The sequence below is a fragment of the Mobula birostris genome, chromosome X (assembly GCF_030028105.1).
Source record: "Mobula birostris isolate sMobBir1 chromosome X, sMobBir1.hap1, whole genome shotgun sequence".
Taxonomy (NCBI): domain Eukaryota; kingdom Metazoa; phylum Chordata; class Chondrichthyes; order Myliobatiformes; family Myliobatidae; genus Mobula; species Mobula birostris.
Genome location: NC_092402.1, coordinates 58,499,800 through 59,076,515, shown reverse-complemented (window position 1 = coordinate 59,076,515; position 576,716 = coordinate 58,499,800). Strand labels below are relative to the sequence as shown.

General features: G+C 44.0%; 3 protein-coding genes across 19 annotated transcripts in view; 1 reads left to right on the top strand and 2 right to left on the bottom strand.

The window, feature by feature from the left end:
* The first annotated feature begins 191,513 nt into the window (after positions 1 to 191,513).
* Positions 191,514 to 350,521, top strand: LOC140191922 (diacylglycerol kinase beta-like). Of its 6 annotated transcripts, XM_072249792.1 has the most exons (25): positions 191,514 to 191,840; positions 221,741 to 221,863; positions 270,111 to 270,215; positions 280,044 to 280,120; positions 284,134 to 284,251; positions 285,433 to 285,546; positions 289,270 to 289,319; positions 293,068 to 293,142; positions 293,564 to 293,683; positions 295,173 to 295,290; positions 296,372 to 296,460; positions 298,569 to 298,685; positions 301,961 to 302,059; positions 306,608 to 306,700; positions 318,518 to 318,591; positions 322,152 to 322,226; positions 331,673 to 331,758; positions 334,692 to 334,781; positions 337,841 to 337,998; positions 339,907 to 339,971; positions 341,163 to 341,253; positions 344,425 to 344,608; positions 347,426 to 347,546; positions 347,677 to 347,737; positions 348,712 to 350,521. In XM_072249792.1, the coding sequence occupies exons 3-25, from the start codon at positions 270,149 to 270,151 to the stop codon at positions 348,784 to 348,786; spliced, it is 2,217 nt and encodes a 738-aa protein (XP_072105893.1). In that variant the 5' UTR covers positions 191,514 to 191,840; positions 221,741 to 221,863; positions 270,111 to 270,148; the 3' UTR covers positions 348,787 to 350,521. The 6 variants fall into 6 exon arrangements, with proteins under 6 accessions (XP_072105893.1, XP_072105892.1, XP_072105896.1 ...); XM_072249791.1 differs by lacking the exon at positions 221,741 to 221,863; XM_072249793.1 differs by lacking the exons at positions 191,514 to 191,840; positions 221,741 to 221,863 and adding an exon at positions 267,488 to 267,646.
* Positions 350,522 to 369,893: 19,372 nt separating this feature from the next.
* On the bottom strand, positions 369,894 to 452,301 carry stac3 (SH3 and cysteine rich domain 3). 7 transcript variants are annotated; one of them, XM_072248856.1, is made up of 12 exons: positions 452,199 to 452,298; positions 429,185 to 429,251; positions 413,325 to 413,598; positions 407,196 to 407,293; positions 398,680 to 398,761; positions 396,543 to 396,640; positions 390,527 to 390,590; positions 389,036 to 389,085; positions 387,936 to 388,039; positions 386,185 to 386,236; positions 382,111 to 382,248; positions 369,894 to 376,545 (listed from the first exon to the last, which is right to left on the bottom strand). In XM_072248856.1, exons 1-12 carry the CDS (start codon positions 452,270 to 452,272, stop codon positions 376,447 to 376,449), a joined length of 1,200 nt encoding a protein of 399 aa, XP_072104957.1. In that variant the 5' UTR covers positions 452,273 to 452,298; the 3' UTR covers positions 369,894 to 376,446. The 7 variants fall into 7 exon arrangements, with proteins under 7 accessions (XP_072104957.1, XP_072104960.1, XP_072104959.1 ...); XM_072248859.1 differs by lacking the exon at positions 452,199 to 452,298 and adding an exon at positions 452,146 to 452,164; XM_072248858.1 differs by lacking the exon at positions 452,199 to 452,298 and adding an exon at positions 449,199 to 451,009.
* Positions 452,302 to 465,708: 13,407 nt separating this feature from the next.
* Positions 465,709 to 576,716, bottom strand: part of LOC140191759 (R3H domain-containing protein 2) — a 274,246-nt gene continuing 163,238 nt past the window's right edge. For 4 of the 6 annotated variants that reach the window (XM_072249472.1, XM_072249470.1, XM_072249473.1 and 1 more), the window contains 15 exons: positions 570,508 to 570,603; positions 566,162 to 566,193; positions 564,019 to 564,245; positions 561,880 to 562,034; positions 547,883 to 547,984; positions 520,196 to 520,426; positions 507,507 to 507,630; positions 505,163 to 505,320; positions 503,159 to 503,310; positions 498,445 to 498,545; positions 494,650 to 494,819; positions 482,121 to 482,265; positions 476,495 to 476,595; positions 475,819 to 475,903; positions 465,709 to 466,406 (listed from right to left, as the gene is read on the bottom strand). In XM_072249472.1, coding sequence (XP_072105573.1) covers positions 466,066 to 466,406; positions 475,819 to 475,903; positions 476,495 to 476,595; positions 482,121 to 482,265; positions 494,650 to 494,819; positions 498,445 to 498,545; positions 503,159 to 503,310; positions 505,163 to 505,320; positions 507,507 to 507,630; positions 520,196 to 520,426; positions 547,883 to 547,984; positions 561,880 to 562,034; positions 564,019 to 564,245; positions 566,162 to 566,193; positions 570,508 to 570,603 — 2,220 coding nt within the window. In that variant the 3' untranslated portion in view covers positions 465,709 to 466,065. Of the gene's footprint in view, positions 466,407 to 475,818; positions 475,904 to 476,494; positions 476,596 to 482,120; positions 482,266 to 494,649; positions 494,820 to 498,444; positions 498,546 to 503,158; positions 503,311 to 505,162; positions 505,321 to 507,506; positions 507,631 to 520,195; positions 520,427 to 547,882; positions 547,985 to 561,879; positions 562,035 to 564,018; positions 564,246 to 566,007; positions 566,062 to 566,161; positions 566,194 to 570,507; positions 570,604 to 576,716 lie in introns of all 6 variants that reach the window. The other 2 variants (XM_072249476.1, XM_072249474.1) reach the window with 2 other exon arrangements.

Here is a 576,716-nt window from a genome sequence, read left to right as displayed (position 1 = left end):
ACCAGTCTCATTCTTCATCGTCCGAACCCCTCCGGACCTTTTGTGTTAGAGGTGGACACATCTGACATGGGCGCTGGGGCCATCCTCTCCCAGAGAGGACCAGATGGGAAGACATACTCTTGTGCCTTCTTCTCGCACAAGTTCAACTCTACAAAGGGCCATAATGGAGTAGCAGACAGGGAGCTATTCACTATTAAATGGGCCTTGGAGGAATGGAGACATTGACTGATGGGAAACACCAAGCCCTTCCTGATCTGGACTGACCACCAGAACCTCATATCCAGACAAAAAACACACCAACTCAATCCACGTCAGGCTTGCTGGGCCCTCTTCTTTGAGCAGTTCAACTTCACCATCTCCGACTGACCCGGCTCAAAGGACACTAAGGCCGATACCCTATCATGACAGTTCAACCAGGCTGAAACAGAGATCGGTCATCAGCCCATCATTCCATCCCCCCAGATCCTCGGCCCAATTGTCTGGGACCTTGGGAATCAGATCTGCCAGGCCCTTCAACAGGAGCCTGTTCCAGCCAACACACCTGACAACCATAGGTGGTCATGCACTCTGAGACACTCCACTGGGTCCACTCCTCACTCCTCTCCGGCCATCAGGAGCACAACAGACTCTGGATTTTCTGCAATGCTGGTTCTGGTGGTCCACCATGATCACAGATGTAAGTCAGATAGTAGCTGTCTGCCCTCAATGTGCCCAGTCCAACTCCTCCAACTAGTAGCCTTCTCAGCTCTGCTGTCCCTACCGGGCCCTCTACACCGTGGTCCCACATCGCCATGGATTTCATCACTGGTTTGCCACTTTCCGAAGGGGCCATGGTGATCATGACGGTGGTGGAACAGTTCTCCAAGATGGCTCACCTCATTGCCCTCCCTAAATTGACGTCAGCTGCTGAAATGGCAAACCTGGTTCTCGAACATGTAGTTTGCCTCCACAGCTTCCCTCAGGACATTGTGTCGGATCGGGGCCCACAATTCGTCTCCCGCTTCCGCGAGCATTCTCCTCCCTCCTCTGTGCTTCAGTGAGTTTGTCCTCTAGCTATGATCTACAGACCTACAGTCAGTCAGAAAGAGCCAATCATCAAGTGGAGGAGTTTCACTGCCACTAACCTTTCCACATGGAAGAAGTATCTGCTCTGGTGGAAGGTGCTCCAGTGTACACAGTTTACTGGTTGATGGATCCACATCATTGTGGACATTGTGTTCAGTATCTAGTTGACTGGGAAAGGTACCGCCTGGACGACATGTCTTGAGTTCCATCCAGTTTCATCTTGGATCCATCACTTATCAAGGAGTTCCACTGAACCCATCCGGATCATCCTAGGCCATTGGGTGAAAACCACAGGTGAGGGTCCTGTCAGGCCTGCACAGGTAGTCACCTCCCAGTCTCTACCCAGCTAACAGAAGTCACCGGTCACCCGTTTCCATCTCATCACCTGCAACCTATTTAAACCCAGCTCTCATTCACGGTCCATGGTCGCCCATTGAACAGGCCAGCCTCAGCCAGTTGCTCCTGGTATTCAGTTACCCTGTTGCTATGTTGTGATAAGTATCTGTTCTCATTTCTTTTGTGGCCCCTCATGGCTTGTTAGCTTGCAACTTATTATTAAAGTGATCTCTCACTGCTAAATCATCTCCACTGCTCTACGTTTGAATCAAGCCTCCTTTACGCTTCCTGACAACAAGGACTACTGAAGTGAGAGTGACCCTAATGCCTCCTAATCGTACTCCCCGTCTATTCAGTTCACGATTCCCTCACTTGTACACTTCTGTTTCTGCCACGGTTTTCAAGATTTTCAAGGTAGTTCTGACAATAGTTATCTCATTGGTGGAAATTACATCCAGACAATAGTCAGCTTCCTGTCAATGGCAGAGCTGGCACCTGGGGCCAACTATTAAAGCCAATGAATTCAGGCACAGGTTCCTAGTTGAAGGTTGCAACAGCATATGAGAGGCAATGGAAATCTTGCCTCACAAGAACAACTATGACTAGGAGGAGAATCCCAGTAAGACTTTTTAGGTACCATTAGACCATCCAGACACCTCTCTTCTTTTTAATCAGTCATACCTACTTGATTTCTCAATGCCAGATAAATTCACTGCCAATCATCCGTATCCCCAAGTGTAAGGGCATGCCACATCCCAAAGGATTAGAAGTGGAAGACAGTACTTAAAAACTGTCAGGCTAAGTTTTGCATATGCCCTTTAAGCTTGGTCTTCTAAATTGGAGGACTGAATTTACTCTATCTCGAAGTATTGTACATCACTTGAGCCAGTTGTACTGTCTAGTTTAGCATCCTTCCCCTAAGAACTTATTAGTACTTACCTTTTGGATGAACAGTTTCTCCAAATTCCCTCTTACTTCTTTATTGTTAAATTTGACCCTTCTCAGAATTTAACTTCTCTCCACAGAATTACTTTGCCAAATTAATTTGAGCAGTTACCTCCATTAGCCTAAACTTTCCCATGAGACTAATTTGCTTGCTTCGCTTTCCAAAAACACAAACTCAAACTTTCTTAGTATCTTGTAATTTAGTCTAAAAGTGTCCACCAGCCCATCACGTTGAAGCCAATCATCAAGCAAAGATCTAAGTTAATCCCACCTGTTCTCTCACATCCTCATCGACTCCAACCAACCCTGATTCTTCTGTCATCCATCTACCCACTAGGGGCAATTACAGCAGACAATTAGCCCAGAGACCTGCACACCTTCGGATGTGGGAGGAAACCAGAGCAGCTGGGGAACCCATATCATCACAAGGAGAATGTGCAAACACCACACGGACAGTACTGGAACACATGGTTGAACCCAGGTTCCTGGCATTGTGCTGCTCACAATATCATCCTGACATCTCCAATTACTTTTGTTGTCCCCTCTGTTCCCTCTCAGGGCACTCCAAACAGTAATTGGGTGACTACACAGTGTTCTACCTGTGTCCAACATGCACAGTGGGTTGAAGGCATGTCTGTCCAAGAAAGTTTTAAAACAAGAAATCATTATTCCATTTGTTGAGTTCACTTGTCTGTTAGTGTTGGTTGAGGCCCAATTCATATTATGGAGGCAAAGTGTTAGTGGTATTTTACAGGGGAACAAATAACTGAAAGAGCAAATATGCTGAGTGACCAGTTACACATTTTATATCTGTCAATTGTAGTCAAAGAAACCAGCCTCCTAGCATTTTACATTAGTATCACCAGGCAGGTCTTCACTGGAAGAATAACTTTGTTACACTTCATTTTGAATATAAACCTTTGTTATGATGCTCTTTCTGTTACTCTCACCCTCAAAAAAGGAGACTGTTTCTCTGTAATAACACTCTGTGACTCTCCATGTTTGGTACTGGACACTGTTATGGTATTCTCTCTGTTACATACCAAGGTCATCACAAGATACTATTCAGCCCCACTTTCTTTCAGCCCACCCTCAGTTGTCTCTGACTATTTCTTATTGTTATTTAGTTTTTTAATGTATTGCGATGTACTGCTGCCACAAAACAAAACAATTCATGACGTATGTCAGTGATATTAAATCTGATTCTGAACAACTCGCTGACTTAGTTTAAGACTGTTTTAACATGCTTTCTTTATTCAATCCTACCCCCAGTGTGTTCTGTTTGTTATTCTCCATTTAGTGCAAAATGCTCTTAATACAATTCTCTGTTAAATTTCTGTCAATATGGAACATTGTTAGAACACCTCTTCAGCTACACACAACTCTCTGTACACACAGCTTTTGCGCCCTCTGCCCATTATCAATTATAATGCCTTCTCTGTTGCACCCCAACACTCTGTATAAGACTCTGTTACATTCAACCTCAGTAGAAGAGGCAGCACTTTTTCTGTTACAGCCCATCCTCACTATTTTAAAGTTATAATGTTCCTTCAATTGCACACTTGATTAGAACAATCAGTTAAACCCCCAAATCAATTTAAAATTCAGCTTTAACATTCTCTCTGCTACCACATCAGTAAAAGATTCAGATTTAATACTTTGTATTATGCTCAAAATATGGTTATTATGACACTCTCCCCATTTCTCATGCTCAACTTAACATTGTCAGTGCCCCCTCTCTCTAATTTCCCCATTCAATATAATATAATCGACTCTCAGATAGATCCAACCCTCTCATAACACCCTTTCTGTTATGTTTCATGCTCAGGATATGACATTGTGAAAATACTCCTGATTTCCACACACAACCACACTCAGTGTAAGAATGTGTTATTGCATACTATCTCGGTTACACACACACACACACACACACACACACACACACACACACACACGGAGTGTAAGAATGTGTTATAACACTCTCCCTGTCTCTCACTCTCACACACACACACACACACACACACACACACACACACACGGTGTAAGAATGTGTTGTAACACTCTGTCACACACACAGTCAGTGTAAGAATGTGTTATAACATTCTCTCTGTCACACACCTACTCAGTGTAAGAAAATGTTATAACAGTGGTCCCCAACCACTGGGCCGCAAAGCATGTGCTACTGGGCCACGAGGAAATGATATGATTTGGCGATATGAAACAATATGAGTCAGCTTCACCTTTCCTCATTCCCTGTCCCGCCCACTGTTGAACTTGAACGCACCCGAGGTCATCAGTCGGTCATTAACCTACAACTACTCGATGAGTAAAAAACAAACGTCGCTTGAGAGTTTCTTTAGAAGAGATGGTAGGGGACATAAAAGGCCTAACGATGATGATAACGCAGAGACAGCTGAGGCCGAGACTGCAAAAAAAAAAGAAAGCTTCCTTCAACAGAAAATACGACGAGTTGTACATAAAGTATGGCTTTATTGCGACTGGTGACTCACACGCTCCAAGCCCCCTGTGTGTGATATGTGGAGACAAGCTGTCTAATGAGGCAATGAAGCCCTCAAAACTGCTTCGGCACCTTGAGTCCAAGCACTCTGCACTTAAAGACAAACCCGTTGAGTTTTTTGAGCAGAAAAAACGTGAGCAAGCGGGACAGAAGCAAGTGCTGAGAGCCACCACCTCCACAAATGCTGCTGCTCTGAGAGCATCATATTTAGTGGCTAGCCCTATTGCTATGGCTAAGAAGCCTTTCACTGTTGGTGAAGAATTGATTCTGCCTGCTGCCAAGGATATGTGCCGTGAACTGCTGGGAGAAGCTGCAGCTAACAAGATGGCACAGGTTTCTCTTTCAGCTACCGCAGATTCAAGGAGGATCAAAGACATAGCGGAGGACATCGAAGCACAGCTATTGGAACGGCTTAACAAGTCACCATGGTATGCTATCCAGGTCAAAGAGTCTACCGATGTCGACAACAAGGCAATACGCTGGTTTATGTGCGATATATATTTCAAGACGATGTGCACGAGGATATGTTGTGTGCACTGCCACTGCCAACTAACACAACTGGGCAACTAGGCAGAACTATTCAAGTCTTTGAATGACTATGTGTCAGGCAAACTGGACTGGTCATTCTGTGTTGGAATATGCACAGGCCGGGCTGCAGCTATGACTGGATGGCTGTCTGGTTTCACTACCCAAGTCAAAGGGGTTGCAACACACATCAAAGTTGCTGGTGAACGCAGCAGGCCAGGCAGCATCTCTAGGAAGAAGTACAGTCGACGTTGCTGCCTGGCCTGCTGCGTTCACCAGCAACTTTGATGTGTGTTGCTTGAATTTCCAGCATCTGCAGAATTCCTGGTGTTTACGTTTTCAAAGAGGTTGCTCCTGAATGCCAGTCTACACACTGTGTCACACACAGGGAAATGCTGGCTAGCTGAAAAATGTCACCTGATCTTAACAGCGTATTGAATGACGTTGTTGAAGTTATCAATCACATCAAAGCAAAAGCCCTTAACTCACATCTGTTTGAGCAGCTTTGCGAGGAAATGGATGCAGAGCACAAACGCCTTCTCTCACACACTGAAGTCAGGTGGCTATCAAGGGCGAGAGCCCTGGCCAGGGTTTTTGAGTTAAGAGAGCAGCTACAGAGATTTCTTTCAGGAAAAAAGTCACCACTGGCAGCACATTTCAGTGACGAGGAGTGGATAGCAAAACTCGCTTACCTGTGTGACATCTTCAACCTGCTCAATGAACTCAATTTATCACTTCAGGGGAGAATGACAACTGTCTTCAAGTTGGCAGATAAAGTATCTGCTTTCAAAGCCAATCTGGAACTGTGGGGACGGCAAGTGGACAGGGGCATATTTGACATGTTCCCAACATTAGCTGGGATTTTGGGAGAGACTGAGGCTGCACTGTCCTTCTCACAGCTGGTGCGCGATCACCTATCTTAACTGTCGACAGAAGTCGAGCGTTACTTCCCAACCGCAAATGACCCAAGACGTGCCAAGAAATGGGTCCGTGACTCATTTGTGAATGTCCCCGGTGAATCATCCATGTCAGCAAAGGAAGATCAACCCCTTGAGCTTGCAAGTGACGGTGGCTGAAAAGTACGTTTGACATAACATCTCTGCCGGCATTCTGAATCAAAGTCAAAGCTGAATATCCTGAGATAACCACAAAAGCACTGAAAACGTTGCTTCCATTTCCAACATTCGTTAGATAAACCCTTTTAGAAACGAAATTGAGTGTATTAGCCACTTATAAGTGACTTATAGTTGACATCACCTATATTCCGGTCGTGATTAACACCGCCCCCCCCCCCCCCCGTCGGCCGGTCCGCAAGAGTATTGTTAATATTAAACTGGTCCGCAGTGCAAAAAAGGTTGGGGATCCCTGTGTCATAACACTCTCCCTGTCACACACACTCACTCAGTGTAAGAACGTGTTACAACCCTCTCTGTAACAATGTGTCAGAATGTGTCATAACACACTCTATGTCTCACACACACACACTCAGTGTCAGACCCTGTTATAACACTCTCTGGTCACACACGCACTCAGTGTAAGAATGTGTTATAACCCTGTCACACACACACGGTGTAAGAATGTGTTGTAACACACACACACACACACACTCTCAGTGTAAGAATGTGTTATAGCATACTCTCTGTCACACACACACTGTGTAAGAATATGTTATAACCCTCTTTCTGTCACACGCGCACACGCACACACACACACACACTCACTCTGTGTCAGAGTCTATTACAACACTCTCTCAGTCACACACATTCAGTGTAAGACTGTGTTTGAATATTGCGGTTGCACCCAGCTCTCAGAATTGATCTCTTTTATAATTCTCTCTGCCCTGCCCCTGGTATATCTCTAGTGTAGCACTTCCTTTTTCACACCCACCTCAGGTTAAAACTTTGTTAAAACACTCTTTCTGTTCCCCACCATGCTTAGTGTTACACTTCATTATTACATTCCCGTTTACATTCCACCATCAATATTTTTCTTTCATAGTGCTTCCTTTTTTTATAGCTCTACCAATTACAAGTCCCTCTCCATTATAGCACTCTTTTACAGCCATGCTCATTATATGATGCTGTTATAAAACACTCTCTACTGCAAACACACTTATAAGACTTTGCTATAGAAACTCTCCCTGTTACGCCATTAGTAAATGTTATAACATTCTCTCTGTTATACAGCTAGCTCAATATAATAAATTCCTTGTTACAGCCCCATGCTCATTATGAGTCTGTTATAACAATCTTTCTTACACCCTGAGCTGAATATATCTCATATATCCTTTCAGAAGGAGGCCATTTGGCCCATCGAATCAATGCTGACCGTCAGAGCAATCCTGTCGAGAATATCTCCCCACTTATTTTGAAATTAATTTTTCAATCCTTTGCTGATTTTGGGTGAGTTGTGCTGAAAGTAGTCAGTGTAATCAAGCAGAAACTCCTGAACCTTATATGTGGACAAAAGCACTGCAGTGGATATGAAAATTAAAGCTTCTGTGATGTAAAGTGACAGAATGCGTTTGAGCTTTGAATACAGATAGAAATCAGAAAATTAGTTGCACAAGGAACCTGTGACTGGGTCCGTCAATTGGCGCAGGAAGCTGCACGTCTTAGTATAATGAGTAACCACAGGGTAAACTGTTTGCTTGATACTACCCAGAAAAGTAAAAGGCAATAAAGTGTGATTGGGTAATGAGGGGTAAAGAAGTGGATACATATGTACATAAACCGGCAGAAGGAAAAACCAAAGAAATGCATGGATACACACAATTGTGAATCAGAATCAGGTTTATTGTCACTGACATTAATTGTGAAATTTGTTGTATTGTAGCAGCAGTAGTGCAGGTGGAACAAATTTACTATAGATTACTATAAAATAAATAACTAGTGCAAACGAAGAATATTGAGGTAGTGTTCATGAGTTTATGGACCATCCAGAAATCTGATGGCAGAGATGTTCCTAAAATGTTAAGAGGGGTCTTCAGGCCCCTGTAGCTCCTCCACAATGGTGGTAATGAAAAGAGAGCATGTCCCAGGTGATGAGGGTCCTTAATGATGGGTGCTGCCTTCATGAAGCACTGCCCCTTACAGGTGTTCTCTATGGTGAGGAGGCTTGTGCCTGTGATGGAACACACTAAGTCTACAACTTCCTCTGTAGCTCTTTACAATTCTGTGCATTGGTGCCTCTGTACCAGATGGCGATGAAGCCAGTCAGAATGTTCACCACGGTACATCTCCTTAAATCCCTGATGAAAGATTGCCACTGTCATGATTGGCCCTTGACAGATCCTCTGAGATGTTGATGCCCAGGAACTTGAAACTACTCACCTATATATACAGTAGATACAGTTATTTTCAGATATACTGTGCCATGCAAATGTTTGGGCACCCCGGTCAAAATTTCTGTTACTGTGAATAGCTAAGCAAATAAATGATGAACTGATTTCCAAGAGGCATAAAGTTAAAGATGACACATTTCTTTAATATTTTAAGCAAGATTACTTTTTTTTAATTTCCATCTTTTACAGTTTCAAAATAACAAAAAAGGAAAAGGGCCCGAAGCAAAAGTTTGGGCACCCTGCATGGCAGTACTTAGTAACACCCTCTTCGGCAAGAATCACAGCTTGTAAACGTTTTCTGTAGCCAGCTAAGAGTCTTTCAATTCTTGTTTGGGGGATTTTCCCCCATTCTTCCTTGCAAACGGCTTCTAGTTCTGTGAGATTCTTGGGCTCTCTTGCATGCACTGCTCTTTTCAGGTCTATCCACAGATTCTCGATGATGTTTAGGTCAGGGGACTGTGAGGGCCATGGCAAAACCTTCAGCTTGCACCTCTTGAGGTAATCCATTGTGGATTTTGAGGTGTGTTTAGGTTCATTATCCTGTTGTAGAAGCCATCCTGTTTTCATCTTCAGCTTTTTTTACAGACGGTGATGTTTGCTTCCAGAATTTGCTGGTATTTAATTGAATTCATTCTTCCCTCTACCAGTGAAATGTTCCCCATGCCACTGGCTTCAACACAAGCCCAAAGGATGATCGATCCACCCCCGTGCTTAACAGTTGGCGAGGTGTTCTTTTCATGAAATTCTGCGCCCTTTTTTCTCCAAACATACCTTTGCTCATTGCAGCCAAAAAGTTCTATTTTAACTTCATCAATCCACAGGACTTGTTTCCAAAATGCATCAGGCTTGTTTAAATATTCCTTTGCAAGCTTCTGATGTTGAATTTTGTGGTGAGGATACAGGATAGGTTTTCTTCTGATGACTCTTCCATGAAGGTCATATTTGTGCAGGTGTTGCTGCACAGTAGAACAGTGCACCACCACTCCAGAGTCTGCTAAATCTCCCTGAAGGTCTTTTGGAGTTAAACGGGGGTCTTGATTTGCCTTTCTAGCAATCCTATGAGCAGTTCTCTTGGAAAGTTTTCTTGGTCTTCCAGACCTCAACTTGACCTCCACCGTTCCTGTTAACTGCCATTTCTTAATTACATAATGAACTGAGGAAACGGCGACCTGAAAACACTTTGCTATCCTCTTTTAGCCTTCTCCTGCTTTGTGGGCATCATTTATTTTAATTTTCAGAGTGCTAGGCAGCTACTTAGAGGAGCTCATGACTGCTGATTGTTGGGACAAGGTTTGAGGAGTCAGGGTATTTATAAAGCTTTAAAATTTGCATTACCTGGCCTTTCCTAACGATGACTGTGAATAAGTCATAGCCCTAACAAGCTAATTAAGGTCTGAGACCTTGGTAAAAGTTATCTGAGAGCTCAAATCTCCTGGGGTGCCCAAACTTTTGCATGATGCTCCTTTCCTTTTTTTCACTCTAAAATTGTACAAGACAAAAATAATACACTAATCTTACTTAAAATGTTGAAAAGAATGTTTCATCTTTAACTTTATGACTTTTGGAGATCAGTTGATCTGTGGATATATTGATATGCACATAGAGAGATATGAGACTATGTATAAAACTGTTGTTATGTTGTCCCTGTTACACACCACTCTAAAGGTTTGATAATCCTCATCCAGGTCACCGATCTGCCTTGGAGCCAGTGAGTTTAATCTGTCCAGATGGAAGGTGGCCTTTGCTTATATTAGTGGGACTTGATTGTAAATATACATAGAGAAATCTGAGAATGAAATGGTTTTGTAAATGTTTCCACAAGGCCAATCCAGTGATGAAGTAGATCAGGACTTGACATACCTAAAAACCCCAAAAGTCTTACCTTCTCTGACTGATTGTCCCTTCACACCCAACTTTCTGGCTGAACTTAAGCAAGGCCCTGTTGTTCAAACATGCCATACCATAGCCCGTTACAAGAGCAGCAAATCGTAGCTCCGTAAACAACAAAAAAAATATTCTGGCCGTGAATAAAAATTGTTGAGGGAACACTTTTTGCATACTCTTCATGTATACTCTCAGAACATTGAATAAGTGGCAAATCCACAAAAATATGAAAACAGTGGAGTGTTGTGCAGCCTTAAGTCATGTAAATGAGTCACACTGGTAGCTCAGACTCATCTTTCATGATGTTGAGTTGAGAGAGGGGACTTCAACACAAATTGAGAGCAGGTTCAATTCTGTCAGTGAAAGACTGGGTGCCAACAATGTTTAATTTACATGATTTTTTGAGTTAATTTTATCATTGTGCCCAGTTGAAGAAAGGGCTTTGGTGCAGTTTAACTTTTACTAAAGCAGAATTTCAGTGAATGTATAAATCCAATCAACCAATTTATGTCTGCCTTTCCAATATGGTGAAAGGATTTAGAGGTAAGTTGTGCGACGTGCCTTGTGCATGTTCATGTGGCAGTTCCTTGGATTGCCAGTTCTAATGGAGTGTCTATTAATACCACTATCCCTAATGGTGTTTTGCAGCAATAGTAAGTACAGAGAGAACTTTGGTAGATAAGCTTATTCCTGATGGCTCAGTGCTGGACGAGGTATGATGCCGGGCCACAGCAGCCCAGAAAGGCTCTATGGATTTAAAGGCTCACAAGTCTGCTCTGAAACACTGATTTCAGTACAGGTGACCTCTTGTAGTGGGCATCAGTGCCACTCTAATAAGAAGCAGAAAAATTGGCCAGCGTTCCAGCTTGCTCTACTGCAAATCAGAAGACTGTGGGTAGTGGAAACTGAAATAAAAACAAAAAATGCTGGAAATATTAGGAACATCAGCCAGTGTTTGTGGAGAGAGAAACAGTGTTAATGTCTCATGTCTGATTAATTTCATCCTCCTCAAAGGTTCTCTCTATTTCTTTCTCACAGATGTTACCTGTCCTGCTGAGTAGTTCCAGCATGTATTGTTTTTATTTTAAGTTCTTCCATCTTCCCTTGAGTAATTACTGCTGAGGATTCATGTGTGGGTTCAGATACCGAATCTCAAGGTAATTTTTGGTGACATATATGTACTTTGATAATAAATTTACTTTGAACTTTGACTTCACACACACACACACACACACACAGAGTATGGGCAATTGTAGGTACTGGAGGGATGTGAATATTCATAGAACCATGCTCAGAAGAGGCCTTAATGCTTCAAAGACAAAGGCACAAAATTGCAAAGTCGAAAGATCTCTTGGGAAATTTTCCTGCTGCTTGAAGTTGTTTCTGAGATCAGAATTGCTTATAACAGGTAAACCAGAACAGTGCACAGAATCACAGAGTGATCACCAGATCGAAGGAGCCCATTCAGCTCACTAAGTCCCTGCTGGCTCTATGTAAGTTTATTCTGCCTACATTAGCTTTAATAAGAGCTGTAGTCAGCGAAATAAGACCTATGAGTGCCAGCTGCAGCAGAGTGAGCAGCACTCTCACCTCTGGGTCAGAAGGTTGTGGGTTCAACTCCCACTCCAGAGGTTTGAACAGAAAAATCAGTACTGAACACTACACAGTTGGAGGTGGTGCCCTTTGAATAAGACACTAAACTGAGGCTCTGTGTCCCTGTTGCTCTCTCAGGTAGACATAAAAGATCCTACAACATTTCAAAGACCAGCAGGACAGTTATGGGTGGTGACTTAGCCAATAACTTCCCCTAAGTAAGTATCACACAGATGGATATTATTATTGTGCGCTGTGGAAGTTTGCTAATTTCAAATTGGCTTTTTTTTTACAATAACTACAGAACTGTAAAAATACTTCATTGGCTAAAATGGATGTAAAGTCAGAAGAAAAATTACTTTTATTTTGCTTAATTATGAAAGTCAGCCACAGACTCGAAGTAGGGAAGGGGTGGCCTCTGGATTTCATCTGCTAAATAACTTGGTCCTTCACATGGCTGGGGACGTTCGGCTCCAAGCTGTTCCTCGAGAGGCCGGTCTGTTTTTCAGCTGAAAGCTGGGGCTGAGTGAAAGAACAGCTTGTCTCTCTGTGCCAAGGAATGCTTTAAGCAGACAAAAGAGCTACTGCAAAATGGGTGTGACAGAGAGCAAGAGGAAGAGAGAACGCAGGCTGTGGACAGCTACTGCTGTCTTGGAGCCACAAGCAATCAAAAGCAGAACTATGGCAACACAGATGACAAAGTCACTGTGGGAAAACCTCAAAGGTTCCTGTGTTTGCTGCACAGAAGTATTTGCCAAGAATGAGACACAGTCATTGAGACAACGGCATATTCAGAAGATAACAGGAATAAAGTGGAAAATACAAAACAACAACGGAGAGCAGCTTTTTCTGATTAATCATCGTCTGATGAATGCAGAGACTGGATGGGAGTGGGCAGAGGGACTGGGGTTATGACCTCAGGGCTGTGTCCAAGTATGATGGGCTGAATGGCCTTCCCATACTTTATGAAGTGACAGTTACGTTGCCAGTATAACTGACAAAGTTTTAACTAAATATAGAAATTACCGGAAATACTCAGTAGGTCAGACAGCATCTTTGTAAAGAGAAACAGAGTTAACATCTTAGGTTGAAAATTTCTTCTCCCATCATACAGAAAGCCTAAAGCATGTATCAGTTATCGTACATGAAACTGCAAATTTTTTACTTCCATCTTTGCATTTCGGTACTTTCTATCAATTGGTACATCTTTAATGAGTAATCTGTGTCAAAAGCAAAGCTACTTTTAAATCAGAACTGGTACATTGTTTGTGGTATTGCCTTTTAGTTTGTGGTATTGCCTTTTAGTTTGTGGAATTTTCATTTAGTATCAGCAATGTCATTTGCCAGAGAGATATTGGTCCAAATTCCAATCCAGAGACTTAAGCAGAAAATCATGACCGACACAGCAATGCAGTACTGACAGGGAGTGCTTCCTTGTCAAGAAATGCTACCTCTTAATTTATTTAGTAGAGCGCCACTCTGACACAGAGGGTAGAACTGCTACCTCACAGCTGCGGAGACCCGGTACTGCCTGTGTGGAGTTTGTACACGCTCCCTGTGAACATGTAGGTTCCCCTGCTTGTCCCAGTTTTCTCCCACATCACAAAGACGTGTGGGTTCATGCCTGCTGCAAATTGTCGCTAGTATGTGGGTGAGGGATAGAATCTGGGGGAATTTATGGAAATGTGCAGCGAATAAGCTAAAGGGAAATTAGTGGGGGTGGGGGGAACTGAATTGCTCTGTGAGCTAGCATAGACTTAGTGGATCAAACAGTCTTCTTCTATGTCATAAGAAAATATGGAACATTTACCTGTCTGATATCACTTGATAGACAAAAAAAAATGTTGCTACTTTAAAGCACAGCACCAATTTATCCCCAGCATGCTTGGCAGTATTTATTTCTTAAAGTTTCTGGTCTCTACCTAACTCTTATGGAGCAGATCAATTTCAAGTCAGGGTGATATAGAGCTTATAAACAGATTGTAATGGTCTGAGGGACCTTTGCAACTGCTCCAGGTCGACTGGATTACTCTATAAAGAGCAGCGTAGACACAGTGGGATGATTGTCCTCTTGAGCCACAACAGTTCTATAATTCGATGTAATCAGTCTCTTACAGCAGTGAATTGGGAGAGGTCACTCATAATAAATTTTAAACAAATAAGACCATAAGACAGAGGAGAAGAATTAGGCCATTCAGCCCATTGAGTCTGCTCTGCCATTCGATCATGGCTCATTTATTTTCCTTCTCAACCTGATTCTCCCTGCAACCTTTAATGCCCTTACAATCGATTCACCACTCTCTGGCTGAAGAAATTCCTCCTCATCTCTGTTCTAAAGGGGTCCTTGTATTCTGAAGCTGTGCCCTCTGGTAGCAAAAACAAACAAAAAATGAGTGAAAGTGAAAAACAGTGGTCCTCCAGAGCCTTAGTGTTTGTTTGGCGGGTGAATTTTGCCTTTTCACAAGTTCATCCAGAATTTTATCTTTCTTTACCTTTTCAGCCTATCTAGTCCGTGCTGAACCATTAACCTGTCTAGTCTCATTGGCCTGCACCTGGACCATAGCTGTCCAAGCATATACCTTTCCAGATTTCTCATAAGTGTTAAAATTGAACCCACATCCGTTACTTGCACTGGTAGCTCGTCACACGCTCTCACCACCCTCTGAGTGAAGAAGTTCCCCCTCATGTTCCCCTTAACCTGTGACCTCTTGTTCGCGTCTCACCCAGCCTCAGTGGCAAAAGCCTGCTTGCATTTACCCTATCTCTACCCCTCATAATTTTGTATACTTCTATTAATTCTCTCCTCATTCTCCCACACTCCAGGGAATAAGGCCCTAACCTATTCAATCTTCCCTTATACCTCAGGTCCTCCAGACCTGGTAACATCCTTGTAAATTTTTTCGATAGTCTTTCAACCTTGTTTACATCTTTCCTGTAAGTAGGTGAGCTAAACTGCACATGATGTTCCGAATTAGGCCTGAGCAAGTCTTATATAATTTCAACATAACATCCCAATTCCTGTACCCAGAACATTGATTATGAAGGCCAATGTGCCAAAAGCTTTCTTTGTGGCCCTATCTACCTGTGACACCACTTTCGACGAATTATGTACCTGTATTCCCAGATCCCTTTGTTCTACCTCACTCCTCAGTGCCCTGCTGCTCACTGTGTAAGACCTACCCTGGTTGGTCAACATCTCCCACTTGCCTGCATTAAATTCCATTCAGCCATTTTTCCATCTGGCCCTAATCCCTCTGCAAGCTTTGATAGTCTTCCTTGCTGTCCACTACACCCCCAGTCTTGGTGTCATCCACAAATTTGCTGATCCAGCTAACCACATTATCATCCAGATCATTGATATAGATGGCAAACAACAATGGACCCAGCACTCCACTCGTAACAGGCCTCCAGTCAGAGAGACAACCATTTACTAGCACTCTTGTGAAACCAATGTCTAATCCAATTTTACTACCTCATCTTGAATACCAAGAGAGTGAACCTTCTTCACCAACCTCCCATGCGGGACCTTGTCAAGTGCCTTGCTGAAGTCCATGTAGACAACATCCACTGCCTTGCCTTCATCAACTTCCTTGAAAAACTCTATAAGATAGCTTAGACACAACTTACCAGGCACAAAGCCATGTTGACTATCCCAGATCAGTGGCTGGCTGTCTATCCAAATACTTACATAACTGGTCCCTTAAAGTACCTTCCAATAACTTTCCCACTACTGATGTCAGGCTCACCAACCTATAATTTCCTGATTGCTGTTTAGAGCCTTTTTTTAAACAGCGGAACAGCATTGGCTATCCTCCAATCCTCTGGCACCTCACTCGTGACGAAGGATGTTTTAAATATCTCTGCTAGGGCCCCAGCAATTTTGGCACTAGCCTCCCACAAGGCCCGAGGGAACATCATGTCGAGCCCTGGGAATTTATCCACCCTGACCTGCCTCAAGATAGCAAGCACCTCCTCCTCTTATGTAATCTGTATAGGGTCCATGACCTCGATGCTGCTTTGCCTCATTTCTATAGATTCTGTTTCTGTCTCCCGAGTAAACACAGATGCAACAAATCCATTTAAGATCTTCCCCATCTCTTTCGGCTCCACACATAGGCGACCACTCTGATCTTTCAGAGGACCAATTTTGTCCCTTGCTATCCTTTTGCTCTTAGTATATCTGTAGAAGCCCTTAGGGTTCTCCTTCATCTCCTCTGCTAGAGAACCTCATGCCTTCTGTTAGCCCTCCTGATTTCCTTCTTAAGTGTTCTCTTGCATTCCTTATACTCCATGAGTCCCTCATTTTTCCTGCCTGCCTGAACCTGCTATGCACCTCCTTTTTCTTAACCAGGGCCTCAATATCTCTCAAAAACCAAGGTTCTCTAAACCTGTCATCTTTGCCTTTCATTCTGACAGTCACATACAAACTCTGTACTCTCAAAATTTCACTTTTGAAGGCTTCTCACTTACCAAGTACACCTTTGCCAGAAAACAACCTGTCCCAATCCACACTTGCTAGATCCTTTCTGATACCATCAAAATAGTCCTTTCCCCAATTTAGAATCTCAAACCATAAACCAGACCTATCCTTTTCCATAATTACCTTGAAACTAATGGCATTATAATCACTGGATGCAAAGTGTTCCCCAACACAAACTTCTGTCACCTGCCCTGTCTCATTCTCCAATAGGAGATCAAGTGTCGTACACTCTCTTATTGGGACTTCTAGGTACTGGAAACTTTCCTGAACTCACTTGATAAACACTTTCCCATCCAGCCTTTTTACAGTATGGGAGTCCCAGTCAACATGTGGAAAGTTAAAATCACCTACTATCACAACCTTTTGTTTCTTGCAATAGCCTGCGATCTCTCTACAAATTTGCTCCTCTAAATCCCAGAGACTGTTGGGTGCTCTATAATATAATCCCACTAATGTGGTCATACCTTTCTTATTTCTCAGGTCCACCTATAAAGCCTCACTAACCAAGTTCTCTACTCTGTCCTGACTGAGCACTGCCGTGACATGTTCCCTGACTAGTAATGCCACCCCCCTCAAATCCTAAAACAATGGAACCCCAGAACATTGAGCTGCCAGTCCTGCCCCTCCTGCAACCAACTCACAGTAATAGTTACAGTATCATAATTCCATATGTTGATCCTTGCCCTAAGCTCATCCACCTTTCCTGCATTTCCTCCTTGCTTTGAAATATACATAGCTCAGAACATTAGCCCCACAATGCTCAATCTTTTGATTCCTGACTTTGTTGGATTAACAACATCTTTCCCCACAATCACTCCACTCTCTGTCCTGGTGCTCTGCTTCCCATCCCGCTACAACTCTAGTTTAAATCCCCGCCCTCCCCCCAGCGTGCAGCACTAGCAAACCTTCCTGCTACGATATTTGTCCCCTTCCAGTTCAGATGCAAACCGTCCCTTCTGTACAGATTCTTCATCCCTGGAATAGAGCCCAATACTCCAAAAATCTGAAGCCCTCCCTCCTGCACCATCTTCTTGGCCAAGTGTTAAAATGTATGATCTTCCTATATCTGGACTCACTAGCATGTGGCATGCATAGCGCCCCCGAGATCACAACCCTGGAGGTCCCGTCCTTTAACTTAGCATCTAACTCCCTGAACTCACTTTGCAGAACTTTGTCACTCCTTGTACCCATATCATTGGTACCAATGTGGACCAAGACATCTGGCTGTTCACCCTCCCACTTAAGAATGCTGTGGACTCAATCCAAAATGTCCCAGACCCTGTCATCTGGTAGACAACATACAATCCAGGTATGTTTGGGCTTGGCTCTAGAGGACAGACGATAATGGTGGAAGGGTGACTTGAGGTCAAAATGCAAGAGAACAGTACAGGTGTTCCACAAGGATCAGTGCTGAGACCTCGATAGTCTGCGATGCATGTAAATGAAAATGTAGGTGATCTGATTAACAAGTTGTAGATAGTAAGAAAGGTTGTCAAGTGATACAGCAGAATATAAATCAGTTGGGAGGTTTGAGCATAGTAATGGCAGATGGAAATTAATCCTGACAAGTGTGAGCTGTTGAATTTTGGGAGGTCAAAAGCAAGAGAAAAGTATATATTAAATGTCTGCACCCAAAAGAGCATTGATGCATAGAGGGATCATGGCATGCAAGTCCATAGCTTCCTGAAAGTGGCAGGAATAAACATAAATTGAGCATAAATTATACACAATTTTTTACAAGAAAGGACACAATTAGAACAGAAAAAGTCCTTTTAGGTGCAAAGTGTTAATGTAGCTAAACTGCAGTAATTAAGGTAGTGTCCAATGGTTAAAGGGAAGTAGGTGTTCTTGAACCTGGTTGTGTGGGACTTCAGGCTTCTATACCTCCTGCCCGAAGGTAACCAAGAAAAGATGGACCCTTATGCTGTGTGCTTTTCTAGTCAACGCTATAGGAAGAATGTGGAGGCTTTCGAGAAGGTATTGAGGAGGTTCACCAGGATGCTACCTGGATTGGAAGTATATTAGCTATAAGGAGAGATTAGAGAAACATGGATTGTTTTTTCTGCAGCATCAGAGACTGTGGGGAGACCTGACAAAAGTGAATAAAATTATAAGAGCATAGATAGGGTAGATCAGGGGTCCCCAATCTTTTTTGCACCGCAGACCGGTTTAATATTGACAATATTCTTGTGGACCGGCCGATGAGGGGGGTGGGGAGGGGTGGTGTTCAAGTTCAACAGTGAGAAAAGGTGCAACTGACTCATATCGTTTCATATCGCCAAATCATATCGTTCCCTCGCAGCCCGGTAGCACATGCTTTGCGGCCCGGTGGTTGGGGACTACTGCGATAGATAGAGTATTTTGGGCTTGGCTCTAGAGTATTTTTCCCAGGGTGAAATGTCAAATGTTGGAAGCCATAGCTTTAAAGTGAGAGAGGGAAGGATTAAAGGAGATTACATGGGAAGTTTTTTTCCAATACATACAATCAGAATCAGGTTTATTATCACTGGCATACAGTATGTCATGAAATTTGTTGTTTTGTGGCAGCAGTACTGTGCAATACATAAATAATTACTGTAAGTTAAAATAATATATATATATACACACACACAAACTGAATAAGTAGTGCAAAAATAGTAAAATAGTAAGGTACTGTCCCTAAAGTGTTGAGTGTGCATCTTCAGGCTCCTGTACCTCCTCCCTGATGGTAATAACGAAAAGATGGCATGTCCTGGATGGTGAGAGTCCTTAATGGTGGATGCCACCTTCTTTGAGACATCATGTTTTGAAGATGTTCTCAATGGTGGGGAGGCTAGTACCCATGATGGAGCTGCTCAGTCTATAGCTCTCTGCAGCGTTTTTGATCTTGTGCATTGGAGACTACATACCAGGAGGTGATGCAGCCAGTCAGAATGCTCTGGATGATACGTCTGTACAGGGTACAGTGTGCTAGGTGTCTGGAACACACTGCCAGGGAAGGTGGTGGAAACAGGTACAACAGCAACGTCTAAGAGGCATTGAGACAGACACAGGAACAGTCAGGGAATGGAAGGATGCGGACCATGTGCAGGCAGATGGGGTTGTTTAAATTGGCATCATAGTTGGTGCAGACATGGTTCACTGATGGACATGTTCCTGTGCTGTACTGTTCTATGGTCCAGGTAAGTTGAGCCATTGTTGAGGTATCTCATCTTGCATTATAAAGCAGGAGAAGGAAGGAATTTCAGATAAGCTATCTACTCCAAATCTGAATTCATATCAAGATATATCACATACAATTAAGCAGCATCTCTAGATGGAAGAGATAGGTTAATGGAGGCCAGACCTCCCAAACCGCAGGAATTTGTTTAATAAAATTAAAAGGGCCATAGTGGTTAAGGTTGACATTGTGTTCTCATCCATTAAAAGTATTTGCCTGCTGCTCTGAGTGAGTGTCTGCCTTTCCCTCTGTATTTGTTTTGTCTCTGTATCTTATCTGATTGACAGGGTGCTTAATTCTTCCAGCTGCAGTTTCTCAGAAGTGAAGACAAGAAGACTGTGTTGTATATAACACCTTTCATAACCTCAAGATGTCTGAGAAATATTTTGAATTCAGTCACAGTTCTAATCTAAAGAATTGTCTTAAAATGCCTGGCCATTAATTAAAATATAATTCTAAAAACATATAAACAGAGTGCAGAAAGTCTGTTCATACACTTCTGTATGTAACATAGAATTGCTCTCCTGTGTCCTTGTGGTCCTGTTAGGCCCTCTTCATATCCTTACTCAAATGAGACACATTTCAAATTCTTTTATTTGTTAAGACTTGGATAGCTTGACTTTTCTCTAAATAATCATGGCTTTCACACTCACCTCTCTGTGAAGAGGATGTTGAGTTGCAAGGGCGATCCAGTGGCTGTTATTTTAACTGCAAAGGCCCCTCCTTTCCTTTCCTGCTCAGGAACAAGGGAAGAGATCCCAGTCTGTGAGAAGACAAAATAGTCATTGAATTTTAATTCATAATGTAAACTGGTTTAGCGTGCACTGAACAAGCAGTAACAGAACTGGAACTGACAATGAAGCATAATTATGATGGCACAAGGGAAAGCAGAATTCTAATGCACTTTGACTCTCATTTAGGTGGATTATTAGCTCTAATGAGACAGCAGAGCAGAGAGAAATTGCAGATATAACTGTATTAGTTCCCAAAGAGCGTTATTTGGAATGAATTTTTTTGAATTCTGTTCCTATAATTTCCTAAAAAATTAAGATTAGGATTTTTCCTAAGAAAAATCCCTTTCTGTACAGCAAGGTAACACCAACAGCAAATTCATTTAGCAAGCTCATTAGTTGCACTTGGTAGGATTAATGCTGGCTGGAATATTGGAAAGATACCTATAGTACTACAAACTGATGAAAGTCCACTGAGGCAGAAAAGAAGGGTCTCAGTTTAATGTTTTATTGGAAAGACTGCATGTCCGACAGTGCAGGACTCACTCCTTCAGAACTGTGCAGGTATGTCAGTCTGGATTATGTGCACAAATTTCTTAAGCAGGAACTCAATCTGTAACATTCAGACTGAGGTCAGCATCTGCTCACAGGCCAACATCCCGGGCATTGAGACTATAATTACACAAAGCCAGCTTCAGTAAGTGGGCCACATTTGTTCATATGCCTAACACCACACTCTCAAAACCTGCATTGTAGCCTGAGCTCTGTCACAATAAGACATTACAAGGGGGACAGAAGAAACCCTTCAAGGATGTTCTCAAAGCCTCCTCGAAAAAGCTGTAATTTCCTGGCCACTTCATTAAACATCCTGTTAGGAACCTCAAGAACATGGAAGCTCAGTGAAAATGGTGATTGAAACACACCAACTTCTGCGCTACCCACCCACCTGCCCTAGCAAATGACTCCTGCCCCACTTATAGTGAACTCTACAGGTCCCACATTGGTCACATTAGCCACCTCAGAACTCACAGAAGCCAGTCCTGAGCAACTGTTAAGAAGTAAAGAGAATTGCTTTCATTTCAAGTGGTAGAAAGTCCTGGAGTCTATCTAACTGACAGGCTAGCACTCTAAAACTGATAAGTAAATAGCTCCTGGCTGCTATGTATATTAAAATGCTGCCCTGTCATTTAGATAATTGAGTGAATTACTGCCCAGTCTATAAATTCCCTACTCCCAAAGCTTCAGCTAGACGATACTTGCTTCTGATTGAAGACACATACAGTGGCATGCAAATGTTTGGGCACCCCTGGTCAAAATTTCTGTTACTGTGAATAGCTAATCGAGTAAAAGATGAACTGATTTCCAAAAGGCATAAAGTTAAAGTTGACACATTTCTTTAATATTATAAGCAAGAAAACTTTTTTATTTCCATCTTTTACAGTTTCAAAATAACAAAAAAGGAAAAGGGCCTGAAGCAAAAGTTTGGGCACCCTGCATGGTCAGTACTTGGTAACACCCCCTTTGGCAAGTATCACAGCTTGTAAATGCTTTCTGTAGCCAGCTAAGAGTCTTTCAATTCCTGTTTGGGGGATTTTCACCCATTCTTCCTTGCAAAAGGCTTCTAGTTCTGTGAGCTTCTTGGGCCGTCTTGCATGCACTGCTCTTTTGAGGTGTATCCACAAATTCTCGATGATGTTTAGGTCAGGGGACTGTGAGGGCCATGGCAAAACCTTCAGCTTGCACCTCTTGAGGTAGTCCATTGTGGATTTTGAGGTGTGTTTAGGATCATTATCCTGTTGTAGAAGCCATCCTCTTTTCATCTTTGGCTTTATTACAGATGGTGTGATGTTTGCTTCCAGAATTTGCTGGTATTTAATTGAATTCATTCTTCCCTCTACCAGTAAATGTTCCCCGTGCCACTGGCTGCAACACAAGCCCAAAGCATAATCGATTCACCCCGTGCTTAACAGTTGGAGGGGGTTCTTTTCATGAAATTCTGCACCCTCTTTTCTCCAAACATTCCTATGCTCATTGAGGCCAAAAAGTTCTATTTTAACTTCATCAATCCACAGGACTTGTTTCCAAAATGTATCAGGCTTGTTTAGATGTTCCTTTGAACCTTTTGAATAGAAAATCCCCCAAACAAGAATTAAAAGACTCTTAGCTGGCTACAAAAAGTGCTTACAAGCTGTGATACTTGCCAAAGGGGGTGTTACTAAGTACTGCCATGCAGTGTGCCCAAACTTTTGCTTCGGGCCCTTTTCCCTTTTTGTTATTTTGAAACTGTAAAAGATGGAAATAAAAAAGTATTCTTGCTTAAAATATTAAAGAAATGTGTCATCTTTAACTTTATGCCTTTTTGGAAATCAGTTCATCTTTTACTCGCTTAGCTATTCACAGTAACAGAAATTTTGACCAGGGGTGCCCAGACATTTGCAAGCCACTGTAGCTTTAAATCACAAACAAGAGAATATGTGGAAATGCTGGAAATCCGAGCAACACATACAAAATGCTGGAGGAACTCAGTAGCCAAGACAGCATCTATGGAAGAAAGCACAGTCGACATTTTGGACCAAATAGTTTTAATGCTCATTTCTGCAGAAAATCATTCTAGTCTTTTACTAATCACCTTGGCCTAAATCTTGAAGATGCAGCTTTCTCAAATGAAACATTAAGAGTATTGGATTATTACATTGAGATTTTCACTGGAGTTCTCCTGATGGTCTGTAGCAATTTTTTCATAAAAGTCATGAAGTTCCCCCAAACAGAAAACATAATAGGATCACTGAGCTACACAGCATGCAGGACAAAAAATGTAGTAGTTCATCTCTTCATGTAAATGCCCTGTCTTTCAAATAGCCTCCTTAAACTCAATCCCTGAGACTTGGTTCAAGCAGCTCTTCTAAGATTTGAGCATAGAATCCAAATTGACACTTTGATAGAATCCTGAGGGAATGTGACCCTTTTTGGGATACCATCTTGCAACTTGGATGTTAAACACAGACTCTGCCTTCCCCTTCAGATGGCTGGGAAAGCATTATTTTGAAGAAGAGCCCAGAAATTCTCCCTGATGCTCTGGATAAATTTTATCCCTCTGTAGACATCATTAAAACACATCATTGCGACATTACAGTTTGTGGTAGCTTACTATGTACAGTTGACTGCTATCTTGCCTACCTTACAACAATGATTTCACTTCACAAAAATCCCTGGATTAAAAAAATGGGTTCTGTTTTCACAGACGAACTGAAGTCAATTTTGTCTGCAAATCGGAAAATCCACAAAGATCACTCAATATGTGATCCACACCTCCATAGTGCTATAATATATAGCATCAAACACACACCAGACAGATAAGAGGTAGTAATTATTAAAGAGAGAGTGGGGGTGGTGGGGAGGGTGGGGGGGGGAGAGAGAGAGAGAGAGACAGAGAGAGAGAGAGGAAACTAGTTCTACCCTTTGTAGGAAGGACTATACTATATGTACATATGTCAGGCTTTTGAATTTAATAACAAAATGGTAGCCATTTCCACATAGGGGTGTCTGGGCATTTATAACCTGGGCATGGCCTGTATAGCTTTCAGTCATTTTGAGATCAACAAAAAGGCATTAGAAATGCAAAATCATTCCTCCTCATATGACCTATTACACCCGTATTCTTCCTCTCTCTCTCTTTCTCCCTCTCTATACATCTCGCTTTCTCAATTTGTCACTGACTGTACCCTTTCTATGTTGCTTTTCTCTTTCACTCTGAAAAAATATATATTCAGCTCCACCCCACTTTCTTCTCTCTGCACTTAATATTATTATTTTCATTTTTCAAGTATTTATCCTTATAGAAACTTGTTGCGGATTCAACTTTTGCTACTCTGTGGGTATTGAATGCCTAGAAGCTCTATCTTAACTTCACTTTGTGTTTTGTGATGATGATTTTCCACCTACCAATTACTACCTTACTTGCCTGTGGAAACTGTGTTTCCTGGATTGCCTCCTCAAAATACTTAATAATTATGTGCCTGTTTCAGTTCACTCCTAGCCCATAATCTTTCACCCTTCCTTGGTCCGCCTCTCACCTCTCACACATTCTCTCTCTTCAGGACTCCTAATTCAGGGTTTGGACTCAAAACATCAACAATTCTTTTCCTCTCACAAGTGGTGCTTAACTCATTGAGTTCATTCAGTGGGTTGTTTGTTGCTATAGATCATACAAAGATGTTTAAAATTTAAAATAAGATAAATGTCTGGTAATTTTCTGAAATATCGGTCCAGGAAATACAAGAGGAATTGAGTTGAAATTTGGGGAATTCAATTTAAAAAGGGAAGGTGAAATTGAGTTCTATCGAAAAAGAATGAGAGTTCCCTTCTCTGAAGTATCTTGTATTGTTATTTCCTAATCCTTAAAGTTACAATGTAGGCAATGATTGTGGCTGGCCTCTCGCTCATTGCTGGTCCCATATCCTAATATTCAGATGAGATCATCAATGGTTATTAAAGATATCAGGAACAACTATAGATGATAAACCACGAGAAGCCAGTCTCTGAATTTTGAAAAGATTGAAATTGTAATTGGACACTGGAGGAGATGAGAGAGGCTCTTTCTTAAGATGTTTTTTTTAACTCAAAAAAATTGGATGATCAAAGGGAGAAGTAATACCACATCACAAAATGTTAGAAGCAGTTTATCTTCCTGTGAAGAAGAGGAAGGCTCTTCAACTACTGGAATTTGACTGACCACAATAATATTATGCTTGGAATCCTTGTGCAGATGAACACTAATACATTCAGAAAGAAGAGAATAGGATCTGCTGTTGACTAAGGATACTTTTTGGGAGCATGTGAGTGCACAAGGTTGGGCCAAACGAATTATCTAACATAACCAGTAAAAATCCAAAGTTTCCTGTACTTAATCTATTTGTCTTTTTAGAAGGAAAAGAAAGTGACCATATTCAGCCCTGGTATACATCCTGTTTCCGGTACATTCTGTATTGGTATTAATATTTATCCAGTGCTGTCTTTGATCTGCATTTGTTCAGAGCTGGAACTAGTTATGGAGGCTTTTGCAGATAATGCTTGTGTTTAGCGATGGATATTTGTGGGCATTAAACTCTTTGTTCACTGAAGGTAGACATTGAAACTGCTTGCTAAGAACTATGTGTATGCTCTAGGGAAGAGGGCATACCATTAGGCAATAAAAAGAAATAATGGGAAGGTGAGAAGGAATAACTCAGATAGGAAGAGCAGTTGGTGAGACTCAGTGACAAGTTGCAGATTCATTTCTAATAAACTAAGAATTAATATTTTGGGTGGACAATATAGATGTGCCCATCCCCTCTCAATCTCCCCTTATTCCTATTTTGTTTATTCAAAATTGTCACAACTTTTCTTTAGGCATTAACTTAAATGTTTATTCCATGGATTTATAAGTTTTATCTTATTGTCTATCACTGATACTTTAATGATATTTAATTTTATTCTTGACCTTTCAATCACTGAATTAGTATTAGTTCTGTTTATTACTTCAAACACCTCAATTAAATCATCCTGCAACTTCCAAATGAAAACAATCCCAATCTTATCATCAGTTTACCTGTATTTTGTCATACTAAACAACATCTTTTGTAGATCTTTGTTGTGACCTCCATTGCTTAAATACTGTTCCGATAGCATGGTTCAGAACTCCACAGTATAGAGCTACCTAAATGAAAAGATACTATATGGATTCAGATCTAAATCTTTATTTTATGTTATATGCCTCCTGCCATAAATCTCCATTCAGTTAGCTTTCCTTCCAAAATGTTTTAGCCACGTAATTTGATGTTATCAATTCCTTGAAAATCCATATCCCTCTTCTCTTCCCCACTAAAGTTCTTCCCATTCCACTCTTAGAAACCCTCACATGTTTTTATCCTCAGTTAATTAGTTATTTTCCCCTTTTCAAGATAATCTGCATATATACACATCAGACACACCAGGCCCCACATTCAAACCATTGGTGATCAGAAGTGATGCCAGAATAGAACCCTGTAGAACACTCCTACCTATTTTCAGTAACACAAAGGAACATCCTTAATCCCTTTTAACCAGTTTGCAATCCAATTAGCCATTATTCCCCTCATTCTATATCCCCCAACGTTCTCCGAATCATGCGTAGAATGTTGTTAAAGGACCTTCCAAAAGCCTCTGTACATTAGGCCCATTACACTTCAACCATTGCTACATTCATCAGCTTCTCAAAGAATTCATCAGAATACCCATTGTAAAGGTGTAAAACTGAATGCTGTTGTCCCAGCAATGTGCTGGACAATGCACCCTTTTACAAGTAGAATGCATAAACAAGGGTGTAAAAGGAAGATTAATTGCAGGTGACAGTTACAGTTAATTAAGATAGTTTTCTTGTAAACTATTAACAAAACCAGTCAGGAACTGTGACGTAACTTGAGAGCTTTAGTGGATATTTCCATAAAACTATGGGTTCAGTTTTGATTTTCAGATCTATACTAGTTTGCTGCTCACTGGGAAATCTGCAAGATAGAATTCCCTTTAATATGGCAAGCCAACTGATTCTGGTCTTGTACAGTGATATATCCAAATTTGGACGTCTTGCTTGCAACAGCAAGATTAGAAATTGCCAGCTGGCAACCCAGTTGCCTTAATCTTGCTAATTTGTTGTTTTGATGGCAGTATAACATGGTATGTTACTGAATCTGTTGAAGAGAGAAAAATGCTAAACCAATTGACTGGAGTGTTCAGTCAATAATACTACCAGGAGATTAAATGTTGCTCAGGAGCCATATTGTGTATTTGCAAATGGAACAGTCTTGATAAAACAAATGCCTGGATTGAGAATGGATTGAAGGATGTAGAACATAGAACATTACAGCACAATACAGGTTCTCTGGCCCATGCTTTTGTGCTGACCTTAGAAACTAAGATCAATCTAACTCTTTCCTCCTACATTACCCTATGTTTTTCTATCATCCACGTGCCTATCTAAGCATTTCTTAAATGTCTCTAATGTATCTGCTTCTACCACCTGGTGGGGTGTTCCATGCACCATCATTCTTTGTAAAATGAATACCTCTGACAAACTTTCGTCCAATCACCTTTAAATTATGCCCCTTTGTATTAGCTATCTCTATCCAGTGAAAAAGTCTCTGGTGGTCCACTCTATCTATGCATCTTATCTTGTCCAATTCTAACAAGTCATCTTTCATCCTCCTTCACTACAAAGAGAAAAGCCCTAGTTTACCCATCCTCATAAGACATGCTCTCTAATCCAGGCAGCATCCTGGTAAATCTCTTCTGCTTCCACATCCTTCCTACAATCAGGCAGCCAGAACTGAATACAATATTCCTAGTGTGGTCTAACCAGGGTATTGCGGAGTCGCAGCATGTGAGGGGACAGGAGAGAGTGATACCATCAGGCCTACAAAGACAGGAACATCTCAGCTAACAGCATCATCTGCCACTCGTTTGCAACTCATCACCTGCAGCCTATTTAAACTCATCTCTCATCCACAGTCCTTATTTACATTATAGTGCTTGGTGAGGCTCTTCAGACTTTCCAACAGTCCAGCCATTTTCCAAGCTTTCAGCCACAAGATCCTCTGAAGACATGCTACACAGGTATGTGTTCTTCTACCTCAACAACACCCTCATCTTCTCCAAAGACCCTCAAGACTACATCTGTCACGTCCAATTAATCCTTCAGCATATCCTCAAAAAACAACTGTACTGCAATTTAGAAAAATGCCAGTTCCCTGCCCCAGTCATTTCCTTCCTGGGTTATGTCCTTTCATCCCAACACATAACCATGGACTCAGAAGAAAATGCGCGCCATTGTTGAATGACCATCTCCTACCGATCCAAGAACACTAAGGTGGGTGCTGTATCACAGCTGAGATGGATATCAACCCTCAGCCCATTATTCCATCCTTGCACATCCTCATCCCAATCATCTGGGACCTTGAGAAGCGGATCTGCCAGGTCTTAGAGCATGAGCCTGCTCCAGCCGACGCAACTGAGGACCGCACGTATGTGCTGGCAGCCATGCGTTCTGAGACACTCGAGTGGGTACACTCCTCACCCCTCACCCACCATCCAGCGGCACAATGGACTCTAGATTTTCTGTGACACCGGTTCTGGTGACCCGCCATGATTGCAGATGTATGTCAGTTCATTGCTGTTTGCCCTCAATGTGCCCAGTCCTGTTCCTCCAAACAGCAGCCCTCTGGGTTCCTGTGGCCCCTACTGGTACCCCATCACCCATGGTCCCACGTTGCAATGGATTTCACCATGGGTTTGCCACCTTCTGATGGGGCCATGGTGGAACAAATGTTGGAAACAGTGGAATCATTGGACAGTACAAACAGAATCCATTCAGTGCAACACACACAAAATGCTGGAGGATCTCAGCAGGTCAGGCAGCATTTATGGAGAAAAATAAAGAGTCGATATTTCAGGCTGGGACCCTTCATCAGTACTGGAACGGAAAGGGAAGAAGCCAGAATAAGAACGTAGGGAGAGGGGGAAGGAGCACAAGCTAGAAGGTGATAGGTGAAGCCAGATGATGGGGAAGATGGGTGGGTGGAGGAGGGGGAATGAAGTGAGAAACTGGGAGGTGATAGATGGAAATGATAAAGGGCTGAAAAGGAAGGAAATTGATAGGGGCTCCGTGCATGAATGTTAGATTACAAGTTCATATTTCTGGCATACAAACTTTGTTATGCAAGTTCAGACTGCTGCCACCTTGGTTCAAGATTCCAAAGGTTGCCAGAGGACTGGTATCGCAGTACTCCAGCAATCCCTCCTCCGACAGATTCCAATCTCAGCACTAGAGCTGGTGATACTGTACTCTTTTGGGTGACAGTATTCATGATCTCATCAATGCAATCCATCCAATACTTCTGTTGCTGCCTGCCTGCCAGCCACTCCGAGTGCCTGATATCTGTGCTGAGAAAGTACAGTTCGCAGCTTGGCTTTCTAGGCAACAAGATGCTCCAGGTTTCGATTAAAAGCCATTCACACCTTCTTTACTTAAATATCAACATCCTCCCACTGATCATGCTGCAGACTCCGCAGTGGCACTGTGTAAAGGCAAAGGGTGGGAAAAAGTATATGGAAGGCAGACTCAAAGGGAATAAACTAGAGAAATAATTAACCTTTGTGTGGAATTTGACTTGCTTCGAATTATAAACTTGGTGTAGTATATTGGTTTTGTGTTTACTTTTAGTTGAGCATCGTGGCCAAGCAATTGCCAGAGAAAGATGGGAACTATTGGTGAATGAGGAAGTGAGATTTTGGTTATGTGTACAACCAGAAAATACTGGAGGAACTCAGCAGGTCCGGCAGAATCTATGGAGAGGATGAACAGCCAACATTTTGTGTTGAAACCCTTCATCAGGACTGGAAAGGAAGCGGGAAGAAGCCAGAAAAAGAAGATAAAAGGAGGGGATGGAGTACAAGCTAGCAACTGATAAGTGAAAGCAGATAGGTGGGGGATGGGGTATGAGGTGGCTAGCTGGGAGGTGATAGGTGGAAGAGGCAAAGGGCTGAAGAAGAAGGAATCTGATAGGACAGTATAATGGACCGTGGGAGAAAGGGAATGAGGAGGGACACCAGAGGGAAGTGATGGGCAGGTGAGGAGAAGAGGAGGGGTAAGAGAGGAGCCAGAATGGGGAGTGGAAAAAGAAAGAAGGGGGAATGGGAACAAAGTATAGGAAGATATAGAAATCAATGTTCGTGCTGTCAGGTTGAAGGCTACCCAAATGGAATATAAGGTGTTACTCCTGAAACCTGAGAGTGGCCTCATCCTGACTATAGAGGAGGCCGTGGACTGACATGTCAGAATGGGATTGGGAAGTGGAATTAAAATGGGTGGCCACCAGGAAAGCCCAGCTTTTGTGCCGGATGGAGCAAAGGTGGGTAACTCGGACTGGTGAGCTGGTCACAGGCAGTCCAGTAAGAAAGAAACTCTCTAAGATGTCCTTTCTCCTCCACCTTTTCCTCCTCTACCTGCTCTGTGCCAACTCTCAGCTTGGTTAATGCTGAAGGCTGAGTCCTCCTGATGGTGAGATTCTGAAGCCACTGAAAAATCTTCAGACTTGCTCTACTGAGTACTGCAGTGATATAAGCAAGAGAAATGTTTGAGCACTCCTGTGGTCTGTTCTGTCAGACAGGGAGTGGCAGCAAAGCATTTGATATATGCATGTGGCCTTCGCATAGGTGGCTTGTTCATTAGATTTAAAGACTCTGTGGTCAGTGGAATGCCCACTTCACCCAGCCACCTTCCTTTGGTTTGCCCTGATGGGTGAATACAGCTGGCACAACAGCCACAACAGGATGAAGTATGAAGACTGGTACTAGGATATGAAGGAGAGATCAATGGCATTCTCTGCCAGCAGTCACTTGGGGGTTGGACATTGACGGAAAGGATGTTCATTCAGTTGTGGGGCATCTCTGAGCTAATGTGTACTGCTTATTTGTAGGATTGTTTGCTGAGCCTGGAGGTTAGGTTGCAAATGCGGTGCACTTTACACCGCACGCTGTCGGAGCAGTGCTGCCGGGATAATCAAGGACACGACCCACCCAGCCAACACACTTTTCGTCCCTCTTCCCTCCGGGAGAAGGCTCAGGAGCTTGAAGACTCGTACGGCCAGATTTGGGAACAGCTTCTTTCCAACTGTGATAGGACCGCTGAACGGATTCTGACCCGGATCTGGGCCGTACCCTCCAAATATCCGGACCTGCCTCTCGGTGTTTTTGCACTACCTTACGTTCCCTTTTCTATTTTGTATTTATGATTTATAATTTAAATTTTTACTATATTTACTATCGATTTGTACTCCAGGGAGCGCGAAGCGCAGAATCAAATATCACTGTGATGATTGTACGCTCTAGTATCAATTGTTTGGTGACAATAAAGTAAAGTAAAGTAAGTGTTTCGTCACCAGTCAAGGTGACATCATCAGTGCGCACTCATGTCACCTCAACTGGTGGTGAAACGTTTCTGACCTAACCTCCAGGTCCAGTGAGCAACCCTACAAACAAGCAGCCAGTCTGAGCTACCAATCTTCTCTTTCATTTCAAGTGTACTGCTTTTTATGCCTCCAGTGCAATGCAGCATCCTGCAGTGTGGAGAAGCCCAAAGTCCTTGCAAAACTGCACAGTCATTCTTTCTCTGGACCCTCAGTAATCACCTGTTGTTACCTGGACTGATGAGTTCCAAGTGGCAGTATTGCCAATAACTCTACTCTGCATACTTCCGACAGGCCATAGCTTTGCAGACACCAGTGCTCTTCCCTGTTTGGTTTGTGGCTAATCTTATGATCTCTTGTATCTCTGAGATATTGGGTTCATTCTTTATGATCCTCCAAGTTCTCAAGATTATATAAATGCTCCAGCAGATTGGAAAACTCCAAATGTAATACAGATATTAAAGAAAAGCAGAGAAAAAAAGACAGGGAACTACAGCAACACACAAAGACGCTGGAAGAAGTCAGCAGGTCAGGCAGCACCTATGGGGAGAAATGAACAGTTGACATTTCAGGTCGAGGCCCATTGTTAGGACTCATCTGATGAAGGGCCATGACCTCCATGGATGCTGCCTGACCAGCTGAGTTCCTTCAGCTCCTTCGTGCGTTGCACCACATATCCATCATCTGCAGTCTGTTGTGTCTCCTACAGTGATCTGTACACTGGAAAAAAATGCTGAAATCTATTAATAAGTAAGCAGTAACACCATACACAGGAAATCATCATATAATTTGTTAGGGTCAATATTGTTTTGTGAAGAGCAAATTGTGTTTGTTAAATTCGGTGTGTAACTAGCACTATGAATAAATGAAAGCTAGTGTATTTGGATTTCCAAAAGAGTTACCAATGAAAGATTTCTGCACAAGATAGTGTAAACAGATTAAGCAAGTGGGCAAAACTATGGTGGATGAATATATGTAGAGAAATAGGAAAGCAGAATATTAATTAGAGAGAAAGAGAGACTATTGATTGCTGATATTTTGAGAGATCACACAAAATACAGTAAGTAATTTGAAAGGCAAGTGGGAGTTGTCCTTTATTCCAAGGGAGGTGGAACAGAAAAGTAAGAAAGCCTTGTTACAACTCCACAGGGTTTTGGGGAAACCACACACCTGGAGTACCATGCACAGTTTTAATCGCTTTAGTTAAGGTAGGGATAAGAGGTCATTTGTTTCAAAGAGGGATGGAGAGGAATTTCTTACCTCAGAGGATCATGCATCTTTGAAATTCTCTACCATGGCGCATTGAATTCAAATCAGAGACAGAGTTTTGGCTTGGGGAGTGGACAGAGAACTGAGACCAAGATCAGGTCAGCCAAAATCATATTAAAGTGTGGAGCAGGCTTGAAGGGCTGATCTACTCCTATTCCTACATGTTCTGTTCATCGTAGATCACTGGTCAAAAGAGCCATGTGAATACTTATGCTCCACATGAGCCCCCAGGCACTCTACTTCACCTCATTCAATCAGCATCTCCTATTTGTCCTTCCCTCTTGGTTGTTGAGTTCCTCTTAAATACATCTATGCTATTCTCCTCACTATTCCAGATGGCAATATTAAATATTTCAAGCATTCTCTGAAGTAAAAACCTCTATCAGTATCTTCCTACTGGGTTTATGTGGGACTGTATGTTCATTCCCCTACTTTTTTGGACTCTGCCCCATGGAAACATCATTCTCGCTGTCAATACTATGATGAGACTGTCACTAGTCAGGAGTGGGTAACCTGGATTATTTTTTTCTTTGCTAATTCAGATGTACTAAAGTCAGTATCAATTTCCAGATGAGATATGTTAATCCAACTAAAATCAATAGTCACCTAGGGTCCTTCTGGTCTAGCTGACTGGATGGTGCAGTTAGCCAATGAGCACCTGGAGAGTCAATTCCTGTAGCGTAGGAAGGAGTTTGTACGTTTCTGTTGTGGAACCAGGTAGCTCAGAGGGAAAGAGGGCACTGGGAAGGCTGAAAAGGGAGGTACTGTAAATAGGATGGTGGGGGGGGGAGAGTAGGTCAAAAAGCCAACTGAAGGAGAACGTTGAGGTTATAATGAAAGGACCAAAAGGAGGCTGAGGAGCTGAAAACGTGGGAGGATGACAGGGTTGCTAAGGACACGGTGGTCACTGAGGTTAAAGGTTGTGGTTGCCATGTCCACGTGGTAATCCAGAACCTCCTGAATATCCACGGAGAGGGACAACTCACTATTTGTTCGGCGAATAGCTCGAAATGTTTATAAGTTTCATTTATTTTCTCTTCTGTGGTTACACTTTCTATCCAGGGTGGATTTGCTGCCGGGTTGCTTTGCCTCCTGTGCTGGGTGTGCTGGTGGACGAGGGGAGTTTATGCCTGCAAACGCATCTTCGGCCAGCTGGACGAAGCCCCGGCACCCGAACCTCCAAAGCGGGATCTCATTACACACGGACACCGACGCAGCATCTCAATTCTGGGTTCAAACTGGATTGGTGCCACTATATTCCCCCACCCCCACCAAATTTATCCTTACAATTCTTTTAAAAAAATCAATGGTGATGCAACACGAGCGATCTTACTGTCATTGCACTTTCTTCAGAGTAGAGCCTGTTGCAATGACTCGTCATCGAAGCGAAGGTCCGCTATAACCCGTGGAAATCAGCCAGCGCTCCTGGTCTCCTGACAGGCTATCCAGTGACCCCTGCTGGGCACACCCACGACGTCAAAGCTGCTAAACAGCCCTCTGTGTTTCTATTGAAGATTGGCCCCTTGAGCGCCATCCCGGCTGAAGCTTGCGGAACTGCCACACGTGGAAACGAGCAAAAAGCAGCTTCGACAGAAGAATATTAAGGGGAACGAGGAACATTCTGCTTTAGAGACGTGATTTCCATAATTTAAGAAAAAAATTGTAACGAAAACTTTTTCTGCCGCTTGCTTGAATTGAACTAAAATAAACACTGCCGGCTGGGTTCCGGGACAGAACTGCCTCGGCGACAGAAGTGAAAGTTATAAAGAAACGCATTTACGCGTCTGTGTGAATGGAAACGGTGAATGAACATAGAGCAGAAAAATTTGAGCAAAGTGTGGAAAATATTTGATGATGATGGAATAGGAATTTACCACAGCTGCATCTCGATCGCAGACTGCCGAAAGACCCAGACAGCACTTCCTGCGCTCCCTTGCCCACACAGGACACTCTGTTTCGCACTGGGGTGGGGAGTCTGGAGTGTGCGAGTGAGTCCTCTGTACCCTGGTGAATAGATGGCCTGTTCTGTGGGTTCACACACACACCTCACAGAGACTCTGTTTACACTCGGCCCCTTCAGTGCCAGCACTAATACAGGAAATCTGCTGCTTCCTCTCCTTATATATAGCCCTCGGGGCAGACACCTACATCAAACTGTGGGCTTCATATCACCGCGCATGCCATTCCATAAAGAACAAGGCCTTCAAAGAAACTCAATTGCATTTTTTTCTTTCTGAACGCAAATAGGCTGGTAATTGAGGAGAAAGGAGAACTGTTTCAATCCCCTCCCCTCCTGGAATGGAGGTGCAATCAGGCAGACCTGGCAACTGAGGGAAAGCAGGCTTAGACCTGTGAAGTGACCAGTTGCCCCTGGAGTAGGGAAAGTATCCACAGCTCCTGATGCTCCTCGCTGTCCTTCTTACAAAGTGAACACGACGGATGAGGTGCACTTGAGCTCAGTTGTACTGTATTTCTAAGTTGAATAGCCTCCCAGTGGTCACCTTCTAGCCCTTATAGGAAAAGTTGTTAAATGAAGGGATTATCACTGTGGTGAAGATTGCCAGTTAGTCATGGAATGAAGAAGGGAACAAAAATTTTGCTTCCCATTGCTTCGAAAGATTGCTGCTGGTTGAGTGGGCGAGCAGAGGGAGTGGCTTAATATATCAGTGGTGTTTGTGACTACATTCTAGATTTTCACTCAGAAAATCATATTGGAGTCCCACCCCAAAGATTTGAGAACATCATCCAGGCTAAGTCTCCCAAAGGAACACTGACAGACAGCCATAGTGTCCAATGGACTCTCTTTCACAGAGTCATTTGAAAAAGCCTTGAAAGATCTCCTGGTACTATTTGGGGGAAGAGTAGGAGACTTCAGCTTGGTTTCTTGGTATCACTCAGCCAATTTCTTGAAAACGGTATTTCAACTTGCTATCGTATTTTGATTTGTGGGAAGTGGCTGCAAACAAACTAGCTGTTGTTTTTCTGTCCTGAAAAATGCACTAGAAAAATTAATTCACTGACTGTTAGTTGCTTTGGGATATTGTGAGATCATTGGAGATGTTAAATAAGAGTTTCATACAATACTCTACTTCAAACTTGTGGATCCCAATCCCAGCTTCCAGCACAAGGTCTGCAGGTCATAGCTGTTCAAGTACATATCCACATATTGCATTTTCTGGCAATGCTGGAAAAGCTCAGCAGGTCAGGCAGCATCTGTGGAAAAAGGTCTGCAACCCTTCGTCAGAACTGGTAGAGAGAGATGGAAGTTAGTTTTAAGTAGAGAGAAAGTGGGGGAGAGATGTGTTAGGACAGAGGGAATGTATGTGGTAGGATGAGTCAGACTGGCTTAATGGCAACATTATCAGCACAATAAGCTTCTTGCCCCTACACCTCCTCCCTCCTCTCCTTTCAGGGCCCCAAACAGTCCTTCCAGGTGAGGTGACACTTCACCTGTGAGTCTGTCAGGGTCATCTACTGTATCCAGTGCTCCTAATGCGGCCTCCTGTACATTGATGAGACCCGACATAGCTTGGGGATTGCTTCATCAAGAACCTTCATTCCATCTGTCACATCAGGTGGGGTTTCCTGGTGGCCACCCATTTCAATTCGATTTCCGATTCCCATTCTGGCCGTCTGTAGCCTCCACTATTGCCACTCTCAGGTTGGAGGAGCGACACCTCATATTCTGTCTGGGTAGCCTCCAACCTGATGGCATAAACATTGCTTTCTCTAACTTCTGGTAATTTCTCCCCCTCCCCTTCACCCTTCCCTTCTCATTTGCCAATCCCCTCCTCCTTCCATTTCTTCCATTGCCCACTGTCCTCTCCTGTCAGATTCCATCTTCTTCAGTCCTTCACCTCTTTCACCTATTATCTCCCAGCTTCTTACTTCATCCCCTGCCTCGCTTATCCACCTTCCCCCCTCACCTGGCTTGTACTTAACCACTCCCCACTTTCTTATTCTGACTTCTCCTTCCATTCCACTGCTGATGAAGGGTCTTGGCCCAAAATGGCGACTGTTTATTCCTCAAAATAGATTCTGCCTGATCTGCTGAGTTCTCCAGCATTTTGTGTGCGTTGCTCTGGATTTCCAGCATCTGCAGAATCTCTTGTGTTTATGGTCTCTGTAATGTTAATGGTGATGTGGTGGGCAGACTAGACATATGAAAAAAAAACTGAGATAAAAGCAGAAAATGGAAAATGCTGGAAAGTCTGAATGGGTCAGTCTGCATTTGTAAAAACAGTTAATTTTTTTGACGACAGTCCATTCATTGGAACTGAGAAAGCGAGAAACAGGTGAGTTTAGAGTGTGGGCGAAACCAAGGGAATTTCTCTGATAGAGTGATAGCACGTGATAGATGGGATATGGTACAGTGGTTGTGTAATTCAAGTTTTCTCCACTTGGTGTTCACAGTGTGGCTTCCTGAATGTTAGAGTAAGCAAGCATAGACTGGGCAATCAATTTGTCTGCATTCATTCTGCAGGGATGACCCAGAGCTTCCAGCGTCCTGCTATCTTAGTTCACCCTCTCACCCTCGCTCTGATCTCTCTGCCTGTAGCTTCCTGTGCTCTTACAATAAGACCAAACACAAGACCCAGGAACAAGGCCTCATTTCCCATCTGGCTTTCTGTACTCAATATCGAATTCTCTAACTTCCAGTAGGTAATGTGCTCTTGCTTCCTGTATATACTGTAGAAATATTTCCACCTGCTATCCTTTTCCTTTTTCCTGTCTGTGTATGGTCTGACCTGCTGAACATGTATTAATATGCCAGAACCACATTAGTGGCACATTATACACCTTAGTACCATATCCCATCGGCCACCATCCTTTCAGACAGCAGGTCCAGATCCCCATCATCCTTGAACCCCAACCACTGGTTATTGACCCCTTCAGCTAAAGGAAATAACTCCTTTCTATTTAGTGTACAAGGTCCTGCCTAATTTTTTATTCCACAATTAAGTCAGAGGGATCAGAAGTGGAAAGGGTGAGTAAGTAAGCAATTTCAAGTTCCTTGGTGTCAGCATCTCCGAGGATCCTATCCTGGGCCCAACACATCAATGCAGTTACAAAGAAGGCACGACAGCAGCTATATTTCTTTCGGAGTTTGAGGAGATTTGTTATATCACCAAAGATACTCTCAAATTTCTGCAGATGTACTGAGGAGAGCATTCTAACTGGCTACATCACCCTCTGGTATAGGGGGCGAAAACAGTTGCAAGCTCAGTCAGCTCCATTATGGCCACTAGCCTGTACAGCATCTAGGACATCTTCAAGGAGCAATGCCTCAAAAAGGCGGCACCCATCATTCAGGGCCCCCAACACTCAGGATATGTCCTCTTTTCATTGCTACCGTCAGGGAGGAGGTACAGGAGCCTGACGGCACACACTCAATGGTTCAGGAGTAGCTTCTTCCCCTCTGCCATCAAATTTCAGAATGGACATTGAACCCATGAACACTATCTCACTACTTTTTTTTTCCCTCTTTTTGCAGTACTTATTTAATTTAATACACACACACACACACATATATATATATATATATATATATACACACACATACACACACATATATATATACACACACACACACACACACACACACACACACACACACACACACACACACACACAGTGGCATGCAAAAGAAGTTTGGGCACCCCGGTCAAAATTTCTGTTACCGTGAATAGCTAAGTGAGTAAAAGATGAACTGATTTCCAAAAGGCATAAAGTTAAAGATGACACATTTCTTTAATATTTTAAGCAAGAAAACTTTTTTATTTCCATCTTTTACAGTTTCAAAATAACAAAAAAGGAAAAGGGCCCAAAGCAAAAGTTTGGACACCCTGCAAGGCAGTACTTAGTAACACCCCCTTTGGCAAGTATCACAGCTTGTAAATGCTTTTTGTAGCCAGCTAAGAGTCTTTCAATTCTTGTTTGGGGGATTTTCACCCACTCTTCCTTGCAAAAAGCTTCTAGTTCTGTGAGATTCTTGGGCTGTCTTGCATGCACTGCTCTTTTGAGGTCTATCCATATATTTTCGATGATGTTTAGGTCAGGGGACTGTGAGGACCATAGCAAAACCTTCAGCTTGCATCTCTTGAGGTAGTCCGTTGTGGATTTTGAGGTGTGTTTAGGATCATTATGCTTTTGTAGAAGCCATCCTCTTTTCATCTTCGGCTTTTTTACAGACAGTGTGATGTTTGCTTCCAGAATTTGCTGGTATTTAATTGAATTCGTTCTTCCCTCTACCAGTGAAATGTTCCCCGTGCCACTGGCTGCAACACAAGCCAAAGCATGATCGATCCACCCCGTGCTTAACAGTTGGAGAGGTGTTCTTTTCATGAAATTCTGCACCCTTTTTTCTCCAAACATACCTTTGCTCATTGCAGCCAAAAAGTTCTATTTTAACTTCATCAATCCACAGGACTTGTTTCCAAAATGCATCAGGCTTGTTTAGATGTTCCTTTGAATCTTTTAAATAAAATTTTTTGGCCCTCTCCAACCGTTAAGCATGGGGGTGGATCGATCATGCTTTGGGCTTGTGTTGCAGCCAGTGGCACGGGGAATATTTACTGGTAGAGGGAAGAATGAATTCAATTAAATACCAGCAAATTCTGGAAGCAAACATCATACCGTCTGTAAAAAAGCTGAAGATGAAAAGAGGTTGGCTTCTACAACAGGATAATGAACCTAAACACACCTCAAAATCCACAACGGACTACCTCAAGAGGTGCAAGCTGAAGGTTTTGCCATGGCCCTCACAGTCCCCTGACTTAAACAGCATCGAAAAGCTGTGGATAGACCTCAAAAGAGCAGTGCATACAAGACAGCAGAAGAATTTCATAGAACCAGAAGCCTTTTGCAAGGAAGAGTGGGTGAAAATCCCCCAAACAAGAATTGAAGGACTCTTAGCTGGCTACAAAAAGTGTTTACAAGCTGTGATACTTGCCAAAGGGGGTGTTACTAAGTACTGCCATGCAGGGTGCCCAAACTTTTGCTTCGGGCCCTTTTCCCTTTTTGTTATTTTGAAACTGTAAAAGATGGAAATAAAAAAGTATTCTTGCTTAAAATATTAAAGAAATGCGTCATCTTTAACTTTATGCCTTTTGGAAATCAGTTCATCTTTTACTCGCTTAGCTATTCACAGTAACAGAAATTTTGACCAGGGGTGCCCAAACTTTTGCATGCCACTGTACATATATATATATGTGTGTGTGTGTGTGTGTGTGTGTGTGTGTGTATGCATATATTTTTTTTGGCGTGTGCTCACGTGCGTGGGAGTCTGTGCGTGTGTGTCTGTGCGTGCGCGTCTGCGTCCGTGATGATATCTTTTTCATGGCTTTTTACAAGGCGCAGAACGAGAGAGAGAGAGAGAGAGGGACTGTGTGGCGCGCCACTCCTCACACAGACATTTTCGCAGTATTTTCCCTTTTTATTTTACAAGATCGAGTTGCGATCTCGACACTCAACCCGGCACGGATGGAAAGCATGCTCAGGAGCAGACCCGACTGGTTTTCAACCCAGGAACCAACGCTCCCAGGTCTGGCGCCGATGTCATTGCGCCACCAGCCAGCCTGTGGGTGTGTATATACATATATACATATATTTCTTACTGTAATTTACAGTTTCTATTATTATGTATTGCACCGTACTGCTGCTTCACGACAACAAATTTCACGACATATGCCAATAATATTAAACCTTATTCTGATTCTGAAGTTTTCCCTCAGCCTCCTGTGCTCCAAAGAAGACATCTCCAGCTTTGGCTATCTTGGCCTTTCTTTCCAGTCCAGATGAAGGGTCACGACCCGAAACATTGACTGTCCACTTCCTACATTGGAGAGGGTCCAGAGGAGGTTCTCAAGAATGATCCAGAGAATGAAAGGATTAATGGATGAGGAGCGTTTGCTGGCTCTGGACCTGTACACACTGGAGTTTAGAAGAATGGGGGAGGCGGTTCTTATTGAAACCTACTGAATTTTGAAAGGTCGAGATAGAGTGGATATGGAGAGGATGTTTCCAATAGTGAGGGAGTCTAGGACCAGAGGACTCAGCCTCAAAGTACAAGACCATACTCTTAGTCCAGAGCTGAGGAGGAATTTCTTTAGCTAGAGAGTGGAGAATCTGTGGAATTCATTGCCACAGATGGTTGTGGAGGCCAAGTCATTGGGTATATTTAAAACGGATGTTGATTAATAAGTGCATCTCAGATTATGGGGAGAAGACAGGAGAATAGAGTTGAGAAGGATAATATATCAGCCACGATGGAATGACAGAGCAGACTCCATGGGCAGAATAGCCTAATTCTGCTCATATGTCTTATGGTCTTCCTTAGATACTGCCTGGTCTGCTTGGTTCCTTCAGTGCTCTATGCATTGCTCCAGATTCCAGCATCTGCTGTCTCTTGTATGTCCAACCCTAGCCTATCTAATGTTTTCTAATAGTTCAAATTGTGCCTTCACCTCTCCACCCTCTCCCATCCAATCACATCTTTCCTTTAATATGTGACCTGAACAGTGCATGGTTCTCAAGTTGTGGCCCAACTACAACTACTTAAATAAATTAATACTGATATGAAAGGAAATCAGGAGCCTTCTTTGGGTAACAGTAAAAGGTGTCTTTCACCAATTAGAAATCAAATTAACAAACTGTTAGTGGAGGCAGAAGGCACAACTGAGGTACAAATATATTTTGTATTGGTGTTTACCAAGGAAGAAGATTTTGCCATTCCATGGTAAACTGAGAAAATAATAAATAAGAAGGGGGTACTAGAAGAACTGGCAGTCCTTAAAGTTGATAAGTCTCCAGCTAAGGGTGGGATGCAGCCTAGATACCTTAGTCTAGTGAGGGAAGTAAAGATATATAGAGACAGTCCTGATGCAGGGCTTGATCTGAAATGTCAATAATTCCTCCTACCACCACAGATGTTGGTTGATCCACTGAGTCTCTCCAGTAGACTGTTGCTGCAGTAAAGATAGATGTGTGAGTATTGGCCACAACCTTCCATTGACCTGAAGGACTGGAAATATTACAAGCATTTTTCCAAAATAGGGAATAAGAGACCTGCAGTTATACTGTACTTCAGCATAATGTTAGTGGTGGGGGAGGTGTCCAAAACTTTAATCAGGGAGCAAACTAACAGCTACTTGGACAATCAGGGACTCACAACGAAGAGCTGTGAGTAACTGTGTACCATCTTGGAGATGGTACACACTACACTCCACCGATGGTGGAGGAAGGGAATGTTCAGGGTAGTGGATGGAGTGCCGATCAAGTGGGTTGCTTTGTCCTGGATCCTGTCAAGCTTCTTGGAGCTGTATTCATGAAGGCATGCAGAAAGCATTCCATCATGCTTGATGTATTTGGCTTGCTAGCCAAAATGAATAAATTGACAGTAGCAACATGCATGCAAAATTAGTTAAACAATAGAAGACTGTGCATTGGCTGTTTTTAAGAGTGTAGGACTAGATATTGGTCATACTTATAGAATCATAGAGGGATACAGCACATAAACAGGCCCTTCAGCCCACTGAGTCTGTGCTAACCATCACCCACCCATTTACACTGACCCTACTCAAATTCTGTTTTTTTTTCTCCCCACATTCCCATAAGCTCCCCCAGATTCTATCATTCACTCATACTCTGAGGGTAGTTTATAGCAGCCAATTAACTATCAACCTGCACATCTTCGTGATGTGGGAAGACACCGGAATAAATCCACATTAAACCAGGTAAAGCATGCAAACTCCACGTGGACAGTATCAGAGGTCAGGATTGATCCCGGGTCACTGGATCTGTGAGGCTACACCTCTACTAACTGAACCACTGATGCTCCTCAAGGTTCAGAACTCTTGTCCCACAAGAAGCTACTCAGTTGCCCTCATGTTGGTGCTGCCCCACTGTTAAGGTCTTCAAATGCCTGCCACAGCTCAGGAGAGCGGGGGGCGGGGGGGGGGGTAATACAGTAGAATTGTTGGCAGCAGTGTGACTGTCTCAGTGGCATTCTCTGCTTGCAGTTTGTTCTGTTCTTGGCTGACCACAGCTCTCCCAGCGTTGGTAGGGCTATTCCAAAGATGTTCAAGCAGTTGATGTTGGTTGGTTTAAGGCAGTCAGATTCTGTAGCCGCTGGTCAGTGCACATTGACTCTTTTTGTGTGGGTAGAGCGTTTCCAGCTTGGGCAAGCACTCAGCTGTCTAAAAACTCAGCACCAGACTCCTCATTATGGATGGATTTTGAAATTGTGAGTTTATGCTGCTTCATGCTCTGACTTAACCAATGCGGCTTTTGTAAGAGTATGTGGGATCCAGGGTTACTGGGTTTGTGCAGTAATGGAGATGCATGCCCTTCCAGTTGCTTAGCTTGTTATCCATAGCACAATTGATTGTTCATGAAAGAGGCAGACCTGTATCTTTTTTGGGTCTAACGGAAATTGATTAGAACATAAGAACGTAAGAACATAAGAAATAGGAGCAGGAGTAGGCCATCTGGCCCATCGAGCCTGCCCCGCCATTCAGTAAGATCATGGCTGAGCTGTCCGTAAACTCAGCTCCATCTACCTGCCTTTTCCCCATAACCCTTAATTCCCCTACTATGTAAAAACCTATCTAACTGTTTCTTAAATATATTTAGTGAGGAAGCCTCAACTGCTTCCCTGGGCAGAGAATTCTGCAGATTCACCACTCTTTGGGAAAAACAGTTTCTCCTCACCTCCGTCCTAAATCTTCTCCCCTGAATCTTGAGGCAATGTCCCCTAGTTCTAGTCTCATCTACCAATGGAAGCAACTTTCCTAATTCTATCTTATTTAACCCTTTCAAAAATTTGTATGTTTCTATAAGATCCCCTCTCATTCTTCTGAACTCCAGAGAGTATAGTCCCAGGCCACTCAATCTCTCCTCATAGGTTAACCCCTTCATCCCTGGAATCAACCTGGTGAACCTCCTCTGCACTGCGTCCAAAGCCAGTATATCCTTCCTCAAGTATGGAGACCAGAACTGCACACAGTACTCCAGGTGCAGCCTCACCAGTACCCTGTATAGTTGCAGCATGACCTCCCTGCTCTTGAATTCAATCCCTCTAGCAATGAAGGCCAATATTCCGTTTGCCTTCTTAATAACCTGTTGTACCTGCAAGCCAACTTTTTGCAATTCATGCACAAGCACTCCCAAGTCCCTCTGCACAACAGCATGCTGCAATCTTTCACCATTTATTAATAATCTGCTCTTCTATTATTCCTTCCAAAGTGGATGATCTCACATTTACCAACGTTGTATTCCATCTGCCAGACTTTGGCCCACTCACTTAACCTATCTATATCCCTCTGCTGACTCTCCACATCCTCTCTACAATTTGCTTTTCCACTCAGTTTAGTGTTTCAGCAAATTTTGCTTGCTACACTCAGTCCCCTCTTCCAAATCATCAATGTAAATGGTAAACAGCTACGGACCCAGCACCATCCCCTGCGACACCCCACTCACCACTGCCAACTGGAGAAACACCCATTTATACCAACTCTCTGCCTTCTATCGGTTAACCAATCCACTATCCATGCCAATACACTTCCTCTGACTCCATGCATCTGTATCTTATTTATAAGTCTCTTGTGCGGCACCTTATCGAACGCCTTCTGGAGATACAAGTATATGACATCCACCTGTTCCTCTCTACCCACTGCACTCATTACGTCCTCCAAGAACTCCAGTAAGTTTGTCGAAGAGGACCTGCCCTTTCTGAATCCATGCTGCATCTGTCTAATGGAACCACTCCTTTCTAAATGTTTCACTATTTCTTCCTTAATGACAGCTTCAAGCATTTTCCCGACTACAGATGTTAAGCTAACTGGCCTATAGTTGCCCATCTTTTGCCTACATCCTTTTTAAAAAAGTGGCATGACATTTACTGTCTTTCAATCTGCTGGGACCTGCCCAGAGTTGAGAGAGTTTTGATAAATGATTCCCAACGCGTCTACTATGACCTCCACCAATTCCCTCAGCACCCTAGGATGCATCCCATTGGGACCAGGGGACTTATCTACCTTCAGGCCCTCTAGTTTGCTCATCACTATCTCTTTAGTGACAATGATTTTATTGAGGTTCTCACCTCCCATTTCGTCCATAACATCATTCTTTGGCATATTAGACATGTCCTCCACCGTGAAGACCGACACAAAATAGTTGTTCAATGCCTCAGCCATTTCCTTATCACCCAATATCAATTTCCCCTTCTCGTCTTCCGAGGGACCAACATTGACTTTAGCCACTCTCTTCCACTTTACATATATATTTATAAAAACTTTTGCTATCTGTTTTTATATTTTGTGCTAATTTACTTTCATATTCTATCTTCCCTTTCCTTATTTCTTGTTTAGTCCTCCTCTGTTTCTTTTTAAAGTTTTCCCAATCCTCCAGTCCCCCACTACTCTTTGCGACTTTGTACATGTGAGCTTTTAATTTGATACTATCTTTTATGTCCTTAGTTATCCAAGGCTGGCTCTCCCCACACTTAACTGTCCTTACTTTTGACTGGATTATACTTTTGTTGAGCACTGTAGGCAGCCAGCCTGGGCAATGCAGCTGTTTTGGTTGGACTAAGTGCCGTTGGCAATGCAGCACACCCTCAATACTATGCTGGTGTGTATGCCTAGAACTTTATACTTCTTTTATTTTAAAAATAAACTTCATTCATAATAAAAGATATAGACAAAAGAATACAGTGCAGAACTTTTTACATTCATGGTCAATACATTCAGTAGTGTTAACTTTCTTTTAAACTATAGCACCATTGCCACTCATATTGGTGGTCATGACATCATTCATGATGAAATTGATACATAATTCTAATGTTTGAGGAGCTCTCCCATCCGAACCAGCTCCTCCAAAGTACGTGGGTACCAAGTGTCCCTACCTACTGAGGTTCGACCTGTCCCTGGTGCTGTGGAAGATAGACCTGACCCTTCCATTCAATACCCCAGTCAGCTACCCTACCTGCCCTTTGTGGAAGAGTTCATCCAAGTAAGCATCTTGAATTACAAGTCCATCAGACAATGGTCAGTGTGCAATGTACTCCAGACACTGTAGAACAGGGACACTCTGCATTCTGTTGGTTTGTTCTCTGAACAAACGGTCCAAACCATAATGCAAAATGCCTCACCACCAGATCTGACAAACAAGCACCAAGACCTCACAGCTGGCAGTGAGAGGGGCCCTCCCAGTCGGAGCTTTCCTCCACAGACAACATATCACCCCCAGCGTACGCTGTCCTCAGGCTGGCTGCAGCAAGGAAGAGATGGTCACCCACCTATTCGTATACTGGATTTGCTAAAAGGGTGTGGGGACAGTTGCAAGGGTCCGTGTCCTGGTTCTTCCCCAGCAGTTATGTAACAAAGGGCACTCTGATCTATGAACTGTTCATGGGGACACGTTCTGAAATAGACATCAAGTGCTGCTGGAATATCACCAAACAGCTTGATGAACATGTCCCTTGGTCTGCCCAAAACTTGTTGGTCTTTCAGCACAGCGAGATGTCCATAAGGAATGCTGCAGATTGCAGGAGTACATGCTGAGGGGTACGCTGAAGTCAACGCAAAGACTCGGTGAGGAAGGACCACAATCTAGGCTTCTTCTTAGAACATTATACTTATCTCTAGACAGATGGAATGAAATATCAAAAAATGTGAGGTCATTCACTGTGATAGAAAAATGTAGAAAAATGGCAAATGAAAGATAGAAAGATAGTCTTGTTTAAATGGTGAAAGTGGTATTCAGAGGGACTTGGATATCATTGTAGATAAATCACTGCTAGTTAAAGTACAAATAAATGTGAAGGCAATTATAGTAAGTGGATTTGAGTGCAACTGTAGAAATGTCCAACTGAAATGATATATGTCCCTGGTAAGACAGCAGTTGGAATATTGTGTACAGGTCTGATCTCTCTATCCAAGGACACAATCTTCCAGGACATTAGAGAGAGTGCAAAGCAGACTCAACAGGTCTTGGCCTGAAGCATTGACTGTTTACTCTTCTCTATAGATACTGCCTGGCCTGCTGAATCCCTCCAGCATTTTGTGTGTGTTGCTTGGATTTCCAGCATCCGTAGATTTTCTCGTGTTTATAATTCAGGAGTGGATTGGGGGGTGGGGAGTCTTAATCGTATGAGGAGAAGCTAAGCAGACTGAGTCTATGCTCTAGAGTTTAGAACAATGTGAGGTAGTCTATTTAAAAGGCACAAAATTACTGCTGCATTTGATAGGGTAGATGCAGGGACGATGTTTCTTCATGCTGGAGGGTCCAGCACCAGAAGTCAAGCAAGTAGGACTGAAATCGGAAGAAATTATTTCACCCAGAGGATCTTTGAAATTATCTCTGCAAGAGCTCTGTGGGTGCTCAATCACTAACTGTATTCAAGGCAGAGATTTTCTGATATTAAGGGAGTCAAGGAATTAGGACAGGAAAGTACCACTGGGGTAAAAGATGAGCCATGATAGAATGGTAGAGCAGGCACAAGGGGCCAAATGGCCTCTTCCTGCTTTTAGTCTGTGCTCTGTGCATTGGCTCAACTTATACATTGATCCAAGGTAAGCAATTTGTCAGTGTTTTATACTTTAAAGCTCTATTGGTCCCATTGAAAGGCAAGGGTAGTGTGTGCTACGCACCAGCCAGCAGCTGATGCTGAAGAGCGAGGCAAGCAGCAGCAGTGGCAGTCTGATTGTTCTGTGCCTTGAAGGACTTGAGGAGAGTGCCACATCTCAAGCTGAAATCTGCTTGCAAATTCCCTGAGGACAAAAGAGAAAATAACATAAATCATGGGTGTCGTGGCTGCTTCCTCCAGCCCACTGTGAATGACACAACTTTTTAGCCTCTGAAAGCATTGACTTTCGCCGAAATATGGTTGCTTAAGCACTGGGTGCCCTCAAGTGGCCAAGAAACTTGAACTTAAACTTCAGGTTGGCAGGTGTTTTAGTTATTGGACATCAAAGCTGGCGTAGACTCTGCCTACATTTTCCACACAAGTCATTGCCAGAGATCAGGCTGATTTTGCCCTACCTCTCATTCTGCAGAGGGTAAATATAATACAGGGGGCTTAAATGAATGCACTTAACAATGCACAGGAAGTGCTTTGGACTTTAGATTGCCTGTCTCTATGACCCAAATGCTCACTGCACAGATCACCCTTAGGTTGCTGTTTCTAGGTTATAACTGGGATAGGAGGCTCCTGACAGGCCAAAACAAAATGCTCCATCTGGTGGACTGCCTGAGAAACAGCAAAACTCCAGCAGGCTCCTCACGAAGGGTCTCGGCCCGAAACGTCGACTGTACCTCTCCCTAGAGATGCTGCCTGGCCTGCTGCGTTCACCAGCAACTTTGATGTGTGTTGCTTGAATTTCCAGCATCTGCAGAATTCCTTGTGTTAGCAGGCTCCTCAGAAAAGCTTCTGGCTCTCTCAGCTTCTCTCTCCCATACACTGTTCCAACCTACATCCCAATTTAACCCTAGCATCTCTCTGAACAGGCAGGTGACCTTAATGGGCACACGAGAGATTGCAAATGCCGGAATCTGGAGCAAAAATACAAAACTGCTGATGGAACTCAGCAGGTCAAGCAGTATCTGTGGAGGCAAAGGAATAGTGGACTTGTTGAGGAAGACCCAAAACATTGACTATCCTTTTCCAGCTACAGATGTTGCTTGACCTGTTGAGTTCCTTCAGCAGTTTATTTTTTTTTAGCTCCCTAGTTCTTAATATTGTATCCATTATTCTTCTGCAAAGCACTCCTGTCCAGGCCTGACTGCTGTTCTCTCTTGGACCCACCCAATCTTCATTTCTGGATCTCCTGGCTCTTCCTTAGACCCTCCCAAGCCTGCCTATAACCCTTCCCTCCAGTTATCATGCATCAGTAACCCCCCTCCCCACTTTCCCTCCCACATATCATTTCAGACTGGCAGTAAAATAAAACCAATTTACAAAACGTCCTGACAATGAGTCTTGGATTGAGACATCGACTGTTTAGCCCCCTTCATAGATGCTGCCTGGCCTGGTGCGCCCGTCCAACATTTTGTGTGTGTTGCTCTGGCTTTCCAGCATCTGTAGAATCTCCTGTGCTTACAAAATGCTTTCCTTGTTCCCAGTATCTAGAAGAAGGATCTGTCACCACCTAGTGTTAATGGTGAGCTGAAGTCACATTTAATTAGAAAGTAAATGCAGTCAGAGCTCAGAGACCCAACTTCTTTATATCAGCTTTACAATCCGTGAAAAACTTACTTTGAATGATGTGAGCAGTTCAAGAACTTGAAGGCTAATTAACACAGGGGACGACTCACTCAGGTCTTCTTCCTGCCACTTCTAAGCTTGATTCTAATCATATACACCTCAAAGGAGTTAATCTATTGAATGAAAAGAAGGGTAAAGATCCTTACCCCGCCCCTCTGAAGTAGCACTGACCTAATAGGCTAAGGAGTTCCAGGTTCCATCTTATGATTTTCTGATTGAAGACAGGGAGATAATGCAGTGAGGCTATAATCATCTTCAACACACACAAAATGCTGGAGGAACTCAGCCAGCCAGGCAGCATCTATGGAAAAGAGTACAGTCAATGTTTCAGGCCGAGACCCTTAAGCAGGAGTGGAGAATAAAAGATGGAGTCAGAATTAGAAGGGAGGGGAGGAAGAAACACAAGGTGATAGGTGAAACTGGGGGGAGGGGTGAAGTCAAGAGCTGGGAAGTTGATTGGTGAAAGAGATACAGGCTGAAGATGGGGGAATCTGATAGGAGAGGACAAAAGGATATGGAAGAAGGAAAAAGGGGGAGGAGCACCAGAGGGAGGTGATGGGCAGGTAAGGAGATAAGGTGAAAGAGTGGGAAAGGGAATGGAGAATGGTGAAGGGGAATGGGGTTGTCCTCACCTACCACCCCACCAGCCTCTGCATCCAGCACATAATTCTCCATAGCTTCCGCCATCTCCAGAAGGATCTCACCAGTAAGCACATCTTCTGCCCCCGCCCTCCCCACTTTCTGCTTTCTGCAGGGATCGCCCTTGTCCAGTTGTCCCCCTGCACTGATCTCGCTCCTGGCACTTATCCTTGCAAGAGGAACAAGTGCTACACATCTTCCCTCACCACCATTCAGGGCCCCAAGCAGTCCATCCAGATGAGGCGACACTTCACCTGTGAAGTATCTGTATCTGGAGCTCTCAGTGTGGCCTCTTGTATATCAGTGAGACCCGATGTAGATTGGGAGACCACTTAACCCAGCATCCACACGTCATCCGCTAGAAAAAGCAGCCCCATTGACCACCCATTTTAATTCTACTTCCCATTCCCATTTCGACATGTCAATCCATGGCCTCCTCTACTGTTGCAATGAAGCCACACTCAGGTTGGAGGAGCAACACCTTATATTCTGTCTGGGTAGCCTCCAACCTGATGGCATGAACATTGACTTCTCTAACTTCCTGTAATGGCCTTCCCCCCCTCTCCTCCACCATTCCCCATCCCCTTTCCCCTCTCTCAACTTATCTCCATGCCTGCCCATCGCATCCCACAGGTGATCCTCCCCCTTTTTCTTTCTTCCATGGCTTTCAGTCCTTTCCTATTAGATTCCCCCTTCTCCAGCCCTGTATCTCTTTCAACAATCAACTTCCCAGCTCTTTACTTCACCCGCACCCCCACCCCCGGTTTCCCCTATCACCTTGTGTTCCTTCCAACCCTCCCTTCTAACTTTGACTCCTCATCTTTTTCTCTCCAGTCCTGCTGAAGGGTTTCATCCCAAAACATCGACTGTACTTTTTTCCATAGATGCTGCCTGGCTGGCTGAGTTCCTCCAGTATTGTGTGTGTGTTGCTCGGATTTCCAGCATCTGCAGATTTCCTTTTGTTTATAATCATTTTCAATCCCCCTTTTAACAAGAAGGGAAAAAAATAGCCCAATCTCCTGCTCCTGATCCTGAACCCAGTGACTGTACCCTCTACCTTCCCTCCTCTGCATGGGTGAGATGTAAGATGATTATTAGAGGGGCCAGGCTGTGAAACGTTTCATTCACATGATAACTTTAGGCACAGAGTCCAGGAAATTAAACCTAGGAAGACCCGATGTTCCGAGATGCAGAGGGAGAAAAGCTGGGATAGAGTTCACAGCTACAGGGATTGGAGAAGTCTGCTGCTGTGTGCTAGCTAGGGATTTCCTCTCTCTGCTGTGGTTTCTTTGAAGATTCTCCACATGGGTCCCCAGCACAGCACAGGTCAGGAGGCCACTCAACCTGTGCCAGTATTCCAGCTGGAGCAGTCTGCTCCTCGTGCAGCTCCATGAATCTATTCTTATCCTTCCTTTTTGAAGCACTTGGCCAATTTCGCCAGATCCCCAGCATTTAGATAGGCTGTGCTGAGAGTGGGAGCTGGGTCAGGGAGTGCTTCTGGGAGTTGCCTTCACACTTTCAACATCTGCTATGGGTCATGGCAGAAAATTTGGATAAAGGAGAGTGAGACCACAGGAAGATTGGAACCCTTCTCGTTTGGACCAGTTTTGTAGCTCTGAGCAGCACTGGTACGCCAGGCTGGTAATCCCACTGTTTAAAGTGCCTCAGAATCTCAAGTCATGAGAAGGCAGAATATAGGAACAGTACGACACAGGGATAGGCTTCAGCCCAAGACATCTGTATCAAACATTAACTCAATTTAATTTCATCCAAAGTGACTGCACACACTCCATATCCCTTCGTCCCCTGCATTTTCCTGTGACTTTGTCTAAGTGCCTCCTAAATGTTGCCACTGTATCTGCTTCCACCACCCCAAAGCAACTCTGACTCTCCACCCTATCTCTGCCTGTCGTAAACTTTACACAGTACACAGTACCTCTTTCAGGTTACCCCTCTGCCTCTAATGGTTTAGAGGAAAAAAATCCAACTTCTCTTCATAGTTAATTCTTTCTAATCCAAGCAACGATGTTGTGCTGACCTTTTAACCTATTTAGAATCAATCCAACCCTTCCTTCCCACATAGCCCTCCATTTTTCTATTGAACATGTGCCTATCTAAGCCTCAAATTTTGCCTAATATTGATTAATGATGGGCCTAGATCTAGAAGTTTCAAACTTAACATTTTGTTGATTTTGATACTATTACAATGAGTATGATTGCTAATTTAAAAACAGCTAGATCAATACTTCTCATATGAAAATCAAAACTATATGCAAAGCAGTTACTAAAATAGTGAATACTGTAAATCAAATTTTAAAAGGCATTAAGTATTTATAGAACCTCTTCTGCACCCTCTCCAAAGCCTGGACATCCTTCCTATAATCTGATGACCAGAAATGTACACAATGCTCTAAATGTGACTTAACCTAAGTTTTATACAGCTGCAACGTAACTTACCACCTTTTATACTCAGTTTCCCGACTAATAAAGACAAGTATGACACGTACCTTCTTTACTACCCCGTCCACTTATGTTGCTACCTTCAGGGAACATTGGACTTGCTCTCCCAGATCCTTCTGTACATTAGTGCTCCTGTGGGTTCTGCCATTTACTGTATACTTTACCTCCCAAAGTATACCTCACACTTATCTAAGAGGTCAAATGGTAGAAGAAAGTCAATGCATTAGTATCTACATACACTTTGTGGGGGGCCCCAGAGCCAGTCACTCTTCTAAGCTGCTTTTCGGGATATCTGTCACAGCTGTGTACCCAGCCCTGTACTGTTTCCCAGTGGATCCTGGGCCTGCTCCATCTTCCTGAACTGGTGGGTGGCTGCACTCCATGATCTCATCCTCAGTGGTCAGCAAAACAAAAGATCAAGAGAATGCTGAAAACTGAAAAATCAAAACGTGAACTCATAAACATTCTGGAATAAATTAAACAGGGCGATTCAAAAAAAAAATCACCCAGAGATGACATCTTGCAATCAGTACATGAAGGTGTGTTTACATAGCGGCTTCAGTACATTCCAAAGCACTGTGCAGCCAACCAAGTATCTTTGAACTGTTGCAACACACATCAAAGTTGCTGGTGAACGCAGCAGGTCAGGCAGCATCTCTAGGAAGAGGTACAATTGACGTTTTGGGCTGAGACCCTTCGTCAGGACTAACTGAAAGAAGAAATAGTAAGAGATTTGAAAGTGGGGGGGGAGAGGGAGATCCAAAATGATAGGAGAAGACAGGAGGGGGAGGGATGGAGCCAAGAGCTGGACAGGTGATTGGCAAAAGGGATATGAGAGGATCATGGGACAGGAGGTCTGGGAGAAGGAAAGGGGGGAGGGGGGAAAAAACCCAGAGGATGGGCAAGGGGTATAGTCAGAGGGACAGAGGGAGAAAAAGGAGAGAGAGAGAAAAAGAATGTGTGTGTGTGTGTGTATATATATATATATATATATATATATATATATATATATGTATAAATAAATAAATAACGGATGGGGTATGAGGGGGAGGTGGGGCATTAGTGGAAGTTAGAGAAGTCAATGTTCATGCCACCAGGTTGGATGCTACCCAGATGGAATATAAGGTGTTGTTCCTCCAACCTGAGTGTGGCTTCATCTTTACAGTAGAGGAGGCCGTGGATAGACATATCAGAATGGGAATGGGAATGGGACGCTTCCCCCTCCCCCTTTTCTTTCTCCCTAGGCCTCCTGTCCCATGATCCTCTCATATCCCTTTTGCCAATCACCTGTCCAGCTCTTGGCTCCATCCCTCCCCCTCCTGTCTTCTCCTATCATTTTGGATCTCCCCCTCCCTCTCCCACTTTCAAATCTCTTACTAGCTCTTCTTTCAGTTAGTCCTGACGAAGGGTCTCAGCCTGAAACATCAACTGTACCTCTTCCTAGAGATGCTGCCTGGCCTGCTGCATTCACCAGCAACTTTTATGTGTATTGCTTGAAATTCCAGCATCTGCAGATTTCCTCGTGTTTGCATCTTTGAACTGTTGTCACTACTGTAATGTTGGAAAAACAGCAGCTATTTTCTACACAACAAGCGCCCCAAACAGCACAGTGATAATGACTTGGTGATCCATTCTAGCAATGTTGATTGGCTAGGACATCAGCGAAAAATTGTGTACTTCTTTTCTCAAGATTGCCTTCTGGAATCTTTCACACCCATCTGTCTGACGTGTCATCTGAAGGACAGTATCTTTATCACTGCAGAATCAGAATCAGAATCAGGTTTATTATCACCGGCATGTGTCGTTAAATTTGTTAACTTAGCAGCAGCAGTTCAATGCAATACATAATATGGAATTAAAAAACAAAACAAAATAAATAAATAAATAGATTACAGTATACATATATTGAATAGATTAAAAATCGTACAAAAAACAGAAATAATATATGTTAAAAAAGGGAGGTAGTGTCCAAGGGTTCAATGTCCATTTAGGAATTGGATGGCAGAGAGGAAGAAGCTGTTCCTGAATCTCTGAGTGTGTGCCTTCAGGCTTCTGTACCTCCTACCTGATGGTAACAGTGAGAAAAGGGCATGCCCTGGGTGCTGGAGGTCTTTAATAATGGACGCTGCCTTTCTGAGACACCGCTCCCTAAAGATGTCCTGGGTACTTTGTAGGCTAGTACCCAAGATGGAGCTGACTAGATTTACAATCTTCTGCAGCTTCTTTCGGTCCTGTGCAGTAGCCCCTCCATACCAGACAGTGATGCAGCCTGTCAGAATGCTCTCTACAGTACATCTATAGAAGTTTTTGAGTGTATTTGTTGACAAACCAAATCTCTTCAAACTCCTAATGAAGTATAGCCATTGTCCTGCCTTCTTTATAACTACATCGATATGTTAGGACCAGGTTAGATCCTCAGAGATCTTGACATCCAGGGACTTGAAACTGCTCACTCTCTCCACTTCTGATCCCTCTATGAGGATTGGTATGTGTTCCTTCATCTTATCCTTCCTGAAGTCCACCATCAGCTCTTTCATCTTACTGATGTTGAGTGCCAGGTTGTTGCTGTGGCAGCATTCCACTAGTTGGCATATTTCACTCCTGTACGCCCTCTCATCACCACCTGAGATTCTACCAACAACGGTTGTATCATCAGCAAATTTATAGATGGTATTTGAGCTACGCCTAGCCACACAGTCGTGGGTATACAGAGAGTAGAGCAGTGGGCTAAGCACACACCCCTGAGGTGCACCAGTGTTGATCGTCAGCAAGGAGGATATACTATCACCAATCCGCACAGACTGTGGTCTTCCGGTTAGGAAGTCGACGATCCAATTGCAGAGGGAGGTACAGAGGCCCAGGTTCTGCAACTTCTCAATCAGGATTGTGGGAATGACGGTATTAAATGCTGAGCTATAGTCGATGAACAGCATCCTGACATAGGTGTTTGTGTTGTCCAGGTGGTCTAAGGCCGTGTGAAGAGCCATTGAGATCGCATCTGCCGTTGACCTATTGTGGCGATCGGGAAATTGCAATGGGTCCAGGTCCTTGCTGAGGCAGGAATTCAGTCTAGTCGTGACCAACCTCTCAAAGCATTTCATCACTGTTGATGTGAGTGCTTCCGGGTGATAGTCATTAAGGCAGCTCACATTATTCTTCTTAGGCACTGGTATAATTGTTGTCTTCTTGAAACAAGTGGGAACTTGCACCCGTAGCTGTGAGAGGTTGAAAATGGACAGAGGCAAGGGCCGTTCATGTTACACTGAGGCTGCTGGCAAATTTGAAGGACTGCAGCCGGGTGAACGTTCCTTGCCACCCTCGCTGCATGCTGGACCCCTTTGACAGTTATATTCGTGAGACCTTTTGCCAAGTGGCATCTGGGTAGAAATGAAAAGTTTTCAAGGAGACTTGTGGAGCTTTCTTGGCACATATGGATGAAGGCAACAGAAAATCCAACAAGTAGATACCACTTGGGAGCCTATTTACTTCCAACACAAAGTCATTGTTTAGATATAAACCACCTGAGAACTATCTCTAAACACAAGAGATTCTGCAGTTCTGGAAATTTCGAGCAACAAACCAAAATTCTGGAGGAACTCAGCAGGTCAGGCAGCATCCAGGGAGGGAAATAAACAGTCAACGTTTCAGGCCGAGATGAAGAATCTTGATGAAGGGTCTCAGCCCAAAACATTGACAGTTTATTCCCGTCCATAGATGCTGCCTGACATGAAGAGTTTCTCCAGCATTTTGTGTTTGAGAACTATCTCTGCAACCCAGTAGAGTAATAGAGGTATACAGCTCAGAAACAGGCCCTACAGCCCAATTGGCCCATGTCAACCAAGATGCCCCATCCAAGCTGGTCCTATTTGCTAGCATTTGTGCCATAACCTTCTAAACCTTTCCAATCCATGTACCTGTTCAACTGTTTTTTAAAAGTTATTGTACCCGCCTCTGGCAGCTGATTCCACATGGATATTACTCTTGTTACTCCTCAGGTTCCTATTATACATCTCCCCTCTCACCTTAAACCTATGTCCTCCAGTTCTTGATTCCCAAACCCTGGGAAAAAGACTGACTGCATTCTCCCTATCTACACCCCTCATGATTTTATACAATTCTATAATATCACCTCTCTGTCTCCTACACTCCGTTGCTCAGTGTATTTTAGTCCTGTGTTTTCACCTGTTTGTTGCCAGATTGTGTCAGTGGATTTTCCTGAGCCTTTCCAGCATTTTTATTTGTACTCTGTCTGTCTGAGTATCGACTCTGCCTGTTTTCCAATTCTGGTTTTTGGATTTCTCTGGATGTTTTGATGTCTGCCTGCACTTTTATGCTGACTTTGTTTGCACCTTGGGATTTTTTTACTCAATTAATATCACTGTGTGTACAGTACTGCATCTGCGATTGGATCCCTGCTCCAGCGCCCTAACAGTGCAGTCTGGCCAGAATGGATCCAGCAGACTCTGGTTCTCTGAGAGCTGCCCTGGATCAACAGGGAGTGATGCTGGGGAGACACCAGAACCAGCTGGACTCTGTGTTCAGGGCAGTGGAGTCGCTTTCTGCCAATGTAGCCGATCTTGTGGCCCAGACCCAGTCACTCCAGCTGTCCAAGAGTGCCCATCAACATTCTGTAACTGCATCTTCCACCCTGCCCTCTGTATCCTCACATGCTCCTCCTGTCCAAGAACCCTGTCTGCCTCCTCCAGAAAAGTATTCAGGTGAGCCCGGTACTGCTGCTCTTTTCTTTCCCAGTGCACCCTCATTTTTAACTTACAACCAACAACCTTTCTGATTGATCGAGCCAAGGTAGCCTACGTCATCACCCAACTGTCTGGTTGGGCGAGAGAATGGGGAACAGCCGTCTGGGAGGCAGGCTCACCTTTCTGCAGTAGTTTTCAGTTATTTTCTGAGGAGATGAGAAAAGTGTTTGATCGCCTCAAACATTGGAGAGAGGCTGCCCGTGAAATGCTGCACATGCACCAGGGGTGCAGATCTGTGTCAGATTACACCATTTAGATCCAGACCCTAGCCACCTCCAGCGGCTGGAACTCAGAGGCACAGTACAACATCTTCCCGAACGGCCTCTCTGAAGACATCAAAGATGAGCTGGTCACCCAGGACCTTCCTGCCACCTTTGAAGCCCTGGTGGATTTGGCTATCCGTATTGATGTTCGCCTTCAGCAGTGCCGCAGAGGGAGGGGTTCCAGAGGGTCCCTGGGGGGCACTGGGTGAGTTCCAAGCTCCTCGTCACTCTACATTGCCCTGCCGTTTGCCCTCATCTACAATTCCTGTTCCAGAGCCCGAAGCTATGCATGTTCACTGTACCCACCTGACGCTGACTGAAAGACAAAGGAGAATCAGCACCCGTTCCTATCTGTACTGTGGCCAACCAGACCACTTCATCTCCACCTGCCCAGTAAAAGCCAAGCGCTCACCAGTAGGATGAGGAGTACTGGTGAGTGTGACCCCTGTCTAGCCCTCCTTGATGGCACTCACTCTCATACATGCTTCTCTGGAGTGGGGGGTTCAATGGCGAACAGTCTCCATCTTGGTCGATTCTGGTGCGGAGGGGAGTTTTATCGATTCCAGCTTGGCTGCCCAGTGGGGATTACCCATGTCTGCTCTCCGATCACCATTGATGGCCAACGCCTTGAACGGTCAGAGACTGGCTAACATCACCCACGTCACTGCCCTGGTGAGTCTCAGTTTACCGGCAACAATCATGAACAGTTAACCCTTTATGTTATTGACTCTCCTCAAGCTCCCATTGTCCTGAGCCATCTCTGATTAGTTAAACACAGTCCCCACATTGACTGGCTCAGTCACAAGGTTGTAGGCTGGAGCCCATTCTGTCACTCCCACTGCCTCCGCCATGCTCAGATCCCCTGGTCTCCAAGCCCAGATCTCCCCGAGGAATTTCCGGACCTTAGTGCCATCCCTCCTGAATACATGGACCTCAAGGCTGTGTTCAGCAAGTCCCGGGCCACTTCCCTACCGCCTTATCGTCCATATGATTGCACCAGTGACCTCTTGCCTGGCACGTCTCCCCCAAGGGGCCGCCTGTATTCCTTGTCCGTACCTGAAACAGAAGCCATGAGTAAGTATATTCAAGAGTCACTGACTGCAGGCATCATCCGGCCGTCTTCCTTCCCTGCTGGTGCCGGTTTTTTCAGAGGCCTTCTCCCAGCAGGCACACACCCCTCTCTCCCGCACGTTGGCGCTGGTATCCCTAAGCAGCACAAGGCTGTCAGAGATTCTCCTGCCAGAGACAGCACAAATTTGGTCTGGCTGGATCACCTGTTCCAGAGCAAACTTGATCTGCATGGCAATGTTTTATAATCTACATTCAGCAGTGGAGTCTGGCATGCTTACAAGAGTGTAGAAGTGTAGATAGACCAGCCCTTCAATGTGCCCAAGCCACACAGAGCAACAGACAACAAAGCTTTAAGTACATCACAGTTGGCATAAGTTAGTGAAAGTAATGTCCAAACCATGGACTCTTATCTAGCCTGTACTTTGAATACTCTTTCCAGTTCCGATCACCAATGTTCAAGTGAAATGCAAAAGTCTTGGAGGCAATGTTAAGGTGCAAATTAGTCCTGATCACATTGCATGGTAGAACAGGCTCAGGGGGTTGAATGGCTCTTCCTGTTCATATGTTCTTAACGCTGGGCAGAATAAAGCTGATCTTCTGTTAGGGAGATAAATTAATGAGAATGTTAGGTTTTGAGCCCATAAAGAAGATTTCTCTTAATATAGCCTATTAAGTCAGAGGACATGTGTGGGACAATTTTTTTTACACAGAGTGGTGGATGTCTGGAATGTGCTACCAGGGTGGTAGTGGAGGCAAATACAATAGAGGCTCTTAGATAGGCATGTGAATGTGCAGAGATATAGACATTGTGTAGGCAGAAGGGATTATATAGAAACATAGAAAACTCAGAGCACAATGCAGGCCCTCCGGCCCACAAAGCTGTGCCGAACATGTCCTTACCTTAGATCTACCTAGGCTTACCCATAGCCCTCTATTTTTCTAAGCTCCATGTATCTATCCAGGAGTCTCTTAAAAGACCCTATCATATCCGCCTCCAGCACCGTCGCTGGCAGCCTATTCCATGCACTCACCACTCTGTGTGTAAAAAAAACTTACCCCGACATCTCCTCTGTACCTACTTCCAAGCACCTTAAAACTGTGCCCTCTGATGTTAGCCATTTCAGTCCTGGGGAAAAAGCCTCTGACTATCCACACGATCAATGGATTAGTTTGGTTAGGTATTTAACTACTAATTCAATTAGTTTGACACAACATATAGGGCCAAAAGGCCTGTTCCTGTGCTGTACTGGTCTATGCTGGACATGTAGTTTTAAAGGGCTATAATGGTTGAAAAGGTAGAAAAAGCAAAGCCTTGGAAAAATCTGGCTCATTCTCCAGCTGATATGCCCAGTGTATATTTGTATCTATTCAAGGTAACAAAAGGTTGACCTGGTTTTCACTGCACTCCAGCTAGCCCTTTACCAGTGAGGTGATACAATAGCTTCTGCTATGTTGAATGATGTTTGAGAATACACAAGTGCAAGTTTGGTCTTGCAAATCAATATTAGTTCATCATTTATCTGTGTGCATGGATCATACCACTAGTTTGAGTTCTGAAGGATTAGGTGTTTACCTTTTCGTTCCCTTGGGAACTACCAGTGACCTTATAATCATAGATGGTTTCTGAGGTGAAACGTGTTACAGCCTTTCAACTGGGCTTTGTTATATCCAGATGTCCATCAATAGTTCACATTCCATCTGGCAGTCCAAAAGGCAATTATCTACCATAGACCCTTTACATTAACTGAAACCTTCGACGGCTAACCCTTCTCAGACAGGGAAGCGGCACAAAAAGACCATTTGGCCCATCATGCCTCCACTAGCTCTTTGAATAGCTACTCAATCTTTGTCCTGGCCTTTCCCCTTGTGAACATATCAAGTCAGTTCATATCATTGCTTAACGATTTCTCTTCATCTCCTAATTATTTTAGATCTGTGATCCCTGGTTACCAGCTTTCCAGCTAGTGGAAACTGCATTTCCATATCTACTCTGTCAAAGCCTTTGTATATTTGAGTATCTGTAACTTCTCCTCTTACCCTACTCTATTGAAAGGAGAAGCGTACGCAAAATGCTGGAGGAACTCAACAAGTCAGGCAGTATCTATGGAGAGTAATGAACAGTCAATGTCTCAGGCTGAGATCTTTCATCAGGACTGAGAAGGAAAGAGGAAGAAGCCAGAATAAGAAGGTGGAGGGAGAGGAAGGAGTACAAGCTGGCAGTTGATAGGTGAAGCCAGGTGAGGAGGAATGTGGGAGGAGTGGGAGAGGGAGATGAAGTGAGAAGCTGAAGTGAGACAGGTGGAAAAGATAAAGGGCTGAAGAAAAAGAAATCTTATCGGAGCAGAAAATGGGAAGGAGGAGGGGCACCGAAGGGAGATGATGGGCAGGTGAGGAGAAGGGAAGGGATAAGAGGGGATCCAGAATGGAGAATGGAAAGGAGAGAAGGAGGGGGAGAGAAATTACAGGAAGTTAGATAAATTAATGTTCATGTCATTAGGCTGGAGGCTACCCAGACAGATTATGAGGTGTTGCTCATCCAATCTGAATAGCCTCATCATGGCAGTAGAGGAGGCATGTTGGATGGGGAATGGGAAGTAGAACTAAAATGGCTGATCACCAGGACATCCCACCTGTTGTGAAAGGAGATCAATTCTATTGTCAAAGTGAGTTTATTGCCATTTACACAAGTACAGTGAGTTAGAGATACGACGAAAAACAGCAGCATCACAGGCACGCGGGTATAGACAACACACAGAATTCCACAGAAGCCCCCCATCCTGGTATCATACCCTCACCAAAAGCCAGAATTGAATAGAATACTTGAATTGAGATTTAACCACTGTTTTTAGATAGTTTGGATCAGTGGTTCCTAAAGTGGGCGATACCCCCTCCCCGCAGGGGCGCTGAGAGATAAAGATAAAGGGGGCAGTTGAGGGATTATACACCTAATTTAAACAATTGATTACTTTTTTAAAAAACTTTTTATAAGCATTTGATCCTCAGTACCTTCTAATTGATTACAGTGATCACGTAATCACCTCATCTCTTGCTAACCCACCATTCTCTTAGACTTTGCTCAAAGCGTGTTATAACTGTTGAAAAGCGATGTGACACTTCTGTATCTGGCATACTATGAGACATGTGGACTAAGACATTAAGTTATTTCCAAACCCAGCCTGAGCATTATTGCTGTTCACTACTGTAGTATAGTTTTAGCTACTAAGATTCCCATACTCTATCATGTGAATTAAGGGGTAAAGTTCAATGGGGTAAAGTTCAGAATTTGCCCTCTTGAATGGCCTTGACTGCATTTCTCTAGCCCACGGCCCAACCGATATATTGCTGCCCCATGTATGTACCTTCAGGCAGAGTCAGGTTTTGCCTGAGCTATGATGATGTCATAACTTTCCCCTTAATTGATTGCAGCACTTGAGGTTGGACTTAAACTACCGTGATCGTTAATCCATGGCGAAAATGGCAAGCCATTCGATCCTGGAATCATTTTTGTGAACCTCCTTTGAACCCTCTAACTTTTATGTGCTTTTGAAACCACGCTTCATTCAGTAAACAACTCAAGAATATTAGGCATGACATTGCTTATTTGTCAGAATTATTTGCAAAGTTTAATGAGATCTATCTTCGATTGCAGGCAATGATATGAATCTTATCAAAGTCAAATCAGTCATCTCCACATTTCTGTCCATGTTAACCCAATTTATGTGCAATATTGGCCATTGCGGTCTTTTTCAATTTGCAATCCACTCAGAGTTGGAAGAGAAAGTATACCAGATGATGATTTTCAAGTATATTGTGCCCACCAGGGTGAGCTGCATATAGCCATGTCAGAGAGATTTCAGGATCTTCTCTCGATCCAGATTGGGTGATCATTCCATTCCTGAATGCTGTAATGAGGAATTAACAGGAAGAATGGAGGAATAATTGATCTCATTACAAAATGACTTTGAGCTGAAGCCAAGATTCAAAAAATCATATTGAGACTTTTGGTTGCAGAAGGAAATCTCTGAATGCTGTCCTGCATTGTGGAAAAAGGTCAAGTTGTTTCTTATTGCCTTTCCAGCATCATATTCAGTGGAGTGTAGTTTCAGTGCAGTCACCCAACTTCTTTCAAAGCAACAAAACAAACTGCAAATTACTGAACATGGGGATCTCAGACTCCTGAATGAGACACTCAGCCTGATGTTGAGAAGCTGATACCACTGCATCAAGCCCGTCCATCTCATTGAATGGTGAAAAAGCAATGAAATAGTGAATAGTTGGACTACTAATGTACGCTCTTAAATTGTTAATGAAAATTGTTTTTAACTGTAATTAAATAAAGAAATAATTTTATTTGTTGTAGCTTTAAATAGATGTACATAAATGTTGCAATTATTTGTCACTGCTTTGAATTTGCACTTTCTATTTCTTTCACCGTGCATCGTGAATCAAAATTCTTTATAGTTTTTATATAATGGCCAGAAAGGGAGAGGGGGGCATAGAAGATGTGGTCTGGGAGCCAAGAGGGTGGTAACCCAAAATAGTTTGGGAACTACTGCCAGATTAATGTTCTTTCTTCTGCATTCTCTGCTTCTAATAATGAAGCCAATGATTCCATTTTAATCACAAAATAATCTGCAGATGCTGGGGTCAAAGCAACACTCACAACACACTGGAGGAACTCAGCAGGTCAGGCAGCGTCAATGGAAACGATTAGTCAATGTTTCGGGCCAGAACCCTTCGCCATGCTTTCAACTTGTTCTGCTACCTTCGAAGACTTGCACTTCAGCCGCAAGAAAAATTGAAAGGTGACTGTCAGCTTGTAGTGCCAACAAATTTTGTGTAAGGATACACGACAGGGAAAGTCAGTAGCACAGGAGATTATGGCCTTTCATAATTAGATCCATCAAGTCAGCTCCATCATTCAATCATCACTGATTTTTTAACCTCATTCTCCTGCCTTCTTCCTGTAACCTTTAACCCCCTTACCAATCAAGAGCCTATCAATCTCTCCCAATGACTGGACTTTCACAGCCCTCAGATTTCCACAAATTCACCACCCTTGTGGGATTATCTGCTGCGAGTTGTCCTGGGAAAGTGGCTTGAAGAAGAAAAGTACTTAAAATATGGTGTTAAACTGTACATGGACAGAAATACGTTAATAAAACTTAATGTAGGGAGAATTTCTTTATCCAGGGAGTACAGAGAACGTAAACCAACTGAATGAGGTGAGAACACTAATCTGTTTAAGTAACATAGGAAGCAAAGAATCTTTGATCACCTTCAACCAATTCTACCATTTGATGACATTATGACTGACCTGACCCCATATATCCGACTTTGCTCTATTTCTCTCACTGCCCTGGGATAGTAAAATTGTATTAACCTCAGGTTAAAAATTCTTTAAAACTGTGGTGTAGGAACCTCAAATGAGACATAGGTTTGACATCATATCTGCATTGAAGATCATGGGTATGAATCCCGCTCCAGACATTTTTCGATGTCGTACTGAGGGAGTGCTGAAGTGTCATTCACCTGTGGCCTAGTTTGCTCTTTCATTCCAATGGAACTACTTTGAAAAAGACCAGGGTGTTCTCTTTGTAAGTTCATTAATATTTGTTGCTTAGTGAACATATAAAACCATAAGATATAAGACATTCAGCCCATCAAGTCTACTCCACTATTCGATCGTGGCTGGTTTGTTATCCTTCTATAAGACCATAGGATACAGGAGCAGAATCAGACTATTCGACCCATCAAGTGTGTTCTGCTGACTCATGGGCTAAAATAGATGATACCATGGCTTATTTGATGGCTGTTGGTGGAACTTGATGTAAAAAAAACTAGCTGTTGTGCTTCCTACATCACACCAGTGATGATACCTAGAAATAATATCATTGGGCTGTCCTAAGATGCGTGAAAGGCGCTTAAGAAATGCAAGATTTTTTTGGTCTCCCTTGTCACTGCAGAACTGGCAACCTTTCAGAGTCCAAGTTGAAAGGATTGTTTTTTGATCTTACAATTCATCTGCTGCAGGGGAAAAAATGGCTCTGCCTTTGATTTGATAATAAAAACAGGGAATGGAGTGAAAAGGTCCTTGTTTTTTAGTTGAGTCTGAGAATAATGTAAAAATCCTGCTGATATATTATTTTTGGACATGCTGTTGGGAAAGCCAGATGTTCAGAGGTAATATTTCAGGCATTCTGCACCAGATGTTGTGTGCGGAGCAGCTCCGAATAGCAGCATTATCCTTATTTCAGGAAAGTCATCAGACTTTTGAATTAAAGATTGGGCTGAACTTTACTTGACCTAATCAAGGTGAGTTAATTGCAAGGGAAGCTGGGTCCTCAGTGAGAAGGAAAGGGTGTGAGTTCTTCAGATTACTGACCTGTAGGTGATGGATGGTTGATTAAATTTTGATGCTCCGCACCAAGAACAGAGCTTAATAGCTGAAGGGGGTGGGATGCGGGGAGAAAGGTGATGGGGGGGCGGTGTGGGCAAGTGGCAGTGATGGTATGAAAGCGCTCCTGCAAAATAAGAAATAGAAAAACCCTGCGGAGCGGTGCCTCCCTGCTTCGGCTGGACCAGGTAGTCCCAATCTCCAGGCTGGCTGATGTTACGGATCTCACAGCTGCACTTTAGCACTGTCACTGTGGGTTCAAAGTTCAAAATACATTTATCATTAAAGTATGTATACTATATACAACCTTGAGATTCATTTTCTTGCAGGCCATCACAAAATAAAGAAACACAATAGAATTCACCACAAAGACAGTCGTACATCCAATGTGAATGAACAAATCATGCAAGCAATTTATTTTAAAAAAAGAAGCAAACAAACAATCCACAGAACATGAACCACAGAATCCCCGAAAGTAAGTTCACAGCCACAGAGCCAGTTCAGTGATACAGCAGGTCCAGGAGTCCGTTGGCTACAGGCTACAACCATGGAGCCAGGCTCAACGCTGATGAGTGCCGATGACTGTAGGTCGCGGCTGCAGAGTCGGTTCAGCGTTGACAGCGAGTAAAGCCTCACAGAGTAGTGAACTGAACACTGGTTCGTCCTCCACCCTTGGCCTCAACACCTTAATCTTTTTAATCTGGTCTGGCACTGAGATCAGCCAAGCATTGGTTTGTTATGTACCCTTGGGACGGGCCCCACCACTTCAGTCCAGCCCCAAGCCTGCCCCAGCAATGGCTGCCATAGCAGTGCCTCTATTCTCGAGAGTCCAGTTCACCGGATATTTCGGGATACCACAAATGTCAGGTTATATACAGGGTTCAAAAGCATGCCTCCCAGCAGAAAATTACACACTGCGGATTGCAGTGATCGTAGTCCCAAAAAAGTAGATTTAGTAGAATTGCCACGAGTCTTGTTAGCTGCCTACAAAGCATTGCTATGTCTCACCAGCAGGGCTGGACTTTAGGCAGGGCTAGGCTGGGCTGCAGCCCAGGGGCCAGAGCTGCAGAGGGGCCCAAAATAGGTAGCTATCATCATGGCGGACAAAAAAAAACACGAGAGTGGAGCACAGAAAAGAAACAAGAAACAAGAAAAAGAGGACAGTGAGAAAGAAGCATTAAAAAAGACATTGAAATTGACAGAATTTTTTAAACCTGTTCTCGATGATGCAGCAGCACCATCGCTCTTGTCACAGTCTGAGACCGGTGGACAAACGGAGACTTGTTCAACAGCTAGCACCAGCACCAGCGTTAGCACAGGACCACCGTCCTTACCACAGTCAGCAGCTAACGTTGAAGAGGCAGAGAGCATGACTTTGGGATTCCCGACCACAGAGGCCTCCGAACGACCAATTCGGGCCACCATTAATGTTAATGTTACCGCTGCTGAGGATCGTGACAGCACTGATCCTGCTCGCTGGGGAAAGGAAACGTTAGATGATTCAGTCCGAGCATACTGGGCTAAGAAAGGGCCGGAGTCCTGCCGGAATAAGGATGTGGATGTCAAAACTTCCGAATGAGTGTACAAACAGCAGAGATGTTTTTTCTCCAAATTTCACTTCAAACACAAGCTGGTAAATGGTGAGTACATATCAAGGCAATGGCTCTTATATTCCCCTTCCACTGGCTGTGTGTTTTGTTTTGCATGTCGCACCTTCAGTGAGAACTGTCAGTCCATCTTCAAAACTGGCTTTAGCGACTGGAAACATGGCGCTGAGTGCATAGGAGAGCATGAAAATAGCGAACACCACAGGAAAACGATACTGACCTATGTTACGCTAGCGTCTGACAGATACGGAACTGCAAACACTGTTCGAGTCAGGGTGTGTCTACTGGACCGATGTATTGAGAAGAGTGGTGGCGGTTGTGAAGTTTTTGGTCGAGAGGGAACTAGCTATCCGAGGCTCCAGTGATATATTTGGCAGGCTTGATAACGGCAACTACATGGGCATTCTAGAGGTAATAAATGAGTTTGACCCGTTTTTGAAGGCGCACATACAGAAATTTGGAAATGCAGGATCAGGCACCCCTTCATATCTTTCACCTAAAACATGTGAGGAGTTTATTGAGCTCATGAGCGATCGAGTTCTGTCAGAGATCGTCAGTGAAGTCAAAATGGCCAAATACTTTTCTATTAGCATCGATTCAAGCACACGTAGATCAGGTGACATTCATTTTATGTTATGTGTCAACTGATGGAAACATTCAGGAGCGATTCTTACAATTTCTACCCATTGAGAGCCACACAGGGGAGGCTTTATGTGAGTCTGTGCTCAAAGTTTTAGGAGAGATGAATATTGACATAAGCAACTGCAGGGGGCAGTGCTATGACAATGCTGCAAATATGTCCGGTGCATACAAAGGCTTACAATCCCGCATCAAGGAAATCAATCCACTTGCTGAGTGGGTTCCTTCTGCAGCACACACATTCAATCTCGCTGAAATCAACAGTGTCAACTGTTGTGTTGAAACAGCTGATTCTTTCAGCTTTGTGCAAAATGTGATCAACTTCTGCTCCAAGTCAACTTCCAGGTGGAAGGTGGTGACCGCAGGACTTCAGCCTAATGCGAACAAGCGCATTGAAACTCTAAAGTCTCTCTCTAACGCTAGATGGGCTGCACAAGCAGAAGCCACACAGGCATTGTGTGGAAATTATGTCAATATTCAAGATTTGTTAAAGAGCATTGCAGATGACATTAATCAGAATGTGGCAACTAGAAATGAAGCAAGGTCACTATACAAAAAAATGGACAAGCTTGAGATAGCTTTTCTGAGCAAATTGTGACATTGCATTCTTCAGCGCTTTGAAAGAGCAAGTGTTGCATTGCAAGCTGTAAATCCAGACCTGTGTAATGCTGTGGATTTGGTGAGATCACTACGGGGATACATAGAAAGCTTGCGTGATCAATTAGGTACTTTTGAGACCCAAGCTAAAACTATGTCTCCAACAGTCTCACAAGTGTACAAAGAAGACACCCAACAACAAAGAAAATGTAAAGCCTTTCTGGGTGAATCCACAACACCTGATGTTGGCTTGTCAGCCAGAGAAAAATTCTCAGCTACTGTTTTTTTGGTCGTACTTGCAGAAATTGATTGCAGATTTGCATCAACACATTTGGCATCCTAAACAATATCCCTTCTCTCTCTGTACAAGGTCTGCGCAAGACAGCATCTGATCTCCAAAGCAGATATTCAACTGACCTGGAGTTAAACTTTGTGGAGGAGATTGTCCATTTCAGGGAATTTGTAAGTGGCAAAGTTATTTCATCCGCAACAGAGCTTTTATGCTTCCTCAGAGAAAAAAACTTGCAGGTCATCTTCCCAAATGTAAGCATTGCTTTGAGGCTTTACCTGACTCCCTGTCACAAATGCAAGTGGTGAGCGATCTTTCTCCAAGCTCAAGCTAGTGAAGAATAGGCTCAGATCCACAATGGGACAGGACAGGCTGAATCATCTTACTCCGATGTCACTTGAAAGTGATCTTGTTCGGAAACTGGATTTTAGTGATCTGATCAAGGACTTTGCTGCGAAGAAATCCAGAAGAACTAGGCTTTAATTTTGAAAAACAAGCAGCTGACTTTGTAAGTATCTAGGCTTGTGTGTCAGTGCTGTTCCTGTTTTTGTGGCAATAGGCTAATAGTTGACTGTTTACAAACCTAGTAAGTAATAAGTGGTCTTTACTCTGCAAGCCACACAGCACAGCAATAGGTTAGTATGTGCTAGATCTCATTTTTCAAAAAGATTGTTGGAGTATTGTCAAGTTTCCTAGTTTTCCATAGTGCCATATCTCTAGGCCTTTTTGTCTCTCATTTCCATTTTACTTTCTCAGAACACACGTTTGAGAAAAATACCTTGGTAAAAATGCTTTGGCATTGTTTGAGAAATAAGGCCTATGGTATGTGCAGCAATAGCTAAATAAAGATTTAAGATGGGTGCATCATACTTCATCTCCCTCATAACTTTACTAAGCCAACTAAGCCTAGGTCAAATTTTGAGTGCTTTAGATGCTGTCCTTCAAACTAAGAATCTGCATTACTTTCTGTCCTCCCTCTTAAGGCCTGTAAGCTCATAGCCTACGCATTGTACTAAACCAGTGTCTTGGTCCATAGCTTTGATATTTAGACCAGTACGACCTTTGCTCTTATTCTTGGCTTTTTTGGCTTGGTACAGCAGCATTTTAGCCATGATCACAGTGAATTGGTGGTGCTGGCTCGAAGGGCTGAATGGCCTACTCCTGCACCTATTGTCTATTGTCTATTTACAGTGTCGGCAGGGGCACATCGGGGCCTCCAGCCCAGGGGCCCCGGCTCTGCTCACCAGCACCATCTTTGGTGGAAAAACAGCCAGCACCTCTTCCTCCTCCTTCCACTTTTTTTGATCCCGCTCACCTCCTGGAGGATGGAATGAATACCAAGTTTGGCATGGGGGAGGCCGCACTGCTTCCCATCCACTGCCCATGCAGTAGTTGAATGGTTGAAAGTTGTGGATACAGCCCAGCCCATCACAGGTAAAGCCTTCCCCACCACTGAGCATATCTACAAGGAGTGATGCCAGAAAAAAGCAGAATCCATCACGAACAACCCATATGATCCAGGCCATGATCTCTTATCACTGCTGCCATCAGGACGGAGCCTTGTGTGCCACACCACCAGGTTCAGGAGCAGTTATTACCCTTCAACCATCAGGCTCCTGAACCAGCATGGATAACTTCACTCACCTCAACATTGAACTGATTCCATAACTTATGGATTCACTTTCAAGGACTCTACAACTCCTATTCTCAGTATTATTTATTTACTTATTTTTTAAAAAATTGCAGTTTCTCTTCTTTTGCACATTGGTTGTCTGTCAGTCTTTATGCGTAGTTTTTCATTAATTCTATTGTATTTCTCTATTCTACTGTGAATGCCTGCAAGAAAATGAATCTCAGGATAGTATATGATGACATATATGTACTTTGTTTAATTTACTTTGAACTTTGAACTTGGATCTCTCGCTCACCTGGTTTAACTGGCAGCTGTTTTTGTTTACCCATTTCATCGTAGCAGGGAGATAGTAATTTCACACAGAACAAAGGATAGTCTCTGGTCCAGTCAGCAGTGTGCAGAGATTCTAACTGTGTTGGAATCAGCTCCTTGTGTTGTTTTTACACCATTCTAAAGCTGCTTTTAAAAATCAATTGTTGGGTTGCAAGTCAGAGGATGAATCACACAGGGAGATTAGGAGTTTTGATCTTCAAGTATAAACTTGCTCTGTTGCGAGGGAAGTTAGGACAAGGCAGCTTTAAGGCATGTCATTGCACCACTGACTTTCCTGGAAGCAGCCCAATAAGAATTCAAAAGTACAAACTGCTGGAGGAACTCAGCAGGTCAGGCAGCATCTACGGAGAGGAATAAACGGTCTGTGTTTCAGCTGTCTGATGAAGGGCCTTGGCCTGAAACAGCGACTGTTTATTCTTCTCCATAGGTGCTGCCTGACCTGCTGAGTTCCTCCAGCATTTTATAGAACAGAGAAACATAGAAAACTACAGCACACTACAAGCCCTTCAGCCCACAAAGTTGTGCCGAACATGTCCCTACCTTAGAAATTACTACAAGGGGTGATTGATAAGTTCCTGGCCTACGGTAGAAGGAGTCAATTTTAGAAAACCTAGCACATTTATTTTTCCTACATTTACACACTTAGTTCAGCGGTCGTGGGGCATACGGATCCCTTCTTCGTAGAAGTCGGCGCCTTGGACCTCCAGAAAGTGGTCCACGGCAGGAGTGATTGATAAGTTCGTGGCCTAAGGTAGAAGGAGATGAGTTATTAACTTCAAACTTACTGCATTTTCATTCAAAGAGTTGAACTGCGCGTGCATGTAACGAGAGCTGTATAAATCATCTCCTTCTACCTAAGGCCACAAATTTATCAATCACACCTGCTGTGGACCACTTCTACAAAGAAGGGATCCGTATGCTCCACGGTCACTGGACTAAGTGTGTACATGTAGGAGGGGACTATGTTGAAAAATAAATGTACAATGTTTTCTAAAATTGACTCCTTCTACCTTAGGCCATGAACTTATCAATCACCCCTCGTCGGCTTACCCATAGCCCTCTTTTTTCTAAGCTCCATGTGCCTATCCAAAAGTCTCTTAAAAGACCCTATCGTATCCACCTCCACCACCGTTGCCAGCAGCCCATTACACGCACTCATCACTCTCTGCATAAAAAACTTACCTCTGACATCTCCTCTGTACCTACTCCCCAGCACCTTAAACCTGTGTCCTCTTGTGGCGGCCATTTCAGCCTTGGAAAAAAAGTCTCTGACTATCCACACGATCAATGCCTCTCATCATCTTATACACCTCTATCAGGTCACCTCTCATCCTCTGTGGCTCCAAGGAGAAAAGGCTGAGTTCACTCAACCTGTTTTCATAGGGCATGCTCCCCAATCTAGGCAACATCCTTGTAGATCTCCTCTGCACCCTTTCTATGGCTTCCACATCCTTCCTGTAGTGAGGCGACCAGACTGAGCACAGTACTCCAAGTGGGGTCTGACCAGGGTCCTATATAGCTGCAATATTACCTCTCAGCTCCTAAATTCAATCCCACGATTGATGAAGGCCAATACACCGTATGCTTTCTTAACTACAGAGTCAACCTGCACAGCTGCTTTGAGCGTTCTATGGACTCGGACCCCAAGATCCCTCTGATCCTCCACACTGCCATGAGTCTTACCATTAATACTATATTCTGCCATCATATTTGTCCTACCAAAATAAACTACTTCACACTTATATGGGTTGAACTCCATCTGCCACTTCTCAGCCCAGTTTTACATCCTATCAGTGTCCTGCTGTAAACTCTGACAGCCCTCCACACTATCCACAACATCCCCAACCTTTGTGTCATCAGCAAACTTACTAACCATCCCTCCACTTCCTCATCCAGGTCATTTATAAAAATCACAAAGAGTAAGAGTCCCAGAACAGATCCCCGAGGCACACCAGTGGTCACTGACCTCCATGCAGAATATGACCTGTCTACAACCACTCTTTGCCTTCTGTGGGTAAGCCAGTTCTGGATCCACAAAGCTATGTCCCCTTGGATCCCATGACTCCTTACTTTCTCAATAAGCCTTGCATGGGGTACCTTATCAAATGCCTTGCTGAAATCCATATACACTATATCTACTGCTCTTCCTTCATCAATGTGTTTAGTCACATGCTCAAAAAATTCAAGCAGGCTCATAAGGCATGACCTGCCCTTGACAAAGCCATGCTGACTATTCCTAATCATATTATACCTCTCCAGATGTTCATAAATCCTGCCTCTCAGGATCTTCTCCATCAACTTACCAACCACTGAAGTAAGACTCACTGGTCTATAACTTCCTGGGCTATCTCTACTCCCTTTCTTGAATAAGGGAACAACATCTGCAACCCTCCAATCCTCCTGAACCTCTCCTGTCCCCATTGATGATTCAAAGATCATCGCCAGAGGCTCAGCAATCTTCTCCCTTGCCTCCCACCGTAGCCTAGGGTACATCTCAGATGGTCCCGGCGACTTAACCAACTTGATGTTTTCCAAAAGCTCCAGCACATCCTCTTTCTTAATATCTACATGCTCAAGCTTTTCAGTCTGCTGCAAGTCATCCCTACAATCACCAAGATCCTTTTCCATAGTGAATACTGAAGTAAAGTATTCATTAAGTACCTCTGCTATTTCCTCCGGTTCCATACACACTTTCCCACTGTCACACTTGATTGGTCCTATTCTTTCATGTCTTATCCTCTTGCTCTTCACATACTTGTAGAATACCTTGGGGTTTTCCTTAATCCTGCCTGCCAAGGCCTTCTCATGGCCCCTTCTGGCTCTCCTAATTTCCTTCTTTAGCTCCTTCCTGTTAGCCTTATAATCTTCTAGATCTCTGAACCTTTTGTAAGCTTTTCTTTTCTTCTTGACTAGATTTATTACAGCCTTTGTACACCACAGTTCCTGTACCCTACCATAACTTCCTTGTCTCATTGGAACATACCTATGCAGAACTCCACACAAATATCCCCTGAACATTTGCCACATTTCTTCCATACTTTTCCCTGAGAACAACTGTTCTGAATTTAAGCTTCCAATTTCCTGCCTGATAGCCTCATAATTCCCCTTACTCCAATTAAACGCTTTTCTAACTTGTCTGTTCCTATCCCTCTCCAATGCTATGGTAAAGAAGATAGAATTATGATCATTATCTCCAAAATGCTCTCCCGCTGAGAGATCTGACACCTGACCAGGTTCATTTCCCAATACCAAATCAAGTACAGTCTGTCCTCTTGTAGGCTTATCTACATATTGTGTCAAGAAACCTCCCTGAACATACCTAACAAACTCCACCCCATCTAATCCCCTTGCGCTAGGGCGATGCCAATCGATATTTGGGAAATTAAAATCTCCCATCACGACAACTCTGTTATTATTACACAGAGCATGTTACTCTGGATTTTCAGCATCTCTTGTATTCAGAATTTAGCCCAGTTTTTGCCTGTTTGCATTATGTGGATGAAGACAAGCTGTGATGATCAAGAGCCAGTGTAAACTGTTTGATCAAACTCACCACGGTAAAAACAGTAGACCCTGATATAAGTGCCAGGCAACACATGTAAGGATCCATCCCAGGGTTTCCCAACCTGGGGTCCATGGACCCCTCAGTTAATGGTAGGGGTCCATGGCCTAACTAAAGCTCAAAAGTTCAAGGTTCGAAGTAAAATTTATTTTCAAAGTACTTACATTTAACCAAATACAACCCTGAGATTTTTCCTGCGGGCATACCCAGCAAATCTATCGAACATTAACTGTAAAAAGGATCAATAAACAACAAATTGTGCAAATGCAAATATAAATAAATAGCAATAAATAATGAGAACATGAAAAACAAGACAAAGAGTCCTTAAAGTGAGACCATCAGTTGAGGGAACTCCAGAAATAGAGTGAGCGTAGTTATCCCCTTTTGTTCAAGAGCCTGGTGGTTGAGGGGTAGTTACTGTTCTTCAACCTCGTGGTTGGGAACCCTGATCTACACAGAGTATGGTTCAGCAGAGGACTAGATGAAGAGACTCATCCCTCTATTGCTCCTTCTTAAGGTAGGCTCTCAGGATTGGGGATGATTTGCTTCCACTTTAATTCTGTGGGATTTGAGGTGGCTGATGAGGAGTTTGAGAAGTGATGCGCTCCTTCAGCCATTTACGCTAAACTTCTTTGTGCCCCTGATGCACAACCTGAGGTTCTCAATCCCATCCCAGATGCTCCTTTCTCCACATTGGCCAGGAGTTCCCAGGAGTCAGTTACATTTTTCTGAGGATCCTGGAATTTTTTTCTCCTGGTGATCCCTTCTCGTGACAGAGCTTGGAATCATGTGTCTGTTTGTGTCTGATGTCACACATGCGAATGGCCTGTTCAGTGCAGTCAAAGGTGTAACTGGAGCCTCACCTCAGAATCACAATTGGATTTATTCTCACTGGCATATGACGTGAAATCTGTTGTTTTGTGGCAGTAGTACAGTCCAAAGGCATAAAGCTCCGATAAATTACAAAATAAATAAATAATGCAAAAAAGGAATAACAAAGTAGTAGCCATGGGTTCATAAATCATTCAGAAATCTGATGGTGGAGGGGGAAGAAGTTGTTTCTGAATCATTGAGTGTGTGTCTTCAGGCTCCTGTACCTCTTCCCTGATGGTAGTAATGAGAAGAGGGCATGTCCCAGATGATGAGGGTCCTTAATGATGGATGCCACCTTCATGAGGCACCACCTTTTGAAGACATCCTCTATGGTGGGGAGATTGTGCCTGTGATGGAGATGGCTGAGACTACAACCCTCTTCAGCCTCTTGCGGTCTTGTACATTGGAACCTCCGTCCCAGGCTGTGATGCAACCAGTCAGAACGCTCTCCACCATACATGTATAAAAGGTCCTGCACCCAACATAGCTCACCAATCTCAGAAGTCATTGCTCGGTGAACATGGACACGGACACTGATGATGAACTCCACCACAGTCTTTTATGCACCAGCCACAACCTTTAGTTGATTGAAGAAAATGGTATCTAAAGATCTGGCACAAAACTCATTGTTTACTGGGGAGCTGTGATCCCTGCTCTCCTTTTTGCTTCTGGGACCTCAACTTCTATGATAAATGCAGCCACCACACAGCAGTAGGTAGGCACTGGTAATGATGGGGACACCCAGTTGTGACCTGAAAATTGTCAGTCGTTTCTTAGAGATACTCTGAACCTGAGGTCATAGATCTACACAGAGGGTCACCTTCCTCACGACTTTCTCGGTATCCATCAAACAGGTCTAGGACACTTACCCACTGAGTCCTGTCTCCCTGAACTATGACTTTTAGTCCCCTCCAATGTTAGAAACATAGAAAACCTACAGCACAATACAGGCCCTTCGGCCCACAAAGCTGTGCTGAACATGTCCTTACCTTAGAAATTACCTTGGGTTACTCATAGTCCTTTTATTTTCCTAAGCTCCATGTACCTATCCAGGAGTCTCTTAATGCACGTGCACAGTCTTTTAACCCCAGGTCAGTCCTCCAACCTACAGCCAACACATACTCAGGCTTGCAGACACTGGGCTTTGACCTCCCCTGCAGACTTGCACAGATTTGCAGACTTGGCTCCAGCTGACACGCCTTCCAGAGTTCTGATTTGACCCTCAGGCCTCGATCTTCAGCATTGTTCTCCACATTCCTGTCCCTAAAGCCTAACTTGACCCCTAACCATCCTTATAAACCTAAAAAAGCGATTTAAAAACAGCTAAATCTGAGCTGCGACTCAGCAGAGGTTTGCAGCTTGGCACCATCTAGAAAGAATATTCTGATGAAGATGCAATGGGAAGATAGGAGAGTGTTATCTCCAGGTCTAAATAGAAGGCCTTCAGTACAGTTTCCAACATCGTAATTACGAAACTACAAGTAGGCTAGACAAGAGGATGTTGTATATCAAGTTTATTGGATCGGGACAAGCAGAGCGGCGTGGGAGCTGAATTCTGAAGGAAGGCAGCTTTTTTAAAAACTTCTTCAAGTGCAAGAAGGACGATACTGCGCAGGCGCGTGATGTAGACAGGACAGCGCAAAGAGTTTAAAAAGGAGACCACCCTATACAGCGGGCAGCATATATTTGGATTTTAAGAAGGCCTTTGACAAGGTGCCACACATGAGGCTGCTTAACAAGATAAGAGCTCATGGAATTACGGGAAAGTTACATACGTGGATAGAGTGTTTGCTGATTGGCAGGAAACAGAGAGTGGGAATGAAGGGATCCTATTCTGGTTGGCTGCCGGTTACCAGTGGTGTTCCACAGGGGTCAGTGTTGGGGCCGCTTCTTTTTACATTGTACATCAATGATTTGGATTATGGAATAGATGGCTTTGTAGCTAAGTTTGCTGATGATACAAAGATAGGTGGAGGGGCCGGTAGTGCTGAGGAAATGGAGAGTCTGCAGAGAGACTTGGATACATTGGGAGAATGGGCAAAGAAGTGGCAAATGAAATACAATGTTGGAAAGTGTATGGTTATGCACTTTGGCAGAAGAAATAAACAGGCAGACTATTATTTAAATGGGGAGAGAATTCAAAGTTCTGAGATGCAACGGGATTTGGGAGTCCTCATGCAGGATACCCTTAAGGTTAACCTCCAGGTTGAGTCGGTAGTGAAGAAGGCGAATGCAATGTTGGCATTCATTTCTAGAGGAATAGAGTATAGGAGCAGGGATGTGATGTTGAGGCTCTATAAGGCGCTGGTGAGACCTCACTTGGAGTACTGTGGGCAGTTTTGGTCTCCTTATTTAAGAAAGGATGTGCTGACGTTGGAGAGGGTACAGAGAAGATTCACTAGAGTGATTCCGGGAATGACAGGGATAACATCTGAGGAACGTTTGTCCGCTCTTGGATTGTATTCCTTGGAGTTTAGAAGAATGAGGGGAGACTTCATAGAAACATTTCAAATGTTGAAAGGCATGGACAGAGTGGATGTGGCAAAGTTGTTTCCCATGATGGGGGAGTCTAGTACCAGAGGGCATGACTTGAGGATTGAAGGGTGCCCATTCAGATCAGAGATGCAAAGAAATTTTTTTAGCCAGAGGGTAGTGAATCTATGGAATTTGTTGCCACAGGCAGCAGTGGAGGCCAAGTCATTGGGTGTATTTAAGGCAGAGATTGATAGGTATCTGAGTAGCCAGGGCATCAAAGGCTATAGTGAGAAGGCGGGGGAGTGGGACTAAATGGGAGAATGGATCAGCTCATGATAAAATGGTGGAGCAGACTCGATGGGCGGAATGGCTGACTTCTGCTTCTTTGTCTTAATTCAGATTTCTAGTCTGAATTTTAATTGCGGGCACAAGGTTTTCAGGATTTACTTCTGTCTCAGATGAACCAATTAAAGAATGTGAACCAGATCAGCTAGAAACAATATAAATTCCTGTAGTTCGGCTCATTGCCACTGTTCTGGAATTTATTTGAAAGCCAGTCTTCAGCTTTGTGCAATAATCGTTAATGAGGCAGAGATTGATGGCCAGCTTCTTAGCTAACAAAATTGGACAAGTGCCTAGCAGGGAAGTTAATTGTCCAGTCCCTGAAACATTACCTTCTCAACAAGTCTTCAAGAAGTGGCAGCTCAGCAACCTGTTACCCTGATTGTAAGCGGGAGGTTCTTTAATAAAATTCCTCTGAATCACGAGGGCAGGTGTCAGGCCATCTGGCCAAGAGCATTGTAGTTAAGAACATTGTGATGGAAATTAATTACAAATGACCTTTGGTCCCAGAGCTCAGGCCCTAGGAGTTCTTCTCCCTGACTGCACTGGATGTACACACTCGTCGTGCTGTTTGCTGACCAACCCCAACTGTGAGGGAAAACTTGCATTAGTTAAAGTCCTCAACACTTAGCAACGTTAATGAGCACTGCTTGGATCTGAGGCTGGGGTTGGTCCTTCCCCAGCTCATGCATCATCCTGTCTTGCAATTCTTCATGCATGATCCTAGAGAGTGGTTGCCAGGGCTCTGCATCATCACAACATAGAAAATCAAGAGTTAGAGTAAATGGGTCCTTTTCAGGCTGGAGGGATATAAGCCCTCATTTGTTTACTATTTACATGAATGACCTGGAAGAGCGGACAAAATTAATGTTTCCAAGTATTCCATTCAGTGTTGTGATGAGGACATTGTTATTCTGCAGCAGGATATAGATAGATTGAGTGTCTGGGCAAAAACCTGGGAGCTGGAGTTTAATGTGGGGAAGTGTCAGGTCATGCACTTCGATAAGGGGAATCAAACGGCAGGTTACTATCAAAATCAAAGTTCAAAATAAATTTGTTATCAAAGTACGTGTATGTCACCACATGCTATCCTCAGATTCATTTTCTTGCAGGCATTCACAGTGGAACAAAGAAATACAATGGATTCAATGAAAAACTACGCACAAACAACAGGACTGAAAAGCAACCAATGTGCAAAAGTAAACAATCTGCACAAATACAAAATGTATTATTAATAATAATAATAATAATGAAGAATACAGGAAACCATGCAAGCATATGCAATTCTGATAAGAATTCTACACCACTAAACTTAAATAAGAGCACAACCCAGAAAAGTGAAGACATTATCACTATTGAAGAAAAAGTTAACCAATGGAAGAGCATGACCCTCCATGAAAGATATCCCCATGATTTGAGCAGACTAGATGTTGACAAGGAAGCGTTGAACGTCTGGCTCAGAGTTAGAGACCTATTCCCAGAAACAGAAGGGTTCCTTCAGGCAATACAGGACCAGGTGGTTAACACAAAAAATGATCAAAAATACATAGTAGAAGATCAACAAATGCAAGGTGATAACTGCAGAAAATGCTGAAAAAAAACAGAAACAATCTGACACATTACAGGATCCTGTCGCGGTTTAACACAATCTGATTACTTACACGGGCACAATCAAATGGCAAACATTATCCATCAAAATCTTGCTTTAAATACAAACTCATAAATGAAATCACACCTTACTATAAATACAAGACTGATCCAGTTTTAGAGTCAGAAGACCACAAACTATATTACGATTGATCCATTATTACAGATAGGACAAACCATAATAACTGGATATAATATTACAGGATAAGCAAGCAAGAACAATTTACTTAATAGATGTAACAATTCCAAACACACATAACACACAGAAATCAATAAGTGAAAAACACCAGTAATATTCTGAACTAAAAGAGGAAATTGAAGGACTTTGGACACAAGGTATACATTGTCCCAATAGTAATATCTACAACTAGTGTCATCCCAAAGTCACTACACAAGGACGTTAAACAATAAGGGCTACACAGTAATGTCTATGTAAATTTTCAGAAAGCCACAGTACAAAACACCATTGGAATAGTCCATAATTTTCTACTAATTACAAATGAGTGTGCTTGGCTATGCCCGTACCTCAGGTTTTACCAGCCTGAGCTGAGAAACAATAAATAATAATAGTAATAATAAACAAATAATACTGCGATGTAGAGTCCTTGAAAGTACATCCACAAACTCAGTAATCAGTTTAGTGTTGTGGTGAGTGAAGAAGTCCACGTTGGTTCAGGAGCCTGATGGTTAAAGGGTAATAACTGTTCCTAAACCTGGTGGTATGGGAACTAAGGTTCCTGTACCTCCATCCTGATAGCAGCAGCAAGAAGAGCACAGGGGTGAAAATAGAGAGATAGCAAATTAATGAATTGCAGAGGAATCTAGGTGTTCGAGCTCATGAATCACTAAAAGATAGCAGGCACGTTCAACAAGAGGTTAAGAAGGCAAACTATTTTGGCCTTTCTTGTTAAAGGGCTAGAGTTTAAGAACAGGGAGATATTGTTCCAATTGCACAGGGTGGTGCTGAGGCCACACCTGGAATACTGTGCACTGTTTTGAAACCCTTACCAAAGAAAGGATACAGTTGCATTCACCAACTGGGATGAGAGGGTTGTCCTATTAGGAGATTCTAAATTGTTTGAGTCTGTATTCCTTGGAGTTTAGAAGAGTGAGTGGAGACCTTATTCAAACATATAGAATTTTGAGGTCTAGTGGGACAGTCGCAAACAAGGGGGCATAGCTACAATGTTATAGCTAATTGTAATGTATGGATCTATTTCTTTTAGAGCAATGTCCCCCACCGAGTACGACATAGTGATCTGTTGTCTGCGCATGCACTGTTGTCTACATGCGCATTGCTCTCTCTCTCTCTCTCTCTGTAATGTAAATACACCAGTTAAAGCCATCTCCTGCATGTGTGCGTTTATTTAATATATATGTAGTTGTACGCTGACACAACAAATTGGCGACAAGTATGAGCCTGAATGTCAGAAAATATCACGACTGCACTGACAGTTATGGGATGAAACAGCATGAGTTAAACAGCACGAGAAGGCCAAAGGATCCGTGAGTAACAGTGAAAGATGCTCTGAACTTAATGTGAACAGAATGTGGCGATAACTTCAGTCGGGAAAGTTGATAAATTTGAGAGCACTAATGAAGGCCGGGAGCCATATATTGAGAGGGTGGAACTGTATTGTAATGTGAACAATGTGAGGAAGCAACAGAAAGCCCTTCTAAGCTTAGTGGGTACAAGAACATACAGTCACTTACGCAACTTAGTCACCCCTGAAAAGCTGGCAAGCAAGACATTCAATGAAATTGTTACAATTTTACAAAATTACCTGAGCCCTAAACTGCTGGTAATAGCTGAGAGATTTAGATTTTACAAAAGGAATCAGCCAAAGGATAAAAGCATGTCTGAATACATTGCAGAACTGCACAAACTTTCCTAGAACTGGGACTTTAGAGATGGACTTTCTGATGCATTAGGGGACAGACTTCTATGTGGCATGCATAGCCAAAGCATTCAAATGAAGCAATTGGCAGAAAAAGACCTAATCTTAGAATGGGCAATATCGTTAGAGACTGCAGCAAAGGATGCAGCAGAACTACAAAAAAGGAGGTTAGAATATGAAATGCACAAAATGTCCCTGAATGGTGCAAAAAGCCAAAGATGTTATCGATGTGGCAAATCCTCCAATGATGCAAGTGACTGTTGGTTCAAAGAAAAAGTCTGCAGAAAGTGTCACAGACAAGGTCACATAGAGAGAATGTGTAAAGCAGATAAAAAGCACAACTGAGTGAAAAGTCTCAAACACAAAACTAAGCAAATGCATAAAGTTACCGAATGTAAAACAGAATCAGACAACGTAAAGTCTTAAAAAGGTGAACTGTCATGCCAAGAACCGCATAGTATAACTGAAGCAGATCACAAAATCATCTGGATCACAAATGATGTGTCTGGTGTAAAACTGGAAATGGAGCTGGATACAGGGCCAGCTTTGTCCATAATTCCAGAGGCTGACTACAACAGATTGTTTTCTAAGATACCATTAGAGGTGACCTCAGTGATGCTAAAAACCTACACAGGTGAAAAATGTGTCTCCAAAAGGCAAAATGAAGGTAAACGTGATGTATGGAGGCCAAACACAGCAGTTAGAGCTTTATCTATTGAAAAGTGGGACAGCACTTTTCAGATGTAAATGGTTGAGAAAAATCCTACTAGACTGACATTCAATCAAAGCTCTCAGTGTGGCATCAACAGGCAACTGCAGCCCAAATGGTAGCATTAATCAGAAGCTGTCATAGCTGTTGTATGCTAATGAGAAGGTGTTTGAGAAGGGAATAGATAAACAGATTGAAAACATGGCCAAAAGCTGTTCGGGATGCCAGAAAGTTCAAATGCACCCCTACGGGTACTGTTATGCCCGTGGGAGTGGCCGTCATTACCATGGAACAGAGTACATATTGACTTTGCTGGGCCATTCATGGACTCCATGTTTCTGATTGCTGTAGATGTTCATTCGAAGTGGCTGGAGGTTATACCAATGAAGTCAACCAAGTCAGCAAAGACTGTCTCTGCTCTGAGGACTACCTTCACCAGAAATGGCTTACCTGAATAAATTGTGAGTGACAGCGGACCACTATACATGTTATAAGATTTCCGAATGTTCATGAAGTAAAGTGGCATCAGACATTTCAAATCATCTCCTCACCACCCAGTTATGAATGGGTTAGCTGAAGGGTTTATCCAAACCTTTAAGAATTCCATTAAAGTGATGGGCAAGGAGGATATTTCTCTCCAGCACAAAGTGGACAATTTCCTTTTTATGTATCGGAACTCTGTTCATGCAACAACAAATCAAACTTCTGCAATGCTGTTCATGAGTAGGAATCTGAAATCTTGTATAGACATCAAAGAAAAAGTCTGCAGAAAGTGCCTATGGAAGGAAGTGCATAATAAATCGCTCAGCCAATTGCCAAGTGAGTCAGCAAGGAGCTTTGAAATTGGACAGGAAGTCCTGGCACATGATTACTGAGAAGACAAGTGGACACCCGGTAGGATAGCTACAAGAACTGGATCACTGATGTACACAGTGGACGTTGGAGATCAGACGTGGAGACATCATGTGAATCAGATACTGAATGCTCAACCTGAGTCAACTGCATCCATCAAGATGGACACATTACAGTCACCAGACTTATCTCTCACTGATGATCATGCCACTGACAGCAACATGACACATTGTTTTAGACAAGACTCCTGCCAAACGTGATGCCATTCCACAGGTCCAAAGATGCTATCTTGAAAGAAACAGAACGCCATCCTAAAGACTGAACCTTTAGAACTGTGAAGTTAGTCATAGGCTGTTACTGTGAAAGCTTGCTTATTTGGACTATGGGTTAATGAAAGGAAAATTGAATGTTTTGTACATATACAGTTTTATGTTGCATTAATCTAAAGGGGGAGCAAGTGTAATGCATGTATCTATTTCTTTTAGAGTAATGACCCCTCCCTTAGCACCACATATTGATCTGTTGTCTGTATACGCACTGTTGTCTCTCTGCAATGTGAATACACCAGTTAAAGCTATCTTTCACATGTGTGCTTTTATCTAATTGATATGTGGTTGTGCACAGACACAACACTAATCATTAAAAATATCTTCCTTCAGTGGGACATGAATTCTCTGCCCCAAAGGGGTGGTGGAGGCCAGATCATTTGATATATTCAAGGTAGATGTGGATAAATATTTGAAGGATCTAAGAATTGAGGGATTCCAGGTGAGCAGCCTCTGTTTGCAACAGTAGCAGACATGAGAAGGACTCTGCAGAGAGTCTACCCCATAAGGCGGCTAGGCCAGACAACATCCCAAGCCGAGTACTCAGGAAGTGTGCACACCAGCTCACTGGCATCTTCATGGACATCTTTAACACTTCACTCATCCAGGCTGTTGTCCCCCCATGCTTCAAATCATCCACCATTATCCCTGTACCAAAGAACTCTACACCTTCAGAACTAAATGACTATCACCCAGTGGTACTGATGCCAATCATCATGAACCGCTTTGAACAGCTGGTAATGGCACATATGTCATGGTCCGGTCCGTGAAGTCCGCATTCCGGTTCATGGTCCAGTCCATCGATCCTTGTTCCAGGTTTTCCTGTTTTCTCCCTTGTTCTGTTCAGTGCCTTAATTGAGGCACCTGATTCTCATTTCGGTCTGGCACATAAATACTTCTGCAAAGCAGGGATTGTTGGCTGGACTGTTCTCTTCCCTTCCCCATCTGAATCCCCGGCAGTTACTTTGGCAGTTTATCTCAACAGTTATTTTGGCACTAACCTTCATCTGTTACCTTTGCCTGCTACCTTGCCTGCAACCTCGCCTGTGTCCTCGCCTGTATCGCCGTCTAGTTCAACTGCCAGAGTGAGACCGGAGCCTTGCCACGCCAAGATAAGGAACTATCTATGGTTGAGTTTGGAACTATCTCTTTGTGTCCTTGTGTTTAGTGTCTGTGCCAAGAAGAGTCCTGGTCCTAAGTCCTGTTCCCTAGGAGGGGTCCTGATTCTGTGTTCTGTGTACGAGTCCTGGCCCTACGTCCTGTTCCCAAGGAGGGGTCCTGGCTCTGTGTTCCATGCTCTTATGTTCAAGATCAAGGCTTTGTGTTCCTGTGTTCCAAGTTCCAGTGCTGTGTTCCAGTCCTGTCCAAGTCAAGGCTTCGTGTTTTCATCCTGTTCATGTGCCTCGCCCAGCCCGGTGCAGGAGTCTCTTGTCCTGTCCAAGCCACGTCCAAGAATCTTGTCCTGCCCAAGTCAAGGCTTTGTGTTCTCGTCCTGTCCTTGCCAAGATCCTAGTCCTGAGTCCTAGCCTAGACCCGGGTTCCAGTTCTGAGTCAAGACCCAGGTTCTGAGTCCCAACCAAGACCCAGGTTCTGGGTCCTTGTCCAGGCTCTGGTTCCGGAGTTCCATGTTCCTAGTCCAGGCTCCTTGTTCCTAGTTCCCCATCTGGGTCCTGTGTTTCTAGTCCAAGTCCTAGCCCAGGCCCTGAATCCTAGTCTCGTCCAGGGCCTGTGTCAATGTCCAGCGTTGTTTCTTCCTTACTCACCTTGCAATCTCGATAAATCTAGTCCTGTTCCTAGTACTTCAGTGTCTGTGGCTTGCTTTTGTGTCCGCCATCGACGCCCACCTTATAACAGCATATCAAAATCTCCATTATCACCAGACCTGCTCTACGACAGATACCACAGCATCTATCATGCACCTGGCCCTGACACACTAGAAAACAAGGACACATGTCAGAATGCTGTTTCTGGATTCCAGTTCAGCATTCAACACTATTGTTCCACAGACCCTGGTGGGCAAACTCCTACTCCTCGGTCTAAATACACCCCTGTACATCTGGGTTTTGGACTTCCTAACCAACAGATCTCAGGTAGTCAGGATGGACAACCACTCCTCCCTCCCCATCGACCTCAACATGGCTGCCCCCAGGGCCGTGTGCTGAGCCTACTGCTGTACACTCTGCTCACACATGACTGCCCGGGCAAACACCCGAGTCATCACATTGTCAAGTTCACCAATGACACGGCAGTGGTGGGCTCATCACCAACAACAATGAGATTACTTAGAGAGGAGGTGAAAGAACTTGAGGGCTGGTGTCAGACAAAGCTCTTCCTGCATGTCAACAGGACAAAGGGAATTGTTATCAATTCCAGGAGAACTCACACCACTCACATTCCTCTGTACATTGGCGGCACAGCAGTGGAAACTGTGAGTTTCAAACTCCTGGAATGCACATCACACACAACCTCTCCTGGTCCCGGAAAAGGGCCAGTAACGTCATGAATGATTACACCTACCCTGCTCATGTACTGTTTGTCCCACTCCCATCAAGGAGGAGGATACACAGCATCCAAACCAGGACCATGAGACTCAAAAACAGTTACTTTCCCCCAGCAGTAAGGCTGATCAACACCTCCACCCACTAACCCACCCCTCCACATCTCCCACCACCAATACCTTACCATTTCCTGTCAGCCACCTTATGTACAGACAACACTCCTGTGCCTATCATCATTTTATGGCCATACAATCAGAGTATATAAGCTATTTTATGTATTTATATTTATTGTGTTTTTTAAAAAAATTTGTGTTTTTTTTCCTTCTTGTGGGTTCTTTTTGTGCAGCATCGGATCCGGAATAACAATTTTTAAGATTCTCCTCTACACTTGTTTACTGGAAATGATATTATACAATCTTGAATGTTGAATATTTAATCTCATGGGGAACTGGCACAGAAGAGGGTGAAGCCGGCATAGATCAGTCGTGACCATATTGAATGGTGGGTGTAGCCTGAGATGCCGAGTGGCCTCCTCCTGCTCCTGGTTTCCTGTGTAACCCAAAGTTATGTAACGCATTCCTCTCAGCCCAAAGAGGATAGCACTCAGTAACCTGGGCAAGAAACAGCGCCACATCCTCCTTCAATCTAAGGAGGACACCACTCATTAAAAACTCTAGAATGCAAAAGGCACAAAAGAAATGCAAATCCTTGATGTGGGAATCGCAGTAATGAGGAAGATCCTAGGTTCAATCCCTGACCTGTGCTGTGAATTGACTTTAACGAGGGCTGATTTTATGTTTAATCATAATGCCACTGGGTCAAGGAGGGAAAGTCATCCAGAGCTCCCCCTTTTGGGGTTGCTGGAAAGTGCGTGTGGCTGGACATCAGGTGAAGGCTGAATCAGTTGAATATCCCACCACCACTGCGATCTCAGCCCACACATAAGGCATGACTGGAAACAGAGAAACAAGGCAGTTAAAGAACAGGTGGATTGAAGGAAAACATTTGAAAACTCGTTGTTAAAAGGTCTTGACAAACAGCTGTACTCGTTTGCAAGGTATCGCATGCTCAGCACCTCACCCCGATGACAGAAAGCTGTCCCACTCTGTGAAAATCACATGCATCTCATTAATTCCAAATGCCAAGTCAAAGTGCTTTAACACAGGAGCCTTTCTTTTCTGGGGGAGTGATGCCTGGTTTTAACTTCCCCATTCCAGTATAGGTCAATACTCTGACCAGTGACTTTGCATATAATTCTGTAGCCTTGTGCTCTGTTGAAAGTGCCTTTTTAATTCATGTGGGCTTAAACGGGTGGCTCCTTATATTTGTTTGATGTAGCAGTCTTGAGACTTTGCAAGGCCCCATTGTGCCTCACAGGCGCAGAGTTGCCTGTAAATGTCATTGTATAATTGCCTCCACTGAGACACAATTACGATAATGTCACTGATTTACTTTTCATTTGAGGTCCAAGCAGAAACCTTCTTCAGGTCACTTCCTGTTTCTAGGTTTCTTCACTTGCGACTTCAGGGTCCTGCGAACTAGAAATATGTTCCTTTAACAAGCAGGCCACTGGCCTGCCCAGTACACTAATCCTTAAGGTGAGGCATTAAAATGAGGGCATTGCTCTTCTGACTGGACATAAAATTCCTGCGGTACTCTTTGAAGAAAAGTAGGATGGGGTTCCAGTGAATATCCTGGGCATATGCTTATCACATGGGATCTCACTTGAAATGATTGGTTGCTGTGCATCAAACAGCAATGAAAGAGAGCTATAAGGAAGCATGTGCCTCAGGTTCAAAGTGATGGGCTAAAGATACAATGGAAATGTAAGGAGAAACAATTTTATTGACAATAATCTGGAAATCACTGCCTATAGGAGATGTGGTAGCTAGGCGTGGAAAGAATCAATTTGGGCTTCAAAGGGGAATTGGAAAGACACTGGAAAGGGAATAATTTACAGGTTGGAGTGGGCTGTTGAGATGTTAAGCAGATACCCTCGCCTGGACAGGTCAAGAGGGGTGCTGTAGAGTGCACCTGTCATGGTCCGGTCCATGAAGTCCACATTCTGGTTCACAGTCTGGTCCATCAATCCTTATTCTGGGTTTTTCTGTTTTCTGCCTTGTTTTGTTGGATGCCTTAATTGAGGCACATAATTCTCATTTCGGGCTGGCACATAAATACCTCTCAAACCAAGGATTCCCTGCTGGACTGTTCCCTTCCCCTCCCCATCTGAATCCCTGGCAGAGTACCTCGGCAGTCATCCCGGCCCTGCATCCCAGGAAGCATCCCGGCCCTGCGTCTTAGAAAGGGTCCCGGCCCTGCGCTCCAAGGAGGAGTCCTGGCTCCGTACCCAAGAGCTTTACCAAGCCGAGTCTAAGAGCCCAGCCAAATCTAGTTCAAGAGCCACATCCTGTGCTAGAGATTCCTCGTCCTGTGCTGGATTGTCCCCATCTGAATCCTCGGCAGTGTACCTCGTCCTGTGCTCCAGTCCATGTCCAAGGCTCTTGTGTTCCTGTGTTCCAAGATCAACTCCAGGCGCCATGTTCCAGTCCTGTCCAAATCTAAGCTTCGTGTCCTCATTCAGTTCTGGTGCCTCGCCCAGCCCGGTGCTGGAGATTCCTTGTCCTGGAGTACCTCGTCCTGGAGTACCTCATCCTGTGCTGTAGCTACATCCTGTCCTTGCCAAGATCCTAGTCCTGAGTCCTAGCCTAGACCCGGGTTCCAGTTCCGAGTCAAGACCCAGGTTCCAGGTCCTTGTCCAGGCTCTGGTTCCAGAGTTCCATGTTCCTAGTCCAGGCTCCTCGTTCCTAGTTCCACGTCTGGGTCCCGTGTTTCTAGTTCAAGTCCTAGCCCAGGCCCTGAATTCTAGTCTCGTCCAGGGCCTGTTTCAATGTCCAGCATCATTTCTTCCCGACTTTCCTTACTTTCTTGATAAACCTAGTCCTGTTCCTAGTACTTCAGTGTCTGTGTCTTGCATTTGTGTCTGCTCCCAGCACCCACCCCCCTTGTAACAGGACCAGATTGTGTATCTAAATTATGATAGCCTGCTATATCCTGAGCACAGTGCTAAGTGTCAGGAAATGTAAAGGAGGCATGACCCAAACGCAAAGCAGTGGAGACGATTCAGAGGTGAGCAATAACTTTACTAATAAACTGCAAAATAACAAGCCATGAGCAGTCATAAGACAAAAGATAATAAATACTTAACATGACAAGACAAAATGATAAATGAAAGCTAGGACCAACTGGCTGAGGTTGGCTGGTTTGTATGAGTGAACAAAGATTGTGGATGAGAGCTGGGTTTAAATAGGCTGCTGGTGATGGGTTGGAAATGAGTGGCAGATGACTCCTGTCAGCTGGATGGAGACTGGGAGAAGACTGCATGTGCAGGCCTGACACTAAGACTAACTAAAATCTCTTTCACTTAGGATTGCAGTGAGCAGAGGAAAGAGACTTTATGAGAGGTGAAAAGCAAGTGATAAAACCATTGGAATATTTACGCAGATGCTCACATTGCCTTTGCTACTTTATCCCTCTATACATTGTTTCTCTGATGTTTCAATTTTCTCCATCATCTCATACAAAGATTATCTGAGCTATATTTCAATCCTGTAGAACTTTTAAGCAACTTACACATTATTTAATCAATCATTGAATTGCTATAGTGCATAGGAAGGCTATTGACCCTATCAAGTCCTGCTAGATCCTAGTAACAGATTCTTGTCAGTCCCTTCAGCCCTCTGTTTCCCCACAACCTGTAAATTATTCCCTTTACAGTGTTCTTCCAATTCCCTCTTGAAACTCGAATTGAGTTCCAGATCATCGTCACTCTCGATGTAAAATAGTTTCTCCTTACACCCTCACTGCAACTTTTGTCCATCACTTTGAATCCGTGTTCCAGCCCTTGAACCATCCACCAATTAGAACAGCCTCCACCTGTTCCTCCTCTCTAAACTGATTGTAATTCAATCCACCTCGATTAAAACCCCTCACAATCCCCTTTGTTCCAGAGAAAACAAGTCCTGCTTTTCCAGTCTAACCCTGGAGCTGACATCCCTTATCCCCGAAATCATTTGGGTAGATCTCTCCCTTGTCCTCGCTAGGACCTTCATATCCTTTTCAAAGTGAGATGACCAGAGTTTGAGGTGATACTCCAGCTGCAGGCCAGCCAAGGTTTTACAAAGTATCGACATAACCTCCCTGCACTTGTACCTTATGCCTTATTTATAAATCCAGAATTCCAGTTCTGATATAGGGCTGTGTGTTCTCACTATCAATCACTGCCTTCCCTGCTGACTGGTCTTCTGTGCCCCTTGCTCTATTTTCCAGTACCATGCAGCAAGTCCTCGGAATAATGCTGTAAATAACCCAGGAGAAAAATCACAGGTGCATCAGTTAAGAAATGGTCCTCCTTTAGTTTTCCTTGAGCACATTTAATTAGTTATCAGCAATTCAGAACGAGTTTGTTTGGCCATGAGAGATTTGATCATTTTGCAAGTGACGTTGCAAGGAACCATGGTGATGAACATTTCCCAAATCCAGTGACAGGAGCCAGAGAATAGGGCAGTTGGAGACAGATCAAGATAAAGTTGGTGCTGGTGATATATGGCAATGTTTTGCAGGCAGATCACAAAACTAGTCAATATACTTCTTCTGAACTACAATCTGCAGTCTGTAATTTCCCTTTAAGCAATTCGGTTGTTTATCAGGATTTGTGTGTATTTTATATTGATTCTTTTACATTTCTCTGTTCTACTGTGAATGTCTGCAAGAAAATGCATCTTAGGGTTGTATATGGTGACATATACAGTACGTACTTTGATAATAAATTTACTTTGATGAAAACTCCAGGAACATATCCAATTTAGAGCTGACAACTCTAAGTTCAGGTGACTGGGTTGCTTTTCCTTTTAAGTCCAGCTGTTCCAAAGGCTAGCGGAAAGTGGGAGTGGAAGGGTGAATACACATGCCTTTTTAGAGCAGCAGGCCAGAGAGATGAGATTGCCAACAGTCAGAAAAATGTAAGAGTGCAAGATAAGAAGCAGGCCAGACTAAACTGATAGCTGGCAAGCCTTCGAAAGAAAATTGCTTCCAGATTCTAATTATTTTCCTTGATGCTTCAGTTGGTAAAGGGAACATGTACAGATCACAGCTTCTCTCCCCTGTTGGCCAAAATCAATTTGAGCTGCTTTGATTTGCTTCAAAGGAATAAAGTTATTGAGCAGAAAATCACCCATGGTTCAATCTCCTGATTAGTATCATGAGACAGGTTTGATGTGAAAACTGTACTGAATTAATCTCCTGAATTAGATTGAACAGACCCTTGTCATTCAAAATAGAGGCATACCAAATGGAATTGATTACTTTAATATAAACGGGAAGGAAATCCAAGAAAGACTAGAAAACCTAAGCAGATCTCAGGAAACGTACTGTATGTACTTTGAGACAATTTGAAGTATAAAAATTGAGATTATTGTCATGTGCACGAGTACATGTATAAACAAGTACAATGAAAAACCATCTTGCAGCAACAGCACAGGCACAGAATATCAGATAAGCAGCATTCACAATTGCTACAAGAAAGAACACAGAACAAAATACCGCAAAGTCCATTTTCGTGCAAATTGCAAAATGGTCATAGTGTTACTAAACCGTAGTAATTAGGGTTGTACTAATTGGTTCCAGCAGCAATTAGATGAAGGGAAGTAGCTGTTCTTGAGCCTGGTGATTTGGGACGTCAAGCTTCTGTGCCTCCTGCCTGATGATGGCTGTGAGAAAATGCCATGGCCCAGATTGTGTGGATCTTTGATAATGGATGCTGCCTTCCTGAGGAAGTGCCTCCCATGATTGGCCTGTGTCCGCTACTCTCCGCAGCTTCCCACATTCCTACTGGAATTGACATTGCAGTTTGCGAGGCAACCAGTCGGGAGACTTACAACAGTACGTCTAGAGAAGTTGTTAAGACAAACCTCCTTAACCTTCAAAGAAAGTAAAGACACTGGTGCACTTTCCTTGCGATTGCATCTGTGTTCTAGGGCGAGGATAGTTCATCCAGGAATGTATAGTTATTGGTTCTCTCCACCGCTAATCCCCCAATGTAAACTGGCTCATGTTGACTTCGTGAAGTACTGACTCTCACCCTGAATGAGTCAATGTTCACAGGCTGGATAAGATTTGGACAATCAATAATGAGTCTGGTTTTAAGAATGGTGATGAACCAAACCTGAGTAATAACCATAAGACCACAAGACCATAAGACGTAGGGACAGAACTCGCCCATTCAGCCCATCGAGTCTGCTCCACCATTCCATCATGGCAGATCCCAGATCCCATTCAACCCCATGCACCTGCCCTCTCACCATATCCTTTGATGCCTTGACCGATCAGGAAACTATCAAATAAAGCCTTTATCTTGTGTCAGAAACTATTGAAGATTGGAGTCAAGCGATTAGGACAAAGTTGAAGAGCAAAAATTGTACATTAAGCATCAACCAACATCATTTTAAAGGTCAAGATCCTACCTGAACAATGTACTTGTTCATTGTGAGGAAGTGACATTCCATGTGAAAGTACAATGATACCTCATACCTACATCTCCACAAAGCCTTCATCACATTTCAAATGAAATGCAGTCAAACAGATTTAAGGGATTGGTTACCCAGGAAAATTTTGACAGTGATTACAAAAGTGACCATCTGGTTCACTTAATACCCTTAAGGAAATGAAATCTGCCTTCATTATGTACTCAGAGCAAGGAAGCTGCGAATGAACGGCTGATTTCTGGAGCGAAGGCAGTTTTTTACTAATCGGGGTAAAAGAGAGGTGAGACTGCGCAGGCATGTGACGTCAGCCAGTAGAGCGCGAAAGGTTTAAAAAGACCGCCATATCCAGCGGGCAGCAGAGTGATAGGGCTTTGGCTCAATGGGCGTAGGCGGTAACAGGATGAGGTGAGGTAGGTTTACCTGTGTTATTTGTGGAAAGGAGGAAGTATGTGTGTGAGGCCAGTTTTCTGTGCTCGGTGTCTGGTGTGGGAAGTCCTGGAGTCTCCCAGTCTCCCGGACGGCCATATGGACTCTGTCACAGTGGTGTCTGAAAAGAGGATGCTGTCTAAGTTGCATGCTATCTTGGTCAATGTCTCCCATCCACTACATAATGTGTTGGTTGGGCACAGGAGTACATTCAGCCAGAGACTCATTCCACCGAGATGCAACACAGAGCGTCATAGGAAGTCATTCCTGCCTGTGGCCATCAAACTTTACAACTCCTCCCTTGGAGGGTCAGACACCCTGAGCCGATAGGCTGGTCCTGGACTTATTTCGTAATTTACTGCCATAATTTACATATTACTATTTAACTATTTATGGTTCTATTACTATTTATTATTTATGGTGCAACTGTAATGAAAACCATTTTCCCCCGGGATCAATAAAGTATGACTATGACTATCTGCACCAGGTGTGTCGAGCTGCAGCTCCTAAGGGACCGAGTTATGGAATTGGAGATGCAGCTCGATGACCTTCGTCTGGTCAGGGAAAGCGAGGAGGTGATAGAAAGGAGGTGGTCACACCGGGGCCACGGGAGACAGACAAGTAGGTCACAGTCAGGAGAGGGAAGAGGAAGAGTCAGGTACTAGAGAGTACCCCTGTGGCTGTACCCCTTGACAATAAGTACTCCTGTTTGAGTACTGTTGGGGGGGGACAGCCTACCTGGGGGAAGCGACAGTGGCCGTGCCTCTGGCACAGATTCTGGCCCTATGGCTCAGAAGGGTAGGGAAAGGAAGAGGAAGGCAGTAGTGATAGGGGACTCTATAGTTAGGGGATCAGACAGGCAATTCTGTAGAGGCAGGAAAGAAACACGGATGGTAGTTTGCCTCCCAGGTGCCAGGGTTCAGGATGTTTCAGATCATGTCCAAGATACTCTGCAGTGGGAGGGAGAACAGCCAGAGGTCATGGTACATATTGGTACAAATGACATAGGTAGGAAAAGGGAAGAGGTCCTGAAAAAAAGACTACAGGGAGTTAGGAAGGAAGTTGAGAAGCAGGACCGCAAAGGTAGTAATCTCGGGATTACTGCCTGTGCCACGCGACAGTTAGAATAGGAATGAGGTGGAGGATAAATGCATGGCTGAGGGACTGGAACAGGGGGCAGGGATTCAGATTTCTGGATCATTGGGACCTCTTTTGAGGCAGGTGTAACCTGTACAAAAAGGACAGGTTGCATTTGAATCCCAGGAGATCAATATCCTGGTGGGGACGTTTGTTAAGGCTACTGGGGAGAGTTTAAACTAGAAATGTTGGGGGGTGGGAACTGAACTGAAGAGACGGAGGAAGAGGAGGTTGGCTCAGAAATAGAGAAAACTTGTAGACAGTGCGGGAGGAAGGATAGGCAGGTGATAGAGAAGGGACATGCTCAGACCGAAGGTTTGAGATGTATCAACTGACAAACTATGGCCACAGTAGGTCAGAGGCTGGGATCTTACAGTGAGTGATTCACATCCTGATACACCAAGACCTTTCCATCATTGTCAAGACCCAAGTCAAGAGTGTGATGGAACACACATCACTTGCCTGGATTAGTATAGTTTCAACAATCCTCAAGAAGTAGCACGCTATCCAGAAAAAAAGCAGCCCGGTTGACTGGTACCCTATCTACTACTCTAAAAACTCCCTCCCTCCACCACCGGCTTGCAGTGACTACAGTGCACACCGTCTACAAAATTCACCACAGTTACTCACCCAGGCTACTCCAACAGCACCTCCCAAACCTGTGACCTCTGCCACCAAGAATGACAAGGGTGGCAAGTGCACCTGCAGGTCCCCCATCCACCAAATCACACATTGTCCTGACCAAACTACATCTTGTCTCTGGGTCTAACCACTGGAACTCCCTCCCCCACAGCTCTTCACCAGAAGGACTGCAGAACTTCAAGAAAGCAACTCACTCCACCTAAGGGGCAGTTAGGGATGAGCAATAATCTTGCCATGGATGCCCAGATCCTTTGTTTGAACAAAACAATGGGGGTCATAACATGCGGATTGATGGGGGTGGCGGGGAGTAGAGGGAAGGTAGATCTACTCATAGCTGTGGGCCCTGCCAGTGTTTGATCAATTAAAGCTCAAATGGCATGATCAATAAATAGAGAATGCGGAGAACAGGGTGAATTAAGGCAGTGATGGCCCCAAGCTCAGTGATGGCCAGGAACACGTCAAGTAATAAACTGAAGCTGAAGCAAATAAACTGGTCTGGGATAACTCATGTTGGGGAACTGACATACGTGGAGAGGGTAGGGAAACTGGAACTCATCAGGCTTAAGAGGAGGTGAATATTAGGGGAAGATCAGCCCTCAGCACAACTCCAGCAGAGCAAAGAGTGATCCTAAACAGCCCAGGGGCAAGATTTGGGCTGGGGACACCCTGACTGTGCCAATACACTGTAGCCAGGGAGCGGCTAACTGGAAGGGACAATTAGATGTGGTCACGTATTTAATATTGGTCATTACCACTGTAAGAATTGTAGCATGTGACCAACTATCCTCCTTATGTTGTCCAAGGTTCTCTAGAGGGTTTCTGAGAGTCTGGTCATGGTGGTGTAGCTGCTGGAATTGAGAGTTTGGGGGAGGAGGCAATAAGTAATTGGGAAGGTGTCCGGGATAGCGTCACGCTGGACGAGAGCAAGCCAAAGAGCGGGTGAGTAACAGACGGATGGAATGCAGTAGTTGGTGGTCAGTGGACATCCCCACTTCACACACAGTCATGAGCCATCCTCAGCACTGAAGTGGAGGCATGTCATTCTCAGCCCTAAGAACCTGCCTAACAAGAAAGGTATGCTCTGGATCTGTACTCAGTGGAATTTAGAAGGATGAGGGGGGGGATCTCATTGAAACCTTTCCAATGTTGAAAGGCCTAGACAGGGTAGATATGGAAAGGATGTTTCCTATGGTGGGGGGGGGGGGGTGGTCTAGGACAAGAGGGCACAGCCTCAGGATAGAGGGGCGTCCATTTAAAGCAGAGATGCGGAGAAATTTCTTCAGCCAGAAGGTGGTGAATTTGTGGAATTTGTTACTACAGGCAGCTGTGGAGGCCAGGTCATTGGGTGTATTTAAGGCAGAGATTGATAAGTTTTTGATTAGACACGACATCAAAGGCTATGGGGAGAAGGCTGGGGATCATGGTCTGAGGAGGGGAAAAAGGATTAATCGAATGGCAGAGCAGACTCGATGGGCCAAATGGCCTAATTCTGCTCCTTTATCTTATGGCCTTATGAATACATGCTTTCGGTGTGGAAGCTTTCAGAGACCTGCTTCTGGGTAGGAACGATTCTGCTTATGTGGTAGTGAGCACACAGTGGAGAAAAGTAGGCTCCTTTATAAATAAAACACCTTTATTTGTTAACTCAAATTACCAGCTGTCCTCAGTACCTTACTGAGTGAATGAGAGAGAGAGAAAGATTAACACAAATAGGGGATTATTTGTTTTTGTGGGACAAAATGAACCTGGTAGGCCAAATGGCCTCCCTTGTCTCTACTTTTTGTTGTCAAGAAATGCAAGATCATGTAGTGTTCCAGTTCTCACTCATTACCTCTTCTCAAAGGTCGTGTGTCTGGGATCAAGTGAGTACAGGGGCTGTGAGAGCCACCATGACAGATGAGGCCACGGACACTCATGAAGCTAGTTCAAGCGCAAATGATGACCACTCCAACAAGATCCAACAAAGGAGGGGCAAATGTGATTGAGGATTTATTTGGACAGAAGGTTGAAGGGGAAAGGGATAAAGGGACATGGTGACAGGTAAGCAGAGTGGATCTTGATTGGTGCTCACATGGACGATGAATGGGTGGGCCAAGTGTTATAAGGACAGGCGACTGAAACAGAGCACATCCTGTTCCTCTGGGCCTGGGCAGTGGTCCCTCGCCTATCTCTACATCTGCTGCATCAGGTAGTGCCAACCATCCAGCAGTATGACAGAGTGGCAAGGGGCAACTTCTCTGTGCCAGACCAGCATGCAGCAGAGGTAAATAATGAAGTCTGGAGTTAAGGTGGGGTATCTAAAACTTGAGAGTATAGGTTTAAGGTGAGAGGGTAAAGATTTAAAGGGAACGTGAGGGGTGAGTTTCCCACACAGGGTGCTAGGTAGATGAAATGAACTGCCAGAGGTAGTGCTACAAGCGGATACAATTACAAAAAGACATTTGAACAGGTATGTGGATGAAACCTAGAGGGATATGGGCCAAACACAGGCAAATGGGACTAATTCAGTTTGACAACTTGGTTGGCATGGACCAGTAGGGCCAAAGGGCCTATTTTCACGCTCTCTGACTCAAAGACCTTAGCTGATTTCTTTCTCGTACGGTCCTGATGCAGGGTCTTGACCTAAAACATGAACAATTCCTTTCCCTGCCATAGCTGCTGCTCAACCTACTCAGCACTTTGGTTTTTGCCCAAGACCGCTGAACCATTAGTGCTTTAAAGCTGAGGTAAGGGGGTGGGAGAGGATGGCTCCTTAAGCATCATGGACAGATAGGGCTGCTCCTCCACCTACTCCAGCATGGCTTCTTTTCATGTCCAATTCCCAGAGGAAGTCCTACCACCCTGCCCATATCTAAGACAGCTATGTCAACACAAGCCTTTAGAACGTAGATCATAGGAAAGCACAGCACAGTACAGAACATTTGGCTCACTGGTTTGTGCTGACCTTTTAACCTACTCTAAGATCAATCTAATCCTTCCCTCCTACACAGCTCCTAACCACATTTCTTTCATCCAAGTCTCTTAAATATCCCCAAGGTATTAGATTCTGCCATCACTCCCTGCAATGCATTCCAGGCACTTCCCACTCTCTGTGAAAGAAAACTACCTCTGACATCCTCCTATACTTTACTCCACGCATCTTAAAAGGATGTTCTCTTGCATTAGCTACTGCTGCCCTGGGGAAAAGGCACTGGCTATCCATTCTATCTATACCTCTTATGATCTTATACATTTCTATGAAATCACTTCTCATCCTCTTTCACTCCATGAGAAAAGCCCTAGCTTGCTCGACCTGTCCTCATAAGACATGTTCTCTAATCCAGGCAAATCCTGGTAAACGCAAACACGAGGAATTCTGCAGATGCTGGAAATTCAAGCAACACACATCAAAGTTGCTGGTGAACGCAGCAGGCCAGGCAGCACCTCTAGGAAGAGGTACAGTCGACGTTTCGGGCCGAGACCCTTCGTCAGGTAAATCTCCTCTGCACCCACTCTTAAGCTTCCGCCTCCTTCTTATAATGAGGCGACCAAAAACGAACACAATACTCCGGGTTTTATAGAGCTGCAACATTACCTCACGGCTCTTGCAACTCAATGAAGGCCAGCACACCATACACCTTCCTAACCACCCTATGAACTTGCACGGCGACTTGGAGGGATCTGTGGTCTTAGGTTCCAAGCCCATGCTGTTCCTCCTCGCTGTTAAGAATCCTGTTTTCTGCATTCAAGCTTGACCTTCCGAAGTGAATCACTTCACACTTTTCCAGATTGAACGCCATCTGCCACTTCTCAGCCAAGCTCTGCATTCTTTTTTAAACCCCTTGTAAAGTACTTTTGTATGCTCCAGGCCACTCTCTGTAAATACATCAACCTTCAGGCAAGTACAGGAACCCACCAGATGTTCACATAATTGCCCTGGCAGCAAGAAGAAATAATACAGCAAAAGATCTGTCCGTAGTTCATGATTTAAGTAGCACTGGTGAGGTGGGAAGTGGGTGGGGGGAAGGCGGGGTTTGCTGTGTGTTCAGCACACCATAGTTCTTCAAGGATCTTCAGTCTGAGACATCCTCCTGTTGATATTAACTGGCTCCGATATTTCTGTTCCAGTGCCTGGAGGGCTGTAGTTAACTTTCCAGACTGAGTCTGAGCATTCAAGTGAAATTCAGGGAGATTTTCCCTTGCTAAGAATTCTTCCAGTTTTCAATGCTCCTGGTTCATTTTCCAAACTATAATTTGTTCCAAGAATTATTTAATATCTCTCCTTTATTGGATTAGTGGTAATAGAATAGCAGCCCGACAATGCCACGGTCAGAATTGGCACCCAGTGCAGACTGCAGCCCGATTCAAGCACGTAATCTGGCAAAAAGCAAACTGGTTGAATGACTTGCTGAGTGCTGGGAGGGTCTCTAGCCATTTGGGTCCTTCAGCCCATCTAGTCTGTGCCGAACTATTATTCTGCCTAGTCCCACGCACCTGGACCATAGCCCTCCATACCCCTCCCATCCATGTACTTATACAAATTTATCTTAAATGTTGAAACCAAACTCACATCAATCATGTCTGCTTCTTTCTGTAGGGGCAACTGCCATGAGGGGCTCTCTAAGTGAGCAGATCCAGATTTATTTATCACATGTACATTGAGACGTACAGTGAAATGGACCATTTGTGCTGACAACCAACGCAGCCCGCAAGTTTCGCCACAGGTACAGGTACACGGAGCTCAGAAAAATAGAGGGCTATGGGTAACCCTAGGTAATTTCTAAGGTAAGGACATGTTTGGCACAGCTTTGTGTGCTGAAGGGCCTGTATTGTGCTGTAGGTTTTCCATGTTTCTATACTCCAGTGCCAACATAATATCCCCATCATGCTCGACAGAACAACACAGAACAGAACAAAACAGAATATACCATGTGGCAAAGCAACAGCAGCAAAGCAAGCCCCCATTCCTCCCTCCCACCCACCCACATAGACAGTCCTCTAACCTCAGGACAGGCAATCTTTGGCCTCTAGCCTCCAGTGGACTAGTGGATTCACAGGCACTGGGCCTTTGACTTCCCCAGTAGACTCACAGAGATTCACAGACTTGGGACTCTGGCCATCGGGCCTCGATTTCTGGACTTTTGATCAACCTTTGGGCATCGATGTCTAGTAATGACCCAAGACTCACTGATGACAATGAATGAGGACCCCGGATGAAGACCTGGAAACCAGGCCTTGACTGGACCCCGAACACTAGCTGGTCTGCCGGTCCAACATCCAAACACATCCATGTTGTTGGCCTTCAAGCGTGGAGTAGAGGGTCAGACTCCAGTCTGATCTCTAATTCACCACATCCCTATCTCTAAACCCTAACCTGACCCCTAACCCCCCTTCCCTGTCACCAAAACCATCCCTACAAACCAAAAAATACCTAAAAATCAGCAGTCTGAGTCACATGTAACAGGAAAAGGGATCTGGGAATACAGGTCCATAATTCATTGAAAATGGCATCACAGGCAGATAGAGTCATAGAGAGAGCTTTTAGCACATTGGCCTTCATAAACCCAGAAGTTATGTTGAAGTTGTATAAGACGTTGATGAGGCCAAATTTGGAGTATTCAGTGCAGTTATGATCACCCACATACAGGAAAGATGTAAACAAGACTGAAAAAGTGCAGGGAAAATTTACAAGGATGTTGCTGGGACTAGAGGACCTGAGTTATAGGGAAAGGTCGAATAGGTTAGGACTTCATTCTCCAGAGCATAGGAGAATGAAGGGAGATTTGATAGGGGTATACAAAATTATGAGGGGTATAGATAGGGTAGATGCAAGCAGGCTTTATCCACTGAAGTTAGGTGGGATGAGAACAAGAGGTTAAGGGTTAAAGGCTAAGGGGAACATGAGGTGGAACAACTTCACTCAGAGGGCGGTGAGAGTGTAGAACAAGCCGTCAGTAGAAGTGGTTGATGTGAATTTGGTTTCTACATTTAAATTAAATTTGGATAAATACATGGGAGGGGTATGGAGGGTTATGGTCCAGTTGCATGGGACTAGGCATAGTTTGGCGCGGACTAGATGGGCCAAAGAGCCTGCTTCTGTGCTGTAATACTCTATCATTCTTAAACTATGACTAATTTTACATCCCTTTCAATCTTACGACTATTCTATCTTATACACCATTTCCAGTCTTACACCCAAGTTTATATTCTGTCCCATTTTACCCCCAGTCCAATCTGATTATTCTTAGACCTTGTCCAGACTTAGATACAGTCCAATTTTACATCATAGCAGCTTGACATTCCCTCCTCTTTTCAACTCTCTGATCAGGCCTTGTCAGCTTCACCTGAGGCTGCTTGTGTTGAGTTTTCCTGCTCCGCATTGCAGCCCCGTTTGCCATGTGCCGAGGGGGAAGTGAGATCATTGTAATTATCCTCAGTGCCTCTTAGTTAAGAAGGGAAAAATAAGCCCCAGTTACCTGATCTGACTGATGTCCAGAGGTCCCTGTGTGAAGGAGGTTGCAGGACAGATGGGCTCCCTCCCGGTATCCAATTTCCTCACGCATTCTCATAAGTTGGTTAATTGGTCACATGGGTGTAATTGGGTGACGTGGATTCACTGGGCTGGAAGAGCCTCTTACTGTGTTGTATCTCCGAATAAATAAAATCTCCAATCTGGGTTGACAGCACTGCTTGCTCGATTCCCTTGCATTTCCTATGCCCAATCAACTTAGCTCAAGCACAGGGGCTGCATCATGGTACGGCGGCTAGAGCTGCTGCTTCACAGCTCCAGGGACTTGGGGTTTGACCTTGACCTCCGGTGCTGACTGTGTACAGAGTTTTCACATTCTCCCCGTGAATGTGTGGGGTTCTCTGGATGTTTCCGCCACATCCCAATGGAGTGCAGCTGGAGAATTCAATCACTGTAAACTACCCCTCAGAGAAGATGGGTAGTGTAAGAGTCAAAGAGCGCAGGATAAGGTACAGGATAGTGAGGCTGATGGGATTGCTGCTCTGTGGGCTAGCATGGGCTCATGGGCTAAGTGGTCTCTTTCTGTGTTGCAGCAATTAAGTTAGGATAACATGCTCTATTGTGCACATGGAATGCTCGAATGGGCAGTGTCCAACACAGGAAATTGATCCTTTGACGGGATGGCAATGGTGAGAGGCTGTGGTGTGGGATGGGGAATTGTAACTTGGCATCTGTCACCCCGTGACATTCAAGAGCAAATTCAGCAGCGTACGCTTTGACGATCAATTCTTTGCCTTTAAAAGAGTTACTTACCAAACCCATACCTCTCCAGTCTGGATAGGAACATTTGGGACTGCCTTAAAATGCTCAGAAACAAATGGCTTGTTTGTTCAGTGCTGTTGGACATTGCAATCACATCAGGACATCCATGAACTCTTCTAAATTTAAAGTGCTTCACAGTGGAAGCCATTACCATCCATCCGTGAGGATTAATGCTGAAGTAATGACAGGAGGGCTTGAATCCATTCAAATCCAAGAACCTAAAAAAGGGTAGACTGATAGGAACTGTAGCAATTGGGAATGAGTGCAGGAGAAGTGACTCGATCTGTTAGAATATGAGACTTGGACCATGAAGCTTTTTTTTCTCAGGTTGGACTGGGAGAAGTGAAACTCTCTGGGTAATCTTTCACAGAAATATTGGCTTAACAGTTCGCAGAAATCTAATACACAAAAGCAGGCTCCAGAACTTGAGATGTGGACAATAACATCACAAATTCAGATGGGTTATAGATGTTTCCCATTCAGCCCATCAAGTCTCTGCTGGGTCTCAGAGTAATCCCATCAATCCCACTCCTCCAGTTATTGGAGCAATCACTCTCGGGAAATGCAGTGATAGGTCTGTTGTGCCTCTCTCAGGAGGATGAACTGGTTGTAAAATAGGATTCTGCGCCATTGTCTTACTCGCACAATTCACCATCCCCACCCCTAGCAGCTGTATCACCAGGCACACTCCTGTTGCGTTAGTGCCATTGAACGAGAAGAAAGAACAAAAGTATCCTTCCCCGTGACTGAAACAATGCACAGGTTCGCAAGAGTCTGCAGACTCAGCCAGTCCCACCATGGGCACAAGCCTCCCCGTCATCGAGGACATCTTCAAAAGGCAATGCCTCAGAAAGTTGGCATCCGTCACAAAGGACTCTCAACATCTCGGGCATGCTCTCTTCTCATTAGCACCATCAAGGAGGAGGTACAGGAGCCTGACGATCTGCACTCACTGTTTTACAAACAGTTTCTTCCCCTCCTCCATCAGATTTCTGAATCCACGAACACTACCTCATTATTTCTCTTTAGCACATATTTAGTCAATTTGTAATATGTAGTAATTTAAGTCTTGCATTGTACTGCTGCCAAAAAACAACAAATTTCATGACATCTCAGTGATAATGAACCTGATGCTGAGTTCCAGAATCGGACAAATTCAGGGACCGAAGGCTGCAAGACTGATGATGTATAGTGACGTAGCGAGTTTAGACGTGGGTTTGATCCTGCCCTTGGGCCTGTCTGCATGGAGTTGACACATACTCCCTGTAGCTATGTGGGATTCCTCCAGGAGCTCCAGTTTCTAGTCTCCTCCCACATCCCAAAGATATGCAGAGTCGTAGGGTTAATTGGCCCCTATGAATTGTCCTCTGTGTGTGGATGAGGGGTAGGACCAGGGGGAGTTGATGGGAATGAGGGGAGAATAAAATAGAATTGTGTAGGTTTAATGTGGACGGGTATTGATGGTTAGAACAAAGAATATAGAGCCCATGATGCTATGCTGACCTCTTAACCTACTCTAAGATCAACCTAACCCTTCCCTCCTACATAGCCCTCCAGTTTTCTACCATCCATGTGCTTATCTAAGAGTTTCTTAAATGTCCTGAATGTATCTGCTGCTACCACCACTGTCAGCACATTCCATGCACCCACCACTCTGTAAAAAAAACTTACATCTGACATCCCCCCCTATACTTTACTCCAATCACCTTAAAATTATGCCCCCTTGTATTGGCCACTTCTACTCTGGGAATAAGACCCTGGCTTTCCACTCTATCCAGGCCTCGTCAACTTGTACACCTGTATCAAGTCACCTCTCATCCTCCTTCACTTCACAGAGAAAAGGCCGTCCTCATAAGGCGGCTCTCTAATCTAAGTAGCATCCGAGTAAATCTCCTCTGCGCCCCTCTAATGCTTCCATTTCCTTCCTATAATGAGGGAGCCAGAAGTGAATACAATACCCCAAGTGTGGTCCAACCAAGATTTTATAAAGCTGTAACATTACCTTGTGGTTCTTGAACTCAATCTCCAGACTAATGAAGGCCAACACATCATACACCTTCTTAACCACCCTATCAACTTGCGCAGAAACTTTGAGGGATCTATAGATGTGGGCTCCAAGATCTATCTGTTCCTCCACACTGAGAAGATTTCTGCCATTAACCCTGTATTCTGCTTGGACAGTGGGCTGAAAGGCCTGTATCCCTGCTGTATGATACTATGACTCCCATCTAAGCTGAATCATGAGTATTTTTGAACATCATATCTCAAAATTCCTCCCAAGCCAATCACCTTTCATTGGGTGCATGTCTCAACAGCTACAGGCTACATTTGCCTGAATGGAATTATTCGGCTCAACAGGATGAATGTGCCTGACTTGGCACTCTCTCTGAGCAGGGTCATAGTTCATGAGTCTGAGTGGCGCCTTGGGCTGCGGCCCAACCACTGGTATTCATGGCTGAGGTTGGCATCAAGAGCAGAAACCACCTTCACCCTGCCGCAGGGCTATGAAATGGGCCCATGCCAGCGAGACGATTCAAAGTATCCAAAGCATTGTCAATATTAAAGCTGAGCAGCGCTCCTAAGAGTAAGTGCACTGAGGTGGCTGTATTCCAAGTGGCAGCTGCAGCTGCATTTGTGCCCTGTCGGGGCAAGTTCTGTGCCACACATATTTGGCACAGAAAACACATTCCTTCTGACAGATTCAACCTGGTTCATTGCAGTGGCGTCAGAGAAGAGGGAAGTTTAGCCACAAGCATAGACTCGACTGCATCCTACATATAGGGTGATGGCAGTACTCGGTGCAAGAAGGGGGAGAACAGAGAAAACATTACTGTGTAGCATTGAGCACCACCGCCCAGCTTGACGGGACTTCCCTTTGTAGTGCAAGAACACTTGTTCCTTTACTCTATGCTCCCACCTCACCACCAAATCAGGTTTATTATCATCGATATATGCTGTGAGATTTGTTCTTTTGTGGCAGCAGTGCAGAGCAATACATAAAAATTATTATATGCTGTAAAAAGAAATAAATATAAAAAATAAGTAGGGGTAAAAAAGAGCAAAATCGTGAGGTAATATTCATGGGTTCATGGACCGTTCAGAAATCTGACGACAGAGGGGAAGAAGCTGTTCCTAAAATGCTGAGTGTGTGGCTTCAGGCTCTTCCCTGATGGTAGTAAGGAGAGAGCATGTCCTGGATGGTGAGTCCCCAGTGATGGGTACTGCCTTTCTGAGGCATCAGTTTTGAAGATTTCCTCGATGGAGGGGAGGCCGGTACCCCTGATGGAGCTGGCTGAGTTTACAACCCTCTGCAACCTTTACCGAACCTGTGTTTGTACTGGAGACAGATTGGAGGGGTGGACGTATGAGAGGGGTTGCAGACGAGGGGGTGGACGTATGTGAGGGCTTGTGCTCACTGGGGTACCGAGGAATGAGATATGATGTTATCGCAACAACTGAAGTTCTGAGAGAGCTGGAGTGGGGGGAAGCGGAGAGAAAGTTTCTCCTGGTTGGGGTGTCTAGAACTACAGGATATAGTTTGAGGGTAACATGGCAGTTAGTATATTGCTTTACAACAATTGTGTGAAGGACTTGTATGATTTCCGGATCATTCAGGAGGCTGAGGGGTGATAGGCAGGACATACGGAGAGATACTGTAGTTATACCCAAGGTGCAGGACACAGGAGACTGGGTGACAGCCAGAAAGAGGAGTCAGTGCAGAGTACCCCTGTGGCCATCCCCCTCAACAACAGGTATATCACTGTGGATACTGTTGGATGGGAATGACCTAGCAGAGGAAAGTCACCATGGTCGGGTCTCTGGCACTGAGTCTGCCTCCATGACTCAGAAAGGAAGGGGGAGAACAGGTGAGCTCTGGTGATAGGGAATTCATTAGTTTGGGGAACAGAAAAGAGGTTCTGTGGACAAGTACGAGATTCCCCGAGGATATGTTACCTCCTGAGTGCCAGGGTCCAGGACAACTCGAATCAAGTACTCAGCATTCTATATAGGAAGGCGAGCAGCCAGAGGGCCAGGTCTATTTCGGTGCCAATGACATTGGTAGGAAGAGTGACGAGGTTCTGCAAAGGGAGTTCAGGGAGTTTGGTGCTGAGTTAAAGGGCAGGATCTCCAGGGTTGTGACCTCAGGATTGCTACCTGTGCCACATGCTAGTGAGGCCATAAATAAAAAGATCATACATACATGGCTAAAGAGTTGGTGGACAAGGAAGGACATCAGAGTTTGGATCATTGGGCTCTCTCCCAGGAAAGATGAGACCTGTACAGAAGAGACAGTTTATACCTGAACTGGAGGGGGACTAATATCCTAGTGGTATATTAATATCCTAGCTTTGCTAATGCTGCAAGGTGGGCGTTTAACTAGAGTTGTAGGGGGTGGGAACCAGAGCGCCAGAATAGATAATGGAGTGGCTGTGGAGACAGATGTTAGTAAGACCACAGCCAAAGTCAGGAATCCAAAAGTTGAGGATGGTAGGACTAATGTTCTGAGTTGTGTATATTTCAATGCGAGAAATATTGTAGGAAAGGCAGATGAGATCAACACCTGGAATTATGATATTGTAGCCATTAATGAGAGTTGGCTGCAGGAGGGGCAGGATTGGCAGCTCAGTATTCTGGGGTTCCTTTGATTTAGACCCGACAGAGCAGGAGGGATTAAAGGGGGTGGAATTACTAGTCAGGGAAAATGTCACGGCAGTGCTTAGTCAGGACAGACTGAAGAATTCGCCTTGTGAGGCTTTATGGGTGGAACTGAGGAATAAGACAGGTATGACCACATTAACGTGTGCAATATTTGACCTGCTATTACGGAATGAGACTGGGCAGGTGACAGATGTTTGTGTCGGAGAACAGTTTGCAACTAGTGATCATAATGCCATTAGTTTCAAGTTAATTATGGAAAAAGATGGGTCTGGTCCGTGGGTTGTGATTCGAAATTGGAGAAAGGCCAACTTTGATGGTATCAGAAAGGATCTGGCAGGTGTGGACTGGGGCAGGCTGCTTTCTGGCAAAGGTGTACTTGGTAAGTGAAAGCTTGTTTGTGTCTGTCAAAATAAAAGACAAGGATAACAGGCTTAGGGTACCTCGGTTTTTGAGAGATGTTGAGGCTCTGGTTAAGAAAAAAAAGAAGGTACATAGCAGGTATAGGCAGGCAGGAGCAAATGAGGTACTTATGGAGTATAAGAAATGCAAGAGAACACTTAAGAAAGAAATCAGGAAGGTTGAAAGAAGGCATGAAGTTGCTCTAGCAGACATGGTGATGGAGAATTCCAAGGGATTCCACAGATGTATTAAGAGCAAAAGGATTGCAAGGGCCAAAATTGATCCTCTTTAAGAATAGTAATCTATGCGTGAAGCAAAAAGAGATGGGGAGATCTTAAATGGGTATTTTGCATCTGTATTTACTCTGAAAACAGACACGGAGTCTATAGAAGTGAAGCAAAGCAGCAGGACCTTATACAGATTACAGATGAGGAGGTATTTGCTGTCTTGAGGCAAATTAGAATGGGTAAGTCCTCAGGACCTGACAAGGTGTTCCCTCAAAACACATTGGAGGCAAGTGCAGAAATTGCAGGGGCTCTAGCGGAGATATTTAAATCAACCTTAGCGACAGGTGACATACCGGAGGATTGGAGGATAGCTAATGTTGTTTCGCTGTTTAAGGAAGGCTCTAAGAATAAACTAGGAAATTATTGGCCGGTGAGTCTGACGTCAGTAATGGGAACGTTATCAGAAGATAACCTAAGGGACAGGATATGTAAGTATTTGGATAGACATGGCTGGATTACAGATCGTCAGCATGGCTTCATGTGTGATAAGTCATGTCTAACCAATCTTGTAGAGTTTTTCAAGGAAGTTACTAAGAAAGGTGGATGAAAACAAGGCAGTGGATGTTGCCTATATGGACTTTAGCAAGACATTTGACTTGGTCCCAAATGGGAGGTTGGTGAAGAAATTTCAGTCGCTTGGCATTCAAGATGAGGTAGTAAATTGGATTAGTCATTGGCTTTGTGGGAAAAACCAGAGTGCGGTAGTAGGTGGTTGCCTTTCTGGTCCCAGGATAGATCCTCTTGAGATGTTGACACTTGGGAACTTGAAACAACTCACCCTTTCCATCACGACCCCTCAGTGAGGATCAATAACGAATATTACAAATATAAACAAAGGAAATTTCCATCTGATTCCCTGTAATCCCACATAACCTCTGTATTTTTCTGGGATTTCCACCGTTCCCTCCAGTAGTTGCGGGCACAGAGAATCCTCAAGTGAATCGGTCCCCAGAGATTGAAGGTGCTGACTTGCAATGGTTCTGTTCTACCACATGGTGGCAGTGACATACCTTCAGTCAGTTCAGCAAGAACCAACACGGCAAATTTTTATGATTGACAGTTAAAAATGTGATTGTGCGACCCTTTCTCAACTCCACCAAGATTACTTTCATCTTTTCATTTTAAGGGTTTTGTCACTTAAAGGTTAACCTCTTCTCCAAACTTGACTTGTTTTTCTATTCTTGATATCTCTACTGTGAGCCACTTACAGAGTGTGGCAGGTTGAAGCGGAACGTTAGCTGCAAGGTGTTGTCTTGAAAAGGCCGCGTTACCTATTCTTGATGCGACATCCTGTTGGCCTGCTGCTGCTCTTAAACCGTATTTGTCAATAAGAAGACAGTCCTGCATGCCCCCTCCAACCGAATCTTTCTGGCTCCGCGGTTGAGTGTGAAAAGGTGCAATGCCAGTGTTTCGAAGAAGAGCTGGAGGGCCGCATAAGGTGTCCTGGGCAATATTTATCTCTCAAAGCCCAACACGGGTTCATCTTTTTATTATTAATCTGCTTAGCTGTGTGTAAACTATCAGCTATGTTTCTTGTACCGCAGCACCGGCTGCACTTCAGTATCACTTCATTAACTGCACAAGTTTACGATAATCTGAGGTTGTTGTGCAAGGTGCTGTATAAATACAAAATTTTATGTAGGTGAAAGCACTTCAGCAGCACTGAAGGACTTCTGAGGCACAGATAGTTTCACAGTGCAGAGAACAAAGCGGCCAGTTTTCCTGAGGCCAGTTCCAACAACTGACCAGTGATGCCGGCTCAAGGTGACACCCTGAGCTGGGGTCAGTAAACTCAGCGCAGGTCTGGGAAATGCAAACTGAAGGTGGGATTCGGCAAGTCTGCGCACAAACTGACTGAGCCACCAGGAGGAGACGCGAGTCCAAATTAAACTGAGGGGCAGTGCAGCTCAGTGGTGGCCGAAGAGAAATGAATACTTGGGTTTTTCAGATCGGGGCAGCTGTGAGTGAGTGGGCTGTGGAGGAGCTGTGGGGGTGAGTGGGCAGGGCAGTGACTATGTGTATGGATGAGTGAATGAGACTGGGCTTGTGTGGGTGGGGTTTAGTTCAATGAGGGAATGAGCCAAGATGTGTGAAGTTCCCTGCTCCCAAAGCCAGGGGTTTATTCCAAGGATGAGTGTTTTACATGAGCAATGGTATAGAGCGGCCACGATGTAACTCACAGACTAAACAGGCTTGAGGGGCTAGATGTTCTCCTCCTGGTCATGTGATCCTAAACATGCTGAGATTTGCCTGCTACAGCCTTAATGTGACTCGCATCCCTCAGCATGTGGCTTGCTCTAAAGTTGCAACGGTGCATTCAGGGCCTAGCATGAAGTGGCAGCCTTGCCAGCTATGCCCCTTCCATTGAGAATGAATTCAAAGGGGAATTGAAACTGCTCATTTGGTTGCGACAGCAGCTGCGATCTGTCATAGTTGGCATCCTCCAAACACTGGGGATTAGAGTACGTCTGCTCCATGGGCTATTAACCCCCTAACAACACCCAATGCAAAGCGCCACCCTCAAAATGCCGGAGGAACTCGGCAGGTCAGACGGCATCTATGGAGATGAAGGAAGAGTTGGCGTTTGAGGCCGAGAGCCTTCATCGAGACTGAAAAGAAGAGGAAAGAAGCCAGAATAAGAAGATGGAGGGAGAAGAAGGAGCACAAGCTGGCAGGTGATAGGTGAAACCAGGTGAGGGGGAAGATGGGTGGGTGGGGGAGGGGAATGAAGTAAGAAGCTGGGAGGTGACAGGTGGAAGAGGTAAAGGGCTGAAGAAGAAGGAATCTGATGGGAGAGTACAGTGGACCATGGGAGAAAAGAAATGAGGAGGGGAACCAGAGGGCAAATGAGAAGAGACAGGCCAAGAGGAGTGCCAGAATGGGGAATGGAAAAAGAGAAAAGGGGAAGTGGGGAGAAAGTTAGAAAATGGTGGAAGTTAGGGTAATTGTTTATGCCTAGATGGAATATGAGGTGTTGCTCCTCCAGCCTGAGGATTTCTGAGTGTTCAGTGTGCACTGGCTGACCTTAGAGCAGTTCTTTAGGCGTCAGAATCGGGCTTCTTATCACTGACATATGTTGTGAAATTTATTGTTTTGTGGCAACAGGACAGTGCATGACGTTAAAAAATACTATAAATTACAAACTAAATAAATAGTGTAAAAGAGGAATAGTGAGGTAGTGTTCATGAACCCTTCAGAAATCTGATGGCAGAGGAGAAGAAGCTGTACAGCTTTTGTAGCAGGCAAATGGGCAGATCCTTAAGCCACTGTCTTCACACTCACTATGCCCAGGTGTTCGGTATGTACCCTTTCAATAGATGCAAGACACTGGAATCTAGAGAAACAAGCAATCTGCTAGAAGAACTCAGGAGGTTGGGCAGCATCTATGAGGGGGCGGATAAAGGTATTGTCAATATTTCAGGTCAAAACCCTGCATTAGGACTTTAGTCTCAGGACCTGGTCTTTCTGTAATCGTGTGGATCAATTCCTACCATTTGGAGACATAGGAGACTGTAGATGCTAGAATCTGGACAACACACAAATATGCTGGAGGGACTCAGCAGGAGGAGCAGCATCTGTTGGAGGAAACAGACAGTCAACGTTTCGGGTCGAGACCCTTCATCAGGACTGAAAATAAGAAGGGAGATAGACAGTATAAAGAGATGGAGGGAAGGGGTGGAGCAAAAGCTGGCAGGTGATAGGTGGATCCAAGTGAGGGGTGGGGGCAATAGGTAGATGAGAGATGGCATGATGTTAGAAGCTGGGAAGTGATAGGTGAAAGTGACAGAGGGCTGAAGAAGATGGAATTTAATAGGAGAGGACAGTGGAGCATGGAATAAAGGAGACAAAGTGGAGAGGGGAACTAATAGGAAGTGTGTGTGGGTAATGGGCTTCATTTTACTTACAGAACTGTTTCCAGTCTATGGGTCATTGGGCCTGGCTGTTGCGAGCTTCTGTCATGATGCCAACATCTTCCCACCCTGTTCTCTCAGCCTGCCCCTTCCAGCTCCCTCACTAAGTATCCAGGTTGTCCAAGGAATGAGCTTACTCCTAGTGCAGGAGAGAGACGAGAATTGGCGTGCGGCCTCTGTGAGACTCCTCACCCATGCCCTCTGGCAGTCCACCGAAAGGGCAAAGGGAGGCAGAGCCAGCCTGCTCGATGTAAGCACCGACTGTTTGTTTTCTCTGCTCTCACCGCCCCCATCACACCTTTGCTGCCTGTTCAATGGTTTCTCCATGACACAAATACATCGATGAGTCATACTTGTCTTTCAGTCATCCTCTTCCGCTTCACTACCTCTTCTGTCACAGTACCAAGGTTTTCAGAGCTTCCGCCCCCTCAAGTTAGGGACCTCACCCACTGCCTCGGAGCCTTTTGCTGTACCACTTCCTCATCCCTATGTACCTAAGAGACGAGAGACAAGACCAATCTTGTACCATTTTACCCCAGGTTCTAATAGCACTTCTACTTGTCAGAGGATCAACGTTCAAAAATTCAAAGTAAATTTATTATTGAAGAACATATATGTCACCAAATATGACTTTGCGATTCATTTCCTTGAAGGCATTCACAGTAGATGCAAAGAAATACAACAGAATCAATGAAAAATTACACATAAACAATAAGACTGACAAGCAACCAATATACAAAAGAAAACAATCTGTGCAAATAATAATGATAAAATAAATAAATACAAGTTCAAAGTGCATATATTATCTGTGTACATACATCTACTGAAGCTTCTGGACACACCTTCAGTGATGTTCCTGGAATCATCGGGTGTTTCGGGTCTTTCAACATCATACAACCTCCTCCAGGTGACCCAGCTTAGATATATTATCTAAGTGTGTATAAATTATACAACCTTGAGTTTGTCTGCTTATGGGGAGCCACAAAACAGGAAACCTGAAAGAACTCAATGAACAAAAAGACCAATACCCAACATACAGATAGCGAGAAAAAACCCAAATTATGCAAACAATAAAAGCAACCAACAGCTTGCAGAACGAAAGAGACTCCATAGACCTGAAGCCCGGAGCACCCAGAGTAGGCCTACATCCAGCCTCTGCCTCAGTTCATCACATCACACAGTGGGGCAAATCGTTGCGTAGCTCACCGACACAAAGCCTGGATCAGGCGGAGAGTAGGCCCTTCAGCCCACCTGGTCCATGCTGCCTATCTACTTTAGTCCCATTTGCCCTCATTGGGCCTGTAAGTCTCTACTTCTGTCATAAACAATAGATTCCAGCTAATTGGGACACATCAGGACCAGTACATTTTGGCCCAATTAAATCGCTGCACCAATTAGCCAAAGTTTCATGGAAATAGTTAAAAGGTAAAATCCAGGGTGTCCAAGAAATGATACTTCTTACCAGGACAGAGCTAGAAGATCACTCCACCTGGAAAAGCTGGACCCAGTAGAATGGTGAGTACATATTGTGGCGGCAGTTTTCTTGGTACTGTCAACTATGCAAAAATATTCCCTTTGTGAGGTACAAATTTAACAAGGGAAGGAAGGATGGTGTTGAGGCATGTGGCCAATGTAGAACAGCACTGTGAAAACTGGGCAATGGCTTTGTGCAATTCCTCTGGAAGAAATGGTAAGAGGCCGAATTGGGATTTGAATTGCAAAGTTGAAGCCTTGAGTTAGATCCCACCGAGAAATCATAACTAGGTTTATTATTACTGGAATATATCATGAAATTTGTTGTTTTGTGGGAGTGCAAGGCATAAAATTACTATAAGTTACAAAAACAAATAAATTATACAATGAGTACTGAGGTGGTGTCCATGGGCTCATGGCGGAGGAGCAGACGTTGTACCTAAAACTTTGAGAGTGGATCTTCAGACCAGGTGAAGTAAACTACGTGGAAGTAAGCATGGAACTCAACTTAAAGCAGCTTAAAGAGAGAATGTGAGCTCTGTGTGTAAATGCACAGAAAACTCATGGGTGAGAAAAAACAAACTGGAAGTCAAAGCTAAAGAGACCCAAGAATGCAATGTGCCAGAAATGTGGCAGGGAACTGAAATTCTGCAGGAGGGAAGTGTGTTCAGCTTCTGGGAAAATTATGCCGAAAGATAAATCCTTTCTCAGAGAATGCCATGGGAAAAGAATCACCTTCATGTAAACAAACAGGACAATTGATGAGGAACTGGGGACAACAGGTTCCATTATCAGGCAGGTCAGTGCTTTGGTCTGGGAGATGTCTGTGTAAACTGTAAGTCAGGAGTCTACCTGAAATTTCAATAGACTCAGGAGCGTAATGGAATGGAATTCCTTTTCACTTATATGAGAAAAGAATAAAAATTTCACAAAGGCAGAATAATTTCGCTTGTGATTGGAGCATAATGGGAGAGTGGCCATCTTGTTAAAAGGCAATGGCTTCACCATGAGTTTGTGGGTAGCAAGATTGTGACTTCCTCTGGACAGCATGACATGTTTGTGCATGAATATTCTTAAGTATAGCGGCGGAGTTGCTATTCACAGAACAGCGTACACTGGGGTCATGTTCTAGGCAAAGGGTGACTGTTAGTAATTAAAGAATGTTTAATGCAGACATGTCTTCAAATGTTTGATTGGTTGATTTGGGCCCAGTGATTTGGGAAGGCTGAGAGAATAGATCCAGTGCTACATATGACGATGAGATGATTTGGTTTTGGCATGTATGTTCTGGTGAACAGTCAGTATATTTAATCCTTTTCCACACACCTTCAAGAGGTACTGCCTTTGGAATTTTAACCCATTGTTGTAAGACTACTGAACAGCCCCTATTATGATAAGGTGGACTCTTGACCTCACAATCTACCTTGCACCGTACTGTCTACCTGCATTGCACTTTCTCTGTAACCATAACACCATATTCTGCACTCTGATATGGTTTTATCTCAATGTACTGATGTGGTGAATTGATTTGTATGAATGGTATGCAAGACAGGTGTTTCACTGTACCTTGGTACATGTGGTAATAATAAACCGATTTACCAACTTCTGTAACTCGAGGGCTTCCAAAGGAAAATGTGTGAGTTGGTGGAAGAAATTCAGCAAGTAGGAGTGGATGCCGATGACTGTAGCTGCAGCTTTTGGCGCATCTACAAGTAGCGCTGCCACAAAAAGCAGTGTCTGTCATCAAGGACCCCACCATCCAGCCACGCTCTCTTCTCACTACATTGGGCAGGAGGGATAGGAGCCTTAGGTGCCACACCACCAAGTTCAGGAACAAATATTACCCTAAAACTTCACTCACCACAATTCTGAACTAATTCTACAACCCACAGACTCACTTTCAAGGACTCTACAATTCGATCTCAGTATTATTTTCATTTGCATGGTTTGTCTTCTTTTGCACATTAGTTGTTTGTCAGTCTTTGTATAGCTTTTTTAATAAATTCTGTTGCATTTCTTTATATTCCTGTCAATGCCTGGAAGAAAATTAATCTTTAGGTAGTATATGGTAACACTAATAATAAATTTACTTTGACGTTGACTTTGACTTTGAAAGCTGGAACCATGATAAACAACAGCATATATACTCAGTGGTCACTATATTAGATACCTCCTATACCCAATGAAGTGGCCACTGTGTATGTTTGTGATCTTCTGCTGCTGTAGCCTATCCACTTCAAAGTTTGACACGTTGTAATTCAGAGATGCTGTTCTGCACTCCATTGTTGTAATGACTGGTTATTTGAGTTATTGTCATCTTCCTGTCAGCTTGAACCAGTTTGGCCATTCTCCTCTGACCTCTCTCATTAACAAGGCATTTTCACCCACAGAGCTGCCACTCACTGGAAGTCTTTTCCTTTCTCGCACCATTTTCTGTAAACTGTAGAGACTGTTGTGCATGAATATCTCGGGAGATCAGCAGTTTCTGAGATATTCAAGCCATCCAGTCTGACACCAACATGGTCAAAGTCACTTAGATCACATTTTTTCCCCATTCTGATGTTTGGCCTAAACAACAACTGAACTTCTTGACCATGTCTGCATGCTTTTCTGCATTGAGTTGCTGCCACGTGATTGGCTGATTAGATATTTACGTTAACAAGCTGGTGTATGGTGTACCTAATTAAGTGGGCACCAAGTGTATGATCTGCTGGAACTCATCAGCTCAAGCAGCCTCTGTGAGGGTTAAAGAATTGTCAATCTTTCGGGTTGAAACCCTGCATCAGGACTGAGAGTGGAGAGTGGAGATGGCCAGTATGGATATGTTGCTTTGAGCCAAAGACCTTGCTCAGGTTCAGCCAAAGTTGAATCAGGTTTAGAGATGCCAACGTTGAGAGATATAGCAGGAGTGTAGTGTTCATTGGGACATGCCCAGCATTTCAGTATGTTTCTCCTTCAACTATCAGATGTGGTGAAGCTGCTCAGAGAACACAAGAGCATAAGGAATAAAAGCAGAAGGGATGCCAATCCTGTGCTGTGTGATGTCACTCTACCAATTTGCTGATTGTTCTGATTTCAACCGCTTAAAATTTGTCATAAAGTGTATTTTTCCTAGAATGTTGGCTGATGTGAGAAAAGACTGAAACTTTCACAGCACTGCCTCCTCCCATTATCATTTCACCAGGGATAAGACAAAATGTACCCCCTCCCCCAACATCACTGCCCCCATTTTCCCATTTCCTGGAGGTGGGAATGCCATTGCTGCATGCTTCCTGGAGTGGTGATATCTCTCCAGGTCAGGATGGTGTGCAGCTTCAGGTCAATCTGCAGGTGGTGTGTTCCCCTGCCCCTGCTGCCCTTGTCCTTTGTGCTATAGGTTACAGGTGTGGAGCTGCTGTTGGACTAACCTGGATGAGTTACCAGTGCAATTTGTAATTGGTGGAAAGTGGAAGATAGGGTGTTAGTAAAGTGGACTATCTGGTCCTGGCTAGTCTTGACCTTCCTGAGTGACATTGGAGTTACACTCATCCAGCCAAGTGGAAAGTGTTCCATCACACTCCTAACCAGTGCCTTGTAGATGGTGGGAAGTCCTGTGGGTGCCAGGAAGTGAGTCACTCACCACAGGACACCAAGACACTCTGTCATGTGCTTGCAGCCATAGTACTTATGTGTCTGACCCTATTGGGTTTCTGGTCAATGGTGGACCTAACAATATTGATAGTGGGGTCTCAACAATGATAGTGCCTTTGAATATCACAATACATGTAGATGGATTCTCAATTGCTCTCTCTGGATCACGTCCCGGCTGCTCCTGAAACCTCCTAAAACCTTTCCACCTGCTTCCCTCCTTTAAGTCTACATCTTTGACCAAGCTGTTGCTTATTATCCTGGGCCTCTTTCCATAACCTGTTTTTCTCAGGGCAGATTCCTGCATTAGAAGTGTAACATGAATACAAGGTATTTTAAATATCCATTCACTCCAGGTATCAAACTTTGTTGTCCTATTCAGAAGTACAGATTTCACAGAATCAGAATCTGGTTTATTATCACCGGTATGTGACGTGAAATTTGTTAACTTAGCAGCAGCAGTTCAATGCAATACATAATCTAGCAGAGAGAGAAAAAATAATAATAATAAATTAAATAAAACATAATAATAAATAAACAAGTAAATCAATTACATATATTGAATAGATTTTTAAAAATGTGCAAAAACGGAAATACTGTATATTAAAAAAGTGAGGTAGTGTCCAAAGATTCAATGTCCATTTAGGAATCAGATGGCAGAGGGGAAGAAGCTGTTCCTGAATCACTGAGTGTGTGCCTTCAGGCTTCTGTACCTCCTACCTGATGGTAACAGTGAGAAAAGTGCTGGAGTGCCTGAGTGCTGGAGGTCCTTAATAATGGACGCTGCCTTTCTGAGACACCACTCCCTGAAGATGTCCTGGGTACTTTGTAGGCTAGTGCCCAAGATGGAGCTGACTAGATTTACAACCTTCTGCAGCTTCTTTCGGTCCTGTGCAGTAGCCCCTCCATACCAGACAGTGATGCAGCCTGTCAGAATGCTCTCCACGGTACAACTATAGAAGTTTTCGAGTGTTTTTGTTGACATGCCAAATCTCTTCTAATAAAGCATAGCCACTGTCTTGCCTTCTTTATAACTACATCGATATGTTGGGACCAGGTTAGATCCTCAGAGATCTTGACAGACAGGAACTTGAAGCTGCTCACTCTCTCCGCTTCTGATCCCTCTGAGGATTGGTATGTGTTCCTTCATCTTACCCTTCCTGAAGTCCACAATCAGCTCTTTTGTCTCACTGACGTTGAGTGCCAGGTTGTTGCTGCGACACCAATCTACTAGTTGGCACATTTCACTCCTGTACGCTCTCTCGTCACCACCTGAGATTCTACCAACAATGGTTGTATCATCAGCAAATTTATAGATGGTATTTGAGCTATGCCTAGCCACACAATCATGTGTATATATTACACAGGTGCAATGAAACACTTGCATAGCTACATTGCATCAGAGACACAACACTCAAACAATAAAATCTAAATTATACACAATCTTTACAAAAAATAACTCAATTAGAACAAAACAAAATCTATTTTAGTGCATTGTGGTCAAAGTGGTCATACTGAGTTAGTGATTGATGTTGTGTAGGCTGGTTCAAGAACCAAAGGAATCAAAGGGAAATAACTGTTCTTGAACCTAATGGTGTGGGACTTCAGGCTTATGTACCTCCTGCCTGATGATAGCTGTGAGAAGATGGCATGACCAGATGGTGGGGATCTCTGATCTTGCACGTTGCCTTCTTGAGGCAGCACCTCCTGTAGATACGACTCGTGTTGGGGAGGGGTGTGCCTGTGATGTATCAGTTGGAGTTCACTACTCTCTGTAGCTTCTTGCTTTCCTGCTCATTTGAATTACCCTAATAGAACATGATGCAACCAGTCGAGATACTATCAACAGTACATCTGCAGGAGCTTGTGAGAATGTTTGGTGACAAACCAAGCCTCCTAAGAAAGCAAAGATGCTGGCACATTTCCTTGTGATTGTGTCTATGTGCTGGGTACAGAATAGGTCATCAGATATGTTATCGCCCAGGAACTTAAAGCTGCTGACTCTCTCCACCACCAATCCCCCAAAGATGACTGACATACATTCACCTTCTTTCCCTTCCTGAAGTCAATGATAGCTGTTTAGTTTTGCTGAAGCCGAGCGAGGGGTTGTTGTTGTGACACCGCTCAACCAGGTGTCCTGTTTCGCTCTGGTAAACTGACTCATTGCCTCCTGTGCTTCATCCAACAACAGTGGTGTTGTCAGCAAATGGTCAGGCCCATTCATCACTATACTGGGCACAGGTCAAAAACCCCAGCATGTATTGACACCTGCTGCTCCCATTGCCCATGGTCTGCGCACAGCTTGATGCGGGAACACACAAAGGTGACTGTCAGAATGATGACTGCATTAGTTACGTCTCTCCACCCTCCCCCCTCCGTTTCTGAGGATCTGTATATATTATGCGGATTGATGTTTCTCTTTTATGGAAGCTTGTATGGCGTATAGCTCTGGGGTTGTGCTCCCAATGGTTTTTTTCTTTTTTCTCTGTTAGCAGGGTTTTTTTTTGTTTTAGTTAGTAGAGGTTCTTTTTCCCTTCTTTCTTTTTTCCAAAAAAATAGTTTTAACACTTTATTTTTTCTTCTTATTATTGATATATTGTTTAGCTTTGTTAATCAGTTACTTGGTAATTTAATTCCTCATTGTACATATTGACATGTTGACCTGATTACTTTAATGTTTTTTTTGTTGATCTTCAATAATAATTAATAAAAAAGATTTGAAATATTATGCCCATGTGGACACAAGCCATTTTGGTTCTGTGAATAAAATTGCATCTGCGACCCTTCAGAGGTATTGGGAGCAGCTTGCACTTGATGACAGGGTGTACCCACCTCTGAGATGGAGCCCCATTCCCACAGTGCCAGCTTTTCCTTACACACTGACTATCTGCTCCAGCCAGTCCAGATGCACCTGCCTCTTCCAAACCAGGTTCCCCACACCTTTGGGTAATTGGATCTGATGGTGTAGGGAGCAAAGTATTAGCTGGTCCAGGGTCTGAGCAAATCATCCATGCACAGGCAGATATTTGCCTGAGTGCTGCCATTGCTGAGATCATTGCCTTTCTTATGCTGGCATCCTTCCTAATGGATTCAGTAAAAGACTCGTTTGGAAAGCATGTCCATAATATATGTGTGTGTTATCCCATCACGTGGCCAAGTGGTTAAGGCATTGGACTAGCAATCTGAAGGTCGTGAGTTCAAGCCCCAGCCGAGGCAGCGTGTTGTGTCCTTGGGCAAGGCAATTAACCACACAGTGCTCTGCGACGACACAGGTGCCAAGCTGTATGGGTCCTAATGTCCTTCCCTTGGACAACATCGGTGTCGTGGAGAGGGGAGACTTGCAGCACTGGCAACTGCTGGTCTTCCATACAACCTTGCCCAGGCCTGCGCCCTGGAGAGTGAAGACTTTCCTGGCGCAGATCCATGGTCTCTCAAGACTAACGGATGCCTTAGTAGTATCCCATCAAAGACTGTTTCCTGGCCCAAACTGACCAGTCAAATTCTAACCCTGACTAATGCACACAAAATGCTGGAGGAACTCAGCAGGTCAGGTAGCTTCCATGGAGGGGAATGATGAAGAATCTCAGTCTGAAATGTTGACTGTTCATTTGCCTCCATGGATGCTGCCAGTCCTGCTGAGTTCCTCCAGCAGTCTGTGAATGTTGCTCAAGTTTTCTAGCATCTGCAAAATCTCTTGGAACTAAGTTCTCGCAAACCTCCCTCCCCTATTCCCTACACAGCCAATGGAATCCCTCATCAGAGATTTTCTGCCGAGTGCAGTGCAGGTCTGTTGTGGGTGGATCTCCTGCCCCAGAGCAAACCTGACTCAGTTGGCAATAACCTTGAACAGAATCTTGTAATCCAGATTAAACGGTGAGATGGGTCACTAATTTCTGATCTTGTCCCTCTCCCCCTTCTGCTCGTCGATGAGGGTGATAGTGCCCTTCTCGTGGATTCCAACACACTGCACAGCACTGTACACTTTCAGCAAATCAAGGCCCATCCACCCCAGACAGTTGAGTCATAACTTCCTGAAGTTTTATTCATCATAGACCTGGTCCAGGGTTCGCAGCTGCTCCACCTTCACCTGCTGGCTGCTGACTGAACCCTCATATAGATCAGCACATTTGGAACCTTATTATGTCCGCTGTGAGGATGTTCCTGAGCCATCCTCTTCTTCAAGACTGTGAATCATAGAGCTACCCCTGTGAACCTGCTGCAACAAAGTAACAAGAATATCCTGCTCCATCGAGCAACTCTGGAACATGAGACCATAAGACATAGGAGCACAATGAGATCATTCGGCCCATTGAGTCTGCTTCACCATTCAATCATGGCTGATTTATTTGTCAACCCCATTCTCCCATATTCCATAAGGCAAAGAGCAAGGCTTGCCGGCACTTGAAGCTCCTCATCCACATCCAGCCACAGCAGCAGGAGCGGATTCTGTATGCTTTTCTGGAGCTTACGCAATTCTCTCTGACTGTCTAGCTTTCTCAACCCCTTTGGTGATGGAGAACTTGACATTCAGCAAGTCAGGTAGCATCTGTGGAGAGAGAAACAGAATTTAACATTTAAGGTCGAAGACTGCACGAATCTCCTTGTGTCACAAGTCCTAAGTCACAACATAATGGTCAGCTACTCTGTCCCAGCCTGGCCTCAGCCAGGAGAAGGGTAGGCTCCTCCACACCCTTGTTCTGGGATTCCAGGATTGGAGAAGGCTTTTTCACTTTCATCTCTAGGATTCTGGGATCGAGGGAGGCATCTCGACACCAAGAGCTTCAAGATCCTGGGAGTGGAAAGGGTATCTCTACACCCCACCTCCAAGAATCCTGGTCTCAGCCCAGAACATGTGCAGCCAGCTGCGCGTGCAGCGCTGCAGCTAGAAAGATTGCTGAAGATGTCATGCAGCTCTGCATTTCTTACTACTTCATTCTAGACACCAACGGCACTGCTGCACCTGTGCGACATCTTCAGCAGCCCTTCCAGCTGCAGTGCTGCACGTGCAGGTAGCTGCACGTGTCCCAAGCTGAGACCAGGCCCCGATCTCCCCCAGGCACTGCGTTCCTCGGCAGCGAAGCAGACAGCATTGCTGAGGGGTGTCTCCTCCTTCTGACTCCTGTCTTCAAGGTCACTGTACCCATGTTCCTGGATCTTGGTGGAGAGGAGACGTCCCCAGGCTTGTCCACTGTCAAAGTCTTTCAAGGGCTCCTCGGCAGAGAGCCTCAATGACAGGAGGCCTGAGAGTTTAGTGCCATTGAGCCCCCGCTAGGCTTCACTTGATCGGGAGAATTAGACCCCCTCAACCAGAAAATGTCAGTGTGAACACAAGGAGAAAACATGGAGTCGGAATAGGACATACATCAGTGGCAGGAACTCACTGGACTTAATTTACAGTAAAGGAAACTGGGAACAGAGCAGTTCACAGGACCTGCTGTGGCTCAATCTGCGAGGCCAGACCATTTAAACTTCATGGTGTTCAAGGAATAAGTAAGTCAATTGTAGTTATGTTAGCCATAGTTTTTCAGAGCTCTGTATGTTTGGAGCTGTGGCATTGAACCAGAAGTTTGCAAGTGTCACTCTATTGTGCAAGAAAGGTGGGAAAGAGATTGAGATTCAGCTTCAGTTTAGTTTTTTTGTCATATTCATCAGGGTGCATTGTTTGTGTAAGGCTCACAGAGTAAATTGCATAATGATAAACACAGCAATGAGTGCAAAACAGCAAAATGGGATAAAGATCAGAATCAGAATCAGGTTTATTTGACATATAGCATGTTGTGAAACTTGTTTTGTGGCAGCGGTACAGTGTAAAACATTAAAAAGTCATGATGTTATAAATTGACAGAAAAATCGATAATAGTGCAAAAGAGGAATAGTGAGGTAGTCTTCGTGGGTTCATTAACTGTTCAGAGATCTGATAGAGGTTGGGAAGAAGCTGTTCCTAAAATACTGAGTGTGTGTCTTCAGGCTCCTGTACCTCCCCCCTGGTGTTAGTAATGAGAAGAAGGCAAGTCTGGATGGCGAGGGTCCTTAACGATGGATGACACCTTCTTGAGTCATCACCTTTTGAAGATGCCCTTGATGGTAGGGAGGCTAGTGCCCATGATAAAACTGGCTGAGTTTGCAAACTTCTGCAGCCTCTTGAGGTGCACCCAGTCAGAATGCTCTTCACGGTACTTATGTACATCACAGTATAGATTGCCAGTCTTTGGTTATGTATAGTTCTTCAGAAATTCTATTGTATTTCTTTATTTTCCTGTATGACTGCAAGGAAGTTAATCTCAAGGTAGTATATGGTGGCATATATGTACTTTGATACTGCTTTGACCTTGACGATAGAAATTTGCTAGAGTCTTCGAGTAGAATCTCTTCAAAATGCTGACACAGAACCTCCTTCTGCAGCTGGATCCTCGACTCTGAACTGGAAGATCAAAATCTGTGCAGATTGGAAATAACATCTCCACCTTGCTGACAATTAGCACTGGTGCTTCACGGGGTCTGTGCTTAACCCACTGTTCTACTCTCTCTACACCCGTGACTGCGTGACTAGGGATAGCTCTATAAATTTGCTGATGATACAACCATTGTTGGCAGAATCGCAGATGGGGACATACAGGAGTGAGATATACCAGCTAGTTGAGTGGTGTCGCAGCAATAACCTTACACTCAGCGTCAGTGAGACCAAAGAGCTGATTGTGGACTTCAGAAAGGTTAGGACAAGGGAACATAGACCAATCCTCATAGAGGGAGGAGAAGTGGGAGAGAGTGAACAATTTCAAGTTCCTGGGTGTCAAGATCTCTGAGGAACTAACCTGGTCACAACATATTGTTGCAACTATAAAGAAGGCAGGACAGCGGCTATATTTCATTAGGAGTTTGAGGAGATTTGGTTTGTCAACTAAAACACTTGAAAACTACAGACGTACTGTGGAGATCATTCTGACTGGCTGCATCACCGTCTGGTATGGGGTGCAGGGGTCGGGGGAGCTACTGCACAGGATCGAAGTAAGTTGCAGAAAAGTTGTAAAATTAGTCAGCTCAATCATGGGTAATGGCCTCCGTAGTATCCAAAACATCTTCAAGGAGTGGGGCCTCAGGAAGGTGGTGCCCCATCATTAAGGACCCCCACTACCCAGGGCATGCCCTTTTCTCACTGTTACCATCAGGTAGGAGGTCAAGAAGCCTGAAGGCACACACTCAGTGATTCAGGAACAGCTTCTTCCCCTCTGCCATCTAATTCCTAAATGGACATTGAATCTATGAACACTATCTCACTACTTTTTTAAATTTCTTTTTTTGCACCACATTTTAAAGTAACTATTTAATACATTAGTTACTTTAAAATAAGTAGTGCAAAAAAAGAAATTTAAAGAAGTATATCGACCCAGCATCAGCATCGGACTTCGGGACGAAAGGTCCCTGGTTCGAATCCAGCCGGCTCCCCTGCACGCTTTCCGTCCGTGCGGGATTATGAGCTGGTGATCTCTTTGGAAAGTCACCCGGCAGAAGGCAATGGCAAACCACTGCTGTCACTTGCCTCGTACACGGTTCCACTATGTCAGAGAGGCGTGGAGGGAAATCGTCCGCTAACTGGAGAAACTCCGGATGCGACGTTCCTTTCCTTTTTTATTCAATATATACTTACTGTAATTCAGTTTTTATTTCTGTATTTATCATGTATGGCATTGTACTGCTGCTGCAAAGTTAACAAATTTCATGACATAGTGAAAGATTCAAAGTACATTTATTATCATAGAATGTATGTATGATACACCTTGAAATTTGTTTGCTTACAGGTAGCCAAAAGCAAGAAATCTGAAGAACCCAATTTTAAAAAAGGACCATAACCACTGTGTAGAGAAAGAGGGGGAAGAAACACACACACACATCATGCAAACGATAGGAGTTTTACAACAGCATTCCAAACCAGATTGAGTCCTTAGATCCGCTCCTTGGACCAGCTGGAGTAGGCCAAAGCCTCGATCTCAGTTCATCATGTTAGCAGGGTCACAAAATGTCACAAAACTCGCAGAGACGACAGCTGCTGGAGCAGTTCACAGCCTCGGTGCTGCAGAGAGAGGAACAAACGGCGGAAGAGTGAGCAAAATCAGCCTGACCCTTGCCTCCAGTACCGACACTCAGGCTTTCAAGACTATCTGGACCAGCATTTAGGTCATCCAAACACTGGGTAATGCCTCATTCTAGGACCCATATCCTGATGCAGCGATACAATTGGGCTGCACAGCCCGAAGCTGTTCCCGACTTTACCAACTGGGCTCGGCACTTGGAGTGATCCAACCTCTCACCTGGCTTAGGTGGACGGGCATCAAACCTCTTCTGCATCAACTCCTCTCCAAATCTCTCACTCCAATCCTATAGCGATACTAACTCCATCTGCGACCCTGTCTTGAACACGTTGCGCTTTGGCTTTGCAATGCGCCTGCATGATCCATCCTTCAGATCAGCTTCACCTCCGCTTGCTTCTTCATTGTTTGCAGTGATAGTTGACCGCAATTTACTTCAGAAAGGTGTATTAGTAATGTTTTTAGTCAAATTTCTTGCCTTCTGAGCACATGTTCGGTAGCGCCATCTTAAACTGGAAATTTGTGCAAGGAGGAGGAAGATCCCAATAAAGGCAAGTGTTGGACCTGGTTAATGAAAGTGTGGGCCAGATCAAAGTGGCAGGGTCATGTGACACTGAATCTCAAGTAACAAGATCAAGATATTAAACCTGATTCTGATGGTATTCCCCTGTACCTACTGCCTTTGTACTTGATGTGAGAGATCATGGTTCTTGAGAGGCTAAGGCAGGGAGGCTGGAGTTATGTATTTTATTGAAGGTGCACTGTGCAGCCACGTTGTGCAGGTAGATTGGAAATAAGATGAAAAATTAGACAGATTCAAAGCAGGAGGCAAAATGAATGAGGACAACTGTCATGTTTCCATTTAATTGGAAAATTAATGTGAAGTTACTTAAATGAAAAGAGCTGGTTAAGAGTCAATGTGGATGCTGAACAAAAATAATGAGGTTGTCTGAACTCCTTCACAATGTGTCAGGTGAAGACTATATGATCCAGATAATATGGATTAATGAAAAGCTTTGATTAAAGGTATTCACAAAACTGGCATGCAGAAATACCTGAGGGTAGAGTCAATTCAAGATAATATCTGGGTGTGGAAAAGCAATTAGCCAAATGAAGAAGGGAGCGGCATTAATTCGGTAAAATGGTTTGTTATTGTTACAGGCACCAAGGTGCAATGAAAAACTTGTCTTGTATACGGCCTGCACAGATCAACTCATAACAACAGTGCATTGAGGTCAACAAGGGAAAACAATGACAGAATGCTGGATAAAGTGTTACATAGAAAGTGAAACACAGGCACACAATAAGGTGCAAGGCCATAGAGTCATGAGAGCACAGATACAGGCCCTTCAGCCCAACAAGTCCATTTGAACCGCAGTACCCACCCAGCTACTACCACCTCCTGTGTTCGGCCCATATCCTTCTCAGCTCCACCCCTCCATTTACCTATCGAATTGCTTCTTAAATGACACTATTGTATCTGCCACCACCACTTCTTCTGGCAGCTCATTCCATAGACTCACCACCCTCTGCGTGAAAAAGCTGCCCCTCATGTTCCTTTCAAATCTCTCCCCTCTCACCTTAGATCTATGCCCCCTAGATTTGGAGTCCCCTATTCTGGGAAAAAGACTGTTGTTATTTTTCAATACCCTATCTACCTGTGATGCTACTTTCACCAAAGCTTGCATTGTACTTCTTAGTTCCCCTGTTCCATTTCACTCACTAGTTCCCTAGCATTCATAGTATAAGTCTTACACTGGTTTGACTTTCCGAAAAGCATCACTTGACACATAACTGTATCGACATCCATTTGCCACACCTTGGCCCACTTTTGTAACTGATCAATATCTCCTTGTAATCTACAAGAACCATCCTCACTATCAACAATGCTCTGAATTTCGTGTTATCCACCGACTTACTGATTAAGCTTTGTGCATTTGCACCCAAATCATTCATATCAATAACAGATAACAAGGATCCCAATATGAATCCCTGTGGCACACCGCTAGTCACTGGTCTCCATTTTGAGAAACAATCTTCAACCATCTACTTTCTACCTCTGAGTTAATTTTGAATCCACCTAACTAGCTCTCTCTCGATTCTCTGGGACTTAACTTCCAGACCAGCCTACTATGTGGGGCCTTGGTGAAGCCCTTACTAAAGACCAAATACATAACATCCATTGCCTACTCTCATCTATCTTTTTGGTTGCATAAGGAATAGAACATAGAACACTACAGCACACTATGGCCCATGATGTTCTGCCAACCTTTTAACCTATTCTAATATCGATCTGATTCTTTCCTCCTACACAGGCCTCAAATTTTCTATCATCCATGCGTCTATGTGTCTTAATTGCCCCTAATGTAATGCCCCTATGATCATCCCTGGCAGGATATTCCATGCACTTATTACTCTCTGTGTAAAAAAAAACTTACCTCTGACATTCCCCTATACTTTATTCCAATTGCCTTAAAATTATGCCCCCTCATATTAGCCAGTTCCACCCAGAGATAAAGTCTCTGGCTGTCCACTAGATCTATGCCTCTTATCATCCTGTGCACCTCTATCAAGTCAGCTCTCATCCTCCGCTCCAGAGAGAAAAGCCCTAGCTCACTCAACCTATCACTCACAAGAAAACTCTAGAAGGTCCATCAAGCGTGAAGCCATGTTGACTCCTCCTAATCAGGCTCTGTCTATCCAAATTGAGGTAGGCCATGAGGTCAAGACTCCACCTTATCGTGCTAGGGGACTGCTCAATAGTCTGATTACAGCAGGACAGGAGCTATTGTTGAGCCAAGCATCGAGTGGGATGACCCAGGAGTCAGAGTGCCAAACATTCTGGATTCAGAATATTGGACCTTGGGCGAATGAGATGAAGAGGTGAAGGTGCGGCAGCCAGGAATTTGCAAGAGAATATAAGTAAAATCTGTTGATAGAGACAGGTCAGAGTTGAGAACGAGATGTATTATCATTGATTTATTTGACACGAAATGTGTTGTTTTGAGTACCGCCACCAGGGGTTCAGGAGTCTGAAGACCCACACTCAATGGCTGAGAAACAGCTTCTTCCCCCGTACCGTCAGATCTCTGAACAGAGCATAAAAACTACCTCATTATTTCTTTAGTTTGTACTACTTATTATACTTTATAGTAATTTTTAATGTCTGTACATTGTACTTCCATTGCAAAGCAATGAATTTCACGTCATATAAGACAGTGATAATAAATCTGATTCAGTGAAGTGCAAGACATAAAATTACCATAAATTACAAAATTAAATAAATAGTGCAGGAAAAAATAATGAGGTGGTGTTTACAAGTTCATTGACCATTTGGAAATCTGATGGTGGAGGGGAAGAAGCTATTTCAGAATCATTGAGTGTGGGTCTTCAGGTCCTGTACTCTCTCCACAATGGTAGTAACGAGAAGAGGACATGTCCCAGATGGTTAGCATGGTGTCATCCACTGACAAATTAGGATATTTAAGGAGCATCAATGCAGATAAGAATGAAGCTGGCTTGTTTGATAGGAGTAAATGCTTTAATTGAAAGAATGAATAGAGGAATTTATTCCAGTTTTCCATCACTGTCCATCCAACATTTCCCTGCCATCTGTTGTAAATTGTAACTTCTGAGGGGGCAAAAACAGTTCATAGAATAGACACAAACAACAAAGAACAAGAAGGTCTTGGCTAGTCTGCAGAAATAGAAGTGGAGGCTGCATCTCCTGTTCCGTAGCAGGTAACACGAGAAGTTGGTGCTGCACTATGCAAATGATTGCTCTCGATTGCACTGCTCACAGGCTGCACACTTTAGTAAACCCAATATCTTGATTGGTTAGCAATGCTTAAAGACACCCTGTAGCTAAAGGGGAGGTGCATTCCAGTTGCAAGGAGAAATGGAAGATTTGTTCTTTAGAGGTTTAAACGACTGCTGAGCAAGTGAGAATGACACTTGGGCTTTCTGAGTGGACCCAGAGGAAGAGGTGGCAAGGAGAGATCTCCAGAATGGCAGGAGCAATGCTTCAGTTTAAAGCTTCACCCTTCCAATAGTGCAGCACTCTCTTAGTACTCCACTGATACTATCAGCTTTGTTTTGGACTCAAGCCTCTCTAGTGGGACTTGAACCCACTAACACCTGACTCAACCTATTTGCCTGCATATGGCCCAATATTTCATACAATGTTTCAGACTTTCCACTTTTCTGGATTTCATATAATGTGTGCTTACTTCTTTATCATTGTCTACTGTGGCTCAACCTCAACCAGAAACATTAACTCTTAATTTAGTTTCCAAGTTCAGGTTGTTTTATGTAATTGAAAGCTACAGGACCAATTGTTAAAGAATTCCTTCTGATGTATTCACCCCTCTAACTGACAGGATCAGGAAAGAGGATGGATCGTTCCTTGGTCTAGATCGGGAATACCAAGTCCAATTTTGCAGCTGAGATCAGTGAATTCAGTGATGTTTTTTGAGATGCAATGCCCTTGTGAGGGGTGGGGCTATTGTAATGTAGGACCTCCAGATCTTTAAAGAAGCTTGTCACATCTATGTTCAGCAACCAAACTTATTTTCTTCTGTATTCAATCAGTACCTCATTCGACAGCTACCAAGTAGCCTCAAATGGGGAAAAGAAAAAATAGTAGAGGCTCAATTTTTAACAAGGGGAAACAAGATTGCATGACCAAGGATCAATGGGCAGGAAATGCTTCCCATTTCAACCCATTGTATCATATAAATAATCAAAGCCAATTTTAAATAATAGCAATTTGAATAAAAATGACAGAAGCTGTGTTGTGCCAAAGATGTTTATGAATGTTTGCCTTTAAATGTCACTATTTGTTGACATGAATAAATAAAGAAATGGGGTACCAAGCAATTTTACCCTTTTGGTGGTATGTGTTAGTTGTCTGTCGTTTTCAACGATGACGCTTGTATGTGCAGCCAAAAAACCTGTGCAGGAGGAGTTTTACAGTGAAAAAAACCATTACACTGGGGCAGTTTCACTCTCTCAGCCTCAAAAACCTTGATCCAATGGTATGAGAAATCCTCACAAACTGGGGTCTTCCTCAGCTGCAGTGGATAGCCATGACACCTTCTGGGCCCTGTCGTGCTCTTCGCTCTCCGCCTTCTCAGCTGTTGGATCTTGTCATTGTTCTCATCCGCCCAGTCTGCCAGAACTGGCTTCGCTTGCATGTCCCTATCTCACCGGGGTTGGAGGTTCCCGGCTACCCTCACCTGGTTTAGGCCGCCTGTCGAAGCGGTGTACCGGGGTGTCACTGCTGTGTCACATGCAGACAGTTACTTGGAGCAACAGGAGAGAGCAGGGTGGCAAGTGAGGAGCAAAGGTGGATGAGCTGCACCAATTCTCAGCCACACATTCATCTGCCAAATCACCCTATTCTTACCTTCACTGGTGTGTGGCACAGACAGCAATACAGAGATTACTAACCTGGAGGTCCTGCTTTTCAGCTTTCTAACCTAGCTCCCTAAATTCTCTCTTCAGGACCTCCTTTTGGAAAAAATCTGATTTTCCCCTCTGCTCCCCCACAATTGTAAGGCATGAAAATGCCTGACGCAGGCCTCTCATGGTCTGAGTGGACGTTCCGCCACCCCCCCCCCCCCCACAATTGTATCACTCACCTACCGACTAGGGAATGTTATCCACATCCAGTTAACCTCATACATTTTTGGGACAAAATGGGAGCACCTAGGCGGAACCCACATGGTTACGGGGAGGACATGAAACCCTCACATAGGCAGCTCCAGAGGTCAGGATCAACTGCACATCACTCAGGCTGTGAGACAGCAGCATCACTGCACATTATGTGTGTTGTTTTTCTCGGAGGGAAAAGTGAAGTGTCTTAGTTCATACTTCAGGGAGTTTCTACTCTGAATTTTAAGTGGATGTGCGTTTTGACAAACAGCTGGGGAGCTTTATCTTCAAACTTGTGAAACCACAATAGGTGAAAAGGTTCAGCTGTATTTCTTTACCAGTAGAACTAGTTTCTAACCCTAACCAGCTACTTGAGATGGATAGATGGGTTACTGGTTTAGCAGAGAAAATCTTCTAATGATTTAATGTGTCGCTAGGCATAGCTCAAATGGCATCTATAAATTTGCTGATGATACAACCATTGTTGGCAGAATCACAGATGGGGGCGTACAGGAGTGAGATATACCAGCTAGTTGAGTGGTGTCGCAGCAATAACCTTGCACTCAGTGTCAGTGAGACCAAGGAGCTGATTGTGGACTTCAGAAAGAGTAGGACAAGGGAACACAGATCAATCCTCATAGAGGGAGGAGAAGTGGGAGAGAGTGAGCAATTTCAAGTTCCTGGGTGTCAATATCTCTGAGGATATAACCTGGTCACAACATATTGATGCAACTATAAAGAAGGCAGGACAGCGGCTATATTTCATTAGGAGTTTGAGGAGATTTGGTTTTGCCAATTAAAACACTCAAAAACTTCTTCAAATATACTGTGGAGAGCACTCTGACAGGCTGCATCACTGTCTGGTATGGGGTGGGATGGGGGGGGGGACTGCACAGGATTGAAGTAAGCTGCAGAAAGTTGTAAAATTAGTCAGCTCCATCATGGGTACCAGCCTCCATAGTACCCAAGACATCTTCAAGGAGCAATGCATCAGGAAATCAGCGTCCATCATTAAGTATCCCCACCACCCAGGGCAAGCCCTTTTCTCACTGTTACCATCAGGAAGGAGGTACAGAAACCTGAAGGCACACACTCAGTGATTCAGGAACAGCTTCTTCCCCTCTGCCATTTGATTTCTAAATGGACATTGAACCCATGAACATTACCTCACTACTTTTTATTTCTGTTATTTTTGCACTGCAGTACTTATTTTAGTGTAACTATTTAATAGACATGTACTATATATACTTAAATGTAACTCAGTTTTTTTCTCTATATTTACTTATCATATATTTCATTGTACTGCTGTTGTAAAGTTAACAAATTTCACAACGTAAGCCAGTGATATTAAACCTGGTTCTGATTCTGATGAAATACAGCCACGGGCATGCCTTCTTCGTGATTGCTTCAATGTGTTAGACCCAGGACAGACCCTCTGAGATGTTGACACCAGGAACTCGAAGCTGCTCACACTTTCCACCGCTGACCCCTCGACAAGGACTGGTGAGTGTTCTCCTGACTTCCCCTTCCTGAAACATAGTGTAGTGCAATCTGAGGTGGAGCAGAAAGAAATGCTAAAGTGACAAGACATAGAGTGAAAGAGTCCGAGAACGTGCCAGCACCACTGGGAAGGGGATGAGAGGGAGGTGATTGGTTCAGAGGTCTGACAGCAGTGGGGTAGAAGCTGTTCTTGAATCTGCTTGTCTGGGCTTTAACTTGGAGCAGCTTGTCTCTCAGGATAGAGTGACTGAAAGAATGAAGAATGAAAGAGTGACTGAACCAATACCGGCTGACCAAAAAGAGGCAGCATTGCTTTGTTTAAGTGAAATCCTGACAGTGTTGACAATATCATCAACAAAATGCCATCAAGGTCTTGTTGAAAAGCTGACTGGAAAATGAGAAGGCATCAACTTGGAGGTGCCCTTGTGACTAGGTTTGAAAATTGGTTGGGTTTTACAATACAAATGTGCAATAGTGTATTGAATGGCATACATAAAAAAGATAGGTATGCTGATTTGCAGAAAGTGACATGTGATCTTGCCTTGAGATCTGTTCTGGATTCTTAACGTGTTATGTTCTTAACACTTCACCTTATTCTGATTCAGATTCAGATTTATTTATCACGTGTACAGAGTGAAGTGCATTGTTTGTATTAACAACCAACACACCCGAGGGTCTGCCAGGGCAGCCTGCAAGTGTTGCCACACATTCCGGCGCCAATATAGCATGCCGACAGTGCTTGGGAGAATAACACAGAACTCAAGCAACAAAACATCAACAGAAAAACAACCCCATTTCCCTCCTTCCCACCCACCCACTCACACGGACAGTCCTCAAGGTCTAGGTCAGGCCTCCACTTTCCATTCTCCAGTCTTGGGTGAAGAGATCAATAGTTACACGTCCAAGTCGAGGAGTTATTTAGATTACATGATGGAGTGATTAGTAAGCCCTCACCACTCTGTCTGTCAACACAACCAGTATCTGCATCACTGCCTCCAACAAGGTCTCCACCCTCGTCACTCACACCCCTTCCCCTCCCACCTCTCTATTGCAACTTAAATTAAGCTTCCTTTCTAACTTTTCCTGGTTCTGACGAAAAGCCTTCAGCCTGAAACATTGACTCTGTTTCTCCCTCCACAGAGACTGCCTGACCTGCTCAGTGTTTTTAGCATTTGGTCAACTGGTTTTGTAGCCTTTCCTGTTTACTTGAGCTGTGTGTTTCCTTGGTAATCTGGAAAAAGCCCTTCTCAGCCAAATGCAGAGCAGCTCCAGTCTCTGACCTGTTCCTGTGGGCACAGCATTTATGTGGCAGATCCAAATAAATCTCTGGTCAATGACGGCCCCAAGCTGTTGACAGTGAGGACCTAGAAATGGTGATAGAATTCACAGGTCGATCATTAGACTCTCTCTTGTCAGAGGCGGTCATTGGCTGGCACTTCTGTGGTACAGCATTACTTGCCACTTACCAGCACGTGCATTAATGCTGTCTGGGTCTTGCTACAGGCAGGTACGGGCTGCCTCATTCGCTGAGGAGTTGTGAATGGAATAGCACTCTATTCAATCAGTGAATAATCTCACTTCTGACCCTATGATGGAAAGAAGATCACTGATGGAGATGGTGGGGCCCAGGGCACTGCCCTGAAGAACTTCTGTAGAGATGTCCTGGTGCCAGGATGATTAACCTCCAACCATTTCCCCTTTACTGTAAGCCTCTACGATATTCATTGATCCCTGTGCAACCTCCTCTAATTGATGAGACCCGATGTAGAACATTGTCAATCATCTTCACTCCTTCCACCACTACAAGCAGGTTTTCCCAGTGGCCACCTATTTCAATTCTACTTCCCATTCACATTCCAACATGGCCTCCTCTACTGTCATGATGAGGCTTTTCAGGTTGGATGAGTAACACCTCATAATCTGTTTGGGTGACCTCCAGCTTGGTGGCATGAACAGTAATTTCTCTAACCTAGTAATTTCTCCCCCTCGCCTGCCAAGCACCTCTCTCCAGGGTCCCTCCTCCTTCCCTTTCTCCCATGGTCCACTGTCCTCTCCGATCAGATTCCTTCTTCTTCAACCATTTGCCTCTTCTACCTATCACCTCCCAGTTTCTCACTTCGTACCCCCCCTCCCCCAGTTACCTACCTTCCACCTCACCTGCTTTCACCTATCACCTGCCAGCTTGTACTCCTTTTCCTCACCCCAACTTCTTATTCTGGCTTCCTCCCACTATTTTTCCAATCCTGTTTATTCCCCTCCATAGATGCTGCCTGGCCTGCTGACTTCCTCCAGCATTTTGTGTGCGTTGCTCTGGATTTCCACCATCTGCAGAATCTCTTGAGTTTATCATTTCCCTTTGATACCCAAACACCATGATGTTTTACCGAGACACCTTGATGTCACACTCGGTCACTTGCTCTCTTGATGTTAAGGACAGTCACTCTCACCTCTGGAGCTCTTCTCTTTGGTCCATGTATGGATCAAGGCTGTGTGGGGTCTGGAGCAGAGTGGCCCTGTGAGTCCCAAACAGGCATCCTTGAGCAGGTTAATGATCAGTAAGCGCTACTTCATAGCATTGCTTCTGTAATCTTGCACCTTGATGTAGACTAGGTGTTAATTAGATGGAATGGATTTGGCCCATTTTCATGAACAGAATGTACCTGGGCAGTTTTCCAAATAGTCAGGTAGATGCCAGTGTTGCCAGTTCGATGGACAAGTTTGGTTAGAGGTGCAGCTAGTTCTGGAGTTCAGGTATTTAGTACTACAGCTGTGATGGTGTCTGGTCCTAGAGCCTTTGCTTTGGGATTCATTTGCTTATTCATTGGCTCTTAACATTCCCAGATCCTCTTCTTTATTAGTCATACACAGCTAACTTATAATACTCACTGGCTGTACTGCAGACAGTTGTCCCATCATCTCTGTAGCACTGTTTGAAAGCAGTTTCCAGTTAGTTTCACTCCCCCCACCTCTCCCCACAGCCCTGAGCACTTTACCTCGGTAAGTATTTCTCCATTTCCCTTTTGACAATCCCTGTTGAACCTGCTTCCAGTTCAGTCTCACAGCATAAAAAGAATCCTTATTTCCCACCTAGTTCCTCTGGCCACTGGTCCATCTGTCAATGGAAGCTCTTTTCTACTGTCTAATTTGTCTGAACCTTTCATCCTGCCAGAATTGACTATCAATGTGGCAGCTCCACTGTAATGTCCTCTTGTCTAAGGAATCATTTTCTCCTGATTTCTTGCTGCACCTTTGTTCTTTAATAGCAGGTCTCTGAAGGTCCTGCCAACCACACACCTTGCTGGGGGGGGGGGGCAGGGCAGCATCAACCTGGGAAATTCAAGGCCAGTGCATGGAACAGAAAAGTCTACAGAAAGTGGTGGATACAGCCCAGTTAATCACAGGCAAAGCTCTCCCAAGCTTTGAACGTTACCCAAGAAAGCGGCATCTATCATTAAGGACAGCCATCATCCAGGCCATGCTCTCTTCTTGCTACTAACAGCAGGAGGTTCCACACCACCAGGTTCAGGAACAGTTACACTTTGATAATAAACTTACTTTGACTTTGACTTTTTGACTTGGAAAGGACTGACCCCCTCCCCCCCATGTCCAACCCTCCATCTTGGAAACCGTGAGCTCAAGAACAGCTTCTTCCCCGCTGCTGTCAGCCTCCTGAACCATTCACCTCTTTCACATCCCCTTCCCAGTGGTGATGCCATGTTCTTGGACTCTTTATCTGTATTATTAATTCCATTATTGTCACTTTAGCACAATCTCAGATAGCACTGCTATACTTCCTGCCCTTCTGTTGCATTGCCCTCGTTGCTGTGCTTATTGTTATATTTATTATTACACCATTCTTAATGGATAATCAGCTGATTCCATCTGTTTGCTCTTGCGATTATCAGAGTATATTGATTTCGGATCATGCCCCAGTTACCCTGTCCATTAATTTCCCTGGTTTCCCTCAAATGAATAAATATTGGCGTTTTAACCCGACCTTGCTGTCAGATAATGATTTTGTAAAATTTATGAAGGACCAGATAACATTTTTAAGTACTAACATGTCATCTGGAAGCTCATTCCAGGTTGTCTGGGATGCCATGAAAGCATATTTGAGGGGTCAAATAATTTCATATACTGCGAGTCTGAAAAGAAAGACCTATTTAGAGCGATTAGACTTGAAATTAAAACAACAGACCAGTTATATGCCCAGACCAAAAATCCTGAACTGTATAAGAAGCGAGTAGAACTTCAAACTAAGTTTGACCTCATTTCCACTCAGCTAGTTGAGCGAGCACCAACTTCTTGGAAGTAAGAGTTGATTTTATATTCATGGTGATAAGTCCGGTTAATTTTTAGTTAACCAACTAAGATGCTCTAAAGCTAAACAACAAATTACAAAAATTCGAATGGGAAATGGGAACATTACTTTGAATCATTCTGATATTAATGATACATTTATTATTACACCAATTACTCTGCGAGCTTCACGCATGCAAGGAGCTTCATTACACCTTGGTGTATATGACTAATAACTAAACCAGCTAACTAAGATGTTGACCATCTGTGGAGTTTGCCTTCCAAAGGGTTTGACCTACCACTTAGATCATCTACCTGGGGATTTCACCAATAAATGCTAGTAGGTCTTTTAACCAGGGAATGGATCAAAGTTTAACCTGAAACTGTCTAAAATCCATGTCTGCATGTGGATTCTCGCAGGATTTGATGTTTTGTGAGCTGAGGTGGTTTTCCTACTCCTCCTTAGACCAGTTCACTAAGGCACACTAAGTGTCTGATGAAGCCAAATTGTGGAAGTGGAGTTGGGATGTGTGCCAATCACAGCCAAAGTTGGTGGCACCTGACTTCTCACTTGATGGTTGATTGGACAATACTGAGTTATCCTCTCTTGAACCTCACACTATAGAGCCTTACCCTGAAGGGATGCTTAATAATAGGGCAATGTGATTAAAAAGACTGGCTTTTACAAGGAAATCTTTCATTTGCTAAGCCTTTCCATATGTGTTTTATAGCAGCACAATGAGTAACCAATGGCTCACTTATTCAATGAACAGACTAATTTTAGACTTTGTGTTAGTTGGATCTCCCACTCAGGCAGTCCCTCTCACTCTTTTGAGGTCCTGGCCTTGTTTAACATATGAAGAGTGTTGGATGGCTCTGAGCTATTACTTGATGGAGTCAGAAGGATTAGGATGATTTGAAATATACCAGATACTGAAAGGACTGGATAATTTGAATGTGGAGAGGTTGTTTCCATTCATAGGAGAATCTAGGGCCTGAGGATACAACCTCAGAATATGGGACACCTCTTTAGAACAGAGAAGAGGAGGAATTTCTTTAGCCAGAGGAAGGAGAATCTGTGGAATTCAATGACACAGAAGGCTTTGGAGGCCAAGTCATTGGGTGCATTTAAGTTCTTGATTGGTAAGGGATGAAGTGTTACAGGGAGAAGGCAGAAGAATGGAATTTAGAGAAAAATTATCAGCCATGAATAAATGGTGGAACAGACTTGATAGATTGAATAGCCTAATTTTGCTCCTGATAATGGTTCATCAAGTTCATCAACAGAGGATACATATGTGCACACATAGCACATACAGTATAAGACAGCAGTAAAGTACAGTCACACAAAAAAAATCTTGTTCAAGTCCCTGAGTCCATGAATGTTGCAGCAGTCTGCAATTGAACACAATGCATTTTGTCTTCTGCCAAGCAAACACTGGAGGGCAGCACTGACTCCAGCCTGTACAATGCACCACACTGGCTCCGGCACTCTGGTGGAGCACACCGACTCCGATGCCTCTCTCCTGGGCAGCTGCAAACAGGCGACACCATGGCTTAAGGCCTAGTCCTCACAGCAACTGTGGCAATGCAGCTCCCCTGCTGTCCGCCAATAAACCAGTGAATTGGATTTGCAAAATTTCCACATTAACAATGTCCAAAAGGGTCTTGCAATCAGAAGAAAAATGACTGGGATGGTCACTTGCTATTAGACTGTACACTGACTCCTCTGACACTTCTCTGATACAGGCAGCAGCACGATCCACACCAAGTCCAGCTCCTTCAGTTACTCCACCAACGAGGAACTCACTGATGGGGTAGAGCTGCAGTACTTTATGTTCTTAATGTCTAGCAGGATCTCGCGACCTAGCGGGGCGACCTTTGGTTGGCCCAGTAGAATCCAATGTCACCATTGTACCAGAGGGCATCCTGGAGCCTATTTTGCTTTCAGGCCATTGCTTTACATACCGAAAGGGGTCCAGTTGTTTGAAACAGGTGGCTGTTTGGGAGTGCTGGAGGTCAGCCCTAGACAAAACTGATGCATGCTTCTTCACCATCGTAGTGTTCTCCACCTTACGGTAATTTCTCCCCCCTTTCCCTTTTCTCAGTTCCTAAAAGTTGCCACAGCCAGGGAGGTAGTGGGGATAGGCTTCCACTACCTACTAAATGCTCCTAATGGCATGCATCTCAAATAGCCTCTGACAACCAAGTCCAGCTACTAATCGTCATGTTTGACTTAGCTACTAATCCCTGCAGAACCGTTTTACTGACAGGAGAAGTAACTAAGGTGGGTTACTGGTGCCTTAAAACCAGTCGCTTCGGGCAGATGGGCTCGTCAGCCATGGTTGGCAGCTCATCTAGGAGAAGAAAAACTGAGCTCAAACCTCCACTGCCTTGTGGCTTTACCTACTCATGGGGAAAGCTTTGACAGTAAACCCCAAGGAAAAATCCAGAGCTGAAGTCCCTAAGGCAGTCCCACACTGAGTTCAATGTTGACTGGCAACACCTATAATGTTGCTGGTGCCAATCTATTGGTCTCTGCTATTCTTTTGGATTCTTCAGTTGCATGGAGAGGGGGAGCCTGATGCACGGGCAACAGCTTGCTCTCCATACTGTACTGCCCTGGCTTGCGCATCACGTAGACAGCTGAAACACAACATCTATAGTTGACCCCCACCAACAGAGGGCCTTCACTCTTTTTCCATCCCCCATTCTGATTCCCCTGTCACCCCTTCTCTTCTCCAGGTCACCTCTCTCTGGTGCACCTCTTCCTTCCCCTTCTCCAATGGTCCACTCTCCTCTCCTATCAGATCGCTTCTTCTTCAGCCCCCTCACCTCGTCCACCTTTCACCTTCCAGCTTCTTGCTTCATTCTCCCCATCTCCCACCCATACACCCTCCTCCTCACCTGGTCTCACTAACGACTGCCACGTTATTTCGAAGTTCTCCCCAAATGACTTTGTTAGATGATCCCTCAGGAAAATCCTCTCTGACCATTGCTGTATTTGTGTTTGTGTATGTTTGCGTGTGTGCATGTTCATGTGTGTTTCTATGTTTGTGTGTGTGTCTGTGTTGTCTGTTGTGTATGTGCATGCATCTATGTATTGTGTGTGTGTGTGTGTTTGTGTCAACATGGCATCGACTGAAACTAAATAAAATGGAGCCATCCTGAAACTTTGCCCTGAGCTGGATCCACTTGCAGTTTCTAAGTTATCTCAGATTGTGCCCCTTAGTCCTGTGAAACGCGCTGTGTAGAGCAGTTACACTTGAAACCAATTCCAATCATTCATTCCAGGGCTATAGAGGCTACAGGTCATCATTGCTTTTCCCTGACGAGTGGTTAATAATATGGGATGGCTAAAATTAAATCAGCATTAAGTTGCGTTTAGAACCAAAACTGCAATCGCAGAATGTCAGGTTGCTAATCTTACAGCTGGGAGCCTGCCCAAGAGGCCGGAGAAAGCATCCCCTACCAATCTGCAAACTCCAGCTCTGCTTTGGTCCCTAATGTTCCATTGCACAATTCCCTAAGCTCTGCATTCCTCCAATTCTCCCCCTCCTAGGCATCTACAAACGGAACACCCCCCACCCCTAGTGGCCATACCTTCAGTTGCCAAGGCTGTAAGCTCTGGAATCCCTAAACCACCTCACTACTGATATGCATTTTGTGTTTGGAGGCAGTCTGTGAGCCAGTCTCATAGAGCTTATAAATATCATCCGTATCTACAATAATCACTTCAGAGACATTAGGAGCTTCACTACATGTGTTGACTCTTTTCTAAAGACTTTGAAATACCAGTGTATGTGTTTATATCATGCATGATGACATCATTTTGTCAGGTGCAAATGTGACTGTTTGCACTTTTCCCTCCGAATACACCTTACTCCTTTCTCTTTTGAAACTGTGTTTCACAATCGTGCACCAATTACAGGTTCACTTTGTTGACTGGCTTTCTTAGATATGTGTTTTGTCTCCCAACTGTCTTTGACTTTGTACTTATTGATGCAACACGCTGTAAGGTTTCACTGCTAATGTAATGGCTTCTCTGTAATGTTCCACTGCTAAGGTAATGGTTTCTCTCTAGCAGCAATGTTTGGGTTATGACTAGAGGTAACGGGACATGCTAGCCAATGAGCAGGAGGTTGTTCTTTTCTGTGTGTCTGGGAGCAGGGAATTCATGATCTTTTGCTGGACAGAGATGAGGAGAGAAGACACGAATGGAGAGAGTTGGTAGACGTCAGACAGAGTGGACTTGGAGCGAGGGGCCAAAGGTCAGCGACGATCAGAGGAGGTCGATGGTGAACGAACGGCCTTATCAGTGAGCTCCAACACTGCGCATTAGACTGTTCCATGAGAATGGGCCCTTTTCCTTTTTTTGTTTCTTTACTAACCATATAGTCAAATTAATAATTGTAAAACTCAATCATTTAATCGCATATTGTGTACTGTTTTGTTATTTCGTGGTACTGATTTGTAACAGGGGCACATCGCGCAGCATCCACCCAAATGAGATTTCTTAAGTTTGGCTGGGCCGGTGGGGGCGGTGGGGGGTACTATCACCCTCTATATTAAGCCGCTAGCCAAAGTGAGGGTTACATTGAGATTAGCTTTATTTGTTACTTGTACATCGAAACATACAGTGAAATGTGTTGTTTGTGTCAAATCAAATCAGCAAGGATTGTGCTCCGCAGCCCATAAGTGTCGCCATGCTTCCAGTGCCAACATAGCTTGCCCACAACTCACTGACCCTAATCGATACATCTTTGGAAGGTGGGAGGAAACCAGAGCACCCGTAGGAAACTAGCACAGTCATGGGGAGAATGTACAAACTCCTTAGAGGGAGGAAGAGAATCGATCCCTCATCTTACAGCTGCTGTTTTAAAGTGTTGAGCTAACCGCTACACTTTTGATTTGAGGAATGTGTGACATCTTGACTCAAGTTGCTGTTGGCATTGGTCTCCTCGTTAGTCATTAGTTCTATATCCACTTTCAGAATAAATTTGTCAATGGATCTTTTCGGAGTGTGGTCTCATGTGCCTCTTCCTATAACAGCTTAGCCAACGTGGACACCTCAGACTTTGGTCTAGATTAAACAAGCTATTGTTGAATACTGAGCAGCACACACAGAATGTTGGAGGAACTCAGCAAGTCAGTCAGCACCTATGGAGAGGAATAAGCAATGACATTTCTCAGCCCAAAACATTGACGGTTTATTTCCGTCCATGCATACTGCCTGACTCGCTGAGTTCCTCCAATATTTTGCATGTTTGCTCAAGACTTCCAGCATCTGCTGAATCCTTTGTGTTTATTATGCCTACTGCAGGGTTGTGCCATCTCACCAATATCCTGCTGGGTGTGGTACTAGTTCGCTCGCCTCAACACCCCCACTTTCCCATGTTGCTTGAGCTGCTTCTTCCCAATGAGTTGCTTGGCAGTGAATCATGATTTTGCTTTTTTTTCTAAGTCCCTCTGCGCTCTCTTCCAAGCTGGGCTCCAGCGAACTCGAGTGTATTTGGCATCTGCAGTGCCCCAACAACAGGCAGGGCTGGCTCTGAAATTAGAATGTGGCCTTATTCTACACTTGAATGGGAAGAAAGCTAAATGATGATCCCTGGTTAGACTTTAACAACCTTGTAAAACTTGTCTTTTGGATGTTTCCTTGAGAATGCATACAGAAATTGGGCAGCATGGTCAGAGGCTGCAGGGCATGGGGAAATTAATGAGTGCTTGATACCACTGCATCTCATGGTGCTTTCAGACAGATATCACTTGAACTGAGGTCTGCTGACTGACACCAACTCTCTGAGATCAGTCTCAGCTTCTGAACATGTGCTCTGCTGTTATGTGCAAAACCACATTATTGAACTTCAATCCACTGAGAAGGAGCATCGATAAGAATAAGTGAGGCATTGTTGCCCTTCTGACTAGAAAGTAAAATATTTAAGGGGAATCTGAGGGGAAACATCTTCACTCAGATGGTTGTGCAAGTGTACAAAGAGCCACAGGTGAAGTGGTGAATGTGGCTCCAAATGCAACATTTAAGAGAAGCATGGATAGGTAGGGGAATGGAGGGCTATGTTCCAGGTGCAAATAGATGGGACTAGGCAGAATAGCAGTTCTACACATGCTAGATGGGCTGAAGGGCCTCTTCCTGTACTGTAGTGCTTTATGACTGTATAAATGCTGTGGGTTCTCTGGAATGGTCAGGTTGACCATCTCTGAGGGTGAGAATGTATTGTTGGTGGTCAAGCTCCACATTGTTGACAGACTTACATTAAATACTGGATCTTCTAGTTCAACCCACCAGATATGAAGCTTCTGGCAACATTGTTAATTTTTACAGCCGAAACATGCTCCAAATACAATGCATCTAGGGTTTATCTTCTCGGGATATTCTATGGTCCTACTTTAGACATCAGGAAAAAGGGTCCTGATGAAGAGTCTCAGTCCAAAATGTTGTCTGTTTATTCCTCTCCATAGATGCTGCCTAACCTGCCGAGTTCCTCCAACATTTTGTGTGCATTACTTGGGTCTCATACCGTCAGGTTCAGGAACAGTTATTGCCCTTCAACCATCAGGCTTCCGAACCAGCTTCCGAACTAGCTTACCTCGACTCTGAACTGCTTTCATAATCCACGTTCTCACTTTCAAGGCCTCTACAATTCATGTTCTCAGTATTATTTATTTATTTATGTATTTATCTATCTATTAATTATTTGCTCAGTTTGTCTCCTTTTGCATATTAGTTATTTGTCTGTCTTTGTTTATGTGTAGTTTTTCATTGAATCCGTTGTAGTTTTCTGTTCTACTGTGAATGCCTGCAAGAAAATGAATCTCAATATAGTATATGATGACACATATGTACTTTCATAATAAATGCACTTTGAACTTCGAATATCTGGAGCCTTGTTTGTACTGACCCTCACTTTGATAGTGTTATGACACACACCCAACCGGGCCAGCCTCCGGGGATTAGGCGCTCTAACTCTGCAGAATATGGATAGCTGGCATGGCCCCTTCAAAGACTCAGGACCATCTCATTAATTGGCAATCATGTTTTGTGCACCAAGAATCGAGGATTTAAAGAGCATCAAATGTAACCCCTACTAGTGATATTGTTTAGTGTTTGTTTTGCACTCATTTCTCAATCCAGTTTGATACTGTTTCTTGACCCTAGGCTTGGATACTCCAGCATTTGGGCCAAACCATCCTTGTCAAGGACTTTTGTCACAGGTAGGTGTTCCTTACTTATTTCAGAAGTCTCAATGACTTCTGCTGTAACTGGAAGATCATCCACCAGCTCCAGGGTAAAGACCGTGTTCCCATTGACTGTGTTTTCATTTGTTTGGAGGAACAATACACAATCATGTAATTATATTAGGTTGGTAGAATTAGCCTATATCTGCATTCTGGAGGCAGTTATGGTTGAAATCACTTGTCTTGAACCTACAGGGGTCTATGGGGAAAGAGAGATTTAAGAGCGTTGTTGGTGGCACAGTCGTCATTCATTGACAAGGACAAATAAAAATAAGGCAGGGACAAGTGGAGCAGCCATTGTTGGAGTGGGCCAGTGTCAGAGTGAGTAGGCTTTGGCGAGAACAGACTTAACTGAGATAAGTATCTGGTGAGATTCTACTTTTCCATTCTTCATCCATTATTACATAGTTAGAGCATTGAGGATGGTTCCAGGGGCTGTGTTGTGTTCTTTGAGACGTGGGAATTCTGGGAGACCTCCAACTTCCTGGATAACCACATCTGCACCAGATGTACTGAGCTGCAACTCCTCAGAGAATGTGTCAAGGAACTGGAGCTGTAGCTCAATGACCTTTGACTTGTACAGTAAACTGAGGTAATGGTAAATAAGAGTGACAGGGAGGTAGTTACCCCTAAGTTGTAGGAGGCAGGAAAATGGGTGGCTGTCAGGAGAAGGAAGGAAACTAGGCAACCAGTACAGAGTACTTCTGTGGCCATTCCCCTCAATAATAAGTATACCATTTTGAATTACATTAAGGAGGACAGCCCGCTGGGAAGGGGCTGCTGCGACTGGGTCTCTGGCATTAAGTCTCGTGCTGAGGCTCAGAAAGGAAGGAGGGAGAAGAGGACTGCAGTAGTGACAGGGGATTCCATCGGTAGAGGAGCAGACACAAGATTCTGTGGATGTGATAGAGACACCCGTGCGGTATGTTGCCTCCCAAGTGTCAGTGTCAGGGGTGTCTCAGATTGGGTCCACAACATTCCAAAGGGGGAGGATGAGCAGCCAGAAGTCTTGGTACATGTTGGTACCGATGGCATAGGTAACAAAAGTGAGGAGGTCTTGCAGAGAAAATTTAGGGAGTTGGGTAGAAAGCTAAAAAACAGGACCTCCAGGGTAGCAACCTCTGGATTGCTGCCTGTGCCCCACACTAGTAATGGTAAGAATAGGATGACTTGGCAGATGAATGTGAGGCTGAGAAACTGATGCAGGGGAAAGAGGTTCAGATTTGAATCATTGGGATTGCTTCTGGGGAAGGTATGACCTGTACAAAAGAAATGGGTCCACCTGAACCCCGGGGGGGGGGGGGGGGGTGGAGTTGGACTGTGGTCGGATGCTTCCAGGATGCTGCATCGGCAAGTTGGCGGCGCTGGAGGTTTACCGTCTGCGTGAGATGATGGGACTTTCGAGAGACTTTGAGACTTTTACCGTGCCATGATCTGTTCTTATCAAATTACGGTATTGTTTTGCACTGTTGTAACTATATGTTATAATTATGTGGTTTTTGTTGGTTTTTAAGTCGGTTTGTCATGTGTTTCCATGATATCGTTCTGGAAAAACATTGTATCATTTCTTACTGAATGCATTACTAAATGACAATAAAAGAGGACTGCGTGTCCTCATAATCTAATATCCTTGTGGGCAGGTTTTCTAGAGCTGTTGGAGAAGGTTTAAACTAATTTGGCATGGTGATGGGAACCAGCGTGACAGGGCGATTGGCTTACTAGCAGTGGCAGTGTGTAGTGAGACTGTCAGGAAGGACAGGCAGATGATAGGGCAAAATTGCAGTCAGTGGGGTGAGTTGCAGTGCAGTGGAGGCATTGGAAATGATCTTCCAGAAATCAATAGACTCTGGCATGGTTCCGGGGGACTGGAAGGTTGCAAATGTAGTTCCGCTGTTTAAGAAAGGAGGGAGGCAGCAAAAAGAAAATTACAGACCTATTAGTCTGACATCGGTAGTTGGAAAGATATTGGAGTCAATCCTCAAGGACGAGGTTATGAAATACCTCGAGATGCATGACAAGATAGGCCGAAGCCAGCATGGTTTCATGAAAGGAAGATCCTGCCTCATCAACCTATTGGAATTTTTTGAGGTAATCTCGAATAAGATTGACAAGGGAGAGTCTGTGGATGTTGTGTATTTGGATTTTCAAAAGGCCTTCGTTAAGGTGCCGTGTAAGAGGCTGCTTAATAAGATGAGAGCCCATGGAATTACAGAAAAGATATTGGAATGGGTGGAGCATTGGCTGATAGGCAGAAAGCAAAGGGTGGGAATAAAGGGATCCTAGTCTGATTGGTTGCCGGTTACTAGTGGTGTTCCGCAGGAGTCGGTGTTGGGGCCGCTTCTTTTTACGATGTATATCGATGATTTGGATTATGGATTAAATAGTTTTGTGGCTAAGTTTGTGGATGACACCAAGATAGGTGGAGGAGCAGGAAGTGTTGAAGAAACAGAAAGGTTGCAGAGAGACTTGATCAGTTTAGGAGACTGGGCAAAGAAATGGCAGATGAGATACAACGTTGACAAATGTTCCTTTGTATATTTTGGAAAAAGAAATAATCGGGCAGATTATTATTTAGATGGGGAGAAAATTCAAAAATCAGAAGTGCAAAGGGGGTCCTCGTGCAGGATACCCTAAAGGTTAACCACCAAGTTGGATCAGCAGTAAGGAAAGCGAATGCTATGTTGACATTCATTTCAAGAGGAATAGTGTATAAGAGTAAGGAGGTGTCGATGAGGCTCTATGGGGCACTGGTGAGACCTCATTTGGAATACTGTGTGCAGTTTTGGGCCCCCTATCTTAGAAGGGATGTACTGATGTTGGAGAGAGTTCAGAGAAGATTTACGAGGATGATTCCTGGAACGCAGGGGCTAACATATGAGGAGCGTCTGTCGACTCTTGGACTGTATTCATCAGAGTATAGAAGAATGAGAGGGGATCTCATAGAAACATTTCGAATGTTGAAAGGGTTGGACAGAGTAGATGTGGAAAGGCTGTTTCCCTTGGAGGGTGAGTCCAGGACAAGAGGCCACAGTCTTAGAATTAGAGGGTACCTATTTAAAACAGAGATAAGGAGAAATTTTTTTAGTCAGAGGGTTGTGGATTTACGGAATTCATTGCCACATACAGCTGTGGAGGCCCAATCATTGAGGGTGTTTAAGGTGGAGATTGATAGGTATCTAATTAGTCAGGGTGTCAAGGGATATGGGGAAAAAACCGGAAATTGGAACTAGATGGGAGAATAGTTTAACTCATGGTGGAGTGGCGGAGCAGACTCGATGGGCCGAATGGCCTACTTCTGCTCCTTTGTCTTGCGATCTTCTGAAAGGGGGACAAAATCAAGAAGAGTGATGAATACACGACTGAAGGTGTTATATTTCAATGCACACAGTCTGCTGAAGAAAATAGATGATCTTGTAGCACATTTAGAGATTGGCAGGTATGATGTTGTGGGCATCAGTGAATAGTGGCTGAAAGAAGATTATAGTTGGGAGCTTAACATCTGAGGATACACATTGTATCATAAGGACAGGCAGGTAGGCAGAGGGGGTGAGTGGCTTTGTTGGTAAAAAAAAAATGAAGTTAAATCCTTAAGAAGAAGGATTGGAAGATATATAATCTTTGTTGCTAGAGGTAAGAAACCACAAGGGTAAAAAGACCCTGATGGGAGTTATATAGATGCCTCTGAACAGTAGCCAGGATGTGGGCTACAAATTACAAAGGGACATAGAAAATGCTTTTAAAAAAGGGCAATTTTATGATAGTCATGGGGGATTTCAATATGCATGTAGATGGGGAAAATCAAGTTGGTGCTGGATCCCAAGAGAGATAATTTGTAGTCCCAATGAAGGGTTCCAGCCCGAAATGTCGACTCATCGTTTCCATGGATGCTGCCTGACCTGCTGATTTCCTCCAGCATGTTGTGAGAGATAACTTGTAGAATGCCTACAGGAATTTGCATACAGGGACAGGAATGGTTGCTTCGAGTGCCAAGCTTTAGGTGTTTCAGAAAGGACAGGGAGGGAAGTAAAACAGTAGAGGGTGTGGCATTGTTGATCAGAGATAGTGTCACAGCTGCAGAAAAGGAGGAAGTCATGGAGGGATTGTCTACTGAGGCTACGTCCACACTTGACCGGATAATTTTGAAAACGCTGGTTTCGCGTAAAAACAATAGGCGTCCACACCGGGCGTTTTTGAAAATACCTCCGTCCACATTAAAACGGGTATTTGGGTGAATCTCCTCCGACTGGGCATGCGCAGGACACAGCTACAGAAAACAAGCGAAGAGGAAACGGTATACTTGGTGCGCGTTTGTCCAGTTACAGACTAGAAAAACTTGAAAGGAAATTGCCAAACGACGGACAGCTGTTGGCTCTTGTGCAGGAGGACTTAAAACTGAAAAAACAAATACTGGAGTGTATGGAGGCAACCAACAGGGAGTCCACGGACAGTATGACCTGGCTGATGACGAACATTGAAAAACTGACTAACTCTGTTGCAGAGGGATTTGCAATGATGAGGAATATGATGGCTCCCCCCAGTACTTTTCACCGCCACAATACCAGCCTCACAGCCACTACAATAGCTTCACATACGGACACACAGACCCCCGGATGACCCCACCAACATCTTCCCCACTCCCACAGAGGGGTCACCCTGGAAACATTTCCTACAGCCATAGTCTCTTCACCGATGAAAGGGACGACAGCTACAACTAAATGCAATAAGTTACTGAGTAAAAGTGAAATTTGCTGTTACCTCATTTGTTTGCCTTTACTTTTGCCATGTCTTCCTGTATTTGCTGTATTTAACATACGCAATAAAACGAGTTACTGGGCAAAAGTGATTTTATTTTTACCTGAGTAAAAGTGAAACTTACAATTTTCCTGTTTTGGCCTTAACATTTTCACGTCTATGCCAAACATAAACTACTACTTAAAAATGACATTTTGGAAGTAGTGACAATTGGATCTATTGAATGTTTGCTCAAGCAATACATTAATAAAGCACCTCATTAAATGTACAAGACATGTCTGCATCAGAGTTATCTTGTATTTCCATACAATGTTACATTAGGATGTTACACATCTATTGTCAGATATTGTTGTTGTGATGTTGGAGGTTGCGTTCAAGAAAACAATGAAATGCCGCGCTGCCGCCACCATCTGTTCCAGCACGTCATGACAGCGGTTTTAAAAAGCTCCGGTTACCCCGTACACATGACACCACCCAACCGGCGGTTTCAGCTTTACACACTCTGGAGAACGTTTTAGAAAAGATCCGTTTTCGGGGGAGGAAAACGCCGTTTCAGTGTGGACGGAGGGTCAAAACGAAGAGAAAAAGCTTCAGTTACGGATTTATCCATTCTAGTGTGGACGTAGCCTGAGTCTCTGTGGGTGGAAGTTAGGAACAGGAAGGGGTCAATAACTCTACTGGGTGTATTTTATAGACCACCTAACAGTAACAGAGACATCGAGGAGCAGATAGGGAGACAGATCCTGGAAAGGTGTAATAATAACAGGGTTGTTGTGGTGGGAGATTTTAATTTCCCAAATATCGATTGGCATCTCCCTACACCGAGAGGTTTAGATGGGGTGGAGTTTGTTAGGTGTATTCAGGAAGGTTTCTTGACACAGTATGTAGATAAGCCCAGAAGAGGAGAGGCTGTACTTGATCTGGGTATTGGGAAATGAACCTGGTCAGGTGTCAGATCTCTCAGTGGGAGAGTATTTTGGAGATAGTGATCACAATTCTATCTCCTTTACCATAGCATTGGAGAGGGATAGGAACAGACAGGTTAGGAAAGTGTTTAATTGGAGTAAGGGGAAATGTGAGGCTATCAGGCAGGAACTTGGAAGCATAAATTGGAAACAGATGTTCTCAGGGAAATGTACGGAAGAAATGTGGCAAATGTTCAGGGGATATTTGCGTGGAGTTCTGCACAGGTACGTTCCAATGAGACAGGAAAAGGATTGTAGGGTACAGGAACCATGGTGTACAAAGGCTGTTGTAAATCTAGTCAAGAAGAAAAGAAGAGCTTATGAAAGGTTCAAAAAGTTAGGTAATGATAGAGATCTGGAAGATTAAAAGGAAGGAGCTTAAGAATGAAACTAGGAGAGCCAGAAGGGACCATGAGAAGGTCTTGGCAGACAGGATTAAGGAAAACCCCAAGGCTTTCTACAAGTATGTGAAGAAAAAGAGGATAAGATGTGAGAGAATGGGACCAATCAAGTGTGACAGTGGAAAAGTGTGTATGGAACCGGAGGAGATAGCAGAGGTACTTAATGAATACTTTGCTTCAGTATTCACTACGGAAAAGGATCTTAGCGATTGTAGGGATGACTTACAGCACACTGAAAAGCTTGAGCATGTAGATATTAAGGAACAGGATGTGCTGGAGCTTTTGGAAAGCATCGAGTTGGATAAGTCACCGGGACCGGATGAAATGTACCCAGGCTACTGTGGGAAGCGAGAGAGGAGATTGCTGAGCCTCTGGCGATGATCTTTGCATCATCAGTGGGGACTGGAGAGGTTCCGGAGGATTGGAGGGTTGCGGATGTTGTTCCCTTATTCAAGAAAGGGAGTAGAGACAGCCCAGGAAATGATAGACCAGTAAGTCTTACTTCAGCAGTTGGTAAGTTGTTGGAGAAGGTCCTGAGAGGCAGGATTTATGAACATTCGGAGATGTATAATATGATTAGGAATAATCAGCATGGCTTTGTCAAAGGCAGGTCGTGCCTTACGAGCCTGATTGAATTTTTTTGAGGATGTGACTAAACACATTGATGAAGGTAGAGTGGTAGATGTAGTGTATGTGGATTTCAGCAAGGCATTTGATAAGGTACTCCATGCAAGGCTTATTGAGAAAGTAAGGAGGCATGGGATCCAAGGGGACATTGCTTTGTGGATCCAGAACTGGCTTGCCCACAGAAGGCAAAGAATGATTGTAGATGGGTCATATTCTTCATGAAGGTCGGTAACCAGTGGTGTGCCTCAGGGATCTGTTCTGGGAACCCTACTCTTCGTGATTTTTATAAATGACCTGGATGAGGAAGTGGACGGTTGGGTTAGTAAATTTCCTGATGACACAAAGGTTGGGGGTGTTGTGGATAGTGTGGAGGGCTGTCAGAGGTTACAGTGGGACATCGATAGGATGCAAAACTGGGCTGAGAAGTGGCAGACGGAATTCAACCCAGATAAGTGTGAGGTGGTTCATTTTAGTAGGTCAAATATGACGGCAGAATATAGTATTAATTGTAAGACTCTTGGCAGTATGAAGGATCAGAAGGATCTTGGGGTCCGAGCCCATAAGACACTCAAAGCTGCTGCGCAGGTTGACTGTGTTTTTAAGAAGGCATACAGTGCATTGGCCTTCATCAATCATGGGATTGAGTTTAAGAGCTGAGAGGTAATGTTGCAGCTATATTGAACCTTGTTCAGACTCCACTTGGAGTACTGTGCTCAGTTCTAATTGCCTCACTGCAGGAAGGATATGGAAATCATAGAAAGGGTGCTGAGGAAATTTACAAAGATGTTGCCTGGATTGGGGAGCACGCCTTCTGAAAATAGGTTGAGTGAACTCGGCCTTTTTTCCCTGGGGCGACAGAGGATGAGAGGTGCCCTGATAGAGGTGTATAAGATGATGAGAGGCATTGATCGTGTGGGAAGTCAGAGGCTTTTTCCCAGGGCTGGAATGGCTAGCATGAGAGGGCACAGTTTTAAGGTGCTTGGAAGTAGGTACAGAGGAGATTGCAGGGGTAAGTTATTTATGCAGAGATTGGTGAGTGCGTGGAATGGGCTGCTGGCGACGGTGGTGGAGATAGGGTCTTTTAAGAGCTTCCTGGATAAGTACATGGAGCTTAGAAAAATAGAGGGCTATGGGTAACCCGAGGTAATTTCTAAAATAAGGACGTGCTTGACACAGCTTTGTGGGCCAAAGGGCCTGTATTGTGCTGTAGGTTTTCTATGTTTCTAAAATGGCTTTTTTGAGTAGCACATGGTTGATCATGGGGATCAGCTAGTCTGGAATGGGTGTTGTGTAATGAGCCAGATTTGTTTAGGGAGATTAAGGTAAATGAGCAGTGATCATAATATGATAGAATGCACCCTGCAGTTTGAGAAGGAGAAGCTAAAACCAGATGTATCAGTATTACAGTGGGGTAAAAGGAATTATAGAGATCTGAGAGAGGTGCAAACCAAAGTTGATTGGAAGGGGACAAAGGTAGTCATAGTCATAGTCATACTTTATTGATCCCGAGGGAAATTGGTTTTCATTACAGTTGCACCATAAATAATTAAATAGTTATAAAACCACAAATAATTAAACAGTAATATGTAAATTATGCCAGGAAATAAGTCCAGGACCAGCCTATTGGCTCAGGGTGTCTGACCCTCCAAGGGAGGAGTTGTAAAATTTGATTGCCACAGGCAGGAATGACTTCCTATGACGCTCTGTGTTGCATCTCGGTGGAATGAGTCTCTGGCTGAATGTACTCCTGTGCCCAACCAGTACATTATGTAGTGGATGGGAGACATTGTCCAAGATGGCATGCAACTTGGACAGCATCCTCTTTTCAGAAGGTTATGGCGAGAAGGCATGTGTATGCGGTTGAGTGGGATCTGGGATCAGCCATTATGGAATGGTGGGGCAGACTCAATCAGCTGAACGGCCTAATTCTGCTCCTGTGTCTTATGGTCTTATGGGACATTAGCAGGATTGATGGCAGAACAGCAATGGCTGGAGTTTCTCGGAGCTATTCGGAAGGCACAGGAAAGATACACCCCATAGCTGAAGAAGGGACGATGAGGCAACTATGGCTGACAAGAAAAGTCAGAGACAGCATAAAAGCAAAATTGGTCATGTAATAGAGAAAATATTAGTGGAAAGTTAGAGGATTGGAAAACTTTTTAAAAACCAACAGGAGGCAACTTAAAAAAAAGCTATAAGGGAGGAAAAAGTGAAATATGATGGTAAGCTAGTCAAACATTTTTTCAGAGTATATAAGGAGTAAAAGAGGCGAGAGAAGATATTGGATCACTGGAAAATGATACTGAAGAGGTAGTAATGCAGGACAAGGAAATGACGGGCAAACTGAGTAAGTATTTTGCATCAGTCTTCACTGTAGAAGACACCAGCAGAATGCCAGAAGTTCAAGTATGTCAGGGGGCAGAACTGAGTGCAGTTGCTATTGCTAGGGAGAAGGTGCTTAGGAAACTGAAAGGAATTAAGGTCACTAAGTCACCTGGACCAGATGGACTACACCGCAGCATTCTGAAAGAGGTAGCTGATGAGAATGTAGAAGCACAAATAATGATCTTTCAAGAATCAGTTGATTCTGGCATGGCTCTGGAGGACTGGAAAATTGCAAATGTCACTCCACTCTTTGAGAAGGGAGCGAGGCAGAAGAAAGGAAATTATAGACTAGTTAGACTGACCTCAGTGGTTGGGAGGATGTTGGAGTCGATTATTAAAGATGAGGTCTCAGGGTTCTTGGAGGCACCTGATGAAATAGGCCAAAGTTAGCATGGTTTCCTGAGGAAAATCTTGCTTGACAAATCTACTACAATTCTTTGAGGAAATAACAAGCAGGATAGACAAAGGGACTTGGGAATCCTCCTGCAGGATCCCTAAAGGTTAATTTGTAGGTTGAGATGGTGGTGAAGAAGGCAAATGCAATGTTGGCATTCATTTCAATAGGACTAGAATATAAAAGCAAGGATGTAATGCTGAAGCTTTATAAGACACTGGTGAGACCTCACTTGGAGTATTGTGAGCAGCTTTGGGACCCTTGTATAAGAAAGGAATTCCTGTCATTGGAGAAAGTTCAGAGGAGGTTGACAAGAATGAAAAGCTTATGAGAAACGATTGATGGCTCTGCGCCTTTACTCGCTGGGATTCAGAAAAACGAGGGGGATCTCATTGAAACCTATCGAATGTTGAAAGGCCTAGATAGAGTGAATATGGAGAGGATGTTTCCTCTGGTGGGGGAGTTTATGACCAGAGGGCGCAGCCTCAGAATAGAGGAACGCCCATTTAGAATGGAGATGATAGGGAATTACTTTAGACAGAGAGTGGTGAATCTATGGAATTTGTTACCACAGGTGGCTGTGGAGGCCAGGTCATTGGGTGTATTTAAGGCAGCGGTTGATAGAATCTTGATTAGCCAGGGCATGAAAGGTTACGGGGAGAGGCAGGAGATCGAGTTTGAGAATGAAATGGTTCGGCCGTGATGAAGTGGCGGGGCAGACTCGATGGGTTGAATGGCCTAATTCTGCTCCTGTGTCTTGTGGTCTTATGATCTGTGACGAGAGTGAAAGATTGTCCTCATCAGGGTTGAGTTATACAGAATATTCTCCACCCAGGATATGTCCTCTTCTTACTACTATCAGATATATAAATTTTGCCTTAATTTTACAGTGACTTTTGTGACATTGCATTGCACTGCTGCCACAAGACAACACATCTCATTTCAGATAAGTAACTGATAATAAACCCGATTCTGATTCCTTCCTTGTTCCGGGCTCATTGCACAACCTCCACCTTAATCATTGCTCGAAGGCTGGGAGGAAACTGCAAGGTGCAGATCCAGGAGGGTAACACATTTCAACAAGGTTCTTTTGAACTGCAGGAGTCAATTGATGTTTTTTTGTCTCGGTTTTTGATCGCCGGTTTCTCTCTGATTGAAGGGATGGCTGGGGTGGGGGGGGGGAGGCTTCTGTTCTAGAGCAGAAAGACAAAGGTGAGTGGAGGAGAAAGATGGAGGCCCAAAGGCAGTGAGTATCACAACCAGATGAGTGGGGAGAAGACAAATGGTAGAGTTGTGGGGGGGGGGGGAGCATGTTGCTAAGGGAAGGACAAACTCTGGGTTTAGAGGCTAGAGCAGAAATCTTGCACCAGATGAGAGCCTTGGGATCTCAGAACCTCAGGATCAGTGGTTAGAGATGGGTGCATTGGTGGCACAGCAGTTGATGTACTGCACTAATAAACCAGAGGCTAGGGTTAACAATCCAAAGACAGGAGTTCATGTCAGGGTCAGAATCCGATTTTTATCACTGGCATGAAATTTGCTGGTTTACAGCAGCAGTACATTGGAATACATGGTAATAAAAACTATAACTTATAAAAAGTTGTTGCACGGGGCGACTGAGGAGAACCCAAGTGCAGGACACCGGCACGTCGACTGAGTTGGGGGTGCTGGCGTGGATGTGAACATCGAACAACAAGCCAGAGGAACCTTGACAAGGAGACGGGATCTACAGGGACTATCTTGAAACTGGGGCAGAACTTGGAACTAAACTTAGAACTAACGGTTCTAAGCAGACGAGAGAACGAAGTATCACACAAGAATAGACCAACAAAAAGGCAACCTTTGTAGTGACGCCATCGTACTTATTTCACAGACTCTGATGCAAACCAGGTGTACCGTAATTAAGTAAACTAGCAGCAATTGGAAATCTAATGGCTGAAGTTAGGGCATAATCAGGGAGAAAAGAGCGGTAAAGGGGAAAAACCAAACAGAACCATGACAAAAGTACAGTATGTGTGTCGGTATATATTAAATAAGCAGTGTAGAAAGAAAGAGGGAAATACTGAGATAGTGTTGACGGGTTCATTGCCCATTCAGAAATCTGGTGGCAGAAGGGAAGGAGCTGTTCCTGAAGCATTGAGTGTGTGTCATTGATGGTAGCAATGAGAAGAGGGCAGGTCCTGGGTGATGGGGTCCTTAGTGATGGATGCCTCCTTTTTGAGGCATCGCTCCTTGAAGGTTTCCTGGATCCTAGATGATCACAGGATTCTTACCTTATAAGTGACTCTAAAATCTGCTGATGTTGTGTTTCCTGAAGTGGCCCAGCAAGCCAATCAGTTGTACTATTACTACAGGAAAGACAAACCAGCATCAATCTAGGCACTAAATTTGGACATGGCATTTAACCTAGCAGAGCCCTTTCTACAAATATCTAAAGAATACTGTCAAAGTTGGGAGAGTGGCCCTGCACAATCCTTCAGCAACAGTCTGGCACAGTTGTACTCCCCAATTCCAATACTGAGCCAGACTATGCATTCCCAATTCCTGGGTATGTAAAATGCAACAGAATGAAAGCAGGAGTAAGCTACTCAGCCCCTCAAGCTTGCTCTGCCATTTTTCAGCCATTTTGTGGTCTGTACTGTGTATCCAGCTACTGGCTCAATTTCATTCTCATTTTATCAAATTAATTCCAATCATCCCTCTGAATTTGGTTGGTGAAAATGCAAAGTGACTATGCCCATCCCGATGACCCCCACTCCAACTTTTCTCTACCCTCCCTTATCCACCTGTCATCTACTCTTCTAGATCAGTTCCCCGTCGACATCAATTGCAATCAGAATCAGATTTATTATCAGTGAAATGAAATGACATGAAATTTGTTCTTTCGAAAAAAGGACCGAACATGCATAGCTCCTGTCTCACTGACAGGACCAAGCCATCAGAGGTAGTGGCACAGTGACGTGCAGCTGGGAGGGAGCAGCCTTCGGACGTCTCATCATTGACTCCGGACCTCATCAGCACAAACATTGGGAACCACGGAATGTGGGGACAGTGCATGAAAGTGGAGCTGAGGTAGAATGTTCATGAATAGCAGAGCAGGCTCAAGGGTCAAATAGACAACTCTTCTAATTAATTATGCTATGCGCAAGGAAATCTCTTCCTGATTACCACCTCCTGTCCTCTTTTAGCTGTTTAATCAGGAGTCCTCCACGTTGAACAACATGGAGCAGAACATGGAATATACTGTCGAACAGTACAGCACAGTATGGGCCTTTCATGACACAATGTTGTGTCATCTCAGATCAATCCAACCCTTCCCTCCTACACAGTACATAACCCTCCATTTTTCTTTCATCCACGTTTTTATCCAACAGTCTCTTAAATGTCACTACCACCACCCCCGCAGGATATTCTGGGCATCCATCGCTTTGTGGGGAAAAGCCTCACTCTGACATCTCCCCTAAACTTTCCTCCAATCACCTTGAAAGGATGTCCTCTGGTATTAGCCATTAGTGCTCTGGGAAAAAGTCTATGACTGTCCACTACCTATGCCCCTTCTTCTCCGTGGATTGTCACCTTGTCATGGTGGAGAAGCTTGTGTAGTCCTGTGATCCCGAGAGCAATGCTGTCTGGAGCTATGCTCCTGGTAGGGTCACCCATGGCGGTAAGGTCGAGGGTGAGGTCCCTGACAAAGAACAATCCAACCAAGACCTCAACGGTGGAACAGGCGGATGAAGTTACTTCGAACTCAATGGCTGTGAAGGCGGATGAAGGCTGCAACAAATCCATCAGCTCCAATCGTCGTGGTTTCCATGTCATTGGAATCAGTTGGTTGATTTGTGGAGTATCGTGTGCTTCTTGGAGTGCAACATCAAGTACATGTTAAACAAATACACGCACAGGCGTCTTCACTCTGTGGGCCACCTCTTCAGAACGAAGACCATCATCCTCGACCTCGAGGGATAGCCACGACGACGACCTATGCCTCTTATCATCTTGTACACCTCTAACAAGCCACCTTCAACACTGTGGGAAAAGCACTGAAAGCCCCAAAGTACAGAATGCAGTCTCTGGACTGGGGAACAGGGTTCAATGCGCATCGTCAAGAATGGCTTGACAGGACCCTCACTATCCTGAAGGACACAGCTGCTGAGTTAACTCTGCAGCAGGTAGTGACCGAGCCAACTCAACTTAAACTTGATCTCATTCTCATCAGTCTATCCGTGGAAGCTGCATCGCTCCGTGGCAGCAGTAGTGGAACTGACAACTGCTGAGTCCTTGAGGAGACAAAATGCCATCTTCACACCAAAGGCAGCCTCTATTGTGCCAGTTGTGCCGAATGGGTCAGGCTTGGACTGCCACCATCGGCAGGTTCTTCTCCAAGGCGCACACCATTCTGACTTGGAAATCCTGGAATTCTTTCCTCAGTTGCATCCTGGGAGTGATAGAATCTGAAGGGTGTTGCTGGGAATATGGGGAGCATACTGCTTTCCTGTCTACTTGGAAAGAGTTTGTGCCATAAAAGGAAAAGGCCATTGGCTGACATCCTGGGTGAGGCCGGGGTATTGACTGCAGCAGGTACCTCAGAGGACCAATGATCTTGTCCCTGCTCCTCACTTCAAGCTCAACCTTCTGCAAGTTCTTTTGTACTTTTTTAAAGCATATTTTACAAGATAGTAGTAACAATGACACAGGAGATTCTACAGGTGCTGAAAATATTGAGCAGCACACATAAAATGCTGGGAGCAGATCTCAGCAGGCCAGGCTTCTAGGGAGAGAAATGAACAGTCGGTGTTTCAAGCCGAGACCTTTCATCAGAAATAAAATGTGTCACGGTATTCATTAATGGCTGGATGCAGTATGTATTTCAGTAGTTTAATTATGGGTAATTTTAGAGTGAATATGAATGAAAAAAAAATTGTAGCCAATGTATGTAGAGCGATACCAAATGAGTACCTATAGAACATGGACATTTCTGACTTGAAAACAAATTGTCTCGTGGGCAGTTCTCGGGGATTGGTCCTTCCATAACCTGGGGACTGCACGTATTGTGAAGAGAAGCGTCAGAAAAGTAGCCCCACTTCCAACATTACAGCGGCGGGCAAGTCTTCTACAAAAATATTGGTTGTCCCAAAACTCCCATTCTGAGGAACATCTGTCTGTGCTTAACATCAAAGTGCTGGGAGGGGATAGAGAGTTCCAACTGAAACAAGCAAGAAGTGGCAAGGACCAAGCTGTTCTCAGCCAGCATTTCAGGTCAGAATGTGCTGATTGTTTGTTGGAATCAAGCCTGGGCTGAGTGACCTAATGTGCTAACCCAGTGTGCTGATGTCATTTGCATATCCTGAATTGCTAAGTGAAATGTGTGGGTGGTGGTGAGTTTATCTCTGAATACTCACTCCAGTATTGCTGCTCAAGCTCACCACCTGTGCCAGCTGAGCTCACACCAAGAATGTGAGGCATCATTCTGAGCAAAACAACCAAACTCACTTACAGCTCTGCCAGGTGTATTCTGGACACCACATCACTTATTTAATTTCAATCTAAGCAATTCTTCAGGCAGCGAACGTCAGCCATTGTTGCTTTGGAAATTGATCCAATGCCTCCTGGCATTCAAATTACTTCAGGATATGCAAATACCAGCAAGTGAGGCTCCGTGGATTTGGTTCCTCAGCTGGGCCTGAATCCAAACACAGCTTTCACAGTGGACACTACAGTTCCCTGGCTACATGGCCACTTGCTGGATTTTTCAGTCCTTGGAATGGGTCGCCTGGGAAAATGTCCAAATACTAAAGTAATGGTGCAAGCATCTTGCTTTTAATGGGTTTCAGGCAACTCAGAGAATCGGATCCGGGAGCTTTGCAATGGATATCCTGGTCATAATGCTGGGTGGGGGGTGGGGGAGGGTGGCTGAAGGGTGGGTGGGAGGGTTTTAAAGGGAGGTCTTCACTTCTACCTCTCCACTCCCACCAGAACTGCAGAGAGGGAACAGTGGAGATCTACATAAGCGTACAGTTCTGTTGTTGAATAGGCTGAATCTCCTAGGAATGTCGTAGAGGGCAGAATAGAAAAACACTGTGTGCTGATAGTGGAATTCAGTACATTGGAGTACTGAGTCACACTGTGTACTGAAACCTATAAAAACATAACAACATAAGAAATAGGAGCAGGGGTAGGCCATCCGGCCCACCAAGCCTGCCCTGCCATTCAATAAAATCGTGGCTGATCTGTCCATAAACTCAGCTCCATCTACCTGCCCCATTACCCTTAATTCCCACTACAATGTAAAAACCTATCTAACTGTTTCTTAAATATATTTAGTGAGGAAGCCTCAACTGCTTCCCTGGGCAGAGAATTCCACAGATTTACCACTCTCTGGGAAAAACAGTTTCTCCTCATCTCCGTCCTAAATCTTCTCCCCTGAATCTTGAGGCAATGTCCCCTAGTTCTAGTCTCACCTACCAATGGAAACAACTTTCCTACTTGTATCTTGTCTAACGCTTTCAAAATTTTGTATCTTTCTATAAGATCCCCTCTCATTCTTCTGAACTCCAGAGAGTATAGTCCCAGGCAACTCAATCTCACCTCATAGGTTAACCCCTTCATCCCTGGAATCAACCTGGTGAACCTCCTCTGCACTGCCTCCAAAGCCAGTATATCTTTCCTCAAGTATGGAGACCAGAACTGCACACAGTACTCCAGGTGTGGCCTCACCAGTACTCTGTATAGTTGCAGCATGACCTCCCTGCTCTTGAATTCAATCCCTCTAGCAATGAAGGCCAACGTTCCGTTTGCCTTCTTAATAACCTGTTGTTCCTGCAAGCCAACTTTTTGCAATTCATGCACAAGCACTCTCACAAGTCCCTCTGCACAACAGCATGCTGCAATCTTTCACCATTTAAATAATAATCTGCTCTTCTATTATTCCTTCCAAAGTGGATGATCTCACATTTACCAACGTTGTATTCCATCTGCCAGACCTCGGCCCATTCACTTAACCTATCTATATCGCTCTGCAGACTCTCCACATCCTCTGTACAACTTGCCTTTCCGCTCAGTTTAGTGTCATCAGCAAATTTTGCTACGCTACACTCAGTCCCCTCTTCCAAATCATCAATGTAAATGGTAAACAGCTGTGGGCCCAGCACCATCCCCTGTGGCACCCCACTCACCACTGACTGCCGACTGGAGAAACACCCATTTATACCAACTCTCTGCCTTCTATTGGTTAACCAATCCACTATCCATGCCAATACACTTCCTCCAACTCCATGTATCTGTATCTTATTTATAAGTCTCTTGTGCGACACCTTATCGAACACCTTCTGGAAATCCAAGTATATGACATCCACCTGTTCCCCTCTATCCATTGCACTCGTTATGTCCTCAAAGAACTCCAGTAAGTTTGTCGAACAGGACCTGCCCTTTCTGAATCCATGCTGCATCTGTCTAATGGAGCCACTCCTTTCTAAATGTTTCGCTATTTCTTCCTTAATGACAGCTTCAAGCATTTTCCTGACTACAGATGTTAAGCTAACTGGCCTATAGTTGCCCAACTTTTGCCTATGTCCTTTTTCAAAAAGTGGCATGACATTTGCTGTCTTCCAGTCCGCCGGGACCTGCCCAGAGTCTAGAGAGTTTTGATAAATGATTACCAATGCGTCCACTATAACCTCCGCCAATTCCCTCAGCACCCTAGGATGCATCCCATCAGGACCAGGGGACTTATCTACCTTCAGGCCCTCTAGTTTGCTCATCACTATCTCTTTAGTGACAACGATTTTATCGAGGACCTCACCTCCCATTTCGTCCGTATCATCATTTGGACATGATGTGTACTGTAGGATAGGAAAACATTGTATGCTTTAGTCTGTCGTAATGCTGTTACTGTATAGAGGCACAATGAATCTCATGGGAATACCACAGACTGCAGATTAGAGGGACACCGTCTATTTGTAAGAATGCGCTCCATGTCACGCAGGCATGCGGCACAATGCGTCACATCAGAGCGTGGAACACTGCTTTGTACTGCACCATTTACTTGAAGTTTTAAACCCATCAGGTTTCCCTCAGCCTCACTCCAGAGGGTGGTGAATCTGTGGAATTCATTGCCACAGACGGCTGTGGAAGCTAGTACATTGGGCATAATTAAAGCAGAGGTTAACAAGTTCTTGATTAGTCAGACTGGCAAAGGTTACGGGCAAGAAGGAGAAGAATGGGGTTGAGAGGAAAAATAAATCGGCCATGATCGAATGATGGAGTAGACTTGATAGGTCGAATAGCCTAATTCTGCTCCCTTGTCTTATGGTGTACTTCTGGGTACACCTCCATCCCTGAAACATCCAACATACCTGTGCTTCTCCAGTTCCAGCCCCAGCACAACACTCAGACTCTCAGAGTTACACAGCACGGTTACAGGCTCTTTGGCCCAGCTCATCTGTGCCAAACAAGCTGCCTAACTGAGCCCATTCCATTTACCTGCGTTTGGATACTGGCACAAAATTCAGCCTGTCAAGTGTCTGTGCTTCGGGTGGCTTCAGGGACCAAAGTGATTCCAGTCTGGGGATTGTTATGCACACAGGTATTCATAGCATGGACCTTGCTGGCTCCCAGGGTGGGAAGGACATTAACACGTGTGGTGTATACTCTGCTGCAAGTATGCAGAATAATTGGGTTGTGACATCAAAGGCAAGTGATGTGATTTTAACACCAGAGCTTAAGGCCCCAGTTATTGTCATGTTTAGCTGACAAGGTTCAGTAACAGGAAACGCTCTCCACCACAGCTGATTAACCACTGGCAGCTTGCTGCCTGACTTCGACAACCCTTTGTTTTGTTTGATAGTTCATTGCTCTCCACATCACTTTTAAGTTTCCAAAATCTAGAGGGAGTGCCATGTCAGAAGCTGGAGTAGGTGGAAGCTTCTGAACAAACTAGTTGCTGCCAGCAGCAGGCCTTCCCTGGGTGGGGAATGAGTAGGTCAGGACAAACTCCTGAGCCGGGAGGGGGGTGTTGTGATTCCAGCAGGATGTGTGGTGTGCTGGGAGAGTGTCTTGAATGTGAGCTGTCATGAGTGACGAGGTGTGAGATGTAGATTTTAGAACAGAAGATGTAGAATATTCAGCCCATCGAGTCTGCTCCACCATTCAATCAAGGCTGATTTTTTTTTTCAACCCCATTCTCCCACCTTATCCCCATACCCTTACCAATCTAGAACTTATCAATCTCCGCCTTAAGTACATGCAGTTCGGATTCAGGTTAGTTTATTGTCATATGCACCAGAGTGCAATGAAGTTCCTTGTTTGTGAGAAGCTCACGGAGTAAACATTGTACATGGTAATAATACAAGAGCACTTAACAAGAGAATGGTGAGAAGATTGTTATGCAAAATAAAAATCTGATCTTCAGTAGTAAAATGTCTGATTTCTCATGCAACTCCTTGTTCTGGCTGCAGATCAACGACCACAGCAGAGCACTTTCACACCTCTGGCTCCTTGCAGACCACAGTTGGAGATATTTGCACTCACAGTACTTGAGGTTCACAGACACGTTGCTCCAAGAATGCGTGCTTTCTTTTGACTGACCAGTCGATAGGGCAAACCTGCCTTGTGAATATTGCGCATGGCGCAGGGCAATGGTGAACACACACACATACTCGGAAATAAGCTGCAGCCTGGAAGGATTCCACTCCCTTGTTAGCCATATTTACGGACAAGACAGCGCACCAATGCCTCTTCAGAAGGCTGAAGAACTTCGGCATGTCTGAGACTCTCACCAATTGTCACAGATGCACTATAAAAAGCATCCAATCGGGATGCATCACCAGCTTGGTATGGCAACCGCTCTGCCCAAGACTGCAGAGTTGTGAACACAGCTCAGTCCATCACAGAACCAACCTCCCATCTATTGACTCTGTCTATACTTCCTGCTGCCTCAGGAAATCAGCCAATGTAATCAAGGACCCTCCTACCCCAGGCATTCCCTCTTGTCCCCTCTCTGGCTGGGCAGAAAATACAAAGCTTAAAAGCACATACCATCAGGTCAGGAACAGCCTGTTATCAGACCCTTAAGTGGACCTCTTGCATGATGGAAGGTAGAGTCTTGACCTCATTATTTACCTCCTTGTGGCCCTTGCACTGTATTTGTCTACCAGCACTGTACTTTCTCTGTAACTGTAACACTCTATTTTACATTCTGTTTTCCTTTTGTACTAACTTGATGTACTTATGAATGGGAACTAAAGATTTTCACTGTATCTCAGTACATGTGACACTAATAAACCAATTGCAGTTCCATTAGATTGAGGGGATTATCAAACCAAACTTTTTTTTCTCGGTGGGCAATCAGCACGAGAAGTCATTTGTTGGTGATATAACGCAAGTTTTAAAAACACCTCTGGTGCTTTTGGCTTTTTTCTCAACAGCAGCGATTAGCGCAAGAGATATTTCATTGGTGATGCAACGCAAGGTCTAAAAGAGCTCATGCTTTTCAGCTTTCTTCTCAGTGGGCAGCAATCAGCGCGAGGCCACTAAGAAGAAAGGAGGTGTAAGTGGAGTGGCCATTGTGTGAGTGGGCAGAGTTAGACTGGTCCATCTTTGGCTCAACAGGCTTGAGCAAGAACAGGCAGAGGTTCTAAGTAAGCAAGTTTCTAAAAGTTTTATTTTCTGTACTACATAGCTAGTGCACTGAGAATGGGTCCAGAGTTAGCGGTATGTTCCTTGTGTGAGACCTCCAGTCTTCCTGATAACTACATCTGCATGAAGTACACAGAGTTGCAACTCCTTAGAGACCGTGTCAAGGAACTGGAGCTGCAACTGGATGAATTTCGGTTCATATGGGAAAATGGGAGGTAATAGATTGGAGCTACATGGGGGTAGTCACCCCTAAGTTGCAGGGAGCAGGTAACATGGTGGCTGTCAGGAGAGTTAATGGGAATAGGCAACCAGTGCAGAATACCCCTGTGGCGGTTCTCCTCAATAGTACCTGTAGAGCTTTGGATATTGTTGTGGGGACGACCTACCAGAGGGAAGCTGCAGCGACCTGATCTCTGGCACTGGGTCTGTCTCTGTGGCTCAGAGGGGAAGGGGAAGAAGAGTAGCACAGTAGCGATAGGGGATTCCATAATTAGAAGAGCAGATTCAGTGGATGTGTAAGAGACACCTGGTTGTTATGTTTTCTCCCAGCTGCCGGGGTCAGGGATGTCTCAGATCCGGTCAACAGCATACTAAAAGGGGAGAGTGAACAGCCAGGAGCTGTGGTACATATTGGAGCCAATGACATGGGTAGGAAAAGGGAGGAGGTTCTGAAGAGAGAATATAGGGAGCTAGGTAGAACGCTGAAAAGCAGGGTAGTAATCTCTGGATTGCTGCTTGTGCCTCACACCAGTGAGGGTAAGAATAGAATGATTTGGCAGATGAATGTGTGACTGAGGAATTGGGGTGGGGGGGGGGTGTTCAGATTTCTGAATCACTGGGATCTCTCCTGGGGAAGGTATGACCTGTACAAAAAGGATGGGTTACACCTGAACCCGAGGGGTCCAATATCCTTGTGGGAGGGTTTGCTAGAGCTATTGGGAGGGTTTAAACTAATTTGGCAGAGGGATGGAAACCCGAGTTGGGATGGGCTAGTTGGTATACAAGTAGATGCAGTGCGTAGTGAGACTGTAAGGAAGGGCAGGCAGATGATAGTCCAAAAATTGCTGTCAGTGGGATGAGTTAAAGTGTAACATGAGGACAAAATTAAAAAGGTTGATGAATACATGACTGAAGGTGTTATATCTGAATACACACAATATATGGAATAAGGTTGGTGATCTTGTAGCACAGCTAGAGATTGGCAAGTATGATGTTATGGGCATTGCTGAGTTGTGGCTGAAAGAAGATCATAGTTGGGAGTTTAACATCCAAGGATACACCTTGTATCGAAAGGACAGGCAGGTAGGCAGAGGGGGTGCAGCGGCTCTTTTTTGGTTAAAAATGAAATCAAATCCTTGGATAGAGGTGACATAGGATTGGAAGATTTTGAATCCTTGTGAGTAAAGTTAAGAAACTGCAGGTGTAAAAAGACCCTGATGGGAGTTTCATATATACAGGCCTCAGAACAGTAGCCAGGATGTGGGCTGTAAATTACAAGGGGAGATAGAAAAGGCATGTAAAAAAGGCAATGTTGTGATAATTCATGGGAAAGTTCAATATGCAGGTAGATTAGGAAAATCCAGTTAGTGCTGGATCCCAAGAGAGGGAATTTGTAGAACGTCAATGAGATGGCCTTTCAGAGCAGCTTGTGATTGAGCCCACTGGGGGAATGGCTATTCTGTATTGGGTGTTGTGTAATGACCCGGATTTGATTAGGAAGCTTATGGAAAAGGGACCCTTTGGGGGCAGTGATCATAATATGATAAAATTCACCTTACAGTTTGAGAAGGAGAAGCTAAAACCAGATGTATCTGTATTACAGTGGAGTAAAGGAAATTACAGAGGCATGAGAGAGGAGCTGCCCAAAGTTGATTGAAAGGGAGCACTAGCAGGGTGATGGTAGAGCAGCAATGACTGGAGTTTCTGGGGACCAATTCAGAAGGCACAGGAAAGATGCACCCCAAAGATGAAGTATTCTAAAGGGAGGATGAGGCAACTGTACAAGACAAGGAAAGTCAAAGGCAGTATAAAAGCAAAAGGAAGTGCATATACTATAACAGAGATTAGTGGGAAGTTAGAGGATTGGGAAGCTTTTAAAAACCAACAGAAGGCAACCAAAAAAGCCATAAAGAGAGAAAAGATGAAATATGAAGGTAAGCTAGCTAGTAGCATAAAAGAAGATACAGAAAGTTTTTTTCAGATATATAAAAGAGTAAAAGAGAAGAGAGTGGATATCGGACTGCTGGAAAATTATGCTGGACAAGGAGTAATGGGGGACAAAGAAGTAGCGGAGGAACTTAATAATTATTTTGTCAGTCTCCACTGTGGGAGATACCAGCAGAATGCCAGAAAAGCAAGAATATCAGGGGGCAGAAGTGAGTGTTGTTGCTATTACTAAGGAGAATGTGCTAGTGAAGCAGAAAAATTCTGAAGGCAGATAAGTCACGTGGACCAGTTGAATTGCATCCCAGGTTTCTGAAAGCAGTAGCTGAAGAAACTGTGGAGGCATTAGTAATGATCTTTCAAGAAACACTAGATTCTGGAATGGTTCTGGAGGACTGGAAAATTGCAAATGTCACACCACTCTTGAAGAAGGGAGATAGTCAGAAGAAAGGAAATTTTAGGCCAATGACAAACAAGAGAAAACCAACAAATGCTGGAAATTATAGGGCATTTAGCCTGACTTAAGTGGCTAAAAAGATGTTGAAGTCCTTTGTTAAGGATGAGGTTTTGGAGTGCTTAGAAGCACATGATAAAATAGGCCAAAGTCAGCTTTGCTTTCTAAAGGGGAAATCTTGCCTGACAAATCTGCTGGAATTCTTTGAGGAAATAACAGACAAGATAGATAAAGAAGAATCAGCTGAAGTTATGTACTTGGATTTTCAGAAGGCCTTTGACAAGTGCTGCACGTGAGGCTGCTAAACAAGTTAAGAGCCCATGGTATTTCAGGAAAGATGGTAGCATGGAAAGAAGATTGGCTGACTGGCAGGAAGCAGAGTAGGAATAAAGGGGGCCTTGTGATGTGCCACATGGGTTGGTGTTGGGTCCTCTTCTTTTCCTGTTGTATGCCAAAGATTTGGATAAAGGAATTGATGGCTTTATGGCCAAGTTTTCAGATGATACGAAGATAGATGGAAGGGCAGGAAGTGTTGAGAAAGCAGGGTGTCTGCAGAAGAACTTAGACAGATTAGGGAGAATGGGCAAAGTGGCAGATGGAATATAATGTAGGGAAAGTGCATGGTCACACACTTTGGCAGCAGGAATAAAGGCATGGACTATTTTCTATATGGGAAGGAAATTTTTTAAAAAAGAGGTGCAGAAGAACTTGGGAGTCCTTGTGTAGAATTCCCTAAAGGTAAACTTGCGGGTTGAGTTGGTGCTAAAGAAGCAAATGCAATGTTGGCATTCATTTCGAGAGGACTAGAATACAAAAGCAAGGATGTAATGCTGAGGCTTTATAAGACATTGGTGAGGCTTCACTTGGAATATTGTGAACAGTTTTGGGCCTCTTTTCTAAGAAAGCATGTGCTGGTATTGGAAAGGATCCAGAGGAAGTTCATGAGAATGCGCCCAGGAATTAAAGGGTTAATGTATGAGGAGTATTTGATGTCTCTGAGCCTGTTCTTGCGGGTGTTTGAAATAATGAAGGGGGATCTCTTTGGAGCCTATCAAATATTGAAAGGTCTGGATAGAGTGGATGTGGAGAGGTTGTTTCCTATAGTGGAGGAGTCTAGGACCATGGGGCACAGCCTCAGAATTTTGGGACATCTATTTAGAACAGAGAGGAGGAAAAAATGTCTTTAGCCAGAGTGAGGTGAATCTTTGGAATTCTTTGCCACAGATATCTGTGCAGGCCAAGTCAATGGGTATATTTAAGGCGGAGGTTGATAGGTCCTTGATTAATCATGGTGATAAAGGTTACAGGAAGAAAGCAGGAGAATAGAGTTGAGAAGGATAATATATCAGCCATGATGGAATAGCAGAACAGACTCGATGGGCCAAATGGCCTAATTCTGCTCATACATCTTATGGTCAAACTTGATCTTGAACTACATAAGGAGGTTGGCAGCTGAAGGGGCAGCTCTAGTGGAGAAGAAATTAAAAACCAGGATCCGGGTGCTTCCTGAGGGTGAGACTGCAGAAAGATTGGTAAATGAGAATGGGAATCTTGAAGGAAAAGCTAGTGTAGATCCATGATTAAAATCAGAGATGTGGCCAGTTAGGACACAAGCAGCAGTGTTACGGATGACCAAGAATGAGTTAAGCCAGTCAATACCTTTGTCTATGTTGCTTTCTCCAACCTTCCCTGCCCAGCCTAACTTATCTGCCAATCCACCCATCTTCTCTGAGACTACCTATCACCTGTCAGCTCCTTCCTCACCTCACCTCCTCATTTCTCTCCTGGTTATTTCCCCTTTACACTTTAATTCCAGATGAAAGAAGTGTGAACTGCCCATTTCACTCCACAGATCTGCTGAGTTCCCCCAGCAGTTTGCTGCAGCATGTGAGAAGTGTCAAGTTCAGTGTAACAAGGCTAAGTTCTCCTCCATGAAGTGTGTTCTGCTTCTAACAAATTTCTGTAGATGTATTGTTGAAAGATTCTGGTGCATCGTGGTCTGGTACAGCAATTCAAATATGCAGGAATATAAGAAGCTCCAAAGAGCAGTGGACTCGGCCCAGTACACCACAGGCCCATCCCTCCCCACCATGAGAGTATCTACTGCCTCAAAAAAGCAGCATCTGTCAGCTATGATCCTCGCCATTCTGCCCATGCCGCCTTCACACGGCTACCATCGGGCAGGAGAGGCAGAAGCCTGAAGATCTCATTCACCAGGTTCAAGAACAGCTACTTTCCTTCAACCACTTAGTTCTTGAACCAGCCTACACAACTTTATCACGACCTCATTATAGCTACACTGTAAGCACTTTGCACTACAATGGACTTCGTTTATTTCTTAATTCTAATTTTGTTCTTTTCTTGTACAATTCTTTCATAGCTTATGATTAATTTGTTTTTTCCTCCTGAATGTTGGGCCTCTAATGCTGCATGCCTGTAAAGCTTTTCATTGCACCTTTGTATGCATGTCTTGTGCATATGACAATAAATACAATTTGACTTGGTGCCCAGAACTGCTCACAGTGCTCCTGGAATGGGTTCACTAGAGCGTTTACACCCTCTCTTACTCCAGTTCCCCCAGCCATAGTGGAAGCGTGACCAGTGGACAGTTGAGAGCATGTTGTCATCTCTGCCCAAACTTATCCCTACAGCCACAAATGGGCAGAGCTGCTAATGCACATCCCTTTGGGAAGCATATTCATCCCAACTCTGCTTCTTCAGGCTTTCATACTCTCCTTCCGTATCTCATGATATCTGTGAGCAAAGCCAGCTGTCACTCAGAGGCATGCAGAGACCTTCGAAACCTGCACCCCTCCCTCACTACCATTCAGGGCCCTAAACAGTCCTTCCAGGTGAGGTGACACTTCACCTGTAAGTCTGTTGGGGTCATCTGCTATATCCAGTGGTCCTAGTGTGGCCTCGGTGAGACCCAACGTAGGTTGGGAGACCGCTTCACCAAGCACCCATGCTCTGTCTGCTATAAAAAAGGAGAGATCTCCCAGTGGCCACCCATTTTAATTCCACTTCGCATTCCCATTCCGACATGTCAGTCCATGGCCTCTACTGTTGCAATGAGGCAACACTCAGCTTGGAGGAACAGCACTTGTATTCCGTCTGGGTAGTCTCCAACCTGATGGCATGGACATCGATTTCTCGAACTTCCAGAAGTGCCCCTCCCCTTCACCATTTCCCATCCCCTTTTCCCTCTCTCACCTTATCTCCTTCCCTGCCCATCATCTCCCTCTGGTGTTCCTTCCCTCTTTTCTTTCTTCCATGGCCTCCTGTCCTGTCCTATCAGGTTCCCCCTTCTCTAGCCCTGTATCTCTTTCACCAATCAACTTCCCAGTTCTTTACTTCACCCCTCCCCCTCCCGGTTTCACCTATCACCTTGTGTTTCTTCCTCCCCTCCCCCCACCTTCTTACTCTGACTCCTCACCTTTTTCTCTCCAGACAATAGAAAATAGGCAATAGGTGCAGGAGTAGGCCGTTCAGCCCTTCGAGCCAGCACCACCATTCACTGTGATCATGGCTGATCATCCACAATCAGTACCCTTTTCCTGCCTTCTCCCCATATCGCTTCACTCCGCTATCTTTAAGAGCTCTATCTAACTCTTGTTTGAAAGAATCCAGAGAATTGGCCTCCACTGCCTTCTGAGGCAGAGCATTCCACAGAACCACAACCCTCTGTGTGAAAAAGTTTTTCCTCAACTCCGTTCTAAATTGTCTACCCCTTATTCTTAAACTGCGGCCTCTGGTTCTGGACTCCCCCAACATTGGGAACATGTTTCCTGCCTCTAGCGTGTCCAATCCCTTAATAATCTTATATGTTTCAATCAGATCCCCTCTCATCCTTCTAAATTCCAGTGTATACAACCCCAGTCGCTCCAGTCTTTCAACATATGACAGTCTCGCCATCCCGGGAATTAACCTCGTGAACCTACGCTGTACTCTCTCAATAGCAAGAATGTCCTTCCTCAAATTTGGAGACCAAAACTGTACACAGTATTCCAGGTGTGGTCTCACCAGGGCCCTGTACAGCTGCAGAAGGACCTCTTTGCTCCTATACTCAATTCCCCTTGTTATGAAGGCCAGCATGCCTTTAGCTTTCTTCACTGCCTGCTGTACCTGCATGCTGTGACTGATGAACAAGGACACCTAGATCTCGTTGTACTTCCCCTTTTCCTAACTTGACTCCATTTAGATAGTAACCTTCCTGTTCTTGCCACCAAAGTGGATAACCTAAAGTCCTGATGAAGGGTCCTGGCCCAAAAAGTCAACTGTACTTTTTTTCCCATAGATGCTGCCTGGCCTGCTGAGTTCCTCCAGCATTTCGTGTGTGTTGCTTTTGATTTCCAGCATCTGCAGGTTTTCTCTTGCTTGTGATTGGGCCTTCGAAATGTGTTGTTTTTTGTATCTTTGCACTGTACTTCTGCTGCAAAACAATACATTTCATGTCATATGTCAGTGATATTAAACATGATTGTGATTCTGAAATATGAAGGTACGAGCTGTCTGGATTCCTTATGTAAAGAGTGTAATGGTGGTGACATCCGTTAGTCTCGCGAGACCATGGATCTGCACCTGGAAAGTCTTGCTTCGGTCTCTGTTAGAGCAGGGTCTGTTGTTGCTGTAGAGGCGCTGTCCTCCAGTGTTGTCTTGGTGCTGTTTTTCTGACGAGTGCGCTTTTCTTCAGCAGCAAGCCTCAGCTTCTCTTCTCCTCTTTTAAGACCTCTGCGTAGTTCCAGCCTCCAGTGAGAGCGATCGCTTGCGATGTCCTCCCACCTCTCGACGTTCATGTTCAGTGACTTCATGTCTCTCTTGCAGACATCTTTGAAACGAAGATGGGGCCGTCCTTGTGCTCTCTTGCCAGAGGCCAGTTCCCCGTACAGCAGGTCTTTCAGGATCTTCCCGTCTGACATGCAGTGTACGTGGCCCAGCCAGCGGAGACGGCGTTGTTGGAGCAGGGTGAAGAGGCTGGGTATCTGGGCGCGGGCCAGGACCTCACTGTTGGTGATTCAGTCGGTCCACATGCCCAGGATGCGTCTCAGGCTGCGAAGGTGGACGGCATTGAGACGCCTCTCTTGTCTGGAGTAGAGGCTCCAGGTCTCGCTGCCGTAAAGCAGTGTGCTGAGGACGCAGGCCCTGTAGACTGCAACTTTGATGTGTGTCGTCAGCTTTCTGTTCTCCCAAACCAGTCCAGTAAAGTAATTCATTTTCAAAGATACTGTCTGACCTGCTGAGTTCATCCAGCATTTTGAACGTGCTGCTCTGGATTTCCAGCATGTGCAGAATCTCTTGTGTTTATACTGTAATTCAGGCAAGCCCAGCTTTACTGGAATAAACTGCACAACTATCAAATGTTACCTATTGAAGTGCATGATTGGCTTCAACACCAATTTAATGTAACTTTGAGTGTGCTTTCAGCAGATAGCATTGTGGAAGGGAGTCGTTCACAATGGAGTTACTATCAGTGAATCCTTCAATGGCCTCTCGTATCACTAAACAGCAGCTCCAAGTGCCGTTGGCGATGACAGAGCATTGAGCATTTATCTCATTTGCTCTCATTTGAATTGATGGGATGAGGAAAAGCTCAAAGGAGTTCACACCCACTCAGTGCTATCAGCAGTGGTCAGGTCACCAGGCGAGAGGGGCATAAGGGAACACAGAAGCAGATGGAGGGGAAGAGACAGAAAGTGGGGAAAGAGTACTCTGGTGCCCTCCACTCCCCCCAGAATGTCTTGAAGCACATTCCAAATGATATAAACATTTTTGGAGCATAATTACTCCTGCCATGTAGGTTTGATGGCTCACTGATTAGGGTGATGCAAGTCTTGTCCTTCAAGTTCTACAGGATAAATCAACTTGACAAAAACTTCAAAAGTACTGAAGTAGCTGGGAAGTACTTAAGAAAGTCATCAAGTCAGACAGGATAGAATTGGGCCCGTCACCCGCAACTGGCTGATAAGATTTCGACCTATTCACCCCATTGCCTTTGTTTGGCCCATATCCCTCTAAACCAGGGGTTCCCAACCTCACCTCCATGAACCCCTCAGTTATTGGTAGGGGACCGTGGCATAAAAAAAGGTTGGGAACCCCTGCTCTAACCCTTTCCTGTCCCTATCCATCCAAGTATCTTTTAAATGTTGTGTTCTACCTGCCACATATACAGACAATTCTTTTCATTGAAAAGTTGCCCCTCTGGTTCCTATTAAATCTCTCCCCTCTCCCCTTAAATCAATGCCCTTTAGTTCTTGATACCACAACCCTGGGGAAAAGACTGAAGGCATTCACCCTATCTCTGCCCTTCACTATTTTATGCACCTCTATGCTCTAACATGTGTGAAAATGAATCTCAGGGTAGTATATGGTGCCATATATGTACTTTGATAATAAATCTACTTTGACTTTGACTCCATTGAATAACATCCTAACCTGCCCAACCTCTCCCTGTAACTCACTGCCTTGAGTCTGTCTCGTAGAAGGATGAGAGGGGACTTGATAGAGGTCTACAAGATTATGAGAGGCATAGACAGGGTGGATAGCCAATACCTGTTTCCCAGGGCACGAATAGCAAACACCACAGGGCATATGTACAAAGTCAAGGGAGGGAAGTTGCAGGGAGACATCAGGAGTAAGTTTTTTCACACAGAGGGATGTGGGTGCCTGGAATGACTTGCCAGGGATGGTGGTGGAGGCTAAAACATTAGGGGTATTTAAGAGCCTCTTGGACAGGCACATGGATGAAAGAAATATAGAGGGTTACAGTGGTAGTGTGGGTTTAGTACTTTTTTTTAAGGGTATATGGGTCGGCACAACATCGAGGGCCGAAGGGCCTGTACTGTGTTGTGGTGTTCTAGTGTTCTAGTGAGTCCTGGCAACATCTCCGCAGTTGTCCTAACCTGCCCAACCTCTCCCAGTAACTCACTGCCTTGAGTCCTGGCAACATCCTCAGAAGTACTGGAGAAAGGTAGAACTCTCTTTCTCTCTCTTGTACGTGTGCGTGCGCACGCGCACACACACACACACACACACACACCAGGGGTGCAGTCGTAGCCGGAGTGCTCTGGAACACGTCTGGCACCTCTTTAAGTAAAAAAAGCCGAAATAAACAAGCTAACGGACGATGCTGAGGATGTTCTGTGAGTCTGTGGTGGCCAGTGCGATCATGTTTGCTGTTGTGTGCTGGGGCAGCAGACTGAGGGTAGCAGACACCAACAGAATCAACAAACTCATCCGTAAGGCCAGTGATGTTGTGGGGATGAAACTGGACTCTCTGACGGTGGTGTCTGAAAAGAGGATGCTGTCCAAGTTGCATGCCATCTTGGACAATGTCTCCCATCCGCTACATAATGGACTGGTTGGGCAAAGGACTACATTCAGCCGGAGACTCATTCCACCGAGATGCAACACAGAGCGTCATAGGAAGTCATTCCTGCCTGTGGCCATCAAACTTTACAACTCCTCCCTGGAGGGTCAGACACCCTGAGCAAATAGGCTGGTCCTGGACTTATTTCCTGGCATAACTTACATATTACTATTTAACTATTTATGGTTTTATTACTATTTAATTATTTATGGTGCAAGTGTAACAAAAACCAATTTCCCCCGGGATCAATAAAGTATGACTATGACTAATTAATTATGTGTCGCCCAGGGTGATTTGAGTCTCTCAGAAACTGCTGATCTCCTGGGATTTTTACGCACAACAGACTCTGGAGTTTACGAAGAATGGTGCCAAAACAAAAAAAACATCCAGCGAGTGGCTGTTCTATGAGTGAAAACATCATGTTAAATCCACTCGCTGGATTTTTTTTTTGTTTGTTTTTGGCACCATTCTTTGTAAAATCCAGAGTCTGTTGTGCATAAAAATCCCAGGAGATCGGCAGTTTCTGAGAGACTCAAATCACTCTGGGCGGCACATAATTAATTAGCTTGTTTATTTCGCCTTTTTTCTTAAAGAGGTGCCAGACGCGTTCCAGAGCGCTCCGGCTACCATTGCACCACTGACACACACAATCTGTTATCTATTTGGTAGAGCCTTGGCAACAATGAATATGGCTCATAAAAACAGGCCACACCCTCATTTACCCACTTTCTGGTGTGACATAAGGACCTAAAATATAAGAGAGTGGCCATTCCCCTTTAAGCCTGCTTCATTTCAATAAGATAGTGGCTGACCTTTTATTTCTCTTGTCTTATCCATGTATCCCTCATTTCCCGTAATATTCAGAAATCTATCAGACTCTGTGCTGAATGAACTCAGTGACCAAGCCTTCCCTGCTCGTTGGGATAGAAAATTCCGAAGATTCACCACTTTCCAAATGAAGCAACATCTCTTCATTTCAATCTTAAACTGCTAGCCACATATTCCGAGACTGTGACCCTGGTTCTAAACTCCTCTCCATCCTCTCCATATCGACCCCGTCAATCTCTCAAAGAACTTTGTATGACAGACCTTCTTTTCCAAGAACCAGTCTGGCATATCTTGCTGCATTCCTTCAATAGCAAATATATTTTTTTAGATAAGGAAATAAAAGCTACACAGTCTTCCAGTTATGGTCTCACCAAAGCCCTATATAATTATTATAAAATATCTTTACTGTCTTATTCAAATACTTTTGCAATGAAGGCTAATATATCTTTTGCCTTTCTAATTGCATGCTGTATCTGTATGTTCACTTTCAATGGCTTGTGCCCCAAGAAGCCCAGGTCTCTTTGAACATCAAGACTTCCCAGTCTAACTGCACAGCTTTTGTTTTACCCACTGACCTCACAGAAGAAGAAAGAAGAAAGCCATTAACTCTGAGTGGAGTCGTCGGGATGCCATCATGACAGCATATTTTTTTAGCAGCTTTCTTATTTTTACAAGGCCGAGTTCTAGCTCAACGCTCAACCCAGCACGGATGGAAAGCGTGCAAGGGAGCCGGCTGGATTCGAACTCGGGAGCCTTCGCCCCAAAGTCCGGTGCTGATTCCACTACGCCACCAGCCAGCAGACTGACCTCACAACTGTTTCACATTCTGCTCCACCTGCCATGAGATTACCCAGTCACTCAGCTTGTCTATATTCACTTGAAGCCTCTTGGCATTCTGATCAAGATTCCAACTTGGCTTCATATCATCAGCAAACTTTGAAATGTTGCATTTGGACCTCTCAGGCAAATCCTTGAGAGAGATTGTGAACAGTTGGGGTTCAAGCACTGATTCCACTGGTCCCAGCCTGCCAACTCAAGAGGGGTCTGTTTGTTCATACTTTCCGTCTTCCATCTTCTAATCAACTCTGGTTCAAAGTCAAAGTGGAGTTTATAGTCAGATGCACAGTACGTCTATACACAGGTGCAGTGAAAAACTTCCTTGCAGCAGCACCTCAGGCACACAGCATCATATAAGCAACATTCACAAGAAAAAACATTTATTAAACATAAATTATGCACTAATTTTACAAGCAATTATGACAAGAAAAAGCAAATTCCATTTAAGTGCAAAGTGGTCATGGTGCTGCTAAACTGTGGTGATCAGGGGCTGTGCCAGTCAGTCCAAGAACCAAATGGTTGAAGGGAAGAAGCTGTTCTTGAACTTGGTGGTGTGGGACTTCAGGCTTGTGAACCTCATGGCAATGAATGTTGGGAATCTCTGATGATGGACATTCCACATTAATACATTGACCTCAATACCATGTGCTTTAACCTCGTTCAACAACCCCCTGAGTGGAATTTTATTGAAAACCTTCTGAGAATACAATCTCACTACATCCACTGGTCCTTCTCATCTATACTGCGAGATACATCCTCAAAGAACTCCTGTAGACGTGTCAAATTTAATTTCCCTTTCCTAAATTCATGCTGATTCTGCTCCATCATAATTTTATTGTCTTGCTATTCAATAGGGAACAATGCTGCATTTCCCTTGTGGATTTCTGATGAAAACAAAACACTTTCTTTAAGTAATTCATTGAGACAAATGACACTTTGTTTTGAATTTCAATGCTTGGCCAGGGTACTATTGCTAGCACAGTATCACTGGTTGGCATTGCAGGGATCCTTAAAAAATGGATGTTGCAGCAGAGAATCATAGAACACTAGAACACGGAATCATGCCCTTCAGCCCATCTAGTCAATGCCAAATTCTTATTCTGCCCAATCCCATTGACCTGCACCTTGACCATAGCCATACCCAAATTCATGTCTCTATCCAAATTTCTCTTAATTGTTGCAATCCAACCTGCATTTACCATTTCCACTGGCAGCTTGTCCCACACTTGCACCACCCTCTGAGTGAGGATGTTTCCCCTCAGATTCCCCTTAAATACTTCACCTTTCACCCTTCACCTATGACCTCTAGTTCTAGTCTCACCCAACCTCAGTGGAAAAGGCCTGCTTGCATTCACCCTATCTATACTGCTCATAATTCAGTATACCTCTATCAAATCGCCCTTCATTCTCCTACACTCCAGACAATAAAGTCCTAACCTATTCAGTTCTTCCCTATAACTCAGGTCCTCAAATCCCAGCAACATCCTTGTAAATTTTCTTGTACTCATTCAGTCTGTACGTAGGTGAACAGGACTGAACACAATACTCCAAATTTGTCCTTGCCAGCATCTCATACCAACAGAACATTCCAAGTCTTAATTTAATACTATGATTTATGAAGTCCAATGTATCAAAAGGTCTTTTAACGACCTTATCTACCTGTGATGCCGTTTTCAAGGAATTATGGATCTGTGTTCTCAGATCCCTTTGTTCTTCTGCACACCTCGGTGCCCCACTGTTCACTGTGCAAGTCCTCTCCTGGTTTGTCCTCGCAAAGTGCAATATTTCACACTTGTCTGCATTAAATTCCATCTGGCATTTTTCTGCCCATTCTTTCTGACAGATGGCACCAACTTTGGGAGGCTGGGAATCCACTTGCTGAGTGTCCATTCACAGGTTTCACGTTTCCACCACAGCAGGGTCAGAGCTGAGCATCTGCTGCTGACTGCCTCACGTCCTGGGTGGGCACTTCCCCGAGCCGCTTAACTGTGGATACGGGCCTTTGCGAGCAAGGGAAGCCGATCTGGAGCTCATCTCTGTGTCAAACAAGTGACGTTCATTGAGGGACGCAGCCACAGCGCTACCACAGACGGAAGGGCAGCCAGTCGGATTGGGTATCAAACATTGACTGCCGATGAAGTTATATTTGGGCCATGGTCCCAATCCCATAACTTGGAGCATCAATCCAGGAATCAGCCACTCAGGTCTCAGACAGCTAAAATGGATACTAATCCTGCTTCTGTGTTTGGTAAGTTTGCCCGGAGCCCAACATAACCAGCAAGTCATGAAGTTGGGCCAGGGTCATGGGGCAGAACACAGTGACACTGCTCAGCGAGCTGATGACTCACTGCTCCAGCAACCTGAGTTCAATTCTGACCTGTGCTGCTGTCTGTGTAGAGTCTGCACATTTTACCTGTGACCCCATGGGTTACCGCCCCCCCATCCTACCCCCCCCGGTGCTCTGGTTTCAAATGGCATCCACCCATCCACTATTTTAAACACTCCCTCCCTCCACCATGAGCATACAGTGTCTACAGTGTGCCCCGTATATAAAATGCAGTGCAGTTGCCCAGGCTGCTCTAACAGCACCTTCCAAACTGGAGCAGGGAGGCTTGTAGGTTCCCCTCCAAGTGCCACACCATCCTAACTTGGAAATACATCACATTGGGTCTTAAAATAGGAACCCCAACAGTGACTAACTCTGAGCTTAACCAGAAGAACTGTTCAAGAAGGCAGATCACCCCTACCTTCTCAAGGGGTGGCTAGGGACGGGCAATAAATACTGGTATTGCCAACAATGCCCATATTCTAAGAAGGAATCAAAAAAAGCCAGCAGGAACTCTTAAGAATGGATTATGAAAATTATATGCAATTAAGAATTTCAAATGAATCAGAATTGGGTTTATTATCTTGGACATATATCATGAAATGTGTTGTTTAGCAGCAGCAGTGCATTGCAAGACATAAAAAGGCTGTAAGTTAAAATAATAAGTAAATAGTGAGGTAGTGTTCATGGGTTCAGGGACCATTCAGAAATCTGATGGTGGTTGGGAAGAAACTGTTCCTAAAATGTTGAGCAGAAATGTTATTGACTATCTGAATTCTACTGAACGGAGCAACACACATCAAAGTTGCTGGTGAACACAGCAGGCCAGGCAGCATCTCTAGGAAGAGGTACAGTCGACGTTTCAGGCCAAGACCCTTCATCAGGACTGAACGGAGAATGTTCACGACATCTCTTACACCTGTTTGTACAGCAAAGTGGAAATTTAAAACTAGGTACAACTCTGGTCCTAATGGAACTGGGCAGTGCAAGATTCCTGATGACTTTTGTACACAAAATGCAGGATGGCGTTAACATGGAGACAATGGCATATCAAATCGAGGGGGGAGGTGCTGGCAGCTGCAAGATCCAGTTGGAAACTGTCTCGAATTTATGTACCAAGATCTCTGTGCTATCACACTGAATACAATGGCCTTACTGTTTGTTATAGAAACTCACACTGAGCGCCAGCTGATGATCCAACACTTTGGGATTTGCAGAGCACAAGAGATGGGAGGGTATGCGAGTCCCCAGCTCTGACACAGTAAGGAGGTTATGACCTTCTTTATTCAAGGTTCCACCCTCCATGGATGCCCTAGCTAATCTCTCTGAAGGGCCAAACCTCCCTGCTCTATTCATCCTCAAGACACCTGAATATGTCTGCTTCAATATTTCTCTGATGTCTCTCTTCTTCCAGTTAGGTGGTTGATTGACAGTTGAGGTAGTACAGTGTATCGCCGAGGAACCTCCTTCACACCTGGGAATTTGATGGGCAGCAGATGATTTTCATTTTACATTTGTCCACCATTATTCATTGTTGTGGACTTTGCCAGCACAAACAGCATTTATTGCCCATTCCTAATTGTTCCCGGGAAGGTGGTATGAGTAGCCTTCTTGAATAAAGTTTGGGTTTTGTCCAAGAGGACAATGGAAGATCAAAACCCTACACTAACAATTATTTGGAAACTTATTTATTTAGAGATACAGCACAGTAACAGGCCTTTCTAGCCCAACAAACCCATGCCGCCTAATTGCACCAATGCGACCAGCTAACCTACTAACCCATACGTTTTTGGAATGTGGGAGGAAACCAGAGCACCCAGAGGAAACCCACACAGTCACAGGGAAAATATACAAGCTCCTCACAGCCAGTGGCAGGAATTGAACCCAGGTCACTGGTGCTGTAATAGCAAAATGCTAGCCACTAAGCTGCCATACCACCCCATTTTTAAAACACGCGGACTCCAATTACCTTCCGAGCTTTAGCAACAAAACAGTCTGCTGTTGGAACTCAGCAGACAAACAGCATCTGGGGTTGGGGGATGGGTGAGGAGGAAGGAGGGAAATTATTGCAGGTTTTCAAACTGAAGGGTCGATGACTTTATAGAGGGCACAGCTTTAAGGAGAGGGGATAAATTTAAAGGGTTTGTGAGGGGAAAATTTATCGTGGATGGTGGTGGGTGTGTGGAACGAGCTGCTGGAGGCAGGTTCTCTAATAATATTTGAAAGACATTTAGATGGGAAAGGTTTAAAGCAGTGTTTCCCAACTTTTTAGCCCAATGCCCCCTCAAAGCACTTTGGCTTCTTTCTTTGCAAAAAACCCAACCAGTTCCCCTCCACCACCACCACCACCACCCTCCGTCTGGCAGAACTGTTCCTCACCCTCAACAATTTCTCCTTTGGCTTCTCCCACTTTCTCCAAACTCAAGGAGTAGCCATGGACTCCCGCATGGTCCCCAGCTATGCCTGCCTTTTCATTAGCTACGTAGAAAAGTCCATATTCCAAGCTTTCTCTGGTAAAGCTCCCCAACTCTTTCTGCGCTACATTGACAATTTCATCAACTTTGCCTTCACTTTCCATACTGCCTTTAAATTCACTTGGTCCATTTCTGACACTTCTTTCCCCTTTCTCGATCTTTCTCTGTCTCCATCAACGGAGACAAGCTGTCTACCAACATCTTTTATAAACCTACCGATTCCCAGTTCAGCTAGGTATGCCACACCTCCACGTAGAAACTCAGTCTTGTTTCCCAAGCTCTTGTCGACTTTGAGCAAAAATTCAACCACAGTGTCAAAAAGATCAAAGAAACATTTTAAGCAGCAGCCTTTTGACAGCCAATGCTGTGTGAAGAAGCAAACATTCCAACTCTTCATCATTATCTTGACGTAACTGGTGAAATATTCTGCTATTTAATGGATGAGCTTTAATTTTTTTGATAGCAGATATTACAAGAGTCATGCTTGAAAAAAAGCCGCTGACTAAAGTTTTTGGCTGCGAGATCTTGACGATGAATTACACAATGGATTCCAAACAGACTTGGCATTTCTTTTTTCATAAATGCCACTGAACCAGAATGGTGACCTACCATATATGATGATCAGTCTGTTGCACAAAAAATCATATTCCTAATCGAAATACTTTTATCCTCAATATACATTTTGAGCTTGCTGTAGATTGATTCACTGTTGATATTTGCTTTTAACTTTTTACAAAAGAGAATTTCTTCATAAACTTTTTTTCATTTTTGATAAGTCGCACATATGTCATTAGCAATGCCTCATTATCTCGCACAGTTGACTCATCCAGTTGTATCCCAAATTCTGTTTTCTGTAGCTCTGTGCATCGTTGATACTCAATGTCTTCACTCATTTCATCAATACAACAAGCTACAGAGTTATTACTCATTGGAATTGAGTTTAAAATTCTGGTATCCATTTTGAGAACAGTGGTGAGCACTTCTAATACAGCAGGCATTATTAATCTTTCACCAATTGTATGAGATTTTCCACACTTTGCTATCATTTTGGAAATGTTGTAAGAAGCAATGAGACCACTATCAAGGTCATTTTTAGCTTTCTTGGCAAGTGACTCGTGTGTACAATGCTTTTCAAATGTTTCTTTCATCTTCTGGAACTGAGTAATACCATAAGTAGCCTTTTCAGGGTATCTTTTACAGAAGTGTTACTCCAATCTTGACCGTTTCATGGCTTCATTAGACAGTACAGTATTACAAATTAGACACATGTGACGTTGCTAAACTGACCAAACGGAATAAAACCACACATTTTAATATTGTATTGATGCACTTTCTGTAGTTTCTGTATCTTAGCAAGATTAGAATTCAAGGCTTCACTACCTTCAGACTCATGAAGATCTGAAGGCCGTATGTATTTATCCATCATTAACAGGGCTAACTAAAAATTTGAAAATCTCACAAACTGCGAATGCCTATTGGATGTTGATGACGGCAGTGAGTTGGCACACTCCGTCAGGTCTCATGCCTTAAGTTGGGGTGCCGCTTACAGACCCTCCTCCCAGGAATATCTTGAACAGCCCACAACAACTTCTATTTCCCCTAATGCCCCATCAGGACACATAACCGCCCCTTTGGGAATCACTGGTTGAGAGGAATATGGGCCAAATGCAAGCAAATGGGGCTAGCTTGGATGGGCATCTTGGTTGGCATGGACAAGTTTGGCCAAAGGTCCCTTCGTGCGTATGACTCTACGTTGCTCTAAGTCCAAAAGGACTAACACATCTCTGATGCATGAATTCCTGGTGGACAGGACATGCTTGCTTTCCTTTGTGACCTGGATCTGTAGTGAATGGTTGTAGAGTCACAAACTCATAGAAAACTACAGGTCCTTCGGCCCATCTAGTCTATGCAAAACCATTCAAACTGCCTGTGCCCATCAACTTGCCCTCCACCCCCTCCCATCCATGTACCTATCCAAACATCTCTTAAAAGTTGAAATCAAAATCACATCCTTCACTTGCACTGGAAGCTCATGCCACACTCTCCCAACCCTTTGATTGATGAAGTTTTCCCTCATGTTCCCCTTCAGCTTTTCACCTTTCACCCTTAACCTATGACCTCTAGTTGTAGTCCCCTGCAACCTCAATGGAAAAAGCCTGCTTGCATTTATCCTATCTATACCCTCATAACTTTGTATACCTCTATCAGATCTTTCCTCAATTTTCCACGTTCTAGGGAATAAAATTCTAACCTATTCAATCTTTCCTTATAAGTCAGGCTTTCCAGTCCTGGCAACATCCTTGTAAATTTTCTCTGTACTCTTTCGATCTTATTTACATCTTTCCTGTAGGTAGGTGCCCAAAACTGCACACAATACTCCAAATTAGGCCTCACCAACATCCTATCCCAACTCCATAACTCGAAACTTTGATCTATGAAGGCCAATATGCCAAGAGCTTAAATTACGACCCTATCTACCTGTGATGCCATTTTCAATTAATTATTCATCTATATTCCTAGATCCCTTTGTTCTACCGCACTCTTCAGCGCCCTACCGTTCTCTGTGTAAAACCAACCCTGGTTGATCCTCCCGAAATGCAACACCTCACACTTGTCTGCATTAATTTCCATCTGCCATTTTCAGCCCTTTTTTTGTAGCTGGTCAAGATCACGCTGCAAGCTTTGATAGTTTTTCTTGCTGTGCACTTCATCCCCAATTTAGTATCATCCACAAATTTGCTGATCAAGTTAATCACTTTATCATCCAGATCATTGATATAGATGACAAACAACAATGGACCCAGCACCAATCCCTGTGGCACTCCAGTAGTGACAGGCCTCCAGTCAGAGAAGCAGCCATCTATTATCACTCTTGGGCTTCTCCTGCAAAGCCAATGTTTAATCCAATTTACTACCTCGTCTTGAATGCCAAGGGACTGAACTTTCTTGACCAACCTCCCATGTGGGACCTTGTCAAATGCCTCGCTGAAGATCATGTAGACAACATTCATTGCCTTGCCTTCATCCACCTTTCTTGGTAACTTCCTTGAAAAGCTCTACAAGATTGGTTAGACATGACCTACCATGCACAAAGCCATGCTGACTATCCTTAATCAGTCCATAGAACTCATATGTCCGGTCCCTTAGAATACCTCCAATAAGTTTCCCAGTACTGACGTCAGGCTCACCAGCCCATAATTTCCTGGTTTACTCTCGGAGCCTTTCTTAAACAGCGGAACAACATTAACTGTCCTCTAATCCAATGGTACCTCACCTATCGCTAAGGATAATTTGACTATCTCTGCTAGGGCCCCTGCAATTTCGCACTTGCCTCCACGGGGCCCAAGGGAATGCCTTGTTAGGCCCTGTGGATTTATCCACCTTAATTTGCCTCAAGACAGCAAGCACCTCCTCCTCTGTAATCTGTATAGGGTCCATGACCTTGCTGCAGCTTTGCCTCACTTGTACAGGCTCTGTATCTCTCTTAAAAGAAAATACAGATGCAAAAAATCCAGTTAAGATCTCCCCCATCTCTTTTGGCTCCACGCAGAGATACCGTTCTGATCTTCTAGAGGACCATTTAGTCCCTTGCTATCCTTTCACTCTGAACATATCTGTAGAAGCCCTTCGGCTTCTCCTTCACATTGTTTGTTAGAGCAACCTTTTAACCCTCCTGATTTCTTCCTTAAGTGTTCTCTTGCATTTCTTATACTCCTGAAGTACCTCATTTGTTCCTTCTGTGGTTGTGAAAGGGGCTATATTAATATAACTTCTTTCCTTACACTGTTTTGAGTCGTGTACTGAAGGAGAATCAGGAGTTTGAAGCATTCGGAACCACAAGCAGTTGGATGAATGGCTATGCCCACACATACTCAATAATGGCTTGTGGGTGACTTGAACACAGCCCCTACAGGTCATGCCTTATTGTTTACATCAATGAAGTGTAGTCATGATGTTAACAAGGGATTGTAAGCAGCAAATATACACTCAGCAAACTCCTACAGACAGTAGTGTGGATTTCAGCTGATCATAGAGTTCCATAAGGTAATACAGCACAGAAACAGGCCTTTCTGCCCACTGTTCTTGCTGACCATAACCACCCAATATCACTGATCCCATTTAGTATCTCCACATTCCCAATAACTCGCCCCCCGCCTCCAGGATTCTACCACCCAGCCATGCACTGGGGCAATTTACTGCAGCCAATCTACCCACACGCTGTTGGAATGTTTGAGGAAAGAGGAGCACTCAAGGAACCCATGGGGATGAATATGCAACCTCCATAAGACAGTGTCCAAGGCCAGGATTGAGCCTGGGTCTCTGGCACTGTAAGGCAGCAGCTCTATCTGCTGCACCACTATGCTACCTCCCTCCTTCAGTACGGTTGGCTGAGAGATAAATAGTGGCCAGGATTTAAGGGAGGACTACTTCACCTTTAGATGCCCCTGAGAGGGCTGTGAGTACCTCATGCACACAACATCCCTGACAGAGCAGCTCCACATCAGAGGACCAGTCTAGACTTAGCACTCAGGTCAGAACCCGTGACGCAACTCAGAGACAGAAATAGGACCCACCAGCCAGCAGTTATATAATGTATAACTGGTTATATAATGTATGCTGGAAACTATAGGAGATCATTGAGTTCAGCACAGAAATAGCCCCTTTGGCCCAACTGGCCAACCCGACCAAGATGGTAAATACTTTATTATTGTCACATGTTCTGAGATACAGTGAAAGACTTTGTTTTGCAAGTCATCCGTCCAGATAATTTCATCACATCAGTACATCAATGTAGTGTATGGGAAAAACATTCATAAAATGCATGATAAAGTGTTATACCTACAGAGAAAGTGCAGTGCAGCCAGACAATAAGGCACAAGATCATGACAAGGTAGATTGTGAGGTCAAGAGTCCATCTTATTGTACTAGGGGACATTGAGTAGTCTTCTAACAGTGGGATAGAAGCTGTCCTGGAGCCTGGTGGTGCGTGCTTTCCCCAGTGGGAGAAGAGAAAAGTGACAATGCCGAGGGTGGGCGGGTGGGTCTTTGATTAGGTTTGTTCCTTTATCTAAGGTAGTCCCATTTGCCCATCTTTGGCTTATATCCCTCCAAACCTTTCCTATCCATGTACTTGTCTAAGTGTCTTTTAAGCGTTCTTATTGTACCTGCCTCAAACATTTCCTCTGATAGCTCGTTCCACACAGCACCCCCTATGTGAAAAAGTTGCCTCACAAGTTCCTATTAAATCTTTCCCCTCTTATCTTAAGCCCGTGCCCTCTAATTCTTGATTTTTCTGTATTTATTTATTGAGATACAGTGCAGAATAGGCCCTCTGTCCCTTTGAGCCACACTGCCCTGCAGCCCCCAATTTAACCCGAGCCTAATCACAGGATAGTTTACAATGGGCAAGTAACCTACCCACTGGTACACCTTTGGACGGTCGAAGGAAACCGGAGCACCCGGAGGAGACCCATGCAGTCACGGGAAGAATGTACAAGCTCCCAACAGAGACTGGCAGGAATTGAACCCAGGTCGCTGGTACTGTAAAGCATTACACCACTCTGCCGCCCTATACAGTGATTTGAGAGATGTGTATAGTTAGTTAATTTGAGATCGTCATAGTCATAGTCATACTTTATTGATCCCGAGGGAAATTGGTTTTCATTACAGTTGCACCATAAATAATTAAATAGTAATAAAACCATAAATAATTAAATAGTAATATGTAAATTACGCCAGGAAATGTCCAGGACCAGCCTATTGGCTCAGGGTGTCTGGCCCTCCAAGGGAGGAGTTGTAAAGTTTGATGGCCACAGGCAGGAATGACTTCCTATGACGCTCTGTGTTGCATCTCAGTGGAATGAGTCTCTGGCTGAATGTACTCCTGTGCCCAACCAGTACATTATGTAGTGGATGGGAGACATTGTCCAAGATGGCATGCAACTTAGACAGCATCCTCTTTTCAGACACCACCGTGAGAGAGTCCAGTTCCATCCCCACAACATCACTGGCCTTACGAATGAGTTTGTTGATTCTGTTGGTGTCTGTTACCCTCAGCCTGCTGCCCCAGCACACAACAGCAAACATGATAGCACTGGCCACCACAGACTCGTAGAACATCCTCAGCATTGTCCGGCAGATGTTAAAGGACCTCAATCTCCTCAGGAAATAGAGATGGCTCTGACCCTTCTTGTAGACAGCCTCAGTGTTCTTTGACCAGTCCAGTTTATTGTCAATTCGTATTCCCAGGTATTTGTAATCGTCCACCATGTCCACACTGACCCCCTGAATGGAAACAGGGGTCACCGGTGCCTTAGCCCTCCTTAGGTCTACCACCAGCTCCTTAGTCTTTTTCACATTAAGCTGCAGATAATTCTGCTCACACCATGTGACAAAGTTTCCTACCGTAGCCCTGTACTCAGCCTCATCTCCCTTGCTGATGCATCCAACTATGGCAGAGTCATCCGAAAACTTCTGAAGATGACAAGACTCTGTGCAGTAGTTGAAGTCCGAGGTGTAAATGGTGAAGAGAAAGGGAGACAAGACAGTCCCCCTGTGGAGCCCCAGTGCTGCTGACATGCAGACACGCTGCAGCAGGTTCGAATTAGCTATGCAGGCCCTCTTTCCACTGTGCGCCATGACTGTCCTGGTCCACTAGAGACGTGCCAGCGCTGACTGCTGAAGGCTGAAGTGGCGGGTTGTTGCTGAGAAGCAGCAGTTGCAAATGGCAGAAAGCCAAAGTGCTCCATCTCCAACCCTGGGAAGCTTAGTCTTGGCATTTTTCCTGGCCGCCTATCATTGTGTGCTAAATCCCACTGCAATGCAGAGTGGTCATTATGGATGGGTTAAGCTGATTATCGCAGTTGTTGAAACTGCACCTTTGTTTAATAGCTTAGTTTGTCATGGGTAGCAGGTTTATATGTATGATTGCTGACAGGATAATTCTGCTTCTAGTTTACTTTTTTTTGTTAAATTGCTCTCACAGTGTGCCTCATGCAGAAACACAGGAGCAAACAAGAGCTCAAGACCATTTAGGCTGACATCAGTAGTAGCTGTAATCTATTATTAAAGCAGTGGTAACAAAGCAATTAGAAAATAATAATAGGACTGGGCAGAGCCAATGTGGATTTATGAAAGAGAAATCACGTTTAACACATCTGTATGAGTTTTTTAAGGTTATAACTGACTATAGATAAGGGTGAATAAGATGTTGTGGTGCTTTTGAACTTTAAGAAAGTCTTTGATAAGGTGCCACCTAAGAGATTATTAAACCAAATTAGAGCATGTGGTGGTGAGAGTTTTATCTTGATATAGACTGAGGATTGGTTAACAGATAGAAACCAGAAGGTAGGAATAAACCGGTCACTTTTGGGTTGTGAGACCATGAGAATTGGTGCTGAGGTCCCAGCTCTATGCAATCTGCATCAATGACTTGGATGAGGGGATCAAGTAAAATATAACCAAGTTGCTGAGTGCCAGTGGGGGCTGTGAGGAGGATGCAGGAAGGCTTCAATGAGATATGGACAGGCTAAGTGAATGGGCAAAGACATGACAGAAGAAATTTTTCAGGTCATTTACTTCTGATGGAGTATTTTTTAAATGGTGAGAGGCGTTGTACACAGATCACTGAAAGCTGACGTGCAGATACAGAAGGCAAGTAGTAAACATAAATGGTCTCGGAACACTGCACCTGGAGCATTGTAAACAATTCTGATCTTCCTATGTAAGAAAGGATGTACTCATGATAAAGGGAGTGCAGTGAAGATTCACCAGATTCCTGAGATGGCAGGTTTGCCATATGAAGAGTTTAAGTAGCCTGGGACTATACTCCCTTGAGTTTTAGAGAATGAGAGGTGATATCATTGAAATACGCAGTTCTTCTGAAGCTTTACCGGGTAGATTTGGAGTTGGTGCTTCCACTGGCTGGGATGTCCATAACTAGTTGGGGGCTGGGGCAAGGACACACCCTCAAAGTAACGGGTTCGCCATTGAGGACAGAGATGAGAAAGAGTTTCTTCACCCAGAAGCTGGTGAATCTTTGGAATTCTCTATCCAAAAGACTGCAGAGGCACAGATTGACTGTTTATTTCTCTCCATAGATGTTGCCTGACTTTCTGAGTTCCTCCAGCATTTTGTGTGCCTTGCTCAGGCGATTGTATCTTCTGCCCAATGGAAGGGGGAAGAAGAGAGAATGTTTGGGGTGCGTAGGGTCTTTGGTTATGCTGGCTGCTTTAGACATCTCTCAACATTGTAGATCAACGATTTGGATTATGGAATAGATGGCTTTGTGGCTAAGTTTTCTGATGATACAAAGATAGGTGGAGGGGCCGGTAGTGTTGAGGAAACAGAGAGTCTGCAGAGAGACTTGGATAGATTGGGAGAATGGGCAAAGAGGTGGCAAATGAAATACAATGTTGGAAAGTGTATGGTTATGCACTTTGGCAGAAGAAATAAATGGGCAGACTATTATTTAAATGGGGAGAGAATTCAAAGTTCTGAGATGCAACGGGACTTGGGAGTCCTCGTGCAGGATACCCTTAAGGTTAACCTCCTGTCATGGTCCGGTCTGTGAAGTCCACTTTCCAGTTCACGGTACAGTCCATCGATCCGTATTCCAGGTTTTCCGGTTTTCCATTGTTCTGTTGGGTGCTCTAATTAAGGCACATGATTCTCGCTTGGGCAGACACATAAATACCTCCAGAGACCAGGGCTTGGTGGCTGGATTGTTCCTGTCTAAACTTCCTGTTTCTTTCTCCTGAAGCTGTGCCCTGCGACCTTCACCGCTGTCAAGTTCAACTGTTGGAGCAAGACTGGAGCCTTGCTGTGTCTAGATATGGAACTGTCTTTTGTTGTTTGGAACTGTCTCTCTGTGTCCATGCCTTTGCTAGGTAGGTCTCCCTCGCCCGAGGCTCTGCGTTCCTGGCTCTCCCTCGCCCGAGGCTCTGCGTTCCTGGCTCTCCCTCGCCCGAGGCTCTGCGTTCCTGGCTCTCCCTCGCCCGAGGCTCTGCGTTCCTGGCTCTCCCTCGCCCGAGGCTCTGCGTTCCTGGCTCTCCCTCGCCCGAGGCTCTGCGTTCCTGGCTCTCCCTCGCCCGAGGCTCTGCGTTCCTGGCTCTCCCTCGCCCGAGTCAAGGCTTCGTGTTCTTGTCCTGTCCATGTGCTGGGGTTCCCTTGTCCTGTCCAGGAGTCTCTTGACCTGTCCAAGCCATGTCCAAGAACCACCTCCTGTCCATGTGCCTTGCCCAGCCCAGGAGTACCTCACCCAGCCTGGTGCTGGGGTTCCCTTGTCCTGTCCAGGAGTCTCTCATCTGGTCCAAGCCATGTCCAAGAACCTTGCCCAGTCCAGGAGTACCTTGCCCAGCCTGGTGCTGGGGTTCCCTCATCCTCTGCTGGGGTTCCCTTGTCCTGTCCAAGCCACGTCCAAGAATCTCATCCTGTCCAAGTCAAGGCTTTGTGTTCTCGTCCTGACCACGTGCTTTATCCTGTACTGGAGTTCCCTTGTCCTGCTCAGGAGTCTCTCGTCCTGTTCTGTAGCCACATCCTGTCGCAACCAAGACCCAGGTTCCGAGTCGCAACCAAGACCCAGGTTCCGAGTCGCAACCAAGACCCAGGTTCCGAGTCGCAACCAAGACCCAGGTTCCGAGTCGCAACCAAGACCCAGGTTCCGAGTCGCAACCAAGACCCAGGTTCCGAGTCGCAACCAAGACCCAGGTTCCGAGTCGCAACCAAGACCCAGGTTCCGAGTCGCAACCAAGACCCAGGTTCCGAGTCGCAACCAAGACCCAGGTTCCGAGTCGCAACCAAGACCCAGGTTCCGAGTCGCAACCAAGACCCAGGTTCCGAGTCGCAACCAAGACCCAGGTTCCGAGTCGCAACCAAGACCCAGGTTCCGAGTCGCAACCAAGACCCAGGTTCCGAGTCGCAACCAAGACCCAGGTTCCGAGTCGCAACCAAGACCCAGGTTCCGAGTCGCAACCAAGACCCAGGTTCCGAGTCGCAACCAAGACCCAGGTTCCGAGTCGCAACCAAGACCCAGGTTCCGAGTCGCAACCAAGACCCAGGTTCCGAGTCGCAACCAAGACCCAGGTTCCGAGTCGCAACCAAGACCCAGGTTCCGAGTCGCAACCAAGACCCAGGTTCCGAGTCGCAACCAAGACCCAGGTTCCGAGTTCCTTGTCTGTGTTTCTAGCCAATATCCTAGCCCAAGTCTGTGTTCTTGTCCCAGCTCTCTAGTCAGGTCCTGTTCCTAGTACTTCAGTGTCTGTGTCTTCCATTTGGGTCCATCTCCAACACCCCCTTTATGGCAGAACAGTCCAGCCAGACTTTAACCCAGCAACACAGACACTGTTGTTAAACTCTTGCCATCCATGGTCCCCTCTTGTTGAATGCCCCCCACCCGCCTGGGTCGCAGATAATCCTGGCAAGCCTATTAGTTGCCAGGAGGCTCTCATCTGGGGGGGGGGGGGGGGTGGGAGGAGGACAGAGAGAGACAGACTCTCATGGTTCGGTCCGTGAAGTCTGCATTCCGGTTCACAGTCTGTTCTGTCGATCCGTAAGCCAGGTTTTCCAGTTTTCCATTGTTCTGTTGGGTGCTGTAATCAAGGCACATGATTCTCGTTTGGGCAGACACATAAATAGCTCCGGAGACCGGGGCTTGGAGGTTGGATTCTTCCTGTCCAAATCTCCTGTCTGAAGCCTTGCCACCTATGTCTGAAGCCTTGCTCTGCCTGTAACCTTCACCTGCACTGCTGTCAAGTTCAACTGTTGGAGCAAGACTGGAGCCTTGCTGTGTCTAGATATGGAACTGTCTTTCATTGTTTAAAACTGTCTTTCTGTGTCCATGCCTTCGCTAGGTAGGTCTGGCTGTTTGCCGCTGCCTTGTGTTGGGCACTGTGTCCATGCCTTCACTAGGTAGGTCCGGCCATTAGCCGCTACCTTGAGTTGGAACTGTCTCTGTCTATGCCTTCGCTAGGTAGGTCCGGCTGTTTGCCGCTACCTAATGTTGGGAACCATCTTGTCATGTTCAGCATTCTGTGTATGAGTCTCAGCCCTACATCCTGTTCCCAAGGAAGGGTCCCAGCTCTATATTCTGCATTCTTGCCTCCCTTGACCAAGTCAAGGCTTTGTGTTCTCATCCTGTCCTTGTGCCTCACCCAGCCCAGTGCTGGGGTTCCCTTGTCCTGTCCAGGAGTCTCTCGTCCTGTCCAAGCCACAACCAAGAACCTCGTCCTGTCCATATGCCTTGCCCAGACCAGGAGTACCTCGCCCAGCCTGGCGCTGGGGTTCTCTCGTCCTGTTCAGGAGTATCTTGTCCTGCCCAAGCCACATCCAAGAACTTCATCCTGTCCAAGTCAAGGTGTGTGCCCTCGTCCTGTGCTGGAGTTCTCTCATCCTGCCCAGGAGTCTCTAGTCCTGTTCTGTAGCCACGTCCTGTCCTTGCCAAGATCCTAGTCACAAGTCCTAGCCTAGACCTGGGTTTCAGTTCCGAGTCCCAACCAAGACCCAGGTTCTGGGTCCTTGTCCAGCTCTGGTTCTGGAGTTCTGTGTCACGAGTCCAGGCTTCTTGTTCCTAGTTCCTTGTCCAGGTTCCGTGTTTCTTGTCCACGTCCTAGCGCAAGTCTGTGTTCTTGTCCCAGCTCTCTAGTCAAGTCCTGTTCCTAGTACTTCAGTGTCTGTCTTGCATTTGGGTCCACCTCCAATGCCCCCATTGTGACACCTCCAGGTTGAGTCAGTGGTGAAGAAGGTGAATGCAATGTTGGCATTCATTTCTAGAGGAATAGAGGAAAGAAGCAGGGATGTGATGTTGAGGCTGTATAAGGCACTGGTGAGACCTCACTTGGAGTACTGTGTGCAGTTTTGGGCTCCTTATTTAAGAAAGGGGTGTGCTGACGTTGGAGAGGGTACAGAGAAGATTCACTAGAATGATTCCGGGAATGAGAGGGTTAACATATGAGGATCGCTGTCTGCTCTTGCACTGTATTCCTTGGAGTTTAGAAGAATGAGGGGGACCTCCTAGAAACATTTCAAATGTTGAAAGGCATGGACAGAGTGGATGTGGCAAAGTTGTTTCCCATGGTGGGGGAGTCTAGTACGAGAGGGCATGACTTAAGGATTGAAAGGTGCCCATTCAGAACAGAAATGCAAAGAAATTCTTTTAGTCAAAGGGTGGTGACTCTGTGAAATTTGTTGCCATAGGCGGCAGTGGAGGCCAAGCCATTAGGTGTATTTCAGGCAGAGTTTGATAGGTATCTGAGTAGCCAGGGCATCAAAGGTTATGGTGAGAAGCGGGGGGGGGGGGGGGGAGTGGGACTAAATGGGAGAATGGATCAGCTCATGGTAAAATAGCGGAGCGGACTCGATGGGCCTAATGGCCAACTTCTGCTCCTTTGTCTTATGGTCTTATGGTCTAACATCCACCTTGTCAACCTCAGTCGGGGGAGAAAGTTTGTATGAGATTGCCCGAGTGTCAGCCTGATAATGAACTTTGTAGAATGGACTCTCTGACATGAGGGGTACATGCAGTGTTTTTGTTTTCGTGAGATTTTAAAAACAGGTCACTGTGATGCCTCAGTGTCATTGGGTCTGCAATACCGGAAGCTGCGAAACCAATTCGGGCAACAAGGGGTTAACTGGCTAGTTGCAGTTTCATTTTAAAATGCTCGTTTTGCACTGCTGCCGGAGAGAGTGCACTTGCCGTATTGGTAGGTGGGCGCAGAGGGTTGGGCTGTCAGACTTTAGCAGAGTGTGATCGGCGCAGCATTCTGCGTAATCCTCACTCCTTTCATACACAAGAGCGGCCACTTCAGAACTGTGATAAGATGATCATTAAGGAGGGGAACTCTGCTGTTGTTTTTACATCCTGCTGATGTCAGAGGGTTGTTCCACACTGGGTGTAGGTGTGTCTTGCTTCCATTGAGCTGCCTTCCAATTCTGGGTACAGCAAGAAACAACACAGAAATCAGTTTACAGACTGACCTGTCATCTGTCTGCCTTTTTAAAATATATACTGTATTTCCACCACTTTGACATTTGGTGACGGGAGTTCCTTCACAGTCAAGGGCCGATTTTTCAGGGTAAGAACAAATGCAGTTCTCGGCGCGTGGCTTCCTCTTCCTAATAACTGGAGAACACAGGCACTGCCTAAACTGTTGGCGATCTGAGAGACTGAGTTGCAGTCTTAACTGTGCGAGTGAGCCACAGCACAACTCAGTGTAGGCCAAGGGCTGTGCTTCAATATCTTACCCACAAACTTTATTTCTCATTTTTAAGAGCAAGTCAAAGTACAACTCTTGCCCTTTTCAATATTGATGTTTGTCCAGTGTTTTTGAATTATTAATTTAGACCTATAGTTCTGTGCAAACTGTATTGTGACAAATATTAAATATTAACTTTTGAAGTTGAAGATTATCTTGCCATAGTGTCAGTCGCAGGATAGAGAGGTAGCTAGGGACTCTCGAGCGGTGACCAAGGATATTAATACGTTTTCTCGGGATATTGGCTTTCTTCGCCATGTTAAATGTTTGTTAATGAGCGATTTGTATTTGGTGTAATTAAGCACGGATTCTTGCTTTCCTGTTGCCCGTATTTTAGTGTGCTCAATCTCAGTAGAACGCACTCTGCAAACACGCATGCGTTCCGTGGATTGGGCCACAACGCTTTATAGTGGGCACGACTGACCCGCCGGTGTTCTCAGGAGGGGCTGCACTCGGCGCATGTGATGTGGTGACAGCGAGGAAGAAAGTGGTTTGCTTTCATTAATGGTACATATTGACGTGCGGCTCGCTAAACCTGCTCCACAACCAAAATGGTAACTGAGGTTTTCGGGGACCGGGGACTGCCGACTGCCTGAAATCAGCATATGACATTTACCCGGGGGGATCCCAAGGCTGATCCACAATCTTGAACAAAATTCAAAGAAAACTCTGAAAGACAGGCGTTCAGCAAAGATAATAAAACGAATCTATTCTTTAGATTATATTAAGCAGATAATTCACTGCAATCATTGGTTAATTATACCGGTGGTGGGGGGGGGGATGTGTTTATTGCCAATGATACACAGGAGATTAGAGTCCCGTGTTTACTCTCATTACTATTCTAACATCAGGTATAGAATTTATTTAGTTGAGAAACTTCAGGGAACTCCCATGCTGTTTGGGGATATTCTACAGATCATTAGCCAGTGGAAAGGACAAGAGGCAGAAGTTAGAGACTTTCAAGAACTATAGTGATGACATTGAGGGAATTTGTTGATCCTAACCTTGACTGTTCTAATGTCAACCAGCAAAGCAAGAATAGAATTTTTGTAATATTCACTTTGTGGGTAGAATTGAGGAACCACAAGTGTAAAAAGACACTGGTAGTGTTAAGTACAGGCCTCCTAATAGTAGTCAGGATGTTCAAAGTAAATTTATTGTCAGTGTGTGTGTGTGTGTGTATATATTAAGTATGTCACTATATACAACCTTGAGATTAATTTTCTTATGGGCATATGCAATAAATCCAATACCATAATAGAATCAATGAAAACCTGCTCTAATGGGGTAGACAACTAGAGTGCAAAAGATGACAAACTGTAAATACAAAAAGATAATAAATAAACGAGCAATAAATATCGAGAACATAAGATGAAGAGTCCCTGAAAATGACCCATAGGTTGTGGGAATAGTTCAGCAATCGGGCAAGTGAAGTCAGTGAAGTTATCCCTTATGGTTCAAGAGCCGGTGGTCGAGGGGTAAAAATTTGTTCCTGAGCCTGGTGGTGTGAGCTTTGAGGGTCCTGTACTGGCCTTCTGATGGCAGTAGCAAGAAGAAAACATGACTTTGGTGGTGGGGGTCCCTGAGGATGGATGCTGCTTTCCTGTGCCAATGCTTCACGTAGGGGTGCTCAGTAGAGGGGAGGCTTTATGTGACATGGACTGGGCCATGTACACTACTTGTAGGATTTTCCACTCAAGGGCAGTGGTGTTTTCATACCAGGCTGTGATGCAGCCAGTTAATATACTCTCCACCACAGTTAGTCAAAGTTATAAATGTCATGCTGAATCTTCACAAACTTCTAAGGAAGTAGAGGTGCTGCTGTGCTTTCTTCATAGTTGCACTTGTGTACTGGGCCCAGGACAGGTCCTATGAAATGATAACACTGAGGAATTTAAAATTGCTGGCCTGCTCCACCTCTGATCCCCCAATGAGGACTGGCTCATGGACCTCCAATTTCCTCCTCCTGTAGTCAATAATCAGCTCCTTGGCCTTACTAACATTGAGTGAGAGGTTGTTGTTGTGTATCACTCAGCCAGATTTTCAATATGCTGATTTGTCACCACTGTTGATTTGGCCTACAAATCAGCAAACTTAAATATGGCATTGGAGCTGAACTTAGCCTCACAGTGATAGGTGTAAAGTGAGTAGAGTAGGGGGCTAGATGCACAGACTTGTGATGCATCTGTGCTGATGGAGATTGTGGAGGAGATGTTGCCAATCTGAACTTAACTGGGGTCTGCAAGTGTGGAAATCGAGGAGCCAATTGTACAAGGAGGTATTGAGGCCAAGGTCTTGAAGCTTATTGATCAGTTTTGAGAGGATAATGGTATTGAATGCACCTGGAGATAGAATACACATGTGAAAAATGTAATCTTACACTGATTGTGGGGGACTTCAATATGCTATAATGGAGAAAAAGATTAAACCCAATGGTAAATGAGCCAATAATATAGTTCAAGTTTATTGTTACCCAGCCTAACAGGCCTTGTTCTTATTCTGCGGTACCTTCAATCTGATTGTAGAGATTGTGGGATGAATGGGAGGGTTCTGCGAATGCAGCACTCCTGGTGTATGTCCTGGATTGGTGGGGAGGGTTGGGGGGAGAGACCCTGATGATTCGCTCAGTAGTCCTGATAACCCTTTGCAGGGTCTTATGGTCAAATGCCTTGCAACTCCCATGCCAGACGGTGATACAGCTGGTCAGGACACTCCTGATGGCGCTCCAGTAGAATGTGGTTAGAATAGGGGCAGGAAGTCTTGATTGCCTCAATGTCCTCAGGAAGTGGAGGCGTTGCTGTGCTTTCTTGACTAAAGAAGTGGTGCTGTGGGACCAGGTGAGATCATACATGATGTATACTCAAAGAAACAGTGCTTCTGACTCTCTCCACAGTGGATCCATGGCTATGTAGCATCCACGCTAGGACCACCAGATTCAAAAACAGCTATTTTCCCCAAACAATAAGGCTGATTAACACCTCCACCCACTAACCCACCCCACCGCAATGCCTACCACCACATACTTTATCATTTTATCATAGTGTTCACACACTACCTTATGTATTTATATTATTGTGTTTTTTTATATGCTGCATCAGATTCCAAGTTACAATTATTTTATTCTCCTCCACATTTCTGTACTGGAAATTACATTAAACATCTTGAAACTTGAATTGATGTGCACTAGAGTGGCCAGCCTGCATCTTCCTGAAGTCCACAATCATCCAGTGTCCTTGCTGTGGCCTCCTGTATATCAGTGAGCCCCAACACAGATTGGGATACCGCTTCGCAGAACACCTACACTCCGTCCGCCAGAAAAAGCAGGATCTCCCAGTGGCCACCCATTTCAATTTCACTTCCCATTCCCATTCTGCTATGTCAGTCCATGGCCTCTACTGTCTTGATGAGGCCACACTCAGGTTGGAGGAGCAACACCTTGTATTCCATTTGAGTGGCCTCCAACCTGATGGCGTGAACGTCAATTTCTCAAACTTCCAGTAATGACCCCCCCACTTCACCATTCCCCATTCCCATTTCCCTTTCTCACCCTTATTTCCTTACCTGCCACCTTGCCTTTCTTCCACTGCCTTCTGTCCTCTCCCATCAGATTCCCACTTCTCTAGCTCTGTATCTCTTTCACCAGTCAACTTCCCAGCTCCTTACCTCACCCCTCCCTCCCCTCTCGGTTATGCCTCTCACCTTGTGGTTCATTGTCCCCTCCCTCCATTTTCTTTCTCTGATCCTCATCTTTTTTTCCAGTCCTGGTGAAGGGTCTCGGCCCGAAATGTCGACTGTATTCTTTTCCATTGAAATAAGAGCCTAGCCTGTTGAGTTCCTCCAGCATTCTGCGTGTGTTGCTTGGATTTCCAACAACTGCAGATTTTCTCTTGTTTGCGATTGGACTACTACACTGCGAAATCTTTTTAGTCTTGTCCACACTGAGACTCAAGTTGTTGTGTTCACCCCAGTCCACAGAAGTAATGTAACAATAAGAACGCTCTAAAGAGATGTTTCAGATACATCTCGGGCCCTCGCAGGTCGCAGGGCAGTGTGGTGGCATAGTGGTTAGTACATCGCTTTACAGTGCCAGCTGTAAGATCGGGGTTCAATTCCAGCCACTGTCTGGAAGCCATTTATTAATACTCCGTCAGTGTGTGGATTTCCTGTGGGAGCTTCTGTTTCCTCCCACATTCCAAAGAAACATGCAGTTAGGTTAAGTGAGTTGCGCGCATGCTATGTCAGCGCTGGAAGTGTGGCTACACTTGCAGACTGCCCAGCACAATCCTCGCTGATTTGATTTGGCATGAGTGACGCATTTCACTGTATGTTCCGATATACATGTGACAAATAAAGCTCATCTTTGCTCTTTGAAATGTTTACAGGCTCGGTCAGTGAACCAAAGCCGAAACTCCTGCTACAGGAGCTGGAGAAATGATAAAAATCAAAAGAAAGGCTGAATAAATTGGGGAATAATTCAAGTGAGAACTGGGCTTAGTATTTTAATCTATAAGAGAAGTGAACAGGAAAATAAGATGGGCAAGGACCAAACATGAGAATAGAATGTTCGGCAACATAAAGGGGAACCCAAACACTTTAACAGGCATGTAATAGTAAGCAATCAGTTTAGGTAAGGAACACACATCAAAGTTGCTGGTGAACGCAGCAGGCCAGGCAGCATCTCGAGGAAGAGGTACAGTCGACGTTTCAGGCCCGAAGAAGTTTAGGTAAGGGCTGGCAACATGAGGGCAATTAATGCTCATGAAGCAATGCTAGAAGAGTACTTTGATTCACCCTTTACCAAAGGAGAGGGTGGTATAAAACCTCAACAGGACAGAGACTCAAGGGCCTGTGTTATGAAGGGAAGGTCAGCTGGCTCGGACTTTATTCCTTGAAATGTGGGAGATTGAGAGGTGACCTTAAAGAGATGAATAAAGACATGAGTGGTTAGATAGGGTGAATGCACAGTCTTTTCCCCAGGGTTGGGGAGTCTAAAACTAGAGGGCGTAGGTTTAAGGAGAGAGGTGAAAGATTTAAAAGGAACCCACGGGGCAACTTTTTCGCCCAGTGAGTGGTCAGTAATGGTATGAGCTACCTGAAGAAGTGGTTGAGGCAGGTATGTTAACAACATTTAAAAGTTACTTGGACAGGTACATGGATGTAGGCCAAATGTGTACAAATGGGCCTTGCACAGATGGGCAATAGGTCGGCATGGGCTAGTTGTGACAGAGGGGCAATTTCTGTGCTGAACTCTATGACTCTATCTCCCACTGTTCCCAGCATGCATTGTATAACCGGAATAGTGATTGCTGGTTGACATTTCTGTCTCTGAGTTGGGTCGCGGGTTCAAGTCCCACTCCAGACGCTTGAGTGCCAAGCCTAGACTGGTCCGCTGATGTGGTGCTGCTCTGTCAGGGATGCTGTGTGCATGAGATTCTCACAGCCCTCTCGGGCATCTAAACGTGAAGTAGACCTCCTTTAACTCCTGGCCACTACTTATCTCCGTGAACAGGACTGAAGAGGAGTGGCAAAAATGGTACAGCAGGTAGAGCTGCCGCTTAGATGGGACCCAAAGAGTTAAAGATATGAGACTATTTGGCCCGTTTGAGTCATTGATTAACACAGCACAGAAACAGGTCCTTCAGCCCTCGAGTCTCAGTCTTGGAATCCCATCTAAGCAACTAAATCCGTTGCTTAGATGGGATTCCAATCTAAGGAGTGGTCTGTTTGTTGATTTTTTTTTTCTCTATGAAGTGCTGTTGACAGGAGAGGGTTGTTGACTTTCACTGATTATTTTGATCCCATTCCCAGCAATTCAAGCAAGTTACTGGAAGACAAATATAGCTGCAGATGCCAGAATCTAAAAGCAATCCTGAAATCCTGGAAGAACTCAGTCAGTCCCAGATGCATCTGTGGGAAGAGAAGCCAGTTAACATTTTGGGACAGCTATACTTTTGGCCTGGTTCTGAGGAAAGGCTGATGAGCCAAAGTGTTAACTGGCTTCTCTTCCCCACAGGCGCTACTGTGTTCTTCCAACATTTTCTTTTTTTGTTTCAAGCAAATCAATGAATGAGGCAGGAGTCTGGCAAGACATTGTTAACTGGAGCACCAGAAATGGTATTACAGCCAGTTCTAATATAGTATTCGCAAAGCAACTTGATTACAGAGATTACTCGTTTGCTGTTTGTTCTTACCATGTAGTCTCAGTGTTTTTACTGGATGAGTTTTACTGTCCTGTGTTTTGTTACACAGATGGAATGAAAAATGACAAAGGAATGACTTTAGTACTTGATTGATTTATTTTTATTTGCTTAATACAGCGGAGAGAAGGTCCTTCCAGCAACCGCCCCCCACCCCGACAAACCTGATTAACTCTAACCTAATCACAATACAATTTACTATGAGCAACCAACCTACCCTGTACATTGTTGGACTTGGGGAAGACCTGGAGAAAACCCACACATTCCATGGACAGGATATACAGCAACTCCTTACAGAAAGGTGCCAGATTGAAGTCCAAACTCTGGATCGCCCGGAGCTGTAATAGTGTTGCGGCTAACCACTATGCTATGTGGTTTAGGCCTGGTCTGTCTGTTTTACTAACATTAGGTGTCAGAGCCAATTGATCACAGGGAGCCCGCAGCCTTAGATTGTGTCAGGTAAGCTAGGACAAAGGGAAAGAGGAACTGAAGTTGGCCATCAGTCCTTTGAGCCTGCTGTTTTATCCCATTCAACCTCTGCTCTGGGCCTTGGTTCATGTTCATTACTGAGCTGGCCAGCCCCTGCCAGAGTGGCAGAGCTTGTTAAGAACCGACATCCATCTCGAGCAGCCTGGGAGCTGGTGATTGGGTCTTTCTTTTTGTGAGCTGCCTCCCACAGATGAATAGCTTGTAGCCATTTACCCTATATCTGTGGGAGGCACACGTGTCTTCTTGCCACGCATGGAATGCCCATGCCCAGTGGATGAAGCAGAGGAATGGAAGGAGGTGGATTCCTTTGACTGAGAGTCTGCACTGAGAACAGAGCCTGCCAGAGCCTTTCGGTTGGGAGGGACGTGGCGGACAGGAGCCCCTTTTCATCCTAGTGCAAGCAGATTTGACTAAAGTACAAAGTTCCAGCTGATACAGGTGAAGGTGAGCTGCCAACGTGCACCACAAGTCACTTGTCCTACATTCACATTTACAAAGAAGAGAGAATCTTACAACCACATCCGTGCACCTGCTCCTATAAATACAGCTTAAGTAATATTTCATTTGGAGCCATAGGCATTCACTGCTCGTAAGAGGCCACTTGGTCTGTGCTGTCACCTTCAATCAGTTGCTCTCTCCCTGCAGCCCAATATTTATCCAATGTTTAACATGTAGAATGGCCTCTGCTTCAGTTACACTCTGTTAAAGCATTGTGAGCTTCAACTCAAAGGCATTTGAACACTGCCCTCTCCCTACACTGGAGGATAATTTCCCCTTTTTAGTTGACTTGCCAACCAGAGGGAGTTGGCCCTATTCATTTCACCAAGAATAAAGCCAGCCCTTTAAAACATCTCTGTAGGCCCCTGCTCCAAAAGAAACAATTCTTGTATCTGAACTCTTGTCACATAACTCTGGTTGTACGTGGCTGGTAATGTGCTGGGGAATCTTTATTGCTTTAATAAGCTTTCTGTACTGCAATGCACAGCTATGTCGCACCAGCCAATCCACACCTGGCCTGGAGTGATACAACCCCTCGTGCGCCCCGTCTCAGCAGTAAGCTGTCAGCATCTCCTGCAGCCTCTTCCTGCTGTGCACAAATGCTGCTACATCCTCAGAGAGCCACCGACTCAGTGGTAGGAGGTGGGTGTGGGCACCAATGCTGAGGTGGTGGAGTGTGAAAGCCATCCTGGATAAGATTCAGAATCAGGTTTAATATCATTGACATATGTCGTGAAATTTGCAGTAGCAGTACAGAGCAATACATAAAATCTATAAATTGCAATAAGAAATAAATTTATTTTCTAATTAAATAAGTTTAATTAAGGCTATATAGGACCCTGGTCAGACCCCACTTGGAGTACTGTGCTCAGTTCTGGTCGCCTCACTGCAGGAAGGATGTGGAAACCATAGAAAGGGTGCAGAGGAGATTTACAAGGATGTTGCCTGGATTGGGGAGCATGCCTTATGAGAATAGGCTGAGTGAATTTGCTCTTTTCTCCTTGGAGCGACGGAGGATGAGAGGTGACCTGATAGAGGTGTATAAGATGATGAGAGGCATTGATCGTGTGGATAGTCAGAGGCTTTTTCCCAGGGCTGAAATGGCCAGCACAAGAGGGCACAGTTTTAAGGTGCTTGGAAGCAGGTACAGAGGAGATGTCAGGGGTAAGTTTTTTACGCAGAGAGTGGTGAGTGCGTGGAATGGACTGCCGGCAACGGTGGTGGAGGCGGAAATGATAGGGATTTTTAAGAGACTCCTGGATGGCTACATGGAGCTTAGTAAAATAGAGGGCTGTGGGTAAAGCCTAGGTAGTTCTAAGGTAGGGACATGTTCGGCACAGCTTTGTGGGCCAAAGGGCCTGTATTGTGCTGCATGTTTTTCTATGTTTAGCAAAAATAGTGAGGTAGTGTTCATTGTCCATTCAGAAACCTGATGGTGGAAGGGAAGAAGCTGTTCCTAAAATGTTGAGTGTGTGTCCTCTGGCTCCTTACCACCTCCCTGATGGTACCAATGAGAAGAGTATGTGGTGATGGGAATCCTTAATGATGGTGCCTTATTGAGGCATTGCTTTTTAAAGATACTGGGGAGCTAGTGCCCGTGATGCAGCTGGCTGAATCGGCAACCCTCCACAGCTTTTTCCAATCCTGTGCAGTGGCCTCTCCATACCAGACAGTGATGCAGCAAGTTAGAATGCTCTCCATGGTACATGTGCAGAAATTTGTGACCGTTTTTGGTGACATACCAAACCTCCACAAACTCCTATCATGCCTTCTTTATAATCACATCAATATGTTGGGCCCTGGATAGAAATTCGAGGATGTTGACACCCAGGAACTTGAAATTGCTCACCCTTTCCACATCCCCTTCCTGAAGTGCACAGTCAGTTCCTTGATATTACTGATGTTGAGTGCAAGTTTGTCGTTGCGACACCACTCAGCCAGCTGATCTATCTCACTCCTGTACACCTCCACACCATTGTCTGAGATTCTGTCAACAAGAGTTGCTTTATCAGCAAATTTATTGATGGCATTCACATGAAAGTTCATCTTTTGGGCTCCTTTTACTTCCTCAGGATGGCCAAAGTCAATGACACGAGAGACTGCAGTGCTGGAAATCTGCCTGTCCCAACTATCACACCGTATCTTCTCACATTATTTAAAAACGCACACAACAGGAATTCTGCAGATGCTGGAAATTCAAGCAACACACATCAAAGTTGCTGGTGAACGCAGCAGGCCAGGCAGCATCTCTAGGAAGAGGTACAGTCGACGTTTCAGGCCGAGACCCTTCATCAGGACTAACTGAAGGAAGAGTGAGTAAGGGATTTGAAAGGGGGAGGGGGAGATCCAAAATGATAGGAGAAGACAGGAGGGGGAGGGATGGAGCCAAGAGCTGGACAGGTGATTGGCAAAAGGGATATGAGAGGATCATGGGACAGGAGGCCCAGGGAGAAGGAAAAGGGGAGCGGAGAAGCCCAGAGGATGGGCAAGGGGTATAGTCAGAGGGAGAAAAAGGAGAGTGAGAGAAAGAATGTGTGTATAAAAATAAATAACGGATGGGGTATGAGGGGGAGGTAGGGCATTAGCAGAAGTTAGAGAAGTCAATGTTCATGCCATCAGGTTGGAGGCTACCCAGACGGACTAACTCTTCCTTCAGTTAGTCCTGACGAAGGGTCTCGGCCTGAAACATCGACTGTACCTCTTCCTACAGATGCTGCCTGGCCTGCTGCGTTCACCAGCAACTTTGATGTGTGTTGCTTCTCACATTATTCCCTTTTCTGCCCCTCCCCTGCCCTCCTGCCTTCCCCTCTCACCTGGCTTGCACCACTTTTTGTAGGCTTTTCTATTCCTGGGCATTGGTGTTTGCATATCAGGCTGTGATGCAACCAGTCAAGATACTCTCCACTGTGCATCTATTGAAGTTTGTCAAAGTTTTCGGTGAATCTGTGCAAACTTCAAAGGAAGTAGTGGCACTGCCATGAACATCAGCTCCTCCAATGCTTCATGTTTAAAGCTCCCTTCCCTATGTGCACTTCATGCTGTTGCCCCATCCTTATCTGTGCACAGTCCTTGAACCCCGCCACTGTGATCTTTACCCCACTCTTACACTGCCTTGGGCTGTTAATCCAACCTGCCCTTCATGCATCATGATCTGGCCCGTATTCTGGAATTACAGTGTCAACTGGCTGGGCAGGAGACCCCAGACGTGACTTGAACCCTCAGCATCACGAGTTCAAGCACTCTTTTCATTTTCTGAGCTCACAGCATGAAATACGATATTGGACTGAGTGGTTAAAGAGGGGTGTATAACCTAGCCCGAAGCCTGGACAAAAATTATAGGACAGAATAAATTGTTCTTTAAAGGGAAGGCTAAATATGTAATTTAAATTTAAGAGACTTTAATTATTTTCCGGGAATGCTGTGAGACTCTCAAAATCTCTGGACAGAATACCTCATCAAAAGTCACACAAGTCACCAAAGTAAAGACGAGAGAGGTTATTCCTAACGTGTAGGTTGTGTTTCTTCAGAAGTAACTGGCCATAATTATAGTAGCTCTGAACTCATTAGAGACTCCTCAGGCATTCGGGTGGCCTTTATGTTATTTATTTTGGAATCATCTAGAAAAGTCTCAGCAGAGAAGGTTATTCCAGTGGAGCCTTTCTCCTGAGAAAATGCATGGAGCAGTCTTGTTAAAACCAAGACCATTTTTATCAGAGACAAACAGTAGATATGGCAATGCCCATTAGGTTATGGCATTGCTTGAGCAGGAAACTGAGGATGTCTGCATCACCTGTGTTATGACAGGTGCCAATAAATGTCAGACTGACCAATGCCTAATCTCAAACAAGAAAAAATCTGCAGATGCTGGAAATGCAAGTAACACACACAAAATGCCAGCGTTAACTCAACAGGGCAGGCAGCGTTTATGGAAAAGAGTTAACAGTTGACGTTTTGGGCCTGCCGAAGTGTCTCGGCCAGAAACGTCAACTCTTTCTATCTTTAGATCTTTCTGTCTCTGTCTCTGGAGGCAGCTTATCCACTGATGTCTACTATAAGCCTACTGACTCTCACAGCTATCTGGACTATTCCTCTTCTCACCCTGTCTCTTGCAAAAACGCCATCCTCTTCTCGCAATTCCTCCGTCTCCGCCGCATCTGCTCTCAGGATGAGGCTTTTCATTCTAGGATGAGGGAGATGTCTTTTTTTAAAGAAAGGGGCTTCCCTTCCTCCACTATCAACTCTGCTCTTAAACGCATCTCCCCCATTTCGCGTACATCTGCTCTCACTCCATCCTCCCGCCACCCCACTAGGAATAGGGTTCCCCTGGTCCTCACCTACCACCCCACCAGCCTCTGGGTCCAACATATTATTCTCCGTAACTTCCGCCACCTCCAACGGGATCCCACCACTAAGCACATCTTTCCCTCCTCCTCCCCCCCCCCCCCTCTGCATTCCGCAGGGATCGCTCCCTACACAACTCCCTTGTCCATTCGTCCCCCCCATCCCTCCCCACTGATCTCCCTCCTGGCACTTATCCGTGTAAGCGGAACAAGTGCTACACATGCCCTTACACTTCCTCCCTTACCACCATTCAGGGCCCCAAACAGTCCTTCCAGGTGAGGCAACACTTCACCTGTGAGTCGACTGGGGTGATATACTGCATCCGGTGCTCCCGATGTGGCCTTTTATATATTGGCGAGACCCGACGCAGACTGGGAGACCGCTTTGCTGAACATCTATGCTCTGTCCGCCAGAGAAAGCAGGATCTCCCAGTGGCCACACATTTTAATTCCACATCCCATTCCCATTCTGACATGTCCATCCACGGCCTCCTCTACTGTAAAGATGAAGCCACACTCAGGTTGGAGGAACAACACCTTATATTCCGTCTGGGTAGCCTCCAACCTGATGGCATGAACATCGACTTCTCTAACTTCCGCTAGGCCCCACCTCCCCCTCGTACCCCATCTGTTACTTATTTTTATGCACACATTCTTTCTCTCACTCTCCTTTTTCTCCCTCTGTCCCTCTGAATATACCTCTTGCCCATCCTCTGGGTCCCCCCCCCCTTGTCTTTCTTCCCGGACCTTCTGTCCCATGATCCTCTCGTATCCCCTTTTGCCAATCATCTGTCCAGCTCTTGGCTCCATTCCTCCCCCTCCTGTCTTCTCCTATCATTTTGGATCTCCCCCTCCCCCTCCAACTTTCAAATCCCTTACTAACTCTTCCTTCAGTTAGTCCTGACGAAGGGTCTCGGCCTGAAACGTCGACTGCACCTCTTCCTAGAGATGCTGCCTGGCCTGCTGCGTTCACCAGCAACTTTGATATGTGTTGCTTGAATTTCCAGCATCTGCAGAATTCCTGTTGTTGAACGTTGACTCTTTACTCTTTTCCATAGGTTCTGCCTGGTCTGCAGAGTTCACTGCCTAATTTGTTCCGTTATTTCCACCAGTCTGACCTCGCGACAATGGTGGTAACAGAAACATTCTTGCAAGAGAATCAGTGTTGCAGCTGTATAAGCCTCTGGTTAGGCCTCACTTGGAGAATTGTGTGCAATTATGGTCAGCTTGTAACAGGAAGGATATGGAGGCTTTAGAGGGTACAGAAGAGTCTCACCAGGATGAGAGGGTATGAGCTATAAGGAGAGGTTGGACACACTGGAGCTGTTTTCTCTGCAGAGGCTGAGGGGAAAACAAATGGAAGTTTATAAAAATTATGAGAGGCATACATGGAAAGCTGGTATCTTTATTTCCCAGGGTCAAAAAATCTAATACTAGAGAGTATGCATTTAAAATGAGAAGAGGAAAGTTCAAAAACGATGTGGGGTGAGAGGGTGGTGGGTGCCCTGGAATGCGCTGGAGATGGGATAGTGGTGTTTAGCCAGTTTTTAGATAAGACACATGATTATGTATGGATTGGATGGATATGGATCATGTACAGGTAAAGGAGTTTAATTCAGCATCATGTTAAGCACAGACAGAGTGGACTGAACAGCCTGTTCCAGTGCCTACTGTTCCACAAATGTCTTGAGGACCAAACATCAATACATGCTCTCAGGAAGCACCTCACCAACAAGCTGATAACCCTCAACTAATAGAAGTCATAGTGACAAATCAAGAAAAAACTGCAGATACTGGAAAGCTGAAATACAACCAAAAAAAGCTGGAAAAACTCGGCAGGTCAGGCAGCTTCTGTGGATGGAACGAGTTAACATTTCAGATCAACGGCCCTGCTTCAGAAGTGAGAAAGGGAGGAAGCAACTTAATTAAAGAGGCAGAGATACTGGGAGAGGGCAATAGGTGGAGCAAGGAATTTCTCTTATAAGGTGAAATGATATGGCTGTGAAGGGTTAGTTAAGGTCCATTTCTGTGGAATGTGTTGCTGGTGTAGTGAAGTTTGGGGGATGTCGTACAGGCTAGTCTACTGGGATATGTTGAGAAGGCCACAATATACAAATGATAGGAATGGAAGTGCAAGTGGACATTCCTAATACAAACAGGATGAAAGAGGGAGTTCTCTGAAGTTGTGGAATTCAATATTTACTCTTGCAGACTGTAATGTACCCAGACAGGAGATGAGATATTGTTCCTTGGGCTTGTGTTGGGCTTATTGTAACACTCCAGGAGGCTACAGACAGAGAGGTGGGAGAGGGATGGGGAATTAGAGTGATAAGAACCAGAACCCGGGGTCACTCCACCAACTCCAACAGTGTTGTATCTAAAGTCCGAAGTACACAGGGAATAGCGGTTCCCTGTAGATCTTGGACTTTAGATACCAACACTGAGTCATGTCATCTGCAGAATTTCTCTGATGACTCATCAGTAGTTGGGTGTATAAAGGGAGGATGGGACGATGAATACAAGGCCCTGGTGGAGGACTTTGTCAAATGGTACAAGCTGAATCATCTGCAGCTCAACATCAGTAAGACAAAGGAGACTCAGCCTGCACTGCTCCCTGTCACTATTGATGGTGAGGGTGTGGATGTGGTGAGGACCTACAAGTACCTGGAGGTGCACATGGATGATAAGACTTGAGTGAAGCACCAACACGGAGGCTGTATACAAGAAGGGTCAGAGTCACTGCTACTTCCTGAGGAGACTGAGGTCCTTTGGAGTATGTACATCTCTCCTTCACATGTTCTACCAGTCTGTTGTCGCCAGTACAATCTTACATGCAGTGGTGTGTCGGGGCAATAGCATCAACACGGTAATGCCAATGGGCTCAATAAACTGATTAGAAAGGCTGGCTCTGTTATAGGAGTCAAACTGGACACACTGGAGGCTGTGGCAGAACAAAGGGCCCTACGGAAAATCCTGGCAATTCTGGGCAATGTTTCTCATCCCCTGCATGCCACCTTGGCTTTCAGTAATAGACCAAGACAACTGCGCTGCTCCAAAGGGCACTGTATGAGGTCATTCTTACCCTCGGCCATTCGGCTCTATAATGAGTCAACCTATAGCCGGGAAAGTGATAATCCCCTCCTGTTAGACTGCTTAAGGTAACTTATTTTTTATTGTTTCTTACTTCTCTTCTAACATTTGTATATTTGCATATCTGTGCACTTGTAATGCTACTATGACACTGTAATTTCCTTTGGGATCAATAAAGTATCTGTCTGTCTATCTATCCCACTACCAGACACATACAGCACTCCCCTTTCAACATTTCAAAGGGATTTGTTCCCTAATGACTCCGTGGTCCACTCTTCCATCTCCACCCACTGTTCAACTCCGTTTGCAACGGGAGGAGGAGCAACTCCTGTTCTGTCCCCTCTTCCCTTCCCTTCCCTTCCCCACTTCCAGATGCCCAAACAGTCTCTCCAGTGTGGCAGCGATTCACTTGCCCTTCGTCCAGTCCAGTGCCCTGCATTCAGTGTTGATAATGTGGCCACCCCTATACTGGAGAAACATTTGAAGATTGGGTGATAGTATTGCAGAGCCCCTTGGCTCAGTCAACGGGAGTGGTTCTGAGCTTCCTGTTAATTCACCAGCACATGAGTTGGATGTAGGGCTTTGACTAAGCACTTGTCGCCCAAACTTGACTTGACATCAATCATCCCAGCCTTAGAACATCACTGCAAGATGGTGTCCTGGGCCCAAAATGTGCAAATAAAAATAATAATAAGTCAGTCAATAAAAAATACTGAGAACATGAGTTGTAGAGTCCTTGAAAGTGAGTCTGTAGGTTGTGGAATCAGTTCAATGTTGAGGTGAGTGAAGTTATCCACACTGGTTCAGGAGCCTGATGGTTGAAGGGTAATAACCTCCTCAGCAAATGGAGCAGCCTGTGCCGGCTTGCAGCAAAACCTGGACAACATTCAGTGAAGGGCTGATAAGTGATAAATAGCATTCCAACTACAGAAGCACCAGGCAGTGGCTATCTCCACCACGAGAGAGTGTAACCACCCACCCTTGACATTCAATGACATTATATTCATAAGTCCTCCACCATCAAAATCTCAGTGTCACCATTGACCAGAAACATAGTGGAACTAGTCGCATAAACACCATGGTTACAAGAGCAGGTCAAATGTCGCGTATTCAGTGGTGAGTGACTCATCTCCTGACAGCCCAAGGCCTTTCCACATTGTGAGTGTGATGAAACACACTCTACATGTTTGGGAGTGTGCAACTCCAACGACTCTCAGAAAGCTCCACACCACCCAAGACAAAGCAGCACCGTTGTCTGGTTCCCAACCCACCTCACTAAACACTCCCTCCCTCTGTAACTGATGCCCAGAGACTTCAGTGTGTACCATCTCCAAAACACACTGCAGTTGCTCAGCCAGGATGCTCCGACAGCACCTTCCAAAACTGTGACCTCTACTTCCACCAAGGACAAGAGTGGCAGGGGAATGCCACCACCTGCAGGTTCCCCTCCGAGTTGTACACCACCCTAACTTAGAAACACATCTCCATTCCTGCATCATCACTGGATCTGAACCTTGGAGCCCTCTCCCCAGCAGCGCTGTGGGAGCGCCTTCGCCAGAAAGACTGGAGTATTTCACTCCCCACCTTCTCACAATAAATGCTGGCCTTGGCAAGATTTTGTAGCCCCTGTAAACCAGCAAGAACGATTGAGCTTTGGCAAACTTCATTCTGCAACATTTTAAGTTTCCAGGCCAGAGAAAGAAATGAAGCAGGAGGATTGATCATGAGGATGTTGGTAGAATGATAGAATTGCGGACAGGTAGCGGATGGGCTGGTGGCATGAAAGTAATGCACCAAACAATGCAGGTGCAGGAAATGCAGTGAGTTTGCTGAGGTGACCTGGTGAGGTTGTGTATGAGTATTGTTGTTACCTCGAATCCATAGTCTCGTACACACTTCCTCTGATGTAAATGTCACTGTAAAAGTGACAGCTGTGTGTGGTTAGTTAAAAGGTCTGAACAATAAGCAGCGCATTCTTGGTTGTGAAATTTTTACCATCTTATTGCTGTCATTGCCTCATAGATTGAGACATCAACAGGCTCACTCTCTACTCAGCCACACCAGAGACTGCGACATACAAAACACAAGAGGACTTGAAATGTCGACTGTCCCATCTCCCTCCACAGAAAGCGCCTGACCCACTGAGTTCCTCCAGTATTTTATGTGTTGCTTCTGTCTCTTCCCAGTTCACAGCTGCATCAGAACAAAAGTTCAAAACAGGAAACTGGGATCATTCGCAATCGTTTTTTTAGGAAATCCCAGCGTGCTTGTGCCAGGCATTGTTTTGGTCAGGTTCCTAGAGTAAACGTATGCCAGAGGTACATGGATCAGGAGGGCACTGCACCAGGCTGTGTGCATTGAAGCCATTCTGGAATGAGGTGCACCAATCAATTCCCTGCAGCTGAGTAAGAGTGCTTCCTGCAGTACAGTCTCAAAGGATCATTTTTTTACAGGATCAAAACTCAAAATTGAGCAAAAGTTTATTGTCATATGCACAAGTCCATATATAAACAGGTACAATGAAACACTTGCGGCAGTATTGCAGGCACATAGTGTCAGGTACACAATGTTCACAAGCAAAACAGAAATTAAGCATAATTATCACATAATTGTTGTGAGAAAGAACACAATAGGTACAAAAAAGTCTATTGTAGTGCAAACTGGTCATCATGTTGCTGTACTGAGGTTGTGATTACGGTTGTGCCAATTGGTTCAGGAGCTGAACGGTTGAAGGGAAGTAGCTGTTCTTCAACCTGGTGGTGCGAGACCTCTGGCTTCTGTATCTAATGCCTGCTGGTAGCTGCAAGAAGAACATGGCCTGGAAGGTGGAGATCTTTGATAGATGTTGCCTTTTTGGGGCACCTTTTCCTGTAGATGCTACTTGTGGTGGGAAGGAGTGTGCCCATGATATATTGAGCTGAGTCCACTGCTGTCTACAGCTTCTTATGTTCCTGCACATTCAAATTACCATACCAGACCATGATGCAACCAGTCAGGATACTTTCATTTATAGAAGCTTGTTAGAGTGTTCAGCTTGTCACTGAACCTCCTTAACCTTTTGGGAAAGTAAAGACGCTGGTGTGCCTTCTTTGTGATTGTGCCTATGTGCTGGGCCCAGGACAGGTCATCTGATATGTTAACGCCCAGGAATTTAAAGCTGCTGGTGCAATGTTACAAGGACTTGGCACTTTCCAGAGTCATTCCAAGTCGTAGCAATTTGCAGGGAGCAGGGGTTAGGAGTGGTGGGACTTTGCCTTAACTGCTGAATGCAGCCATCCCACCTCTCCCGGAAGTTCTGGGAGTCTCCCGCATATTAATATATTAATTGTATAATATTATATACAATATCCCGGAAATCAATTTTTTTGAGAGTGAGCGAGCGAGAGAAAGCAAGAGAGAGTGTGAGAGAGAGTGAGAGAAAAAGCAAGTGAGAGTGACCATGAGTGAGCAAGAGAGAGAGCGTGCGAGTGAGAGAGAGAGAGAGCGTGAGCAAGAGAGAGAGCGAGAGCGCGCCATGGCAGAGTGTTCCAAAAAAAGAAAATATAAAACGTACGTCACCCCAGACTACACTAAAGTGTACCCCTGCCTAATAGGGGTCAAAATAATGACAGTGTTTCTCACTGCACTGTTTGCAACAGTGACTTTTCTATTGCTCATGGTGGGTTAAGACTGTAAAAGACATGTTGAGGTGAGTTTAACAGGTGTCATTCATTCATCAGCATAGCTAACGTTATTTAAACTAGCTGGCTAGCTGCTAAGGAGCTACTCTATTGCAGACATCCCACCTCTCCCAGGAGTCTCCCGCAAACTGATGATGCTACCTCCCTGAAGTGAGTTTTTGCAGGGTGGGATGTCTGAGAATGTAACGTGACTGGGAGTGGAGCAGAGGACCTACAGAACAGGTCCAAATAGATAATTATGTAAGTCTTTATATTTTAAGACAAATGGATGGCACAGTACCATAACAGTTAGCACAACACTTAACAGTATCAGCGACCTGGGTTCCATTCCTGCCACTGCCTGTAAGAAGTTTGATTATTCTCCCCATGTTCACATTCACCCGGTGTTTGTACGTTTGCCCATTTTTTTCCCAGGTGCTCTGGTTTCATTCCACAGTCCAAAGACATGCTGGTTGGTAGGTTAGTTAGTCATTGTAAATTGTCCCATGGTTAGGCGAGGGTTAAATCCGGGGATTGCTGAGCGGTGCTGCTCGAAGGGCTCGAAGGGCCTGTTCCGCGCTGTATCTCAGTAAGTAACCAGGACTAGCTGCTGGGAAAGCAGTCAGGAGGAAGGGGGGCTGTCTGCAGGCCAAATCCACCCAGTGTGTTCAGGGCAGCAGGATGAGGGTTATTTGCATTTTCACAGCATTTTTCAGATCATCCCAAAATACCTCACAGCTAAAGAATGCCACTTGAAATCAGAATCAGGTTTATTATCACCTGCATGTAATGTGGAATTTGTTAACTTAGCAGCAGCAGTTCAATGCAATACATAATCTAGCAAGAGAGAGAGAGAAAAAATAATAAATAAAATAAAACATAATAAACAAGTAAAGCAATTATGTATATTGAGTAGATTATTTTAAAAAATGTGCAAAAACAGAAATACTGTATATTAAAAAAGTGAGGTAGTGTCCAAAGCTTCAATGTCCATTCAGGAATTGGATGGCAGAGGGGAAGAAGCTGTTCCTGAATCGCTGAGTGTGTGCCTTCAGGCTTCTGTATGAAGATAAAGGTCAGGTGAGAGAAACACTGCAACCAAATTTTTGCACAGCAAGCTCCCATGAAGTGACCTGATGATGACTGAATCGTCTGTTTTAATAATTTTGAGTGAGGAATAAATATTAACCAGATCTCTGGTTCTTCTTCAAAATACTTCCATAGTATGTTTCGCATCCACCTGACAGATCAAGGGGTGCCAGGAGGTTGGCTCTGATATCCTGCCCAAAGGCAGCGCCAATATTCAATGGACAACTCGATCTGGATGCTTCTACTCAGGTTTCTGTGTTCGAGTTTGGACCAAGAACTTTCTGGCACTGGGAGGGAAGTGAGCCTTATACAGGTTTGAAGGGAAGCAGGACGTTAGAAGGCAGTTAAGTTTGAAAATGTCACCATTTATGATTTATATATATCCTATGTTCTGTGTGTTGTCTGTGTCTAGGTGCCTGTGATTGTGGTGCAGACACGTTTCTCATTGCAACTGTGCCTCACTGGACTTGAAGAGATTTACCGGGATGCTGCCTGGATTAGAGGGCATGATTTATGAGGGTAGGGTGAGCAAGCCAGGGCTCTTCTCTCTGGAACAGAGGTTGAGAGGTGACTTGATAGAGGTCTATAAGATGATAAGAGACATAAATTGAGAAGATAACCAGAGACTTTTTCCCAGGGTAGAAATAGCTAATGCAAGGGGGCATAACTTTAATGTGATTTAAGGAAAGTATAGGGGGGACGTCAGAGTTAAGTTTTTTACACAGAGTGACTGCAAGGATCACCCCGCCAAGAGCGGTGGTAGAGGCAGATACGTTAGGGACATAAATGAAACTCTTAGATAGGCACATGGATGATAGAAAAAATAGAGGGCTATGTGGGTGGGAAGGGTTAAAATAGGTCACAAAGTCAGCACAACATCATGGGCCATAGGCCTGTACTGTGTGTAATATTCTATGTTCTGCTGTCCACATGACAACACGCTTGACGTGATTTGGCTTGTTTGCCTCCAGCACAACCACAGGCTCAACAGTGCCAGCTCCAACCATGGCCAAACTTATTCGTGGGGCAGAGGATGTGCAGGCACCACTACCTCCTTCCGCTTAGCGAGCATTGTCTCAGGTTAAACATGGAGCATAGAACAGTACAGTGCAGACCCTTTGGCCCACAATGTTGTGTCAACCTTTAAACCTACTCCAAGGTCAATCTAACCCTTCCGTTCCACAGAGCCCTCCATTTTTCTTTCATCCACATGCCTATCTAAGAGTTTCTTAAATACCCCTAATGTATCTGCCTCTACCATCACCGCCAGTGGCGTGATCTATGCACCCACCACTCTCTGTGTAAAGAAATTGCCTCTGACATCTTCCACTATACTTTCCTCCAATCACCTTAAAGTCACACCCTCTCATATTAGCCATTTCCCTGGGAAGAATTTGCTGCTATCCAGACTATCTATGCCTCTTATCTTATATACCTTTATCAAGTCACCTCTCATCCTCCTCCATTCCAAAGAGAAAAGTCCTAACTCGCTCAACTTATCCTTATTAGACGTGCTTTCTAACCCAGGCAACACCCTGGTAAATCTCCCCTGCGCCCTTTCTAAAGCTTCCATATCCTTCCTATAATGAGGCAACCAGAACTGAGCACAATATTCCAAGTATGGTCTAACCAGAGCTTTATAGAGCTGCAACATTACCTCAATCCCCCAACTAATGAAGGCCAACACATCATAGGCCTCCTTAACCATCCAATTAACTTGCGTTAGAAGTTGTTATTCACTGTTGGATCCTGTAAGTGAGAGGGAAGTGTGCTGTGCTATGGGTTTGGATGATGTGGTCTCAGTTGAATAGCTGGTCTTGTCTGCAACTGGGTGGTCTTGAAGAAGAGGCAGGTTCGGTGACCTCACAGGGGTCATCCTGTCGTCTCCATCAGTACGAAGTGTGTGCGGGTGTGTGAGCCGCTAGTTGTTGGCTCACAAATCTGACCGATAAGATTGAGTTCTGGCAGTCTGGTACATTGAAGTTCTTGCAACTTCGGGCTTAAAAGCCTGGATCTCACTGCCTGATGACTTGGTCTGTTGGTTACTTCTGGGTACAGGACATCACTCTTCCTCCTCTGCATAGAACATAGAGCACAGATCAGAACAGCACAAGAAGAAGCCCTTTGGCCTACCATTTTGTGCTGAATTCATTAAACTAGTATTTAAAAGCCTAGCTAAGCTATTCCCTTCTGTCTGCACATAGTCCATTCCCTTTATTCTCTGCACATTCATGTGCCTTGCTAAGAGCCTCTTAAATGCCTATATCATATTTGCTCCTCCCACCACCCCTGGCAGCACATATCAGGCAGCCACTGTCCTCTGTGCAAAAGCAAACCTGCCCTGCATAACTCCTTTGAACTTACATCTTCTCACCTTAAATGTATGCACTCTAATATTAGACATTTTAAAAAGATACCAACTGTCTACCCTATCTATGCCTCTCATAATCTTAACTTCTATCAAACCTCCCCTCAACCTCCACCTATCTAGAGAAAACAAGTCAAGTTTATCCAACCTCTGCTTATAGCTCATACCCTATAATCCAGGCAGAATCCTTGTGAACCTCTTCCGCACCCTCTCCACATCCTTCCTATAATGAGGTGAATAGATTGTCCTCCTCCTGCCCACCTCATCCAGTGCAGCATGTCAAAGATCAAAGCCCACTCCCTTCCGAGTTGTGTCAATCTTTGCCGTTGCACAGGTCAGAATTACCTCTGCCTGGGTGAGCACTGCTTGGTCCCGGTCCAATGCACCTCCCTTTGAGAAGCACATGCTTTTTTAATGGGACCTGGTCACTCACCATTTTGGTTCTTTGCTGCTGTCTCTAAGCAATGAGCAGTCAGCACAGAGCTCTCAGCGCGCTGAAATCCTTGAAATTAGCTGGCAGCATAAAGTTGGCTTGTTGCCTGTGTTGCCATCAAGGGGCACAGGATAATCATACACGAACAAACTGTGAACGTTTTTGACACTGGGCTCTGTTTTGACTCTGTGGGGAAAGTCCATGCAATTGCATCTTCCTTCTCAAGCCACAAGAGACTCAACTACAATAAGAAGCTTCCCGTATTTATAACCATTGCACATCCCAGAACTCACTGCCACCATGTGCCAGAGCAAAATCAACTTCAAACAAAACCAGTACAGTGAGATATTGACTGGCTGCATCACAGCCTGGTATGGAAACACCAATGCCTTTGAATGGAAAATCCTACAAGAAGTAGTGGATACAGCCCAGTCCATCATGGGTAAAGCCTCCCATCCCAAACCAATGAGCACATCAAGGAGCATTGTTGCAGGAAAGCAGCATCCATCATCAAGGAACCCACCTCCCAGGACATAAGACCATACGACGTAGGAGCAGAATTAGGTCATTCAGCCCATCAAGTCTGCTTCACCATTTCATCGTGGCTGATCCCGGATCCCACTCAACCCCATATACTTGCCTTTTCTCCATATCCTTTGATGCCCTGACCGATCAGGAAGCAATCAACTTCTGCCTTAAATATACCCACGGACTTGGCCTCCACCAGTCTGTGGCAGAGCACTCCACAGATTTGCCACTCTCTGGCTTAAAAAAAATTCCTCCTTACCTCTGTTCTAAGAGGTTGCCCATCAATTTTGAGGCTGTGTCCTCTAATTTTTGATGCCCCCACCAGAGGAAACATCCTCTCCACATCCACCCTATTTAGTCCTTTTAACATTCAGTAGGTTTCAATGAAGTCCCCACATATTTTTCTTAAGTTCCAGTGAGTACAGGCCCAAAGCTGCCAAACGTTCCTCATATGTTAACCCCTTCATTCCCAGAATCATCCTCGTGAATCTCCTCTGGACTCTCTCCAATGACAGCACATCCTTTCTGAGATATGGGGCACAAAACTGTTGACAATACTCCAAGTGCAGCCTGACTAGTGTCGTATAAAGGCTCAGCATTATCTCCTTGCCTTTATATTCTATTCCCCTTGAAATAAATGCCAACTTTGCATTTGCCTTCTTTACCACAGACTCAACCTGTAATTTAATCTTCTGGGAGTCTTGCACAAGGACTCCTAAGTCCCTCTGCACCTCTGATGTTTGAACCTTCTCCCCATTTAGATAATAGTCCACATTATTGTTCCTTTTACCAAAATATATTATTATACATTTCCCAAAACTTTATTCTATCTGCCACTTTTTTGCCCATTCTTCCAATTTGTCTAAGTCCTGCTGCAATTGCATTGCTTCCTCAGCACTACCTACCCCTCCACCTATCTTCGTATCATCCGCAAACTTTGCCTCAAAGCCATCAATTCCATTATCCGAATCATTGACAAACAACGTGAAAAGTAGCGGTCCCAATACTGACCCCTGAGGAACACCACTAGTCACTGGCAGCCAACCAGGAAAAGCACCCTTTGCAATCTCAACCTTACATCTTGGATACTATTTGGAGGCCTATATATGATTCCCATAATGTTTTTTTTTACCCTTGCAGTTTCTTAACTCCACCCACAAAGATTCAACATTCTCTGACCCTATGTCACCTCTGTCACCTCTGTCATCTCTTTCCAACAAAGCCACACCACTACCTATGCTTTCCTGTCTGCCCTTTCAATACAAAGTATATGCTTTGATATTAAGCTCCCAACTATGGCCTTCTTTCAGCCACGAATCAGTAATGCCCACAACATCAAACAGACCAATCTCTAATTGCACCATGAGTTCATCCACCTTGTTCCGAATGCTACATGCATTTAGATGCAACACCTTCGGTCCTGCATTCTTCACCCTTTTGAATTTTGCCTCTGTGGTACAATCTAACTCTTCGCTCTGTCTACATTTGTACCCAATCATTGGCTTGTCCTTCCTTACATTCATGTTACATACATCATCAGCTTGACTCATCCTCAGCTCTATTATCATCAGTTTTATCCCATCCCCCTGCCATATTAGTCTAAACCACTCCCAGCTGCTCTTGTAAACCTTCCTACAAGAATATTGGTCCCACCTGCCCCAGAAGAGGTCCCATTATCCAGAAATCTGAATCCGTGCCCCCCGTTCCAATTCTCCAGCCACTTGTTAATCTGCCACCTCATTCTATTCCTATCCTCACTGTTGTGTGGCACAGGCAGCAATCCCGAGATTACTACTCTTGAGGTCCTGCTTCTTAGTTTCCGTTCTAACTCCCTGTATTATTTTTTCAGGACCTCCTCCCTTTTCCTTCCTATGTCGTTGGTACCAATATGTACCACGACTTCTGGCTGCTCACCCTCCCTTTTCAGGATATTGTGGATATGTTCAGAAACATTATGGACCCTGGCACCTGGGAGGCAAACTACCATCTGTGTTTCCTTTTCGTATCCACAGAATCACCCATCTGTCCCCCTGACTATAGAGTCCACTATCACTGCTGCCATTCTCTTCAGTTCCCTACCCTTCAGAGCTACAGGGCCAGACTCTTTGCCAGTGGCATGACCGCTGGTACTTACCCCCCAACAGTACTCAAAATGGAGTACTTATTGTTGAGGGGGTCAGCCACAGGGGTGCTCTCCACTACCTGACATTCTCCCTTCCATCTTCTGACAGTCACCCATTTATCAGTCTCCTGTCGCCTTGGGGTGACGACCTCCCTGTAGCTCCTGTCTATCACTGTTTCACTTCCCCAACAAGTCGAAGGCCATCGAGTCCCCTAACACTGTCTCTAAGGAACTGCATTTCAATGCACCTGGCGCAGATGTGGCCATCAGGGAGGCCATGAGTCTTCTGGAAATCCCTCATCTGACACCCAGAACAGAACACTGGTTCCCTATTCTCTCAAGATTTAAATAAGAAATAAGGAATGAACTTACTTGCTTACCTTGCCTTCGCCTGTGCTCACCGAAGCCTTGTTGAGCCAAAGCCTTACTACTCTGCCTCAGACTACTCCAACGGCGACCGCTCCCATGATGACCGCTCTGCAAGGCGGTACCTCTCTTTTATAAAGACTGGGTTTTTAAAGTTCTTTGCTGCACCTGCGCAGGAACACTTCTGTTGCATCTGAGCAGTACTCCAATCAACGGCGCCCGTCGAAAAACTTTCTGCTTTTTAAAGATCTTTGCCAGACCTGTGCAGGAATGCTTCTGTTGTGTCTGTGCAGTGCTCCAATCAATGACTTACTCCCTTCTCGCTGCTGCCATCAGAGAGAAGGTACAGGAGCTTCAGGACTCACACCGCTAGATTCAGGAATAGTTATTACCCCTTAACCATCAAGTTCTTCAACGAAAGGAGATAACTTCATTCAACTTCATTTATCCCATTATTGACGTGTTCCCACAACCAATGGACTCATTTTCAAGGGCTCTTCATCTCATGTTCTCAATATTTATTGCTTATTTATTTATTTATTTATTTATTTATTATTTCTTCTTTTGTATTTGCAGTTTGTTGTCTTCTGCACTCTGGTTGAATGATCTAGATGGGCAGTCTTTCATTGTTTCTGTTATGGTTATTATTCTATAGATTTATTGAGCATGCCTACAAGAAAACAAATCTCAGGGTTGTATATAGCGACATATATGTACTTTGATAATAAATTTACTTTGAAATTTTGAACTTTGAACTTCTTGGTATCTGTCTTCTCAGCCTAAAGCTTCCAGTGAGGGAGATGCTTCTGAAAGCCCCTTTCTCCCAATGTCGATAGAAGGTGACCAGGTATAGCGTGAGGTCTGCGGAACACCAAACCTCACACTTTAATTACCAAGCAGCTGCCTACAGGTTCATAAGCTAACAGGAGGTTGCCATAGGAACAGGAGTCTGTAGAACCTCTTCCTGTCATTCAATAATCATGGCCGATCTGTGACCTGACTCTAATTAAGTAGGCATGATGTGTGATCGGCATTAAGTATTAGAAGCACAGAAGCCAATTTGCACACAATACCCTCCCACAAACTGCACTGTGATAATAATCAGATAATCTGCTACCAGTAAAGTTGAGAAGATAGAAGAGTGGGACAACTCTCCTCATCTCTCTGGAGAGAGTGGTGCGGACAGCCCAGCACATCTGTAGATGTGAACTTCCCACTATTCAGGACATTTACAAAGGCAGGTGTGTAAAAAGGGCCTGAAGGATCATTGGGGGCCTGAGTCACCCCAACCACAAACTGTTCCAGCTGCTACCATCTGGTAAACGGTCCCGCAGCATAAAAGCCGGGACCAACAGGCTCCAGGACAGCTTCTTCCACCAGGCCGTTAGACTGATTAATTCATGCTGATACAATTGTATTTCTATGTTATATTGACTGTCTTGTTCTACATACTATTTATTATAAATTGCACATTTAGACAGGGACGTAACGTAAAGATTTTTACTCCTCATGTATATGAAAGATGTAAGTAATGAAGTCAATTCAATCTTCAGAACAGTGCCACAAGTTTCACTAACAGGGCCTCGGTTTAATGTTTCACATTAAATGGTGCAATGCTCCCCTTGTGCATTGTCAGCCTAGAGTTTTGTATTTAGATGTCTGAAACGGGATTTAAACCCGCAGTGTGACTCAGGCACGTTTGCATAGGGAAATCCCAACACTCAAAATATATTCTGCTATCTATGTTAGTCATGATGTTGGTGTGATTAAGAGGAAGCAGATGACAGAAAGATATTATTGGATCTGAGATTATAAATATAGTGGACACCTTCTTGAATCCAGTCTTACTCCAATAAAGTAGTAGTCTAAGTTAATCCTCTGGACCATGGACTGCGGATACAACATTTATACCTGATTCTCCTTTCCTCTAATCTGATACATAGAGCAAGCTGCCAGGGATAAGTTGAGCCAAAGGGCCTGCTGTATAACTTGATGACTCTAAGTGCCCCAGTGGGGATTCTGAATGAGGATATTGTTAGACCTGGCTATAAGATCCATACCCTACTAGCCCTTCCCCCATTTCCAATTCTCCAGACAAGTATCCATCTGGAACTTCCTGCCAAGATTCTTACTTGAAGGGTACCACTGAGATAACGGAGAGTGAATTGAACTTCACTCAGCCAGGTGCAGCACCTTCAGGTGGGAGAAGAGAAAGCGAGGCAGACATTCTCTGACCCGGCTGGAAGCCTTATCAGCGTGGAACACAGTTACGGGCGGCCCTTTGGTGCAGTGGGTAGAGTCGCTACCACACAGCTCTGGAGACCCAAGATTGATCCGGACCTCCGTTACTGCATTTAAAATATTGCACTACGACTCCCAGGTGCCTCATTGTCCTCCTACGTTCCAAAGTCACTCAGGTCAGTAGGTTAATTGACTGATGTAAATTGTCCCTAGTGTGGGGTGGGTGGCCAAATCTGGGTAGAGATGGTGGGAATGTGGGGAGAACAAAAATAATGAGTTACTGCAGGATCAGTTTAAGTAGGTGGTTAATGGTTGATGTGGGCTCAGTGGGCCAAAGAGACAGAGGTTTCAATGGAAATCATACGGGAATTCCTCACCAACAGTCCAAATTGATCCCATCATACTCAGGTGTATAAAGAAACTGAGCATTTTTTTTTAATTTGCTGGTGAAAAGTGGTTGTCACTAGTATAGACAACATTAATGGTTCATCCTTAATTGCTCTTCAGAAGCCGGGTAGTGAGACATCTCGTTGAACACCCACAAGCTTTGTGCTCTCATGTTGTTGTTGGTGAGGGATTTCCCAGAGTTAGAGCCAGTGATGAGGAACAAAGAGCAATACAAGTCAAAGCTAGCATGAGGTGTGAGGGATAATGCTCTCTCTATATTCCTCCTGCCTTTTTCCTCCTTGGTGGTTGAGGTCACAGGTTTGGGAGATGCTTTGTCAGAGAAGCCTAAGCTAGTAACCATAGTGCTGGTGGAAATCAATCTTTAGGTGGTAGACAAGGTGGCAATGAAGCAGGCTGCTTTGTTCTGAATGGTGTCAAGATTCTGGAGAGTCATTGCAGCTGCACCCTTCCAAACAAGTGGAGAGAGCCATGCTCTTTTCTCACTGCTGCCATCGGCCAGGAGGTACATGAGCCTTAGATGTCATACCACTAGGCTCAGGGACAGTTATTATCCTAATACTATCAGGGTCCTGAACCAGCGGGAATAATTTCACTCACCTGAACTCTGAACTGATTCCACAATTTTCAGACTCACTTTCAGGATTCTACAACTCATGTTCTCAGTGTCCTTTCTTTCTTTCTTTCCTCCTTCCCTGCTTTCCTTCCTCCTTTTCTCCATTCCTTCCTTCCTTCAGCCCTTCCTCCTTCCCTCTCCAGCCTTGACCTTTCCCACCCACCTGGCTTCACATGTCACCTTCCAGCCAGCCTCCTTCCCCTCCCTCCACCTTTTCATTCTGGCTTCTTCCCCCTTCTCTATCCGTCCTGAGGAAGATGCTGAGTTCCTCCAGTGATTTATGTGTGTTGCTTTGGATTTCTAGCATCTGCAGACTTTCTTGTGTTTATGGTTTTCTTTTGCACATTGGCTGTTTGTCAGTCTTTGTCTGGGTGCACTTTTTCATTGATTTTATTGTATTTCCTTGTGCTACTGTGAATGCCTGTAAGAAAATGAATCCCAGGGTAGTATCTGGTGACAAATACAGTGGATTCCACTTAACTGGGTCATTGGTTAATCGGGGCAGCCACTTATTTGGGACAACTCCTAAAGAAAAAAACTAAATTGAGAAAATAGCCGGGATTCCCTTCATTTATTTAGGACACTATGCCACTTAATTGGGACAGGAAACTGTTGCCGATCAGTTTCTAACTAGCTTCAGTCGTGTGCACTTGTGTGGTCGTTAGTCACGACACCGTGCTTCGAGACAACGGTTTTTAAATAGCGTCAATTGCACGTGCTTGTGTTTGAAAAGCAATGATGGGAGAAATGGCCGGGAGTGAAAATGAAACCATTTCATTGCTTCAGCAAATTAGGAACTCCGAAGAATTTGAAGGTAGCGACAATCACCTTGAATGTTACATTGAAAATGAAGATTTGGAGGATGCAATCATCGAAAATACTGCATGAAGGCAGTCCAGTATCTGCACTAGGTCTCTGCACTGATTTTGTTCATTGACAGTCAATCAATAAAACATTGAAGCATGCACTGGATGAATTCCTCCGCTGATAACTATTAGGAACAAATACAGTTTTATAGTTCTCTAATTTGTTCTGTATTTCACTTACATACGTAATTTGTTACTCAGTTAAAATTAGTTTTTTTTATACCTTAATTATTTCCATGAAACCGGCTAATTAGAGCAGCCACTTAATTGGGCCAAGGAGTACTGGTCCCGCTGTGCCCCAATTAACCAGAATCCACTGTACAGACTTTGATAGTAAATTTACTTTGAACTTGAATTTATTTTGAACTTCAAAGTTTGTGTGTTCCATCACACTCCCAACTCGTGTCTTGTAGATGGTTGAAAGGCCTTGGAATGTTTCACTCACCGTAGGAACCCCAGCCTCCGACCAGCTCTTGCGAGCTTGCTGCTTTAATCAGTGACCTGCTGGAATGCTGATGGTGGGGGATTCAGTGACGGTAATGTCGAAGAGTATCATATAGATTTTCTAACTGGAAGCTTTGAAGTATGAAAACAAATTGAGAATGTCTGTTTTGTGTTATTAGCACGTAATTTTAATTCTTTAAATGTGATCATCAGAAGAATATGAAACGGGAAACTGGAGAAGTCCATATTCCCTATTGTTAATCCTCTGCTACAACAGGAGCTCTCACTCCTCAATATCCCTCCACAAATCGTTTTCCTCAATTCAGTCGGCTGTAAGTGACTCCCCGTATAGGGTCACGGATCCCTGAGAAACTCAGCTCGCTGCTCATTGACTGATTTACTGTAGTCTCAACATGGACCCTGCAGACAGTCTGTTCATAAAAAGAGTTCATTTCACTTGCAGAAACTGTGACTTTGACAATAAGCTCAATTTCACTGTGCATCTTCCTGGAGATTATGCTGTCAGGATTGTACATAGATCTGTTTTCTTCATGTGTGCTCCTGTTTTGCAGCCTTGTCTCTCTTATAGATACAAGGAAATCCCAACACACATCCCACTGTTTTTGGCTTTTTGCTAATGCAGCAGGATCAATTTAGATTTTCAGTGGCAGTGGAAATGATACAGAGCCCTTATTACATCCTAGACAGTTATATTTTTTTCTCTTTTACAAGATCAGTGCAGCATTTGCAAGGTGAGTATTTATTGCTGTCTCCTTGAACTGCTGCAGCCCTTCTAGTGAACGTGCTCCCATGGCGCCGCTGGGGAGTGAGTCCCAGGGTTTAGACCCAGTGCCAGCAAAGGAGCGGACACACACCTCTAAGTCAGGACAGAGTGTGACTTAGAGGGGAACTAGCTGATGGTGGTGTTCCCCTACACCTGCTGCCCTCATCCTCCTTACTATTAGAGATTGTGGGTTTGGGAAGAGACATCACAGTAGCCTCGGTGAGAGGCTGCAGTGCATTTTGTCAGTGGTTCGTGCTACAGATACTGTGTGTGGTGATAGAGGAGGTGAACGTTTTGGGTGGTTGAAGGGCTGGCAATCAAAGCCAATGGTCTGTCCTATGTTGAAGGATTTAGAATGGGGCAGCTTGAGGTCAGCCTTGGCATCAGTGCAGTGAAGCCACAGATTCGACTTCAGTACCGAAACTGCCAATCCACCTTGTAACCACTTCAAGCTCCCGGCTGAGTCACACAGAAAAACGCTCCAACTGAGTTTGTGACTAACTGTCAAAGCACATTTATATCAGGGGTGTGAACAGCCCACACTGTGGAACTGTAGTTCAAGGTGTAGAGAAGCAGTTTCCCATTCTGGAGCTATGAGTAACCTTTTCTAACATTCACACCAGTCACATGTAGGGTACAAACAGGAGTTAAGGAGGGACTTTTTAATGCCAACTATATGTCTTTTTCACTGCTTTTTTCATTTTGTGCTGATGATAATGAAAAATGTGCAATATTTAACCTTGGTCAGTAAAAGGGCAATTATATCTCTGGCAGGATGCTGATATAATCTGCGGAGTGTCCACAGGAAACCAAGACAGGTTTCATTTAAGGTCTAGTTTTTCATTAGCTTGTCCGGTTTTGTCCTAGAGAAGGCCTCAGCAAACTGTTGGCGAGGGCATTCCATAACTTAGACCCAGTGACAATGAAGAACAGCAATATATTTTCAAATGAAGATGGTGTGTACCTTGGAGGGTAACCTAAAGTTGTTGGTGTTCCCCTACACCTACCGCTCTTGTCCTTCATGGTGACAGAGGTCATAGGTTGGAGAGATACTGTTGCAGTAGCCTGGGTGAGTAACTGATGAGTGTTTTGTAGATGGTGTGCACTGCAGTCACTGTGTACCAGTGCCTGAGGAAATGTGTCTTTAGGTGTCGATGAAGCAGGCAGTTTTGTCCTGGGTGGTGTTGAGTTTCTTGAGAGTTCCTGGAACCGTTCTCGCCCAGGCAAATGGAGAGCGTCCCATCACACCCCGACTCATGACTTGTAGATGGCAGAAAAGCTTTGAGGTGTCGGGTAGTGAGTCACTCACCACAGGACACCCAGCCTCTGACCTCAAGTTCAAGTTCATACTTATTGGCATACACATACGCAGAATGAATACCATGAAAATTGGCTTATCGCAGCAGCAGCATAATACATTACACGATGAGGACTGACATAAGTTATCACAAACTTAACATAGATTACACATAACTTACATGTGTGCAAAAATAAGCAACAAAGTAAACAAGACAGAGAGAGAGAGAGAGAGACAGTCCAGAGTAGTGTTAGGGTTTTTCAAGTCAGTTCAAGAACCTAAGGGCAGTGGGGAAGAAGTTGTTGAACTTTGAGGTGTTGGTCTTCAGGCTCCTGTAACTCCTACCTGATCGCAGTGTCAGGAGGATGGCATGGCCTGGATGGCTGTCCCCTGCCTAGAACATTGATGGTGGGGAGACCTTTGCCTGTGATGGAACTTTCTGAATCCACCACTCTCTGCAGCCCCTCATGTTCCTGTGTATTGAAGTTTCCATACAAGACTGTGGTGCAGACAATCAGGATGCTTTCCATTGTACGTTTGTAGAAGTTTGTCAGTCTTCAATGACATGCCAATCTCCTTAAACTTTCAAGGAAGTAGACGATGGCGTGCCGTCTTTGTGGTTGCTTCTATATGCTCAACCCAGGATAGACTCTCCAAGATGTCGACACCCAAGATACCTTGTATCCACGATATTTGGCTGATCCATTTGAGGTTCTGGTCAACCCAGGATGTTGATCCCTAGGGATTCTAATCCCGTTGAAAGTCGTGAGTAATTGATTAGAGATGGACTTGGCCACTGCCTTGCACTTTGGCAGTGCAAATGTCACTGGTCACTTATCAAACTATGACTGCATGTTGTCCAGATCTTGCTGCACGGAGGCACGGGCTGCTTCATTTGCTGAGGGCTCGTGAAGTGTGTACATTGTGGCCTAATGACGGCATGCAGCTGATTGATGAAGCAACTGAAGATGGTTGACACCAGGACACTGTTCTGAGAAACTCCTGCAGTGATGTCCTGGGACTGGGGTGATTGACCTCTTACAATCACAACCACCATTCTTTCTGTGAAGAAGGACTACCATGTTTGGGATGTTTTCTCCTTCGATGCCCATTGACTTCAGATTTACCAGAGCTCCTTGATGCCACATTCGGTTAAATGCTGCCCTGATATTGAGGACTGCTTCACTCTCTATTCACCTCTGGAAGTCAGCTCTTTGGTTTAGGTCTCACAATTTTCTTCCTCAGTTAAATTCCCAGTCTCCATTGTGCATGGAGAATAATTCCAGCCTCAGCAATCTCTTTTCAGTAACATTGATCTTGGAGTAGGTTAAGTGGTCAGCACAACATCATGGGCCAATGGGCATAAATAGACTCTTCTTGGGCTTCCAGACTGTTACAAGTATTGATTTTAACCGAAGTTTCAATGACAAACTCTGCCATCTTCATCAGGGATGATGCCTACACATGTCTAGTCCGGTGGTATTTATACCAATGTTGTCCGTCCCTCCTGATTGGTTTGTCCTCATCCAATCAGGTTTCTGCTGTCCCACCTTGTTTACAATTGAATCTCAGTTCTTACTTGCAGCAAGACCTTCGTCATTAAAATTCTTTTCCTTTAGTTTTAGCAAAGACGAAGTTCTTGTTCTAAGTAAGAACTGAAATTCAATTGTAAACAAGGTGGGACAGCGGAAACCTGATTGGTTAGTCTTCATCCAATCAGGAGTGACGGATGATGAGGGTATAAATACCATCGGACTAGACATACCCAAGCATCATCCCTGCTGAAGGTGGCAGAGTTTGTCATCGAAATGTCATTTAAAATTGATACCTGTACCTGACTGGAAGCCCGAGAAGAGTTTATTTATCATACATACCGGGAAAGCACTAGATCCTGTTTCATACACATGAATTCTCTCTGTACCCTTGCTCAAACAGTCGCACTGCACCCTCCCTGTAGTGCGGTGACCAGAACTGTACAGACTGTACAGAGTACACAAACTGTGGTCTAACCACTGCTTTATGCAGTTTTAGTGTCACCTCATAGGTATTCACCTGCTTTCTTAAACACTGTATTACCTGTCCTACTGCCTTCAGAAATCTGTGTACAAGATCATTTTTCTCGCAGGTGTAATTGGGTGGTGCGGACCTGTTGGGCTGGAAAGGCCTGTTACCATGCTGTACTTTTAAATCTAAATAAAATAAAGATCCTCATTTATCCCTTGTTACTGTCAGGCACGGAGTACAGAAGCTTGGAGTCCCACACAACCAAGTTCAGGTGTACCTTCCAACAACTGTCAGGTTCTTAACTGACCAACACAACCCTAACCATACCTCGGCAACGGACCACTATGGACTTCCTTTTGCACTACCGGGGGACTTCCCTCTGTGTTTTGCCTTGCACAAGTGTCTTGTTTTGCACAGTCTTTTTTTTTACTTTGAGGTATATAGTGATTTATGTTCGGTGTGTTGTCTGAACCTATGTGCCTGTGATGCTTTTGAAAGCAACTTTGTTATTGTACCTGTACCTCACCGTATTTGTGCACATGATGATAAACTCAACTTGACTTACATTTTTTTTGCTCTCGAATGTGTGGTACCTCACATTTCGTAGCCATGGCCCTAGATGTTCACCATAAAAAGCAAGGGACCAAGTCCCTGAGGTACTACACTGCATACTTGCCTACAGTTACTAGAACTTCCTTTCAACGCTACTCTTTTTCTCCCGCTGATCCAACAAAAATTCAACTTGCCCTCGGATCCTGTGGGGAATCTGCCAATGCAGTTTATCAAAAGCCTTGCTAAATTCCATGTAGGTTACACCAGATGTGCTAACTTCTCAACCCTCTGAGTTCTCTCCTAAAAGTTCAATTGAATTAGTCAGACGTGACCTTCTTTTAACAGATCCATGCTGACTGACTGTGGTTAACATTAGGCCTCTTGAAGTGCTGATTTATGTCATTGCTCAGAATTTTTTCCAGTCATCCGCCCACGAGCAATGGTTGGTCAGTGGTTACTCAATCTATCCTTCACTCCTTTTATAAAATAGGAGCCGTCTTCCAGTCCTCCAACACCACACCTCATTGAACCAATGGACTGGATCATACCCTTCAGAGAGCCATTAAGCCAGATCCGTCTCACAGGACACTGTTGCAATTGACAAATAAAACACTTCTTCTTTCATTCAGGTTCCTGAGGGCAGATTCCAGATCATAATTAAACTTGCTCATATTTAATAATAATGTTAATACTAAAGATTTAGCATGTGTTCTCCTGGTTCAGTGAATAAAGACCTCAGTCAGTGTGTCAGTGGAAGAATCTGCATGGTCAGAGCAGAATCAGCTGACCTCTGCTTGGAAGTCACTTTGCCAATGCATTGTGTGATCCAGGACTCAGTAATGAAGCCAAACAGGGCTGGGTGAAAAACATGGGCTGGGTCAGGCTCAAGATGTGGCTTGTACACTGGGTGAGTCAGACCTTTTGAGGAGAGGACAGAAAAGTCCTCTCAGCAAAATCTCCAGTTCCATAATGCAAAGTTAGCTTCATGTGTTGTGACTAGTCGATGTGACTGTTACACATTGGCTGACGCATCAGTGTTAGGCAGCAGAACTTGACTTTGGCTGCGCATAGGTCGGGTGGGGGTAATCAGCTGGGTTTCTGGCACATAGAAACCCTTCACCACAGTTACCGATCTGAGAAATAAATCCCCGTACCCGACATGGAGCACACAATCTCTATTCATAGTCACACCTCCCACTTAGGTTGTGGAATGGCGCCACTTTTGTTGCCTGTTTTGAAAGTTATTTCATGGCCATTTGAACTCATAGAGTTATAGAAACAGGTCCTCTGGCCTACCATGTCTATGCTAACCATCAAGCCAATCTATACCAATTCCACGTGCCTAAATTAATTCCATATCTCCCTATGCACTGCTCATTCAAGTACTTTCCAGATACCCCTAAAATATTGTTACTGTTCCTGCTTGTCCCTCTGGCAGCTCATTCTAGATACCAACTATACTTTATATGAAAAATGTATCCCTCAGGTCACCTTTAAACCTCTCTCTCACCTTAAACTCATGCCCTCTGGTTTTAAACCAACCCACCCTGGAAAACAGACTCTGGCCCTACCCCCTTGAGGCTTCTGTTAATTTTATAGACCTCTATCATGTCGCCTCAGAGCCACGTTCACTCCAGGGAAAAATAGCCTATCAAGTCTCTCCTTGCATCTCAAGATCTCTAGTCCAAGCAACAATGGTTGTGAATCTTTTCTGCGCCCTCTCTGGATCACGGTAATCAAATCTTTCCTGTGATTTGGTGACCCAGAGCTGAACACTATACTTCCAAGTCAGCCTAATCGGTATTTTGTACAACTGTAACATGGTACCCAAACTTTTGTACTCCGTGCCTCAGCTGATCAAGGCAAGCGTGCCAAATTTCACCACCCTGTCTACCTGTGGCTCCACGTTCTGGGAACTGGGAACTTGTAGTCTACGGTTTCTCTGTTCAACACCACTCACCAGGGCCCTGCCATAACGATCACCAACATGTGGCTGGGCATAAAGGGACTACTCAAGGGAAAGCAGCGTAGACTGTACCAGTGGCGTCTCCCTCCCTGATGCTCTAAACAACTTTTATACATGCTTTGAGGCATGCAACACAATCTAGGCCACAAAAGCTACCCCCAGCCCCCAGGTGAGCAGACACTGTCTGTCAGAGCACCAGACGTGAGAAGGACTCTGCAGAAAGTCAACCCCCATAAGGCAACCGGGGCCAGACAACATCGCGGGCCGAGTACTCAGGGAGTGTGCACACCAGCTCACCGATGTCTTCACGGACATCTTCAACACTTCACTCACCCAGGCTGCTGTCCCCCACATGCTTCGAATCAGCCACCATCATCCCTGTACCAAAGAACTCTACACCTTCAGAGCTAAATGACTACCACCCAGTGGCACTGACACTAATCATCCTGAAGTGCTTTGAATGGCTGGTAATGGCACATATCAAAAACTCCTATCCTGTCACACTGGACACTCACCAATATGCTTACCCGACAGAACCACTCTACGACAGATACCGATAGAGGCCATAGCATCTATCATGCACCTGGCCCTGACACACTAGAAAACAGGGACACTTACGTCAGAATGCTGTTTCTGGATTTCAGTTCAGCATTCAACACTACGGTCCCACAGACCTTGGTGAGCAAACTCCTACTCCTCGGTCTAAATACACCACTGTGCAACTGGGTGTTGGACTTCCTAACCAACAGATCTCAGGTAGTCAGGATGGACAACCACTCCTCCCTCCTCATCAACCTCAACACGGGTGCTGAGCCCATTGCTGTACATACTGCTCACACATGACTGCACAGACAAACGTGTGAGTAATCACATCATCAAGTTCACCGATGACATGACAGTGGTGGGGCTCATCAGCAATACCATGAGGTGGCCTACAAAGAGGAGGTGGAAGAGCTCAAGGCCTGGTGCCAGGTAATTAAGCTCTCCCTCACTGTCAACAAGACAAAGGAGATGGTTATCGACTTCAAGAGAACTCATGGCATTCACACCCCCTTTACATCAGTGACATGTCAGTGGAATGCACATCACACACAACCTCTGATGGTCCCAGAATGCACTCTACACAGTCAGGAAAGCTCATCAATGCTTCTACTTTCTGAGGAGGCTGAAGAGAGCTGGACTTTGTACATCTATGCTCACGTCTTTTGACTGATGTGCAGTAGGGAGCATCCTAACAAGCTACACCCTGCATGGTACACAGACAGGAAGGCTCTACCATGGGTAGTCAAAACTGCCCAACACATCACCAGCACCAGCCTATCCGCCATGAAGGACATATATACAGATAGATGCTGGAAAAAAGCCAGTAACACCATGAGGATCCCACCCACCCTGCTCATGGACTGTTTGTCCCTCTCCCATCAGGTAGGAGGCTATGTACCATCAATGGCAGGACTACCAGACTCAAAAAACAGTTCCTTTCCTCAAGTAGTAAGGCAGAACAATACCTCCACCCAGTAACCCGCCCCACCAGAACTACTTTATCATTTCCTGTCAGAATCACCTTATGTACGGACACTCCTGTACTTGGTGTCACTTTATGTACATACAATCAATCTATGTATGCAAGCTATCCTATGTATTTATATTTATTGTCTTTTTTATTCTTATCTTTCTTTTTGCGCTGCATCGGATCTGGAGTAACAATTATTTTGTTCTCCTTTACACTTATGTACTGGAAATGACATTGAGCAATCTTGAATCTTGAATCCGCTACACATGTCCTACCCTGGTTCAGATGGTTACTTTTGTAAATACTCCTGATTTACTGTTCATCAAAACCTTGTGGAGCGCATGTTGGGAGCTTTGTCAGTAGCATGAGATGTGTTATGGGGGTCAGCCACTTTGCTATAATCTCCCTCTGATATTCGGCCTTACTGAACTGAGGAATATAATGTGTGGGAATCGACTGGGATTTCTACCCCTCAGATGGAGTCTGAGTGTCTGCACTGCTGGAAAACCCAAAAGGTTTTGGGAAAATAGTAAAGTTTCTAGAAAAATATAAGACCCAAAAGATTAAAATATATTGGCTTTAATCATGCCTGGAAAAGGATGGATATAAAAGTAGAGAATGCTGAAAACACTCATCACGTCATGCAACATCTGGGGAGAGAGAAATAGAATTAGCATTTCAGATCAAAGGCCCTTCTCTGTGGAAAGAGAAACAGAGTTCTTGTTTCAAAAAACAATGAGGAATTTAAAAAACAGTTTCACAGGTTGGAATATTGCAAAGTCTCGCTTTAACTCCTTGGTGCACTGGTGGGAAACAGTCAAGGTAAGCATTCAACCTGAAATGTTAACTCTGTTTCTCTCGCCACAGAAGCTGCCCGACCTGCTGAGTGTTTCTGAGTAAGTCAGCCCTCCTTCATCTGGCTGGGAGAGTTTCTGGAGATAATGCCTAGCTCATTTACTGCAACACCAAAGCAGACTATTTGTGGGAGCACCATACCAGCTCCCACCAATCCCATTTTCATCCTCTACCTATCTCCCTTGTAGTCCTGGAAATCATTCCCTCACACATGGCCATTTTCTCTTCAACAGTAGGGCAATTTACAGAGGTCAGCGAACCTACCGGTATTCCTTCAGGGTGCAGGAGGAAACCAGAGCACCTGGACAGGAAACCCACATGTTTCAAAGGTTCAGAGGTCAAATTTAATGTCAAAGAAATGTATACAATATACATCCTGAAATGCTTTTTCTTCGCAAACATCCATGAAAACAGAGGTGTTCCCCCAAAGAATGAACGACAATTAAATGTGAGAACCCCAAAGTCCCCCCCACTTCCCCCTCCCGCACCTAAGTGTCAGCGAGCAACGATCCCCCCTCCCCCCACCAGCAAAACAAAAAGCGCATCCACTACCGTGCACAAACGTGAGCTAAGTGATAGCAAAGACACTAATGTTACCCCAAAGGTTTGGCATTTCATCCAACATTGGACAACCCACAGGTTCTCTCTCTCCCTGGCCATGAAGAGGGAGGTGTCCCCCATTTTCACAGCGAGCGGGAGACATAATAACAACCCGCTGGTTTAAGATGTTAAAAGTCTGTTTTGTTGCTTTTTTCGAGCTCTGTGTCCGAAGATCGCAAAGACCTTGAGTCTTCGGGCCCACAGCGAAAGATTTTCCGGCCTCCCCGACAACACACAAGTCTCCTGCCGTGACACCAACCCTTGATCGGCCCGTCTCCAGAGCCCCAAGAACTTGGGCTTCCAAACACGATCGAGACTCTCAGGCCAAACCCTTAACATGTCGAATAATGGCCAGTCATGGAACCCCGAGACTGGGTCCCATTCCCACAAAGAACCAAAGCCTACTTCTAACTCCAGGTCAGGGTCTTCAAAAGAAACCTGGAAGGGTAAAATAAAGATACTTAAGGTGGAAATAGAGCTGTTTCCGAAGATGCAAGCAAAGGAGTTGTCGTTAGGTCACAGGGAAAACATGCAAACTCCACACAGACAGGGACCATGGACAGGATCGAACCCAGGTCTCTGGTGCTATGAGACAGCAGCTCTACCCACTGTGCCACTGTGCTGCCCTTTGAGGAATCAAGAATGGTAGATGAGGCGTGTGGTGGGGTGTGGGTTGCTGAACAGGATAATATAAGATGTGATGAGTTAATATACAGTTGAAGTCAGAAGTTTACATACACCTTAGCCAAATACATTTAAACTCAGTTTTTCACAATTCCTTATATTTAATCCTAGAAAACATTACCTGTCTTAAGTCAGTTAGGATCACTACTTTATTTTAAGAATGTGAAATGTCAGAATAATAGTAGAGAGAATGATTTATTTCAGCTTTTATTTCTTTCCCAGTGGGTCAGAAGTTTACATACACTTTGTTAGTATTTGGTAGCATTGCCTTTAAACTGTTTAACTTGGGTCAAACATTTTGGGTCGCCTCCCACAAGCTTCTCACAGTAAGTTGCTGGAATTTTGTTCCATTCCTCCAGACAGAACTGGTGTAACCGAGTCAAGTTTGTAGGCTTCCTTGCTCGCACACGCTTTTTCAGTTCTGCCCACAAATTTTCCATTGGATTGAGGTCAGGGCTTTGTGATGACAACTCCAATACCTTGACTTTGTTGTCCTTAAGCAATTTTGCCACAACTTTGGAGGTATGCTTGGGGTCATTGTCCATTTGGAAGACCCATTTGCGACTGAGCTTTAACTTCCTGGCTGATGTCTTGAGATGTTGCTTCAATATATCCACATAATTTTCCTTGCTCATGATGCCACCTGTTTTGTGAAGTGCACCAGTCCCTCCTGCAGTAAAGCACCCCCACAACATGATGCTGCCACCCCCATGCTTCACGGTTGGGATGGTGTTCTTTGGCTTGCAAGCCTCACCCTTTTTCCTCCAAACATAACGATGGTCATTATGGCCAAACAGTTCAATTTTTGTTTCATCAGACAAGAGGACATTTCTCCGAAAAGTAAGATCTTTGTCCCCATGTGCACTTGCAAACTGTAGTCTGGCTTTTTTATGGTGGTTTTGGAACAGTGGTTTCTTCCTTGCTGAGCAGCCTTTCAGGTTATGTCGATATAGGACTCATTTTACTGTGGATATAGATATTTGTCTGCCTGTTTCCTCCAGCATCTTCACAAGGTCCTTTGCTGTTGTTCTGGGATTAATATGCACTTTTCGCGCCAAAGTACGTTCATCTCTAGGAGACAGAATGCGTCTCCTTCGTGAGCGGTATGACGGCTGCGTGGTCCCATGGTGTTTATACTTGCGTACTATTGTTTGTACAGATGAACGTGGTACCTTCAGGCATTTGGAAATTGCTCCCAAGGATGAACCAGACTTGACATCATTTTCTGACCTCAATCCGATAGAAAATTTGTGGGCAGAACTGAAAAAGCGTGTGCGAGCAAGGAGGCTTACAAACCTGACTCAGTTACACCAGTTCTGTCTGGAGGAATTGAATAAAATTCCAGCAACTTACTGTGAGACGCTTGTGGAAGGCGACCCAAAATGTTTGACCCAAGTTAAACAATTTAAAGGCAATGCTACCAAATACTAACAAAATGTATGTAAACTTCTGACCCACTGGGAAAGAAATAAAAGCTGAAATAAATCATTCTCTCTACTATTATTCTGATATTTCACATTCTTAAAATAAAATAGTGATCCTAATTAACCTAAGACAGGGAATGTTTTCTAAGATTAAATGTCAGGAATTGTGAAAAACGGAGTTTAAATGTATTTGGCTAAAGTGTATGTAATCTTCTGACTTCAACTGTATAAAGGTAATATGATCAGAAAATGGTGAGAGCTGACATCAGGCCTAACACCGCCAGCATATACAGAGCATGGGAGTGGTGCAGGTGTTGGACTTTGATCATACTCCAAAAGTACATTCCCCCCCCAAACTTGGTGATCTCTACCAACAATCAGGCCAATGGCAGCGAGCGCAGAGGAACACCACCACCTGCAGGTTCCCCTCCAAGACAAACACCATCCTGACTTGGGGATCACTGTTCCTTCACCCTCACTGGGTCTAAATCCTGGAACTCCCTCCCCAACAGCACTGGGGGTACACATTCATCAGAATGACTGTAGGCATTTCTGAATGCAGCTCACCCCCAGCTCCTCATAGAGTACTACAGCACAGAAACAGGCTATTTGCCCCATCTAATCCATGCCAAGCTATTATTCTGCCTAGTCCGATCGAGCTGCACCTGGACCATAGCCCTCTATACCTATGTACTATACCATGTACCCTCTGTACCCCTCCCATCCATGTACTTAGTCAAACTTCTCTACAATGTTACCATTGATCCCGCATCCACCACTTGCACTGGCAGCTCGTTCCACACTCTCACCACCCCTCAGGTTCCCCTTAACCATTTCACCTTTCACCCTTAACCCATGACCTCTAGTTCTAGTCTCAACCTACCTCAGTGGAAAAAGCCTGCTTGCATTTACCCTATCTATACTCCTCATATTTTTTCAAGGGACACTTAGGGGTGGGCAATAAAAGCTGGCCTTGCCAGTGGTGCCCAACTCAGAATAAAACTAATAGAAATAAAACATGAAGCTGCCTTTAAAAAATACTGCAGATACTGGAAGTCTGAGATTTAAAAAAGCCAGAAAATGCTGGGAACATTCAGTAGGTCAGGGAGCTTCTGTGGAGAGAGAAACAAGGTTAACATTTGAGGTCCGAGACTCCCTTAGCCATAGAAAGAGCTCTAGCAAAGGGACCCTGACATGAACTGTTAACTCTGTTCCTCTCTATACAGATACTGCCTAACCTGCTGAGTGTTCCCAACATTGTCTGTTTTCATTAAACTGCCTTTTCTCACCACTAATTCTGTCAAACCTGCTGTGAGATTTAAGCTTGGATGTCTTTCTCTCAACGTTTCCACATTTCCCCTATATTTAGAAGCAGAACCTTGAAGCCACTTTAAAACTTGTTCTTCCAAAGCTGGATGCTGCACAGTCTGGCAGTGTGCATTCCTGTACATTCCCGCTGAGGTGTCTTTCAGTGCTGGCAGACAGCTGGCAAGGCAGGGAAGTGCACAGCCCCAGTAGAATCCTCAGAATAGGGCCTGGAATGGTGGCGGATCGCTTGCCTCCAACCTCTTTTGCACCTTCTCCAAAGCCTTCGCATCCTTCTTGTAAAAGGGTGACCAGAATTGGCTGCGGATAGAAGAACATGAGTTCACAATTATGAATAGGTAACTAAAGGGAAGGTGATTAAAGAGAAGTAGAGCCAGGGGAGGTACAGAGGATGAGTGAAACAGTTCCCTGGGGGATAATTACCAATTCATGGCTGTAACAGAAACTGTGGAACGGCCTGAAGAAAAATGAATCCAACAGGGGAGACAACACCAGTAAAGCAAACAAAATTAGCTGTGTCTATTCTGGGACCTGGTTTGAGGATTTCAAACGTATGTATTTGTCGAATAATATTCCAGCACTACAAAGGATGTTCTGGTAGGCGACCAGATCCTTTGTGCAAGAGCTAACCAACTCTCATGGTGGTGAGTGCTTGCTGCCACCTTCCTGCTGGTTTGAAACTCATGCACCAAACACAAATTCCAGAAAGGGTGAGATTCTCATAAATAGGTCAGTGAAAGACATGTCAGCTGAAAATAAGGCTTTCCTGATAGCATCATTTTGTAACTAACCTCAATTTTTTTTCTCTGGTAAAACGACAATGATAATATCACAACACAGACAAGCTTTCTTGTTGTTAGGTGAGATCTTTTTGATATGAATGATGTTTTGACAAGCCAAACCAAACCAATAAATCGGCTTACATCTTTCCCCAACTTGCACACTCCGAGGCACTGTTACTGACTTCTTGTCAGGAGCTTTACTTGCAATCAATATCACTGCCGTTGTAAATGAGGTCACTGCAATGCTGCACCTGTAATGTTAGATCATAGATCCCTGTTTCAGATACACCTGCAGGCTCACAAACCATTAGAACTACAGAGTCAATAGAATGAGTCTCCAAATCATCTGGGGCAAACTGAAGTTTTTGCAAATTAAGTATCAGTAAGAATGAAGCCAGTTTCAAGTGCCCACTACTCTATCAGCTCTTTCATGCTGAAACTCTCATTCATACCTTTGTCACATTTAGAATTGACCTTTAGGCAACTTTCCCCTGGATTGTCCTCAGCCAATTTACCTTCCATAAACTTTAGGCCATATATTGCCCAGTTACTAACTTGTACTGTCTTGTTCACTGACCCACATTGGCTCTGTTTAAATAATGACTTGGTTTTAAAGTTCTTATCTTAGTATAAGGTCCCACCTCTCCGTCTCGCATCTCCTCCAGACGTGTGCCATTCAAGGTACTGTACACCTGCAAATCCAGATACCTGCTGTGGCTGAAGCCCAAAAGTCTTGAGTTCAAAAATAAAAATTTGGAATTCTTGGACTGATCAGCAGATCAGGGAGCATCTGTGGTGGGAGAACCAGGATTCATTTTTCAGATCGAAAAACTTACATCAGAAGGGCCTGGAATTCCTTCTCTAAACCTCTCTAACTCTTATACTTCTCTTAAAGGCATTCATTAAATTCTTCATTATCAATCAAACTTTTGATCACCCCACCTTCCGCAGTTTAGTGTAAATTGGTCTCGTGACTTGGGGCATTTTCAACAGTAAAGATAGAAACAGTGCGCTATATAAATGCACAGTATTTTTGCTGTTGCAGATCCGCAGAAATATGGCATTATAGAGCTGTAGACTCCACCACTAGAACCATTAGATTTTAGATTAGATTATGAGAACACTCAGTCCTCTTTTATTGTCATTTAGAAATGCATACATGCATTAAGAAATGATACAATGTTTCTCCGGAGTGATATCACGGAAAACAGAACAACCCAAAGAATAACACTGACAGAACCACATAATTAACATATAGTTACAGCAGTGCAAAGCAATACCATAATTTGATGAAGAACAAACCATGGGCACGGTAAAAAAAAGTCTCAAAGTCCCTGAGTCGATCGACTCCTGAGTCCCCGAGAGCAGGCGGCAAAAGGGAGAAACTCCCTGCCATAAACCTCCAGGCACCGTCAACTTGCCGATGCCTTGGAAGCAGCCGACCACTGCCGACACTGAGTCCGTCCGTCCGAAAACTTCGAGCCTCCGACCAGCCTCTCCGATACAGCCTCCCGAGCGCCATCCTCTGCCGAGCAAAGCCGAGGATTCGGGGCCTTCTGCTCCGGAGATTCCAGTTACCACACAGTAGCAGCAGCTGCGAAGCGGGCATTTCAGAAGTTTTCCAGATGTTCCTCCGTACTCTCATGTCTGACTCCATCAAATCAGAATTGTGCACGGTCCCCTACTTGACAGATTACAGATATCATTCACCGGAGAGGCCATGCACGCTGCGTCGCGTCGCCATCTTCTCCTCCTCCTCCATTAGACCCAGTGATTCATAGAAACATTTGACCCATAGGACCAATTGACCTGTAGAACCATAGACTTGTAGAATAATGGGTGCATAGACTCATAGAATCACAACCTCATTAAATTGTACACTTGCAGGTCTATAGAGCCATTGACTATGGAAACATAGACCCAGTGTCCCAGCAATTCTAGGAGCCATTTTCTAGTAGCTTACAAACTCATGGCAATATCCACTTGTAGATTTGCTAACCTTTGAGCCAAAGAACTAGAGACACAGTGGCTTTGGACTGACAGAGTAGTAGATGCACAGCCACGCAACTCATTGACACACAGAGTATGGATTCACCGACAAGAACATGAACACAAGAAAACTGGAGTATGAGTAGCTCACTCTGCCCCTGACATTCTCTGTGAATATGACTGATATGTCCATGGCCTCACCACCTCTTCGGTGCCAATTATGCATAGTCCTCAATTCACTGATCCTTAAAGCATTTATATCCCTCCTCTTTAAATATCTCCAGTGTTCGAGCCTCAGCAACCTTCCAGGGAACAGAATTTCAGAGATTTGGCACTCGTTATGCAAAGAAGTTCCTACTCACTTCACTTTTTAATGACAAGACCCTTATAATGTAGACCTAATTATCTGAAAAACATCACCCTCAGAGAAAAAGGAGCATAGAACCATTGAATCTTGCATCTCTGGTATTAAGACCACAGACACAACAAACTGCAAACTTACAGAGCCATTGTTCCATAGCCTAGAGAGCAACAGAACCATGATCCCTTAAACAGAGAAAACTATAGACCCATTTCTCCAATGATGCAGAGCTTCATGGAGCCACAGACTCAGCAACCTGTAGACACAAAGAACCCTGGATCCTTAGACTGTATACAATAGATTGTTATCCTGTAAACTGTTGTCCTGTATCACCAATGACCCATAGCCATAGACGCATATACAGAATCATAGGCAAATATAAATAAACATCGATCCATTGAACCATATGTGTGACCCAAGACCCATGGGATCATAATCCAACAGACCTGTGGAAACATACGTTCATGGACATACAAAAATATAGAATTATAGACCCATGGAAGAATAAATCCACATAACGTTAGTTTCGTAGACACAGAGACCCATTGACTACAGACCGTAGAGCAACAGAACAATGATTTAAAGTCTAGGCCAATAGTCTAATGCATCATGGTACATAGAGTTATATACCATTGATCGATGCTCAGAGACTATAGACTAATAAACTATAGACCTATAGATTATAGACCCATAGACTGTTGAGCTAGGATCCAGAAGTTATGGACCCACAGGCTATAGACACATGGTCGATACCCAATAGACCTGTAACCTACAGACCCATAGAATTATACACCCATTGATCTTCTCCTCAGGCATTCCTTCAGGTTCAAGGATGACATGCTTTCTCTCTGGTTCGATAATCCTGAGGTGGTTGATTAGGCCTATGTGGGAACCCCAAACTCCTTCACAAACGGGGAAGAGGTGCCTTGCAGGGTGATGGATTGTCCTCTCCGTGCCTTGTGGTGCACCAGGTGGCAATTGTCACTTCTTTAGCATCCTTGTCTGTTTTTTACAAGACCGAGTTGCTAGCTTGACGCTCAACCCAGCACGGATGGAAAGCATGCCAGTAGCCAGCCAGATTCGAACCCGGTTCTATTCGCCTCAGCGTCCAGTGCAGATGTTACTGCACCACTGGCCAGATAAGAGTGGTGGGTGGCTAGTTTGTAAGGTGGTGCACTCTGTCATCTCTTACAGAGTATCTGTGTGCTCCTGATACACAGGCCCAAGGTTCTGAGTCATGAGTGAGTATAGTCAGAGATCTCCAGGAGTCAGTGGGAGTGTCGCATTTCTTCAAGGAATCTTTGGGAACATCCTTGAATATTTCTTCTGTCTACCTCATGAGAGCAGAATCCTGAATAGAGCATCTGTTTCAGGATTCTGATGTTGATATAACACTTAAGTGGCCACTGAGTGTATGTTCATGGTCTTTTGCTGCTGTAGCCCATCCATTTCAAGGTTCAATGTGTTGTTCATTCAGAGATGCTCTTCTGCACACCACTGTTGTAACACGTAATTATCTGAGTTACTGTTGCCTTCCTGTCAACTTGAACTAGTCTGGCCATTCTCCTCTGACCTTTGTCATTAACGAGGCGTTTTTGCCCACAGAACTGCCACTCACTGGATGTTTTTTTTTGTATTTCGCATCATTCTCTGTCAACTCTAGAGACTGTTCTGCATTTAAGTCCCAAGAAATCAGCAGTTTCTGAGATACTCAAACCACTCTGTCCGACACCAACAATCATTCCGCAGTCAAAGTCATTTTGAACACATTTCTTCCCCCATCTAATGTTTGGTATGAACAACAACTGAGCCTCTGACCACATCTGAATGCTTTTATGGATTGAGTTGCTGCCACATGATTGGTTGATTAGATAGTTGTATTAATGAGCTGGTGTACCTAATAAATTGGCCACTGAGTGTATATCCATTGATTACAGATCCATAGACTATTCATAGACCCATGGAACCAAAGACTTGTCATCCATAGAGAGACAGAACCACAGATCCTGGTCTTTACGCTATGAAGTCACAGGCTGTGGACTCACAGAACAATAGACTATAACCTGAATACTCCAGGTTCAAAGAATATAGACCTACAGATTATAAACTCAGTCCAAAGTCTATGCACCCACGACAATAGACCCATAGCATCAAATAACTATATACTGGTTTATATACCGTAGCTCTAGAATATAGATCCATAGACTATAAACCCATAGATCAATAGACCAATGGTCCATGGATTAGAGACCCATAGATCCATAGTCCACAAACTATAATCCCATGGTCTATAAAACTATAGACCCACAGACCAAAGATCCATAGAACCATCAGTCCATTGGCCAAATGATTGCAGAGCCACAGAACCATGGAACAACTAATCCATTGGTCCCACGTAACCAAGGACCCCGAGACTCTTCTGTGGGTCTATTGATACACAGGACTAAATATTTATGGTGTCACGTAGTACCATAAGGATTTAGTCCCATGTATCAATGGACCCACAGAGCATGTATTCTGTGACCAAATAACCTATTTACCCACCAACCCATAATCTAGTGACCCAACGATTCACAAACCCATAACAACAAGAAACATAGACCTGACCAATGGATAAATTTATAGTCTCATAGATGCATAGTTCACAGACCCTTAGATCCTTAGACCCATGAGGATTTTAGCACCTGTAACCATAAACAGATTAATGGAACAATAGACCTATTGACACACATAAGCACAGAAACAAAAATCCATCGGACCATAGATTCATAACCCATTGAATCAGATATCTATTTTCACCTATCCCCACAGAACCATAAAACCATAAACTTATAAATTCATGTTCTGATATAACCATGGGCAGACCCAGAGAACCCCAGGTACATGGAACACTTGGCACACGCTACTATCAATTCATACTTGCACGTGATCAATGATTCTCTGAACCGCAAACCAGTAGATTTATAGAATGAAGGACCCATACACTCACAGACCTCCTCCCCCATGGATAGATAGATCCAGAGAGCCATTAACCCGTACATTACTGGACAGGTAGATTTACAGATCCGTTGCTTAAAAGGCCCATGTGTCCATAGGACCACACATGGATAAATCTGTAGGTCCACAGGTGTGTAAACCAATAGACAGGGGTGAACACGAGGAATTCTGCAGATGCTGGAAATTCAAGCAACACACATCAACACACATATTATAGAAGAATGAGAGAGGATCTCATAGAAACATTTCGAATGTTGAAAGGGTTGGACAGAGTAGATGTGGAAAGGTTGTTTCCCTTGGTGGGTGTGTCCAGGACAAGAGGCCATAGTCTTAGAATTAGAGGGTACCCAGTTAAAGCAGAGATGAGGAGAAATTTTTTTAGCCAGAGGGTCGTGGATTTGTGGAATTCATTGCCACATACAACTGTGGAGGCCCGATCATTGAGGGTGTTTAAGGAGGAGATTGACAGGTATCTAATTAGTCAGGGTATCAAGGGATATGGGGAAAAAGCCGGAAATTGGAACCAGATGGGTGAATAGTTTAGCTCATGGGGGAGCTGCGGAGCAGACTCGATGGGCCGAATGGCCTACTTCTGCTCCTTTGTCTTGTGGTCTTGTGATCTTGTGATCAAAGTTGCTGGTGAACACAGCAGGCCAGGCAACATCTCTAGGAAGAGGTACAGTCGATGTTTCGGGCCTAAAACTAGCTTACATTTCTTTCTAAATGGTTAAATCACTAACACTGGTGGTTTAACTTAATTGTACTAATTGTATCAGATACTTTCTTATTGGTATACTGGCCCAGATAGTAATGGCTTACTTTCATATCTGCCTGCAGACTCAGGTACCCACAGGCCCTTGGACTATAGAACAAAATACCCATAGTTCAGGGAAACCATACAACTCTAGACCTATCATCCCAAAGAAATGTAGAACCACAGATGAATGAATCTTTCTGTGGGAGTAAGATTCTTTATTTCTACAGATTCATTCTGAAGTAGAAATAAAGAATCTTACTCCCACAGAAAAACTGACTCATTCACCTATTGACAAATAAACCTACAGATCGATAGAACTATGCATAGACACATAGATTTTAAAGAATCATAAAATGGTGTTTCCAAAAAAACAATAGACCCATAGATCCAAATACCCACACCAATAGAACTGCAGGCAAATAGAACCAGAAAATGATAGTAAGGACCAATAAGACCATAGAATCATAGATTACAGCATCATAGACCATAGTTATAGAACTATAGTGCATTTAAGCATAAAATAATAGGCCCATAGAACATAGACCAATGGACCTATACACTATAAAGCCACCGTTGTGAATACAGTAGACAAAATGATCTAAATCTATAGAATCATGGAATCATAAGCCACTGGATTAAATAATGACCTTACTACCGATAAATGCTTGGATCCATAGATCCATAGTACTAGACTGATAAACCTGCAGTGCTATAGACTCTTTAAACCATGGACCCCAAGACCATATTCTCAGAGAACTGCAGACATTCATAACACTAAACACATAACACAAGCCTACAATACATAATGCAATAGGCCGCTGGAACACTTAACTCCATAAAACAGCCGTTGAAACATACAGAAAACAGAATGGTAGATATCTAAATCCATGGATGCTAAGAAACCAAACCATCACCGCACAGAACACAAGATGGGTGGAGCTTCATTCACCGGCTTCCATTCAGTTGGCTGCTTTCAACCAGAAGAGCAGGATGGAGATAGGCAGAATTCACAACTGACCTGAAATGTACTAACAAATGAGAGGGGAGGAGAAGATGGCGGCGTGACGCAGCTCGCAGCGGCCACTCCAGTGGTGATGTCTGTTATTTGTCAAGTCGGGTGCCATGCACAATCCTGGTTTGATGGAGACGGACATGAGAGCACGGAGGAACATCTGGTGAAACTTGTGAAATGCCTGCTTCGCTGCTGCTGCTACTGTGTGATCCAGAATCTCTGGAGGGGAAGGCCCCGTGTCCTCGGCTTTGCTTGTTGCTCGGCGGCCGTGGCGGGGTCGAAGTGCTCGGCAGAGGATGGTGCTCGGAGAGGCTGTGTCGGAGGGGCTGGTCGGAGACTCGCAGTTTTCAGGCGCACTCAGAGTCCGCTGCGGTCGGGTGCTTCCAATGGTGCCGCATCGGCAAGTTGGCGGCGCTTGAAGGTTCATGGCAGGGAGAGTTCCTCCCTTCTGCCGCCTGCGTGAGATGATGAGACTATCGGGACTTTGAGACTTTTTTTACCGTGCACATGGTCTGCTCTTTATCAAATTATGGTATTGCTTTGCACTGTTGTAACTATATGTTATAATTATCTGGTTTTGTCAGTTTTAGTCTTGGTTTGTCCTGAGTTTTTTTGTGATATCATTCCGGAGGAACATTGTATCATTTTTTAATGCATGCATTTCTAAATGACAATAAACAAGGACTGAGTGTCCTCATAATCTAAAAAAAATGACAGAGAAGGAGGCCATTTGGCCCTCTACAGCCATGCCACTTCCTAGGGAGAAATCCCATTAGTCCCATTTCCCCTGCTTCTTACTTTCCTCTGACCCTGCATCTTATTTGACTCAGGTAAGTCCAGGAATACTTTGAAAACTGTCCAGCATTTGTCAAGGGGAGACACAGTGGAGCCCCTTCAGGACCAGCTGGGGCTCTATCAGAGCTTTCCTGAAAGGTCCGGCAGGGACTGCCCTCTGGTGCTGTGCTTGGATGACCAAGCAGCTGGCAGTGCTTTGATGGAGCTTTGCACCCTTGACGAAGCAGGTTGTTGGTTTTGAAAAACCTGTGTTCTAAGCCATTTCTGAAGAGGAGGACTCTGTTGAAGTTAGCTTTCCATTGAAGTTATTTTTTACAGATACACTACAGAAAGCATCCTATATGGACGCATCACAATTTGTATGGCAATTGCCTTGCCCAAGGCCACAAGAAACTCAAGGAAAGAGTTGTTAACACAGCCCAGCCCACCACACAAACTAGCCTCCCCTCCACGGACCCCCTGTATACTTCCTGCTGCCTTGGGAGAGCAGCCGACATAACCCCTCCCATCAGGCAGAAGATACAAAAAACCTAAAAGCATGTACCACCAGACTCAAGGGCAGCTTCTGTCCCTCTGTTAAATAACTCTCGATCAGCTCTCCTGTACAATAAAAGTCAACTCTTGATCTACCTCTGTCAATTTATCTCATTGTGGCCCTTGCACTTTATCCTCAGCCCACACTGCACTTTCTCTGTAACAGTCACACTGTAATCTACATTCTGGTTTCTTTGTGTACTACCTCAATGTACTGATGTATGGAATGATCTGCTCAGATGGCCTGTAATACAAAAGCTTTTGACTGCATCTCAGTATACATGACAGCAATCAACCAATAACCACTAATTGTTCTTTCCCAACTCCCTCATTACCAAATGCATGTTTCTTTCTGACCCACAAAGAAAGTTCCATTTGGTCTGTGCACCACAGACAGTAAAAGATCAATATCAACAATAAAATTCAGTATTTCCTTCAGTGTTCTTGCACAGCCTTTGGCTGACAAATTGTAAGTGCGTTTGAAGATCAAGACCTCATCGAATGTCTTGTCATGGTCTACCAGGTAGCAGTAATTGATTCTGAGAACTGGGCTATCTACATCAGGCATCTCAAGGCACTGGAGAGGTAACCCCAATCCTAACCCCACAAAACCTTCAAAATCCCATGGCAAGATAAGTGAACCACCGTCAGTGACCTCTCCCTGCCAATGTTCCCGCCATCAAGCCTCGAATCGTGCGCAACCATCTCCACATTGTCCATGTGCTTAACACTGGTCTTCTGAACGGGGCAGTCTGATTGATGCTCTGTCACCACAAGAAATTTCCAGGAGGACAGTGAAAGTAGAACATCCTCACAGACTGTGGGTATCCCTAACATGTGTCTGCTCCAATTGGATAAGGAGAAGCCAAGATGCAGGTGCGAGGCAAGCCACCCTTGACCCAAAGAGATTGACGAGGATGAAGGAGAAACCTAAAGTATGAACTTGCCTTTTTTTGCAGATGCTGCCTCACCCACAGTGCTTTCCAATAAGTCCCGGCTTTGCTTTAGTTTTCTGCACTTGTATTTTTGCTTCCTAAAACTTCTGCTTCTCTTCATCGCACCATTCACATTCACAGTTCTAAAAACAGCACCAGGGGGACAAAACTAAACAGTGTGCCCAACTGTAAATTGTGCACAAACTCCCTGAACAGTTTGATTTCTATTAACAAGAGGCATTAGTATTTGTAGCAGCTCTTTGCTAATAAGACAAAGTTTATCTCCTCAGCAGCTTTGGGATCAAATTCCACCTGCATGTGGCGACCCATGGGTACTCTGTGAGTCAGGACTGTTCCTGGCTCTGGCTTGCCCCCTAGTGTGTGATAGCTGAATTGACTCATCAGACGTGACAAGCAAGTTTAGCTCAAATTGCAGACGCAAGGGATTTTGCTGATGCTGAAAATCATGAGCTGGAGGAACTCAGGAATTTCGGCAGCATCTATAGAGCAGCCAACATCTTGTGCCAAAACCCTCTCCTAGCCTGAAATGTCAACTGCTCATTTCCCTCCATAAATGCAGCCTGACCTGCTGAGTTCCTCCAGTATTTTACAAGTTTAGCTCAAGTCAGCCACGTTCAGCACCGGCTCCCAGGAGACAAGCTGCGGCCTGTCTTAAAGCTATTCCCTTTTCCAAGGGTGCAGGATGTTTGAACACAAATTCCTTATTAACCACAGCGCTACATAATATTTAGGGCATTGAGTACAGGAGTTGGGACATAAAGTTGCATTTGTACAAGTCATTGTTGAAACAGCACTTGGAGCATAGTGTACAGTTTGGTCACCCTGTTACAGGAACGATGTGGTTAAGCTGGAAAGAGTACAGAAAAAGATTTATGAAGATATTGACAAGACGAGAGAGTCTGAGTAATAGGGAGAGGTTTTCCAGGCTAGGTCATTATTTCTTAGACTGTAAGAGAATGAGGAGCAATCTTATCATTAAGTACTTCTATGAGAGGCATAAATGAGATGGGTGGTTACAGTCTTTTCCCCAAGGCAGGGGAGTCCAAATCAATGGGGTATAGATTTAAGGTGAGAGGGAAATGATTTAAAAGGGACCTGAGAGGCAACTTCCTCATGCAGAAGGTGATGAGTATGTGGATTTAGGCGCCAGAGGAAATGGTTGAGACAGATTCAATAGCACTTGGATGGGTATGTGGATTTACAAGGCTTAGGGGGAGATGGGCTAAATGCAGGAAACAGGGACTAGCTCCATGGAAAATATGGTCGGCAGGAATTGATTGTGCAGGAGGGCCAGTATCAATGCTGTATTGTTTTTTGACTCTATGATTCCATTAAACCCTTTTGGGATGGGCTTTTTACTCAGTAAGAGTCAAAAGTTAGTTTTGAAGCTTGCTCAAATTTCCAAAATGGATAGTTGAAACAAGGAAGAAAATAGAAGATAAGAATTTGAACCTCAACATTTTCGAGAAAAGATTCAGAAATGCCAAGGAAACAAGATAAGAGTAAAGGAGACACAAAAGACTGTAGATGCTGTAATCTAGAGCAATGCACACAAAATGCTGGAGGAACTCAAAGGGTAAGACAACATCTTAGGAGGGAAATGGACAGTCGACATTTGGAGTGAAGGCCCTTAATTTAGACCTGTCCATTTCTCTCCATAGATGTTGTCTGACCCTCTGAGTTCCTCCAGCATTTTGTGTGTAAGACCATTAGACCATTAGACACAGGAGCATATTCAGGCCATTTGAACAACCAAGTCTACTTCACCATTCCATTATGGATGATTTATTATCCCTCTCAGCCCCATTCTCTTGCCTTCGCCAGAAACTTTGACACCCTCACTAATCAAGAACCTATAAATATGCCCAATGACTTGGCCTGCACAGGTATCTGTTGCAATGAATTCCACAGATGCATCTCCCTCTGGCTAAAGAAATTCCTCTTCATCTCTGTTCTAAAGGGATGTCCCTCTATTCTAAGGCTTGCCCTCTGGTCCTAGACTATCCCACTATAGGAAACATCCTCTCCACATCCACTCTATCTGGGCCTTTCAACCTTCAATAGGTTTTAATGAAATCCCTCCTCATTCTTCTAAACTCCAGCAAATACAGGGCCAGAGCCATCAAACAGTCCCCAGACGTTAACCCTTTCATTCGGGGGATCATTCTCATGCACCTCCTCTGGAACCAAGACCAGCACATATTTTCTGAGAGATAAGGGGTCCAAAACTGCTCACAATATTTCAAGTGCGGTCTGGCCAATGTCTTATAAAGCCTCAGCGTTACATCCTAGCTGATATATTCTAATCCTCTTGAAAAGAATGCTAACATTGCATTTGCCTTCCTTACCACTGACGCAACCTGCAAATTAACCTTTAAGGAACCCTGCACAAGGACTCCCAAGTCCCTTTGGATATCTGAATTCTGAATTTGCTCCCTGGTTCGAAAATATTCTCAAAGTAATCTGCATTGTGAGTGCTCCTAGAAAATATTCTATGCTTTATTCATTCTATCAAAGTGCAAGACCATAAGACGATAAGACGTAGATGCAGAATTAGGCCATCTGGCCCATCGAGTCTGCTCCGCCATTCAATCATGGCTGATCTTTTTTTTAATCTCCTCCTCAACCCCAGTTCCCGGCCTTCTACCTGTAACCTTTGATGCCATGTCCAATCAAGAACCTAGATGACCATATACTTCCCTACACTATATTCCATTTGCCCCTTATTTTCCCAGTTCTCCTAATCTAAGTGTTTTTTGCAGACTCCCTGCTTCCTCAGCACTATCTATGCCTCCACCTGGCCACAAAGCCATCAACTCCATCATCCAAATCATTGACATATAACGTGAAAAGAAGTGGTCCCAATTCCGACTCCTGCCAAACACCACTAGTTAGTGGCAGCCAATCAGAAAAGGCCCCCTTTATTCCCACTATTTGCCTCCTGCCAGTCAGCCAATCTTCTATCCAGGCTAGTATATTTCCTGTAATATTGTGGTCTCTTATCTTGTTTATCAGGTATCCTGCCTTCGTTTGAAGGTAGGAAGAAAGGGTAATATTCAGCTAAATGTTAAGATTTGACAGATAAAAAGTAAACAGGAACACGAGAAAATTTACAAGGATGTTGCAGGGCCTTGAGGACCTGAGTTAGAGGGAAAGTTTGAATTGGTTAAAACTTTATTCCCTGGAGCGTAGGAGAACCAGGGGAGATTTGACAGAGGTACACAAAATTATGAGCAGTATGGGTAGGGTAAATGCAAGCAGGCCTTTTCCACTGAAATTGGGTGAGATTAGAACTAAGGGTCATAGCTTAAGGGTGGAAGGTGAAGTATTTAAAGGGAAAACAGGTGGAACTTCTTCACTCAGAGGGTAATTTAAGTGTGGAACGAGCTGCTAGCGGAAGAGGTGACTATGTGTTCAATTTCAGCATTTAAGAAAAATTTGGATAAAAACTTGGATGGGGGTGGGTATGAAGGATTGTGGTCCAGGTGCAAATCAATGGGACTATTCAGAAGAATAGTTTGGTATGGATTAGATGGGCCAAGTGCCCTGTTTCTATGCTGCAGTGCTCCATGGCTACGAGTAAGTGGGAATTTAACATGCCCTACTTGAATTAAATGCCTCTTATCATTGTACTTTGGTCCTTAGGATTGATATTACCATAAAAAAGCTGCTGATGATCTTTGAATGGTTTTGTTGTGATATCACACATGTTCAAGACTGAGTGCAGAGTTTGATTGCATCATCCAAGCTGACACTCTATTTGGAGGGAGAGCTGAACCTTTTGAGGTGTCACCTTCAGGTAAGGTGTCAAACCAAAACCTCTGTCTGTCCTCCCACTGGTTTATAAAAGATCCTGAGACATCATTGGAGGAAGAGTAGGGAGTACCATCATTAGCTTGGCCAGTAGTCCTTCCTCTATCACTGCCACTGACTACAAGTTGGTTAATCCTGACCTCATTGCTGCTTCTGGCACCTTGCATTTTGATAAGTGGCTGTTGGGTTTGCCTATATTACATAATTCACACTAAAGTAAAAACAGTTCATTTGCCGAGAAATGCTATAGGATGTTCCAGGAGTTGAGATAGGACACTATATAAGTTAATGCTCTTGATTTAATTGGTAAATATGAGGATATCTGCAGATGCTGGAAATCCAAAGCAACACACAAAACTGCTGGAGGAACTCAGCAGATCAGGCAGCATCGATGGAAATGAATAGTCGATGTTTAGGGCCGACACCCTTCTTCAGGTCTGGAAAGCAAGGGGGAAGTCACCAGAATAGAAAGGTGGGGGTAAGGGAAAGGAGTAGTAGCTAGAAGGTGAAGCAAGGTGAGTAGGAAAGGTGAAGGGCTGGAGTGGAAGGAATCTGATAAGAGAGGAGAGTTGACCATAGGAGAAAAGGGACCCAGTGGAAGCGATAGGCAGATGAGAAGAGGTATTGTTCTTATATTATTGGCGTTCCTTCCAGTCTTAGAGTGTTTGAGGTTAACTGTTCATACTTATATTTTCCCATGCCATCTAAGGTGGCTATTTGGCCCACAGTATCTATGCTGGCTCTCATCCCCCTCAGTCCCAATACCCCACATATCTTCCTGTAAGCTGCCCTGCCATCAGCTTTTCCCAATTCTCCTGCTGCTCATCTGTGCACTTGAGGTAGCTGACAGTTGCTAGTTAACCAGCTATCCTGCACATCCTTGGGACGTGAAAGGAAACCATTGTGGGCACAGAGAAACTCCACTGGGTGCCTGGAACTGTGCACCTGCAGCACCATTTTTGCCCTATCGTGTGAATCTGAGAAATGGGAGCCATTTCAAGTATGTGCTTGAAAACTCTATTTTTCAAATTGATGGAAGCACAGTAGGGCTTGGATTTGTACAGTGCCCTCAATAACCCCAGGAGAAGCAAACACATTTTGCAGGTGACTGAGTGCATTTTGAGACGTAATTGCTGTTTTATTTTAAGCAAACAATTTGGACATAATCCTGACAGCATTGTGATGATAACCAAATAATCCTGCTCAGAGACACAAGAGATTTTGCAGGCACTGGAAATCCAGAGTAACACGCACAAAGTGCTGGAGCAACTCAGCGGGATATGTAGCATCTATAGAGGGGAATAGACATTTGATGTTTTGGGCTGCTACCCTCCATCAGGACTGGAAAGGAAGGGGGTAAAAGCCAGAATAAGAAGCTGGGGAGAAGAAGGAGTATAAGCTAGCAGGTGATAGATGAGACCAGGTAGATATGTGAGGAAGGAGGGGGGATGAAGTGAGAAGCTAGGTGGTGATAGTTGGAAAAGTTAAAAGGCTGAAGAAGGAGGAATCTAATAAGGGATGAGAGTGCACCATGGCAGAAAGGGAAGGAGGAGGGTATCTAGAAGGCCATAAGACCATAAGATATAGGAGCAGAATTAGGCCTTTTGACCCATCAAGTCTGCTCCACCATTTCATCATGCCTGATCCAATTTTCCTCTCAGCCCCAGTCTCTGCCTTCTCCCTGTATCCCTTCATGCCCTGACCAATCAAAAATCTATCAACCTCTGCCTTAAATACACATAAAGACTTGCCTTCCACAGCTGCCTGTGACAAAAAATTCCACAGATTCACCACTCTCTGGCTAAAGAAATTCCTCCTCATCTCCATTTTAGAAGGACACTCCTCTATTATGAGGCTGTGTCCTAGGGTCTTAGACTCTTCCACCATAGGAAATATCCTCTCCACATCCACTCCATCAAGGCTTTTGACCATTTGAAAGGTTTCAATGAGGTCACCCTTCATTCTTCTGAACTCTAGTGAACACAGGCCCACAGCCGTTAAACACGCTTCATATGACAAGCCTCTAAATACTGGAATCATTTTTGTGAACCTCCTTTGAACCCTCTCCAGTTTCAGCACATCCTTTCTAAAATAAGGGGCCCAGAACAGCTCACAATACTACAAATGAAGCCTTACCAGTGCTTTATAAAGTCTAAACGTTACATCTTTGCTTTTATATTATAGTCCTCTAGAAATGAATGCAAATATTGCATTTGCCTTCCTCACCACAGACTCAACTTGCAAATTAACCTTTAGGGAATCCTGCACAAGGACTCCCAAGTCCCTTTGCAACTCAGTATTTTGTATTTTCTCACCATTTAGAAAATAGTTAACCCTTTCATTTCTTCTACCAAGGTGCATTTTTGCCCATTCTCCTGTTCTGTCTAAGTCCATCCATAGCCTCTCTACTTCCTCAAAACTACCTGCCCCTCTGCCTATCTTCGTATCATCTCCAAATTTTGCAACAAAACTGTCAATTCCATCATCTAAATCATTGACATATAATGTAAAAAAAATCGGCTCCAACAGACCCTTGGGGAACACCACTAGACACCAGCAGCCAACCAGAAAAGGCTCCCTTTATTCCCACTCTTTGCCTTCTGCCAATCAGCCACCGCTTTATCCATGCTAGAATCTTTCCTGTAAAACCATGGGCTCTTATCTTGTTAAGCAGCCTCATGTGTGGCACCTTGTCAAAGGCCTTCTGAAAATCCAAGTACACAACATCAACCGATTCTCCATTGTCTATTCTGCTTGTTATTTCTTCAAAGAATTCAAAACAGATTTCTCAGGCTAGATTTTCCCTTGAGGAAACCATGCTGACTATGGTCTATTTTATCATGTGCCTCCAAGTTCCCTAAGACCTCATCCTTAATAATCAACTCCAACATCTTTCCAATCACTGAGGTCAGACTAACTGGCTTATTGTTTCCTTTCTTCTGCCTCTCTCCATTTTTGAAAAATGGAGAGGTACTTGCAATTTTCCAGTCTTCCAGAACCATTCCAATAGGTAGTGATTCTTGAAAGATCACTAATATGCCTCCACAATCTCTTCAGTCATCTCTTTCAGAACTCTGAGGTGTACACCATCAGATCTTTCAGTTTCCCAAGAACATTCTCTCTAGTTATGGTAACTTCACACACTTCATGACCCTTGACACATGGACCTTCCACCATACAGCTATTGTCTTCCACAGTGAAGACTGATGCAAAATACTTATTCAATTCATCCACCATTTTGCTCTCCCCCATTACTACCTCTCTAGCATCAATTTCCAGTGGTCCGATATCCACTCTCGCCTCTCTTTTACCCTTTATGTATCAAAGAAACCATTGATATCCTCTTTAATATTATTGGCTAGCTTACTTTTGTATGCCATCTTTACCTTAATTACTTTTTTAGTTGACTTCTGTTGGTTTTTAAAAGCTTTCCAATCCTCTAACTTCCCACTAATTTTTGCTCTAGTATATGCCCTCTCTTTGACTTTTATGTTGGCTTTGACTTCTCTTGTTAGCCACAGTTGCATCATCTTTCCTTTAGAATACCTCTTCCTCTTTGGGATGTATATATCCTGTGCCTTCCAAATTGCTTCCAGAAATTCCAGCCATTGCTGCTCTGTCGTCATCCCCTGCCAGTGATCTTTTCCAATCAATTCTGGACAACTCCTCTCCCATGCCTCTGTAATTCCCTTTACTCCTCTGTAATACTGATACATCTGACTTTACTTTCTCCTTCTCAAATTTCAGGGTGAATTCAATCATAATATGATCACTTTCTCCTAAGGGTTCTTTTACCTGAAGCTCTCTAATCAATTCTGGTTCATTGCACAACACCCAATCCAGAATAGCTGATCCTCTAGTTGGCTCAACCACAAGTAGCTCTAAAAAGCCATCATGTCGGCACCCTAGAAATTCCCCCTCCTGTAATCCAGCATCAACCTGATTTTCCCAATCTACCTGCATTTTGAAATCCCCTATGACTATTGTAACAGTGTCCTTTTAGCATGCATTTTCTATCTCCCATTGTAATTTGTAGGCCACATCCTTACTACTGTTTGGGGGTCTATAAACAATTCCCATCAGGGTCATTTAACCCTTGCAGTTCCTTAGCTCTTAATTTTCAGCCCTTTTGTTTGCACACATTACACTGGTGACCGCACTGCAAATTAGAACAATTCACTGCTGTATTGGGGTTAATGTGAGGCCTCAGAAGGATGCATCTGTACAAATACAATCTCAGGGAGAATTCGATACAAGCATGAGTCACTCTATCGACTGCTCAGATGTTGAACTAATCCACCTGATCTGGAGTCAATATTGCATCACCATCAACTATTGTAGCTCCATTACCTGCTTTGTGTCTATGTGGCCATATTCATTTACATCTCAAGCAAATACATCGGTGTCAGTAATCTCTTGTTTGCAGCCACACCTGAAGTCCAATTTGCACAGAGCAAGGCTCCATAAAGGTTGATCAGGCAAATAAGAAAATGAAATACTTTTGTGACCTTGGTTGAGAAATACTCATTGCCCCAGAACTGGGAGAACTGCCCATCAATTTATCGCAGGAGAACTTTTTTTTTGTTCATTTGAAAGGACTAATATGGTCTCAGTTTAATGTCCCTTCTGATGGAGGGCACCTCTTACAAGGCCAGTATTCATTGCCAATTGAGAAGGCAGGGCTGAGCATCTTCTGCTGAAGGGCTGCCATGGTGATGTTAGGATTTCAACTCAGCGATGATGCATTTCAAAGTTCAAAGTAAATTTATTCTCAAAGTACATATCAGTCAGAATGGTTTGCAGCTTGTACAGGAATCTGCAGATGGTGATGCTCTGAATCAATCCCTGACTGTGGTGGCCCAGGACATGATGGAGGGTGATGTAGGTGTGAAGGTGGGAATTTGTCTCTACAAGAGATGGGTGGTGGTTACTTTGCATGAGCAGATATATCTGCCGCAGGTCGGCTGATGAGGTCAAGCAGTTATTTCACTCCACTACCTGTTGTAGACTCTTCCTTTAGAACTCAGAAAGCCCAGCCAATGGGATGCCACCGACCCACTCTTGGTAATGTTGAATTCTGATGCTTTTGCGATCCAAAGGTTCTTCAGAAGTCAAGAATGAGGCATAAAACTTGTTGTGTACAATCATTTTGTTAAGTTTTACAAGAGCAAAGAAGGAGAGGAAGAAGAAGCATGCCCTGAGACACAGAAAAGTTCAGCAGACAAAAAAATGGTGTGATCTTCTCATACCAGACTACTGATAACAGATTGTGTTCTGCTGCAAGATATCAGCAAATAGTTGAGATCAAATGGTAAAGGCATTTCCAGAGAAAATTTCACTAAAGATGTTTTCCCTGCACCTTCATTCCTAGCAGGAATACAGGGGTCTTGAAAACAACAAACACTGGGTCAATCTGCAAAAGTTTTGCTATCAGTCAGGATCCCTGGGGCATAATTTCCTCTGTGAACCCTTCTGCATCATCAGGTAGTTGCATCAGCTGTGTTGCTTTTAACTTATTATTATATCCAGTGCTCATAAATAAGTAATCTCCTTCAAGAAAATTAATTTTACATACTTATTAATATTAAAGGCTTCAATGGGTGAGGGGTTAGTGCATGGAAATGGTGCTGGTAATAGATCAACTACAATGTTAATGAATAGTGGAATAGCCTCAAGGGGCTGAATGGCCTCCCTGCTTCGATGTCTAATGTTATGTTCTCATGATAGAAGCTCATGTGGAGATTCTGAATAAAAGTCTTCAATTTAAATATTAATTTAAGCAGATCCTTTGTGTAACATAAAATGCTACGATGGAGATATTTGGTAAAGAATGCAAATTTTCCTAATATTTCTACTATCACCTTTTTCTGGTGGTTACTAAGAAACCATACACCCTAAACAGAACAGCAACAAGTTGCTCCATATTATGTGAAGATATTCATTTTATGATAGCTGTTATTTGTCTCAATGCATATTTACCTAAAGTGGGTATGGAAAAATGATTGATTAATTTTGTGAGAGTCATACCAAAATACTTTCATTCCTGTCTTTGAGAAGAACACTTAACAGACTTCTTTCCAAAGCTTTCATCAAAGATGTGTCTGCTTTCATACTCTGCAGCCTTTCACTGAACCCATGACTCACTATAAGCAGTGCCACAGATGTATATAATTGTGTGTTTCTCTGTGCATATGTGTGTGCTTACTGACTGTATGTATGTGTGAATCTGTATGTGTCTTATAACTTGTGTGTGTGTGCATGTGTGTGTGTGTGTGTGTAAGTGTGTGTTGATGTATTTGTGTATCTGTGTGTGTACTTGTGTCTGTGTAGGTATGTACAGTATGTGCTTACATGTGTAACTGCATGTGTGTGTGTCTGTGCTTGTGTGTATGTGTACCTGTCTGTACCTGTGTGTGTGAGATTGTGTATGTGTGTGTTTCTGTTTATGTATACAGAAAGTCTGTGTCTGTGTGAAAACGTGTATGTGTGTTTCCATCATGGGATGAAGTTTACCTATATAAAGGCTTCTTCTTTTGTGCAACTTTTCCACTTGTCTTTTCCTGCCCATCTAAAGGTCAACTGCCAAAACTTTTGTTTCGAAGTTTGAAGCCCTCTCTAATGTTCTGAACACATACTGTATCTCTTCGGTAAGGAAGTGCTGCACTGTCTGATCGATGATACATTAGAGACTGCTTTTGCAGATGCTATCTTGAAGAAACACAAATGAGTCTATTGTCTAGTCCACATAACTCTCAACCAGTGACAATAAAAGAGATCATCTCTCATTGTTATCTGTTTGCTGTTTGTGAGGATGCCTTTTCTCTTGTGTGGCAAGAATCTCATGTGTGTTTTATTCACCTTACCTGCCTCTCCTGCTTCCTTCAGCGATCTGTGACCATGTTCTCTGGGATCTCTCTATTACAGCACACTGTTGTGGGAAACTGACTTATAGAATAACTAAAATTCAACAGAACTTTGGCTAAGAAAAGTTTTACAGTGTCTAAAATGGAGCTAAGAAAAAAACACTATCTAGATGCGAGATTTCCTTCTGATTCTCAACCTTAAAGAGAACCTTTTGCTTTAGGGTTGGAATTGGCATTGCTGTTGGTCTATTACGTGACAAGATGCAGTGAAAAGCTTTGGTTTGGGCACTATCCAGGCACACCATTCCATACATTGAGGTAGTACAAAAGGAAAATGGAATGTAAAATATTGAGTTACAGTTACAGAGGGAGTGCATTGCAGGGAGACAAATAAAATGCAAGAGTCCATATTTTATCGTACAAGAGGTCCGCTCAAGATTCTGATAATGGTGGAGTAAAAGCAGTCCTTCAGCCTGGTGCTCTCAAGCCTCTTTATCTTCTGCCCAGCCGGAGGGAGAAGAGAGAATGTCCCAGGTTGGAGGGGAATTTGATTATGTTTGCTGATTTCCCGAAGCAGTGGGAAGCGTAGACAGAGTCAATAGAGTGCAGGTTGAATTCCATGATGGACAGTTACTACCCTGCCGGTGGAATGAGCCAGAAACAAAGCCTCTAACAAAGCCATCTGGTTCTTCTCTCTCACCCAGTTGTTTGACTAAAGAATCACTTGCTTGCTTCCCTCCTTTTCTGCTCTCTCCTCCCTCAGACTCCCCTCTCCAGGCCTCGGCCCAGTACCTGCAGGGTGAAGGTGGCTGGGAGTACGGGAGGACAAACAAGCCTCTCGGCTCTCTGAGCCTGCTCTTCCCAATCTAACGCGACTTGACTGGCAGTGCTCTCCCCTCTATATCAAATGGGGTGTGGATTTCGAGACTTGCTACAGGAATTTGAGCGGGTCAGGGAGCATCTGTGGAACGAGAAACAGTTAGCGTTTCAGGTCAAAGACCCTTCATCAGAACTGAGAAGGAGAGAAAGCAAGTTAGTCAAGGTAGCAGAGAAGGTGGGGGAGAGCAATGGGAATTTCTCTGATACAGCTCCTCCCCAGGTTATGGTAGGATTCCTTCCCTGTGAACCGTCTGTAACCTAAACACTTCACAAGTCATAAGTGAGGCCACCAACCAAGGTGGCAGAGTCGGACTTGAAATTGATTTATTATGGCACACGTACCAAGATCCAGTGAAAAGCTTGTCATGCATACTGTTCATACAGATCAAATTGTTACACAGTGCTTTGAGAGAGTACCAGGTAAAACAATATCAGAATGCAGAACAAATGTTACAGTTACAGAAAAACTGCAGTGTAGGTGAACGATAAGGTGTAAGGTCATAACGAAGTAGACTGTGAGAGCGCATCTTGTGATAGGATAACGTTCACACCCAGGAGCGTGAAGCTTTCAACCCTCTCAATCTCAGCACCATTAACATAGACAGGAGCATTCGCAACACTCCCTCCTTTCTGAAGGGTTTTGTTCCGCTGACATTCTAGAAGATCCCTCTCCTCCACTCTCCTCACTAGTCTTTCAAACATTCTTTCAATTGTATAGGCTGCATGTCAGACCTTTGTAAGTTTGGGAGGATTAAAACAATATGTCAGTTAAGGGGCAGTTAAATTCAGATTGTGCGATGTCTGACTTACTGAATGTTTTCATTTCAGATTTCCAGCATGTGCAGCTTTTGTTTTGAGTTCCAGGCATCTGATCCGGGTTGGCAGCTCTGGGAGAGTGCCAGCTTTGCCCCAGAGCTAGTCTGCCACGGGCATGTCCGCCTCACCAGGTGGATGTAAACAGCCACGTGGGCAATTTCCCAGCCATGTGGGCAATTTCCCAGCCACACGACGCCTTCAACGCAGCACCATGCAGGGAGGCGATCCCAACCTATGGCTTTTACGGAGGGAGGTGGAGAGGTTTGTGGAACCCTGGACATTTGTGGCACAGCGGGCCATACGATGCGCTTTCCTGTGCTGAGTAAGGGTCACCAAGCCTCATCCCGCTTTGTAGATCTGGAATGAGAGCTTGGCAGGATAGGGCATTTCAGATAGATCTGTAAGTATCCTTAAACCTAGGATATATAATAGTACAGCTCAGATACAGGCCCCTCAGCTTACCAGGTCAATGCTGAACGTAGTGCTGAATTAAGTCCCTTCTGCCTGCACATGATCCATGGCTTCACACCCTTCCTGTACTGCACACGATGCTCCAAGACTTAAAATGCTGGGTGGGTTTCTGCCTCCCTGCTGCAGGTTGCAAGCTCAAGCTGGATGAGAAAGGTTCTTCTCAATTCCCCTGAAATCCTTCTACCATCTGCTTTACATCCGTATTCTTTGATTATTGATAGCTTAAGCAATAGCTTCAATCCAATTTATGTGTGCCCTTCTTTATTTTATACAGTATAATTCAGTTGTACGGGTAGTTCTGTTATAATGTGACTCCATTTGCTGCATATTCATATGTCTATCTAACTACCTGTTGAATGTCACTATCACATCTGCCTCCACCACTACCCCTGGCAGCCTGCCCCAGACATTCACCAGCTCTGTTATAATATACGTCTCCCTAATGCAAATTGGTTATAAGCTGATTGATGCATTAGGCAGAGCACATTTGTTTATAGCGTGATCAGAAAAATCTTTTTAAACCTATGCTTTGGAAAACTGAAGCCTAGTAACTAAATTGATTTATTATTTCACATATACTGAGGTACAGTGAAAAATTTGCCATCCATACAGATCATTTCAGCACATCAGTGCACTGAGACAGTACAAGGAACAAGCAAATACAGAATGCTGATGAAGAGTTACAGTTACAGAGAAAGTGCAGAGCAGATAGACAATAAGGCACAAGGGCCATAACAAAGTAGACTGTGAGTCTGTTCCGTTATAATGGGACTTTCCAAAACATGAGGTTTCTTAGGAACATAACTACTGCACTCTGGCAGCACTACCTGTATCTCTTGTCAGTAAATGAAGATCAAAATACTGGAAATCTGAGATTAAAAGATAACATGCTAGAAATACTCAACAGACCAGGTAGCATCTGCCCTGGAGGAAACAACCCTAGCCTCATAATTGCTGTTCTCCAACACCAGCAGTGTACTTGTAAATCTCAAAGTTCAAAGTACATTTAGCATTCTGACCTCTGCAAGGGACTGGCAGCTGTTGGTGGACCTCGAAGGGCAGCTGAAGTTCCCCAACCATATCGCAGCCACCACCCTGCGACCAGACATTGTCCTAGTGTCTGAGTCTACTAAGCAAGTGGTGCTGCTGGAGCTGACAGTCCCATGGGAAGATAGCTTGGAGGAGGCCTTTGAAAGGAAGCTCTCCAAGTACGCAGGACTGGTCAGCAACTCTCAGCAGGCTGGATGGAGAGCGAGGTGTCTCCCAGTGGAGGTTGGTTGTCGGGGATTCGTAGCCCATTCTTTAGTTAGAGCCTTCAGCATTTTGGGCATCAAGGGAGAGAGGAAGAGGAGAGCCATCCGCAGTACCACCGATGCGGCAGAGAGGACCTCAAGATGGCTGTGGCTCAAAAGAGGGGAGCTATGGAGTCATAAGTAGCTAGCCATCTGGACACAAGCTGGGGTCTGATCAGCCCCGGATGGGCCACCTGAAGGAGGTTGTATGATGTTGAAAGACCCGAAACACCTGATGATTCCAGGAACATCACTGAATATGTGTCCAGAAGCATCAATAGATGTATGTACACAGCACTATCAAAGTATGTATATATTATACATCTTCTAACAGGCAGCCACAAACAAAGAAACCCAAATGAACCCGTTAAAAAAAGAAGACTGTCAGAGAAAAAAAAGGACAAATCATGCAAACAATGCAAGCAAGTAGCATTTTGAACTGAGGTTCACAAAAAGAGTCCGTCTATAGACCCCTAGTTCAGTGCAGAGCGGAGCAGCCAGCTGAACCGCCCTGTCCCTCTCCTCAGACCCTAAAACCTTGATCTTGGAACCTTCTCAAGTGCATACACAACCTGCCTGTAATCTGGTGAGCAGAACTACACAAGGTACTCCTGCTTGTGTTACATACAAAAGCAAAATTCTACAGATGCTGGAAATCTGAAACAAAAACAGAAAATGCTTGGAATACTCAGCAGGCCAGGCAGCATCTGAGGAGAGAGGAATCATGAATAGTTTGGTTTGGTAACCATTCAGCGGAACTGGGAATAGTTGGAGGGAAAATTAATTTAAAATTGCAAAGAAAATAGGGGGAAGGGGTGGGAGGAGGATAGAGAGATCAAAAAGAAAGGTACATCATGAGATTGAGATGTGAGGAAGCGAGAGAGTGAGTAATGCAAGTAGTGGCGGCGCTGGCTGAGAGTGGATGGTAAAGGCTTGTGAGCAACAAAAAGTGGCCTGAGGGACATGTAAATAGGATTACCCTACTCTTGAACCAATCTCACCCTTCCCTCCCACATAGCCCTCCATTTTCTATCATCCATGTGCCTATCTAAGAGGCTCTTAAATGGCCCTAATCTACCTGCCTCTACCACCACCCCTAGCAGTGCATGGCCTGCATAGGCAGGCACCTCCCAGTCACTATCCAGCTGACAGAAATCACCTGCCACTCATTTCCAACTCATCACCTGCAACCTATTTAAACCCAGCTCTCATCCACCATCCTTGTTCACTCATCGAACCAGTTGCTCCTAGCCTTCAGTTACCTTGTTGTCTGTGGTGTTCTCTCTCGTTTTGTGGCCCCTTGTGGCTCATTATTTTGCAGGTTATTATTAAAGTTATTGTTCCCGCTGAATGGTTTCTGCCACCTCTCTGCTTTTGGATCAAGCCTCCTCTACATTTCCTGACGGGCAGCGGGTTCCATGCATCAACCACATCCTGTGTAAAGAACTTACCTCCATCATCCCCCCCCCAAACTTTCTTCCAATTACCTTAAAATTATGTCCTTTCATATTAGCCATTTCCACCCAGAAAAAAAGGTGCTGCTAGCTATCCACTCTACCTATGCCTCTTATCAACTTGTACACCTCCATCAAGTCATCTCTCATCACTCTTTACTCCAGAGAGAAAAGCCCTAGCTTGCTCAGCCTTTCCTCATAAGGCCTGCTGTCTAATCCAGACAGCATCCTGGTAAATTTCCTCTACATTCTCTCTAACACTTCCACATCCTTCCTATAATGTGGTGACCTGAACTGAACACAGAGAAGCTGAACGATTTGATAGAGCATAAGAGGAGAAACAGAAGAGGGGTGACACAGTAGTTTAGGGGATGGCGAGGTAACTTCGGGGTGACACGGTTATGTAGTGGTTAGCATAACGCTATTACAGCACCAGCGACTCAGGTTCAATTCCACCAATACCTACAATGAGTTTGTATATTCTCCCGTGTTTGTGTGGGCTTCCTTTGGAGGCTCCAGTTTCCTCCCACGTTTCAAAGGCATATAGTTGGTAGGTTAATTAATCATATGGATGTAACTGGGCAGCTCAGGCTCATTGGGCTAGAAGGGCCTGTTACTGCACTGCATCTCAAAAGAAAGAAAAAAATTGAAGTTCTGGTAATGTGAGATAAAAGGCATGAAAGGCTCTTATTTTGAAATTGTGGAATTCAATGTTGAGGGCTTCAACCTCTCTGGTCAGAGGGTAAGGTGTTTACACTGAGCATCTTTGAAACACAAAGACGAAGAGCGGTGGAGAATTAAAGAGATGGACAAATGGAAGCTTATTGTGAGCGCTGAATGGAAGACAGATCAGTGCAGCACAAGAAGAGATACAAGTGGATCTCTGCTTCACCTGGAAGAAGCGTTTGGGTCACTGGATGGTGGGAAGGGAAAAGGTAGGACAACAGGCGCTGTACCTCCTGCGGTTTGTGGGAAAGTGTTATGATAAGGCAAGGGGCCAGTGCAGATGGAAGAGTGGAGCAGACAGTCCCCTCAGAATGCTGAATATCTAGGGCAAGTTTATTGACACAGAGCGTTGGGTGCCTGGATCGGGCTTCCAGGGGTGGTGGTGGAAGATATTACAGAAGTGTTTAGGGGGCTCTTAGAAAGGCACATGAATAGGCAGATAATGGAGGGGCATGGATATTGTGTAGGCAGAATGGATTTGTTTAATAGAACATAGATTATGAGCACAGTGCAGGCCCTTCAGCCCAAGATGTGACAACCGTTTAACCTACTCTACAATTAATCTAACCCTCCCCTCCAACATAGCCTCCATTTTTCTATTATCCATGTGCCTAATAGAACATAGAACACTACAGCACAGTTAGGCATTTACTCATGAATTTAATTGGTTCAGCACAACATTGTGGGGCAAAAAGGCTGTTCCTGTACTATACTGTTCCATGTCCTATGTCCTTCCATACTGTTCCAGTAACACCTTCCTTCTCTTAAATTCTATGGCTCTACCTATAAGGGTAGGTATCCCCTGTGTGTTTTTAATCATCTTGTGTGCTTGCCCTGTTACCATCAGGGATCTGTGCTTCAGGATCCCTCTGTTCCTCCATACTGTTCAGTATCCCACCGTTTACTGGACAGCTCCTTGTAAACTCTAATGAGTGGGTGCCTCAGGGTGACGTGACCTATAAGACAATCACAGACTTTGGAAGAGAAAAGGAAGGTCACAAGAATGGGTTGTTTGAGAAGAGGTTGATGGGGAAAGAGTTGGGACTTGAGGAGAGAGAATCATTCACAATGTCTGCTGACACAGGGGCAAGGGCAGCAGATGGGTGGAAACTGGAGTTGTGTGGGTCTGGTGGACAAGGCACAATCTGAATCATGCTATCTCTTGCAGCAACCCTCAAGCAGGAGGTACAGAAGCCTGAAGACCCACACCACCAGGTTCAAGAACAGCTGCTTCCCTTCAACCATTCAGCTCTTGAACCAAACAGCACAACCCTGATCACCAGTTCAGTTTATATACGAGTTACAAGTACATAGGTTTTAACTTCTATACAGATATATACAGTATACTTTATAATGCAACTACTATAAAGACATAGTAAATTTTAAATTGTGTCATTTGGGCCTAAAGACTTAATCAATGTGGAGGATTTCTTCCTCTTGTGGGATAATGTCTTTCCTGACAATGGGATTACTCTGCTTGACAAATGAGAATTGTGGCTGTGTTACAATATCAGGTTCCGGGCTCTCCTCCGTGGTGGTTGACTCCGGGAGTGCAGTGATCCTGACCGCACTAACCACCTTTCTTTTCAAACAATTGACTCTGCTCTCCTCAACTGATCGATATGTCATCTCCAGTTCTGTCCTTAATCTTCCCAAGTACCCACTTTTGATCACCTCTGTAGTCCTTCGTCAGGACTGCTTGTGAAGAAGTGAAACATCAAACCTCCTTGTTTAAGGAGCCCTCAATTTGTCTCAGCTGTTTGTCCTGCATACTCCTTCTGAGGTTGGGTTTGAGGAGATCCAAGCATGAACACAAGGAACCACCCAGGAACAGCATGGCTAGTGAGATGTTGGTCGTGAAGTGTGCTGCATTGCGATATGCAAAGGAGGAAATTGGAGAGCTACTGATTCAGTGACAGTGTTGTGTGTTCTGCTGACATTGATTGCAGTGCCTTCTTTAGACACTGGACAAACCTTTCCGCCAAGCCATTTGTAGCTGGGTTGTACAGTGCACATGTAATATGTCTTATTCCATTCATTTTAGGAATAACTGAAACTGTCCCTCAACAAACTGTGGTCCATTCTCACTGACTGTGTTCTGGAACACCAGTCCTTGAGAAGAGTTTTCTCAACACGTCAACAGTGTGCAAGGCTGTTTACTGGAGGCTATTGGTTACACCTCTGTCCACTTTGTAGCTGTATCCACTACTACCAAGAAATTTGTGCCCATGAATGGTCCAAAAAAATCCACATGAATCCTCTGCCAGGACAATGCAGGCCATTCCCTGGGATGGAGTGGCACTGCTCTTTACATCTTCTGGATGTGTTGGCATCCCAGACACTGCACGGCAAGCTGCTCCACCTGCTGATCTGCCCCAGGCCACCAGACAGAGCTTTGAGCCAATGCTTTCATTTGACCACACCTCGAGGCCTCTCTGTCAATCTGTGTGTAATTTTTCTCTGTGGCGGCAAAGAAATGTGATACAAGGGCTATGGGGTGTTCACTTCCTTCACTCATAACATGTGACATGACTGCTCCTATACCATAAGCCTTAGGCAAGGTATTGCAGGCAAGCTTCACTAGACAATATAAATCATAATGGGTGAGTACAGTGTCTACCATCACTATTTCATTTGTCTTTTGGGAAGCCACCTCACACTGCTTTGTCCATTGCCATTTCTTCCCGACCTGTAGTGATGAGTTCAAGGGGTGGAGCACAGTAGCCAGGTTTGGCAGGAACCTGTTATAGTGATTGACAAATCTTGAAAAGAACCACAACTGTGACCTGTCCTTTGGCCTTGGGGCATCCAGCACTGCTTGAATTTTCTCAGCACACTTGTGTAATCCATGGGCATGAATTTTCTCACCACTGTATGTGGTGCTTGGTTTGAAAAATTCAAACTTGTTGCATTATGCTTTAAGCCCATAATTTTCTAATCTTTTTTACACTGTTTTGAGATATTGGAGATGTTCTTTGTCATCCTCACCAGCAACAATGATGTCATCCAACTAACACTGAGTGCCTGGGCAGTCTTGCAACACCTGGTCCATAGCTTTCTGCCAAAGTGCTGGTGCAGATGTTGCTCCAAAATAAGCCTGTTATAGTGATGACGTCCTTTGTGAGTGTTTATGGTGAGAAACACTTTGGACTTTTCTTCCATCTCCATCTGTAGGCAGGCCTCAGCTAAGTCCACTTTGCTGAAGTGTTTCCCTCCAGAAACATTTGCAATGATATTCTCTGTCCTAGGCAGAGAGTATTGATCTACTTTTAGTATTAGGTTGATGGTGACCTTAAAATCACATTAGATCCTGACAGACCCATTCTTCTTAGTCACTGGGACCACTAGCATTGCCCATGGGCTCCGTTCAACCTTGGATATAATTTCTTCAGCCTCCATGCAATCTAACTCACTGGCTACTTTATCACGGATGGTATAAAAACTTTGATGTAGCATTTTCATTTAGCACTAATTTACCCTCTATATGTTTGAGTTTTCCAATGCCATCTTTGAACTCTGCTGTGGCATCATCCAGTATTTTTCTTAATTTGCTTTCAGTTGACTCTTTTGCGGGGATGTGGCATGCAAATGGTGGATGGATCTCCAATCAGATTGTAGTTGTCTCAGCCCCAATCACGGCCCCACAATGCCAGCCCTCCTGTTTTTACTATATACAAGTCCAGTGTGGCCTTTTGGTTGTTGCATTTCACAGTTACAAATGTCATTCTCATAGGAGTTTTCTTTTCTCTTTTTTCTTTTCTATTCCCATAGGAGTTGGATATCTGCAGGCTTCAGTTCAGTGTCTTTGAAATACCATTCAAACTCACTTTGTGGAATGACTGAAACAGCAGAGCCAGTGTTCTGTTCTAATTGAAAGATAAACAAGGGGCACCCGCTTACTCCATTTTACTTTAGTGAGGTGCACACTTACAATGTGGTGGTGTGATGACATATGCCATTCACATCCTTTTACATATAACCCGTAATGAATTATGTAAACTACAAAGAATGCTTAATCAAATAATATAGTTACATATTACTGAAAATGAAGTACAAGTCACCTGTGATGCTGCTGCAAGTACGTTTTTCATTGTACTTATGCACACATGTACTTGTGACAATAAACTTGACTTTGAACTTGACTTGAAGCAGGCATAAGGAGAGAAATTAGAAGATGTTCCTTCCCTCCTTTTCTCTCCACCTCCAGGTCAGACCTCCTGGAGCGAGGGGAGCAGGTGAGGGGAAAGGAGGGAAGTGGCAGATTGAAAGCACTCAAACTTAGTGACAGTGGTCCTTACACTTGTTACTGGAAGTAATTTGTTATGAGCTTATTATTGTCACATGTACGAAGATGGACTGAAAAACTTTGGTTTGCGTGCCATCCAGACAGACCATTCCATACTTAAGTACTTCAAGATTGAGAGAGATGATAACTAATAATTGGTCTGTTATTGCCGCACGTACCATGACAAGTGTGTTTTGCATACAATCTATCCCGATCATTTCATTGCATCGGTACATCGAGATAATACAAGAGAAAAGCAACAACAAAGTAAAGTGTTACAGCTGCAGAGAAAGCGCAGTGGATGACAGGTAGATTGTGAGGTCAAGACTCCATCTTATTGTACATAATGTGGGAGAGGGCTTTAAGGTGTACCATCAACGGCAGCAGTAAGCAAGCTTTGGCGGCACCATCGTGCTGCCTTTCGTGGGAGCTTGTCACGCAAGTTCATCTGTACGTTTATAGCAGTGACTGTTCTTCCCTGGGTGTAAGGCACCCTGGGGTGTCCTGAGGTTGTGAAGTGTATTTCATGTGGGTTGCCAGTGACCGCCAGGCAGCCAGGCGAAGAGAGTGGAGTGAGGGAAATACAGAGAGGGAGACAGAGTAAAGAAGCTCTCCGAGAGGTCCGGGCAGAGAGAAACTACAGACAAAGAAGAATATTATGTTATAAATTGATTTTCTCTGCTGATACAGGAGATTGGTTATATAAGGAAGTACGCCTTGTATTGGGTGAAAGTAAATGAAGGGAAGTATTAGTGAGGAGATGGGTTCAGAGTCAGGATTTGTTAGAGGATGTGATAACAGATAAACATGTAACATAGTCATGTGTATTCTTAATACGCACACGTGTGCACAATGATGGAAAAGTCTGAAGCGAGTCAAGAGTATGGAAGAAACAGTGAGAATTCAATGAATACACTCTGGAAGGATTGGGAGTGAAGGAGTGAGAGAGGCAGGTGACAATGAAAGGAGCGAGAGAGAGCCAGGCTGCTGGAGTCAGGCACAATTCATAAAGTGCGCACAGCAACTTGTTATTGAATTTTTTATTCAAGAGCAATAGCTCGTTATTGAAGGAATACTTTATTCAATCCCAAGAGCATTCCCTGTAGTTTGCAGGACCGTCAGCTCAGCGTCTGAGTTCCTACCGGTCTTTCGGGAATCTCCTTTTACGCGCTCCAATGGTCAGCGTTTCTTACTTGGGCCTTACGGGTAGTCTGTGTGCAAAGCTGGGAGATTTGAAGGGGCTTTGGCATGGTATCTGCTTTCACTAAGGTATTGTTTGGTAGATGGCGTGAACCAGGTCAGCGTGAGAACCCCATGAACAGCCAGGTGAGCAAGAAAAAGCCCGGCTTCCTTGGCGCGCCTTTAATGGGACAACCGCTGGCGAAGTGGTTTGACTTCTCGACCTCTGAGGCAGCTGGCCGATCTCCTCCCCACACGGGTTATGAGACGTCCAGATGCCACAGAAAGAGGAATGCCCGGCCGACACGGCGTCCCAACCCACCTGAGCCTTCGAGCCCGTGCGCGGTCGAGCAGCCGGACCTGACGGTCTGCGCAACTGGAATACCTGCTGCAGAGAGTGCAAGTTGCAACCCCTGTGACAATATCGCAAACAGGAAGTCTGTAGGTTGGAGGTGTGAGTCACCGTCGTTTTTTTTTATTTTCCTGGTGCCAGGTTGTACATAAACCTGCAGTAAGAGGAAGCAATGCTCTAAATGCTGTCTGAATCTATTTTTCCACTGGCAATGTTCGCTTTTATTGCACAGTGCATCGTATCTCTGTGCCCTCCCCTTTCCTTACCTCTACGCCCTCCCCTGGGCTCCGCTGATTATTTAACCTGCCAGTGGCCTTCCTTCTTGTGGTCGCAACCGAGCGAGTAAAGGTTGGGGCTTTGGTTTTTCCCTGACCTGATTCACAAGCTAAGCTCTCTGCACTCTACTGCAAACAAGCAGTTAGGCAGTGCTTGATCTGCAGAAGGTTGCTCGCCTGGATTTCTTTGAACTGTGCAGTGACTCCTCCTGCTCGAGCTGGATAGTAGATGCTGCACTGCAGTGTGAAACAAGACCCGGATCCAGACACATAGTACTAGGGGTAAGGGTGCGGGTTGATGGTGAGGAGGTGGCGGGAGGGGGGAGCTCCCTGGCTTCTGCTGCCCATTAGGAAGGTGAGCGCTTTGGAAGGAGCGTGGTGCGCGGCCACGGCCGCGGCCGCGAGGTCACATCTTCAGCCCGACCACCGAGGGAAAGGAAGCGACGCGAGCCACGCTGGGTTTCGCTGAGCGTGCGTGCAGAGGCTGTGCATATGGGTAAAAGGAGAGCTGCTGCGGGACCTCGCGGCTGAACCCGGACAGTAAGCAGTTAGTTAAACGATTAGCCTGCCTGTGAGAAAAGAGGGAGGGAGAGATAGAAAGAGAGAGAGAGAGAGAGGTGGGGTGAGAGAGCGCTGCCTGCCGCGGCTGCAGACGTTCCACAGAGCTGGTGTCTGCCCGCAGTCCGGTCACTTGCTGGCTTTTGTTAATTGAGAGCTTCCCTTCGGTGGTTTTCACCTTTATGTCTGAACACGGTGCGTTTGGAAACCAGTCTGCTCGAACTTCCCAATCCTGGCACCGCGTTTTTTTTTATTATGGTGCGGGATGTAAGTTTAAAGAACTGAGTTGCATTGAGACCTTCGCACAACACATTGGTGCTGTCCAATCCCTCAACCATGCTCATTCAGGTGTACCTTAAGGCGGCTTTTCTGCTCTTTAAGGTCTGACTTCAAGACTGTAGACTCTTTGGCCAGAGTGCGCATCACAGCGCGGCCTGATTCTCTTTTCCGATGACCAGGAGCACAACTGCGGTATGGGCCAGCTCGGAAAAGGAGGGATGTTTTCTTTCCCTTAAGGTCCTTGGTCAGCTCAAATAGGTTTTCAAAACAACTCGCCAGTTTCCTGCTCGCTGCCGCACGGGACGAGCTTTAATTCCAAATTATTTCCTCAACTGAATCTGAATTCAGGGATTCCCATGGTAGGATCGAACTCCCCACTCCCCGTGAATGGCCTAAGCCTCAGTGTGGCTGGACTGTAGACGGAAGAACTGTGCCACTCCACCCATGGAGTACAGCCTGGGCTCCCCCCCCCCCCAACTGGTAGCGCCGGGGCGGACTGCCTGGAGATGTTCCGGAGTATGTCCGTGCCCGGGTAACCGTGAACAGGGAGCACGCAGCGTTCACGGGTGTCATGGAGGTGTTCCGGGACCGTGAGGCACCGCAAGAGTTAAATGCCATCCATGATAGGGATGGAAATATTTTAATTTAATTTAGTTCGTGTTAGTAATTGTATTAATCACTGTTACTGTATCTATTGTATCTGTGTTTGTTGTAGTATGTAGAATGTGATTTGTTGTAAACGTATTTTTGTTATAAAAAAAACTGGGGTCGTTCCAAAAGGGCTTGATAGGGTATTGTTAGTTGATAATTGGTTTATTATTTTCACATGTATCGAGATACAGTAAAAAGCTTTGAGTGTCTTCCAGACAGATCATTCCGTGCATAAGTGTATCAAGGTAGTAAAAAGGAAACCAAGATGCAGAATGAAGTGTAACAGTTACAAAGAAAGTGCAGGTAGGCAAGAAGGTGCAAGATTACGAGAGAGATTAGGAAACCAGGATTTCATCTTGTGTTCAAGAGTGTGTTAACCGTGGGGCGGGAGCTGTCCCTGAGCCTGGTGGCACGTGTTCTTAAGCTTTTGTATCTCTGAGAGGGAAGAAGCGAGAGCGTCCCGGTATGGGGTGGGGGGGGGGGTCCTTGATTATGTTGGCTGCTTTCCTGGGCAGCTGGAAGTGTAGACAGAGTCGATGAACTATGTTGTTTTCAGTTTTTTGCAGTTTCAGGCAGGACAAATGCTGTAATGCATCCAGATAGGATGCTCTCTGTGGTGGATCTGTAAAACTGGTGAGGGTCAAGGGGGATGTGCTGAATCTCCTTAGCTTTCCGAGGAAGTGAGGTGCTGGTGGGCTTTCTTGACCATAGCGTCCGCATGGCTGGATGCACAGAACCAGGTGCATCCAGATACGGGATGTTCCCAAATCAGAAGTTAAGAATTAGATAAGCCCGATGAGGAATTTAGTAGAAACTGAATTCCTACTGGGGAGGGGCACGGAAGAAGATCTCACAGTCTACCCCGCCCTCTTTGCTTTGGATGCAATGCAAGAGCTTTCGGCCTTTTCTGCTCCTGAAGTGACAGCCGTATCCCATTGCGTGAAAGGGGGGGGGGGTAGGGTCGGCCGTCGGAAGGGAATCCTGTCCCCTATGAATCCGTCAAACTTCGCGTTGGCAAGGCCCGGGAGCTATTTGCACCCCCAGCGCCACTCAGGTCTGTGCTTCAAGGCAGAGGAGGCTCACGGGCAAGGCGGTGAATTACAGGGGCTGTGAGGGTGGCAGTGTTGTCGGTGTGTTAGGTGCCAAGTGACCTGGCAGCAGCAAGTAGCTCCGACACAACGCAGCGCTGCTGTAGGCTAGGACGCTGGTGCAGAGACTGTCATCTGAGCTCTCTCTCTCTCTCCTCACCCCCCTGTAGGTGTTCCTTGCCGGAGCCAGTCCCCCGAGGAAGCGCCGATGGACGGGAAAGCGTGGACCACCCTGAGTCCCGATGAGTTCGCTCAGCTTCACCAGTACATTGAGTGTGAGTAGGACCCGGGATCCAGTGAAAACGGTCCCGTGCATCACAATGGGTCGATGTGGGCGGAGCATGCTGCCGGAGGGAGGAGGAGGAGGAAGGTAGGGCAGGGGAGTATGAGGCGGACGCCCACCCCGCCTTGGCGTCTCAGCGTGTCGGGTCGAGCCTACCCCCTACCTGTCCCAAGCCCGGTCAACCTTAGTCAAGTTCGAGGCAGAGTCCCGTGGTGCGCGGGTACCGAAGGGTTGGACAAGGGGCACCGTTATCACGCGGTACCTCCAACAATCGGTGCTCAGCCCGGGAGCTGCGGCTAAGTGGTAGTGCGGTCAGTATAACATTACAGGTCCTCAGTACAGAGAGGTGAGTGTGCGTTAATGCGTGAGTCGGTTTGTGTTTATGTGTATGTATGTGTGAGTTTGTGATGTGTGTGTGCTTATGTGTGTGAATATGTGCTTATATATTTGTATGTGCTGGCGTTGCATATGTACAAGTGTATGTAAACTGCATGTGTGAGTGTGTTGTGGATGTTTGTGGTGCAAATATGTGTGCATGTGTGTGTCTATGTGTGTACACATTTGTTGCCGTATACTACAGGCATGGTCAGATCTTCCACATTGTCCTGCTAACAGCTTAATCTTAAACCGACCGGAGTAGCAACTTCAGGCTTTGTGAGCACTCATTTGTTTGAGACTGTTCCATGTTGATGTTGCCATAGTACCTACAGGATAGGAGCTGTCGTTGCCATGGAGTCTGTAATTACTCAGTCTCTACACGACCCTTCAGACTTCAGTCCCAGACACTCACTCAGCTCTTTGTTCAAATAATGAACCCAGCTCACAATTCCCCGCTCCCTGCTTCAAACTTCCTTAGATCTGCAGTTTCTGTTTGAATGCCTTTGATCACCATGTGATTATATCAATGCATGGCCACTGATCACTTACTTGCTTGGGGTTACTGTTCTATCTCAAGCTGTCTTTGGCCAGACTGTTTAAGCATAGTTCACCATGGGCCACAACATGATACCAAGCCCAATCGTGCTTGTGATTCATGGGACTGGGAAAATTTCCACTTTCGAGCTTGCTGCCTCTCACTGCATAAACCTACTCTGCTTGGGAGCAGTCCCAATTTTTACCAAAGGTGGACATGAGCCTCACTGGGGAGCATTGGAACAAAATGAGCAGAGACAGGGACCTGTTACAAACGTCAGGGCAAGCTCATGAGGGAGGGAAGAGGGTAGACTAACAAGGGATGAATTGCACAGGGGTGGGGGACAAGGAGCAGAACTGCAAAAGGGAAGGAAGCGGATGAACTGCCAATGGCAAAAGTGGGGAGCAACAACATCTGACTAGTGGGAGTCTTTTAATAGAGTTAGTGAGAGTTCATAGCCAACATAATTCAGAAATGAAAGGCAAAAATTAGGGAACCTAGGATATTGAAGGTTTGATCAGGCTTTACATCAGCATTACTGTCTGGTTCAGTGCAGCATCCTCTCACAGCACACAAAAACTACAGCAAGCTGTCAGGTCTGCTGAAAACATCATTGGCTGCAGTCTACTATCACTGCAGGACTTGCACATGTCCAGAACAAAGAAGTGGACAGGAAAAAATCATTGCAAATACTACCCACCCTGCAAACTGCCTTTTCCAAAATCTCCCTTCTGCAAGGTGCTATAGGGCGGTTAAAACACAAACTTCACATCATTCTTAAAGTTTTCTTTCCCCTTTTGGTTAATCTGATCAACTATTCTAGTTAGCACCACTCCGCTCCCCTCTATCTATTATCCCAGATACTGCACTGTAAACTTTTTAAACCTCTTTTTATAATGCTGTTTAAATTGTAAATACAAGATGATATTTATGCCCATTCTATTCCCTATCCATACTTCAATCTCTAACTTTATTTTTATATAATGCTTTATAATTGTTGAATATCGTCTTTTGTTGAATGCCATGCCAACATACCACAGCAAATTGCTGATACATGTAAATATATGAGAGCATTCTGACAGGCTGGTGAATAAGTTGGATCTTTGATCCTTGAAATAAAAGGAAGCATATGACAATAAAGTCAACTGGACATGAATGAGTCTGGCTCGGAAGTTGAATGTTGTGTTGGCGGATGCAACTTAATCCCAACAATTGTAAGGTGGTAAATTGGTTTATTATTGTTGCATGTACCAAGATACAGTGATAATCATTGTTTTACGTGTCATCCATACAGATCTTATAACCATATAACAATTACAGCACGGAAACAGGCCATCTTGGCCCTTCTAGTCCGTGCCGAACTCTTACTCTCACCAAGTCCCACCGACCTGCACTTGATCCATAACCCTCCATTCCTTTCTATCCAATTTAACTTTAAACGACAACATCGAACCTGCCTCAACCACTTCTGCTGGAAGCTCGTTCCACACAGCTACCACTCTCTGAGTAAAGAAGTTCCTCCTCATGTTACCCCTAAACTTTTGCCCTTTAACTCTCAACTCATGTCCTCTTGTTTGAATCTCCCCCACTCTCAATGGAAAAAGCCTATCCACATCAACTCTATCTATCCCCCTCATAATTTTAAACACCTCTATCAAGTCCCCTCTCAACCTTCTACGCTCCAAAGAATAGAGACCTAACTTGTTCAACCTTTCTCTGTAACTTAGGAGATGAAACCCAGGCAACATTTCAGTAAACCTCCTCTGTACTCTCTCAATTTTATTGACATCTTTCTTATAATTCGGTGACCAGATCTGTACACAATACTCCAGATTTGGCCTTACCAATGCCGTATACAATTTCAACATTACATCCCAACTCCTATACTCAATGCTCTGATTAATAAAGGCCAGCATACCACCGTATCCACATGAGATTCCACCTTCAGGGAACTATGCACCATTATTCCTAGATCCCTCTGTTCTACAGCATTCTTCAATGCCCTACCATTTACCATGTATGTCCTATTTTGATTAGTCCTACCAAAATGTAGCACCTCACATTTTTCAGCATTAAACTCCATCTGCTGTCTTTCAGCCCACTCTTCTAACTGGCCTAAATCTCTCTGCAAGCTTTGAAAACCTACTTCATTATCCACAACGCCACCTATCTTAGTATCATCTGCATTCTTACTAATCCAATTTACCACCCCATCATCCAGATCATTAATATATATGACAAACAACATTGGACCCAGTACAGATCCCTGAGGCACACCGCTACACACCGTCCTCCAATCTGACAAACAGTTATCCACCACTACTCTCTGGCGTCTCCCATCCAGCCACTGCTGAATCCATTTTACTACTTCGATATTAATGCCTAACGATTGAACTTTCCTAACTAACCTTCCATGTGGAACCTTGTCAAAGGCCTTACTGAAGTCCATATAGACAACATCCACTGCTTTACCCTCATCAACTTTCCTAGTAACCTCATCAAAAAATTCAATATGTCAAACATGACCTTCCACGCACAAATCCATGTTGACTGTTCCTAATCAGACCCTGTCTATCCAGATAATTATATATACCATCTCTAAGAATACTTTCCATCAGTTTACCCACCACTGACGTCAAACTCACAGGCCGATAATTGCTAGGTTTACTCTTAGAACCCTTTTTAAACAATGGAACCACATGAGCAATACGCCAATCCTCCAGCACCATCCCCGTTTCTAATGACATTTGAAATATTTCTGTCAGAGCCCCTGCTATTTCCACACTAACTTCCCTCAAGGTCCTAGGGAATATCTTGTCCAGACACGGAGACTTATCCACTTTTATATTCCTTAAAAGCGTCAGTACCTCCTCTTCTTTAATCATCATACTTTCCATAACTACCCTTCTTGTTTCCTTTACCTTACACAATTCAATATCCTTCTCCTTAGTGAATACCAAAGAAAAGAATTCTCCATAATTATATTAAAACTAATGGTATTGTGATCACTGGACCCGAAGTGCTCCCCAACACATACCTCCGTCACCTGCCCTATCTCATTCCCTAACAGGAGATCCAACACTGCCCCTTCTCTAGTTGGTACCTCTATGTATTGCTGCAAAAAACTATCTTGCACACATTTGACAATCTCCAAACCATCCAGCCCTTTTACAGAATGGGCTTTCCAGTCTATGTGTGGAAAATTAAAATCTCCCACAATCACAACCTTGTGCTTACTACAAATATCTGCTATTTCCTTACAAATTTGCTCCTCCAGTTCTCAGTCCCCGTTAAGTGGTCTACCCATTGAGGTAGTACAAGGGAAAAGCCATAACAGAATGCAGAATTACGGTTTGCAGTGACACAAAACGTGCATTGTAGATCAAATTTAAAAGTTGAGACGTTATATTGCAAATTTACAAATTCTTGGAGTATTGTGTGCAGTTCTGGTCGCCACTCTACAGGCAGAATATGGTTGCACTGGGGAGAGTGCAGAGGAGATGTTGCCTGGATTGGAGTACTTATATTCCCTGGAGCAAAAGGGGCTGGAGGGTCACCTGATAGAAGCAAATCACCAATATGGTAAATACTCAGAATCATTTTTCCCATGGATGGGTTATCAAAAATGTAGGTTACAGGTGAGAGGAGGTTTAGAGGGGATCAGAGGAGAGAGTTACTTTATACAGAGAGGGTGGTAGGATCGGTTACAATCACTACTTTTGTTAGGCACTTCAGTCAGGGAGGTCTAGTGGGATACGGTCCTAGTGCAGGCAAGTGGGTTTAGTGCAGTTAGACAAAAAGGTTGGCATGATCAAACTGCCCAGTAGGTCCAAACAGCCTGTGGGGCATGACTCTGATTGTATGATAAGTAATGAGGCAGGGAAGTAGGTGAATTAGTGAAAGAGGAAAAGGGTGAAGAAAGGAAAAATTAAAGCAGGCAAACCAATGAGCTGAGGAAAGCATGCCGGCCATCTTATCTAATCTTGTCATCAGTCACTTATGGGTCCTTTTCAGTAAGTACCTGTTTGTACTTGGCAAGTCATGTCCTGTAAGCTACTTCCTATCCTGCAGTTTGGTCACTTTTCTCGTTCACATCAGCATACGATCTTTGGCTTTGAAGTGCTTGATGCTGTCAATAGCTTATTACCAAGAGAGTTTTCTCAGCACTAACCCTAAACCCTGATGCTAACCACCCATCCCAGACATCCTCTCTTCTCTCCCCTCTCATCAGGTAGAAGACATGAACATTCAAAAACAAGGACCACCAGGCTCAAGGGCAGCTTCTACTCCGATGTTATAAGACTATTGAATGGTTTCCTAATATGATAAGCCTGACTCTTAACCTCACAATCTACTTTATCATTGTCTTGCACCGTATTGTCTACTTGCACTGCACTTTCTTTGTAACTGTAATACTGTACTTTATTTGAGAGAATCAGATCAGGTTCATTATCACTGACATGTGCCATGAACTTCGTTGTTCTGTGACAGCACACCAGTACAAGACATTAACTGTCTCTCTCTTCACAGATGCCGCCTGAGCTACTGAGATTTCAGATTTTCAGCCTCTGCAGTTTTTTTTGATTTTTCACATCAGGTTGTCTGTTTTAGTGGGTGAAACCTCTTTAGCTATCCTGTTGTTATAGAAAGCATGTTTGTCCTTCCTCTCTACCTCTATCTGATTATAATGCTGTTGACATTGTAAATTCCTGCTGGTATTTATGCACGTTTATTCCTTATCTGTCCTTTAACCTCTAGCTTTATTTTTATTTAATTACTCTGTACAATTATTGAATGTTTTTTTGCTGCATGTCACACCCTGCCCAACACACCACTGTGAATTCCTAAGGCATTATAAATGTATATGGTGAATAAAGTTGATTCTTGATTCTTATTCCAACTGGAATTTTAGTCTCCAGCAGCCTTGCCAGTCCTGGCGAGTGTTGCCTTGTACACTTGTTTGTCAGGTTGCAGACTGTAAACCCAGAGACAGGGGGGTTGCCTTCGTGCAAACCTTGTTCATCTGCCTCTGAAGGAATGGGTGATGTTACACCATTCTCTGCCCGTGCTGTGGACAGTGGTGAGAATGTTGCAATGGTAAATTGCCTCCAATCTTTACAGTTACCTGTAGCAAAAGGAGAGCTCTCTTAGACCACAGGACGCAAGAGCAGAATTAGGCCAGTTGACCCACCGAGTCTGCTCCACCATTTCATCACGGCTGATTTATCATCTCTCTCGACCCCACCCTCTTGCCTTCTTTGACATCCTGACTAATCAAGAACCTATCAGCTTCCACGGACAACTGTGGCAATGAATTCCACGGATTCACCATCCTCTGGAAAAAGAAATTCCTTCTCACTTTTTTTCCTAAAGGGATGTCCTTGTATTCTGAGGCTGCTCCCTCTGGTCCTAGACTCCCCCACTACAGGAAATATCCTCTCCACATCCACCCTGTTAATTCTGTTCTGTTCATCTTCTGTTACAACCTCATCTGGAACTCTGTATCTGAAAGAAGAGTTAATGAATGACATTCTCTCGACTCCTCCACTTAATAAGCTTGTTGCTGATCTAGCTATAACCTCAGCCCTGCATTCCTGTCTACCCACAGTAACCTTTTATCTTCTTTTCATGAATCAATCTCCGCCTGCCTTAAAAGCATACACACACTGTGCTTCCACTGCACATTGAGGAAGAGTCCCAGTAATTGAATGCCTTCTGAGAGAAGGCCCCCTCAGGATGTTAGATATTCCAATCAAGTCTCCTCTCGCTTTTTAAGATCCAGTCAATGCAAGCCTGTCCTACCCGACCTTTGTTTTCAGGATGAGTCAAGTTTATTGTCATGTGCTCAAAAGTATGATGAGGTACAGTTACAATGAAAGACTTACTTGCAGCAGCATCACAGGCACCTAATGTATCACATTAGTGTATCACATTTAAACTAATATATCACATTAGTTTAAAGATGAGTGTCTGCACTCCATCATCTCCTTGCTCGTGAATGTTGGCACCACCGCTCTCCCACCTCAAAAAAACGTGCTTAAACTGGAAAGGGTGTAGGAAAGATTTACAACGATTTTGCCAGGACTGGAGGGCTGAGTTATAGGAAGAGGTTAGCCAGGCTAAGTCTTTATTCCTCGGAGTGTAAGAGGGACAAGCAAATAGAAATGTTTAAAGTTACGAGAGGCAAAGATAAGGTGGATGGTAGCCGTCTTTTCACCAGGGTAAGGTGGTTCAAAGCTAGGAGGCATAGGCTTAGGGTGAGAAGGGAGAAATTTAAAAGGGGCAACTTTTTCCACTCAGAAAGTAGCGAGAAAATGGAATGAGCTGCCAGAGGAAGTGATTAAGGCAGGTACAATAGTATTACTTAAGAAGCACTTGGAGGGGTGGGGCAGGGCAGCTGGATGGACATCTTGTTTAGCATCGGCTGGGGGAGCTGAAGGGCCCGTATCTATGGTGTTTTGCGCTATGACTCTGTGAATCCCTCCGAAGCTCTGACTCACCTTCAGCAAGGACTTTCACGGCAAGGCTCTGTGGAGTTCCCTTCAGCCCCCCTCCCACCACCCATAACAAGTGCACGCAGTTCCCGCAGTGTTGCAGCTAGTGATATGCCTCACCAAACCTTCAATAAAAGAAACACAGGAGCAGAAGAAATGAAAGCAGCAGGAGGCCTTTTAGCCTCTTTATGCCTTATCCGCCGTTCAATAAGATCATGACTAATCACTTACCTCAACATCATCTTCCTTCAGAAACCTTGTAGCTCTCAATTCCGCCAAGATTCACAAATTTATAGAAATTCGAATGGTACTGCTGCTGCAGAACAACAAAATTTCACCTCATATAAATCAGTGATAACAAGTGTGGTTTTGATTCTGAATCTGATCCAGAAATGTATTGATCACTCTTGTGTATGCTCAGTGACTAGGCCTCCACAGGCCTCTTGGACAGAAATGTCAGTTACTAGAGGGCATACATTTAAGGTGAGAGGGGGAAAGTTTACAGGGCAAGTTGTTTTGCACAGACACTACTGAGTGCGTTGAATGGTCTGCTAAGGGTGGTGGTGGAAGCAGATACAATAGAAACATTTCAGAAGCTGTGAGACAGACACATGTACAGGCAGGGAATGGAGGGATGTAGATCATGTGCAGGCAGAAGTGATGTAGTTTTTAATTTAGCATTATCTTTGGACAGATATGGTGGCCTTTTGCTATGCTGTACTGTTCTATGTTATATAGAGAATTCCAAAGACCCACCACGCTCTGTAGGAAGGAATTTCTCTTCATTGGTTAAGAAGGCATACGGTGCATTGGCCTTCATCAATCATGGGATTGAGTTGAGGAGCCGAGAGGTAATGTTGCAGCTATATAGGACCCTGGTCAGACCCCACTTGGAGTACTGTGCTCATTTCTGGTCGCCTCACTATAGGAAGGATGTGGAAACCATAGAAAGGGTGCAGAGGAGATTTACAAGGTGTTGCCTGGATTGGGGAGCATGCCTTATGAGAATAGGTTGAGTGAACTCGGCCTTTTCTCCTTGGAGCAATGGAGGATGAGAGGTGACCTGATAGAGGTGTATAAGATGATGAGACGCATTGATCATGAGGATAGTCAGAGGCTTTTTCCCAGGGCTGAAATGGCTAGCATGAGAGGGCACAGTCTTAAGGTGCTTGGAAGTAGGTACAGAGGAGATGTCAGGGGTAAGTTTTTTTACGCAGAGAGTGGTGAGTGCGTGGAATAGGCTGCCAGTGACAGTGATGGAGGCAGGTACGATAGGATCTTTTAAGAGACGCCTGGACAGGTATATAGAGCTCAGAAAACTAGAGGGCTATGGGTAACCCTGGGTAATTTCTCAGGTAAGGACATGTTCGGCACAGCTTTGTGGGCCGAAGGGCCTGTATTGTGCTGTAGGTTTTCTGCTTCTATTTCTTTCCTGAACTGTTACCCACTTATTCCAAAACTCTGACCCCTGGGTTTAGACACCCCAGCCAGGGGAAACACACTTTTTCCAACTACCCCGTCAAACCTCATATGAAGCTTGTAGGCTTGAATGAGATCGCCTCTCGTTCTTCTGCAGAAAAGTTCACACAACTCTGTGTATCCAACTGAAATTCCATCCTGCCAAAAAAAAGCTGCTGATGTTGTCAATCTGAAACAAAACCAGAAATATTGGAAACAGTCAGCAAGTCTGCAGAGAAGGATCACCAGTCTAAGCTGCTAGCTGTTCCTCCTTCTACGGATGCTGCCTGACCTGCTGAGTATCTACAATATTCTCTAATTTTGCTTACGTGCTTCTATAGTGGATGTTACATGGTCCACACACCACTCATCTGTAAGCATAGAATTAGTCACTAACACGTCCTGTTGCTTGGAGGGGATTTTTCATCGCCACCACCATGATTGTTCTGCACATGTATACATCTACCATGTGTGTACTACTGTTCACGTCTCCATCTCCTAAGCATCGCAACCAATGGGTCTACCTTAGTTTGAGGACATAGCTTTAAGGTGAGAGGGGAAAAATTTATCTAGGACCTGAGAGGCACCTTTTCTCACAAAGAGGGTGGTGCACATGTTGAGTGAGTTGCCAGAGGAAGTGGTAGAGGTGAATATAATTACCACATTTAAAAGATATTTGGACAGACAGATGGAAGCATTTAGAAGAATATGGGCCGAATGTAGGCAAATGGGACTAGCTCAGGTTGGCGTGGATGAGTTGGGCCAAAGTACATGTTTCTATGCTGTACAACTCAATGGATTTACGACGGTCACACTCTCCCTGCACACGTCTTTGGTTATCCGGGGGAATGGGACTGTGAGGAGTTAGCATCAGCCCAATAGGCTGAATGGCCTCCCATTGTCACATAATAAGTAAGTAACTAGGCTTAATCATTGTTGTCGCTTCTTTTTGCAGATTCCACAAAGAAAGTGAAGGATGTCCTGGGCGAGTTTGATGGGAATGGCCGACTGTCGAAATACAGCACGGAGCAGGTGAGGGTTACTGCCAGGATCGCGATGGACATTGCACAGTGTGTGCACGCGTGCCTCGCTCGGACTCAACAGCACCCCTGTTCCCATGAGGGAAGTTGTACATATGCCGTGCCACCTTGCCAAGGAAAGGTATCTCCGGGTTCAGAGCTGCTGGGCACTGCAGCTCCCGCTGGAGAACTTTAATATCTGATAATCATTGATCTGCTTTGGAATGAGGAACCTGTTCTCTCCTCCATTTTGAGACATTGACTCGTATCACAAAACCTGCCCCCCGGTATAATGTCCTCAAATTTATTGTCACCTGCACAAATCGATGTGTGCTCAGGCATAATGAAAAACCCACTTGCAGCAGCATTGCAGGCACATACCCTCAGATACACAACATTCACAGGAAAAACATAATTAAACGTAAACTATACACAGATTTTCAAGAAAGAGCAGATAAGTCATGCAGACAAGTGCAAGGTGTTGCATTTTGGGAGGACCAACCAGGGTAGATCTTGCACAGAGAACGGTAGGGCAGTCAAGACTGCAGTAGAACAAAGGGATCTGGGAATAGAGGTTCATAATTTATTGAAGATGGCATCACAGTTGGATAGAGTCATAAAGAAAACTTTTGGCACATTGGCCTTCATAAATGAATGTATTGAGTTATGGAGATGGGATGTTATGTTAGAGTAAGATGTTGATGAAGCTTAATTTGGAGTATTGTGTGCAGTTTTGGTCACCTACCTACAGGAAAGATGTCAATAAGATTGAAAGAGTACAGAGAAAACCTACAAGGATGTTGCCAGGTCTGGAGGACCTGAGATACAAGGAAAGATTGAATAGGTTAGGACAATATTCTTCAGAGCGTAGAAGATTGCGAGGAGATTTGATAGAGGTATGCAAAATTATGAGGGGTATACATAGGATAAATGCAAGCGAGCTTTTTCCACTGAGGTTGGATTTGACTACAACCAGCGGTCATGGGTTAAGGGTGAAAGGTGAAAAGTTTAAGAAAAACATGAGGGGAAACTTCTTCACTTAGAGGGTCGTGAAAGTGTGGAACGAGCTTCCAGCACAAATGCAAGTGAGCTCGATTTTAATGTTTAAGAGAAGTTTGAATAGGTCCATGGATAGTAGGGATATGGAGGGCTATGGGCCCAGTGCAGATCAGCGGGAGAAGGCAGTAGGAATGGTCTTGGCATGGTCTAGATGGGCCACAGGGCCTGTTTCTGTGCCTCTTTACATGGCTGTTTGATGTCTGGACTTTACTCAGTTCATTCCGGAGCCAAATGAGATCCAGGTACGCTGCACTAAATTGCAGCCTTCAGCCCTACAAGGGGACTGTTGCTGATGTGTGTGCAGTGGTAGAGGGGTTCAAGGCAAGAGTGTGGTTGACCTCCCTAATCTCCTAACCCCCACCAACTCATTCCAGGGCCTACACGTATGTGTACACACACACACACACACACTCTCTCTCTCACTCTCTCACTGTCTCACTCTCTCTCACACTCTCTCTCTCACTTACCATTCAAGCATTGCTGAGTTCTGATGCCATGGTCACAACACGAACTGTCATGGTCAGTCTTGCGTGAGCTATCTATACCTTTCACTGCAAATGAGAACATGATCCGGCAGGATCAATGATACGTGAAACTTACAATAGCTGAAGTACCTTGGGCCTTCAGGTCTTGGCAGCTGATTGCCAAAGGATGGTGTGAAGGGGGCAGCCTATCATTACTGACCTCTAAACCTCCTGTCTGTGCATGGAGCCCATGGAGGAGGGTCCTCGAGAGAACCTGTGGCCAATCAGCTTGACCCTGTTGCTCCTCCTCCTTCTCCTCTGTCTGCTGCTGGAGACCCTCAGGCAAAGCCTGAGACTCCTGCTGGCAAGGTTGTGCAGAGGACAGTGCGGTCTGAGACTGCCCCCACCCCCAGAGGTGCTAAAGATTGGTGTGTGGCTGTGCTCGTCACTGGGTACCACTGACTTGGTTGGTGAATCCACACAAAGAGCTGACAGGCTATTGAACTGCTTAGGTGGAAAGGTGATTTGCTGTGGGATAGAACATAAAGTGGTAGACTTTTCTGCTGAATCACCCATGTCAGGAAACTCAGCTGGAAGTTTCATGTCGAATATCCTTACCCTTCTAAAGAACCCGTTGTGCTGGTGTGCTTTCTTGGACATGGTATCTGTGGTTGGACCAGGGCAGGTTATCGATAATATTTACACCTAGGAACTTGAAGCTCTCAACCATCTCCACCTCAAGCCCATAAACCTCTGCTTTAAATATACCCAATGACTTGGCCTCTACAGCCGTCTGTGATGATGAATTCGCAGATTCAGCACCCTCTGGCTAAAGAAATTCCTCCTCATCTCTGTTCTACCATCCACCCACGCACTGGGGGCAATCTACAGGGGCTGGTCAACCCACGACCCGCACGTTGTTGGGATATGGGAGGGAGCTGGGGCATCCGGGTGAACATGATTAATGATTGGTAACTGGTTAATTATAGCCACATGGTACCAAGGTGCAGCAAAAAGCTTTCCTTTGCTTGCCATCCAGACAGATCATTCCATACATAAGTACATCAAGATGGCAGAAAAAGGGAGAAAGAAACATTGTAGAATATGGTTTTGCAGTTACAGAGAAAGTGCAGTGCAGGGAGACAATAAGGTGCAGGGGCCACGATGAGCAGATCTAGAGATAAATGTTCACCTTTATCAAATGAGACATCTGTTCAATAGTCTTATAACAGGATAGAAACTGTGGGGGGTACATGCTCCAAGCTTTTGTATCTTATTTTAATTCCTTATTAAAATTCTCATTTTTGTATCATTTTAATTCCACGTCCCATTCCCATTCTGATATGTCTATCCACGGCCTCCTCTACTGTAAAGATGGAGCCACACTCAGGTTGGAGGAACAACAACTTATATTCCATCTAGGTAGCCTCCAACCTGATGGCATGAATATCGACTTCTCAAACTTCCGCTAATGCCTCACCGCCCCCTCGTACCCCATCCCTTATTTATTTATATACACACATTCTTTTTCTCTCTATCCTTTTTCTCCCTCTGTCCCTCTGACTATACCCCTTGCCCATCCTCTGGGTTTTCCCCCCCTCCCCCTTTTCCTTCTCCCTAGGCCTCCTGTCCCATGATCCTCTCATATCCCTTTTGCCAATCATCTGTCCAGCTCTTGGCTCCATCCCTCCCCCTCCTGTCTTCTCCTATCATTTTGGATCTCCCCCCCCCCGCCACTTTCAAATCTCTTACTAGCTGTTCCTTCAGTTAGTCCTGACGAAGGGTCTCAGCCCGAAACATCAACCGTACCTCTTCCTAGAGATGCTGCCTGGCCTGCTGCGTTCACCAGCAACTTTGATGTGTGTTGCTTGAACTTCCAGCATCTACAGAATTCCTCGTGTTTTTGTATCTTCTGCCTGATGGGAGAGAGGAGAAGAGAGAATGTCCCGGGTGGTGGGGCCCTTAATAGTGATGGCTGCTTTCCCAAGGCAACTGGAAGTGCGGACAGAGTGAAGGGATGGGGGACTGGTATGCGTGATACACTGGGTCATGTTCACCACGCAATTCCTCGCGGTCTTGTGCAGAGCAGCCTCAGGATTAAGATTTAATGGAATCTAACAACTATATTGAAATTATCTGAAGCCACCTCGCAAAGAGTTGACACAATCTGGCTGTCTCCGGGAAACCAGTCGTGCAGACTCCACCCAGACAGCAGAGGTCAGGATCGAACCAAGGTCGCTGGCTCGGTGAGGTAGCGGCTCTACTCGCTGTGCCACTGTGGCATCCAGCTGCCCCTCAATCAAACAATGCAGATGCTTCAGCAAAAATGAAAGGCAAAGTAAAAAAAAAGTTGCAGGGTATCAAATGAGGGTAGGTTGACACTCTTTTAAACGAGTCTGACTGGAAAGCCTTTCCTGCTTGCCTCTTTGTATGGCTTGCTGATGGGGGAGATGCTGTGGCAGTGTGCTGCATTGCCGTCTATAGCTCTCATTTGATTTTGCAGAACATAGACTTCGAAGGCTTTCGAACGCTCATGAAGATCTACCTGGATGTGGAAGACATTCCCAGTCAGTTTTGTCAGCACCTCTTCTGGTCCTTTCAGACGAGGCCAAGTGAGAAAGGTGAGTAGTGATGGCCCAAATCCTAATCAGTCCCCAGCACCTTTACAACAGGACTGCAATTGGGCCCCATGCTCACAGCCACATAAAAAGATCACGTTTCTATTCGGAAGACCAAATTCAGTGCTTGACTGCTCTGCCTTTGGGCTTTATTATCACACATCTTTTGTGGCTGATGTTTGTCTCACATGCTCTACCATTGCAGAGTGATGTTGACTGTCCAGTCAGATACCAGCCCAAATTCATACTCTACTCAAACTCCCTCACTCACTTTCTCACTCACCTGCTTTTACCCTCACTCTCCACCCACTCTTAAGCACTCTCACACGCTCTCAATCTCGCACTCTCTCTCACACTCACTCCCTCTCACTCGCTCTCTGACTCTCGCTCTTACTGTCTCCCACTCTCTCTCTCACACTCACCCTTACTCTCACTTTGCTGTCACTCTCTTTCACACACCCTCTCTGTCTCTCACTTCACTCTCTCTATCACTCTCCCTCACTCTCTTGCCCCCTCACAGAAACATAGAAAGGTTACAACGCAGAAGGCTACTCAACCCATTAGGTTCCATTGGTCATATTTCTCTGCTTCTTTCCCACAGCCTTGCAGATGATCCCCTCAAGCACTTTTCCAGTTCCCCTTTGAAGCCTTGATTGGGACTTTACATCTTCTGAAGATCCCATAAGTGCTCCCTTCATCAACCTTGCCTGTAAACTCATCAAAAATTTCAATCAGCGCAATCAAACACAATTTGCCTTGAAAATATTCTGTCCTGACACTTTATTAACTCGAATGCCCATAATCCTTGGCTGCTAATTACAGTTCCCGCACTATCGAGGTCACATTGACTGCTCCACAGTTACCAACATGTCCTTCTCTGCTTTGCCTTAAGCTCCCCATTTCCCAGCTTCCTGGCACCTCCCCTGTATGGAAGGAGGATCGGAATATCGGCACAAGTTCTTCTACAAACTTCACCCCCTACTTCCTCACCCCCTCCTACTCAAACTAGGTGGTTAATTCACTTCAGGCTTTGCCAGCCTTTGAAACACAGTGTGACCAATGTTCTCCATGTCCATTCTCTGTCCTGTTGTGGTTTTACACCATTCTGTTGGAACTAGAACTCTCACTCTCGCACTCCTTGAATGTGATCTGTTGACGATCATTTTATTCTTCTCTTTCTATAGACAGTCACAGCTCCAAACCAGATGATGTAGCAGGGCAAGAGGTGGTCTGTGTAAAGGACGTTGTCTGTTATTTATCCTTTCTGGAGGGGGGACAGCCCGAAGACAAACTCAAATGTGAGTGTTATGATGAAACAGAATTCTTTGGGATTTTCTAAAGATATGAGCTCCGTGGCGGAGCACACATCAAAATTGAGTGGGATGGTTAATTAATGTATTATTGTCACATGTACTGAAGTACTTGGGTGGTGGGGTGGAGGTACGTCTCTACCAAAGGAGGTGTAAGGTGCTCCTTCCCTCCGCTAACTTGCAGGCCACCCTTGGGAAAGGTGTAACTCTCCGTTCAGGATCACTTGAAGCCAAGAGAGCAGGCCAGATGAGCAATTGGTGCCTATCACAAGTCCTAGTTCTGTGACCACTGATGCCAGGCAGACAATTTCCGAAGAGTATTGATAATGGCTGAGAGTCACCAGTCTAGTAATGACACTGCCCAGAAGAAGGGAATGGCAAACCACTTCTGTAGAAAAATTTGCCAAGAACAATCATGGTCACAAGATCATGATCGCCCATGTCGTGCGACTTGGCACATAATGATGATGGGTGAGGTACTGTGAAAAACTTAGTTTTGCATGTCATCCATACAGATCAATGCATTGAGGTAGCACAAAGCAACACAATAATAGAATGCAGAATAAAGTGTTACAGTTATTGAGAAAGTATAGTGCAGGTAGACAATACAGTGCAAGGTCATAATGAAGTAGATTGTATGGTCAATTCAACTTATCAAAATAGGGAACTATTCAATAGTCTAATACAGTGGGATAGAAGCTGTCCTTGAGCCTGGCCATATGTAGTTTCAGGCTTTTGTATCTTCTGCTTGACAGAAAGGTGGAGAAGAGAGAATGCCTGTGGTGGGTGGGACCTTCGATTATGCTGGCTGTTTTACAGAAGCAGCGAGAAGTCTCGACATGGTCCACGGAGGGAAAGCTGGTTTCCATGACAAGACCTGCAGACACTGACAGAGCAGTTGCAGTTCCGAGTCATGAAGTCATTAGGTCGTGATTTCATGACTGTGGTGGTAAATCACAGGGTTCAACAGGCTGGGTACATGGAACAAGTTTCTGCTGGTGTCTAGGACCAGGGCCACGGTCTCTGAATAAGGTGTCAGCCATGTAAGACTGAGATGAGGATGAATTTCTTCACTCAGAAGGTGGTTAATCTCTGGAATTCTCCACCCAGGGGGAAGGTGGGGGCTCATTCCCTCAGTTTGTTCAAAGCTGATTAGAAGGTGTTTAGATATTAAGAGGATCAGGGGATAGTGCAAGAAAACGGTGCCAAGGTAGAAGATCAGCCATGATCTTAACAAACAGAAGAACAGACTCGAAGGGCCAAATGGCCTTTTCCTGCTCCCAGTCCTTATGCTCTTCCATCCTTCATTGCTCATTAGAGAACTTAAATAACTTGGGAATGCTGAAGAAATAATTTACTAGAGTGAAAGTGAACATGAAGGCAACACGAGCGACTGCAGTCGCTGGAGTCTGAAGGAAAGAAAACAGGACAATGGAGCAACTCAGTGGGTCAGTTAGCATCTGTGGAGGCAAAGCCACGATACAGGGTCTTAATCAGAAACATCGACTATCCCTCTACCTTCACAGATGCTGCCTGACCCATTGAATTCTTCCAGCTCATCTTCTTAAGGCGAAGGGGAACCATTGTGGAAGCGTAACTGGCTTACTAATGTTCTCCAAGCACACTCATTACCTGCTTTGGGCCTACACAAGACTCTAGGTCCTCTTCAATGTGTTTGTCTCTTACCTGCTCCCTAAAGTGCCCTCAACCAACCCACCAAGATGGTTTAGGAAGCAACCCCACTACCACATTTCAACATCAAGTCCTGGTCTTTTCAGCTATGTGCACTTAAAAACTGACATTAAATTACCCATCTGTGTGTGGGTGGCCAATAGCTTCTCATGCCTAATTTTCCTTTGTTAGGAAAGCAAAGCCAAATGTGAAAGGTCATTGGCAGGTTTGATAAGTGTTGGAGACCTTAGTATAACTAATGGCTGTTGCTGATTCATTGGCAGGGTGCTGATTGTGGGGAGGATTGGTCAGAAACAGAAAGCTTTCCCTGTACAAACATTTGTAGTCTGCCTCCACGCTCTTTAAATCTCACACCTTCACAGATGGAGGACAGTTGCCGAGAAGGAAAGAAATACTTGGCAAAATGGGTGAAACAGAGATACTCGTACTCTCTTTAGAAATGAGGTTACCGGAGTTCCATTCATACTCAGGGAAAACAGTGGGATCAGCAAAGGTGAGGCATGCTGTCTGCGATGCCACTAGTGGGAAAAGTAAAGTCTTTGGTGTCTGGATGCATTGATGCTTCAACCAAGACTGAAACTGAGCTCTAGGTTTAGAAGTACAGCCCAGTATGTAACATGGGAGCACTTCAAGATGTGAGTCACTATTGGTTCAGAAGTATAACAGGGAGAAATGGATGGTGTTACATGTTGGGAAGAAACAAATGTATAACCCAAGTAGCCAGAATGAATGATGTCTTTGACACAGAGAGACACAGCATGGGACCATGGAGCCATCACTTTGAATATTGAACAACACACACAAAATGCTGGAGGAATTCAGCAGGTCAGGCAACACCTATGAGACCTGATGAAGGGTCTCTGCCCAAAACGATGACTGTTCATTTCCCTTCATAGATGCTGCCTGTCCTGCTGAGTTCCTCCCGCTCCTTTGGGTGTTGCTCAAGATTTCTAGCGTCTGCAGAATCTCTTGTGACTTTGAATATTGAACCTCTCAGTCAGCAGGAATCTTTCCTTTCGAGGTGTAGTTTCAGTTCTGTTGTTTACCACTTCATGCCTCACCTTAGTGGTCAACCGTTCATGTGTGAGCATCCCTGAACAAGAAGGCACAGCAGCACCTCCACTTCCTAAGAAGATTGAGGCAAGCAAGGCTCCCACCCCCTCCCTGCCCCATCTTCACTGCGTTTTACAGGAGCATCATTGAAAGTGTCCTGACAAGTTGCATCTGGTATGGGAGCAGTCAAACATTGGACCAGAAATCCCTGCATAGGACTATGCAGACAGCTGAGAAGATCACAGGGGTCTCCCTACCATCCATTTGGGGACATTTATCAGCAGCACTGCATACGCAGGGCCCTTAGTATTATCAAGGATCCCACCCATCTATCCAGCATCCTCTTCGACTTTCTACCATCAGGCAGAAGACTCCGATGCACAAAGACAAGAACGGTCAGGATGAGAAACAGTTTCTTCCCGCAGGCCACTGGGCTCCTGAAATCCCTGCTGCATTGTACTTGAGGTGTCACTGGTTAATCTGTTCCATACCTTACAAAATTTAATTTATGCACTTTAGTTTGTTAGTTATGTGTGATTCATCTGTAGACTTTATCCTCATCTCCATAAGTTATCGTGTGTTATGTGTACTACTGTGCTTTACACTCTGATTCAAAGAGATGTTATCTCGTTTCTACAAACATTATATGGTTATATACATCATATACACGTATGTAGTTAAATGACAATAAACTTGACTTGAAACTTGTCAAGGGGTTCTGGCATCTTCTCCTGGCCAGCACACAGGAGCACTTCTGATCCACTGTATGTCCTGATCACTGAGCACCCAGTTGCATTTAATTGGCTCAGCCCTGACTGAAAGCTCTATTTAATTTGTGGTTAGAAACTACACCTGTGAGTTAATGATTTAACTGAGGCAGGTATTCTTAAAGTGCTGTTGCCCTTTCTGAATAAAAAGCTGAGGGTTTATCTAATATTCATGTCGTTTGTTTTTTTCTCCTAACAGTCACATTTAAGTTGTATGACACTGATGCCAATGGACTTCTGGACAGCTCTGTAAGTTTTGCTGTTTGTTCCTGGTATTCCAATGCACTTCGTGCTCAATGTTTGTTCTATCTGGGATATACGTTATGCACACCTTATTTGGGAATCACATCTCTTAGTAACTAGAAGGATTATGCGCAACATAAACACACCATGTCATGAGTGTTGCTGGGCAACATGGAAAACTATTTGTGTCTGAGTCGTCCTCCTCCCGCTCGTCAACATCATCTCCCCACCACTGCTCAGCTACCTTCCATTGAGAAATCATAGTAACCAAGCCACAGTCCAGGGCCATCTCTGTGCCCACAATGCACAGCACCATATTCAGAATGGACACCCGAGAGAGATTGCAGATGCTGGAAATTTTAAGCAACACGCACAAGATGCCGGAGAAACTCGGCAGAAAGGCAGCGTCTACAGAGGGAAATGAGCAGTCGACATTTTGGGCCAAGAGTGGAAATGAAGAGGGCAGAAGCTAGGATAAAATAGTTGGGGGGAGGGGAAGGGGCAGGATCTGGCAGGTGATGGGTGGATCCAGGTGAGAAGTGGAAGATAGGTGTGAGGGAGAGGGGGAGAAGTGAGAATGATGTGAGAAGCTGGGAGCTGATAGGTGGCAGAGGCAAATGGCTCGAGAGGAAGAAATCTGATAGGAGAAGATAATGGACCATGGAATAAAGGGAAAACGGGGGGAAGGGGGACCAGAGGGGAAAAAAGTGAAGGTGATGCACAAGTCATGAGGGTAAGGGAGGGTTTTTGGGGGCTGGGGGGGGATGAAGGAAAACAAAGGGTGAGGGGTTAGGGGACAGAGAGGAGTGTTTACTGGAAGTCAGGGAAATCAGTGTTAATGCCACCAGGTTGGAGACTAACAAAACAGAATAGCCCTGATGAAGGGTCTTGGCTTGAAACTTCAACTGTTCATTCCTTTCCGCAGATGCAACCTGACCTGCTGCATTCCTTCAGCATTTTGTATGTTTTCCTCTGGTTTTCCAGCATCTACAGAATCTCTTGTGTTGTTTTCTCTAATCTGCATCTAGCATCGACTTGTAGAGGAGGCCATGGACAGCCTTGTCAGTGTGGGAATGGGCCGCCAGAAGCTGTGAATTCAGAACTCAGAATCTGCGCTTTGAGAAAGGCATCCCCTTGCTGGGTATCTGGGTCACTAGCACATGGGATCTGCTGACAGCAATTGTAGTCAGCAAGGGTGAAGAAAGGCTCATTTGAGACAGCAATCCTGGGGTACCACTGAAGTGGAAGTGCAGTATTTATTGCCCCTGAGAAGACTGTTGAACTCTGCTCTCCAAGACGCATCATGAAGGTTCATCCTGGCACGTGACATCCATTTATCAGGATTGAGATGACCTGTCAGGCTGGAGTAAACGTTCCAACTCTCCCACTCTCCTGCTTCACTTATTTGAAGAGGCAAAAATTTTACCTCAATAATTATTTTCAGTTAGAACAGAGAACAGTACAGCACAGAAACAGGCCCTTTGGCCCACGATGTGGTGTCGAACTAATTAAGTGAATGACACCCACTCCCGTTCGTCTTCACAATATCCATATCCTTCCATTCTTTGCACATTCACGTGCCTATGTAAGAGCCTCTTAAACACCTCTATTGTACCTGCCTCCACCACCACCCCTGGCAGCACATTACAGTCACCCACCACTTTCTGTGTAAAAAATAAACTTGCCCTGCACGTCTCCTTTAAACTTTGTATTTCTCACAATAACGCAGACCCTCCTGTATTAGGCATTTTAACCCTGGGGAAATGAAAGTGGCTGTGTACCCAATCTGTGCCTCTCATAATCTTATAAATTTCTATCAGGTCTCCCCTCAGCCTCCACCATGCCAGAGAAAACAACCCAAGTTTGCCCAGCCTCTCCTTGTAGCACATGCCCTCTAATCCAGGCAGCATCCTAGTAAACTGGAGTTTAGAAGAGAGTGGAGTGGGCGGGGGTGGGATGCGGAATCTCATTGAAACATGCCGAATATTGAAAGGCCAAGATAGAGTGGACATGGGGAGGATGTTTCCTGTAGTGGGAGTGCCCAGGACCAGAGGGCACAGCCTCAGAATACAAAGACACTGGGCCGGCTGGTGGCACAACGACATCGACGCTGGACCTGGGAGCAGAGGTTCCCGGGTTCGAAGCTAGTCGGGTCCGCTCCCGAGCATGCTTTCCATCCGTGCCGGGTTGAGTATTGAGGTCGCAACTCGACCTCGTAAAATAAAGGGAAAAATACTGCTAAATGTCTGTGTGAGGAGTGGCGCGCCACACAGTCTCTCTCTCTCTGTGCGCCTTATAAAAGCCATGAGAAAGACATCATCACAGATGCACGCACACACACGCAGACGCACACGCACACAGGCACATGACAAAAAAAAGAATACAAAGACATCCCTTTAGAATATAGATGAGGAGAATTTCTTGAGTCAGAGGGGGTGAGTCTGTGGAATTGATTGCCACAGATGGCTATGGAGGCCAAGTCATTATGTATATTTAAAGCGGAGGTTGATTCTTGATTTGTAAGGGTGAGAAAGGTTACAGGGGAAAGCCAGGAGAATGGGGCTGAGAGGGGTAATAAATCAGCCATGATGAAATGGTGGGGCAGACTCAATGGGCTGAATGGCCTAATTCTGCTCTTGTGTCTTATTGTCCTATGGTCTAAACCTCTTCTGCATCCTTTATAGTGAAGGTGACCAGAAATAAATGCAATACTCCAATAGCCAATAAGAATTAGCCTTGTGAGCAATACCCATATGGCAGGAATTAATTGGCCTCCTGGACTATCGATGGTAACGATGGAGTGTGAGATGGCCTTGAGGTTACTGTGTGTATGTCTGTGTTTTTGTGTGTGTGCATGTATGTGCGAGTGTGTCTGTGTATGTGTGTGTTTGTGTGCCTATCTGTGTGTGCGCGCATGCATGTGTGTGGTGTAGATAGGCCCCGGAGAGAGTTGGTGGGGTTTGAGATTGAGATTGCAGAAAATGCCCATACTCTCAATCTTGTCTTGAACCCCTCTACCACTGCACACACACCAGCAACGGTCCAAACCCTTCAGGGCTGCAGTTTAGTGCAGTGTACCCTCCGAAGACTGGAGCCTGGATCTCATTTGTGCTGGAATGAACTGTGCAAGGTCCAGACAGCGAAGAGCCATTTAAGGAGGCATTGAGCAGTGTGAAAGACATCTGCACGTATTCTTAAAGGTCCCGCGTAAAATCTCAAGCTCCAGCAACATGACAAGGCCACCTTTTAACTGCACAGTGCTGCTCCCATTTAGGAGAGGAGGAGTGTCAGGAGCACCTTCCCTTCACCCATTTCAAATTGTGTGTGTGTGTGTGTGTGTGTGTGTGTATGGCAGTGGTCCCCAACCTCCGGGCCGCGAAACATGCAGGGGTCCAGCGGTAGCCGGGACGGACCCAGCACATCTTTAAGAAAAAAGCCAAAATAAACAAGCTAATTAATTAGGCGATTGCCTCTGATCTGGGCCAACATTTACATGCCAGGCAGCACCTAATTAATTAGCTTGTTTATTTTGGCTTTTTTCTTAAAGGGGTGCTGGGTGCGTCCCGGCTACCGCTGGACCACTGCATGCTTCGCGGCCCGGAGATTGGGGACCACTGGTGTATGAGACATCATGCCAGAAGATAATGTTAACTTGTCATCACAGTAGGGGTGCTGCTGTGATGGCACTGTCACCGAGATCCCAAAGTGCTCACTCCCTACGGGCTGACTGATCTGTGGCTGCTTTTCTTTTTAGGAGGTCGATCGTATCATTGCCCAGATGATGCATGTGGCTAAGTACTTGGATTGGGATGTGACAGAACTTAAGCCTGTGAGTTTTCAATATGCTTAACCCTGAAATCACAATCCCACAGATTATAACAACACTCCCATCGACTGGTCTAACATCTGTCTCTACATGGTATAAATGGGTTAAACCATATCAAACTGGTTAATGTAGACTTGTGTTTATTCTGTCTATCCATCATAGCAAAAGCATGAGATCATTTGGCTTGGAGCAACTTTTGCCCTCCCCTTCCTCCTCCTCTCCTTCCCCTTCTGCCTCCTCTCATTTCTTCCACTTCTGACCTCCTCCCCTCCTCCTCTTCTCCCTCCTCCTTCTCCCTCCTCCCTTCTTCCCCCTCATTCTGTTCATTCTCTCTCTGTGCCCAAACATCATGTTTCATACAGATAAGATAATCACTGCCTCGAGTTTCCTCAGTCACATTCATCTAATTTTAAAACTCATTTAGATTTTAAAGGATATGATGAACGAGATTGATTATGACAAAAATGGTACAGTTTCATTGGACGAGTGGATCAGAGGAGGGATGACAACAGCTCCGTTATTGGTTCTTCTCGGGCTGGAAGCTGTGAGTAACCTATCAGGCCTTGGCTATATGAGGGTACATGAGCCACGGACAAGGTGTGCTGAGAACTGGCTTACCCGATGGTTGGTTTTCACGTTCCTGTCACATAATGGGGTTGTGAGTCTCCCGATAAGTTTGTTTCTCCCTGCGAGTGTTCGAACAAATAAATAGAAGACAGGCGATCGTGAATGGTTGGATGAGCAAGAGTCATTGGGCAGAGGATGCAGTGCACATGCGTGCACCCTCACACGCGGGTGCACGCGTACACACACGTGCACACACATACATACACGCACACACATACATATACACGCACACACATACATGCACACGTACATATTCACGCACACACACACATATGCACACATATACATACACACACACAAGCACACATGCACACACAGTTCACTCGCATGCATACTTGTAATGCTTGTACACACACAATGCACACACACAGCTTGCACACAGTCATACATACACAAATGCGTGTGCACACACAGTGCCCACACAGAGAGTGCATGCACACACACAATCTGAACATACTCAGTGCGCGCGCGCACACACACACACACACACACACACACACACACATATATATATACACACACATGAACACACGTGGACAAACACATACTAAGCATAGCATGAACACACACATAGAAACATACGCCGACACACACACACACAAGCACACAGAAATACATGCACACAAACACAGATGAACACACATACAGACACTCTCAAACACACAGACACACACACACACTTACACATATCCATACAGGCACACACTTGTACAGACACATATGCACACATATACAAGCATTGACACACACACATACCCATTCATGCAAACACAAACACACAGACGTGTACAGACATACACACATATATTCACAAACACAAACATATACACATATAATGCACATGCACAAATGTATACACATCCACATACAGACACAAATATACACAACATGCTTATACATGTGCTTATACAGGCCGACATGTACACAAATTTCTCCTACATCTCTCACTCACACACATTCGCACACTCATACACTCTCTCACTCTTTTACTCTTGCACATACTGTCACCTTCAAGTTCAAGTTCAAGTTTAATTGTCATTCAACCATACATTCACGCTCACATGCTCCCTCACACACTGCCGCACTATCAAGCATACACATTCTTGCACACACTCAGATACACTGTGCCTCTGTCTCTGTCTTCTGTCTCACTCTCACACAGACCCTCACATTGTTTCCTCAGACTAACACACACCCTCACACTCTCTCTCACCTGCGCTGTTACACTCTCTTGCACACATCCGCCGGCACTCTCTTCCGCTCCCTCTGAAGCTGTGGGATGAGATGATATTGTGACTTGCTGCTCCTTTCTGGACGGTCTGTTGCAGTCTCAGCATCCATTCGACCGTTCCCAGGACTCTACGTTGTTAATTACTCAGTTCGTCAACACATCTTTGTTTTTGCAGAGTTTGAAGGATGACGGGCAACATATTTGGCGACTAAAACATTTTAGCCGACCAGTGTTCTGTAACATGTGCCAAAACATACTCCTGGGAATCAGAAAACAGGGATTGTGTTGCACGTGTGAGTGTTTAGTTCTGCAATTCTCTCCCTGATACCCCTCCCCCACCCCTCTTCTCTCCCTATCCCGACAACTCTGCCTCTCTCTGCTCCTCCAACTCTCCTTCAATCCCTCCTCCTACCTAGGTGGCTTGATGTCACTTACTTGTCAAATGATAGTCCTGTGAAGCATGCTGGAGCATTTAACGATGTGAAAGCTGCTCTCTAAATGCACGGTGGTGGTTTTTAAGATATCAGCTTTACATAACAAGTGTTTAGATCCTGTTTCCCACTTCTGTTATGAAGGCCTGACCTATTGACAGTAGCCATTCCAGTGGTTATGCACTTCCCTTTGGGTACTGTAGGATGTGGAAGTTTGCTCTGGGGTTGGGCAGGTTGCCAGTGGTCAGGAGGGTCAGCAGCAAAAGGCCATTTAGGCCCAAACTTTGGAGGGCAAGGGGGCACCATGGTTAGGGTTTGGGAATACATTTATCTAATAGTGTTTTCCCAAACTATTCATGACAATATTGATAAATTCCTTCCTGCCCCCCCCAAAAAAAGTCCTTGCACATGACATTGGCATTCAACTTTAAAAGAATCTTGAACTTACAATGGGAGTTCATTTTGTTGGAGAGCCGGGGATGAGAAGATTCAGGGATTGACAATCTGATGAGCTCAGGGCAGGGAAGAATTCCAACTGGAAGTTGGGGCTGGATACAATTAGTACAGGTGTAGTATGGTCTGAGGGAGGATGTCAGGGCTGGGTGTGATGGAAAAGGTGAGATACGGACAGTGGGACGTGGCAGGAAGTGCAGGGTTGAGACTAGGTATGGGACCTGTGGGGAGGTGTGTTGGGGACCAGATTGGTTGTCGGGGGTTGGATGCAACTGAGGGGGTGAGGGGGTTAAAGGGCTGCAGTTGGCGGTTGGGGGCGCGTACTGGGATGGGATAGGTGGCCCCAGATTAGAGCGGGACTCATCTTTGGGAGGAGCGTGGGGGGGGGGGGTTTCCCAGTTCAAGGCTGTGTGGATGCCAATAATGGAGTTCAGAGAGTGGCATGAGTCCAGGTTATAAGGTAACTGAATGCTTTGCTGTTTGTTTACAGTTTGTAAGTACACCGTGCATGAGAGATGTGCCTCGAAAGCTCCTTCATCTTGCATCCGCACCTATGCAAAATCCATCAAGGACACAAATGTAAGACTTTGCCTTACTTCTCTCTGACCCTGTTTCACTACACTCTCTCCTTCCTTCCTACCTGGTACCAATAGTGGGGGAGTCTAGGACCAGAGAATTTCTTTAGCCGGAGGGTGGTGAATCTGTGGAGTTCATTGTCACAGACCACTGAGGAAGCCATGTCATTGGGTATATTCAAAGCGGAGAATAGGTTCTTAATTAGCAAGGGTGTCAAAACTTCCAGGAAGAAGGCAGGAGAACGGGGTCGAGAGGAGTAATAAATTAGCTATGATGGAATGCATGGTTTTATGGTCTTAACCTCTCCGCTCCACGGCACTCAACACTCGCTGTCCTTGTCCCAATTCAACAGTACCGCCTCTCCGAAAATGCAGGCAGACACTGAGGTGCTCCTGTCCTTTTTAGACCTCACCCATCCAGCATCCACACTTGGCCCACAGGAAACTTTTGAATGTATATTATCAGCAAGGAAACAACCTGGCCTCTGCCCGGTCTGGGGTTTGGGCACTGTGGGCAGTTCCGTCCGCCACCTCTGGGTGTCAGTGCAATCCCAGGTGTGAGTAGATTGTCATGCATACTGGAGCCTTCCACTCCGGAGCACCTCACTTCCCACGTGGGACAACGGCGTGACGTCTTACCGCAGCAACATTACAAAACGGGTGACCAAAATGGAGCTGCCTCCATCCCAAACAGGCCTCTTTGTCGCTTCAAACCGGAAACCTGGAGAGATGGACAGAAAGGTGGCCAATCTAATAGAACCACCAGAAGGTTGGGAACTGGACTGCAGTTAATGGACATAAAAAATCAGGCCATCTGCAACCACCATGTCAAACCCAGTATGAAATCTGTAGCGTTTGCTGCAATTGGCTCTCGTCCTTCTGAGCTTTAGAGCATCTCAGTCTCCTTAGTCACTCCTTGGGTAACAGCCACCATTCCAGGAATCGATCTGGTGAACCTTCGTTCCACTTCCTCTATTGCAAGTCAATCCTTCATTAGTTAGGGTGATCAGAGCTATGCAAAATATTCCAGCTGCAGTCTCACTAGCACCCTATGTAATTGTGGATGTGAATTAAAGAACAATGGGCGCAGAGGGCAAAGGCATCTCAACCAACAGCCATGCCATGTGTGGGTTCTTCAGTGTTGTAAAGAAGTGAAGAAAAGGGGGTGAGTTCTTAACAACTTCAGATCATTTCCTCCCTCCCTCCCTCCTTCTCTCTTTTCCTGTTCCCCATCTGGTTATCCCCTTTTTTTCTCATCTGCCCATCATTGTACTTTGGTTTCCCTTCTCCTTCAAAGTTCAAAGTAAATTTTATTATCAAGGTACATCCTATACAACCCTGAGATTCATTTTCTTGTGAGCATAGTCAACAAATCTATTGAATAATAACCATAATAGAATCAATGAAAGACCGCCCAACTAGGCCATTCAACCAGAGTGCAGAAGACAACAAACTGTATAAATACAAAAAGAAAGAAATAATAATAATAAATAAATAAGCATAAATATCAAGAACATGAGATGAAGAGTCCTTGAAAGTGAATCCATTGGTCGTGGGAACATTTCAGTGATGAAGCCAGTGAAGTTATCCCCTTTGGTTTAAGAGCCTAATGAGTGAGGGTTAATAACTGTTACTTCCCTTTCTGCCATGGTCCACTATCAGCTTCTATCAGTTCCTTCTTCTTCAGCCCTTTACCTCTTCCGCCTATCACCCTCTCAGCTTCTCACATTATGCCCCCTTCCCCCACCCCTCACCTGGTTTCACCTGTCACCTGCCAGATTGTCCTCCTTCCTCTTCTCCCACCTTCTTATTCTGGCTTCTTTTCCCTTCCTTTCCAGTCTTGATGAAGGATCTCAGCCCAAAATGTCAACTGTTTATTCATCTCTGTAGATGCTGCCTGACCTGCTGAGTTCCTCCAGCATCTTATGTTTTGACACTGACTCTTGTAGGCGTTTTTGTTACAGAGAGAGGGGTGTTTGGAATTAACTGTGCTTTCCTATCCAGAGAAGTAGTGTCTGAGGGTCATCCCAGAATGACCCAATTATTGCATCAGCATGACTCATGGATCTATTGATTCAATTTTATTCAAATATTTTGCATTTCCTGATTCAGGTCATGAAGCATATGTGGGTTGAAGGGAACTGCAACATTACATGCGGAAGCTGCCAAAAAACCATAAAGAGTTTTCAACGCCTTACGGGTGTCCACTGTGTCTGGTGCCACAACACTGTGAGTCCCTCTTCAGGAGATCATTCATTGTTTAACACATAAAGTCGGCAAATCTTAGGAATAAAAATCACTTCAGCAATAGCTGTAATACAAGTGATATACTGATTTGTAATTATAGTCTTGGTGCTAATTTATCATAGCAATAACTTTCATAGGATTTGTAATTTTATGTTTGTATCAATTAATATTGCACTGTATTCTTAATCAATTCAAAAAGTTGGTAAGTCAATGATCTTTGATAAAAACAAGCAGCTTGATTACGGTTTTAGTAAATCCAGTTCATTTCGAACATAGAACAGTACAGCTCAGTTACAGGCCCTTCAGCCACAATGTTGTGCCAAACCAATTAAATTAGTAATCAAATGGCTGACTAAACTAATCCCTTTGGCCTTCACAATGTCCATATCCTTTCATTTTCCTCACATTCATCTTCCCATCTAAACATCTCTTAAAAGTCCCCAATGTTTCTGCCTCTACCACCACCCCGGGCAGCGCAGTCCAGGCAACAACCACTCTGTGTTTTTAAAAAAAACACAACTTGCCCTCATACCTCCTTTGAAATTACCCCAATTACCCCCTCCCTCCTTAAATATACACCCTCTGGTATTAGACATTTTAACCTTGGTGAAAAAGATGCTGCCTATCTATTCTATCTGTGCCTCTCATAACCTTAACAACCTCTATCAGATCTCCAGATCTCCCCTCAGCCTCCGCTACTCCAGAGAAAACAAACCAGGTTTGTCCAACTTCTCATTATAGCACATGCCCTCTAATCTGGTCTGCATCCTGGTAAACCTCTTCTGCACCCTCTCCAAAGCCTCCACATCCTTCCTGTAATGGCGTGACCAGAACAGTATGCAATACTCCAGATGTGGCCTAACTAGAGTTTTATAAAGCTGCAACATAACTTCCTGACTTCTTGAACTCAGTGTCTCGACTAATGAAGGTAAGTATGCCATATACCTTCTTCACTAGCCTATCAATCTGTGTTGCCACTACTTTCAGGGAGCCATGAACTTGGACCCCAAAATTCCTCTGCTCATCAACACTGTTAAGGGTCAAATGTATATGGACCATTTCTCTGCCCATATCTGCAACTGATCTACTGTATATCCCGCTGTATTCTTTGTCATTCTTCTATCCTATCTACACTACCAATCTTCGTATCATTTGCAAACTTACTAACCCACCAGGTCATCCAGGTCATTATATACATCACAAACAGCAGAGGACACCACTAATCAAAGACCTCCAGCTAGAATAAGTCCTTTCTACTACTACCCTGTATCTTCTATGGGCAAGCCATTTCTGAATCAAAACAGCCAATTCACCAAGATCTCATGCATTTCAATCTCCTGGATGAGCTTCCCATGAGGGACTTTGTCAAACACCTTACTAAAATCCACATAGACAACATCCACAGATCTACCTTCATCAGTCAGCCTTGTCACCTTGTCAAAAAGCTTAATCAAGTTTGTAAGACACGATTTGCCCCAGACAAAGACATGCTGGCTCTTTTCTGACTTCTTTATAATCCTGAAGGGATTCTAGCTTTCTAAGCTTTACATACTTTCCCTTTTTCTTCTTGCCTAAGTTCATCACTTCTCTTGACATCCAAGGTTCTCTTACCTTGTCATCAATGTACTTCTTTCTGCCTTCAGTAATTTGAATAGAATTGAAAAGCAATGCTTGTGTTAAACTTTCACTGAACCATGAACAGACCAGGTTTGGAGTGCTGGCCCCCATAGTGACATTGGAATTCATCTGAATAAGATGAGCCCAAATGGAAAGTTTACATCAGTTGGCAAAATAAAACAGCCTGCAGTTCTTGCCTCCAGAAAAGAGAAGGCTGACAAAGAGTCTTCAATCTGAAATGTGATCTCTATTTCTCTCTCCACAGATGCTGCCTGACCTGCTGAGTGTTTCCAGAATTCTCTGCTTTTAGCTCAGATTTCAGAGAACATAGAACATAACAGTACTGTTATTTCAATCTAACCCTTCCCTGCTACATGGCCCTCCATTTTTCTGTCATTCATGTGCATATCTAAGAGTCTCTTAAATACCCCAAATGTATCTGCCTTTACCACCGCCCCGGCAGTGTGTTCCACTCATCTACCACTCTCTGTTTTTTAAAAAAAAACAACTTACCTCTGACATCCCCCTTATACTTTTCTCCAATCACCTTAAAATTATACCTCCCTCGTATTAGTCATTTCCACCCTGGGAAAAATTCTCAGGCTATCTACTCAATCTGTGCCTCTATCAAATCACCCCTCATCTTCCTTCATTCCAGGGAGAAAAATCCTAGCTCTCTCAACCTATCCTCATAAGACATATATCTTTTGATTTCCAGCATCTGCAATTTGTTTTGATATAGACTGAGGGACTTTAAAATAAAACAGTCATGAATATATTGAGCAAGGATTTTAGGAGCCAGAATGGTGAGAATGAGGCCCTTGGCATAAAAGACAAGTGAAGGACAAAAGCATTTAAGGGAAGACACAAGATGCTGGAATTTGGAGCAGCAAACAGCTACTGGAAGAATTCAGCAGGTCAAACAGCATCTGTGGGTGCAAAGGAATTGTCAATGATTTGGGTCAAAACCCTGTGTTAGGTCCTGATTTGAATTGAAGTTCGATGATGGCGGGGGGTGGGGGGGGTGGGGAGTCTCATTGAAGCTTGTCGAATGTTAAAAGCCCTCGATAGAGTGGAGGTGGAGGATGTTTCTAATAGTATGTGAGTCTAGGGCCAGAGGGCACAAACTCAGATACAAAGGTGTTCCTTTAGAACAGAGATGCGAAGGAATTTCTTCAGCCACATGGTGAATCTGTGGAATACATTGCCACAGACAGCTGTGAAGGCCAAGTCATTGGGTATATTTAAAATGGGAATTGATAGGTTATTATTAGTAAGGATGTCACAGGTTATGGGGAGAAGGCAGGAGATTGGAGTTGAGAGGGAATATTAAAGCAGACTTGATGGCCCAAATGGCCTGATTTTGCTCCTATGCCTTATGGTCTCAGGAGCACTTGAATTGGGAAGAAACCTTGAGCTCATGAAGCCACACCTGACAATGGAAGCAAACGTCCTGCAAGTAAACTGTGAACTTTGTGCTAAATGTGATGTCATCTTCAGGTTATTTATTTTCAAGTTAATCTTTTAATACGCTTCTACACCTTCACTTGCCTGTGTTGCTTTCTTCGATTGTGGAACAGTCACCTGGGTTTCCCGGTGCTGTGAACAGCTCAGTAACACCATCCCTCTTGTACTGACAGCTCCACAATGAATGTGTGCCTCAGGAGAAGGAGGAATGTGACTGCGGGCCACTTAAGGATCACGTGCTTCCGCCCTCGGCCATATATCCTGTGGTTCTGGTAAATTTTCACCTCATTATATTTGTTCATTGTATTTGGTTTCCGAGGGATAACTAAATGGTATTGATTTGTTTCTGTCACGTGTACTGAGATGCAGTTAAAAGCATACTGTTCGTACAGATTAAATCGTTACACAGTGCATTGAGGTAGAACAAGATAAAACAGTAATAATGCAGAATAAAGTGTAAAAGCCACAGGAAAAGTGCAGTGCAGGTAAACAATAAAGTGCTAAATCATAATGCGGTAGATTGTGAGGTCAAGAGTCCATCTTAGCGTACAAGAGGTCTGCTCAAGGGACCTCATTGCCATGGTGCCAGAGAACTGGACAAAGGTCCAGGCACAAAGAATGTCCCACCTGGACTTTCTCAAGCACAGACTTCAGTGGTAGTGGGGAGCTGGACGGAAGAATTGAGGGGCAAGCAGCTCCTTGTGGTGCACACAAATATGGGGAATCCTGGTCTTCTCAGTCGGTCTTCATCCAGCCCCCTCCCATTTCTGTCTCAGGTAACACACCAGCTCCACCTTCCCCCCCACCACCACCATAACTCTCCTCATCAACAAGGCCTTCTTCAGTCTGTCCTCCAAGATGGACTTGCCTTGTTAACCTCAGCTTTGGCCCTTCATGTCAGAGTGAGGTCATAGCCACAGTCTGGGTTAGAGCCTTGTACACCTCATTCGGATCCTACGGAAAGCAACCCATTGGTCCTTCTGTAATACTCTATAGCATAGTGTGGTACGAGTTTATGTCTGATCCGTCTCTGTAATGTCCAGTACTACAACTCTCTCCAAGTACTCTGTGTTCTTCCGGTGCATGTACTATATAGAATAAGGTAGCGCAGTTGGAGATAGGCAGGTATGATGTGTAGGTGTCACTGAGTCGTGGCTAAAAGAAGATCATAGTTGGGAGCTAACACCCAAGGATACACCCTGTATCGAAAGGACGGACAGGTAGGTAGAGGGGGTGGGTTAGCTCTTCTGTTAAAAAATAAAATCAATTCTTAGAAAGAGGTGACATAGAATCAGAAGATGTAGAATCCTTGGTAGGCAGAGTTAAGAGACTGCAAGGGTAAAAACTCCCTGATGGAAGTTGTATAGAGGCCTCTGAACAGTAGCCAGGATTTGGGCTACAAATTACAATGGGAGATAGAAAAGGCATGTAAAAAGGCAATGTTATGATAGTCATGGGGGATTTCAATATGCAAGTAGGTTGGGAAAATCAGGCTGGTGCTGGATCCCAAGAGAGGGAATTTGTAGAATGTCAAGATGGCTTTTTAGCAGCTTGTGGGTGAGCTTATTAGGGAATAGGCAATTCTGGACTAGGTGTTGTGTAATGAACTAGATTTGATGAGGGAGCATAGGTGACATTGATCATAATAAAATAGAATTCACCCTGTGGTTTGAAAAGGAGAAGCTGAAATCAGATGTATCGGTATTACAGTGGCGTAAAGGGAATTACAGAGGCATGAGAGAGGAACTGGCCAAACTTGATTGGAAGGGGACACTAGCAGGCATGACAGCAGAACAGCAGTGGCTGGAGTTTCTGGGGGCAATTTGGAAGGTGCAGGATAGATACATTCCAAAGATGAAGTATTGTAAAGGGAGGATGAGGCAACCGTGGCTGACAAGGGAAGTCAAGTACAGTATAAAAACAATTGAGAGGGCATACAATAGAGCAAAAAATAGTGGGAAAATAGAAGATTGAGAAGCTTTTTAAAACCATCAGAAGGTAACTTTAAAAACCATCAAAAGAGAAAAGATTAAATATGAAGCTAAGTTAGCCAATAATATGCATCAGAGAGGATACCACAAGTTTTCTTCAGATATTTAAGGAGTAAAAGAAAGGGAAGAGTGGATATTGGACCACTGGAAAATGATGCTGGAGAGGTAGCAATGGGAGACAAATAAATGGCAGATGAACTTAATAAGTATTTTGTGGTGGGTCTTCATGGTAGAAGACACGAGCAGTATGCCAGAAATTTGACAGCGTCACGGGGCAGAGTGAGTGTCATTGCTACTACTAAGGAGAAGATGCTTGGGAGGCTGAAAGGGCTGAAGGCAAGTAAGTCCAGAAGGGATTGTGGAGGCATTAGTAATGACCTTTCAAGAATCACTAGATTCTGGAATGGTTCTAGAAGACTGGAAAATTGCAAATGTCAGTCCACTCTTTAGGAAAAGAGGGAGGCAGAAGAAAGGAAATTATAGGCCAGTTAGTCTGACCTCAGTGGTTGGGAAGATATTGAAGTCCATTATTAAAGATGAGGTTTCGGGGTACTTGGAAGCACATGATAAAATAGGCCAAAGTCAGAAAGGTTTCCTTAAGGAGCAATCTTGCCTAACAAATCCATTAGAATTCTTTGAGGAAATAACAGGGAGAATACATAAAGAAGAGTCAGTGGATGTTCATTACTTGGATTTTCAGAAGGCCTTTGACAAGGTGCTGCACATGAGGCTGCTTAACAAGATAAGAGCCCATGGTATTATGGGAAAGATGGATAGAAGATTGGCTGATTGGCAGGAGGCAAATTTGGGGAATGAAGGGAGCCTTTTTTGATTGGCTGCCAGTGACTAGTGGTGTTCTGCAGGGCTCAGTATTGGGACCATTTCTTTTCATGTTAAATGTCAATGATGTGGATGATGGAGATGATGGTTTCGTAGCCAAGTTTGCTTATATGAAGCTAGGTGGAGGGGCAGGTAGTGTTGAGGAAGTAGGCACTCCGTAGAGGGACATAGATTGGGAGAATGTGCAAAGAAGTAGCAGATGGAATATAGTGTGGGATAGTGTATGGCCTTGGTAGAAGGAATAAAGGAGGAGATATTTTCTAAATTCAAAAATCTGAGATGCAAAGGGACTTGGGAATTCTTGTGCAAGATTCCCTAAAGGTTAACTTGCAGTTTGAGTCAGTGGTAAGGAAGGTAAGAGCAATATTAGCATTCATTTCCAGAGTACTCGAATATAAGAGCAAGGATGCAATGCTAAGACTTTATAAGGCATTGGGCAAGACCATGCATAGAGTAGTGTAAGCAGTTTTGGGCCCCTTATATAAAAAAAGATGTACTGGCATTGGAGAGAATCCAGAGGAGGTTCATGAGAATGATTGCAGGAATCAAAAATGTATGAGGAGTGTTTGATGGCTCTGGGCCTGTCCTTGCTGGAGTTTAGAAGAATGGAGGGAGGGGGGTGATCTTACTGAAAACTATCGAATATTGAAAGTCCAAGAGAGAATGTTTCCTATAGTGGGTGTGTCTAGGACCAGAGGGCACAGCCTCAGACTAGAGGGACAATCATTTAGAACAGAGATGAGGAAAAATTTCTTTAGCCAGAGGGTGGTGAGTCTGTGGAATTCATTGCCACAGATGGCTGCGGAGGCCAAGTTGATGAGAATATTTAAAGTGGAGGTCGGTACTTTCTTGGTTAGTCAGGACACATGGGTTATGGGGAGAAAACAGGGGAATGGGGTTGAGAGGGATAATAAATCAGCCATGATGGAATGGCGGAGCAGGTTCAATGGGACGAGTGGCCTAATTCTGCTCCATGCTTTATTGTCTATTTGCAGCTTTTAGACTCCCATTGCCTCACCATTGATGTCAGTGTTTTCGACTTAAGTTCCAGAAATCCCTTCTCTTTATTCCCCTCTCCTGCTTTAAGACTCTTTATAAAATCTACCTCATTGACAAGGAGAATAAGGGGAGATTTGATAGAGGTATATAAAATTATGAGGGGTATTGATAGGGCAAATGCAAGCAGGCATTTTCCACTGAGGTTGGGTGAGACTGCAACCAGAGGACATGGGTTAAGGGTGAAAGGTGAACTGTTTAAGTGTAACACGCAGGGAAGCTTCTTCACTTAGATGGTGGTGAGAGAGTGTGGAACGAGCTGCCAGCGGTTGGATGCAAGTTCTATTTCAACGCTTCGGAGAAGCTTGGATAAGTACATGGATGGGAAGGGTATGAATGGCTATGGTCCAGGTGCATGTCAATAGGACTATTCAGAATAATAGTTCAGCATGGACTAGATGACTGAAGTGCCTGTTTCTGTGCTGTAGTTGCTCTTATGACTATGACCCCATGTGCTCTGTCGAATGCTTAAAAATTTGGTTGTGATTTGTGTCTTTTCGTTCCTGGTTTCCTACTCAGAGAGTTCTTACCAAGTCAGCACAGGCAAGATGGCCCAAAGGGCGCATTTCTGTAGCTCTCCATGACTCTATTGGCTGTTTAGCCAGCACGTTCATATCACCGTTGCTAGACACCAGGGAAACGTGTGGACAGAGCCATGGTAGCAGTTGACACCAAAATGCATGTGATAGAAATGGCCAGCCAGTTTTCTTTGGGATCATTGGCAGATTCCATCACCAGTGAACATAAAATCCAGAGAGGGCCCAGTGGAAAATAGGCACCATTCTCATATAGAGGGAGCAGACTACTCCATTGAATTTGGGTGTTGTTTAAAGAACCACAAGGACGTATTTTGATCTAGGAAAATAAGCTTCTTGGACATAATGAACTCTTGTCTTACATCAGATTTCTTTTTTTTTCTTTTCTAATATAAAGGACAGGCAGAACAGCCTGAAGAAAAAAGAAGAGGACAGCTCATCGATTGACGGAGAGCATCCCATCACTACAGTGGACGGAAAGGTTCTCCAGGTACTGTAGATATTCAGAGAGGAGAGGTGGCATCATGCCAAAGAATTGCACCAAGACCTTCCCTTGGTATTCCAGTCACTCTGCAAGGAGGCCTTACAGCCCATTGAGGGTATTCCAGCTCACAGAACCGTCCCATTCCCTTACTATTTTTCATATTTTTCCCACATTCGCATCAGTTCTCCCACTCACTTGCGCACCATGGACAGCTTGCAACGACCAGTCAACCCACTGACCAACACGTCATTAGGATATGTGTGGAAACAGGAGCACCAGTGTGGTGGTGGTGAGGGTGGGGGGGCAGGGTGTGGAGGAGATCCCACGCAGTCACAGGGAGAAGGTGCAAACTCCACACAGACTACACCAGGGTTCAGGATCGAACCAGGGTCTCTAGAGATGTAAGGCAGGGGCTCTACCAGCTCCACCACTCAGAGAGCTGCTCAATTTTACACCCCTTTGCCCTTCCAACCATGTAGTATATCACAACAGCTCACACAACTGCTCTCTCCTTCACATAGTGTTCTAACAGAAACACCCTCCCCTGTTGGGCTGCTGCATGGGTGCATCTCACATGAGGTGCCTGTGCATGATGGCCTAAGTAAGATCAGTGGAGTGTAAGGCAGGCTGATGGTATTTAGATACAAACCTTAGCAAGGGAATGCCATACCCTCACCAGCTACACTACACAATTTAGAAGTACCTACTAGTGACAGAGTGGCCTTAAGTGTTGTCTCCAGATTGATAGGAAAGAGACCTCAATGTAGATGACCAAAGCCTTAACCCAGTGGCCACACATTTTAATTCCACGTCCCATTCCCATTCTGACATGTCTATCCATCCCTCCTCTACTGTAAAGATGAAGCCACACTCAGGTTGGAGGAACAACACCTTATATTCTGTCTGGGTAGCCTCCAACCTGATGGCATGAACATTGACTTCTCTAACTTCCGCTAATGCCCCACCTCCCCCTCGTACTCCATCCGTTATTTATTTATATACACACATTATTTCTCTCTCTCTCCTTTTTCTCCCTCTGTCCCTCTGACTATACCCCTTGCCCATCTTCTGCGCTTTTCCCCCCTCCCCCTTTTCCTTCTCCCTGGACCTCCTGTCCCATGATCCTCTCATATCCCTTTTGCCAATCACCTGTCCAGCTCTTGGCTCCATCCCTCCCCCTCCTGTCTTCTCCTATCATTTTGGATCTCCCCCTCCCCCTCCCACTTTCAAATCTCTTACTAATTCTTCCTTCAGTTAGTCCTGACGTAGGGTCTCGGCCTGAAACGTCGACTGTACCTCTTCCTAGAGATGCTGCCTGGCCTGCTGTGTTCACCAGCAACTTTTATGTGTGTTGCTTGAAATTCCAGCATCTGCAGATTTCCTCGTGTTTGCCTTAATACATTGATACTTATGGAGCATACCCCAGAGTGGTACTCCCCTTCTGGAGAAATTTCTTTAGCCAAAGGGTGGTGAATTTGTGGAATTTGTTGCCACGTGCAGCTGTGAAGGCCAGGTCATTGGGTGTATTTAAGGCAGAGATTGATAGGTTCTTGATTGGACACGGCATCAAAGGGTATGGGGAGAAGGCTGGGAACCGGGGTAGAGGAGGAGATTAAAAAAAGGATCAGCCATGATTGAATGGCGGAGCAGACTCGATCTCCAATTATTTTGCAGCCTTTGGAACATATGGGGAGCAATGACATGGCAGACCAATTGAATAATTACTTTGGTTCTGTCTTCACTAAGGAGGACATAAATAATCTTCCGGAAATAGTAGGGGACAGAGGGTCCAGTGAGATGGAGGAACTGAGCGAAATACGTGTTAGTAGGGAAGTGGTGTTAGGTAAATTGAAGGGATTAAAGGCGGATAAATCCCCAGGGCCAGATGGTCTGCATCCCAGAGTGCTTACGGAAGTAGCCCAAGAAATAGTGGATGCATTAGTGATAATTTTTCAAAACTCTTTAGATTCTGGACTAGTTCCTGAGGATTGGAGGGTGGCTAATGTAACCCCACTTTTTAAAAAAGGAGGGAGAGAGGAACCAGGGAATTATAGACCGGTTAGCCTAACGTCGGTGGTGGGGAAACTGCTAGAGTCAGTTATCAAAGATGTGATAACAGCACATTTGGAAAGCGGTGAAATCATCGGACAAAGTCAGCATGGATTTGTGAAAGGAAAATCATGTCTGACGAATCTCATAGAATTTTTTGAGGATATAACTAGTAGAGTGGATAGGGGAGAACCAGTGGATGTGGTATATTTGGATTTTCAAAAGGCTTTTGACAAGGTCCTGCACAGGAGATTAGTGTGCAAATTTAAAGCACACGGTATTGGGGGTAAGGTATTGATGTGGATGGAGAATTGGTTGGCAGACGGGAAGCAAAGAGTGGGAATAAACGGGACCTTTTCAGAATGACAGGCAGTGACTAGTGGGGTACCGCAAGGCTCAGTGCTGGGACCCCAGTTGTTTACAATATATATTAATGACTTGGATGAGGGAATTAAATGCAGCATCTCCAAGTTTGCGGATGACACGAAGCTGGGTGGCAGTGTTAGCTGCGAGGAGGATGCTAAGAGGATGCAGGGTGACTTGGATAGGTTAGGTGAGTGGGCAAATTCATAGCAGATGCAATTTAATGTGGATAAATGTGAAGTTATCCACTTTGGTGGCAAAAACAGAAAAACAGATTATTATCTGAATGGTGGCCGATTAGGAAAAGGGGAGGTGCAACGAGACCTGGGCGTCATTATACACCAGTCATTGAAAGTGGGCATGCCGGGTCATCAAGGGAATGGCGGCGTAAGGAAAAGGTCTCTCGACAAAAAAGAAGGTAAACTGCCCCAAAATCGAATTTAGACAAATACTTAATATTGCTTAACTATATTAATAAAAGGGGCAAGGATGATGTCTAAGAACAAGATTAAAAAGTCCGCTCCGAAGGCTGATAAACATAAAGAGACGCAGCAAGGCGACGGGCCTAGCTCCCCCACGGCAAGCCAGGATGGAGATAATGAGGGGGAATCGGTGACTCTGTCATTGATTCTCGGAGAGATTCGCGAGTTCCGACAAGATAACAGCAAACAGCTGGAAGATTTTAAAGGAGAAATAGTAAAAACTAACTCGCGGATAGATGAAGCCGAAGCGAGGATTGTTGGAATTGAAGAGAAGCTACAAAACGCAGAGGAGGTGATAGCAGAAATGCTGAAGCTACAAGACCAGCTCCAGTGGAAACTAATAGATCAAGAAGGCCGCTCGAGAAGGGAAAATGTGAGGATTTACGGAGTTCCCGAAGGAACCAAAGGTAAACCCGGATTGATGGTTCCCTTCGTGGAGAAGCTACTTAGAACCTTGATATACCGGCCGCAAAAGACCTACAGATAGAAAGGGCTTACTGCGCGTTGGCACCACAGCCTCCAGCAGGCGCCCAGCCCAGATCGATTCTGGTCAAATTTCTCAGTTACAGAATGAAGGAAGAGGTGCTTAAAAGGGCATGGCAAAAGAAAGGTTTCATGTGGAACAACTGTAAAATCATTTTAGACCACGACTACGCACCGGGGATTCTTGCCAGACGGAAGGAATATACGGAAACACGGAGAGTCCTGAAGGAAAACAACATCAGATTCCAGACCGTGTATCCAGCTTGGCTGAGAGTCTTTTACGACGAAGGGACAAAAACTTACGCTACAGTGGAGGAGGCAACGTCAGACCTGGCGGACCGGGGACTACCTATTAAAGTTATCACCCAACCGGAGTCACTACTGGAGAGGATTCGGCAGAAGTCGTGGCAGTTAGTGGGGCAAGGATGCTCCACACGAACCAGAGTGTCAAACTACAAGGAAGAGCTGCAAATATTCAGATGCGAATGTACAGAGAACACAGATTAATTAAGAGAAATGACTGAAAAGAGTAAATCGGACTTAAAGGTAAAATGAAAACTGGTAACTGAAAATAAACTAGGCGGAATAACTTGAATGATAGCAATTTGGTCGAGACATAAATAGGAGAAAATTCTCTATGATTATTCAAACTGCTGAGGGCCCTCTAACACAGGGTGAAGATAGAGGTTATCCCTCTGAACTGAGGCGGGTCGGTGCTCAGGCCTCACTGTGGGAAGTCGGGAAAAATTTTCAAATGTTACACGTTCAAAGATGTCTAGGGTGTGGTTATATGTCTTGGTTTACTGTTGAGAAGGGATTGCTTACTGTTTGGTTAGAAAAGGAGAGTGTTTTTTTTTCTACTAGAGAAAAATGCAAACTGAATTGGTAAAAATAATTTCCTATAATGTTAATGGAGTTTTGAATCCAATTAAAAGAAATAAGATTATGTCTAAATTGAAAAAAGAGAGGGCACAAATAGGTTTCCTCCAGGAAACACATATGAGCCAATCTGAACATGGAAAATTAAAAAGAATGGGCTTTAAGCATGTATTTTATTCATCATATAAATTGAGTCACAAAAGAGGGGTAGCTACTTTAATATCAAGTACTCTTAATTATGAACATATTTCAGAGACTAAAGACAAAGAAGGACGGTTCGTAAAAATCACAGGAAGAATAGAAGGTACAGAAATAACATTGCTGAATGTTTATGCTCCTCCAGGTTGTGAATGGTCATTTTATAGACACATTTTTGACCTAATGGTCAGTTCTCAAGGGGTAGTAATTTGTGGAGGGGATTTTAATATTAGATTAAATCCTATATTAGATTCTTCAAGAATAGTTACTCAGAATAAACCTCTGACTCGGAAAGTGAATTCATTGATGGAGGAGTTGGGAATTATAGATGTCTGGAGGGAATTACACCCTACTAGTAAAGATTATACATATTACTCTTTCTCTCATTCAGCCTATTCAAGGATAGACTATTTATTTATCTTTAATACAGATAGACTCAGGATAAAAGACTGTAATATTGCAACAATTGATCTGTCGGATCATAGCCCAGTCTCTATGTCTCTAATCCTAGAAAGGAAAATGAGGAAAACACTATGGAGGCTAAACTCACATATACTCAATAACCCGAAAGTAATGGAGAGATTAAGGGGAGAAATCAAAGAATATCTAGACCTTAATGACAGGGGAGAAACATCACCAGTGATCTTATGGGATACATTGAAAGCTGCACTGAGAGGGAAAATTATTTCCATTACCACTCACATGAAAAAAATCAATGCACAAAAATTAGCAGACCTTCAAGGAAAATTAAAACAACTTTAAGTTGTAGATAGCAACAAAAGAAATTCAAATCGAAAAAAGGAAATTAGGAAATTGCAAAGTGAAATTGACGATATTTATACGTTGGAAACTCAAAGAAATTTTCTTTACTTGAGACAAAAGAATTATGAAGTAGGAGGTAAATCAGCTAGATTATTAGCATATAAATTACGAAAACAACAAGCAGACAATACAATTCATAAAATAAAGAATCCAAAGACAAAGCTTGTGGAGAGTACAATAGGGAAAATTCAAGAGAGTTTTGAAACATATTATCGAGAGCTGTACTCCCAACCCCGGGCCCCCAATGAGCCCTATATAGACAGTGTATTGAATTTTTTAGATCTACCTAAACTTACAGATTTACAAAATGAAAGTTTATTAGAACCAGTAACTGTCAAAGAACTGAACGTGGCCATCTCTAGGTTAAAGGCTGGAAAGTCCCCGGGTTCTGATGGGTTTACCTCAGAGTGGTACAAGTCCCTGAAGACACAGTTAGCCCCATTACTACTTAACACCTTTAATTGGATCTTGCAGAGAGGAGAAACTCCACCTTCCTGGAGAGAAGCAATTATTTCAGTTATTCCTAAAGAGGGTAAAGATAAACTAGAATGTGGCAATTATCAGCCAATTAGTGTTCTTAATTTAGATTACAAACTATTTACATCTATATTAGCGCGCAGATTGGAAAAGCTTTTACCTGGCCTAATCCACTTAGACCAGACTGGATTTATTCAACAAAGACAAACACAGCACAACATAAGGAGAACTCTGCACATATTAGAACAGGTTAATAAGAACGAGACAGAGACAATGGTAGTAGGATTGGACTCTGAGAAAGCTTTTGATTCGGTTAGTTGGGCATTCCTATGCAGAGTGTCAGGAAGATTCGGCTTTCAAGAAAAGTTTATTAGAGTAATTCAGACTCTATATGACAGCCCTACAGCCCGAATTAAGATAAATGGGGATCTCTCTGACTCCTTCATCTTAGAGAGAGGCACTAGACAGGGATGCCCAATTTCTCCTCTCCTTTTTGCGCTATATATTGAACCGCTTGCCCAACTAATAAGACAGAGCGAAATCGTAAAAGGTATCAAGGTGGCAGGGATTGAACAGAAAGTGGCGTTATTTGCAGATGATGTTTTGGTCTATCTGAGTGAACCAGAAAAATCATTTATAGGATTGTTTACACTGTTGGATGACTTTGGGAAAATACCAGGTTATAAAACAAATGTAAAGAAAACACAGGTTATGTCCCTAAATTATACACCATCCAAAAAATTGCAGGATACATATGATCTTAAGTGGGAAGCTAAATCATTAAAATATTTAGGAATAACCCTGCCCAAGGATCTTTCAACACTGTCACAGGTATATTATGGGCCATTAATCTCAGAGATAAAAGCAGATATGCATAGATGGAATCTTATCCCCTTTTTAAGTTTAAATTCAAGGATAAATACTATAAAAATGAATATTCTTCCTCGGTTATTGTATCTTTTCCGTACTTTACTGGTGGAGGTGGATGATAATCAATTCAGGGAATGGGACAAATGGATTTCCGGCTTCATTTGGCAAGGAAAGAAACCTAGAATTCAATATAACACCTTACAGTTAGGGAAGGAAGGAGGAGGTATGGTTCTTCCTTGCCTGAGAAATTATTTTTATGCCTCACAGATAATCCCTCTGTTATATTGGTGTAATAGGGAATATAAGGCTAGATGGAAGGAAGTAGAATTTGGATTAGTTGACAGTTTTCCTCTACAGGCCTCAATAGCTGACAAAGGATTGATGGCCCAGTTGGAAAAATTTAAAAACAGTTGGATAAATCTTACATTAAAAGTATGGCAGAAGGTGGTTAATTCATGTGGAATTAATAACATGTTAAAACTCTTTAGATGGTGTGCATATGATACCGAATTCCTTCCCAACAGAGGAGATAAAAGATTTGAGCTATGGATAAAGAAAGGTCTTACAACCTACCTCTCATTTATAGATAAAAGAGTATTACAAAGTTTCCAAATCCTGCAGGACAAACATGGCCTGGAACATAATGACTTTTTTAGATACCTTCAAGTACGAAACTATGTTAACCAGAGTTGTAGATATACAGACCTATCAACAGTAGAATTAGAATTTTTCAAGATTCTGAATTCGGCTTGCAGTTCAATACCTAGTAAATCAGTTTCTCGATTATATAATGCACTTTCCCATGCTAAAAATGTAAATACACTGTATATTAAAGAGAAGTGGGAGAAAGAAGTGGGGTTGGTACTTTCAGAGGAGGCTTGGGGGAAAATCTGCAGCTTTCAATGGTCCTCGACTAATTCTTTGACTTGGAGAGAACATTGTTGGAAAAACATTATAAGATACTTCAAGACCCCATATCAGGAAAAATATAAAGATACAAATGTGACGTGTTGGAGAAGGTGCGGCTCCAAGGAGGCAAATCATTTTCATATTTTTTGGGATTGCCCTAAATTAAGTCTATATTGGGAAGGTATTCATAGAACATTAGTTAAGGTACTTAGGTTCCAGATACCTCTGAACTTTGAGACGCTCTATTTGGGGCATGTATTGTTTCTTGAACAGAAGGAAGATATAAAGTTGCTGCAGGCCCTCTTAGCGGCAAGTAAGAAATCAATCACTAGAAAGTGGCTAAATCCAATACCACCTACATTAGAAGATTGGCACGAAATTATCTTGGAAATATTTAAAATGGAAAAGTTGACTTACTCCCTGAGAATTCAAAAAGAAAAATTTTATCTGATCTGGAATAAATGGATTGAATATATAACCCCAATGCGAGCAGACTTTAGATGACTCTCCTAATGATTTATACTGCTCTTCTCATCAACACAGTAATATTGCTAACGTAAGCACCCCTAGTCTAAATGTTTGTTTTTTTTGTTTTCTTTTGGAAAATAGAGAATTAACACAAGTAAAGGGAAAGATTTGGGAAAGGGATAAAAAAATGAAAAAATTAAGTAAATAAGTACATAGGGATTGGATAATTATGTCTGCGGGCAGGAGCAAGCATGAACAAATTAGGATATAAACACCTACAATGGTTGATACATAGGCTTATATACAACATTTTGGACCAGTGGAAATGGTCCAGACTAGTACCATTACTTAGCCTAATAGATTAGAATTACCACAGTACATAATTATCTATTTAAGTGTCTAATTTGCTTTTATATCATCTCAATGTGTACTTAAGAATGTATAAATAATTGTAGTTTTATACATATAAAAAAATGGAAAAGGTTACATGTGTGAAAAAAGTACATGATATTTGTGAATTCCTTATCCAAATAAAAATAAAATTTAAAAAAAGAAAGTGGGCATGCAGGTACAGCAGGCGGTGAAAAAGGGGAATGGTATGCTGGCATTTATAGCAAGAGGATTCGAGTACAGGAGCAGGGAGGTACTACTGCAGTTGTACAAGGCCTTGGTGAGACCACACCTGGAGTATTGTGTGCAGTTTTGGTCCCCTAATCTGAGGAAAGACATCCTTGCCATAGAGGGAGTACAAAGAAGGTTCACCAGATTGATTCCTGGGATGGCAGGACTTTCATATGATGAAAAACTGGATGAACTGGGCTTGTACTCGTTGGAATTTAGAAGATTGAGGGGGGATCTGATTGAAACGTATAAGATCCTAAAGGGATTGGACAGACTAGATGCAGGAAGATTGTTCCCGATGTTGGGGAAGTCCAGAACAAGGGGTCACAGTTTGAGGATAAGGGGGAAGCCTTTTAGGACCGAGATTAGGAAAAACTTCTTCATACAGAGAGTGGTGAATCTGTGGAATTCTCTGCCACAGGAAACAGTTGAGGCCAGTTCATTGGCTATATTTAAGAGGGAGTTAGATATGGCCCTTGTGGCTAAAGGGATCAGGGGGTATGGAGAGAAGGCAGGTACAGGGTTCTGAGTTGGATGATCAGCCATGATCATACTGAATGACGGTGCAGGCTCGAAGGGCCGACTGGCCTACTCCTGCACCTATTTTCTATGTTTGTATACCCAGTTGGAGGCAAGAGTTGATCCCTCTTCCTTATCTTTAAGTCCTCCTGCGGCCTTGTCTCTCCCTTTTTTCTGTGGACTCCTCCAGCTCTGGAGGACCCCGGGCACTGCCCACTTCCAATATAGGCCTATTGAACATCTGGAGTTGAGATCACTCCATCACTAGCAGCTCGAAGCTGCCCTAAGCTCCAGCGTTTCCTACCTGATCCTCTCCACCTGTCCATCCACTAATTTAACATACAACATAGAACACTACAGCACAGCACAGCACAGGCACCTCGGCCCATGATGCTGTGCCAATCTTTTAACCTACTCTACAGTCAATCTAACTCTTCCCTCCTACATAACCCTCCATTTTTCTCTTATCCATGTGCCTATAAAAAGTTTCTTAAATGCCCCTAATGTAGCTACCTTTACCATCACTCCTAGCAAAGCATTCCATGCATCCACCACAGAGTGGAAAAAAAACTTACCTCTGATATCCCATTTATACTTAAAATTATGCCCCCTCATTAGTCATTTCTACCCTGGGAATGTCTCTGGCTATCCACTTGGTCTGTGCCTCTTAGCACTTCTATCAAGTCACCTCTCATTCTCCTTCACTCCAAAGAGAAAAACCTTGTCTCACTCAACTTTTCATCGTAAGACATGCTCTCTAATCCAGGCAGCATCCTAGTAAATCTCCTCTGCACCCTCTCTAAAGCTTCCACATCACTTCTACAATGAGGTCACCAGAACTGCACACAGTGCTCCAAGTGTGATCTAACTAAGGTTTTATAGAGCTACAACATTACCTCACGGCTGTTGATCTCAACCTCCCGACTAATGAAAGCCAACACACCAGGCGCCTTCAGAACCACCCTGTCCACTTGTGTGGCAAATTTGAGGGACCTACGGATGTGGACCCCAAGATCCCTTTGTTCCTCCACGATGCTATCAAATGCGACCTTCTAAAGTGAATCACTTCACACTTTTGCAGTTGAAACTGCATCTGCCACTTCTCAGTCGAGCTCTGGATCCTGCATCCCGTCGATCTCCTATTATAACCTACGACAACCTCCTACGCTATCCACAATTCCATCATGGAATTCTCCTTAAAACCTTCTTAGACCAGGCTTCTGGTTACCTGCCCTAATATGTGGCTCGGTGTAAATTTCTTTTCTGGTTATGTCTTTATAAAGTACCTTAGGATATTTTGCTATGTTCAAAGTCAAAGTTGAGTCAGTGTTGAGGATATTGTCATGTGCGGAGGTGCAGTGAAGAACTTGCAGCAGTATCACAGATAAGCAGCACTCACAAGAAAAACAAAGTAAGCATACATTATACACAAATTTTACAGGAAATAATACTATTAGAAAAAAAACAAAGTAAATGTTAATGTAATTAAATTGTGGTGCTCAATATACAGCGTGTGTGTGTGTGTGTAATATATATAAATATATATATAGTTCAAAGTGCTATGTACAGTACTGTGCACAAGTCTTAGGCCCATATATATAGCTAGGGTGCCTAAGACTTTTGGACAGTACTGTAGTAATTTTATGTGTTGTGCTATACTGCTGCAAAACAAAAAATCAAATTTCATTCAACCCACAATATTGTGCTGACACATTACCTAAGGTCAATGTAACCCTTCCCTTCTACACAACCCTCTATTTTTCTTAAATAAATTTATGTGCCTATTGGTTCTTTAAGGTTATTATATCCAGGGGAGGTAGTGGGGATAAGCTCTCACTACCTATTAAATGCTTCCAGTGGCGTGTGTCTCAAACAGCTTCTGGCAACCATCTCCAGCTCCTGGCCTTCACGTATGGCTTAGCTACTAGGCCTGGCAGAACCATTTCTGCTGACAGGAGAAGGGGCAAAGGCAGGTTTTGGCACCTTAAAACCAGTCACTTTGGGCAGATAAGGCTCATCAGTTGGCAAAACTCTGATCTCAAACTTCTGCTGCCTTGTGGCTATACCCACTCATGGGAAAGGCTTAGGGAGTAAACCTCAAAGAAAAATCCCAAGCTGGGGTCCTTAAGATGGTCCTATGCTGAGTTCAACGCTGACTGGCAACTCCTGCGATGCTGCTGGTGCCAAACTGTATCGGGCTCTGCCGTTCCGTTGGGTTCATCAGCTACATGGAGAGGGAGAGCCTGTTACATGGGCAACAGCTTTCTCACCGTACCGTACTGGTCAGGTTTGTGTAGCACTTGGACAGCTAGGACACAACACCATGGTCATGATTGGGAAAAGGGGAAGGGAGAGGGGAGGGAGCGGGAAGCACCAGAGAGACATTCTGTAATGATCAATAAACCAATTGTTTGGAATCAAATGACCTTGCCTGGTGTCACAGGGCTGGGTATGTCTGCACCAGTGCCACCCCTTGCTCCCGCCAGATTTACAAACTCACTGTCTGCTCCACATTGACAAGTACAGTGGTGTGCAAGAGTCTTACGCATATTACATATATACTGTAAATGCAAGTTGTTATTTATAAAGGGACCTGAAGCCAAAGCCTTTGTGTGATAAAGGCTGTAAGTGAAAGTATTGTGCTCTTGAAACTGACCGCTGCATTTCTTCTGCTCACCGACAGATTATTCCTGTGCCAAATACTCATCCTTTGCTGGTGTTCGTCAACCCAAAAAGCGGAGGGAAACAAGGTGAAAGGTAAGGGAAATGCCCACGTTATTACCTTGGACTCCTGGCATGTAAACTGGGGAGATGACTGCTTGGATCTGCATGTTATTTTGTTTTGTCCTCATTTTGGTGGCCCTCTCATCCTCACGACCTGACCATCACCTTCCTCTGGTTCTGCTCCTGCTTCCCTTTCTTCCATGGTCCACAGTTCTCTCTTATTAGATTCCTTCCTCTTCAGCCCTTTTCCTCTTCCATCTATTCCCTCCCAGCTCCTCACTTCATCCCCACTCCCCCCCCCCCCCCACACACACACACACACACACACACACACACACCTTCCCCCATACCTGGTCTCACCTATCACCTGCCATCTTGTACTCCTTCCCCTTCACCCACCTTCCTATTCTGGATTCTTCCCCCTTCCTTTCCAGTCCCGTAGAAGGGCGTTGGCCCAAAACATGGACTGTTTATTTCCCTCCATAGATGCTGCCTGGCCTGCTGAGTTCCTCCAGCATTTTTGTATGTGTTGTTCAAGAGATAGGACATTTGGGGCTCAAATAAAGTTTGACAAATCTTGGCTGCTCTGTACTCTGCAGGGCCGTGGAAGCTCAGTCACTGATTCAAACCTGCGATTGATAGATTTCTCGTAGAGAAATTGAGTGATGTGACATTAGGCAGGAAGATGTGCAGTTAGAAGTAATGATCTTGATGAATGGTGAAGCATATTGAAAGAGCCAAATGGCCTGTTCCTGTTCCTATCTCTCGTTATGATGTTAGTGTCTGTTTTATTTCTGTCCTTATGTGCTTCCTGCTCATCAATTGCCTGCCCTCTTTTCCATAATCAGAAGATATAGGCCATTTGGCCCATTGAGTCTGCTCTGCCATTTCACCATGGCTGATCCAATTTTCCTTTTGGCCCCAATCTCCTGCTTTCTCCCCATAATCCCTCATGCCCTGACCAACCAAGAGTCTATCAACCTCTGCCTTAAATACACATAAAGACTTGGCCTCCACAGCTGCCTGTGGCAACGAATTCCACAGATTCATCACTCTCTGGCTAAAGAAATTCCTCCTCTTTTCCGTTCTAAAAGGATGCACCTCTATTCCTATCACAAACAAGAGAAAATCTGCAGATGCTAGAAATCCAAGCAACACACACAAAATGCTGGAGGAACTCAGCAGGCCAGGCAGCATCTGTGGAAAAAAGTACAGTCAACGTTTCGGGCCGAGACCCTTCAGCATCAACTGTACTCTTTTCCATAAATGCTGCTTAGCCTGCAGAATTCCTCCAGCATTTTGTCTGTGTTCCCCTCTATTCTGAGGCTGTGTCTTCTGGTCTTAGACTCTCCCATCATAGGAAACATCCTCTCTATCGACTCTTTCAAAGCTTTTCACCATTTAAGGGATTTTAATAAGGTCACCCTCATTCTTCTGAATTCTAGTGAATACAGACTCAGAGCCATTAAACGCTCTTCATATGACAAGCCATTCTATCCTGGAATCATTTTTGTGAACCTTCTTTGAACCTTATCCAGTTTCAGCACATTCTTTCTAAGATAAGGGGCCCAAAACTGCTCACAGTACTCCAACTGAGGCCTTACCAGCACTTTATAAAGTTTCAAGATTACATCCTCGCACAGACAAAACCTGCAAATTAGCTTTTATGGAGTCATGCACAAAGAGTCCAAAGTCCCTTTGCACCTCAGTTTTTTTTGTATTTTCTCTCCATTTAGAAAATAGTCAACCCTTTCAATTCTTCTACCAAAGTGCAAGACCATACACTTCCCGACACTGTATGCCATTTGCCATTTCTTTGCCTATTCTCTTAATCTGCCTAACCTTTCTGTAGCCTCTGTACTGCCTCACAACTACCTGCCCCTCCTCCTACCATCATATTGTCTGCAAACATTACAACAAAGCCTTCAATTTCATCATCTCCAATGTCCATTAACGTATAACGTAAAAAGAATCGGTCCCAATCGGTATTCTTGAATGTTTTTCTGCATAGCTATTGTAGCCTGTATCCCTTCCTCTGGGCTCTTATGGAACTGGGTTAATAACGACCATATTGCGCTCTGACCTTATAATCACCACTAAACCCTTTAATTTGAGGATCTATATTTTATATTAGCAAATAATCATCAACACAACAAATAAGCAGCTGGAAGAACTCAGCATCTATGAGGGAAAGGAATTGCTAACGTTTCAGGTCAAAACCTTGCAACAGGACGATTCCTTTTCTCACCCACTGCTGCTCAACCCACTGAATTCCTCCAGCAGATTGTGTGTTGCTTCAGATTCCAGCATCTACTCTCCCTTGTGTCTCCGATCAATGACACAAGTGTGATCTGTGCACACCGCCTCTTCCTGTCCAGTATGTGCTGCTGGTACAGTTGCTATCATTCAACTGGAAAATTAGAGTCAGCATGAGTGTGGTGGGCCAAAGAGCCATTTACTGTGTTGCATGACTCTACTTGTTGTGCATATCTTTGGGGTGAGCTTGGTTCCAGAATTGTACGTGCTGAAGGTCTGATTTGTCCTGGAGATGAAGCACATCATCGCTGCATGAAAGATTGAAAAATATGTCAGGGCACTGACATGCTTTGTTTGACACTGGCCCTCATTGAGATTGTCTCTGTGACCAGGTTGCCATCATGAAGCATGATTCTTTGACATGTTTCTTCTACACAATGCACTAAGGTGCTGAGTATTCACTAAGTGGTGAGAGATTGGGAAACGTCAATGCACAAAGTGATTTGGATGTTCTTGGACACCTGTCTCTGAATGCCAACGCTGAGGTGAAGCAGGCACTTAGGAAGGTAGATGGTGTGACCTTTATTGGCAGAGGACATGGATTAAAATATCTTGCCACAATTGTAGGGCTGTGGTGAAATAACAGCTGGAATACTGTGTACATTATTTTTACCTGAAAGATGATATGCATGGTACAATGAACATGGAACATAAGGGTTGTTTAGATTCTCCTAAAGTCATCTTTAGTTCAGAATCCACTTTCATCTGATTGTACTTCAAAGGGGTGCATTTGGATATTTTTGCATCTTTAAACAGTTGTATGCAACTAGTTGAGAATGTCATTCAGTGGAATTATAATTCTTTGATTAGTGTGAATTTTCTAAGCCAGGTATTCTGTAGAAATTACATATTCAAGGACAAAGAAAGACAACAAAATAGGAATAGACCAGAGGGATATGTACTTTGATAATACATTTTTCAAAGTTCAAAGTAAATTTGTGCTGTGAGAATTGTGGGCTTGTGTGGGTTAACTATCACTAGCCTTTCTCTTGAGTAGAGTTAAGAACTTCAGGAAAGTTAAGATCAGCTTTATTTGTCAAATATACATTGAAACATACAGTGAAGTACATTATTTACATCAACAAACAACACAGTCCAAGGATTGTATATGGTGACATACAGTATATATACTTTGCTGGTAAGTTTACTTTGAACTTTTGAAGACTCCCAGGCGAGGCTCCTTCAGTCTATGGTGATCAGATGAGTTGAAAGTGTTATTGAAGCCTGTCGCTGAGGTAATTAGAGGCTGCTAATGATCTGTCACTGTGTATTTGCAGGGTCTTAAGGAAGTTCCAGTACCTTTTAAACCCAAGACAAGTCTTCAATTTAGCCAAGGATGGACCAAAACCAGGGTAAGGCTGAGTGGAATTTGAAAGAACTGGTCAGATTTAATTATAATCACTGCATGGCAAGGTCTTTCAATACCAATGAATTACATAGCAGTCGGTGAATATTTTCCTGTCTCTTATAATCTGCAATGAGCATAATGCTTCTGACTGATATTTTCAGCAGACATCTTGTTTTATTTTGGCATGCATGGAGATTATTTCTTTCTAATTTGAAGGATCATTTTACTTTGATTGAAATTAGATTTGTCACAAAGAGTGGAGCCTCAGGGGATAATAATGGGACATCCCAATGAGGTAGTATGTTGGGTGCTGAATACAGACTCAAAGGAAGAAGAGATGAGTAATTATCTGTTTGTGGAAATTTCTGGGGGGATTTCCTGTGATCATCTGCCCTAAATTTAGGTGCCATTTCTCAGTGGGTTGGTTTAGCCAATCTCCTGCAGGAAAACCTCAAATGGAGCTAAACTCTCACCAAAACCTTTTCAGGCGTTAATGAATCAGGGAGTTGCTGCCTTGAATAAGGAGACAGTGACACTTGAACAATGGGAGACATAAGGATGGATGCCAGCGGCGTTTTGCTTAATTGCATTTGGGAACCTGTGATGTTTAGTTGCATATTCCTTCAGGAAATTAAATAGCAGAAGCTTGATCAATGAATTGAAGGATTATTTCATTACCAGTGTCCTGATTCGTCAGAATTTTCTTTTAAAGATGCTGACTCCAAATGGTGAGAACATCTCCCCTCCTCCCCCTCCCCCCAACCAGGCATCACTCATCCAATTCTTCAGGGGTGTCTAAGAGAGGGTGCCAAGCCATGCCAGGCCACTGCTGGGGCATTATATTTGTCGCATCGGTGCTTGTTTTGTTGCTGATTACTGCTTGGTTGCCCTTACTTTGCAGACAGAGAAATGAGAGGCTTGTGCTGTTGGCTTGCAGCCTGCTGGACTTTCCAACCTTCCAGCAAGATTGGAGCCAACCTTAAACAGATGTGAAATTCAACATTCATATGGAGGGTGGACCATAGCAGATCAAGTGCTCCATTATGTCTCAAAGTACAATGTGCAGCCAGTGCTCTGCCCAGAGCTTGGGCCCAATTTAAATTCAGGAAGGCATTTGACAAGGTGTCTCATGGTAAGCTGATCCAGAAGGTGAAGGTGCATGTTATCCATGGTAACTTGGTAGTTTGGATACAGAAATGACATGCCCAGAGAAGACAGAGGGTAGTGGTCACATAGAAACATAGAAACATAGAAAATAGGTGCAGGAGTAGGCCATTCGGCCCTTCGAGCCTGCACCGCCATTTATTATGATCGTGGCTGATCATCCAACTCAGAACCCCGCCCCAGCCTTCCCTCCATACCCCCTGATCCCCGTAGCCACAAGGGCCATATCTAACTCCCTCTTAAATATAGCCAATGAACTGGCCTCAACTGTTTCCTGTGGCAGAGAATTCCACAGATTCACCACTCTCTGTGTGAAGAAGTTTTTCCTAATCTCGGTCCTAAAAGGCTTCCCCTTTATCCTCAAACTGTGACCCCTCGTTCTGGACTTCCCCAACATCGGGAACAATCTTCCTGCATCTAGCCTGTCCAATCCCTTTAGGATTTTATACGTTTCAATCAGATCCCCCCTCAATCTTCTAAATTCCAACGAGTACAAGCCCAGTTCATCCAGTTTTTCTTCATATGAAAGTCCTGCCATCCCAGGAATCAATCTGGTGAACCTTCTTTGTACTCCCTCTATGGCAAGGATGTCTTTCCTCAGATTAGGGGACCAAAACTGCACACAATACTCCAGGTGTGTTCTCACCAAGGCCTTGTACAACTGCAGTAGTACCTCCCTGCTCCTGTACTCGAATCCTCTCGCTATAAATGCCAGCATACCATTCGCCTTTTTTCACCGCCTGCTGTACCTGCATGCCCACTTTCAATGACTGGTGTATAATGACACCCAGGTCTCGTTGCACCTCCCCTTTTCCTAATCGGCCACCATTCAGATAATAATCTGTTTTCCTATTTTTGCCACCAAAGTGGATAACTTCACATTTATCCACATTAAATTGCATCTGCCATGAATTTGCCCACTCACCCAACCTATCCAAGTCACTCTGCATCCTCTTAGCATCCTCCTCACAGCTAACACTGCCACCCAGCCTTGTGTCATCCGCAAACTTGGAGATGCTGCATTTAATTCCCTCATCCAAGTCATTAATATATATTGTAAACAACTGGGGTCCCAGCACTGAGCCTCGCGGTACCCCACTAGTCACCGCCTGCCATTCTGAAAAGGTCCCGTTTATTCCCACTCTTTGCTTCCTGTCTGCTAACCAATTCTCCATCCACATCAATACCTTACTCCCAAGACCGTGTGCTTTAAGTTTGCACACTAATCTCCTGTGTGGGACCTTGTCAAAAGCCTTTTGAAAATCCAAATATACCACGTCCACTGGTTCTCCCCTATCCACTCTACTAGTTACATCCTCAAAAAATTCTATGAGATTCGTCAGACATGATTTTCCTTTCACAAATCCATGCTGAATTTGTCCGATGATTTCACCGCTTTCGAAATGTGCTGTTATCACATCTTTGATAACTGACTCCAGCAGTTTCCCCACCACCGACATTAGGCTAACTGGTCTATAGTTCTCTGGTTTCTCTCTCTCTCCTTTTTTAAAAAGTGGGGTTACATTAGCCACCCTCCAATCCTCAGGAACAGTCCAGAATCTAACGAGTTTTGAAAAATTATCACTAATGCATCCACTATTTCTTGGGCTACTTCCTTAAGCACTCTAGGATGCAGACCATCTGGCCCTGGGGATTTATCTGCCTTCAATCCCTTCAATTTACCTAACATCACTTCCCTACTAACATGTATTTCGCTCAGTTCCTCCATCTCACTGGACCCTCTGTCCCCTACTATTTCTGGAAGATTGTTTATGTCCTCCTTAGTGAAGACAGAACCAAAGTAATTATTCAATTGGTCTGCCATGTCCTTGCTCCCCATAATTAATACACCTGTTTCTGTCTGTAGGGGACCTACATTTGTCTTTACCAGTCTTTTCCTTTTTACATATCTATAAAAGCTTTTACAGTCAGTTTTTATGTTCCCTGCCAGTTTTCTCTCATAATCTTTTTTCCCCTTCCTAATTAAGCCCTTTGTCCTCCTCTGCTGAACTCTGAATTTCTCCCAGTCCTCAGGTGAGCCACTTTCTCTGGCTAATTTGTATGCTTCTTCTTTGGAATTGATACTATCCCTAATTTCTCTTGTCAGCCACGGGTGCACTACCTTCCTTGATTTATTCTTTTGCCAAACTGGGATGAACAATTGTTGTAGTTCATCCATGCAACCTTTAAATGCTTGCCATTGCATATCCACCGTCAATCCTTTAAGTGTCATTTGCCAGTCTATCTTAGCTAATTCACGTCTCATACCTTCAAAGTTACCCCTCTTTAAGTTCAGAACCTTTGTTTCTGAATTAACTATGTCACTCTCCATCTTAATGAAGAATTCCACTATATTATGGTCACTCTTACCCAAGGGGCCTCTCACGACAAGATTGCTAATTAACCCTTCCTCGTTGCTCAAAACCCAGTCCAGAATAGCCGGCTCTCTAGTTGGTTCCTCGACATGTTGGTTCAAAAAACCATCCCGCATACATTCCAAGAAATCCTCTTCCTCAGCACCTTTACCAATTTGGTTCACCCAATCTACATGTAGATTGAAGTCACCCATTATAACTGCTGTTCCTTTATTGCACACATTTCTAATTTCCTGTTTAATACCATCTCCGACCTCACTACTACTGTTAGGTGGCCTGTACACAACTCCCACCAGCGTCTTCTGCCTCTTAGTGTTATGCAGCTCTACCCATATCGATTCCACATCTTCCCGGCTTACGTCCTTCCTTTCTATTGCGTTAATCTCTTCTTTAACCAGCAACGCTTTCCACCTCCCCTTCCTTCATGTCTATCCCTCCTGAATATTGAATATCCCTGAACGTTGAGCTCCCATCCTTGGTCACCCTGGAGCCATGTCTCTGTGATCCCAACTATATCATAATCATTAATAACAATCTGTACTTTCAATTCATCCACCTTATTACGAATGCTCCTTGCATTGACACACAAAGCCTTCAGGCGCTCTTTTACAACTCTCTTAGCCCTTATACAATTATGTTGAAAAGTGGCCCTTTTTAGTGCTTGCCCTGGATTTGTCGGCCTGCCACTTTTACTTTTCTCCTTAGTACTTTTTGTTTCTACCCTCACTTTACACCCCTCTGTCTCTCTGCACTGTTTCCCATCCCCCTGTTGTGAACTAACCTCCTCACGCCTAGCCTCCTTAATTTGATTCCCACCCCCGAAGGCTATTATTTTGGCTGGAGGTCCACGTTCAGTGGTGTTCTGTAAGGATCAGTGCTGGGACCTCTGATGCTTGTAAGGTATATAAATGACTTGAATGAAAATGTAAATGGGTGGGTTAGCAAGTTTACAGATGACACGAAGATTGGTGGAGTTGCGGACTCTGGCTGCATAATGTACTTTGAAACATAATGGGACACTTGCTCTGCTATTGTTGAAGGTTGCCAAAGGATAATGCAGATATAGATCAGTTATAGATTTAGATGGAGAAATAGCAGATGGAGGTTAATCCAGACAAATGTAAAACGTTACACATTGGAGGTTAAATGTAAGGGTGAAACTATACAGTTAATGGCAGAATCCTTAACGGTATTGATGTCCAGAAGGATCTTAGGATCCAAGTCCATACCTTCCTGAAAGTGGCCACGCAAGTAGATAGGATGGTAAAGAAGGCCCTTAAGCTGCTTATCTTCATCAGTTGGGGCATTGAGTATAAGAGTAAAAAAAGCCATGTATGAAGCTGTATGAAATTTTGCTTAGGCCGCACTTGGAGTATTGTGTGCAATTCTGATCGGCCCATTATGGAAAGGATATGGAGGTTTTGGAGAGGGTGCAGAAGAGACTTAAGACGATAAGACATAGGAGCAAAATTAGGCCATTTGGCCCATCAAGCCTGCTCCGATTATCTGGGCATATGAGCTACAAGGAGGGGTTGGACAAACTTGGGTTGTTTCCTCTGGGCCATCAGAGGCTGACAGGAGACCTAAATTGAGAGGCATAGATAAGGTAGACAAATGGTATCTCTTTCCCAGGATAGAACTGTTGATTATCCGAGGGGATGAATTTAAGATAAGAGGAGGAGAGTTTAAAGGAAAAGTGAGGGCAAGTTTTATTTTACAGAGTGGTGGGTATGGAACGTGCTGCCAGCAGTGGTGGTGTAAGCAGATATGATGCTGGTGTTAAGAGTTTTTCAGACAGGCACATGAATAGGGAATGGAGGGATATGGATCATGAACAGGCAGAAGGGATTTAATTCAGCATTGTATCTGGCACGGACACCTTGAGCCAAAGGGCGTGTTCCTGTGCTGAACAGTCTGTGTTCTGTGAGCTTCAGGGCTTGATGGTGTCATCACAAGATGGCAAAATTTGATTGACCTGATAGCATCAAAATGATTAATAGTGGCTTACAGCAGGAAAACACTTACAATTGCCACTTGTACCATGCAATGCATCACAATTCAGCGCAATAATTCCCAGAGCCTGTGAACACACTGCAGTCCCGATTAGATCACAGCGCTAATGCATGTGGAAAGGGCTATTAGAGCTCTCACCTCTCATGATTTATCATCTGCATCAAATTCTTGTTTTGCTTTCTGGGTCGTAGTTCCTCACGGCATCAGTCCTCGGCAAACACAGCTTTATTTTTTTTTAATCATCCCTGTTGGCATTTATTGCCCATCCCCGATGACCCTTGGGAAGATGGGGTGAGCTGCCCGCTCAAATCCCCTGCAGTCCTTCGGGTGAAGGTTTCTCCCACAGAGCTGTTGTGGAAGGAGTTCCAGGACTTCGACCCAGTGACGGCGAAGGAATGCTGATATCATTCGGGATGGTCTGTGACATGGAGGGGAGCCTGCTGGTGGTGGTGTTCCCCTACTGCCTTTGGTGGCAGAGATCGCAGGTTTGGGAGGTGCTGTCGGAGTAGCCTGCAGTGCGTTCTATAGACAATGCACACTGCAATCGCTGTGTGCGGGCGGTGGAAGGAGGGAATGTTTAAGGTGGTGGATGGGGTGCTTGAACTCGCACTGTGCAATGCGCAATTTTGCTCTGTGGGCACCGGCAGTCTGTCTGTGCGCAACGGAGCACACAGCAGTGGTGCTGTGGCTGCACTGTTGCTGCAGTGATTTTGGCTGACCCGTTAGCGAGGCACTTTAACAAGCTGAAAGCAGCGACTCTTCATACACTGCCGGGTGGCGCAATACTTGCGGCTTTTGTGCTAAATGGTCTTGGCGAGTGACGCAGAAGGCCCCTGCAGATCCCCTGGCAATAGGAGCCTTGCAGCCTGCGTGAAAAGCCTCTGTTTCCCTTGTGACAATGCAGTCAACTGCTCCTGAAACACACCACTGGTCTCCTGAAGCTGGTGAGTTACGTCCTTACACAATGTTTTCTTTCACGCACATGCCTTTAAATTGGAGAGTGATGGATATGTGGGAGCATATCTGATGTATGATGAACCTGCTGTGGAAAAGAATGAAGTGAGCAGGTACTGCCGTCTCAGAGTGTAAATAGCAGCAATTCTGCATCTTTTTACAAGCCTTGTTCAGTCATTTGGAAAATATTATAAGAACTTCCAAAATGGAAGAGTACAGATTCGAAGTTTGTGTTGTTACATTACACACTGTTTACAGGGTCTGTGACTCAGTTTTGTTGCTTGAACAGGTATGTTAGGAGCAGAGTTCAGTCTTTAGGCTCCTTGATCCTACTCTGTCATTTAAGTAAGCTCGTGGCTAATCTGACTGTGATCTCCTGCCTAGCCAAAGTAACCTTTTACCCTTAAATATTAATTCTTTAAATATGAATTCATGAGGCCATTCTGACATCCTGCCTGTGCTGCCCTGTGAAGGAGCAGCTTCTTCACTCTCACTCCCACGGTCCATTGAATCTGCCCCCACCTCACATACAGACAGTGGATTCCAGGCCACAGCACGTCCCCTCTGCTCTACTCTGTAGCCCACCATTGGGAAGGAAGTGGGGTTATCAGCAGCTTCCCACCATCCTGTTCCTTTGTCCCAAGCAACGTGAATGGCAGAAGGATTCAGGCGTTTGGAGCAAGGGAGGACAGAGGCATGCCAGAATTGCATCCCGGCAGAGAGACCCCCTTCCAAAAAAAAGGCTAAAAGGCTCTGCAGCATTTCTTAAACCACTTCTCTTTATAAAGAGATCCAATGAGTGTCAGTTCCTTAACCTTTAAACCATGACCGCTGATTGGCTGGTCCATCTCCCTTTCCACAATCAGAGACCTGTACTGCAGTAAAGAAGGTCAACACACAAATTGCTGGAGGAAGTCAGCAGGCCAGGCAGCATCTATGGAGGGAATAAACAGTCAACGTTTCGGCCGAGAACCTTGATCGGGCCTTCCTCCACAGATGCTGCCTAACCTATCAAATTCCTCCAGCATTTTGTGTGGTGCTCTGGATTTCTAGCATCTGCAGAATCTCTTGTGTTTATAGTGAGGAAGGTCAAATAGATTTATGGACATCAGAACAATTCTATGCACACACACAGTATTTACATTGGGTATCAATTTATGATTTCACAGTCACCCCAATAAAAATCCTCTTCAAGCAATAGAAGGCTCACGGAGATTGATACTTCAGCAGTAAATTTATCTACTGTCACACTGTCAGCAACAGTCACCTCCTGCATCCACTTTCAGAGTCATCCTGACACTTTATTCTGAGTAACTATCTCCAAACTTCCGAGAACTCTGTTTGGCCCTTGATTCCAAATGGCTGCAGGTTTTTGAATTTTGAAACAGAGCATAAAATCATTGAGGTTGTTAATAACTTAACAAATTTCACAACATATGCCGGTGATAATAAATCTGATTCTGATTCTGATAGAATCACTGTTATTGAGAGAGGTCTACCCAGCAGCCAGTTTGGTAGATCCGAGCAGTCCGGTTATTCACAGTCCAACTTTGGCCTGCTTCAAGGACAGTGTAACACTCCTCTTTTAAACTACTTTCTCACGTGAAACAGCTTTGCAGATAATTGACTGGTACCCTTGACATTAGTAACATCTCACCCTCGGCACATCTGCCAGTCGCCAGACACTTTCTCCCTCAGGGACAAGGTAGGATCTGCTCCTTTCGCTTGTTCTTTTGGTCTCTGCTTCCCCAGTCTCTCCAGGTTCCCTTTCACTCGGGGACAGCAACCAATCTGCTGGAGGAACTTAGCGGAACTTAGCGGGCCTGGCCTGCTGACTCCATCCAGCAGGTTATAAACACAAGAGAATCTGCAGGTGCTGGAAATCCAGAGCAACAGGCACAAAATACTGGAGAAACTCAGCAGGTCAGGCAGCATCCATGGAGTGAAATAAACAGTCAGTGTGTCAGGCTGAAACTCTTATGTAACCATATAACAATTACAGCATGGAAGCAGGCCATCTCAGCCCTTCTAGTCCGTGCCGAACTCTTACTCTCACCTAGTCCCACCGACCTGCACTCAGCCCATAACCCTCCATTCCTTTCCTGTCCATATATCTATCCAATTTAACTTTAAATGACAACATCGAACCTGCCTCAACCACTTCTGCTGGAAGCTCGTTCCACACAGCTACCACTCTCTGAGTAAAGAAGTTCCCCCTCATGTTACCCCTAAACTTTTGCCCTTTAACTCTCAACTCATGTCCTCTTGTTTGAATCTCCCCCACTCTCAATGGAAAAAGCCTATCCACGTCAACTCTATCTATCCCCCTCATAATTTTAAATACCTCTATCAAGTCCCCCCCTCAACCTTCTACGCTCCAAAGAATAAAGACCCAACTTGTTCAACCTCTTCATCGGGTCTTGAAACGTTCACTGTTTATTCCTCTCCATAGATGCTTCCTCACCTGTTGAGTTCTTCCAACATTTTGTGTGAGTTCCTCCAGCAGATTGGTTGTTGCTCCAGATTCCAGCATGTGCAATCTCTTGTCACTCTGATTTCGTTTAGCATTCTCCCACTGCGGGTAGCCTCTATCTACCATATTGTGTGGAGAACTATTTGGATGTCCCAACTGCAACCACTCACGCAATTGCCATTATTTACACGGGATGTCAGAGGGAAAGATATTTTCACTGTGTGAAACACAAACTAGTGAAAATGGGAGAATTTGCCCTGCCCCACCTGAACCAGGGAATGGGCCTGAGCTAGACTATCCCGCAGTCCAGTCACCCTTTCCGTTTGAGATCCGCAGAAGATCCCAAACTAACCAGTCCCAGCAATCTTCCCCCCAAGTCATTCCGCCAGCTGAGAGGTCAGACCTCTGCAGGAGGTGCCTGTTGCTCGGTTTCGAGTCTTGGTAATGCTGCCCTGATTCCCTCTCTTGCAGGCTGAAATTCTTTCATGACGTTCCGAATATCCGTGTCTTGGTGTGCGGAGGCGATGGCACTGTGGGATGGATTCTAGACTCCATTGGTATTGTATGCTTTAATGACCTTTCAACAGTAAAAGATGGTTTAAAACTGGGGGAAGTCAGGTGTAGAAGGAGTGCTTTTGATTTCAGGGAGGTAGACAATATCGGAATAAATATTGAAGTTCCCTCTACACCATCCCATCACACACTGTGAAACTCCCTCTGTACCGGCCCGGTGCACACACCCAGGGTCAGACGCCGTGAAACTTCCTTTACAGTATTCCATCGTACACTTCTGGGGTTAGATACAGAGTGAAGCTCCGTGTCACACACTCCCAGGACAAAGACAGCACATGTTAAGCACATAGTGAAACTCCTTCTACATTCATCTCCTGTAATGTACCTCAGTTCTGCTGTTGTTTGCTGCATTAGTGTATGACTTTCTTTCCACATCAGCCCCCTTTGTGGCTTTGAGTCAGACTGAGAACTGGTATTGAGTTAGAGGAAACTTCGTGTTGTCAGCTATTGCTCACCAGGAGCTGGATTGGAACTGCTCATTTTGCATGGGAGGCACATGCCCACGTGAAACTCCAGCTCATGAGGCGTGTTTGTCTCGAGTCAACGGTTGGTCAAATGGCTCTGATTTAAGACCTTAACGTGAGCCTATGGACCTCCCTTCTATCCAGCAGTCAAGTATTGCTCATTCCATTCCTGATGTGTTTTGGGGTTTAGTTGCCTCTGAGCATTGGAAAGAGCGCCGCTAACCAGGCTTTGTTGTTGTGCGGTGAATTTGCGCAGTGAATCTGCACTGGACGACAGGCACGGTGTCCACACACTTGCGGCTCGCTCCCAGGACGGACATGGACCCCAGGCTGTGGTCTGACGGCTTCCTTTGATGCTTCTGACCTCCCTCCCCGTCAACCCAAGGCAAGGGGGAGCTTTGCTGCAGCGCATTGCGCTAATTGTCCGTGCTCAAAAGGGGGGTGGAGCCAGGAGCAGCTGTCTGGAGGGGCAGAAAGCAGGAGGGAGGGAGAGAGGGAGGAGAGGAGAGAACAATGGAGGGAGTTCATTGACTGACAACTGCAAGAACAACGATGAGGAGGAAACTACCTGGGTGACTTCAAATATCAGAGACAAACAACTGATAGGCATCCTGCCCAATTCAGGGGGAGTGCTACAGGCTACAGGCATCTGGAATTCTCTGTCTCTGCCTGTGTGTGTGTGTGTGTGTGTGTGTTGTGTGTGTGTGTGTGTGTGTGAGAGAGATGTGGACATCCTCTGAAACTATCAGTAAGAAGCAGATTCACCACTATTTGAGCAGTGCTTGTCCCTACCATCAAGAAGCGCTACCATGGGCAGCCAGCTAGTGTTCTGTTGCCCTGTCCCCTGCCTCCAACAGAGAGCTGATGCCCTCTCGAAGATGTATCAGCACAGATCACAATGAACACTGCAATGTCCAATACAATGTATGACAGCAGCAAAGTCAGTGGACACTTGGACAGGGGGCTACAGTAATGCAGGTACCTGTCATGTATGGCCATGAGCAAGATGTGACACTCCTGCTCATTGATGCATCTTCCCTATGCCATTGCCTTGTGATGATGAATTCCTCGCTGACCTTCCATGCACCATCTACCCTGCCCATGGCATCCTTTTTTTTCCTGGGCATTTGGCCCCCGCAGCCTGTTCTAGCATCCCTCAGGCCATCACCAATGACCAGTGGGGCCTCGTGTAGGACTGAGGTGCTCCCGTAGGTTCCCACCAGTGCAGTGGGACCTAGACTATATCTCACACCTTTGGATACAAGCCTGCATGAGGTGTTGTTGGCTGGGCTAGCAGCGCCAAGAACTGAAAGCTGATTGGCCGCTCAGTTGCGCAACAGCACCGCGGGCCTGATGTTGAGTGAAGAAGAGTGAAAAGCAGTTGGCATTCACTGAACCCAACTTTGCATCTACGTACAAGGGGCAATCACCCTCTGATGGGGAAATGGTATAAAACATAGAACAGTATACCACAATATGGGCCCCTCGGCCCATGATGTCATGCTGGCCTGTTAACCTACTCCATGATCATTCTAGCCCTTCTGTCCTCTACAGACCATAGCCTTCCATTTTTCTTACATCCATTTACCTACCTAAGAGTCTGTTAAATGTCCCTATTGTATCAGCCTCCATCACCAGCTCCAGCAGTTACCAATCGCTGTGTGAAAACAAACTACCCATAAGACCATAAAACATGGGAGCAAAATTTGGGCTTTTGGCCCATTGAGTCTTCTTCACCATTCCTTCATGGCTGATTTATTTTCCCTGTCAACCCTATTCTCCTGCCTTCACCTTGTAACCTTTGACGCTCTTACTAATCAAGAACCTATCAACCTCCGCTTTAAATATACCCAAAGACATCCTCCACAGCCATCGTGACAATGAATTCCATAGATTCACCGCCCTCTGGCTAAAAAAATTCCTCATGTCTGTTCTAAAGGGACGTCCTTCAATTCTGAGGTTGTGCTGTCTAGTCCTGGACTCCCCCACTATAGGAAACACCTTCTCCACATCCACACTATCTAGGCTTTTCAATATCTGATAGGTTTCAGTGAGATTCTCCCCTCAATCTCCTAAACTCCAGCAAGTACAGGCCCAGAGCCATCAAACGCTTCTCATATGTTAACTGTTTCATTCCTGTGACCTACCTCTGGACCCTCTCCAATGCTGTCACATCCTTCCTTAGACAAGGGGCCCAAAACTGCTCACAATACTCCAAGTGCAGTCTAACCAATGCCTTTTCTCAGAAGACATGTTTACATGAATTCTTGGCAATGATTCTTAGACAGGTCCCAACCCCAATCCTGCTACTTTTGATAATATCACTTCATTGATCCTGAGGTGTTCGGATTACTTACCCTGTCTGTCGGTCTGTTGCATCTCTATGTCGGTGCTGTAATGTACTTGTGCTACCATGCAGTTCGCATTACAGTCACCTTTCCCTTTTCTTTCAGACAAAATGCACTTTACGGTGAAGCCTCCTGTCGCCATTCTCCCACTTGGCACAGGGAACGACTTGGCACGCTGCCTACGATGGGGAGGAGGTAAGAACCAGCTCCAGCCTTTGAGTGACACAGCGCAGAAGTCGGCCCTCTGAGCCCATGCTGACCAACAACCACGCATTTACACCAATCCCATGCATTCTCCCTGCTTTCCCATCAATTTCCCCTAGGGGCAAGTTACAATGTTGAATTATCCTACCAACCCATGCACTTTTGGAACATAGGACATAGAAGAGATGTGGGAGGAAACCAGAGCACCCAGGCAAAACTCACACTTTTACAGGGAGAGCATGCAGACTCCACACAGACAGCACCAGAGGTAAAGATTGAACCCTGGTCTCTGGAGCTGGGAGGCAGCAGCTTGACCCGCTGTGTCACTATGCCACCCTTGTGGACTCTGCTGACAGTTAGAGGGCAACACCCATCAAGGTCTGAAGACACACTCAACTAACTTCTCAATGCCACTGACACACAGTCCTTAACATCTTGTAAAAGATTCTTAATAAATTGCTTCACTTGTTTGCATTAAACAGCTTTGTGCCATTGTTAAACTAGCAGCCAACTAAATTTGAACTGGAAGACGTGTTCATTGTTGTTGGGCAGGTTTTCACTTCAAACCAAGAACAATGATCAGCTGGAGAGATGGTGGTGGAGATAATGTGCCCAGCTCACTAGTGACAGTGACTCACTGTCTGATTTTGCTGATGAAACTCAAGCTCCCAACAGCTGAACATCTCAAATGATCCCTCCAATCAGACCTCTAAAACTGTGACTTCCATATGCTATAGCTAACTTAGATTGCACTGGGTTTTCTCCAATCCAGAAAAGCTCCAGCTCATAAAGAGTCTTCCAGCTCTTTCGGTTGCAGTGAGATTACCTTCAGTTGGGCAGGAACTGAGGTAAGATTTGAATGTTTGACAAGAACAGCTATTGTCAATTGGTAATCAAAACCACTGCAGAAATTGGGATCTAAAAACAGAAAATGTTGGAAATGCTCAGCAGGTCAGATAACATATGTGAAGAGAAAAAAAAACGTAATGTTTTAAGTCAAAACACCTCATTTTCCTTCTGGGCACATTCCAACCTGCAGGACCAATTATCCAATTTTACAATTTCAGATATCTCACTGTTTCTATCTCTTTGTAAAATAGTTGGGCATTTTTGTCTGCCATTCTTTTCTCTTTTTTATATATATTGTCCACTTGTCCTCACTGACCTCCCCCTGCCTCTCCTGTTGAGGGTGAATAACAGCCATCAAGGCCTTACAGAATCCCGTCTCTTTAACCGTCGAGCCCCACAATAAAGTTCCTTTGGCTTGTCCCTCTCCCGTGGTCCTGTTCTAAACATTTTAACCTTCATCCTTCCCCCACTAAAGCCCACTGCCTCTCTTGCCTATGGCATCCAAAAGTAGCTCGTCAAGATATGAAAGCCTCCTTTCCCCACACCACTGTTCCTGGGAGCAACTATTTTACTGCATACAGAAGCAAGATTTGTCTCACCCTGTGACACATCGAGTTGCTGCCTTGATTAGTAAATTTAGATTATATTTAGATTTATCTATCACATGTACATTGAAACATACAGTGAACTGGGCCATTTGTGTTAACAACCAACACACCCAAGGATGTACTAGGGTCCACACACATTTCAACACCAACGTAACATGCCCAAGATGCTCAGCAGAACAACACAGAACATACCAAGCAACAAAGCAACATCAGCAAAACAGACTCCCTTCCTCCCTCCCTCCCACCTACCCACCCATGCATACATGCAGTCCTCCAATCCCAAGCCAGGCCATTTTCCTCAACATCCCACAGACTCGTGGATTCACATACATTGGGCCCAAACCTCCCCAGTGGATGTGCAGAGATTCATAGTCTAAAGGTTCCGGCCATTGGGCCTCATCATCTGGATGTCCGATTGACCTTCAGGCCTCGATCTGTTTGCAGATAAAATGGGTGGTGGTGTAGACAGTGAAGATGGTTATCAGGAATTACAGGGGAATCCTGATCAGTTGGGTGAGTGGGTCGAGGAAAGGAAAATGGATAAGTATAACACTTCACAAGCAAGAGAAAATTTGAGGATGCGAGAAATCTGAGCAACACACACAAAATGCTGGAGGAACTCAGCAGGCCAGGCAGCATCTGCGGAAAAGAGTACAGTCGACGTTTCATGCCGAGATCCTTTATCAGAACTTTTGCATGATGTTTTGCGTTTTAGGACTTTCACAGTGAGTGGCAGGTCCCTGGGAAGTGTTGTAGAACAGAGGGAATCTGGCAGTACAAGTACATGGTTCCCTGACAGTGGAGGCACGAGTAGACAAGGCAGTGAAGAAAGATTTTGACATGCTGTCCTTCATCAGACAAGTCACTGAGTTGAGAAGTTGGGATGTTATGTTGCTGTTGTACAAGACGTTAATGTGGCCACATTTGGAATATTGTGTTCAGCTTTGGTCAACCTGCTATAGGAAAGATGCTATTAAGCTAGGCAGAGTACAGAAAAGATATAAAATGATATTTCCAGATTTAGCAACTGAGTTATAGAGAAGGGTTGGACAGGCTAGAATTTCATTCCTTGGAGTGTAGCGGAATGAGGGGTGATCTTATAGAGGTGTATAAAGTCATAAGAGGCATGGACAGGGTGAATGTGCGCAGTCTTTTTCCCAGAGTTGGAGAATCAAGGGGGCATACATTTAAGGTGAAAGGGGAGAGATTTAATAGGAACATGAGGGGCAATTTTTTTCCCTCAGAGGGTGGTCCATATATTGAGCAAGTTGCCAGAGGAAGTGGTTGAAGCAGGTACATTAACAACATTTAAAAGGCACTTGGACAGACACATGGATTGGAAGGGTTTAGAGGAAGATGGTCCAAACCTGAGCAAATGGGACTAGCTTAGATGGGAATCTTGGTCATCATGGATCAGTTGGGACAAAGGACTTGTTTCCATGGTGTGTGACTCTATGTCTCCATAACTCTAACGTGTACCACCTCTTGTATCATCATCACATCTCACTGTCATTGAGAGGTGAGGGAAGCTTTAATCTGTTGCTGCTGAATCTATAACACCTGAGAAGGGTAACATTTGGCTGTGTTTCAAAGGATACGATGGCGAGAAGTTAACAAAGGTGCTGAAAGACATTGAGGTGGGTACTTCAACATTGCTGGATCGATGGAGTTTTGAGGTGACAGAATCTGGTCTGGAGAAAGGAGATCCTGTCCCTTACAACATCATTAACAACTACTTCTCCATTGGGGTGGTAAGTCCACAAAGATATATCAATATATATTTTGCATTCATCATTTTGTTGTATTTATTCATGGGATGTGGGTGTGGGGAGCAAGGTCTTGCTTTTTTGGCCCTTCTCAGACAGGGGAGTCAACAAGCTTCAAATGAATTTTAGAACATTAAACAGTAACAGCACAAAACTTTGTGCTGAATTAATTAAACTAGTAATTAAATGCCTAACTAAAACAATCCCTTCTACCTGCACGTGGTCCATATACCTCTATTCTTTGCACATCCATGTACATATTTGAGAGCCTCTTAAATGTCTCTATCATATTTGCCTCTACCACCACATTTGGCAGTCTGCTGCAGGTGCCCACCACTCTTTGTATAAATAAGTTGCCCTGCACATCTCCTCTGAACTTTTCACCTTCTCACCTTAAATTCATGCCCTCTAGTGTTAGACATTTTGTCCTTGTCATCTATGCCTCTCATAACCTGAGAAACCTCTGTTAGGTCTCTCCTCAGCCTTTGCCACTCCAGAGAAAACAGCCCTAGTTTGTCATGCCTTCTAATCCAGGGAGCAATCTCGTAAACCTCTTCAAAGCCTCAACGTCCGTCCTGTAATGGGACAGCCAGAACTGAATGGAATATTTCAGATGCAGCCCAACCAAAATTTTATAAAGCTGCAACATAACTTCCCAACTAATAAAGGCAAGCATGCCATATACCTTCTTTACCACCATATTGACTTGTGTAGCCAGTTTCAGGGACGTCAATGTTCCATGGATTGATGCCAGACTAGTTTCATATGTAGGCCAGAGCAGGCAATAAGGGTAGATTCCCACTTCTGTTCCTATACCAGTATCTTGAATGTATTTCCTTTACGACAACCCTAAAGCTTCCCAGTGTTTCGCAAGTGACAAAGGATAGTCTCTGATATTGCCCAGGAAACAGCAAAGTCCCTTTAACAGCTGTGAGATCAGTGTTGGTCTAGCCAGTTCCTGGGTGAGGGCTGAGTGTTGTATTTTGGCCCGAACCGTCACTTACTGCCTTATCTTCAGCAACACTGGAGTCTTCAACCAGGCTGCAGGTAAATCTTGGAATAGGCTTTGAAGTTGTGACCTCAAAGTCAAAGTTGAGTTTACTGTCAGCTGCACAAGTACGTGTATGCACAGGTGTAATGAAAAACTTACTTGCAGCAGGATCACAGGCACGTAGCATCAGGTACACAACACTCACAAGAAAAACAAACTTGAACTTGGTGGTGTGGGACTCCAGGCTTCTGCACTTCCTGTCAGATGGTAGTTGCATGAAGATGGCATGGCCCAAATGGTGGGGATCTTTATTAATGGATGTTGCTTCTTGAGGCTGCACCTCCTGTAGATACTACAGATGGTGGGGGGATGTGCCTACGGTGTATTGAGCAGCTCTCTGCAGTTTCTTACATTCCTGCACACTCGAACTGCTATACTACAGCATGATGCAACTTCACTTAAAGAGGTTTGCTAGAGTGTTTGGTGACGAGCGGAACCTCCTTAATCTTCTGAGAAAGTAGAGATGTTGGCACAGCTTCCTTATTGATTGCATCTATGCGATCATCCAGCAATTTAAAGCTGCTGACTCTCTCCACCGTCAATCCCCCCAGTGTAGGCTGTTCACCTTCCTTCCCCTTCCCGAAGTCAACAATCAGCTCTTTAATATTATTGACGTTTAGCGAGAGGTTGTGGTTGTGAGACCACCCCACTTTTGACCAAGAGATGAGGATGTTAATACTGAACTAGACTGCTGCACAACAATTATGACAGGGAATTGGTGGGTGGATGAGGCCGAGGGGCTGAGATGAATTCACCTTCTTGATGTTACAGACTTTGTGGTTAAAATGTGGGCTGTGGTCCAATGGTGAGATCTGACTGCAGCTTCTTTTCTTTCTTTAAAGGATGCTTCGATTGCTCATCGGTTCCACATAATGAGAGAGAAATATCCAGAAAAATTCAATAGCAGGTGAGTTCATGAGTAGCTGTATACAGTCTCTGAGCCCGTGGTGTCTGCAGTACAGCGAGGATCACAGATGCATCAATAACCACGGTGATACGTGTTAGTGTCACTTCTTGAGCTGTGCAGTGTCAGGGAGAACACATTTAAAGTTCTCTGGATGTATAGTAAGTGTAGCATGCCCAAAGAATGGGTGACTGTGGCCAAAAAGCTCTCCACCCCTGGACCCATTCATCACCCCCTGGCTTGCTTGTTGAAGACTTATTTATTTAGCAATACAGCAGGGAGCTGGCCCTTCTGGTCCTTCAAGCCGTGTTGCCCCAGCAACCCCCAACAAAACTGATTAACCCTAACCTATTCACAGGACAATTTACAATGACCAATTAACCTACCTGGTACGTCTTTGGACTGTGGGTGGAAACCGGAGCACCGGGGGGAAACCCATGCATTCTACGGGGAGGACGTACAGAGGCTCCCTACAGACGGTGCCAGAACTGAACTCCAAACTCCTGAATGCCCAGCGCTGTAATAGTGTCGCGCTAACCACTACACCAACGTGGTGGCCTTTATTGATAGTTGTTCTTAATGGATGCTACAGTGATGCAGCGGGTAGAGTCTATTACCTCACAGCCCCAGATACCTGGGCTTAATCCTGTCTGCGTGGAATTTGCATGTTCTCCCTGTGACTGTGTGAGTTTTCCCCCAGGTGCTAAAGTTTCCTCCCGCATTCCAAAGGTTTACAGATTGGTGGGTTAATTGTCCAATGTAAATTGTTCCCTCATGTGTGGATGATGGAATCTGGGAGAACTTGATGGGGGTGGATAGCAGGGAAAAATTAGTGGAGGATGTGACTACCCTGTGAGCCGGCAGAAACTCAAATGGACTAAAATGAACCCTTGTGTTGAATGGAGAATTGAAATATGACATCAGCTACTTGATGGTTGATTGGTGGGCCAAATGACTACCAAGGTGAACTAGTAGATCCCTGACCTTTTCTCACTCAGTATTTAATATATTCTGACCGTGAACTCAAGATCTGTGAGGTGAGGTGAGAGATGTAAAGTAATGAGTACTTTACTCTTGTAAGTTAGGCAAGATATGCCACCTCATTTAAAAAGACTACAGCATTACTCTGTGTATTTATTAAAGCTATCCTGCAAGCCTGAATTACTTCCAAACTAACATTTTCTTCTTTGATAGGATGAAGAATAAGCTATGGTATTTTGAGTTTGCAACCTCAGAAACAGTCTCGGCCACATGCAAGAACCTGCAGGAGGTTCTGGAGATAGATGTGAGTTACTTTGTATCCAGCTCAGCTTAACAAGTGTCGTTGGACTCAAGGAAATATATTTTTAAAGTTTATTGGTCCAATGTACTGAAATTCTTTGAAGATATGACACATGTTGGGCACACAGAGAAATTAGTGGATGTACTAAGATTTTTAGAAGACACTTGACATCAAAGGTTATGGCAAAAAAATAAAAGCTCATGGTGTAGGTGGAAGACTGGCTAGAAACAGAGAAGGTATTAAAGGGGGCTTTGATTGCCAAGATGGTTACCGCAGCCTCAATTTTCGAGGATTTAGATAAAGGCACAAGGTGTTGCTGCCAAATTTGCTCATGACCTAGAGAGAGGTCGGAAAGTAAGTTGTGACAAGGATATTAAGAGGCTACAGAGGGATATAGAAAAGTTAAGTGAGAGGGAAAAGATCTGGCAAATGGAGTATAATGTGGAAAATATGACATGGTTCATGTTGTCAGGAAAAAATAAAAAGCACGTAAGAGAGTGCTAGTTTCCAAGGTACAGGGATCAGAGTGCCAATGCATGATTAACAGAAAGCTACTGTGTGGGTTCAGCAAGTAATTAGGAAAGCTAATAACAGAATGTTAGTGTTTATTTGAGGGAAGTTGGCTATAGAAGTAGGGAGGTTATGCATTGGTGAGACCATACCAGCAATATGTTAATGCACTGGAAGCAGTTCAGAGAAGGTTACTGGACTGATAATGAAGCAGTTCACATCTAAAGAGCTGAGCAACGTGCAGGCCTGGGCTGATAGGTACAACACACAAAATGCTGGAGGAACTCAGTGAAGGGCCCCGACCTGAAACTTTGGCTTGTTCGTTTCCCTGCATAGGTGCTACCTGGCCCACTGAGCTCCTCCAGCATTTTGTGTGCTGCTCCAGATCTCCAGGATCTGCAGTCTCACTTGTATCTGGGCTGGGTGGTGACAAATACCACGCACGGGACGCAAGTGCCAGGTAATGATGATATCCAGCACAAGAAAATCCAGCTATCACCCCCTGACCTTTAATGGCATTATCATCACTGAATCTCCCACTATCAGTGGTGAATCTGCCATGGACGGCTGTGCAGGCCAAATCAGTGAGTATATTTAAAGCAGAGGTCGATAGGGTCTTGAAAAGTATGTGTGTCAAAGGTTACAAGGAGAAGGCAACAGAATGGGGTTGAGAGGGAAAATAAATCAGCCATGATAGAATGGCAGAGCAGACTCAATGGGCTGGATGGTCTAAATCTACTCCCATGTCTTATGGTCTTATCAATATCCTGGGGTTACCATTGACCAGAAACTGAACTGGAGTAGCCTTCTACACAGTGTGGCTACCAAAGCAGGTCAGGGGCTAGGAATCCTGCGGTGAGAAACTCACCTCCTAACTCCACCATCTGCAAGGCTCAGGTTAGGAGTGTGATGGAACACTCTTCATTTCCACAACTCAAGAAGCTCGACACCATTCAGGAGAGAGCAAGTCACTTGAAAGGCACCCCAGCCACAACCATTCACTCACTCCACCATCAGCGCACAGTTTGCACCATCCACAGGATGCACGGAAGCAACTTACCAAGACTCCTTAGACATTACAAACCCACTGCCTCTACCAGCTGGAAGGACAAGAGCAGCAAATGCTCAGGGAAAATAACCTCCTGGAAGTTGCCCTCCAAGCCACACACCATTCTGACTTGGGAATATAGTGTATATCCGTTTCTCCACCAGGTCAAAGTCCTGGAACGAACTCCCCAACAGCACTGTGGGTATACCCACACCTCAAGTGGTTCCAGAAGGCATCTCTCAAACACCTTCTGAAGGGAAGCTGTGGATAGGCAATAAATGCTAGGTCCGCCTGCAAAGCCCATGTCCCTGGAATGAATTAAACAAGAGATACCAGGAATGGGCAGGTTATCTGATGGGAAGTGAGGGTGGTCAGGCTAGACTTGCATCTGTTAGAGTTTGGTCAGTTGAGAGGGGAATTGATTGAAATGTGTATGATCCTGGGGGCTCTTGACAGGATGGGCATGGAGAAGGCTTTTATTCTTGTAGGACAATCTAGAATTAAAGGTCACAATTTTTTTAAAAGTGGTTGCCAACTTCAAGATGCAGATGAGGCAAAATGGTCTCTCTCAAAGACTCCTGAGTCTTTGGAACTCTCTTCTTTGAGCAGTGAATATTTTTGGAAATTTTTAAAGCAGAAGCAGGTAGATTCTGAATATGCAAGTAGTTGCCAGGTGTGACTATCAGATCAGCACTGATCTTACAATGGTGAGACAGACTTGAGGGATGAAGTCTTCTGCACTGAATTTGAGGGTACATATATAAGTCATATTGCATCTGTCATATTCCTTTATCTATGTAGGACAGAGTCGTGTCTAAAATGGGCTGGAGTATATTTTTTGGTGAGTGGGATCATGAGCAATCCTCCCACACACAAACAAAGATGTTCAGAGCTTACGAAAAGGCTTTAGACCTTATCTCCAATAATCCACTCAAGAGAACAGAATCGGCTTTATTATCACTGTCTTTTATGATATGAAACTTGTTGTTTTGCAGCAACAGTACAGTGCAAAGACATAAAATTGCAAAAATAAATAGTGCAATAAAAGGGACAGCAAGGTAGTGTTCACTGGTTTATTGACCATTCAGAAATCTGATGTTGGAGGGAAAGAAGCTGTTCCTGAATCATTGAGTGTGGGTCTTCAGGCTGCTGTTCCTCCTCCCCAATGGTAGTAACGAGAAGAGGGCACATCCCGGATGGTGACGGTCCTTAATGATGAATGCCGCCATTGTGAGGCGCCACCTCTTGGAGATGCCCTCGACAGGGGGAAGAGTTGTGCCTGTGATGGAGCTGGCTGAGTCTACGACCCTCTGCAGCCCCTTGTAATCCTGTGCATTGGAGCCTCCGCACCAGGTCATGACTGTGGTGGGGTGTCAGTTAACCTCCTGGACTAGTGTTCCTTGCCTGCCGGGATGGTCAGGCAGCCTCTCACAGGTTTAGGAGAGGAGGCCAATCCCCTGTCCACATACCCGCATTGGGCACTGATGCACTGATGAGACCACCCAGTGTCTTGGAGTTGGAAGTCTTCTCCCTAACCAAACCTCCCCCCCCCCCCCCCGTCTTAAAGGCAGTGTTCCTTTGGGTGCCCTTAATCGTGTTCATTCTTCCCTTTGCAGTGCTGTGGGACCCTTTTAGACCTGAGCAACCTTTCGTTGGAGGGGATCGCCATCCTCAACATTCCCAGCATGCACGGGGGCTCAAACCTGTGGGGCGAGAACAAGAAAGGAGAGAGCAAGCCCCTGCCAAACAAAACCTATGCAGCCATAACGGACTCCGAGGCTCTGAAGTCATGTGTGCAAGGTGAGCAAACATGGTGAAAAGCAAGGCAAGTATCCAGCTTTGTCTAGAAGGCTCAGTGGATCCATTGAGGCAAATACCATAGCCTGCTGCCTGGGAATCAGGGACCCAATCTTCAGTTGGTAGTCACAGAGTCATGGAGCACAGAAATAGGCCTTTTGCCCAACTGGTCCATGCCAACTAAGATGTCCACTCAAGCTAGCCCCTTTTGCCTACGTTTGGCCCACATCTCTCCAAACCTTTCTTATCCACGTAACTGTCCAAATGTTTTTTGACCTCGGATGCCTCCAAGAAAAATCAGCATGCACTGTGAGTGGGAGTCTGCAGCTGCCCTCAGAAGAAGCCATGCATTATGGGGTTGAAGGGAGGTGTTGATAAAGTGATGATGGAGAGGTTGCAGTTGGGTAGGAAAGGGCGAGGTTGTGGGGGTGGGGGTCACAAAGTGAACAGAGATTGAAATCTTGGCTGGTGATTGGGGGTGGTGTGGAGATCAGGGAGGGGTCACTGGGAGGCAGGGTGGGCTACAGTGCACACAAAATGTTGGAGGAACTCAGCAAGCCAGGCAGCACCTATGGAAAAGAGTAAACAGTCAGCGTTTTGGGCAAGACCCCTCATTGGGACTGATAAAAGGTCTCGGTCCGAAACATTGACTGTTTCCTCTCTTCTATAGATGCTGCCTAACCTGCTGAGTTCCTCCAGCACTTTGTGTGTGTTGCTTTGGATTTGCATCATCTGCAGAATTTCTCATGAGTGTGGGATACAATCTGTCTTTGTAGGAGTGGGTGTGGCAGGGGGGTGCTAGAGAAAGCCAGAGTGAGAGGAGTTCCCCTTTGGCCCCTCGGGACACTCGGGACTGAGATGAGGGAAAATTTCTTCATCTAGAAGTAGTGAATCTTTGGAATTCTCTCCCCAAGAGGTTCGGTCACTGGGTGTATTCGTGTATTCAGTTCAATTCAGAGATTAATATATTGAATATATAGACTGAATATTAAGGGAATCAAGGGATATGGAGATTGTGCAGAAAAATGGCACTGAGGTAAAAGCACATCCACACTTTTATTGAATGGCCGCGCAGCCACAATGGGCTGAATGGCCTCCTCCTGATTCTGTTTCTTCTCTGTTACCACCCACCAAGTGACTTTGAAAGAAAGTGCCTAGTGCATGATGGATGAGCAAATCAGCCTGCCTGTGTGTAGCCACATCGTCCATAGGCCGGTGATGTGAGTGGGTGCTGAATCTTCCGATAGTCAGGCCAGTTACGAGGGAAGTTGTCCAAGACCCGGAGAGGAGGGAGCTCCACGCTGCTCCTAAGCAAAGGGTTTGGTACTCTTTACTGGGCCACCAAGAGACAAGGATGCCATCCACCATTTTGTCAGCTCCCCTCTGACAACACTGCGCACCTGCGGACTGCACACACACCATCTTAGCTCGGAGAGAAGAGAGACCAGTACAGCACAGGAGCAGGCCCTTTGGCTCATGAGGTCTGTGATGAACATGATGCCAAATTAAGCTAATCTATTCTGCTATTCTGCTTGTACATGACCCATCTCCCTCCATTCCCTGTTTATTTCTGTGTCTCTCTAAAGGTCACTTAAGTACTGCTATTGTATCCGCTTAGATCACCATGCTTGGCAGCCCATTCCACGTATGCACCACTCCCCGCACATGTCCTTTAAGCTTCCCCCTCTCATGCATTCCCCTGGCATTTGACATTTCAATACTGGGGGAAAAAATTCTAACTCCCTACTCTATCTGCGCCTCTCATAATCTTATAAACTTCTCTCATGTCTCTCCTCAGCCTCCAGCACTCTAGAGAAAACAGCCTAAGCTTGTCACACCTCTCCTTAGAGCTCATACCATCTAATCCAGGCAGCATCTCCCTAAAGCCTCCACATCCTGTCATGGAGCAGCCAAAACTGCCCACGATACTCTTAAGTGTGAACTAACCAAAGCTTTACATGGCTGCCGCATGGCTTGCTCGCCGTTACACTCAGTACGTTGAACAATGAAGGCCACCGTGCTTCTTTGCCACTCAATCTGCTGGCATAGCCACTTTCAAGGAGCTGTCGAACCAACAGCTGTGTGAATCTGAGCAGTGGGTGCAAATTGTAATTGGTAGATTAGTTTGTTAGTGACACAAGTACCAAGACGCAATGAAAAACTTCGATACAGATCATTTCATCTCATTGCGGTAACACAAGGAAAAGCAATACCAGAATGCAGAATATAGTGTTAGGAAAAATGAGATAAATTGTGAGGGTAAGAGATCATCTAGGGGACCACTCAATAGTCTACAACAGTGGGATAGAAGCTGTCCTTGAGCCTGGTGGTACGTGCTTTCAAGCTTTTGTAACTTCTGCCCGATGGGAGGGGGGAGTAGAGAGAATGTCACGGGCGGGAGGGGACTTTAATTCTGCTGGCTGCTTTACCGAGACAGTGGGAAGTCTAGGTGGAAATGGAGGGGAGGCTGGTTTGACTGAGCTGTGTCACTCTGGGCCATCTCCTTTTCCAGCTACAGGGTCCCCACTTTCTCTGCTGGTAGGAGCCCTCCCAGGCTGTTACGCTTGAGACCCACAGCTACAGATGTTCCAGGCCTGCTGCGCGTGAGGTGAATGCACAAACACTGCCAGATGTCACATGCTCGCTGTGTCATGTGATTCACCCTCCCATCAGAAACGGCGCACGCTTCCCCTCCCTCCCCCCGCTGCCCACCGCCGCAGTGCGCCACCACATCACCTGCTGCCGCCCACGAGGGCTCTAGCTCGATGCACGAGAGTGGTCCGTGCAAAGAGGACTCGCTGCAATGTTTCTCTTTTGCAGAGCTGAGCGACCAGCTGCTGGAAGTGGTAGGACTGGAAGGGGTGATTGAAATGGGGCAGATCTACGCAGGCCTGAAGAGTGCCGGCACGCGACTGGCTCAGTGCACCGAGGTCACCATCAGGTAACAGAATGCGAGCAGCCTGATTGGGCCAAACCCCACCGGGACAACCCTTTCGCTGAGCTTCTTTCATTCAACAGATTTGACGGTACCGCACCTTGCCTAGTTTTGACCATTTTTCGTTCCCCTTCAGGACCAAGCGACTACTGCCAATGCAGATTGACGGAGAGCCCTGGGTCCAACCTCCATGCACCGTAAGTCACAGCTCCCGCCATCCGACATCACACTCCCCCCCCCACCCCCAACCCTGTCTGACTGAGTGACAGCCCCTGTGGTAAGACAAAGCTCAGCCCATGCCACAGTAGCACCGGCAACACTGCCAGCAGCCTGGCACGGATTGGATGTAGGCCGACAGGCACTGCTTCACTCCCTTGCGACTGCTCAGAAATGCCGACCTGGATTGTGTGGGTGTCTCTCCGGAGGGGGGACTTGACCTGACATTTTGCCTCATTGGTGGGAGTGCTGTGTCTTCGGAACACCTCCTCACCTTCCACTACTGTCCCATGTCCTCAACTCCCGTCTAGCCCCAGCTGTTTGTGTGGCTGGGGGGAGTCAGTATATTGTGTATATACAGAGTGTGAGGGGTTGCAGTCTCTGTTTGAGCATCTGAAGGGGTTGCTCCTCAAGCCTCCACCTTCCTGATCTTTGGTCACCCAGTGTGAAGGCAGGTGGGGGTGGGTCGCTCGGGGTTGGGGTGGGGGTGTGGATGATCTCCTGATCGGTTTCGCTCTTGGGCATTCGCTTTCTCCTGGGGCCCTCAAACCCCATTCACAGCCAATCAATATCCAAACCAATGAAACTCGGTGGAAGGTCTCCGAAGGTCCTGGTGGCTCAACTCAGCGACAATTGTCGAAGCAGTTCCCCTTTTAGACACTCACACTTCATCAAACCACCACCAGGGGTGATGATCATTCCAAAGTCCACTATGCTGTACCGAGATGCTCTAGGCCTGGTAATCAAATGGGTTCTGTATGGGATGGTTTTGGGTGGTCTCACTCTGGTGAGCATTGATCCATGACTCGCAGTATAGTTGCTTGTGAGGATGTAGCCAGGAGATGTAAGTCTTTCCAAGCTTTCATGAGCAGTGAGATTGTCAGGTGCAGTGAAATCATTGAATCACTCACCAAGTTTAACTTGCTAACAGCCTTCTTTTGTGTGACTCTTCCAGATTAAGATAACTCATAAAAACCAGTCGCCAATGTTGATGGGCCCCTCCACAAAGTCATCTGGATCGAAGAAGTGAGCCAGCCAAGGCAGACATTCCCATCAAACTCTTTGGCTCATTGGAACCTTAACCCTTTGGGCTCCATGTTACTCGATTCCAAATATTATTAGACCCTTTGCTTTGTCAGAGCCCCTAGTTTAACTAGTTTAGCACACACCCTTGTATTCTTTCACAGCCTCTCCCAGCCACACAATGTGTCCTTTAAGATGTGTGTGTAGTGCCTTTGATCTGTCACACACATTGATTCTGCTGAGATATTACGGCACAGATTTTTTTTGCTCTGACACTACCCTGTGATACTTTGACTGACATTGACAAATATCTGGAGTATATTCTAGGAATGAGCAGTATCTTGCATGCAATTTACAGGTGCTAATTGTACAGTTGTTGAAAGTTTCTATTTAACTGGGAGGCAGTGATACTTTACAAGTACTGCATGTCATCCTAGGAGATCTTACTTTAGCCTTTCCACAACAGGAGATAAACACCGGCCAGACTGCTGAATGCAAAGCTATTTAATCACAACTGGTGACAAGTCTATCGGGAGTGAACATGTAACTTCATCGAGAATTCCAATGGCCGTATTAGAATTTCTTGACACTGTTTATTGCAGACACCTCACCTGTAATGTTTATATCACACCACACCTAAGCTTCTGCGCCCAGGTCTAAATTAAAGCCTTTACTATTTGACAATGTGATGTATTAATGTGATCATATATATCTATTGGAGAGCTTGCCTGAGGTATGCTGGACAAATGGTATCAAATGCAGGCAGTGAAATCTCAAGTAATTGGCCACATTTAATGCTTTAGATTAAATTCTGTATTCACAGCATGCAAACTATGTGAATTACTCCGTGTGACAAGCAAACACAATGCAATTTGCTCAAATGAATATTTCATAGTGGGAATGAAGGAGATTTGCCTTGTCAGTGTGATCATTGAGAAATGTTGTGGATCCAGGAGAGAGTAGCTGTGATTTAGTGCATTGGACTGCACAGGACTGAACAGAGGTGTTTGGTTCACTGGTATCCTATCTGCTGGGAATATAATGGAACCATTTTGAGTCTCTGCTTGGTTACATCTTTGGTTGGTAATAGAGTCAATGAAATTAAACCAAACCTAATTCATTGAAGGGATCCAACCTCCCCTCACTTGAATCATTTTGGGCCCTTAAACCATTCAGGAGCCCAAGAATAAAAATAAAGGTCTTATAATTTACAACAAGGGTCTGAATTTCTTAACATACCTTTCTGCCTGGTTTTCTTTGTTAGCTGTGGCATATATTGAACAGGTTTTAAATCTTAGATACAAGAAGAAAGGGAAAGTGAAGACACAAGGAGAAGGCAGGAGGGACGGCAGAATATTGCTGTAGAAATGCAGATGCCAAAAATCTGAAATAAAAACAGACAACACTGGGAAATCTCTGCAGGTCAGGCAGCCTCTGTGGAGAAAGGAACAGAGTTAACGTTTCAGGCCGAGGACCATTCCACTTGAAACGTTAACTGGATTCCTCCAGATAATTTGGTCCAATGACAGCACCTGGCACCTCATGAACAACTCTTAGCATAAATCTGATTTATTTTCCCCCACCCCCCACCCCCACAATGGCTAGCTCACTTGCAGGTAAATGGTAGAGGTACAGGTAAGAAGCTTAATGTATTTTTGTATCTGTATATTGAGGTATGTGGATGATGGAGTTGTATAGACGTGCACACCTTTAACTATTTTGTAAATATAACAAATAAAAGCTTCAGGTTGCCAATTCAGTTGTTATTAATCTCTTTTTTTTTACTAATCCCAGCACCATTCCCACACCTATCCCTCTGGTTCTGTACTCGATAGAATTAAATATTCGATCATTGAAGCGTGTTGAATATTGAAAGTCCTAGATATAGTGGATGTGGAGAAGACATATCCTATAGTGGGGGAGTTTGGAACTAGAGGGCACAGTCTCAGAATAGAGGGCACAGTCTCAGATTAGAAATGAGATGAGGAGGAATTTCTTCAGCCAAAGTGTGGTGAATCCCAAGTCACTGAGTGTATTTAAAGCAGAAGGGATAGGTTATTTATTTATTTCACATTACAATGCGGAGTAGGCCCTTCTGGCCTTTCGAGCCATGCTGCCCCAGCAACCCCCGACAAGCCTGATCAACTCCAACCTAACCTGATCATGGGATAATTCACAATGGCTAATTAACCTGCCTGGTACGCCTTTGGACTGTGGGAGGAAATTGAAGCACAGGGAGAAAACCCATGCGTTCCACAGGGAGAACGTACAAGCTACTTACAGAATGGTGTCGGAATTGAACTCTGAACTCTGCAACACTCTGAGCAGTAATATCATCACACTAACAACTCCACTATGGTGTCCAGGTTCTGAATAAGCAAGTGTCAAAGGTTACAGGGAGAAGGCAGAAGAATGGAGTTGAGAGGGAAAATAAATCAGCCATGATCAAATGTCAGAGCAGACTTGATGGGCTGAATGGCCTGATTCTGCTCCTAGGTCTTAGCGTTTTAGAAACATAGAAAATCTACAGCACAATACTTTGGCCCACAAAGCTGTGCTGAACATGTCCTTACTCATAGCCCTCTATTTTTCTGAGCTCCATGTACCTGTCCAGGCATCTATTAAAAGATCCTATTGTACCTGCCTCCATCACTGTCACTGGCAGCCCATTCCATGCACTCACCACTCTTTGCGTAAAAAAACTTACCCCTGACATATCCTCTGTACCTACTTCCAAGCACCTTAAAACTGTGCCATCTCGTGTTAGCCATTTCAGCCCCGGGGAAAAGCCTCTGGCTATCCACACGATCAATGCCTCTCATCATCTTGTACACCTCTATCAGGTCACCTCTCATCCTCCGTCGCTCCAAGGAGAAAAGGCCGGGTTCACTCAACCTATCCTCATAAGGCATGCTCCCCAGTTCAGGCAACATCCTTGTAAATCTCCTCTGCACCCTTGCTATGGTTTCCACATCCTTTCTGTAGTGAGGTGACCAGAACTGAGCACAGTACTCCAAATGGGGTCTGACCAGGGTCCTATAGAGCTTCAACATTACCTCTCGGACATCCTTTCAGTGGGAAGTGGTCAGGAGAACATACAGGAGACTGTCCAGTGCTGATGTGCAAAGTTCCTTCCCTGGAGCAGCTGACCCCAGTGCTCTGGAGAGAGACTGGTATGGACTTCTGGACTTCTGCAGAGCTAGAGCCCGCACCGTGATGCCCACCTCTCCTTGTCACCAGTTGGGGGATGCCAGCAACTTGCCACAGCACCAACTGCACCTTAACAGGTGGAGCGAGCCCCTCTCCTTAGTGCAGACAAATGGCTTAAATGTGTTTCCACTTCTGCAACGATGCCTCTGAACTCACTGGCTTACAGTATGGAGCAAAAGAAGCAGGCTAGTCATAGTCATAGTCGTACTTTATTGATCCCAGGGGAAATTGGTTTTTGTTACGGTTGCATCATAAATAATAAATAGTAATAGAACCATAAATAGTTAATAGTAATATGTAAATTATGCCAGGAAATAAGTCCAGGACCAGCCTATTGGCTCAGGGTGTCTGACCCTCCAAGGGAGGAGTTGTAAAGTTTGATGGCCACAGGCAGGAATGACTTCCTATGACGCTCAGTGCTGCATCTCGGTGGAATGAGTCTCTGGCTGAATGTACTCCTGTGCCCACCCAGTACATTATGTAGTGGATGGGAGACATTGACCAAGATGGCATGCAACTTAGACAGCATCCTCTTTTCAGACACCACCATCAGAGAGTCCAGTTCCATCCCCACAACATCACTGGCATTACGAATTAGTTTGTTGATTCTGTTGGTGTCTGCTACCCTCAGACTGATGCCCCAGCACACAACAGCAAACATGATAGCAATGGCCACCACAGACTCGTAGAACATCCTCAGCATCGTCCGGCAGATGTTAAAGGACCTCAGTCTCCTCAGGAAATAGAGACGGCTCTGACCCTTCTTGTAGACAGCCTCAGTGTTCTTTGACCAGTCCATTTAAGATCTCCTCCATCTCTTTCAGCTCCACACATAGATTACCACTCTGATCTCCCAGAGGACCAATTTTGCCCCTTGCTATCCTTTTGCTCTTAATATATCTGTAGAAGCCCTTAGGATTCTCCTTCATCTTCTCTGCTAGAGCAACCTCATGCCTTCTGTTAGCCCTCCTGATTTCTTATATCTGGTGACCCCTGTTTCCATCCAGGGGGTCAGTGTGGACATGGTGGAGGATTACAAATACCTGGGGATACGAATTGACAATAAACTGGACTGGTCAAAGAACACTGAGGCTGTCTACAAGAAGGGTCAGAGCCGTCTCTATTTCCTGAGGAGACTGAGGTCCTTTAACATCTGCCGGATGATGCTGAGGATGTTCTACGAGTCTGTGGTGGCCAGTGCTATCATGTTTGCTGTTGTGTGCTGGGGCAGCAGGCTGAGGGTGGCAGACACCAACAGAATCAACAAACTCATTCGTAATGCCAGTGATGTTGTGGGGATGGAACTGGACTCTCTGACGGTGGTGTCTGAAAAGAGGATGCTGTCCAAGTTGCATGCCATCTTGGACAATGTCTCCCATCCACTACATAATGCACTGGTTGGGCACAGGAGTACATTCAGCCAGAGACTCATTCCACCGAGATGCAACACAGAGCGTCATAGGAAGTCATTCCTGCCTGTGGCCATCAAACTTTACAACTCCTCCCTTGGAGGGTCAGACACCCTGAGCCAATAGGCTGGTCCTGGACTTATTTCATAATTTACTGGCATAATTTACATATTACTATTTAACTATTTATGCTTCTATTACTATTTATTATTTATGGTGCAACTGTAACGAAAGCCAATTTCCCCCGGGATCAATAAAGTATGACTATGATATGACTATTCCACGTGCTGATCCATGCTCTGAGCTCATACGCCTTTCCTACAACACTCCTTGCATTGAAATATACGCAACTCAGAATATTAGACCCACCACACTCAACATTTTGATTCCTGACTTTGTATGTAGGGCCAATTTACAATGACCAATTAAGCTAGCCGGGATGTCATTGGACTGTGGGAGGAAACTGGAGGGGAAATGCTCACATTCCCCGGGGAAGATGTACAGTGACTCTTTATAGACGGCGTCAGAGCTGAACTCTGAACTCCAACCCAAGCAACAGCTTTGCGCTAACCACTACACTACCAATTCTTAGCAATGTAGAGGAATAGAGGGATTTCAGGGTCCACATACATAAATACCTCAAAGTTGCCACAAAAGTTGATAGTATTGTTAAAAAGTCATATGATGTGTCGGCTCATTAGCCTGGGGATTGAGTTCAAGAGCCGTGAGGTAATGCTGCATCTCTATAGACCTCGCTTGGAATATTGTGTTTAGTTCTGATCACCTCATTATAGGAAGGATGTGGAAGCTTTAGAGAGGGCACAGAGGAGATTTACCAGGATGCTGCCAGGATTAGAGAGCGTGTCTTATGAGGAGAGGTTGAGCAAGCTGGGGCTTTTTCTCTTCAGGGTGAAGGAGGGTAAGGGGTGACTTGAAAGAGATGCACAAGTTGATAAGACATATCAGTCGAGTGAACAGTCTAAGGTACCTCCCCATCTGAACAGCTGCTCCTGGCTGTGCTAAGTCACATGATCACTGACATATGCATGAAATTTGTTGTTTTGCGGCACCTGTCCAAATGAGATGGTTCGCACTTAAAGGGAAGTGGTACCAAAATCCTTGTGGCAGGGGAATAATGAGGCAGGTTCATGGGCCGTTCAGAGAACTGATGACGAAGGAGAAGAAGCTGTTCCTAGAACATTGAACGTGGGTCTCTTGGCTCTTGAACCTCCATCCCGTGAAGAGGGCATGTTGCAGATGCTGAGGATCCTCAGTGATTGTACTGCCTCTTGAAAATGTCCTCGTGTTGAAACTCAATGCACAGACAACAACCGATGTCAGCACTGAACCAGTTTTGCCGGAGCGGTGAAGCAGTGGCCCCACATGTTTCCCCCCTGCGTTGCCATGCACTATGCTGAGGGGTGAATTCTCACCTGCTGGTAAAGCATCTCCGGGAGTTAAACATTTGTTCTTAAAGTATCTTTTGTAGCAAAAGTATCAGAGAAATACACTCAGTGACCACTTCATTCGTACAGAAGTTACTAATAAAGTGGCCACTGAGGTCATTCCCTATGTTCGTGGTCTTCTCCTGCCCATCCACTTCACAATTCAACATATCGTTCATTCAGAGGCGCTCTTCTGCACACCACTGTTGTAACACGTGGTTATTTGAGTTACTGTTTCCTTCCTGCCACCTTGAATCAGTCTGGCCATTCTCCTCTGACCTCTCTCGTTAACAAGGATGTTTCTTTTTGTTTTTACACCATTCTCTGTAAACTCTAGACTGTTGTGCATGAAAATCCCAGAAGATCATCAGTTTCTGTGATACTCAAACCACCCTGTCTGACACCAACAATAATTTCACTTAGATCACATTTCTTACCCATTCTAATGTTTGGTCGGAACAAACACTGAATCTCTTGACTATGTCTGCATGCTTTTCTACATTGAGTTGATGGTACATGATTGGCTGATTAGATATTTGCATTAACGAGCAGGTGTACAGGTGAACTTAATAAAGTGGCTACTGAGTGTACGTCTGGAGTTAAAGAATGAGTTACTTGTAAAGTCTAATTTGAGGGCTTCTCCTGGACATAAAGTGCCACCTACAGGCAAGGTCCTGCTCAGACAAGTGTCCCCAGATCTCTGCTGTACACACTACTCCACTGCGTGAATGGTCAGTCATCCCAGAGACGTGTTTCATATGGAAACCAGCAGACGGCAGCAGTGATCCTAGTCAAATATGAGTGATGTAGAGTGGGAGTATGGGGAGGTGCAGGTTTGAGGCGCTGCTTCCCTTCGTTGCACTTCAGCACCATGCTCGAGTCCTTGGTCACCTGGTGTGGAAAGGGTTGGATCGAAGGATCTCCTGGTAGTTTTGATCCTGCACCTGTCCAAGGCAGCCATTCATGGGTCCAGGCTGTGGGAACTTGAGATTTTACCCTGAACTGACCACTTGCCCCTCTTAGTCCACAGAACATTACATGCACAGGACAGACTTTTCAGCCCACAATGCTGTGCCGAACTAATTGAATTTGTGATTAAACACCAAACTAAACTAATTCCTTCTGCCTACACAATGTCCATATCCCTCCCTTCCCCGCACATTCATGTGTCTAAGAGCCTCTTAGAAGCCACCAGGATATCCACCTCCACCGTCACCCTTTGCACCACACACAAAATGCTGGAGGAACTCAGCCCATCAAGCCCCACCTATGGAGAGCCATAAACAGTCGACATTTCAGGCCGAGACCCTTCATCAGGACTGGAAAGGCAGCCAGATTCAAGGAGAACCTGATCATTAAATTTGCAGATGATATCACAGTGGGGCTCATCAGCAAAAATGATGAAACAATGTACAGGGAGGAGGTCAAACACCTAGAGAGCTGGTACAGGGATGACAACTTGCTGCTTAATGTCACCAAAACCAAGGAGATGATCGTCGATTTCAGACGGTCTCAGCCTGAGCACACACACCTCAGCATCAGCAGCTCCACAGTGGAGAGAGTGGAAAACATCAAGTTCCTTGGGGTGCAGATCTCGGACAATCTCACCTGGTCCAGGAACACCATTGGGATTGTGAAACGGGCCCAGCAGAGATTGCACTTTCTGAGGAAGCTTAAACAAGCATCACTCCCCACTAACATCTTAACTACATTCTACAGAGGCGTGGTTGAGAGTGTGCTGACCTTTTGCATCACAACCTGGTACTCCAGCTGCAGTGCTGTCGACAAAAAAGCCTTGCAGAGGGTGGTTAGGGGAGCAGAGAAGGTTATTGGGATCTCCCTACCTTCTGTCCAAGACCTCTTTCAGAGTCGATGCCTCCAGAAGACACGGTACATCACTAAAGACCCCTCACACTCTCTCCATGAACTGTTTGTTCTTCTGCCATCAGGCAAATGTTACAGGAGCATCAAAACTAAAACCACAAGGCTACTAAACAGCTTCCTCCCACAGGCAGTCAGACCGCAAAATAACTGCTCTACCTGACTCTGCTTTGGACACTTTTAACTTGCACTGGACACTTATAACTGATTTGACTGACATGTGGCTGTTGTGTTTTACTATTTATTGTTATGTTTATTATTTAGTGTTGCGTTTGTTATGTTATGATTGCACTGCTCCTGAGAAACGCTATCTCATTCTGCCCTGCAGAGCTGATGTACGGTTAGAATGACAATAAAGTTTTTTGAGTCTTTGAATCTTTGAAGAAGCCAGAGTAAGAAGGTGGGGGGAGGGGAAGGACAAGTTGGCAGGTGATCGGTGAGACCAGGGGAGGGGGGTAGATGGGTGGATGAGGGAGGAGGATGAAATAAGAAACTGGGAAGTGATAGGTGGAAAAGATAAAGGGCTGAAGAAGAAGGAATCTGATAGGAGAGGAGAGTGGACCATGGGAGAAAGGGAAGGAGGAAGAGCACCAGAGGGAGGTGAGGAGAAGAGAATGGGTAAGGGGGGAGCCAGAATGGGGAATGGAATAATAGACAAGGGTGAGGGGGAGAAATTGGTTGTTTGTCCTTCTTTGTGTGCAATTTTTCATTAATGCTTTTGTGTTTCTTTATGTTTACTGTGAATGCCCGCAAAAATGAATCTCAGCGTAGTATATGGTGATAAATATGTACTTTGATAATAAATTTGCTTTGAACTTTGAACTTTTAATAACTGAAAGTTAAATCGAAAATCAGTGTTGCCTCTCCAACCTGAGAGTGGCTTCATTGCGACAGTAGAGGAGGCTATGGACCAATATGTCGGAATAGGAATGGGAAGTACAATTAAAATGGGTGGCCACTGGATAAAAACCCGCCTTTTGTGATAGGCAGAGTGAAGATGCTTGACGAGGCAATCCCCCAAACTACGGTGGGTCTCACGGATGTAGAGGAGCTTGCACCGAGAGCATCAGATACAGTAGATGACTCTGACAGACTTGCAGGTGAAATATTATCTCACCTGGAAGGACTGTTTGGGGCCCTGAACAATGGTGAGGGAAGAACTGTCTCACTTATAGGGTTAAGTACCAACCAGGGAGATCAGTGGGGAGGGATGAAAGGACAAGGGAGTGACATAGAGAATGATCCCCGTGGGGGTGGAGGGAAAGATGTGGTTAGTGGTAGGAACCCATTGAAGATAGTGGACATTACTGTCTACTCTATCAGTGCCTCTTGTATCCTCCTTTAATGGAGCTTGACAGGGCTGAATACTGCACTGTGCATCCAGCAGAACATTCTCCATAATGTCCACTATCTTCAATGGGTTCCTACCACTAACCACATCTTTCCCTCCAGCCCCACAGGGATCATTCTCTATGTCACCCCCTTGCCCATTCATCCCTCCACATGTATGCTAAACAATATGGTAAACCAATATGGTAAACAATCACTGCAAACAATGAGTGAAGGCGAGGCTGAATCAAGGGTCGAAGCAAGTGAACGCGAGGTTGAGGCATGTTCGAGGCAAGATCGAGGCAAGCAGAGTAGAGGGAAGGCAGATTCGGGGCTGGTCCAGCTAAACTGAGAGTGAAGTTTGACCAGCCTAAATGTTGGGCTGATTTGGAAAGGTCGGGTGCAGTCTGAAACGTGGTTGCAAGACCCAGGCCGAGAGCGTATCAATGTGACAGGGCTCAAGTCTTCGAGCGAGGACAACCCGATGCTTGGATGATTTAGTCACTGGGCCAGATGGATTGAAAAGGCAGAGTGTCGAGATCGGAGGCGAGGGTTGGGCCAGTTCTGCCCAGTGCTCTGCTATGTGCTGAGCTGAGGCCGAGGGCCTGCTCCGTCTGCTCCGGGCTTCGTGTCTGTGGACACACCTTCCTTCTGAATGCTCTCTGCTTACTTTTATTGTTTACCTGATTTGTTTTTTTTCTCTCTCTGCACATTGGGTGTTTGTGGGTCTTTTTTTTAAATGGGTTCTTTGGGGTTTTTGTTTTGTGGCTGCCTGTAAGGAGACGAATCTCAAGGTTGTATAATGTATACAAACTTTGATAATAAATGTATTTTGAACTTTGAAGTGAGATGACACCAATGTAGGTTAGTGGGGTTGAGACATATTGGAATGCACTTGCAGAAGCTGTTGCCTACTTTGGAAAACACTTTGGTGGTACGAAAAGTCTATTGTCTACATCACACAGTCATTTGAATCTCACACTATATGGGCACTGGGTTTGGGAGAGATACTTGCTCATCATTGATGGAGACTGTTCAGTCCATCAGGTTAGTGCTAGCTCCCAGCACAACAATCCAATTAGTCCCATGTTCTCTCTCACCTACCAACCTATCTAAAATAATTAACTCCCTTTCATTCTTTTGCCACCAATTAACACACTAGGGGCAATTTACAGTGGCCAAGATTGAACACGGGTCTCTTGAGGTGTGAGGCAGCAGCTCTACTCACTGCAGCATTGTGTCGCTCTGCGTAGCTGGGTTCCACCTTCTGAATGAAAAAGTTATCCCTTTTAAATCCTTTAAAATCTTTCACCTGAGCCCTCTAGTTTTTAGTTCCTCTTCCCTGGAATAACTACTCTGTGCATTCACCCTATCTATGCCCCTCGTGATTTTATACATATCTTTAAGTCACCCTTCAGGTCTCATATGCTCCATGAAATAAAGTCTTATCCTTCCCAACCTCTCCCTTTCCCCCAAATTCTCTTGAATCCTGGCAGCATCCTATGTAAATATTTTTTCTCAGATATGTTCTATGGCAAAGAATTAGGTACCTGGGCACATGCCAAGACCAGCATTGATTGCCCATCCATAATTGCCCTTGAGAAGGTGGGAATGAGCTACCTTCTTGAACCGCTGCAGTCCTCCTGGTGAAGGTGCTGTTGGGGAGGGAATTCCAGGATTCGGACCCGGCGAAGATGAAGGAATGCTGATATATTTCCCAGTCAGGAGGGCGTGTGATTGGGAGGGCAACCGGAATGGAAACGGAAGGCATAGGTTTTGGAGGTACTGTTGAAGTGGTCTGGGTGACAGTGGCTCCATTTGACCCAGGGCCCAATGAATGATGCTCTCTCCTACAAAGTGGGCCCAATCCCAGCAACATGCAAAAGGGGGCAGCAGGCAGGACTGGAATCCATCTAATCACCTGTACCGTCTGGTTCCATTCATTTTTCAGCTCCCATGGAATCACTGTGTGTAAGAGTCCATTGCATCTGGGCCAACTCCCCAGTTAGGCACTTGGGTTGCATTCCTCCTTCTTCCCCCATAGCGGCACACATTATATTCCTTGTCAAGAATTCAGCCAAGTCTTCATTAACAATTCCGCCTCCACTATCCATTCAGGCAGCACTCTGCGGATCACAGCTAATTCACCACTGGAAGCTAATAGTTGCTTTTAGTTCCCTTCTGTTTATTGCGGCCCTGCACCCTCTAGTGACAGACCCTGTTGCTACTGGGAACAGTTTTTTCCATATCAAGCTTTATAACTTCTAAAATGTCGCTGCACGTCTCTGGGCTGTGTGTGCAGCAATAGAAACCTTGAAATTACATTTTAATAATTTAATCTCAATCATATTTCACAATGAAAAGTAATGGTTCCTCAGAACTCCCACAGACTTCATTCACTAAATACAATCTACGGTCTCACATCATGTCTACAAGAAGTCCAATAGTTGGGTCATTCCAGTTTATATTTAAACCCAATCCCGCAGTGATTCCTTGCTGGCAAGAGAAAACCTGCAGATGCTGGAAATCCAAGTAACACACACAAAATGCTGGAGGAACTCAGCAGGCCAGGCAGCATCTATGGAAAGGAGTGAACATTGGATGTTTTGGGCCGAGACCCTTCTTCAGGATTGGAGAAGAAAGATGAGGGGTCAGAGAGAGAAGGTGGGGGGGGAGGGGAGGAAGAAACACAGGGTGATAGGTGAAACTGGGGCGGGGGGTGAAGTAAAGAGCTGGGTAGTTGATTGGTGAAAAAGATACAGGGCTGGAGAAGGGGGAATCTGATAGGGAACACTCAGGTTGGAGGAACAACACCTTATATTCCGTCTGGGCAGCCTCCAACCTGATGGCATGAACATTGATTTCTCGAGCTTCCGTTAATGCCACCCCCCTCTCTTTCACCGTTCCCCATTCCCATTTCCCCCTCTCACCCTATGTCCTTACCTGCCCGTCACCTCCCCCTGGTGCTCCTCCCCTTTTGCTTTCTTCCATGGCCTTCCGTCCTGTCCTGTCAGAGAGAGGGACCGTCACACACAGACACCTTTCTCCAGCGGCAGCAAGTGAGAGGCTCATGAACAGTGCTGAATGCCCACTCGCCTCGGTGATTTCAATTTTCCTTGACTCTTTAATTGGTGAGCTCGGTGAGAATGGAGTCGATCATAGGGTCACAGCCCGTGCACAGGCTTCGTGGCCTCAAGGCCGCATACTTCTGAAGACAGCAAAGCGCCAGATCGCTCGATTGGCCCGAAAAACATACCATCAAAACGTAGATCACAGGCTGCAACAGTAGCAGAACCACACTTGAAAGAAAAAGAAGACGTAAAAGAAGTGGAAGAAGTAGTTTCATGAACCACCTGGAGGATGTCACCTTTAGTCGTGTTACTCGCTGCCATCATCTTCTTCTGGGGTTTTAGCTGTCATGCTGAACCTTTGCAAACTTCTAAGGAAGTAGAGGTGCTGCCATGCGTTCTTCATAATTGCACGTGCTGGGCCCAGGACAGGTCCTCTGAGTTGATGACACTGAGGAATTTAACGTTGCTGACCTCTGATCCCCTACTAAGGACTGGCTTATGGGCCTCCGGTTTCCTCCTCCTGAAGTCAATAATCAGCTCTTTGGTCTTGCTGACACTGAGCGAGAGGCTGTTGTTGTTCAGTCTCCCTCCTATATGCTGATTCGTCACCACCTTTGATTCAGCCTACGACACTGATGTCATCAGCAAACTTAAATATGGCATTGAAGCTGTGCTTAGCCACACATTCATAAGTGTAAAGTGAGTAGATCGGGGGGCTAAGCACACAGCCTTGTGGTGCACCTGTTCTGATGGAGATTGTGGAGGAGATTGTCTCTACAAATGTATAGAATGCTTTGGGGTTTTCCTTAATCCCACTCACCAAAGCCTTCCCATAGCCTCTTCCTCCTAGAAGTCCCTTCTTAAACTCTTTCCTAGCTACCTTACAGCTCTCAAAAGCCCTTCCTGATCATTGAGTTCTAGACCTTAAGCATGCTTCCTTCTTCCTCTTGACAAAATGCTCCACCTCTCTGTCACCTCTCTTCACTCTACCATCCTTTCCGTGCCTCAAAGGGACAAACCTATTCAAAACCCCATGTAAGTGCTCTCCAAATAACCTCTGTACATCCAGCAGGCATTCCTGTCCTTGTGACAGCCAAGTCTTTTTAATGGCCAAAACGTTGTAGCTCCATGTACTGATCTATGTCTAAGTTCATCAGCCTTGTTCCTCATACATCTTGCATTAGAGTAAACACATTTCAACCCATTAACTGGCGGTATTAACCCTTTCTACTGCGTATCCTTCCTCACAGTCTCCTGACACACTGCGTAAGCATTTACACCAAATGCTCCGCCCTCTGACCTATCACCCCAGTTCCCATCCCCCTGCCTGCCACCCTAGCCTAGACCCTCCTCAACAGCTGTAGCAAACCTGCCCGCAAGAACATTGGTCCCCCTCGAGTTTAGGTGTAACTTGTCCCTTTTGTACAGGTCCTACGGTTCCCAGAAGATATCCCAATGATCCAGAAATCTGAATAAAGAGAAGTGTGGACCTCAGGGAAAGTACTAAAAATTGGGGGAAGTTCTCCCTGTGACCGTGTTCCCCTGAGTGTTCTGGCTTCCTCTCACACCTCAAAGATGAGCGGGTTGATGGGTTAATTGGACACTGTAAATTGACCCTGGTGTGTAGGTGAGGGATAGAATCGGGGCAGGGGGATTTGGTGAGACTGTGGGGAGAACGAAATGGGATTGGTGTAAATAGGTGATTGATGTTCAGCACGGACTAGATAGTCCAAAGCCCTCTTTCCACGCTGTGTAACTCTACAACTCTAATTTGCTAGTTTGTACCTGTCTGTCTGGCCATTGCACACACCCCCCACCCCTCCCGGCCATCGTGCTTGTACCAGCTGACTTCAAGATCATTCTCCCTGTCCCAAACCCACCAGCACACTCACAGCAAGGAACATCTCAATTGTTATGCTTCCGTGACATTGAATCGGGCAGCAGAGGGGTGTTGTTGGTCGGTGGCCTCGATGCAAAGGTTGCATGTGCCATTTTCTGCTTGATGGAATGAAGCACGACACAAAGGGTCTGGGTCTCTCCCAGGTTGGCCAGGTCTCGATGGGTTCCTCAGCCCACCTGACAGTCGATACCTGCCATCTGATGCAACCTATTCACGGCCCTTTAACAACATGGAGTGGGGAGGGTAGGGCCAGGGGCAGTTGTACACCGTTGGTATAGCAACTCACCCACAGCTTAGGGAGCCAGCAAGCAAAATGGAACCTATGGCCCATGGAATGCCCTCAGGAACACCCCATGTAAATGTTCTAAACCACATAGAATACGCAGAGGTCAATGTAAAGACCCTGCCAGGGACATTCCCAGTGCAACTGTGAAATTGCTAATGTGCACACCTCAACCACTATTTCTGGCTCTCTTATTCCAAATACTTACCACCCTTTGAGTGAAGAAACTGCCCCTGATGTCCTTTTTACATCTGTCACCTTGTATTTAGCACCCCACCCTGTGAAAAAACAACATGTCCAGGGAAAACTTCTCTTCTTCTGGAGAAATTATGACCTGTACAAAAGAGATGGGTTACACCTGGGCTTGAAAGGGATCTATGTCCTTGCTGGTAGGTTTGCTAGAGCTGTTAGGGAGTGTTTAAACTAGTTTGGCTGTGGGATGGGAACCAGAGCGATAGGTCGGATGATGGGGTGGTTGGTTTAAAGGTTTCAAAGTTCAAAGCGTATTTTATTATCAAACAGCATATATGTCACCCTATACAACCCTGAGATTCATTTTCCTGTGGGCATACCCAGCAAATCTATAGAATAGTAGCTATAACAGGATTAATGAAAGGTCAACCAGAGTGCAGAAGGCAACAAACCGTGCAAATGCAAATATAAATAAATAGCAATAAAAAGCAAGAACATGAGGTAATGAGATCGAGTCCTTAAAGTGGGATCATTGGTTGTGGGAACATTTCAATGATGGGGCAGTGATAAGTGTAGTTATCCCCTTTTATTCAGCAGCTTGATGGTTGAGGGGTAGTAACTGTTCTTGAACCTGGTGGTGCAAGTTCTGAGGCTCGTGCAAGCAACGAGAAAAGAGCATGGCCTGGGTGGTGAGGGTCGCTGATAATGGATGCCTCTTTTCTGTGGCAATGTTTCATGTTGATGTGCTCAATGGTTGGGAGGGCTTTTCCCGTGACGTACTGGGCTAAATACACTACCGTTTGTAGGATTTTCCATTCAAAATCATTGGTGTTTAAAGAGAGAGACCCCATATATCTCTATCCCTCTCCCCCCCCACCCTCCCTCTCGCTCTCCTCTCCCATTCCTCCTTAAAAAGCTGCCTCACTGATCAAGGTATCAGCCACCTGTCCTACTATCTCCTGCTAACATGCCTTGTAACATTTGAGTTCTTTCGAGGCAGCATGTACAGTAAATCAAAGCTCTTGTCGTAAGCAACAAGATGTTTTTCTGGGAAACTGATTTCTCATTAGGTTCCCCAAGCAGTGGTGCATTAACCCATAACACAGCATGTTTCTGACTATATTGACAAGTTCCAACAGCTCTACTGAAACATGGCCCTGGGCAGTAAATGAACTATTTTGGAAGTTGCCTTTGGAAATTGGGCGTGATGTACTGACAGCAACTGTGTGTCAGTTGGTGGTAAAATCCTTAGTTGTGTCACAGACTTAATCTGGCAATGGGACATCTGATCTCAAGTAGCCAGAATAGCCCAATGATCAACAGGTGCACCTCGAGAAAAGAACACAGCTGCTTTCGTCCGTATTTAGCCAGTTGGTCAGTGTGTCGGGTTTGACGTCATGGTACAAATGATGCAGGAGGTGCAAGATGGGTTCCTTATCCATTTCACCAGGACAGACAATGAGCTCAGAGTCCGGTAAACAGGCACCCAGATATGGGACGCAGGCAATTACGAGTAGAATGACCATCCCAATGAGACCGTGCTCTGGCTGTTTATGTGGAGTTTATTGCCACCTTGTACCGTGTGCACTGTGGACTCTGGGGCACATATAACTGCTCACCATGTGTCCTGTTTAGTTAGTTCATTGCCCCTAATGGGCTGTGTACACCCGAGGATGCTGGGAACAGGTCAGCTGAACAGGCAGCACCTATGGACAGAGAAGCAATGAAAAGGTGAATCCCCGAAATATTCCCCGTTTTTCTCCATTGACACTGCCTAAACTGCAGTCTCCTTTCATGAGAGACACATGAAACTGCAGAGTCTGAAGCAACAAACAAGCTGCAAAGAACAAACATGTCCTTGATTGGAAATATTGACCATCTGCCTCTAGAGATGCCAACTGATCCCGAATTCCGCCAACAGTTGGATTCTTATTCCCCTTAATTCTTTCAACTTCACAACTCCTGCAGCTTTTTTCCTATTGTGCTTCAATTCCTGTTGAATTCCCATCAACATCTCTACCAGGATAGGCAACCTTGAAGAAATACAGAAATTGGAAACAAACTCACAGTTCCCTAACCTCGCAATGCTCACTTTTACCTCCTACCCAAGATCCACAAACCTGACTGTCCGGCTAGGCCCATTGTCTCTGCCTGCTCCTGCCCCACTGAACTCATGTCCTCATACCTCGAGTCCATTCTATCCCCCTTGGTTCAGTCCCTTCCCACCTACATCTACAACACTTCCCATGCTCTTGATCTCCTCACTAACTCTCAACTCCCTAGCCTAAATCACCTCATTTTCACCAGGGATGTCCAGTTGTTATACGCTTTCGTCCCCCCATCAAGAAGGCCTTAAAGCTCTCCACTTCTTTCTCACTAAAACAACCAAAAAATTCCCCTCCACCACCACCCTCCTCCAACTGGCAAAAATGGTCCTCAACAATTTCTCCTTCGGCTCCTCCCACTTTCTCCAGACTCGAGGGGTAGCCATGGGCACCCGCATAGACCCCAGCTATGCCTGCCTTTTCACTGACTACATAGAACAGTCCATGTTCCAGTGAAGCTCCTCAACTCTTCCTCTGCTACATGGATGACTGCATTGCTTCATGCACCCATGTTGAACTCGTCAATTTCATCAACTTTGCCTCCAACTTCCACCCTGCCCTTAAATGCACTTGTTCCATTTCTGACACCTCCCGCCACTTTTGAGATCTCTCTGTCTCCATCTCTGGAGACAAACTGTTGACTGATATCTTTTATAAACCTACCAATTCCCACGGGTATCTTGACTATACCTCTTCCCACCACATTTCCTGTAAAAATGTTATTCCCTTTTCTCAGTTCCTTCATCCCTGACACATCTGTTCCCAAGTTGTGGATTTCCTTTCCAGGACATCAGAGATGTCCTCCTTCTTCAAAGAATGGGGTTTCTTTTCCTCCACATTTGATGCTGCCCTCATCCATTTCCTGGACATCTGCGCTCACCCCATCTTGCTGCCACCTTAACAGTGACAGAGTTCCTTTTGTCCTTACCTACCACCCCATGAGCCTCGCACATCCAACACATTATCCTTCGCAACTTCTGCCATCTCCAAAGGGATCCTACCACAAAACACACCTTTACCTCTCCCCCCACCCCACTTTCCACAGGGAACGCCCCCTCCTTGATTCCCTTGTCCATTCATCCTCCCCACTAATCTCCCTCTCAATACTTATCCTTGAGGCAGCCAAAGTGCTACAGCTGCCCATTCACCTCCTCCCTCTCCTCCATTCAGGGTCCCAAACAGTCCTCCAGGTGAGGCAACACTTCACCTGTGAATCTGTCTGTTGTGTCCGGTGCTCCCAATGTGGCCTCCAACACAATGGTGAAACCTGTCGTAAATTGGGGGGCTGCTCCGTCAAGCACCTCCACTCCATGCTCCAAAAGCAGAACTCTTTATATTTTATTTCCCATTTTATTTTATTCCCAATATTTTATTTCCCATTCCCATTCTGACATGTCAGTCCATGGTCTCCTCTTGTGCCATGATGAGGCCACACTCAGGCTGGAGGAGCAACACTTCATATTCTGTCTGGATAGCCTCCAACCTGATGGCATGAATATAGATTTCTCCTTCTGGTGAAAAAAAATTCCGCCCCCATCCCTTCTTCTTCTATTCTCCACTCTGGCTTCCTACCTCTTCTCACCTGTCTATCACCACCCCCGGTGCCCTTCCTCTTTCCTGTGGTTCACTCACCTCTCCTATCAGATTCCTTTATACCCAGCCCTTTACCTTTCCCACCCTCCTGGCTTCACCTGTCACCTTCTAGCTATCTTCATTCTCCACCCCCTACCTTTTTATTCTAGTGTCTTCCCTCTTCCTTTTCAGACCTGAAGATGGTCTTGGCCTGAAATGTCAACTGTTTGTTCATTTCCATTTCAGTTCCTCCAGCATTTTGTCTATATTGTCATAGAAGTTGGAACATCATATTGCAGTTGCACAGGATGTTGGCGAGGCCACCCTTAGAGTACTGTGCTCAGTTGTGGTCACCATGCTAGAGGAAAGATGTTATTAAGCTGGAGAGAATGCAGAGGAGATTCACAAGGATGCCACAAAATGAGGGCCTGAGTCATAGGAAGAAGTTGAGCAAGCTAGGACTTTTTCCCTTGGAGACTGAGAAGTGAATAAAATCGTGAGGGGTCTTTTTCCCAGGGTTTGGGAATCAAGAACTAGAGGGCATGGGTTTAAGGTGAGGGGAAAATAGGAATCTGAGGGGTAATTTTTTTTTACACAGAGTATTTGGAACAAGCTGCCAGAGAAAGCGGTTGGGGCAGGTACATTAACAACATTTAAAGTACACTTGGACAGGTATATTGATGGGGAAGGTTTAGAGGGATATGGGTCAAAACATTGACAAATGGAGACTAGCTTGGATGGGCATCTTGGTTGGCATGGACCAGTTGGGCTGAAGGGCCTGTTTCAATGCTGTATGACTTTATGACTCTAAGAACTGCTCTGATCACTGACACACTATCTCTTTATCAGTCTCTTTGGTATCAGTGCCACCTATTGCTCTAACTACCAATTCCATTGCATGTATTCAATACTGCGTGTTAGATCGACAGGGAATCAAAATCAAAATGAATGATAGAGCAGGTTTTTGGGGCTGAGTGACCTACTCTCATTCCTTACATTCGAAGTGCGGAGTCAATTGTACTACCTATAAGGAGAGGTTGGATAAACTTGGGAATGTTTTCTTTGGAGTGTTAGAGGTTGACTGGAGATCTGATGGAAGTAATTTGAGAGGTCTAGATAGTGTAGACGGTCAAAGTATTTTTCCAAAGGTTGGAAATGTTGAATACTAAAGGACTTGCACTTAGAGTGAGAGGGGTAAGTTTAAAGGAGATGTGTGGGCATGCTTTTTCATACAGAGTGGTAGGTGCACAATACGGGTGGTGGTGGAGGCAGATTCAATCGCGGTGTGTAAGACAGACACACGAATATGCAGGCAATGGAGGGCGATGGATGATCTGTAGGCAGAAGGGATTTAGTTTAATTTGGCGTTGTGTTCAGTGCAGACATTGTGGGCCAAAGGGCCTGATCTTGAGCTGGACTGTTCTGTGTTCAGTTCTATGGATCGTGTACAGGCAGAACTGCCTCTCTGGCCTTCCATTGCCTCTGTTGCTCTTGTCCAAGCTCAGCCGCAGATTCACCGTCCCGTGAGCCTCCCGAGCAGCTGCCACAATCAGCCGTGTCGCTTGCGGAGAAAGCCTTCTTGTGAACACAGCGGCTCAGAGACGAAACTGCGGAACGCCGACGGGTTTGTGGTTCCAGGATTTAGCAAAGACTGCAGAGAATGATTTAAACATACACGGCTGAGTGACAGGCACATCTGCAGCCGTCGTTATTCCAGTCCAAGCAGGTCACACCAGGAGGGAGTCCAATCAAAGCCCAGCGGCTCTGGTTTCATGAGACAAGAGTCTCCAAACTGTTCTAAGTCAGGCCCCCAGCACATCCAACCAACCAGTCGCAGCAATCCCGCATCTGTGTTAGCCAGAGAGGCTGAGAGGGGCAAGGACATTTTCTCACCCCCACCTCCAGTGGCAGGAGGTGAGGGTGAGAAGGTGTGGGTGGATGGGGAAGAGAGGGATGAGGAGGCATAAAAGAAGGCGGCTCGAGAGAGAGAGAGAGAGAGAGTGTGGAAAAGAGAGCAGGACAAAAACAAAGGGATGAGAAGGGTACAAGAGGGAAGGGGGGCAGAAGGGCGAGATAGAAGTGCCAGTGAGGGTGTGTCAAAAGTAGAGATGAAAGATTAGATCAGATTATGAGGACACGCAGTCCTCTTTTATTGTCATTTAGTAATGCATGCACTAAGAAATGATACAGTGTTTTTCCAGAATGATATCACGGAAACACATGACAAACTGACTTAAAAACTAACAAAAACCACATAATTATAACATATAGTTATAACAGTGCAAAGCAATACCGTAATTTGATAAAGAACAGACCATGGCACAGTAAAAGTCTCAAAGTCTCTCGAAAGTCCCATCATCTCACGCAGACGGTAAACCTCCAGCGCCGCCAACTTGCCGATGCAGCATCCTGGCAGCATCCGACCACAGTCCGACTCCGAGCCTATCCAAAAACTCCGAGCCTCCAACCAGCTCTCCGACACCGAGCACCGAGCGCTTCGACCCCGGCCCCGACAACAGGCAACAGGCAAAGCCGAGGATTTGGGGCCTTTGTCTCCGGAGGTTCTCGATCGCACAGTAGCAGCAGCAGCAAAGCTGGCATTTCAGGAGTTACTTCAGGTGTTCCTGAAAAGAAGGGGTAATGTGAGGGGAAGGGACAAAAGATGGGAAAGACACTCTAGAAACCTGTCACCTCCTGCTTACTCAACACCTTTGGAATCCACTGCAGACTTCTGAACTAAAGGGTCATGATATGTTGTGGTAATTTTATTGGTTACTGGTCAATGGGGAGTTATGGGAATGGGAGGGAAGGAGAGGGAGGGAAAGGAAAGGAGAGAGAAAGGGAGAGAGTGGGGAAGGGAGAGGCACAAGGGGAAGGAAATGCAGAGAGGGAAAGGAGAGGTAGAAGAGGACAGGAAGGAGATGGGGTGGGGAATGACATAAGATAGGAAGAGGGGAGGAGAGGGGGAAAGTGGGAGAGAGGAGAATGGAGAGGGTAATGTGGAAGGGGAGAGGGAGGAAGGGAATGAGATAGAAGGGTAAGAGTAAGGAGCAGAAGAAATGGGGCAGAAAGGCAGAGGGAGAAGGGGAAGGGGGAAGGAGAGAGCAGAGGGGAAAATGGGAGGGAAGGGAGATCAAGGAAGGGGAGGGGAGAGAGAGAGTGAAATGCAGAGGGGGAGATACAAGGTCAGTAAAAGATGGGGAAAACTCTAGAAATCGGTCCCTTTCTGCCTATTCACGTGCCTGCAGTCAGTGTTACCTGCACCAAGCTGTTACCAGTTTGTCAGGCTGATAAATCCAGTTTCTTCTTCCTGCAGACCAGCCTTCCTTCGACCATTTTCCTCACCACCAATTGCCTCCCACCATCTCTACAAATAAACAGAATTCACTGGTGACACTGACAGATCCCTACATAAGAAATAGGAGTAGGAGTTGACTATCTTGCTCATTGATCCCACTCTGTCATTCAATAAGATGATGGCTGATCTGGCAATCAACTCAACATCATCTACCTGACTTTTCCCCATAACCCTACTATCTAATAATCGATATAACTGTGCCTTAAATATATGTTTGTATTTAATGATGTAGCCTTTACTGCTTACCTGGGCAGAAAATTCCACAGATCCACTGCTCTCTGGGAAAAGTATTTCCTCCTCATCTCTAACCAAAATCTACTTCTCCAAATTTGAATCTATGTCCCCTAATTCTAGTCTCAGTTACAAATGGGAACAGCATTCTGGCCTCTATCTGATCTATCCCTTTCATAATTTTGCATGTTTCTATAAAATCCCCTCTCCTTCTTCTGAATTCCAGTGAGTATGGTCCCAGACGACTCAATTTCTCCTCATAGGCTAACCACCTCATCTCCAGAATCAATCTAGTGAACCTCCTCTGCACCGCCTCCAAAGTCAATGTACACTCAGTGGCCATTTTATTAGTTACCTCCTGTACCTAATAAAGTGGACAGGGACTGAACATTCATGGGCTTCTGCTGCTGTAGCCCATCCACTTCAAGGTTTGACATGTTGTGCTTTCAGGGATGCTCTTCTGCGCACCAAGGTTGTATTGGGGGGTTAGTTTAGTTACTGTCATCTTCCTGTCAGCTTGAACCAGTCTGGCCATTCTCCTCTGACCTCTCTCATTAACAAGGCATTTTCACTCACAGAGCTGCCGCTCGCTGGATGCTTTTTTTTTGCTTTCCACACCATCCTCTGAAAACCCTAGAGACTACTGTGCGTGAAAATCCCAGCAGATCAGCAGTTTCTGATCAGTTTCCCATCTGCCACCAACAATCATTCCATGGTCAAAGTCACTTAGATCACATTTGTTCTCCATTCTGAGGTTTGGTCTGAACAGCAACTGAACCTTTTGACCATGTCTGCGTGCTTTTACGCATTGAGTTGCTGCCCCATGATTGTCTGGTATACAGGTGTACCCAATAAAGTGGCCACTGGAGTATATCTTTCCTCAAGTAAGGAGATCAGATCTGCATGCAGTACTCCAGGTGTGGCCTTACCAGTACCCTGTACAGTTGCAGCATAACTTCTCTGCCTTTAAATTCAATCCCTCTAGCAATGAAGGCCAATTTGCTTCTTGATAACATGTTGCACCTGCAAAACAACCTTTTGCAATTCATGCACTAGCACTCAAGTCCCTCTGCACAGCAGCGTGCTGCAATCTTTCACCATTTAATTAATTATCTGATCTTCCACATTTCCCTCTAAAGAGAATAACCTCACATTAACCAACATTGTACTCCATCTGCCAGACCCTCGTCCACTCACTTATCTATATCTCTCTGCGGACTCTATGCATTCTCTGCACAATTTTCTTTTCCACTCAGTTTAGTGTCATCGGCAAACTTAGATTTGCTACACTCGGCCCCCCCTTCCAGATTGTTAATGTATATCATAAAAAGTTGCTGCAACTGTAACACTACTGTATGTTCTGCATTCTGTTATTGATTTTCCCTTGTACTACCTCAGGGTAGTTATGCTTTGAACAGATCTGTATGGACAGCATGAAAAACAAAGTACATATGACAATAATAGGCTAATTATTAAGATACTAAGGATCTAAAGATCCCTCAAAGTTGCCACACAGTTATTAGGGTGGTTAAGAAAGCATATGGTGTGCTGGCTTTCATTAGTTGGAGGAATTAAGTCCAAGAGCCACAAGGTTATGTTGCAGCTCTATAAAACCTTGGATAGCCCACACTTGGAATATTGTGTTCACTTCTGGTCGCCTCATTATAGGAAGGATGTGGAAGCTTTGGAGAAGGTGAAGAGGAGATTTACTGGGATGCTGCCTGGACGAGAGAGCATGTCTTATAAGGACAGGTTGAGTGAGCTATGGGGGAGGGAGAATGCCAGAAGAAAGTTTTTTTTTACACTGTGAGTGGTGGGTGCGTGGAACACCCTGTCAGGGGTGGCAGTAGAGGTAGATACATTAGGGACATTTAAGAAACTCTTAGAAAGGCACATAGATAATAGAAAAGTGTATGTAGGAGGGAAGGTTAGATTGATCTTAGAGCAGGTTAAAGGGTTGGCACAGCATTGTTCTATGTTCTAATGGCTGTCTATTATATCTATGCATCTCATGATTTTATAAACGTCTCCATTACTTCAATTGGGTTTCTGTCAGTCCCCTACCAAACTAACGGCAGGCAATCAGGGGAAAATGTACCTAAACATAGAACGTTACAGCACGGTACAGACCCTTCAGCCCACACTGTTGTGTCGAGCTTTTACCCTACTCCAAGATCAGTCTAACCATTACCTCGTGTATAGCCCTCCATTTTCTATCATCCATGTGCCAATCTAAGAGTTTCCTAAGTGACTCTAATGTATCTGCCTCAACCACTGCGACCAGTTGTCCATTCAAGGCTCTGTGTAAAATACCTACCTCTGTTACTCCCCCTCCCTATACCTCCCTCCGCTCACCACTTGTATTAGCCATTGCCACCTGGGGAAAAAGGCACTGTCTCGCCACTGTCTATGCCTCTTTTCAGCTCGTACACCTCTATCAAGTCTCCTCTCATCCTCCTTCGCCCCAAAGGGAAAAACCCTACTCTGAACAGCCTGATCCTACTTCCTTGTCTACAATCAACTAAACTGAGATGGATCTCTCCTCACATCCTTGTAAGTTCCCTCACTTCAGTTGTTTTGCCAGCGTTTCTGGTTGCGGGCATCTCCTCATTCAAAGTAGGCAGAGGTCTTGCTGCCCCTAGAGTGCTGCGTTAGGGTGGTATCACTATGACTTTAGGGGAGAGCATTGGAGCTGGTAAGTGCCCTCAGGGACACTGATTTTCTGAAGCTCGGGATGTAACAAAGTGCAAGCATTGAGTTGTCGATCATAGAGTCATTTCGCATGGAAATGGGCCTTTCAGCCCAGTTTGTACAGGTCAGCCAAGGGGCCCATCTAAGCCAGTCCCATTTGCCTGCATTTGGCCCATATCCTTCTAAAGTACAGCCCAGTATGTAACATGGGAGCACTTCAAGATGTGAGTCACTATTGGTTCAGAAGTATAACAGGGAGAAATGCATGGTGTTACATGTTGGGAAGAAACAAATGTATAACCCAAGTAGCCAGAATGAATGATGTCTTTGACACAGAGAGACACAGCATGGGACCATGGAGTCACCACATTGGTATCAACATATTAATGTCATTAAAAAGAAGGCACCTCAACAGCTATATTTGATGAGGGGTTTGAGGAGACTTGATACATCACCAAAGACTCGAGCAGATTTCTACAGCTGTACCGTGGAGAGCTTCCTGACTGGTTGCATCACTGTCTGGCATGGAGTTGCTGGTGCAGAGAATCGGAAAAGGCTGCAGAGGGTTGGAAACTGAGCCAGATCCATCATGGGCACTAGCCTCCCCACCATTGAGGAAATTTCGAAAAGGTGGATGCCTCAAAAAGGCGTCATCCATCATTTAAAGACCCTCATCACCCAGGACATGCCTTCTTCTCATTGGTACCATCAGGGAGGAGGTACAGGAACCTGAAGACACACACTCAACATTTTAGGTACTGCATCTTCCCCTTCGCCATCAGATTTCTGAATGGACAATGAACCCATGAACACTACATCACTATTTTGCTCCCTTTCTGCACTACTTGTTTAATTTTAATAAACCCGACTCTGACTTACTTTGAATATTGAACCACTCAATCAAAGACTACCTAAGAAGGCCACTTGGCTCATTGAACACATGCCAACACCTTGAAAGAGTTAACCAGCTACTGCCAGCACTCTTGGTCCTTTCCTGTAAATCTCCATATGCTGAACGGAGCTCACCCAGTTACAGAACTGTCTGCAATTTGGTTTGCACATTCCCATTGAGTGAGATGTAGGGAGAAGGAACAAGACTAGCCTGGACTGTAAAGGGATTGGACTACTAAATTCTCTTTGGGAAGAAGATGGACATTACTGAGGTACAAAATGGGATAGAAGAAGTCAATATTACTTCAAGGGGTGTGGTAGTGCAGCAGTTAAATTAAACGACTAACAACAGAATCCTGGCTTGTTGATCTTGATGCATAAGTTCGAATCTAACACAGTACCTAGGGAATTTAAATCCAAGTAATTTAATATACCTGGAATTTTTAAAATAACAGTAAAAAATTTTTTAAGTAACAGTAACTATGAAGCCACAGGATTGTTGTTAAAAACCCATCTGGATCACTAATGATACTTAGCCAAGGAAACCTGACACTTTTACCCTGGCCGGCCCATAACTTGACTCCAGACCCACCACGCATAGTTACCCACCTCCTGCCTCCCCTTCAGGCCAGGGGCAGTTATGGATGTGTGAAAAATGCTGGCGTGCCAGTGACAATCACACTTTGCACTATGAGCATGAACAGAAAGAGCCAAGTCGAACCCTCAGGGATCGGGGATGTATATTTAAATTGGACGCAGCTAAAAATAAAGCTTCTATCACAGCAAGAGTGAAATGTTTCAGCTTCAAAAATTGTTGCAGCTGACAGACTTGACAAAAAAAGCAGTAAAGTAAGGAAACATTATTGGTGGTAGCTGCAGTAATTAGTTAATGACAGCAAATGTGTTCAAAGATCTCTCACACACACTAATGCACACATATATATACACAACACACACACTAATGTGCATACATACTGTACATATCCAACACACACACTCACAAAAATTCACAGAGAGCTCTGAATAGTCACACTCCTCCCTCACTATATTCCTGATCTGCCTCTAGATCCCTATCGACTCCTTCACAGAAATAGCTCATAATAAAATATGCTTAGGCTAGTCATGCCTTCGTATCTATTTACTTCAATGTGTCATTCAATCAATGGCCTGTACTAAAAGCTCGAAAATGGGCTCATTGAGGTCCTCACAACTGATCGGTGCGACAGATAAATACTCAACCCATGCAGCAGAGCATCACTGCTGTCAAAGCAATAATTACAGCACTCTCTCCTCATTTTCTTTCAGGAAACATATTTGAAGGGCAAGGGGAGAAAAAACTCTACTCTGGCTTTTGCAGTTAACAGTGTGAAACATTCCCACATTCTATCTGGTACCACAGCTGTCTGAGTATCAGGTTTGAGACTGGAATGTTTCCCCAGCTGAGAGTTAATGGATTGTCTAAGTGGAAATGAAACTCTTTGGGTAGAGAAAGCCCGAACAGAGTTTCCAAGAGCTTACATTGGCAGTAAAGGCTACCGACTTAGCTATGAATGAAATCTTCTGGCCCTCATTCTAGTCCTAACTCTGTTTTGGGCCCTGGCATTGTAGTTCTTTGTTTAATCACCCTTTCTGGCCTCGTCAATAAGCCATACTTGAAAAAACCATCATTTTGTCATTCTGACCATAAATACATTCCAGAAACCCTTCAAATTATGGGCATAGATTATGCAAATTTACAATCACCATTTGCCTCATAAATATTTTCATCAAAATTCTTGCAAACAGAAGCATAAATTAACACTGAAGTCTCACACAAGATGGCAAATTTGTGCTACCCTAAGTATACAAATAAAATCAGCGATTCTTCTATCTTCAAAATAAAGTTTCCCTAACACACTGAGGTATGCTTAGATCTCTGTAGCAACAGTCCTCCATTTTTGTCTAGAAGATTCACTCCCACTGGCTCAGACATAACCATGAAATATGTTTCCTCCACACGGACGAGGTGGAGACAGTTTCTTCACACGCGGAGAGGTTAGGCACTTGTGTGAATTTGGAACAGCCATCTCTAGGCTTCTTCTTCTGGCTTTTGCACATGCTCAGATCTCCTCCAGGAAGTCAACGGGGAACATTCCCACCTTCCGGCCTGTGAACACTTTGATGTAGCCGTTGACCTCCTCTCCCTTCTGCACGACAATCTGTCAGGGGTTGAATGATAGACGGGTTAGGCAGTCCCAGTTACCTGCGGTTTCAATCTTACTCTCAAACCAGTGCAGTGAATGGGAACAGTCCCAATTCCAGCCCCTCCCTTCACACGTAAGGCGCCCTCGATCTCCCACGGCACGCACGAGTGTGAGCTCAGCACTTGGACATTTGCTGTCCCAGCCTCCTGTTCAAGTAGAAGATGAGGAAACAGTTATGTGCTTTGCACCATTTTGTGAAGCTCGATTATGCATAAAGCATCTTTGGAAATAGGAACAGCCGTTATGTGCATTAAGTTTATCCCTTTCCATACATGATAACCCTCTCTTGCACTATCTCCCTCAATCGCTCTCCTTCCAGAAGTGAACTGATGCCCCTTGAATCCTTTGCTGCTTAAAGCACCCAATGGATGATGGCAGCATCGATGGAGGGAAGTGGACAGTTGACTTTTCAGGCTGAGACTCCTCATCAGGATTGGATGAAAAGTCTTGGCCTGAAACGTCGACTGTCCATTTCCCTCCATAGATGCTGCCTGACCTGTTGAATTCCTCCAGCATTTTGTGGGTGTTGCTCAAGATTTCCAGCATCTGCAGAACCTCGAGTCCACGTCATTTCCCTGCACACTCCTGACTTCCATATTCCCAACCCATGTACCCCACTGTCTGAACCTTCCGTGCACAGGTGCCTGCTTGTTCATCCTAAATCCCTCAGATCTTAGAAGGTAGAATTCTGAGCAGAGAGCAAGAGTGCACACTCCACGAGGCTGGTGAGGCGAGCCAATCAACGGCACTTGTTTCCATATCCACACTCGAAACCAGTGCAGTCTATACTCTCAACGGTACTCCATATCTGAGCTGTTTCAACTAGCTCCCCTTAAAGGGGTCAAATTGAACACTGGAGAGAGGGCGAAGGAGATGAACTGGTTTCAGGAAATGGAAAACTTCAGTTACATGGAGATTGGTAAATTGGTAAATTGGTTTATTATTGTCACATGTACTGAAATACAGTGACAACCTGCTCTGCAGTTCATCCATACAGTTCATGTCATCCTCTCAGTACATTGAGGTAGTACAAGGGAAAAACAGTAACAGAATGCAGAATAAAGTGTAACAGTTACAGAGAAAGTGCAGCACAGGTAGGCAATAAGGTGCAGGGCCGTAACAAAGTAGGTTGTGAGATCAAGAGTCCACCTTATCATAAAGGGAACCACTCAATAGTCTTATAACAGCAGGACAGGAGCTGTCCTTGACCCTGGTGGTACGTGCTTTCAGGCTTTTGTACATTCTGCATAATGGGAGGGGGGAAAAAGAGAATGTTTGGGGTGGGAGGGGTCTTTGTGTTGGCTGCTTTCCCAAGGCAGGTCTCGGACAGAGCAGTGGCCATACCAATCTGTGATGCATCCAGATATGATATTTTCTATGGTGCATCTATAAAAATTGCTGATACATTAAAGATGCTGGGGAAATAGATAAAAGTATAAAATATTTAAATAACATAAAAGAGTCATGGGAAGCTGGGGTTTTCTTCTCAGAATAGATAAGGCTGATGGGATACCAAGAGGCCCTTTTCATCATTGCTGGTGACTTTAACCAGGCCACCTTCAAGAGTATGTTACCAAAATACTGTCAGTACTTCTGCTGTTTCCACCAGGAGCCCAAACACACTTGTCCATTGCTATACAACTATCAAAGACACCCACTGAGCCATCCCTTGTCCAAACTTTGGTAATCAGACCACCAGGCTGTGCTCCATCTCTCTGCATAAAAACTGAAGCTGAAATGGGAGGATCCAGTACTGAAATCCATACAATGCTGGTCTGAGGAAATGGGTTCAGCTTCTACATGACTGCCTCGAGTCAGTAGACTGGTCCATGTTCAAAGACTCAGCAGCCAGCCTAGATGAGAATGTCATCACCATCACAGACTTTATCAGCAAGTGTGTTGAGAACTGTGTATCAAAGAGGACAACCTGGGTGGTTCTGAACCAGAAACCATGGATGAACCGGGGTAGCTGTGCTCTTCTAAAGCCTAGGTTAGCAGCATTCAAATCAGGTGACCCTGACCTTTATGAGATATCAAGATATGACCTCTGTAAAACCATCAGAGATGCTAACAGAGAGCACCAGTGCAAAATCAAGTCTCAGTCCAGCCATTAGCTGTGGTGGGGCTTACGTTCTAGATAACAGGTTACAAAATAAAGTCGGGCAGCATCACCGACAGCACCCCATCCCTTTCTGAGGAGCTTCACACATTCTGTGCATGTTCTGAACAAAAGGGGACAGATATGTCACCACCGACCCTGACAATCTCCAGTATATCTGAATCCACAGTCACCATCACGGATACAAGTTCAGTGTTGCAGAGAGTGAACCTGCAGAAAGCATCGGGCCTGCAAGATGTCCCTGGTTGTGTCCTTAGATCCAGTGTGGATCAGCCGGCAGGGGTACTGGCAGACAGTTTCAACCTCTCCATTTCAGGTTGTGCTTCCCTCCTGCTTTAAGAAGACCTTTGTCAAACCAGTACCCAGGAAAAACATGCCTTAACGACCAATGTCCGCTGGCTCTGACATCTACCATCATGCTTTGAGAAGCTGGTCATGGCACACACCAATGCCAGCTTTCCAGACGATCTTGACCCACTGCAATATGCTTACTACTGAAACAGGTCTATGGTGGACACCATCTCCTAGCCCTACATTCATCGCTGGGGCATCTGGACAGCAAAGACACCTACATCAGACTGCTATTTATTGACTACAATTTTGCCTTCAACACTATTATTCTAAGCAAACTTATTATCAAACTCTGGACCCTGGGGGATAATGCAACAGGATCCTTGACTTTCTGACCAACAGATCACAATCAGTAAGGATATCTACACCCTGATTACTCGAAACACCAGTGCTCTAAACGCCCGCTCTACTCCCTGTACACTCATGATTGCATAGACTGGACTGACTCAGAATTAGAATAAGAATCAGGTTTAATATCAGAGGCATATGTCATGATATTTAGGAAGAGGCACAGTCGACGTTTCGGGCTGAGACCCTTCGTCAGGGCTGACAAAGGGTCTCGGCCCGAAACGTCGACTGTACCTCTTCCTAGAGATGCTGCCTGGCCTGCTGCGTTCACCAGCAACTTTGATGTGTGTTGCTTGAATTTCCAGCACCTGCAGAATTCCTCGTGTCATGATATTTGTTGTTTTGCTGCAGCAGTAGATTGCAATGCATAAGAGAAAAACTATCAATTACAATAAGAAATATATATTGAAAAATTAAATAAATAGTGTAAAAGGAGAGCAAAAATAAAAGCAGTGAGGCAGTTTACAAGTTTGCCAACCATACCACCATAATAGGCTGCATCACAGGTACTGGTGAGTCAGAGTACAGGAAGGAGATACAGACCTGAGTGACATGATGTCATGACAACATTTCCCTCAATGTCAACAACACAAAGGAGCTGGTCGTTGACTTCAGAAAGTGGGGTGGTGTACATGCTCCTGTCAACGTAAACAGTGTTGAGGTTGAGAGTTTCAAGTTCTATGGGTGTGAACATCACCGATAGCCTGTCCTGGTCAAACCACAGTGATGTCACGGCCAAGAACACTCACCAATGTCTCTACTTGCTGAGGAGGCTAAAGACATTTGGTATGTCCGTTGACGCTTATAAATTTTTATCGATACATTGTAGAAAGCATTGTCTGGAAGCATAACAGCTTGGGATAGCAACTGCACTGCACATGACCGCAAGAAACCGCAGAAAGTTGTGGACACAGCTCAGCACATCATAGGGCTCGATGGATCCTGGTTTATATTTCTTGCTGCCTCAGTAAAGCAGCCAACATAATCAGATCCCTATCCACCTTGGACATTCTCTCTTCCTCCCCCTCCCATCGGGCAGAAGATACAAAAGCCCGTATCGCCAGGCTCAAGGATAGCTTCTATCCCACTGTTATCAGTCTCAGATCTCCTGTACGATAAGGTGGACCCTTGGCACCACAATCTACCTCAGTATGATCTTGCACTTTATCACTCATCTGCACTACACTTCATTTTGCATTGTTATTGTTTTACCTTATTCTAGCTCAAATCACCATGTACTGATTTGATCTGCACGAACAGTCTGCAAAACAAGCTTTTCACTGTATCTTGGTATATGTGACGATAATAATCCAATACCAAAATTCAACGGAAGCATGCCATATCATAAAAGTTTTTTAAAAAAATCAATTTGCAGGCCAAACCAGGACGGTAGATTTGCTCATGTTAGTGAACTGAACGGTTTTTCAATGTTATAGCTTCACGAGTTATCTTTACTGATACTAGCTTTAACTCCAGAATACTGAATGTGTAGGGAAAGGTTATGGAGCTGAAACATTTCCTTCTCGATACATGCTGCCTGACCTGCTGACAATGTCCTACTCTTATTTCTGGCTTACAGCAACCTGCATCTTGAATTTATATTTTTTATCACCATAATTTAAATTAAATGTTAGAAAAATGCAGGTGTTGCAAATCTGAAATAAAAACAAAATGCTGGAAACACTCAGCAGGTCAGGCTGCATCTGTGGAGGGAGGAACAGAGTTAATATTTCAGCCCTGTGACTCCTCGTCAAAGCTAGGCGAGTTGCAAGTTAATTTTCAGTGGGAGGGAAGGAGTGGGAGGACACAGGGAAGGTATGTGATAGGATGAGTTGATATGACTCAGTGGGGACAGTTACCAGCACAAGAAGTTTCTTGGTTTGTGTAAGGTATTGTTAATGGTGAATAGGAATTAATTTTAGATAACAGAACAGGCCAGTGAATGATGTGTAAAACAAAGGAAATACCTCTGATACGATGAGGCTGGATGGCATAAAGTGGTAGTTAATGGGCATTTAGATTCAGACTTCAACTTCATCATTAGCAAACACATTACACATAATTTGTTAAGTAACAGCCACATCAAGTGATTTATTTTCTATCTTGCCCAGGCCTGATGAAGGATCTTTGGCCTGAAACATTAACTGCTTCTCCCTTCACAGATGCTGCCTCCCCACTATTGAAGACATCTTCAAGAGGCAGTGCCTCAGGAAGGCAGCATCCATCATCAAGGACCCTCATCATCTGGGACCTGCCTCCTTCTCATTACCTCTATCAGGGAAGTACCATCAGGAACCTTAAAATCCACATTCAACATTTTATGAACAGCTTCCTCCCCTCTGCCATCAGATTTCTGAACTCGTTATGAACCCACATACACCACCTCACTATTCCTTTTTCGAACTATTTACTTTTTATTGTAATTTAGAGTAATTTGTTATGTTTGCACTGTACTGCTGCCACAAAACAACAAATTCCATGACTTACTATATGTCAATGACAACAAACCTTATTTTGATTCCATTGGTTATGCTAAGTAAGGACATTGTTAACTTCTGAACATTAACATGTTTCAGAGTTAACTGTTAACATGTTTGGGCTCACGCTCGGTGTAGAGTATGCTTGAGAAGTGTCCAATTGTACCAGGCACAGGAACAGGAGATGAAGGGCATCGGAACTGACGCACGCCCCATTTAACGCACCTGATCCTTCTTCAGGGTAATCTGGCCCATCTCCTTGTTGCCAACAAATGACCTGATGACCTTATGAACACGCTCTCCCACACGCACTCTTATGATATAGTTTGCTGGGAAGTAACCTGACTTCTCTCCAATCTTACCCTGAAATGGAAGGGTGTCCCGGTTAGAAATAAGAGAGCAGGTGTCAGTCAGTTAATCCACACTACATTCTCAGCAAGATCAGTGTATCCTCACTAAAGGATGGTGCCCTGAACTACTTACAGTGCTGTAAGTATTGTCTAGCGAAGGCTTGCATTGGACCAGTATGACTCTGTAAGCCAGCCTTCTGGATGCAGCGGACAACGTTTTATTACCATACCTGACCTAATGCACCTGAACCTAGTACAAGGGCCCCAAGTCTCTGTATGTACAGAGGTGAAATGAAACAGGCAATAAGAAGGACAGAGAAAGCATATGAGACCAAGTAATTTCTGAATATAATAGCAAAGGAAAGGCTGGGCAGGTTAGGGTCCACAAAGGTTTACTTGCGGGAGCAAGAGGACAAAGCTGTAGTTTTCTCTTTGCAGAAGGGACCCTCTACATAACTCCATTGTCCGCTCGTCCCTCCCCACTGATCTCTGCCTTGGCACTTACCCTTGCAAGCAGGACAAGTGCTACACCCGCCCCTACACCTCCTCCTTCACTACCGTTCAGAGCCCCAAACAGTCCTTCCAGGTGAGGCGACACTTCACTTGCAAGTCTGTTGGGGTCATCTGCTGCACCTCGTGATACCACTGCAGCCTCCTCTACGTTGGTGAGACCTGACATCGATTAGCGAACCGCTTTGTCGAGCATCTTTACTCCATCCACCACAGAAGGCCGGATTTCCAGTGGCCACGCATTTTAATTCTACTTCCCATTCCCATTCTGACATGTCAGATCACGGCCTTCTCTACTACCACACTGAGACTACTCTCAGGTTGGAGAAGTAAATCCTCATACTCTGCCTGGGTAGCCTCCAACCTGACGGCATGAACACCAATTTCTTGAACTTCCAGTAATTTCTCCTCCACCCTCCATTTCTTTCTCTTACCATTCCCCATTCTGGCTCTCCTCTTTCCCTTCTCCTCTTCTCACCTACCTATCACCTCCATCTGGTGCCCCTCACCTTCCATTTCTCCCATGGGCCACCCTCTTCTCCTTCAGCCCTTTACCTTTTGCACCCATCACCTCCCAGCTTAGAAAAGACAGATAAGGAGGTAAAGGTGGGGGAGGGGGCAGGGAGTTGCGCTATTAATCAGAGGCAATACACAGCCGCACTCAGAGGGGATAGAATGATGGGCTCAGCAACTGAGTGTGTACAGGTCGAACTCGAAGATAAGAAGGGTGCAATCACTCAGATTGGATTATACTATAGCCACCAAGATATTGAGGAACAGATATACAGGAATATTAGGGAAAGGTGTAAAACCAATAGAGTTGTTGTAGTGGGTGACTTTAACTTCCCTAACAAAGACAGGAGCGTCCTAACAGTAAGAGTTTTACCATAGATGAGACAGAATTTGTTAGGTGCATTCAGGAGGGCTTCTTCAAGCAACTTAACAAGAAGAGGGGTCATACTGGACTTGGTGTTTGGGAATAAACTTGGCCTGGTGAATGACCTTTCAGTGGGAGAACAGAGACCTTAAGTTTTAAGACAACTACAGTATATATAGAGATAAATATGGACCTTTCAGAAGAATATTAATTTGGAGCAGGGAGTATGGGAGTATTAGGTAGGACCTTTCAGAAGAATATTAATTTGGAGCAGGGAGTATGGGAGTATTAGGTAGGAACCAGGGAAAATTAATTGGGAACAGCTGTTCTTAGGGAGGTCCATATCTGACAAGTGGAGGGTGCTGAAAACCAACTACACAGAGTACAGTAAGAAGGGCAGAATAGCAAAGTAAGGGAACATTAGATATCAAGAAAGGTGCTGAAATTAGTCAAGAAGAAAAAGGAGATGTATGTAAGGTTGAGGAAGGTAAAATCAAATGACTCTTAAGGAGTATTTTAAAAAGATAGAAAAGAACTCAATAAGGGAATTAGAAAGATGAGAGGAGCCATGAAAATCCTTGGTAAGTAGGACTGAAGAGAATCCCAAGGCATTCTATACATGCATCAAGAGCAAGAGGATAACTAGGGAGTTGGTCGGACTGCTCACTGAGTAAGGAGGGAACATGTGCTTGGATGTGGAGGATGCAGGTGAGGTTGGAGTAGGACATGGAGGAGAGGGAGATCAGGGTGGAGCATGCTAAGTTGCTGGGGTATTTCAAGATGAGGAAGGAGGAAGGGTCTCTTATTTTAAGGTGGGTGAGTCTCCAGACCCTGATGGAATATAACTCAAGTTATTGAAAGAAGCAAGAGAAAGAGGTTTCTTGGGCATTGACCAATATTCTCGTCCTCTCAAGCCACAGGTGAAGTCCCGGAGGACTGGTACATAGCTAATGTTGTTCCATTATTCAAGAAAAGAAATAGAGATAATCCTGGAAATTATAGACTGGTGAGTGTCATGTCAGTGGTAGGGAAGTAACTGGAGGGGATTCTTATGGATAGAATTGATTAGGGACAGTCAGCATGGCTCTATATGGGGCAAGTCATTAACTTGATTTGAGTTTTCAAGCATGTGTCAGAGCTGATTTATGAAGGTAGACCTGTGGATGCTGTCCACATGGGTTTTATAAATTCCCTCATGAAGAGCTCATCCAGAAAGTCAAGAGGCATGGGTTCTACAGCGAAATGGCTGTTTGGATCCAGAATTGGTTTTCCCTGAGAAGACAGTGGGTAGTTGTCCATGGGATTTATTCTGACTGGAGGTCTGGGATTAGTGATGTTCTGCAGAAACCTGTACAGGGACCTCTGATGTCTGTGATATATATAAATCCCTGGATGAAAACGTGGATGGGTAGGTCAGTAGAATTGTAGGCAATTGGTGTTATTGTGAGTAGCGCAGAAGACTGGCAAAGGACACAGTGAGAGACAGATCAGCTGCAGACATGGATGGAGAAATGGCAGATGGAGTTTAACCCAGCCAAGTGTGAAGAGTCGCACTTTGGGAGATCAAATATAGACCATTAACAGTGTTAGTGGACAGAGGGGGTTTGGGATCCAAGCCCATAGCTCCCTGAAAGTGACTACCCCTCAGTTTGATAATGTTGTATAGAAGGTGTATAGCATGCTTGCATTTATTAGTGGAGGAACTGAGTTCAAGAGTTGGGAAATTATGTTGTAGCTTTATAAGACTCTAGTTAGGCCATTTCTGGAGTACTACATTCAGTTTGGTCACTCCCTTATAGGAAGAATGTTGAGGCTTTGGAGAGGGAGCAGATTATCAGGATGCTGCCTGGATTAGAGAGCATGTGCTCTAATGAGAGGTTGGACAAACTTGGGCTGTTTTCTCTGGAGCGGTGCAGAATGAGGGAGAGATCTGATAGAGGTTTATAAGACTAGAAAATTCAGGGATAGACAGTCAGCATCTTTTTCTCACATATCTAATGTCTAATGCCAAAAGGCATGCATTTAAGTTTGGAAGGGGCAAGTTCAAAGGAGATGTTCAGGCAAGCTTTTTTAATACACAGAGAGTAGTGGGTGCCTGGAATCTGCTGCCTAGGGTTGTGGTGGAAGCATTCAAGAGGCTCTTAAACAGGAACATGAATGTCCAGAGAATGGAGGGGTATGGACATTATTTAGGCAGAAGTGATTAGTGGAGTTGGGCATCTGATTACTAATTTAATTAGTTTGACACAAGGTTATGGGCTGAAGGGCCTGTTCCTGGGCTGAACTGTTTTACATCCTAAGCTCTTGGAAATATATGGTTAGTAAGTGATAGATTTGTTGAAGAAAATTATATTTAACAAAATGATGGCTATCTTTGACTAGAGAGTTTGTGATGGTGCTGTATAATGCATTCAATAACGTTTCACAGAAAATTGTTAGCAGAAGTATATAGCCCATAGAATTGAAGGGAGAGTTCCAGGGTGGATCGTTTGAGGTAAATGGCATTGGAAATTTGCACAAAGACCTCAATACATTCATTGACAACCCCTCTACATCACTCACCTTCCACCATTCCTCATTAGAGTCGTCAAAGACGGTCACCCTGTCACCTGCGCTGTAACAAAAAAGCAGAAGGCTGTGTTACTGAACCAGGGCTGACACTGACTCGTCTCTAACATGTGCCTTTAATTCAATTACAATTAAACCAAGTGCTTGCTTGACCACTCCTATGTGCCTAGGAGTGCTGACTCCAAATGGGGTTTTACTTCATGACCTCCCACCTTCTTGAAATACCAAACCTGGCGATCACTACATCCTGAGACACTGAGCAGCTGGTGATTGACTTAATCAGCCTTTGGGAAAAGCAGAACAGCATTACATCTTATAGCAATTTAACTGCTCTTCTGAAAATGATGCATCCCGGGAGGGGGGAGAAGATGGCGGTGCGACGGCAGCGCGCGCAGCCACTTCAGTGGTGATGTCTGTTATCTGTCAAGTAGGGGACCGTGCACAATTTTGATTTGATGGAGACAGATGTGAGTGCATAGCGGAACATCTGGAAAACTTCTGAAATGCCTGCTTTGCTGCCGCTGCTACTGTGTGGTAACCGAAATCTCCGGAGCAGAAGGCCCCGAAATTCTCGGCTTTGCATGTTTCAGCGGCCGGGGAGAGGTCGAAGGCGCTCGGCAGAGGACGGCGCTCGGGAGGCTGTATCGGAGGGGCCGGTCGGAAGCTCGAAGTTTTCGGACGGATGGACTCAGGGTCGGCTGTGGTTGGCTGCTTCCAAGGTATCAGCAAGTAGACGGTGCCTGGAGGTTTATGGCAGGGAGTTTCTCCCTTTTGCCGCCTGCTATCGGGGACCCGGGAGTCGATTGACTCGGGACTTTGAGATTTTATTTTTACTGTGCCTATGGACTGTTCTTCATCAAATTATGGTATTGCTTTGCACTGCTGTAACTATATGTTATAATTATGTGGTTCTGTCGGTGTTAGTCTTTGGTCTGTCTTGTTTTCTGTGATATCACTCCGGAGAAACATTGTATCATTTCTTAATGCATGTATGCATTTCTAAATGACAATAAAAGAGGACTGAGTGTTCTCATAAACTAATCTTCTGTTGGTCAAACAGTCTCTTATTCTGCATTGGCACGGTGGGTAGAGCTGCTGCCTCACAGCTCCAGGGATACAGGTTCAAGGCTGACTTTGGACCCTCTGTGTGTATGTGTGGAGTTTGCATGTTTCCCTCTGACCCCATGCGTTCACATCCCAACAACATGTGGAGAGTGGCAAAGAGGGGATTAATGGGAGTTGCAGGGCTACTGGGGAATAAGGAGAGGAGTTGGGACTAATGGGATTGCCCCCTGAGAGCTAGTATGGACCTGATGGATTGAATGACAGCAGATCGGACAGTGTGTGTGGAGAGAGAAACAGGATGAACGTTTCAGATGGAAGACCTGAAATTAAACTTCAGAAGTTTAAATGGGAAATCATGACATGATGCACAGAGCACCCAGTGTAAGAAGCAGAATGACTCTCCCTCTGGTAAGCGCGATTGTATTGAAAGGTCATTGACCCAAAACGTTGACTCTGCTTCTATTTCCACAGATGCTGCCCAGCTTGCTGGGCATTTCCAGCATTTACTGTTTTTATTTCAGACTTCATATTTACTTCCTTAATAAAGTCCAAATCTCTTTCCCCCACCTAATCTACTGTATGTTTTGCATGGATTAATTAAAGTCAATGCAGTGGGTCACTCATCCATGTCCATCTCTCCACCTCCTCTCAAGTAGACAACAAGCCAAGGTGTGACTTACTGGAAATCTAGATCATCCTTCTCCTGGGCTTTGTATCTGTACAAGGCCACAAAGTAGTGTGTCTGGGTGAAGCCTCCTCGCATTCCAGGCTGTGGCTTTTTGTTCTGTTAATAGTGAAAGCGAGGGTCAAAATATTTGCTTCAGAACATTTGCACTATAAGTAGATCAAATATCTGCATGAAAATGGCCTTTATACACCATCCCCACACCATCACGACTGTGACTACACCAGGGGAAGTCTCCGAACTTTCTTTCTATCCTTAGGTTACCTCCCACAAAAGTGCCCACCTGCCCTCGAGCCCACCCTTTCCTTCCCAGTGTTGGGGGATCGAACACCACCCCAACGCCTCCAGTCCTCTGATCCCTCTGGCCACCCCATCTCCTTGACTCAGCAAACCCTCTCATTCCCCAATCCCTGCCACAACCTCACTTCCCACAAACAAAGTGCTGATTTCCCACCAGCTCTCCCAGAGCCCAATCAACACAGCACCCTTCACTCAGCAACCCTCTTCAACCTCAGTGCCACACACTACACCCCTTTCACGTGGGACAGTGTTTGAGTTGTGCCAGTGACAGGCCACACCCACAGGTTGTCCACACCAGACTCTGCAATGTCTTCAATAGGGGAAAACCAGAAAGAAGCTTCAGGTTGAAACTGGGATTAAGGGGTGGGCACGAAGGTAGAGTTTTCATCTAAAATATGACTCCTCATCTTTTTTTTCTCCAGTCCTGATGAAGGGTCTTGGCCTGAAATGTCAATTATACTCTTCTCCATAGATGCTGCCTGGCCTGCTGAGTTCCTCCAGCACTTTGTGTTTGACATGCCTTTGGAAAGCAGAGCACCAGGGGGAAACCCACACGGTCACAGGGGAACATGTAAACTCCGCACAAACAGTGCAGGAGGCCAGGATCGAACCTGGGTTTCTGAAGCTGTGAGGCAGTGGCATTGTGCTGACCAATGCTTAACGTGACTCATCAGCAACGTTGAGAGATGAGGTGATAATCCCCTCTCTGCAGAAAGATTTGGGTAACCTCTATAATCCATGAAAATGAATTCCACTGGCCTCTCCAACATGTCCCAGTCCCAGACCCAGACTTACCTTGGCTTCCTCTGGATTATTCTTGTCCTTTTTGTCTGGTGCCTCACCACCTGCAAAAAAACAAAAAAAGGAACAAAAACCCAGTTAATTCCACAATGTTCAGATCTCCAGCTAAAAGCCCAGCTCGTCAGAAAGAGCCCCAAGCCAACATCACAAACTGTGGAACCATTCAGTGACAGGAATTATTTCCAACCTGTAGCTAGTAAAAGGATGAGGTGTCCCTAAACAATTAGGATGAACTTGCCCTCCCAGCAGCACTGAAAGGATAAAACCTTACCCTTGATGGCATGTGTGCCTTCTTTTCCATCAAAGGTCAGGTTTTATCCTTTCTGTTCCATCAGTGGGTTTTTGGAGACATGGATGTCTGGGTAACACTGTAAGGTTGGCCTCACTCAGCCCTAGTTGCTGTGGAGACCAGCCCACAGCACCCAGATCCCTCAGTGCTAATGCAGATGCACCATCTCTGTGCTTTGCTTACTTTTGTCTCCCTTTTGAACACCATCAGCTTCAAGATGCCTTCATCTTTTCCTGTTGACCGTAATTATTTTAAGGTTAGTTAGCCCCACCCCTTCCCTAAATCCAGCAGTGGCCAGGAATATCCAGTCACATTGAGCCAAGAGGTGCAACCACTATTGGAAGGTCCCCTCCTTCTCTTTGCCCAGATCGCACAAACATTTTGGAAATGGGGTATTTTTAGTTGGGAGAGAGGGAGTGAAGGACTGACGGGAACGGACCAGACCCCTTGTCTCTGCCAGCTGTCCCAGGACAATGTTAAGAGGCGGGCTATTCATGGTGAAAATGGGGGAAGAAAAGGGGAGAGGGAGGGGGATAAATGTGAAGGGGGAGGGGAAAGGGGAAGGGAAGGAGGGGGAGGGAAAAGGGAGGAGGGTGATGGGGTGGGGAGGGGAAAGGAAGGAGAGGGAGGGAGAAGGGGAAAGAAGGGGGAAGGGGGAAGGGGAGGGGAGGGGAAGGGGAGGGGAGGGGGAAGGAGAGGGAATAGGGAAGGGGAGGGGAGGGGAGAGAAGGGGGAAGGGAGAAGGGAAGGGGAAGGGAGAAGGGAAGGGGAAGGGAGAGGGGAGGAGGGGGGAAGGGGGAGGGGGAAGGGGGAGGGGGAAGGGGAAGGGGAGGGGGAAGGGGGAAGGGGAAGGGGAGAGAAGGGGGAGAGGGGAAAGAGGGGGAAGGGGAGAAGGAAGGGGGAAAAGAGGGGAGAGATGAGTGGTAAATGACTAGATATCACCTGCTCTGCACCCCACCCTGCCCAGCTGAGTTGAATTTTGTGGCTGCTTCAGCTGCAGGTTTGCAGGGGAAGACAACACCTGCATCCTCCGACAGGAAGGCCGCAGGGAAACACAAAGCAGGCAATTGGTTGGTGACACCAGTGTGACCTTGCCCCGTTCTGGGGCAAATACTGCGGCAATGGCAGGACACGTTTTACCGGAAACTCCTCACGCTGATCGTAATAAGTGGCGCAGCTGCTGCCCTAGCACCTACCTCCGGACCCGTGCTCTTCCCCGGGCTTGGAACTATCAAGTTCTTCATCAACCATTTGCGCAGGCTGCAAAGCACAGGAAAGAGTTACAGAGTTACCCGGGACGTCCAGTCCACGAACTTGCACACCCTGGGGCTGAAATTGCGCTCCCGCAGCGATGGCCAGAACTTTGCACCGGGGGTCTCTGCTGACAGCAAATGGCAGGGCTCCCCCTTCCCCTGCCCCCTGAGCTCCGAAAGCTGGGGGCGGCTGGGTTGGATCACATTATCTTGCATGATGCAGCAGGCGTTGGGGTTCCCTGCTCAGAGTCCAGGAAGCACAGAGGCCTTCCACCTCTGGGGAAAGACCTCCCTCCTCACCTGGCACTGGGCTTGCAGAAAACCCAGCAACACTCTGACAATTCCCCACTCCCTCCAATGAAATACGTGTAATGAGGAGCAAATTTTCCCCACAGAGGGCGGTGGGTACACGGGACAAGCTGCCAGAGAAACTGTAGAGGCTTTTGCAGCCCAAACACTGAAGGAACTCAGCAGGTCAGGCAGCATCTACAGAGGGGAATAACCAGTTGACGTTTCGGATCAAAACCCTTCACTGGGACTGTAAAGGAAGGGGGAAGAAGCTAAAATAAGCAGGTAGGGGGAGAGGAAGGAGTACAACCTGGCAGATGATAGGTAAAACCAGGTGAGGCGGAGTGGGGAGGAAGTGAGAAGCTGGGAGGTGATAGGTGGAAAAGGTAAAGGTTATCTTGAGTCACCAAAAAGATCCAACTACGAGCTTTTTAACTGCAGCAGCTTTGACATGCGCTATAGGAGCTGGAATTACCGCGGCTGCTGGCATCAGACTTGCTCTCCGACAGATCCTCGTTAAAGGAGTTAAAGTGCACTCATTCCAATTACAGGGCCTCGAAAGAGTCCTGTATTGTTATTTTTCATCACTAACTCCCCAAGTTGGGAGTGGGTAATTTGCGCGCCTGCTGTAGCCATTTCTCAGGCTCCCTCTCCGGAATCAAAACCAAGTTCCCTGTTACCCTTGGTAACCATGGTAGGCACAAATAGTGCCATTGAATGTTCATAGGGCAGATGACATACGATCAGATGAGGGCGCTACGGTAGCGCAGCAGTTAGCGTCACGCTATTACAACATGGGGTGTCAAGAGTTCGGACTTCAATTCTGACGTCATCTGTGAGGAGTCTGTATGTCTTCCCTGTGGGTTTCCTGGCTGCTTCAGTTTCCTCCCACAGTCCAAAGACATACCGGAGGTAGGTGAACTGGTCATTGTAAATTGTCCCGTGATTGGGCTAGGGTTGAATCAGGGGTTGCTGGGCGGTGTGGCTCAAAGGGCTGGTAAGGGCTAGTTCCACACTGTAACTCTAAATAAAATAAAAACAATGAATTAAAAAATAAAGGGCTGAAGAAAAAGGCATCTAATAGGAGAGGAGAGTGATCCATGGGAGAAAGGGAAGGAGGGAAACCAGAGGGAGGTGATGGACAAGGGAGGAGGTGAGAGGGGGGGAAGAGGGGAGCCAGAAAGGGGAATTGAAAAAGAGAGGAAGGAGGAGAGGGGGTAGAAATTACCAGAAGTTAGAGAAATTAATGTTCATGCTGTTAGGGTTGAAGGCTACCCAAAGCGAATATGAGGTGTTGCTTCTCGACCCTGAGAGTGGCCTCATCATGGCAGTAGAGGAGTCCATAAATCGACATGTCGGAACGAGAATGGGAAGCAGAATTAAAATGGGTGACCAGCAGGAAAACCCACCTTTCGTGGCGGACAGAGCGAAGGTGCTTGACGAAGCAGGCCCCCAGTTTACATTGGTTCTCACTAACGTAGAGGAGGCTGCACTGGGAACACTGGATACAGTAGATGACCGTAACAGATTTGCTTCACCTGGAAGGACTGTTTGGGGCTGTGAATGGGGGTGAGGGAGGAGGTGAATGGGCAGGTGTAGCACCTCTGCCACTTGCAGGGATTAGTACCAGGAGAGGTGAAGGGTCAGGTGTAGCAGTACAGTTGCAGCATTTGAAAGACATGGATAGTAAAGGTTTGGAGAGATATGGGTCAAACACAGGAAAATGGGATTAGTTCAGGTCAGCAACTTGGTCAATATGGATGAGTTGGGCTAAAGGGCTTGGTTCCATGTTGTGGGGAGATGAGAGGAGATCTGATAGAAGTTGATAAGATTAAGAAAGGCACAGCCAGTATCCTTTTTTTCTGGAGGAGAAATGTCTAATATTAAGTGTATAATTTAAGGTGAGAGGGGGAACATTCAAGGGGGGTGTGCAGGGCAAGTTATTTACACACAGAGTGGTGGGTGCCTGGAATGCACTGCCAAGGGTGGTAGTGGAGGCAAATACCAAAGAGGCATCTGGAAATGCAAAGAATGGAAGGATATGGACATTGTGAAGATGAAAGGGAGTGGGTGTCATTCACTTAATTAGTTCGACACCACATCGCTGGCCAAAGGGCCTGTTCCAGAGCGGTACTGTTCTCTATACTGTAAATGCACAAAAACCTCTATCTTAGGCCTGTGTGCTTTTTGTGGGATGTTTTCTGACCTTTACAGAACTCTAACCCCTCTCCTGTCCCTTCCCAAATCCTTGTAACTAACACCAGTGGGACCAAGGTCCACATATCCAGTCTGCTCGTTGAGGCAAAGGCGATAGTTAACGCCCCTCTCCCAGCAGGCCGGGATGGGGAGGAGGCACAGGTCCTCCTCATCTCTGAGCTACCAGCCCAGTGGGAGGGAGAGGCTGAGAAGAGGCACCGACACTCTGGGCACACAACCAGAACGTACTGGCGCAGGGGAGGAGTGGGTGCAACCGAGAGGTCTACGCGTGGACCAGTCACGAGTTAGAGATAGCAGAACCAGGACCACCGATGAGCTGGCCCTGAAATCCGAGTCGCGAATGCCACAGAGTAATAGAGTAGTTCAGAAGCAGGCCCTTCAGAATCAGGTTTATTCTCACTGGCACATCTCAGGAAATGTGCTGTTTTGCAGCAGCAGTACAGTGCAATACATTAAATATAAATTACAATAAAATAAAGAGAGCAAAAAGATAGTGAGGTAGTGTGCATGGGTTCATTGTCTGTTCAAAAATCTGATGGCAGAGGGGAAGAAGCTGTTCCTAAAATGTTGAGTGTGTGTCTTCGGGTTCCTGGGCCTTCTCCCTGATGGTGGTAATAAGTGGGCACGTCCTGGGTAATGGGGGTCCTTAATGATAGATGCCACCTTCTTGAGGCAATGCTTTCTGATGATGCCCTCGGCAGTGGAAAGCCTCGTGCCCGGGAGCTGGCAGAGTTCACAACCTTCTGCAGTTTTATCTGATCTTGTGCAGTGGCCCCTCCATACCAGATGTTGATGCAACCAGTCAGTCTATTCTCCATGGTGCATCTGCAGAAAATTGCTAGAATCATTGGTGACATACTGTACCAAATCTCATCAAGCTCCCAGTGTGAGCATGCTGACCTTCAAGTGCTCTTGCATCACTGGTCCTTTGTACCAATGCCCTGGCTGGTGCAAGGGCAACTACGAGCGCACACTTGAAGGAAGGAGGCCTCTGAGGACCAACACCATGGCTGGTGCAAAGACCAGCTACCCAACCTTGTCAATGACGGTTCACAGTGATGGAGTCAGCTCTGGACAGCACAGTGTGCAGATCTCCCAAGATCTCTCAATCGGACATTAGCATAGTCATGGTTATGTCACTGGACTTGCTATCCAGAATTTGGGAATTTGGATAATCGAACGGTCAGGTGTCCACCTCAGCTCTCCAACGAACGTGTAAATTAAAAGCTGCTATCAGCATCCTCTGGTGCACTCTATAGGGAGGCCCATAGCAACCTGAAGACATTATCGTGCAGCCATTGAATTGTTTGAAAGACAATTTGGCCATAAATGTTCATTGGAGAAGGACACCTGCTGACTTAACTTGCCCTTGCCCCAGCATGCCTCCAATCCAGCTCAGGAGTGCAGATGGCACAGCAGACAGAGTTTGCATGTTCTCCCTGGCCCTGCATGAGTTTCCTATGGGTGCCCCAAGGACACATGCATCAGTGTGTTAATTGGCTGATACAGTATGTTGGTGAGGGGTAGATCTGGGAGGAGTTGATGGGAAGGTGGAGAGAACAGGTTACAGTCGTACAGGGAAAGAAAACAGGGAGTGAGATCAATGGAGTTGGTTCTCAGGAGTAGGCATGGATCCAATGGGCCGAATTTCCTCCTTCTGTGTCTCTAGTTATCACCCCGCCACCTTCTCCAATTGTCAGCTTTGCCAAAGGCGCCCTCCGTGCAGGACTGAAACAAAGTGAGTCTGGTGGAGGAGGGAGGAACGAGGGAGGGAGTTCTCAGACACCCCACTGTCATGGGCTCAGAGGGATGGAGGGTGAGCGGCCCAACTGGATGTGAGTGGTGCTCACAGGGTTGGAGACGTCTGATCCCTCCTGAAGCTGGAGCTGGTTCACCAGCACAGCCACACAGCATGGAATGAGCCCCTTCGGCCCACCAAGACTCTGCTGACCATCAACCATCCATCCACGCTGATCCCATTGTATTCTCTCCATACTCCCACCAACTTCCCGAGAGTCTACCCCTCACCGACATTTTACCAACCTGTACATCTTTGGGATGCGGGAGGAAACTGAGACCCTTCTCACTCTGAGCAACAGGACTCCAAGCATAGTTTGGACCACGGCTGTCCTTGAACAGTGCTGGATGGTAGGAAGTAAATAGTTTTCCTGCTAAAGCCATCAATATGCATTTGACTTTTGACGGTCTTCAGGGACAGTTTCATGGGACCGCAGAAAAGTTACAGAAGGGAGGTGAAGCCCATAGAGTCTGTACTGGCTCTCTCTAAGAGCAATTCACCCACCCTCTCCTACAGCCCTGTGACTCTCTTCCTTCCAGATACTTACCCAGATCCCTCTGAATGCTATGACAGAATCCTCCCCAATGACTGAATTCCACAGCTCAACCACTCACAGCATCAGTTTCCTCAGGTCACTTCTAGTGCTTGTGCCAATCACCTTCAGTCCTGAGGCGGCAGGAAAGGCCGCCAGAGTCAATAGAGGGGAGGCTGGTTTGCGTTGTCGATTGGACTGTGTCTATAGTTCTCTGCAGATTCTTGTAGTCTCGGTTAGAACAGTTGGCGCACCAACTTGTAATACGTCTGGTTTGTATGTTTTCTGTGGTAAAAATTGGTGTAAAAATTGGCCCAAGGTTTCTGCCACCTGCTGTGATGCAAAGGCACCTCCATGGCTGCAGCTTCGGGACATGAATAAGTCCAACACACACAAAATGCTGGAGGAACTCGGCAGGTCAGGCAGCATCTATGGAGGGGAATAAACAGTCAGCATTTCGGGCTGAGATCCTTCAGCAGGAATGGAAAGGAAGAGGGAAGAAGCCAGAATAAGAAGGTGGGGAGGGAAGGAGAATAAGCTGGCAGGTGATCAGTGAGGAGGAAGATGGGTGAGTGGAGTGAAGTGAGAAACTGGGAGGTGATAGGTGGAAGAGGTAAAGGGCTGAAGAAGGAATCTGATAGGAGAGGAGACTTGACCATGGGAGAAAGGGAAGGAGGAGAGGTACCAGAAGGAGGTGATGGGGGTGTGTCTGTGCAGCTCACACACAGGAGTTAACAAACAGATGCCTCACATCAAGAGCCATAGATGGTCAAAGAACAAAACGGTGAACAGTCAACAAGGTCCAGCTCAGAGACAAAGAGAAGGCTGCTCCCCCGTCGCTGCTGTGACCTCTGCTCAGGCACCTCCAGTTGCCACTGCGCAGTTTGCAAGAGCAAGAACTTTAACGCAGAAGCTCACTTGTGTCTCTCTCCCAGCTGGCATTGCAGTTCTCCACACCTATCATAAAACGCAGGGCTCTCTCAAGGAGCTTCTAGCTCTCAGCTCCCTCGACCCCTGGCACACGCCTGAGCTGCTGGTGCAGGGGAGCACAACTTCAGCCCTCCCCAACCCCTCCCTGCCCCCACCACCACCCCCTCCCATCTTACATGGGGTCCGACACTCACATGCTTTTTGTCCTCAGAGTTTTTCTTCCTCTCACGGTTCGCCATCACGACTCCTGTCCTGAGGGTCTCATAAACGGGGTCCGACCGATTTGCCACAGCTGAGGCAGAAGGAACAGGGAATTAAACAGAGCCAACAGCAGGGTGACAGGGCATCATTGGTCCAATGGGGCCATATTGGTGCTTATTTACCCCACAAGCCCCCACTCATCCTGTTTATGGCAGCTCACAAACAACCCCCTGCACATTCAGCAGCCTTCAATCCCATATTATTATGTTTCTGGTCTAAGCCTTGAAGTAGTTTCTTCCATATCCTGCCCACTCTTTTGGAGTTCCATAACAGATTATCACCCGTGGAACTTGGTAACTCTAAAGAAATGGGAAGAGGGATCTTTTCTCCCAGAAGTGTCTGTTGCACTCTTTCATAAATATCCAGGCCTTGTTTGGGTCATCCCTCTGCCTGAGGAGAGCATCACGATCAGCTGGGACCGGCCAACCAGGCTGCTCAATTCTGGGGCCATCCTTGTACATTGAGTCAGAATCAGGCTTACTGTCACTGACATTTAGCGTGATATTTGCCGTTTTGTGTCAGCAGTACAGTGCAACACAAAAATTAACTTCAGTTATTTTTTTTACTTTTCATGACCAAAATAAACATTATTCATAACAAAAACTATTTACAAGAATAAATAGTGCAATGCCTTTTCACTCTTGGCATTCACAGTCAATGTTTTCTGTACTGTTCTATTACATCCCTACACATCAGTAACACTGCAGCCACTCATGTGACCTTCCAGAATGGTATACTTCTGCAATAATTAAGGGGCCTCCTCATCCAACCTGCCCCGCCTTCTCCAGTAGGTTACAATGAATAGATAGCGTATAAGAGGAATAGTGAGTTAGTGTTCATGGGTTCATGAGATTGTAGCCCCATCGTCAATGCCCCTGTAACACACACAAAATGCTGGATGAACTCAGCAGGCCAGGCAGCACCTATGGAAAAAAGTACAGCCAATGTTTCAGGCCGAGACCCTCCATCAGGACTGGAGGGAAAAAGATGAAGAGTCAGAGTTAGAATGGCTGGAGGGGGAGACACTCGATGATAGGTGAAACCGGGAGGTGGGGAGGGGTGAAGTAAAGAGCTGGGAAGTGGATTGGTGAAAGAGATACGAGGCTGGAGAAGGGAGAATCTATTAGGAGAGGACAGAGGCCATGGAAGAAAGAAAAAGTGGGAGAAGCACCAAGTTTGAGAAATTGATGTTCATGCCATCAGGTTGGAGGCTACCCAGATGGAATATAAGATGTTGCTCCTCCAACCTCATTGAGACAGGAGAGAAGGCCATGGATGGACGTGTCAAAATGGGAATGGAAAGTAGAATTAAAATGGGTGGCCAATGTGTCCCCCTTTTTCTGACAGATGGAGTGTGGGTGCTCGGCGAAGCGGTCTCCCAATCTACGTCGGGTCTCACCGATATATAAGAGGCCACACTGGGAGCACTGGGCACAGTAGATGACCCCAACAGACTCACAGGTGAAGTGTCATCTTATCTGGATGGACTGTTTGGGGCCCTGAATGGTGGTGAGGGAGGAGGTGTAGCACTTGTTCCGCTTGTTAGGATAAGTGCCAGGTCTCTCGTTCTAAAATGTGGCAAAAGGTTTCTATGACCAACCTTTGATTTGCCACTTCCCTAACTGCAATCAAACTTTGTGTTCTTTTGTATGTGATGAGGTATCCAGATCTCTCTGAACATCAATATTTAATAGCTTTACATCATTTAAGTAATTGTCTTTACTACTTTTCTTATCAGAGTCGATGATGTCATACTTCCTATATTGCACCCGCCACCCTTTGGGCCCTCACTTGAATTGCTTATAGCCCTTCATGAATTCTTTGTCTTCCTCATAACTTACCTCTCCACTGGCTTTTGTGTCTCCAGCAGATTTACGTACAATACATAGGTTTTCAAGACACTCACGAGTAACACTGCAGAATACACATGGGTTTGTTGGCACATAATTCCCTTTTTGTCAGCTGCCCTGACAATCTGCTTGGGCTGCTTAATGCTGATATCATCCACTGTAATAAATGCTTTGGAGGTCCAAGCACACAACACACTCACAAGTCCGAATGTTCACTTACAGAAGGGCAGGAGCTCCTTGATACAGGCGAACTGCTGGTTACTGTAGAGAGGAGAGCTGTATGCTCGGCGGAAACCAGGGGGCTGGATGGAAAAGAAATTGGAACTCATGAAGACAGTTCACCAAGTGTCGGTGGGATCACACTGTTGTGATTCACCCATTGATAAATTCATTATCCTGTCCTTCCTAAAACTAGGCAGATCCGCCATTTATTGATTCCCGCTGTACACCAGTTTATTATTAGAATCACCATACATTTCCAGATCGTTCTTGGCCATCAGAATTTATTTCCCATATTGCCTGACCTTTCAAAGTATCAAGTATCCTTGAATAAAATCAGACAAAACTGAGAGAAGGCACATGTACTGTTAGCCTTCAATATGAGATGACAAGAATATAAAAGCAAGGGTGTCCAGTAATGCTGAGGTTTTATAAGGGATTGGTCAGGCCACATTTGGAGTATAGCGAGCAGCTTTGGGCCCCTTATCTAAGGAAGGACATGCTGGCATTGCAGATGGTACAGAGAAGGATCGCGATAATTACCTGGGGAATGAAAGTATTAACATAAGCAGAGCGTTTGATGCCTCTGGGCCTGTACTTGCTGGAAATTAGAAGAATGAGGGGATTCTTATTGTAACCTATTGAATATTGAAAGGCCTAGATAGAGTGGACATGGAGAGGATGTTTCCAAGTGGGAGAGTCTAGGACCAGAGGGCACAGCCTCAGAATTAAAGGAATTCCCTTTAGAACAGAAACTCCTTTAGCCAGAGGGTGGTGAACTGTGCAATTCATTGCCACAGAGAACCATGAAAGCCAAGTCATTGGGTATACTTAAAGCGGAGGTTGATAGGTTTTTGATTAGTAAGAATGTCAAAGGTCATGGGGATAAGGCGGGTAAGTGGGGCTGAGAGGGAAAATATATCAGTCATGATCAAGTGGCGGAGCAGATTTGATGGCTGAATACCTAATTCACCTCTTATGTCTCATGGTCTTAAATACTCAGCAGGTCAAGCAGAATCCGTGGGGGAGAGGAACAGGATTAATGTTTCAGATCAAACATCCTTCATCACACCCTGTTTCTTTTTCCACAGAGAAAGGTCTTGGACCTGAAACATTAACCCCGTTTCTCTCTCCACAGATGCGACTTGACTAGTTGAGAAATTCTGGCATTTTCCGTTTTTATTTCAGATTTCCAGCATCTGCAGATTTCTTTTATTTTTCAAATACCCCTGAGTATTTGAAGCTTTGTTCACCTTGCAACCATGTGCCTATTAATAGTGATTGAATCATGCCAGTCATCGTCACCGGTGACTTTAACTGAGCGTCGCTGACGAAAGTCTCTCTGAAGTTTTGTCAGCACATCCAGTTGAGCACTCGTGGAGATACGTACATGTAGATTGGGTGAACCAAATTGGTAAAGGTGCTGAGGAAGAGGATTTCTTGGAATGTATGCGGGATGGTTTTTTGAACCAACATGTCGAGGAACCAACTAGAGAGCAGGCTATTCTGGACTGGGTTTTGAGCAATGAGGAAGGGTTAATTAGCAATCTTGTCGTGAGAGGCCCCTTGGGTAAGAGTGACCATAATATGGTGGAATTCTTCATTAAGATGGAGAGTGACATAGTTAAAACAGAAACAAAGGTTCTGAACTTAAAGAGGGGTAACTTTGAAGGTATGAGACGTGAATTAGCTAAGATAGACTGGCAAATGACACTTAAAGGATTGACGGTGGATATGCAATGGCAAGCATTTAAAGGTTGCATGGATGAACTACAACAATTGTTCATCCCAGTTTGGCAAAAGAATAAATCAAGGAAGGTAGTGCACCCGTGGCTGACAAGAGAAATTAGGGATAGTATCAACTCCAAAGAAGAAGCATACAAATTAGCCAGAGAAAGTGGCTCACCTGAGGACTGGGAGAAATTCAGAGTTCAGCAGAGGAGGACAAAGGGCTTAATTAGGAAGGGGAAAAAAGATTATGAGAGAAAACTGGCAGGGAACATAAAAACTGACTGTAAAAGCTTTTATAGATATGTAAAAAGGAAAAGACTGGTAAAGACAAATGTAGGTCCCCTACAGACAGAAACAGGTGAATTGATTATGGGGAACAAGGACATGGCAGACCAATTGAATAATTACTTTGGTTCTGTCTTCACTAAGGAGGACATAAATAATCTTCCAGAAATAGTAGGGGACAGAGGGTCCAGTGAGATGGAGGAACTGAGCGAAATACATGTTAGTAGGGAAGTGGTGTTAGGTAAATTGAAGGGATTAAAGGCAGATAAATCCCCAGGGCCAGATGGTCTGCATCCTAGAGTGCTTAAGGAAGTAGCCCAAGAAATAGTGGATGCATTAGTGATAATTTTTCAAAACTCATTAGATTCTGGACTAGTTCCTGAGGATTGGAGGGTGGCTAATGTAACCCCACTTTTTAAAAAAGGAGGGAGAGAGAAACCGGGGAATTATAGACCGGTTAGCCTAACATCGGTGGTGGGGAAACTGCTGGAGTCAGTTATCAAAGATGTGATAACAGCACATTTGGAAAGTGGTGAAATCATCGGACAAAGTCAGCATGGATTTGTGAAAGGAAAATCATGTCTGACGAATCTCATAGAATTTTTTGAGGATGTAACTAGTAGAGTGGATAGGGGAGAACCAGTGGATGTGGTATATTTGGATTTTCAAAAGGCTTTTGACAAGGTCCCACACAGGAGATTAGTGTGCAAACTTAAAGCACACGGTATTGGGGGTAAGGTATTGATGTGGATGGAGAATTGGTTAGCAGACAGGAAGCAAAGAGTGGGAATAAACGGGACCTTTTCAGAATGGCAGGTGGTGACTAGTGGGGTATCGCAAGGCTCAGTGCTGGGACCCCAGTTGTTTACAATATATATTAATGACTTGGATGAGGGAATTAAATGCAGCATCTCCAAGTTTGCGGATGACACGAAGCTGGGTGGCAGTGTTAGCTGTGAGGAGGATGCTAAGAGGATGCAGAGTGACTTGGATAGGTTGGGTGAGTGGGCAAATTCATGGCAGATGCAATTTAATGTGGGTAAATGTGAAGTTATCCACTTTGGTGGCAAAAACAGGAAAACAGATTATTATCTGAATGGTGGCCGATTAGGAAAAGGGGAGGTGCAACGAGACCTGGGTGTCATTATACACCAGTCATTGAAAGTGGGCATGCAGGTACAGCAGGCGGTGAAAAAGACGAATGGTATGCTGGCATTTATAGCGAGAGGATTCGAGTATAGGAGCAGGGAGGTACTACTGCAGTTGTACAAGGCCTTGGTGACACCACACCTGGAGTATTGTGTGCAGTTTTGGTCCCCTAATCTGAGGAAAGACATCCTTGCCATAGAGGGAGTACAAAGAAGGTTCACCAGATTGATTCCTAGGATGGCAGGACTTTCATATGAAGAAAGACTGGATGAACTGGGCTTGTACTCGTTGGAATTTAGAAGATTAAGGGGGGATCTGATTGAAATGTAGAAAATCCTAAAGGGATTGGACAGGCTAGATGCAGGAAGATTGTTCCCGATGTTGGGGAACTCCAGAACAAGGGGTCACAGTTTGAGGATAAAGGGGAAGCCTCTTAGGACCGAGATTAGGAAAAACTTCTTCACACAGAGAGTGGTGAATCTGTGGAATTCTCTGCCACAGGAAACAGTTGAGGCCAGTTCATTGGCTACATTTAAGAGGGAGTTAGATATGGCCCTTGTGGCTACGGGGATCAGGGGGTATGGAGGGAAGGCTGGGGCGGGGTTCTGAGTTGGATGATCAGCCATGATCATAATAAATGGCGGTGCAGGCTCGAAGGGCCGAATGTCCTACTCCTGCACCTATTTTCTATGTTTCTATGTTTCTATGTACGACCTTAATGTGAAATAGACTAAGGAGCTGGTGGTAGACCTGAGGAGAGCTAAGGTACCGGTGACCCCTGTTTCCATCCAGGGGGTCAGTGTGGACATGGTGGAGGATTACAAATACCTGGGGATACGAATTGACAATAAACTGGACTGGTCAAAGAACACTGAGGCTGTCTACAAGAAGGGTCAGAGCCGTCTCTATTTCCTGAGGAGACTGAGGTCCTTTAACATCTGCTGGACGATGCTGAGGATGTTCTACGAGTCTGTGGTGGCCAGTGCTATCATGTTTGCTGTTGTGTGCTGGGGCAGCAGGCTGAGGGTAGCAGACACCAACAGAATCAACAAACTCATCCGTAAAGCCAGTGATGTTGTGGGGATGGAACTGGACTCTCTGACGGTGGTGTCTATAGTAATAGAACCATAAATAGTTAAGTAGTAATATGTAAATTATGCCAGTAAATTATGAAATAAGTCCAGGACCAGCCTATTGGCTCAGGGTGCTGTCTAAGTTGCATGCCATCTTGGACAATGTCTCCCATCCACTACATAATGTACTGGGTGGGCACAGGAGTACATTCAGCCAGAGACTCATTCCACCGAGATGCAACATAGAGCATCATAGGAAGTAATTCCTGCCTGTGGCCATCAAACTTTACAACTCCTTCCTTGGAGGGTCAGATACCCTGAGCCAATAGGCTGGTCCTGGACTTATTTCCTGGCATAATTTACATATTACTATTTAACTATTTATAGTTCTATTACTATTTATTATTTATGGTGCAACTGTAATGAAAACCAATTTTCCCTGGGATCAATAAAGTATGACTATGACTATGACTATGACTATAACACACTTGACCACTGCTACATTTCCTTCGGCAAAGCTTACAAAGCTCACTTCACCCCGCTTTTGGAAAATCAGATCACTCTTCGATCCTGCTTTTGCCGACGTACAGGCAGAAGCTGTAACAAGAGGTGGCCATAGTTAAAACCGTCCACTGTTGGTCCAACCAATCCAGCCTCCATGCTCCAGGACTGCTTTAACCATATAACCATATAAATGACGCCAACTGGAATATCTTCCATGATGAGGATGTCTCCAAGTTCAAGGATGAAGTCACGTGCTTCATCTGGAAGTGCATCAACGATGTTGTCCCCCAGAAGTCGATCAGGGTCTTCCTGAACCAGAAACTGTGGATCAATAGTTCCGTGTGAGCAGCACTTACAGTGCGACATCGAACTTACACCGCTGGCGATCAACTAGAGCTCAAGAAAATCAGCTACAATCTGCGCAAAGCTATCAAGGCTGCAAAACAATACAGGGTCAAGATTCAGTCAAGACTCACAATGAGTAGCACACGTGACTTGTGGCGAGGATTGCATACCATCGCAGACTTCAAAGCCAAACGTAGTAGTGCTGCCAATATCGCGGCCTCTCTCTCAGATGAGCTCAAATCACTTTTACACTCGGTTCAATGTCGCTAACTTTGAGCGTCCACGGAAAGCCACCACTACAACCTGCAACCTGGTCATCTCTGAGGTACACAGATGTTTCCAACAGGTGGACAGTCGCAAGGCCGCAGGACCAGGCGGCATCCCAGGGTGGGTAGAGTGTACGCGGCACAACTGGCAGGTGTGTTTACAGACATTTTTAATCTCTCCCTCTCCCAGTGTAGAGTGCCCTCCTGCTTCAAATTATCCACCATTGTCCCTGTACCAAAAAAGACCAAGGTAACATGCCTGAACAACTGGCGTCCTGTCACACTCACCTCAATAATAAGCAAATGCTTTGACAGGCTGGTCAAGGACTACATCTGCAGCATGCTACCACACAAAATGGACCCTCTACAATTCACCTACCAACACAACCGATCGACAGATGATGGAATAGCCACTGCTCTACATACCATCCTTACACATCTGGAGAAGAGGGATGCTTATGTGAGAATGCTGTTCCTGGACTACAGTTCAGCATTCAACAACATAATTCCCTCCAGGCTCGACATAGAGCTCAGAGACCTCGGCCTTGACCCTGCCTTGTGCAGCTGGATCCTGGACTTCCTGTCAGATAGCCGGCAGGTTGTAAGAATGAGCTCCCTCACCTCCAACCCTCTGACTCTCAATACAGGAGCCCCTCAGGGCTGTGTACTGAGTCCCCTCCTTTACTCCCTGTATACCCACGACTGTGTCACCACCCACAGCTCCAATCTGCTAATTACATTTGCCGACGACACTACATTGATTGGCCTTATCTCAAACAATAACAAGGTGGCCTACAGGGAAGAAGTCATCTCTCTGACACAGTGGTGTCAAGAAAACAACCTCTCTCTCAATGTCACAAAAACAAAGGAGCTGGTTGTGGATTACCGGAGGAATGGAGATGGGCTAACCCCTACTGACATCAATGGATCTGGTGTTGAGAGGGTAAACAGCTTCAAGTTCCTTGGCATCCACATCACCGAGGACCTCACGTGGTCTGTGCACACCAGCTGTGTGGTGAAAAAGGCACAACAGCACCTCTTTCACCTCAGACGGTTGAAGAAGTTTGGTATGAGTCCCCAAATCCTAAGAACTTTCTACAGGGGCACAATTGAGAGCATCCTGACTGGCTGCATCACTGCCTGGTATGGGAACTGTACTTCCCTTAATCACAGGACTCTGCAGAGAGTGGTGGGGACAGCCCAGTGCATCTGTAGTTGTGAACTTCCCATGATTCAGGACATTTACAGAGACAGGTGTGTAAAAAGGGCCTGAAGGATCATTGGGGACCTAAGTCATCCCAACCACAATCTATTCCAGCTGCTACCATCCGGGAAGCAGTATCGCAGCATAAAAGCCAGCACCAACAGGCTCCGGGACAGCTTCTTCCACCAGGCCATCAGACTGATGAACTCACACTGATTTGAGTATACTCTATATTATATTGACTGTTCTATTTATTATAAATTATTATAAGTTACTATGATTGCACATTGCACATTTAGCTGGAGATGTAACGTAAAGATTTTTGCTCCTCATGTATGTGAAGGATGTAAGAAATAAAGTCAATTCAATTCAATTCAATCTCAAGATATACCACTGATTCACTTACCTTATTCTGAATACTTTGTGCATTCAGTTAAAAAGTTTTTAACAGTGACCTTTTACCATTTTTCCAGCGATTCTATTCTTTCTGCTGCTCTCTTGCTGTTATATATTCTGTCTTGTCTTGTCACACCTTTACTGCTACACTACGTCAGATCTGGACGTTCTTACACCCAATCGCCGATCTCTGCAGTGAGACATCTCAATACATAGGGCAGACAAGGGTACTCAGCACTCCAGGTCGATGAGGCAGAAAAGACAGCCAGGAACCAGGTCTGGGTGGAAAGGTGTTGGTCTTCAGAAGGACTTGGATGGGCAGCACAATGGTGTAGAGGGTAAGAGCCACTGCCTCACAGCACCAGAGGGACGGGTTCAATCTCGACCTCAGGCACTGTCTGTGTGTGGAGTTTCCACATTCTCTATGTGACTGTGCGGGTCACCCTCAGGAGCTCTGGTTTCTTTCCATGTCCCAAAGATGTGTGGAGTTGGTAAGTTAATTAGCCACTGTAAATTACCCCCAGTGTGTGAGTGGGTGGTAGAATCTGAGGGGAGATGATGGGAATGTGGGGGAAAATGGTTTATAGGGAAAATTAGTGAAGGGGGAAAGAATCAGTTGCTGAGCAGCATAGATTGATGGGCTGAATGGTCTCCCTCTATCGTCTTTTCCTGTGAGAAGTAAAATCCTGCCTGTTAAAGAATCCACAGTCCCTCCTGGAAGTGACCACGTGGAGTCAGGTCATGAAAAATAAACAGAGGGAGGAACTCACACTTCGAGTGCTCTAATCGAATCTCTGCTTCAGCTTGAGAGTCACTATCACACACAAGTTCACCCTTCAACTGTATCCAAGGCAGGATCTTAATGAGAAAGCTACTTTGAAAAATATTACTGTCAAAAGTTTTCTTGTTTAAAAAAATCTTCCTGGAGTGTAGGGATTGGAGAAAGACGATCGAGGATGCAAAGTCCAGTAATGATCATTAACAGAGTATGAAGGGCTGATTGGAACTTTGGGTATAAAATAGGCAAGGTCACATCAGCCACGCAGCACCTGACCTTCCTTTGACTCCAAGGGCAAGTGATGTCAGTATAACCAGCAGTCAATTGGACACAACTCGCATCGCACTCAACTGCCCACTGGGCACAATTCCCTCTTGCACATCATTGTGCCTTTTCCGCACAAATGTCCATTGCGTACAAATACTCACGGCAAACCACTGCTCACTACACGGTTGCCCCTAAAACACTACTGCTCACTACACTCTATTGCACTTAGTGAGGTTTACACTTTGGTTTACTGTATAATCTTACTCAATGCACAGAACTGCTCATTGTACACAACTGTCCATTGTATACGACTGCCCATCATAAACAATTGACCCAGCACAATATTGCTCGCTATACACTTCTGCCCTCTATACACAATTTCAGCTTGCCCACTATTGCTCCTGCACACTTTTTCCCATTGTACACCATTGTCCATTGTACACTAGTGCTGCTTACACACTATATTTCCCCCTTGCTTATTGTTAAGAGGAATATCCCCTCTTTAGTGTTCAGACTTACAATCTTGCCGAAACATCTCTGGAACTCCACATAAGACTGGCAGTGATGGTGGATGTTGGTTTTGCAATTCTTGCATCTCAAGCCAAACTTGTTATTTACTGTAAGACACACATTAATCAACAATTAACACAGACAGAAAGTGCAGAATACACAAAATGCTGGAGGAACTCGGCATATCAGGCAGCATCTATGGAGGGGAATAAACAGCCAACGTTTCTGTACCCTTCATCAGGACTGGAAAGGAAGGGTACAGAAGTGGGGGGAGGGGAAAGAGCACAAGCTGGCAGGGGATAGTTCCTCCAGCATTTTGTGTGTGCGTGTTTTGCTTTAGATTTCAAGCATCTACAGAATCTCTTGTGTCTCCGAACCTGCAAAAAACTGGGCTTTAGAATTTTAAGAGACATCAAATGCTTGTCAGATAAACTTGAGACCGTTTCATCCTGCACATGATATGCATTCATCTCTCACACAATTGCCATCAAGGGAGCATGGGGCCGAACATTTTCGTTGATATCGGGCCAGAGTTGGACACTTGCACTGTGCAGCTGAAAAATTAGGACACGTTTTGGATAGAGCCTGTCATGGGGAGCTCCATACCCAACCAGAGTGGTTGTCATAGCAGCCTACACATTGAAGTTAGGCTGCTGATATCCATCAGTGTGGGCTCTGATGCCTTGTTGACCAGGAAGAATGCCCAACCAGGTGGTGGGTACTCCAGCCATGTTAGGCGGAGGAGAGGTGGAGCAAATGTGTACAACCGTCAAAACATTGTGTACAACCATCAAAACATTCTGTACAACCATCAAAAACTACAGTGATGAACTGCTAGTGTACAATGGGAAATAGTGTGCAGGAGAAAGATGAAATGGGATACAATGAGAAAAACCTCCTTCAGTAGGTGCCAATGGCTAGACCTTCCCTGTATCACCACTACTAAGATGGTTGAGAGCATGAGATAGCAAAGACACAGTGGAGGGAGTGAGGCATCAGTAGAGTGCAGGAACAAATTTCTCCCTCCTTCATCAGTGAAATTCATGGATTAGGAAAGAATTTAGAATTAAACGACATGCAGAAAAATGCCACAAAAAGGGAAAGATAAAAAAAAGAAAAGTTGGAAGGACTGCAGGATTTGAAATGTTTGATGAGGATGATACCAGGAATACAAGGGTTTACAGATCAAGGAAGGATGGGCAGACGAGGTCTCTTTCTCTGGAAGGAAGGAGACCAAGGAATCACCCTGTAAGGGGTTTTGATAGAGTGGAAGGTCATTGAGAGGATGGTTCCAGTTGCAGGGAACAGCAGAAGCAGAGGCCATCGGTAAAGGAGAATAACAAAGGAGTCCAGTTGGGATTTCAGAAGGAACTTCCCCAATGATCATTGAACATAGACCAGTACAGCATAGGAACAGGCTCTTCAGCCAACAATGCTGTGCCAAATTAATTAAACTAGTCATTAAATGCGTAACTAAACTAATCCCTTCTGCCTACTCACTGTCCATGTCCTTCCACTCCCTGCACATCCAAAAGTCTCTTAAGTGCCTCCGTCATACATATTTGTTTCCACCACCACCCCGGGGGCACAGTCCAAGCACCCACTGCTCCCTGTGCAAACTTGCTCTGCACATCTCCTTCGAACTTCACCCCTCTCACCTTAAATGCACGTCACCTAATGCTTTGACCCTGGGCGAAGCTGTGTACTTTCATAATCTTGTACACTTCAAAGATCATAGCTCAACGTACATACAGTATATGTACGATATACTACCTTGAGATTCATTTTCTTGCAGGTATGCACAGGGAAAAATAAATACAATAGAATTTTACAAAAAAAAAACAAAGACGGACAAACAACCAACAAGCAAATGAAAAAAAGCTATGCAAATAAAAATAATAGTGAGAACATGAGTTGCAAAGGGTTCTTGGAAGTGAGTCTGCAGCCTGATGTTTGAAGGGTAATAGCTGTTCCTGGACCTGGTGGTGTGGGACCCAAGGATCCTGTACCTCCTTCCCAATGGTAGTGATGAGAAGAGAGCATGGACTGGATGGGGGTTAGGGGTCCTTGATGACTGATGCTGCTTTGTTGAGGCAGTGCTTCATGTAAATGTGCTCAAGGGTTGGGAGAGCTTTGTCTGTGATGGACTGGGCTGTATCTGCCACTTTCTGTAGGCTTTCCCATTCCTGGGCATCAGTGTTCCCACACCAGGCAAGAATTTTGGTAACATGGTGAATCTATGCAAACTTCTAAGAAAGTAGAGGTGCAGTCATGCCTGCTTTATGATGACAATTATGTGCTGATCCCAGGACATATCCTCGGATGTATTAATGCCAAGAAATGCTGGACGTTGTTTGTACTGGCTGGTTACTTGATTTTATTTGTTCTTTTATAGCATTGAGTACGAGAGTTGCAACCTCATTTTCACTGTATTGGTGCATGACAGATTGTACTATGCAATGACAATAAAGATATTTCATTTCATTTCAAATGTAAAGCTACTGACTCCCTCCACCTCAGATCCCCTCATGAGGACTGGCTCCTGAACCAATCCGCCTGAAGTCGCGAATCAGCTTTTCAGTTCCGCTGATGCTCATTAAGAGGTTGTTTTGTGGCACCACTTAATCAGATTTTCAATCTCCCTCCTATCTACCAATTCATTACCACCACCTATGAGTTGGCCAACAACAGTGGTGTTGTCAGCAGACTTAAATATGGCATTGGAACTGTGCTTATCCTCACAGTCACAAAAAAAAGTGAGTAGAGCGGGCAGGCTAAACACACAGCTTTGTGGTGCTCCGGTGCTGATGGTGATTGTGGAGGAGATACTGGTGCCAATCTGTAATAATTGGGGTCTGCCACTGAGGAAATTGAGGATCCAGTTGCACAGGGGGGAATTGAAGCCAAGGTCTTGGAGCTTAGTGATGAGTTTTGAGGGGAAAATAGTGTTAAATCCTGAGCCTATTCATCTTCACTGTCCACGTGCTTTAGAGTTGAGTGGAGAGCCAATGAAATGGCAAATGCCATTGACCTGTTGCGACGGTAGGCAAAGTGGAACAGATCCAGGTTGTTCCTCAGGTAGAAGTTGATATGCTTCATGACTAACCTCATCACAGTGGATCTAAGTTCGACTAGACAACAGTCATTGAGGCAAGTTATCAGGTTCCTATTAGGCACATGTATGATTGATGCTTGCTTGAAGCAGGTGGGTACCTCAGACTCCTGAAGCAAGAGGTTAAAGATGTCAGTAAACTCTCAGGCCAGTTGATTAGCACAGGTCCTCAGTCCTCAGCTAGGTACAGATGCTTTCTGGAAGTTCACTCTCCTGAAAGATGCTCTCATATTGGCCTCAGGGACTGAGATCACAGGGTCACTGGGGTCTGTGTATGGGGGGGGGGGTGATCAAGAAATCTTACTACAATCCTACCTCTTTGCACTTCACACAAAGAGCACTGAGAATGAGAAACTCACTCCTACAGGAAGCAGTTGGGGCAACTGTACCACTGCATTTGAAGAGAGGTTGGACACACGAGGGAGGAAGAGGGAAGGGAGGGCAACCCGAGGAAAGGTGGAAACCTCAAATAAATGCAGACGTGGTTGATTGGACCTAATTGCCTTTTCCATGTTGTATAGCTGATGTTCTATATTTTAAGAACAATTTGCTACATGCAGAAATTTAAATTGATTGCTTTCTGAAACAGAGAAATCAAATGGGAGGTCATTAATGATAATCGCAGCAGGAACAGAATGGATAATCACCAGCCTGAGACTCCTCCAATGAATTTAATTAACGTGCAGATCCAACACATGCTTAAACACCTTGTGGAGTTCAGGGGCCATCTTTTCTTCTATTCAGCTCCATCACTTTTAATCACCGGTGTTTCTCAGGCACAACAAATGCCACTTGCAAGGAAGGTGGATTTGAGAAGAGAACAGACTGACAAACATCAGGTTAGAGGTGACAGGCAATAGAGAGCTTAATGACATGGTGTCATGACAACAATGTTGGCAAAACAAAAAGCTGGTCATTGACTTCAGGAAGTGGGGTGGTGCACCAGCTCCTGTTTGCAGATGCATCATAGGAAACCTCCTACCTGGATACATCACGGGTTGAAAATGAACTGCTCTGTCCAAGTCCACAAGAAAACGAAAAGACTTGTGGACACAGCTCAGCACATCATGGAAAAATCCTTCCCTCTATGGACTCCTTCTACAATTCTTGCTGCCTCAGTTAAACAGCCAACGTAATCAAAGACCCCATCCATCCAAGACATTCTCTCTTCTCCCCCTCCCATTGGCTAGAAGACACAAAAGCCTAAAAGAACATACCCCCAGGCTCAAGGATAGCATCATAAAACTCTTGAATGATCCCCGAATACGATAAGATTACAATATACCACATTGTGGTCTTGCACCTTATTGTCTGCCTGCATTGCACTTTCTCTGTAACACTTCCTTCTGCATTCTGCTTTCCCTTGTACTACCTCAGTGCATGGCTGTAATGAAATGATCTGTATTGATAGCATGCAAAGTTTTCACCATATCTCCACACATGTGGCTATGATAAACTAACTTTAATCCCAAGGTCATGGTGTCAAAGGGATCCAAGGGATGAAAGGGAAGGACCATTCCCAAGGCAAAGGAATGACTTACCATGCCAATGTGACATATGGTTGGGAGTCAAGAAGAGGACATTGGGTGATCAGTGGTCTAATGGGGACAGAGTAAGGGAGCAGGAGGTAAAAGGTGAGATAGATGAGAGAGAAAACTGAAGAACAGAGAGGCTCAGAAGTGAGTGGAGGTGGAAGAAGACTAGACAGCCAATTGTCTTTTCTAACAATATGGGGAGACCAGGCGGCAGTGATGACTGGCCCAAAAATGTGGGATTATGGCTTCTATTCACTGAATGATTGGGACTTGGACAGTGGAACAGTATGGAAAGGGTCACCAGGAATTTCCTCATGGATTTCCTGAATTGCTTTCTATACCTTTGTCAGGAGATCAGCAGGACACCCAGATACACCATCCAGTTAGTAACTTGCAGTGACCTGCCATTTCTTTGCTGGAATTCCCACACCGAGTCCACTTGAAGCCGACTAACCCGGCAGTGGGTTCAACCAAGAGGTCAAATGTTTCCTGGGGGTGAGGGGCGCAGAGAAAGTGGCAAGCTCCATGATGGCTGTCGGGGTAAATTTTCAGGATGTCCAAGTAGGAGACCACAATGTGCAGCAAGGACTTAGAATGCTGCCTGCCAGGGTGAGGAACAGTCAGGACCAAATGGGAATCATTTCAAAATCCTGGAATTTTTCAGTAAAAAAATCAGGAAAAGGTGCATATTGAAAAAGATTGTTTCAGGTTACAAGCAAGCCACACTGTGGTCTGCTTATGGGTGGCACTGTAGTAGAGGGGGTGTAGCCGCTGCCTCACAACTCCAGAGACCAAGGTTCAATCCTGAACTTTGGCGCTGTCTGGGAGAAATTCACACGCTCTCCCTGTGAAACTGTGCGGGCTTCTCCAGGGCACTCCGCTTTCCTCCCACAACCAAAGCCATGCTGTAAATTGTGGGTGAGGAGTGGAATCGGAGGGAAGTTGATGGAAATTTTCGTGAAGGATAAAAAGGGACCAGTGCACGATCAGTATAAATGGTTGTGAGCTGCTCGGCACCAAACCTGAAGGGCTGTTGCCCTGCTGTATGACTCTATGACTCATTAATGGGATGGAACATATTTTGTGCATGTTGGTGAAGACACAGTTCAGGGACATGCAACACACCAGCATTGCTGACACAATTAAGGACCTTCCTTTTCCCCTCTCCCTTTCTTTTCCCCTCTCCCATCAGGCAGAATTCTGAGAAAATGTATCACCAGGCTTCGGGTCAGCTTCTGTCTCACTGTGTTCAGACTCTAGGATGGATTGCTTGTACGAGCAAGCTCTTGATCTCTCAATCTATCTCATTGTGACCCTTACCACTTATTGTCTCCCTGCAATGCACTTTCTCTGTAACCGTAACACTCTATATATGGAATGATCCGCATCAGTGGCGTGTAAACAAAAGCATTTTGCTGGATCTTGATACATGTGGCAGTAATAAACCAGTTTCCAATTTCCCAGGATATAACAGAGAGATAACCCACTTACAGACGATCATCCGTGCGCACACATCACAGAACTTTGGCTTCTTGAAGTAATGGTCTTTGAACTTATGGGGTTTGTCATTGACAGGCTTGGGGGGCTCTGGTAGGGGGAATTCCTCCTTCTCCTCTTCCTCCTCCTCCTCTTCTTCCTCCTCATAGTAATAATAGACCACCCCTCCCCCTGTGTTCACAATCTCGCCATTCGGCTGCTGTGGGAGGATCTCCTCTTTGCTTGTTTCTTTCTGTTTCTTCTGAAAAAGTGACTTCAGCTTCTGGATCTAAGGGAGAGAGACTAGGAGTCAGAACGATGGATATCCAAGCTATACAGTGCCCTACTACACCGTCACTGTGTGCCCTTGCACACAGAAGCTTTACACTGAACATCTATTAGGACAGCACGGTAGCATAGCGGTTAGTGCCGACTGTGAGGTGCAGTTTGATTCCTGATGCTCTCTGTAAGGAGTATGTATGTTCTCTCTGTGACCGTGTGGGTTTCCTCCCACAAAACAAAGATGTACGGTTAGGGTTAGTGAGTTGTGGCCGTGCTATCTTGCTGCCAGAAGCGTGGCGATACTCACGCGCTGCCCAGCACAATCCTCGCTGATTTGATTTGACGCAAACGACACGCTTCACTGTATGTTTCAATGTACGTGTGACAAATAAAGCTCATCTTTATCTTATCTCCCTATTACATAAGGAGATGCATGAGCTAACTGAGCAGCAAAAGGCGACACAGAGTAAATTGGTAGCCTCAGGCCAATCTTACCAATATCGGATAATCTGTCCTGGACCCAGCACACTGATGAAATCACAAGGACGGCACATCAGTTTCTACCTTACAGGGTTAAGGAGGTTCGGCTTCTCGCTGAGAACCCGAACAAACCTCTGCAGATGTACTGTTGAAATTAGGTTACTACCACTCTCTCATATATGAGTTGAAATGTGTTGCTTTGCAGCAACAGTACAATCAAAAGACATAAAATTACGATAAATTGCAAAATTAAAAAATGGTGCAAAAAAGGGGAACAGCGAGGTAGTGTTCAGAAATCTGACGGCAGAAGGGAAGAAGTTGTTCCTGAGATGGTGAGTGTGTGTCTTCAGGCTCCTGTACCTCCCGCCTGATGGTAGTAGTGAGAAGAGGGCGCGTCACGGGTGGTGAGGGTCCTCAGTGACAGATGCAGCTTTCTTGAGGCACTGCTTCTTGAGGATGTCCTCAATGATGGGGAGGGCTGTGATTGTGATGGAACTGGTTGAGTCTACAACCCTCTACGTCCTGTTATGATCCTGTGCAATGGAGCCTCCATGCCGGGCTGTGATGCAGCCAGCCAGGATGCTCCATGGTACATCTATAGAAATCTGCAAGTCTTTGGCGGCATACCAAATCTCCACATGCTCCTATCAAAGTAGAGCTGCTGATGCGCCTTCTTTATGATTGTATCACTGCCTCTCCAGATAACAGCTGACTTACCCAAGGTCTCAACGAGGGATGGCACGGTGTTGAAGTAGCTAGCATAACACGTTACAGCACCAGTTCCCGCTGCCGTGTGTAAGTAGTTTGTACGTTCTCCCCGTGACCACGTGGGCTTCCTCTGGGGTCTCTGGTTTCCTCCCACATTCCAGAGACATATGGGTTATGGGCATGCTCTGGTGACACTGGAGGAACGGCAACACTTGTGGGCTAGCCCCCAGCACATCCTTGAATTTTATTGGACATTGACGCAAATGATGCATTTTACAATACGTTTCGATGTTTCAATGCACATGTGACGAATAAAGCTAATCTCTCTTTATAAAATCCTCCTCTTCTGTACCAATTCCCCATAACCCTGAATTCCCGTGAAGGAGTTCCTATGGATATGCTTAGAGTGAGATCAACAGGTAGGAGGATTGGGCTGTTAGATTGAATGGACAGCTTTTCACAATGGGCTGTCACTCGGAAAATCAACATCTATCGCCCATTCTCAAGTTCGCTTGAGAAGACAGTGGTGAATGGCTTCCTTGAACCACTGCTGTTCTTTTGGTGATGACACTAAACATCCGATGTAATAGTTACATTATGCTAATTACACTGTTAGCTTTTTGAAAATCAAAAAATTGCAGCCTTCCAGATTTGATATTATATTCAACTTTTTAAGGTAGATTATTTCTCTGCCTGAATCAGAACTGACTAGTTCTACTGTAGGCTGCCCGTCTGCAACGTTAACCCTGTTTCTCTCTCCATAGACATTGCCTGAACGGCTGAGCAGTTCCAACAATCTCCATGTGGTTTCAGCAGGAGCTCTGACCTGCGTCTCACAGCTTTAACATAACACTCTGTTCACTTTCCTTGCACCCGCCCCGCTCTCTTGCTCTTGCTTTCTTTGTATCTTTCTCTTGCTCTTGTCCCTCACGCTGTCTCTTTCATTGTCTTTCTCTCTTCGGTCTCTCATGCTCCCTCTCTTCCTCTTGCTCTCTCTCTCTCTCTCTCTCTCTCGCTCTCTGTCAAATGGTTCCACAAAAAATGGGAATGGCCTGGTTAACCCTTGCCTCGCCTTTTCTCCCATCCACCCCTCTCTGTCTCCTGTATCTCTACAGATTAAAACTAACTTGTCTTCTCTGGAAAGATCTTCACCGGAAACATTAACTGTTTCTCTCTCCACAGATGCGTCAAACCTGCTGAATCTTTCCAGCATTTTCTAGTTGTATCTCTTGACACTAAATCTTTAACCAGTTGTGGGAGGAGAATTAATCTGGGATGGCATTGCGTAGCTGTCAGCCCACGACACAGTGGGAGGCATATGCCCAAATCTGAGCTTGGTTATTTTGCTGCACTCCTCCTCCTTATTTTTCATTGCAGCATAGGAGGCCATTCAGCCCATTGAGTCTATGCCATCCTAAGAGCATTCCCATCAGTCCTTTTCCTTGACCCATTTTCCCCACAATCCCATCAGCTCCCCCCAGATTCTAACCCTCACCCACACAGCAGGAACAACTTCCAGCAGCCAATTAACCCATTGACCCTACATCTTTGGGGTGTGGGAAGAAACCCTGGTGAAACACATGCGGCCACAGGAAGACCGTGCAAACTCCACAGGGACAGCACCCGACGTCAGGATTGAACCTGGGTCTCTGGAACTGCAAGATGACAGCTCTACCTGATGTACATGGTTCAATGCACACAGGGCTGTTGCACCCACTGCATAAAACAAGTGACACTCAATCGAGGTGTGAAAAACATCAGCAAACTCAGCAGTTACCAACTTGTTTTACAGCCAATGAGGTAGTCGTAGGCACCTTTGTAATGAGGGGTTGTGCACAGTAAGCTCCCACAAACAGCAGTATTATAATTAAAAGATAGTTTACTCCACTGGTCTTCAATGAGGGGTGAGTACCATCCAGGACACTGTGGACAGCTCTCCTACTCTCGTTCCAATGTTGCTCTGGGTTGTTTGTCCTTCACCTGAGAGCAACATTGTGGGGTGATGCAAGTTGTCAACACAACCTTCTTAAAAACGCATCCCTGGGATTTTGAACCCTCCTCTTTGACTGGAAAGGTGTGGCTGTACAGAGGGGGCGCAGAGGAGCCCCTCAAGGATGTTATCTGTATGAGAGGACTTTAGTTATGAAGGGAGTCTGGACAGGCTGGGTGAAACACACAAAGTGCTGGAGGAACTCAGGTCTGGCAGCATCTGTGGAGAGGAATAACCGGTCGATAATTTGGGCTGAAACCCCTTCATCAGGACTGGAAAGGATGGAGGAAGAAGCCAGAGTAAGAAGGTGGGGGGAGGGGAAGGAGTACACAGGTGAGGGGGAAGGTGGACGGGTGGAGGAGGGGAGATGAAGTAAGAAGCTGGGAGGGGATTGGTGGAAAAGGAGAAGGATTGAAGGAGGAGGAATCTGACAGGAGAGGACAGTGGACCATGCAAGAAAGGGAAGGAGGTGGGGAACCAGAAGGAGGTGACAGGCAGGTGAGGAGGAGAAGGGGTGAGAGTGGAACCTTTAATCTATGACTTCTACAGGAGAAAGAGCCTGCTTGCATTTACCCTATCTACACCACTTAAAATTTTGTATACCTCTATCAAATCTCCCTTCATTCTCCTATGCTCCAGGGAATAAAGGCCTAACCTATTCAACTTTTCCATAAGACTCAGATCCTAAGTCCTGGCAATAACCTTGTAAACTTTCTCTGTACTCCTTCAATCTTATTGATACCTTTCCTGTAGGTAGATGACAAGAACTACACACAATACTCCAAATTAGGCCTCACTAATGTTTTATACAACTTCAACATAACATCCCAACTCCTGTTCTCAATACTTTGATTTATGATGGGCAATGAGCATAAAGCTCTCTTTACGACCCTATCAGCATGTGATGCCACTTGCAAGCAATTATAGATCCCTTTGATCTACCACAGTCCTCAATGCTCTACCATTCACTGTGTAAATCTTACCCTGGTTGGTCCTCCCAAAGTGCATCACCACACACGTCTGCATTAAGTTCCATCTGCCATTTTTCAGCCCATTTTTCCCGATGAAAGCTTTGATAACCTTCCTCACTATCCACTTCGCCTCCAGTCTTGGAGTCATTCACAAATGCTAATCCAGTTAACCACGTTATTATCCAACTCATTGATACAGATGACAAACAACAATGGACCCAGTACTGATCCCTGTGGCACACCACTCATCACAGTCCTCCAGAGAGGTGAGCATCTACCACTCTTTGGCTTCTCCCACTAAACCAGGGGTTCCCAACCTGGGGTCTGTGGAGGGCCTATGGCACAGAAAAGGTTGGGAACCCCTGTGCTAAACCAATGTTGAATTCAATTTACTACTTCATCCCGAATGCCAAGTGACTAGACTCCCATGCAGGACACTGTCAAATGTCTTGTTAAAGACCATGTAGGCAACATTCACTGCCTTGCCTTCATCACCTTTTCTGGTTACCTCCTCGAAAAACTCTATAAGGTTGGTTAGACAGGATCTACCACGCACAAAGCCATATTACTATCCCTAATAAGGCCCTGTCTATCCAAATGTTTATGTATCCTGTCCCTTAGAGTACCTTTAAATAATTTACCCATTACTGACGTCAGGCTCACTGGCTTATAATTTCTCAGTTTATTCTTAGAGCCTTTCTTAAATAATGGAACAACATCAGCTATTTTCCAGACCTTCAGCATCTCACCCGTGGCTAGGAACTTTTTAAATACCTCTGTCAGGGCCCCTGCAATTTCTACACCAGCCTCCCACAAGGTCTGAGGGAACACTTCATCAGATCCCGGGGACATATCCACCCGAGTTTTCCTCCAGACAGCAAACACCTACTCTTCTGTAATATGGATACAGTTCATGACCTCACTACTGTTGTGCCTCATTCTATAGAACGTGCCCATTTTCCAATAAATACAGATCCAAAAAAATCCATGTAAAATCCTCCCCAACTATTTCAGCTCCACACAGAGATGACCACGCTGATCATCAAGTGGATTAATTTTGTCCCTTGCTCTCCTCAGAGAGTTATAGCAGAATCCTGCACCGAATGTGTGTGTAACAGAGAGAGTGTTATAACAGTGTGTGTGTGTGTGTGTGTGTGTGTGAGTGAGAGTGATATATATATATATAAAAACACATTCTTATACAGTGTTGCATGATAGAGAGTGTTGTAACATATTTTTACATGTGTCAGGACACTGAAGCAGGGACCCAGTCACAGACCAAGTACTGTGCACACTGTGATATTTACTGGGTAACAAATCCAGAGAGGTGACAAAGTCGGCGTCAAAGTTCAGGGAGATCAAAAATTCCAGAGAAATCCAAAACCCGGAACCAGGAAACAGGCAGAGTCGACATTCAGATGGACAGAGTACAGATTAAAAATGCTGGAAAAGCTCAGGAAAATTCACTGGCACAATCTGGCAACAAACAGCTGAAAACACAGGACTGAAATACACTGAGCAATAAACAGAGGGGCAGATGATAGGTGGAGCACAGTGAGACACAGGTGGCAGCAATACAGGTAATAATGAGAAACAGGTGAGAGGTGGAGTACTCAGTAATACAGGGGCCGGAGCAGAGCAGGAGCAGGGTCAAGAGCACATGGCAATACAAAACCACGGACTGACGGCTAGGGGAAAACACACAAAAAGACAAAGTTCAACTGGAGGTACTGACACACTGAGTGTGTGTGAGACAGAAACTGTGTTATAATACATTCTTACACCGCGTAGGTGTGTGACAGAGAGTGTTATAACATATTTCTACACAGTGTGTGATAACACATTCTTACACTGCGTGTGTGTGTGAGACAGAGGGTTATAACATTCTTACACTGAGTGTGTGTGTGTGTGAGACAGTGTGTTAAAACACATTCTTACACAGTGTGTATGTGACAGTGTTATAACGCACTCTTACATAGACAGTGCGTATGTTACAGAGTGGGTTTTCACTCATTCTTTCATTGTGTGTGACAGTGTTATAACAGATTGTTAAACTGTGTGTGTCCAATAACAGATGGCTGTGGATTTGTGAAGCTCTTATAAAAATGTGTTTTTCACTAAAACTCATCCACATAACTTAATCTAGTGACAGAGCTCTTCACTATTCAGGAGGTTCATTGATTTTATCGTTGTGATAAACATGCCTCCTCTGTTTGAAATCTGTATCCCATTTGTTCGTCTCTGATCCCTGCAAATTATTCATTTCGATATTATACTCCAGTTCCTTTTTTCTTGACAAGCTGAAACTTCGTCCACTACACTGACAGAGAGCACCTCCCTGCGCCAAGCCATTCATTCTCCCCTGCATTTTCCTGCAAAATATTTTGTGATATGGCTGTAAAGCACTTTTGGATTTTTGTTAAATGATTAATGTGCTGTTAAACCATGTCTTTTCTTTCCCATCTGCAACATACAGTATTTGATTGAAGAATCAGCACCATTTATTTGGAGCTGTCATCTACACAGGTTGTAAAATTAATTTTAACAAAATAGTTTTGTCGATTGCATTTGCTGAGAATGCTCCCAATGCCAGGAATGGATATCCTTCCTTCCTCATTCTGTGCAAGTAACATTCGTGCCACTGTCGTTTCAAACATCTGCCGCCAGCTGCCCCTGGCATTGAACACAGGCCAAACTAACCAGATCCTTAACTGGATGAGCCACACAAGAATAGTCTCCTTGATACATTCACTACTTTTCCACCTGCGCTGCACAATGTCTGCAACTTGAATCCTGCTGAAGGGTCTCAGCCCAAAACGGTGACTGTTTCTCTCCATAGATGCTGTTTGACCTTCTGACTTCCTCTAGCATTTTGTGTATGTTGCACAAGATTTCTTGTCTCTGAAACTTGTACTGTATACAAAACGCACAATAGTTACTCACCTAGGCTACTCCAACAGCACCTTCCAAACCTTTCCAAGAAGGACAAGACCATAAGGCCTAGGAGCAGAATTAGAACATTCGGCCCATCGAGTCTGCTCTGCCATTGCATCATGGCTGGATTATTATCCCCCTCAACCCCATTCTGACTTGTTCCCGTAACCTTTGACACCCTGATTAATCAAGAACCTATCTATCTCTGCCTTAAGTACACCCAATGACTTGGCCTGCACAGCCACCTGTGGCAATGAATTCTATAGATTCACCACCCTCTGGCTAAAGAAATTCCTCCTTGTCGCTGTTCTAAATGGATGTCTCCCAATTCTGTGGCTGTGCCCTCTGGTCCTTGTCTCTCCCACTATAAGAAACATCTTCTCCACATCCACAGTATCCAGACCTTTCAATATTCAATAGGTTTCAATGAGATCCCTCCCTCCCTCATTCTTCTAAACCGCAGCAAGTACAGGCCCAGAGCCATCAAACACTCCTCATTTCTGGAATCATTCTCATGAAACTCCTCTGGACCCTCTCCAATGCCAGCAATCCTTTCTTGGATAAGGGGCCCAAAACTGCTCACAATACTTCATGCAGTCTGACCAATGCCTTATAAAACCTCTGCATTACATCCCTGCTTTTGTATTCTAGTCCTCTCAAAATGAATGTTAACATTGCATTTGTCTTCCTTACCACCAACAGCACCTTCCAGTTAACCATCAGGGAATCCTGCATGAGGACTCTCAAGTCCCTTTGCACCTCGGATTTTTCCATTTTCTCCCCATTTACAAAATAGTCCACATCTTTATTCCTACTGCCAAAGTGTGTGACTATGCACTTCCCTACATTATGTTCCATCTGCCACTTCTTTGCCTATTCCCCCAATCTAAGTCCTTCTGCAGACACCCTGCTTCCTCTGCACTACTTGCTCTTCCACCTATCTTCATATTATCCTCTAACTTGGCCGCAAAGCCATCAATTCCGTCATCGAAATCATTGACGTATAATGTGAAAATAAATGGTCCCAACACCGACTCCTGTGGAACACCACTAGTCATAGGCAGCCAATCAGAAAAGGCTCCCTTTATTCCCTCTCTTTGCCTCCTGCTGGTCAGCCAATCTTCTATCCATGCTAGAACTTTTCCCATAATACCATGGACTCTAATTTTGTTAAGCAGCAGCATGAATAGCAACTTGTCAAAGGCCTTCTGAAAATTCAAAGAAACAATGTCCACTGACTCTATTTGTCCATCCTGCCTGTTACTTCCTCAAAGAATTCCAACAGATTTGTCAGGCAAGATTGCCACTTAAGGAAATCATGCTGACCTTGGCCTATTTTATCATGTGCCTCAAAGTACCCCGAAACGTCATCCTTAATAATGGACTTCAAAATCTTTCCAGCCACTGAAATCAGGCTTACTTGTCTAGAATTCCCCTTTAGACCATAAGACCATAGATATAGGAGCAAGATTAGGCCATTTGGCCCATCAAGTCTGCTCCACCATTCAATCATGGCTGATCCATTTTCCCTCTCAGCCCCAATCACATGCCTTCTCCCTGTATTTCTTCATCCCTTGACTAATCAAGAACTTATCAATCTCTGCTTTAAATGTACCAACTTCCACAGAATCACCACTCTCTGACTAAAGTAATCCCTCCTCATCTCTGTTCTAAATGGACGTCCCTCTAGTCTGAGGTTGTGCCCTCTGGTCATAGACTCTCCTACCATAGGAAATGTTCTCTCCACATCCACTTTATCAAGGTCTTTCAATATTCGATAGGTTTCAATGAGATCCCCCCTCAATCATCTGAATTCCAGTGAGTACAGGCCCAGAGCCATTAAACACTCCTCAAATGATGAGCCTTTCAATTCTGAAATCATTTTCGTGAACCTCGTTTGAACCCTCTGTAATGTCAGCGCATCCTTTCTTAAATAAGGGGCCCAAAACTGATCACAATACTCCAAGTGAGGCCTCACCAATGCCTTATAAAGCCTCAACATTACATCCTTGCTTTTATATTCTAATCCTCTCGAAATGAATGCTAACTTCAGCATCCCTCCCTTAAAGAGTGGAGTGACGTTTTCAATTTTCCAGTCCTCAGGAACAATTCCTGAATATTGTGATTCTTGAAAGATCATTACTAATGCCTCCACAATCTCGTCAGCTACCTCTTTCAGAACGCTGGGGTGTAGTCCATCTGGTCCGGATGACTTGTCTACCTTCAGGCTTTTCAGCTTCCCAAGCACCTTTTCCTTAATAATAGCTAAGATATTAAATAATTCTGGTGAGGCAACGCATCCCTGTCTAACTCCTCTTTGAATTTTATCATCAATTTTTACTGCCGCCGTTTGGTTTCAATATAAATTTTGAAGCAGTTGTTGGTCCCTTCCGTCAATGTTTAGTTTAGCAAGAATTTGAAATAATTTTTCATGTTCCACTTTGTCAAATGCTTTAGTGAAATCAATAAAACATAAAAAGTTATCATTTTGATATTCAATTGCCCTTTCTGAAAGCATTCATAGTATGAAAATTGCATTCCTAGTTCCTCTATCCTCAATAAACCCATATTGCAGTTTAGAAGTTTCTGGTCTTGACTTGTTTTTAATTCAACTCAGAACAATTCTCAACAAAATCTTTATTATGTGACTCATAAGACTGATTGTTCAATAATTTTCGCAGTCAATCATTCCAGGAATTTTCACAGTCAATCGTTCCAGGGGTGTATGGGGTGGTTGGGTCCTGACTAAATATCAGGAACTGCCCACAACATCATACTTGCCAATCTCTAATTGCACTACAAGGTCATCTACTTTATTCCATACACTTGCGTGCTTTCAAATATAACACCTTCAGTCCTATATTCATCACCCTGTTTGATTTTTGCTTCCATGTTACCTTTCAGCTCATCCCACTGACTGCAATTCTGCCCTGCCATCAGCTTTTCCTTCCTCAGTCTCACTACACACTGTATCTACTTCTACACCAACTGCCCAATCCTCAGCCCTGTCACTCTGGTTCACATCCCCCTGTCAAATTAGTTTAAACCCTCCCCAAAAGCTCTAGCAAACCTGACTGCAAGGATACTGGTTCTCCTTGGGTTCAGGTGTAACCCGTCCTTTTTGCACAGATCTTACCTTTCCCAGAAAAGGTCCAATGATCCAGAAATCTGAAACCCTGCCCCCTCCATCAGTTCCTAAGCCAGTCATTCATTTCCACATCATCCTATTCTTACCCTCACTGGTGTGTGGCACAGCCAGTAATCCAGAGATTACTAACCTGGAGGTTCTGCTCTTCAACTTTCTAACCAACTCTAATTCTCTCTTCAGGATCGCCTTCCTTCTACCTATGTCGTTTGGTACTAGTTATGTATCACAACTTCCCCCTTTAGAATGCTGTGGACATCCCTGACCCTGGCACTTGGGAGGCAACATTCCATCTGGGTGTCTCTTTCACATCCACAGAATCTCCTACCTGCTCCTGTAATTATGGCATCCCCTATCACTACTGCACTCCTCTTCTTACCCCACCCCTTCCCTTCTGAGCCACAGAGCCAGACTCAGTGCCAGAGGCCTGACCACTGTGGCATTCCTCTGCTAGGCCATCCCTTCCAATAGTATCCAAAGGGGTATCCCTGTTGCTGAGGAGAATGTATACAGGGGTACACTGCACTGGCTGCCTCTCCCTTTTCCCCCTCCTGACGGTCAGCCAGTTACCTGTATCCTGCACATTGGGTGTAACTGCCTTCCTGTATGTCCTGTCAATCAGCCCCTCAGCAACCCCCCTCCTCAGATGATCCAGAGTTCATCAAGCTCCAGTTCCAATTCCTTAACACGGTCTGAAAGAAGCTGCAGCCAGATGCACTTCTCGCAGGTGTAGTCATCAAGAACACTGCCTTCCCACACCCCAGAAGAAGAGCATTCCACTATCCTGCCTGGCATCCCCACTGCTCTAACAGTGCGAAAAGAAAGAAAGAAGAATTGAACAAAATTATCTACCTGCAGCCCCTGCCTCTACTTGCCGAACCCTCTATGAGCCAAAACCTGAACTCCCCACTCTCACATTATCCCACCCTCACAATGACTGCTCCACTTAAAACTAACTTCTTTTTATTGGCTCCTGCCAAATGCCAAATTTAGCATAATACAACATCTCCTCGGGAACAGTGACGTGTAGAATGTCCTGACTGCCCCACTTACTTCTTCTGAACTCCCTCTCTCTCCCACTACGCAATCCAACATCTCTTCGGGAACTGTGGCACGCAGAATGCTGCTGAGATGTTGCTACTCACATTGTTTGTCTTATAAAATGCAAATAAACAGCCAGAAGGCAAAAGCATAATGTGCTTGAAGTTCAGCATGTGAATGACAAAATGCAATTAGGGTCAGTGGATTGATAATGCTGGACACCACATTGCAAAGGGAGGGATACAAATATATACTAATTTTGGTGGATACCTTTCTTAAATGGGTTAAAGTTTTCCCACAAGTATCAACACAGCTAAAGTTACAGCTCAAATTTTGGTGACCCAGATTTTTACCCGTTGGGGTATACCGATGCTATTTCTGACCAATGTACACATTTTACAGACAAGGTTATGCAACACACTTTGTTAAGTATCAAGCAGATATTTCCCCAGTAATGGTATTGTTTGTGAAAATTTAAACATTACACTTCGAACTCTAAAGATGTATAACCTCTCCCTGCTTCAATCTGTGGTTCCCACCTGCTTTAAGTAGATGATTATTGTCCAAAGTGCCTTAATGACTAATGGTTGGTGGCTCTGACATCTACTATCATGAAGTGCTTTGAGAGGCTGGTCAGTGTATTAACTTCAGCCTTCCAGCCAACCTCAGCTCCCTGCCTACCACTGAAACAGGTCTCCAGCAGGTGTCCTACACTCATCTCTGAGCTCTCCGGACAGTAAAGACAGTTACGTCAGACTATTTTTTATTAACTACAGCTCCACTTTCAACACTGTAATCCCAAGGAAACTTATCACCAAACTCCAGAAACCTGGGGGTCAATGCCACCCTCTGCATCTCTGACTTCCTGACCAACAGACCACAACCAGTGAGGATAGGCAATAACACGTCCGGCATGATTATTCTCGACACCAGTGCACCACAAAGTTGCACTCTCAGCCTGCTAATCAACTCCCTGTACATTCTGACTGCGGGGCCAGATTCTGCTCTAACTCTGTGTACAGGTTTGCCGATGATAACCACCGCAGTGGCTTGTATCTCAAACTACGATGAGTCACAGTACAGAAAGGAGACGGAGAGCTTAGTGACACGGTGTCATGACAACAACCTTTCCCTCAATGTCAACAAAGAATGGTCATTGACTTCAGGAAGGGGGAGGGCGCGTGCATGGTGCGAATACTCCTGTCTACGTCAATGGTGCTGAGATTGAGAGAGTTGAGAGCTTCAGGTTTCTAGGTGTGAACATCAACAATGGCCCATCCTGGTCCAGCCATTTAGACACCACAGCCAAGAATGCAAACCAGTGCCTAGACATCCTCAGGAGGCTAAAGAAATTTGGCATGTCCCCATCAACCCTTAGCAATTTTTATCAATGCACCGTACAAAGCATTCTAACTGGATGCATCATGGGTTGGTATAGAAGTTGCTCTGCATGTGATTGCAAGAAACTGCAGAGAGTTGTGGACACAGATCAGCACATCAAGAAAGTCAGCCTCCCCTCCATGGACTCTGTCTATACTTCTTGCTGCCTTGGTAAAGTATCCAGAAGAATCAGGAAGGGACAGTATGAACGATAAGTTTTTCACTATCTCAGTACATGTGACAATAATAAACCAACTTAAGTTCCAATTCCACATCTGACAGTTCAATAGCACAATTGCAACCAGGCAGCCATGTTTCCCATCTCTAATTCTAGAGGATATGCCCCATACCAACTCATAACTTGGGTACCTTTAGGTCTCGAGAGTCTTCAAGGGCTTGATCTCTCCTAGCCAGCACAAGATGCAGTCACTCATAAAGGAGCGGATAAACTCTTATTGGAAAATATTTCAGCAGCACATTATTTGGCTGCTGCTCAAATTGGGGAGGTGGGGGATATAAATAGACACGCAAGGTTTATTCTGAAGGAAAGATTACATCAATGGAGTATGACATTGGACAACAATTCGTGCTCTGGGTATTCAAGCCTGGTACTTTGCTTTTTCCAAGTTACTGGTAACCACACAGGACTGCTGATAAAGTCAGCCCTTCTGTATACAAGCTTCTGCTTGACAATGGAAAGTCTAGTTGGTATATTTACCAACTACAAGCTTTTGGCTCTCAACACAATTATCATCAACAGCATGTCCTTCGTGTTGCCCTAACTTTATTCAGAGTCCGAGTGTGCGAGCTGTTGTCATCAACACAGACGCGAACACCAGCAAGATTAACCATGTAGAACGCTGCTGGCAAGATGATTACTTCTCCCACATTTCTGCTCTCATAGCAGTGACTGATGCGCTGTCTCTTCTCACCCTTTATGCTGAGGATTAAACTTCAGCATTTTAATTCTCTTCTATAAATAAGAAGAGAAATTACACTTCTCCTGTCTTTTCCAGCTTTGCACTGGCAATACATGTTATCGTTTTACCTGGTTCTACCTCAATGCACTGTGTAGTGAGCAGTATGCAAGACAAGCTTTTCAGTGAATCTTGCTTCATGTGAAAATAATAATCAATGCCAAATCAATACCAGTAGACCTTGCTGCTGGTGATCGATATTCACCTGGGATGCTGCACAATCTGCAAAATACTTCAACTCTCTCAGCATCCTGCTCCACACTTGCCCCCATCTGAGCAATTGAACAGCAGATTCTGCCCACAATTGCAAGAAGTGATGAACGAGGACTGCGGAAAAGCCTCCAGGTGAAGCAGCTGGACCTGCACTGACGTCTTATCTGGAACTACAGCACCAGCTGAACCCTAACCAAAATCTTTCTTCTCGGAGGGAGAAGCGAGTGAAAGGGAAGAGGTGGAATGTAAAGGCCTTCAAAGATGGGCTTGTGGGAAAAGGAGGTGGATATTGGGTTAGGAAGAGATGGAAGAACCCAGGTATCGTGTAGCAACACGCAGAAACGTGTGCTTCCTGCCAAAGAACCTCCCAATACTGAATACAGGATAGATAAACCTTGAGACTCTGTCCCTCATAGTTTTACCTGAAACACGCTTTTCATGATGTTCCCTGGTCCCTGTCTTCTCCGGACGCAGAGCCTTTGCTGGCACTGTGATTCCAAGGCAGCTGCCTCTCGTGAGCAGGGATGACACTTGAACAACCCTTTGGTAAACACAAGGCGGGCTACCGCAGAGAAATGAAAGCTCTCGGTGGAAGGCCCCAGTGGCTCCCGTTCAGCTCCACTTGCTGAGCACACAGTGTCTGTGACGGCCCTCCCCGACTCCTGACACTGCTGCTAGGGAAGGTTTTCTGAGCACATGCTCACTTCAAAGGGCATGTGAACCAAGTTTCAGGGACAAAAATAACCGACAAAAGGATTATTTACTTTGTTGTGTGACGGACGGGAACAGTTTGACGGAGCATTACTCAACAGAATGACATTCGCGCCTCTGTCTCATAAATCCTGGCAAAGTGCAGCCTCCCCAGCCCATCCCACACCTCTGAACGGTGAGACAGCCGGGCTGGGCTCACTTGGAGCACTCCGCCAGCAGCCTGCTTGATGCTCCTCCTGTAGTGCAGAGTAGGTGGCACAGAGACGTGGAAGGCAGACTGTGTTCATTACCAGGGTCAGGGGTCCAGTACAGGCTGTCGGGCAGATGAGGAGTTCCATCTACGCGCGCGCACACACACCTCGGCTCATCACATCCACACCACAGTCTACAGGACATGTATACATCACCCAGCGATACCTGGATAGGGATGTAGACAATACTAAGCTTCTCACACGCGCACACGTGACTCTACCTCAGACAGGAGACATCATACCAGCTAAACAAGCTCAGGAATTCCTTTGAGTTTCCAATGCCTATAGTTTATGACAGGCAGCCATTCTTTCCCAGTGCTGCATTGTTGCCCAGTCACTGGTGCTGGGGGGAATTTTACAATCCCCCACATCAGCAGGCCTAGGGGTCCCTGACTAAAATGCAGGACCACTCTGTGGGTGATTCATACATGTGCTACCAAAGAGTGGCCTGATCTCACCCAATCTCACCTTAAAGTTGGGGCCTGACAACCAACCAAGGGGGAAAACACTGATGTCAGTGGCCTAGGATGAGCTAGAGAGAAAGGCCACATTAAAGGCCATTTTGGCACCTATTCCTGCAAGGTACAGACAAATCAGCCAGTAACTTATTCAACTTGTTTTCTCACTTCTTTCCATTGGTTTTGGAAGGATGAAGTGTGCACACATCTGGCCCCATTGTCATAAATATCTCCTGCATACACCCTGCCTAATCAGCTCCTTGAATCCCAAACAGTTTCCCTCTCCCCCCATGAGCAACACATCAACTCAATGAGACAATGTGGCCATCTTTACCGGAGATCCAGGCTGTTTCTCCTTCTGTGGGGCACTGGAATCATTCAGAGCTTCTTTCTCTGTCATTCTGGAATGGAAGGAACAAATTACTTCATGAAATTTGAGTGTAAGTTGGTCAGAAAGGACTCATGAAAACAAAAGAAAACACTGAAACAACCCTTCCAGCTGAAGTGGTATTTCACATGCATGACCTCCTGGCCTTGTTTATTGCATCTAGCGCTCCCTATGTGGTTTCCCCTACATTAGTAAAATCCAATGCGCACCTTTGCTCCATCTGAAGCTCCTGGTTTCCAGCCATTTAATTCCCCTCCCATTCCCACACCGACCTGTCTGTCCTTAACCTCACACTGGCTGTGGAGGTGGTGAAACACCAACTACAGGAACAGCACGTCCTATTTCCCCTGGGTGTTCTACAGCCTGACAGCATGAACATTGAATTCTCCAACTTCATGTAACCTGCTCCACTTCTGTCCCTTTTCTCTCTCCCCTGATCTACCCAGTTCCTCACCCATCAACTCCATCTGTCCGTCACCCACACACCCCTCCCACTGGGTCCCCTCCCTCACCCACTCCATCTGTCCGTCACCCACACACCCCTCCCACTGGGTCCCCTCCCCCACCCACTCCATCTGTCCGTCACCCACACACTCCTCCCACTGGGTCCCCTCCCCCACCCACTCCATCTGTCCATCACCCACACAGCCCTCCCACTGGGTCCCCTACCTCCACCCACTCCATCTGTCCGTCACCCACACACCCCTCCCACTGGGTCCCCTCCCCCACCCACTCCATCTGTCCATCACCCACACACCCTCCCACCAGATCCCCTCCCCCACCCACTACATCTGTCCATCACCCACACACCCCTCCCACTGGTCCCCTCCCCCACCCACTACGTCTGTCCATCACCCACACACCCTTCCCATTGTCCCCATCTGCCCTCGTCACCGCCTTTATTTGGTTCCATGTTCCACCTTCCTCTTCTATCAGATCTCACCATCTGTGTCCTCTGTCACCTCCACCTCTCACCTCCCAGCCTCTGCCACCATCTCCACTCTCCCCCCACTCCATCTTCCAGTCACCCTCCTCACCTAGATCCACCTGTCACCTGCCAGCTCTTGCCCCACTGGTCCCCTTCACCTCTTTATACTGACTATCTTCTCTGTACTCTCTGTCCTGATGAAGGCTCTTGAACAGAAATGTCGACTGTCCAACCATCACCACAGATTCTGCCTGACCCACTGAGTTCCTCCAGCAGTTTGTGTGTTGTGTCAGGTATGTCTCCATATTGAAAACCTGTACGCCATTCATAAGCAGCTCTCCTCTACAAAGGAAATCCAAACTCTGAATTAACACCTTGTGACTCCAGCCTATAGAACTGATCAAAGGAAGAAGCACTCAAGTTTACCAACGGATTAACCTAGAATGGAGAGGCTCCATGGATAACAGCTTACCTCTCTCTACACCAACCAAAATAAAGGTTTACATTGTGTAAATGTGAGGCAGTTTCTGGAAAATCATAAACTGAGTGAAAGGTGCCCTTTGGTCTGCCGAAAACTTCCTGGTCTTTTGGCACACTGAGACGTATGTAAGAAAATGCTGCCAAATGTCCCAGGAGCAGGTGCTGAGGGACACACTGAGACTTGGTGTAAAGTTCAATTTCCTTCCAGCCATTTAATGGTACACAAAAGGGGCTGTGTTCCATCTCTCAAACACTTCACTGATGCCTTGTCCAGAGGGAACTGAAGTGACATTAACCCATGGTGCAATGATTGCAGAAAAAAAGTGTTCCCCTGTTGTCCTTACACATCTGGAGAAGAAGGATGCTTATGTGAGAATGCGGTTCTTGGACTACAGTTCAGCATTCAACATCATAATTTCATCCAGACTTGACAAAAAGTTCAGAGACCTTGGCCTTGACCCTGCCTTGTGTAGCTGGATCCTGGACTTTCTGTCAGTTCACCAGCAGGTGGCCCTCTCACCTCCTGCCCTCTGACCTTTATCATAAATTACAGAGAATCATATCTTATTACTGGGAAGAAGGAAGGTTAGGGTTATCCTACAAGAATCAGGTGATAAGATGACCTATACATTCATGAACGATAGGTTGGGCAGGCAAGGAATACCTAGAAGAGAGCAAACTGGGGTATTTTGTTGGGTGGGGTTCACCTAGATGTGAGGGAGCCCAGAGAAGAATTTGTGACCAGACTTCCAGAAACTGTGGTGTTGCAATGTCATACCACATGTGATCGTTGCAATTCAGTTCCAGTGCACTTTTCAGCAATAAGTGTGTTGTCTTGGAAACAGCTGATGACGCGCATCAGAACTGGCAGCTTCCGTGACTTGAACCTGTTCATTTCGTAATGAGGGCAGGTGCTGGTTTCAGTGGTGTAGTCTCTGAATGGCCAAAACCTCTGACCAAAGCTGGGTTCATGAGGGACGAGTGCAGCAGGTTCTGTCACTTTGGCCCTGTCTCCAGGGCGGACGGCCAAAGTGCTGAGAGGGTGAGAGAAAGGAGGACAAGGACTCAAACATTAAAAACAGGAGAAGGTCGTTCAGCCCCATCAGCACTGTTCCTTCTAAGCTGCATAGGTGCACGGCCGTGCAGTAACTGAAATGCTCCTGCACACATAGCCTTTATTGCTGCACAGCTAAAGTTTTCTTTTATATAATATTAATATAATTTTGAAATTATGTTAATATGATTTTGAAATCTATGTCAATATAATTGTGAAGTAGTATGTGTTAATATAATCCATACATTTTCTAAATAATAAATGCGCATCCTTTACTTTGAAACATTTTAGAGCTTCAATGTATTTCTATTGTCAGTGTTTCATGTTACAACACTTACAAATTGTAACAATAAACACAGAATGGAAGTCAGTAGCTCATTGCTAATAAACCGCCAGCCCGCTAGTCAAAACATTTTACTTTTGCCTGTCAGTTGTTTTGACTGCCTAACGTCGTTTACTTGTGTTGTGAGTTGTAGTTTGTGTCTGTCTGATGTGAAAAATTCTCTATTCTGACTTTTTGGTAAGTAATCTTTCAAAAAAATCATAATCTAATAAGAATTTTTATAAAGTTTACAGAATGTGAAAGATTTTCTTTGTACCGTATTTCACTATACCCTCCATTTAATAAATAAAATCAAAAGTATATGATTTTTAAATTTTCATTCTAAATATTCATAGTACACACGTTACAAAGAAAACATTTAAAGTGCCACACAGTTTTCAGGCCACATAAAAATTTCCTGCTCAGAGCAATGGTTGCTCTATGCAGCTGTAAAAAGAAAAATTAGAGGAAACGTTGCCCATTAGGTCTGACCTGCCGCACAGGTTATGAATGGCCGACTTGTGCACTGTCCATACATGTGAGCAGGCATTTGGGGTGGATTTGCTGGCTGCTGTGTGGCTGCAGGCACCTTCTGCCGGGTGGGAACTGGCTCTGAAGCAACATCTGTATTGTTGAATTAAACACTCCACGTTGCCCTTGGATGGCCTATGGTTTTCCTTAAATATATTACCAGGCAGCTGCATTTGCAAACTGGGTTATGAATGGCACTCAAGAACAGATCCTGACAACAACCTGGATACAACAGTCCCACATGCTTCCTGGCATTTAACGTGGACTGAAGCATGCGATTTCTCAGAGCATTATGCATGCCTTATATCATTACACTAAGTTCTCCCATTTCAAACCAAAGGACTACTTCTGAGCTCTGAGGGAAGGGGAGGTTTTGGCATTACCACTGTTTTGGGGGTGTGTATTACACAGACCTTTGTCAATGGGTCAGTCCACTGCTCACTCCACCGGTCTCCCTCTTGAGAGGATCTGGTATTATGACGTGCAGAGTAACTGCTATCCGTTGAAGCTTCTACGTGAGACATCAGGTGATGGAGGTGGGGGTGGCAGGGAGCTACAGCAGCTGTTTCACTATCTGAAACGATTGGGCCCCAGCAAGAGATGTGTGAGCTCACTATAAATAGAACAACTAGGACTCCAATGCTCCTCATAAACACGGCACCTGCTTGCTGTGGCTCCTCCCACCTCCTCCTGTGGTGTGACCAGGACTGGGCTGCAGTGGGAGATAGGACCCTAAGTCTAACCAGCTTTCCAGCTCCCTCAGACTTTCTCCTTCCTCACCTGCAAGTTTCGACCTTGATAGTGCCCCAGACAGCAGGCCTCAAGTCCTTCACTCGGGCTCCGGCACAAGTCGAGCACGCAGTCAGAGCGACAGTCTCCACACCTCTGGTTGAGCCATGGGGAGAAGGCATAGGGATCCCATGCAACCAAGCTCGGTGGGAACTCTGCTGTCAGCAAGACCGACTGCACCTCACTTACATGGGACTATCCTCCAGTCACTGGATTTTTCTGGAGAAATGATCTTGCTTTTAATGGGAGGTGTTGTAGTTGGTGTTGACTCCCACAGTTTTCCCTGCCCTTTCAATGCATTGCTTACTGAGTAAATTGATGTTATGTCTTGCATAGTATTTTGCTGCCTGTAAGTACATAGAACATGCAGAACAGGAACAGGAGCTTCAGCCCTCGGTGTTGTGCCAAACTAATTGATCTAATGACATCTAATAAAACTAGCCCCATCTGCCTGCACGTGGTCCAGGTCCCTCCATTCCCTGTGTATTCATGTGCCTGTCTAACAGCCCCTTAAATGCTTCCCCCACTACCACAGGCACCACGTTTCAGGCACCCACCCCTCCTTGTGTAAAAAAAAAACCTGCCCCTCCCTCCTATCTCCTTTGAGCTTTCTCGCTCTCCGCTTAAATTGATGCCCTCTAGTATAAGACAGTTCAACCCTGGGAAAGAGATATCTATCTGTTCCTCTCATAATTGTAAGTCTCCCCTCAGCCTCTGGCACTCCAGAAAAGAAAACAAACCAAGTTTATCCAACCTCTCCCTACAGCACATCCCACCTAATGCAGACAGCATCCTAGTAACCCCATTCTGCACCCTCTCCAAAGCCTCCACATCATTCCTTTGATGGGGCAACCGGAAATGAATGCAGTCCTCCAACTGCAGCCTAACCAGAGTTTTATAAAGCTGTGACGGAACTTTCTGACTTTTGAATTCAATGCCTTGACACCAAAAAAAGCAAGCATGCCATACGCCTTCTTTGCCGCTCTATCAATGTGTGTGTCCTCTTTCAAGGAGTCCAGTGGTGAAAGGATGAGTGTGAAGACCTGGGGCAATTCACAGGCCTGAGTTCAAACCCTGCCACAACCCCTGTGGAACTTGGGTTCAGTTACTAATCTGGATTTGTGCATCATTGACTATCCCCACTTCTGAGCTCATGGTTGAACAAAGGTTACTGATGGAGCACTTGAAGATGGCTGGGCCCAGGACACTGCCCCGCAGTGATGTTCTGGGGCTGGAGTGATTGACCTTCATCAATCATGACCACCAGCCACATATGGGGTGACTCAACCACTGCAGTGTCTTATCCCTGATGCCCACTGACTCTGCTTTGACCCCACACTCAGTCAAACACTGCCTTGAGGTTAAGGGCAGTCACTCTCATCTGGGAGTTCAGCTCTGTGGCCCAACTTTGGACCCAGAGTGGGGTCTGGAGACCAGTGGTCCTGGTGAAGCCCTGACTGGGTCGCGGTGAGCTGGTCACTCGTCAGAGGTGATCAGATCTCTCAGCACTTTACTGATGACGGAGAGCAGGCTAAGGGGTGAATAGATGGATTGGATTTCTGCTTTGTGAAGGGGATGTACCTAGGTGATTTTCTTCACTGCTGGGTAAACGCAAGGTTAGAACTGATGGGTAGTGACAGCAGTGGGTGGGGATGGTTGAGGATGGGGGGAGGGATGGTTTTTATGAAGTGGCAGGGCAGAGTGATGGTAGGGAAAGGGTTGGTGGGTTGGGTCACAAATTAACAGAGACACACAGCACAGAAACAGGCCCTTCAGCCAAGAATCCCACATTTGACCCCTCTCCCTCCAAACCATTCCCATCCATTTATCTGTCCAAATACATTTCAGATGTTGTTAATGTACCTGCCTTAAGCAATTGGTCTGGCAGCTCATTCCATACACTGACCGTTCTCAGAGTGAAGAAGTTACCCCTCTGTTCCTATTAAATCTCTCCCCTCTCACCTTATAACTGTGTCCTCTAGTTCTCTATTCCCCAGCCCTGGGGAAAATATTGAATGGATTCGCCCTGTCTATGTCCCTCATGACTTAATACACCGATCATCTCAGACCACAGTCTCCTACTCTGCAAGGAATACTCGACTTCTCAACCTGTGCCTATAACTCAGTCCTTCAAGTCGAGGCAATGTCCTGGTGAAAGATAAGGTTTGAAGGAGTCAGGGTAACCGGATTATGTGGCTTCCAGCATTTTTTGAGGAAGGTCGATTCCCTTCGAGTTGGCAGCGGGACATCCGAAACTTCCAATTTCAATCAGTCGCCGAATTTTGCGACGGGGCGAACATTCTGAATGAAGGACGGACGTGTGGTCTCATCTTAAGGTGCTGAACGAACAGGTTGTTGATGTTTGGGACAGCGAGACAGATTTGTATTGGAGCTCCCCGCCAGCGGTTGCAATGCACCGGACGCTCATAGTCCTGTTATTGGAACGAGTTTACTATTGATGAGGAACATGAGTCCTTACACCCAGGGTCCCGAGGGACTTGGCTTCAGGGCTATTCTGAGCAGGGAGGTCAGGAGATCTGGTCGCATCTAAATGCGGATCTTCGCAAATATCAGCTCAGGTTCCAGAGAGGCAGAGAACTCCCATTCAATTTGCATTCCTAAACTGCACAAAACCACTTTCGAAGTTCGCCCACTTTCTGCTAACAAACGGTTACAAAGTTTCAAACTCAGCACACGTTCCAGGCACCGGTTTAAGAGCAATCCCCCTCCCCCCCCCTCCTCACCCCAAGAGTTTGTAAATCGGCATTTTCCCGGAGAACAAACCTTGCCAATCCCCTCTGGACTGTTAGAAGAAGTGCCGGGAACGAGGTGTTTTCGGATCTCTTTACCCCGGTGAGCGGAAGAGCCTCCCTGTCTGTGGCTGCTGGGTTGAGCGATGTGGTCGGCGGCTGTTCCAGCGAACACTGGGAGCCGGGTGGGCTCAGTGGGAGATGACACAGACACTGCTCGGGCTGACAGGGGGTAATTGGAGCCGCTCTCGGCTCCTCTCCTCCCACAGCCAAGCTGCAATGAATGGACCCTTCCCTCGAGAACCGCTCTTGTGTAACGCCCCGGAGTGTTCCACAGGCTCTGGGGACTCGCCTCTAAACCGTCTGGACGGGAGGTGGGAGCGAGGGCAACAGGTTTCCAGTTGTCACCTCAGCCCTCGACAGTAAAACAGGTATCCAGACACACACACAGTCACACACAAGTACACATCCACACAGACATAAAAACGTGTGAAGCGGAATCAGGACCCTGTTGCGCCACAGATCTTGATCATGCTTGAATTCTTTTTACCCCACATCCCTTGATTCTTTAAATATTCAGAAATGTATCGATGTTGTTCTGAATGAACCTAGAGCCCGAGTCTCCATAGCCCTCTGGGGAAAAAAGTCCAAAGTTTGGCCACGTCTGGGTAAAGAAATTTCTCCTCACCCCAGTCCTGAATGGCCAGCCACTTATTCTGAGACTGTGACGCTAGTTCTGTATTTCATAGAAAATAGAACAGTACAGCACAGTAAAACCTTTAGGCTCATGATGTCGAAAAAAATAACCAATTCTAAGAGCAATCTAACCCTTCCCTCCTACATAGCCCTCTATTTTTCTTTCATTGGTTGCCTACCTAAGAGTTTTTTTTTAATGTGCCGAAAGTATTAGCCTCTACTACCACCCCTGGCAGGGCATTCCACACATCCACCACTCTCTGTGTAAAAAACCTACCTCTGACATTTCCCCCCCCCCCCACCACCTATACTTTCTTCTAATCACCTAAAATTTATGTCCCCAGGTATTAGCCGTGTCTGCCCTGGGAAAACGTCTCTGGCCATCCACTCAATCTCTGCCTTTTATCATATCCTACATCTCTTATCAGGTCACTTCTCATCCTCCTTCACTCTGAAGAGCAAAGCCCTACACCTCATAAAAGATGGTCTCTAATCCAGGAAGCATCCAAGTAAATCTCCTCATCCCAGGAGAGACATCATCCCTACATCCAGCCTGTAAGAATTCTGAAAGACTCAGCAAGGACTCCTTCCATTGTCCTAAATTCCAGAAAACAGTCTCAGTCCTCTCAACATCTCTCCAAACAGTGAACCCACCACCCCAGAGAAGAGTCACCAGAAAGTGAAGAGAAAGACCGGTGAATCTTCTCTGTACCCTTTCTTTAACAAGTACATAATTTTTTAGGTAAGGAGGTTGAAAGTGTACACAATATTCCAAGTGTGGTCTGACCAAGGCTCTATTTAATTGCTGTAAGACAACTTTCCTGTACCAGTAAAGGCAACCATATCTTTTGCCTTTCTAATTGCATGCTGTATCTGTATGTTCACTTTCAATGGCTTGTGCCCCAAGAAGCCCAGGTCTCTTTGAACATCAAGACTTCCCAGTCTAACTGCACAGCTTTTGTTTTACCCACTGACCTCACAGAAGAAGAAAGAAGAAAGCCATTAACTCTGAGTGGAGTCGTCGGGATGCCATCATGACAGCATATTTTTTTAGCAGCTTTCTTATTTTTACAAGGCCGAATTGCTAGCTCAACGCTCAACCCAGCACGGATGGAAAGCGTGCAAGGGAGCCGGCTGGATTCGAACTTGGGAACCTTCGCTCTAAAGTCCGGCGCTGATGCCACTACGCCACCAGCCAGCAGACTGACCTCACAACTGTTTCACATTCTGCTCCACCTGCCATGAGATTACCCAGTCACTCAGCTTGTCTATATTCACTTGAAGCCTCTTGGTATTCTGATCAAGATTCCAACTTGGCTTCATATCATCAGCAAACTTTGAAATGTTGCATTTGGACCTCTCAGGCAAATCCTTGAGAGAGATTGTGAACAGTTGGGGTTCAAGCACTGATTCCACTGGTCCCAGCCTGCCAACTCAAGAGGGGTCTGTTTGTTCATACTTTCCGTCTTCCATCTTCTAATCAACTCTGGTTCAAAGTCAAAGTGGAGTTTATAGTCAGATGCACAGTACGTCTATACACAGGTGCAATGAAAAACTTTCTTGCAGCAGCATCTCAGGCACACAGCATCATATAAGCAACATTCACAAGAAAAAACATTTATTAAACATAAATTATGCACTAATTTTACAAGCAATTATAACAAGAAAAAGCAAATTCCATTTAAGTGCAAAGTGGTCATGGTGCTGCTAAACTGTGGTGATCAGGGGCTGTGCCAGTCAGTCTAAGAACCAAATGGTTGAAGGGAAGAAACTGTTCTTGAACTTGGTGGTGTGGGACTTCAGGCTTGTGAACCTCATGGCAATGAATGTTGGGAATCTCTGATGATGGACATTCCACATTAATACATTGACCTCAATACCATGTGCTTTAACCTCGTTCAACAACCCCCTGAGTGGAATTTTATTGAAAACCTTCTGAGAATACAATCTCACTACATCCACTGGTCCGTCTCATCTATACTGCGAGATACATCCTCAAAGAACTCCAGTAGGTGTGTCAAATTCGGCTTCCCTTTCATAAATCCAGGTTGCTTCTGCTCAATGATATTATCTTTTATGTATCTTGATATCACATCCTTTATATCAGATACCAGTATTTTCTCAACTGCTGATTTCAGGCTAATTGGACAGTAGTTCCCAGTTTCCTTCTCCCTCCTTTTCTTAAATAGTGGGGTTGCATTTGCTACGGTAGGAAACTTTGTCACATGGTGTGAGCAGAATTAACTGCAGCTTAATGTGAAAAAGACTAAGGAGCTGGTGGTAGACCTGAGGAGAGCTAAGGTACCGGTGACCCCTGTTTCCATCTAGGCGGTCAGTGTGGACATGGTGGAGGATTACAGATACCTGGGGATACGAATTGACAATAAACTGGACTCATCAAAGAACACTGAGACTGTCTACAAGAAGGGTTAGGACCGTCTCTATTTCCTGAGGAGACTGAGGTCCTTTAACATCTGCCGGATGATGCTGAGGATGTTCTACGAGTCTGTGGTGGCCAGTGCGATCATGTTTGCTGTTGTGTGCTGGGGCAGCAGGCTGAGGGTAGCAGACACCAACAGAGTCAACAAGCTAATTCGTAAGGCCAGTGATGTTGTGGGGATGGAACTGGACTCTCTGAAGGTGGTGTCTGAAAACAGGATGCTGTCCAAGTTGCATGCCATCTTGGACAATGTCTGCCATTCGCTACATAATGTACTGGTTGGACACAGGAGTACATTCAGCCAGAGACTCATTCCACCGAGATGCAACACAGAGCGTCATAGGAAGTCATTCCTGCCTGTGGCCATCAAACTTTACAACTCCTCCCTTGGAGGGTCAGACACCCTGAGCCAATAGGCTGGTCCTGGACTTATTTTCTTGCATAATTTACATATTACTATTTAATTATTTGTGGTTTTGTTACTATTTATTATTTATGGTGCAACTGTAACAGAAACCAATTTCCCACGGGATCAATAAAGTATGATTATGACTATGACTTTCCAATCTGTGTAACTGTTCCAGGATCTATTGACTTTTGGAAGTTGACACTAATGGTCAGTACTTTTGAAACTCTGGGAGGTCGATTATCAGGTCTATGACATCTATCAAGTTTCAGTCCCCATGTTATGAATGCCTGACAGATGGACATACAAATGAGCTCCTATAATATTATCAAATTCAAAAGCCCGATATATGTGCATACACCCAGTGGCCACTTTATTAGGTACCTCCTGTGACTAATAAAGTGATCACTGAGTGTATGTTCATGGTCTTCTGTTGCTGTGTTTGTGGGTTCAGTGATGGTTATTTGAGTTACTGTTTCCTTCCTGTCAGCTTGAACCAGTTTGGCCATTCTCCTCTGACCTCTCTCATTAACAAGGCATTTTCACCAACAGATCTGCCACTCACTGGATGTTTTTTGTTTCTCGCACCATTCCTTGCAAACTGTTGTGTGTGAAAATCTTAGGAGATCAACAGTTTCTGAGATACTCAAACCACCTTGTCTGGCACCAACAATCATTCCACAGCTAAAGTCACTTTGATCACATTCCTTCCTCATTCTGATGTTTGGTCTGAACAACAACTGAACCTCTTGACCATGTCTGCATGCTTTTATTCATTGAGTTGCTGCCACTTGATTGCTAATTGGATATTTGCATTGCCAAGAAGGTGTACCTAATAAAGTGGCCACTGGGTGTGTGTTTGTTCCTACGGACAGCAGGACTTGTTTCTCCTCTCCACTTTTAGAAATTGCTCTTTCTTATCAGTCAGATGTGGTTAACATTTTGAGTGATTTGTGTGTCTTTTTGTGAGTTACAGACAAAAGTGACTTATTATTGTCTGTAAACACTGAACCCATTTGTTACCCAGTGTCAGTTTACAAATTTTCTTCTTCACTAGTTTCCTTTATTTCCAATTCTGCACTGGGCCCTTGGTTCACCAGCAATTCTAGGAGATTTTCTGTGGCTTTCATGAAGACGGGCATGGGTCCTACCCAGGTTATGAACACCCAATTTGTGTGCAATCCATACATATGCACAAACTTTTAGGAAACAGGGAATGGCTTTGCCGGCAGCTTTGGAACTGTAAGGATCATCTGCCAATTTGCGACCTCGGCTCGTAGTCACATCTCTGACTTATGAACTGTTCAGGTTGCACATGGTTCACAGGAATGGAACCCTGCTGTGACCCGCGGACCAACCGGTGCAAAATATTTGTTTAATTCTTCTGCCTTTTCCTTTTTTCCCAATATACATAAACTCTCCTGCCTATAGCTGTCAGGGACAAGAATCTGCTCTCTTTTTTGCACGCCTAAAGAAGCTCCTAAGTCTGTCTTTATGCTTTGTTTTGCCAGTTTCGTACCTTGGCACATGACAATAATAAAGCAGTTTGCTCTCAAATTCTACTATCCGTCCGTTCTTAATTCATTATTGAAATCTAAAATGTTCCAACCCCAGCTTCCAGCTTTTTCTGGTAACTTTATGAGCTTCTTCCTTGGATTTAATATAGTTTTTAATTTCTCCTATAATCGATAGTTGGATCAGTTTTCCTGTTGGTGTTTTTGTGTTGCCTCTCCACTGTCACAGCCTTTACTCAGTTCTCAGTTCATTCTGTCCTCTCATACTTTGTTTGAATTGAAAACCCTGGTGTCAGATTGAACCACACCACACTTAATGCAATGTAAACACTCTATCATAGTATGGGGAATCTTTCCAAGGAGCACTCTACAAGCTTGTTAACTAACCCTCCTTGTTGTACAATACCAGATCGAAGCTATCTGCTCCTTCATCAGTTCCTCAAAATTCAGAGGAATCAGACTTGTACATTCTAGAACTGCATCCTCAATATCAATGGTACTAATTTGGCTTGTTCAGTCTGTCTGTAGATTAACATCTCCGATTACTGCACTGCCACTGTCTCACTGTCTTACACACACAGAAAACTGGACAAATACAGAACAAATACTGAGAGTATGAGTCCTTCAAAGTGAGTCTGTAGGTTTGGCTCATACACACACACACACACACACACACACACACACACACACACACACACACATTCATACACACAAACGTACATTCATGCTGCGCACACACACACACTCACACAGATAGGCACAGGCTCACACTGTGCACACAAACACACAGACACCCATGCTCACAGGAATACACACACACAAACACAGAGACATACACACACACACTCGTGAGCATATATACAAATATACCCACATACAAACAAAAATATACACACTGCACATACAGCCACATACACACAAACATACACAGACATGCATACAACATATAAACACACACTCACATGCATACACACAAATATACACACACTCAGAATGAGACACACACATACACACAAACACACATAGAGACACAAACAAACACCCACTCTCACATGGATACACATAATCACATACTTACACCACACACAGGCAGAGACACATACACAGGAACACACACATAGACACACACTCATGCACACACACATGCATTCATGCAATCATACGCAGACTCACACAAAAACATAGACACAGGTGTACACATACACAGACACGCACACACACTGACACACATACACAGACATAAACTCACACTGACACACATACAGGAATTCACATACACACACACACATGCACTTGTACACAGGCACACACAGAGTGACACACATACAGTCACAGACACATGCACACACACACACACTCACATTCACACACACAATCACACAGGGACCATATAAGCCAGCAACACTTTCGGTAGAGGTTGTGACTTAACTATTCTCTTTGCCTGTTTACTGTGACATGGTTTTGTCTGTTCGTTACTAACCCAGTGGAAGTGCCTTCACGTTATCGAAATGTGTTATCACTTTGAACCATTTATCATTTTGGAGTAGTTCCCACAGGGGTGGTAAATGTAATCCCAGTCTTTATGAAAGTCCCAGCACTTTCTTCTACCTTTAAAATCCTCTGACATCCACCAGCCAATGAAATGACCCACGCCTATCAAGCCTTTTAGATGATGCAGCAGTCAGTGCCACTACCTCACATCTCCATGACCCAGGGTCAGTCATGACCTTGGGCACTGTCTGTGTGGAGTTGGCCCATCCTCTCTGACCTCGTGAATTTCCCCCGGGTGCTCCAGATTCTTCCCACATCCCAAAGACATGGGTCGGTGGGTTAATAACTGAAAATCCCGCTTAGTGTGAACAAGCAGCCAAAGAGTCAAAAACTGGGCATGTGAGAAAACAGGTGGGAAGGGTACTGGGGCTAGTATGGACCTGATGAACTGAATGCCTTCCTTCGTTGTTGCAATTAATAAGTCAGCCCTGATTGGCCTCCTCACTGTTAACTTCACTCCCAATTTTTGGTGAAGTACAAATGATAGTGTGCAGTCTCTGTTTGCAAATCCAAGCCATTGTGTACTTCAGAAAAAGCAATGGTCCCAGCAATCTCCACCAGAGCCCATCAACTGCTTTAGAACCTAGAACATAGAACAGAACAGCACAGGAATAGGCCCTCTGACCCACAATGTTGTACCAAACACGGAATCAGAATCAGGTTTAATATCACTGGCATATGTCGTGAAATTTGTTGTTTTGCTGCAGCAGTGAAGTACTGTACATGGGTTCAATGTCCATTCAGAAATCTGATGGCAGAGGGGAAGAAGCTGTTCCTGAAATGGCGAGTGTGTGTCTTCAGGCCCCTGTACCTCCTCATTGATGGTATCAGTGAGAAGAGGTCATATCCTGGGTTATGGAGGTCCTTAATGATGGATGCCACCTTCTCAAGGCATCCCCTTTTGAAAGTGTCCTGGATGCTGGGGAGGCCAGTGCCCATGATGGAGCTGGCTGAGATTACAACTTTCTGCAGCTTTTTTTCAGATCCTATGCATTGGCCCCTCCATACCAGATGGTGATGCAACTAGTTAGAAAGTTCTCACAATACATCTGTGGAAATTTGCAATACCAATTCCCCTCAAACTCCTAACGAAATCTAGCCACTGTTGTGCCTTCTTTGTAATTGCATCATTATGTTGGGCCCAGGATAGATCTTCAGAGATGCTGACACCCAGGAACTTGAAACCTTCCACTGTTGATCCTTCACTGAGGACTGTTGTGTGTTCCTTGACTTCCCCTTCCTGAAGTCCACGGTCAGTTCCTTGGTATTACTGACGTTGAGTGCAAGATTGTTGCTGTGACTCCACCGAACCAACTGATCTATCTCACTCCTGTACACCTCTTCGTCACCATCTGAGATTCTGCCAACAACAGTTATGTCATCAGTAAATTTATAGATGGTATTTGAGCTGAGTGTAGCCACACAATCACGGGTGTAGAGAGAGTAGAACAGTGGGCTAAGCACACGTTCCTGAGGTGCACCAGTGCTGATTGTCAGCAACAAGGAGATGTTATTTCTGATCTGCACAGACTGTGGTCTCCCTGGGAGGAAGTCAAGGATCCAGTTTCAGAGAGAGGTACAGAGGCCCAGGTTTTGAAGCTTGTTGAGTAGAACTGAGAGTATGATTGTGTTGAACACTGAACTGTAATCAATAAACAGCAGCCTGACATGGGTATTACTATTGTCCAGGTGATCCAAGGCCGAGTGGAGAGCCAGTGAGACTGCATCTGCTCCAGGCCTATTGTGGTGACAGGTAAATTGCAGTGTGTCCAGGTCCTTGCTTACGCAGGAGTTGATTGTGGCTTTGACCAACCTCCCAAAGGCATTTCGTCACAGTAGATGTGAGTGCAACTGGGCGATAGTTGCTGAGACAGCTCACCCTGCTCTTCTTGGGCTCCGGTATGATTGACACCCATTTGAAGCAGGTAGGAACCTCCGACTGCAGCAGTGAGAAATTGAAGATGTCCTTGAACACTCCTGTCAGTTGGTTGGCACAGGTTTTCAGAGCCCCACCAGGTACACCATCAGGGCATGACACCCTTGTGAAGGTCCACCCTCATGAAAGATGTTCCGATGTCGGCCTCCGAGACAGAGATTACAGGGTCACCAGATGCTGCAAGGATTCACACAGGTGTAGTTTTATTCTCCCTTTCAAATCGTGCATAAAAGCCACTGAGTTCATCTGGGAGTGAAAGATCACAGTCATTTATGGTGTTAGGTTTTGCTTTGTAGGAAGTAACAGCCTGCAGACCCTGCCAGAGTTGACATGCATCGCATTCCGTCTCCAACATCAATCGGAATTGTTTTTATCGCCCTATATAGTTCTGGATGGCTGGTTTTAAATGCCACAGACCTAGCCCTCAGCAGACTATGAATCTCCTGGTTCATCCTCGGCTTTTGGTTTGGGTATGTCTGGTATGTTGTCAAAGGCGCGCACTCATCCACACAGGTCTTGATGAACACGATGACAAATTAAACTAAATTCCTTCTGCCTGCACATGATCCATCTCCCTCCATTCCCCGCATATTCATGTGTCTGTCTAACAGACTCTTAATCACCACTGTTGCGTCTGCTCCCCCCACCACCCCAGGCAGTGCATTCCAGGGACCTCCGCTCTCTGTGTAAAAAATATGCCTGGCACATCTCCTTTAAGCATTCACCCTCTCACCTTAAATCCCTGTCCTCTAGTATTTGCCATCTCTACCTTGGAAAAGGATTCTGTCTGCCTACCCTACTTATACTTCTTGTAATTTTATAAACTTCTATCAGCTCTTCCCTTAGCCTCTGCTGCTCCAGAGAAAACAATGCAAGTTTCTCCAACCTCTCCTTGTAGCGCGTGCCCTCTAATCCAGGTAGCATACTGGTAAAGCTCTTCTGCATCCTCCCTATAGCCCGCACATCCTTCGTATGCCCATTCTGGGCAGCCAGAATGCACACAATACTTGCGCGTTTATTCTCATTATTCAAAGAACATTAATTAACAATTATTTTCTGCTATCTGGCTTTTAACCAGCTTCACTTTGTTCACTTTTACACCATAGATGTTAACTTTATCAACTATTTTATTAACATTTGAGTGTTTATATGCCATTTAGAAATCCAAACATGTGGCACCAATGCACTTTCTTAGGCTTCTGTACATTCTCAAAAGACGTCTGCCTTTTACAAATCAACAGATGTCGTTAGTTAACCACAGCTTCCCAGACAGATTGTGATTTTATTTTATGCCCTGTGAAAGCTTACGGTACAAGACAACCAACTTATCCAAAGTCTTCACGTTCCATCACCCTTCTTGCAGCTACCATTGGGCTGGAGGTACAGAAGCCCGAACTTCCACACCCCCTGGTTCAAGAACAGTTACTTCCCTTCAACCATTTGGTTCCTGAGTTAACCAGTATCATACTAATCACCACAGTTCAGTAACACCGTAATTACATCAATGACTCTGCATTAAAATTGATTTTTTTTCTAATTATGTTCTTTCTTGGAAAATGTGTATAATTTATCTTTTTCTTGTGAGCGCTGTTTATCTGATGATCCGTGCCTGTGATACGGCTGCTGCAGGCTTTTCATTGCACCTGTGCATACACACACTTGTGCATATGACAGTAAACTCCAGTTTGACTTTAATTGTTAGTTAACTAACACCCACCTGAAGGCCTAGCCATAGACAGATACAACAACCCCTTCATCCCTTTGAGTGTGTGCTGACCATGAACCATCCATTTAGAGTAATACCATCCTATTCTCCCTATATTCCCGCCAGCTCCCCCCCACAACAAGTTTTACCACTCACCTATATATTTGAGGGCAATTAACCCACTGACCCACATGCTTTTGGGATATGGGAGGAAAATGGCGCGCCTGGGGGAAAGAATATATTGTGAATGTCTTTAAGAAAAGGGTGGCTTAGTGATAACAACTTCCCCTCCTCCCCCCCACCTTCATATTCTGGTTTCTTCCCCTTTCCTTCCCAGTCCTGATGAGGGGTCTCAGTCCAAAACGTCAACTGTTTATTCCCCTCCATAGATGCTGCCTGACCTGCTGAGTTTCTCCTGCATTTTGTTTCTGTGTTGCTCAAGACTTCCAGCATCTGTAGAATCTCTTGTGTTTATGTGTGTAAGGACTCGTGGACCGTTCCTCAGTCCCCATGAAGATTTAGACATGATGCTAAGTTTTGCTAGTATTTTGAGGTGTATGGGATAACCTGATGGTGTGTACGATCATGTCATGCGTTAAAAGATGCAAAAAGGCTCCTTAAATGACCAAGTGGCAGTAGGTACCTGTGGCACACAGCCCAGGAAAGCCGAGCAACCCACCACGCTAATGGGACTCCATGTGAACTCAAGTATAACCAGCAGTTAACCTAATTCTATCTATTCATACTTACACACTCTTTATCTACTCAAAACTACTACTGATAAACTTTGTGTCCACATACAAAGTGTCCTTCTGTGGAAATCTTGACATGGCCTTGATAATAAACAGAGTCAGTGAGGAGCAACTCATTCCAACACAGCCTTCCTTCTGCATTGGGATGCCGTGCCTTTTTGGAAAGTTTCAGGTCCACTTATTTGTCAATACTTGGATTCATACTTTGGCTTGGTAAACACATCAGTGGAGGCGATGATGGGTCTAGGCAATATTCACCATAAACTCGTGTACATGGTACCACCTAGTGGTCTTGTGGTCTGACATTAACAGAGTGGACGTGAGCTCTGAAATGGAGGCACAGAGATCGTGACCGTCTTGCTTCCTTTTCCTTCCTCAAATTTCCCAGAAGTGGACTAATGGACATTTGGAAACAGCCAAAGTGTCTTGAGGCCTTGATTAGCGGCATCAGCCTGAAAACTGGACTGTGTGATGCAATGACATTCCAATGAGATGCAAAACATTGTATCATTTCTTAATATATGCATTACTAAATGACAATAAAAGCGGGCTGCATGTCTTCATAATCTAATCTAAGTAAAGGAAGACTGTGGGATTATGCCGGCTGTGAAGCTTGTTTCTTCATGACTTAAAGGGGGAACCTTTTCGAGCAAATCTGAGCCACTGGTGTCCAGCAGCAGTGAGATGGCAATATTATATTTTCCTCTGGGGCATTGCCTTCAGGAGGACTCATGGCTCCCAGTGGTGGACATCAGCTATGCCACTCTGCAGAAGTTGCCCAGCTTTTATCAGGAGCTATTGCGAGTCTTGGGTATGGCCTTCTCCAGTCAAGAGCAGTGCTCTGGCTGGGAAAGATGCCTCTCCCCATCCTGTCGTGGTGGGAATCAAGGGACCTCAGGAGTGTGGATTGATCTCGGCTGTGTTCAGCCCTGCTCGGCCAGAATTACTCAGCAGACTCAAGGCCCAAGGTGTTTCTTGGGATTCAGTCCCACGCAATGTGAGCCCGCTCACAGAGATCACCCCTCAGTGCTGTTCCATGATGTGCCAAGGTGGTTCTTCTACGGGCTTCTCCTGCACACTGTACACGTTTGCTGTTCAGATGTGCCTTGGCAGCCCGTCTTACCATATGGCAATAAGGGAGGTCCCTCGTGGAGGTCTCTTTATGTGAGAGTCCTCCCCCTTCATACTGGGGGCTTGGGGTGGACAGTATTGCATGGAGCAGTAACGTGTGACAAGCTTTCAAGTTGGTTTAATCCACCTGTTATTTCTGTGGCTGGAGGAGTCAGCGTTTCATGTAACTACAGAGTGTGAGAGATTGCAGCCCCCATTTGAGTTTCTGAAGGGGCTGCTTCTTAAGCTCTGGCTGCACTTCAGCCTCCACACCTCTGATCTTCAGTCACCCGGTGTGGAGGGGGTGGGGTGGGTTGCTCGGGGGATCTGCTGGTCGGTCTGCTCCTGAGCCTGGCCGAGGTGGCCATTCACAGATCCAGGCTGTGGGTAGTGAAGGTCCCTCGTCCTGGGCTACATCCATGCACGTAGTCTCCACAGGTGCAGTGGGGGATTTCCGGGACTGGCGGGCACCATGGGGGATTGACTGTGTTCTGAATTACAATCACCATGCTATAACTTGAAATTGTAAATAGTGTGCATTGTGAAGCATCGGCAATATTCTGTTAATGTGATGCAGTAATCATGGCACAAAACTCCTTTGCAAAAAGAACAAAACAGCCTTGTGGCCCCAGAACAGCACTCACTGCCCTACCTGCATTGCCGAACTTGGAGCCTTTCCTAACTTTGCTGCAGATGAACTGGTGTATTGGAGATCCCAGCGAGCGTAACAGTTACAGAGAAAGCACAGTGCAGGTAGACAGTAAGGTACAGGGCCATAACGAGATACACTCACTGGTCACTTTAGTAGGTACACCTGTACAACTGCGTGTTAGTGCAAATATCTAATCTAAACTAATCTAACGTGGCAGCAACTCAATTCAAGACTCAAGATTGTTTACTGTCATTTCCAGTGCACAAGTGTAAAGAAAAACAAAATAATTACTACTCTGGATCTGATGCAACACAAAAAAGCACAAGAAGATAAAGGCAACTCACACTAAATGCTGACGGAACTCAGCAGCCCAGGCAACATCTATGAAAAAAAGTACAGTCGATGTTTCGGGCCGAAACCCTTCGACAGGAGGGTGCACGTTGCTCAGATTTCCAGCATCTGCAGATTTTCTCTTGTTTGTGAGAAGATAAAAGCATGCAGGCACGGTCAAGAGGTTCTGTTGTTATTCACTCCAACCATCAGAATTGGGAAGAAATGTGATCCAAGTGACTTTGACCATTGGTCTCAGACAGACTAGTTTGAGAATCTCAGAAACTGCTGATCTCCTGTGATTTTTTACACACAACAGTCTCTAGACTTTACAGAGAATAGTGCAAAAAAACAAATTAAAACTCCACTGAGCATCAGTTGTGTGGGTGAAAACACCTTGTTATTGAGAGAGGTCAGAGGAGAATGGCCAGACTGGTTCAAGCTGACAGGAAGGCGATGGAAATTCAAATAATCATATGTTACAACAGTGGTGTGCAGAAAAACATCTCTCGATGAATATCGAACCTTGAAGTGGATGGGCTACAGCAATAGAAGATCATGAACATACACCCAGTGGCCACATTATTAGGTACAGGAGGTATCTAAAAAAAGTGGTCACTGACTGTAGATTGAAGAGTCCATTTTTTAGTACAAGGGGTCCATTCAATAGTCCAATAACAGCAGAATAGAAGCTGCCTTTAGTTCGTGCTTTCAGGCTTTTGTATCTTCTGCCCACTGGGAGGAGGGAGAAGAGAGATTAGGTGTAGTAGGTGGGAGTCTTTGATTATGTTGGCTTCTTTAGTGAGGTCACGAGAGGTGTTGACAGAGTCAATGGGAGTCAGGCTGGTGTGTGCGATGTGCTGAGATGTGTCCACAGCTCTCTGCAGTTTCTTGCTGTCACGGGCAGAGCAGTTGCCGTACCAAGCTGTGATACATCCAGATAGGATGCTTTCTGAGGTGCATTGATAAAAACCATGCATGCATTACTAAATGACAATAATAGAGGACTGCGTGTCTTCATAATCTACTCTAAACTGGTGAGAGCCAATGTGGGAATGCTGAATGTCTTTAGCCTCTTGAGGAAGTAGAGACACTGGTGAGCTTTCCTGGATGTGGTTAGACCAGGACAGACTGTTGGTGATTTTCACTCCTAGGAACTTGAAGTTCTCAACCCTATTGACCTCAGCGCCACTGACATAAACAAGGCCACGTGTGCCAACCCCGACCTGAAGTCAATGACCAGCTCTTGATAGATCATGAGAGGTATAGATAGAGGACACTCAGCACTTTTTATCCAGGGCACCAATGGCCAATGCCAGAGGATATCTGTTTAAGGTGAGTGAAGGAAAGTTTAGGGGAGACGTTGAAGGTAGTTTTCTTACAGAGTGGTGGGTGCCTGGAATGCACTGTCTGGGGTGGTGGTAGGGGCAAATACATTGAGGACACTTAAGAGATTCTTTAGACAGGCATGTGGGTGATAGAAAAATGGAGGCTATGGGCTGTGTAGGATGGAAGGGTTAGATTGGTCAAGGAGTAGGTTTATATAGGTTGACACAAGGGCCTGTAATGTGTTGTACTGTTCCATGCTCCGTGTTTCATGTTTTCTTTTGTTCAGCTGGTATTTTGGGAAACGTTGTTAGCTTGATATCAAAGGGTACACATATCTCAGGGGAATGCAAACGGCAAAAACAAAGAAATTTTATGAAAAAAAATCACAGAGCCATGTGCCTGTTCTCAAAAGATGCCTAGCTCCCTTCAAGGTTTGGCAGGGGATTCGAAGACATCTGTCTTCCCGGTGACAGGAATCTACTGTTATGAAAGCTGCAGAGGAACTTTATGAGCATCACACATCAAAGTTGCTGGTGAACGCAGCAGGCCAGGCAGCATCTCTAGGAAGAGGTACAGTCGACGTTTCAGGCCGAGACCCTTCGTCAGGACTAACTGAAGGAAGAGTGAGTAAGAGATTTGAAAGTGAGAGGGGGAGGGGGAGATCCAAAATGATAGGAGAAGACAGGAGGGGGAGGGATGGAGCCAAGAGCTGGACAGGTGATAGGCAAAAGGGATATGAGAGATCATGGGACAGGAGGTCCGGGAAGAAAGACAAGGAGGGGGGAGACCCCAGAGGATGGGCAAGAGGTATATTCAGAGGGACAGAGGGAGAAAAAGGAGAGTGAGCAATCTCTGCTTTCCGCAGGGATCGCTCCCTACACAACGCCCTTGTCCATTCGTCCCCCCCATCCCTCCCCACTGATCTCCCTCCTGGCACTTATCCTTGTAAGCAGAACAAGTGCTACACATGCCCTTACACTTCCTCCCTTACCACCATTCAGGGCCCCAGACAGTCCTTCCAGGTGAGGCGACACTTCACCTGTGAGTCGACTGGGGTGATATACTGCGTCCGGTGCTCCCAATGTGGCCTTTTATATATTGGCGAGACCCGACGCAGACTGGGAGACCACTTTGCTGAACATCTACGCTCTGTCCGCCAGAGAAAGCAGGATCTCCCAGTGGCCACACGTTTTAATTCCACATCCCATTCCCATTCTGATATGTCTATCCACGGCCTCCTCTACTGTAAAGATGAAGCCACCACACTCAGGTTGGAGGAACAACACCTTATATTCCGCCTGGGTAGCCTCCAACCTGATGGCATGAACATCGACTTCTCTAACTTCCGCTAAGGCCCCACCTCCCCCTCGTATCCCATCTGTTACTCATTTTTATGCACACATTCTTTCTCTCACTCTCCTTTTTCTCCCTCTGTCCCTCTGAATATACCCCTTGCCCATCCTCTGGGTCCCACCCCCTTGTCTTTCTTCCCGGACCTCCTGTCCCATGATCCTCTCGTATCCCCTTTTGCCAATCACCTGTCCAGCTCTTGGCTCCATCCCTCCCCCTCCTGTCTTCTCCTATCATTTTGGATCTCCCCCTCCCCCTCCAACTTTCAAATCCCTTACTCACTCTTCCTTCAGTTAGTCCTGACGAAGGGTCTCGGCCTGAAACGTCGACTGTACCTCTTCCTACAGATGCTGCCTGGCCTGCTGCGTTCACCAGCAACTTTGATGTGTGTTGCTTGAATTTCCAGCATCTGCAGAATTCCTGTTGTTTGCGAGGAACTTTATGATACAGTTTAAGAATTTAGCTATTGAATGAGATCTGATAGCAAATCTACAATGCTGATGAAATGGGATTATTGTGACACTTCCTTCCCTCACAACCTCAGCTGCTGCAAATGACGAAATTGCCCAATTGATCAACCCAATGAACATTAAACAATGCTTCTGTATGTGAATGCCACAGAAACCCATTAAGTGAACTTGCTTGTTATCAGGGCATATTCAAAACCAAGGTGTTTTAAAGGTATTACTCTTCTCCCTGTTGGCTACACCCTCAGTAGCCACTTTATTATGCACTTCCTGCACCGAATGAAGTGGCTACTGAGGGTATTTCTGTATGTTCGTGATCTTCTGCTGCTGTAGCCCGTCCACTTCAAGGTTTGATGTGTTGTGTGTTTAGAGATGCTCTTCTGCACACCGCTGTTGTAACGTGTGATTATTTGAGTTACTGTCAGTTTGAACCAGTCCGGCCATTCTCTTCTGACCTTTTTTATTAACAAGGTGTTTTTGCCTTTCAGATCTGATGCTCACTGGATGTTTTTTTGTTTTTCAGACCATTCTCTGTAAACTCTAGAGATTGTTGTACATGAAAATCCCAGGAGATCAACATTTTGAGATGCTCAAAGCACCTTGTCTGGCACCAACAATCATTCCACAGTCAAGTCACTTAGATCACATTTCTTCCCCATTCTGATGCTTGGTATGAACAACGACAAAACCTCTTGACCATGTCTGCATGCCTTAATGCAATGAGTTGGCTGCTGAACGTAAATCTTAAAGTGATTTCTGCATAGATGCAGAATCTTGTTGTAGCACATGCAAAAGGACTTTTACAAAAATAAAGGACTGTTGTGGTTTTGTTAGATAACTGCCACACTCATCTTCCTCCAGAACTTGTAAATAGAAATATCTTTCTTATTTTACTCCCGGCAAACATGACAAGTTGAATTCAGCCTATAGATCCAGGCTTGTTACAATATATAAAAATGTTGTACTGGTGTGATTTTATCTGATGAACTACAAAGGGAAAGTTCAAGATTTTCAGCCAAGGTACTCCATCAAAGAAGCAACTTTGGACATTTCATGCACATGGAAGCTGAAACACCGTGAAGTCGTTGGCAAAAACTACAGCCTCTTGTCATTTTGAAGGGTCATCTAATGAAGCAGTTTTTGAAGGATTTGTGTGTGTGAAGGCAAGCAAGTGGTGATAGATGTGATGAAATTATGGAATTAGTGGATGGAGGGAGTGCTGACAATCCCTTGGAAAAGCTTTTTAGTGATGATCTCAATGTATGTTAACAAGTACCATTTGGTTACAGTGACATTAAATGCTGATGAAATCATTGGAAATGTTCTGAATAGTAAAACAAACCTAAAGTTCAAGAAATAGAGAGCGACGTTGGCGGGGAGCCTCGTGGTAAAGTCTCTCCAAAAATTGCTGCTGAAGGAATGGAAAATGTCTTGCAAGCTGCTGAGCGACCAAGTTGCCTTTCTGCTCAAACTGTAATGCATTCACACCTTGCAGTTGTGGCCCCCCCTCCCCATCTGGTTCCGCCAATCACCTAGATTCTGTTCCACCTAGTTCCATCTATCCATCATCCCCGTTCCAGCTGGCTCTACTTATCACCTACCAGCCTCAACTCTACACCCTTCCCCATTTGTTTCCTCCCACATTCCAAAGATGTACAGGTCCGTAAGTTAATTGGTCACATGGGTGTAATTGAGCTGCATGGGCTCATTGGGCCAGAAGAGCCTGTTAGTGTGTTGTATCCCTAAAATAAAATCCCCTCCCTATCTGGTTCCACCAGTCACCTATCAGCCTCTTATTCCACACCCCCCCCCCCCACCACTACACACACCTTTAATAATATACTGATAACATTACCTCTTACCTCTCACTCCTGATGCAGGGTTTGAACCTGAAATGCCAAACTCCTTTTCCAGTGTAAACCACTGATAATTAAAAAGGTAAGATGATATATATATATTTCCTCAGTTCAATTGGTTTATGCATAGAATACTATTGTGTGATGCTTTATTGAACAATCCATGTTGGTGCAGGATGTGTGGCGACACTTGACCCCAGCACGATCCTTGGACTGGGCTGGTCATTGACGCAAAACTATGCATTTCACTGTATGTATCAATGTACATGTTGCAAATAAAGCTAATCCCTTGACAGGAACCCCCAGCTCTCAGGCCCCACAGATGCTAGATAGCTGAGTGTTTACAGTGGTAAATCATCCGTGGGCGAGACTGGCGGCTGTTTCTGACCAAACCAACCTGCTCAAATTTAAGGGTACAGGCAAACCCTGCCCACTATTATAAAGTGAAGATGCTCAGACTCCCTGAGGTCATTGGCTGAATAGGAGTGAGCCAATTTGACACACTTCCTACTGAATGTAAAGGTTTTGTTTGCACCACTTCTTCCTTTATTATCATGAATAAAGTCTATTTTTGAAATTTAAAGAAAATCCTTTTGCTCAGGGGATTTGACCCTCTGTCACATATCAGAAATTATGTGACTGATTAAGTAGACTTGTGTATCCATATTGATCACTACAGACTGCAAGGAAGCCTGTGGGTATGGAGTGAAAAGCCACTCTTTACATGAAGATAGCACAACATTACATTACTGAAGGGGACCCTTGGAGAGCTGACTGTGTGGAATAGCAGAACTCTTTGGAAGTCTGCCTGCTGTCAACATAAGGAGCAAGACCCTAGTAATCCAGCATCTGATCGGTTGGAGATCCCGATGGTCTGGAATCTGGCTCAGTCCTGTGAGCTGAGAGTTCTGAGTGCAAGTGGGGTGTGTGGATGGAGCTGGGGCCCCAGACTGTGGAACTGGGTGTTCCGAGGGAGCCGGGCTTGGGTGTCAAGAAAAATGGGGTTCTGGAACATGAGCAAGTTTACAGCCTGAGGTTTTTAGACTAGAATACAAAAGCAAGAATGTAATGCGAAGGCTTTATAAGGTCCCATATCTACGAAAGGATGTGGTGGCATTGGAGAGAGTGCAGAAGATATTGACAAGAATGATCCTGGGAATAAAATAGTTAATGTATGAGAAGCACTTAACAGTTCTGGGCCTGTACTCGCTGGAAATTAGAAGAATGAGGGGGGAATCTCATTGAAGCTTACCGAATATACGAAGTCCTAGATAGAGTAGACATGGGTAGGTTATTTCCTTCAGTGTGAGAGTCTAGGATCTGAGGGCACAGGGTTTCCCAAACTTTTTATGCCATGGACCCCTACCGTTAACTGAGGGATCCATTGTCCCCAGGTTGGGAACTCCTCAAATAAAGGGACAAACAGAGATGAGGAGGAATTTTTTTTAGCCAGAAGGTGGTTAATCTGTGGAATTCATTGACATAGATGGCTGTGGAGGCCAAGTCATTGGGTATGTTTAAAGCAGAAGTTGATAGGTTCTTGGTTATGGGGAGAAGGCGGGAGAATGGGTTTGAGAGGAAAAATAAATCAGCTATGATCAAATGCCAGTGCATACTCAATGGGCTGAATGGCCTAACTCTGCTCCCATGTTTTCTGGTCATTCTTGCTCCCTTTACACTTACTGGGTTCACCAGAGTAAAAGTATAAAAACAGTAAAAGTGTTAATAGGATTAACCTCCAGCAGTCCAGCTCAGCACCACTTAAATCCTGTGGGCAAGATTATCGGTGTGTTACTGTATTGATGACAAATGCTGCTTTTAACTGTCTGAAGGCTTTTGGAGCTGTTTTGTTTCAGCCAAGTAGATATCTGGGTCTTAGTACAGCAAAGAACTGCACAAGAACTTCTTAAGGATCTGTTTTATGTTGAGTTAATGCAGAATAAACACTGTTATCTTTGGCTCCAAGAATATTTATCTGTAACTTCTCTGCAAATATTTGGCTTGGCTTTAGGATCATTTGCCGATTAAATGTTCAAAAATCTGGTTTATAGATCACAGCCTAGCCAAGGTCTGGTGTGTTTTTTTTTCTCTGTGTACTACAGATGAATACTCCATGTATCAGTGCTAAGGTCTAAGGTCTTTCACAAATTACATTAAAGATATTGGTTGAACAACTTTAGGATCACTATCATAGATTATACATGACCTGCTATGTGTATTTAAGAATTTTTTGCTTTATTTCAGATTTCTAGCATCTGCATAATGTTTCTCCCCCCCCCCCCACCCAACTGCATTCGAACCTGTGGATGTCCTCATTGACGTTGACCGTCTTCCAGTACTGAGTAAAGAAGGGAACAAGCAGCCTTGTGGCTTCTGCAAAACCGGCAGCAACAGACTAAGAAGCCAATAAGGGTGAGGAAATTGATTTTGAGAGAAAACTGACAAAAGCTCCTGCATTTACACAAAAGCGAATAGGGAAGAGGGTGAGGGTAAGTGTGTGTGTGTGTGTGTGTGTGTGTGTGTGTGTGTGTGTGTGTGTGTGTGTGTGTGTGTGTGAGAGAGAGAGAGAGAGAGAGAGAGAGAGAGAGAGAGAGAGAGAGGAGAGTGAGAGTCTTGGGGGAATTAAAAATGGAGACAAGGAAATGGCAGGTAATTTAAATCAGTAGTTTGCATCAGTCTTCACAGTAGAGGAATTGTAGATATAATGAAGGTTATGAGAGGGTTAACGTATGAAGAGCATTTGTTGGCTCTGGGCCTGTACTCGCTGGAGTTTAGAAGAACGAGAGAGGATCTAATGGAAACCTACTGAATACTAAAAGGCCTAGGTAGAGTGAACGTGGAGAGGATGTTTCCTATAATGGGAGAACTTAGGACCAGGAAGCACAGCCTCAAAATACAAGGACGTCCCTTTAGAATAGAGTTAAAGAAGATTTTTTTTTAGCCAAAGGGTGGTGAATATGTGGAATTCCTTGCCACAGACAGTTGTGGAGGTAATTTAAAGTGGAGGTTGGTAGATACTTAATTAGAAATGGTGTCAAGGATTATGGTGAGAAAGCAGGAGAATGGCATTGAGAGGGAATAATGATCAAATGGCAGAGCAGACCCGATGGGCCAAATGGTCTAATACTGCCCTCATGTCTTATAGTCTATAGAATCAAGTAGGAGGAATTAACATGTAACAATGCCTGCCATGAGGGACAAAACACTAAAAGAACTGATGGGGACTAGAAGCAGACAAGTTGCCAGGACACAATTGCCTGCACCCAGTGGATTTATAGGAAATGGCTGCAGAAGAAGAACCATTGGTTATGTTTTTCAAAACTCTCTAAGAACTAGGAGGGTAGCTGTGGACTGGAAAACCATGACCATGATGCCTTTATTCTAGAAGGGAAGGAGACAAAATGGAGGAAACTATAAGCCAGTGAGCTTAATACTTGCTGTTTCGAAGATGCTGGAGATATAGGATGTCATTTAGAGAAGTTTAATGTAATCAGACATACGAGTATTTATAAATGGGCAATCATGTTTGACTGATCTAGTCATGTGTAATGAGGTAGGATTAACTAGAGTCCCTCTAGGGAGTAGTGATCACATCACAGTCAAATTCCAGATTCAGTATAGATCGAGGAAAAACACCTTGGGTCCAAAGCCAGTGCCATCAACTTAATTAAGGGCAGCTACAAAGGTCGGAAGGGTTCTTCAAGGATAAAGCAGTGCAGAAAGATTGGAACCCACAGATGAAGAGCTATTCAATAAAGTGCCACATAAAAGGCTGGTGCACAAGATATGATCTCATGGATTTATTTATTTTATTTAGAGATACCGCATGGAATAAGCCATTCCGGCCCTTCGAACTGCATCACTCAGCAAACAACCCCAATTTAACCCTAACCTAATCGTGGGACGATTTACAATAATCAATCAAACTACCTGGTATGTCTTTGGACTGTGGGAGGAAATTGGAGGACCTGGAGAAAACTCATGCGTCCTATGGGGATGTTGTACAGAGATGCCTTACAGAGGATGCTGGGATTGAACTCCAATGCACTGAGCTGCAATAGTGTTGCACTAACCGCTATGCTACCGTGGAGGAAGTGGACTAATGTGGGTTGAAAACTGGTTGTCACATAGAAGCCAGTCAGTTGGAATAAATGTTCCCCCCCCCCCACCCTCTGAATAGAAAGACAGAATGAGGGGAACCCCAAGGATCAATTCTTGGCTCTCAGTTATTTATGATTTATGTTGATAACTTGGAGGAGGGGGACAGAGTGTGAAGTATTCAGGTTTGATGATGACATGAAAATAGGTGGAAGGACACGATATGATGAGGTCATTTGGATGCTGCAACAGGATACAGATAGGTTCAGTGAGGCAAAAACCTGGCAAATCAAGTTTAAGGTCAGAAAGTGAGAGGCCAAGCACTTCGGTAACAGGAAACAAAAAGCAGATTATCTAAACAGGGACGAACTGCAAATCAGTGGAATACAGAGGGATCTACGTGTTGTGTACATGCATCACAAAAAACATGAGTATGCAGATGTAGCAAGTAATTAGGAAGGTAAATGGAATACTAGCCTTCATTGCAAGAGGATTGGAGTTTAGAAATAGTGAAGTATTGTTACAATTACACAAGGTGTTGCTGAGGCTGCTCCTGGATACTGAAAAAATCAGTCTACAAATCAGTGGATTTGAATGAATCAAGGATGGGGAAGCAGACAAACCAATTGTCTTTGTTCCATTCCCGCCCCCCCCCCCCTTTTGTGAACTCTGAATTGATTCTTGCTCTGAGATAATATAATCAGAGTATTGAACGTGGACACAGGAGCTTCAGCTAATGACCTACTAAACCCGAGACCATTCTCAGACGAGACTTACCAGAGAAGTGAGCTGTAATCTTGTTAGACTGTTTAGGTCACCAGGTTTGAACCAGAGCTGAAAGGAATTAGGCTAGGGCTGGGGGTGGGGGGGCAGAAACCATAGTGTTGTAGCCCTTGACAAGAGCCAGTAAGAAGGTGACTAACCTTGAGCCAATGGAATGGAGATTCATCAGTTCAATTGACGAGGAACATTATAAGAGTCAGGAGCTCTAAATAAGTAGCAGTGGTAAATCTGTAGAAGAAAAACCATTGTGCATGAGGAGGACCCTACAGACACGTGGAGGTTTGAAATGGGACTACGAGAAGCACGTAGCCAGCAGTAGAAACTCCTTTTTGAACTGGTAATATTTTTTCTATTCTTTCACTATTCATGGAAGGTCAGGAAAACTTAGTAGGTGTGCACACATGTATTGGTTGTGTAAGTTTGTGTGTTCTTCTGTTGAGACAATAACGATACTTGTCAATAATTAGAGATTATCCCTGTACCTCCCTGATTATTATTACAAGGGGTGATTCTTGTAACTCTGTGTACAGGTTTGGTCTTGCTATTTAAAGTGTTGTCGCAAGCAAAAGAGGTTATCTTGGCTAATTCCTTGATACAAATTGTCCTATTATGAGCAACTTCAGAAGGGCAGCATGATAGCATAGTGGTTAACATAACACTATTAGATCACCAGTGACCCAGGTTCAATTCTGCTGTTGTCTTTAAGGAGATTGTAAATTCTGTGTGACTGTATGGGTTTCCTCTGGGTGCTCCAGTTTCCTCCCACATGCAAAGGTGTACAGGTTAGTAAGTTAATTGGTCATATGGGTGTAATTGGGTGGTACAAGTTCATTGGGCCAGAAGAGCCTGTTACTGTGCTGTATTTCTAAATTAATAATAATAAAATAATAAATAGTTGGATCTGGAGTTTCAAAGAATGAAGGGTATTCTTATTAAAACAGATTAGCCCTCAAGGGGAGGGTAATATAGGTGTTGAGATGCTTCTGCTAATGGGAGTTTCAAACAAGGAGACGTAGATACAAAAGCGGCCGGTTATTTGAAACTAAGCTGTGTAAGAACAAATTCTCTCGGAGGTGAATCTCTGGAATTATCTCCTCCAGAGGGTTGTTAAGGGCGGATCACTGGGAGGGGGGATTTAAAGAGGTTAATATTTTTAAAGATCATGGAACTGGGAGCTAAAAGGAACTGGCAGAGAAGAGGAACTGGAGCCTGGGACAGGTCGGCCATGATCATACTGATTGGTAAAATAGGCTTGAAGAGCTAAGTGGCTTTCTCCTGCTGCTATTTTGTGGTGTTCTTTTTCTGTGTAGTAAACATGTTCCCTCAATTTTTTGTTGAAATCAGTTATGAAAAATACTTTCAAATACAGTGAATTCTGATTAATTGCTCCATCAGGCAACTGATTATTTGAGACAACTCTTAAAGAACAAAAACAAATCAAGAAAACAGCTGGGATTTCCTTTATTTGGGACACTATGCTACTGCAGGTCTTTGCAGGAATGGCCGTTATCCCACATGCCAAGGGCACAGCCTAAGAATTCGGCTCGCCTTTGGAGGCCTAGGATCTTGGGGCTCTGGAGATAGGCAGATCGAAGGTCGGTGTCCCGGACCGGTGTGTCGTGGGAGCTGGAACATCTTTGGGCACAGAACTCTGAAAAATTGACACAACAGACTTTTAATATTGCAAACCAGCAAGTTGTTTGTTATGTCTCCCCTTTCACTATGAAACGGAGACATCTCTTTCTCTCCTATTAGGGAGAGAGCGAGAACCTGTGGTATGTTGAATACCAGGCGAACGCGTAGACGTTGGAGTACTGCAAGTCCGTGTCTTTGCTGTTGCTTTTGCTGCACGCTTGAATGCTTGGTGGCAGTGCCAATACTTTTTTTTTGCTGGTGGGGGGAGAGGGGGTTTCTTTGCTTGCTGCCTTACGTGCAGGAGAAAGGTGAGCTGGGCAGGGGGGTCTTCAGGGTTCTAACATTAACTGTCATTCATTCTTTGGGGCACTCCTGTTTTCATGGATGGTTGCGAAGAAAAAGCATTTCAGGATGTATATTGTATACGTTAATCTGACATTAAATGTACCTTTTGAAACTTAATTTTCTAACTAACATCAGTCACGTGCACTTGTGTGGTCAGTCACTAGACACTACACTGGACTTGGAAGGAACAGTTTTCAAATAGCATCAGTTGTGTGTGTTTGTGCTCAAAGAGCAGTGACTTTTTTAATTGTCACTGATAGATATCAAGATATAAGCAGTAAGACAATTCAGAACCGTTTTGCTTGCTGCCGTTTCAAGCTTCAGGCTTGGAGATATCAGAACTGGCTGGGCGTGAAAATGAAATAATTTCACCACTTCAACAGGTTAAGAACTATGGAAGTGAAAATAAAGATTTGGAGGATGCAATAGTTGATCATTGTTGGAAGGCAGTCTATTACCTACACTAGGTGTCTGTGCTAATTTTGTTCATTTACATTCAATCAAACGAACATGGCAATGTGTTGGTTGTCCGTCGTATCCGATGATGACAATGAAGCCTGTGCCGGAGTTTTGAAAATGGAAATGCCATTACACTGGGACAGCTCCACTCTCTTGACCTCGGAAGTCCAGGTCAAATGGTATGAGTAGTCATCACAACTGGGATCTTCCTTGATTGTAGTTGATGACCATGACTACTTCTGTGCCTTATCATGCCCCCTGCTCTCCTCAAGGTGTTGCTGAACTGCGTTCTTGGCCATTGAATCTCATCCGCGTAGTCCACCAGAGCTAATTTCACAAGCTAGGACAGGCGTGTCCCTATTTCACTGAGGCATGAGGCCTGCCGGCTACGGTCACCTGGTTTAGCTCGCCTGTTGAAGCAATGTACCGGGGTGTAGCTGCTGTCACATGCAAACAGCTACTTGGAGCTACAGGTGAGAGCTAAGTGTCTGGTGGGGACTAAAGGTAGGTGAGCTGCATCAGAATGCACAAGACAAACCCCTTCACCAGAGGTGCTACCACTCTCTGGACACTCTATACACTGCAACATACATTGGATGAATTCCTCCGTCGATAACTATTAAGAACTAATACACAACTTTATGGCACTGTTGTGGCAATATTAGTGTTCTAATTTGCTCTGTATTTCATTTAAATACATAATTTTAACCATTTCCCTGAAACTTCAGCTAATTGGCCAAAATTCACTGGTTCCGATCTGTCCCAATTAACCAGAATCCACTGTATTTGAAGTGCTGATTCTGTACATATGCAAAAGGCTTTACAAGTGCTCAGAATGTGGTTTTTTCTATGCTAGCCAGTACTGTAGTCAATAGGGCCCTGTGTGGGTACAAGATCATAAACTTCATATGGGAAGTGACTCCCGGTACATAGTGCAGAGTTGGGATGTCTGCTTGATGACTTGTGGAAGTACGCTCGCAATGCACACACCAATGGGAATCAGAGCAGTGTGGCAGCCACTTAAACTCCAACTTTCACATTTCAGTGACATGCAATGTCAAATTTGCATGTAAGTGCCCCATTGTCAATATAAGTTAAATAGTCAGCATAGTTATAGAACATTACAGCACAAAAACAGGCCCTCCATCCCATATAGTCCATGCTGAAGTGTTATTCTGCCAAGTCCCACTGACCTATACCTGAACCATAGCCCTCCATACCCTCCTATCCATGTACTCATCCAAATTTTTCTTAAATACAGAAATTGAACCCGCATCCACCACTGCTGGTGGCAACCAGTTCCACACTCTCACCAAGTGTCCCTCATGTTCCCCTTAAATAGTTCATCTTTCTTCCTTAACTTATGACCTCTAGTTCTAGTCTCACCCAATCCTCAATTTTGTATACCATACGCCTACCAAATCTCCCTTCATTCTCCTACACTTTAGGGAATAAAATCCTAACTATTCAACCTTTTCCTGTAACTCGGGTCCTCCAGTCTCAGCACCATCTTTGTAAATTTTCTCTGCATTCTTTTAATCTTATTGATCTCTCTCCTGTAGGTAGGTGACTAGAACTGTACACATTACTCCAAATTGAGTGTCACCAACAGCTTATTCTCCAAAAGGACCACAACCTTGCTGTAAGGTTTGGAGGCTTGTGTGCCTCAATGACCCAGAGAGCTACGCTGGCTGGAGGCAGTGCTTTATGCCTTAGCTCTTCGTAGGGTCACCTACGCCAAGCAGGTCAAAGGATAAAGACCAGATTAATAGTGGTCCGCTGGTCCTCCAGGTTTGCAGGTTCAGCACAGGGCTAATAAACCTGACTGCTGTTTCTGTAACAATTTTGTTTTATCAATAAAGATTCCTTCTACATCTAAGTTTGATGGTTTTCCTGAGTCTCCACCCGGGACTTGCATTACTGACAGTAGTGAAGACCGAGAGGAGGCTACTGATATGATGAAGGAAGCCATGAACACCGCCAGAGATGGAGGACCTTCACTGCTGCCTTAAATGCCAGCGACATAGTGGGCAGATTCTTCTCAACAGCTCATACAACTTCAACATAACATCCCAACTCCTGTACTCAATACTTGGATTTCTGAATGAGGATCAACTTCTCTATGCATATTACAATTCTCTCAGTAATTTCTTTCAACCCCATGATCACCTCTGAGCCATCAGTTTGAGAAGTTTCTTTATGTGAACCTAGGATTGAACAAATCCAGGGATCCAATCCTTAACTTAAAACCCATTCCTGAACCAAATGCTCAGATTGAGACAGTTCTTATAAAATTATGACATCTAATTCAACCCAGTATCGAACTTCATTTTATATATGGCCACTGTGATAACCCAACCTCCGTATTATAGCTAATCTAATCCAGACATCAAATACTTCACTGCTAAAATCCTAATCCACATCTGTGTCACCTTTAAACTCTATTTTATTGGCCCTTGTCTTTGTGAAGTGCCTTGGAGTGATTTTAATGCTTAACGCATTATTTAGTGCTTATAAAAAATATTCACCACCCCTTTGGAGGTTTTCATATTTTATTGTTTTACGACATTGAATCACAATGGATCTAATTTGGCTTTTTTGACACTGATCAACAGAAAAACTCTTTGGTGTCAAACTGAAAAGAAATTTCTTCAATTTGGTTTAAATTTATTAGTTATTAAACACAACGTAATTGATTGCATAAGTATTCACCCCCTTCAAGTCAGTATTTAGTTGATGCACCTTTGGCAGCAATTACAGTTTGTGTGGATAGGTCTCTATCAGCTTGACACATCTGGACACTGCAATTTTCCCCATTTTTCTTTACAAAACTGTTCAAGCTCTGTCAGATTGCATGAGGATCATGAGTGAACAGTCCTTTTCAAGTCCAGCCACAGATTCTCAACTGGATTGAGGTCTGGACTCTGATTTGGCCACTCCAGGACATTAACTTTGTCTTTAAGCCATTCCTGTGTAGCTTTGGCTTTAAGGTTGGGGTCATTGTCTTGCTGGAAAACAAATCTTCTCCCAAGTTGCAGTTCTCTTGCAGACTGCATCAGGTTTTCCTCCAGGATTTCCCTGTATTTTGCTGCATTCATTTTACCCTCTACCTTCACAAGCCTTCTAGGGCCTGCTGCAGTGAAGCATCCCCACAGAATAATGCAGCCACCACCATGCTTCACAGTAGGGATAGTGTGTTTCTGATGATATGCGGTGTTTGGCTTATGCCAAACATAGCGTTTAGTCTGATGGCCAAAAAGCTCAATTTTGGTTTCATCAGACCGTAGAACCTTCCTCCAGCTGACACCAGAGCCTCTCACGTGCCTTCTGGAAAACTCTAGCTGAGATTTCATGAGTTCTTTTTTCAACAGTGGCTTTCTCTTCACCACTCTCCCATAAAGCTGTGGCTGGTGAAGCACCCAAACAACAGTTGTTGTATACGCAATCTCTCCCATCTCAGCCACTGAAGCTTGTAACTCTGCCAGAGTTGTCATAGGTCTCTCGGTGGCCTCCCTTACTAGTCCCCTTCTTGCATGGTCACTCAGTTTTTGAGGGTGGCCTGCTCTAGGCAGATTTACAGCTGTGTCATATTCTTCCCATTTCTTGATGATTGACTTAACTGTACTCCAAGCAACTCTGCGAAAGGGTTATTGAAAAGCACAAGTCGGGAGATGGATACAAGAAAATTTGCAAGTCACTGAATATCCTTGGAGTATTCTTTTGTCTTCAAGATGCAGTTTTTGCCAGGACACTGACTCACCAACAGCTGGAACTTCCAGATACAGGTGTATTTTTACTACAATCAATTGAAACACCTTGTCTGCACACAGGTCTCCAAAAACAGATCTCCATTTAACTAATTATATGACTTCTAAAACCAACTGGCTACACCATTGATGATCTGGTGTGTCATATTAAAGGGATTGAATACTTATGCAATCAATTATTTTGTGTTTTTCTTTGTAATTCATTTTGATCACTTTGTAGTGATCTGTTTGTGTCAAAGTGAAAGAGTTTTTTTTTGTTGAACAGTGCCAAAAAAAATGTCAAATTAAACCCACTGTGATTCAATGTTGTCAAACAATAAAATATGAAAACTTCTGGGGGGAGGGGGTGGTGAATACTTTTTATAGGTACTGTGAATAGTATATATGACAAGGAGTGCTACCTTGCAAATAAATGACAGCTTAAAACAAAGAAGATATTGAGAGTCTGAACTGGCAGACAAACTTTTATAATTAAAATCAAAAAAAAAAAAAAACAGGTTAAATAAAATTTGTCGTGACCATACACAGTCAACTGTTTGTGTCACTTAAATAAGCTTCTTCTAATACGTTTGCACAACAGAAAAAATACACATGGGTTGTGTGGGTGTGTAAAATGGAAGTTTAGGGGAAAAACAAACTTTTTTTTTTCCAACTGATCACTAACTTTCCTTAATTATGCCTAAAGTGATATCTGGACAAAACAATGCACTACAGGAACAATGCTGACGTAAAACAAAGCCAATACAGTCATTCAAAGGAGAGAAGAAAAAGTAATTTTCAAATATCCATTGGCTACTGGGAACTGGCTCTTTCTAGAATGCGAAGATCATAGCTTCTCTTGGCTGTTCGCAGTTTAAACCTGTTTGTCGAATTATTCAGTCTGATAGTTGCATTTTGAGCTGCCATGGTTGAGGGAAACACAGCAACAATAGTATAAAGTGCAGCTAGATCACCAGCATTCTTTGAGTTCTCTGTTACTCTGTTACAGTCCCCAGAACCATTGCTGTGATGCTGAGAGTCTTTGAGCCACTGGATTTTGGCACCAGACATTGAAAGTTGATTGAAAAGTTTGTCTGCTTCAGTGCGAGTGATTCCCTCAGGAAGATCCGTGACTTCTAAGATTCGGCCAACAACTGAAACAAAAAAAATACATGTTAAGTGGCTCTAAGAGACAAAATTGCCTATTAACCACTGTTATTCAGTGTATTAAATTAGGTTCAAATACCTGCTACCTACAGACCAGCTCAGCTTGGCTGCAAAGTTGCTGGGCTCAGTCTTAGAACAATTTAACCTATACACAGTAATCACGGTCAAGGACAAGGCTTCTGTATCAGTATTCTATGTAAAATCATTCATCCTATCAAAACTTTAGAGCACAATCGGCATCCTATCCAGGACTCAGTTAACAGCTGAAGCTGCCACACACAGTTCTAATTTGCAAACATCACAAATCTCTGCATGGCAGGAATGCCAAACACTTATTTGAAAAATGGAATTCAGTTATGATTACTATGAGTATTTCCCTTTGGGTGGAAGGTACACAACTTCAGAATGGCTGGAGGAACTCAGCGGGTTAGAAAGCATCTGCAGTATGGAGGGAAATAGCCATTGGTGTTTCAAGTCAAAACCCTTTGCCAGTCCTCCAGCACTTTTTGCTCTAGGTTTCCAGCATCTGCAGTCTGTTGTGTCCTTAGAATGATATCAAATATTTTGTGTACCATCAAAATACTATGAAAGGCCATTTTTTTTTCTTCTCAGGTATTTACAGGAAAATAATGTACAACAGAATTTATGAAAAACTATACATAACAAAGACTGACAAACAACCAATGTGCAAAAGAAGATATCGTACAAATAATAAAGTCAATAAATTACTCTGAGAACATGAATTGCAGAGTCCTTGAAAGTGAATCTATAGGTTATGGAGTCAGTTCACATTGAGGTAAGTGAACTTATCCATGTTGGTTCAGGAGCCTGATGGTTGTTGGGTAATTACTGTTCCGATGGATGCTGCTTTCTTGTGGCAGTGCTCCTTGTAAGTGTGTTCAATGGTGTGGGGGCTTGGCCTGTGATGAACTGGGCTGCACTTACCACTTTTTGTAGCCTTTTCCATTCTTGAGCATTGGTGTATCCATACCAGGCCATGATACAACCATTCAGGATACTCTCCACTGTGCAATTATTGAAGTTTGTCAAAGTTTTAGATGACACGCCAAACCTATGCAAACTTCTCAGAAAGCAGAGTAGCTATTGTGCCTTTTTTATGATGACACTTATGAACTGGTTCCAGGACAGATCCCCTGATATGGTAATGCCAAGGAATTTAAAGTTACTGACACACTCCACCTCTGTTCCCTAATGAGGATTGGCTCATGGACCTCCGGTTTCTTTCTCCTGTAGTCAATAATCATCTTTTTGGTTTTGCTGACGTTGAATGAGAGGTTGTTGTTGTCGCACCATTCAACCAGATTTTCAATTCTTCCTTGGTCAAAGAAATGAACTACACATCTCAAGTGATTGTTTTAATAGCTCAGTTCAATTTTGGGGCAAAATAGTGAGTGAGATAACAGCATTCTGATGAAGAAAATATTTTCTTTAATTCTTTATTCATCTACTTCATTTAAAACATTCCAATAAATTACACACTCAGAATGGTGAAAATTCTTGTGGACAAGGCAGAACAGCAGCCAAGGAGAAAAACTATCTCAAATGGTGAGACACCTTGTGGTCCGTCTACTATTGCTCACCCTTCAAGCAGCAAATACTTTTTTATCACAAATTGACAGATGTGAACTGTTTAATGGGGTCAATTTGGAACTGTGCCTAATGATGGGTACAACAGGTGATCCCCTTAACCAATTAAATTTAATGAAGGATGTGAAACATAAAGGACTATGATTTAAACTCAAGTCATATTTCAAAAGAGGAGAAAGGTAGATTGGATTGAGAGGAAAAAAATCAAATGAAAAGTATCAGTTGCATCAATCAGTACCATTCAAACCTTTCATACTGAATTTAATTTGATCTAATAGCACAAGTGCAGCAATTTGTTGAAACTCGCTTTCCTACCAAGTTCATGAACAGTCAGGGCAAGAAACTGCTATAAAAATACACTGAAAATGTACCCCACAGAAATACAGAATCACAAGGTGGGCGAGCTAGCCAAAAACTGACCTCAATGTATCCTCTCAAACTCTGAAGGGAGACTCGTTACCTCAAAGCCCAATATAAAAAGTGTGGAAAGAATGGGAAGAAGCTGCAGTCAGATCTATGGCTCTAGAATTAGACTGCTTAGTCATCACACTACCCATCATGATGCATCATCCTGGAACTAGGATTCATTAATAGTGTGTTCCATTTTAAAAAAAAAGACATTTGTTCTCTGGAAGTGGTAAGGTTGGCAAGGCCAATAGTTATTGTCCGCTCATAATGTCCTTGAGAATGTGGCGGTGAGGCACTGCCTTGACCCATACAAGCTGCTGGATAGGAAACTTTAAGGAATAACAGTATGGGTCCTAACTGGGATACAGCATGACTTGATGTTGCCATTTGGCTAATGTTCTTGCCCCTTAAGGCAGTAAAGCAGATTAAATTTACTAAGGTGTTGTCCAAGATGTTTTAGCTTGTTACTGTGGTGGACTCAAGCTGTCATGGTGCACTGTTCGTGATAGATTAGCTGCTGATCACTGTTGTACAGGATAGTGTTAAATTTATTGAACAATATCAAAATTTCACCCTGCCAGATGTGAAGAGTTCAATAAATGCACATTTCATCACTGAGGTATACATATGAACAGGTCATGGACTACCAAAGTAGCTGTAGCATGACCCCAGATTGGTCTTAAATCACAGATCAAATTCTGGAGATATCCCAGAGGGATAAATGTTGATGGCAAAACACATACAAGACTTCTGCCACATTGTGCTATGTGTGCTATTCATTAATGCCCTGTAAGAATTAACCATCATAAACAAAAAGTCTGCAGATGTTGGAAATCCAAAGCAACATACACAAAATGCTGGAGGAACTCAGCAGGTTAGGCAGCATCCATGGAAATAATTAAAACAGTTGACGTTTTGGGCTGAGGCCCTTTTTCATGACTGGAAAGGACGGGGGAAGATGCCAGTATAAAAAGGTGGGGGAAGAGGAGGAGGATAGCTAGAAGGTGATAGGTGAAGCCAGGTGGGTAGGAAAGGTAAAGGGCTGGAGAGGAAGGAATCTGATAGAAGGGGTGAGTGAACCTTAGGAGAAAGGAAAGGAGGAGGAGGGACACCAGTTGGAAGTGATAGGCAGGTGAGAAGAGGTAAGGGGCCAGAATGGGAATAGAAGAGGGGAGGGGGGAGGGAATTTTTTTTTTAACCAGAAGGTGAAATCTATATTCATGCCATTAGGTTGGAGGCTATCCAGAATTAACCGTGAATATATTTAACAGAACACCCACAACAATTATTCAGTCAAAGGCCACAGATTCTAACATCTGGCAGCAATGCAGTGCTATGGGTCACTGAATTTAAAACCACACAGCAGTAAGAAAGTACAAAACTTATGAAACTATACTATTCTCCAATGCTCTGAGTATGTAGACTGAAGATTGATAAATTTCCACCTGCAGTTTTTGACACCATAATGTAAACAGCCACATTACCCTTGTATAACGCTTATTACTTTGAGGCGAATAAGTTATACCCTTGTAAAGCAGAACTGACACCCTTTCCTATCCTTGGTTTTAATAGCATTATTTGATATACTTCAACATGAATAGAAGCTCTTAGTATACAGATTAACACTATTAAAATACAGAATAAGACTGCCAGTGGAGTAAACACATGTTAAAACAATGTGTAATGGTAATGACCACTGACAATGCAGTAGACAGATATTAAAACTCCTTTCATGATATTTATGCAGGATGTTTGCTTTCTGTTTATCAAAGACACGGATGCAAATTTCTAAGACAAACTCCCATCTGAGACAGCCTAACAACTAGGTTTGCTGAAGGAGTTTTTCCTAATACTGTCCAGACGGCATGATAGCATAGTGGTTAGCACAAAGCTTTATAGCGCCAGCAATCACTGATCTCTGTTCTATTCCTACCACTCTCTGTAAGGAGTTTGTATAAACACAAGAAATTATGCAAATATTGGAAATCCAAAACAACACACACAAATGCTGGAGGAACTCAGCAGGGAGCATCTATGGAAAGGAGAAAACAGTCAACATTTCAGGCCAAGGCTTTTCTTCAGGACAAGAAGTTTGTATGTTCTCCCCATGACCATGAAGGTTTCCTCTGGGTGCTTTGGTTTCCTCCCACATTCCAAAGACGTATGGGTTAGTAAGTTAGCACTGGAAGCATGGTAACACCTGAGGGCTGCTCTCAGACTGTGTTGGCCGTTGATACAAATAATGCATTTCACTGTATGTGTTGATTTTTGGATGTACATGTGACAAATCTTAAATCTTAATCTTTGCACTGGTACCTGTACTTGCTGTAGGTTGAGATGGCAATAAAAATTAACAAGTAACTGCAAACCCCAACCTGCTGCTTGCAACACATCACACTTCTTTGTCACCTTCTAATTGTCCCTATTAACAGCTTATCCTCACAGCAACCCTGGCCTCACCGTATCCCTCCCACAATCTTCTTTCCAATTTATAACTAACTTGTTTCTCTCAGTCCAAAGGTCATAGCTGGAGTGAACTGTTCATTTACTGCAATCAGTTTAACACCGACAACTATAAACCATTGGCTTATAGTTGTCTGTGAAATAGCTTATGATTCATGCGTAAAATAATAATGGTAAAACCAGTTTAACAATTTCCACAGAAAAGGTGTATAATTTTCTTTTCCGAAAGTTAGCAAGGATTTGATACACTTAAAATAAAAATGCAAAATGCTCAAGATACTGAGCAGGTCAGAAATAATCAACACATGACAAATAATTGATGTCAAATTTTATTTTCATTTTTTAGCAAAGCTAACAATGGCTGTGACATGTGCAGAACGGGAGGGTGGAACAGACCAATTTAAATTCCTGCACATACAAATGGTGCAATGTTACTGAAATTGGTCTTAAGTGCGTTGCTTCTGATACTCAAGTATCAAGGCTAAAGAACACTCATGAGAGGTATTATATTGTTGCATTGTGAGGGTATCAAAGTGCTCATGCTGTTACTTAAATGCATACTTAAATTGTGTGCATGAAGGAATACACTGTAAAGCAGGGCAACAATGGCTGGAGTCTCTGCGAAAAATGAGGGAAGTGCAAGACAGATATATTCCAAATAAGAAATTTTCAAATGGAAGAATGACACTACCATGGCTGACAAGTGAAGTCAGAGCCAAAGTAAAAGCAAAAGAGAGGGCATACAAGGAAGCCAAAGCTAGTGGGAAGATAGAGGATTGGGAAGCTTTTAAGAACTTGCAGAAGGAAACTAAGAAGGTCGTTAGGAAGGAAAAGATGAATTATGAAAGGAAGCTGGTAACTAATATCAAAGAAGATACTCAAAGCTTTTTTAAGTATATAAAGGGTAAAAGAGAGTTGAGGGTAGATATAGGACCAATAGCAAATGATGCTGGAGATATTGTAATGAGAGATGCAGAGATGGCAAAGAAACTGAATGCGTATTTTGCAGTAGTCTTTACAGTGGAAGACATCTGCAGTCTACCGGACATTCAAGAGTGTCAGGGAAGTGAAGTAGGTGCAGTGAAAATTACGACAAAAAAGGTGCTCAGGAAGCTTAATGGCTGAGGGTGGATAAGTCTCCTGGACCTGATGGAACAGACAAATTAGGAAAGTGTTTAATTGGAGTAAGGGGAAATATGAAGCTATCAGTTAGGAACTTAGAAGCATTAATTGGGAACAGATGTTCTCAGGGAAATGTACGGTAGAAATATGGCAAATATTCAGGGGGTATTTGCGTGGAGTTCTGCAAAGGTACGTTCCAATGAGACAGGGAAAGGATGGTAGGGTAGAGGAACCATGGTGTACAAAGGCTGTTGTAAATCTAGTCAAGAAGAAAAGAAGAGCTTATGAAAGGTTAAAAAAAAACTAGGTGATGATAGAGATCTAGAAAATTATAAGGCTAGCAGGAAGGAGCTTAAGAATGAATTAGGAGAGCCAGAAGGGGTCATGAGAAGGCCTTGGCAAGCAGCATTAAGGAAAACCCTAAGGCATTCTACAAGTATATGAAGAGCAAGAGGACATGAGGACATGAAAGAATAGGACCAATCAAGTGTGACAGTGGAAAAGTGTGTACGGAACCGGAGGAGATAGCAGAGTTACTTAATGAATACTTTGCTTCAGTATTCACTACGGAAAAGGATCTTGGCATTTGTAGGGATGACTTACAGTGGACTGAAAAGCTTGAGCATATAGACATTAAGGAAGAGGATGCGCTGGAGCTTTTGGAAAGCATGAAGTTGGATAAGTCACTGGGACAGGATGAGATATACCCTAGGCTCTGTGGGAAGTGAAGGAGGAGATTGCTGAGCCTTTGGCAATGGCAATGAAGGGAGGGGTTCTGGAGGATTGGAGGGTTGCAGATGTTGTTCCCTTATTCAAGAAAGGGAGTAGAGATAGCCCAGGAAATTATTACCAGTGAGTCTTACTTCAGTGGCTGGTAAGTTGATAGAGAAGATCCTGACAGGCAGGATTTATGAACATTTGGAGAGGCATAATATGATTAGGAATAGTCAGCATGGCTTTGTCAAAGGCAGATCATGCCGTACTAGCCTGAATGAATTTTTTTTTGAGGATGTGACTAAACACTTTGATGAAGGTAGAGCTGTAGATGTAGTGTATATGGATTTCAGCAAGGCTTTTGATAAGGTACCCCATGCAAGGCTTATTGAGAAAGTAAGGAGGCATGGGATCCAAGAATTAGCCTTGTGGATCCAGAACTAGCTTGCCCACAGAAGGCAAAGAGTGCTTGTAGACGGGTCACATTCTGCATGGAGGTCGGTGACCAGTGGTGTGCCTCAGGGATCTGTTCTGGGACCCCTACTGTTTGTGATTTTTATAAATGACCTGGATGAGGAAGTGGAGGGATGGGTTAGTAAATTTGCTGATGACACAAAGGTTGGGGGTGTTATGGATAGTGTGGAGGGTTGTCAGAGGTCACAGTGGGACATTGATAGGATGCAAAACTGGGCTGAGAAGTGGCAGAGAGAGTTCAACCCAGATAAGTGTGAGGTGGTTTACTTTGGCAGGTCAAATATGATAGCAGAATATAGTATTAATGGTAAGACTCTTGACAGTGTGGAGGATCAGAGGGATCCTGGGGCCGTGTCCATGGGACACTCAAAGTTGCTGCGCAGGTTGACTCTGTGGTTAAGGCGGCATATGGTGCATTGGCCCTCATCAACTGTGGGGTTGAGTTCAAGAGCTGAGAGGTAATATTACAGCTGTAGAGAACCCTGGTCAGACCCCACTTGGAATACTGTGCTCAGTTCTGGTCACCTCACTACAGGAAGGATGTGGAAACTATAGAGAGAGTGCAGAGGAGACTTACAAGGATGTTGCCTGGATTGGGGAGCATGCCTTACGAGAAAAGGTTGAACTTGGCCTTTTCTCCTTGGAGCAATGGAGGATGAGAGGTGACCTGATAGAGGTGTATAAGATGATGAGAGACATTGATCGTGTGGATATTCAGAGGCTTTTTCCCAGGGCTGAAATGGCTAACATGAGAAGGCACAGTTTTAAGGTGCTTGGAAGTAGGTATAGAGGGGATGTCGGGGGTAGGTTTTTTTTTATGCAGAGAGTGGTGAGTGCGTGGAATGGGCTGCTGGTAATGGTGGTGGAGGCGGATACAATAGGGTCTTTTAAGAGGCTGCTGGATAGGTACACGGAGCTTAGAAAAATAGAGGGCTATGGATAACCCTAGGTAATTTCTAAAGTAAGTACATGTTCAGCACAGCATTGTGGGCTGAAGGGCCTGTATTGTGCTGTATGTTTTCTATGCTTCTATATTCTGTGAATGCATCCTTGGGTTCTGAAGGAAGTAGCTGGAGAGATGGCAGAGGCAGTAACAATGATCTTTCAAGAATTGATAGATTCTGGCATTGTACCGGATGACTGTAAAACCGCAAATGTTATTCTGCTATTTAAGAAGGGTGGGAGGCAGCAGAAAGGAAACCATCAACCTGTTAGCCTGACACTAGTGGTTGGGAAGTTATTGGTATCGATTGTTGGGGATGAGATTACAGAGTACCTGGAGGCACATGACAAGATAGGCCAAAGCCAGAACGGTTTCCTGAAAGGAAAATCCTGTCTGACTAACCCACTGCAATTTTTTGAGGTAGACAAGGGGAGATGCAGTGGATGTGGGGTGTACTTGGATTTTCAGAAGGCCTTTGACAAGGTGCTGCACATGAGGATGCTTAGCAAGTTAAGAGCCCATGGAATTACCAGCAAGTTACTAGCATGGGTGGAGCATTGGCTGATTGGCAGAAAACAGAGTAGGACTAAAGGGATCCTATTCTGTCTGGCTGCTGGTTACTAGTGGAATTCCACAGGGGTTGGTGTTGGGACCGCTGCTTTTTACTATGTAAGCCGCTGATTTGGACTATGGGATTAATGGATTTGTGGCTAAATTTGCTGATGATACAAAGATAGGTGGAGGAGCAGGTAGTGTTGAGGCTGCAGAGAGACTTAGGTAGTTTAGGGGAATGGGCAAACAAGTGACAAATGAAATACAATGTTGGAAAGTGTATGGTCATGCGCATTGGTGGAAGAAATAAATGGGCAGACTATTACTTAGATGGGGACAGAATTCAAAATGCAGAGATGCAAAGGGACTTGGGAGTCCTTGTGCAGGATACCCGAAAGGTTAACCTAAAGCACATCCTCTCAAACCAGCCATCCACTCTGATAAGCACCTCTGACCCACAAGTGACAGAGTCTGCAGTCCTAAAATTCATTTCATCTGTCGTCTCAGGATACACAGAACTGGAGTGGAAACAAGCCACCCTCAACCCCAAGGGACTTCCTGAAAACAATTTATAACTGACCTAAAATAAACTGCTATTTCATAAATATTATTTCAGATTTCCCAGCTTCACTCCTGAAAGGCCCATCTCTAATTTTTAGGCTATACTCCCTTGTACTAGACCCCACACCTAGCAGAAATATTTCCTCCCTTCCTATATTATGTGGCCCTCTCAACTGAAAATCAAACAAATTAGCTCTATGTTCTAAATTTCAAGGAAAAGTCAGCGTAATCTTCTTTTACCATTTAATGCATCGAAAATAGGTATCATTCTGGTAAACCTCACATTGCATTCCCTCCAATTTCCTCTTAATGAAATGTCATCATTCAAATGATCTAAGAAATCAGGTATTTTTACTGGAATTTTCACTCTGCAATATAATATGCATTGCTTAATTGAAATCATTGGATAAATGAAATTTGTTTGTGACAAATTCACAGTAGACAGTACAACATGAATAGTGATTCTTCCATTAATAAATCTCATTCTGAGCAGTGAAAACTTTGAAGATACAGCAAATTCTTCATGTAATACCTGTAATGGTTCAGATACTAACCAACATCTCCTGTGCCAAGATCAGTCGACGCAGATTTCAGGGTTGGCTTCTTTCCTCGTTTAGTGTGTTTCGTACTGCATGGACCCTTTAAATAAAAAAAAAAATCAATGGAGTCTGTTTATATGGCAGCATTAAACTTGCACCAAGAAATACAATGAATTGGCATACAGTCATCAGAGGGATCCAGATTTACTAAGAGTTTGTATAGCTCAAGTAGCACTCAGCTGGTTCCCTACCCACCCTCTCAAGCAGACAGAACACAAAACTTTAGGATAGTTATTAATAATAATGGCAAATGAAAATATACAAATAGTTCTTTTTTTAATCTACAGATCAGGTTACGAAAATACTTCTCTTTCCCCCACAAAAAAAACTTAATTGAAGTTTCAGGGAGTGTTCAACTGGTAGGAGAAAGGTGAAGTCTTGAGACAGCATGAACAGTAGAATGGAACTGCTTCACATAGAGATTTAAGAGCAACGGTTGTCCCCTGGACTTCATGTGCTAATATCGACACATCCCCAGGATTCTAGTGCAAATACTCATGTTATTGGAATTACCCACCATTCTAACAGAACTTGTACACTGGTGGGAAGTATTTAAAAGATTGGTCTGCAAACATTCTTAACAACATATTGCAGAGGACAGCTCTTTCCTCATGCTTTTCTCAATCCTTACCTGATGAGCTGAATACTGGCACTGTCCATGGATTACTGGAGGTGGACATACTGGAAGGTTGTACTGCAAAGGCTGACCAAGTAAAGAATAACGAGTATCACCTAATGAAGAGAAATAGGAAAATGAGGAACTGCCTTGCCAGGACACTGGATACCGAGTAACTTAAATTTGTAACCTGAATCTGAAACAGGAGTTGATCCAAGACCACAAAGGCGATGGTCCTTGAGTGAGTGAAACATTCAAAAGGCACAGACTAATAAAGGTTTCTGAACAGCTGTGGCTGAGTGCTCAGCTGACGCACTAATCGTTTCCTCGTGTAAGCTCCAGTTTACAGAATCACAAGGAATCAATGCATGGTATAATGAGCAGGAACTGCAAAAGTATATCAAAAGTATAATGTCATGTAGGCAAACAAACACCTTGATTTTGCATAAGTGTCCCCAACACATTTGAAACATCAATGCAATTTGTTTCATATGGTTTTAATGTTTTCTGTTTCTAGCTCCTTTGACCAAGGGAGCTGGTGGATACTATTTGATGGTCATGACAAGACACATGGCAATATTTTTTGGTCCAACTGTCCTTAGATAATAGAAACAGGGCAGCACAGCAAGTAGAGTGCCTCTCATAGTTCTAGAGACAGGTTCAATCCTGACCTCCGGTGCTGTCTGTGTGGAGATCGCATATTTGTGCTCCCTGTGACTACGTGGATTTTCCCCGGGTGCTCCAGTTTCCTCATATGCCAAAGATGTGGGTTGGTAGGTTAACTGGACACTAGTTGTTGCTAGTCTGTCAATGAGTGGGAGATTATGAGAGTGTGGGGAGAATAAAATGGGATTTGTATAAATGGGTGGTTGATGGTCCGTATGGACTCAGTGGGCTGAAGGGCCCATTTCCATGTTGTATCTTATCATGACTCTACTTCCAAGGTTCACTTGCATTCCTTTTTAGTAGGGAAGGCTAGGTTGACAATCCAAACTACTTTTGATGGCAACAATTGAAACATGGTTGATTTTAACCGGATCTCATATTTTTAGCCATATACAGTGGCATGCAAAAGTTTGGGCACGTTAGTCAAAATTTCTGTTACCGTGAATATCTAAGGGAGTAAAAGATGAACTGATTTCCAAAAGGCATGAAGTTAAAGATGACACACTTCTTTAATATTTTAAGCAAGAAAACTTTTTTAATTTCCATCTTTTACAGTTTCAAAATAACAAAAAAGGCAAACGGCCTGAAGCAAAAGTTTGGGCACCCTCCATGGTCAGTACTTAGTAACACCCCGTTTGGCAAGTATTACAGCTTGTAAACGCTTTTTGTAGCCAGCTAAGAGTCTTTCAATTCTTGTCTGGGGGATTTTCGCCCAATTCTTCCTTGCAGAAGGTTCTAGTTCTGTGGGATTCTTGGGCCGTCTTGCATGCACTGCTCTTTGAGGTCTATCCACAGATTCTCGATGATGTTTAGGCCAGGGGACTGTGAGGGCCATGGCAAAACCTTCAGCTTGCACCTCTTGAGGTAGTCCATTGTGGATTTTGAGGTGTGTTTAGGTTCATCATCCTGTTGTAGAAGCCATCCTCTTTTCATCTTTGGCTTTTTTTTTTATACAGACAGTGTGATGTTTGCTTCCAGAATTTGCTGGTATTTAATTGAATTCATTCTTCCCTCTACCAGTGAAATGTTCCCCGTGCCACTGGCTGCAACACAAGCCCAAAGCATGATCGATTCACCCCCGTGCTTAACAGTTGGGGAGGGGTTCTTCTCATGAAATTCTGCACCCTTTTTTCTCCAAACATACCTTTGCTCATTGCGGCCAAAAAGTTCTATTTTAACTTTATCAATCCACAGGACTTTTTTCCAAAATGCATCAGGCTTGTTTAGATGTTCCTTTGAACCTTTTGAATAGAACTTTTTGGAACTCAGCAGGCCAGGCAGCATCTATGGAAAAAAAGTACAGTCCACATTTCAGGCTGAAACCCAGTCCTGCCGAAGGGTTTCTGCCGGATATGCCGACTGTACTTTTTTTATTTCAGTATTCACTATGGAAAAGGATCTTGGTGATTGTAGTGATGACTTTCAGCAGACTGAAAAGCTTGAGCATGTAGATATTAAGAAAAAGGATGTGCTGGAGCTCTTGGAAAGCATCAAGTTGGTTAAGTCGCCGGGACCGGATGAGATGTACCCCAGGCTACTGTGGGAGGCGAGGAAGGAGATTGCTGAACCTCTGGCAATGATCTTAGCATCATCAATGGGGACAGGAGAGGTTCCGGAGGATTGGAGGGTTGCAGATGTTGTTCCCTTATTCAAGAAAGGGAGTAGAGATAGCCCAGGAAGTTATAGACCAGCGAGTCTTACTTCAGTGGTTGGTAAGTTGATGGAGAAGATCCTGAGAGGCAGGATTTATGAACATTTGGAGAGGTATAATATGATTAGGAATAGTCAGCATGGCTTTGTCAAGGGCAGGTCGTGCCTTACGAGCCTGATTGAATTTTTTGAGTATGTGACCAAACATGTTGATGAAGGTAGAGTAGTAGATATAGTGTATATGGATTTCAGCAAGGCATTTGATAATGTACCCCATGCGAGGCTCTTTGAGAAGTAAGGATGCATGGGATCCAAAGGGACCTTGCTTTGTGGATCCAGAATTGGCATGCTCACAGAAGGCAAAGAATGGTTGTAGACGAGTTATATTCTGCACGGAGGTTGGTGACCAGTGGTGTGCTTCAGGGATCTGTCCTGGGATCCCTTCTCTTCGTGATTTTGATAAATGACTTGGATGAGGACATGGAGGGATGGGTTAGTGAAGGATACAAAGTTGGTGGTGTTGTGGATAGTGTGGAGAGCTGTCAGAGGTTACAGCGGGACATCGGTAGAATGCAAAACTTGGCTGAAAAGTGGCAGATGGAGTTCAACCCAGATAAGTGTGAAGTGGTTCATTTTGGTAGGTCAAATATGATGGCAGAATATAGTATTAATGGTAAGACTCTTGGCAGTGTGGAGGATCAGAGGGATCTTGGGGTCCAAGTCCATAGGACGCTCAAAGCAGCTGTGCAGGTTGACTCTGTGGTTAAGAAGGCATACAGTGTATTGGCTTTCATCAATGGTGGAACTGAATTTATGAGCTGAGAGGTAATGTTGCAGCTCTATAGGACCCTGGTCAGACCACACTTGGAATACTGGGCTCAGTTCTGATCGCTTCACTACAGGAAGGATGTGGAAATCACGGAAAGGGTGTAGAGGAGATTTACAAGGATGTTGCCTGGATTGGGGAGCATGCCTTATGAGAATAGATTGAGTGAACTCGACCTTTTTTCCTTGGAGCGACGGAGGATGAGAGGTGACTTGATAAGAGGTGTATAAGATGATGAGAAGCATTGATCGTGTGGATAGTCAGAGGCTTTTTCCCAGGGCTGAAATGGTTGCCACAAGAGGACACAGGTTTAAGGTACAGAGGAGATGTCAGGGGTACGTTTTTTTAAACGCAGAGGGTGGTAAGTGCGTGGAATAGGCTGCCAGCAATGGTGGTGGAAACGGATAGGGTCTTTTAAGAGACTTTGGATAGGTACATGGAGCTTAGAAAAATAGAGGGCTATGGGTAACCCTGGTGATTTCTAAGGTAGGGACATGTTCTGCACAACTTTGTGGGCTGAAGGGCCTGTATTGTGTTGTAGGTTTCTATGTAAGTGCATCTGTTTCAAATTCCATGAAAGAATAGTTGCATCTTATGTAACTACTTGGGAGTGTTAAAAATTTGACATCCCTACAGAATGGAGCTGAGCCAAGCAGTAGGCCCTTCCACAAGCCCATCAACTCATTGCTGAGTTGGAGGCTCTGGAGTAGACTGGAAACAAGGACCTCAGAGTTATATGTTGTAGGAGTTCCATCTCTACTTTGTATGTTTTTTTTTCCTCGAAAGGTATGACAGCTCAGGCCAGGAATTAGAACATTCAAAGAAATCGTGCTTCTCATGTTCACGTTCAAGTTCAGTTTATTGTCATTCAACTGTGCACATGTATATCACCAAAAGAAACAACGTTTCTCTGGATCAAGGTGCATAACATAGTAAATGTAACTCACATACCCAACACTTAAGTAATATTACCACAAGTAATAAGGTTATATGATACAAGTTAAAAAGTAAACAGTATAACATTACTGCCACTTCATGTGTGATGAGACCTGGGTGGTGGCAGGGAGTACAGTCATCTTACAGCCTGGGGGACAAAGCTGTTTCTCACCCTGACAGTTCTTGTCCTAATGCTATGGTACCTCCTGCCTGATGGTAGAGGGTCAAAGAGATTGTTGGATGGATGGGAGGGATCATTGATAATGCTAAGGGCCGTGCGTACACAGCACTCCTGATAAGTATCTCTGAGTGGAGAGAGACCCTGATGATCCCCTCAGTAGTCCTCGCAATCCCCGTACCAAATGGTAATGCAGGGTCAGGACAGCTTCAATAGTGCTCCTGTAAAAATTGATTAAAATGGGGGAATGGAGCCTCATTCACCTTAATCTCCTCAGGAAGTAGAGACGCTGCTGTGCTTTCTTGACCAAAGAGGTGGTGTTGAGGGACTAGGTGAGATCATCCATTATGCGCACTCCCAGAAACTCGGTGCTCGTAAATCTCTTCACGGAGGAGTCATGTATGTGCAATGAGGATTGGTCAGAATGCACCTTCCCAAAGAACACAATCATCTATTATCTTGTCCATGTTGAGACTCAAGTTTTTCTGCTCATTTTCCAACCATGATTTGATCCAGTTCAGATTATTTTGGTTTTGGGACATCTTGAGGAAGGTGCCCTTAGTAAAGTCATGCTGATACATTTTTATTAATGAATTAAGTTAAATAGTTAAGGGTGTAACATATCAAGAAGTGTGTAACTTAAAATCAAAGACTATGGTTACACTGGGAACTGCAATGCCAGTAATAGAAAACCCAATATGTTACTTAAGAGGAAGAACTCTTATCATTCATGGATTGCAAGACAATTCAAAGCCATCAGCAGGTTGATCAAAGAAGACTACAAGGAGAGATTGTTAAAGGTGAGTCACAAGTTGAGCAAGAATTTTGATGGACAAACTGAATACTGGAGATATAGCTCAGAATCACGTTTATTATCACCGGCATATGTGAAATTTGTGAGCTGATAAAGCTAATTAGAATACTTATTAACCTTGAGCACATGGTAGATGAGGAAAAGTAGTAGTATGGACAGAATGTTTTTGTTTTGACCAGAAATACAGAGTTAAATTAAATGCAAGATGTTCGGATACGACAAAAGATAGAAGTGGCGTACCTAATGAGCACGCGCGCACGTGTGTGTGTGTATATATATATATATATATATATATATATATACACACACACACACATACATACACACACACGTGTCTCACATTAGGAAGGAGGGAGAGATGAAAGTGCAATCTTGAAATGTTTGTCAAGCATGCTGTACAGTTGCACCACTGCTTTTAACCCTACAATGGATTCATTGCCTTTGTCAACACTAAAGCAACAGAGGGTACAATTATCACAAACGTTTAAATACAGTTAAATGTCCTCTGTATTAGAAGAATCAGTATACATTACTTTAACCCATTTTACATATTATTTGAAGAGTTATTCACCTTGTGCTGGACCCACAGGTCTGGAAAACTGGGCAATAAGTGGCAGTGGTGCTAGACCAGGACAGACATTTGTCACATTCGTCACTGGAGATGGCGTTGGAGATTGGGTTGGCGAGTTAAGGGGACTATTTAGTTGTGCGTTGACCTGAGGAAATAAATGTCCCAAGTAAACAGCAAATATCACAGATAAACAATTTTCAGTTAAGACTTTGCAATATTGTCCTATAGACCTTTTCAATGCAAGTATTAGTTACATTTTAAAACTAAAGAACATAAAGCAATAGAAATTAACCATTTCCTAAAACTTACACTTGTCTTTTTAACTTTAAATAATATCAAATCAGAACACGATTAAAAAGATAATCAGTTATAAAATGGTGTCTGAATTATGTTTGCATGTCCTTGACTAATAACCCCTGCCACTTAACTCTGCTTCTTGTGATACCTACATTTGGTAATGTGAATGTTGTAGTTTCTTGTCTCAAAGTTTCAAATATTGTGCATTAAGTTCTGGACAGCATTGTTATCTGTACCTCATTCCATTGCATATACTCCATGAGTACAAGGCTTCATGATATTTATATTAAAACAAAAGTAGTTGATCATGCAAATATTACAAACCTTACAAAATCTATCGGGGTATTAAGTTCAACTGTTCAATGCAGAAAACAATGTTTTAACATTTGAAATTGAACTGACAGAAGCTGGAGAAACTAGTAAATCATCATTTAATAATGTCAAGTCTACTGACTGTGGAAGAATACAAACATGTGAATTGGTGATTTTGGCTTGGCAAAGAAATGATCCAGCAGCCTGAAGGTAGTTAATAAAAAAAATCTAGTCAAGTGCTTTAACAAATCTGAGATATCCTATTTCAACATAAGATCACAGTCATAAAAATTAATGCTTCAATTTAGAACTGTAGAATAACCTTCCAGATTTCCTAATTACAGCTTGTGCTTGTCAGTTAAGCTGTCAGTTCCTGAGAAATTATCCACTGGCTTAGACAAATGTGTAAAATGCTAAACCATAAACAACACATTTACAGCATCAATAACAAAAAAAAAAGGAAAAAAAGGGAAAGTAATAACCTCACAGAGCATAATTTACAGGGGAATGGATTTTTAAAAACATCTTTCTCCATGAAAATCTATTTTGCAATATATTTCTATTTTGTCCGTCTTGATAAAATTTTGACTTGAAGCTTTTCCTTGACAGAGGTACAACACCAAATATAGTGGGATAAGGGTGATGTGACAGAGACTCCATCGATGTATTTTTTTTATTAATTACCCAAAATAACTGTTTTTACAGTCAGTTACTCAAAAGATGATCAGGCCAGCAGCTAACTTGAAGGAGAGACTCTTAAATTTTCGGGATACAGGGTTGTGAGGTTTTACATTCAGTGGCACACCTCATTAATGTAAATATCTCATCAGCTAGTCACTTAACAGCAACTCAATGTATAAAAGCATGCAGGCGTGGTCAAGAGATTCATTTGTTGTTCAGACCAAACATCAGAACAGGAAAGAAATGTGATCCGAGTCACCTTAACCGTGGAATGATTGTTGGTGCCAGGTTTGAGTACAGGTGTCTCCCGCTTTTCGAACATTCGCTTTACGAAACCTCGCTGTCATGAAAGAACTACATTAGTTACCTGTTTTCGCTAACAGAAGGTGTTTTCACTGTTACGAAAAAAGGCAGCACGTGGAAAAAGCAGCGCACGCCCCAAGCAGCCGCTCTCCCCCGGATTCGGAACGGCATTCTCGCCGGCATTGCTTAAAAACGTGCCTCTGAGCAGTCGTTTGCAAGATGAGTTCTAAGGTATCGGAAAAGCCTGAAAGGGCTCGTAAGGGTGTTACACTTAGCGTAAAACTAGACATAATTAGGCGTTTCAATCGTGGTGAACGAAGTAAGGACAAAGTGAGTTTGGCTTGTGGAAGTTGATGAAGATGATGTTGAAGAGGTTTGGCATCCCATGACCAAGAACTGATAGATGGAGAGCTGATACAATTGGAAGAGGAAAGGATAATAATCAAAACCGAATGCAGTAGCGAAAGTGAAGTTGTCCAGAAACTGAACGTGAAACAACTGCGTGAGATTTTCGCTGCATTGATAAAGTATGACTTTAATTTTGAAAGGGTATGTTGGTTTAGGGCATATTTGCAAAATGGTTTGAGTGCTTACAAAGAACTATATGATAGAAAAATGCACGAGGCTAGCAGTCAAACATACTGTCATTTTTCAAGCCTTCCACATCAGCCACAGCAGACGACGAACCTCGACCTTCAACATCGAGGCAGGCAGACATAGAAGAAGATGACCTGCCTGCCCTGATGGAAACAGATGACGACGAGATGACATCTCAGTGTCCCACCACCCCAGTGGTCCCAACCCCTGGGCCGTGGACAGATACCAATTCGCGGAGAATGCAGCGGTAGCCGGGAGGCATCCAGCACGTCTTTAAGAAAAAAGCCAAAATAAACAAGCTAATTAATTAGGTGCCGTCCGGCACGTAAATGTCGGCCCAGATCAGAGGCGATTGCCAATTGTGTCGCCTCTGATCTGGGCCGACATTTACATGCTGGGCGGCACCTAATTAATTAGCTTGTTTATTTCGGCTTTTTCCATCGGTATCAGTTGGCGGCCTGGAGGGTGGGGGCCACTGCACCACCCCAACCTCCGACGACTCAGCCTAATACACCATCATCAGTGTGCTCGACGCTCTACCTTTGGATGGCGGGGGAAACCTGTATCTCAGAAACTGCTGATATCCAGAGATTTTCACACACAACACTCTCTAAGATTTAGAAAAAATGGTGTGAAAAACAAAAAAAAACATTCAGTAAGTGGCAATTCTGTGGGCAAAAATACCTTGTTAATGAGAGAGGTCAGAGGAGAATGGCCAGACTGGTTCAAGGTGACAGGAAGGCAACAGTAACTCAAATAACCACGTGTTACAACAGTGGTGTGCAGAAGAGCACCTCTGAATGAACAACACATTGAATCTTGAATGGATGGGCTACAGCAGCAGAAGACCACAAACATGCACTCAGTGACCACTCTATCAGGTACCTCCTGTACCTAATAAAGTGACCACTGAGTGAATATTTATTTGCTGAAAGTTTTATTTTTAGTAGACCCAAAGAGGGATGGTGTTTTTACATATGCAGAATAGTTAAGGGACATGTGTACTAATTTCAAGTAAAAAAAACATTTTTATCCAGATCTAGCCCCACTATTCTAGAGTACAGAAATCTTAAGTGGTGCTTCAAAATATGTGGAACAATTGCTGTAACTATGAAAAGGTGGTGTTTTTTCTTGCTCCACTTTTGAATGCTCTGCATTCAGTAACTATATAATTTTATACACCAAACTGTGCTGAAAGGATGACTAGCCTATATTACCAGTGACTTTCCCAATGGACCTTCACTGGCTGAAGAGTTGGGTGGCTGACTTTTCCATTGACCTCTGCCAATATTGTGATGCAATATCTTGCTCAGAATTATACTATTGGATTCATCAGAGGCTCATGTGCTATTATCTTTTGTTGTGGAGAAGTGCCCTGCCTACTGTTATAATTAGTACATGATCAGCATCAGAGGTGCTTAAGAAGCAAAAGATGCAGGAAATCAAGCTGTTCGGATCTTTAATTTCATTGTGCCTATGATATATTATGGTGATTATAAAATGCCAGTTTAAAATAATGGACTTCATTGACCCAGAACATAAATGGAGCAAAACTTTATTTCTCAATAGTACCTGATGGAGTTTGGCATTGTGTCCTTTAAAAGGAGGGAAGGTGATGAACATTATAGCCCTAATCTATCTGGTGTAGACAACCGTAGTGCAGCTGAGTTAGTTTTTATATTGCCATATTGGCGCAGACTACTGAGAGGAAAAAAAATCAACAATCCAAAAACAAAGGTGTGGTTTTAAATTATTTAACCACTCCATTTTTCTCCCTTTTTATTGTTGCTGCACTAAAGTGTAATACAGGTCGACCTTCACTAATCCGGCACCATTAGTGCCAGATTAGTGAAACTGCCGAATTACAGAAGGATTACATTAAGCATAATCAGGGCCGGATTACAGGTAGTCTGATTAGTGAAGGTCGACTGTATTGTAGTTTCTTCCTAATAAGTTTCAGACACAAAATTATGTATATCATTACTGGACATGTGATGACAAAGAGAACATTTGCAGGACTAAGGACAGAGCAGGAGCATCAAACTAACTAGATAGTGTTTTAAGAGAGCTTGGAATAAGGTTAATGGGCTCTTTCTATTACATTAATACAGGGCCCCAAAGGCGGGGGGAGGGGGTGCAAATAATATAATTTTCCTCTTTCCACTTGAGGTCAAGGATGTCTCCACTACTAACAAGTTAATTTTATTGTGACTTGCAGTCAATTTCTGCAAGTGAGCTCCAGCAGATGGTTAACTGCAGAGAAAACGGCCACCCTGCAAACTTGTACTGTATATCAACATTAACACCCCTTGACCTGATATACTAATTATTAACTCTTATTTACTGATTAAGAACTAAACTGGAACAAATGCTCTCAATGATACCTTGGGGGTTAAACTCAACAGTAGCAGAGAATGAAATGGGATTTAGCCAAGACATCTAACACTATGGAGTCCAACACTTAAATATGTACTGGCTGTTCATTATCATGATTTCAGTAATTGGGAAACATTAACCATGCTCTTAGTTGCTTTAGTAGTACTGCCTGTAACTCTAGTATGCAGTCAGTGAAACCAGACATACAAGTCAATTCAGAGGATTTATCAACTATTCGGATGAAGTTACAGGGCATAGTCAAACTGAGCACTTACATTTTCAGATGCAGCACTGAAGGCCCCTATGATCAAGGTGGAAGAGCTCCTCAAACAACAAATGGCCGGAAAGCCTTACATCAAATCAGTGGTGGTAGCATACGCTGATGAGATCAATGCAAGGCGTGAAACCCCATGGCCATAGATGCAGACTGAAAAAAGTTCAATGTCCTCACGTGCCTGATCAAGGCAGCTAAAATCTCATCTCCCACCAACGTCACCACTTGCTCTTGTACTGCTTCATGCAATATAGCCTCAATCAGCTAAAAATCATCATCAGTCAGGACCAGGACTGAACCCATGACATCTTCCTGTACTTACCAGTACTCCAGCTGCACTACTCGCAATTCAACCATGACAGCTATATCAACCAAACCCACTACACAGCACACAATTCTTTCACACATTATTATCCCCTCATCCCACAGACTGTTTTGATTTACAACTGCTATAAGATGCATCTCTCACTTTGCCACATTTCTAGTCTTGGGCACTTCTCCTTTCAAATAGCCAAGAGATCCAACCTGGTAAGATGCTGTTCAGAAGTAAGAGAATGAAAATTAAAACACACTGTCACTTGATGCGATACTTGCACCCACAGAAACCTCGTGTACAACAAAGCATAGCTCAGAACCAAGATCTGCATGCACTGGGTGTAAGTGGCTTTATCGCCAGTGAAGGCGTCTGCTCTCCAAAGTTCTGAAAGCGTGGACTTAGATGAAGAATTCAAGAAGCAGCTGATGGACAGCTGGGTTTTGGCTAGTGGGCCAAAAAGCATTTTTCTAATAGTAAGGAACATGGGAAATCCAGTACATGGTTTTATTAAGATCCTGGAGTCTATCTCTCCCTGTGCGGAAATGGTGAAGCACCCATTGCACATTGACCCAAGAATCACAGAGAATTTGACTGCACAATGTCTCAAGTTCAGTGTTACACCACAAGCAAAAGCCAGCCAATATCCCATAGTGAAAGCTCTTCTGCTGTGCAAGATCTGCATACAAACATAAGTTTCGATTGTTGTCGGCAGAGTTCTGGACAACAACGTTCAAAGCAGCACTTCAGAAATGTCGCTGAACAAATTATAAGCATTACCAAGGTGTCACACTGGGAGAACGGTGACACTGCAAATCTACTTATCCCTTTCAGAATAAACAACATTTTTAGATTATGAGAACACTCAGTCCTCATTTACTGTCATATAGAAATGCATACATGCATTAAGAAATGATACAATGTTCCTCCAGAGTGATATCACAGAAAAACAGGACAAACCGAAGACTAACACTGACAGAAGCACATAATTATAACACATAGTTACAGCAGTGCAAAGCAATACCATAATTTGATAAAAAAACAGACCATGGGCACAGTAAAAAAAAAGTCTCAAGTCCCAATCGACTCCCGAGTCCCCGATAGCAGGCGGCAAAACAGAGAAACTCCCTGCCATAAAACTCCAGGCACCGACAACTGCCAATGCATTGGAAGCACCTGACCACAGCCGACACTGAGTACATCCATCTGAAAACTTCGAGCCTCCGACCAGCCCCTCCGATACAGCCTCCCGAGCGCCATCGACCTTGCCCTGGCTGCCGAAACAAGCAAAGCCGGGGATTCGGGGCCTTCTGCTCCGGAGATTCCGGTTAACACAGTAGCAGTGGCAGCGAAGCAGGCATTTCACATTGCACCTCCTCCAGTGTCCACGCTGTTATCCATCAGCAAGACTGCTTCCACGTTGGGGCAGGGTGTAGTTGAGAGTTGGACTTTCTAAATCGAGAGCTACAAGTTCATTCTCTAAAGCCTTATCCACTGAAAGTCAACATATGTACACCAGTAACGTCGGAGAACTGTGCAGGAACACAAATGTGTGCAAATACGGGAGCGGGGGTGTGGAATAAGCACTAAAGGAATGTAGAAGGGTGATAAATTGGTGTTTATATGTTTTTCAGCATAGTTGGATGTTTAATCATGATATTTTGAATTTTGCATTGTCACTGCAGTCAAGTATTGGAATGGTCAGCTCAAGAGGGCAGGCAAGATAGAAACAACAATGAAATGAGATTGGGTTCCATAAGACATAGGAGCAGAATCAGGCCATCTGGCCCATCGAGTCTGCTCCGCCATTCAGTCATGCCTGATCCTTTTTTTCCCCCATCCTCCTCAACCCCGGTTCCTAGCTTTCTCCCCGTAACTTCTGATGCCATGTTCAACCAAGAACCTGTCAATCTCTGCCTTAAATACACCCAATGACCTGGCCTCCACAGCTGCACATGGCAACAAATTCCACAAACTCACCACCCTTTGGCTAAAGAAATTTCTCTGCATCTCTGTTTTGAAAGGGCACCCCTCTATCCTGAGGCTGTGCCCTCTTTTCCTAGACTCCCCCACCATAGGAAACATCCTTTCCACATGTACTCTGTCTAGGCCTTTCAACATTTGAAAGGTTTCAATGAGATCCCCCCTCATCCTTCTGAATTTCAGTGAGTACAGACCCAGTGCCATCAAACATTCCTTGTATGATAACCCTTTCATTCCTGGAATCACCCTTGTGAACCTCCTCTGGACCCTCTCCAATGCCACCATATCTTTTCTAAGATGAGGGGCCCAAAACTGTTCACAATACTCAAGGTGAGGCCTCACTAGTGCCTTATAAAGCCTCAGCAACATATCCTTGTTCTTGTATTCTAGACCTCTTGAAATGAATGCTAGTATGGCATTTGCCTTCCTCACCACCAACTCAACCTGCAAGTTAACCTTCAAGGTGTTCTGCACAAGGACTCCCAAGTCCCTCTGCATCTCAAGTTCCTGGATTTTCTCCCCATTTAGAAAATAGTCCACACATATATTTCTTCTGCATTTTCCAACATTGTATTTCATTTGCTATGTTCTTGCCCATTCTCCTAATCTAAGTCCTTCTGCATCCTACCTGTTTCCTCAACACTACCTGCCCCTCCACCAATCTTCCTATCATCTGCAAATTTGGCAATAAAGCCATCTATTCCATGTTCATAGAAAGCGTAGTCCAATCAATTGTTCTCTGGTTGCCTGTCCAAAAACACCTCCTGCCCTCCTCCTCCTCTTGTTCTGCAGCTGGGTTTTCCAGCATACAGTAAAGCCATAACAAAGCTGGAGACTCGATCTGCTGTTTACAAGAAGATGCCACCAGAGTGGTTCAGGCAGCAGAAACATTGTTTGTGGATGTCAATGGTCTAGTCCAGGAGTGGTGAATCTATTTGTGTGCCCAAATTGGCAAAAATCTTGTAAAAAATCCTCTTGTGTGCCATGGTAATTTTGACCAGAGATTATGATTGATTAATGAACTACAGGTGTCCCCCGCTTTTCGAATGTTCGCTTTACGAAACCTTGCTGTTACGAAAGACCTACATTAGTTACCTGTTTTTGCTAACAGAAGGTCTTTCCACAGTTACGAAAAAAGGCAGCGCGCGCCCCGAGCAGCCAAGCTCCTCCCCCAGAACTGCATTCTAGCCAGCATTGCTTAAACACGTGCCTGTGAGCAGCCGTTAGCAAGATGAGTTCTAAGGTATCAGAAAAGCCTAACAGAGCTCGTAAGGGTGCTACACTTAGTGTAAAACTAGACATAATTAAGCGTTTCGATCGTGGTGAACGAAGTAAAGACAAAGTGAGTTTGGCTTGTGGAAGCTGACGAAGATGATGTTGAAGAGGTTTGGCATCCCATGACCAAGAACTGATAGATGAGAAGCTGATGCAATTGGAAGAGGAAAGGATAACAATCGAAACTGAATGCAGTAGCGAACAGACCAAAAGTGAAGTCGTCCAGGAACTGAACGTGAAGCAACTGCGTGAGAGTTTCGCTGCAATGATTGTAGAAAAGTACGACTTTAATTTTGAAAGGGTATGTCAGTTTAGGGCATATCTGCAAGATGGTTTGAGTGCTTACAAAAAACTATGATAGAAAAATGTGCGAGGCTAAGCAGTCAAGCATACTGTCATTTTTCAAGCCTTCCACATCAGCCACAGCAGACGACGAACCTTGACCTTCGACATCGAGGCAGGCAGACATAGAAGAAGATGACCTGCCTGCCCTGATGGAAACAGACGACGATGAGATGACACCCCAGTGTCCCACCACCCCAACCCCCGGGCCGCGGATTGATACATTGCCGCGGAGAATGCAGCAGTAGCCGGGACGCACCCAGCATAAACAAGCTAATTAATTACGTGCCGGGCGGCACCTAATTAATTAGCTTGTCTATTTTGGCTTTTTTCTTAAAGACGTGCTGGGTGCGTCCCGGCTACCGCTGCATTCTCTGCGGATTGGTATCGGTCGGCGGCCCAGAGGTTGGGGACCACTGCACCACCCCGACCTCCAATGACTCAGCCTAACACTCCATCATCAGTGTGCTCGGCGCTGTCTTCCCGATTCCGGTAAGTGAAACTACACTGTACATACATTATTTCTACTTTATATAGGCTGTGTATTTTTATGTGTTATTTGGTATGATTTGGCAGCTTCATAGCTTAGAGGTTACTGGAGAGAGTGTTTCTGCCAAGAGCGCTTGCATGAGATTTTCGCTACGGAGAACAGTGCGGCAATGATTGTAGAAAAGTATTTTTACTTTATATAGGCTGTGTATTTATCATATCATTCCTGCTTTTACGATATGTTACTATTATTTTAGGTTTTATGTGTTATTTGGCATGATTTGGTAGGTTATTTTTTGGGTCTGAGAACACTCACAAATTTTTCCCATATAAGTAAATGGGAATTGCTTCTTCACTTTACGACATTCCAGCTTACCAACTGTTTCATAGGAACACTCTACCTTCGGATGGTGGGGAAAACCTGTATTAACAATAATTATGGACTTTTTTTTTAAGGAAAAAGGATAAGTCCTGTTGCTTATTTATGTGTATTCATTGTTTTACTATTAATAAAATTATAACAGAGACAGACTGAACTAAATAAGGCATTTTAGGAAACCTGTTCCAAAATTATTAATAATCTTTTATAAAGGGAATTGAAAAATAACATCATTCCTAAGTAGTACGGTTATTGTAACCATTTACAATCCAAACACTGTGTACAAGAGGTCTGTAAGGATTTCAAAATGTATTATCTAACGTCATGTGAACCTGCAGAATCAGGAACCTACAATCCTTGTTAATTTCTAGCAAAAGAGAAGCAAATGAATTCCACTGTCCAGGAGTAAAGCATATCTGATATGAATGCTGCGTATCATGACATGTTGTACGTGCCCTCCGCCCTCGCACGGTAAAAGTCTAGAAACATGAACTCTGCTGTCCACAACGACTTCGTCAATTGCAAACTGACTGAGCATCAGAAGATGGAGAGTACAGATAATGCTCAAGGTGGCAGAATGTGACTAATGAAGTCCCACAAGGAACATCAACTATTCACTGTATTGTTAAAAGATTTGATAATGGGTAGAAAGCTACATTTTCAAGTTTGCCAGTAACATAGTAGGTAGCTTTGTAAGTAACGTGGGTGGCAACATTACATTAAAGAGAAATTAATAGATTGAGCCAATGGAGATTTCAAAGTAGACAGATGTGAGGTCATCAACTCGAGGCCTAAAACCAAAAGAAAGGGCACTTTCTAAATGGTGAAAAGCTCTAAAGAGTGCCTGACCATACAGATTCAGAGTTCACACACATGGATCACTAAAATGCTAGAGACAGGTGCAGAAAATCATCATAAAGGCTGTCTTATAGTCTTATGAATTTGATCTTTGCATAGAGGACTTAGGAGTACGAGTGAATGGAAGGTATATAACAGCTATATCAAATGTTGGTTGGAACACACCTGGAGCAACACCAGCAGTTCCGGGGACCACACTCCTAAGAAGAAGAGACTAGTCATAGAGAGGATGCAGTATCTGGTTACAAGAATGATAGCTGGACTTCCCAGAACTAAATCATAAGAGCAATGTAGAGCAATTACACAAAACTAGTTATTTAGGATACTCAATAATGACTCTAATGAAGTCTTCAATATATTACTAGCAACTGATAGGATATGAAAGAAACAATTTCTCCCAGTTGTACAGGATAGGATAAGGGGACATCTTCCAAAAACTAAGACCAGGTATTCCTGGAGCTAAAATCAGGTAACACCTTGACATGCAGGAAGTGGGAGAAAATCTGGAAGTCTCTTACACAAACAATTACTGAAGGTTGATAAATTCTTAATTTTAAGTTTGAGAATAAATCATCCTTAATAAAAAAAGTGTTAAGGTTGCGGGGAAAAGGCAGGTTGAAGGAGTTAAGGAACAGATCAGCCAGGATCTCTCTGGATAGCACAACAGGTTTAAAAAGTTAAACAGCTTATCTCTGTTCCCTTGTTCCTGGCAACATGCTGAATTCCTATTCTGTGGCTGTGACTGCAGCTTATGGCATACTTCTGACAGAATTCTTTATTGAAGTTGTATATCTTTAGGCATTGAAACCTCATTGAGGTGAACACTGCTTTGTAAGCGCACTTGCTCAGTAGGACCTCCTGCTAAGGACCCTTCTCTACCTCCTGGTGGGTTACATATCAAAGTATGATTAGGGGCAGGAGTAGGCCACTCATCCACTCGAGCCTACTCAGTCATTCAATGAGATCAAGGTCGACCTGATTGTAACCTCACATTTGCATTTACTCCTAGTAACCTTTCACTCATTTATCTGCCTCTGACATTAAAAATATTCAAAAGCCCTGCCTGGCCTGCTCTGCAAGTACTCCCCTTAATTTCCCTGTTTACTACATGCCAAGATGCTTTGATCATCACAATAACACCTGTTACTGAAAGCAGAAGTAGCACAACCTACTTGATCTTGGAGTCAAGACACACAATTCTTTTTTTTTTCCTGTAACACCAATGATCATAGAATCAAAGCCTGTCATAATACTCAGCATTCAATAATCATTCAATCATATATCAGCATGGAACTGATGAAAACCACAAATCTGAGTCTTTCCTGCTATGAGTACTGGATCCTCCATGTATACCCAACATATAGCTGCATCTTGGAAGAGCAATCCAGCAATGCTTGTTCCAATTCTGCACTGCACAATGACAGATATTACAAGCTGTCACTTCTGTGCAGTCTAACATGAGAGTATTGAACAATATGACAAATAGTTAGAATGTACAGACGTGCATTGGGAACCCTACTGCAATCATTTTAATACTCACACTCATGTGCTATACAGCTAAAGTTTGCAGCTTCTGAGATTTAACCTGAAACTTTTGAGCAAATTCCAGTTGTTCTGAGCTAACTGGTCTTGTTAAGTAGCTGCATTATTGTAAAATTAACCAGAGACTGCTAATATACTTCTACCTGACTGAGTTATTCTAAGTTTACATACTTGCCTTCTGTCTATCTCACCATTTTCAGACCGTCCCTTACAATTAATTGAAGCCATTTTATCCCCGCCAACCAAAATCCCAGAACATCACAGCATTGCCATTCCCGTGAATTGTTACTTTATAAAATTTAATGCACCAGTCTGTTCTCCCTTCACACAGCCGAGAATGTTTGGTTGAGGATCCACGTGTGCTGCATTGCAACATGGAAAAAGTAATTCATTCATTTGAGACAAGACAATGTTTTTGTCAGTACAATCAGTACAAAATTAGAATAACTGACTCAGTTGATAGATAGCGGCACGAACTACAACATATATTAAACAATTAATTGGATACCTGGGTGGGATTATCAGGGTTGTAGAGCTCAGTGGGTTTCTGCCCTCGCTGCTCCACACTGTAGTATTTGCACTGGTTCCACTGCGGTAACAAAGGGGGCTGAGAGGGTTGAGGGCCATTAGGTACACTCAGCTGCATGACCACTACTCCATGACTGGGTGCTGGTACACCTGAGGTGGGGAGACAAAACAAACTGATTACTACCCGTACAATCTCAGTATTAGGTAGTAAATCACGTACATATAATTCCACTTTGAGAATCTTCATTTAAAATATACTTACCTCTTTAGGATCTGAAGGCACTTCCTATTACAAAATACCACTCAAAAGAAATCAGTGTCAGCACAGTTCAGATAAAATTGATTTTATTACTGTGCCTGATTTAGTTATACTTAAATAAAATCTGCAAAACCAGTCACATTGTCTGCCCTACCAAAACAGTAAAATCTCATGTTACAATATCTCACTGATTTGCTCGAGCTTAAGTGGTTGATTTTGAAAATCATCTCAAACATTTGCAGTTTCCCAAGCTTTTATTTTAAAGCATTAAATTTTGATTTGCTGTGTATTAGACTATATATGAAACTAATGAGACTTAAAATCTGTTACTCAAACTCTCTAAAAGGATACCACCTTTTATAATCCAAGTACATTGGGCACTTTTGTAAGTGTTCATTGCAATCCTTTTAAAGCCAGCAATCTCAAGCGTCTGGTTAGAGCGCAATGAACAGGGTGTAATCGTCCGGGAATGCGATGAAATGTAAGAGCATCTTCAAGACTTTTGAAACGAAAGATGAAGTCTCTTCTCTGTCGGAAGCAGGGAACACTGAGTTGAAGAGCGATATCAGTTAAATTAGTCAAATTGTCAAGTCACATATGGATGAGCTTTTGTGGTTTAGGATACTTTAGATCCTTAGTAAATAAGGACAAGCACTCACTTTAATACTGATTTCAATTTTGTTCCAGAGGACAAGTTCAGTGCAGTACAAGTACAATATGATAAACTACAGAGCATCTCTCACTGAACTAATGCAGACTCCTGCACACAAAGACTGTAAATAAAGATGATAGCCCAGATTTTGCTGAAGTAGGGCATTTGCTGGATGCCAAGATAGACCTGTTTGTGCATGTTTTGGCTTTAGTTTTGCCACAACATCATTGGAAATACAAGCTGATAATGGTGCAGCAAGGATAACTGGGCATCTGGGACCTTGGTGAACAGAATCAACAGTATATCTTCTTATCCAATGAGATTAGAACATTGAGAAATAAACATGAAGGGATGAGAAGGGTGGGTGATTTAGAGGGGGCAAATATAATACCAAAACAGATACACATATAGAGGAAAAGGTATAGATTTGGAGTAAGTAGAAAAAGACAAATTTGAAACATCAAAATAAAAATTGATATTGAAACTATTCACAGCCTGAAGAAATGAGAGTCCACGCTTATAACTCTACATTCTAAGCAAGAGAAGTTAATCAGCAATCATTAACAACTAACATGCTGGTATAGGTTTAATTATACTGAAAATGACTAAACTTTCTGTTACTAGTTTAATGCATAATTAATATACAACCTCATGAAAATCACGGGCAGGTTAAGCGCAAAATACTATTTTTTTTAAGCTAACTGATTTGTAATTCCTCACTACATTGTCTGCCAACTTGCGCATTAATAATGCTGTTATTTGTTTGTACACTGTTACATTTTCAAATAAAAATGCCCCAGTATTAAGTTACTGCTGTGCTTGTGTAAATTCCAGCCAAAATGTAAAGAGAATTTGCAATTGCAATCATCCCAAGCAATACAACAAAATATTCATTTACTGATACATAGGAAAACTGGAGGGCATGCATCTCTGCAGCTAATTAAAAGGCAGTAGGTGCTGACGCCTGTAATTTATGCACTCACATGATAGTACCACAGAGACTCAGAACCTAGATGCCAGAAATACTTTGAGAGAGTTTATCTCATGAATGTCACCAAATCACTTTATTCCTCATTGACGAACTTCATGAGATAAGGGCTTTCCAGTCCATCAATTAGAAGGTTCCAATTTCAGCAGTATCTCACTTATTAGGCTGGTGGATTTTCACGTCTGCATTTCTCTGGTTATATTTTATATTGCATTAAGATACAGTCACCTTTTTGGGAAAAAAAAAGGAATTGATTGCAATTAAAACTGCATATTCCCCTCTCCTATTCCCTCCAATTTCCCCATTATTACCCAACAAAACTGTGCCATATTTCTGGCCTCACACTTTACAAAGTCACTGAGCATAACACCTAATTTATGAACTACTCTAGCTTTAACAGTATTATTACTTTGAGATGAAAAGGCAACTGCCAACCTTTATAAGCTTAAGGCCACGTGATTGCAATTGGCAGACCTATCATTCAAATCTACAAGCATTTGGAATAAAAAGGGAACACACCACAATACAAAAGGACCACTGGAGGAAATTTAGGATACTTCTTTTCAGACAGCCAGAGTCTAAGCATGGCATAGTTATATTCTTGGTGCACTTCCTTAGGAAATTGATTTTAAGAAGTTCTGGTCTTGTTTAATGTTTCTCTCTGTGTCCTCGTTGTTGGCTCAACAGAACACTATTTATTACTATGCTTTGTAGAGATGACATTTTAATCTCTAAAATCAGGACTGAACATAAGAAAAAGGAGCAGCAGCAAGTACATTCAGCCCCTCAAATCTGCTCTGTCATTCAATCAGATCATGACTGATCTGACCTTGGCCTCAACTCCAATTTCCTGCCTGCTCCCCATGAACTTTAACTTTGCTACTGAATGGCTGAAAAGTCCTGTGGCTATAACAATTTCAGCCAGTCAAAATTCAGATGGTCAAGCTGGTTCTCATTCCTTATCACGCAATTTTAACTATGGGCAGGCAAGGGTGAAAGAAGAATTCAGAAAGCACAGGACCTACCAAAGCTGAACAGTAGGATTTCATCATCAGTATTTTGTTTAGTTTCTTCACAATGACTGGGAGGGTTAGCCACAGGGACAGGGCCACAGTTAGACAGTTTTAGGGATAGAGTTGGTAGGGAGATGCAGGGAGAGGAAACAGTGATCAGACTCTCCGATAAGTGTCACTGTATGAAAGATGGCAAGCAAGCGTATCTGCACACGAGGAATGAAATCTCAGGTTTCAATGACTTTGTTTTAACTTGCCCCGCATCCCCAATTCACTCCTCTTTATTTGGAGCACATTTCTGGGACCTGTTGTCACCAGATGTTAATTTCCAACAGAGCTTAGAATTAAAAGGAAACTGCCTGTGTGCAGAACAACAACAGACAGTTCATCTTAGAGTGATGCTGCCAGTCCTGCTGAGTTTTCCTAGTATTTTCTGTTTTTTTTTAACAGCTTAGAATGTTCATTACTTATAAAGCTATGGAACTTATAAAAGCAATTAGACTAAGTATTGGTTAAAGGGCATTTGCTTTTCATTCTCCCCAGGATAGTATCCCAAAGTCCTGGATCAGTCTTCAGACAGAATAAAGCTATCATATTGACCATTTCAATTCATTCATACAACACAAATACATTCGTGCTTGGGGTTTCTAAATTCTCCATTTTTGCCACCAAAACCTTTGCAGGGAAGTCTATAGTTTATGCCATGTTTGTGACAAATTATGCTCGGTAGAAACAGCAAAGTGTTAAGAGTACAGACGTGATTTTACAGATCCCTATCAGAGTGCGAGCACTAAAGGCTACTGATGCTTTGCCAAGTTGATGTATGCTAATCTGAAGATGTGCGAGAGTAAATTTGCACTAACCTGTATATTGTTGCTGCATTTGCGCTGGGTTACAAGGAGAGGGAGATTGAGGCATCTGGTACTGCTCTGGACCAGGTGGCTGAAGGAATCCAACCGATTGGCTGAAAAAGTTTTGCCCAGTTTAGTTTTATACAAAGCAGCTGTTACACAGATCAACTCACACAATCTATCTATATAACTAACAGGCATGTGTGCAACACAAGTGTGTAGTGTCACACCTGTAAGTGTGGCCTCAGAGGAGCCACACCTTAAAAGTGTCACACCTCAGGTCATCACATCACACCTGTAAAGAATCTTACGCCTAAAGGGGCAAAAAACAATCCATGGTTGGCTCAAGTAACCACTTATCCATTGTTACCAATTTTCTCCCCCAAATACTGCAATTTATGAACCAGCACACGCCATAAAAACAACCATATAAATCAATCTAATTATTATCATCATGGTGCTTTGAGCTGCCAAATTCATTAATCCTTAGGTCACTCTATGTAGCTACCAGTAACATTTATAGAACACAAAATTCATACAATTTCAAAATCAAAAAGAAAATCACTGAACTTACCCATTAACAAAATGCTGGAGGAACTCAGCAGGCCAGGCAGCATCTACGGAAAAGAGCAAACTTCAATGTTTCAGGCTGAGACCCTTCTTCAGGACGGGAAAATAAGATGAGAAGTCAGAGCAATAAGGTGAGGGGAGGGGAGGAAGAAGTGCAAGGTGGGAGGTGATAGGTGAGACATCTCTCCTCCCGGTTTCACCTATCACCTTGCACTTCTTCCTCCCCTCCCCCCACCTTATTGCTCTGACTTCTCATCTTATTTTCCCGTCCTGAAGAAGGGTCTTGGCCTGAAATGTCAACTGTACTCTTTTCCACAGATGCTGTCTGGCCTGCTGAATTCCTCTAGCATTTTGTGTGTGTTGCTTGGATATCCAGCATCTGCAGATTTTCTCGTGTTTGAACTTACCCATTAAATAATTTTCTTAATATTAGAAATTAATACAATAAATTCTATCCTGCAAGCCTACCGCTGTCTGGAATTTAAATTACAAATTGCACCTATACCTTAAAGGCTAGGGTTACCATCTACTACGGACAAATTCTGTGTGCAAAATGCACTGGGAGTTGTCTTATCACCACCTCCTTCACAACTACAATACCATAATCATGCCATAATTGGCCTGCACAGAAAGACTCGATGAAATAAACTGTAAGCACATATGTGACAAAGTAGCAAGTTGTTATTTGCAGGTTCCACCCATTTTCTGTGGAACTTTAATGTCCAGAAAGTATCAGTACAATCTGTCTCACATAACACCAGACAAAACAATTATCAAAAACAACTGAAACTGGAGCAGCAGAAAGAAAAAAAAACATTCAGCAGTTCAAACAACTTGTGAAATGAAAATTTTGAGTTGAAGAAACCTTGTGTAACAGTAATGGGATTCATCTTTGCGCAGTGCTGAAGTGGCATGCTTGAGGCAGTTTAATACTGATCTTGGATATTGCGGCAGAAGTCAGTCTGTGAGGCAGAGACTGTGGCAATAAACACCCATTCAAGGTGCAAGTCATTGTAGACTTTACAGCGGATCAACTTCACTGGCACACAGGTGCACCAGCAGCAGCTTCAGCAAGAACCAAGAATTCTCCTCATAACACATGTCAGGCAAAGAGAAATGTATTAAAATTAGGTAAATAACTGAGAAGAAGCAAAGTTCCAGAGAAGTTGCTGTGGTATAGAAACAAACAAGAGTTTATGAGTGAAATTTATAAAGGGTGTAAACAAGAAGGCTAGCCAGAAGACAATTGAAAATGCACTCTGTAGGTGACAAAAGTACTGATGAGGGTTCCAGCATCTCATGGGTTGAGTAAGGGATACATAATTGACATTAAGGGGTGTAAATGGGAGGTCTTTGTGACAAAATAGTGAAGGAGGTTTAAAGATCAGCTTGGGTCATATAGGACACCATGGTTGCAGGCTGGGACATTAACCAGCAAGGGGAATAACTTACTGGCTAAAAGTTTTCCATGTTTAGCTGCAGCAGTTGCAACTGGTCAAAAACTGGATTTCAAGTAAGCCACCTGCTAGAAGAAAGGCACTGGAGGATCAAGAGAGGGACCAGAGAAGTGGAGCTGGGTGTCACTGGTGACCATGTGGAAGATGAGTCTATCTGTGGATACTTTTCCAAAGGGATAGCATGTAGATGGGGAAGAGGCAGCATGGTAGCATAGCAGTTGGCATAATACTTTACAGCACTGGCTCTAAGATCAGGGTACGATTCCTGCTGCTGTCTGTGAGAAGTTTGTACATTCTCCCCATGACCCCTCTGGGTGCTTCAGTTTCCTCCCACAATAAAAAAAAAATGATGTACAGGTTAGAGTTAGTCAATTGTAGGCATGCTGTGTTAGCGCCAGAAGTGTGGTGACATTCATGGATTGCCAGCACAATCCTCACTGATTTGATGCAAAAGACGCACCATATGTCTTGTTGTACATGTGGCATATAAAGCTAATCTTTATCTTTATAAGAGGAGGTTAGGATTGATCTTAGCATCTTAAGCAAACACTACAAAAGTCACCATGTACAATACTGTGCAAAAGTCTTAAGCGCCTATATATAGCTATGGTGCCTAAGACTTTTGCACAGTATTGTAGCAATTTTATGTATTGCACCGTATTGCAGCCACAAAAAAAAACAAAATTCATGACATATGTGAGTGATGATAAACCTGATTCTGATATGGGTCTCTATTGTGGACTGAGAGTGGGAAGGGGGCAGAGAGAGAAGAATCATGGTTAGGAAGAAAGGGGAGGGAGCAGGAACCAGGAACCACCAGAGAGACATTCTGTAATGATCAATACACCAATTGTTTGGAATCAAATGACCTTGCCTGCTTTTTCAGGGCTGGGTGTGTCTACACCAATGCCAACCCCCACTCCTGGCACTCCTTCTCTGCTACCTGTCTGCCCCACACCCCTCCCGGGGCACTCCATCCTGGCCATTCTCAACATCCTTTGCTCCTGCCAGATTTACAATCTCACTCCCCGCTCCAAGTTGACAAATACATTACTGTGCAAAAGTCTTACGCATCCTAGCTACCTGTATAAATGTGTGTCTAAGACTCTTCCACGGTACTGCAAGTTGGAAAAACAATATTTTATTGAGTAAGTAGCAAGAAACAGGAGGTTTTGCAGAGTAGAGCAAAGTTACTTACACCTCAAGCAAGTTTCAAAAAGTGGTTGGTAAATATTGCCATTGTAGTATCTGAGAGACTTGTACCCTTCAGCATGAGTACAGTGTGCAATTCTTTTTAACCTATGAAATATTGCTGTAGTAGATTTGCTGCATTACAGCGATGAGCAAAATGCTATTGCGTTCAGGCTGAATTAGGGCTACAGTAAGCATTAAAAGGCATGTTCAGGTCCAGGGCTACCCCATAACCAGCAACATAGGAGATCTATTAATTCTCTCAAAGCAAAAAATACACTAGGATAAGAAGTGCAATACACAATGTACATCCTTACATATGATGTTATGTTTTCCCAAGAAAAACCAATGCCCTTTATTATCCTCATTCAATTGGCAAAGAAGGGATTCACGAGGATCCACAATGCCTCCTAGAACACAGAGTGTTAATCATTCATTGAAAGGAACCTTCGGTGAAATTCATATTTGATTTGTTTCAAGCTGACCTTGAACATGGGCTCCCAGCATGGTAGAACTGTGCTCCACACTGCTTGGCTAAGGACTTAGTTATGGGTTAACATTTTGTAAGTGCCCATGGCTCCATTTCAAGAAAAATACAGCTGCAGTTGAAGATCCCATAACAGCTTGACATATTTGAGGGAGAAGACCACAAAGACTGAATCATAATGAAGAAAAGACAATTTTAGAGTTTGCATTCACATACTGTATATGTCAAATTTACAGAATTTGTAGGATAATTTGAATGTTTAGCTTTCTGGACAAAGTTGCACCTATACTGGGAGCAATGGGAGCTTAAATGGTTGGGACTGTTGCTTCTCCCTGCCAGTGAGTAAGCACTGGATGTGAGGTTGCCTGTGCTGAATAGTTTCTAAACTCTGTGGTATATTCAATTCTAGGTAGAGGCCCAACATTACTTATTGTGATTGGGATATGCCCTATGTACTTCAGGGGCATGCTTATTTTGTGGAGAGTAACACTGCCACATAGGTCAGATGCATTCACTGCTTCTGCTAGAAAGCCTATGGATCTCCATTAAGTAGCCTTAGTAAACAGTGAGCTCAGTTCACCAGAACACCAAGGCTAGTCATAATAACTGTGGCTGCTTGGAAAACCACAAAATTAATGAGTCCAAGATCAGAGCAGAGTATGTGCATGCATCAATATGATGTGAAGAGACAACATTTATGGATTTGCGAGATATTCCTGAAAGTGCACAATACTGAACTGACCTTTGCACATTGTATTGCAGAGAATCCACCTTCATAACTCTTACTATTCCTTTATTCAAAGGCACTGCTTCAGGTTTTCTGTGCTGGTTAGTTTGAATTCAACATTAAATACAGAAACTATAGTGTAGTACAAGAGAAACAGGTACAATCAAAGTATTTCTCCAAAAGCCATTCTGACTATAGATTAGAAATTATGTCTCAGCCGTGTGAATGAGTGGCACCATGCTTCCTAAAATATGGGTCCTAACTGAGTGCATTTGCTAGATAACAATCTCTTACCTTGTGCTATTTTGCTGGGATGGTGGAATTACACTGTAGTATACTGGCACTCCTCCACCAGGCAGTGTTCCTTGCACAGACTGACTGGGTACCATGACGGGCTGCTGGTAGGTCTGCTGTACAACTACTTGAGAATCACTGGACATTGGCACCTGGGTGATAAATAATAAAACAAAATCAGTTGACAGAGACATTTTTGGCAGACTGCCATAGTAAATACAGCACAAAAAGAGGCTCTTCTGCCCACTGAATCTGTGCTAACCATTAAGCAGATATTTACACTAATCCTATACTAATCCCATTTTATTTACCCCATATTTTCATCAACTCCCCAACAGATTCTCCCACTCACCTTCACACTAGGGACAATTTACAGCAGCTAATTAATCCACCTACCCACAAGACCACAAGATACAGGAACAGAATTAAGCCATTTGGCCCCTCAGGTCCCATCTTTGGGACACGAGAGGAAATCAGAACATCAAAGGGAAACCTCTGTAGTTACAGGAAGAATGTGCGAACTCCAGACTTGGGTCATTGGAACTGAGAGGCATTCACATGATTAAAGAGATTCTACTACCCCGTGAGAAATACGTAACTAATTCCTCTGGTTACTTATTAACACTACCTACGTTTAGTCATGTAAGTGCTGGGGCCTACAGAGGACCTATCCAGAGTTTAGAAAATTTTGATGAGATCTCATTGAATCATAGAAAATATTTACAGGCTCAACACACAGGAAGTGGGGATTATGCTTCCTTTGGCAGGAGTATCTAAAGCTAGTGGTCACAACAGGACAGAGATGGGGAGACACTTCTTCATCCATGTGATTGATCTTTGGAATTCTCTCCCCATGAGGCCTATGGAGGCTTAGTCACTGAGTATATTCAAGGGAGAAATTGATAGATTTTTGAACATCAAGGAGTTACAGGATATGGGGTTGATGTAGGAAAGTGGTCTGAGGTATAAGATTAGCCATGAGTCTTATTGAATGGAGGAGCAGGCATGAGGGGGTTGAATGACCTACATCTGAATCTGCGTTCACATACTTCAGCCTCAAAATGTCATTTATGTTTTATAACTAAGCAAATAGATTACCTAGCATACTAAAAGGGGTGTACTGCCCCATTATCCAATTACATGTCAAAATGATTTGCAAACAAAATAAACGAAAAAGTAGCTCTGAGATTTTAGGGAAAAGGTTTCACTTAGAGGCAATGGCCTTCAAGAAGGGCACATTCAGACACAGAACTCAGAACTCCTAAAAGAGGATGTGAAATACCATACATGCGGAAATCTGAAATGGAAACAGAAAATGTGGGCTATACTAAGCAGGTCAAGCAACCATGCATGAAATGCCTGAGTCATTAACTCTCCTCCTTCTCACCACAAATAACACCCTGATGAAAATTTCCATTTTATAATCAAGATTGATGTAATGTGAGCTGGTGACAAACCAAACTGTTCTCTCTCTCTCTCTCTTGCACTGCACTACCCTGCCTCTATCTTCCCCAAATTCCAAATCATTTGCTGACTCTTTAAGATATCTGTAGGACATGTTCAGTGAGTGTAATGCCAAATCCCCAGTAAAAAGGAGGCAGTGGAGCTGCATGAGCAGACTCGGTTGAACATTAGTTCAAACCTCTATATCACATAAACTTGAGTAAAAAGCTGAGTCATTATAGATGCTCATAAATCAACCTACCATCCTGAATTGCATGCTTCGATGACACACAGCAAAGAACAGAGTTATGCCCACAGAAACTTTATTTAATCATTGCACTAGCAGCACTACAAACCACTCACACCTCCTTGTGTTTTCTTATTTTGAGGACATGAACATGAAGGGAATGAACAAATCCAAACAAGTAAATAGTGCTTTGCTTGGTAAATATGCTTCAATAACAAATCTACTTACTGGACCTCAGTGATAAAAAGACAATACTTTACGAAAATGTAGTTCTTCGGATCATCTCACTTAATATTCAACAACAGAATCATCACCTGATACGATGGAACAGATGAGTATTGGACCATCATTCCCTGCATCTGATTTCCCAGGTTGTTTCGCTGACTATTCATCAAGCCTGGTGTCTGAGGTTGTTGTACACCCATCATCCCCTGATAGGTCTGCTGCTGGTTTGGTATCACACCCTGTAAACCTAGGTTCCAAAATAATAAATTAACTAAGAACTGGACCACTGGTCACAATATAAAGGCAACACCAACAAAACCATGAGATAGATAGGAACGGTAACCAGAAAAATGAATGCCCAATTCATTAGTATAAACTATCCAATGATAGCTTCTCTCCTGTATGGAGGAATTAGAAATGGTGTACTTACTTTCTAACCTGCAATTAAACAACCTCCTTTCAAAAAAAAAACCTCTGGTGATGCATTGGATTTATATCTAGTAAATGAGACATAAAATCAAACACGCTGAGTTTGTGATTTAAGCCAATGATTAAGCCTCACACGCCTGGGTTAAAGGGAAATAAAGAGATCAGCCAGTGTTCTGACTCCAGATTGCCATCCAGTGATCTATGTTTCAAATCCAGGTGTCGGCATCAAGTAGGAAAAGGCACTGGCTCAGCTGTGCTATCTTCATGCCTCACAACAACACTTCTGTATCTGATACCAGAGACAATAAATATCTCTGAAAATATTACCTTTAATATTGGAAGTTAAAAAACACTAAATAAATAAAATCATATCAGCGCAACACAAAGATACACAAGATGATAAAGAGAATATAAGGAGCACACTTTCAGGAAGTTTGCTTTGCAGCACTGCAGACCTTGAGGTTGATTTTCAATTACTGTTGAGAAATAAACTGGCACAGCAAACAGGAAGTCTGTCACAGGTGTGGGCACTTTTTTTTCCCATAATTGAAATATAACAGGTGTTATACCCCGTTAGCTGGAAGTCTACCTCACTGTCTCAAACAAATGCTGTCCTTCAAACCACAGCTAAATGTATAAGTTCAGAACATGGACTGAACTGTGTTTTTCAATGTATACATTGATAGCAAATCTGACCATTAGAAGTAATAACACTGCTTCTTCACACATCAGCTTTGTCCTCCCAGATGGAACGGCATTCATTTTCCAAAAACTACTGTTTAGTGAAAGAAATTTGCCAATCAGAAAAGCTTGCTAAATCACCTAGTCAAATATACTGGCAAATAAACTAACCATTACACTGCAGGGAAGCTATACCCCGGGACAACTCCTTTATGGAAGACTTAGCTTGTGCGTTGAGACACTGAAGCAAACACTAATATTGGAGCAATAAAAGTAAGTATCTGCTACATTGAGCTTTATTATTGCAATAGTGTGCTGTGAGACTGGTGTCTTATGGACACTGATGTGTGCAATTTTCTGAACTCTGGTGGAATTATTCTTCCAAAGTTCTTTAAAGACATCAGTGATTTCCTGGCTGGAAAAAGAAAACAAATTTTGGTAACCATTACATGGGTTAAAAGACACTTGAAGCGCTAATACCAACCATGACTAATCCCAACAGTGGAGGCCCCATTTTCTACATACTGTGCAATATGATAGCCATGGCAAGTTTTAGATAAGCATTCCCAACAGGAGAAGAAAAATCAGGACATGCCAACACTTTGCACAGGACTGTCAGATGAGAAGTAGCATCATTTGTGAGAACTGCACAGAGTAAACTAAATTGCAAATGTTAGATGCACAATCAGGAAATGCTGTTACACATGATTTTTCCTTGCAAAATGACACTGAGGCAAGACTTCTCCATGGAACAATATGAAGGACACCAAACATAGAAGAAAATGAATGGGAAAAAAGTGGCCACTGTAAGCTCAATAAAAAGACTGAGGAACAACTTCATATACATTTACACAGATCAACAAAGTTGAAGAATAGCTTTATTGAAGAGTAACAGCTGATTTCTAGAGGTTAATGTGATTTAATGAAAATTTTCTATGTGACTAAGGGATTTTCATTATTTATTAATCTTTCTGGATATGTGCATCACTGACATTTACTGCTTATCCCTAATTGCCTTGAGAAGGTGGTACTGAGCCACCCTGTGGAACACTAGCCGTCTTTCTGGTGACAGTGCTTCCACAATGCTGTTGGGGAAGAGTTCCAGAATTTGGAACCAGTGATGGTGAAGGAATGGCAAAATATTTCCTGGATAATGTGCAACTTGGAGGGGAACCTATGGGTGGTAGTGGTCCCATGCACTTGCTACCTTTTTGGTGGTACAGGTTTTGGGCTTGGGAGGTGTTCTCAGTAAATGCTTTGATATTTATGTCAGCTGGAACTTCTTAAATTATCTTAAGCTTGTAAGCAATGTACTTCACTAACCTGTTTGTTGCGCTGGCTGAGGCAGCTGTTGACTGCGCTGAGAGTTGTAAGGAACCTGGGAGAGAGGCCGATACTGCTGGTTGGAACTTTGGTACTGCCCTGGGGGATAATATGAGACTGGTATCTGGAAAAAGAGAAAGGGAACAAAATAATCTAGTTGACTTCTGAGACTGTTACTTTAAGTACCCAGGCAATTAATTATCATTCTCAATCTAGAAAGTCAAAAGAACCACACATTTTGAATCAATGATACTCAGCAATGTAAGCTTTTAGTTACACCAGAGACTATTTTGTGTACACAATGAAACATGCCAGAGTCTATTTTAATATATAAAAGTCAATAGTAAATGGGGTGCTAGATAAGTATCAGTTATCTAACCAAGAGATTTTAATGAAAGTTCAATTAATAACTTTAAATGGCTGGCCAAACAATGTAAGACAAGCCCTTCTAAATCATTTATATGCAAAATAAAATGCCATTAATTTTGCACAAATTCCAGTAGACCACTTGCATTACATACAAGCTGCTGGTGCTATCCTTGTGTGATATTGCCAATTCAGCAGTAACTGATAACAAATTCAGCTATTTATATATAACCAAATCAGGTTGACTCCGTGGTTAAGAAAGCATACGGTGCATTGGCCTTCATCAATCACGAGATTGAGTTTAGGAGCCAAGAGGTAATGTTGCAGCTATATAGGACCCTGGTCAGACCCCACTTGGAGTACTGTGCTCAGTTCTGGTCACCTCACTACAGGAAGAATGTGGAAACCATAGAAAGGGTGCAGAGGAGACTTACAAGGATGTTGCCTGGATTGGGGAGCATGCCTTATGAGAATAGGTTGAGTGAACTTGGCTTTTTCTCCTTGGAGCGGCGGAGGATGAGAGGTGACCTGATAGAGGTGTACAAGATAATGAGAGGCATTGATCGTGTGGGTAGTCAAGAGGCTTTTTCCCCAGGGCTGAAATGGCTAGCACGAGAGGGCACAGTTTTAAGGTGCTTGGAAGTAGGTACAGAGGATATGTCGGGGTAAGTTTTTTTACGCACAGTGGTGAGTGTGTGGAATGGGCTGCCGACAATGGTGGTGGAGGCAGATATGATAGGTTCTTTTAAGAGACACCTGGATAGGTACTTGGAGCTTAGAAAAATAGAGGACTATGGGTAACCCTAGGTATTTATAAGGTAACGACATGTTCGGCACAGCATTGTGGAGCGAAGGGCTTGTATTGTGCTGTAGGTTTTCTATGTTTCTGTTTCTGCTGTGGTCTTCAGGACTATGAAATGTTGATGTTGCTGTACATACCAAACTAAAGCCACTATTATCCTTTAACAGTAACAAGAAATACAACAGTACAATAAATGTGAATGATGGAAAAGTCCACAGTGGATCGGTTACCCTTCGTAAGAACTCAAGATTTTCACTCTTTATAACTTCAATGAATTGGTCTATTTCCAGACCACATATGCAGCTTGCTTTTTTTTTCTTTTCAACCCCAAAATTTTCTGAAGCCCTTAGCTATGGTTCAAACCTCATCATAGTTTCAAATCTGCACTTCCAGAAGCATCTGGTCCTTTGTTTTACAGCAATATAATGAAATAAACCATTTGCTTTACTTCAAGTATACATACAACATGGCTAAAAAAAATTGTGACATTCACCCTACACTATATGTTGTGAAATGCTCAATGGTTGTTTAATTTTCAACGATGATCATATGTTGCTGTGGATAGGTTCTGTAATTGATTATTATGATATACACAGAAATACAGTGCCTATAAAAAGTATTCACCTCCCCTCTTGGAAGTTTTCATGTTTTATTGTTTTACAACATTGAATCACAGTGGACTTAATCAGGTTTGTTTGACACTGATCAACAGAAGACTTTTTCGTATCAAAGTGAAAACAGATCTCTACAAAGTGATCTAAATTAATTATGAATATAAAACACAAAATAATTGATTGCATTAGGATTCACCCCCTTTGACAGGACACACCAAGTCATCACTGGTGCAGCCAATTGATTTTCAAGTCACAGAATTAGTTAAATGTCAATCAACTGTGTGCAGTTAAGATGTTTCAATTGAATGTAGCAAAAGCTACACCATGAAAGCAAAAGAACACTCCAAGCAACTCTGCGAAAAGGTTATTGAAAAGCACAAGTCAGGAGATGGATAACGAAAATTTCTGAGCCTCTGAATATCCCTTGGAGTATAATTAAGTCAATCATCAGGAAATGGAAAATATATGGCATAGCTGTAAATCTGCCTAGAGCAGGCCATCCTCAAAAACTGAGTGACCGTGCAAGAAGGGGACTAGTGAAGGAGGCCACCAAGATATCTATGACAACTCTGAAGGAACGACAAGCTTCAGTGGCTGAGGTGGGAAAGACTCTGAATACAACTGTTGCCTGGTGCTTCACTGTTGCTTTATGGGAGAGTGGCAAAGAGAAAGCCTCTGCTGAAAAAAAATGTATGAAATCTCAGCTGGAGTTTGCCAGAAGGTATGTGGGAGACTCTGAAGTCAGCTGGAAGAAGGTTCTATAGTCCAATGAAACGAAAATTGAGCTTTTTGGCCATCAGACTAAACGCTATGTTTGGCATAAGCCAAACACCACACATCATCAAAAACACACTATCCCTACTGTAAAGCACAGTGGTGGCTGCATTATGCTGTGGGGATGCTTCACTGCAGCAGGCCCTGGAAGGTAGAGGGTAAAATAAATGCAGCAAAATATAGGGAAATCCTGATGCAGTCTGCAAGTGAACTGTGAATTGGGAGAAGATTTGTTTTCCAGCAAGACAATGACCCCAAGCATAAAGCCAAAACTACACAGGAATGGCTTAAAAACAACAAAGTTAATGTCCTGGAGTGGCCAACTCAGTCCAGACTTCAATCTAAATGAGAATTTGTGGCTTAACTTGAAAAGTGCTGTTCACTCACGAACCCCATGCAATCGGACAGAGTTTGAGCAGTTTTTTGTAAAGAATGGGGAGAAATTGCAGTTTCCAGATGTACAAAGTTGATAGAGACCTATCCACACAGGCTCAAGGCTGTAATTGCTGCCAAAGTTCTATCTACTAAATACTGACCTGAAGGAGGTGAGTAATTATACAAACACAAAAATAATTGATTATTAATTGGAACATTTTAGACCAATTTATAGAAATTTGTTTTCACTTTGACACGAGTCTTTTCTGTTGATGAGTGTCAAAAAAGCCAAATTAAATCTACTGTGATTCAATGTTGTAAAACAATAAATCAGGAAAAACTTCGGGGGGGGGGGGTGAAATTTTCCCCACTCTTCTTGAACTCTTCCACTCATCAATTGACCTTATTCATCACTTGCTAAAAATACCACTCAACATTCACAATTTGATTTAGGACCCAAGTTCCCAGGCTTCCCAGACTAATAGCTTTATCACAGAATCTGAATGAAGCAATAAAAAGCTTGCCCTTTCTAAAAAGACTCTGTATTTTCAATTGTTAATTTACCAAATCATAGATGCAAGTAAGTCTGGGGTTATAAAATTGATCTGATAAAACTAATGGTCACTTAGCTAATCTTATGTGAAAAGCAAAAACGGTACTGGACCCTTAACTTTCAAATGGGAATCCCTATCCCTGAATCAAATGGGAACTGACACGAGAAAAGCAGGGCTAGAGAGCTTGTTGACATCAAGTGCAAAATCAAGTGAAGCAGCAATTTCTTAAATGACTGCCAGTCACAATAAAGGGGTCACTATAGATGCAATTTTACCGAATGCAATATTAATTGTATATAAAGGCAAAACACCAGCATATGAAGTAAAGATTAGAGTAAATGTAGAATTGTCAAATATATGGAGGGAATTTATCAATTAAATTAATGTTACTAATCAAGGTCTTCTGCATAAACTAGGTTGCAAAATCTTATGAAAGTGGAGATGGCAACTCAAACAGTGAACATCTGGTAAGCATCCAGGTGGAGACATATTTCCTCTGTTAAACAGTCACGGGTGCAGAAATTAGCCTGATCTGATCAACCAGATCTGCTTCACATCCATGTAATAACAGCTGGTGGCATGGAATACTGTTGCTCTATAACAAAGCCACTGCTGCTGATTTGAGACCTTATGCCCACAGGGATAAATGTATGATGCTCTACGTGCAAGAGATCCTGACACAACAATCTGAGAAACTGTGGCTGAGAAGAAACTGGCAGAACAAAGGCTTCACCTTTATAGGAGTGACAATCCTTCAAACGGTGAACAGCACAATTCTACAGCAGCTCATCTTGAAGCTGGGCTAGTAAGAGAAATGCCTTTTGGCACATCTGGATTCTGTGGAGTGATGTAACACACGGGTCCCAGTTTGAAATTAGACAACAATCCAGGCTGTAACACCCAAGGTGCAATAGCACCTATAGTTTTGGTCCTCAAGCACTTTCCACTGTTTATATTAAATCATATACATTGTATGATGTAATTTAAGTGTAAGAAACAACCAAAAATTAAGAACTCTACTGGCAAAAGAAACAGAAAGAGAACCAATAAAATGCTGTCAAGGGGATTTTTAAAAATCTGGAATAAACAACTATTGTGTATCAGAGGCCCGTGTAAGCACTCCAGCATTGCACTTAGGACTTCAGTTGCCCTACCATTTTTAGCGGTAGTTTGAGCAAATAGATGGGAAACATGCCCTAAGATAGAGTGTGAGAAAATGTTTCATGTTACTTATTTTTTTTTGGCATTGAAACAGATTTGTAGTCACACTGAGTAAGGATTCAACTGAAAAAGGCAAAGAGCTGTTGGGTTCCCGTGTGATGCTATGCTGAAACTGACAGTGCTGGTTTCAACGTGATACCTCCTCTTGATGCTTTGGAAATCCTTACAATTGTCAGCATGCAGACCCTCAGGTGCAATGTTGCAGCCTACTCTTGAAGTGACACACCATAGTACAAGCAACATTCTTCAGAGTGCGTTGCTACAGAATGAATGCGTGCTCCAACGGGTGAGTGGTGCAGAACAGAGACCACAGGAGAAATGCTCTACAGAGTCCCTTTGGGCAACCACTGCTCCTGGCAGGATATTTCAGGGAGGTCTTTGAAGGGGTCATGAGTGCAGTCTCTGTACAATACCTGTACATGGGGAAGCTTGCAATGTGGACATGTCTGTGCCACACTGGCTGCTCTTGGGGCCTGGAAGAAAAAAAATTATCAATGAAGTACTTGCTCCTTGCAGTGAGCAGCAAATCATGAGGTGGGGCAGAGATCAGTTGCAGTAGCTTGGAATGGTCCTGAAGTTATGAAGCTAAGAGTCACTGTAAGCCTGGTTTCCACAGGTAAAATAGCTAAATTACACAGTGTGGCTGTACTTGAGTTACAGAACACAGATCTCAGTGAGGGTGAGAATGTAGCTTGAGTGTTGGCCCTTCAAACAAAACAACTTCAAGGGCAAAGGAGTTTTGTAAAACCTGGGGTTCTCAGAGTAAATAAACATTTACCATTTTTCAAACCAGTGACAAATATTATGTGTAACTCAGCTGTTGAAGTCATTTGGCAGAGCTTTACAGCAGAAGCATTGGTGAGAACAAAAGAAAAAATGCTGAAAAGGAGGTAGACTTTCTGAAGGGCGATGAGGTGCCCTGAAGTGCTGGCAAAACTGGCTCACCACTTTTTCCAACAGAACCTATTGTTTTAAAGAGCTGTGTTAATGACTTTCTAGCTCATGAAGTTCAGCATTAAAGCACTAATGATTTTCATTAAAATGACTTTTCATTAAACTTTTCCTTCTGATTCATCTATAACACTAAATCAAGCAGGCAAGTTTGCATAGCTTGACCTCCTCCAAAAAAAAAATCTTCTGGATGCCTGGAGATCACTGGCAAGGCCAGTTGTCTGTCAGAAGTTGGCAAAGAGCTGTCACCTTGAACCTCTGCTGTCTGGGTGGTGGTATTCTCAAAGGGCTGCTGGGGGAGAACCCCAGGATTTCAACAGTGAAGGGAAGACACACCTTTTATTTCAAAATAATGTGCAATGAGAAGTGAACTTGGGCTGGTATTTCATCTGCCTAACAGCCATGTGGTTGATGTTGCAAGTAGAAATGATGCCATTAAAATTCTCTTAAGAGCTATCAACCTACTCCTGCTACCTGTGAGAATCAAGCTTATACCTCAAACTTTATGGCTGCTCCAAGAACTGAACAAGGTAACAAATGTGTGCTAATTAGCATATCTTAAAGCTATATTAGCAATTAGTAATAATCATGTGTGATTCAGTAACTGGAGTCAATTTGAAACTAGGGTTCTTTATTCCTCTTAGGTCAAGAAAAGATTTCAAAATATCTGCAAAGTTCACTGAACTTTCTGTCAGAGAACATCATGAACCAGTCATTGGCAAATATATTGTGATGGAATAGGGACACAGTTATTTTACAAGACTCAGCAGATATAATAGTCACCCAAAGAATGCTGAGGAAAAGTGCACAAGGGTTCTTGAGCAACAACAATACTGAGAAGAGTTGCTACCTAATCCATGGAACCCTTCAGCTATCTACATGAGCAAAAGAAAATCACTGCTGCCCTCAACTTTAATGGTCGGGTTCTGATGCAACAACATTGATCTAAAATGTGGACTGTTTCTCACTTTCTGCAGTTGCTGCCTGTATTCCACAAGACTCTGCTTTTAATGCACATTTCCAGAATCTACAGTATCATGTATTTGTGTCCTAGCAGGGGAATTTCTGTCATTCACCAGGCATTATCAGGATCCAGCCTCTTTATATCCTTTTTTTGCCTGTTAGGACACTATATTTGCCCCTTGCCACTTTGTGCACTTCTGCTGCAACACTAAAACTGGCATTGAGGCTATTATACCTGTTGGAAGCCATTCGCTGCCTATGGTACTACTTGGAACTTGGCAAAGATGATATTAGGATCCCATTCTTTGCTGCTATGCTTCATCCTTTAAAAAAAATTAAGCATAAGGAGCGCTAAAGTTAACTGTCCTATCACAACCCATCAGGTCAAATACCCAAGGTTACATTTGTCATACATGCTTATCTGTCTGATTCCACCCCCATCCTCCTTAATACTCTCTTCAAGCTCAACTTGTCCATTGAACTCACCTGCCTCTCCATTGAATTTATTCTCAAGAAACTGTATCCATCTTTTCTCCCCCAAGGTACTTCCCCTCTCTTCAAGATCCCCTTAATCTTTTTGTCTATTCAAAATCTTGAGCCTCCTTTATTCTCTGTCCTTGAACGCGTTGCAGCTTCTTGGATTAGCACCCATCTTTCCCAGAACTTCACAGCTGGATTCTTCCCATTAGACTACCATCAATATTAATGCCACTAATCTCATCATTGTGGCAAAATTAGCCATTTGAGCCTTCCCAATCCAAGCTACCTGCAGCTGTGTTCACAGGTGACTACCAGTCTCCCTCAATCCACTCTATATCCACCTGGATCGGAACAAAGTTGCCTGATCCCATTCTTGTCTATTCAGACACAACCAAATAAGCCCTAAGCAAGGGATTCACTTCCCAGGCACACACTCTCACTTCTGCAGGCCCCAAGGAATTTATTCCTGGCTTTCTATTTCTTAATAACTTGCTGCCTCTCAGTAGCATTACCTAAACATGTAAATTAAGGTCAACTCTCTTGCTATGCCTACTTCAACATATTTCTAGACAATCTCGCTTAGTCTATCCTCCATGGTCATCCAACACACTGCCAATCTTGGCCTACCATGCACCAAGTCCCACATCCACCCATCACACCCACACTTGCTGACTTACTCAGTTTAGAGCAATGCCCAATTTAACCTGTTATTTGCAAAGCCACCCATGGCTTTTTCAATCCCTACCTCTACAACCTCCTCCATCCCTATAATTCTTGATGTGCTCCTCCAATTCCTATTCCTTGTCACCAATATTAATGGTTCCACCTGCAATGGCATCTACAGATGCTAAATCCTAAAACTGTAGAATTCTCTTCTTAAGTCCCTCACTACTTTTTTTTTTCTATTTCTCAGTGTACTTTATTATCCTGTTTTCTACAGCTGAAAGCCCACAGGACAGCAACAGGTAGCACTGAGGAATGATCAGAACTCCCCATCAGTGCGATCTCCAAAGTACAGAATAAAGGCATGAAAAGGCCCAGATTTTTCCCAGTATTCAATTATTAACTGGATAAAACACCCTTTTGCCAGTGTAAATACATGGTGCCTCTCTTCTCAGCCTACACTGAAGTGGAACAATTAACTCCACCAAATTGCATTAACCTCTGACACTAAGGCACATATCCAATACCCTGTTTCAGTTGGATTATACTGTGTGGAACAAGTACTTATTTCAGCGATTACATAATGTAAAACGTTAAGTACAAGTTGTGCTGGGGAATGTTTTGCCACTTTTTAAATTCAGACTTGGTTGGAAACTAAGTCCCTCACTTTTGAAGATGTTCTTAAAATTTCTTTGTCCAGAATTTCAGTCATTTTCCTTAATGCGGCTCAGGATCACATTTTATTTAATAACCTTCTCCCAATTTGCCTTTGAACTTTTTGTTATGATTATATTGAAGGTGCAGTACAGGTGTCCCCCGCTTTTCGAACGTTCGCTTTACGAAACCTCACTGTTACGAAAGATCCATTCTTGCCGGCATTGCTTAAACACGTGCCTGTGAGCAGCCGTTTGCAAAATGAGTTCTAAGGTATCAGAAAAGCCTAAAAGAGCTCGTAAGGGTGTTACACTTAGCGTAAAACTAGACATAATTAAGCGTTTCAATCATGGTGAACGAAGTAAGAACACAGTGAGTTTGGCTTGTGGAAGTTGACGAAAATGATGTTGAAGAGGTTTTGGCATCCCATGACCAAGAACTGATAGATGAAGAGCTGATGCAATTGGAAGAGGAAAGGATAACAATCGAAACCGAATGCAGTAGAGAACAGACCGAAAGTGAAGTCATCCAGGAACTGAACGTGAAGCAACTGTGAGATTTTCGCTGCAATTATTGCAAAAATGTACGACTTTAATTTTGAAAGGGTACGTCGGTTTAGGGCATATTTGCAAGATGGTTTGAGTGCTTACAAAGAACTGTATGATAGAAAAATGCGCGAGGCTAGCAGTCAAGCATACCGTTGATTTTCAAGCCTTCCACATCAGCCACAGCAGACGACGAACCTCGACCTTCGACATCGAGGCAGGCAGACATAGAAGAAAATGACCTGCCTACCCTGATCAACGATGAGATGACACCCCAGTGTCCCACCACCCCAATTCCCAGGCCGCGGACAGATAACGATTCGTGGAGAATGCAGCGGTAGCCAGGACACACCCAGCACATCTTTAAGAAAAAAAGCCAAAATAAATAAGCTAATTAATTAGGTGCTGCTCGGCAGGTAAATGTTGGCCCAGATGAGAGGCGACTGCCGATTGCGTCGCCTCTGATCTGGGCTGACATTTACGTGCCGGGCGGCACCTAATTAATTGGCTTGTTTATTTCGGCTTTTTTCTTAAGGATGTGCTTGGTGTGTCCCGGCTACCGCTGGACTGCTGCATTCTTCGCGGATATCGGTTGGCAGCCTGGAGGGTGGGGGCCACTGCACCACTCCAACCTCCGACGACTCAGCCTAACACACCATCATAAGTGTGCTCGATGCTGACTTCTCGATTCCGGTAAGTGATACTACACTGTACATAGATTATTTCTACTTCATATAGGCTGTGTATTTTTATGCGTTATTTGGCATGATTTGGCAGCTTCATAGCTTAGAGGTTACTGGAGAGAGTGCTTCTGCCGAGAGCGCTTGCACCGTGTTTCTGCTGACAGCGCTTGCATGAGATTTTCGCTACAGCGAACAGTGCAGGCAATGATTGTAGAGAAGTATTTTTACTTTATATAGGCTGTGTATTTATCATATCATTCCTGCTTTTACGATATGTTACTATTATTTTAGGTTTTGTGTGTTATTTGGCATGATTTGGTAGGTTATTTTTTGGGACTGCGAACACTCACAGATTTTTCCCATATAAATAAATGGTAATTGCTTCTTCACTTTATGACATTCCAGCTTACGAACTGTTTCATAGGAACGCTCTACCTTTGGATGGCGGGGGAAACCTGTATTAAATGGAAGCTGCTTAATGCTCTTCTCCACCTAATCTGCACAATGAAGAATTGCAGACTGCAAAATATATTAGTGAATACATTTTATTCAGTTGTGTGGCAATAAACCATTCAATGGGCTTGCTTAATGTCTTTATCTTTATTTATTATAAATTTCTGATATTGCTTCTACACAGACAGTGCTAGTAATTTGTCTCCCAGTTCAGTCGCACAGTAGGTGACTCCACAATTAACTGATAAGCTGTAGGGAATACAGTTGAGTTGCTATACATATCTGGAAATAACTAACTGGATCACTGCCAAGGCTCTTTACTGCTTTGGTTCCAACAATCAATACTTTCAACGACAGCACATCCTTTGTGCATGTTCAGTTTTTAAGCTGTTCCTGTTGCAGCCCTCACATGAACTGCAGGGCAGCATTTCAAGATGTCTGCCATCTGTCTGAATGTAGATCAGTGGGCATTCGTGGGCTGAATGAATCCTTCTCTCGCGACTAATTTTAAGTGGACTCCAAACTTATTGAAGCAGGCTTGACTGCAATTTGAAACTCCTATGAACAATGAGAGACAATCACAAGATGCTCTTCTAATATATAGTCATGAATAATCAGTCTCTAAAGCAGGAACAACTCACATGATCTTTTACAAACTATATTGCAGACAATTGTAATTTCATCTCTATCATATGGAAGATGACAGTGCATTTTTAGGTGCTGAACTTCTGCAGGATCCAGATTACCCCTTCAAAGTGAAACTGTTTTTGTGTTCTACTAGTCTGTGTGTTAAGGCAGGCCCCAAAGTGAGCACTTGATGAAGGGCATACACCACATTGGGCATCTGGCTGTAACTCGCTCAATGTAATGAGTCATTTCCACTATACTGTGCACGTGTGCTAGTGTCTGGCTGAAACAGATGTTGATGGTTGTTACTTGGTAAATGGTATGCCACAATTTCAGTTTTGAATGAGTACATTCGTCTTGCTCTGTGAAGAGAGCACATGGTACATTATGAGCACATTAAGACAATTATTTGGTTAGATATACACAATCATTGTAATTTAGTTATGGATTTGTATAGATTCATAAATATTAAAAAAATATTTTAAAATAGACTACGTACCACAAGAATTGCATCCTCCTCCAATCTCCACAAACCCCATGCTTTCAAGCTTGCCCTGCTGAACAGAACTACAACAGTTTACTTCTAAGGAATGAGGTGTTTGTCATCCGAGGCTCTGCCCACCTGTTCCAGGTTGCACCATCCATATGCACAAACACAGTTTAAAGACAAGAGCATCAGAGATTGAGATAGTGTTTACAAACATGTAAATTCTCTCTACAGTACATTCTTCATCCTATCACACAGTATATAATGCAATTTGCATAACTTGCTCTCTCATTTTTCTGAGTGAGATGTCGTTACAATATACTGTAACTTGAATTACTTTTCTTCCTGTGTGCAAAGGTCTCACATCTCCTTTAGACGGTTCCTAAAACCTATTTCTTTTGACCAAACTTTTCGTCATTTGTCTGTGTATCTTATATGGCTTGGTATCAAATTTGTGTTTGAAAATACTCTATTAAGTTGCTTGGGATAGTTATCTTTAAAAGCACGATAAAAAAATACAAGATGCTGCTTTCAACATCAGATTGTCCTGCACAAATGGTTTTGAAAATGCACTTAAGATAGAAACCTTGCATGCAGCAGATACAGAAGACTTTCAACACAATCACCTTGGGTTGAATTAAAGCTCAGATGCAAGAGCTAAGCTAAACGATCCAACCAGTCTCTACCAAGATAGTTAAGAAACTTAAAAAATCTTACAAGTCTCGTAGAAGTGGTAAGTACCACAAATTTACAATATTAAATACAACACAATTTTTCCAAAACAAAAGTCCTCAGATGTATTTTAACCCTGCAGAAAAGCAGGGAGGATCAGCTAAAATGTACATACTGGAGTGTTTTCCTGCCTTGACCAATTTCAATATTAAATGGATACCTGCCTTCAGCTGATGAGGTATTCTTTAAATATGCAGATTTGGCTCCAATGTCAAGCAGTGCCTGAACTTTGATTTAAATTATAAACTTGACTTGGAAAACTAGAAGCAATTTTCCTGTCAGGTCAAACTTGTAAGGAAGCAGAAGAGCAGAATAACACCAATATATGTTTTAACAGAGGTAATTGTCCATTTGGATCAGAATGAGCCTTGATAGTAAGGTTCAGTTGACTACATGACCAGAGAAGTTATCAAATATTGTCCAATCCTGTTCTCAAACAATTACCCAAATGTGTTTTCCAGCAAGAGGTACTGGATGATTTCAGGAGTAGAACTTGGGGCCAATTTGCTCCTCGCCTCACCAGAGATAATTAAAGTACTATTATTGTTGCCAAGATCACAAAGTCAGAAATGAAAACTAGGACCTTTGTAGTATACCATGCAATATATTTACTTGCAGACTCACCTGTAAACCCTGACTTAGGGAAATGCAAATGATATTTGTATCATTGTAATACAATACCAATGTGAGCCAAATAATTGCTCTTACATTTCAAACACCAGAAAAATGTGGAATAAAAAGATACCTGCTGGGGAGGCTGTATGTAACCCTGAGGCTGAAGCACCTGCTGAGGACTGGGGTGTCCTGATGTTGAATACGGAGGAGCAGAGAGAGACTGCCCTGGTGAAGCTATGATGTAGCCAGGCTGTTGGGACATCACCGGGGTTTGAAATACAGCAGAGGTAGTCTCAGCAGCTTCGGCAGAACCCTGGCGACTGAGAGCCATCTGTCCAAATTGATTGCCAAGATCTTCAGGCTAATTGCATAGAAAAATTGAATTACCCAAAATTCGTCTTCAGAACTAGAATAATAAGTCTGATTGTATACTTTTAGACAATAGGAATCTATTGCTTTATTTGACCCACTTCATTTTCACAAAGTATAAGCACATGAGAACTGAAATTAGTTATTGATATGATAAAAATTATAGAAACATAGAATTATGCTAGAACAATATGATATTCTGCTGCTACTACATATTCAGTTTAAACACAAATTAACAAGTTTGTGAACTTAATCCTGGGGATACTGAAAGGGAAGGTACATTCTACAGAATTTCACTATGTAAGGAGGCCATGCAGCCTACCTACCACACCTGTGCTGATCTGTCAAACGAGAGGCTATCCACTAAATCTTGTCCTCCCAACACACCCTTTTCTTCTTTTTCAATGTTATCCACTTCTGTTTTAGAAGACACTTGAAAAATAGGTATGGTAACTTCCTCCCTTGTTCACTTGATAACAATCTTATACTTATATTACACACATCAGGCCAGGCAGCATCTCTAGGAAGAGGCACGGTCGACGTTTCGGGCCAAGACCTTTCGTCAGGACTAACTGAAGGAAGAGCTAGTAAGAGATTTGAAAGTGGGAGGGGGAGGGGGAGATCCAAAATGATAGGAGAAGACAGGAGAGGGAGGGATGGAGCCAAGAGCTGGACAGGTGATTGGCAAAAGGGATATGAGAGATCATGGGACAGGAGGCCGAGGGAGAAAGAAAGGGGGAGGGTGGAAGCCCAGAGGATGGGCAAGGGGTATAGTCAGAGGGACAGAGGGAGAAAAAGGAGAGAGAGAGAAAGAATGTGTGTATATAAATAACAGATGGGGTATGAGGGGGAGGTGGGGCATTAGCGGAAGTTAGAGAAGTCGATGTTCATGCCATCAGGTTGGAGGCTAGCCAGACGGAATATAAGGTGTTGTTCCTCCAGCCCGAGTGTGGCTTCATCTTTATAGTAGAGGAGGCCGTGGATAGACATATCAGAATGGGAATGGGATGTGGAATTAAAATGTGTGACCACTGGGAGATCCTGCTTCCTCTGGCGGACAGAGCGTAGGTGTTCAGCAAAACGATCTCCCAGTCTGCATCGGGTCTCACCAATATATAGAAGGCCAAATCGGGAGCACCGGACGCAGTATCACCTTATATTCTGTCTGGGTAGCCTCCAACCTTATGGCATGAACATTGACTTCTCTAACTTCCGCTCATGCCCCACCTTCCCCTCATACCCCATCCATTATTTATTTATATACACACATTCTTTCTCTCTCTCTCCTTTTTCTCCCTCTGTCCCTCTGACTATACCCCTTGCCCATCCTCTAGGTTTTCCCCCCTCCCCCTTTTCTTTCTCCCTGGGCCTCCTGTCCCATGATCCTCTCATAACCCTTTTGCCAATCACCTGTCCAGCTCTTGACTCCATCCCTCCCCCTCCTGTCTTCTCCTGTCATTTTGGATCTTCCCCTCCCCCTCACACTTTCAAATCTCTTACTAGGTCTTCCTTCAGTTAGTCTTGACGAAGGGTCTCGGCCCAAAACGTCGACTGTACCTCTTCCTGGAGATGCTGCCTGGCCTGCTGCGTTCACCAGCAACTTTGATGTGTGCTGCTTGAATTTCCAGCATCTGCAGAATTCCTTGTGTTTATACTTATGTTTACTGATTACCTATACAATGTCCAACAAAAAATATTTTTCTCAGTTTCTCTCACCTCAATTCTCCATAATTTTAAACGTCCATGTCTCCTGACAATTGTCCCAACTCACTCTGGTCTTTCCTGGCACCTTAAAATCTTGGTATCAACCTAGTAAACCTCATTTGCGATTTCAAGATCTCACATTTGCTCAGGCGGATCACCAAAATTTGACAATCACCTGGAATTCAGAAATGGTTTTGCCACAATCTTTTGCCATAAACTTAACAGCAACACCAAACAACTATCATGTCTAAGATGAAAAGCTTTCCTAAAAAAATTGTAGATTCCTCAACAGTTTACAATGTTACACGTAGCGGAGTCTGAAAACTCGGAAGCTGTTGCTTGCTGATTTTAGGTCCAGATTTAAAAAGTGAGTGGGACCTGTCCAGTCTTTTCCAGGACTTGAGATAATTTTGGTTTTTAGGCACTTGGCAAGGGCCAGTAAAAAGTAATTAGTTTTAAGCAGAGTGGCCATTGTTGGAGTGGAACAGAGTTAGAGTGGGGAGCTGAGGCTTTGGCTCAAGAGGATTTGATGAGGAAAGGCAGAGGATGGGTTGTTGTTTTTGTCAAGTTTTTCTTTACTTCTTTATTAGTGCCTAGCAAGAGCAGTGAGAATGGATCCCAGGTCAGTGGTGTGCTCTTCACGGAAGATGTGGAAGATCCGAGAATATGCCCGTCTGATTGCTATGACTGCGAGAATTGAATCTGGGTAGACGCATTTACGAAGATAATGTAGCAACAGGTGGCGCTGAGGAAGCAAGGTGTCTGCAGAAGGACTGAGATGGGGGAATGGGCAAAGAAGTGGCATATGGGATATAGTGTAGGGAAGTATATGGTCAAGGAATAAAGACATGGATTACTTTTTAAATGGGGAGAACTTTAAAAAAAAAATCCGAGGTGCAGAGGGACTTGGGAGTCCTCATGAAGGTTTCCCTAAAGGTTAACTTGCAGGTTGAGTCGGTGGTAAGGAAGGCAAATACAATGTTAGCATTCATTTTGCGAGGATAAGAAGACACAAGCAAGGATGTAATGCAGAGGATTTATAAAGCATTGGTCAGATTGCACTTGGAGTATTGAGAGCAGTTTTGGACTCCTTATCGAAGCATTGAAGAGGGTTCAGAAAAGAATCATGAGAATGATTCCAGGCATGAAAAGGCTAACAAATAAGGAGCAATTGGTGGTTCTGGGCCTGTACTTATTGGAGTATAGAATGGGGTGGGGGGACCTCATTGAAACCTATTGAATATTGAAAGGTATAGAGTGGATATGGAGAAGATGTTTTCAATAGTGGGAGAGTCTAGGACCAGAGGGTACAGCCTCAGAATTGAGGGATGTCCATTTAGAACAGAGATGAGGAGAAATTTCTTTAACCAGAAGTTGATGCATCTGTAGAATTCTTTGCCATAGACAGTTGTGCAGGCTAAGTCATTGGATATATTTAAGGCGGAGGTCGATAGGTTCTTGATAAATCAGGGCATCAAAGGTTACGGGGAGAAGGCAGGAAAATGGAGTTCAAAGGGATAATAAATCAGCCATGATGGAATGGTGGAACAAACTCAATTGACCAAATGGCCTAATTCTGCTCCTACGTCTGATGGGTGTAGCTCCAGTTATGGAACTGGAGCTGGATGACTTTTGCTCACCCGTGAGTAAGAGGAGATGATAGATAAGAGCTGCAGGAAGTCACACGCAAGTTGCGGGAGGCAGGTGGCTGGGTGACCGTCAGGAGAAGGATAGGGAATAGACAGACAGTGCAGAGTATCCGTGTGGCCATTCCCCTCAATAAGTATACCAGTTTGGATACTGTTAGGAAGAACAACCTACCAGGGGACAGCCACAGCGATGAGGTCTCTGGCACAGAGTCTGTCTCTGTGGCTCAGAAGGGAAGTAGGAGAAGAGGAGAGTTATAGTACTAGGGGAAATCAACAGACAAGGGAACAGACCGGAGATTTTCTGGATATGAAACAGACTCCCAGATGGTATGTTGCCTCCCCCACCCCTCAGTGTCAGGGTTAGGGATGACTCAAATTGGTTCCTCAGCATTGAAGTTGGGTGAGCAGCCAGAAGTCGAGAGAATATAGGAAGCTAGGTAGGAAGCTGAAAAGCAGGACCTCGAGGATAGTAAGCTCTGAATTGCTGCCTGTGCCATGAGTGAGTAAAGGCAAGAATAGGATGATTTGGCAGATGAATGTATGGCAGAAGAATTGGTGCAGGGGGCAGGGTTTTAGATTTGTGGACCATTGAAATCTTTTCTGGGGAAGTGTGATCTGTGCAAAAGGGATGGGTTATACCTGATCTCGAGGGGGACCAATATTCTTGTGGGCAGGTTTGCTCGAGCTTTTGAGAAGGGTTTAAACTATTTTGCCAAGGAATGGGAGCCAGAGTGGTAGGTCAAAGAATGGGGCAGTTAGTACTCAGGTAGATGAGACGTGTAGAGACTGTGGGGCAGAATAGGCAGTGGAAAGGACATAATTACAGTCAGTTGGATAGGTTGAAGTATGTCTGTCTTAATGCAAGAAGTATCAGGAACAATTATGATGAACTTGGAGCACGAGTCAGTACATGGAACCACAGTGTTGTAGCCATTACAGAGACTTGGCTGTCACAAGGACAGGAATGGCTGCTGGATGTTCCCGGGTTTAGATGTTTCAAATGGTGCAGGGAGAGTATCACAGCTGCAAAAAGGAAGAATAACGTAGAGGGATCATTTACAGAGTCAATGTGGGTGGAAGTCAGAAACAGGAAGGGAGCTATCACTCTGTTGGGAGCATTTTTTAGACCCCTTGCCAATAGCAACAGAGACACTAGGGAGCAGATCGTGAGGCAGATTTTGGAAAGGTGTAAAAATAACAAATTTGCTATTTTCCTAATACTGATTGGCACCTCCTTACTGCAAAAGGTCAGATGGGATAGAATTTGTTAGGTCTATCCAGCAGGGAGTCCTGACACAATATATAGACATACCAACTAGAGGAGAGACCATACTGGATTTGGTAGGAGACAATGAAGCTGGTCAGGTGTCATTTCTCTGTGGCTGAGCATTTTGAGGACAGTTGTAGTGTATTCAATACTTCAGTAATATTTGATTAATATTGTAAATATATTGTGTAAGCATTCTTTGTTTACAGAATTCATTACCAGTTATATGCAAGTACGTGAATGGTATACATTATTGTGCCACCACGTCATATGTGAGCATCACACTAAAGAAAAACACACTTCCCAGCTCCCATGCTTTTCTTTCATTTAGTTTCTGGAGTTACAAATCAACAGTGGTTACAAGGTAGTTTTAAAATAAATCACAGACAACTATCTACTTGTAAATGCAGCACGTTTTGTTTTTCCTTTGGAAGGGGAAGAGGGAGACTTGAATTTAAAAAAAAAGGCAGAAAATGGACAAGATTCACAGGTTCATAAACAGTGATTACCAGGTGACAATAATAAAGAATAATTTTAAAAAAGCAGAGATGGTTGGCTCTATCAATAGACACTTTCAATTCCACAACAGATAACTGGATAATGCATACTGAACAAATTGAGCAGTATTTTGAAGAAATAAAATAATCAATGAAAAGGGAGTGCCAGTGTTACTGACTGGAAAAACATACAGTTTACTTAGAAGTTTAACTGCTCCAAACAAACCAGCTGAAATAATTTTGCAGATATTGTGGATGTAATGCAGGAGCATTTAGAACCAAAACCATTGTTGATTACACAACTCTTTAGGTTTCATAAGTGGAATGAAAGGGTAGGGGAGTCCATTTCAGCTTACATGGCTGAACAGAAGAAATTGTTTGAGCATTGTCACTTCAGTGACGGACTTGATGCACTGGAAGATTGTAAAGTTTGTGGAATCTTACAAGAAAACATTCAAAAATGGTTTCTAACTGAAGCACAACTCACATTTAAAAGCAGTTGAAATGGCTGTATCAATGGAAACAGCAGGCAGAGATGCACTTGAGTCAGGAATGAAACTGAGTGTGAACAAAATTGCACTGTCTAAACATAAACCTGCCAGGCCAAACAAATTGTGTCACCACTGTTGCAGGGGCTCACATACACCAAACAAATGCAGGATTAAAGGCAAAACTTGCAGAAAGTGCAACAAAGTAGGACACATACAAAGAGCATGTTGGACAGACAAAAACAAATAGACTGCACAGGGAAGAGAAAAAGATAAAGTCAATTTGCAGTTTCAAAAGAGCACTAATCTGCATGCTGTTGATTAAAAATCTGAGAGTGACAAGACTGAATAGCCTTGTGATTCACTATGTGAAAACTAACAAGAGACAAGTAATTTGGCTTACACCAGAAGTGAACGACAAATTCGTTAAGATGGAATTGGATACTGGCTCAGCTGATTTAGTCATTTCACAAAATGAGTTTGAATGGCTTTGCCAGGATACTGAACTGAAGCCTGCAGATTTCCAACGAAAAACTATACCGGAGAAAAGACAACTCCCGTGGGAATGACATTTGTAGCAGTGAAATACAACAACCAACAAGCCACATTGCGCTTGCATGTGGTAAAAGCAGGAGCGCCAGCATTGTGGGGCCATGATTGGCTGAGATAACAACATAATAGATAGATCCAACCACAATTTGCATGACACATCCCTTGAAATAGAGTCAACCAACAGTGAATTAAGGTGGATGATGCCACAGCAGTTTTCAAGGACGGCACTGAAAAACTCAAACATATCAAGGGTAAAATTGTGTTAAATGAGAATGGCATGCCAAGTTTTGCAAAGCCCATCCAGCTCCTTATACCATCCGTGATAAAGTAGCCAGTGAGCTAGATCGTATGGAGGCTGAAGGAACTCTTTCTAAGGTTGAGTGAAGCTCATAGGCAATGCCAGTGATCCCGGTAGCCAAGAAGGATGGTTCTGTCAGAATCTGTGGTGATTTTACGGTCACCATCAACTCAGTACTAAAAGTAGATCAATCTCTCTGCCCAAGATAGAGGGTATCTTTGCAAAGCGTTTCTAGAGGGAAACACTTCGGCAAAGTGTACTTGGGTTGAAGCCTACCTACAGATAGAGATGGAAGAAGTAGCTACAGATAGAGATGGAAGAAGAGTCCAAAGTGTTTTTCATCATCGACACTCAGAAAGGGTTTTATTGCTATAAAATAGGCTTATTTTTGGAATACCATCTCAACTGCACTCTGGCAGAAAGTTATGGAACAGGTGCTGCAAGACTGCTTCTACAAAAGGTTAAAGTCCTTGGATTAGGACCCAAGCCTCTTGGGCAATGGCAAGAAGGAATAGTTAGAATTGAATGTGTGGTTGAAAGACTGACATGAGGGAGTGGATTTCTATTCACAGGGCAGTGGCACCAGTACTGGAGGATAGAAGAAGCAGTTCTGTTGTGATAGGCTTCTCTTGAATCCGGCTGGGACCAGTTTCCTGGGTAATGGAATAACTAGAACTGCGAACAAAGTTTTAAACTAAATGAAGTGTAGCCTTTTTAAAATTCATTTTTGGATGCATTTGTTAACAAGGCAAGTATTTCAACCTCATCTCCAGTGCCAAAATGCTGGGCCCCATCATTGATGTGGATGGGATCTCCTTGCAGACTCCCTGACCTGATGTGTTGGTTGTAGGATCACATGGCTCTCTCTATTACAATCTATTTAGCACATGTCCTATGCTGCACCTTCATGAACCTGGCACCTCATCCAAGTTTGTTCTTCTGAACTTTTCACTGAACTTGGGTTGATTGCTTGGATTGACAGTAATGGCAAGTGAGGGACATTCTGAGTTGTGAGGTTAGCCAGATATCCAAATTTGAGCTGCCAGAACTGTGCTGCATCCGCTGCATTTAGCATAATTATAAGGGGTGGGGGGAGAGGGTGGAGCAGTTGAGAGAAGTGATCGACAGATTCTTGTAAAGGTAAATGTGGAATGCTTAAGGAAAAACATAAGGAAGTAACTCAGCGTATTGAAATAGGCAACAATACTGTCAAGAAAATACAGACCATACAAATGTTCGACTTTACCTCCAATTACAGTCAGAACAGTAGGTAAAATGGTTACAAGTCTAAACTGAATGCTTTTTGGCTGAATGCATGTAGCATTGATCATAAGGTAATTAATTAACAGTAATCTCATAGCAATTGGAGCTGGATGAACTTTGGATCATTCAGGAGGCAGAGGCAGAAATAAACAGGAGTTACAGAGCTGAGTGACTGTCAGGAGAGGGAAGGGGAATAGACAGAATGAGCAGAGCACCCCTGTGGCCATTCCCACCAATAATAAGGACATCATTTTGGATACTGTTGATGGGGACAACTTACCAGGGACAAATTGTAATGGTCGCGTCTCTGGCACCGAGACTGGACCCTCAGCTCAGAAAGGAAGGAGGAAAAAGAGGAGGGCAGTAGTGATAGGGGATTCAATAGTTAGGGGCTCAGATAAGAGGTTCTGTAGAAGAGATCGAGAATTCTGGATGGTCTGTTGCCTCCCTGGTGCCAAGGTCCGCGATACCTCGGATCGAGTTCCCAGTATTCTCAAGAGGGAGGGTGAGCAGCCAGATGTCGTGGTCCATGTAGGGACCAATGACGTGGACAGGAAGAGTGAGGAGGTCCTGAAAGGTGAGTTCAGGGAGTTAGGCGCCAAGTTAAAGGACAGGACCTCCAGGATAGCAATCTCAGGATTGCTACCAGTGCCATGTGCAGGCGGGTTTAGAAATAGTAAGACAGCGCAGATCAACATGTGGCTGAAGACATGGTGCAGGAGGGAGGGCTTCAGATTTATAGGTAATTGGGCAGTTTTCCAGGGAAGGTGGGATCTGTTCCGGCAGGACAGTTTACATCTGAACTGGAGGGGGACAAATATTCTTGCAGGTAGGTTTGCTGGAGAGGCTCCAGTGGATTTAAACTAGATACAAGGGGTGAGGGGAACCAGAGTGTAGGAACAGATGTAGACGAGAAGGAAGAAAAAGGAGATAGTAAAGTTGTTTGCACCATCAGTGATAAACAGAGAGTAAGAGGTGGAAAATTTCTTAAATGCATTTATTTTAATGCTAGGAGCATTGTAAGAAAGGTGGACGAGCTTAGAGCATGGATTGATACCTGGAAGTATGATGTTGTAGCTATTAGTGAAAATTGGTTGCAGGAGGGGTGTGATTGGCAACTAAATATTCCTGGATTTCGTTGCCTCAGGTGTGAAAGAAAAAGGGACAAGAGGGGGAGGTGTTACATTGCTTGTCAGAGAAAATATTACAGCGGTGCTCTGGCAGGATAGATTAGAGGGCTCGTCTAGGGAGGCTATTTGGGTGGAATTGAGGAATGGGAAAGGTGTAGTAACACTTATTGGGGTGTATTATAGACCACCTAATGGGGAGCGAGAATTGGAGGAGCAAATTTGAAAGGAGATAGCAGATATTTGTAGTAAGCACAAGGTTGTGATTGTGGGAGATTTTAATTTTCCACACATAGACTGGGAAGCCCATACTGTAAAAGGGATGGATGGTTTGGAGTTTGTAAAATGCCATTAGTTTCAATATAATTATGGAGAAGGATAGGTCTGGACCCAGGGTTGAGATTTTTGATTGGAGAAAGGCTAACTTTAAGGAGATGTGAAAGGATTTAGAAGGAGTGGATTGGGACAAATTGTTTTATGGGAAGGATGTAATAGAGAAATGGAGGTCATTTAAAGGTGAAATTTTGAGGGTACAGAATCTTTATGTTCCTGTTAGGTTGAAAGGAAAGGTTAGAAGTTTGAGAGAGCCATGGTTTTCAAGGGACATTGGAAACTTGGTTTGGAAAAAGAGAGACATCTACAATAAATATAGGCAGCTTGGAGTTAATGAGGTGCTCGAGGAATATAAAGAATGTAAAAAGAACCTTAAGAAAGAAATTAGAAAAGCGAAAAGAAGATACGAGGTTGCTGTGGCAAGTAAGGTGAAAATAAATCCAAAGGGTTTTTACAGTTATATTAATAGCAAAAGGATAGTGAGGGATAAAATTGGTCCCTTAGAGAATCAGAGTGGACAGCTATGTGTGGAACCAAAAGAGATGGGGGAGATTTTGAACAATTTCTTTTCTTCGGTATTCACTAAGGAGAAGGATATTGCATTGTGTAAGGTAAGGGAAACAGGTAGGGAAGTTATGGAAACTATGATGATTAAAGAAGAGGAAGTACAGGCCCTTTTAAGGAATATAAAAGTGGATAAGTCTCCGGGTCCTGACAGGATATTCCCTAGGACCTTGAGGGAAGTTAGTGTAGAAATAGCAGGGGCTCTGACAGAAATATTTCAAATGTCATTAGAAACGGGGATGGTGCCAGAAGATTGGCGTATTGTTCATGTTGTTCAAAAACGGTTCTAAGAGTAAACCTAGCAATTATCAACGTAAGTTTGACGTCAGTGGTGGGTAAATTAATGGAAAGTATTCTTAGAGATAGTATATATAATTATCTGGATAGGCAGGGTCTGATTAGGAACAGTCAACATGGATTTGTGCATGGAAGGTCATGTTTGACAAATCTTATTGAATTTTTTGAAGTGGTTACTAGGAAAGTTGACGAGGGTAAAGCAGTGGATGTTGTCTCTATGGACTTCAGTAAGGCTTTTGGCAAGGTTCCACATGGAAGGTTAGTTAGGAAGGTTCAATCATTAGGTATTAATATTGAATTAGTAAAACGGATTCAACGGTGGCTGGATGGGAGACGCCAGAGAGTGGTGGAGGATAACTGTTGGTCAGGTTGAAGTCCGGTGACTAGTGGTATGCCTCAGGGATCTGTACTGGGTCCAATATTGTTTGTCATATACATTAATGATCTGGATGATGGGGTGGTAAATTGGATTAGTAAGTATGCAGATGATACTACACATTTGTAAGATAGGTGGCGTCGTAGATAATGAAGTAGGCTTTCAAAGGCTTGCAGAGAGATTTAGGCCCGTTAGAAGAGTGGGCTGAAAGATGGCAAATGGAGTTTAATGCTGATAAGTGTGAGGTGCTACATTTTGGTAGGAGTAATCAAAATAGGACATACATGGTAAATGGTAAGGCAATGAAGAATACAGAGGGATCTAGGAATAATGGTGCATAGTTCCCTGAAGGTGGAATCTCATGTGGATAGGGTGATGAAGAAAGCTTCTGGTATGCTGGCCTTTATAAATCAGAGCACTGAGTATAGGAGTTGGGATGTAATGTTAAAATTGTACAAGGCATTGGTAAGGCCAAATTTGGTGTATTGTGTACAGTTCTGGTCACCGAATTATAGGAAAGATGTCAACAAAATAGAGAGAGTACAGAGAAGATTTACTGGAATGTTACCTGGGTTTCAGCACCTAAGTTACAGAGGAAGGTTGAACAAGTTGGGTCTTTATTCTTTGCAGCATAGAAGGTTGAGGGGGGACTTGATAGAGGTATTTAAAATTATGAGAGGGATAGATAGAGTTGACGTGGATAGGCTTTTTCCATTGAGAGTGGGGGAGATTCAAACAAGAGGACATGAGTTGAGAGTTAGGGGGCAAAAGTTTAGGGGTAACACGAGGGGGAACTTCTTTACTCAGAGAGTGGTGGCTGTGTGGAACGAGCTTCCAGAAGTGGTAGAGGCAGGTTCAATACTGTCATTTAAAGTTAAATTGGATAGCTATATGGACAGGAAAGGAATGGAGGGTTATGGGCTGAGTGCAGGTCGATGGGACTAGGTGAGAGTAAGCATTCGGCACGGACTAGAAGTGCCAAGATGGCCTGTTTCCGTGCTGTAATCGTTATATGGTTATATTATGGATAGTTGGTTGCAAAGTGAGCACAGTTATGAATTATATATTCCAGAATACTTAACTTTTTGAGGAAATAGACATGATATTGAAGTGGCTTAGGCCTGATGATGGATGATCACAAAGTCTCTGGACAGAAAGGATCTGATCTTGGAAAATCAAGAACAAGCATCAGTTGGAGTGGAGCTAAGAAACCACAAGGGGCAGAAAACATTGGTAGCCACAATTTTGGCATTTGCAAAATACTTAAAGGACAAGAAGTGTAAACAAGTATTTACAATTATGAATTTAATATTTGTTGTAATATATTAAAAAGGAAAAACTGGCACACATGGAATGCAGAGTGGTGGATGGCATTACGATTGTCAAATTTCAAGTTCATAGTTCAAGGTAAAGTTATTATCAAAATGTGTGCATATCATTCATGAGATTATATTTCTTCCAGGCATTTACAGTAGGTACAAAGAAATACAATAGAATCAATGAAAACTACACACAAGGATGGAAAAGAAAGCAATTTGTATAGACAACAAACTGCAATTACAAAAAAAAAAGTAATAAATAAGAAGGGCCAGGATGGCCTGTTTCTGTGCTGTAAGTGTTCTATGGTTACTTGGTTATACTGAGAACATGAGTTGTAGAGTCTGTTGCACGCTCTATTTGTTATTCAGCTCTATTGATTTTCAAGGATTGCTATTTAGCCAAGATGAATTTCTAATATGAGTAATGCAGACATACCGATGCAGCTAAAAGATGAAAGCCATGAATAGCACAGTCTATCAATAACTGTGAAATCAAGCAGATTTCTTTGATTTACTTCCTTATTGCGGACAGTACAGTAGCGCAGCAGGTGATGCTGCTGTCTCATGTCCAAGAATCTGAGTTCAATCCAGTACTAACTGTGTGATTGTTTGTGCGATCTCTCGGGTGGGGGTCCATCATCAAGGATCACCAACACTGCTCACCGCTACCATCAGAAAGGAGATACAAGAATCTGAGGCTCCACACCACCAGATTAAGAAGTTATTACCCTATAACTATCAGGCTCCTGAACCAGCATTGATAACTTCATTCAGCTCATCACTGAAATGATTGCACAACCTATGGGTCCACTTTCAAGGACTCTACAACTCATGTTAACAGAATTATTTATTTACATATTTATTATTATATATTTTTTGTATTTGCACAGTTTGTCTTCTTTTGCATACTGGTTGTCAGTCTGTATGTAGTTTTCATTGATTCTATTGTATTTCTTTGTTCTACTGTGAATGCCTGCAAGAAAATCAATCTCAGGGTAGTATATGGTGATGTATACGTACTTTGATAATAAATAGACATTGAACTCCCCGTGAATATGCGGGTTTCCTAGTCTCAGGGGTGATTAGAATCTCATTTGCGGCTACATGGAGACAAAATTGAAAAAGGTGAATACAGGACTGAAGGTGTTATAATTGAAGGCACAGTACACAAAATAAGGTAGATGATCTTGAAGTGCATTTAGAAATCAACAAGTATGATGTTGTGGGTATCACTGAGTTGTGCTTAAAAGAAATTTGCAGCTGGGAGTTTAACATCCAACGATACACATCATATCAAAAGGACAGGCAGGTGAGTAAAGGGGGTGGGGTGGCTTTATTTGTTTTTTTTTAAAAAAGAAACCAAATCAATAGAGGTGACATAAGATCAGAAGATTTGGAATCCTTATGGGTAGAGTCAAGAAACTGCAAAGGTAAAAAGTCACTGATGGGAGTTGCATACAGGCTTCCCAACAGGAGCTAGGATGTGGGGTACAAATTAGAACAGGGGATAGAAAAGGCATGTCGAAAAGGCAACGTTGGAATAACCACTGGGGATTTCAATATGCAGGTAGAATGGGAAAATCAGTTTAGTGCCTGATCGCAAGAGAAGTAATTTCCAGAATGCCTACAAGATGGCTGTTTTTTTGAGCAGCTTGTGGTTGAGCCCATTAGGGATAAGTTAATTTTGGATTGAGTGTTGCGTAATGAACTAGGTTTGATTATACAGCTTAAGGTAAAGGAATCCTTAGTAGACAATAAACAACAGGAATTCTGCAGATGCTGGAAATTCAAGCAGCACACATAAAAGTTGCTGGTGAATGCAGCAGGCCAGGCAGCATCTCTAGGAAGAGGTGCAGTCGACGTTTCAGGCCGCGACCCTTCGTCAGGACTAACTGAAGGAAGAGTGTTCAGGCCGAGTCCTGACGAAGGGGCTCGGCCTGAAACGTCGACTGCACCTCTTCCTAGAGATGCTGCCTGGCCTGCTGCGTTCACCAGCAACTTTTATGTGTGTTGCTTAGTAGACAATGATCATTGTTGTTATTCCTCTTCATGCCTTGTGGCACATTGGGTTGCAACCTTGCTGTTTTTTTAGCATTTTGACTGCTTCTTATGAGGCCGAGTTGCTAGCTTGACGCTCAACCCAGCACGAATGCAAGGGAAGTCAAAAGACAGCATATCAACAAAAGAGAAGGCATACAATATAACAAAAATTAGTGGGAACCTAGAGGACTGGAAAGCTTTTAAAAACCTACAGAAGGTAATAAAAACAGAGGAGAGAAAAGATGAACTATGAAGGTAAGCAAGCCAATAATATAAAAAAGGACACATGATTTTTTCCAAAAGTAATTTTTTTACAGATATATAAAGCATAAAAGAGTAGACATTGGACCACTGATAATGGGGGAAAAATAAATGGCAAATAAACTAAGTATCTTGGATCAGTCTTACTGTGGAATCAGCAGCAGCAGGTCAGAAATTCAAGTGTTGGGGACAAAGTGAGTGTAATCCCTATAAGTAAGTAGAAGGTGCTTGGGAAGCTGAATGGTTCAAAGGCAGATTTGTCACCTGGACCAGTTGAACGAAACCCTCTTCAAAAAGAGGGAACTGAATAGATTATGGAGGCATTTGTCATGATCTTTCAAAAATCCCCAGATTTTGGAATCGTTTTGGAGGACTGGAAAACTCCTGACTTCAGTGGTTGGCAAGATGTTAGAGTCTATTATTAAGGATGAGGTTTCAGGATACACAATAAAATGGCCAAGGTTAGCATGGTTTCCTTAAGGGGAAATCTTGCCTGATAAATCCATTGGAATTCTTTATGGAAATAACAGGCAGGATAGACAAAGGAGAATCAGTGGATTTTTTTTTTTAAAACTTGGATTTTCAGAAGGTCTTTGACGCGGTGCTGTACATGAGGCTGCTTAACAAGATGAGAGTCCATGGGAGGTTGAGGGGGAGATGCACAAGATATATAGAGAAGCAATTACACCCCCAAAGTGCAGGACACAGGAAACTGAGTGATGGTCAGGAGGGTGAAAGGGGTTAAACTGCCACTGCAGAGCACACATGGCCATCCCGCTTAACAACAGGTTGGATACTGTTGGGATGGATGACTGAGCAGAGGAAATTCACAGTGGTCAGGTCTTTGGCATTGAGTCTGACTCTGCGATTCGGGGGGGGGGGGTAAGAAGAAGCGAGCTGTGGTGATAGAAGATTCATTAGTTAGGGGTACAGAAAAGAGATTCTGTGGATGAGAACGAGATTCATCGATGATACATTGCTTCCCCGGGTCTGGAACATCTCGGATCAAGTCCTCACCATTCTTAAGTGGGAAGGTGTTTCTCATGTAGGTAACCAATGACATAGGAAGGAAGTGTGAATGAGGTTCTGCAAAGGGAGTTCAGGGGGGTTAGGTGATAAGTTAAAGGGCAGGATCTCGAGGGTTGTGATTTCACGTGCTAGTGAGGCCAGTAATAGGAAGATTATACAGTTTAACACTTCAGAGTTTTGGGTCATTAGGCTCTCTTCCAGGAAAGGTGGGACCTGTGCAGAAGAGACAGTTTGCACCTAAACTGGAGGGGGACTAATCGGAATGTTCACCAATACTACCTGGTGATTTTGGGGGGGGAGGGTTAAACTGGATTGCAGGGGGATGGGAACCAGAGTGCCAGAACAAATAGTTGGGTGGTTGTGGTGGTGACAGATGTTGTTAAGACCTCAGACAAAAGTCAGGAATCAAAAGGTTGAGCATGGTATGACTAATGTTCTGAATTGTGTATATTTCAATGCACAAAGTATTGTAGGAAAGGCAGATGAGCTCAGGGCATGGAACAACACCTGGAATTATGATATTGTAGTCATTAGTGAGACTTGGTTGCAGGAAGGGCATGACTGGCAGCTTGATATTCTGAGGTTCCGTTGTTTTAGGCGTGATAGAACGGGAGGGATTAAGGAGGAGGGAGTGGAGTTACTAGTCCGGGAAAATATCACGGCATTGCTCATGCAGGACAGACTGGAGAACTCAACTAGTGAGGCTTTATGGGTGGAACTGAGGAATAAGGAAGGTCTGATCACGTTCATGGGGCCATATCATAGAGCACCCAACAGTCCGTGGGATTTTAAGGAACAAATTTGTAGAGAGAACCCAGGCTGTTGCAAGAAACATAAGGTTGTATTAGTAAGTGATTTTAACTGTCCACATATTGACTGGGACTACCATGCCGCAAAAGGGCTGAATCGGATAGAGTTTGTCAAATGTAATCAGTACACACAAGTCCCCATGAGAGTGTATAATACTTGATCTCCAATTAGGAAATGAGACAGGGCAGGTGACAGAAGTTTGGGCAGAGGAACAATTTGCATTAGTTTCAAGGTAATTATGGAAAAGGATAGGTCTTGTCCTTGGGTTAAGATTCTAAATTGGGGAAAGGCCAATTGTGATGGTATCAGAAAGGATCTGTCAAGTGTGGATTGGGACAGGCTGTTTTCTGGCAAAGGTGTGCTTAGTAATTAGGCGACCTTCAAAAGTGAAGTTTGAGTACAGAGTTTGTATATTCCTGTCAGAGTAAAAATCAAGGATAACAGGTTTAGGGAACCTTGGTCTGAGAGATATTGAGGCCCTGTTCAAGGAAAAAAAAGGAGGTGCATAGCAGGGAGGAATAAATGAGGTATTTGGAAGTAAGGAATGCAAGAGAACATTTAAAAGAAATCAGGAGAAGAAGGCATGAGGATGCTCTAGCAGACAAAGTGAAGGAGAATCACAAGGGCTTCTTGAGATATATTAAGAGCAAAAGGATTGCAAGGGACAAAATTGGTCCTCTAGAATATCAAAATGGTAATCTCTGCCTGGAACCAAAGGAAAAGGTAAAGATCTAAAATGGAATTTTTGCATGTGTATTCCATAGAAGTGAGGCAAAGCAACAGTGAGGTTGTGAACCCAATACAGATTACCATGGAAGAGGTGTTTGCTGTCTTAAGGCAAATTAAGGCAGATAAATCCCAGCACCTGACAAGGTGTTCTCTTCGACCCCATGGGAGTCAAGTGCAGAAATTGCAGGGGTACCAGCAGAGGTACTTAAATCATCCTTAGCAACAAGTGAGGTACCAGAGGATTGGAGGAGAGCTAATGTTCTTCTGCTGTTCAAGAAAGAATCCAAGAATAAACCAGGAAATTATAGGCCAGTAAGCCTGACATCAATAATGGGAAAGTTATTGGAAGGTATTCTAAGGGACCAGATATACGAGTATTTGAACAGACAGAGACTGATCAGGGATAGTCAGCATGGCTTTGTGCATGTTAGGCCATGTCTAACCAACCTAATAGATTTTTTGAGTAAATTACGAGGAAAGTTGATGAAGGCAAGGCAGTGGATATTGTCAATGTGGACTTCACCAAGGCACCTGACAATGTCCTGCATGGAAAGTTGGTTAAGAAGGCTCAGTCACGCAGCATTCAGAATGATGTAGTAAATTGGATTAGATATTGGCTTTGTGGGAGAAGCCAGAGATTGGTAGTAGGTTGCCTCTCTGACTGGAGAGCTGTGACTAGTGGTGTGCCACAAGGATCAGTGCTGGGTCTTTTGTTGATTGTCATCAATATCCATGATCTGGATGATCAGCAAATTTGTGGATGACGCCAAGATTGGAGGTGTAGTGCACTGTGAGGAAAGCTATCATGGCTTGTAGCAGGATCTGGACCAGCTGGAAAAATTGGCTGAAAATAGCAGATGAAGTTTAATGCAGAGACACGTGTGAGGTAATGTACTTTGGAAGGTCAACCAGGGCAGGCCTTGCACAGTGAGTGGTAGGGCACTGAGGAGTGCGGTAAAAGGGATCTAGGAATACAGGTCCAGAATTCATTGAACGTGGTGTCACAGGAGATAGGGTCATAAAGAAAGCTTTTGACACATTGGCCTTCACAGATCAAAGTATTGAGTACAGTTGGGAGAACCACCCAGGATAGGTCTTACATAGTGAGAGGTAGGGCACTTAGGGGTGCTGCAGAACAAAGATATCTGGGAATACAGATCCATAATTCACTGAAAGTGGTGTCACAGAAAGGGTTACAAGGAAAGCTTTTAGCACATTGGCCTCAAGTATTGAGTACAGGAGTTCGGATGTTATGTTGAAGTTGTATAAGATGCTGGTGAGGCATAATTTGGAGTATTGTGTGCAGTTTTGGTCACCTACCTACAAGAAAGGTTTAAATCTTATTGAAAAAGTACAGAGAAAAATTACAAGGATGTTGTAAGGACTGGAGGACCTGAGTTATAAGGAAAGATTGAATAAGTTAGAACTGTATTCCTCAGAACACAGAAGATTAAGCAGAGATTTGATAGAGGTATACAAAATGATGAGGGGTATAGACAGGGTAAATGCAAGCAGGCTTTTTACACTAAGACTGGGCGAGACTACAATGAGAGGTCATGGATTACGGGTAAAACTTGAAATGTTTAAGGGGAACATAAGGAGAATCTTCACTGAGAGTGTGGTGAGTGTGCGGAACAAGCTACCTGTGCAAGTGGTAGATGTGGGGTCGATTTCAACACTTCAGAGAAGTTTGGATAGGTATATCAATGGTAGAGGTATGGAGGGCTATGGGTTGGGTGCAGGTCGATGTGAATAGGCAGTTTGAATGGTTTGGCATGACTAGATGGGCCGAAGGGCTTCGTTCTGTGTTGCAGTTTTCTATGATTGTATATGTATGACTGTTGGCACTGTGTTTTGTACCTTGGCCCTGGAGTAAATGCTGTCTGGTTTGGCTGTATTCATAGATATTCGTGTATCGTTGAAAGACAATTAAACCTGAACTTAAGACATTCTGAATATTGAAAAGCCTAGAGAAAGTAGATGTGAAGAGGACGTTTCCAGTTGTGGGAGAGTCTAGGACCAGAGTGCACAGCCTCAAAATAGAACATCCCAGAGATGAAGAGGAATTTTTTTTAGCCAGAAGGTGGTGAATCTGATGAATTAATTGCCACAGATGGCTGTGGAGGCCAAGTCACTGGAGTAATTAAAGCGGAGGTTGATAGGTTCTTGATTAGTAAGGGCATCAAAGGTTTCAGGAATGCAGGAGAAAGGGGATGAGACAGATAATAAATCAGTCATGATCTAATGGCGGAGCAGACTTGATGGGCCAAACAGCCTAATTCTGCTCCTGTGCCATGGTAATTATGTTGATATAGACTACAGTCTTTGTGTTATTACCTGCCCCAACAGTGCAGTTGTCTGAAGGGAGCCCAGTAATACTACACCATTAACACTATCTCGAGAAGACCCAATATAGTTTTATACTGTTGTCCTTTAGGCCTCATTCTACCTATGCTAGAGGATTACACCCATGCCTCAAACCATTGCTAACAAATTTGAAGAGTGATTACGTGCAAGTTAAAGCTGTACTCTTCATGAAGTGTTCGTTAACAAGTGATGCAGTTGCACACTCTGGCAAAGTGCTGATTGCAACATCAGATATTCTCTGCAAGCTATTAAGAATTCTCATCTGAATGCGAGCATTGCACACTCTTATGAACTTTTCCTTGCTTACCAGTATGAGGGAGGGCAATAATAAGAGTTTAGACCTTGTTTGCTTTAGCCTGATTAGAAGCAGAGGAACTCTCCTTGAACTTCACTGCAATCTCAAAACTGCTCACCTAAGTGTAATACACTTTGTTCCCACATCAGGTTTACTATGGTCTCTGGGAGCAAGAGAAACACAAGGACAATTTTTGTTGTAGAAGCTGGAAGAAAGAAATTGCCAAAATCATTTCACATCAGACTCATTCCTGTCCAATTTATGTTATCTTGAAGAATCAACTCCCATGTTACAAGAACTTTCCATGTACCTTTTTTTTCCAATTAATAGTATTCCTTGAGAACTTATCTACAGGTATACAAATTAACAAAAAAATGGTGGGGCTGATAATTTAATCTACTTTTAAACATGCACATTAGCATGGCAAATTCATCATTAGTTCCCTCCTCTTTGTGATGCTGTGGACAACATCTAATATTGGCATCAAGTATCCCTGGAGAAAGAAAATATAACTGGATGGAGTAAGAGCGAGAAAAAAAATATAGGGAGTTGGTCAAAGGGCCCTTTACATCTGTACTCCGATTCAAAAGGGTTGCAGTCATCCTGCATCTCAAGCTCATATTCCATCTTATCCCATCATCCCTTTATTCCTAGTGTCCAAAATGCTATCACTTAGCCTTGAACATACTCAACAATGAAGTAATTATAGCCTTTTATGGTAAAGAGTACTCAGCGAATTGTGAAACTTGGAAAAGAAATTTCTCTTGACCTCAGTCCTAACTGGTCAGCTTCTCTTGTCCTAAAATTACGCCATAGTTGGAGACACTCCAAGCTTGGGAAACAGTGTCTGAACATTTAGCCAGTCAATCTTATAATTTTTGTTTAGATCACCTCTTATTTTTCTAAATTCTAATCAGTGCAATTCTACTCACCTACTCTCTCATTGTTGGACAATTTTCTCATCCCAGAAACCAATCTAGTAAATTTATACCATACATTTCCAAGGCAAGCATCTTTCCTCGGGTACACAGGCCAAATCTACATACTTGTGCTCCAGACCTACTCTATACAAGTAGATTTCTTTATACTTGCACCCAAAGGCTTTTGCAATAAAAGCCAGCATAATACAGTGGATTCTGATTGATTGGGCCATTGGTTAATTGGAGCAACTGCTCATTTGGGACAACTCAAAAAGAACAATAATTAATCGAGAGAATAGCTGGGACTCCCTTCATTTATTTGGAACACTATGCTGCCCAACTGGGACAGGAGACTACTGATGAACAGCTTCTGACAAAAGTCAGTCGCATGTGATTGTGTAGCCACAGACATTACACCGTGATCAGAGTGAACAGTTTTAAAATAGCGTCAGTTGTGTGTTTCTGTGTTCAAAACAATGCGATTTTTGTCATTGATAGTTGGCGAGGAACAAGCAGTAAGACCTTTCAGAACTATTTTGTTCACTGTGGTTTCAAGCCTTCAGGCTTGGACATTCCAGAAATGGACGGGAATGAATATGAAACAATTTCACTATTTCAACAAGTTAGAACTACAAAAAATTTGAAGGCATCAACAATCATCCTGAATGATATAATGAAAATGAAGATTTGGAGGATGCAGTCATCTAAAGTAAGGGGAAATATGAGGCTATCAGGCAGGAACTTGGAAGCATAAATTGGAAACCGATGTTCTCAGGGAAACGTAGGGAAGAAATGTGCCAAATGTTCAGGGGATATTTGCATGGGGTTCTGCATAGGTACATTCCAGTGAGACAGGGAAAGGATGGTAGGGTACAGGAACCGTGGTGTACAAAGGCTGTTGTAAATCTAGTCAAGAAGAAAAGAAGAGCTTACGAAAGGTTCAAAAAACTAGGTAATGACAAGAGATCTAGAAGATTATAAGGCCAGCAGGAAGAAGCTTAAGAATGAAATTAGGAGAGCCAGAAGGGGCCATGAGAAGGCTTGGCAGACAGGATTAAGGAAAACCCCAAGGCATTCTACAGGTATGTGAAGAGCAAGAGGATAAGGCGTGACAGAATAGGACCAATCAAGTGTGACAGTGGAAAAATGTGTATGGAACCAGAGGAGATAGCAGAGGTATTTAATGAATACTTTGCTTCAGTATTCACCATGGAAAAGGATCTTGGCAATTGTAGGGATGACTTGCAGTGGACTGAAAAGCTTGCGCAAGTAGATATTAAGAAGAGGATGTGCTGGAGCTTTTGGAAAGCATCAAGTTGGATAAGTCACCGGGACTGGACTGGATGTACCCCAGGCTACTGTGGGAAGCGAGAGAGGAGATTGCTGAGCCTCTGGCGATGATCTTTGCATCATCAATGAGGACGGGAGAGGTTCCGGAGGATTGGAAGGTTGCGGATGTTGTTCCCTTATTCAAGAAAGGGAGTAGAGATAGCCCAGGAAATTATAGACCAGTGAGTCTTACTTCAGTGGTTGGTAAGTTGATGGAGAAGATCCTGAGAGGCAGGATTTATGAACATTTGGAGAGGCATAATACTATTAGGAATAGTCAGCATGACTTTGTGAAAGGCAGGTCGTGTCTTAAGAGCCTGATTGAATTTTTTGAGGATGTGACTAAGCACACTGATGAAGGTAGAGCCATAGATGTAGTGTATATGTATTTCAGCAAGGCATTTGATAAGGTACCCCATGCAAGGCTTATTGTGAAAGTAAAGAGGTATGGGATCCAAGGGGACATTGCTTTGTGGATCCAGAACTGGCCTGCCCACAGAAGGCAAAGAGTGGTTATAGATGGGCCATATTCTGCATGTAGGTCGGTGACCAGTGGTATGCCTCAGGGATCTGTTCTGGGACCCCTACTCTTCGTGATTTTTATAAATGACCTGGATGAGGAAGTGGAGAGATGGGTTAGTTAATTTGCTGATAACACAAAGGTTGGGGGTGTTGTGGATAGTGTGGAGGGTTGTCAGAGGTTACAGCGGGACACTGATAGGATGCAAAACAGGGCTGAGAAGTGGCAGATGGAGTTCAACCCAGATAAGTGTGAGGTGGTTCATTTTGGTAGGTCAAATATGATGGCAGAATATAGCATTAATGGTAAGGTTCTTGGCAGTGTGGTGGATCAGAGGGATCTTGGGGTCCGAGTCCATAGGACACTCAAAGCTCCTATGCAGGTTGACTGTGGTTAAGGAGGCATACAGTGCATTGGCCTTCATCAATCGTGGGATTAGGTTTAAGAGCCGAGAGGTAATGTTGCAACTATACAGGACCCTAGTCAGACCACATTTGAAGTACTGTGCTCAATTCTGGTCGCCTCACTACAGGAAGGACGTGGAAACCACAGAAAGGGAGCAGAAGAGACTTACGAGGATGTTGCCTGGATTGGGGAGCATGCCTTATGAGAATAGGTTGAGTGAACTTGGCCTTTTCTCCTTGGAGCGACGGAGGATGAAAGGTGACCTGATAGACCATAAGACCATAAGACAAAGGAGCAGAAGTAGGCCATTCGGCCCATCAAGTCTGCTCCACCATTTTATCATGAGCTGATCCATTCTCCCATTTAGTCCCACTCCCCCGCCTTCTCACCATAACCTTTGATGCCCTGGCTACACAGATACCTATCAATCTCTGCCTTAAATACACCCAATGACTTGGCCTCCACTGCTGCCCGTGGCAACAAATTCCATAGATTGACCACCCTCTGAGTAAAAAAATTTCTTCGCATTTCTGTTCTGAATGGGCGCCCTTCAATCCTTAAGTCATGCCCTCTCGTACTAGACTCCCCCATCATGGGAAACAACTTTGCCACATCCACTCTGTCAATGCCTTTCAACATTCGAAATGTTTCTATAAGGTCGCCCCTCATTCTTCTGAACTCCAAGGAATACAGTCCAAGAGCGGACAAACGTTCCTCATATGTTAACCCTCTCATTCCCGGAATCATTCTAGCGAATCTTCTCTGTACCCTCTCCAACATCAGCATATCCTTTCTTAAATCAGGAGACCAAAACTGCCCACAGTACTCCAAGTGAGGTCTCACCAGCGCCTTATAGAGCCTCAACATCACATCCCTGCTCCTATACTCTATTCCTCTAGAAATGAATGCCAACATTGCATTCGCCTTCTTCACTACCGACTCAACCTGGAGGTTAACCTTAAGGGTATCCTGTACGAGGACTCCCAAGTCCTGTTGCATCTCGGAACTTTGAATTCTTTCCCCATTTAAATAATAGTCTGCCCGTTTATTACTTCTACCAAAGTGCATAACCATACACTTTCCAACATTGTACTTCATTTGCCACTTCTTTGCCCATTCTTCCAATCTATCCAAGTCTCTCTGCAGACTCTCCATTTCCTCAGCACTACCGGCCCCTCCACCTATCTTCGTATCGTCAGCAAACTTAGCCACAAAGCCATCTATTCCATAATCCAAATCGTTGATGTACAATGTAAAAAGAAGCCGCCTCAACACGGACCCCTGTGGAACACCACTGGTAACCAGCAGCCAACCAGAATAGGATCCCTTTATTCCCACTCTCTGTTTCCTGCCAATCAGCAAACGCTCTATCCACGTATGTAACTTTCGATAGAGGTGTACAAGATAATAAGAGGCATTGATCGTGTGGATAGTCAGAGGCTTTTTCCCAGGACTGAAATGGCTAGTACGAGAAGGCATAGTTTTAAGGTGCTTGGAAGTAGGTACAGAGGAGATGTCAGGGGTAAGTTTTTTTTAAGCAGAGAGTGGTGAATGCGTGGAATGGGCTGCCAGAGGCGGTGATGGAGGCGGAAATGATCGGGTTTTTTCAGAGACTCCTGGATATGTATATGGAGCTTAGAAAAATAGAGAGCTATGGGTAAACCTCGGTAGCTCCAAGGTAAGGACATGTTCAGCACAGCTTTGTGGGCCGAAGGGCCTGTATTGTGCTGTAGGTTTCCTATGTTTCTGAAGTATTGTATGAAGACAGTACATTTTCTGCACTGATTTTGTTCATTTACAGTCAATCAAAAGAAAATGGCAGCATACACTGGATGAATTCTTCTGTCGATAACTATTAGGAACTAATATATCTTTACAGTACTGTAGTAGTATTGGCAGTTTCCTAATTCTATATTTCATCTAAATACACAATTTTTTTTACTCAGTTGTTTGTCTCTTTTTTAAATACCTTCTTAATGATTTTCATGAAACTTCGGCTAATTGGGACAGCAACATTACTTGGGCCAAAATGTACTGGTCCCAATGTGTCCCAATTAACCGGAATCCACTGTATTCACATTTTTATTACTTGGTGCACCTGCATGTTACTGTTCTGTATTTCTCAAATCAGTACTTCAAGTTCTGTGTATACCAAACTTTACTAGTTCCTTAACACTTCATTTATACTGTGTTTCTATTCATTTTGCTATATTTCCCAATAATGATTCTTGTGGCACGTGACCTTTAACTTTGGGGAAACATAACTTTGTTTCCCCTATGGTTTTTTTACCCTTTGATCAATACTCTATCCATAATAATAAAAATTATTTCAAATAATTTGAGTGCATATTTTAAGTAACAACCTTCTTTGTGCAGCATCCTAACAAATTCTTTTTGAAAACCCAATTCCACTACATTCACTGCTCTTAACAATGATGGCCACATCTTAGAAACAGACCCTTTGACCCAATTTGTCCATGCTGGACAAATTCATATCTAAGTTCGTTCTATTTGCCCTTGCTTGGCCCACATCCCTCTAAACCAGGGGATCCCAACCTGGGGTCCACGGGCGCCTTGCTTAATGTTACTGATCTGTGGCATTAAAAAAAAAGAGCTGGGAACCCCTGCTCTAAACCTACCTGTCTTTTAAATGTTGTTATTGTACCTGCTTCACTAGCAGCTTGTTCCATATGCTCACCACCTTCTGCGTGAAAATGCTGGCATTTAGGTTCCTATTAAGACTTTCCCTCTCGCCTTTTACCTATGCCCACTGATTTCCTTTCCCCTGGAAAAAGACTGTGTGTATTCACTCTATCTATGGTCCTCATCATTTTTTACACTCTGATTGGGTCATCCCCGAGTCTCCAAGACTCCAAGGAATTAAGTCCTAGTCTGCCCAAACTCTTCCTATAACTCAGGCCCTGGAGTCCTGGCAACATTCAAGCAAATCTTCTTTACTCTCCAGTTTAATGGCATCCTTTTTATAATAGGGTAACCAAAACTGGAGGCAATATTCCAGCTGCCGCATCAATGTCAAGTACAATGACAACATAACTTCTCACTCTTACACTCAATGCAAAGTTGCTTGAAATTTTTATTTGGTCACCATACAACCATGTTTCATGGGCAGTGCATCCTACATTATTTTCTATTCTACACAATAACCACCATCATGCCCAATCAAAATTATATTTTGGTACTGCATTAGGGCTGATATGCAGGCAAGATAAAGACAGCACAGTCATTCACATAATACTCTTACGTATAAAGAAAAGATTCTTTTAAACCCATTAGTATGGCCTGGATCTGAACTCCGATCTAGGTCGTAAAGTGAAAGGCTACTGACTAACCCAGTTCTGTGTACAATAGTTTCACAACTCATAACCCACCTTTCTGATTTGGATTAAATGACAAAGGGTTATTTTTTATTTCAGACACCTGTGAGTGGTTCATCAGGGTTTAGGTTTACTCATCTGGCAATCTGATTAGAACTTCAGTGACTGAATGAGATCATATTAAACAAACAACAGTACCATCACCTGACTACTATATCTGGGTCATCTGATTGCTATTTACTGAATTTAGAGCATAGGCACAGCAAATTAGTTTGAGAGGCAGCTTCAGATTCTAATTCGAGATGTGCCAATAATGTATAAATGTTTGCATTCTAAACAGCATATGTCTGTTTTATTAGCAATCAACTTGTTAATTCCCATGAAACTGTAACTTATAAACTTTTATTTTTAACTTGGGTATGCTATGTATTAAATAAATCCACAGGGTCCCTCAGCAGTTTCTCACCTCCTCCCAATAATAAACCCACAGGTTGGTGGCAAGATGCTGAAAGATATCTGCAAACCACTATACTTGTTGTTGCTTGTTATTTATTCTACATTTTCCATGTGACTATTCCGTAAATGTATTTTTATGCATTTGATGCACCATTTGATTAATGACATTATTTTGAAAAATATCATTAATTAATGTTTAAGAAAAAACAACAGAAAATCACTACAAAAGTCAAGTGTGTAGAACTATATATCTCTTTTGAAGAAGCTGTTAAGTCATACTACAATACCTCAACCCAAGTGGCTGTCTTTGAGTAGGACTGTATAGAGGATGTTGGAGCTACACGTTCTACATTCTGTGTAACAAGTTAAAGAATGATGGGTTGGTCTGCATTTACATTACTATTCTGATTGAGCATCCACATGGTTTCCAGCACTTAGGATTGTCATCCAAGGCAGGAAACTTTGTCAATTTTTCCCCTTCCCAGTTCAGGATATTGAATCTATTCCTACAAATTTAGGCCTGGCAAAGATTAGCTTAGCTCAGAGTAATTAATGCACACAGGATCTATGAGACCAAATACCATGAAGGTCAGAACAGTTATCCAATATGACAGGGTGAGATTTCTATCTGAGCATATCTGAAGGGTTATAAAGTCAGACTTACTGGTAAATTTGTTTCAGCAATGCAAATGCTGATTCATTAATGATGCACTTATATGGTATGCAATATCAATTAGTAGAACAAGAGATTATTAATGGAGATTGTAGGCTTGTGATAACGAGCAGTGATGAAAGCAGCACAGGTCCTTTTTGCCACATTGCATCTCAGCAGGTAAAAACAACCCATTACTAATTTTGTAGAACTAGACAGAATTAAATTTCATATAAACATTTCCCCCATGTGAAGGCAGCAATTAATTTGAATATGGAAGTTATTTGGACGGGCATGTCTCTTTTCCCACTGAAATATCATAGGCATTAAAAAAATAGAAACCATGCTTTCTCAGAGAAAGTCTACTAGTCCTATCACTGCTTCTGTTTATCACTGGAAGCACATGGCAGAGGCCATTATATACCCAAACACTTACTTCTGATCCAGTGGTATTCTTAACACATTCAACCATAATACTGTTTGTGAAAGACTTAATGACAGCACAGAGAAACATGCAAATTGACACACGCAGGCAAAACTAAACATACAGAACTAATAACATGTACCATAGTGTACTGCTGGGGAGGCGAGACTGGCAGGAGAACTTGGGGACAAGAGGTCGCAGAATACTGGATTGGCTGTGCAGAGGGCTGCAAAGGTGGCAAGGGCTAAGAAAGCCAACAACACAGATAAAGTATTGGAAAAAAAAAAGAAACACAAGGTTAATGTCATCATCATCTCTGCACAATAATCAAAAATATTAGCAGTCAGACCAATACTTATTTTCTTTTTAGTAATGGTGTGCATTGTTCCCCCCCCCCTCATAAGTTATCATGAATCTATTTGGATCAACTGCAAATTGCCTTCAAGAAGCTGTTGTCAACAAAAACATCACAGCAGTATGAGGCAATCTGCTCTATGTCTTTGCCAAAGCATTCTTCAGCTGGTTGATTAGTAATTTGAATGGCATGGCCCTGTAATGACCACCAATCCCCACCACTGAAAATCATGAAAAGCAATTCTGCAAATGCTGAAAGAACTCAGCAAGTCAGGCAATATCCGATGCTGCCTGACTTGCTGAGTTTCTCCAGCATATTGTGTCTAGCCACCACCAAAAAACCCTGAAGTTAGTGTTACATTGTGAGACCTCATGGAAGTGGCTTGCAAAAGCAAATCAAATATACAAGTTATTAATAAAATTTTTGAAAAATACAAACGGATAACAGTAACACAGCTGTCTTCTGAAGATTGTATCTACTTAATGAAATATAGACAGTACCTATGCAGAATTTGTGTTTTGAATAGAGAATAGCAACCTAGAGGGTCCTTAAACCAAAATGATATGCAAAATAACAAACCAATATGCTGTAAATGTTAATTTAAAAACTTTATAAGTTAACTATTTTGCAAAAGTAAGGTCGCATTTGAAAGATGCAAAATGTTGAGTTACCTATTGCAAGGAAAGTTTGCCAATTTTTCAGTTAAGTCCAATCTCTACAATCACATAGGAACAAGAGATTTCTTTAAAAAACTAATGGGGGTTGAGATATCAAATATTTGACTGAGCGTATTCTTTTAAGACTGTTCCACCATGCAAAATCACTGGAACCAGTCAAGTTCTGATCCAGTATATACCTCAATATTTCAGAGGGAGATGGGGGTGGGGGGGGGGGGGGTCAGGGTCTGCTAAACCACTCTTTTGATTAATGATCTTTAATTTATTTGTGCCTGAGTTATAAAAGCTAAAATTAGATCTATTTCAGGAAAAAAAAATCAGCATTTGGTACACTCTGTGTCCTAGTGTCTCTGTTCTTCTTCTCTATTTAAACATTTAACAGTTAATTTATATTTCTTCCATTCAAAGATGTCACATTTCTTTGCATCTGAAACCTACCTGTTCAAATCCACCAATCTGCTCATGTCTTTGAATCCTCATTACCTACTTTACAATTAACTACACACAAGCCATGGTAGCAACCAATGTTGATAGAGTATCAGAGGTTCTCAAACATTTCCTATTGCTTACCCTTCTCAGATCTGCCAGCTGCCTATATACCTCACTGGTATACACTGCCACCACATCTTCCTTGCCAATGTTGGCAGCCAGAACATCAGGGCGGTGGGTGAACAGGCCATGGGAAGTGGACAAAATATTCAGGCTCTGCAGGAAGCTGCATCTTGGGAGAGGTTGAGGTGGAAGATCCTGTTTAATCAGGCAGAAGCAGTAGCTGACAAGCCATGCAATCAGCCAGAAGACCCACCTAGCTGTCACAGTCACTCTGGGTTACCTGGCAACCATCTATTCTTCAAACTCAGAGATCACGCAATGAGGTGAGCACTGGAGGCAATGGGAAACTCAGCAAGCATAGCATCACTCCACCTCTGTCCAACCCTACCCAAACGTCTCAAAACTTCAGTCAGTTCTGCTGTCTCCAGCTAGAGGACAAAGATCTTCCTTGGAGAATCCAGCAGTTGGCTTCAGGCCTCACCATGTATTTGTCGAGCCAAGCATCATGGAGCAGCAGTAACTGCTATTACCTAAACTAGATGTTAATCATCAGATCGGTCTGTTGGTAAATATCCATGGCCTTGCCCTACACTGAAATTTAAATCCACCATAACACATTTTTATCCTTTTTCCTGAGTGATTATTTTTTTAAAGTACCATACAAGTGTAGGTACGAATGTTTGGAAAAATCAATTGCATATGCAAGAATGACTTCATTTACATCAGCGAGAAATAGCAATGGCCCACTGGTAGTTAATAATGTTTATTTCTTACATATTTATAAGAAGTATTCTAGTCAACTCCCCTTTTCAAATCAACTAACTTTTGATCCATGTTGCCACAGTCTCTATTACACAAAATCTACCTGCACACAAGGCTGTGAAAATTCACAGACGCAACTGCCACTACATTTCTTCTACTTTAACACTTCATAATTTCCTTTAGGGGTTCCACTAAAAATAACAGTCACGACTTGGTCCTCTTAATATCCATGCTGCCTGCCTGAAGTTAACTCAAATCATTCCAGGTTAACTCAATCTTTATTTTAGCATGGCAGGCTCAAGCAATTTTGTGACTGCCAAGTCTATTGTTAACTAGGTCATCCTTTTTGAAAAGAGGTGCAATGTTGGTGGGGATAGATGAAAACCTGATATATAGCCAACACATACATGATTTATAACGATCTTTCCTTACCTCATCAAGCACAATTAATTGTATTTCTAATTTGCAGATTATTTAATAAGTTACTAAGAAATTTTGTCATTCAGATCCCCTCAGAAGCCATAAATAGGTGACATTCCCTTCCAAACTGCAGTCTTTCTGACAGAATTGATAATCAACTTCAGATGAATGGATTAGAGCATAAAGTACAGATTTACAGGGTGACATTGAAAGTTCTGATCCGTGCTGGCATTGAAATCAGTGGCAGGGTAAGGTGGTAATGCCACTATTATATTTGAGTCTGCTTATTAAATTGGTGAAAAGAAAACCCAGTAAACATATACAAAAGAATTGTTAGAGATCACGTATAAACATCAAGGAGAATGCATTAGCATCAAGAGAAATACTGCAGTCTTATATGAGTCCCAAGTCTCAATACCTACACAAAATGTCTTACAACCAAAATGAACTTCAAGTGCTGATGACTTGCGTGCTGGAGTTCTATGCTATTAGCCAAGCTCTTCTGGTATCTACTCAATAATACTGATTATTGTTCTAGTACATCTTATTCTCCGAAAAGCCAAGAGAAAATGCATCTCTGTAAACTGAGCTCTGACCAGCAATCAATCCGGACATCAGAAGTTTGAGAGGAGGGGATTTCAATCACGTCCACTGACCAAGTAGAAAAACGCAGTGTTGGATCACAGCAGCATAAATAGAGCTCTGACCAGCGACCAATCTGCATTTGGGATTGATTAGCAAGAGCAAATTAAAAGGCAGGGGCAAACACAGCGGCCATCGGCAGAGTGGACGGAGTCAGAATGTTGATCCTGAGGCTTAGAGTGGACAGAGTTACTGGTGATCTTGAGGCTTTAGCTCTTCAAGGCTTCAGTCAGAGAAAGCAAAAAAAAAGCAAGTTCTAGGTAAAGTTTTTTCTTTTCATCCCTTCTCTACCGTCCGAGCTGAGCACATATAAAGGTGAGTTGAATGCCCCTCTTGTGGGATGTGGGAAGGGAGGGAGACTTACAGTATCCCTGGCGACTACAATTGAAGAAGTGCATCCAGCTGCAGTTTCTAACAATCTGCGTTAAGGAGTTGGAGTTGGAAATGGATGAACTCCAGATCATTCTGGAAGCTGAAGGGTGATAGATAGGACATATAGAGAGGTAATTACACCCAAGGTGCAGGACACAGGAAACTGGGTGACAGTCAGGATGGGAACAGGGTTAAACAGCCAGAGCAGAGTATCCCTGTGGCCATCCCCCTCAACAACAGATATACCACTTTGGATAATGTTTTTTAATATATTGTGGGGGGGGGGGGGCAAGGGAGAAGATGACCTAACAGAGGAAAGTCACAATGTTCGGTTCTCTGGCACTGAGCCAGGCTCTGTGACTCAGAAGGGATACAGGGGAGAAGAGGAACGCTGTGATAATAGGAATTCATTAGTTAGAAGACCGGACAGGAGGTTCTATGGGTGAGAACGAAATTCCCAGATGGTATGTTGCCTCCCAGGTGCCGGGGTCCAGGACAGTTCGGATTGAGTCCTCAGCATTCTTAAGTGGGAGGGTGAACAGCCAAAGGTTGTGTTCCACATAGATACCCATGACACGGGTAGGAAGAGTGTCAAGGTTCTGCAAAGAGAGTTCAGGGAGTTAGGTGCTAAGTTAAAGGGCAGGACCTCCAGGGTTGTGATCTGAGGAATGCTACCTGTGCCACATGCTAGTGAGGCTAGAACTAGGATGATTATATAGTTTAACACACTGAGAAGTTGGTGTAGGAGGGAGGCCACATAAGATTTTTGGATCACTGAGCTCTCTTCCAGGGAAAGTGGGACTTGTACAGAAGGGGTGGTTTGCACCTGAACTGGAGGGGTACCAATATCCTAGCAGCAAAGTTTGTTAATGCTGCATGGTGGGGTTTAAACTAGAGTTGATGGGGATGAGAACCAGAATGCCAGAACAGTTAGTGGAGCGGTTGTGGAGGCAGATGTTGGTAAGACCTCAGACAAAGTTAGGAATCAAAATTTTGAGCATGAAGTGCGACTAGTATCCTGACCTGCGTACATTTCAATGCAAGAAGTGTCGTAGGAAAGGCGGATGAGCTCAGGGCATGGATCAACATTTGCAATTATGACTTTGTTGCCATTAGTGAGATTTGGTTGCAGGAGAGGCAGGATTGGCAACTCAGTATTGTGGGATTCCATTGTTCTAGACGTGACAGAGCAGGAGGGATTAAAGGAGGACGGGTGGCGTTACTAGTCAGGGAAATTGTCACTGCAGTGCTCTGTCAGGACAGATTGGAGAACTCGACTAGTGAGGTTTTATGGGTGGAAATGAGAAATAAAGGCATGACCACGTTAATGGGGCTATACTACAGACCACTCAACAGTCCTAGGGATTTAAAGGAACAAATTTGTTAAAGAGACGCAGACTGTTGCAAGAAACAGAAGATTGTGATGGTAGGTGATTTTAACTTTTCCATATATTGATTGGGACCACCATACTGCAAAAGGGTTGGATAGGATAGACATTGAGAAATGTATTCAGGAAAGTTTCCTTCATCAGTATGTAGAAGTGCCAACAAGACAGAGTGCGATACTTGATCTGCTATTAGGGAATGAGACAGAGCAGATGACAGAAGTTTGTGTATGGGAGCACTTTGCATCTAATGACCACAATGCCATTAGCTTCAAAGTAAATATGCAAAACAATAGGTTTAGCCTGTGGGTTGACATTCTAAATTAGAGACTGCACTTTTTTTCCCCCGTAGATGCTGCCTGGCCTTCCAAATTCCTCCAGCATTTTGTGTGTGTTGCGTTGATTGGGACAGGCTGTTTTTCTGACAAAGGAAAGTGGGAGCCCTTCAAAAAAAAATTCAGAGTACAAAGCTTCTATGTGCCTGTCAGAATAAAAGGTAAAGATAACAAGTGTCGGGATCCTTACTTTTCAAGAGATAAGAGCAAAAAGGAGGTGCAATTATAGGCAGGTAGGAACAAATGAGGTGCTTATGGAATACAAGGAATGCAAGGGGACACTTAAGAAATAAATCAGGAAGGCTAAAAGAGGGCATTAAGTTGCTCTAGCAGACAAGGTGAAGGAGAATCCTAAGGGATTCTACAGGTGTATTAATAGCAAAAAGAATGCTAGGGACAAAATTGGTCCCCTGGAAGACCAGAATGGTAATCCATTTGAGGAGCCAAAACAGATCTTAAATTAATTCTTTGCATCTGCATTTGCTCAGGAGACAGACGTAGAGTCTATAGAAGCCAGACAAAGTGGCATCAACTTCATGGACCCTGTACAAATTACAGAGGATGAGATGTATACTACCGAGGCAAATCCCCAGGGCCTGCAAAATTGTTCCCTCAGACCATATGGGAGGCAAGTACAGAAATTGCCAGGGCCCTAGCAGAGATATTTAAATCATCTTTAGCTACAGGATAAGGTACTAGAGAATGTTGTTTCGTTGTTTAAAAAAGGCTCTAGACATAAACCAAGAACTTATAAACTGGTGAATCTGACACCAGTTGTGGGAAAGTTATTGGAAGGCATTCTAAGGCACCAAATATATAAGTATTTGGATAGATAGACATGGACTGATTGAGGATAGTCAGCATAGCTTCGTGCGTGGTAAATCATGTCTAACGAACATTACAGAGTTTTTCAAGAAGGTTACCAAGAAGGTGGATGAAGGCAAGGCAGTGGATATCGTCTACATGGACTTTAGTAAGGCACATGACAAGGTCCCTCATGAGAGGCTGGTTGAGAACGTTCAGTCACTCGGCATTCAGGATGATGTACCAAACTGGATTAGACATTGGCTTGGTGCTAGAGAGTGGTAGTAGATGGTTGCCTCTCTGACTGGAGGCCTGTGACTAGTGGTGTGCTACAGGGATCGGTGCTGGGTCTTTTGTTGATTGTCATCTATATCAATGATCTGGATGATCAGCAAATTTGTGGAAGACACCAAGATCAGAGGTTTGTGCAAAGTGAGGAAGGCTATCATGGCTTGCAGAGAGATCTGCATCAGCTGAAAAATGGGCTCAAAAATGGCAGATGAAATTTAATGCAGACAAGTGCGAGGTTTTGCACTTCGGTAAGACCATCCAGGTTAGGTCTTGCACAGTGAATGGTAGGGCACTGAGGAGTGTGGTAAAACAAAGGGATCTGGGAATACAGGTCCACTACTCATTAAAAGTGGTGTCATACGTAGATAGGGCTGTAAAGAAAGTTTTCGGCACATTGGCCTCAATGTATTGAGTACAGGAGATGGGATGTTATACTGAAGTTGTATAGTAGGGGTATGGAGGGCTACGGTCCCGGTGCAGGTCGATGGGAGTAGGCAGCCTAAATGGTTTCGGCATGACTAGATGGGCCAAAGAGCCTGCTTCTGTGTTGTACATCTCTATGACTCCAATGTCCTATCAAACTCCATCCAATTGAGCAATAGCCACTCACCAATTTGCATTCACCAAAATACTAGTGTTCGATCTCATCAGAGACTTGGCCTAACTTGAACAGGAGATGAAGGCTGGAGAGAAATGAGAAAAATGTCCCTCTATATTAAAGCAACATTTCAAAGAGACGGCACCAATGGGAATTAAAAGGAAGTCTGACTTTTGATGAAGGGGAAACTTAACCTATGCAAGGTAAAGTAAGGGCGTCATAGTACCATAGCGGTTAGTGCAACACTATTACAGCTTGGGGCATTCCAGAGGAGGGAGCTCAATTCTGGTACCATCTGTAAGGAGTCTGTACATTCTCCCTGTGGAATGCATGGGTTTTCCCCAAGTGTTCTGGTTTCCTTCCACAGTCCAAAGATGTACAGGGGAGGTTAATTATTCATTGTAAATTATCCCAAGGTTAGGTTAGGGCTAATCAGGTTTGTCAGGGGTATCTCAAAGAGCCAGAAGGGTCTACTCCGCGCTATAGCACTAAATAAATAATATTAAAATAAAGTGTCTTCCTTAAGATTCATTCTTCAGCACCTGGGCATTACTGGCAAGGCTGGCATATACTGCCCATCCCCAAGTGCCCTAAGTGCTTTGTTAGGGAATATAAATCAATCATATAGGTGGATTTGCAGTCACATGCAGGCCAGACTAGGTAAGTATAACAGATTTCCTTTCTTGAAAGACACCAATGGGTGTTAGATTGATGGGTCTTTAATGAATGACACTTCAGGTCATTAACTGAAATTAAATCTCATAGCTGCTGTTGATATTTAAAACTGGATCTCTGAATTCTCTGGTTGGTTCAGATACTAACCCAGAAATTTAACCACTGAGCCGCCAACCTCGTAATTGCTGGAGGTCAATTTTCATAGTCTCAGCCTATCTAATCATGACTAACAAATGGTAAGCAACATTCACCCCTCATAAGTGATGAACAATTATCAACTTAAGAGAAAGCCTTGTAACCATTGCTTGGATTTCAACATCATCACTGCTGTGGTGTCCCAAGCCAATTATGTTATGGGGTCACCACATGGGCAAGTTACCTTGGCTTGTAGTAGGGAAAGGTTGTGCACACCATTGTCAGCAATGCCACATTCACTGCCAGTTGCACCCATCAAAAGCACTCAAGCAGTCTTATCATCCAGGACAGCATAGTTCCCTTGATAGGTGCTCCTGCCAATGGCCGCAATATCCATCAGCACCACCAATACACTCTGGCTAAGTATATACTGACTGGCTACAAATTGTACTTTTCTAGCATACCAAGGTTACTTTGTCAAAATCTCCCTCCTTTGCAACCTTCACAATTGTACAGGGAAAAAGCGAAAGTGTCAAAAGAACACGATTGATTCTAAATTCCTCAGTAATCTGGCAAAGAAAGATGACATCTCTTTCATTGTTGAGTCAAAACCCTCCAATCCCCTACTAAAATTCATTGGAGAACCACTATTAATGCATGGGCATCAAAGCAACAACTTACTGCTTTTTGGGGGAAATGACCAGCCCAAGAGAATTGTGACTTTAATAGGGACAAGGGCATCAAAGTCTGTGAATAGAATATGATTTAATAGATTGATAATTGGAGAAGTGCCAGGATGAATTCTGGACTAAAGGTTATAAAGTTGGGAATTATGTAAGGACAGAGGTTAGTTATACAAGAGATAATTTTTTCCTCCCCAGTGAGGACCCCAAAGATGCAGGGAAGACCGTGCTGGACAGTGATACAAGGGAATAATCAGAGATTAATGAATTATCAATGGCAGTCATGCTAACAATAGAGAAAACATGTAAAATGGTGGCTGTGAATGTAGCAAATTATAGGAAAGCTTGAAGAGGAATTGAGGATAACAAATTAAAAGTTATGGAGATTGAACTGTAAAGCCACTTGATGTAGAGGATGGGTGTGGAAAGCAGATTCCACCTTCAAGAGAAACATTAAGATACCTTGAAGAATAATCATTTTAAATGGAAGCAATGAGGAGTGAAATAATGCAAGGTATTCATGGGAGAAGATGTTGCCTGAGCGTGAGACAGAACAAAATGCACATCAAAAAGGCCAACCCCACCACCAATCTGACTTGACAGGTGGTAGAATATATAACCATAAAGACATGACACTGAAGGAAAAGGAATCAATACTCCTCAGCCATATCTCAGTGAAGGTGGTACCATCAATGTTAGAGGAGATATTGAAGAGTTATTGAATTATATGAATATATTAGATATTAATTCAAAGAACAAGTATGCAGTTCTTAATGTAAATTGAAATCAGTAATCTGTCAGACATGACAAAATATGGATTCAGGAAACTTTCAGGCTGCTGCTTTAGACTTTAACGTACCTCGATGAAAGTTTTGGAAGGCTAAAACAGGCAAATAAATAAGCAGTAGAATTGTTTATGGGTCAATCCTGGGACAAGAGAACAGGAAAAATAATAGCAAAGAATTACAGGGTTTTGAGAAGACAGGGTAGAGAAAATGAAGGATATATTATAATCAGAGGGATAGAGGAAAAGAAGGAGACAACCTACAAATTGAAGTAATGAACCTGCTTTATAAATCTGGTTAGGCTGCATCCAGACTATTGCAAAGCATGGAGAAGAGGTTCACCAGGATGCTGCCAGGACTAGAGGGCAGGTGCTACAAGAAGAGGCTGGATAGACCTGGGTTTCTTTCTCTAGAGAAGCAGAGGGTGAGGAGAGACTTGATAGAAGTTTATAAAATTTAAGAGAGGCATAGATAGAGTAGACAAGTGTATCTTTTTCCTAGAGTTGAAACATCTAATACGAGAGGGTATGCATAAGGGGAGAGGGGAAATGTTCAAAGAAGATGCACAATGAGTTTTTTTTTAAAACAGTGTGGTAGGTGTCTGGAATGCACTGCCAGGCGTGATGGTGGAGGCAGATACGTTAAAGGTGTTTAAGTAGTTCTTATATAGGCACAAAATAGGAGAATATGGAGCATGTGCAGGCAGAAGTGATTAGACATCATTGGTTTAATTTGTTTGGCACAATTTCGTGGGTCGAAGGTCCCATTCTTATGCTGTAGCGCACAACCCAAGTCAAAATTTACAAACACGGTACATATTTGATTAAGCAAGCAATGACTTGAAATACACTTGGAATAAAAGAGAGAAATGTGTGGAGAAAAATTAGATTTAAAGTTGGAAGTCTAATAAGGCTGATGCAAGTTTGATAAAACCAACGATAAGTGATGTCCAGTTGCCAAAACAACTGAGTGAGATGAGATGTTATTCAATATATAGAGGAATATGTATTTGTACTTCCAATAATTTAAATCATTCCTGTGGCCGCTTTGAAGCAATTGGAAACACCCATGTTTCTATGGATGGGCCTAGCTACCCTTTGCCACCATCAACAGACTCTCTTTACATTAGCAACCATTCCCCTTCATTGTGGTGTCCTAGGATGACTAAACAAACACATACTTTTCAATGGAACTTTGTTACAGTTACTAACAACTCCTTAGGCAGTCTTTCAGGATTTATGGTAATTGATTTCCACTCCATGCAAATCACTTATGGATTCTGAGGCAATTTGTGGGCCCTTCAATCTCTGACTCAAGTGTGGCAGGAAATGGCTGACAAGATGGGTGTGTGTTTAGCTTGAGAAGTGGTACACTACGATTTATATTGGGCTTCTGTGCACTCATGATGCATGGACTTGGAAGTTTTTTGTGCCATCCCAAATGCCCTTTTCTCCATTTTGAGCAGACATGGGGCAGGGATTCTTTGGAGTGGGTGGGGATGCGGCAAGGTGAGCAATATGCACTTACTCTATAGAGCCAACTGTAATTAAGGTCTCAGTGTTGTAATTACACCACATTTTACTAAAGATAATATTGCTTGGTCATGCATGGCCTTACAGGAACTTTTGTAGCTATGCCCAATTCTTTTTTGTAAAGGAACCTGAGTGTGGCTAAAGGCAACTTCTGTGTCACATGACAAAAAAACCCACACGAAACCTATTCCAGTAGCGTCGCTGATGGTCTTGCCCTAATTATACAGTAAAAGGTATAATGGAAGCAGTGTATACAACCAAGTTAGCTGAAGAAAAACTGCTGCTATGATACAATCTCTAATGCACTGTAAGTAGCGACTATGATGATATTTTGATATATTGCTAGGCTTATAGCTTTTTTTTGTATCACTTAAGTTTTGCCTTACTTTGATAATAGGCATAGAAGACTTAAATGAGGAATAATACTCTACCCACTATCTATGATAGGAGTTCCAAACCTAGTGTCCACGGACCCCGTTAATGGTAAGGCTCCATGCCATAAAAAAGGTTGAGAACTCCTGATCTATGAGTTCTGCCAGAGCCCTATAAAGTTTTGTAGTAACTCTTCACACATCTACCTGCGCATACTTCCAAAATGTCTCAAGTTATACACCTGTTTTTTCCCCACCCAAGCTTAATTTGGAACTGCTGCAGCAGAATTTTCATGTTATGATGATAAACAACAACCAAATGCAAACGGGTTTTTCGTGGCTGTAACTTTACAGCCCAATGAGGAACTAACTTAACTTAGTGGTAAAATGCTACATGGATTCAGGCAAATTCTTCCAAATCTATTGGTAATGCATCCATATGCTTGGTGTCACAATCAGGAGATTCGTAATTGTAGTTTTCTATGTCAAGAAAGGAAGATCACCAAAGCTGTAATTGAAGTCTTCTACATGGACTTTACTAACTCTACAGTGGCAGCCATAAATTAAGAGGGAAGTGGGCATCACTAGCTCATTATTGTTAGTAGTGGCAATCTGCCTGAAATCTGGAGAAAAGGTCTGACTTCAGCATCAAGGGTTCTACACACAAACAGATCAAGGTTTTGAGGAATTTGTACACTGAATATCTCTGTTAATCAGCTTTAGTTAAAAACATATTCCCCAATAAACATCCTCTAACAACTTTTCACCTGGATTCCTTTAAACCTAGGGTTCCCAACATGGGGTCCACAGATCACTTGCTTTATGGTATTAGCCCATGGCATAAAAAAGGTTGGGAACCCCTGCTTTTAACTGACAAAAGAGTTCTCAGATAGACCCTGGTAAGGATACAGACATGGGATACTCTTTCTAAAATTCTATTGGTTTTCCAAGTCAAGAAGGCTAAGTGTCCAAAGCTCAGGCTAGTTAGTGACAACAGAGAATGGCTTTGGTGGTCAATTTATGGAAAGAAATTAGGACATTTATGTTTTAACTGGGTCACTTTTGCAAGTCTTATAGCCCCAAAACTGTTAATATAGCTGAGTACCTGGAAGGCCTTAATGAAACCATTTTGAATACAACTTGAATAATTCACTGACCTCTGTCAGAAATGAGGAAGTCTATTGCAATGCTTGGCACTACCAGGCAGCAAGCAGAGACCTTTATGGAAACTTCTCATAGCCACGATTAGATGTGACTGGATGCATCAAGCTCAACGTCTACTCCTTTTGTTTTCTTGGCTTTTAGCCATACTCCAAACCATCTTTGATGTTTATATAGGATTTAGGGGGGAAAAGTATTTGTGGGGACATTTTCAGAGAACAAGGAATTGTTATAAGCATTTTGAGTATCAAAAGTACTTGCTAATATTCCAAAATTTAATTTATTTTGATGAAGTCAATAAACTGTACGGATTAGAGCTGGCAGATATACAAAACAGCAACAGTAAAATTTGAGGTGTGGAAAAAACAACCTAAACTGTGTTCAATGTCTTTGTGTCTCATCTCTGCCTCTGTTCTTTAGCTTACTCTATGTCTGGACAGTATGAAGGAGGCGGACCTCCACCGTGGATTTTTCAGTCTTCATAATCAAATACTGAGAAATTTGATATGTGGATCTTACATGAAGCTGGATAATCAATCCATTTACTGCCACAGAAACACACAAACATCATTGATCCATTTAGTAACTGCATGTCAACAAGTACTTTTATTGCTAGTTTACAGATAAGTGTGCAGAACAAATGGCAACTAAGTCCCCTCTTTCACAATAGTGACTAATCTAATCTAGACAATAAAGCATCAAACAAAAGAAACCCTTCTATTGCTTTCTGGTGTGGCACTGAACAGTAAACACCAAGCATTCCTCACCATTGTTAAAAGTGCTGGAGAATTACAGGCTTGGAGTTATCAGGCAAGGACTGGATCACCCTTGACCATCTTCCCCAGTCCTGACGTCCCATAAATAAGTCATACATGCACCAAAGATCAAATGGAGACAAGTCCTGATGCATGGTCTTGAACCAAAGCGTCGCCGATCCCTTTCCCTCCACAGATACTGCTTGATCTGCTGAGTTCCTCCAGTAATTTGTTTTTTCACCAAAGTTCTTAATTGACTTATGAAACTGTGTAATAGCAAAAGGCACCACCTTCAGGATGGAGAACACCAAAAACAAATCCGATTAAATACCAATTTATCCATTCAGACTTCCTGTGAAAGACTAACATAATTCAGGACCTTCTGCTGATGTCTTGCTATACTAGAAATGGCATTTAACTTAAAGATTTCCACAACATATTTCTGTTCATAAATAGAACAAGGGTGTGTGTGAAAATTGATCAGCTGCACTATTGTCTTGAGTGCATCCGTGACAAAATACGAAAATCTGCCACCACCACTAATAAAGAGGCAAGCTGACTGAGGCTCCCCAATATCAGAATAAATAAACCAACAATAAGCATACAATTTGGGATCCATGTTCATGCACAAGTGAAATTCTAAAAACATTTGGATTAAATTTTCCTGTATTACATACTGAGATAATAAAATGATATTATGAAGTGTTCATTCCTATCCCTTCATAAATTGGCAATCTAAAATATTTTTGAATTGAACACAGTTAAGTTTTGCCCGCAATTTATGAAATATCCCAGGCAAATAATCTAGGACACTAAGGTAAGGGGAAGGGATACTGGATGGTGACTCACCTGTGACATCATATGATTGGTCATTGGCTGTTGCTGAGGAGTGGGTGGCAGTTGCTGCTGTTGTGCAGAATTTGATAGGACAGTCCTTCCAGGCTGCTGTGCAGAGGCTTGCACAAAACCCGATGAACTTAATTCAGGAGTCCCAAGTGGTAAACCTAGAACAGGAGTTCCAATTCTTACAAGATGGATAGAATGATCTTACAAAGCTTTAAGTGGCTGCTGTACTAACTTAGAAACAGCTCCCAATCAAAATCTACTCATTTTTCTTATTCAATTCCTCTTGCTCATATATCCCAAGTTCATAGCACTTCAAAATAATAAGGTCAAAATTTGAAGGAAAGATAGCTAATATATTGCTACAAAAAAAAAACTCAAGTATGATTTTCTAGAAATGTATTAACTGGAAAAAGATTGAAAATTGTGTCTTCCTTTACAACGGAAGCAGTCTTAGAAGGAATCCTAACTTATTTCGATTTTGTTTGTTTTATAAACATGTACAAAATATAAAACACTCAGAGAGCCGATTGTGGACTGCAGGAAGGGTAAGACGAGGGAACACAAACTAATCCTCATAGAGCAATCAGAAGTGGAAAGACAGCAATTTCAAGTTCCTGGGTGTCAATATCTCTGAAGATCCAACCTGGTCCCAACATATCGATGCAGCTTTAAAGAAGGCAAGACAGTTATGTTTCATTAGCAGTTTGAGGAGATTTGGTTTATCACCTTTGACACTCGAAAACTTCTACAGATGTACCATGGACAGCATTCCAACTGGCTGCATCACTGTCTGGTACAAGGGGATCGAAGTAAACTGCAGAGTGTTGTAAATATAGTCAGCTGCATCGGGGTACTAGCCTCCATAGTATCCAAGACATCCTCAAGGAGTGGTGCCTCAGAAAGACGCCATCATCATCATCATCATCATCATCATCAAGGACCCCCAGCACCCAGAACATGCCGCCTTCTCATTGTTACCAACAGGTAGGAGGTACAGAAGCCTGAAGGCACACACTCAGTGATTCGGGAACCACTTCTTCCCCTCTGCCATTTGATTTCAAAATGGACATTGAAATCATGAACATTACTTCACTACTTCTTTTAAAATTTCTGTTTTTGCACTACTTATTTTAACTATTTAATATACAGTATACATTTACTGTAATTCAGTTTTTTCTATATTTATTATGTACTGCTGCCGCAAAGTTAACAAATTTCACGACATATGCCAGTGGTATTAAACCTGATTTTAAGTAAGATAAATAAACACAATGTTTTCGCCTCAGTTCAAAATCCAAACATTTCTACCATTTTTTGTAGTTTCAACTGATCACACTGGAAATTCCTAACAGAATTTGTTAAAAGGAAACAGCTGCTCCAAGAAAGTACTTACAATCAAAGGATCCCTCAAAACAAAGGTTATAAAATAAAGTAGTAAAAAAATCAGGAATTTTCTCTATTTGTTGGTGAATGTTGGAAATAGATGGCATGCCAGGATTTTCGCATCCTGTTAAGTGTTCTGATGTTTTGAAAGTTTAATGGAAGCAAGGTTTTCAGTTGCTTACCAGAGTCTAAAATAAATACAATTCCCAAACATCAGGTCACAAGCTGTTGGAATTGCCCAGTAGAAGCATAAAACAAAGGTCTCTCAAAAAGGAACAACCAGTTGAGGGAGTAAAGCACTGAACGAGTGACAGCACAAAATGGTGCAATCTGGCATTTAGGCAACTCATTATAGCAGTACATCAACATGTCCCACTAGAGTAGCAGGGCCACAGTTTGTTCCTGTGATTCCTTGTTTCGAGCTTCAAACTTTAGCCACGTTGCCAGTGGGAGGGTGCTAAATGAAATCTAGACACCACTGTACGGGGGCGGGGGGGGAGACAGAGAGAGGGGAAAGACATGAGATATGAGATGGTTACCCACCCCAGCTATTCAAATACAGTTTGTTAGCATTCAATATAAAAAGTGCAATGAATGAGACCTGAGAAGCACATCAGTCTGTCATAAATGACATGAGGGTCTTCAAAAAGACTGGACAAAAAAAAACGTATTTTGTACTTTCGCGAAAGACTTGAAACCAACTTACTTACCCAGAGATTGCATGGAAATAAAATTCAAACGCCTCAGCAAAATGCGTACCTGTTTTGGAGACCCTGTTTACGCTTTTGTTGCTGCCAAGGCTGTCCCCTCGAGTCAGGATGGAGATTCCACTAAAGCTGCTTGCTTTGGTTACTGGTGGCTTCAAACTGCGGTTTGAGCTGTCAGAGTCTGTGCTACTCCACGGCCGCGGCTCAGAGGATTTCAGCTCATTCTCAGTACTGCTTTGACGGCTGCTAGAAGCTCTGCTTAGGCACTCTCGGTTCCCTCTGTAAAAATGGACATATTAATCAGTGGCCCTGGCATGCCCTGTTCAAAATAACTCACGACTGTGAAGTGTCCTATTCTATTGCCCATAATGTTTCAGTTACTTTGATACATCTAGGTTACTAGGGAAAATAGACACTTGAAAACAAAGCATGATCTTATAAACAGCAGAGCGGGCAAGAGGGGCCAAATGGTCTATATTTGGTTCTTTTTCTTATGTTTCTAACAATTTCCTATCTTTAAAAAATAGATTTATTGACAATAACATTCTTGCAACTTTAAATATTAACTTGGATGATAGGAATCCACACAAACTTTGCCACAATGTGGCTGCTATACTATTCCACGACATTTGATGTTCAGCTACTTCACTACTGCTTTGAAAGAAACCAAAAAAAACCACACACCAACAATCAAACACAGATATCTAGTCCAGGGATTATATCCTAAATTTGCAAATCCATGAGGTACATGAATCCAATCTGTATAAAGCAAGTACCCCATTTTCATGTGTGATATCTAACTTTAAACCATCTTGTCAAAATAAAATAAACAAGCATTCAAAAGTCAGGCAACAAAATTCAGATAGTATAAATTATGAACACACGCACACACACTTTAACCTTAAGGCACAGCCTCAAATTGTTGACATGGATTACAGGCAAACATTTCTCCACAATGTTGATCAGGCACAATCAGACCACAGTATAAAAGCTAGCAGAGAATATTTTTAAAGTTATACTGTTCATGTATTAAATCTATCAATTCCATGACATGGAAACACTTCAACAAATAAAGGCTACGCCCTCTCAGTAGTTGGCAGTAGTGGTGCAGCTAGTAAAGCTGCTACCTCGCTTTGCTAGAGACCTGGGTTCAACCGCACTCTCTGTATGGAATTTGCATGTTCTCTGTGTGACCTAATGGGCCTCCCCTGGGTATTTTAGTTTCTCCCCTGCATCCCGCCAAAGATGTGCAGCACGGTAGGTAATTAGCCATTGTGAATTGCCCATAGTGTCAGTGAGTGATAAAATCTCAGGGGTGGTGGGGGGGGGGGGGGGTGATGAGAATGTCAGAAGAATAATAAATGGGATTTATATAGGATCGGAGTAAATAGGTGGTTGATGCAGACAGTGGGCTGTGGGACCTATTTCTGTGTTCGCTTAGGACTCCAGTCTTGAATGGACACCCAAAGTAACTGGAGTAAAATGTTTTCTCATTTATCAATGTTCTCTACTCAATCTTGAGTGCTTCTGAAGATCCATATTTGCCATTTTATGGGTGGCGGAGAACCAATACAGTTGGAAAAATATATTGGAAAATGTGGAATCATTTCCTCATCAAAAGTGGCTGCACTGTAACATGCAAATTCATTTGCCATTGTGGATAATGTTGAAGTCATGCTTAGCTAACCTTCTGAGAAGATGTAAAACGATCACTCAGCTTCCTTTAAGCTAACCAGTTATCAAAAGTACACATTTTAATGCAATTATTACTACTTTTTATTTAGTGCTGATTAAGATTTAAATCATGAGTAACTGGAAATTGATTGTCGAATTTAAAACTAACTTTAGTTGATCAAATGAGTTTTGGAAGTTGGAACCTGCGCATTCAGACATAGACCAGCAAAATAGAAAAAACTTTTCAATGACAGAAGAGTACATAGAACCATGAAAACATATTGCAAAGCCATCCAACAACAAACACCCATGCATTGGCATAGCATTGCTACTTAGGAAGCTAAAGCTCCAATAAATAGTTGAATACCTAAAAAGCTGCCTCCTTTTTTGTAAAATAGAAGAACTGCCTTCTTTGGAGAGTCTGTTGATTGTATTACAAAAATAAACATATTTCTGAAGGTTTGCAACATTCTTTAGATTAGAATAACTACATATACAGGTACCATGAACGTGATACTGACCTGCTCTCCAGTAGGTAGCCATTGTATGAAGACTGAAAGAGAAGAGAGAACTTTATAAATCTTATGACTGTGGGTCAAATATATTTTTAAATAGTATGGTCTTGCTATTCCAGCAACTGAAAGCCATCATATTCAGCACATTCTTCAAACATTCTGCAGCATTGCAGATAGGTTTATTTCCTTTTTTGACAAAAGGAACTCCAAAAGGAACACTATTGATTTTGTTTTAAATAAGCAATCTAGGCTGTTACCTCAATATTATAATATTAACCCAAATATCTGTTGTGGCACTGTTGAGATACTGCTTTACTACTTTTTACTGGAGGTGAAACAGCATTGCCTGTCATTCTTAAATTGCTTATAAAGATCCTATAAAGATCTTCAAATTTTCAGAATAGCATGATTAGGTTCCCTTTATAAATCCAATATATAACTAGTCTCATGGAGATAGGCACATTCATAAATTTAAAAACAGCAACTTCAACTAAAGCAAAGTCATACAGCTTATGGGAGAGGGGCTCAGTGGGACTCTGGCAGGTTGGTGGAGAACATGAGATATGTCCTTTATGACAGAGGTTGCCAGGAATGCCTTTGTAAAGACACGTGCATAGAGTATGAATGCAGCACTTTGGAATTCTTGCAATACAGGCAAATTCGTGTGCCTGATTCACCTGCTGCTGTAGGGTTAAAGAAAGTAGATGAAACATTTTCTTATTTAGAATGGAACTTGGGCAACTTCTGTAAAGTGAGCAGCAAACTGAAATGTAACAGTGGTTAGTGGCAACAGCCTGCAACCTACAGTTCCATGGATAACGTAGTGGAGCTACATCTGTGAGCCGACATGAGGTTGCAAGAGGCCAAGGATCTGACTGAGAACAGCCATAGTATGGGTAGCTTCCCCAAAGTTGTTTAGATAAAGAAGATTGGGCATCACGATAGCATAGAGTTAGCACGACGCTACTGCAACTCAGGGCATTCTGGAGTTTGGACTTCAATTCCAGCGCCATTCTGTAAGGAGTCTCTGTATGTCCTCCCCAGGGAATGCGTGGGTTTTCCCCCGGGTGCTCTGGTTTCCTCCCATAGTCCAAAGACATAGTGGGAAGTAAATAGGTCATTCTAATTTGTCCCGTGATTAGGTTACGGTTTATCAGGGTTGTAAGGTTGCTGGAAGGGCATGGCTCGGAGACCCTATTCTGCACTGTATTGCTAAATGAATAAGCTATCCATATAAACTCTAGATGGATAAAGTCTTCTTCCCTGCCTCCTTCCATGTGCTCCTCATAGCTGATGCTATGTCTAAGATAATGCTTGTCCAAATCCATAACAACCAACTGGAGAAATGTTAGGTGTAGACAAATAAATACAGTGGTGGCACAGCACTCATAGTGTCTCACAGTGCCAAGAACAAGGTTTAATCCTAGCCTCTGGTACTGTCTATGTGGAGTTTGCATGTTCTTTCTGTTACCAGATGGATTTCATCTGGGTGTTCTGGCTCCTTCCGCATTTCAAAGACACGTGGGTTAATTGATCCCTAAAGTGTAGCAATTTCTGTGAATCTCTCTATGATCCTCTGGAAGCAACCTTTGGCTGCAGAATACTAATTGTCGATGAAAAATTGGTCTCATGTGATTGGTCTGTGGAGTGAGCAGTAAGAATGCAATGTGTTGTGGAATGGCCCGACAAAGTTGGCAGTTTGATCGCTGCCTCATTCAGTAGCCCAGTTTCAGAGGAAGCAGCATAACTAAAAAACTAGTTGCTCGCAGAGTGCACACCAACTGTTGGTTTTTAGACCAGTGAAGTTCAACTTCACACTAGAGACCATTTTGGGCACTGTACTTTGTTGGCATCATTTTGGGAGGCAGGGAGGGGTGGATAGGATTACAATTGAAAGATGTTTCCTTTACTAACAAAAATCCCACTGGGTTATATTAGGCGTCACCCTTCCTGCCAGACACAAGGCCCATAAATTGGTGCCATTTTGCTGTAAGATTAAGCCTATTTTCAAATGAACGGTGCTGCTTGATTTGGCATTGTGTGCAGCTAGACCCTTATGCTGTTATGTGGTGAGAAGGGAGGAAGATTCCCCACTGTCTTCGTCAACAGCCTTTCCTTAATCTACACAACCAAAACACACTAACTTGCTATTCATCTGATTGCAGTTTTCAGTATCTTGCTGGGTGGAAAATGGCTTTCATTTCTGTCCATATTACATTCACAGCACTTGCAAATATCACACCACAAAACCAAACTACAGAAGATAGATTTGATATTACTCCATACAATAAAACCTATCTTCATGACTACATGTTCAACAAAATAACTGCTGGATAAATTTTTGGCCATCCTATTCATCCCTTTCTACACATTCAAATCAATAGCGCCTGGAACTCTTGCCTGAACAAATGGGAGAGGGGGGAGGGGAACATCAACTCAGACCATGAGAGGCCTGCGTCAGGCATTTTCATGCCTTACAAGGCAGAGATTGGAAGTCTGTGTGGGCGCCACTCCCTACACAGACCCTGAACAAAGAAAAATACCTAATCTAAATCATTATTATAAATGGCTCTAAAAAGCTATAATTTATTTAAAATACAGTACATTTTTGTGGCCTGCTAATTAATTGACCTACAATGGCCAGGAGATCATGACTGGTGGACATGGAGCTGCACCAGCCAAAAGACTGAAGATTCCCCATGGTTTTCAGGGAACAGTTTGGGAAGGCAGGATATGGCTAAACTGCAACCTGAGCATTCAGCGGCTGAGATTGGTGGGGGAAGAGAACATGGGATTGTGGGAGAAAAAAAGAAGGGAGAGGGTCCAAGATGGATGGGAGCAAATAAAAGCAAAAAGGGGGAAAGGGGAAGGAACTACCGAGGTTAATCACTTAGTAGATTTCATGTACCATCTGCCCACACCATCATCCTAGGGCAGGTCACAGTGCCCTTTCATCACCCTGACATAGCCCATGCTGCAGGACTGCCATTCAGTGACAGTGTATGGGAGTTTTGCTCAGAACTGGAGAGAAAGGGAAGAGTACAGTAGGTGGAAGGAAAAAGGTGTTAAGAGAAGAGAGCAGAAGGTCAGAGAAAAGAGAAGGTAATGGATGAAGGGAAGCAAGGAGTGGTGGGGTCTGGAGAGAGCAAACAGTTGTGTGTTAGAGAGGGGAAGGAGAACTAAGTTGAAGGGAGGAGGACTGAAGGAAGTTGGGAGAAGTTTACAGGACACTGAAAGAGCAGAGGGGAGGGAGGGGCAGAGCGAGTGAGCAAAAGGAGGGAGGGGGAAGAAAAGGGTGGGCAGAAAGGAGAGGGGTGAAGGGAGGAGCATGCATATACACTGATGGGCTCCTGTACAGATGCCCATATATGTTATACCCATTCACCAGAACCTGGCCTCAGTCACTTTGGACTTCCTCAGCATGGATGAAGACATTGCTGTGTCAAAGTCTGTGAGGCAGCTGGTGTACAACAGCCACCCCACAAAAACAGAAACAACAAACAAGCAAACTCTACTCAACATGAAATTCAGTATCCCAAAACTGACAGACCTGAATGACATAGCTCATTTACAATCACAGCTCAGATACTTGGAAATCCCCATTACTGAGGTGCAAAGGGCAAGTAACGGCCGCTCAAAGAACAAGGTGGTGGCTACACCTTGTTCTGGAATCGCAAACCCAAAGAGGAACATCTTCTCTGTGATGAAGGATTTGAGGTCAAGAATGAGCTATTCTAGCACGTAGAATCACTTGTGGGATGAGTGAATGTCTTGGAGATAACCCCCAATACACTTTAACATGCAACATGCTACAGTCATCAGCACATGCATCCTGACCTTGGAAGCTATGGATGAGAGCAAGTGTGTCTGCTACTATAATATTGGGGGGAAAAACCCTGAGCTGCATTGTTCTGGGTGGCTTTAGTGCCAGTTAGAAAAAAAGAACACAATCCTTTGGAAAAACATGACTGATGTGGGAGAGTAGGGAAAGCTGATGAGAGTGGAAGAGTCCTCCTGCCAATATATTTGGAGCATACTCCTGTCAGAAACAACACTGTTTTGACAGGGTTATAAGCACAAACATGACGGCAAAATCACTGATCCTGGCACTGGGACCCATTAGCTTATTCCATTCTGCAGGCAGAAATGTGCTGCTGCAGGAAAATCAATGCTGAATGTCTCAAAGAACACACAAAGGCAAATGAAAATCAGAAATCTACAAATTGAAAACTGAAAAAGCCAGAAGTATTCATTATATCAGGTTCTGAATTTTCACTATTTATTATTCTATAGAAAATTTCCAGCTTTGCAAAAAAAAAAGTAAACTTATTCAAGGAATTATTATGACTTACTTCTCGAGCAAATATTCGATCTCTGACCCGCTGATATTCCTCCTCTCTCTCCTCTATCGATTTACTCCTCCGGTCATCGCGCAAAGGGACTCTCATCTGTAATAGTACCAAACTATGAAGTGTACGAAATTTCTGCAAATGAGTTTTTTAAGTTAACTGATATAAAAAAAGCTGTTTTCCCCAACATGCAACTGCCAGAGTACAGCAAGGTGAACAACTGCCAATTACAATTGTCATGAGAAACTGTTAAGCTGAATCTGTCCTCAGGCTAGGGACAATGAATCCACGTAAGGCAAAATATTTGCATGGTGCAGGAGTTCCAAATAGGTAGATGCAAATTATAATAATAAAGTCATGACTTTGACTGTCATTTCAATGTAGCAAGGATATTCTGAAGTAACATTACTCTTGTTCCATGTACAGCAAAGCAATAAATGCATTTAATGAATGATTTGATGATTGCTTACAAAATTACTTGTTTCAATGTAATTCACAACACCAAAACCACCCTGTAAAAGACAACAATGACATCTGCTGGGATTGTACCCTCAGTGAATTACCCCTAGGCCTTCATTGACTTCTCCTCAAAAATAGCCCAGCATGCCATGTAGATCAGGCAGTAATGAGGGAAGGATAATAGAGCTGGCCTTGTCAGAGATGTTTAGTCATAGTCATACTTTATTGATCCCGGGGGAAACTGGTTTTCATTACAGTTGCACCATAAATAATAAATAGTAATAGAACTATAAATAGTTAAATAGTAATATGTCAATTATGCCAGTAAATTATGAAATAAGTTTACAATTTGTTATTGAATTAATAATCAAAAATGTCTATATGTACATGAGATCATTCCTTTCAACCAGCATTCTTAGAGTCAACGAGAAGCACAGCACAGAAACAGGCCCTTTGGCCCATCTAGTCCATGCTGAACGACCTACTTCCATCGATCTGCACCAGGACCATAGCCCTCCATATCCCTACAATCTATATACCTATCCAAATTTCTCTGAAATGTTGTAATCAATCTTGCATGAACCACTTGTGCTGGCAGCTCATTCCAAACTCTCACAACCCTCTTAGTGAAGAGGTTTCCCCTCATGTTCCCCTTAAACTTCTCACCTTCCACCCTTAACCCATAATCTCTGGTTGTAGTCCCACCCAAACTCAATAGGAAAAGCTTGCTTTGCATTTACTCTATCTATACCCCTCATAATTTTGCATACCTCTGAAATCTCTCTCAGGTCTTCTAGACCCGGCAACATCCTTGTAAATTTTCTCTGTACTCTTTCAACCTTGTTTACATCTTTCCTGTAGGCAGGTGACCAAAGCTGCACACAATACTCCAAATTAGGCTTCACCAACATCTTATACAATTGCAATATAATTTTCCATCTCCTGTACTCAATACATTGATTTATGAAGGCTGATGTGCAAAAGCTTTTTTTATGACCCTATCTACCTGTGACACCACTTTCAATGAATTGTGGACCTGTATTCCCAAACCCCTTGGTTTTATCACACTCAGTGCCCTACCATTCACTGTGCAAGACCTACCTTAGTTGGTCCTACCGAAGTGCAAAACCTCGAACTTGTCTGTATTAAGTTCCATCTGCCTTTTTTCAGCCCATTTTCCCAGCTGATGCAGATCCCTCTGCAAGCTGCGATAGCCTTCCTCACTGTCCACTACACCCTCAATCTTGGCGTCATCTGTAAATTTGTTCATTCAGTTAACCATATTATCATCCAGATCATTGATATAGATGACAAACAACAAACTCAGCACCGATCCCTGTGATATGCCTCTAGCCACAGGCCTCCAGTCAGAGAGGCAACCCTCTACTATCTCTCTGGCTTCTGCCACGAAACCAATGTCTAATCCAATTTACAACCTCATCCTGAATGTCAGCAGCTGACCCTTCTTGACCAGTCTCCTATGTGGGAACTTGTCAAATACCTTACTAAAGTCCATGTAGACAACATCCACTGCCCTGCTTTCATCCACTTTCCTGGTAACATCCTCAAAGTACTCTATATGATTGGTTAGACATGACCTACCACACAAAGTCACGCTGACTATCCTTAACCAGTCCATGTCTGATTTGCCTCAGGGTAGCAAACACCTACTCCTCTGTAATCTGTACAGGGTCCATGAAGTTGATGGCTTTGCCTCATTTCTATAGACTCTGTGTCCGTCTCCTAAGTAAATACAGATACAAAGAATTAATTTAAGATCTTCCCCATCTGTTTTGGCTCCACACATGGATTACCATTCTGGTCTTCCAGAGGCCCAATTTTGTCCCTTGCAATCCTTCTGCTCTTAACATACCTGTAGAATCCCTTAGGATTCTCCTTCACATTGTCTGCTGGAGCAACTTAATGCCTTCTTTTAGCCTTCCAGATTTCTTTCTTAAGTGTACTCTTGCATTTCTTGTACTCCAAAAGTAACTCATTGTTCCTATTTGCCTATACCTTCACTTCCTTTTCCTCTTAACCAGGGCCTCAATATCTCTTGAAAACCAAGGATCCCGACACTTGCTATCTTTACTTTTTATTCCGACAGGCACATACAAGCTCCCAAAATTTCATTTTTAAAGGCCTCCCACTTTCCAAGTACATCTTTGGCAGGAAAGAGCTTGTCCCAATCCACACTTGCCAAATCATTTCTGATACCATCAAAATTGGCCTATCCCCAATTTAGAATCTCAAACCGCAGACTAGACCTAGCTTTTTGGATATTTACCTTGAAACTAATGGCACGGTGGTCATTGGATGCAAAGTGTTCCCCTAAAGCTTCTATCAACTGCCCTGTCTCATTCTCTAATAGCAGATCCAGTACTGCACGATATCTCATTGGGACTTCTATGTATTGACGAAGGAAACTTTCCTGAACACATTTGACAAACTCTATCCCATCTAGTCCATTTACAGTATGGGATTCCCAATGAATACGTGGAAAGTTAAAATCACCTACTATCATAACCTTCTGTTTCTTGCAACGATCTACGATCTCTTTACAAAATTGTTCCTCGACATCCCTAGGATTGTTGGGTGGTGTGTAACATAGCCCCATTAATATGGTCATACCTTTCTTATTTCTCAGTTCCAAATGTAAAGCCTCACTAGTCAAGTTCTCCAGTCTGTACCGATAAGACCACAAGACATAGGAGCAGAATTAGGCCGCACTGGATTCAGCCCATCAAGTCTGCTCCACCATTCCATCATGTCTGATCCTGGATCCCACTCACCCCCATACATCTGCCTTCTTGCCATATCCTTTGATACGCTGACCAATCAGGAAACTATCAACTTCCGCCTTAAATATACCCACAGACTTGGCCTCTACCACAGTCCATGGCAAAGCATTCCACAGACTCACCACTCTCTGGATAAAGAAATAAACCACTCCTTACCTCTGTTCTAAATGGCCACCCCTCAATTTTGACACTGTACCCTCTAGTTCTGGATATCCCCACCACGGGAAACATTCTCTCCACATCCACCCTATCCAGTCCCTTCAAAATTTGTTGGGTTTCAGTGAGATCCCTCCAGCATTCTTCTAAATTCCAGTGAGTACAGGCTCAAAGCTGCCAAATGCTCCTCATATGTTAACTCCTTCATTGCCTGAATCATCCTCATGAACCTCCTCTGGACTCTCTCTAATGACAATACATCCTTTCTGAGATAAGGGGCCCAAAACTGTTGACAATACTCTAAGTGCGGCCAAACTAGTGTCTTCTAAAAGGCTGAGCATTATCTCCTTGCTTTTATATTCTATTCCCTTTGCAATAAATGACAGCATTGCATTTGTCTTCTTTACCACAGACCCAACCTGTAAATTAATCTTCTGGGAGTCTTGCATGAGGACTCCCAAGTCCCTCTGCATCTCTGATGTTTGAACCTTCTCCCCATTTAGATAATAGTCTACACTGTTGTTCCTTTTACCAAAATGCATTATCATACATTTCCCAACACTGTATTCCATCTGCCACTTTTTTGCCCACTCTTTCAATTTGTCCAAGTACTGTTGCAATTGCATTACTTCCTCAGCACTACCTCCCCCTCCACCTATCTTCGTATCATCCACAGACTTTCCCACAAAGCAATCAAATCATGATAAACAATGTGAAAAGTAACGGTCCAAATACTGACCCGAGGAACACCACTAGTCACTGACAGCCAACCAGAAAAGGCCCCCTTTATTTCCACTTGCTACCTCCTGCCTGTCAGCCAGTCCTCTATCCATGCCGGTATCTTTCCTGTAACACCATAGGATTTTAGTTTGTTAAGCAACCTCATGTGTGGCACCTTATCAAATGCCTCTCCTTTGTCCACCTTGCTTGTTACTTTCTGGGAGAACTCCCAACAAATTTGTCAGGCAAGATTTCCCTTTACAAAAACCATGCTGACTTTGACTTATTTTATCATTAGTCTACAAGTACCCTGAAATCTCATCCTTAATAAAATACTCCATAATTTCCTTTATTTTGCCTTCTTCCCTTCTTAAAGAGTGGAGTAACATTTGCAATCTTCCAGTCCTCCGGGACCATGCCAGAATCAAGTGATTCTTGAAAGATCATGACCAATGTATCCATTATCTCTTCAGCAACCTCTCTCATGACTCTGAGATGTACTCCAGCTGGTTCAGGTGACTTATCCACCTTAAGACCTTTCAGTTTGCCTAGCATTTTTACCTTTGTAATAGCAGTGGCACTCACTCCTGCTCCCTGACACTCAGACCTCTAGCACATTGCTAATGTCTTCCACAGTGAAGACTGATGTAAAGTACCCATTAAGTCCATCTGCCATTTATTTGTTCCCCATTACAACCTCACCAGCATAATTTTTCAGTGGTCCAATATCAGCTCTCACCTCCCAGAGTACACTCAAGTACAAGCTGCTCCAAAAAGTATCTCGTAGGTATTCAACAAATTTCCTCACTTGCAATCCAACACCAACCTGATTTTCCCAGTCCCTTTGCATATTGAAGTCCCAATTACAATTATGTCATTACCCTTATTACATGTCTTTTCCAGCTCCCTTGGCAATCTGAACCCCACATCTTGACTACAATTTGGTGGCCTAGATATGATTCCCATAATGTTTTTTTTTTACCCTTGCAGCTTTTTAAACTCCACCCACAAAGATTCAACATTCTCCGACCCCATGTCACCTCTTTCTAAAAGATGTAACTCCATCTCTTACTGGCAGAGCCACACCACCACTTAAGCCTTCCTGCCTGTCCTTTCGATACAAAGTATATGCTTTGATATTAAGCTCCCAAATCTGTAATTGCACCATGAGTTCATCCACCTTATTCCAATTGCTACATGCATTTAAATACAGCACCTCCAGTCCTGCATTCTTCACCCTTTGAATATTGCCTCTGTGGTACACTTTAACTCTTTGTTCTGACTGCATTTGTACCCAATCATTGGCTGGTCCTTCCTTATATTCATGTTACATACATCATCTGTTTGCAAACCTGCTGGCTTATCCTCAGCTCTATCATATGGCTCCCATCCCCACGCCATATTAGTTTAAATCATTCTCAACAGCTTTAGTCAACCTGCCTGCAAGAATATTGGTCCCCCTCTGATACAAGTGCAACCCATCCCTTTTGTGCAGGTCACGCGTGCCCCAGAAGAGGTCCTAATTATCTAGAAATTTGAATCCATACTCCAATTCTTCAGCCACCTTATTTTTTCCTATCCTCACTGTCACATGGCACAGGCAGCAATCCCGAGATTACTACCTTTGAGGTCCTGCTTCTCAGCTTCCTTCTCAACTCCCTGTATTCTTTTTTCAGGAACTCCTCCCTTTTCTACCCATGTCATTGGTACCAATATGTACCACGATTTCTGGCTTCTCACCCTCCTTTTTCAGGATATTGTTGATGCGTTCAGAAACATCACAAACCCTGGCACCTGGGCAGCAAACTACGATCAACTTCTCCTTTTTGCGTCCACAAAATCGCCCATCTGTCCCCCTGACTATAGACTCCCCTATTACTGCTGCCATCCCCTTCAATTCCCTACCCTTCTGATGAACCCACCACCACTGCCGTGACATTTTCCCTGACTAGTAACACCACCCTCTTTCTCTAAACACTCCCACTCTGTCACATCTAAAGCAACAGAACTCCGTAATATTGAGCTACCAGTCCTGCCCCGCCTGCAATTGTCTAATGGCTACAATATCATAATTGC

Coding starts and splice junctions, on each gene's coding strand:
- LOC140191922 (XM_072249791.1), top strand. CDS start 270,149: ATGGACGGGAAAGCGTGGACCACCCTGAGTCCCGATGAGTTCGCTCAG. Junction 322,227..331,672: donor AAGGATGGACCAAAACCAGG/GTAAGGCTGAGT, acceptor CCTCTCTTGCAG/GCTGAAATTCTTTCATGACG. Junction 347,547..347,676: donor TGCACCGAGGTCACCATCAG/GTAACAGAATGC, acceptor GTTCCCCTTCAG/GACCAAGCGACTACTGCCAA.
- stac3 (XM_072248856.1), bottom strand. CDS start 452,272: ATGCTGGAAATTCAAGCAACACACATCAAAGTTGCTGGTGAACGCAGC. Junction 390,591..396,542: donor ACTCTGAGGACAAAAAGCAT/GTGAGTGTCGGA, acceptor TGTGCTTTGCAG/CCTGCGCAAATGGTTGATGA. Junction 389,086..390,526: donor GGAAGAGCACGGGTCCGGAG/GTAGGTGCTAGG, acceptor GTTTTTTTGCAG/GTGGTGAGGCACCAGACAAA.